The 487587-nt window shown below is 36.8% G+C and overlaps 2 protein-coding genes, 1 non-coding gene and 1 pseudogene across 4 annotated transcripts; 2 read left to right on the top strand and 2 right to left on the bottom strand.

The window, feature by feature from the left end:
• Positions 1–14542: 14542 nt before the first annotated feature.
• Tyr (tyrosinase) lies at positions 14543–142467 on the top strand. Its single transcript, XM_070034651.1, has 5 exons — positions 14543–15361; positions 26957–27173; positions 44768–44915; positions 126720–126901; positions 142125–142467. Exons 1-5 carry the CDS (start codon positions 14543–14545, stop codon positions 142349–142351), a joined length of 1593 nt encoding a protein of 530 aa, XP_069890752.1. The 3' UTR covers positions 142352–142467.
• Positions 96411–96517, bottom strand: LOC138836673 (U6 spliceosomal RNA). Its single transcript, XR_011374991.1, has one exon. It is a non-coding gene; the product is annotated as a U6 spliceosomal RNA (small nuclear RNA).
• Positions 142468–158176: 15709 nt separating the features above from the next.
• On the bottom strand, positions 158177–359287 carry Nox4 (NADPH oxidase 4). Of its 2 annotated transcripts, none has more exons than XM_070034807.1 (18): positions 359215–359287; positions 358484–358579; positions 314574–314684; positions 312630–312714; positions 307034–307131; positions 303649–303676; positions 293982–294054; positions 280455–280535; positions 265531–265744; positions 262432–262596; positions 262265–262327; positions 221130–221190; positions 195842–195923; positions 185702–185821; positions 183106–183214; positions 180408–180476; positions 178558–178658; positions 158177–164397 (listed from the first exon to the last, which is right to left on the bottom strand). In XM_070034807.1, exons 1-18 carry the CDS (start codon positions 359269–359271, stop codon positions 164277–164279), a joined length of 1734 nt encoding a protein of 577 aa, XP_069890908.1. In that variant the 5' UTR covers positions 359272–359287; the 3' UTR covers positions 158177–164276. The 2 variants fall into 2 exon arrangements, with proteins under 2 accessions (XP_069890908.1, XP_069890909.1); XM_070034808.1 differs by having other exon boundaries at positions 314574–314680.
• Positions 359288–473849: 114562 nt separating this feature from the next.
• On the top strand, positions 473850–474683 carry LOC138836141 (ornithine decarboxylase antizyme 1 pseudogene; annotated as a pseudogene).
• Positions 474684–487587: the final 12904 nt, after the last annotated feature.

The raw sequence follows: 487587 nt of genomic DNA, 5'->3' as shown, positions 1-487587 counted from the left end.
ATATTGCTAAATCGTGTTGATTTTTCTCACTACTACTGTAGAAACTCTATTAATTACTCTTGTCCTTTTTATTTCAATATAATCAACAACATTTCCTACATATTTGTTACTTATTCCATTCTCTGTCAAGTCTCAGGCCAGGAATCATCTATTCCCAGGAGACAATCTTGTTACCCAGGCATATGTGTAATTTACACATACATGAGTTATATCTTCATTAAAGTATCATTTATCTCTCAACCTTAATCCCAATATATAGACCATTTTTCCACCCTAATGAGTAAAAACCCTGGATCCACCATTTGCCAACTGAATGCCCTGGTTAAGCCTTTGAAAAGCACATTAGTTGCAAAGATGAATGATATTCCATGATAAAACTGGGCATTTTTGTCGAATATTAGTTCCTTGGGCCCCTACCAGACTCACACCTTCCTTCTCTATCTAGTTTGGGGCCTTGTGAAGTTGATTTGTAGGAACTTTATCTTCTGGCTTATGCTACCTTCATCCACAGAAGTACACAGATAGACGATTAAGAGGCAGAAAGAAGGAAAGTAAAGTAAGAAGTCAGGATAATTTAGACCCATATTTCCTCTCTGCTACAAACCACGTGGCCAAGGGTTGCTTCATTCTTCTCTTAGGCAATGGCTTCTGTCAGCTAACTTGGTCATTACAGTGATCTTCTTTGTGTTCCAGACATTGTTTTCTGGCCTGTCTCATAATGCCTGTGGTACCATTATTCCTTGTTCATTCTCTTAAACCCTGTTTCTAGAAATACAAAGTTTCTTTGTTTTACCCTCTTCAAAAGTGAGTCAGCTGTTTCCTGTTGGAGCTGAATGATTCTGGCTGATATTTCATTAGATATCTTTTTATTATTAACAATATTCAATTCATAAACTGTCTTGCAAAAAATTATTTTAATTTTGCTGAAACTGTTGCCAGACTGTATAGTATTCCAGAGCAAAGCCTTGGGTCACGTGTCAGTGCTGCCCTGATGTCACATAAGTCACTTAACAAAATAGAAGCAGAAGATCAATGTTTCTAGGAAGGAAGGGGAAGAAATGGAAAGGAAAGGAAGGAAAAGGAAGAAAGGGAGGAAAAAAAGGAAGGAGAAAAAAGTAAGGAAGATATATTATTCTGACTCCTTAAAGGTATTCTGGGGGGCTGGGAATGTGGTTTATTGGTAGAGTGCTTGCTTAGAATGCATGAAGCCCTGGGTTTGATTCCCCAGTACCACATAAACAGAAAAAGCCAGGAGTGGAGCTGTGGCTCAAGAGTGCTAGCCTTAAGTAAAAGAAGCTCAGGGACAGAGACCAGACCCTGAGTTTATGCCTCAAGACTGGCCAAAAAAAAAAAAAAGTATTGTGAATTTGTACTCTTGAATCTTAGTGCTAAGTTTTTACTGGATAATCTAAAAGGTCTTCTGTGGTGAATGTGAATTTGAGCAGGAAGCAGAGTGCAAGATGACTTAAAGGAATATTTCTGGCAAATTAAGTTAGCAAATAAGCCATCAGTTTCAATGACATATAAAATTAAATTAGGATATGCATGCCAGTGTGAACTAGGGAGCATACAAGTTCCTATTTGGGCAATATATTTTAAAACTTGTAAATAGTTTCATATATATAAAAAACTATGTAAAAAAAGTATTTAGAGAAAAGTAAATTGAGAAGGAAGTGCTGTACAGATTACTAAAGTCAACATACTTTCCACCTATACACTTCATAGAATATTATTGTGGAGTGTCCATTTAGAAAGAGATTATTTAAAAGTTGTAAAGGAGGCTATTTTTTGTTTCTCCATAAAAATATTGTATTTTTGTTTTTGTTTTTATAATTGATGTGGTCCGATATTGGACATTGCAGTCCTTCACTGCAAACCCAGCAGCAGCAGCTGTTATTCAAGGAAAGACAGTAGGCTTCCAATGGCCAGTCAGAAATTGTAGATTATGCTGAGAATCTCAATTTGGAAATGGTTTATACTTTAAATGAAGAGGAGGATGGAAGTATATGAAATTATAAAGTATTTTAAGCTATAAAAGGATAAATCATTTTTAACAGCCTAAGGAAATAGATTAGGCAGGTATTATTACTAACATTACCAGTTGTTGCAGAAATAAATTAGTTGGTATTAGATTCTTTGCCTCTAATCACATAGAACATGGCAGCATCAGAATGAACTTGAACTCATTTGTGATATCTTTCCAACTCACCAGGATAATGTTCTAAACCTGAGTGGCCAAGATTTTACAGGTAAACACATTTTCCTAAATGTTCTTGCTGCTTAGAATCCCATGGATTTTCTCTAATAAAATATGTTTAATTTACATGGTTTTAACACCTTTTCAATAATGAGAGATTATCCTTAATGATTGAATACTTGTGAGTCTCTCTTGTGAACTTTCACTGTGGTTTGAGTCTCAGTGTCTTCTTCATGCCAACTTCATTCTTAACAACACACTTAAACTATTGAATACTATTGCCTATAACAGTAATTCTGAATCCATAAGTTACAAGAGACTTAGATAAACAGCGAGCGATTTTATAGGGTCCTGAATATTCAGAAACAGAAAGTGTTATGTGTAAACAAAGTAGTTTATATTACCAAAGGACAAAGGGTGAACCAACGCAACAGCAATGCTCACAAGACAATATGTTGGAAATGAACTTTACAACTTGAAGGGAGAGTTGGGGGAAGGGAAAATGGGATAAAAACAGGGAGGGTATAACAATGTTTGACAAGAAACGTATTTACTACCTTAAGTATGTAACTGTAATCCCTCAGCATATCACCTTGATAATAAAATTAAATAAAAAAGAAAGATCATACCTTAACATAAATTTTTTTTACAAATTCCATGTATACACTGATCTGGAAAAGGTATACATAAATAGATATAAGTGAAAAAAAGTATTTCCATTGCAAGGTTCAAGACTCTTTCCTGTATCAAAGGAGACATGAATAAGAAAAAAATATAACATGCATATTTAATGTTTTTTTATGGCACATGAGTTTTCCGAAATGAAAACCCAAACATATGGTAAAACTATGCATTTTTATGCCTTAGTTGCACAAACAAAACTAACATATATAATTCTATTTTTAAGAAGGACTTATGCTGTAATTTTAATAAGTTGAAAGCATGCTGGACTTTGGTGGCTCATGCCTGCAATCCTAGCTACTTGAGAGGCTGAGATCCTAGGAGCACAGTCCAAATCCAGCTGGACAGAAAAGCCTATGAGACTCATCTCCAATCAACCACTGAAGTGCCAGAATTAGAGCTATAGTTCAAGTGGTAGAGCACTAGCCTTGAACAAAAACAAGCTAAGGGACAGTACCCTAGGCCCTGAGTCTAAGCCCTAGTACTGACATATGCACATGTACACCACACATACACACACATACACACACACACACACACACACACACACACACACACACATACACACACACACACTAAAAAGGAAGGAAAAGAAAGAAACTGATGTCAGGAGAAAACTTAGCTGGTCTCTTTATTAGTTTATTTTCTGCATTTGAGAATGAAACCTTTCACGTGACAGTATTGGGGGAGGACCAAGGAAAGCAGAGAGGGGCTTCCTTAGGTTTCATGTCTTGTTCTGGCAGAGGAAAAATCGTTTCTATGACTCTGTTCTTCAAAGAAGGAAAAGGGGTTAAGGTAGGTCAAGAAGTCCCTCCTGCTTCTATTGTCTTCCCAATCTCCTTCGTCTCAAGCAACATCCTCTAGAGAGCAATCTTTAAAAAATATCCTCTAAGCCCACCACAGAGAATTGCTAAACTGACACTTTGCCATTGTTTATGTTCAATAAACACTGAAAATTCTGTACTTTCTTCTGAAAGAATTGAGTAATTTATTGACATCAAAACAACCTCCTTTTAAGGCCAACTTCTGAACATTTTAGGTTTGTGTTTTGATTCAATAGCTAGGTTTGCTTAAACAGACTCACAGGTTGTGGTTCTTTGCAGAAGCAATCTTGAAATTCCACAGCTGCTACTTTCCTAGTAGCTATTTTTTTTCTATAAGATGCATTAATTTTCACCCTCTATTCCTATTATAATACAGATATTGCTTTTTTTAAATTGCTATGGGAGTCATTCTAATAAAGATTTAATTACAAGTAATGTGTGCATGAAGCAATAGCAGAACTATTTTTGCGTGTGGTAGAATTGTGTGTGATCAAAAAATTGATTCCTAGAAAATGAATAGCCAGCCCCTACCTTCAGGATAATTTATGGAGTGGCCAATGAAATTTTAAAAAGTGAAAGTAATTTAGCATGGTGGTAATGACATATTCTTAATGCATGAACACTGTATTTTTTTTCTTTGTGCAGGTAGCAGAGTTTGAAGTTAGAATTTCCTACTTGCCCAGCTGGCAGTCTACCACTTGAGCAATGCTTCTAGCCTAGCTTACTGCATGCTAATTGGAGATGGAGTCTCCAGACTTTTCTTCCAAGGTTAATTTCAATGTGTTATCCTTAGGATCTCAGCCTCCTGAATAGTTAGGATTACAGATGTGAGCCACCCAAGGTACTCTGCACTTTAGCACCATTAATGCCAATTTTGAGGAAAGCTTTTGTATAAAGTTGAGATAATGCCTCACAAGAGATCACCTTTAAATTGAAGCAAAGGGTAACTAAAGATCATCTTTACTCTAGTCAACTAGCCAAAGGGGACACAGAACTGAAAATACTTTGCCCAAGCCAAGAAATGAAAAATTAGTACAGTAAAAGACAATCAGTATTTTCATGAAAAATAATAAAGCAGCATCATAAAAGCTCACATGATAAAAATGAACTACATGAGATTTATATAAAATAATGCAACTGCCACAATTTATTACAAGTTTGACTTGTTGCTGATTACTCAGTGAGACCTTTGTATGCAGAACCTGGTAGACAGAGAGTGGACCACACCATGGACAAAGTTTATTAGGAGAGCAACCTACTTATATATGTCATACACACTAAGAAGGTAAATCTTAGTCAGTGGGCATGTGACACTTTCACAAGGCCAAACGTTTATAGGAGATATATAGGCTAAAAGGTTATAAGATATAGGAGGTTAAAAGATTATAAGATATATATGAGGTCAAGAAGTGACAAAATATATACAAGGCACAAATGTTTTACCCATAGGAGAAGTGTCAAGGGGTTGTTTGTGTTTATGGCGCCATTAAGAGGGGGTACAAAGAGCACATCCCAGTGCCTTCCCAGAGGTCATGGTCCCCACATCCAAACTTTCAGACTCACAAACACTTTTCCTTTTCCCTCCTTGAGGCCTGTGGCTAGATTCTCCCACTGTTTCCAGAACTTATGGGAGAGCTTTCCCATTCCCCTTCTAGCACACATAACCTTGTATAGTGTACAAATCCGCAGGAAGGGTCATTCCAGTCTGTGTCACTGAAAAAAACTCATATGCTTCTTTAACAGTAATGGTATGTAACATGTTTCTTTTTATTTTTAATCTCAAATATCATAGATGCCAATCTCAATGGTGCAACTGCCACAATTTATTACAAGTTTAATCTTCAGCAAATCATATTTATGTTTTGGGTTTTTTTTTTTGTTGTTGTTGTTGGTCGTGGGGCTTGAACTCTGGGCCTGAGCACTGTCCCTCAGCTCTTCAGCTCAAGGCTAGCACTCTACTGCTTGAGCCACAGTATCACTTCCTGCTTTTTGGTGGTTTATTGAAGATAAGAGTTTCACAGACTTTCCTCCTGGGCTGGCTTTGAACCTTGATCTTCAGATCTCAGTCTCCTGAGTAGCTAGGATTACAGGCGTGAGCCACCGGCGCCAGGCTTATTTATGTTAAGAAATTGTTGCTGATTCCTTAGTGAGACCTGGGAACACAGTGCCTGGTAGGCAGAGAGTGGAACACACTATGGACAAAGTTTCTTAGGAAAGCCACAGAGCCAATTCTGATTTTCTGGAGTTAGTTTCAGATGACAATCTCACAGACTTTCCTGCCTATGCTGGCTTCAAACGATGATCCTCTGATCACAGCCTCCAGTGTGAGCCTCCAGTGAGCAGCTTGTAATGTGTTTCTTATAGCTTATATTTCGAGTATTGTTAGAAGAAAAATTATACATTATACAGAAGCCTACCTTAAAGCAAATAATTCAATAACAGTACTTCATTAAGAGAATTTTTAAAAATAAATCAAGTATACTCCCTTTCTTAGGCCTCTAGGGGTGCACTGGTTCAATGTGTTTCTAGTTTTCTTCTGTGAGTCTCTTCGCACAGCATGACTTCTCACCTTGCCCTTCAATGCTGAAGTCATTTCTGGGTTCCATGCTCCTCAGGACATTCAAAATGCAGCTTCATTCATACCCACTCCCCATACTCTTCAATTTCTGCCTTTCCTGTACCTAAAAATTATCTTAAAAATTCATCCACTAGTAAACTGTTCGAATTGGTTAAATAAGTATGATAGAAATGTGGACACTCTTTAAAAAGTTTTTTTTTTTTTATTGTGGGGCTGGGAAGGTGGCTCAGTGGTAGAGTCTTGCCTTGCATGCATGAGGCCCTGGGTTTGATTCCTCAGCACTACATAAGCAGAAAAAGCTAGAAGTAGATCTGTGACTCAAGGGGTAGGGAGCTAGGCTTGAGGTGAAGAGCTGAGGAACAGTGCCTAGACCCAGAGTTCAGGCTCCACAATGGACCAAAAAAAGAAAAAATGTATTTGAAGTATTTTAGAACTTTAAAGTCTCTTTCACCAAATAAGCAAAAGGGGTATCCTCTAAACCCCTAATAAAGCTGTACATAAATGCTAAACTCTGCTAAATACTTAGAGTGAATCCACATTTTTATCCTCAATGGAGTCCTGGTCTTGAAAGTTTATAAAATATATCCGGAGACTTAAAAAGCATTGTTGTAATTAGAATGGCAAAGGTGAGCTTAAGATCCAAAGATGGGAAAGTACTTTAGCCTGTCATTGTGGGAGGGCTGTCAATCAGCAATCTTACCTTAAGAAAAGAGATACTGTGATATTGAACTGAATATGCCAATAAAGACCATGCAAGTGAGTAAAAACAAATTTCCTAGTAAGGAAAAGGCCATGTGCTAATTTATGAGGCCTGAGATGCATGATCTATTAGGGTAATTTAGAAGATTCATATCTAAGGAAATAAAGTTAATTGGAACAAAGTGAAAATGTTGGATACAGAAGGGGCCAGTTCATAAAACTATCTGATTATATCTAACAAAACAGTTACATTTTAAATCTTTAACTGATAAAGTCTTGAAAGTAATGAAAATTCTGGGATGATGAACACCACTAGTTTCCAATATTTTATCCCTTGTACTAAATATTTAGAATGTATTATATCATTTAAAATTCAAAGTGAGCCAATAGTGACTCAAACCTATAATCCTAGCTATTCAGAACTGAGACCAACAGATTGTGGTTCAAATCCAGCCTGGAAAGTAAAGTACTTGATACTTCTTTACCAACTAACCAGCAAAAGATAGGGCAATGGTGTGGCTCAAGTGAAAGAGTACCAGCTGAGCAAAGAAAAATGCAAATAAACATTTAAAAGAGTTAATTATGGTAGACATGAGCACACTGAGGTTGTGATAAATGAAATTAGTTGCAAACTAATTAAATATTTATTCCCTTTCCTCACTTTTCTTCTAATAGATCCTAAGAACTAATTATCAGCAGGCATTACATATGAATTTAGTTAGAATGTCTGGCTTCAAAACATTAAATTCAAGGTAAATGGTTTGCTCCAACTTTTTATCCCTCTTCCAAATACATATAATAAGGTCTTAGGAATTGTAGGTGCTCAATATTTATGAAATAAATAAATGATAATAATTTTCAACTACCAAGAAAGATCACAGCATATTTTCCCCTTCATCTCTGTAGGTACACACACATAATAAAAAGCATACAGTAATTATCAGTCTATGTATCATATCCAGTGTGAAAGTATGGCAGGTAACTATCTAGTCAGTAAGGAAAACTATTTTAAAAGATAATCATGGGGGCTGGGAAGGTGGCTCAGTGGTAGAGTGCTTGCCTTGCATGCATGAGGTTCAAGGTTTGATTCCTCAGCACCACATAAGCAGAAAAAGCCAGAAGTGGTGTTGTGACTCAAGTGGTAGAGCACTAGCCTTGAACTGAAGAGCTGAGGGACAGTGCCCAGGCCCAGAGTTCAAGCCCCACGACTGACAAAAAAAAAAAAATAATCGGGAAGCCGGTCACTGTTGGTTCACACCTGTAATCCCAGATACTCAGGAGGCTGAGATCTAAAAAATTTCAAAACCAGCCTGGGTAGGAAAGGCTATAAGACTTTTAAGTGCAATTTTTTTTTTTTTTTTTTTTTTTTGCTTATGTGGTGTTGAGGAACTGAACTCAGGGCCTCAGGCATGCAAGGCAAGCGCTCTACCACTGAGCCACCTTTCCAGCCCCCATCCTGTAAGACTTTTATCTCGATTTAACCACTAAAATGCCAGAAATGGACCCATGTCTCAAGTAGAAGAGCACCAGCCCTGAGCAAAAAGAGCTAAGGAACAACACTCAGGCCCCGAATTTAAGCCCCAGGATAGCACAAAAAAAAATTTTAAAGGAAGGAGAATTAAGGTTAATAAGGCAACTGAAATAAAGTGTTAAGGATTCCTACATGTAACCTTTAAAAATAATAATAATGTAAGAAAAATACTAGTAAACAAAAAAACATACTAAATCTTGCTGAAACAAAATTTCACATGATAGACACCCCTCTCAGGTCCTTATTCTCACACACAGCTTTGTTGACCACAGCTGGCACTCTACCAACTGAGTCACACACCAGCTTTATGTTTTGCAGTTTAATTATAGATAATGTCTCTCTGATTTTTTTCATTGTTCTGGCTTCATGTTTTGATCCTCCAAGATACATCTTCCTGGGGAACTTAAGAGTGAACTCTGCTCTAGGCAAAAATGGAAAAATAATTGAAGGAAATTTATAAATGAAAAGAAACTGTCATGACATAGAAACCAAATGAGATGTATGAGCCTTCTTTGAACCTTGAAACCAATCATACGACAAAGAGATAATTAAAATAAATTTAACAGAATTGAAATCATACCATATTAAATTATTTTTTATTTGAGATGTTACATTTTTATATCTTTCATTGTATATATCTATATACAGTATATGATTTACTTTAAAATCCTCCAGAATGTTTAACCTGGTGGTTACAATTACATACGTACATAGGTCAGGTAATGAATACATTTCTTTTGAACACATTTAATTGTCCCAGTAGTAAATTTTTATTTTAAGTTGAAGCTATTTTTCCTGAGTTCTTTATGCTACTTGTATCAGTACATGGACGCCACTGTTACAAATGAAAATGAAACATCTGGACAGCAAAGCTGAAGAAAGTATTCATATTGCTATAAACCACATAAACAAATTCACACAAAGAGAATGAGCAAAGAGCAAGATACCAGGTGGACACCAGTGAGTGGAAAATGACCCATTCCAACCTCAGTAACTAGTACAGGCATGAGTCATTAGTTCTAGCCAACTCTATTATTATTTATGTTGGCTACTAGCACATTCCAAACCTGAGAGGCAGCCCTAAATCCCTTGTCCTTTCTCCTCATACACTTGCTGTAGCCATCACTTGGGTATCTCACCGTATCTTCATTCCCATCCATTTCAGATGAAATTACACTGGTCCAAGCCTCATTCTTACCTAGTATACTCCAACAATCTCCTAACAGTTGTGTTTACATCTTGTAGTTGTTCCTACTGATAGCAAATTAAGATTAATTAGACTTTGCAGAGAACCAAGCAGACATCCAGGTATAGAGAACAAAGAAAGGTTTATTGCCAGGGAAAGAGGGCCATCAAGACTCCTTCTCACAAGGAAGGAATGAGAAGAAGCGCCGCTATTGTCTGGGGTGAGCTATATAATCTAGGAGGTTTAGGAGGGGCTAGAAGGGGTTAGGAGGTGGAGTGGTGGTGTGGATGCATGGTGGACTAGGACTTATGGCTGCCATCCAAGTAGTAGATGAGGATCCTGCAGCTGCCCCAACCTGAAGGTCACTCTTAAGGGTCTCCTGTTGCCTTATATGGTGGTAGCTGCCCCAGAGAAGTGCCATCCCAAGGTAAAGGGGAATGGAAGTTGATTATGTACTGCATGGGCCTAGTGTTGCCTAGGAAGGGAGCATGCTGAACTGTGGAGAAGGGGAGTGGACTAATCTATGGGAAAGGACTCATTTCGCTAACACCTCCCTTCATATCTGTTCTTATCTCAGCAACTTGAGTGAAATGTTTGAATCCCCAAATGATTGCATCACAACTCTGCTTTTTAAACTATGACTGTTAGTATTATGCTCACTTTTGGTCCTCAGCTCCACCCAGACCTCCCATTCCAGGAGTTCCCTCCATTCAACTTGCCCCTCCCTTTCTCCTGCCAGACCCACCTGAACTCCCATCTACCTCACTTCCTATCCCTCAGACCCTCCTGATACCTGGATGGGGATGGAGGCCATGTGCTCCCTCTTGGGGGAAATATGGCTCCTCTAATAAACCTTATAATAATCTTTCTCCTGTGCCTGCCTGCCTCTGCATGGTCCCCTGGGATGGATGTGTGGGATCCTCCTTCAATGATCTGGTCCTTGATTTTGTATTTAGGTCACATGAGTGGTGCTTTGGCACAAAAGCTACCTTATATGTCCTTATGAGTGTTGAAAATGTCATGCCATTTTCACTTGGAGTCCTAGTGCCTTGTAATCTCCCTTGCATACTCCATGTCCCTCTCTTTCCATTTCAACTAATCCCTCAGATGTCCCTTGAAAAGTCATTTCTCCAAGCAAACATTCCCTCCAAAGACAGACACTTCACCATCTTTACTGACTCTGTTGTTTTCCTTTATAGAAATTTTAAACAGTCATTTAAGAGTTTAACACCCATTTCCTGGGTGGGGAGCAAGAAGTTACTTTTATTCTATTCTTCCTACTTTAACTCTATTATAATCAAATAAACCCTAGCTGCAACTTTTTTAAGTCATTTAATACAGAAAAAAATGTTACTACAATATGTGCACTTTTATTATTAAATTTAAAAAAATTAAAAATCTGTTTTTTGTGTATTGGGGCTTGACCTCAGGGCCTGGTCACTGTCCCTTAGCTTTTGTGCTTAATGTTAGTGCTTTACCACTTGAGCCATAGCTCCACTTCCAGCTTTTTGTGGTTAATTGGAGAAAGGAATTTCACAGACTTTCCTTCATGGACTGGCTTGGAACTTCAATCCTCAGATCTCAGCCTCCTGAGTAGCTAGAGTTGCTAGGGAAATAGAGGAAAAAGAACAGGCTGGACTGGATCTCAAAGACAAGGATGGTTACTGAGGCTCAACGAGGGGCAGCAACCTTCCTACAGGAATAGAGGTTGAACGACAGGGTGAGGCGGGGCTGAGGTCAGGCCAGGAGTGGTAGGTGACTCATTGGAGCAGGTAGTGACACAAGGGGGCAGTGGCTTATCAACAACAGGACATGGTTTTTCTGGAAACTGGGGGAGGTAGGGACCTGTAGTTAGGCCTGGAATGTTTCACCCAGGAACGCTGAAGCTCTAGAAAGTAATGCTTTACTCAGAGGCAGCACTTGGGGTTATGAGCTAAGAGTGAGACCTTCAAGGATGACAAGTGTGAGACACTGGCACCAGGCCAAAAAGCTAGCTTTCATTATGGTAAATACTTTTCCTTGGTGCTTAACATATCTTTCTCTCTTAGCATGTTTCTAATAGTTGATAGCAAATATTTGTACTATGTTGTAGTTAATGGATTATTGCATCCATTCTGTGCTAAGACATAAAACAATTACCCAAAATAGAGTAGAGCCACTTCAAATCCTACAACATAGAGATACCTAAGGAAGGTAGCTAAGGGGTTTGTTGTAAGCGTGGTTCAATCATAGAGTATCTGTGTAACAAGTCTGAGACCTTAAATTCAACCCCAGCCATACCACCACCACCACCACCACCAAAAACAATCAAAGCAGCAATAAGAAGAAGGTATATATAGAGTCGGAAACTCAGTGTCAATGGGATTGATTTTGAAGAATCCAGTACTGGCAATATGATTGTGTGTGTATATGTGTGTATATAATTTATATAATATATAATATGTAAATGTATATTAATTCATATTATATCTTGTTGCTTAGAGGAGACAGTATACTATGTTGGTGAGGAATAAAGAGAACTGTCAATTTAAGGAAATTAATTCTGAAGGAAATTAAGAGGTAAGAGCACACCTTGGCCATTCTTCTGGGCCAGTCCTGAAGATTATGATAACAATAAGATTCAAGAAACCAGATACTAGCCGGGCGCTGGTGGCTCACGCCTATAATCCTAGCTACTCAGGAGGCTGAGATCTGAGGATCACTGTTCAAAGCCAGCCCAGGCAGGAAAGTCCGTGAGACTCTTATCTCCAATAAATCACTCGAAAGCAGCAAGTGGCGCTGTGGCTCAAGCAGTAGAGCGCTCGCCTTGAGCTGAAGATCGCAGGTACAGCGCCCAAGCCCAGAGTTCAAGCCCATGACCGACAAAAAAAAAAAGAAAAGAAAAAAGAAAAAAAGAAACCAGACACAAACGCTGGTATAAAACATGATGGAGACTTAACTGAGTTCACAGAGAAGCCTAATTGGGTATGAAGGGGAAGGTGGGATGAACGCAAAAAATTCATAATTAAATTGAATGTAAGAAGTGGAATTCTGCTTACAACTAGATGGAAAAGCATTTCAGAAGGCCACGAGTGGTTACAAGTAATAGAGAACCAAGATTCCCTAGGGGCAAGAAGCCTTGTGTTAATGTCCTTTTGGTTTTGAAAGTCACGGAGAGAAAAAGAACTCTGCTTCCTGGAAGAGATCATGTGATAACTCAGTGAACCCAGCCAGAGGCAAAATTTCCATGGAAACTTCTCCTCCTCTACACCCACACACTACACTATCTACCTGCAAAGGCTGCTTTGGATCTCAAAGGAGTCACAAGGAAGAGTCCTAACGTTTTTTGAAATAAAAATCCTTGCAAGAAGGGAGGAAGGCAGAGCAGAATCACATTCCTGCATGATCAGAAAAGTGACTTTCCCTAGCTCTCCTCTGCTAAAGGTCAGACACTAGTGGTATCCTGTCTTTCACAATGAGGACCACCTCACTGTACATGAGATGCAAAATAGGGAAAGAAGTCACAGGGGAACAAGTGTGATTTGACTGTTCTTACTATTTTTCTGCTCACAAAAGGCACACTTTACTTCTAACCACTAAATATTCAAATCTCTCCATACCTGATCGCTTACTTAATTACTAACAATACAAATGCTCCATCTCAGCAAGTGAAACACAGTTCTCTCCCTTACATTTCCCTTGTCTCAATAGTTTCTCCATTCCCTTTATCTTTTCAATTTAATTCCATCATTTGGAGTTTTACTTAAGAGGTGCTCTCTAAATAGCATTTGCATACAATTGGCCAAAATAACAAAAATGTTTCCACTATTCTCAGTTCACACACACACACACACACACACACACACACACACACACACACACATACACAATAATCTGTACTTCTTATCTTTACTACACAATTGGTAACAAACCTAAATAACTTTGACCATATTTTTGGCACACTTTTCAGTTTCCCTAGTTTCATATACACTTGGAGAAATATCTCATGGAAAAATTGAGGTCATCAAAAAAAATTTTGTTAAACAAATGTATGCATCTGTATTAATTCATTTGCCAAATTGATCATTCTTTTGCAAGACTCACATTACGAAATAATTCAAATAACTTTCTTATTTCCACAGTTTACGAATGGAAATTATGTGACTACAATGACACAGAGAGAAAGAGAAGGGGAAAGAATAGAGAAAATTGATTTTTGGAAATCAAACAACAGACGTTTGTATAATGAAGCAGTCCTCCATGCTATCAAAAAGACCTATCATCTTTAATAGTTAGAAAATGCATATTCAAAGAAAGTTATTTAGCAGTAATTTTTTCTTCTCATATCTTGTGTCAAATAAGATGAAATGTAATCAGATATAAGAAATAATTGCTCAGCTCTGAATTAAGTCCTTTTGCAGATTGAGTTCTACAAATACTGTACATTATGATTCCTGGGAAACCGCCTTGTTTATGCCATAATTCAGAGTATTTCCTCACTTTTCTTAATTCCTCATACTACTTCTCATTTGCAAATGCAGGTCATTGCTAATTTCATGGTTAATTTGCTTATATCAGGCATTATTACAATTAAATATTATTTCAGTAACTATTAGAATTAAACTAATAATGGTTGGTAGCACCACTGTGGGATGTATGCCAGCTCCCATGGAAAGTCAGTCATGCGCTCTCCAGAAGATTAAAGTTAAAGAGAAGGACTGAGAGTATTTGATGTTGGAGGTGGGGGTGGGGTTATGGAGGTCTTAGTCGAGGCATGTGACAGTCACTGTAGAGTCAGCAAAAGAAAGTCTCTGGCTCCAATCTCAAGCAGCTCCAGCAGATCTTGTAAGGTCTAGCTATAGGCATGATGTTCCTGGCTATTGTATGCTGCTTGTTGTGGCGGCTCCACATCTCTGCTGGCCACTTCCCTCGAGCCTGTGCCTCCTCCCAGAGCCTGATGGAGAAGCAGTGCTGCCCGGTCTGGGAAGGTGATGGCAGCCCCTGCGGCCGGCGCTCGGGCCGAGGGTCCTGCCAGGGCATTCTTCTGTCCAACGCACCTCTCGGGCCTCAATTCCCCTTCCGAGGTGTGGATGACCGAGAGTCGTGGCCATCTGTGTTTTACAACAGGACTTGCCAATGCTCTGGCAACTTCATGGGATTCAACTGTGGAAACTGTAGATTTGGATTTGGAGGACTAAACTGCACAGAGAAGAGACTGTTGGTGAGGAAAAGCATCTTTGAGTTAAGCGTTTCGGAGAAGGAGAAATTTCTTGCCTATCTCACTTTAGCAAAGCATACCATCAGCCCAGACTTTGTCATCCCCATAGGAACCTATGGCCAAATGAAAAACGGATCCGCACCCATGTTCAAAGACATCAGCATTTATGACCTCTTCGTCTGGATGCATTACTATGTGTCAATGGACACGTTCCTTGGGGGATCTGAAATCTGGACAGACATTGATTTTGCCCACGAAGCACCAGGTTTCCTGCCTTGGCACAGACTGTTCTTGCTGCTGTGGGAACAAGAAATCCAAAAGCTGACTGGAGACGAGAATTTCAGCATTCCCTACTGGGACTGGAGGGATGCAAAAGACTGTGATATTTGCACCAATGAATACATGGGGGGTAGCCACCCTGCAAACCCCAACCTCCTCAGCCCAATGTCCTTCTTTTCCTCTTGGCAGGTAAGAGTCACTGGGTGCACAATGTCATTAACAACCACTTTCTCCCTTTTGTTATGTCTTACCCAGTGCAGAAAAGTGTCTCTGATAGAGTTCTTGATGAACTTTGTCTTTTTTTCCTTTATAGAATACATTCTAATTGTAATCAGTAGATGTCTCTGTCATTAACTGTCAAATACATGTATCCTCTGCTAGATTTCTAAGTTGGAGTGAACAAAAGGGACTTAGTTCACCAATATTCTTTCTAGCACTGGGATAAGGCCTGACATATAGCATTGGCCCAGAATGAAGAAATAAATGAAAGAATGCAAGCATTTTAGATGAACAAGTAAATTATCTAACCCAATGTTTCTAAATAAAATACTGAGGTTGGAAAGGTCTTCAGATAATGGAGATTGGAGAATTATGGTTCCAAGCCAGCCCTGATTTAAAAAAAAAAATCCTAAGATATTATCTCAACAAACCAGCAGGGCATGGTGGTGTGCGTCTGCAATCCAAGCTTTGAAGAGGAAGAGTTAGGATTATGATCTGAGGCCAGTCTAGTAATAAATAAATAAATAAATAGATAAATATTTAAAATTGTAACACCCTATCTAAAACAGACTGAAGCAAAAATATAAAAATAAAATAAAATATTGCTGGGAGATATAATCCAAGTTGTAACACATTTTCCTGACAAGCATGAGTTCATTAATTCAAACCCCACTATTACAGCATTATCAAATATTAAGTATATAAATAAAATATAAAACAATTACATAAAATCTTATTATATGATTGTAAAATCTCTGGCCTTGCCCCAGTTCCATGGATCAGAATATTCAAGAAAGAGTCTTGAAAAGGCAAAATTTAGTAAATATCAATGATGATGATTATTGTGGGACACTTAAATGTTGATTGAAGAGAGTCTTCATTTTTAAGTACTTAAGGGTGTTACAGTTAAAATAGACTAATAATTAAAACAGTTAATATTCAATGAGCATTTGGAATTTGTGAAATCATATTGTGAAATGTTTTGTGGATACACTTGTCATTATTAATTTAAAATCATCAAGCAATTGGTTTAGATTCATTTAAAAATCACACAGATGGTAAATAACAAAGCTAATATTTTTCTGAGATAGTCTGGCTGCTTGATGACTGTGTTTTGTCAAGGTCATGCAATATTTTTAGCCAAAGAATCTAGCCCAGTCTGTCTCACTGGTTTTATTAGGCTACAGAATAAAATGAATGAACAGGTGCCATCTGCCTACAAGTGTGGTGTTAAGATGAAGAAGAGGCTGTCAAACCCAACTCATGATGACTGTGCTTCAATTATTTATATAACCTGTCTAGTCAGTCCTTCAACAAATTAAGATTGATTATTTATTACTTATCTTTCTTATTCTTAAGTAGTTATGCAAAGGGGTTTCAGTTTAACATAGTAAGAGTACAATGCACCTTTATCAACATTGTCCCTTTTATTTTTCTTCCCCATCCCTTCCAATCCAACTCATTCCCTCAACTTCATGTTTCCATTTTCACATATGTATATTGAATATTATTTATTAATTTGGGAGTTTTAAAACAGGAGTTCTTACTACCAAAGCAATTGAGGAAGCTTAATTTCTTTTCTTAATAAAATTGTTGCACGTGTTTCACTAATCTAATCTTTTTCTAGACATACAGAAAGTCTCCTGTGAAGTTTGGCTGCCAGTATTTGTAAAACTTTATGCGATTCTAATGTTCAGGCAGTCCTGAGAACCACTGATTTCAATAATATGGAGCCTGTTTAATATCTCTCTATTTTCACTTTATAAAAATGCATGCTGTCTAATAGACACATTAATAATTTGAATGCTTTTGCCTAAATGGAAAGCTTAAATTTTCAGCTATTTTGTATAAGATGAGATATGGTTACTTCCAAGCTAACTAAATTCATTAATACCTTACACATTAGCCAGGCTGAGAGCATCCCTGTATACAGCACCTCCTTATTTTAGTTAATTTTAGTTATCTTGTCACTTGATGCACCAATGGAACTTTCTGAAATTTGAGACCATTTATTAAGTCCCAGTAGAGAGATCTCCAGTGGTATCTAGTGTAGGGCTCCAGTTTTATGAGTTTATAAGAAAGACCTAAGACTATCCAAAGTCATACATCTTAGGAAGAAAACCTCAGAAGTACCTCTGACTCCACTGAGATTTAAAACTACCATTTGGGCTCAGTAAGATTGAATAATAAAATAAATTCATGGATGTATAATCTCATGGATAGTCTTAATCCATGTGTCCTGGAAACATGGAGAAACAGCAATACATCTCTTTACATTATTGTTAAAGCATACTATGAGTCATTATATTCTTTAGTCATATAAAATTAGCCATCCCCTCCCCTTTTTTCCATCATTACATTTTATATAAAACACCTGTAACATGCAATGGTTCTATATTTACCAAAATCTCCCAGGAAACGATCTTTTATAAATGTTTTTGTACCTGCAGAGTTCAGGGCAATGATATATATCTTGCAAGGTGCTTAATAAATGCATGTTGAATCAGATGCTGGTGGCTCGTGCTTGTAATCCCACCTACTCAGGAGGCTGACATCTGAATATCAAGGTTCAAAGCCAGTCCATGAGACTCTATTTTCTTTTAAATTTTACAAACGAGTTACCATTTAACAAAGCAGTTTTTTTTTTTCTTCTTTTTTTTTTATTGTGAGAATGCCATACAGAGAAGTTACAATTACATGGGCAAGATTACGAGTACATTTCTTATCAAGCATTGTTGCCTCCTCTTTGTTTCCCCTTCCCATCTATCTCTTGATCAAAGTAACCTGTCTCAACATCTGCATCCATCCCTCCCCTACAAACCTACCCCTTTCCTTACTCTTCTTAACTTTGTAGGATGTAGGTTGGATTCTTGTATGCATTTTATACCTCTTTTCTTAACTAGAAAAAAGTCAGAAGTGGAAGTGTGTCTCAAGTTTTGTGAGCAAAAAAGCTAAGAGACAGTGCCCAGATGCTGAGTTCAAGCCCCACTCAGTATAGGCAGGCGTGCGCGCGCACACGCGCGCGCGCGCACACACACACACACACACACACACACACACACACACACACACACAATGCTTGTTGAATTGAAAATCTTAAATCAAAGAAATACTAGGTTTGACATTATCAAAGATATAATGCTAAAGATAGATTTGTAGACTATAATCCATACTTTTTACAGTATTTTATATCCAATAACTCAAAATCTGGGATAAAATATTTTATGCAGTTTTCTCTGAACTTGCATATGCATATACATGTGCATAATAAAGAACATAATAAAGAAAATCATACTACATCTGAAAGTTATTTATATTAGGTTGATAATATTTATCTGTTATGGTTTCTATGAAAAAAGCACATAAAAAACAAGTCATTAATGATATTTTTAGAATTCACCCACAATTTGTGCCTTTTGTTTGTTGGTTCATTTGTTCATTCATTTGTTTGATGAACAAAAGCTTTTAAATTTAGAAGCATGTTTATCATCAACTAGAACAATCCATTATTTTTTGTAGAAAGGAGGTTACTCAGTAAAATTAATGTTCAAAATTCAAAGCTTAACACAATTAGATCCAATGTTATACAACCAACAGAAAAGTTAGCTATAAAAAGAAAAGGTATATCAAAGAATGCTGTCATGCTGAACAAAAACAAAGAGAAAAACATATCATGGATGATAGACATAAGTGAATTGTGGCCAGAGAATTCACTCATCAGGTGAAAAGCACATCACATGGACGCAAACAGTGGGAAGAAAAGAAAGTCACATTTCAGCAGAGAGTCATGGGTTTTAAGTAACCATGACAACAGCTCAGTGAAATAACAGCTTCTCCTTTTCCTTTATGAAAAAGATTCTGTGGAATGTCATATGGTTTACTTTTTTTTTTCAGATAAACCCTAATGCCATAACAGAATCTTTCCTACTGAAAGCTTTTAAAAGGTGCTATTTATGTCTGTTTCTTAAAATTTAAGCGAACAGTATCTGGGTTCACCTCCCTTCATTAATATAGCTGTGTTCTAGCTCTTTTTTTTTCCTTTTGACTGTGAACACTTGATATTTTTTTATCTATTAATGCTGTAAATCACTTGTGACTGAAATAGAGAAAGAATAAAGTCATTGTTAAAAGACTTGGGCTTAAATTCAGCCTCGATTACTAGACATGTCATTTAGAGTTTTTGACTTTTGATTTTTCAAAAGAAAAAAAATGGGTTAAAATTATCACCTATACTTGTTTTATGCACTATGGGGAGGACAGAATGAACTGTGAAATAATGCAATATAGTAGAAATGATATAATCTCTTCAATCATATGGAAATGAACTTGAGAAGACCTTTGTTAGTTCCTTAGCTACAAGACCCTAAGAAAGTTACTTGGAAGTGGTGCTGTGGGTCAAGTGGTAGAGTGCTCACCTTGAGCAAAAAGAAGCCCAGGAATAGCTGCCAGGCCCTGAGTTCAAGCCCCAAAGGACCAGCAAAAACAAAACAAAACAAAAAGAAAGTAACTTGAGTACTCTGAGATATATTTACCTCCATATACCATTACTATAAAGTGCTTTAAAAAATTTGTTCATACAAATAACTTGCTTAGTATCTGATGGAATATTTGAATTCTCATATGGGGGAAACATTTTAAACACTATTTTAAACACATTTTCAACTCTATACCAAATTTAGTTGTAATAATGAACTGTTAAACATAACCAGCGTTAAATATATGAGGAAGTAAATATGATTGAAACATTTAAAATCTATGCTTACAATAGAATAATAGGCCAGGTGCCGGTGATCACGCCTATAATTCTAGCTACTCAGGAGGGAGGCTGAGATCTGAGGATCATAGTTCAAAGCCAGCCGAGGCAGGAAAGTCTGTGAGACTCTTATCTCCAATAAATGACCAGAAAACCAGAAGTTGCTCTGTGGCTCAAATGGTAGAGTGCTAGCCTTGAGCTGAAGAGCTGAGGGACAGCACCCAGGCCCAGAGTTCAAGTCCCATGACCAACAAAAAAAATTAATAATAATAGAATAATGAAACTCATTACAAAAAGAGGAAACAAAAAGGAAAGAGTAACATAGTTTGATCAAGTTACAATACATGCATGTATGGAATAAGCACAATGAAAGCCCTTTGTACAGCTAATATACACTAAAAAGGAATAATTTCTGTAATGATTATTCTAGTTGTCATTATTATTTGGGGACAGTGGTTCTGAGGATAGAGTCCAGGACCTTTAATAATTTAGGCAAGCATTCTATAAGAGAGTTACAACTTCAGACCATCATTATTAAATATACTACAACTGGCACTCTACTATGTGTTTTTACATGTTAGAATACTTGATCTCATTTACACATAAAAAACTTGATAGAGAACATAAGCAAATTGCCCATAGTCATGTAATTAATAGAGACAGTATTCGGAACCAAATATTTTCTGATTACAATCTCCATGATCATAAGCACAGTACTCACAGTTTCTCCTACATTGCCTCCTCTTCTGTATCAAATACAAAGACAATGATTAAGAGATAATCCTCCTTGTTACTAATACCTCCAGTTATCTGAACACTTAGTCACTTGGCAGTTGGAATTTCAGCAAAAATAGTTCCATTCAGCCTCTCTAATTTAACTGAGTCTGCTGTGGGAGTCTTTTATGCAGAAGGATCTTTTGAAAGTATCCTGAGATTCATTATTCAAAGAAGAATGAGAATGGTTTTTGTCTATGTGCCTGCTGTGGTGTCTAGTTAACATTATAAAGACATCCAATATACTGCATTCAGTGCAATAGGTTAGTTTTAGTAAAACATTTCTGAGCTATTTATGGGCAGAAATAAACACAGTGAATCTAACTTTGAAAACAGAAAGTGCTTTAGTGCTCTAAGTCTGACTCTAAACATCTTATGATGGCAAGACCAATCGCCAATCTAGTTCTCCAATATAGATATATAAAGGGATTGAGAAATGTTTCAAAATATGAAGAAAACTAGCAACTGACATTTATTGAGCCAGGAACTAGTTGTTGATGAGTTTCTTTTTATATATTATATCAGAGTACAATCAAAGACATTAAGATTTAGCAAGTCTAAAAGCAGTGCCATATTGCTGGTAGCTCACTGAGCAATTGGAAGTCTGCACTGACTTGAATTTGAAGTTCAGTTCTTTCTTGCCATATAGTGCTTCAGTTCATAAATTTTAAATCAAAGAATTAAAACTGTGAGTAACATGGAAGTCTCTCATCTAACATTGTCACTGAGGTTTCTAGGAGCATGGTTCATTTAATTATTTTTGATAGTGGACTGAGATCTAAGGATTATGTTTTAAAAGCCAGTCTGGGCAGGAAAGTCCATGAGATTCTTTTCTACAAATAAATAGCAAGAAGCTAGAAAGCAAAGTATGGCTTGAGTGGTAGATTGCCAGCTTTGAGATAAAGAGCCAATTGGAGCTTGAGGCCCTGAGCTAAAGCCCCAATATTGGAACACACATACACACAATAAATGAATAAATAAAATATTACAAGTGCCTTGCTTCTTGTTGATGAAATTATGAATAAATAAATAAAATATTACAAGGGCCTTGCTTGTTGTTGAAGAAGTTATTAATCATGACACAACACTTTACATTCTATTAGAATTTTATATTCTTTCATACTCAGACTCAGTTTCTTTATCCAATGTGATTAAAAAATCATAGAAATTCACAGCAAAACCTTGTGAATTTCCATTATTGAGAAAAATCCTCTCTTCATATATTTTTCAGGGAAATGCTACAGTTTTGGTAATATATTGTAAGTGAAAATCTGGCACCAATAAAGAGACTATAAAAAATGGGTGTTGAATACATTTTTGTTGTTGTTGTTGTTTTTGTCGGTCTTGGGGCTTGAACTCTGAACCTGGGAGCTGTCCCTATGCTCCTCAGCTCAAGGCAAGCGCTCTACCGCTTGAGCCATATCACCACTTCTGGTTTCTAGTGGTTTATTGGAGATAAGAGTCTCAAGGACTTTCCTGCCGGGGCTGGCTTTGAACTGCAATCCTCAGATCTCAGCCTCCTAAGTAGCTAAGATTACAGGCGTGAGCCACCGGCGCCCGGCTTTGAATACATGCATGGTGTTGGAAATTCGTTGGCATATTCAATCTTTTTTTCACTCACTCAGCAACTATTTAATGAGCCTGTACAGAAGGCTGGATGGCTACTCTAAATTCTAAAATTCATGAATGAACAAATTTGTGAAATACTTTAAAAAAAATCTGTCCTCGTGAAGATTACCTTTTTAAAAAGGGAGTGGTAATCGTTGCTTATTAGGAGAATTAAAGTAAATGGAACTTTAGGGCTTGAACTCTGGGCCTGGGCACTCTTTCTGAGCTCAAAGTGAGCACTCTACCACTTGAACCACAGTGCCACTTCTGTTTTTCTGGTGGTTAATTGGAGGTAAGAGTCTCTTGGACGTTCCTGCCCAGGTTGGCTTTGAATAGCAATTCTCAGATCTCAGCCTCATAAGTAGCTAGGATTACAGGCTTGAGACACCAACACCTGGCTAAGTGAATGGGACTTAGATTGGGTAAAGACCATTGACATACTCTCAGTGGCAAGAAATGGGAATTAGATTGGGTAAAGACCATTGACATACTCTCAGTGGCAAGAAACTATTGTGTGAGGTCATTGACAGAAGCATGGGCAGGCTCTCCTGCATATCACAGTTTGCTTGAAGCCATAGTATACTACTAGTAAATTATTCTATTGCATCTAAGTCAATGGATAGTTTTAAGATAAGTATTAACTTATGTACCATTAGGAAAAATATCTTCCAGTTAAATTATTCCGTAATGTTTTCATTACTAGAATTTTTACTTTATATTTATGGAAATAATTCTTCTGGGTTTTTTCTTTTTCTCTTTCTCTCTCTTTCTTTTCTTCTTTCTTTCTTTCCTATCTTTCCTTCCTTCCTTTCTTCCTTCCTCCCTCGCTCCCTCTCTTCCTCCCTTTACCCCCTCTCTTTTCCTTTTTCCTTTCTTTCTTTCTTTCTTCCTTGCTTTCTTCCTTACTTTCCTTTCTTTCTTTCTTTCTTTCTTTCTTTCTTTCTTTCTTTCTTTCTTTCTTTCTTTCTTTCTTTCTTTCTCTCTCCTTCCTTCCTTTCTCTCTTTCTCTTCTCTCTCTCTTTCTCTTTCTTCTTTTGCCAGAAACAAGAATTGAATTCAAGCACTTGACAGCTCATTCTTGCTCATGGCTGGTACTCAACCACTTGAGCCATGGCTTCAAATGGGTTTTGGTGGTTTAAAGAAGGAATCTTGGAGACTTTTCTTTCTGGCTTTGAAAGTGATCCTTCAAGTCTCAACCTCCTGAGTAACTGGGATCACAGATAAGAGCCAGCAAATTATTCTTTTTGACTTGTTTGCTCATATGATTTTTTTCATTGCTTATTCATCACCTTACTTGTAAATGAAACTACAGATTAAGTATCCTTTGCTCAACTGCTGCACAACAGAAGGGTTTCAGAACTGGGATTTTTTTTTCTTTTCAGATTTTGAAATATTTGAATCTATATAAAATGGTAGCTTGAAGATGAGATGCAAGTCTAAACATGAAATTCATTTATGCATACATTCTTAAGGGATTTTATACAATATTTTAATGCACTTATTTTTTTTTGTATGTGCCAGGCCTGAGGCTTGAACTAAGGGCCTGGGTGCTGTTTATGAGCAAACTCAAGGCCAGAGTTCTACAACCTGAGCCACAGCTCCACTTCTGGTTAATTGGAGATAAGAGTCTCATAGAGTTAACTGCCCAGACTGACTTCGAATCTGGATCCTCAGATCACAAAATTCTGAGTATCTAGAATGACAGGTGTGAGCCGCCAGCACCCAGCTGATGTCTTAACTGTACTGGTCACATGAGATTAGTGTAGAATTCTTCCCCAAAGCATCATTTGGCACTTATAGGTTTAGAGTCTTTTATATTTTACATCTTGAATTTTTGGGTTAGGGAATTCAATCAGTGAAAGTGAAATAATTGGGAGCACTCCTAAAACTCCTTTATATTCCAACTCAGACTCTTTGAATTACTTGGTAGGTAAAAGAAAAAAAATACTTCTTTTAAAATGTATTTTCTATGCTATTCAAGAGAGGGAAGGAATGCAGTCATAATATTCTATGCATATTTTGTAAAACTAGGAAAGTTGAAAGGAGAGGTATGGCTGAGAGGGATGAGGGAGAATAATGAAAGATCTGACATGGATCAAGATGTGTTGTACTTACTTACAAACTGATTTGTTGAACAGCAATCCCTTTGTACAACTACTTAAAGATATAATACTAATATTTTTAGTGATATGGTAGAATATAAGATAAATTGGAAGGAGTGGGTGCATTTGCCTGTGAGCAGAGTCGTGGAATGGAGAAAGACAAGCTGAATACAAGGAAGGGTAGGCAACTCAGTAGCAGGACCATATGAGAAGTAGGCAAATGGAAATTGGTTGCCAGATTCAAGGATAAGAAATGTATAATATTAGCTGATGGATTCAAAGTAAAGGACAGAAAAGAATAAAATGCAAAATAAAATTCACTGGTGTCTGCCTTTCACAGTAGATGATTCATAGATTCAGTTGCAGAATCATTGTTGTGAAAGGAAATACAAAGAAAGGAACAGATTTTTTGTTTCAAGTATTTGAGATGCATGCAAGACAATGTTGAAATATTAATTCCAACACAGATACATGTGCTCAAAGGAGTAGTTTTGCTCTAGATGGGGTTTTGAGAGTCCTTATCAGTATAGTTGGCATGTAAACTATTAAACTGCTTGACATTCTGAAAAAGAAGTAGAAAGAAAAGCAAAAGACATACTGGGTGCTGGTGGCTCATGCCTATAATCCTAGCTACTCAGGAGACTGAGATTTAAATATCCTGATTTGAAGTCAGCCTAAGTAAGAAAGCCCATGAGACTCCTATCTCTAATGAATCACCAAAAAGCCAGAAGTGGATCTGTGGCTCAAGTGGTAGAGTGCTATTTTTGAATGAAAAGTTAAGGGACAGTGCCAAGACCCTAAATTAGCACATACAGGGGAACAAAAGAAAAAAAGAACTTGAGGCACCATTTCAGATCTTTGAGTTTTATAAAATGGCTGGGATTTATTAGTATAATTTATTAGTATAATTTCTGCTTAGAAAGTACAAATTTTACTAAAGGCTGTCACAGTTGTAATACACAGGATGGATCAATATCTTTGCTGTGACCTCAGGTGACTTGTCAGTACTAAATTCACCTCCCATAGCACCTGCAAAACCATGTATTAGTTTTTTACTCTATTTTTTCTATTTTCCTATTTATTCTATTTTTATTCTATTTTTTCCTTTTTCTCTAGCAAGAATCAAAATTCCTTTCACAAATTCTCCCTATACTCAAATCAACAAGTATCATTTCATACCTTCACTACCAAGTTCACATGCAGGTTTTTAGGGCCCCGTTCATCCCAAATTCTTGCAATCTTCAACTGGAGCATCTGTAAGATAAACAAACCTTTCCTTGATTGCTTGTTTCTCATGAAGTCACATGAATTTTTCTTAGTTTATGAAGCCATCAATATTACAGAAATGTCCAGTGCACATAGAGCCTGCACATTCCAGTTCATTGTACAACTAAATCACCTATTCTGATGTTTGCCATTAATATCATTTGATGATATTTTCAGCCAAAATTGCTCCAAAAAAGCATTCTTTAGATGAAAGTCCCCAGTGCTCATTGCAGATGGAATTGGAAAACTTGAGTTAACAGTGATCACACTGCCATTTAAGCTGGAAAATGTCACTTAACTACTCCAAGCCTCAGATCCTTATTTATGAAAAGTACTTCTGTGTGATTTGAATTAGTCAGTTCATATAACATGGTTTCTTAACATTTTTTTATAAAAATGTGAGTTTTATTTGACTTATGTAACTGTAACCCCCACGTATATGTCCTTTGCAATAATAAATAAATTGTTTCACAATGTGAGGAATTAGCACTTTTAAGATGAGTTCCATCTGTTTTTCTCGATTAAATAATCAAAGGAATTGCTGTGCTTTAAAATATAATCATGAGGATTATTCGGCCTATTGATTATAGTGTTAGTCTCATTAATAATGAGAGATTTTATAACATTTCTGAATGAAATATGGATTAATATTAATAAATACTAATGTTTACTGGGTGTTAACTGTTACCTATACAATTATACCTTGGGCTTTATCAGCCCAGCCTTGGCAGTTAGCAGATTGCAACATGCAAAAAATGCTTCACAAATATTTGTTGAATCAGTTATTTTATCTAATGTTAATATTATGTATACCTTTTATTGTATCCTAGTATATGAAGCCTAAGATAGTTAAGTCATTTTCATAAGTAGTAGATGCAAGGCTAGAATTTTATTTTTTTTCTCGCTTCCTCTGGAAATTTCCTTTACTTTGGAATTTTGATCTCCCGATAATTAGAAATCTGAAGACAGTAATCAAAAATTCCAGCCTTCCTGCTTCCTTGACTCTGAGGTGATTACAACAGTTTTATCATGACTTTCTTTTTCTTTTCTTTTTTTGCACAGATTGTGTGCAGCCGACTAGAGGAGTACAACAGCCGTCAAGTTTTATGTGATGGAACTCCGGAGGGACCCATCCTTCGCAACCCTGGAAACCATGACAAATCTAAGACCCCAAGGCTCCCCTCTTCAGCCGATGTGGAATTTTGCCTCAGTTTGACACAGTATGAAACTGGCTCCATGGATAAAGCTGCCAATTTCAGCTTTAGAAACACATTGGAAGGTAATACCTTTGTTTTCCTCCTATTTCCCCCTGAACTTGGGTTCACAATCTCTTATTAAAAATTCTGAACCCAGTAGTGTTTGGGAATTCACAATTTTCTGAGCTGAGTAAGAATATACTTGAATTGACAATAACCCTACCATTTTCTGGACAGCACATCATTATCCAACACATTAATAATGATTTAGCAATTGTGTGACTACACCACAGGAATAAATAGAGACAAGAGGCAGCCAATAGTGAATGGGTTATTTCCTCAAAAAGATTATTGGTACAAAGGAAAATAACTCAATTTTCAGAGCTCATTGTATTGTAAAGTTATAGATACAGGAAGGATGATGGATGTAAGGTATTTTTGTTTTAAGTTTTAGAGGGCTTTTCCCTCTGTTTTAAAATATTATAGATAGGAGATTATTTGAGGCAAAGCTGTTTGCTTAACTATAATGTAGATATAGTTCATATATCAGTTCAAGCCCACTCCACCCTCTGCCAAGATTTCCATTCTTTGTCAGAGATTTCTTATTATAGCATTTTCTATCTGTTGTTTATTTTTAGGTTTCACATTCTTGTCTGTATCTTCCCTCCCCCATCAGTTTGTTCTTCCTTGTTGATAGCAATCCCAGTCATGGTTCCATCTCAGTCACCTCAATTAGCTTTAGGGAAGCATGCCTATCAACAAACAGAACAACAACAGCAAATAACAATAGCAAAAGAGAAACACAATGTAAAAATCAAAATACTCACTCTAGACACAGTCTTAACAGGAAAAGAAATACAGGGAGCTTATAGGCAAAGCATTCATATCAAAACTTTTTTTCAGGGGCTGGGAAGGTGGCTCAGTGGTAGAGCGCTTGCCTTGCATGTGTGAGACCCTGGGTTCGATACCTCAGCACCACATAAGCAGAAAAAGCCGGAAGTAGTGCTATGGCTCAAGTGGTAGAGTGCTAGCCTTGAGCTGAAGAGCTGAGGGACAGTGTCCAGGCCCTGAGTTCAGGTCCCATGACCAGCAGAAAAGAGAGAGAGAGAGAGAGAGAGAGAGAGAGAGAGAGAGAGAGAGAGAGAGAGAGAGAGAGAGAGAGAGAGAGAGAGAGAGAGAGAGAGAGAGAGAAAAGTCATGTTGAAAAATGAACTTTACAACTTTGGTGTGGGGGTTTGTGGGGAGGATTGGGTGGGGGGGAGAGGATGGGAAGGGATGGGAAGGGGAAACAAAGGAGGAGGCTACAGTGCTTGATAAGAAATGTACTCATTATCTTGCCCATGTAATTGTAACCCCTCTGTACAGTATTTTCACAATAAAAACAAACAAACTTTTTTTCACATCAAAACTTATTGCATATCTTGGCCCCTATCCAAATCCTTTGGTACCCTATCTTTCCCACAATGGAATTCTATGCTTCCATCAGAAAGAGTGATATTGCCCCATTTGTAAATGAATAGAAAGCTTTGGAAAAATTATATTAAGTAAAGTAAGCCAGACCCAAAGAAACACAGGCTATATGGTTTCCCTCATTTGTAATCATTAGAATGTGCCTATAAATCTACAAATAAACCCAATGAAAGGTAAAAGACAGAAAATTACACTTGGACATGATTAATTAAACAGCTGTCTAGCCATTTGCACACTGAGAACAAAGGATATTCTTAGGAGAGGATCACAAGGGCTCAATAGCTCTACGCATATGATCATATAAAATGATGTTTACTGAAATGAACTCCAAGAAATGGAAACAAGGTTTGATGTTTGTTTTAATTGTACTGTTGGAAGTTATTTCTTTTTTCTTTTTTTCCTTTGGTTTATTTCCTGTTATCACTCTTCTTTATTTTTGTACCCTACTCTTTTTTTATTGTGAAAATACTGTACAGAGGTTTTACAATTACATGGGCAAGATAATGAGTACATTTCTTATCAAGCATTGTAGCCTCCTTTCTTTCCCCTTCCCATCCTTTCCCATCCTCCTCCCTACTGTCCCACCTAATCCTCCTCCCGACTTCCCCCCACACCAGAGTTGTAAAGTCTGTTTTCCACATATGACTTGTAGTCTCATTGTTGCAATGGGTCCACCTGTATCCCTATTTAAATGATTTGTTTTTTTCCTTCACCTCCACAAATTATACCAATATCAAATACAGTGAAAGCAGGGGTTATACTGTTGGGGAAGGGCATACAAAGAAACAAAGAAATAATCTTATAAATGTGTTAGAAACAGTCGCATGAAAGAAAAAAACATTTGAATACATATCTTAGGGTTCATTTCCCTAACATCAACTTATCTGATCTTTTCTGTTTCTCCTAGACATATACTAGTTATTGCAAATAAGGGAAACCATGGGACCTATGTTTCTTTGTACCTGGCTTACTTCACTTAATATAATTTTTTTTTTTTTTTTTTTTTTTTTTTTGTCGGCCGTGGGGCTTGAACTCTGGGCCTGGGCACTGTCTCTCAGCTCTTCAGCTCAAGGCGAGCACTCTACCACTTGAGCTACAGCGCCACTTCTGGTTTTTTGGTGGTTTATTGGAGATAGGAGTCTCACGGTCTCTCCTGCCCGGGCTGGCTTTGAACCGCAATCCTCAGATCTCAGCCTCCTGAGTAGCTAGGATTACAGGCATGAGCCACCAGCACCCGGCCACTTAATATAATTTTTTCCAAGTCTTTGCATTTCCTAACAAATGGGGCAATGTCATTCTTTCTGATGGAGGCATAGAATTCCATTGTGTATATATACCACATTTTCTTTTTTTTTAATTTATTTTTTGTGAACACACTGTAGAGAGGGGTTACAATTACATGGGCAGGTTAATGCGTACATTTCTTATTAAGCATTGCAGCCTCCTCCTTTGTTTACCCTTCACATCCCTTCCCAGCCTCTCCCCCCCCATCCTCCCCGCTTCCCCCCCCCCCCCGCACCAACATTGTAAAGCTCGTTTTTGACATGACAACTTGTACTTCTCATTGTTGCAACAGGTCCACCTGTATCCTTAAACGACTTGTTTTTCCCCATCTCCTCTACAAGTTATACTGACATCAAATATAGTGAAAGCAGGTATACCACATTTTCTTGATCCATTCATCTACTGAAGGGCATCAGGGTTGGTTCCATATCTTAGCTATGGTAAATAATGCTGCAATAAACATAGTCATGCTGGTAGCTTTAGTGTGGTCTTATTGTACCCTAGTCTTATAGACAACCTTCTTCTCTTTCATTTTCTTTTGTTGTTGTTTTGTAACCAATTGTTCTGTTGAACATTTGTATTGAGAGGATTACTGTCTCATTCCTCATTCCTTTTCCATGGAAAATAAGGCCTTATTGTAAACCATAAAACTATAAAGCCTGTAAGTCATTTACCAAGAAAAGCCCATCCTAAAGAGAAATTGTGTTGCTAGCTGTGAAAACAGAAATTACATTTATCCCCCTGCAGTAATATTAAACACTAATACCTTTTAAATGTTTGCTATGTGCAAGATATTGTGTTCAGAAGTATCTTACCAGCTTTCTCTCAGGAAGACTACATCATTATTCTCCTACTGAAAGACAGAAATAAAAATCTGCAGTAAATCGACTTAGATTTACTGCACTTACTGCACTTAGATTTTTCAAAATCAAGTTCTTTCCATTGCATTGATGATTCAGAATGGGTTGAGAGTTTCTTGCAAGCAGACAATTTCAGTTTGGTTTTTTAAAGAGAATTCACAGTGCTTGGACAACTCAGAGATGTGGGTACACAAAATGGTGTCTGTTGGTCACCAGAATGGGAAGACTATTTGTTCCATTGGATTTTGCAGATGTTAACACGAGTTCTCCAAATGCTGACTTTCATGACTTTGCAAAGTGAAATTCAACATTCAAGGGAGTATTTTGCAGATTTTTTCAGGCAGCTTTTTTAACCAAGGGAAAAATTTATTATTAACACTAAGTAACATGGCCTAGTTACATAAATGAGACAGAGGAATCACTACTCTAAGGTTGTGAGTCAAAGTGGCTCTGATGGAATCAGCTTAGTCAGACAAATGTAGCTTTCATATTAGGATCTAACATGCATTGGTGAGCAGGAAATCTCTTGGTTCACTGCTAATAATTTTCTTTTTGCTAATAAACATATATGTGAGTTATGTTCTAGTAATATAGTCTCACTCACATGTGCTCTAATTACACTCATTTAAGAATCAGATAAAAGGCACATCATAACACATTGGCACAGGGCAGATGTATCTTAAGTTTGCGATAACTGAATTCATCAATAATAGCCAGTTTTTCAAATCACATCTAATCTACCATTCACAATACTGAGGCCTGTTGTAAGATTATACAATTCTGAAAAACTGTTTTGAAAATCACAAACTACTCATAAGTACCATATATCTCACTAGGGACAAAGGCAACATCTTTCCTTAAACTTTTATTCATAAGTTTTCAGAAAAGTTGCAAAACTATCAGGTGCAAAGTACAATTTCCAATTTCACTTAAATTTTACATTTTATCCAATTTGCTTCCTTATTCTCTCCGTATAACCACGTAAGCCTGAGCAGCATTAATAACACTATTTCTATAAATTTCAATGAATATTGCATAAAGTTGTGAATATCCACTTATAAACCACAGGGAAGTTTTCAATGTCAGTACATTCTCCAATATCATAGTGGTTTTATCTAATATACTGTTCATATTCAACTTCTTAAATTTCTATTTTTTGTTATTTTAAATGTAAGGTTACAGTTACATAAAATACTCAACTTTTATTCAATATCCCTAATATGATTTTTTATAATTTTTTAATTTCTAGAGCAGATCCAATATAGGATAAGGTGGAATTTACTTATCATTTTTCTTTCATTTTGTGTATGTGTGTGTGAGGGAGAGACAGAGAGACAGAGAGACAGAGAGAGAGACAGAGACAGAATCAGAGACAAAAACAGAGACAGAGAGAATCTATTTTGCTGGCATTTTACCTTAAGGCCTATTTAATCTGAAATATTTATCTAATCCCCCTATGTATGTCTTAATGAAATTGGCATCTAGGGAGAAAACAGTTTCCTTCTCCTCACCATTTTAAGTTGAATATTCGTTATTTTGAGTCTGCTTGAAATTTCCTCCTCACTGAGTTTAGGGGATGCATTTGAATCCCACATAGGGAGTTTTGTGTCTTCCTTAGAGGGCTTTCCATCTGGCAGCAAATAATGAGTCATCTGTCTCATACTAGTGATGCTGATCTGATCACCTGTTCTACGTCCAGATGTGTTTCAGTTTTCCCAGTTACAAACTATTGTCTGTAAACAAGCTTTAAGACTATAGGAAGATTCTACTTCTTGTCAAAATTCTGTCATGTAAGTGGCATGCATTAATGTTCACAGGGTTGGGGTTTCTAACTTCAACATTACTTTTAGACTGATTAGGTAACATTGGAATTCTACTTTTCACAAGAGTCTTTCAGTCTCTCTCTCTCTCTCTCTCTCTCTCTCTCTCTCTCTCTCTCTCTCTCTCTCTCTCTCTCTCTCTTATTTATTGGATTATTGAAAAGAAAAACCATTTCCTCTTTTTTCAGTAGTATATGATACATCCACAAGATCATTTTTATGCACAGAAATTTCCCATGTTACACTTTCAAGTGTGCTGTCAAGTGTTTACTGTTTCATATCTATATCATTAAAGTATTTTCTTTCTGGTGCAATAAGCTGTCCTACACTTTGTAACTACAGTGGCCTAGACCTGAAATCAACTTTTGTCTCCTAGGAGACACAAGTTCCTTCATTTGGAATGCTCTTAGAGAACAAGGTCTGGGAGCAGGCTCTACACACTGAAGACACATGTTTTATCTCACAGCTAGAAGTGTAGTGATGTGAGGATCCTGGAATATAAGGAGTTCACAAGTGAACTTAGTCATGAGGAGGCAGAACTAGGGAATCAAGGACAGAGGCATTCATCCTCTCTTGCTCAAAGCATTAAGTAAACATTCAGTTTAATGGTTTGTTCCCACTGTGGCTAACATAAGAGAGTCTCATTAAACTTGGTTGACTAACTGGTAGATCAATGAATAAAAGAATGCTATTGTCATAAAATTTATATATAGTAAGTATACTGTAAGACAACATTAATTCCAGGTGGATCTACATGAATCCTCTGGAATGATACTAACTTTTTTAACTGCTGTCCTTTAAAAAGGAATAGTTAGGAACATGGAGCACTGCCATTGAAAAAGCCTTCTTGGGGTTGGAGGTGTGGCTCAGTTGATGAAGTGTGAGACAATAAGGTACTGAATTTGAGTCCCTGTCTTGGACCAAGAAACATGAAAAAGAAAAGAAAAAGACTTCTCAGTATGTGCAGTCCTCCGCAGACACCCACCAGGACAGCATGCCTATTCAAGAACAGGGGGAAAAGCATTTTAAGTTAAGCCAAATTCTAATTCCATTCAACTTGAATAGCTATCTATAAACTTGACTCCAGGAATAGAGAATGTGCATAGCAAATGTGAATTCTAACTCTAGTATTAATTAATCAATTAATTCAACTGAAACCAGTTGTGCAAGCCAGACTGTCAAGCAGATCGCTCAAACATTAAAAGCATAGAAAGCACAATTCCTCTTTACCAGTTCTTGTTTGGGTTTATTTTTAACTCTTTAAAAATATTTTTGTCTTTTTCTTTTTGGTACTGGAATGAAACCTAGGATGTTGCACTTGCCTAGCAAGTAAGCTAGGATTATAGGCACAAGTCACTGGTGCCCTTTTCTGAATGCCAAGCTTTTACAGTCACTTTGAAGTGTTTACAGATATGAAAATATTACCACAATTGGAAGATCACTACTGCTAGAACTGCAAGACCTTGTATAAATCATATAACTGGATCCAACTCAACTTTCTTATCTATCACACAGACATAGTATGCACTTTTAATTTTAATGACTGTCAACTAAGGTAATGTGTGTTAAATACAGGCTGTTGCTGTTCACACAGTCAGACCTGAGAATGCGATACCTGGGCAGAGAGTGGACTACATCTTTGCTGGTATAGACAAGTGTGCTTATATACAGCATATAGACACAGAAAGTAAATCTTTAGTCAGGGAGCAGAAAGTTAAACAGTTTTACCGGCATGCAGATAATGAGAGTTAACAACATTTAGTCAGGGAGCAGGAAGAGCTAATTGTTGTCAACAAGGTGAAGCTGTTGCACGTGATCAAAAATTACAAAGAGTAAGCAAGGTGCAGGTGGGCTCCCTTAGAAACATAAAAGGGGATAACCAGCATTGGTTTGTGGGATTATTCAGAGGAAGGGCACTTTCTGCATATCTTGCACCAAGGTTCTGGCCAGGTCCTGTAGACCAAACCATCGCTCAGACTATGAAAGAGCTTCCTTCTTCCTGCCCACCCGCCTCCCCGCACCAGTGCTGCAGCTGAGTGTGCTGCCCATTGCCAGGACTATAGAGGAGCTTTCTCCTCCCTAGCCAACATACATAAACCTCACACAGCACACGAATCCTCAAGTGGGGGCAGGTGAGTCTGTGTCTCCAGCAGCAGGCAATCTCTGTTATCATACTACAAAGTAAATTTTAACGATTTATTCAAAGTACTCAGGTTTTAGTATATATTTCATAAATTTAACCCATTTCATTTTTTGTTTTTAATCCTGCAGCAAATTCAGAATCTTATTAGACTATGTGACCTTACAGCAAGAGATCAATATAAGTTTTGAAAGTATATCAGCTTGATATTGTAACTTAATGCTTAAAACAAGAGGTGCGGGGCTGGGAAGGTGGCTCAGTGGTAAAGTGCTTGCCTTGCATTCATGAGACCCTGGGTTCTATTCTTCAGCACCACATAAGCAGAAAAGGCCGGAAGTGGTGCTGTGGCTCCAGTGGTAGAGCACTAGCCTTGAGCTGAAAAGCTGAGGGACAGCGCCCAGGCCCAAAGTTCAGGCCCCACGACTGACAAAAAAATAAAAGAATAAAAAATAAAATAAAAAGTACTAATTGACCTACAGAATATGGGAGGATTTAAAAAAAAAACAAGAGGTGCAACTTTGTAGATTGAAATACATAAAGGGAAAAGCGAAGCATAATAAAAAACCTCACTTGTATATATACCAAAGTTCTTGTTGTTCACAGTAACACTTCTGAGATTCCACAGGCTATTAATTTCATAGACTGGGTAAATTAGACTACTTCACTTTTTATAATTAGTTTTATTATTGCTAATGTTAAATTATTAAATAAAAGAGAACTCAAATAATTTGGCTTTAAAAATGGAAGTTGAACAGTGCACCAGTGACTTATATCTGTAATCGTAGTTACTTAGGAGGCTGAGATCTGAGGACTCCATTCATTATCAGCCCAGGAAGAAAAGTCCATGGAACTCTTTTTGTTGTTGTTGTTGTTGGTCATGATGCTTGAACTTTGGGCCTGGGTGCTGTCCCTCAGCTTTTCAGCTCAATGCTAGCGCTCTACCACTTGAGCCACAGAACCACTTCCATTTTTCTAAGTGGTTTATCAGAGATAAGTCTCACAAACTTTTCCTGCCTGCGCTTCCTTTGAACCGTAATCTTCAGATCTCAGCCTCCTGAGTAGCTAGGATTACAGATGTGAGCCACCAGCACTCAGTTTTCAGGGAACTCTTATCTCCAATTAACCAAAATCAGAAGTGGCATTGTGGCTCAAGTGGTAGAGCACCAGCTTTGTGCATAAAAGTTAAGAGACAATTCCCATGCCCTGAGTTCTGAACCTCCATATTGTCATAAATAGATAGAGTCTCTCCTCATTTCTGTTCTATTCAATGACCAAGTAAATAGTCACAATTAGCTTTAAGGACACGGAAAAATGTTATCTTCATCTAATGGTATCCAGTAGAAGATTTATTATCAGTGGCAAGAAAAGAGAAGAATTAGTATTGGAGGAAGAAACACTAGTCTCTGCTAAAATTTTCTTCCCTAGTGTTTCATGAAATACAAAAAAAAGGTCAAGTACTCTTATCAGAGAATTATATCTACAAAATTTCATAAAAAACAATATTATTTCTATAGTGATAAATTGTTAAAAATCCTTTTACTCCAGATCAGTTTGGATGTTCTATAAGATGAATGACCTTTCACATGACAGTGGGGAACCTACTAACCCCCAGTTCTCTGATATCTCCTTGGTATCTTCCTGGAATCAGTACAAAGGAGAAAATGGAGAATGAACAGGAGAAATATATATATGTTTGTGTGTATACGTGTGTGTGTGTGTGTGTGTGTGTGTGTGTGTGTGTATAATGTCCTCACCTACATACTGACATTCTGACTGCAATTCACTGTGCACAATTCATTCACAAGGTCACATTTAATCTCAGACTTCATTGTGCATAGAGTTAGAGCAAAGAGACTCACAATGATGAGAGCTTTTTCTTTTTGTTTGAAGATTCTTCTTTCTTAGTGCCCTGGAATCACTAGAGGCTTTGTTCTAGCCTGAACTACATCCAAACAAGAGTTCTTAGCTGGGAAAAGATTTTTTTTTCTTGCTCACCATTGCTTTCTTCAAATATTGTCTTCCCATGTTATCTCATTTTCTACCAAATAGGAAAATTGCCAGGAAATTCTATTTGCCCTAGTCAGTATATCAAAAAAGTCATCCCCAAATCTACTGTATGTTTTATGGGTGAATGTTTGCTATTATTAAGTACTGTGATTTGTATAGATGAAGAATCACATGTCTACTTTGTCCTAACATGCTAAAAAATACTCGAACTATTTTTCATACGAATTTGCTCCTTCTTAAATAACCATTCCATCAGAATACTGATAAAAGAATGGCCTATAACATAAAACCTCAAGGGCTAGATTCAGAACCCTGGTGTATTTCCTTATTTACTCAGTTATAAACCTTAAAAATACCATGAGAATGATCCATATTATCTTAACTCTTTTAAAAATTACGTTAGCAGGGCTGGGAAGGTAGCTCAGTGGTAGAGTGCTTGCCTTGCATGAATGAGACCCTAGGTTCGATTCCTCAGCACCACATAAGCAAAACAAAACAAAACAGAAGTGGCACTGTGGCTCAAGTAGTAGAGTGCTAGTCTTGAGCTGAAGAGCTGAGGGAGAGCACCCAGAACCAGAGTTCAGGCCCCATGACTGGCAAAAAAACAAAAAAACAAAAAAATAAAATTATGTTAGCAACTGAGATTACATACTTTAGAAAGAAAAATAAACAGAACACATTTACCTATTAACATTTACTAAGCATGCAGTATGTACAAACACTTTAGAAAACAGCCGGAATAACTAGTAAATATGACCCATACCTTATTCCCTTAGAATTTAAAGTCTAACTCACAGCCAAGTGTAGTACCTCCTGCCTGTTATCCTAACTATTCAGGAAGCTAAGATCAGGAGGATCAAGGCTCAAGACAAATAGGCAAAATGTTCTTGAGATTCCCTAATCTCAATAAGTAAAGCTAGGCATTGGAGTGTCCACATGGGAAGCATAAATGGGATATCACAATCCAGGCTATCCTAGGAAAAGGGAGAACCAATTTGAGAAAAAAAAATAGCACAATCACAAACTGACAGATGATGTAGCTCACATAGAAGAGTGTCTGTTTGGCCCAGAGTTCAAACTCCACAAAATATATGGAAAATAAAAAGAAGTATATCATGAGTGACTATAATTCAAAAAACTAAATGATGATTTAAATTTGGGCAGCATATGTGTTATTAAAGTAAGAGACATGGCCAAGTGTCTGTTGTTGGATGAAGTCATATTTGGGGCTCTGACACCCTCAAGAATTAATTGGAGTAGCTCTGGTAAACCACAATGAAGGGGAAATTTGCAAAATCTCTCTAATGTTCTTGTAAAATAGCCATACAAAATCCCAGAGAACCCTACAGCTATTAACAGCTACTAACATCAATATAATCCTAACTTCTCAGTTTCCAAACACTTCTATATCAATTACTAAAACTCCTTTCCAAATCCCTACAAACATTTATTTCTCAGTATATGTTCAGACAAGGGAACTGAGATTCAAACAGTGTAAATTATTGATAGATCCAAACAGAAAAAAACAAGTTTTAGAGGTAGGAGGCAATCATTTTTGATAGATTATCTAACTTTCAGTTTTGGTAAAGTTAGCCTTTATCTACTTGAAGCTCTTCTTTCACATAATGAAGATAATCATATTATCAAATTCCTGTGTTGTAAAGATCACATTAGTTAGCTGGAGGATCACTATTTGAGGTCAACCTAGACTAAAAAATTCTTAGACTGTATTTCAAAATAACCAACAAAAAGCAAAGCTGGAGGCATCAGGTCATGGACTGCCAATGGAACAATCAAGCTGAGGAGGCATAAGGCCCTGAGTTCAAATCCTAGTACTACCAGAAAAATCACGTTATTATTTGTAAATCACTTAGGAGAGTCCATTTTCTAGAATGGTAAAAATTCATTAAGATTGGTATTTCCTGGCTTTATAATCCAAATTCTAATCAATGGGCTAATACTTGAGACTTCAAGTGGATAAGAATTGTTTCAACAAAGAATTAGGAACTCAAATTTATATCCAAGGAGCAATATAGCAAATTGATCATGCTTTCTACTTAGAATGACTTTTAAAAGCAGCTTTTGAGTTTAAATTATATCTTTCCACCAACCCTTGAAGTTTAGGAAAGGAATTTAAATATGACAGAGTGGCCATAAGGAGGTGGGCATTCAGTCCTCATGCTAGAAATTCCAGCCTTCTCTGTCCTATGACAAGAATCTGATTGATCCAGCTGACTCTACCATCTGCTCTTGTATATTCAAACTATACTTGCTGGAAAAGGACTCATCCACAGTGGGAACATCTTCAGAGGGCTTCTCTATCCTGACAGATGACATTTGAAAAAGCTAGTCTTGGCCTTTTCTCTCAGTGGTCATGAAAAGAATTGAGAGGGATATAATTGGAACAGAAGATTTATCAATGATTTTAATTTGTAGTACAACTAATCAAATGAGAGAATTTAATAGAATCATAAAAATCAGAGATTAGGTTTGGCTGATAACTGGCACAAATACTCATTCTGCCACTTACCAGCTGAAAAACGTTTGATAAGCCACTCATGTGTATATCAATACTGAGGCTTGAACTTGGCCACACACTCCTGCTTAGTGTTTTGTTCAAGGCTGGCACTCTAAGCCACTTGAACCACATCTCTACCTTCACCGTTTTGCTAGTTAATTGGAGATAAGAATTTCTCTGCCCTATCTAGCTTTGAGCAAAGATCCTCAGATCTCAGCTCCATGGGTAACTAGAATTACAGTAGTGAACCAGCAGAGACTAATTTTTTAAGTCTTAATTTTACCACTAACTGAAAATTTGATAAATGGCATTTTGTGAAGTAGCTGGAGTAATTTCCATAAGAGCATGTAAAAAAACAGCCTGGTTCCAACCACATAGAAGTAGAAGATGTAATAATAGTATGTTTTGGGGACCAGCACATGGCCCAAGTGGTAGAGAATCAGCCTAGCAAGTGTGAGGCTGCAAGTTATTTCTGGCTCCAGTACAGAAGAAGAGGAGAAGGAGGAGAAGAAGGAGGAAGACAAGAATGAGGAGAAAGAAGAAGAGGACAAAAACCTAAGAAAAATATGAATTCTATTTACATGCATAATTAACATTTAAGGATGAGACTATGGAATTTAAAAGCATTTGGAAACACTTTAAAACTAAAGACATGAAAAATTCAAACTTTTAAAGTGAATTTAATCTTAATTACTCACACTGAATATAAGTGGAAGCGTTATCAATTATCCTTCCTTGAATTAAATTTATTTGATGCTAAATTTTAATCCATGGCATATGTACCTTCTTATTATACACTTGGAGCAATAATCCCCTTATATGAGTTTATCCATGTAAAGGATAAGAAAATCAGAATGGCAGAAAAGGAGATTCCTGTACTTAAAATAATATTAAGGTTAGAGTTTTGACATTGCTAATTAATAGACTTCATAGTTCATCTAGGTTTTGTAATCTTCATTTGCAAGATAACATTCGGATTGAATCTATCTACTCCATCTACGTGGGTCACTATGGGTCATTCAGTGGTTGCTAGAGCTGAATTTCCCTTGCTGTAGAACTGTTTTCAGGAGACTTTGGAATTTCCTAAAACAGGACTAGGGCTAGATATATAATTTGTAGGGAAAAGCAGCACAGGTGAAAATATAGAGTACATAGTTCAAACAGTTAAGAATTCAAGATGGCAGAAGCATGAACAGTTCTGGTTGAAGAAACACAGTTGCTTCTTTCTAACGTCAGCCTTAACATTGACACAAGACTACTTCTAGAACTAAAACAAGAGTAGCCTTGGTCTATAATGGTTGATTACTCTTAGTTTACTTGAAAAATAGATATTCATGTGATTTCCAAACCAAAGTTAAGATATAAAATATACCAAATGGACTAGGTACTCTCATTTCATTCAGAATCAAAGAACAGGGTGTAGAATGACAAAAGCCTTTGTTTTAGTAAATTGATGGCTCTATGGCTTGAAAATCTTAGTGTATATAAAGTTATTATAAAATTTCACCTTAGAAATACCTTTAGAGGAAATTTAAAATGAATTGACATGCCATGAATTTTGCACAATTCTTGATCACATTGTGCATATGGTTAAAGACTAGCATGATCTAGGACATACTGAAAGTCCCTGGATCCCACACAATGACATGTACCTAAAGAAAATGATCCTATATACTATCTTACCACATGGTAGGATTTGATGATGCTCCCAGTAAAAAACAACTTAAACTCATATATAAAACTTCCTTCTTTAAGTTTATAAAAGTGAGTATTAATTATTACCTCTTCACCATTGTCTTGGGGAAAAAAATGAAAGGAACTGGAAGAGCTGTTTTGAAAGGGAAAGATAGATTAGAATCTCCTGAGGACTTCTTGATATAAAGATGTGTTCCATTCACTTTCTGATTCAGTAGTTCTGTGAGGTCTAGAGTGTGTCAGTTCCTAGTAAGTTTACATGTGATGCTGCTGACTTGGGACCATGCTGTAAAGCACAGAATTGTGGTGCATTTGTGGCTTTGTGATTATATAATAATTATGTGGTAAGAAACACTCATCCTCAAGTACATTGCTGCTTTGCATAGTTTTCCATGATTAAAGGACTATCTATTCACACATAAAAGTATTTTCCCATAAACAAAAATGTTAATTAATTACATTCTATGGGTATAAAGCTTAGTAACTTATTTGAAAAACCTGGAAATTGGTTGAAACTTAACCCTTCTAGTACACTTATCTGGGGACTTGTTTGGAGCCATGATATATTTTCATCAGTAATTTTAGAAATCTGCTATAAGCAGCTTGAATTATGAGTCTTTTACTAGACAGCCATTAAAAACAACCTCCTAAAATAATTATGTGATTTTGAAACTGTACTTCATAATTCTTCAGTTAAATTGCTCATTAGGAGAGTTATTTAGGAGGAATATGTCAAAGGTCTGAGATTCACTTTTTAGTCTTCAGATGTACAAATATATCTTTCTAAGAGCTTCTTTCTAGCTTCTTTTGTGCCATGGTAATCTCTGCATCTTTACAGAATATTAAAATTGCTTAAAATATTAGATTTCAAGCCTGGTGCCAGTTGTGTACACTTATATATTAATTACTCAATACATTATATCTGAGGATGGGGTTTGAAGCCAGTCTGGACATCTGCCCAGGATGACAGGATCATGTTCTAATTAATCAGCTTAATCAGCAAATAACCAGATGTGGAGGTATAACACGTTGTAGGGCACCACCCTTGAATAAACAAACAAACAAACAAACAAAAAAGCAAGAGTCTATGCCTCTGTGTTCAATTCCCTGTACTGGCATAAACGTATATATATGTATACACACACACACATATGAATTGTAACAAATCAAATGTGTTCTCTTCTGAACATTTTACTATGTATCTTTTCCTATTTCAGAATCTGACAGCAATCATAAGGAGCACCATCTATAATCCAGCTTCTTGGAATAAATGATAGCTATTTAAATAAAGTAACATATATGAGAGTTCCTAGTCAGTGAGTACCATACAGGAGTTGCTCTATTTTTAAATATTCTTCCAAGGCAACAAATTATGGCAGTTATTATTAAGAAAATACATTTCAGTATAAGTTGGTGTTGTGAGATTTTAAAGTCAAAAGCATTGAAAATTGCCAAAATAAAAGAGAGGAAGAGTTCATGTAAAGAAAATAGTACAATTCAGAAGCAAAACTTTGGATGTATTCAGATTTAGAGAATAAAGAGCAATTTAGCCATTCAGTGAATTTCAACCCCGGTTGCACATTAGAATTACTTAGGGTGTTTTTAAAACTTTTAGTGCCTGAGTTCCATTCTAGATCAATTAAATGCAAATCTCTAGGTACCAGAGTTAAGCAACAATATTAAAAGCAAGCAAATAGACAAAAACTCTCCAGAGAAGTGTTAAAGAGAGAGAGAGATGGATCAACAAATTGAAATTTCCTCTTTTCATTCATCTGAAACTGTGCCTATAAATTTCCCAATGGAATGCATCACACAAGTTAAGTGCATAGCATGAGATCGTTTTTGCATCCTGCTATTGACCTTGGCAAACACCATTGAGCCATTTTGGCATCTGTGACTGATAACAAGGTCCCTAATGGCTTGTTAGATGTTCTACCGGCAGGGAATCTTGGGAAAAGGGTGAGGCCGTAACAGTCTATACCATCTTAGAACTCAGTGGATTTTGAAAATGGGAAGTCCACAGGTTATTTCAGCACAGTACAAAGAGTTTTCCAAATTATATCAGACATTCCTCAACTTCAGTACATAGAAAGGAGAATAAGTTTTTGGAAACTGTCAGAGATATATTTAGTCATTGATTCCTCAAATAATGGTTCAAATTTAAATTTTCTTTTTTTTGCATTTTTATCATCTGTCAAATTGGAAAATGATAATATATTCCTGTCATAAGTACTGATATTCATGTGAGATAGTGTACATGGAAGATATTGAAAGAATTGCATGAATATGGTCAATTATTCAATGCTTAGACTCTTCTCTTGGATTGCTCTTCTAGAAAGGCTATAAAGAGAAGCAATTGATGTTGGTGAAATAATTTTCTGTCTTTTAAAGGAAATTTTATCAGCCAAAGACCTGAACTGTGTGAAGAAGCAAAATAGAAAATAATATATTCACTATTCAATCTTTAATATGTTCTCTATCTCTTGACAAGTATCATAGTAGACCTCCATGAAAGCCTCCTATATGTTTATATAAACAAACTGTACTATGTTCAATCCCTCAATTATATTCTCTAAAACTATTCATAATTCTTCTAACAATAATTCAGAATCTACTAAAATATGTAAAAGCATATATAAAATAGAGTGATAAAAATTTCTTAACAGTACAACATTCAAAGATTAAAAACTGGAAGACCATTCCAACACAGATATTGGCATCAAGATATATGATTGACTGCTTGCTACATTGGATAGACAATAAACCATTGTGTTTAATGCCTTTGCTCCATTATGAGCCTGGAGTTTCTTTATACTGTGCCATTAATTCATTCCTTAACTTTACACAATTTCCTTGTTCTTTTGAAATCTTTTTATCCATATCTATGATAATGCAATTACCTAATTTGTGTGATCATTTTAAACTCCATATAAAACTAATCATGTCAGACTCATAAAAATACAATAACCTAGTGAGTGTTGTGGATGTGTGTGTGTGTGTGGATGTGTTTATAAAAGTTATCATAGGGCTGGGAAGATGGCTCAGTGGTAGAGCGCTTGCCTTGCATGCCTGAGGCCCTGGGTTCAATTCCTCAACACCACATAAGCAAAAAGAAAAAAGCCGGGAGTGGCTCTGTGGCTCAAGTGGTAGAGCACTAGCCTTGAGCTGAAGAGCTAAGGGACAGCGCCCAGGATTAGAGTTTAGGCCCTACGACCAGACTCAAATAAAATAAAATAAAATAAAAATAAAAATAAAAGTTACCATAGACAAGAAAATGGGAGGGAGGAGATTTTCAGACTGACCATGACTTGGGTATAGTCCCTGAAAATTGCTTGTAATTAACTTTGAAATGAATGATTTTGCAAAAGCAAACACATTATGATCTGCTATCCATAGGACTAGTACAGAGTAATTATACTATGGGAGGTCATCAATTTTGTACTTTCTCCAGAACCAAAGACCAAAGCTATTATCCAGTCCCCAGAGCAAGAATACTCATAAGAGACTGAAAATAACTGCTTTAAATGCTATGAAGGACTGGAGAGAGAGTGAAAGATGATGATTATCTAATATTCTTGTAACTCAACATTTGAAAGGAACCATCAGAAAGAAGCCTCATGGGGAAGAGGAGAAATTGGATAAGCCTATTCTTTCTGGTTAATCCACATACTTGTACCCAAGTTAACACCACTGAGTTCTGCAAAGATGCATTGAATACTCATTGCTATTCAGAATGTAAAGAATCCCAATATCAGATGAATTTTCTTATGCATTTTATTTGGAACTAAAGTTCTCTTTGTACTTGTAAATCAAATGAGATTATCACTTAGAATTTCAACCATTCAGGTAATCTTTTATTTTCTTGCTTTCTTTTTACCAACAGGATTTGCTAATCCACTGACTGGGATAGCAGATGCCTCTCAGAGCAGCATGCATAATGCCTTGCACATGTATATGAATGGAACAATGTCCAAGGTACAGGGATCAGCCAACGACCCCATTTTTCTGCTACACCATGCATTTGTTGACAGGTTTGTTGATATTTCTTTATAAATTGTATGCTTATCGGATTTAAATACATTGTATATTGGATGTTTGTCAAATTCAACATTGGTTTTCACATAAAATCTAATGCATTATTGTTATCTTTTAAGATAAACACTCTAAGCTAAGGATTTGGATGTAGTGTGTATGGGTGTGTGTTTGGGTGCCAGTATTTGGCTCAAACTCAGGGCCTCATATTCTTACTTAGCTTCCTTGTTCAGAGCTGACACTCCACCACTTGAGCTATGCCTCCATGTCCAGCTTTTTGCTGGTTACTTGGAGATAAAAGTCTCTTGGATTTGTCTGCATAGCCTGGCTTTGAACCATAATCCTCGATTTCAGCCTCCCGAGTATCTAGGATTAAAGTTGTGTAGGCTTATTTTTTGGAATCAAGTGTAGTAGTAAAGAAAAATCAGTAAGAGAGGGGTAGATAAAATAGGTCAAGAAATGAGGAAAAGACAAAGAATGGTACAGTTTCAGATGAAAATCCAGACTCAGCCAGATCTTTTACAGTGTAAAGTATATTTCAGTTGGCTCTCACTTACAGATTCCCAATCTCATTCAGAAAAGCCTTTAGCTACAGTTTTCCTACAATTAAGAATATAGATCTTCCAGACAGGGACTTGATTCCTGACAGGTTATGAGGCTCTAGGTTCTAACTTCTGAAGGTTGAAAGGCAAAGGTTAAGAGCAAAGCCATGAATACAGAGGGCTGATTGTATAAATACTTTAGAACAATAAAGATATAACACAATAAACACATACAAAATCATATGCATAATGCACATATGTATTAACAAACTAAAGTGTGTTAGGGGAGGATAACAACAGTGTCACTCCTTTGAAAACCTACTACTCAGCATCCTGTTTCAGTTAAATCATTTAAAAATGAGATGAAAATAAATTCATTATGTAAATTTTTTAAAAAAAGAAAAACTAATTAACAGTTTAACAAAATGAATGCCAGGAGGCATTGTGATATTGCCAGGGAGATCAAAGGGAGGGAGATAAATGAATGAAAAGAGGAAGGGTGTGAAAACGCAGTCATAATATCCTAATACTCAATGTCTATATGTGAAAGTGAAACTAGGTAAATGGAGGGAATGGGTGGAGTTGGGAGAGATGGGACAGAATGAATGGATTACATCGGTAAAAATGCATTATACTCACAGAATAACGTGGTGTATTGGAACTCCTTTATAAGAATACTTAAGGATAATAATTTTAAGAAAAAATGGAAAGAGCAAAGAATGGCGAAATTCCTGAGGGACAAAGATGAAGCACTATTATATAGGAACTTACATGCCACCTAGGCTTCCATTTCATAAAGATCTTTGACTCTGTATTTTTTTTTATTGTGGAAATACTGTACAGAGGGATTACAATTATATGGGCAAGATAATGAGTACATTTCTTATCAAGCATTGTAGCCTCCTCCTTTCTTTGCCCTTCCCATCCTTTCCCATCCTCCCCCATCCACACAACCCAAACCTCCTCCCCCCTCCCCCCAAACCAGAGTAGTAAAGTTCGTTTTCGACATAAGGACTTGTATGTCTTATTGTTGCAATGGGTCCACCTGTATCCCTATTTAAACAATTTGTTTTTTCCCTTCACCTCCACAAATTATACCACCATCAAATACAGTGAAAGCAGGGATTATACTGAGGGGGGGGGACATACAAAGCAACAAAGAAATCATTTTATAAATGTGTTAGAAACAATCGCATGAAAAAAAAAACATTTGAATACATATCATAGGGTTCATTTTCCTACATCAACTTATCTGACCTTTTCTGCTTGACTAAGACATATGCTAGATATTGCAAATAAGGGAAACCAGGGGACCTATGTTTCTTTGGGCCTGGCTTACTTCACTTAATATATTTTTTTCCAAGTCTTTCCATTTCCTAACAAATGGGGCAATGTCATTCTTTCTGATGGAGGCATAGAATTCCATTGTGTATATATAGCACATTTTCTTGATCCATGCATCTACTAAGGCGCATCTGTGTTGGTTCCATATCTTAGCTATGGTAAGTAATGCTGCAATAAACATAGTCGTGCTGGTAGCTTTAGTGTGGTCTTGTTTGTGAGCATTTGGGTAAATCCCCAAATGTGGGATTGCTGGGTCATAGGGGAGCTCTATGTGGAGTCTTTTGAGGAGCCCCCATACTGCTTTCCAAAGTGGTTGAATAAGTTTACACTCCCACCAACAATGCAGTAAGGTTCCCTTCGGTCCACATCCCCTCCAGCATCTATTGTTATTAAAGTTTTTGATTATAGCCATTCTAACTGGGGTGAGGTGGTATCTCAATGTTGTTTTGATTTGCATTTCTTTTATGGCTAGGGAGGTTGAGCATTTCTTCATGTGTCTATTGGCCATCCTTCTTTCTTCTTCAGAGAAGTTTCTCTTTAAGTTTTTAGCCCAATTATTTATTGGACAGTTGTTTCTTTGAAGATTTGTTGTTGGGGGATTTAATTTTTTGAGCTCCAGGTATATTTTAGATGTGAGACCCTTGTCCGTTGTATGGCTAGTGAAGAACTTCTCCCAATCTGTGGGCTTTCTATTGATCTTGCTAGCTATGTCCTTTGCCATGCAGAAGCTCTACAATTTCATGCAATCCCATTTGTCCAACCTTTCTTTGATTTGTTGTGTTTCTGGGTCTCTATTAAGAAAATTTCGGCCTGTGCCAAGGAGACCTAGGGTTTCTCCTGTTCCATCCTGTAATGTTTTCGGAGTATCTTGCTTTGACTCCAAGATCTTTGATCCATTTAGAGTTGATTCTGGTACAGGCTGATATGTAAGGCTCTAGCTTAGTTTTCTACAAGTAGTTAACCAATTTTGTCAGCACCATTTGCTGAAGAGGCTGTCTTTCTTCTATTCTATTTTTTTAGCTCCTTTATCGAAGCTTCGATGGCTATAGGTCTGTAGGTTCATTTCTGGGTTTTCAATTCTATTCCATTGGTCCTGAAGTCTGTTCTTGTGCCAGTACCAAGCTGTTTTCATTACTATGGCTTTGTAGTAGAGTTTGAAATTTGGTATTGATATTCCTCCACCAGTGTTCTTTCTGTTGAGGATCGTTTTTGCTATTTGGGATCTTTTATTGTTCCATATTAATTTTTGGATTACCTCTTCTATTTCCTGGAAGAATGATGTTGGAATATTGATAGGTATCGCACTGCATTTGTAGATAGCCTTGGGGAGTATTGCCATTTTCACAATGTTGATCTTTCCAATCCAGGAGCATGGGAATTTTTGCCACCTTCTAAGTTCTGTTTTGATTTCCTTTTTCAAGTTTTTAAAGTTTTCATCATAGAGGTCCTTCACTTCTTTGGTTAAGTTAATTCCTAGGTATTTTACTTTTTGTGGGGCTATTACAAATGGAGTTGCTTTCCTAATTTCAGCCACACTTTTCTCATTGTTCGCATACAGAAAAGCCTTTGAGTTTTGAGGGTTAATTTTGTACCCTGTTACTTTGCCAAAGTTTTGAATCAGCTTGAGTAATTTGGGAGTGGAGTCTATGGGATTCTTTAAATACAAGATCATGTCATCTGCAAAGAGGGAGAGTTTTACTTCCTCTTTCCTTATTTGGATCCCCTTTATGTTTACATCTTGTTTTATTGCTGTAGCTAGGCATTCTAATACTAGAATGAAGAGAAGTGGAGAGAGTGGACATCCTTGTCTTGTTCCTGATTTAAGAGGAAATGGCTTTAGTTTTTCACAATTAAGTATAATGCTGGCTGTAGGTTTGTCATATTCAGCCTTTTTTGTATTGAGAAATGTTCCATGGATTCCTAACTTTTCCAGAACCTTCATCATAAAGGGGTGTTGGATCATGTCAAATGCTTTTTCTGCATCAATTGAGATAACCATGTGGTTCTTATCCTTGCTCCTGCTGTGATGAATTATATTAATTGATTTGTGTATATTGAACCAACTTTGCATCCCTGAAATGAATCCTGTTTGATAGTGGTGCATGATTTTTTGGACAAATTATTGAAGTTGATTGGCCAAAATTTTGTTGAGAATTTTGCATCAATTTTCACCAAAGAAATGGGTCTATAGTTCTCTTTCTTTGATGAGTCCCTGCCTAATTATGGGATGAGGGTTATGGTGGCTTCATAGTATGAGTTCAGTAGTGAACTTTCTCTTTCAATTTCATTAAAGAGTTGGAGGAATATTGGTGTGAGCTCGGCTTTGAAGGCCTTGTAGAATTCTTCTGTAAATCTATCTGGACCAGGGCTTCTCTTAGATGGATGGTCTTTTATTGCTGTTTCTATTTCAAAGCTTGATATGGGCCTGTTAAGCTGGTTTAACTCATCTTGGTTGAGTTTCGGCATGTCCGTATTTGCTAGGAAAAGGTCCGTTTCTGCCAAGTTCTCAAACTTATTAGCATAAAGTTTTGAGATGTATTCCCTTATAATGTTCTGAATTTGGTTGTTTCTGTGGTGATGTTTCCATTCTCATCTCAGAGTTTATTTATTTGGGTGTGTTCTCTTCTTTTTCTGATAAGATTTGCTAAGGGTCTGTTAATTTTGTTAATTTTTTCGAAGAACCAACTCTTCGTTTTGTTGATTCTTTTTATGTTCTTTTTGGTTTCTAATCCATTCAATTCTGATTTAATTTTAATGATTTCTTTCCATCTACATGATTGGGGTTTACCTTGCTTCTCTTTTCCTTTTTCTTTTTCTTTTTTTTTGGGGGAGGGGGTCCAGTGGTGGGACCTGTACTCTGGGCCTGGGTCCTGTCCCTAAGCTCTTTAGCTCAAGGCTAGTGCTTTACCATTTAAGCCACAGTGCCACTTCTGGTTTTTTTTTTCTTTCTGCTTATGTGGTGCTGAGGAATCGAACCCCGGGTTTCATGCATGTAAGGCAACAGCTCCACCACTGAGCCACCTTCCCATCCCCTTGCTGCTCTTTTTCAAGGAGGTTCAGATGTCTCATTAACTTGTTGGTTTCAGATCTCTCCAATTTGTTGATGTAGGAGCTCAGAGCTATAAACTTGCCTCTGAGTACTGCCTTTGCTATGTCCCAGAGGAACTGGTAATTTGTGTGTTCATTTTTGTTGAATATCATGAACATTTGAATTTCCTTTCTAATCTCTTCCATGACCCACTGGTGATTCAACAGTGTTGTTCAGCCTCCATGTGTTACAGGACTTTCTTTGGTGGCTTTTGGTGTTGAGTTCTAATTTTATTCCCTGTGGTCAGAGAGAATACAAGGTATAACTTCAATGTTTCTGAATTTGGACAAGTTTGCTTTGTGGCCTAAAATCTGGTCTATTTTGGAAAATGTTCCCTGTGCCGCTGGGAAAAATGTGTATTCTGATGCTGCTGGGTGAAATATTTGGTAGATATCTGTTAAATCTAGTTGATCTATGCAGTTGTTTAGGGCTGCGGTTTTCTCTGTTGAATTTTTTCTGAGTTGAGCTATCTAGTGGGGAAAGTGGTGTGTTAAAGTCCCCAACAATTAATGTCTTTGGATCTATGTAGCATTTGAGGGAAAGTAGTGTTTCTTGGATAAATTTGGGTTATCTGTCGTTTGGCGAATAGATATTTAGAATTGTAATATCCTCCTGAAGGAGAGATTCGTTAATGAGTTTGTAATGACCTTTATCTCTTTTAATTTTAATTTGAAGTCTATTTTATCTGATATTAGGATTGCACCTCCCACCTGTTTATGGGGGTCATTTGCTTGATAGATTTTGTTCAGGCCTTTTACATTGAAAATGTGTTCGTTTTTATGGGCAAGATGTGACTCCTGAAGGCAGCAGATAGAAGGATCTTGCTTTTTAATCCAACTAGACAGTCTATCTTGCTTAATTGGAGAGTTAAGTCTGTTCACGTTGAGAAATAGGACTGAGAGGTATTTGGGAGTTCCTGCCATTTTACCCATCTTATTGGGGCTGTGGCAACTGGGTTCTTCCTATGGTTCTTGGATTCTCAGTTTGGGTGTGGTTTCTTGGCCTTTATTGTTGTCTTGTTGGTTTTCTAAGTGTAGGACATCTTTAAGAATCTTTTGTAGGGTTGGTTTGGTGGAGATGTATTGTTTCAATTTTTCTTTGCTATGGAAGTTTTTTTTATATGACCTTCGGTTATGAAGGAGAGTTTAGCTGGGTACAGAATTCTTGGTTGATAGCTGTCTTTAGGGCATGGCATACATCATTCCAGGCTCTTCTTGCTTTGATTGTCTCTGCTGAGAAATCTGAGGTGATTCTAATTGGTTTCCCTTTATAGGTGATTGATCTTTTCTCCTTAACAGCTTTAAGGATCTTTTCCTTGGTCTGAATTGATCCTGTGCAGATTATAATGTGAGAGTGGGATGTCCTTTTATGGTCTGGTCTATTTGGAGTTCTAAAAGCTTCTTGTGTCTGAATAGGCCTATCTTTTTGCATGTTTGGGAAGTTCTCTGCTAGGATCCTGTTAAACAAATTTCCTAGACCATTAACTTCTGTCTCTAGGTGCTCCACTACAGATCCATTATCCTCAGATTAGGCCTTCTGATGGTGTCTTCCAAGTGTTGAATAGATTTATCATATTTCTTGCATTTGTCTTGCATAGTTGTATGTTCTTTCTCTATAATATCTAGGCTGTCTTCAATCCCTGAGATTCGATCTTTTGCATGGTCTAACCTACTATCAAGACTTTCTACTTTGTTTTATATTTCTTTTCCTTCTAGTTTGTCAGCTTTGATGGCTTCAAATTCTTTGTTGGAGCTTTGTTTTAGATCTTGTATGAACCTCTTTACTTCCTTAATTTGGTGTTCAGTGTTTATTATCAAATCACTTAGTTGATTGGTTATGGTTTCCTTGGATTCCCGTTCCTTCTGTTGGGTTCCATTCAGCATTCCTTTTGTGGTCTCCCTGCCTTCTTTTAGCTCTCTGTTTATGGATTCCATGAATGCCTTTAGTGATCTTTGTATATTCTCATCCTCAATTCTCTCAATTCCTGTATTACTCTTTGATTAGCTTCCTCATGTTCATGCAATTCCTGTAGTTCTCTTTGTGTGTTCTCAGCCTGCTCACGCCATTCCTGACTTTATCTTTGTCTGTTCTCTGCCAGTTCCCACAATTCCTGTTGATCTCTTTGACTGATCTTAGCCTGCTCACGTCATTCCTTTGTTTCTTTTTTAGTGTTCTCAAGCTGCTCATGCAATTCCTGTATCAATCTTTGAGTAATTTCCTCATGCTCATGAGATTCCTGTATTGACCTTCGGTTTGCCTCCTCTCTCTCCCTATCATGCTCATACAGAGTCCTTTGCAGGTTTTCAATCTTTTCATTTACCATGTTTACCAGTAGTGTTTGTAGTGCTTTTTGGGAACTGTCCTCTGAATTATTCTTTACCTGTTCTGTCCCCTGATTATCATGAGTGGGAGTTGAGATACCCAGACTTGCCATTTTTTTTCTTTTTCTGGCTTGCTCTACCCATTTGGGATAAAATAGCACCAGTTTTGTGCTAGAACACTATCTTAAGGCAAGCATCAACCAAAGTCTCTAGTTGCACAGTCAAAAGTCTGCAGATACACGCTAGTTCAACAGATACAATCTATTCAACATCAAACAACTATGTATTAATGGGCTCTGAACCGCAAAGAAGAATTTGGCAAACCAGAAATTATTAGGTTTAGGGAGAGATGTGGGTAAAAATAGGAATAGAGGAATGTGGAAAGGCAGAGGGAGTGTTAACTAAGTCCTAATCTCAAAGCGAGGAATAGGTTGGATAGAATGAACGTAGAGAGAGAAAAAAAGAAGAAAAAGAAAGAAAAAAGAGACAAGAAAAAATAGGCAAAGAAAAATTTAAAATTAAAAAGTGAGACACTTAAAAATTATGCAAATTGAAAAACATAATATTTAGAGAAGAACATGGATAAGATGAGAGAAGGGGAGGGATAGAAAGGAGACGTGAAAAACTTAAAAATAAAAATGCTTAAAATATTATATAGGTATAAAGAGGTAGTACTGCTATTAAAAAATTTATGTCTAAGAGGTTTTAAATTGAGTAATAAATATCTGGATTAAGTGTGTACACAGTGGGGGGATAAGGTCTAATAATCAACTACGGGTATATCTGAAGATGAGCAGAACAGCAATTAAGTCACACAAAGAAGAACGAAAGAGAAGGAAAAGTGAAAAGATTGGGAAAGAAAGAAAGAAAAAAAGAGGATCAAAAGGTCAGTAGACCTAAACAAAAAAAAATTAAAAAAAAAGCACACACACCTGTACCCTTAAAATAAAAATTATATGAGGAAGAAAAAAAAGTTAATAGAAAACAAATTTTTTGAAGTTAAAAATTACAAATAAAAAAAGTTTTAGAAAAAAAATTTATAAGAGGTACAAAAAAGGAGTTCTTTGATTTTTTTGCGGGAGGGATGGGAAGATCCTGTATCTCCTTTTTGTCTGTAACCAGTCTCTTGTTGGAGTCTCTAGTCTGCTTGTGGTGTTTGATTTTCCTGTGGCTTGGTTGGTTTCTTAAGTCAGTTTGTTTGAGCAGGCAGAAAAATGCTCTGCTTTACTCAGGATTTTGTGATCCTCTTCCCAGGCTAGTTCAATGATAGGGAGATCTGCTTTGAGTATCATAAAAGAGGGAGATGGCTGTTTCCTCTAGTTTGGAGATGCTGTGATGAGGCTAGGTTCTGGGTAGAGTTGAAGTCTTTCAGCAAACAGTAGCTTTTCCCTGAGGGGCTAGCTTCTGAGACACTCACAGAGCCCAGTGTAGAGCCATTCTAAGGGTTTATGATTACTGAATTTCAGTTGATTGTCAAGGCTGCTTTGGGGAGGGGCAGACTCTGGCTCTGTTTAGCCAGTGAAGAAAGCCACTCCTGGAGCTGGTGGCCCAAGCTGGGTGACTTTTCCCTGGGTGGAGCTGAGCCTGGCAGGTCAGGTTAGGTTCCTGTGACCAGCTAAATGACTCTTTTTTTTTCTTCCAAGGCCTGAATTGGAGCTGGCTGCTCAGCCAGGCCTTTGTCAGTATCAAAGATGTAGATGTCTGGTAGTGTGTGTGGAGTGGGGAGGATGGGTGGCCTTCCCTCCTCTGCTCCCTAAGAAGGAGTGAGGATGTCAGGCTTCTACTTACGCTGGAGTCTTGGTTCCTGGGTCGTCTCTGGTCTGCGAACTGCAAGATGAAGATGTCTGCTCCTTCTCAGTTCTTTCTGGTGTTGAGTAGAATCTGCTTGCCACTGCATCTGGCACCTTTGTCCCGGACTCTCTCTGTTGTAAGTATGCCACCACCACAGTCACGGCTACTGGCAAGTGTTCAGATCTGTCTTCTTGCCTGGATTTTCTGTCTTTGGCCTAACTCTCTATACTGTGATGGCACACTTGGTGTCATTCTCTAGCTTAGGACTGATCACTGGAGCAATAAAATTGCTTTCTATGCGAGAGCTTGTTTAGCCTCCTGCTTCTCCTCTGCCATCTTCCCGGAACTCCGACTCTGTATTGTTTTTGAAGCCAGAAGGTCTGTCATTGTTAGAAAAGTTCAGTGAAAATGGTCAGTTGGACTGTAGAAAACCAACTGGAATTTCCACTCTGACTTAGACCAGGAAGAAGCATGTATTTGGATTAGTGTGGTCCAGTAAAAGAGAACCTTTTTATTTCATGTTTAGAATCTGTTACTTAAAATCCCCAAGACCTTAGATAAAACCAATTGCTCTTCTGAGTCTTCCTTTCTTCATCTCTATAGGAGTCATGAGAGAACCTGACTCACAGAAAAAATTATGGACACCAAACAAGGTATTAAACTAATGTGTTCTAAGGTTAGTAGACAACAAACTATGGTCAAGGACCGAACTGTTAATCTTAGTGTTAATGAAATTTAGGGCAGCTAAATTGATCTTGGTCCTAGTGTCTGGGAAAAGCAAAACTCTGGGAAGACTCAGTCAAAATAAAGATAGTAGGAAAGTTTACTAGAAAAGAAATATGTCAGAAAAAGGGACAACATGGAATTGACATGGTATAGGAAGACAATAATTCAGTCTTGTTGGCCATCATGCCATTTTTAGAATCACAGAGTTTGACCATGGGATAAACAGGGAAAACTGGAGTGACTTTCTAGTCAGTGGGTGTTTTATCTGTTCTCTATACACTGATAATGCCAAGGGTTTAGTGCCCCATCCATATTTCCTCATTCTTTTGTCTTTACTGACTGGGTGTCTTACTTCCAGGCCCTCATTTTATTGCCAAGCAGGCTTGTTTATCTGTTTATCCTGCCATCTATAATTGGATAGGCCACAAGTTCCTGACTCACTTTCCTACTAACTCCTTTTACTACTCAGATATAAATCACTTGCTCACTCAAATAGAGCCTCTGATTGTATAAGTAATATAATATCATATTGGGCAGGATGGAGAGTATTAGAAAAAGTTGATACTCTATAATAAAGAGCTATAATAATAATTATTCTCCAACAATTTGAGTAACAATTGTTAATAAGTGAGATATACCACTGACTGTTGGCTCACACTCAAAATCCTAGCTACCTATGAGACTAAGTTATGGGCATCAAAGTTCAAAGCCAGCCAGGAAAAAATTCTGTGAGACTCCTATTTCCAATTCACCAGCAAAAAGAAAGAAAGAAAGAAAGAAAGAAAGAAAGAAAGAAAGAAAGAAAGAAAGAAAGAAAGAAAGAAAGAAAGAAAGAAAGAAAGAAAGAAAGAAAGAAAGAAAAAACGAAAATAAGGAACTGAAAGTAGAAGTATGACTGAAGTGGTAGAGTGTTAGCTTTGAGTGAAAAAAAAAAACAAAGGGAGCACACAAAGTTGAGTTGAACTTGATTACTATTCTCAAATGTTTAGGATGTTAGGGTACTTCTTGCATAGGACACTACAAAGAAAGACTGCATGTTATAGAGGCTTTAAAAGTTTTGTAAAAATTATGTAATTGAGATCTGGTAATACTCATATTTTAAAACACCATTTTTCCATTATTTCCACTATTTGTTCAACATTGATACTAATTCAGTATGTTGGGCTTTAATTTCTTTCAGCCTCCTTCATAAATGAGCTTATTAGTATCCAGGAAACCTGAGGACTCCCCCAATCTTTATGTCAAGAAATAGGTCAAATGAGGGAAAACATGGGACCTATGTTTCTTTTGGTCTGGCTTACTTCTAGTATGATTTTTTTCCAAGTCTTTCCATTTCCTTATGAATGGGGAAATGCCATTCTTTCTAATGGAGGTACATAACTCTAATATTACATTTTCTTGATCCATTCATCTACTGAGGGACATCAGGGTTGGTTCCATATCTTAGCTATGGTAAATAAAGCTGCAATGAACATGATTGTGGTGGTAGCTTTAGTATGGCCTTGTTTGTGCTTGTTTGGGTAAATACTCAGCAGTGGAATTGCTGGTTCATAGGAGATTTCTATTTGGAGTCTTTTGAGGAACCTCCATACTGCATTCCAGAGTGGTTGAACCAGTTTACATTCCCACCAACAGTGTGATAGCATTCCCTTTTGGACACATCCCTGACAGCACATGTTATTATTTGTTTTCTTGATAATGGCCATCCTAACTGGGGTGAGGTGGAATCTCAATGTAGTTTTGATTTTCATTTCTTTTATGACCAGATATGTTGAACATTTCTTCATGTGTGTAATTGGCTTTTCTTATTTCCTTTCTAGAGAAGTCTCTTTTCAATTCTTTAGCCCACTCATTAATAGGGTGGTTATTTGAGGATTTGTTCTTGGGGGCGGGTTAATTTTTTTGAGCTCTAGGTATAAATTGGATATGAGGCCCTTGTCTATTTTATAGCCAGAGAAGATCTTCTCCCAAACTGTGGACTTTCTATTTCTTACTAGCTATGTCCTTTGTCATGCAAAAGCTCTGCAGTTTAATTAATTCCATTTATCCAACTTTTCTTTGACTTATTGTGCTTCTGGGTCTTTATTTAGGTAGCTTTGACTTGTGCCAAGGAGCTCTAGTGTATTCCTAGATCTTCCTGTAATATTTTCATGGTATCTGCTCTTACTCAGAGGTCTTTGATTCATTTGGAGTTGATTATGGTGCAGGGTGATATATAAGGATCTAACTTTAGTTTTCTACATATTTACAGTGAATTCTGCTAGCACCATTTGTTGAAGAGGCTGTCTTTCTTCCATCTGATGATATGGGTTCATATCTAGGATAGTCCTAGAAGAGAATCACAATAATTCAATGTCTATGTACATATGACCATATAAAATGATGGTAATCGGGCTGGGAAGGTGGCCCAGTGGTAAAGTGCTTGCCTCACATCCATGAGGCCCTGGGTTCAATTCTTCAGTACCATATGAGCAGAAAAAAAGCTGGAAATGGCACTGTGGTTCAAGTGGTAAGGTGTTAGCCTTGAACTGAAAAGCTGAGGGATAGCACCCAGGCCCAGAGTTCAGGCCCCACGACTGACAATAAATAAATAAATAAATAAATAAATAAATAAATAAATAAATAAATAAATAAATAAATAAATAAATAAATAAAATGATGGTAATCAAAATGAACCCCAAGATATGAAAACAAGAGATTTTTGCTGTTGTTGTTTCTTTGTTTTTCTTTTTAATGTACTCTGTGAAGTTATTTCTTTTTTTCTTTTTCCTTTTGTTTATCCCCTGTTGTTACTGTTTTTTTTTATTTTGGTATCCCATGTCTTGTATATACATTTATCTGATTTGAGGAAGGGAAAGGGAATAACAAAATGGTGAGACAAAGGACAAAGGGTGAACCAATGCCACAATGATACTCACAAGTTCATTGAAAATGAACTTCACAACTTGTGGGGAGGGGATTTAGAAAGTAAGAAAAAACAAGAGAGGGGGTAACAATGTTTGAGAAAAATGTACTCATTATCTTATTTATGTAACTATAACCCCTCTGACATCACCCTTACCATAAATTTAAATTAAATTTAAAATTTTTTAAAAAAGAAAGAACTCAGTCTTTTTCTTCTGTACAGTTTCCTTAACCTACCAAAGGCCCTTACTCCATTCTTCTGTGTCATCAAAAATCTTTGTACTGCTCTTTTCTATTTCAGCTTAAAATGCCATATTATAATTGTTTAATTATTGGTTTATCTAACAAGACCTTGAATTTTTACCTCAATTCTTATTTTGTCTATCTTATCTTTTTATTTATATTTGCTATATCCAGCATTATACCAATCTCATAATGTTCAACTGAATGAATAAATAAAAGATTACAATGATAAGTAGTATACTATCCAAGAGAGATATTTTAAAAATAATTCTCCACAGTTCTTTCATAAAGTAGACTGTGCATACTTAGTGAACCCCTGCATACAATGGAAGAGTAAGTAACCATTAAAGTAATGTATATTTGCAATTGCTGAACTTGAAATATTCAAGATGTTATTGAGGAATGAAGTTTATACAATATAATGTTTAATATCTTATTTCAACTGCTAGCCCCTGTGTATGCATAAATGCATATGCATCTATTAATATAGGTAAGGGGTAGAGGTGTTGATCACTTACCTCTGGTCAGTGAGATAAAGCATGGTTTTCATTTGTGTCTTTTTAACTTTTAGATGAGTCTATATACTTTAATACTAACACCAACAGTAGTGCCAATTCTGAAAACTGGACAAGTAAACAAGCAAACAAAAGAGTAGGGAGAAGTAAAATGTGCAATTATTTCTCAATAGCACACAGTTTCTTAGGATTGCATTTTGTAATATTTTTACATCTGTTTTTATTGAAGTAATGGCTGGTGAACTGTATCTATTACAAAATTCTATCCCAAACAGCTTGAGTGAAGAATTCAACTATGCAGTTGTGTTCAAGGGGCTATCATTTTCCTGAGAAGTTGTTCTGTTGTCTTTCTATCAGTAGCCTTTGAAGTGTTTTTCCAGATTAGCACATCCTGCCCATGGTGAGGGTTTGGCATCTGATTGCTCCACTCACCTCATGTCGGCATGTCTTCCAATTCCCCCTAATGGCAATTACTGCCTGTGAATTGCTATATGGGAATTCTCTGTATGGAATTAACTCTTGCCACTCCATGCTTCACTTTTATACTGTCTAGTTGTCTTTGGCTACACATTGGTGAGTAATTTTCAAGTTTTGTCAATGGACTAGGAAGCTTATATCTCATGATTTCTTAGGAAGAAAGTAAGACAGTAGTACTGGATGATGTTCTGTGAATAATTATCAGACCTTTGTATTTAACCACTCAAAAAGGGCTTCCATGGACAAAACTAAGCAGAATTATTTGCTTTGTCCACACTCAATCATTCATCTATTAATTCAATAAACATATATACATTGAATAAAAATAAACATTAAGTACCCTCTCTTTTATATATTTTATTAGACTATGCTTGATGAAGCTATCACTCAGTGTTATTCACCACTTAATATACCCAAGTCCAGATATGAGAATGATTATACAACTCCAAGCAAAGTGCAACTTCTTCAATAATAGTGACAATAGGGCAGGGTATTTGAGAGTAAAGAAAAGAACTTCAAAGTAGTGTTACTAGTGTATGGGGAATTCTAGATGTTCCTTACCAATTGGATACAATGTTTAAGATAAAGCCCACTGTCTTGAAGCTGTGTGCTATTGGGTTTATCTAATAGGGTTTGGTTATTGAATGGTTTGAAACCTAGGCCTTCTCCTTAGAGCCTTACCAAATGGTTTGTAGACTGGGCAATGGCACCACCAACTGAGGTAACATAAATCTACACATTTGATCCTCTGTTTTCATTTGATTCTCTTTTCCTGTTTTGGGAAAGGAGTAAGTAGGCTATATGATGAGTACTGAAGATCATTATCTTAATCTTAATCTATAATCTAGACTGTGGGTGATCTTGTTAATAGTTGTTTTAGGTGTGGCCCATTATGTCAAATTTTGGTCCAAGTGTTGGCCACTGGAGTTTTATTGTTTTGTCTGCTCAACATAAATAAGCCTTGCATTTCCTCCTTAAACAGAATAACTAATATAGGAGAACTTTATTGTTTTGTCTGCTCAACATAAATAAGCCTTGCATTTCCTCCTTAAACAGAATAACTAATATAGGAGAACTAACACAGGACCTGACAAGAGTAAATGTGAGTAGTTACGGGATACATGTGTAAGCTCAGACCTTCTTTTTTTTTTATTGTGGAAATACTGTACAGAGTGGTTACAATTACATGGGCAATAAACTGAGCAATCAATAGAAAGAAAATATTATGCATTGAAGTGTTCTTTAAGTTCAAATAAACTTCAGACAGCAGCTAATAGTTAAGACTCTAAAATACTGAAAACACAGCTAATCACTTATTGGGAATATACCATATACAAAATTTTAATTGTGTCACCTAAGTGGACTTATTTAATACCCACATAAATAAAACCATTATCATGATATTATGGATGAATGAATGAAAATTTAGAGAAATTAAAGAATTTACCCTGCATGTTGCTTCACACAGGATCTAAAATAAAACTTAATGAAAGAAGTGTGTGTATGTGTGTGTGTGTGTATGTGTGTGTGTGTGCATGTGCGCGTGTGCATGTACATGCAAATATATACATTTGTGCATATAGAGGACAATCATTCTCCAATGGGGTAGGCTGGCTATTGATTTTGAACACAATAGTTATGTAGACTGGTTGTTGCAACAGGAAGCAGTTCAATAATAATAATAATAATAATAGGCAGGCGGACCAAGTTTGAAGTTTTAGATTCTACATAAAGGGAATCTGAAGGGGAAGAAAATCTGGATGGAAACATTGGATGGGATAGAAGTTGGGTGTTTACTCTTTTTTTTTTTTTTTTTTTTTTTTTGGGTCCGGTAGTGGGGCCTGAACTCTGGGCCTGGGCGCTGTCCCTCAGCTCTTCAGCTCAAGGCTAGCGCTCTACCACCTGAGTCATAGCGCCACTTCCGGCTTTTTTTCTCTTTGCTTATGTGGTGCTGAGGAATTGAACCCAGGGCCTCAGGCATGCAAGGCAAGCGCTCTACCACTGAGCCACCTTCCCAGCCCTGGGTGTTTACTCTTTAAACTAGAAACCTTCTTCTGATATGAATGTAGCTTAGGGATCAGCATGACTGGAGAGTTTAAGCAAGTAAGGCAGAGGTAGAAGGAATAGGTAACACCCACCTCTGGGATCACAGATGTAGATTCTACATATGAAGATAAATCCTACTGTGGAAGACTGATGAGTTCTGGAGTACAGGATCTTTGAGCATGTCCCAATGCTTCCTCGTGGTCTTTGTGCATACTTAAGAAAGTTGCTGAATTCCTCTAAGTATCAGTTTCCTCACTGATAAAATGGTGGCAGTGATCCTGCCTTTCTCAAAGGAGTATGTTTATATTTTATGAGTTGCTACATATAAGAGAAAGACAAGATCTTGTAAAGAGTACATAAGAATGAGGCTTTTAATAGGTATACACAGGCTTTTATTCTTTACTTTTTGTTCTCCAAGTATTCCCCAGTATCGAAGAGTGGATGTCACAAAGTGATGGTTTTAAGGGTGAGGATTCCCATCCTGATCTTGGTCCTAGTTTCTTTGGGTCCTGAATCCAGAGTTGAGCAGTATACAAACTGCAGCAAAGCATAGCTTTCATTGAAAGCAAAAATGCACTATGTGCAAATGTAGGGGCTGTTGACTTAGGCAGAATCTTCCCCTACCTTTCAGAGGGTAGATTATTGGGCAGAATTAGGGTGGTCCTCCATTTGCTGTGAAATCTGATGGACAGGTTGATTAACAAAAAGGACATATAAAAATGGATATTTACACATGTCAACGTTTGTCTAGATTTTCCAGACAAATGGACAAATATGCCCTTGTTTCCTGAACAAGGGGACTGAATGAAGGTTCTGCTTTTTGAGGTAATATCTGGTTATCAATATGTGGCACTAGTTAGGAAGTATTTTATAGCATCTTGTGTCAGCACCTTTGGTGATCTTGGGTTGGTCTTTTGCAGAAGTCTTAGAATTTTCCTTAGGCAAGGGCAGGTCTGTGAGCAGATCTACAAGCCAGTGTAGCAATCATGGAGCCTGTACTATCTGCCTGCCTCGAAGGCATCTAAGTGATTCTCTGTAACCTACCTGTCAAGTTAGGTGCAAACTTGAAACTATCATTCAGGAATGATGATCCTACTTCCCTCCTCAACTGCAGATTAATTAACATGTTCTGTAGTGATTTCTTGGCTGCCTCTCCACTCTTCTCCCCTGGGCTACCTGGCTAAGAAGGCTGCCCTGATCCTCATGCTCTCAAACCAGCTGCTTGCCAACTTGGCAGCACAGAAATAGTACAGGAAGAAGGGTGCCAGCAAGGCACATCCCCTGGGCTTCAGGAATGAATAGCAGATTGCTTCCCTGCTGGTCACAGCAAGGCTGAAGCTTTCTTAGAAATGCAGAAATCTTGGAGCTATGGAAGGAAATCAGAGAAATATTTGCATTAGCAATCAGATAGGAGGGCAGACTGGGACCTGACTTTCCATGGGTTTATTTTCACACTGTTTAACTATACAAACCAGATTTTAAATTGTTTACTATATTTTCTGAAATACAATTAATTCCCTAGCATAAAATAGCAATGGTGCAATGATCATCTTTGACCCTATTCCTGCAGCTGTTTTTCGTGTTGCTAGTTTTAGCTTTCAGAGACATTTCTGTTTGTTATATTGACTCATGGGATTATCTGTCTCTCCTCATGAATCCTGAGATCCATCTGACAGGGTCATGCATTGATCATTGTTTGCCCATAACACACAGAGAAGTCATTCATTAAGAGCTTAGTAAACCAATCAATAATTCAGAGAGAGGCAGCCATATGATGTGTTACCAGTAACATCTTGTTGTGTAACACAATATTAGTCTAAGGATATTGAATTGTATTTCATCAAGTGATGAAAGAAATCATGTACTCTATTAACATACAGACTATTCTGCATACAGTGTGGGAAATCTCCCAACTCTTTATAGAATTAATGTGTTTTCAAACTAGGGAAATTAAATTGATGAAATTAAAATATTTGGAATCCAAATACCTCATATCCAAGAGGAGGAATGTGAGTTTTAATTATTTCTACTGAACTGTTAAATCTGGAAAAGAACTTGAAGACCATGATTGAAAATCTTTTATTCTCCCTCAGGAAAGTGGGACATAGAGAATGTGACCTACTCAAAGGCATAGTTTGTTGCAAAGTGGAAAGAAACAAGTGTAGACTGGCAGAAGTAGTCTAGCTATAGAAAGGTCTTCATCATAGTTATTTAGAATACCAAAAGTCAGAATGGCTGTAATAGCACTAAGTATCAGATGCAATAGGGCTAGGCAATTAATTTAAGGCCAGAAAGCAGGAGGCTAGTAGTCAATAAATCATATGATTAAGAACATAGGTTTTGGAATCAGACATGTTTCATTTGGAATTCCAAACTGCAACATCTAGTTATAAAATCTTTACTGAGATATTTATTCTCTTCTAAGCCTTCTTTTTCTCAGTTATAAAATGCTATGAATATTAGTACTTATCTGAAAGTTTAGCTTTAATACTTCTTGTGCTGGGGTGGTACGTATGGTCTGGTGCATGCTAGCAAGTGCTCTACCACTGAACTACATATTCAGCCCAATACTTGATTATTGTATTTGTATACAATTTGTATTGCATGTGCCAATGTTCTTATCACACTATTACAAGAAGGACTAGGTCCTTTCTATTAATATGGTTAGCTTCTAGTGCCTGTGCTGGGTTGGAGAGGTGACAGACCAAGGAAGGAAGGAAAGAAGGAAGGAAAAAAGAAAGAAGGAAAGAAAGAAGGAAAGAAAAAAGAAGGAAGGAAAAAAGAGGGAAAGAAGGAAAAAAGCACAGAATTCAATTAAACACTGTGGTATGCTAGAAAACAAATATTTATAAAGAATTACTTGGGAGAAGTTTTCACCTCAGATGTAGTTGTCCTTCATAAGGAATGGACTTATAATTTGATACTGAGATTGCAAAAAGGAGCTAGCCATAGAGTATTCAGAAAGAATAAGTTACAAAGGCCCAGAGCAGGAAAGGGTTTATCTTATTTGGAGGATGGAAAAGCTACATGAAAAATAGAGAAACTAGCAGAATTCTACAAGCAGTGGGAAGAGAAACAAAAGAAGGACAGATGAAAGGACTTGGGTCCCAGCAACTTCTTCAAGGACACACCCTCAATGATTAAACACCTTCTAGTAGAGCTCATCTCTTGAAGGCCTCACCATCTTTTAGTGTTGTGGACTGTGGACCAAGCTTTTAACACATGCTTTTAATAATAACATCATTATATTAAAATAATAAAATTAACAATTTTATATCAGTCTGGTTGCTGTTATTGTTGGAGTAAGAACTTCAATAGGGATGTGGATTACTGCATTGAATTGAGTCAAGTGAGCAATAATAGATCAATCAGGAGGTACCAAGGGAATTGTTGGAAAGAAAACTGAATTCAAGTGTATTTCAGTGGTAAACCAACGGAATTTCTCAGTGGAATAGAAGATGATAACTTTTTTAAAAGGTAGAATCAGAAGTAAGCCCTAAGATTAGGTACATTATGGAAGGTAGTGAAGCAAAAAAGAAAGACTAGACAATTAATAAATGCACTGAGGATAATTACATTTTAAGTTCTTTTCTGGATATATTGGAGTCCATTGGGAATATTGTAATTAGATTATCAGACAAGAATTTCAAGTAGTTAGTTGGATTGTGGTTTGTGGAACACAAAGGAGAGAATGGGGTTGGAGACATCTGTTTGATACTTTTTAGGATATAAGCATTTTTTTTCAAATTCTTTATTGTGATTAAGTGATTACACAATTTCCCAAATTTCACAGTATTGTGGGATAGTGATGCTTATTTAAAGTCACAAACACATTCTAACTTTCATGGGGTAAATTGTCTATCATGGTCTATAATATTTATGAGTTCTATGAGCTTTGCAATACATTTATTTCTTCCACATTGGGTGATATGTACATTTCTTTTGCTTTGCATAGTGTCAGCTGTTCCCTCTTTCCTACTTGTTCCCTCCCTCACATCGCTGCCATTGAGTTGCTTAGTTCATTTTGATCAATATCCAGTGCAGCTGATGGGTCCCGCTGTTGTATGTTTTTTTCCGTGACTCCTTCTAGTTCTGTGTCGTCCTCCTGGTTCCCCTCTGGTGTGCACATATATACCATATATATGATCAGCAGCATGGGGTTATTTAGTAGGGATTTGACCAGATGAGTGGAAGTCCTTTGTTTCTTAAGTCTTGTTAATTTTGTCGTATCACCTTACATTTCAGATTTAACATCCACTTATCAGGGATACCATGTGCTATTTGTCTCTTTGCTCTTGGCTTACCTCGCTCAACATGATTTCTTCTAGCTCCATCCATTTCCCTGCAAATGCCATTATTTTGTCATTTTTTAATGGCTGCATAATATTCCATTGTGTATAGATAACACAATTTTTGGATCCACTCATCTGTGGTGGGACATCTGGGTGGTTTCCATATCCTGGCTATTGTGACCAGTGCTGCAATAAACATGGAGGTGCATGTTTCCTTGTATGCTGGTTCATGTTGTTCAGGATAGATGCCTAGAAGTGGTATGACTGGGTCAAAATGGAAGCCAATATTTAGCTTTCTGAGGATCCTCCAGACTGCTTTCCAAAGTGGAATAAGGTTCCTCTTGCTCCGCATCCCCTCCGGCATTTGTCGTTGGCTGACTTGAGGATGTGGGCCATTCTGACTGGGGTAAGGTAGTATCTCAGGGTTGTATTTATTTTTATTTCCTTTGCAACCAGGGATGGTGAACATTTTTCCTCATGTGTTTCTTTGCCATTTTTATTTCTTCTTCTGAGAAGTCTCTCTTTAGTTCCCTTGCCCATTTAGTAATTGGTTTGTTAGGTTTGGGAGGGATTAGTTTCTTGAGTTCTCTGTATATACTGGATATTAACTCCTTGTCTGATATATTGCTGGTATTTTTTCCCAGTCAGTTGGTTGTCTTTCTATCATGGTTGCTGTAACTTTAGCTTTGCAGAAACTTTTTATTTTAAGGTAGTCCCATTTGTTGAGTCTCTCCAGTTTGTTATGACCCTGGGACTTGGTTCAGGAAGTTTCTGCCTGTGCCTATAAGTTCAAGATTCTCTCCTCCTCTGTCCTGCAGTGGTTCCAGAGATTCAGGTTTGATGTTAAGGTCTTTAATCCATTGTTGGTGCATGGTGATAGGCTGGGGTTCACTTTTAGCTTTCTGCATGCGGCCTACCAGTTTTCCAAGCACCAGTAGTTGGAGAGGCTGTGTTTCCTCCACTGTATGTCTTTGGCTCCTTTGTCAGTTGACTGTAGACATGTGGTTTTATTTCTGGATCTTCTATTTTATTCCATTCATCTTTGGGTCTGTTTTTGTGCCAGTACCATGCTGTCTTTGTTATTATGGCTCTATAGTAGAGTTTGAAGTCCCGCATCGAGATCTCTCCCATGTTGTCTTTTTGCTCAGAATTGTTTTGGCTATTCTAGGTCTCTGTTGTTCCATATGAATTTTTTGGACTGTTTTCTATATTTCAGTATGTATATCATTGGGAATTTAATAGGAATTGCATTGAATTTGTATATTAATTTTGGCAGTGTTGCCATTTTCACTATATTAAGTCTGCCTATCCAAGAGCATGGAAGGTCTTTCCATTTCCTTGTGTCGTCTGTAATTTTTTTCTTTAAGTTTTTATAATTTTCATTAAATAGTTATTTACATCTTTGGTTAGGTTAATTCCTAAGTATTTTATTTTGGGGGGACTTATTGTGAATGGGGTTGCTTCTTTTATTTCCCTCTCTGGTTGTACATTGTCAGTGTACAGGAAGGCGACTCATTTTTGTAGGTTGATTTTGAATCCTGCTACTTTGCTGAAGTGATTTATATTTTCTAAGAGTTTGGGGATGTAGTTTTGGGGATCATGAAGGTATTGTATCATGTCATCTGCAAAAAGGGATAGTTTAACTTCTTTTTTCCCTATGCAGATCCCTTTAATGTCTTTTTCTTGCCTTATTACCTTGGCTAAGGTTTCCAGGATTATATTGAAGAGAAGTGAAGACAGTGGGCATCCTTGCCTATGGGCATCCTTGCCTTGTTCCTGATTTTAGGAGAATTGGTTGTAATTTTTCCTCATTATATATAATATTGACTATTGGTCTGTTGTATATGGCTTTTATTGTTTTAACGAATGTTCCTTCTATTCCTTTCTAATCTCTTCCATGACCCACTGGTAATTCACCAGTGCGTTGTTCAGCCACCATGTGTTACAGGACTTTCTTTGGTGGCTTTTGGTGTTGAGTTCTAATTTTATTCCCTTGTGGTCTGAGAGAACACAAGGTATAACTTCAATGTTTCTGAATTTGGACAAGTTTGCTTTGTGGTCCAAAATGTGGTCTATTTTGGAAAATGTTACCTTTGCTGCTGAGAAAAACATGTATTCTGATGCTACTAGGTGAAATATTCGGTAGATGTCTGTTAAATCTAGTTGATCTATGCAGCTGTTTGGATCTGTGGTTTCTCTGTTGAGTTTTTGCCGAGTTGATCTATCTAGTGGGGAAAGTGGTGTGTTAAAGTCCCCAAAAATTAATGTCTTTGGATCTATGTGAAATTTGAGGGAAATTAGTGTTTTGGGGATAAATTTGGATGCTCTGTTGTTTGGCGAAAAGATATTTAGAATTGTAATATCCTCCTGGAGAAGAGATTCCCTGATTAGCTAATTAGTATGTAGGGACCTTTTTATCTCTTCTCACAATTTTAATTTGAAGTTTATTTTATCTGATATTAGGATTGCAACTTCCGCCTGTTTATGGGGGCCATTTGCTTGGTAGATTTTTTTTCCAGCCTTTCACTGTCAAAATGTATTTGTTTTTATTGGCAAGATGTGACTCCTGAAGGCAGCAAATAGGCAGCTTTTTAATCCAACTAGACAGTCTATGTCGCTTAATTGGAGAGTTAAGTCCGGTAATGTTAAGAGATAGGACTGAGAGGTATTTGGGAGTTTCTGCCATTTTATCCACTTTCTTGGGGGCTGTGGCAACTGGGTTCTTCCTTTGTTCTTGGATTCTCAGTTTGGGTGCAGTTTCTTGGCCTTTATTGTGGTCTTGTTGGTTTTCTATGTGTAGGACATCTTTAAGAATCTTTGTAGCGCTGGTTTTTGTAGAGATATATCATTTCAATTTTTCTTTGCTATGGAAGGTTTTATTTGACCTTTGGTTATGAAGGAGAGTTTAGCTGGGTACAGTATTCTTGGTTGATAGTTAGTTGTCTTTAGGGCATGGCATACATCATTCCAGGCTCTTCTTGCTTTGATTCTCTCTGCTGAGAAATCTGAGGTGATTCTAATTGGTTTCCCTTTATAGGTGATTGATCTTTTCTCCTTAACAGCTTTAAGGATCTTTTCCTTGGTCTGAATTGATCCTGTGTGGATTATAATGTGACAGTGAGATGTCCTGTTCTGGTCTGGTCTATTTGGAGATCTAAAAGCTTCTTGTATCTGAGTAGTCTATCTTGCTGTATGTTTGGGAAGTTCTCTGCTAGGATCCTGTTACAAATTTCCTAGACCATTAACTTCTGTCTCTAGGTGCTCCTCTACACCCATTACCCTCAGATTAGGACTTCTGATGGTGTCTTCCAAGTGTTGAATCGATCTATCATATTTCTTGGATTTGTCTTGGATAGTTGTATGTTCTTTATAATATTTAGGCTGTCTTCAATCCCCGAGATTCGATCTTCTGCATGGTCTAACCTACTATCAAGACTTTCTATTTGTGTTTTCTTTTCCTTCTAGTTGGTCAGCTTTGATGTCTTCAAATTCTTTGTTGGAGCTTTGTTTTAGATCTTGTATGAACGTTTTTACTTCCTTAATTTGGTGTTCAGTGTTTATTCTCAAATCACTTAGTTGATTGGTTATGGTTTCCTTGGACTCCCCTTCCTTCTGTTGTGCTCCATTCAGCATTCCCTTTGTGGTCTTCCTGACTTCTTTCAGCTCTCTCTTTATGGATTCCATGAATGCCTTTCTTGATCTTTGTCTGTTCTCATCCTGCTCTTGCAATTGCTGTACTCTTTGATTAGCTTCCTCATGACTGTTCTCAGCCTGCTTACGCAATTCCTGTGTCTCTTTTTGTCTGTTTTCAGCCTGCTTACACAATTCCTTTATTTCTCTTTGACTGTTCTCAACCTGCTCACACAATTCCTGTATCAATCTTTGAATAGCTTCCTCACGCTCATGAGATTCCTGTATTGATCTTTGGTTTGCCTCCTCTCTCTCCCTATCATGCTTATACTGAGTCCTTCGCAGGTTTTCAGTCTTTTCATTCACCTTGTTTACCAGAAGTGTTTGTAGAGCTCCTTGGGAACTCTCCTCTGGATTATTCATTAACTGTTCTGTCACCTGATTATCATGAGTGGGAGTTGAGATACCAGGACTTACCATATTTCTTGTGTTTTCTGTCTTGTTCTGCCCATTTGGTACCAAAGTAACACCATTTTTGTGCTAGAACACTATTTTAAGGCAAGCATCAACCAAACTCTGTAGTTGCACAGTCAAAAGGCTGCAGATACTATCTAGTTCAACAGATACATTCTAATTCACATCAAACAACTATGGATTAATGGGCCAAGAACAGCAAGGAAAAATTTGGCAAACTATAAATTATTAGGTTTAGGGAGAAATATGGGGAAAAATAGGATTAGAGGGATGTGGAGAACTAAAAGGAGAGTGAATTTAATCAAGTCCTAATCTAAGAGAGGGAGATGAATTGGACAGAATAATAGGAGTGAGATTAAAAAAGAGAAGAAAATACAAAACAAGAAAAAATGGAAAAAAATTCTTAAAAAATTATATAGGTATAAAGATATAATACTGCTATTAAAGAATTTAAGCCTAAGAAGTTGTGAGTTGAGTAATAAATTTCTGGATTAAATGTGTACACAATGGGGGATAAGGTCTAATCATCGATGATGGGTATATATCTGAGAATGTGCAAAACAACAATTAAGTCATGCAAAAAAGAAAGTGGGAAAAAAAGAAAAGAATGAATAAAAGAAAAAATCATCAAAAGATCAATAGAGATAAAAAAGCACACACACATTTACACCTAAAATAAAAATTATAAGCGGAAAAAAAGATTAATAGAAAACAATTTTTTAATTAATTTTTTTAAAAGGAACAAAAAAGAGTTCTTTGTTTTTTTTTTTTTGGGGGGGGGGTGGAAAGAGAAGATTCTGTATCTCCCTTGTGTCTGTAACCAGTCTCTTCATGGAGTCTCTCGTCTGCTTGTAGTGTTTGGTTTTCCTGTGGCTTGATTGGTTTCTAAAGTCAGTTTGTTTGAGCAGGCAGAAAAATGCTCTGCTTTACCCAGATCCTCCTCCTAGACTAGTTCAGTGGGAGGGAGATCTGCTTTGAATATAGCAAAAGAGGGAGATGGCTGTTTCCTCTAGTTTGGAGATGCTGTGGTGAGGCTAGGTTCTGGGTAGGATTAAGGCCTTTCAGCAAACAGTAGCTTTTCCCTGAGGGGCTAGCTTCAGAGACACTCACAAAGCCCAGTCTGGAGCCATTCTCAGGGTTTATGTTTACTGAATTTCAATTGATTGTCTAGGCTGCTGTAGGGAGGGGTAACCTCTGGCTCTGTTTAGTCAGTGAAGAAAGCCACTCTTCCTGGGCAGAGTTTTCTCTGTCTAGGCAGTGTGACTTTCCCCTGGGTGGATTTGAGCCTGGCAGGTCAGGTCAGGTTCTTGTAACCTGCTAAATGATTCTTCTGTTTTCTTCCTGGGCCCGAGTTGGAGTTATCTGCTCAACTGGGCCTTTGTATCAAAGATGGAGATCTCGGTGTGGGCAGGGGGATTGAGGGGGGAGGGGCAACCTTCCCTCCCCTGCTCCCTGAGAAGGAGTGAGGATGTCAGGGTTCTACTCACACCGGAGTGTTGGTTCCTGGGTCATCTCTGGTCTGCAATCTGCAGGAGGAAGAAGATATCTCCTCTTTGTTAGTTCTTGTTGGTGTTGAGTAGAATCCACTTGCCTACTGTGTCTGGCACCTTTGTCCCAGACACTCTGTGTTGTAGGTATGAAGGCTATGGCTGCCGCTGCAGCCACCGCAGTCACAGCAGCCGTGGTACCGGCAAGTGCTCAGCTCTATCTCCTTTCCTGGATTTTCCCTCTCTGGCCAAACTCTCTGTACTGTAATGATATACTTGGTGTGATTCTCTCTGGCCTAGGACTATTCACTGGAACTAAAACTAAACTAAAACTAAACTAAAACTCAGTTTTTCTGTACTATTAAAAATTTTCATTTCTCCATCCAATGTGAATGCTAGATTTGCCGGGTATATCAATCTGGGCTGGCAGTTATTGGTTCTCAGGGCTCAGATGGTACTTTCCCAGGCTTTTCTTGCATTCAGTGTCTGTGTGGTGAGATCTGCAGTGACTCTAATTTTTAACCATTGTAGTATAGCTCCTTCTTTGTTTTTGCTGCATGCAAGATTGTTTCCTTATTATTCAGATCTATCATTTTTACTATAATGTGCCTAGAAGTGTTTCTCCTGAGATCCTGCGTGTTAGGTGTTCTACATGCTTCTGTTATGTAGGTAGATGTTCTTTTTTAAGATGGGAGAAATTTTCATTGATAATCTTGTTGAATAGGTGTTGCATTCCCTTGCCTTGATATTCCTCACCTTTGTCCACTCCAATTATACAAAGGTTAAATTTCTTGGCACTATCCGCTTGCTCTTGGATTTCGCTTTGGCGTAATTTAAGTGATTTTTCCTGTCAATGCCTTTTTGGTCCAATTGGTATATTTATTCTGTCTTCTGTATCTGACACTCTAAATTCCATTTTGTTCACTCTGTTAACTATTGCTTCCACTGTGGTTTGCATGGAGGAAATGGACTCATTTATGGATTTCATGTTAGTTCTCAAAGTACTAATTGCACCTCTTAGTGAGGTGTAAGGTGTGTACTGCCTCTATTTTTGCATGCACCTCCTGTTTGAGACCCTGCATCTCTTTTGATAGCTCATCGCTGTGTTCTTTAAATTTCTGGTCTATTTCTCACTTTAATTCTTGAGTCATTGCCTCCAGCATCTCTTGGATGTAGCTTTTGTCTTCCATTCCTGTTTTGCTCCCAGTGGGGCTCTCCCCTGGGTGGCTGCTGGCTTTGGGGGGTAACTTGCTATCCTGGGTGTTGATAAACCTTGTAATTTTTCTCTGTGATTTTCACATGGGGATTCAGGGATTATTGGAACTAATCTGAAATTTTGTTTTGGTCAATAGGTGTCTGTCTTTGCTTGGTTGCTGTTTCTGAGTTGGCAGAGAGACTCTGTACCTGGTCTCAGTTCTGTTGTGGTCTGACCTCCAGCTGCTGGTCTGACCCACGTAGGGCTCTCAGATCTCTGATGTAGATCACTGGCATTTTCCACCTTTAGAACTGAGCAGCCTAGACTGCTCCTGTTTACTCCTACAGGTGTTCTTGGTGAGATCAGCTGTGCTAGGTATACTTTCCCAGTTCCTGGAGTCTGCTATGGGCTCCTGATTTTTTTTTTTTTTTAGCTGGGGGAGAGGGGTTTGGCTGGTTGTGGGCCTGAACTCTGGGCCTGGGTACTGTCCCTCACCTCTTCAGCTCAAGGCTGGTGTCCTACCATTTGAGCCACATCACCACTTCTGGCCTTTTCTGCTTATGTAGTGCTGAGAAATGAGATCCAGGGCCTCATGCACACAAAGCAAGCAGTCTACTGCTGAGCCACCATACCAGCCTGAGCTCCTGACTAGTATCAGGTGGTGGCAGCCTGAGCTGTCCAATTCCTGGCCTGGGATATATGGGTTGGGTATTGGTGGGGTTTGGGCTTCTGGTTCTCTTGCCCTGGACACCCAGGTCTTTTGCTGTCACTGGCATGATCCCGGGGGGTGCAGTTCCCTCTACTGAGGCGTATGCTCAGCTTCTGACTTCAATCTGGAGGAGTTGGTTGTGTTGCTCAGGCATTGGATCCCTAGGCCTGGTCTTGGCTCCCAGTCCCTGCCCTGGGGCACACCAGTTGGACCTGTGCTGTTGTGTATCCTGCCTGGGTTATGCAGCCTGGGGTACACAGTTCAAGTTTCTTCCACTGTTGGCTGTTGTGACACATGGGCGCTGTTCCTGGCTTGGGTGTTTCAGTTCCATCCAAGGCACTCTTGATCTAACCTGTCCAGCTGGATATGCTCCACGGGCTGGTGGATCATTCAAACAGTTCCCAGTTTTAATGGGTCCTGTAGTCCAGGTGTTGGGGTAGTGGTCTGGGTTAAGGTCTGGGGTTCCCACCAGCTCTTGTCTCCCTTGAGGAGGGATACACTGTCCCCTGCAGGGTACTCACCTTGGAGCTAGTTGTTGTTTCTGTGTTTCTGTGATGTAGGTCACTGGTTGCCACTTCAATCAGAGTTCAGTTGAGATGCTTGTGGGCTGGGCTGGGTGTTGGTGGCTCTGTGTGTTTCTCCTCTGTGTCTGCCTCAGTATTGATGCTGTTCGGGTCGGTGCCACAGGATGGGCTTCCAGCCGAGGAGTGGGAGAGGGGGTCTCCATGCAGGTTCTGAGTGCTTGGGTTTGTCTCTATTTGTGCTCTCCAGATCAGCACCAGTACCTTGCAGGTCTTCTGCTCTGGCATTCTGTGGATGACCTGTGTAGTTCTGGGGTTCCCACCTTGGGGCTGAGTGGCTTTGGCAGGATGGAGCCCCTCTGCTTGCAGAGTGAGGGGTAGGGGGGATCTCTGTGTAAGCTCCCCACTCGGAGGTTTCTCTGTTCATTGCCTTCAGCGGGTCTGACACTGGTACCTCAAGCATCTTCTGTGAGGGTAACCCTGTGTGTCTGGGGACTCCAGCAGCCCCTGCCTGGCTGGGCTGGCCATGGCTTGGCACATTGCCGTGTAGCCGGTTAAGGTTCAGGGAGGGGTCTTTGTGCTTCTCTATTCTGAAATTTGTCCTTTTCCTTCTTTTTTGTTTTTGTTTTTTTTTTCCACCTCCTGTTTTTCTCTGGGTGTTCATCTTTTTGTTGTCTCTTGGGGAAATTAAGCAATGGAACTCGAACTGTCTTTTTGGTTGGAGAGAGCTGTGGCATTTCCCTACTGTCCCATTACCATCTTGGTCCCTCCTCTAAGCATTATTTAAAATGGTACAGATACATGAAATCACCAAGAAGCTGAATATTAAGAAGAGGCCTTGAGATGAAGAGATGAACACTTCTGCAAGAGCAGAAGCAATGGCTTGTGAGGAAGGACAGAAATAACAATACTGAATTCCAAAGTCAGAGCAAGTACTCTTGAGAGAGCACTATTCTATGGAATAAGACAGCTAAATACTTATTTTGATTTAGACTAGAAGCATTGGGAGCCAGACTGAAGAGTTTTGAATGGCTCTTGTCAAAAGTCTTTACAAGAAGCTTAGCAGGAAAATGGGGAGCAGGAAAGAGATATGGGATCAAAAAAAAGTCTTGGCACTTTTTCATTGTTTTAAAAACTAGGGGTAATTGGAAGATGCTTCTATGTTGATGGAAATTAGATCACACAGAGGACATGCTGGGAAAGTAGAATATCTACCACAACAGAGTCCTTGAGATACGTGATCCAAAGACAAAAAGGATGCTGAGATGTCCACAGTCAGTAGAACTGGGCCTTCCCTTTGTGCTGTTTGCAGAAAGAAGATATAGGATAGACACATGGGTCCTTGTAAACTTGGCATTGGAAAGGTTGAGTTTTAAATGATCTAGTTTTTTCTATTATCTTATTTAAAAAATGGGTAGAGGTTGTCACTTCTAAGGTTCTAAGTTAGGTGAGGACTAACTGGAAGAATAACCATGAGAAGGAAAGAATGTGTGCAAAGTTTAAGGAAATAATATTAGATAAATATTTTAATGCCATTTAACACAACAATTATCTGATTAATTTAATGAATTTCAGGTTTAGACAATAGGAACGCAATACATTGTAGTGCAATTCATTACAATCCGCTTATTACCATATCAAATAGTCCGTCCCATATTTCTTTCATATGTAATATTCTATACCAATATGCCTTCTATATCATCTTTCAGCATCTTTAAGTTTTCATTATACCCTTTTAACTATGCTGAAAATTTTATCTAAAATTTTAGCATTATTAACTAATTAACAGAATTTAATCTCACTTCTGTTATGATTGGAATTCAGGAAGCCAATGATATTGTCTATAGAGTGGTGTATTAGTTTACTGCTGTATTAGTTTCATCTGCACACTGGGTGGATTACATAGCAGAAGTTTATTTTTGTACAGTTTTAGATGATGAAAGGTTCAAGGTCAAAATGTCAGTAAGAGTTGATTTCTCCAAGTCTTTTCTCTTGTCTTGCCAATGACTGTAGTCTCCATGTGGTTTATATAGTCTTTGTAGGCATTTGTTTATTTCTTATATGTCCTTCCCCTAATAATTTGTACTGTAAATGAGCTCACTCTAATAACCTCCCACTAAGTAAATAGGATCTTGAAAGACTCTAGTGTGGAAGTAGAACTGTGGTCCAAGTAGTAGAATATCAATCATCCTTGAGTAAAAAGATTACAAGATAGTGCCTAGACCCTGAATTCAAGGCCCAGTATGAGCACAAAAAAGAATAAATAAAGGCTCTATCTCTACATATAGTCACATCGTGAGGTACTGAGATACTGGGGATAAGACTTTAATAAATTAACTTTTGGGGGCTATATCATATAGGAAGAACTGAGGATGAATTTCAAATAGTAGTAGAATGAAGACTGAATAGAAATTGGAAATGAGCTGGACGTTGGTGGTTCACACCTGTAATGCTAGCTATTCACGAGGCTGAGGTTCTGAGGATGAAAGTTCAATGTCACCCTGAACAAGAAGGTCCTTGAGACTCTTATCCCTATTGAAAACCAAAAAGCTAGAACTGGAGATGTGGCTCAAGTGGAAGAGCACTAGCCTTGAGCATACACACAAAAATACTTCATGAAAAGCACCCATGCCCTGAGTTCAAACTCCAGAACCAGAACACATGCACACACATGCACACACATGCACACACACACACACACACACACACACACACACACACACACACACACACAACATGAAAGAAAAAAGAAAGAAAAGAAGGAAAGGAGAAAGAAATTGAAAATGTTAAATTACACACTAGGCCTTAAAACAATATATAACTAGAAAACTAACCTGGGAGGGGGATCTCAAAATCTTGGGTAAAGCAGAGCATTTTTCTGCCTCTTCCAACAAACCGACTTAAGAAACCAATCAAGCCACAGGACCTCAAGATGACCAGAGACTCCAACAAAAGGCTGGTTACAGACAAAAGGGAGATACAGGATTCTTCCCACCCCTCCCCCCCCAAAAAAAAATCAAAGGACTTTTATTTTTCCTTTTTTTTCTTCTTCTTTTCTTTTTTTTGTTTGTTTTTTGTTTTTTGCTACCTTATATATATATAATTTTTTTTCTCTTTTAAAACTTTTATTAATCTTTAATTTTTGTCTCTTCTGAAAAAATAATTGATTTCCAGTAACTTTTTCTTTCTCCTCTTATAATTTTTATTTTAGGAATATGTAAATGAGTGTTTTCCTTTCTTTTCTTATCCTCTTTCTTTTTTCTTTCTTTCATAATTATCTTTTTGTTTTTTGTCTAGCTCTACTGAACTTCTGATCTTTTCTTCTCCCTTTCCCATCCTTAAAGTTTTTCACATCTCCTCTATGTCCCTCACTTTCTCACAACATATTCACATTCCTCTCTAAATAGATGGTCTTTTAATCTCTACAATAACATTCATTTTTACGTTTCTCTTTTTTTCTGGTCTCTTTTCATTCCCCTATCCCTCTCTTCTTTCTCTCTCTCTCTCTACTTGCATCCTACCCAACCCATTTCCTGCATTGTGATTAGGACATAGTTAACTCTCCCTGTGCCTCCCCACACCAATCTATTCCTATTTTTCACCCACATCTCTCCCTAATCCTAATAATTTCTGGTTTTCCAAATTCTTTTCTGCGGTTTGAAGTCCTATAAAATAGAGTTGTTTGATGTTGAATAGATGTATCTATTGAACTAGATTGTATCTGTAGACTATTGACTGTACAAATGCAAACTTTGGTTGATGGTTGCCTTAAGATAGTGTTCTAGCACAAAACTGGTACTATCTTCATCTCAAATGGGCAGAGTAAGCCGGATAAACACAAGAAAAATGGCAAATTCGAGTATCTCAATTCCCAATCTTGATAAACAGGGGTCAGATCAGATAATGAACAATCCAGAGGAGAGTTCCCAAATAGCTCTACAAACACTGGTGTCAAACATGATAAATGAGAAGTTTGACAACTTACAAAGGACTCTGCATGAGCGAGAAAGGGAGAGAGAGGAGGCATCCCAAAAGTTTATACAGGAATATCATAAGCGTGAGGAAGCTACTCAAAAACTGATACAGGATTTGCGTGAACAACTTGAGAATACTCAAAGAGAAAGGGAGGAATGGCGTGAGCAGGCTGAGAACACTCAAAGAGAACTGCAGGAATCCCACGAACGTGAGGAAGCTAAACAAAGAGTAATACAGGAATTGAGAGACCAGGTAGAGAACACACAAAGATCACTAAAGGCATCCATAGAATCCATTAACAAAGAGCTGAAGGAAGTCAGGGAGACCCCAAAGGGAATGCTGAATGGAACCCAACAGAAGGAATGGGAGTCCAAAGAAACCATATCCAATCAACTAAGTGATTTGAGGACAAACACTGAACACCAAATTAAGGAAGTAAAGAGATTCATACAAGACCTAAAACAGAGCTTCAACAAAGAACTTGAAGCCATCAAAGCTGACCAATTAGAAGGGAAAGAGATTAAAAACAAAGTAGAGAGTTTTGACAGCAGGTTAGACCATGCAGAAGATCGAACCTCAGGGATTGAACACAGCCTAGATATTATAGAGAAAGAACATGCAACCATCCAAGACAAGTCCAAGAAATATGATAGATCTATCCAACACCTGGAAGACACCATCAGAAGGCCTAACTTAAGGATAATGGGTGTAGAGGAGCACCTAGAAACAGAAGTTAATGGTCTAGGAAATTTGTTTAACAGGATCCTAGCAGATAACTTCCCAAACATACAAAAAGATAGGCCTATTCAGATACAAGAAGCTTTTAGAACCCCAAATAGACCAGACCAGAATAGGACATCCCACCTTCACATTATAATCCAGAGAGGATCAACTCAGAACAAGGAAAAGGTCCTTAAAGCTGTCAGGGAGAAAAGGGTAATCACCTATAAAGGGAAACCAATTAGAATCACCTCAGATTTCTCAGCAGAGAAAATCAAAGCAAGAAGAGCCTGGAATGATGTATGCCATGCCCTAAAAACAAACACCTATCAACCAAGAATACTGTACCCAGCTAAACTCTCCTTCATAACTGAAGGCCAAATAAAAACCTTCCACAGCAAAGAAAAATTGAAACAATACATCTCCACCAAACCAGCCCTACAAAAGATTCTTAAAGATGTCCTACACATAGAAAACCAACAAGACCACAATAAAGGCCAAGAAACTGCACCCAAACTGAGAATCCAAGAACCATAGGAAGAACCCAGTTTTCGCAGCCCCCAAGAAGGTAGATAACATGGCAGGAACTACCAAATACCTCTCAGTCCTATCTCTTAATGTTAACGGACTGAACTCTCCAATTAAAGCGACATAGACTGTCTAGTTGGATTAAAAAACAAGACCCTTCTATCTGCTGCCTGCAGGAGTCACATCTTGCCCGTAAAAACAAACACATTTTCAATGTTAAAGGCTAGAACAAAATCTACCAAGCAAACGGCCCTCATAAACAGGCGGGAGTTGCAATCCTAATATCAGATAAAATAGACTTCAAATTAAAAATCGTGAGAAGAGATAAAGAAGGTCGCTACATACTAATTAAAGGATCTCTCCTTCAGGAGGATATTACAATTCTAAATATCTATTCGCCAAACAATGGAGCACCCAAATTTATCCAAGAAACACTACTTTCCCTCAAATCCCATAGAGATCCAAAGACATTAATTGTTGGGGATTTTAACACACCACTCTCCCCACTAGACAGATCAACTAGGCAAAAACTCAACAGAGAAACCGCAGATCTAAACAGCTGCATAGATCAACTAGACTTAACAGACATTTACCGAACATTTCACCCAGCAGCATCAGAATACACATTCTTCTCAGCAGCACATGGAACGTTTTCTAAAATAGACCACATTCTAGGCCACAAAGCAAACTTGTCTAAATTCAGAAACATTGAAGTTATACCCTGCATTCTCTCTGACCACAAGGGAATAAAATTAGAACTCAACACCAAAAGCCACCAAAGAAAGTCCGGTATCACATGGAGGCTAAACAACACACTGCTGAATCAAGAGTGGGTCATGGAAGAGATTAGAAAGGAAATTCTAATGTTCATGCTATTCAACAAAAATGAACACACAAATTACCAGCTCCTCTGGGACACAGCAAAGGCAGTACTCAGAGGCAAGTTTATAGCTCTGAGATCCTACATCAACAAATTGGAGAGATCTGAAACTAGCAATTTAATGACACATCTAAATCTCCTTGAAAAAGAGCAACAAGATAAACCCCAATCCACTAGACGGAAAGAAATATTCAAAATTAAATCAGAATTAAATGAATTAGAATCCAAAAAAACTATAGAAAGAATCAACAAAACAAAGAGTTGGTTCTTTGAAAAACTTAACAAAATTGACAGACCCTTAGCAAATCTTATCAGAAAAAGAAGAGAACACACCCAAATTAATAAACTCAGAGATGAGAATGGAAACATCACCACGGAAACAACTAAGATTCAGAACATTATAAGGGAATACTTCTCAAAACTTTATGCTAATAAGTTCGACAACTTGACAGAAATGGACTACTTCCTAGCAAATATTGACATGCCAAAACTAAACCAAGATGAGTTAAACTATCTTAACAGGCCCATATCAAGCATTGAAATAGAAACAGCAATAAGAGACCTCCCAGCTAAGAAAAGTCCAGGACCAGATGGCTTTACAGCGGAATTTTACAAGGCCTTCAAAGCAGAGCTCACACCAATTCTCCTCCAACTCTTCAATGAAATTGAAAGAGAAAGCTCACTACCGAACACATTCTATGAAGCCATCATAACCCTTATCCCAAAACCAGGCAGGGACTCATCAAAGAAAGAGAACTATAGACCCATTTCTTTGATGAACATTGATGTAAAACTTCTCAACAAAATTTTGGCCAATCGACTTCAACAATTCATCCAAAAAATCATATACCACAATCAAACAGGATTCATTTCAGGTATGCAAAGCTGGTTCAATATACGCAAATCAATTAATATTATTCATCACATCAACAGGAGCAAGAACAAGAACCACATGGTTATCTCAATAGATGCAGAAAAAGCATTCGACAAGATCCAACACCCCTTTATGATGAAGGTTTTGGAAAAATTAGGAATCCATGGAACATTCCTCAATACAATAAAGGCTGTATATGACAAACCTACAGCCAGCATTATACTCAATGGTGAAAAACTAAAGCCATTACCTCTTAACTCAGGAACAAGACAAGGATGCCCACTCTCTCCACTTCTCTTCAATCTAGTATTAGAATGCCTAGCTACAGCAATAAGACAAGATGCAGACATAAAGGGGATCCAAATAGGGAAAGAAGAAATAAAACTCTCCCTCTTTGCAGATGACATGATCTTGTATTTAAAGAATCCCATAGACTCCACTCCCATATTACTCAAGCTGTTTCAATACTTTGGCAAAGTAGCAGGTTATAAAATTAACCCCCCAAAATCAATCGCTTTTCTGTATGCCAACAATGAGAAAAGTGCGGCTGAAATTAGGAAAGCAACTCCATTTGTAATAGCCCCACAAAAAATAAAATACCTAGGAATTAACTTAACTAAAGAAATGAAGGACCTCTATGATGAAAACTTTAAAATCTTGAAAAAGGAAATCAACACAGAACTTAAAAAATGGCAAAACCTCCCATGCTCCTTGATTGGAAAGATTAACATCGTGAAAATGGCAATATTTCCCAAGGATATCTACAAATTCAATGCAATACCTATCAAAATTCCACCCTCATTCTTCAAGGAAATAGAAGAGGCAATCCAAAAATTCATATGGAACAATAAAAGACCCCGAATAGCAAAAACACTTCTCAACGGAAAGAACACTGCTGGAGGAATATCAATACCAAATTTCAAACTCTAGTATAAAGCTATAGTAATCAAAACAGCTTGGTATTGGCATAAGAACAGACCTCAAGACCAATGGAATAGAATTGAAAACCCAGAAATGAACCTACAGACCTATAGCCATCTAATCTTCAATAAGGAAGCTAAAACAATAGAATGGAAGAAAGACCGCCTCTTCAGTAAATGGTGCTGGCAAAATTGGTTAACTACATGTAGAAAACTAAAGCTAGATCCTTATATATCACCCTGCACCAGAATCAACTCCAAATGGATCAAAGACCTTGAAGTCAAACAGACACTCTGAAAACATTACAGGATGGAATAGGAGAAACCCTAGGTCTCCTTGGCTCACGCCGAAATTTTCTGAATAGAGACCCGGAAACACAACAAATCAAAGAAAGGTTGGACAAATGGGATTGCATAAGGTTGCAGAGCTTCTGCAGGGCAAATGACATAGCTAGCAAGATCAATAGAAAGCCCACGGATTGGGAGAAGATCTTTACTAGCCATACAGTGGACAAGGATCTCATATCTAAAATATACTTGGAACTCAAAAAATTAAATCACCCAACAACAAATCCTCAAAGAAACAACTGCCCAATAAATAAGTGGGCGAAAGACTTAAAGAGAAGCTTCTCTGAAGAAGAAAGAAGGATGGCCAATAGACACATGAAGAAATGTTCAACATCCCTAGCCATAAAAGAAATGCAAATCAAAACAACATTGAGATATCACCTCACTCCAGTTAGAACAGCAAAAATCAAGAACTCTAACAACAACAGATGCTGGAGGGGATGTGGACAGAAAGGAACCTTACTTCATTGTTGGTGGGAATGTAAACTTGTTCAACCACTTTGGAAAGCAGTATGGAGGTTCCTCAAAAGACTTCACATAGATCTCCCCTATGACCCAGCAATCGCACTTTTGGGCATTTACCCAAATGTATACAAACAAGACCACACTAAAGCTACCAGCACAACTATGTTTATTGCAGCATTATTTACCATAGCTAAGATATGGAACCAACCCAGAAGCCCCTCAGTAGATGAATGGATCAAGAAAATGTGGTATATATACACAGTGGAATTCTATGCCTCCATCAGAAAGAATGACATTTCCCCATTTGTTAGGAAATGGAAAGGCTTAGAAAAAATTATATTAAGTGAAGTAAGCCAGGCCCAAAAAAGCATAGGTCCCATGGTTTCCCTTATTTGCAATATCTAGTATAGGTATGAGTCAAGCGGAAAAGTTCAGATAATGTGATGTTAGGAAAACGAACCCTTAAATATGTATTTTAATGTTTTCATTTCTTTCATGCATGTGTTTCTAACGCATTTATAAGATTATTTCTTTGTTGCCTTGTATGTTCCTCCCCCACAGTGTAACCCCCGCTTTCACTTTATTTGATGTCAATATAACATGTGGAGGAGATGGGGACAAACAAGTCGTTTAAGGATTCAGGTGGACCTGTTGCAACAAGGAGAATTACAAAATGTCATGTCAAAGCAAGCTTTACAATGTCAGTGTGGGGGGGTGAGGGGGCTATGATTGGGTGGGGGGGAGGGGGGACGTTGGGAAGGGAGGTGAAGGGTAAACAAAGGAGGAGGCTGCAATGCTTGGTAAGAAATGTATGCATTATCCTGCCAATGTAATTGTAACCCCTCTGTACAGTATGCTCTCAAATAAAATAAAATTAAATTAAAAAAAAAAGAAATGTACTTGTTATCTTGCCCATGTAATTGTAACTCCTGTGTACAGTATTCTCACAATAAAACAACAACAAAAAACAATATATAGACAATTTAAGGGTAATACAAATTAAAGATTTTTTATTGTTTTTATTGTAAAAATAATGTACAGAAGTGTGAGAGTTATGTGAGTAAGGCAATGAGTACATTTCCTATGGAGCATTGTTACCTCCTCATGTGTTTTTCTCCTCCCATCCCTTCCCTACCCTACCCACCTCCCCAACTCTGCCCCCCCCCAAGTTGTAAAGTTCATTTTTAACATAGTGTTTTATACATCTCATTGTTACAATGGGTCAACCTATATCCTTATTTCAGCATTTGGTTATTTCCCTTCCACTTCTCTTAAGAGGAAAGAAGAATGGCCAATAGACACATGGAGAAATACTCAACTTCTTTAGCTATAAAAGAAATGCAAATCAAACAACTGAAATACCACCTCACCCCAGTTAGAATGGCTATAATCAAGAAATCTAGTAACAACAGATGCTGGAGGGGATGTGGCCCAAAGGGATCCCTACTGCATTGTTGATGGGAGTGTAAACTTGTTCAACCACTTTGGAAAGCAGTGTGGAGGTTCCTCAAAAGACTCCACATAGAGCTCTCCTATGACCCAGCAATCCCATTTTTGGACATTTACCCAAATGATCACAAACAAGGGTATGCTAAAGCTATCAGCACAACTATATTTATTGCATATCGCAGTATTATTCACCATAGCTAAGATATGGAACCAACCCAGATGCCCCTCAGTAGATGAATGGATCAAGAAAATATGATATATAAATACATATATTTTTTAATGAAATTCTATGCCTACATAAGAGAGACTGACATGTCCCGTTTGTTAGGAAATGGAAAGACTTGGAAAAAATTATATTAAGTGAAGTAAGCCAAGCCCAAAAAACATAGGTCCCGTGGTTTCCCTTATTTGCAACAACTAGTATAAGTCTAGGACAAGCAGAAAAGGTCAAAAGCTATATAAATATGACCATATAAGATTGCTTAACCCTTGTTGTCACTGTATTTGATTTTGGTACCCTGGGTATTGTATATATGTTTATCCGAATTAGGGAAGGAAAGGGGAACAAAAAAATTGTGAGGCAAAGGACAAAGGGGAAACGAATGCAAGAGCGATACTCAAAGACACTATGTTGAAAATAATCTGTACAACTTGGGATGGGGAAGGAAAGAGGAATAAAAATGAGGGAATGGATATCAAGTCCAACTAGAAATGTACTTAATATGTTACTTATGTAACTGTAACCAATCTGTACATCACCTTGAAAGTAATTTTTTTAAAACATAAAAACATTAAAAAATGATGTTAAATGAAATGAACCCCAAGATAAGACACAACTTGTTTTTTCTATCTTGCTATTGTTTTAACATATTTTAAATGTACTGTGTGATATTTTTTTGTTTCTTTTTTTAGGGGAAACATTTTGCATTTTTTTTGTTTTTTATCTTTAAGTAGTTTTACAAAAAAATTCCCATTCTACAAAACAGTATATGAGTATAAAGTGTCTGACAACATTGTCACCCATCTCTCCTAACCCATCCCTTCTCTCACTTCTCTTCTTTAATTGAGATTAGCTGATTACATAAATTTCACATATTTCACAGTATTGTGAAATAGTGATACTTAGAGTCACAAACACATTTTAATTTTCACAAGGCAAATTGGCATTATCATGGTCTATACAGTTTGTGAATTTTATGAGCTTTGAAAACATGTTATTTTTTCCACATCAGGTGATGTTTACATTTCTTTCCTTTTGCTTAGTGTAGGTTGTTCCCACTTATTCTGTTTCTCTTCCGGGCTTCCCTCTGTTGTGTGCATATAGTTACCATATGTATGGTCTAGAACATGGAGTCATTAGCAATGATAGGACAAAATGGGTGGCTGTCCTTTGTTTCTTGAGTCCTGTTACTTTGCCATATCTGCTTGTATTTTGGCTTTAACATCCACATATTAGGGAGACCATGTTATTTTGTTTGTTTGTTTCTTTTGTATGTTCAAATTAAGGATTTTTTTTAAAGAAAGCCTTTCTTAAAAGTAAGTTTAAGAATGGTTTATATTTTAAGGAAAGTTTTCTAAAGGAATGAATGAAAAGTCATGTAAATGAAACATGCTAATATATTAAAAAATAAATTATGGCTAAACACTGATTGCTCACACCTGTAATCCTAGTTACTCAGGAGGCTCAGATCTGCAAATCATCGATTTGAAGCTAGCCTAGAAAGGATAGTCCATGAGACTCTTATCCCCATTTAATCACCAAAAAGCCAGACATGAGTTCAAGTTCCAAAAATAGCATGCGTGCGCACGCACACACACACACACACACACACACACACACACACACACACACACACACACACACACACATACATGTAAATTATGAACCTGAACAGATCTAGAATGAGCAATCACATTGACGCAGTAATGAGTGTGTTAATAAAGAAAAGCCCCTAACTGGTTTCATTGAATGCTGAATCTATCAGACCTTTAAAGAACTAACACAAATGATTTTCAAACTCTTCTATAAAATAGAAAGGGATGAACACTTCCAAATTCATTTTTTTTCAAATTCATTTTTTCAAATTCATTCTTATGAAACCATAGTTGTCCTTGATTCCCAAACTGGATAGGGACAAACAACAAAATCTATAGGGAAATTTCCTTAATAAACATTAATGCAAAAATAAGCAAGGAAATTCTTGCAAGCTTAACTCAGAAGAACACTAATAATAGTATACACCATGATTAAGTTGGCTTTAATCCAGGAATATACAAGATTGTTCAACATATGGGAATTAAAAAAGCATAATACATCACTTAAGTAGAATAAAGGACATAAAAACACATACTTGTATCAATAAATTTGGAAGTCTTTGACATAACATCTCGTCATAATAAAAATCCTGAAGAGACAGAAGACTCATGTATACTTTAACACAATGAAGGTACATAACAAATTGATAGCCATTGTACTGAATTGGGGAAAAAGTGGGAAGGAACAAGAAAAGAGTGTCTTGTCTCTATACTCTCTATGTAGGTTTTAAAAAATACTTTTTATATATTGATAGTGAACCTACTCAGCAAATTAGGCCAAAATTCCCATTCAAAATAGCCTAAAAATTACCTAGGAATAAACCTAAACAAGTCAGAAAGAAATATTTAATAAAAACCACAAAACATCAAATAAGTAACTTAAAAGGATACTAGAAGAATAACTGTCCATGTATGAATGGAATTAATATTATGAAAATGGCCATATTACAGTAAATTAAATGTAATATCCATCAAAATTCTGATGCTATTCTTTATGGAAAATATTTAGCTGGGTGCCAGTAGATCATGCCTGTAATCCCAGCTACTCAGGAGGTTGAGATTTGAGGATTGAGGTTCAAAACCAGCCCAGGCATGAAAGTCCCTAAAACACTTATCACCAATTAACTACCAGAAAATCAGAAGTGGCACTGTGGCTAAAAGTGGTAGAGTGCTAACCTTGCATGAATAACCTCAGGGACAGTGCCCAGGCTCTGAATTCAAGCCCCACAACTGACAAAAAAAATAATAATAATAATTAAGAATCTTAAAATTCATATAGAAGCTCAAAAAACCCTAGTAGCCAAAATTATCTTTCACAAAAAAAGAGTAATGTAGGAAGTGTCACACAAATTGATATTTTTTTCTTTAAATATATTTTATTATTTTTATTGTAAAGGTGATGTACAGAGGGGTTACAGTTACATCAGTCAGATAATGAGTACATTTCTTTTTGTACAGTGCCACCTCTTCCATTGTTTTCTCTGTTTTTTTCCCTCCTGACCCTTTCCCCACAAGTTGTATAGTTCTTTTTCCACAGTGTCTAGTGAGTACCACTGCTGCATTTGTTCAGAATTTGTCCCACCATTTCTGTGCTCCCACTTAGCTTTCCCAAAACAGATGAACTTACAACACAAAATGTACAAAAATCAAAAATAGTGACAAGAAAGAAAAAAAATAGCAAATCTTCTTGTTTCCATTTCCTGGATTTCATTTTTATAAATATCATTTTATATGATCATATGCATATAGCTATTAAACCTTTGATCCTTTCCTAAGAATATCCTCCTTTGGTCTCAGAAGCAACCTGATTTCAAACCATAATATAAAATGATCGTAACAAGAATGGCATTATATATAATATAGATATAGATATTTATCTATGGATTTATATATAACACATAAATAAATATATTTATATAGAAATAGGTATAGATACCTTTAAATATATACCTGTCTGATTCTCAACAAATTTTCCAAAACTGTGTTTCAGAGAAAAAAATAGTCTCTTTATCATGTAGTGTTGAGAAAACTGGGTATCTAACTGTAGAAATCTGAAATTAGATCCCTACCACTCATTGTGCCCAAAAATAAATTCAAGATAGATCAAAGATCTTAATGTAATATTTTAAGTTTGAAACTACTCCCTGAAAACATAGGACAAATACTTTAAGCTATGGATATAAACAATGATTTTCTGAATAGGGCTCCAATAACTCAAGAAACAATAACAAAATATTGACAAATATGATTGTATCAAATTAAAAGGTTTTAACATAACAAAAGAAAATTTAAAAAGTGAAGAGACAATGAGGGAATAGGAGAAAATCTTATCTAGCTATTTATCTGACAGAAGATTTATACGCAGAATATATAGAACTAAACAATTTTTATTTTATTTTTTTAAATTTTATTTGTGAACATACTGTACAGAGGGGTTACAATTACATGGGCAGGATAATGCGTACATTTCTTACCAAGCATTGCAGCCTCCTCCTTTTGTTTACCCTTCACATCCCTTCCCAGCCTCCCCCCTCCCCCCCAATCCCAATCCTTCTCCTTCCCCCCCTTTCCCCCCCCCCACACCGACATTGTAAAGCTCGTTTTGGACATGACAACTTGTAGTTCTCATTGTTGCAACAGGTCCACCTGTATCCTTAAACAAATGGTTTTTCCCCATCTCCTCCACAAGTTATACTGACATCAAATATAGTGAAAGCAGGGGTTATACTGTGGGGGAGGGACATACAAAGCAACAAAGAGATAATCTTATAAATGCTTTAGAAACCCATGCATGAAAGAAAAAAACATTAAAATAGATATCTAAGGTTTCATTTTCCTGACCTCACATTATCTGACCGTTTCCGCTGTACTCATACATATACTAGATATTGCAAATAAGGGAAACCATGGGACCTATGTTTCTTTGGGCCTGGCTTACTTCACTTAATATAATTTTTTTCCAAGTTTTTCCATTTCCTAACAAATGGGGCAATGTCATTCTTTCTGATGGAGGCATAGAATTCCATTGTGTATATATAACACATTTTCTTGATCCATTCATCTACTGAGGGGCATCTGGGTTGGTTCCATATCTTAGCTATGGTAAATAATGCTGCAATAAACATAGTTGTGCTGGTAGCTTTAGTGTGGTCTTGTTTGTAAACATTTGTGTAAATGCCCAAAAGTGGGATTGCTGGGTCATAGGGGATTTCTATGTGAAGTCTTTTGAGGAACCTCCATACTGCTTTCCAAAGTGGTTGAACAAGTTTACATTCCCACCAACAATGAAGTAAAGTTCCTTTCTGTCTACATCCCCTCCAGCATCTGTTGTTGTTAGAGTTCTTGATTTTTGCCATTCTAACTGGGGTGAGGTGATATCTCAATGTTGTTTTGATTTGCATTTCTTTTATGGCTAGGGATGTTGAACATTTCTTCATGTGTCTATTGGCCATCCTTCTTTCTTCTTCAGAGAAGTTTCTCTTTAAGTCTTTAGCCCACTTATTTATTGGGCAGTTGTTTCTTTGAGGATTTGTTGTTGGGGGGTTTCATTTTTTGAGTTCCAAGATTATTTTAGATATGAGACCCTTGTCCGTTGTATGGCTAGTAAAGATCTTCTCCCAATCGGTGGGCTTTCTATTGATCTTGCTAGCTATATCATTTGCCCTGCAGAAGCTCTGCAACTTTATGCAATCCCATTTGTCCAACCTTTCTTTGATTTGTTGTGTATCCGGGTCTCTATTCAAAAAATTTCAGCCTGAGCCAAGGAGACCTAGGGTTTCTCCTATTCCATCCTGTAATGTTTTCAGAGTGTCTGCTTTGACTTCGAGGTCTTTGATCCATTTGGAGTTGATTCTGGTGCAGGGTGATATATAAGGATCTAGCTTTAGTTTTCTACATGTAGTTAACCAATTTTGCCAGCACCATTTGCTGAAGAGGCTGTCTTTCTTCCATTCTATTGTTTTAGCTTCCTTATTGAAGATTAGATGGCTATAGGTCTGTAGGTTCATTTCTGGGTTTTCAATTCTATTCCATTGGTCCTGATGTCTGTTCTTATGCCAATACCAAGCTGTTTTGATTACTATGGCTTTATAGTAGAGTTTCAAATTTGGTTTATATTTGATTTATATGCAGAATATATAGAACAATTTTTTAAAAATTTCTAAATGGGTCAAACAGAAAAATTCCAATACACATTACATGAAAAAATATACATGAAAATCATGATGAACATCTTTAGCCACCAGAGAAACAAAAATCAAATCTACATCAAGATCTCATAATATTCGAGACCCAATGTCCTTTGAGAAAACAAATGTCAGCAGTATGCCAGTTGCTCAGGCTTTTAATTCAGCTACCCAGGCGACTGAGAGCTGAGGATCATTGCTCAGAGTCAGCCATGATACTCTTATCTCCAATTAACTACTAGAAAACCAGAAGTGGTGCTTTGGTTCAAAGTAGTAGAGAGCTAGCCTTAAGTAAAAAAGCTGAGGACAGCCTACAGGCCCTGAGTTCAAGCCTCATGAGAAAAAGAAAGAAAAGAAAGAATGAGAAAGGAAAAAGACAGAAAGACAGAAAGACAGAAAGAAAGAAAGAAAGAAAGAAAGAAAGAAAGAAAGAAAGAAAGAAAGAAAGAAAGAAAGAAAGAAAGAGAAAGAAAGAAAGAAAATAAATCCTAGTGAGGTGTGGAGAAGAAAGAATTTTTTATACTGTTGGTGGAAATGTAAATTAGTCTTGCCACTCTGGAAGTTGTAAGGAAGTTTTATCAAAAACTAAAAATAGAAGTACACTGTATCATTCAGCTATACTGCTTTTAGCATATACCTTTAAGAATGTAAGTAAACATGAGACTAAAATTTTTTACTCTAGGCCAAAATTCCAGGAGTTCCACTGTGTAATATGCAACCACTGGCCCCTGTATGACAAGTAAAGAACCTTGGTGAAACTCAGAGAAAGGAAATTCATTCCATGGCATGGGCACATATGCTGTTGGATGAGAGTACGTCTGTGTATCTTCAGACATCTTTAAGGACATAGACATGAGTTTAGGTTTCATAGAGGTTAAACATAGTGATTAAACATTCCAGGCACTGGTTGGTTGAGATCCCTGTCCCTGAGGGGTTTCTGGAGAAGTTATTCTTGCTTCCTCTCTTGAGAGAAGTTGGAACATGTCCTGTTGCTCTATGGCCAAGTTCTTGTTACTGTTTTCTGGTAGTCAATCATCTGTCCTGAGCTTTTGGCAGTTCTTTCCCTGTGTGGCAATTTCACCTTTTGTCAAAAGATGATAAGAAGAAGGCATTGCCTTGTGTCACAGAAGAATGACTCTTCAGTATATTATTTTCTAATTGAAATAAATGTGATTACAAAGTGACTGGAGTAGAGAATATCTCAGAACAAAGAACACTGATGCAAAGTGAAAGCTGAAGCTTAAGCTTTTTAGCATGATTTTAGTTCACTTGTGGCCCTAAGTAAGGAATTAGTGTTTCTCAGAAAAAGCAGCTTTTAAATCCTTCTTACAGGAAATATACAATAGATACCTCTCCACTTCTGTTTATTGTGGAGCTATTAAAAATAGTCATTAGTAAATTGGTATATGTGATCATTAATGAATGAATTAAAATGGTGGTATATTATTACTATATTGGTGTATTGGAATATATTGGTATACATTTGTATATTATTTAGCCATGAAAAAGAACAAAATTTTATCATTTGTGGGAAAATGAGTAGGAAAACATGGTATTAACCAAATTAGCTAGACTTATAGGGACAAATATAACACATTTCTTTTATATTCAGAGTCTAACTTTTTTTTCTAATCTGTGTATTGTGGTATAGGTTTGAACTTAGCATCTTGATAATTTGTTCAGCCATCTTGCCAACAGTTGACACTCTACAACTTGAGTCATACCTCAAGTCTTCATATACAGAACCTAGCTATTTTTTTAAAAAAAGTTCTGAAGTAAAATGGATACTATTTGAGAAGAGGAAGTGTTCTACTTATTAGAGGGGAGAAAGAGAAAACTGATATGATGAAATTATATATGTTTGATAATATCATAATTGAACCCAACATTTTGTATAATTTGTATTAATGCAAACATTTAACAATCAAAATTAATGTAAGTAAATAAAACAAAAATACATAACTTTGATGTTAAAGGCATCATTTAAATGCAAATGATTCCATATTTTCTTTAAAGGAAAGAAACTTACAGAAAATATCACTAATATACAAAACATCCATAGTGCATATTATATTGTGAATTTCATTTGTAAAATTATTATACAGTATTTTTCTGTTTTATAAATGTAACTTGGGTGGTATATGGTACTAGGAAGCATAAAGACCAGATTTCTGCATGTATTTTTAACAAAAAGGGAAGAAGCTGAGATAAACTTTATCAAATGCAAACTATCACAATCATCCTAACAACGACAATAAGAACTCAGGAACAACATAAAGAATTCTGTAGTTGTGTCTTTAGGTAAAGTAATCTATTGGGAGAAACTGTCCAATGGGCAAAATGATCTTCTTTAGGCTTTTTTTTTTTTTGCCAGTCTGGGCACTGTCACTAAGCATCTCTGTGCTAATGTCTCTACCTACCACTTGAGCCACAGCATCACTTCTTGATTTTTCTGTTTATGTGGTACTGGGCAATTGACCCCAGGGCTTCTTGCATGCTAGGCAAGAACTCTACCACTAATTCATATTCCCACCCCTTATTTAGTTTTTAATTGTTTTTCCTACAAGAAAGATAGAAAACACCAAACATGACAGGGACAAGGTGAAAGATAGAAAGCACCAAACATCACAAGGACTTCAATTCTTTATTCTCATTTCCCAGCAGCTGATCTGTTTTCTTTATAACAGAAGAGTTGCGATCTGAGCAAATTTTGTGCATATCCTTCATCAACTCCTCTTAACACAAAATTTGTTAATAGCCAAGAGCACATATGCATGTTCTGATACTACTGCTTCACCTCTGGGCTTCTGGCAGGCCAACTCATCTTTCTTCTTTCTTTCGCATCCTGTTCTTTCCTTTGTGTACCCAGTAGATAGCTGCAGAAAAATAAAAATTGATCAGTAGTTTTGTGAATTTTTTTTCCTGTGCTTAAGAGTAACATCCTCCAGAATTCTAAACTGTCCTATAGTTCCTAGTTGATTTTTCTAAATTTTAGTCATTTCTTAAGACTTTTGCTTTTTCCTCCCATATTTTACCAAAGTTCATTCGACATTATCTTATACCTTCTCACACGTCTTACCATCTCTTAGAATAAAGGTTACTTGTGAATTCAATTTCTTCTCCTCTTGTTGTTATATAAAGAATGGCACTCTCATAATCTTTTTAATCTGTTAAGCAAAAATTATTTTTGACAAGTACCAATTTTCTCCACTCAGTCAAAAGGTGAAGGCAATACAACAGCCAATGGTGTCATGATGGAAGTAATGAAGCAAAACCATTAGAGAATGGTGAGGGAAATGATGAGGAGATAAGGTAAAATCCTGACAGAAAGACAATAGCATCTAAAATAAAAGAAAGTATTGATACACAATACAAGAATAATATAAGAATAAAATAACTAAAAAGAATAAAATGAAAGAATGTATTGAAATATAATTGATCATCATAGAGACTATGAAGTAGAATGGTGCAAAGAACAGAAGTATTAGAACTCAGAAATAACTACAGCTGCTGAGGGGCATCTGGGTTGATTACATATCTTGGCTATGGTAAATAATGTTTCAATGAACATGGTTGTACTAGAGGCTTTGGTACAGTCCTGTTTGTGGTCATTTGGGTAAATGCCCAGGAGTATGATTGCTGGGTCATAGGGAAGCTCTATGTTTAGTCTCTGGGGAAACCTCCATACTGCTTTCCAGAGTGGCTGAACAAGTTTACATTCCCACCAACTGTGTAGTAGGATTCTATTTTGGACACATTCCTACCAGCATCTGCTACTATTGTTTTTCTTATTAATGGCCACACTATCTGGGGTGGAATCTGAATGCTATTTTGATTTGCATTTCTTTTATGGCCAGAGATGTTGAACATTTCTTCATATGTCTATTGGCCATTCTTATTTCTTCTTCTGAGAAGTCTCTATTTAAGTTGTTAGCCCACTTATTAATGGGGTTGTTGTTTCTTTGAGATTTGTTTTTGAGGAGGGTTAATTTATTGACCTTGTCTGATGCATAACTAGCAAAGATCTTCTCCCATTCTGTGGGCTTTCTACTTATTTTGGCTATATCCTTTGCCATATTTGTGTGGAAATGGAAACAATTGGAAAAATTGTATTAAGCCAAGTAAACTAGACCCAAAGAAACATAGGCTGAATGGTTACCTTCATTTGTAATAATAAGAATGTGCTTATACTTTACAACGTCGGTGTGCGGGGGGGGGGGGGGGGGAAGGGGGGGAAGGAGAAGGATTGGGATTGGGGGGAGGGGGGAGGCTGGGAAGGGATGTGAAGAGTAAACAAAGGAGGAGGATGCAATGCTTGATAAGAAATGTACGCATTATCCTGCCCATGTAATTGTAACTCCTCTGTACAGTATGTTCACAAATAAAATAAAATTAAATTAAAAAAGAATGTGCTTATAAATCTACAAGCAATGCAATGAAAGGTAAAATACAAACTACACTTGGACATGTATAATTACAGAGCACGCTAAACATTCACATCATGAGAACAAAGGAGTATATTCTTTTTTAATTTATTTTATTGTAAAGATGCTGTACAGGGAGGGTTACAGTTACATGAGTACATTTCTCATTGAACATTGTTATACCCTCCTTGATTTTTCTCCTACTATCCCTTTCCTCCCCCATCTCCCTCACTCCTTCCCCCCACCAAGTTGTAAAGTTCATTTCCAACATAGTGTCTTGTGAGTCTAATTGCTGCAATGGGGCACCCTGTGTCCCTATTTCAACATTTCGTATTCCTCTTCCCATCCCCAAATTAGATAAATGTATATACAAGATTCAGGGGATGGGCTGGGAAGGTGGCTCAGTGGTAGAGTGCTTGCCTTGCATGCCTGAGGCCCTGGGTTCTATTCCTCAGCACCACATAAGCAAAAAAGAAAAAAGCCAGAAGTGGCGCTGTGGCTCAAGTGGTAGAGTGCTAGCCTTGAGCTGAAGAGCTGAGGGACAGCGCCCAGGCGCAGAGTTCAGGACCCACAACCAGACCCCCCCCCCAAAAAAAGATTCAGGGTAACAAAATCAAATATGGTGACAACAGGGGATATACCATAGGGGGAAGAACATACAAAAGAAACAAAAGAAAATCACATAGTACATTAAAACAACAACAACAAAGAAAAACCTATTGTGTCCATATCTTGGGATTTAGTTTGCTTAACATTATCTTATATGGTCATATATTCATAGCATTTGAGCTTTTCTGCTCGTCTGATAAGATTATCCTAGATGTATACTAATTATTTCAAATAAGGGAAACCATGGGACCTATGTTTCTTTGGGTCTGGCTTACTTCACTTAATATGATTTTTTCCCAACCCTTTCCATTTCCTAACAAATGAAATGGTGTCATTCTTTCTGATGAAAGCATAGAATTCATGTATTTATTTATCTATCTATCTATCTATCTATCTATCTATCTATCTATCTATCTATCTCTATCTATAAATATATATAAATCACATTTTTTATCCATTCATCTACTGAGGGGCATCTGGGTTTGTTTCATATCTTAGCTATGGTGAATAATACTGTGATAAACATAGTTGTGCTGGTAGTTTTGGTTTTATTTGTGATCATTTGGGTAAATGCCCAGAAGTGGGACTGCTGGGTCTTAGGGGAGCTCTATGTGGAGTCTTCTGAGAAACCTCCATATTACTTTCCAAAGTGATTGAACAAGTTTACACTCCCACCAACAATGCAGTAGGGTTCCCTTTTGGCTACATCCCCTCTAGCATTTGTTGTTATTAGATTTCTTGATTATAGCCATTCTAACTGGAGTAAGGTGGAATCTCAATGTTTTGATTTGCATTTCTTTTATGGCCAAAGAATTTGAGTATGTTTTCATGTGTCTATTGTCCATTCTTATTTCCTCTTCAGTGAAGTCTCTCTTTAAGCCTTTAGCCTACTTATTAATGGGGCAGTTATTTATTTGAGGATTTGTTGTTGGGGGATTTATTTTTTTTGAGTTGTAAGTATACTTTAGACTGTTGTAAGGTTAGTGAATTTTTTCTCCCAATCTGTGATCTTTCTATTAATCTTGCTAGCTATGTCCTTTGCCATGCAGAAGTTCTGCAGTTTCATGCAATCCCATTTGTCCAACCTTTCTTTGATTTGTTGTGTTTCTAGGTCTTTATTAGGAAATTTTCAGCCTGTGCTAAGAGCCCTAGAGCTTCTCCTACTCCTTGTTGTAATGTTTTCAAAGTAACTGCCTTTACTTAGAGGTCTTTGATCCATTTGGAGTTGCTTCTGGTGCAGGGTGATATATAAGGATCTAACTTAAGTTTTCTACAGGTGTTTAACCAATTTTTCCAGCACCATTTGCTGAAGAGGCTGTTTTCTGTTCTAATTTTTTAAATCTCTTATCAAAGATTAGGTGGCTATAGATCTACAGGTTCATTTCTGGGTCTTCAGTTCTATTCCATTGGTCCTCGGGTCTGTTCTTGTACCAGTACCAAGCTGTTTTGATTACTATGGTTTTATAGTAGAGTTTGAAGTTTGATATTGATATTCTTCCAGCACTGTTCTTTCTACTCAGGATTGTTTTTGCTATTCAGGGTCTTTTATTGTTCCAAATAAAATTTTGGATTACTTCTTCTATTTCATTGAAAAATGAAGCTGGAATATTGATGGGTATTGCATTGAATATGTAGATAGCAGTATTGCCATTTTCATGATCACAATCCAGGAGCATGTGAGATTTTTCTATTTCCTTAGCTGCTTGAATTTCCTTTTTCAGGTTTTTAAAGTTTCTTTAGTTAATTACTTCACTTCTTTAGTTAAGTCCTAGTATTTTATTTTTCAGGGGGCTATTACAAAAGGAGTTGCTTTCCACAAAGGAGGATATTCTTAGAGAGGATCAAAAGGGGTCAATAGCAATGTGCAAATAATCATATAAAGTGATGCTTATGGACATGAACTCCAAGCAATGGAAATTAGGTTTTTATTATACTGTTTGAAGTTATTCTTATTTGTTTCCTTTTGCCACTGTTTTTTTAATTATTTTTGTACTTTTTAAAAATATGGAATGATTCACGAATTTGCATGTCATCCTTGCGCAGGGGCAATGTTAATCTTCTCTGTATTGTTACAATTTCAGTGTATGTGCTGCTGAAGCGAACACTATTTCTGAACTTTTTGAGTCATATTTAGGTTTATCTGATTTGAGGAGGGGAAGGGGAAACACAGAAATGGTGATCTAATTCAGCAGTGATAATCACTAGACGTTATGTTGGAGATGAACTATATAACTTGGGGGCAAGTGGGGAGAAAAAACAGGGAGAAAATGAGGGAGGGTCGACACTGTTCAAAAAGAAATGTACTCATTACCTGGTTTATTTGACTGTACATCACCTTCACAGTAAAATTTAAAAAAGAAAATAAATAAATCTGTGGGCTCATTTCTGGGTTTTCAGTTCTTTTCCATTGGTACTGAGTTCTGTTCTTGTGCCAGTACCAAGCTGTTTTGATTACTATGGCTTTATAGTAGAGTTTGAAATTTGGTATTGATATTTCTCCAGCACTATTCTTTCTACTAAGGATTCTTTTTGCTATTTGGGATCTTTTATTGTTCCATATGAATTTTTGGATTACTTCTTCTATTTCATTGAAGAATGGGTTGGGCTATTGATAGGTATCACATTAAATTTGTAGATAGCCTTTGGGAGTATTGCCATTTTCACGATGTTGATCCTTCTAATCCAGGAGCATGGGAGGTTTTTCCACTTGCTTAGTTCTGCTTTAATTTCCTTTTTCAGGTTTTTAAAGTTTTCATCATAGAGGTCCTTTACCTCTTCTGTTAAGTTAACTCCTAAGTATTTTACTTTTTGTGGGGCTATTACAAAAGGGATTGCTTTCCTAATTTCAGCTGCTCTCTTCTTGTTATTGGCATACAGGAAAGATTATCTCAACAGATTCAGAAAAAGCATTTGACAAGATCAAACACCCCTTTATGATGAAAGCTCTGGAAAAACTAGGAATCCATGGAACATTCCTCAATATAGTAAAGGCAGGGTATGACAAGCCTATAGCCAGCATTTTACTTAATGGCAAAAAGTTAAAGCCATTTCCTCTAAATTCCAGAAGGAGACAAGGATGTCCACTCTTCAACCTAGTATTATAATGCCTAGCTAGGGCAAAAAGACAAGATGCAAACATAAAAGGGATCCAAATTGGGAAAAAGGAAGGAAAACTCTCCCTCTTTGCAGATGACATGATCTTGTGTTTAAAGGACCCCATGGACTCCACTCCCAAGTTACTTGAGCTGATTGGAAACTTTGGCAAAGTAGTAGGGCAGATAGTTTTTAAAAGCATTTTCTTTGTTCTGGTAGATCCCAGTTGAGAAATCCTCTGTCTTTCACCATAACAATCCATATGCACCCTCTTTCACTATACTACACCCTAAAAGGTGAATTAAAAGGCATAAAAATAAATGTGGTAAAATCAATTAGGGAAATTTATAGACACAACACTACATTATTGAGTTTTATGAATAATATGAATGGCTTGTTTATTGAAAATCAGCTTGTAAATGCTTTCGCCAGGTTATTCAACAAAATATACTTCATATATTCTTCATACATTCTTTGCTCAGTTTTTGTGTCTATGTATGTATGTATGTATAAATCTATCTATCTATCTATCTGTCTGTCTGTCTGTCTGTCTATCTATCTATTGATCTATCTACATATCTATCAATCAAACTATCTATGTATCTTTGTATCTTTGTATCTATGTATCTCTCTCTCTCTTTCTCTCTCTCTATCTTGCTGATACAAGGACTTTCCCTAGGAGCCTTGGCACTGTCCCTTATTTTTTTCTACCCTCAAGGCTAACTCTCTCTACCCTTTGAACCTGGTCTTCACTTCCAGCTTTTTTTTGTGGTTAATTAGAGTTAAATGATTCATAGATTTTCCTTCTCTGGCAGGCTTTGATCCATAATCCTCAGTTTTCAGCCTCCCATGTAGCTAGGACTGTAGGCATGAGGCTATAATCAGTGTCTACAAACAGTCTACAATCAGAGCCTACAACCAGTGTCCAGATGGCAATTTATTGCTAAGGTATGCCTTTCAACCCTGTTATATAAGTCAATAGATCCAGTTTTTAACACCATGTACAAGCCACAAGGATTTTCTTTTTTAATACTCTCTTTCCAAGCAGCTGTATTACATTGAACAAGTCCTTGAATTTTATTTTCTTCTACTATCACGTGGGAAGGTTTAACTCCTTTGTCCTCTTTTTAGGTAATAGTTTCATGAGATATATTTCACATAATGTTTTAAAATGTACCCATTTTAAATACATAAGTTTGGGGGTTTAGAGGCATGGCTCAGGTCTTTGGGCACCTGCCAATAAACATAAAGCATCAGATAGTTTGTGTCCTGGTCTCCCCTACACCAATAACAAGTATTTTTAATATTCAAAATTGCATAACCATTAGAAAAATAAATTTGATAACATGTCCATCACTCCAAAATAAACCACATATTTTTAGTTATCCCCTGAATCCACCAATTCTCCCACCCCTACATGGTTGCTATTCTACTTTTACACTCTATCTGCCTGTCTTCTATTTCTTTTATTTGCCTATTCTTCCTACTCTTCTTGTCAAATCGGAATAAATGGTTTTGCATTTGGGTACTGGGGAAAGTTTTAATACAGTACTGAAAATGTACAATACTGAAAAAAAAAAACTAGAAGAGGTGGTCAAGTTTTCTTTCTCTCCTCTTTTTTCTTTTTCCCTTTCCTTCCTTCTTTCTCCCTTTCCTTCTTTCTCCCTTTCCTTCTTTCTCCCTTTCCTTTCTTTCTTTCTTTCTTTCTTTCTTTCTTTTCTTTCTTTCTTTCTTTCTTTCCTTCTTTCTCTTTTTCCCCTCCCTCCCTCCCTTCCTCCCTTCCTTCCTTCCTTCTTCCTTCTTTCCTTCCTTCCTTCCTTCCTTCCTTCCTTCCTTCCTTCCTTCCTTCCTTCCTTCCTTCCTTCCTTCCTTCCTTTTTTTGTGCTACTCTTGTGGCTTGATTCAGAACCTGCCTGGGTGAGGTGCCTAGGCCTTTTAACTCAAGGTTAGTGCTCTACCACTTGATCCACAGTTCAAATTCTGGCATTTTTGTGTGGTTAATTGGAGATAAGAGTCTCACAGTCTTTCCTGCCCAGGCTAGCTTTGCAAAGTGACCTTCAGATATCAGCCTCCAGATTAGCTAGGATTACAGGCATAAGACATTCTGGAATCTGGATTCCTTTACTTTTCATATTCATTGAAAGCATTCTTCCACCACAAAGCACTGTACTAATTATGGATGTTTTAGATTTACTATTTATCAGATTTAGCTAGATTCTTGGTTAATTATTTTAAGTAGTTGATTCTTCCTTTTTATTATCTTTAAGTGAATACAATATATCTTGATCAGTGTCACCCCTTTCAGCATTTTTAATATATATTTTTATTGTAAAGATAATGTACAGAGGGGTTACAGTTTACATGAGCAAGGTAATGAGTCCATTTCCTATCCAGCATTGTCACCCCCTCCTTTTTTTTCCCTACCATCGCTTTCCTCCCCACCTCCCCAACTTCTCACTCTCCCCCACCCCCTCAAAGTTGTAAGGTTTGTTTTCAACATAGTATCTTGCACATTTCATTGTCACAATGGATCACCAGCTAAGATATGGACCCAACCTAGATACCTCTCATAGATGAATGGATCAAGAAAATGTAGATAGATAGATAGATAGATAGATAGATAGATAGATAGATAGATAGATAGATAGATAGATAGATAGATAGATAGATATAATGGAATTCTATGCCTCCATCAGAAAGAATGGCATTGCCCCATTAGTTAGGAAATGGAAAAACTTGGGAAAAATTATATTAAGTGAGTAAGCCAGGCCCAAAGAAATATAGGTCCTATGGTTTCCCTTATTTGCAATAATTAGTATATGTCTGGCACAAGCAGAAAAGGTCAGATAAGATGATGTTAAGTGAAATGAACCCCAAGATGAGGACACAGTGGTTTTTTCTTTCTTGCTATTGTTTCTAACGTATTTATAAGGTTTCGTTGTTTGTGTGTCCCTCCCCCACAGTATAACCCCTGTTTTCACTGTATGTAATGTTGGTATAATTTGGGAAGTGCAAAGGAAAAAAACGAATTGTTTAAATAGGTATACAGGTTGACTCAGCATTCTTTTTGTTTTAAATTTTATTGTAAAGATGCTGTACAGAAGGGTTACAATTACATGAATAAGACAATGAGTACCTTACTTGTCAATCATTGTTTTCCCTTCCCTTGTTGTTGTCTCACTATCCCTTCCCTCCCCACCTCCCACACTCCTCCTCCCACCCATCCCCCACTCACCAAAGTTGTAAAGTTCGTTTCCAATATACTGTCCTGTTGGTCTCATTTTTTCTTTATTCTTTTTTAGTTCTTAAAGTTTTTTTTCCCACACTAAAGCTACCAGCACCATTATGTTTATTGCAGCATTTTTACCACAGCTAAGATATGGAACCAACCCAGATGCCCCTCAGTAGATGAATGGATCAAGAAAATGTGGTATATATACACAATGGAGTTCTATGCCTCCATCAGAAAGAATGACATTGCCCCATTTGTTAGGAGATGGAAAGACTTGGAAAAAACGATATTAAGTGAAGTAAGCCAGGTCCAAAGAAACATAGGTCCCATGGTTTCCCTTATTTGCAATATCTAGTACATGTTTAGGGGAAGCAGAAAAGGTCAGATAAGTTGATGTTAGGGAAATGAACCCTAAGATATGTATTCAAATGTTTTTTTTTTCTTTAATGTGATTGTTTCTAACACATTCATAAGATTATTTCTTTGTTGTTTTGTATGTCCCTCCCCCAGGGTATAACCCCTGCTTTCACTGTATTTGATGTGGTTATAATTTTTGGAGGGGAAGGGAAAAAAACAAATTGTTTAAATAGTGATACAGGTAGACCCATTGCAACAATGAGATGTACAAGTCGTTATGTCAAAAAACGAACTTTACAACTTTGGTGGGGGGTGGGGGGAGGATGGAGTGGGGGTAGGAGGGGAGTATGGGAAGGGATAGGAAGGGGAAACAAAGAGGAGGCAACAATGCTTGATAAGAAATGTTACTCGTTATCTTGCCCATGTAATTGTAACTCCCCTGTACGATATTCTCACAATAAAAACAAAAAATAAAAAAAAATTTAAAAGTCCTTTCTGAATTTGATAAAGACCAGCTTAAAAAGCAATGTCTAGCATCATACCTAATAATTAAACACTCAAATTATTTCTTCCAGATTAGGAACGAGACTAGAAGTGTTTGTATTTGTTACTTATATTTAAGATTGTATCAGAGACTCTGTTATATGGTAATTCAATTAATGGGGTACAGAGGTGACAGAATTCACAAAAGGTCAACTTTGAAGTAGTTATTAAAAGGCCGGCGACTGCATGGTGGACTCCTGTCTCAAAGACCAGTAGCCCAGAACAGAGCTAACACATAGATTTTAAAGACAAGAACACATGTTTGGGTTGAAACCAAGTCTTAACAACCTTAACAAAAGTGTCATACATAAAAAAGCAAGCTAATGAGGGTACTTATTCCTAATAAAGTGATTATACATAAGGAAAATGAATATACTTATTCTTAACAAAGTGATTATACATAGACAAAGCAACTAGGTGGCGATACTTAACTCTAACAATGTGGTTATATATAGGCATACCAACCAGGTGGGGATACTGAACTCTAATAGAGTGGTTATATATAGACAAAGTGAACTATCCAGGGAAACAATAAAGGACAATCGGGATACCAATTATCTAGGAGAAGCAGAAGCTTCCTGGATCCCTAAAATTAATGACATTTTTGCAATCTAAAAAGTGTCCTCTATAACATCTAGAGTTTTTAGAAAGTACCCATCCACAATTAATATCAAGATGCCAAGTTACTTAGACCCAGTATCCATATTTCAACTCTAGTTAGGGCCATTAGCAAAAATTAATTTCAATAAGCTTATCTAAGCCCAGTACCAGGGGTTTTCACCTGTATTTCTAGCTACTAAAAGAGCTGAGATCTGGAGGATTACATTTTGAGGACAGTTTGTACAGACAAGTCCATAAGACTCTTATCTCCAATTAACTAGTATAGATACAGGATGGAGGTATGGCTCTAGAGGTAAAGCACCAAGCAAGCAAACAAGCTGAGCAAGTACCACAACCTTAGTTCATATTCTGTAACCATCAAAAAATATATCTAGACTTACCAGAAATAAAATAATGCCTATATGTAGATGACATGAACATACAAAGGTATATAAAGGAAAAGTACATAAAGGAAAACAAATGAAGTTAGTAACGTTGTAGTTGCAGAGTATAAAACCAATATACAGAGGTCAGCTCCATTTCTACACACCAGTAATACATAGTCTGGAAACAAAAACAAGGAAAGAATTTGCAGTAGCATTAGAAACAAAAGAGTAGTGGGGATAATTTTTATTTGCAACAATTAATTGTAAAGGGGAATTTAATCTTGTTGTGTCCATACATGCATAAAAGTACCTTGATTGGACGCACCCCTTCCATCACTCTCCTTTGTCCTCTCTCCTCCCTTTCTAAACCAATCTCAAAAAGCTTCACTGTTCCATCTTCACACATGTACTTAAGGTGTTGGGGCCATATTCACCCTCCTTCACCCTCTCTCCTGGCTCTAAAATATGTTGCCTAGGCTACACAGAACTTGTGATCCTTCTGCTTCAGCCCCTCAAGAACTTTGAGCTACCATAGAAGCCTTATACACTGAAAAATCTACAATTCCTTAGTGAAATTTAAAGAAGATGAAAATCAATGGAAAGATAACCCATGTTAATGGATTGGAAGGTAACTATAAGATGACAGTATCCTCCAAATAATCTTATATACTCAAAACAAGCTATCAAATGAGAAAAAGTAAAAAGGCATTATCCAAATGTCACAGACCAATTGTCCTTATTGCTTAATAGATTATCTTGAATAGGTATTTCTTTGTGTGCTAAATGTCCTTAGAACAGTTTCCAAGGACTAAGTGGTTGTGTTGTTCCCTGTTTTTCACCCACAATGCTTATTTGGCAGAGACCCAGATTCATGAAGCTCCTCCCATTCCTCTTCCAGAAGTGGAAATCCAGAACCTTATTTTCAAATTGAATCCCTTATAGCATCTCAATATATAGAACAAACACCAATATAAATACTCCTGTTATAAGTGAGGGAAAGATTCCCAGATCCTGTTTAGATGGAAGGTCCTTGCAGTAAATCCAGGCTAATGATTTATCAATCCCTATACTAGAGGACAGCACTCTCTCAAGCTTTAATATTTTGTGGTGGGTAAAATGGATTTATGAATCTATGAACTTTCTTCTGTCTTTTCTCAAGAAAATTGCTTGTCATTTTTCTTTTTATTGTTTCAAGTAAAATGTTTTCCCTTTCTCCTTACTCACCAGTATCAATGTATTTATTACATATTTGATTCTTTCAAGCTTCACTGATTTTTATGTCAAGCTTGAATCCAACTCCATTATACAAAAAAAACCTCTGAGAATATATTACAGTTTTTTTAAAAAAAATAATTACAGCTAGTGATGATTTCTTTTCTTTTAGTCGAAAGGGTGATGTATAGAGAGGTTACAGTTAGTCAGGGAATGAGTACATGCCAGTTTTAATAGTGTTACCTCTTCTTTCATTTTCTTCCAGTTTTCCCCTCCCAACCCTCATGCCCACAAATTGCATGATTAGTTTTCAATGTAGTGTCTAGCGAGTATCACCTGCATTTGTTTCACTCTTTGTCCCACTGTTTCTGTGCTACCTATTCTTCACAAAATAGAAAAACCTACATAAAAGACAAAAAGTACAGAAATTAAAAACAGCCACAAAGGGGGAGAAAACCCATAAAAAGTAAAATAACCAAAAAATCCCTCTTGTTTCCATTTCTTGGAGTTCAGTTCTATAAATATCATTTATATGATTTTATGTACATTTTATATGATTATATGTACATAACTATTGAACCTTTGTGATCCTCTCTTAAGAATATCATCCTTTGATCTCATCAGGTGAATGTTTAGAGACTTGTTTAATTTATCTTGTCCAAGTGGAATTTTTTGTCTTTTAGATTTTATTGTGTTTGTAAATTTATAGACACATTCTAATTACTACGAAGGAGGGAAACCATGGAACCTATGTTTCTTTGGGTCTGGCTTATCTTGCTTAATATAATTTTGTTCAAGACTTTCCATATCCTTGCAAATGAGGAAATATCATTCTTTCCATTTTCTTATGAGTGGGGTGGTGTCATTCTTTCTGATGGAAGCATAGAATTCCATTGTGTATATATATTACATTTTCCTGATCTAGTCATCTACTGAAGGGCATTTGTGTTGATTCCATATCTTGGCTATGGCAAACAATGCTGCAATGAACATGGTTTGCTAGTAGTTTAGTGTGGCCTCTTGTTTGTGGCCTCTTGTTGGGTAGATGTCCAGGATTGAGATTGTTGGATCATAGAGGAGCTTTATGTTTAGTCTTTTGAGGAATCTCCATTCTGCTTTCCCAAGTGAACAAGTTTACATTCCCACCAACAGTGTAGTACTGTTCCCTTTTGGCGACATCCCACCAGCATCTGTTGTTGTTAGTTTCCTTTTCAATTTTTAATTAATTTATTTTATTGTTATTGTAGAGGTGATGTACACAGGGATTACAATAGCATGTCAGGTAATGAGTACATTTCCTTTCATGCAGTGTCTTCTGTTCCCTCATTCTCTCTCAGTCCCTCCCCACCCCACTCCACCCCATCTCCACCCACGAGTTGTATAGTCCACTTTCATCAATGTAGAGTGAGCTCCAATGCTGCACTTTTTCACCCTTTCTACCCTCCCCCCCCCAGTTCTGTTTTCTTGATAATGGCCAGTCTAACTGGGGTGAGGTGGAATCTCAATGTTATTTTGCTTTGCATTTTTTTTATGGCCAGAGATGTTGAACATTTCTTCATGTAACTATTGTACATTCTCACTTCTTCTGAGAAGTCTCTCTTTAAGTACTTAGTCCATTTATTAATTGGGTTGGCTTTTTGAGGATTTGTTTTTAATAACTAGAAATTCTCAAATTTTTAGAGTTCAAACAGATAATGACAACTTGATCCCTACAAAGAATTTGCTAATAGCTTAGGGAAATGGAAGATAAATAACCCCACTAATTTCCACTATCAAAAAGTAAGTGCAGAGCGAGGTAGGAAAAAGACCTCAAATAGTTCAGTGAGTTTCACTAATAATCACTTGCAGAAAATAGGCAATAGTGGATAATATCTTGAGACCTTTCTATGCATTTCTTGTGTTAGTTTTCTTCCCAGTGTTACTTGTTTCACTGATTTGTTACCAATATATAGATCATTCTTAAGCACAGAAAATAGTAATCCTTTCCTCTCTGTTAACTTCCTTCCTGTAGTGAAAATTCAATACAAAAATATGACTTTCCTTTGTCAAAAATGCAATTTCCATTTTAACTTCAGACTGTGACACCCAGATAGCTAGACTTTGTAAGGACTAATTCATCAATATTTTTGCAATTGAAATAGAAAGTTAGAGGAGATAACAAGAAAGGGACTTTGATATCAAGATAGCTAAAGACTTTGTCTATACAAACAAAATGGTGAGTAGTTAGGTAGATATCTAACTGCTATCTAAGAGCAATCCACATAGAAAAATATGCATTTTCAGTCTTTATTTCATCTTTTCTTGGGCTCATTCCTTCCACTATTCAGAATTATTTGTTCTATTTAAAATGTCACATTGTCATTTTGATATCATTCACAATAAAAATGTCAAATCCAGTGAGATTTGCTTTCTGAAGGATGTGCTTACATTATATTTTTTGTTCATTAAGCTATACTTGCACACAATCTACTTTTTCACCTAAATTTCCAATGATATTAATATTCTTACAGCATAAATTATTTGTTTATTTGTGTTCTGCATGCTTCCATAATTGTACAGCATAATTTTCAATGAACACTTACTGTTCATTGGAAAGAAACATCAACACTCACAGAGATTTTTTTTTCTGTCAGATGACATCTCTGATCTTAAAAACACATATAACCTTCTTTCCTTTCTTGTCACAAGTATACAGATTACCTTTAAGTATTTTTATATTTAGTATACATTCAAGATACTTAGCCCAGTATATGTTTTGCTTCCCTAAGTCTAATCTCTCAAAAAAAGTATGTACTCTATGCATAAATCTGTGTACAATAATTTTTTTCACATCATTCCCCTTATGTGATGACAAGAATCTCCTACTGCATGTAAAATAATTTCAGACTTCATTGGCTAGCCCTCATATTATGATATTTTATTATTTTGTTTTTTTCCTGGTCATGGAGCTTGAATCTGGGCCTGGGCTCTGTCCTTCAGCTCTTCAGCTCAAGGCGAGCACTCAACCACTTGAGTCACAGCGCCACTTCCTTTTTTTTTTTTTTTTTTTTTTTTTTTTTTTTTTTTTGGTGGTTAAGTGGAGATACAAGTCTCATGGACTTTCCTTCTCAGGCTGGCTTCAAACCACGATCATCAGATCTCAGCCTCGTGAGTAGCTAGGATTATAGCCATGAGAGCCACCATCACCTGGCTGTATTTTATTCTTGTCTACCCACTTTCTTTCTACTTTTCTTTTTAATCTAGTGTATGTAAGAAACTAAGCTGTGTTCTAGAATAGAGGTGGCAACAAGAGATTTGAAGGTCATCTTGGTATAGATTAGTTTAGCAAGTATCTTATTAGGGATCCAGGATGATAAGTGTTACTCCTAGTGATTTTTATCAACACAGAATCTTAAAGCTAAAATAGAAGCAAATGATAGTCTAACTCCAGATGCAGTGTGGGGAGCATGGATCAGTGGAATTGTAGACCTTGTGAAACGGTTAATGCAGAGACATTTAGGTTCTGATGTAAATTATGAGATTAAAACTTGCAATATCATGATGCTTATAATATCATAATGACATACTACCCTTTGTCTGCAGAATGAGTTTGGTATTCCCAAAAAAAGTTTATTAACACTAATGCTCTTAGATGTATGATAAATGTTGCCATTCTAATCTTTAAGACAAGATAAAATCTATTGGAATGGAGCAAAATAGTAAGGCTATTGATGTTATATTGAATGTTAATGCTCTAAGGGCTAGGAATATCCCCGGAGGGTGATAGAAATGAGAGAATATTGGCTGGTGCTCAAAAGAGGAACATTGTATATGTGGAAGTGTCTATATTATGTGACTCGTCTTGAACTTACAAACTGTTTATTATAAATGGTGTCTTTAACTCTATAACAATTACTCCACTCTAGATTTAGGTACTAGAGCTCTTGATTAAAGATATAAAGTAATGAATATGTAGAACTATATAACTTCAACAAATGGCCTTATGCCTCAAAAGATTTTTAATGGAGAGAACTTCCTTGGATGCATTTAAATCTTCTGCTTTGCCATATACACTGCCTAAATTTGCTTGGATTGATAAATGTTTGATGACTATGAGCTCAATATATATTTTCAAAGAAATAGCTAAAATAGTGCTTTCCTTCCTGGCAGATAGAATTGGAATCCTTCCAAGACAGTTGTTTCTCAAATATTTATTTACTATTAACTATGTACTAGCTCTATTTTAGCTTCCACAGCCTAACAGTGAACAGATTAAGTTTTCATTTCTGGTGGAAAGTGTCACAGAGTTTTTCACTCAAAACCTCTTTCCTAGAGCTCCTTCCCTTTTCTTTTAAAAATTTCTTTTTATTATCTATTAATTGTGTAAGAAAGCTTCATTTGACATACCCTTATTTGCAGTGTACCCTGATAAGACTCATTGCTCTCCCACTTCTCCGTCCTTTGGAAAACAATTTTAGCAATTTTCCTTGTTCTATTTCTTTATATGTTTATAAAGTACTTCTACAGTATTTATTATCCTCTTTCATCCTTCCTCTGCCTTCCCTCCTACCACTAGAACATAGGATCTGATTTACATTCCTGTCATTCATTTTAATAGATGTATTTTTCTTCAAGTAAGTCTCACCATGATAACTCACAAATGTACTTCTTAAATTAATCTGATTTATTTCTTCTACTACAATCTTTCTCTCTTTTCCCTAGGAAGTTCTCAGTGAGTTTTTGTGCCCTTTGATACATATATATAATGTATTTTCATATTCTTCACCCTCTAGCAGCCTCTTTTCCTTTCCCAATGCCTGCTCTTCCTAGTCTCCTATAACAATTTCACAATTACAGATATTTGTTTTACATATGTATATATAATCTCATATGTATTTTTGTGTATGTTAATCTTTTTGGAGTGTCATCCATGTATGAGGAATCATATGACTTTCTTGCCTTCTGAACCTGACTTATTTTGAATAACATTATGACCTCCACCTGGACTATTTCCATAGCTTGGTTATTATAAGTAATATATTCAAATACTTCTATTGCATCTGGAAATAAATTCCGTTGAATAGATGCCCAAAAGTGGTGTCTCTGGATCACATGGAAGTTCTATTTAAAAAATTTTAGGAACCACCTTACTGATTTCCATAGTGTTGCACTGCTTTACATTCCCACCAATAAACATATAAGAGTTCCTGTCTTACCTCATTTTCACCAATATTTATTGCTGTCTGTGTGCATCATGATGGCCATGCTGACTGGACTAAGATGAAATCTCAATGTCCTTGCAGTTCCTTTGTAACCAGAGATGTCAAGCTCAGTAATTTGTTGCCTATTCATAATTTTTTTGAAAATTGTCTGTCCAATTTACCTGGGCATTTATTGGCTGGATTATTGACTTATTGGGAGTTTAATTTTATGGGATTTCTGTACATTCTGGTTATAATTTCTACATATAGAGTAACCAAAGATTTTCTCCCATTATGCGGGCTGTGTTTTCAGTCTAGTGGTTGTTTAATTTATTGTTCAGAAGCATTTTAATTTGTTGCAATCTCCCATGCCACTCTTTACTCTTATTTTCTGAGTAATTAGAATCTTATTCAAGAAGTTATCACTCCAGTGAATTAATATTCTTTCCTGGAGTAGATTCAAAGTTTCATGTCTTAGATTAACATCTTTGAATCACTGTGAGTTGATACTAGTGCAAAGAGAAAGACAGAGATCCCATGCATTTACATGTAGATACACAGCTTTCCCAGCACCATCACTGAAGAGGCTACCTTTTCTTAAACATTACGTTTGGTGTTCCTTTGTCAAAAATCAGATGGTTGGGGCTGGCAAGGTGGCTCAGTGGTAGAGCACTTGCCTTGCATGCATGAGACCCTGGGTTCGATTCCTCAACACCACATAAGCAAAAAAGAAAAAAGCCAGAAGTGGCACTGTGGCTCAAATGGTAGAGCACTAGCCTTGAGCTGAAGAGCTGAGGGACAGCGCCCAGGCCCAGAGTTCAGACCCCAGGACTGGACCCCCCCCCAAAAAAATCAGATGGCTGTATGTTTTTATTCTGGGGTCTTTTATTCTGTTCTGTTTGTCTTTATGTCTCTTTTTGTGCCAATATTATGCTGATGTTTTGTTATGTGCATGTAGTATAGTTTGAGAACTGACATTGTGAGAGTTCTAATATTGTAAGATTATTATTATTATTATGCTCAAGATATCATTGGCTATTTGTGGACATCTGTGGTTTAGTATGAGTTTATGGACTGTTTATTTTTCAAATTTTGTGAAGAATGACTTTGCGATCTGTATGGAGATTAAGTATCTGTAGATAGCTTTTGGCAATATGGCCATTTTCATGGTATGAATTCTGCTAATCCATAACTGTGGAAAGTTTTTCTTTGAAGAATTTCTTCAAGTTTATATATTCCTATTTTATAGGTCTTTTCCTTGTTTCATCCATTTTTTTCTAGGCATTTTATTTTTAGTTGAGGATATTGAGAATGTAATCATTTTCTTGATTTATTTTTAGTCTGTTGGTTATAGGTATATAAAAATCTATTAATGTCTCTATGTCAATTTTATATCCAGCTATTGTTACCCAAAATTGGTGGATTTGTTTAGGTTTCTGAAGTAGAATCATGTCATCTTCAAACAAATAAATTTGTAATATACTCAGTTTTCTAGAAGAATAATTCTTTTTACAAAAATAAAGTAAAAATAGATTATAAGATGAAATTTAAGACCTGCAGCTATGAAATTACTAGGAGAAGATATGGAATCAATACTCTATAGCTTTGAATAAATATGAATTTTTTGGACAAGATTGAAAAAGCATAGGAAATGAAAGCAAATGTAGACATAGATTTCATCAAAGAAAAAAGCTTGATAGCAAAGAAAACACATTGACCAGAGTAAATAGATAGCATACAAAATAGGAGAGAATATTTTCAAATTATGCATTTGACAAGGAATAAATATCTAGAATATAAAAAGAATACAAACAACTTAATAGGAGAGTGGGAGAAAGGAAGATGAAGGGAGAGAAAAGAAAAATGGAATAGTCTAAAGATTTGAATAAATATTTCTCAAATAAACACATAAATATCCAATTATATATATGTATGTGCATATATGTATATATATATAGTTATACATACACAAAACTATTCCATGTGTCTAAACTTCAGAAAAATACAGCCCAAAATAATAATGAGATACTACCTTACTCAAGTAATAATAACTATTAAAAATAATAAATAGTAAGTACTGACAAGGATGTACAAATGCAACATTTTACATACTGTTGATAAAAGTGCCAGATAGTAAACCATATACAGGTTCCTTAAAAATTTTAAATAGAATAGCCATGTAGTTCAGAAATTCTTCTATGAGATAGATATCTATCTAAAGGAAATGAAATTAGTTTATCAGAGACATCTGAATGTCAGTGTTCATTGCAGTATCATACATAATAGCCAAGAAATAGAAACAACCTAAGTGTCTATCAACTGAGGAATAGATAAAGACATACAAATACGAACCCTTAAATATGTATTTTAATGTTTTCGTTTCTTTCATGCATGTGTTTCTAACGCATTTATAAGATTATTTCTTTGTTGCTTTGTATGTCCCTCCCCCACAGTGTAACCCCCGCTTTCACTTTATTTGATGTCAGTATAACATGTGGAGGAGATGGGGACAAACAAGTCGTTTAAGGATTCAGGTGGACCTGTTGCAACAAGGAGAATTACAAAATGTCATGTCAAAGCAAGCTTTACAATGTCGGTGTGGGGGGGGAGGGGGGTATGATTGGGTGGGGGGGGAGGGGGGGAGGCTGGGAAGGGAGGTGAAGGGTAAACAAAGGAGGAGGCTGCAATGCTTGGTAAGAAATGTATGCATTATCCTGCCAATGTAATTGTAACCCCTCTGTACAGTATGTTCTCAAATAAAATAAAATAAAATTTAAATTAAAAAAAAACAAATATATAATAGAGTACTATACAGCTGTAAAAATGATGAAAATATGTCTTTGCAATAACATGGATGAAAGAGAAGTACAGCCTGGTCTTAATCTAAAATAATTGATCTCACAGGAGTTGAGAGTATTGTGGTAATCACCACAATAGAGGGTTAAAAATGAGGAGAGAAAGAATGAGATCAATGGATATTAGTTATATTAAAAGTAGTAAGTTCTGTTGTGCTCTTGCATAGGAGCATGACTGTAGATAATGGTGATGAACTATATTATTCAGAAAGCTAGAAGGAAGACTTTCAATGTTTTTATCACAAAGAAATGTTTGGGAAGACAGATATTCTTATCCTATCCTTATCTAAATGCAACACAATGTTTACATATATCAAAAAAACCACAAGGTATCTTAAAAATATAGAGACTTTTGTTTATATTTATCTGTTACAATTTTAAACAAAACTGAAATATACTTTCTAAAAAATTAAAAAGAAAAGCAGAAAGTAGTGAAAAACTTTTCTAAGTGAAATTTTAGAAGGAAGGAGTGCACATAGTTGTCTTAAGGAAACCCATATAGATAATGATATTCACAGGTAATAAATTCAGGACCCCATGGATACCAATGTGCAAGTGTTCTAATGCCTTGTATATAACAATGTAGTGTTTATATAGACCTTAGGATTGTGCTGCCATGCACTTTAAATAATCTCTTCATTACTTGCAAATAATAAAATGTAAATGCTAGGTAAATCATTGTTTTAGTGTATTTTTGAAAAACTAAGAATAAAAACAAATTCTGCATATAACCAGGAACATATGCAAGTTTTTAATTTATTCTTTTATGTCATTGAATATTTGAATGCAGAGATGTGGAACCTGTGAAAAGTAAGTGCTAAGTGTACTCATTTGTCTTATATACACGTTTGCTTATGCATTATGGATGCCATGATACTTGATCTCTGACAGATGATGTCTTATTATAAAACATACAATACCTACATCCACAGTTCTGATCATAATCACTGAAATATATTACTAACACAGCAAACTAAACCTCCAGATGAAGTCAGAACTCTTTCCCACAATATACACAAGGCTTTTCACAATCTGACCCCTCCCCTCTTTTCTCACTTCCCACTCATCCTGCATTATTCCATATTCCATTCCACACCAAAGCACTTTTATTTTTTATTTTTATTTTTTGCAACAACATTAGTGCCCATACTCCCTGTAGGTATGTGTTTAGAAAACAGTGCCTTTTTTAAAAATCATTTTTAGTCATTTGACTCAAATGTAATCCCTGCTGGGAAGCCTTCCTTGTCTTCACCAGCTACTTGTTTCTGTGGTAATATCATAGGTTTTCTGTACATGTCTCCAAGAGCATCACTTACAGTGCAATGAAATAGTATGTGCACTTTTATCACAGCATATAATGATATCCCTGAGGTGAAAATCTGTGTTATCCATCCTTTGCCTTGATGGTTCATGATAGAATACTTGTTGAATAATTAAATAGGCACCTTAGTAAAGGGAAAAGGTAAGTGTTCTTACCAAGACTTCACAGGTAAAACCACCGAGGCTTTAAAACCTAATTAATAATAGCCATGGAGAGTCAAATGAATGACTGGCACACCACATTTATATACCAAACACTGCCCTGAGGGTCTGGCTCTTTAGGACACTTTTGTATAAATTCACTCTGATTAGCTATGTCTTGGGAGTTCAGCCTTTGTTCATTTGATGTGAATGAAATTTTTCCTTAGTGAAATATCTCTCAATTCAGTGTGCATTACCATCACCTCCCTTCATCTCAATATATAGCAGAATATCTGCCACTTAACAACATGATTAAATGTTTATGGGAAAAGAAACAGGGAACTTGGTTCTTTTCATTCTTGAACTTTTAATTTTAGTTGTTAGGCTAAGTTTCTTCAAGTTTCACCATTAGTTTAAATGGTTTAATCTGATTTTAACGTCTACTTATTTCCCTAAGTATTTCTTTTCACTTTCTTTGGCTAAATTAACAAGTTGTAGAGTATATACTTGAACTAACCATCAGTTGACATTGGTCCCAGTTGAATTTCTTAGTAGTATTACAGGCTCTCCACCTAAAGCTACTCATCTCTCATAATCTATGTTCCCCCAAAGTGTCCCATCCTAGTCAGGAACATTAGGAAATTGAGTTACTGGGATGTTTTTGTTTCACAGTTAGAGACTCCAAGTCTTTCCCAGTGGTCTCAGCATAAGTAGATGATTTGATTCTTATGTGGTGATGTGGTCATTCCCTTTAAGCACCCAGCCTAAGTTGTTGGTTCATCTAGGTTTCAACATGATTCTGTCATGTGCCTGCTAAGTATCCTCCAAAGATTTCTCATAATTTTCAGAGAAGTACTGAGATACACTACTGTTCATGTAATCCATACATTATCTGGCTAATGATGGTTGTTTGCAAACATGCTTCATACAGTTCTTTAGTACTTTTTGCTGTTCTTCCTTGCAAAGCTACCAAAATATACCTGAGATGCATTATTCTCTGATTTATTCATTTTAGGCTACCTTTTTACCCCTTCTCTAACTTTGCCAAGATTTCTGCTATTCATTTTTCAAAACCCAATTCAAATGTCTTTAAAGGGAAGCTTACCTTCACACAAGTTTTCTCTTGTTCTCCCATGATGTGAAGACTCACATTTTCTCATGCCATCCACACTACATTACTGAGTTACTGAGCAAACTTCATGAAGGCAGGTACAGTCTTTCATTTGTATCTGTGTTTCCAACATCTGGCACAATGCTCATTACATGGCAGGCACTGTGCTAGCTGATGAGGATCTACAGAGACTCAAGTCAAAATTACCAGCAACTGTTGTACTCTTCCTTCTCTGGTGATACCTAATCACCAGGTAAGTGATTCTTCCAGTGTTTAACTTACACTGATTTAATAATTTTATGACAGTTTAGATTCTTAAAAGAAAACACTAAATATCCTATATTTGATTCTGGTACCCTGATACTCTATATACATTTATTTGAAATAGGGAAGGGAAGGGAAACAACAGAATAGTGAGATAAAAGATAAGGGGAGAACCAATACAACAGTAATTTACACAAGACAATATGTTGGAAATAATCTGTACAACTTGGGGGGTTGAGGAGAGGGAAAGTAGGAGAAAATTGGGGTAACAAGTTTGACAGGAAATATAATTCTTACCTTATTTACGTAACTGTAACACCTCTGTACATCATCTTGACAATTTAAAAAATCCATAAATTTTACGTATGAGAGACTGTAAGTGCTTTGGATCCAAATCCCTGGTTTGTGAGCAGGTTCTGTGGTAGACATAGGGTATATGATGATCTACACACATCACCATTGTCCACAGTATATTCTCCATATCAAAATATATCCAAATCATCTCAATATCAAGTTTTCATATGGTAGTAATTGTGTGTGTGTGTGTGTGTGTGTGTGTGTGTGTGTGTGTGTGTGTGTGTGTGTATTGGTACTGCAGCTTGAACTCAGGGTCTGGGGACTGTTCTTTACCATAGTTTCTCAAGATTGGTGCTCTAGCACTTGAGCCATAGCCCAGGCTGAGGTCAAATTGAGATCCTTTGTCTCAGGTTCCTGAGTAGCTAGATAACAGGCATTAGCCAAAAGTGCCCAGCTCGTATGGTAGTATTTTAGCTACCTTGAAGCCTTGCTCTTTGAAGTAAACTTTTTGTATAGTAAACAAAACATTTTGCTTAAAAAAAGACTCTACAAGGAAGGGGTAACAATGTTTGACAAGAAATGTACTCATTACTCATGTAAGTGTAACCCCCACAGCATCTTTATAATAAAATAAATTTTAAAAAGAAAAAAGTCTCTACAAACAAAAACAATAAGATTAATATAAATATGACTAACAATATTCCCGTAAGATCATATATATTGATTCAATAAAAATTTATAACAATCCTTGATAAGCATGATCATCTATTACTTTGCTAGGTGTACCATAATTTAGTATCACAGACTGGGTGGCTTTAAGAACAGAATTGATTTTCTTATAATGGTGGAACCTAAAATCTGGGATGAATGTGTTAGCAAGAGTGCCTTCTTCTAAGGTACATTTTCTTGACTGACAGATGGCTGTTTTTTCCTTGGAGTTTCACACTTTCTTCCCTCCGCCTCTATGTCCAGCTTTCCTCTTTCATAGATGATATAGGGTTGAGATTTACTTTAAACACCCAATTTTAAGTTGGTTACCTCCTTAAACTTCTCATTTCCAAATCCAGTCACATTCTGAAGTAGTAGGCTGAGGTGTTCAAAATATACATTTGGCAATGGACACAATTCCTCTTATTATGATCTTTCTTTTCCTCAAAATGAAACCGGAGCACAGAGTTAAGAATGTCACCCAGGATTGTAAAGTCATTTATTATCACAATCTAAACTTGAACCCAAGCATCATGTTTCAGAATTTTTGAGGCTTACCTTTACACTGTATTCACCCTGTTAATTTTTTAAATGAGGTATAAAACTCACTGGACTATTGGTTAAAGACAAATCTGTCTTGACAAATAATAGAAATGTGAATCCTATGGTCTAAAAGTTATTAAGACTGGTTCTTGTATTAAGCTGTGGAGCAGATGGTTTCAGCCTTTGCTGGGTGCCTGCTGCAGGTGAGGCCCTGAGTTGGGTAGGCTGAACCCCTCAACTCACATAACTCACAGACCTTGGAAACAGTTATTATCTACATTTTACAGACAGATTGTCACTTCATCTGTCATAAAATGAATTCCAGAAATTTGAAACAAGAATTCTTAAAAAAAAAAAAAAAGAAAGAAAGAAAGAAAGAAAAAAGGCCAAGTGCTAGCTACTCAGGAGGCTGAGATCTGAGGATCTCCAATTTAAGCCAGCTTAAGCAGACAAATCTGTGAGACTCTCATCTCTAACCAGTAAAAAGCCAGCAGTGGAGGTGTGGTTCAAGTGCTAGAGTTCTAACCTTGAGCAGAAAGAGCTAAGAAGAGCATGAGGCCCCAACCTCAAGATCCATGAATGGTACAAAATAAATAAATAAATAATAGAATTCTTTAAAAGAGGTTCTGTGTTTCTGGCTTCTTTCCTTGCTCACAAATCTAAGGGCACATGTTGAAGCTGAGTGAGGCTATAATTCTTCCTCTTGTGTGTTCATCACTTCACTCCCACAGCTCTTCACTCTCACCTGTCTGCCCCACATATGCTCTGTCAAGGTGACACCCAACACCTTCAGAGTCACATCATGGGTGCTCAATGCCTCCAGCAGGAGGGCATTCTAGGATACTAATTAGACACAATTCAGGAGGATCCACAGTCCCACACCAGAGTCATTCTTCCCCTGCTTTTTTTAGCTACCCTGCAGCCTACTGAGACAGCGTTGGTCTCAGGTCTCCATGGCCTGTGGAAGAAAACAAAGAGATTTTATTTCCACAAAGAAAAAGCACACATTTATACTATCAATGCCAATAGTTCACATCAATGGACTCATTTTTTTGCACTCTGAAACTTTTGTAATCAAATACTTGTTTCTCAAATATGGAGAAAAGAAAAAAGATGCCTAGTTTCTGCTTTTATGTATAGCTTTGAGAATTTTTTTCCAGAGCAAATTATTAAAGCTTTCTCCAGCTCTCTGCTTTCAATCATAGTTAGCAATTTTTTGCATGTTCTTGGGAAAATAATAAACCTGGAATAGAGCACCTCAACTCTGAGCCTAGCTCTGATAGCTAGGTATAATTGTAAAAGACAGAAGTTTGAAATTAGTTCCAGACCCTGAGCTTCTTTTGCTTAAGGCTATACCACTTTCTGAGACAATATTGGCAAATACTAGCCTTTCACTCAGCTTTCTCTTTGACAAAATGTGATCAAGGAAACATTGGTAACTTTGTTTTACTGAGACCTAAATGGGCAAGACCACTGGCACTGGTGGCTCATGCCTGTAATCCTAGCTAACACAGGAGGCTGAGATCTGAGGATCAAGGTTTGAATTCAACCCATCAGACAAATCTGAGAGACTCATCTCCAATTAACCAGCAAAAAGCAGTAAGTGGAAGTTTGTCTTGAGTGGTAGAACACTAGCCTTGAATAAAGAAGCTGAGCAAGAGTACAAGACCCTGAAGTCAATCCCCAATACTGACAGAAATAAATGAAATAAGCATATAAATATATACATGCATGCAAACATACAAGCATTTATACATACAGAGACAGATGAATAGATGACAGATAGATAGATACATACATACGTGTCTCTCTCTCTCTTCATATATATATATATATATATATATATATATAATTTGTATCATAGAAGTTAGTCATCTGAGTTAGATTATAAAATAGTGAGCAGCATTGGTTAAAATATCGAATACCTATTGTGTACTAGACATTGAAGAAATGAGATGAGAAACAGTTCTCTCAGTGTGTTGAGAATTTCTACATTCCCAGATGTCCATGAGCCTTTCTTGGAAACAGTGTCTCTCCCACAGTTTGAAATGATCAAGGAACAGAGGGTGATTGTGAGCTTGAATTTCTTAAGGGACCAGCCTGTCTCATTGCTGCTCCAGCATGTATTTATTCCTTCTTTCCAGTGCAATCATAAGCATTGCCTCCAGCTTAAAGTTCAATCAGACAGTAACAGAAACATTCAGAGTCTGCTCCAATGGTGTAAGGAAGAGACAGAAAAGACCTTTGCCTATTTTGTTCAGTGTCACTTTCTTCTTTCTCTTCTTTTTTCTGATCCATGAGAATGCCATGGTAAATCCTTTCTTATATTTGTCATTTTTCAGACTGATACATAACCTTCTCTAATCTTTTGCATGAATTGCTGCTCCTTTAGTATAATGGTGTGAGATCTTTGAGTCATTGATATAAAAGAACACATGAATGTTTAATTTTAATTAATGCAGAATAAACAGTTTTAAGGTGAAGTTCAGTCTCTTCTAAGTGGACTTAAAGGTTAAGAATCTATGCATCTGAACTTGCAGAAATCTACCATCTGAGTGAGAACACAGAATGGGTATTCACTAAAACAGCAACAAAATGGTAGGCCAGACCAGTCAAAACCAGTCCTGATTTTATTAAAGCAGTTGTAAAATTTGGCTTCAAATTCCATTTTCTTTGTTTCTTTGTTTCTTTCTTTGTTTCTTTGTTTCTTTCTTTCTTTCTTTCTTTCTTTCTTTCTTTCTTTCTTTCTTTCTTTCTTTCTTTCTTTCTTACTTTTCTTTCTTCCTTTTTGAGAGTGAAGTTCTCTTCTTTCTTTTTTTTTCTTTCTGTTTTGCCAGTGATGGGGCTTAAATTCAGGGCCTAGGCACTGTCCTTGAGCCTCTTTTGCTTAAGACTAGCACTCTTCCATTTGAGCTACAAGTACAATACCACTTCCCACTTTTTTCTGAATGGTTTATTGGACCAATGGAGGAAACAAAGAATCAAAGAAATAGAAGATACAGAAAGGCACAGATGTTGCTATTATACAACCATGGAGCAATAAATTTTGAGTGATTGAATTTGACTGGCTAGAAGTGTCTCAAATGTGGTTCTCTCAGTTGAGAAGATTATCACTTCATCTGTCCTTTTCAAAAAGGTGTCATATGAGTAAATAATCCCAGATTCTCTTGTAGGAGTCTCTTATATTTTTTATTGTCCAATCCTCTCATAGCTTAAATTATAAGAGGCAATAGCTCTTCAACTTATATTTACAGGTAAACTGGATTCTATAATTTGCAATAATATATTTACCTATCTACCTAACACTCACTCTGAAATCTCTGAGTCATCACTTGATACAGCATGCCTACAATTGTAATATTGATCCTCACACCTCATGCACTGCTTCTTCTCCAGTAATATCTATCTCCAGGAGTAAAAATAGCTTCTCAGCAGCATAAGCTATAAACCTTCAGGTCTCCTGTGGTACCATACTCAGCTGTTTTACTGGGTATTTCTTCTCATCATCTTCTGTACTGGACATAGTTTTCTCATCCATCAATTCTTATTCTCTGAGTCCACAGTTGTTTTATAGTGGACTAGCTGCGACTAAGTAATTAATGAAGGATTAAAAATTATTTCATACAGCCCTGTGAGCTAGAAAGTTGAAGGTTGCCTGTGGCAATAGTCTTCTCGATTTGACATCCATTATTAAAGAGCAGAAACATCCAAGAGCACAAAGGAGGTGGCCAAACACACGTTAGTAACAAGCTCACCTTATAGTCATTAACCCACAATATTAATCCATTAATAATCCATTAATTATGCCAACATTAATCCATTCATGAGGGGAGCCATACTTGTATTTTCAAGTCATTGCAGTCTTTCAATCCCCTTACTACAAAGCAATGTATATAATGTTTTAAATGGTGATCTTACCATGCTACCAATTATTACTACAAATATAAACAAAAACTTCTTCCTTCTCTTTAGAAATAAATAAATAATGTTTTATCTTGTGACTTCCACTGCAGGGCCGATCCTTTGTAGTCCCATGTGGAATTATCCATTCCTTGCTCTCCTTAGATATAGGCAACATTTTTTTCTTTATTGTGAAAATGCCATACAGAGGGGTTACAATTACATGAGCAAGGTAATGAGTACATTTCTTATCAAGCATTTTTGCTTCCTCCTTTGTTTCCCCTTACCATCCCTTCCCCTTCTCCCCCCCATCCCCCAGGCCAAAGTTGTAAAGTTAGTTTTTCGACATAATGTCTTGTACATCTCATTGTTGCAATTTGTTTTTTTCCCTTCCCCTTAGGCAACATATTTTTTAGTTTCATGAATTTTCTGTGCACTTTCTGTCAAACACTCTGAAAATTATACTCTGTCTTTTAGGATCAGTGTTTTCCCTTTTCTCTAAATATTAACATTTTTATTCTTGGTATAAACACACCATTAAAGACTCCTGGAGCTACAGGATTGATGAGATCTCCAATCAAGACTTGTCTCCATGAAATAGGATTCCTTCCACAAAGTTCTTTCAGAGAGCTTATCCATCTGGAATTATATATTTATTACTAATATTACAAATCAGTATTTATCTCTACCACTAAATTCCAAGTGTCACAGGCCAAAGAACTTAACCAATGCCAAGCACAGAGCAAGGTTTTTACAGATGTCCAAAGTATTCATCTACTTTTATAGAAGAATAAATGAATACAAAGTATTTAATGATATATGTGTATCTAACATTCTTCATTGAGTTGCTGATGCTAGATTCTCTAAAGCAAATTGACTTTCTAAATATTCAACTGTGCTAAGCCTTCCATGGTAGTTGCTTTTACTTATATAATAAATGTTCATTTCAAGATCATTTTGTTTACTAAAGTATTGCAAAGATATAATATTCAGTTCTCAAATGCATCATACCTTGTTTCTCTTGTTATGATGCCTTCCAATAGTATGGAACATTTGCAGCAATTAAGAAATGGATATTTGCTGCACTATTATTAACCAATGTCTTCAGTTTACTTGGTGGTTACCTCATATACTTTTCTGTTCCAACTCCTAGCCCAGGTTGGAATTATATTCCACCATAATTCCTACTTAGACAATTCTTAGTCTAATAGTGTTCTATACTAGTCTTTTGTAATGATCTCAATAGCTTTGAGGGGTACTACTCAATTGGTTTGCAACATGTTTCTTATTTAGGAATTGTCTAATGATTTTTTTCACTACACTGTGTAAGGAGGAAGAACCTAGAAGGAATACAACATTGTCATCATTATCTTCACATGGTATCAGAATACATAATATAAAATCATTATTATTAAAGATGACATTGATTACTGGACAATACTGTTTTTGATGCACTTAAGAAACAGAGAGCAATGCACCACATACTAAGAGGCAAAGAATATAATTAGTTGGAAGTCTTCTTTATGCATGATTTAAATATTTTAACTGGATATCTTGCGGGTGGATATGGGAGGGAAAGAATGGAAGAAAGCAACAGAAGGGGAGACAGGTTCAAAACGAATTGTACTCATTATTCATTACTTGATCCATGTAACTGTAACTCCTCTGTGTCTCAGCTCTACAATAACAATATGAAAAGATTTAAATATTTTCTCTAAGTATTTGTTCATTAATGTATATTAGTAAGGATGCATATATCATGATTTATTTTATAGTTCAGATTTTTCCAGCATTGGTCCTTAGGGGGGAAGTTCAGTTGACTTTCCCTATGCTCAACTTTTCCTCTTGAAATGGAGTCTTTTCCCTGGTTGGCCTATAACCATGGTCTTCCTGATGAGTAGCTAGCATTACAGCTGTGACCATGTGCTTAGCCAGTGTGTCAAGTTTCTGCTGAGCAGTCTTTTTTTTTTTTTCTCAGCTAGTCAAGTCTGAAGCCTGTTAAAGGCATTCATTTCTGTTGAGGTATTTTTGATCTCTAGAAATTTCCACGGATTCTTCCTTAGCATTTCCATGCATCTGTTTACATTGAACACCTGTTCTTACAGGTTTCAAATGTTTTCTACTAGATACCCTAAAATATTAACCAGAGGGAGTTTTAAAAATTCCATATTGATAATTCCAAAATAACATTCTGTGTTTCATTTGGGTTCTGACGGTTATTTTGTCGGTTTAGACTTTTCCTTGCCGACATGTCGTGTATTTTGTTTCTTATTGAAAGACATGTTTACTGGATTATAAGATCTGAAGTAAACAAGTAATTAGTTTGAAGATTTATGTTAATTTTATAAGCAACAAGTCGGTGTTTAATTTTTGCTGCAGTTGTCAAAGGCCTCAACTTGCCTTCTGTCTGATTTTTGAGCCCCTTACTTTCTCATAAATCTATACAGTCTTTCTTCCATAGTGTCGTACAGATTTCTGTCTGTATTCCATGTCTGTACTGAGCTCTGTTGGTGTGGTGATACAGTATTAAGAAGAGGAGGTCCTATGAAATACTCTGATTAAATCGATGTTTTAGTCTTGTGCAGTGACTCTCCCAAGTGTTTTTCTAATGGCATTGACTCCCTTCCCCATCCACCCAATCCTTTGATCCCTGGCTAAGCAGTCCTAATCTAATCTGTTCAACTCCTGAGCCCCATGACTGGGTTACTTTCCCTTAGATGAAGAGTAAGGCAGATTAAATAAGATGCTCTCCTTTCAGCTGGAACAGGTCCTGGTGGTCGCTTCCCCTGAATAGTAAGACATTTCTCTAAAGAAGTTTCTAGACATACCTCCTAATGGTTGCTCTGCCTCTGCCCTGGACATAGTCAGGTAACAATCCTTCTGGGTCTTCCTTATGAAGATCTTGTAGAGCTTTTGGATATAATATCCATGCAAGAATCCCTTGACAACTGCAGGTCCAGGAGTTTCTCATTATTAGCACTTGATTAGATTCCGTCTCTACTTGCTTGTGTAGTTTTTGTGTTGTTACATTCTATGCATACAATTGTTTCTGTTCTTGGTAAGCAGGTCTCTGTCATGCTCTTCTGATCACACTTACCTCTGCAGTTTTAAGGCTGGCAATTTGCCCTGCACCCTCCATTTTCTCTTGGGTTCTTGAGGAGTTGCTGATTTTTAATTCATCTTTTTGTAATTTTAAAGACGGGTATGAGCAAGGCATTTACATTTCAGATTAGAAACCAGACATCTCATGCCTGTTTTATTTATAAAGCACATTTCTTGATATGTCTGCCTGTGATCACCTTTACATTTTTCTTCATTTCTCTATTGTGAATTTCACTGTTGACTGGATTTAAAGCAAACTGTCCAGATACAGTGCAAGTAAATCTTTGGTAAGTTAATCCTGCAAAAAAATTGTCAGTGTGCTTGTCTAAGTTATACATTTGTATTCTAATGTTCACCATTTTAGATATTGATGAAACTAATGGAAGATGAGAACCACCAATAAGGAGTTTAATCAAGATTAATACTTTTATTTTAAAATGTTGATAAGGTGGTGAATAAATTGATGGTTTTATCCATTTGGTCTTCTTATGTTAAGAATTGATGGCATGGTCCTACTTAAGTAAGGAATGTTTGTTTTTTTTTGGCAGAAACAAGATTATTTATACATGAAGCTATAGCAGTAATTTTTCACAGTTACAAAGGTACAAATGTTGCCTTCAGCCTTTATTGAGTCACTCACTGTGTACTGAGCTGTTTTTAAATCAGTTAAATTATAATAGGGGTATGAACATAATTATCAGGGATCTTCTTTGTCATTAAATATATACTTACTACTGGAAAACACATAACTTTATATGAACAAAATGTCTTACAAAACATCTCTGATATACTTTTTCTTTTTGACAAAGTACTTGTGGAATGATACTTATACATATTTCAAAAATCAGAGCAATTTATATAGAATATTTGCATTTGAATAGCTTTATCTCTGCTTATTTATTTACTAAATTGCATATAATGAATAAATAGTGCTTTTGCAAAAGGAATAGTGAGAATTAACATAGAAAGACTAACCTATAAAAAAAAAATAGAGGCTAGGAAGATGGCTCAGTGGTAGAGTGCTTGCCTTGCATGCATAAGGTCCTGGGTTCAATTTTTCAGTACCACATAAGCAGAAAAAACTGGAAGTGGTGCTGTGGCTCAAGTGGTAGAGTGCTAGCCTTGAGGTGAAGAGCTGAGGGACAGTGCCCAGGCCTACAAAAAAAATTATAGGACTAGACTAAAATCTGTGGCTTGTTAGACCACAGATTTCTGCTGTTAATTTCTTCAGTTGAGAAAGCTGAGACACAGAAAAAAATGTTTTAAATCTTCTTCTTTCCTATTTCTGCCTATCAGAATAATGAGTATCATTAAGAGCATTGATCAAACATACTTTAAAAATTTTATTGTACAAATACTGTACAGAGGGGTTACAGTTACATGAGTAAGGTAATGAGTACATTTCCTTTGTTTTTCCCTTGCCATCCCTTCTCTCCCCACCTCCCCAACTCCTCCTCCCTCCCAAGTTGTAAAGTTCATTTTCAACATAGTATCTTGATGTAGGCAGTATTGCCATTTTGCTGCTGAAGGAAAGAATAATCAAAGAAATTTTACAAATTTCTTTTGTCACACAGATATCAGATTTTTACAAATGTCTATGAAAAACAATCTTGGTAACTACTTAATAAATACATATTTAATAATGTACTTAATGTAGGTACTTAATAAGTACTTAATAAATATAAGGATTTAATAAATAATAAATGTAGGTACATAAGTGAATAAGCAGTTGGTCATTAATAAATGCACATCTAATGATGGACCTAAGCTGGAGAAAATTTGGTATTCATGGGTCATATTTTTAATGCTGCTCAGTGATCTAATGATTTCCAGATAATTAAAAACCAACAGTTATCTCTCTTCTCAGAAGAAAAGAGGACATTTGTGAGTTCATGCCCAGCATGGGACTACATAGTCAGATGCTTGTCCTAAAACAAAACAAAACAAAACTCTCACTAGTGTAGTGCTTCTGGTCCAGATTTTCAGATTTGCTAAATGAAATAGTGTTTTGTAATGGAAAAAGATGACTGCTGCTCCATTTTTGCTTTCTTATTGTCTTTATTGTACTTCAAAATGTTGAGATTTTATTTCTTTTTTGTTTTTGAAGTATTGTTGATTTTCTTTTCAGAATCTACCCTTTCTACTATCGTTTACTTCTTTGCTTAAAATTTAAATCTAAGTAACAAACACTTACGTACTTAGCACTTCCATAACAGTATACTGTTGAATGCTGACATTCAACACAGGTAAGGCAGATACCATTATTCTCATTTTCAGGATGAGGAGGATAAGTACAAGAAATTCGAAGAATTTTCTGAATCATATAGCTATGTAAATATAGAGCAAGGCCTTGCTGGGGTTCTCTAAGTCTAGATCTAGCATTCTTTTGCCTCATTACTCAGCATAATTTGTGCATGTGGTTTTTTGTTTGTTTGTTTGTAATGCCTTTAGTAGATTGCCATAACTTCTCCTACAGCCCGAGTTTCTAATCCATTCCCACTAGATTTCTTGATCCCTTAATCATATAGCTCTCTTATTAGAGTTTATAATTGTACTCCACAAAAGTTAACACTGGCTGCTGGTGGCTCACATTTATAAATCTACCTACTCAGAGCTCTGATGTCTGGATGATCTCAATTTAAAACCAGTCCAGGTAGAAGAGTTTCCAAAATTAGCAAAATCTAGCAGAAAAAATGAGGCTAGAGGTATGGCTCAAGTAGTGGAGCACCAATCAAAAGCAAGCCATGCAAGAACATGAGGAAGCCCTGAGTTTAACTCTGATGCCACCAAAAGAGAGAGAGAGAGAGAGAGAGAGAGAGAGAGAGAGAGAGAGAGAGAGAGAGAGAGAGAGAGAGAGAGTGAGAGAGAGAGAGAGAGAGAGAGAGAGAGGAGAGGGAGAGGGAGGAGAGGAAGAGAAGGAGAAGGGGGAAGGGGGAAGGGGGAAGGGGGAAGGAGGGAGGGAGGAAGGGAGGGAGGGAGGGAGGGAGGGAGGGAGGGAGGGAGGGAGGGAGGGAGAGAAGGAAAAAAGAAGGAAGGAAGGAAAACACTGACACTGGCTTATTTTCAAAATTAAAGGATATTCCCCGAAGATATTTAACTGCTCACAAATTCATGGAGGAACAAGTCCAAAGATGGATGGGAACATAAACTAGTTACATTTAAGTTTTGTCTTCTCCTCAGAGGAAAAACTAAACTTTGCTCGCATTTATTAAAGTGAATTAACTTCTTTGGAAAAAACCTAGCAATTTAGAAAACGATGTTTAGTGTTACCTGGGCTTGAACTCAGGACCTAGTGCTTTCTAGACAGGTGCTCTATTACCTGAGCCACATACCTAATCCTAGAAAATTTGAGAGTCTACAAATATTGGGGATGTAATTTATGTCTTCCTATTTAAAGAATTTAAAACATTTCTTTTATTATGAATAACATTTTTCTAAGTCTGAATGATTATATCTTCTGCAGTATCTTTGAACAGTGGCTCCGAAGGCACCGCCCTCTTCAAGAAGTTTACCCAGAAGCCAATGCGCCCATTGGGCATAACCGGGACTCCTATATGGTTCCTTTCATACCTCTCTACAGAAATGGTGATTTCCTTATCTCATCCAAAGATCTGGGCTATGACTATAGCTACCTACAAGATTCAGGTAAGGTTTTTAATGTAAAATTTCTGTAAAAATTGCTGAATATAGTAAACTAATTTCTTTTGAGATACTACAAAAGCAATGCCCAGGCCCCGAGTTCATACTTCAGGACTAGCACAAACACAAAATTTTTACTAACCTATTTCTATTCCAAAATATTCCTCTTTTTTTTTGTTCATCCTTTTAACATGTCATTAAAGTCTGATTCTGTTTGTGAGCTCTTGATACGCAATTATGTTCCAAGTATTACTGGATCACTATTAACTTGTCTTTAAGGTCTCCTGATAATTGAAGTATGTGTGAGTCTCTACCGTTTCCACCTGGGTTGCAAGCTCACAAGGTCACAACTTCTTTTGCAAGCTTATCTGTTCTAAGTATCAACTTTGTTATGGGATGAAGTTAATGAATAAATTTGAGTGCAAGCGATGTTCATGAAGAAGCATTGAACAATTACTAGTATAAGTGAAGCATCTAAAAACTTGCCATCTCTCTTGACTACATGTGTTAGCATGTGCTTTGATCTCAGGTATTCAGGAGACCACATGTAAAATCCATACAAGACCTTATCTGAAAAATGTCTGGAACATCTTCTCATCAGCCTAGAAAATCCCAGACCCTGAGTTTAAACTCTAATAGTGCTAATAAATAAATAAATAAATATCATCCCTCTTAATTCCCAGATTACTTTTAGGTATATATTGTTAATACCTTTGAAATATTCTGTCATGCTATGTATTTTAGGTGACCTTGTTGTTTTATTTATTCTTTCTATGTAGATATTTAATAATGAATTTGAACAAGGTTTATCTTCCATATTATATGCACAGTGGTAAACAGTGTATTCTATCTTCACAAAACTTGAATAAAAAGATACATCTTAACTACTTGCCTAACAACTTATCTAATTAAATACTTGACAATGAGGGGTTTCATAAGTTATGAAACATGACTGATAGAAATATGTAGTTGAAAAGCTGAATCTTAAAGGTGGATTTCCCTTTGGAAGCCATTGATTAACTTTAAGCAGATTGTGGTCAAAGATTATTATTGTTACAATATGTTATAGGTTTTTTGTTTTGTTTTGTTTTTGTCAGTCGTGGGGCTTGAACTCTGGGCCTGGGTGCTGTCCCTCAGCTCTTCAGCTCAAGGCAAACACTCTACCATTTGAGCTACAGAGCCACTTCTGGTTTTCTGGTGGTTTATTGGAGATTAGAGTTTCACGGACTTTCTTGCCAGGGCTGGCTTTGAACCATGATCCTCAAATCTCAGCCTCCTGAGTAGCTAGGATTACAGGTGTGAACCACCAGTGCCCAGCTTATTATAGTTTCTATATCAGTTAAAAAGCAGGTGCAAAATGGCCAATAGAAATGCCCCCCAAGAGTCCAGGGGTGAAAAAACAATAGTTTTAATTGTATTGGTGGCAGTGAAAAGGAAGAGAAAAAGCATGGAAATATTTGATATTATTTTAAAGACAAAATTTTCAGAAATAGGCAAATAATTTATATAATGGGTAGGGACAAAGCAGCGTTAGAAATGTGTTAATGTTTTTCAGCCTGTAAAACTGATGAATGTCATTTCAATTCACTGTGCTACCAGTTTGTTATGCCTGGGGATGGGGTGATAAATATGTCTCAGAAACACAGGTATACACACCCGAACCTCAGAGGAGATGCCTGGTCTTTCAATTCTTATGCAAGAGACATCACCATGCAACTTCTTATCTCATCTATTATCCTCATTCTTAGGTAGTAGTTATATTTTTATAGAAATTTAAATTTGGAACCAAAAGATATGGGACTAGAACAAAATTAAAAGCCAGTAAGCAGTAAATATGAAACCTTAAAGTCAAGGTTAAGATATTTCCGTTGCTCTGAAGAAGAGATCTCCCTTTGGCCACCATATTGTCTCCTAAATATATACTACCTCAGTTCCTGTCTTAGTGTCATGTGATTATACTTCTATGTCAAAGGCAACAACATTGGGTAGGATAGCAGAGGAAGCTCAGACTCAAAGTAGAGACGGAAAGGTAGTTTTTCTACTATCTAAATAAAATTAATTTGAAATGATTTACCTATCTAGAATGGTTTTCCTACAGTTCTGAATTTACATAGTTAAATTTAGAGAAATTGGACTTCAAAACCACAGCAATTGCCTCTTTTCTGTCATGAATCATTGTTTATTGTTGCTTCTACTTTATATTTTTAAAGCATTTAAAATTTGCCTCTATTCATCGCTAAACTTTAAGATTTCTTTTTTTAAAAAATCATTTAAAATTTCTACAGGTAATTAATTCAAGAGGGTCATTATTCATCATTTAGATATTCATGTTTGTAATTATTTAAGTATTTTCCCTAAAAAGATAGCTAATGCCTAGCACTTGTCAAACATTTTGTCTTATAATCAAATTTCAAGAAGTTTAAAGAAAATAAGTAGCAGGCTGTTTTCTTGCATGGGTAACTGATTAAAAAGTGAGAACAAATAGCTTTAGCAATATCCTTGATCCATTGGTAAATGAAGTCTTATTTTCTGTATGGTATTGCTCTTGGAGATATTGCAAATGACCTGAAAATTTGACTTCAAAGCAGGATGAGGAGACCACATTTACGATGACTTCCTGTATCCCGAAAGTAGGTTCTGGTGAGGCATTTACCACTGCGGAATTGCTGAGTAGGCATGCTTGGCCACATGTGGACTGGTGTGGACACTTGTCTGACACTGGTGTGAATTGCTGCCCGGGATGATTTGCCATTAATGCCACACTTCTCAGCTCCAGCTTGTCTCATGTCCTCATCTGGGACACCTTTCCTCACTCTGTAGACAAATGGAAGAATTTGAGGAATGGATAGAATGTAGCCCCAGGCTCTCACTGGGGCTAGATACTTTTATAATAGACCTGATACATGGTTTCATGTACATACTTCTCTTAGAACCACATGATGCAAAGTAATTCACTTTCCTACCAATTTCCTTTTTAAATTTTTTTATTGTAAAGATACTGTACAGAGGGGTTACAGTTACATGAGTAAGGTAATGAGTACATTTCTTACCGAGCATTGTTACCCCCTCCTTACTAATTTCCTTTTATAATTATTGTTTCTTTCTAGCCAGTTATTCTATTTTGCTTATGTTTTTGCACATGACTAGACTATCTCCTGCTGTTTGCTGTCTATAAAAAATATTTGTGTTAAGAATGCAGGATTAAATAGAAGAATAAAAAATACAAAAATTGGGGCTGGGAAGGTGGCTCAGTGGTAGAGCGCTTGCCTTGCATGCATGAGGCCATGGGTTCGATTCCTCAGCATCACATAAGCAAAAAGAAAAAAGCCAGAGGTGGCACTGTGGCTCAAGTGGTAGAGTGCTAGCCTTGAGCTGAAGAGCTGAGGGACAATGCCCAGACTCAGAGTTCAGGCCCCATGCACGACCGGACCCCCGCCCCTCCAAAATACAAAAATTAAGACACAATACTTATTTACATGCGCTTGAATAAAACTTAGAAACAAGAAATACAAATAAATAGTTGAAATAATGGAGTTTCATGGAAGCACAAAGAAAGGAACAGTCTGATAATCCTGAACTAAGAGAACTAAAACTATTATCAAAGCAGGTCTGAGAGAGAAAATTTCATCTGGAGTATCAATTAAATTATTTTGAAATAATAGGAATCTGTAACAGGCCAGATATTGGTATCTCAAATACTAGCTACTCAGAAGATTGATGTCTGAGGATCTAGGTTCAAAATCAGACCAGACAGAAACAAGCTGGGCACCAGTGGATCACGCCTGAAATCCTAGCTACTCAGGAGGCTGAGATATGAGGATCGTGGATCAAAGCCAGCCGGGGCAGAAAAGTACATGAGACTCTTATCTCCAGTAAAAACCACTAGAAAATGAAGTGGCACTGTGGCTCAAGCGGTAGAGCACTCACCTTGAGCTGAAGAGCTCAGAGACAGAACCCAGGCCCAGAGTTCAAGCTCCACAACTAACAAAAAAAAAAAAAAAAAAGAAAGAAAGAAAGAAAGAAAAGAAAAGAAAAAGAAAATTGTGAGACTGTTCTCTGATTAAGCTGAAAGTCTTGAGTGGAAAAAGCCAAGTCAGAGTATGCAGCCCTGAGTTCAAGCCCCAGTTCAAGCACAAAAGTGAAATCAGAAACATTTATTAGTTGTGTCCTATATGGCAAAAATTTTCCTCCCAAAATACATAAATTCTCTATTTTCAAAATCGCCACCATTTTTTAATGATTTTGTTAGCAGGTATTATTTGTACATAAGTGGCATTTATGGCAACATTCCTACACATGTATAGAATGAATTCCATCACACTCAATCTCCAAGTCACTCTCATATCCCTTATCTACCTTCTAAAACAGGTTATAATTTTTATTTTTATACATGCAATTACCTGACTTTGACTGTGTTCATTCTCAGTCACCTTATCCTTTCACCCAACCTCCTCCTACTCTCCCTCACAGAGCTTTGTTTTATTTTTCTGTCACTTATGTTTTAGGACATTTTTGTTGTACAGAAGGGTTGCATCCTGATATTTTAGGCATGCATCTATTATATGTCAATCAGAATAATCTCCTTGATTGCTTTCTTCTTCCCCATCTCCCCCAAACTTCATAAGCCACACACTCTTAACTCATTAGTCATAATTATTCTCCTGTTTAATGTGTGGAAAAATGGGAATTCACTTTGGTAATGATACAGCACTAAACATATAAACCACCAGTGATTACTCTAAAGAGAATGAGAGGCAAAAAATGGACCTTTAAGTAACTAAAGATGATAGGAAAATTGTAACATTAAAAAATAACAGGGTTTAGGGGGCTGGGAAGGTGGCTCAATGGTTAGAGTGCTTGCCTTGCATGCCTGAGGCCCTGGGTTTGCTTCCTCAGCACGACATAAGCAAAAAGAAAAAAGCCGGAAGTGGTGTGGTGGCTCAAGTGGTAGAGCACTAGCCTTGAGCTGAAGAGGTGAGGGATAGCGCCCAGGCCCAGAGTTCAGGCCCCATGACCGGACCCAAAAAAATTTTTTTAAAATAAATTAAATAAAAATAAAAAATAACAGGGTTTCAAGTGTAAATAGCCAAGTAAAGCAAATTCAGAATTTTACTTTGAAACCATTGAGACAGTAAAGGAATATTTTAAAGGAAGTCCTTGGGTAATAGTAAATATTGAGATGAGGAGAGAGGGGAAGATGGCGGAGGAGAAGCTGGAATCTGAACAAGCTCTCGCATAGAAAGCAGTTTTAGAGTTCCAGTGAACAGTCCTAAGCCAGAGAATCACACCAAGTGTGACATCACAGGACAGAGAGTTAGACAAGAGAGGGGAAGCCAAGGCAAAAAGACACATCTGAGCACCTGCCAGCAGCGGCCGCGGCGGCGGCGGCAGGGTCGCGGCAGAGAACGCAGCCGGCCATACCTACCTGAGCGCTCACACAGAGAGTCCGGGACGAAGGAGCCAGACACAGCGGGCGAGAGGATCCTACTCAACACCAGCAAGAAGCGACAAGGAGCGGACAACTTCATCCTGCAGTTCGCAGACCAGAGACGACCCAGGATCCAAGACTCAACGTGAGTACAAGCCTGACATCCTCACTCCTTCTCGGGGAGCAGAGGAGGGAAGGCCACCCCTCCCCCCCCAGCACCGGTGATCTCCATCTTGGATACCGACAAAACTCGGAGGAGCTGCCAGCTCCAACCCAGGCCTTGGAATAAAAAGAGTCATTTAGCAGGTCACAAGAACTTAACGGCGGCGAAGTGACCTGCCAGACTCGGCTCCATCCAGAGAAAAGTCACCCAGCTCAGGCACCAGCCATTGGACTGGCTTTCCTAACTGGGTAACCAGAGCCAGAGGCTGCCCCTCCCTCTAGCAGCCTCAACAATCAATTGAAAAACAGAAACCCTGAGTCGGCTCTGTGAGTTTGTTTTTTTTTTTTTTTTTTCACAAAATAGCCCCAGGAAGAAGCTACTGATTGTTGAAAGGCCTCAACTCTACCCAGAACCTAGCCTTACCACTGCATCCCCCTCTTTTGTGATTCTCAAAGCAGATCACCCTCCCAGTAAACTAATCTGGGAGGGGGATCTCAAAATCTTGGGTAAAGCAGAGCAAAAAAAAATTCTGCCTGTTCGAACAAACTGACTTAAGAAACCAATCAAGCCACAGGACCTTAACCTGACCAGAGACTCCAACAAGAGGCTGTTTACAGACAAAAGGGAGATACAGGATTCTTCCCACCCCTCCCAAAAAATCAAAAAAAAAAATCAAAGAACATTTTTTTTCTTCTCTTCCTCTTCTTTTTTTTCTTTTTTTTTGGTACCTTATATATATATAATTTTTTTCCTTTTCTAAAAATTTTATTAATCTCTAATTTTTGCCTTTTTTGAAAAAATAATTGTTTTCCAGTAACTTTTTTTCCTCTTATAATTTTTATTTTAGGAATACATGAATGTGCGTTTTCCTTTCATTTCTTGTCTTCTTTCTCTTTTTCTTTCTTTCTTAACTATATTTTTGTTTTTTTGTCTAGCTCTACTGAACTTCTGATCTTTTTCTCTCCCTTTCTAATCCCTTTCACCTTTTCCTCTCTTTTGATCTTCTGTATGTGACTTAACTCTTGTCCTGCACATCCTCAGATAAACCCGTAGTTAACTAGTAGACCCTATCCCCCATTGTGTACACACTTAATCCACAAATTTATTACTCAATTCAAAACCTCTGAGACTTTAATTCCTTAATAGCAGTACTACCTCTTTATACCTATATAATATCTTAAGCATTTTCTTAAGTTTTTCACTTCTCCTCTATGTCCCTACCCTTCTATTAATATACTCACATTCCTCTCTAAATAGATGGTCTTTTAATCTCCATAATAATATTAATTTTTACGATTCTATTTTTTTCTGGTCTCTTTTCATTTACCTTTCCCTTTCTTCCTTTTCTCTCTCTCTCTACTTGTCACCTACCCAACCCATTTCCTGCATTGAGATTAGGACATAGTTAACTCTCCCTGTGCCTCCCCACACCAATCTATTCCTATTTTTTACCCACATCTCTCCCTAACCATAAAAATTTCTGGTTTTCCCAATTCTTCTCTGCGGTTCGAAACCGAATAACATATAGTTGTTTGATGTTGAATAGATGTATCTGTTGAACTAGATTGTATCTGTAGACTATTGACTGTATAAATGCAAACGTTGGTTGATGGTTGCCTTAAGATAGTGTTCTAGCACAAAACTAAATGCAAACGTTGGTTGATGGTTGCCTTAAGATAGTGTTCTAGCACAAAACTGGTGCTATTTTCATCTCAAATGGGCAGAGTAAGCCGGAAAAACACAAGAAAAACGGCAAATCCGGGTATCTCAATTCCCAATCTTGATAATCAGGGGTCAGATCAGATAATGAACAACCCAGAGGAGAGTTCCCAAATAGCCCTACAAACACTGATGGCAAACATGATAAATGAGAAGTTTGAAAACTTACAAAGGTCTCTGTATGAGCGTGATAGGGAGAGAAAGGAGGCATCCCAAAAGTTTATACAGGAATATCATAAGCGTGAGGAAGCTACTCAAAAACTGATACAGGATTTGCGTGAACAACTTGAGAATACTCAAAGAGAAAGGGAGGAATGGCGTGAGCAGGCTGAGAACACTGAAAGAGAACTGCAGGAATCCCACCAACGGGAAGAAAGAGAACTGCAGGAATCCCAAAGACAGGAGGAAGCTAATCAAAGAGTAATTCAGAAATTTAGAGACCAGGTAGAGAATACACAAAGATCACTAAAGGCATTCATGGAATCCATTAACAAAGAGCTGAAGGAAGTCAGGGAGACCACAAAGGGAGTGCTGAATGGAACCCAACAGAAGGAATGGGAGTCCAAAGAAACCATAACCAATCAACTAAGTGATTTGAAAACAAACACTGAACACCAAATTAAGGAAGTAAAGAAATTCATACAAGACCTAAAACAGAGCTTCAACAAAGAACTTTTAGCCATCAAAGCTGACCAATTAGAAGGAAAAGAGATAAAAAACAAAGTAGAGAGTCTTGACAGCAGGTTAGACCATGCAGAAGATCGAATCTCAGGGATTGAAGACAGCCTAGATATTATAGAGAAAGAACATACAACCATCCAAGACAAGTCCAAGAAATATGATAGATCTATCCAACACCTGGAAGACACCATCAGAAGGCCCAATCTAAGGATAATGGGTGTAGAGGAGCACCTAGAAACAGAAGTTAATGGTCTAGGAAATTTGTTTAACAGGATCCTAGCAGATAACTTCCCAAACATACAAAAAGATAGGCCTATTCAGATACAAGAAGCTTTTAGAACCCCAAATAGACCAGACCAGAATAGGACATCCCACCTTCACATTATAATCCACACAGGATCAACTCAGAACAAGGAAAAGATCCTTAAAGCTGTCAAGGAGAAAAGGGTAATCACCTATAAAGGGAAACCAATTAGAATCACCTCAGATTTCTCAGCAGAGACAATCAAAGCAAGAAGAGCTTGGAATGACGTATGCCATGTCCTAAAAACAAACAACTATCAACCAAGAATACTGTACCCAGCTAAACTCTCCTTCATAACTGAAGGCCAAATAAAAACCTTCCACAGCAAAGAAAAATTGAAACAATACATCTCCACCAAACCAGCCCTACAAAAGATTCTTAAAGATGTCCTACACATAGAAAACCAACAAGACCGCAACAAAGGCCAAGAAACTGCACCCAAACTGAGAATCCAAGAACCATAGGAAGAACCCAGGTTTCGCAGCCCCCAAGAAGGTGGATAACATGGCAGGAACTCCTAAATACCTCTCAGTCCTATCTCTTTATGTTAACGGACTGAACTCTCCAATTAAGCGACATAGACTGTCTAGTTGGATTAAAAAACAAGACCCTTCTATCTGCTGCCTGCAGGAGTCACATCTTGCCCGTAAAAACAAACACATTTTCAATGTTAAATGCTGGAACAAAATCTACCAAGCAAACGGCCCCCATAAATAGGCGGGAGTTGCAATCCTAATATCAGATAAAATAGACTTCAAATTAAAATTCGTGAGAAGAGATAAAGAAGGACGCTACATACTAATTAAAGGATCTCTCCTTCAGGAGGATATTACAATTCTAAATATCTATTCGCTAAACAATGGAGCACCGAAAGTTATCAAAGAAACACGACTTTCCCTCAAATCCCATATAGATCCAAAGACATTAATTGTTGGGGATTTTAACACAGCACTCTCCCCACTAGATAGATCAACTCGGCAAAAACTCAACAGAGAAACCACAGATCTAAACAGCTGCATAGATCAACTAGACTTAACATCTACCGAACATTTCACCCAGCAGCATCAGAATGCACGTTCTTCTCAGCAGCACATGGAACGTTTTCTAAAATAGACCACATTCTAGGCCACAAAGCAAACTTGTCTAAATTCAGAAACATTGAAGTTATACCCTGCATTCTCTCTGACCACAAGGGAATAAAATTAGAACTCAACACCAAAAGCCACCAAAGAAAGTCCGGTATCACATGGAGGCTAAACAACACACTGCTGAATCAAGAGTGGGTCATGGAAGAGATTAGAAAGGAAATTCTAATGTTCATGCTATTCAACAAAAATGAACACACAAATTACCAGCTCCTCTGGGACACAGCAAAGGCAGTACTCAGAGGCAAGTTTATAGCTCTGAGATCCTACATCAACAAATTGGAGAGATCTGAAACTAGCAATTTAATGACACATCTAAACCTCCTTGAAAAAGAGCAACAAGATAAACCCCAATCCACTAGACGGAAAGAAATATTCAAAATTAAATCAGAATTAAATGAATTAGAATCCAAAAAAACTATAGAAAGAATCAACAAAACAAAGAGTTGGTTCTTCGAAAAACTTAACAAAATTGACAGACCCTTAGCAAATCTTATAAGAAAAAGGAGAGAACACACCCAAATGAATAAACTCAGAGATGAGAATGAAAACATCACCACGGATACAACCAAGATTCAGAACATTATAAGGGAATACTTCTCAAAACTTTATGCTAATAAATTTGAGAACTTGACAGAAATGGACCTTTTCCTAGCAAATATTGACATGCCAAAACTAAACCAAGATGAGTTAAACCAGCTCAACAGGCCCATATCAAGCATTGAAATAGAAACAGCAATAAGAGACCTGCCAGCTAAGAAAAGTCCAGGACCAGATGGCTTTACAGCGGAATTTTACAAGGCCTTCAAAGTAGAGCTCACATCAATTCTCCTCCAACTCTTCAATGAAATTGAAAGAGAAAGCTCACTACTGAACACATTCTATGAAGCCATCATAACCCTCATCCCAAAACCAGGCAGGTACTCATCAAAGAAAGAGAACTATAGACCCATTTCTTTGATGAACATTGATGCAAAACTTCTCAACAAAATTTTGGCCAATCGACTTCAACAATTCATCCAAAAAATCATACACCATGATCAAACAGGATTCATTTCAGGGATGCAAAGCTGGTTCAATATATGCAAATCAATTAATATTATTCATCACATCAACAGGAGCAAGAATAAGAACCACATGGTTATTTCAATAGATGCAGAAAAAGCATTCGACAAAATCCAACACCCCTTTATGATGAAGGTTTTGGAAAAATTAAGAATCCATGGAACATTCCTCAATATAATAAAGGCTGTATATGACAAACCTACAGCCAGCATTATACTCAATGGTGAAAAACTAAAGCCATTTCCTCTTAACTCAGGAACAAGACAAGGATGCCCACTCTCTCCACTTCTCTTCAATCTAGTATTAGAATGCCTAGCTACAGCAATAAGACAAGATGCAGACATAAAGGGGATCCAAATAGGGAAAGAAGAAATAAAACTCTCCCTCTTTGCAGATGACATGATCTTGTATTTAAAGAATCCCATAGACTCCACTCCCACATTACTCATGCTGATTCAAAACTTTTTCAAAGTAGCAGGTTATAAAATTAACCCCCCAAAATCAATGGCTTTTCTGTATGCCAACAATGAGAAAAGTGTGGCTGAAATTAGGAAAGCAACTCCATTTGTAATAGCCCCACAAAAAATAAAATACCTAGGAATTAACTAAAGAAGTGAAGGACCTCTATGATGAAAACTTTAAAATCTTAAAAAAGAAAATCAACACAGAACTTAAAAAATGGCAAAACCTCCCATGCTCCTGGATTGGAAAGATTAACATTGTGAAAATGGCAATTCTTCCCAAGGTTATCTACAAATTCAACGCAATACCTATCAAAATTCCAACCTCATTCTTCAAGGAAATAGAAGAGGCAATCCAAAAATTCATATGGAACAATAAAAGACCCCGAATAGCAAAAACGCTCCTCAACGGAAAGAACACTGCTGGAGGAATATCAATACCAAACTTCAAACTCTACTATAAAGCCATAGTAATCAAAACAGCTTGGTATTGGCATAAGAACAGACCTCAGGACCAATGGAATAGAATTGAAAACCCAGAAATGAACCTACAGACCTATAGCCATCTAATCTTCAATAAGGGAGCTAAAACAATAGAATGAAGAAAGACAACCTCTTCAGTAAATGGTGCTGGCAAAATTGGTTAACTACATGTAGAAAATTAAAGCTAGATCCTTACATATCACCCTGCACCAGAATCAACTCCAAATGGATCAAAGACCTTGAAGTCAAACAGACACTCTGAAAACATTACAGGATGGAATAGGAGAAACCCTAGGTCTCCTTGGCTCAGGCGGAAATTTTCTGAATAGAGACCCGGAAACACAACAAATCAAAGAAAGGTTGGACAAATGGGATTGCATAAAGTTGCAGAGCTTCTGCAGGGCAAATGACATAGCTAGCAAGATCAATAGAAAGCCCACGGATTGGGAGAAGATCTTTACTAGCCATACAACGGACAAAGGTCTCATATCTAAAATATACTTGGAACTCAAAAAATTAAACCCCCCAACAACAAATCCTCAAAGAAACAACTGCCCAATAAATAAGTGGGCGAAAGACTTAAAGAGAAACTTCTCTGAAGAAGAAAGAAGGATGGCCAATAGACACATGAAGAAATGTTCAACATCCCTAGCCATAAAAGAAATGCAAATCAAAACAACATTGAGATATCACCTCACTCCAGTTAGAATGGCAAAAATCAAGAACTCTAACAACAACAGATGCTGGAGGGATGTGGACAGAAAATAACTTTACTTCATTGTTGGTGGGAATGTAAACTTGTTCAACCACTTTGGAAAGCAGTATGGAGGTTCCTCAAAAGACTTCACATAGAACTCCCCTATGACCCATCAATCCCACTTTTGGGCATTTACCCAAATGTTTACAAACAAGACCACACTAAAGCTACCAGCACAACTATGTTTATTGCAGCATTATTTACCATAGCTAAGATATGGAACCAACCCAGATGCCCCTCAGTAGATGAATGGTTCAAGAAAATGTGTTATATATACACAATGGAATTCTATGCCTCCATCAGAAAGAATGACATTGCCCCATTTGTTAGGAAATGGAAAAACTTGGAAAAAATTATATTAAGTGAAGTAAGCCAGGCCCAAAGAAACATAGGTCCCATGGTTTCCCTTATTTGTAATATCTAGTATATGTATGAGTCAAGCGGAAAAGGTCAGATAATGTGATGTCAGGAAAATGAACCCTTAGATGTGTATTTTAATGTTTTTTTCTTTCATGCATGTGTTTCTAACGCACTTATAAGATTATCTTTTGTTGCTTTGTATGTCCCTCCCCCACAGTATAACCCCTGCTTTCACTATATTTGATGTCAGTATAACTAGTGGAGGAGATGGGGAAAAACCAGTTGTTTAAGGATACAGGTGGAGCTGTTGCAACAATGAGAAGCACAAGTTGTCATGTCCAAAATGAGCTTTACAACGTCGGTGCGGTGGGGGGGGGGGAGGGGGAGAAGGAATAGGATTGGGATGGGGGGGAGGGGGGAGGCTGGGAAGGGATGTGAAGGGTAAACAAAGGAGGAGGCTGCAATGCTTGGTAAGAAATGTACCCATTATCCTGCCCATGTAATTGTAACTCCTCTGTACAGTATGTTCACAAATAAAATTAAATTAAATTAAAAAAATATTGAGATGTCTTAGAATGAAGTAAAGTACAGAAACAATAAAAGAAGCTGAAAAACTGGATGTCAGACATAAAAAAGTACTAAAATCTGTGAAAGCACCTGAGCAGAGTCTTTTGTAATGAAGGAAATAACTATTTATTTGTAAACTCTTTGAGTTTTTTCAGGCATTTTTATTGTCTGGCATATTGAAACAGAAGTCTGAAATAAGCACTGGCATCCTATTTTCAATATATTTTTAAACATTTAAAAAACATTCATTTTCGTGTTTGATGGAAATACTTCAGATTTTCTTCTTTCTTTTAGGTTGTTGGCATTGTTCTTCCAAAGAAATGTCTTTCAGACCAATAGATTGTGTGTGTGTGTGTGTGTGTGTGTGTGTGTGTGTGTGTGTGTGTGTGTGTGTGTGTGTGTGTGTGTGTGTGTGTGTGTGTGTGTGTGTGTGTGTGTATTAGTCCTGGGGCATGAACTCAATTCTCTGTACCTGACATTTTTTGCTCAAGGCTAGCTAGCACTCTACCACTTGAACCACAGTTCTCCTTCTGCATTATTTTGCTGGTTAATTGGTGTTCCTGGGCTGGCTTTGAACCATGATCCTCAGATCTCTGCCTCCTGAGTAGCTTGGGTTACAGGGTTGAACTACCAAGGCCTGGCTCAAACCTTCTTAATCTAAATGCTTCATTATGTCTTGTGCTTTAATCATTAGAGACTCTACCTGAAGGGATGCATACAGTGAGTGAGTCATCTGATACTCTACAGAAGAAAAACACCTGTACCTGGCTATAGATTTTTTTTTGCAATTTGCATAATGTTAGTCTTTTGTAAGTTATTTTCCTTTATTGATGGAGAAGCAAAAAATCAGTTTGTTCAAATAATGCTTAATGACTTCTGAGATCATTAGTAGGATCTAAGTAACAGCTGGAAAGAGTAACAGGCACAGGAAAGAGAAATTTGAGGAACGGATAGAACACGATTCCTCCAGCAACTTTTTGGATAGAAAAATTCCACATTATCCTCTTTGAATTTGGAATTTTAAAAGACATCATTTTTAATAGTTTCTGGATTGCAAACACTCTTGTTTTACATTTTGAACATTATCACATTGATGGTAAACAATGGGTCTTTCATTTGAAATGTTTCTTTATATTGTTATCATATTTTATTTTTAAATCACCTTTTCCTTGTTTTGTGGCTTTGATTTCTTATAGGTTAAGTTTATATATACTTTAAATTCCAGAGTTTCCCAAGGCATTTATTTGAACTTGATTTTATAGGAATAAAATTAGATAAAAGGTAATTTATTGTTTTGCAAAATCTGAGGAAGGAGGAATGTGGAAAAGTGGGTTTCTGCCACCTTTTGGTTTTGGAAATTAGAAAAGAGGATAAATAACAAAAAATCACCCTTAATCATACAGTTTAATTTGTGAAAATCAACTAGTATAACTCTTTTAGTTATTTATCATGAAAATTACATCCTTATGTGTTAAATAACAGACAACGATCACTTTCTCTTAATTTATCAACTTTACCTTAAGATTCCTCATAATAACTGTAACTCTTTTATAAGCTTTTCATATTTCCTCTGTCTTCTAGAAGATTTTTCATTGTTTTCTTACTTAAGTTATATTTATAGTTATATGAAATTGCTATGGTTGTTTTCCACTTTCCAGAAGGAACCTTAGAAATAGTAGAGTCATAGTAATAGAAATAATAGAGCTAATCATAATAAGAGAAATAAGAGTAATAATAGGCACAAGCTAATCATTCAATGGATAATGCATCTGACTATGCATTAAAGGAGTCATGCTAGCATTTAACTGAGTACAAACCATATACCAGACACTAAATAATGTATGGGTATAATCAATTAAATTCACATCATCCTATAAGATGGTATGATTTTCCTTTTATCGTTATCTATTAGCTCTTACAGCTAATGAACAGAGCTGACACTGAAACCCAAGCATGTGTCTACAGAGTACCATGTGAGGATGATGATGGTGGTGGTGGTGGTAATGATGAAGAAGGTGATGATGATGCTGGTGACAATGATGGTGATGTTGAAGAAATGATGACAGTAAAAACATTGAGATGTCTTTCTATTTCAGATTCAGACATTTTTCGAAAAACTATCGAGCCCTTCTTGGAACAGGCTGTTCGGAACTGGCCCTGGCTCGTTGGGGCAGCACTGGTAGGGGCTGTCCTCACCACTGTGCTGGCGGGGCTCAGTCGCTTGCTGTGTTATCGCAAGAAAAAGGAGATCACTGAGGAAAAGCAGCCACTTCTCATGGAGAAAGAGGACTACCACAGCTTGTTGTATCAGAGCCATTTGTAAACAGCATAAAATAAAGTGTGGGGCCCAAAAATCATTCTAACTCAAATTGGGCAGGTGACCAGATTCCCACAGAAATGCCTAGTAGTTGTGGTTGAAGACAATTCCCAGAACTGTAATGCAATACAAAAAGTGCCTCCTACCCCACCCGGGTAGAACACAGCATCTGTCTTGCTGGTTTTGCTCAGTCCACTTACCAGTTTTCCCTACCTCCTATTTCCAAGGAAAGTAATCAAATTTGGTAATGAGTACTTGCTACTTATACCTGAATTAATTATTGTCCCCTATATTTGATAATAATAAAATGGTAACAAATCAACACTCTGATTCTTTGGCCTAATGCTCTTTTGCTTCCATTGGTAATCAGTGCTTCCTTCTGTTTTACATTCCTGTTTCAAAATGTGTGTAGATGTCAAAAAGGAAATGGCATTCATCTCCTTCCTGTCAGAGCCCCCACTATGCTCATGAAGGTCACTGAGAGCAAGGGGTCAAACCTGACTAATTGCCTGTTTCAAGATGCGTGCCTGGTGACTGTTTGATAATAATAAGCAACGTAGCACTTTTGTATTATATAAGACATTTTATTAGCATGTTTAGAATGCCACAAAAGTTTTGAAGGTAGATAATCTTTCTGTAGTTCTAATAAAAGGATGATTTTCCATTTTTCTTGACTAAACCTTAAACTAAGATGTCCAGAATATCCTACTATTTGAATTTTGGGTCCCTGCTAAAATTTGAGATAGCCCAATGAGTATCATATTTCTATATAGCTACATGTAGCATTAAAAAAAACCTAAGACAAGTAGTTTTAGTGTAGGACCTGCATAGCATTCCATTGATTTAAGAATATTTGAGGGGCTGGGAAGGTGACTCAGTGGTAGAGTGCTTGCCTTGCATACATGAGGCCCTGGGTTCGATTCCTCAGCACCACATAAGCAAAAAGCCAGAAGTGGTGCTGTGGCTCAAGTGTTAGAGTGATAGCCTTGAGCTGAAGAGCTGAGGGACAGCGCCCAGGCCTAGAGTTCAGGCCCACGACTGGACCCAAAAAAAAAAAAAAGAATATTTGAAACTAAATTGACTGAAATATCTGGGTTCTTAGAAATATCTTCATCTAAGTAAAACTGATGTAAAGTTAAATTCATATCATTCTTTTTGTATCGGTACTAAAACTTAAACTCAGATGGCTGTCCCTTAGCTTTTTTTTCAATACTGGTATTCTGTTACTTAAACTGTAACTCCAATTCTGGCATTTAGCTGGTTAATTGGTTATAAGGGCCTTACAGACTTTTTCTGCCTGAGCTATCTTCATACTGTGGTCCACAGATCTCAGCTTCTTGAATAATCAGGATTACAGGTGTAAACCGCCAATGCCTAGAAAGTTCATATAATTTTTAACTGATGGAATTTACTTAGTCTATAAAAATGAAATGCCAATAAAAATGAAAATTATCTAACTGCCAAGTGATTTGAGCAATTTTTAGAATCTGAAAAAATGGAAATTTCAATTATTTCTGATGTGTCACTGATGATCAGTAATTACTAATCGTTATTAACTTCTGCAATAGAGCAATAATTATCCACTAACTCTCAATAGCTCTCTTGTTCAAGCTGGATTGTCTAATTTTTGATGTCTGGGGAGAAAACTTAAGCAAGGGTGGAGTTTCATGCTTATCTATCTCCACAGAGCAGGATGTGAAAAAAGAGTGCAAATAATAGAAATTATATTCTCACTTTGGTAAAAAACTACAAAAAGATTTAAAACAGATTATTAGCAATGTCATCTTAAGGCTGGACTTAATTTACTTGGAAGAACAAACTTAGAAACTGTCTAAACCAAGAGCAAAAAGAATGAGGAAAGAAATTGGATACACTGCAGAAGATTCCAAGGAAGAAACTACTCCAGTAACTAAAGAACTTTCTATCCACACATGTGTGGGTGAGTTTGGAGCACGAGCAGAGCCAAGACACAAACACTACCAAAGATATGGATCACTAATATATAGGCTTGACTTGAGAGTAATATTTTGGCTCAAGATGATATTTTTGTCACTTTTTCAACAGTTTGTGTGTATGTGTGTGTGAGAGAGAAAGAGAGACAGAGACAGAAACAGACAGAGACAGAGACAGAGACAGAGAGATACAGGGACACAGAGAAAGAAAGAAGGGAGGGAGGGAAAGAAATAGGGAGAGAGAGAGGGAGAGACAGAGAGAAATTGGGGATCCTATCTAGGGCTTTATATATTCTAGACAAGTTGTGTACAATAGGGCTACACCCTTATTACTCTTAACTACTACATAGCATTTCCATGCAATAAATCTTCATTATTTCTGACAGGCATCTTTATGAACTCAAGTTTTTTTGTTATCACAAGGCAATTCCCTCCTTTGTCACTCCACCTCACTGTAGAACATTGTTTTGTATCTCTAGAGGCTGAAAGTGTCTATTTCTGTGACAGCAAAATCCATGATAAAATCAACACCACTTTGATCCCACAGTTTACTCCACTAAGCAACAAAACCATATGGTTGATATTTCAAGATATCTAAGAATTTCATTCAATTCTAATCAACATTATGTTATGTGACTTTTCTTTTATTCAGCTCTTATAGATTGCTTCATTTCTGTGTGATACTGTTCTATTGCTTCAGTACAAGTCACACTTTGTTTCAAAGAGATAAATAAACACCTGTCACTCTTTCCCCCTGTTTCTGTAGTTTTGACTTTTTAATACCCAACCTTCAACAAGTCAAATATATAATACTCCATCTGCAGGAATGAATATGTTCTGGTAGAAATCATTCTGACTGGTATCTTTAGCAGGCTGACAATACACATAAATGGAGATGTTCTTAAATAGTTTCTCTCTTGTTGGAATGACCTTTCCTTTGTAGGAACAGTTTTCTTTGTCACCATAAAGCAAACTTCACTGGAGCCATCAATTGTGAGCCTGTGCTATTTTGGAGAGCATGTCAGTAGGAGAAAGATCCCCTCCCTCTCTTAATAGACTCCTGGAAGTGGCTGCAATGCAAACATTATAGGATGAATTTTTATAAGCATTATATTTCTTATTTTCAAAAGCATTTGCCAGTGTGAAGAATGTAATGAAAATAAAAACTGGCTACAGACACCACAGAGGCCTCAAGTGTATTCAAATTGTTCAGCTATTTAAAATTATGTATGAACCATGTCAGTATTTTCACTCTTAAGAAATTGCTGTAGTTCATATTTATTTTATTGCTTTTGAGTTCTTTTCCTAATAACAGTGAAGGAGTTATTCTTATGATGATTTCATGTTCATTAATCAGGTGGGTATATTTTTTAATTGTGACAGTGAAGTATTCTCATTATTTCTAATATCTTAAAATTAAATAAGGAGATATAATTTATTGAATAGTTATGATATGTTAAGAACTGCTTAGGTATGGTGTCTAGGATTTAAATTCAATTTTTCTGATATTATTTTCAATAAATTTATTCGTGGATTCTATGCAACATGTACAGATGTCGTAATTTAACAGTTCCTTGAAGCATACATAGCTTTCTCCTTAAGGGACACATTTATGAAAATATCCTATTGAGATTCTGATGAACAAGCATGTTATTATCAATCTAAGATGGTTCTAAGTTGAATTGTAGAAGATACGTCTTCCTTCCTGTAGGTTGTTTATACTTAAATATTTTCCCTCATTCTTTTTGATCTCTTATTTTTAGACTCCTTTGTAGTATTTTTAAAAAATCTATTCAATGATTTACCAAAAAAAAAAAAGGGGGGGGGCATCTCTTTATATTCTCTTCATTTTGGGTGAGAGTATCAACTCCTAGAAAATTCTTTCAGAGTGTAAAGTTCTGTGTGTGAGTGTGTGTGTGTGTGTGTGTGTGTGTGTGTGTGTGTGTGTGTGTGTGTTTATTACCATTATATATATATATGTCCATTATATATATATATATATATATATATATCATGGTATTACTTATAGCAGTAAACATAACAAGAACAAAATCTAGCTCATACCTAAATGTTAATGGCAATGTTGTAGGATGTGAACAGCAGTGACAAAGGTGGTGGCTTAGCAGGGAAAGCAGCCATGCTGAAGGCAGTCGTGGCAGTTGGAGAGACCAAGAGAGTATACAGGAGCAGAATTTGCAGTGTGTGAGGTGACAAGAGTTAGCAAAAGTACAGAGGGTTCAATAAGACTGTAGAACACCAACATTTGAAGTCACAGGCTGTAAAGCAGTAAGGTTAGGAGACTTGTAGGCCCTGGTCACTAAAAGAGTCTCACAAAGCAACAGAGGGTCTCCTACATCCCAGGCTCATAGGGGATGACACTTGCCCTTGCCAGCTGCTTGCTGCCATTACTAGCTGCTGGTGCAAACCAAAGGCCCTGCTGCCTCCAGCGAGGAGCTATTAATTAAGCCAGTCATCTTATGTTACTGCCAATGCTAATTGCTGCTTTGAGGTAAGGAGTTTACCAGTTGCTAAGCATTGGGCTTCTGGAAGCCAAAGCTTAGGGCTAGATCTGGCCTGAGCACCTAGAGCTTCAGAACTCTGAGTAAAGAGACCTGGGGCTGATGAGGCCTTCTACCTCTTCATGATTTCCAGCCAGACAGACCCAGCTTCAGGTCTCTGTCTTTCTCTCTGTCTGTCTGTCCTCACCCCCTCCCCCCCACAAACACAGACACACAAATTTTCACACACACATATCACACACACACACACATACACACACACACACACACACACACACACACAAACACACACATAAAATTTTCTATTGTTGGCATTCCTGGGGATAGAATTCAGGGCTTTCTGCTTTCTAACCAGGTTGCTACCTCCTGAACCTTGCTGCCAGTCCTTTTGCTTTTACTTTGTTTGTAGTCTTATACGTTTTGCTGAGGCCCTCCACATAGTACTCATGACTCTGATCCTCTGTCCCTCTCTAAAATAAGTGGGATCACAGATGTGTACCAGTATGATCTTTTTAAAAAACATTTTTGTTGGTTGGTTTTTTTTTTTGTTTTCAGTACTGAAGCTTAAACTCAGGGTCTTGGGCTTACACTTGAGCCATGACCTCAAGATATTTTTGTTTTAGTCATTTTTTTAGATAGAATCTGAAAAAGATTGCCTGGCCAAATCTTGGACTTTGATCCTCTTACTTAGACTATAATCTCATCTGAGATTATAGGTTTGAACTGCCATACTCAGCTTTTTCTTTGAATATTTAAACATCAAGTTCATGCCCTGTTGTTCAAAGGTGACAGGGATGAGTTTCTTTGTGCAGATATAAGATTTCTTTAGAGGAAGCCAAAATTCTTTTTATATTGGCTTTACAAATGATTACATTAGAAACACTAAAATAGTCTCCCTTTTGATCAACCTAAAAATAAACTATTTATGGATTTTAATTATATCTCCAAGAGATTCTAGAGTTCTGTTTGAGAAGGTACATGTAACTATAAATACACTTTCTGTCTTTCAACTCTATGAGAGAATATCTTATATTATCTCTACTAGAATACTAGAAAGGAAACTCTGGGACTGTAGTCCAAAACAGCCAAGTTGAAACAGCAAATGCCACCACACGTGGAGAAGGAGCAGACTCTCTTTGGTGATGTTTCTGAAATACTTTGGCCATTGGTGCTTTCTTTATCCAGATATGAATCAGACATGGTAACAGTTTTGTCGTGAGTGATAGATGCTTTGTTCTGAGAATCTTCTTTTCTATGTACCATGCTGTATCTTTGGTGTGGTTGACTCACTTCTTTATTTGTATCAACTATCATTAGCTATACCTTAAAGAACACAGACACCACTGAGCTTCTCAGTGACACTGATGTCTTTTTCCAGAAATTCTTTATCACTTCAGTAAATGGGTTCTTAACATTTTTCTATGAGACATAAGTAGGTAGTTTTTCAGCTTCACTTACTGTATCCATTCTGGCCTGTCTATTGACTCTTTCTCTTCTATTAGACATTGAAAGTCTGACTTTTATCTTCATTTGTTGCCTACCATCATAATTCTTTGTGGGAAGTGGTTAAATTCTGTCATGGGATGTGTTCCCATCCTGATAAACTCTCCTTCCTTCAACCTCATGGTTTCTTCCATCTTTTCCAATTCCCTCAAGACCCAAAGCCATATATACTATTTCAGATATGACTGAACACATATAGCTAGGTCATTTAGCTACTCAATATACATGCTTTTTTGCTCTGTTAACAAACTTAGTACTTTTCTACACAGCTTATTTTTCTATTTGATCCAAATTATTAGTGTGATGCCTATAAAAAGCTTAATAGAAATAGTATGTAGCTTGAGTGTTTTCCAATTTGGTAACAAGAAGTTTGTTGTACATAGAAATAGTCATGAAGTAAAAAGAAATCCAAATTTAGAATATGGAAATGAAGCAATGTTTCTGAAACATTCTATTTTTAGTAATGTGAGCTGCATTATTGTAGGCCATTTTTCAAAAACTAACCCCAATCTTTGTTTTCTTAGAAATAGAAATAACAGTTACATGATTCAATAGATGTGAGTATCATTCATGATAATGGGAATTGTGTTAAATTAGACAAAGATAAGTGTGAGTGTCATAGAAGCAACTGGCACAACAGAAGGGATAAAGAGTTAAATTCAAAAAGGTAAGGAATTAAAAAGCCCTGATTCTGCCACTTTATTGTAATTATTTTTATTTTTAATTTTCACTTTTGCCAATCATGGGGCTTGAACTCAGGGCTTGGACACTGTCCCTGAGACTTTTTGTGTACTGTTATCACTTGAGCCACAGTGCCACTTCTGGCTTTTTCTGAATAGTTTATTAGAGATACGAGTCTTTCTCATGTACTTTTCTACCTGGGTTGGCTTTGAACTGTGATCCCCAGATCTCATCCTCTTGAGTAGCTAGGATTACAGACCTGACCCACCCACCTGGCCCAGCTTGCCACTTTACTTTTGTGCTGCTCTCTATTCTTTAAATTTCTTCCTCATTAAAAGAAAATACTACATTTTATTCAGAGTTTATATAACAATTACTAATTGTAATAAAAGTAGTATTTAAAAATCATAGGTTAACCTGAAGATGGTATTTGGTAGATTATGGTAGGTAATTATTTTGTCCTAATTTATGGTCTTATTGATGAAAATGTTTTAAAATATTACTCTAAAATGATTGCATATCCCATATAATTTTATAAGTACTCTGATTGCTTGTGACCGTCACTGTTTATGAATTTCAATGCAGCTTATGGTTCTGGAGTCTTAATCACCTTCTGAACCCCTAGCAAAGTAACTCAGTCACTGTATTTGATTTTGGTACCTTGAATCTTGTATATTAGGAAGGAGAAAAGGAATAACAAAATGCTGAAACAAGGACACAGGATGACCCCATGCAATAATGAGACTCACAAGACACTATGTTGGAAATGAATTTTACAAGTTTGGAGGAGTGGAGGAGGTGGGGGAGGGAAGGAATAGTAGGAAAAAACAATGTTCGACAAAAACTGTACTCATTACCTTACTCGTGTAACTGTAACCCCTCTGTACAGCATCTTTACAATAAAATAAAATTTTATAAAAAGAAGAGTTAAAGGGGCTGGGGGTTTAGCCCAGTGGAAGGGCGCCTGCCCAGTGTGCACAAGGCCCTGGGTTCGGTCCTCAGCCCTGGGGGAAAAAAAAATAAGAAGAAGACTTAAACTAGAAGAGTGGTTCATTATGGTGGTACCCAGAGTAATGGTTACTAAAATTTCAGATTTCCAAAAGAAAGTTGAGTTTTCCATATAATTTTATGTATACATCAAAGTGTGGCCACACTGAGCCACTGTTATGAATGAGAGCACAGAGAATTCTTGAACTCAAAGTTCCTAGATGCTAGTTCAGATTCAAACTTGTAATCAGCCCAGATGCCCCTCAATGATACATGGGTAATGAAAATGTACACTATGGAGTTTTACTCATTAGAAAGAATAGTATTGCTACCAGCACAACTACATTTATTGCAGCATTATTTACCATAGCTAAGATACGGAACCAACCCAGATGCCCCTCAGTAGATGAATGGATCAAGAAAATGTGGTATATATACACAATGGAATTCTATGCCTCCATCAGAAAGAATGACATTGCCCCATTTGTTAGGAAATGGAAAGACTTGGAAAAAATTATATTAAGTGAAGTAAGCCAGGTCCAAAGACACATAGGTCCCATGGTTTCCCTTATTTGCAATAACCAGTGTATGTCTGAGTCAAGCAGAAAAGGTCAGATAAGTTGACATTAGAGAAATGAACCCCAAGATAAGTATTCAAATGTTTTTTTTCTTTCATGCAATTGTTTCTAACATATTTATAAGATGATTTCTTTGTTGCTTTGTATGTCCCTCCCCCACAGTATAACCCCTGTTTTCACTGTATTTGATGTTGGCATAATTTGTGGAGGGGAAGGGAAAAAACAAATCGTTTAAATAGGGATACCTATTTAAATAGGTGGACCCATTGCAACAATGAGATGTACAAGTCATTATGTAGAAAAACGAACTTTACAACTTTGGGGGGGGTGTATGGGAAGGAGATACAAAAGAGGAGGCAACAATGCTTGATAGGAAATGTACTTGTTATCTTGCCCATGTAATTGCAACCCCTCTGTACGGTATTTTCACAATAAAAAAAAAGAATAGTATTGTAGTGTTTGTAAAGAAATGGAGAGACCTGGGGAAAAAATACCTCATGTGAAATAAGTCAGGCCCAGAGGAAAAAAGATTGCATTTTTTCCTCTCATATGTAGAAGCTAGAATGATCTTATTACCTAATAAGTAAATACATTAGGTGGTACTCAAGTGTATAAAAGAATATTGACTTAAATATGGTAGATTCAAGGGGAGAACTTAGAAATGCAAAAAGTTCAAAGAAATGAATACCAAGAAACAGGTATTTTGAGAGGGGTGAGGTGGAGCCAAGAGGGGAGGGGAAGACAAAGGAAGTGGAGAAGGATGGAGAATACAGTCAAGAATTAAATGTCTATCCTACAAAATTAAGAACAGTGAGAGAGGCCGGGCACCTGTGGCTCATGTCTGTAATCCTAGCTACTCAGGAGGCTGAGATCTGAGGATGGCGGTTCAAAGCCAGCCTGGGAAGGAAAGTCCATGAGATTCTTATCTCCAATAAACCACTCAAAAACTGTACGTGGCACTGGGGCTCAAGTGCTAGAGCACTCACCTTGAGCTGAAGAGCTGAGGACAGCACCCAAGCCCAGAGTTCAAGCCCCATGACTGACCAAAAAAAAAAAAAAAAAAAAAAAGAACAGTGAGAGAAGTTGCGGGAGAGGAAGGATGGATGAGAATGTTGAAAGGGGTGACACTGATCAAGATGCATTATATTCTTTTTTCTTTTTGTTTTTCAGGTAAGGGGTAGGTTTATTCATCGTTCTGGCTGGCACCAGGCCATGTTGGCCCTCCACGTGGCTAGGAAAGGCCTGGGAAAGAGAGAGAGCTGGGAAAGAGAGGGCTGAGAAAGAGAAGAGAGCTAGAAAAGAGAGAAAATAGCTAGAAAAGAGAAAAGCTAGAGAAGAGCTAGAAAAGAGCTAGAAAGAGCAGAAAGAGAGCTAGAAAAGAGAAGGGAGCTGGGAAAGAGAGGAGAAGGGAAGAGCTGAGAAAGAGCTAGAAAAGAGCAGAGAGAGCAAGATGCATTATATTCTTAAACTGCTTTGTTAAATGGTAAATCCTTTCTAAAACTAAAGATAATAAAATAATAAGAAAGTCAACCTTATAAGCAGGCTTTTAAAAGAAAAAAGATGGCAGGTTAATTTCTTTCTGCATACAAGTATATGTACAAATTCTCAAACATATGACATACCTTCAAATAATTCTAATCCAGTAAAATTTTCAAACTTCTCAGTCAAACTAATATTCTCTATTCTTGAGCTAGTAGAAAGGTATAAGTGAGGCAGAAAAATTAAGGTGGGAAAGTATTTCTCTCAACTACAGAAATGCCTTCTAAATTAGCTCAAAACCTGTGAGAAATAACTGGTAAAGCGATGAGACAGAACTTCCCTTCCCTGTTAGCATACCCACAAAAAAGTAGGTCACATTAAGTTTCATTACTCATGGACACCCTATTTGTAAATCATTGACTGGCTGAAATATTTTGTAACTCCCAAATCAATTTTCATTGCCTTCCATAGTCATTTTTTTACATATATAGAACAGTCAAATGTTTGAGTCTCCCAATGCCCACATTGAAGCCGAACAAGGCCAAGTAAATAGATGTTTTTTGGAGGGATGGGTTCTTGTGGTCAATTTACTGTCAGTTTTTAACAATGTTGTGTTTTTGCTTGGTAATATGCCCTCCATTTGTACTGAATGGACAAAAAGGCTGTTGCAGGAATTTATATTTATGCCAAGCTTTGCTCAGATGTGAGCTATCCTGCTATTGGCCACAACTTTAATGCTAATGAATATATATATAGATATATATGTCTTTAAATAAAAACACACAAAGTTTCACATTTAATCATTGATGAAACTATGATCATAGGTTCATAAGAACCTAACTAGGAACAATGCTTTAGTGTCAACTAATTCATATCTAAGTGGTGAGTTGAATAACAAGAATTGACTCTAACTGCTGTATCATTTTAAAAAAATATTGTAAAGTCACATGTGGCATAGGACTTGGGACCCTAAGGTTTATCAGAAAATAATAGAGAAAAAGTGCCTGAGAATTTTGATACAAAATTCAAAGTTAAAGTGTGTTTTGAGGAAATACATGGTGAAAAGAGTTGGTATTAGACAACTGAGATGTAGTCATGGTGGAAATTCAGTCCTGATTATGGCTCATAGACCCTACCTTCCTGCACTACAATTTGAATCACCTTTACCATTAGAGACAGATAAAGCTTGAAGAATAGAGGCAAATTACCTTCAAAATGGAAGGCACAGCAAAGTTTGTACATCTGGAAGGTAATACTAGGCTTTTAGTTTTTTCACTGTTTTGGAAGATTAATATTGAAATTACCTTGCCCCCAACAAATAGTCTATTAAAGACTTTAAATATATAAACACATAAAGCAGTTTTTTTTTTTGGGTCCGGTGGTGGGGCCTGAACTCTGAGCCTAGGCATTGTCCCTCAGCTCTTCAGCTCAAGGTTAGCACTCTACCACTTGAGCCACAGTGCCACTTCCGGCTTTTTTCTTTTTGCTTATGTGGTGCTGAGGAAGTGAACCCAGGGCCTCAGGCATGCAAGGCAAGCGCTCTACCACTGAGCCACCTTCCCAGCCCCCATAAAGCAGTTTTTACTACCATGATAAAAGAAACTCAAGGTTCACAAAATAAACATCTTTTTGTTTTTGCTGGTTGTGGAACTTGAACTCTGGGCCTGGGTACTGTCCCTCAGCTCTTCAGCTCAAGGCAAGTGCTCTACCACTTGAACCACAGTGCCACTTCTGGCTTTTTTCTGCTTATGTGATGCTGAGGAATTGAACCCAGGGCTCATGGATATGAGGCAAGCACTCTACCACTAAGCCACCTTCCCAGCCCCAAAATAAACATCTTGAAATCTGAATTTTCTTACTGACCAAAGTCTTTTCTCAGAATAGATGGTAAATTAATTTCAGAAATCACCTTTTTGAAATGTGCCACAATTAATAACCATTCTGAGTCAAAAACTATTTTTGATGTCTATATTCCAGTTCTGGAATATATAAACAATATTTTATATTGCCAACCATTAACCATTTATCTTCAGAATCCTCAAAACATGGTTCCTGCAACACAAGTCACTTAAATAGCTTCCTTATAGATGACATTGTCTAATAAAATGTCAAGCAAGAAACATCTACTTTTAATATTGTTGAACTTCAGTAAACACATTTCTGATAACAATAGGAATAAGAAAGGCATTTGGGAGAAACTTTTAATTTTCATAAATGAGATTTCTATCGAAGTCTCCTTGATTTTCACCTCCCAAAACAAAAACATTCACATTTTTTTCCAGTTATCTTTTGTGTCCTTCCCTTGTGGAGTTTTTGGCTGAGTAATTTTACAGCACTAATGCTATTAAAGCTTACACTCATGACCCCATTGTGACACAAAGCCAATAATGCACATGTGGAATGCAAGCAAGCAACTGATAATCTTGTCTTCTAACTGCATTTGAACTTAACCTATTGAAATAATTCTTACAGAATGTATGACAGTTTTGTGTCATGGGGGCAGGACACCATCTTAGGAAAGTAAATTCTTTGAAAGATTGTAATAAGGTAGTAATTGATTGAGAAAAATTCACTAACACATAATGAAGTAAACTTTTTAAACCCTATAGATAAGTCATCAAAAACAAGACATCTATCAACTGGAGTGCTGTAGCTTTTGACTTCATTCATAAATGATGTTTAGACTAGAGAAAACGAGAAATAATAAAACAAAGAGTTTGCATTTAGAAACATGGATAAATACTCTGAAACAAATATTTTATCTCACTAATGCAAGAATCCTATGACATTATGATGACTAGAGTTTGTGTATATTGAACCACATCCATTATAAAATTGTAGGTTCTCCTGAAATCCAATGTAGAAACCTGAAATAGAAAATTCTTGTCTTCATTTTACCTACGAGGAAATAAAATTTCAGAGGGCTTTAGAATATGAGTTTCTAGGACAGAATTTATGATAAATGTCTCTTATCCCACCTCCATAAATGTCAGACAAACCCAAGAATTGCTCTATATTTCTTTTTGTTTTCTTTTTTTGGTCGGTCAGGGGCTTGAACTCCGAGCTTGAGTGCTGTCCCTGTGCTCTTCAGCTCAAGGTGAGCGCTCTACCACTTGAGCCACAGCACCACTTCCGGTTTTCTAGTGGTTTATTAGAGATAAGAGTCTCACAGACTTTCCTGCCCGGGCTGGATTTGAACTGGATCCTCATATCTCAGCCTCCTGAGTAGCTAGGATACAGGCGTGAGCCACCGGCACCCCACTTACTCTATATTTTTTCATTATGCATAACTCACAGATTTCAAAACAAGGAGATATTGATATATTGGGAAAAACTACAGAATACTTGTAAGCAGCAGTAGTTACATGGGTACAAATATATGTAATATACCAAATATTTTTGCAACATTGAAGTCCTTGGTGAGCAAATACAAAACAAAACTCATTTGGATCTCTTATTGAACATATTTTATTAATTTTTCAATTCAGAAAATATATATAACATTACAAAACTATATAAATAATTAATACTTTAGTATTAATGGGTACAATCAATACAGATACAGAGAGAGAGAGAGAGAGAGAGAGAGAGAGAGAGAGAGAGAGAGAGAGAGAGAGAGAGAGAGAGAGAGAGAGAGAGACACAAAATGCCAAACATTAAACTTACAGATTGGAATTTTGTAACTTCCATATTGTACTGAAAGGGAAATTACAATGAAATAAAAAATTAGACCATTCTGCAAGGATTCCAAACAAACAGTTCTTATACATTACTTGTCTGTTATCTTGATGTATTTGTGACTAGTTGGGTCATATGGTTTTAGGATAAAAACACTATCTTGTTCTTAAAGTCTCAGGGAAAATTACAAGTGTGCAATTGAAGGAGGTATAGGTATATTTGGGTCAACCTTTATTTGTTTAGTTTTCAAACACTATGTCATGTTACCAAATAATAATGGATTTTGCAAATATACTAAGACGTTACAGCAATATGTGTGTATACATGTGTATATGTGCATGTAGGGTGTGTGTGTGTGTGTGTGTGTGTGTGTCCTACTAAATTTGGTCCCATGCTTTTTCTTCAGAACTACATGATCTCACTCTTCCTCCTTAATAGACAGGAATCAAATGCTACCATTTATTATTTCATAACTCACTTTTCTATTGGAAGACGACACCTCCTTCAGCTGCAAACTTGCCAGTACTGAATGCTAGAACAGTCAGGAATGTTTATTGCACATTTCTGTAGCATTTCATTTTCATTAATGTAAACATTTCTTACAATCTATCCTAATGATGTATATGTACAATTTAAATAATAAAGCCTACAACATAATGTGAACTTTGATGAACTGTCTTCAGTGTGAGAAAGCCATAATGCAGCATTTATTTTTTCTTTTATAGAATTCTTTTTAATTCTAAGACCTAGGTTTAAGCTCAGATGAAATGTTTCATCAACACCTATTTCTCTATTAATTCTGAAATAAGCTAGATAACTTATATCACCTTCTAGCAGTTGTTAATTCAATTTTTACTAATTAATTCTAGACCTGGAACCATGAGACAGGATAAAAATTAGCTAAGAACAATTGCCAAGGCAGATAGCCACTTTGTTTACAGGAATCTCAGAAGAACATGGACAGTGGTACCGATTGGCCCACAAAACAAAGTTAAGTACTGACCTTTCAGTTAGGAAAGGAAAATTGTTAGGAAAATTGTTGTTTTTGTTCTTATGATGCTAAAGGAAATGAACCCCAAGATAGGGACAGAAGAGTTTTTTTTTCTTTGTTGCTGTTGTTTTTAACATACTATGTGATTTTTTTGTTTCTTTTGCATGTTCTTCCCCCATGGTATAACCCCTATTGTCACTGTATTTGATTCTGGTGCCCTGCATAACAAAATTCTGAAACAGGATACAGATTGGCCGCTGTAACAATGAGATGTAGAAGTTACTTTATTGAAAACAAACTTTACAACTTTGGCGGTGGTGAGGGACTGGGAGGTGGGGAAGGAAGGGATGGCAGGGGAAAAACAAAGGAGGGGTAACAATGCCCAATAGGAAATATACTCATTACCTTAATCATGTAACTGTAACCCCTCTGTACAGTATCTTTACAATAAAAAATTGAAAAAATACCTACTAAGACAAATTTGCCCAATAAACCTCCTAATCCTGCTTATTTCTGTTCTGATCCACATTCTCCCACACTGCATCCCTATAAATTAGGCTGTGGTTGGTATCACCTATCATTCCTATTTTTATGTGTTTCAATGCATTTCAGAGAAGAATGTTTCCCAAATCTTCAGAATTATAATCTAGGACAGAATTCCCTCCACAACAACTACACAGGCCTGAGACTTGCAAAGTGTCTAAGTAGAACCATATTGTACCCAATTATGCTCATCTTCTAAAGAAGTCTCAACTGTGTCCACCACTGATAGTAAAATAAATCTTGCTATTGTTTCTAACACATTCATAAGATGATTTCTTTGTTGCTTTGTATGTCCCTCCCCCATGTTATAACGCCTGTTTTCACTGTATTTGATGTTGGTATAATTTGTGGAGGGGAAGGGAAAAACAAATTGTTTAAATATGGATACAGGTGGACCCATTGCAACAATATGTACAAGTCCTTATGTGGAAAAATGAACTGTACAACTTTGGTGGGGTTGGGGGGTGGGAATCAGGTAGGGGGCGGGGGGGAGGAGTATGGGAAGGGGAAACAAAGAAGGAAGCAACAATACTTGATAAGAAATGTACTTGTTATTTTGCCCATGTAATTGTAACCCCTCTGTACGGTATTTTCACAATTAAAAAAAAATTCTCACTAAGAAAAGAAAATACATTTTCTTCTCAAAGCATTTGGAAAGCAGATTATGACTTAAATCAAAGCTGTTAACAACTCCTGGGGAGCTGTCCAGACCTGTACATATATATATATATATGTATATATATATATGTACATATATACATACATACATACATACATATACATATAAAAGATATTGTACAGAGGGGTTACAGTGACATGAGTAAGGTAATGAGTACATTTTGTATGGAGCAGTTACCCCTTCCTTTGTTTTTCTCCTACCATCCTTTCCCTCCCCACCTCCCCAACTTCTCCCTCTCCCACCCCAGAAGTTGTAAATTTCATTTGCAACATATTGTCTTGTACATCTCATTACAATGGGTCAACCTGTATCCTTGTTTCAGCATTTTGTTATTTCCCTTCCCCTCCCCAAATTAGAAAAATGTATATACAAGATGCAGGACACCAGAATCAAATGCAGTGAAAACAGGGGTTATGTCATCAGGGAAGAACATGCAAAAGAAACAAAAAAATCACATGGTACATTATAAATCCATTAAAAACACCAGCAAGAAAGATAAAAATTCTTGTATCCTTATCTTGTGGTTCATTTCGCTTAGCATCATGTTATGTGGTCACATGTACATAGCTTCTGACTTTTTCTGCTTGTCCTAGACATACACTAGTTATTGCAGATAAGGGAAACCAAAGGACCTGTGTTTCTTTGGGCCTGGCTTACTTCACTTAATATAATTTTTTCCAAGTCTTTCCATTTCCTAACAAGTGGGGCAATGCTATTCTTTCTGATGGAGGCATAGAATACTTTTTTTTTATCTATTCGTCTACTGAGGGGCATCTGGGCTGGTTCCATATCTTAGCAGACCTATTTTTTTAATTAATCTATTTATTTATTCTTGCCAGTCCTGGGACTTGAACTCTGGGCCTGGGTGCTGTTCCTGTGCTACTTTTGTTCAAGGCTAGTGCTCTACCCCTTGAGCCACAGCTCCATTTGTTTTTTGTTTTTTGTTTTTGATTAATTGGAGATTAGTCTCAGAGCCTTTCCTGCTTGGGCTGGCTTCAAACTGTGATCCTCAGATCTCAGCCTCCTAAGTAACTACCAGACTTGTATTTAAAGAGAAAGCGGACTCGAATGGGTCCAGTATTTTCTTAAACCAGTGTACAGGAATCTGGATAGTATTGCATGGAGCACTACAGTAAGAATTTTAGTTTAGCACAGGTCATATCCCAACATTTTGACATTCCTTTATGTCTCATCTGGGAAGGAAATGAAGATGGAACTGCTTTTTCCTTAGTCAATGTGTTGCCCAAAGTATATTTTCAAGCACAAAACAAAGACTTCTTTTATGTCCTGTGATGATTTATCATAACTAAAATGAATTAGGTAGTCACACAGTTGATAACCATGTTTGAATGAATGTGTTTCCCAGGCAAATATATTGTTGATATAGTGTTGATACAACAGAATGTGTTTTTCAATGTCTGTATTTTTGTTAAGAAGGTTTTCATTCTAGGGACAGAGTAATAGCCATGAAATATGACCTTGCAATGACAATTTTTAATGCACGGTGTCAGCAACTGAAGCAATGTATAACAACTTCCCTTCCTTTATTGCCATATATAATAGAGTGTTTATGTTGTGCTGGTGTTTATCTAAATGTTGAGGTTGTCTGTAGGTTAAAGCTGTTTTTTAAAGAGGTCAGATATAATTTTGACTGAAGGTAAGGCCTCTAATAAATTCTAGTGTTAATGGAAATGAGAAAGGATTCCTTAAAATTAACTAAGTACCAGAGTATTTCTTGCTTTCAAAAACCAAAATAATGACTAGTTAAACACACATTTGAACATCTTTTAAGATACAAATAAATATTTCAGTTTCTTTTTTAATCCTCTTTTTACTTCTGCTTTTGCTTCTATAAGAATTTTTTTGTCCCTATCAATTCTTAATTACATAGTTTGGCATCCTGCATTTAAATTACTGGTATTTGTTCTAAAGCAAATTACTTCAATCTTGCTAATTTTAAAAGATTCAAGGAACCATTTTTGCGTTCTTTTTTAATGGTCTCTTCTTGGTTATTTACTGTTTCTTTCCTCTGGCAATGCTGTCCTTTGACTGATGTGACAGTTTGGTTGGAGTGGTGAGGGAGAATGACTAAAGGAGTGACATTGATCAAGATTCATTATACATACAAACTGACATTTTGTGTTAAAAGCCTTTGCATGTTGAATTGAAACCCTATGTACAGCTACTTAAGGATAATAAAATAAACAATACAGGATGGAAAAAGGAAGTTGGGGCAGCACAGCGGAAATGCAGGGAAGCAGGGCTGTAATTGTCCTGTTGTTGAAGTACAGTATTGTTTTTCTTGATTTCACTTGTTTTCTGTTTCACTAGTTCACCAAGACTGACTCTTCTGATTAGAAGCAAACTGTGACCATATATAAACAGGAGTTGTTTAATATCAATTTTTCCCTTGGTTATGATTTCTATGAACCTCCATTTGAAACCAGCATTTATTAACCTGTACCAGAAATATTACTGCCATGCACAAAGCTCTGACCAACTTTTTCTTCCAGCAATAATAAGAAACTTAAACAACGTTACCTGGAAATAGGTTCTCAAAGGTGAAACGTAAGAATAACTCATCTAGAAACAGAAGAGTGACAGGGAGGAATGTGATTTTCTCCATTTATCTCTGAAAGTATATCAGTACCTTACCTTCTACCCATGTTTAAACATAGGGTATCTATAGGAGATTCAAACTAATACAACTAAATATATTACAAGATTTCCCAGTGGGGTACAAATAACTTTTCAGTAGCAGAGATTTTGAAAGTTAAATACCAAGTCAGCCTTTGTGGCACATTTCTGTAATACTAGTTACTTCTGCGGAAAAGGCAGAAAGATCAGAAGAAGCAGGGTGTTATTGGTTCATGACTGTAACCCTACCTATGTAGGAGTTTGAGATGTAAGGATTCAGGTTTGAAGCAAGCTTAGCAGGAAAGTCCATGAGTCAGTTATTTCGAATTAACAAACTAAAAGAAGAGGAGCTAGGTTTCCGGTGGTAGAGAGTTAGCCTAGAGCCAAAATCTAAGGGATAATGCTACTTCTTGAGTTCAAGAACCAGTAAGGGCACTGGAACAACAACAGCAACAACAAAAAGATTGGAAGTTTAAAGCCAAAGCTTTGAGAAAATTTTACTTTTGTCTCAAAAACAAAATACAAATGAAAGAGCTGGAGCCTGAGTATCAAGTGGTAGAAGGCTTGCCTAGCAAGTATGAAAGCTGAATGAATAGATGTCAACTCAGTTTTTCAGTTTCTCTGTTTAGTATAATGAACATTCCTCAGTACTGGTATTATCTTCAGAGACAAGCTCTTTAATCTCTAGCAAGCCTCTTTAACAATGTCCTGCAATTTAAATCTATTCTCTGCTATAAGCGCTTAAAGTAAGCCTGATGTGGGGGGAAGATTATAAATAACAGAGCTGTCTAGATAAAATAACCAGGCTGTGACTTATTTACATAGATTTCCTCCCCTTTTAAAATGCCTGTGCAGTCATAGTACACTTTTGATATTTTTCAAGTAACTAAATAAGGAATTACTAAGCACTTTTTCATTTGCAATTGCTTCTCAAAAGTTATGTAAGTTCCTAATATATGTATGTGTATCATATGTGTGTATATAGGAATCTGAAATGTTCTTGTAACATTATTTAATAATAGCCCCAATATGGACAAACAGGAAAATTAAAAATTAATGAAAGGTACCACTAAATTCTTTGATTGGAGGCATATAAAGAGAATCTTGCCTCTAAAATGAATTTGTTATTATGAGTCTATAAAACATGGTTTCTTCCAAAACACCAAGTAAAAAAAATATATAGGTAGAAAGACTTGTATGAATGTTCTTAAATGTATATTTGTGCTATTAGAGATTACTTGTGGTGCTCTAAATTATATGTACTGTGTTATATAGTATACATTTTGAATTAGGTTCTCAAAGTAATGCATTACCTAAAAGTGATTAAGAATTTCCTCTATGTTAGAAACAAACTATACAACTTGGGGGGAATATATTGTTGGGTGGGAAAAAAAAGAGAGAAAATGAGTGACACTGTTTGAAAAGAAATGTACTCATTACCTAACTTATGTACTTATGTAGCTGCAACCCCTCTGTTTACTTTTACAATAAAAAAAAATTCCTATCAAGTCCAAATGAGAAATCTCAACCCCAGTGTGAGAAGCAATTAGCAGTAATCACCACTAGCCTGTGATGTTCATACCACAAGAACTCAAATTCCAAAGGCAGTCATACATTGTGCATATAAATGCTAATTCCTGACTAGATTGTCAAACTTCTACTGACTTGTGATCCATCATTGTTGCTTTATTTGTTGCAAAGGCAAGTTGGGCTTATATGAATTTCAAGGATGCCATTTTCATTTTAATATTTATTGCCACTGAAATTCATGATTTAAGATATGTATGATAAGAACTTTCCCCATAGAAAAAATCATTCAAAACCAAACAAAGTCCTCTTATATATCCCGGATGAAATCTTTCTTTCTTATATGAAACAAAAATTAAATACGTTTGACACTTAGATGTTTGAAAAGATACTGGGATTAAGAATATGAAAGGGGGCTCATCTAGCACAGCAGACTTGCTCTGCATTATCAGCATTCTTTTGAAAACTCTTCTGTCTTATTGAAATTAGATGCCTTAACATAATCATATAAATAAATTATGATCAATAAGGAATCAGTATTGCACAAGAGGCCTGGATAAGTTCAACTTTCTTTTTGCTAGTACATTTTGTTCTGTGTTTTGATGAAAATTCTTTTTAATCTAGAATGTATTGCCAAAATATATTGGTTATTAAATATGCCTTTAGAGCTAAGTTTGTAAAAGCATTGCACATTTCCCATCCTTTTTTTTCTGACTCACCTTTGAAGGAAAACTTCAAAGGAAATAAAGAAATATCTACAAGTAAATATGCTTATGATCATTAAGTGCTGGATGGCTGAGCATGCATGATGGATAAATCACAGCAAATAAATGACAGTAGCATCTACCATATTATATAATATGCAAAAATTTGACAAAGGCAAGGCAGATGAGACTGCTGATTTCAGCAATGTGTTCTATTTAATAACTATTATCAGATGTCTACTAAATAACAGCACTAAACTGTATGAATGCCTTAATTCTTTTACGGTGGTGAAGTAGATTTTTCAAGTGAGTCAAAAACATACTAGCCAGAGATAACAAAGGGATATGATTAGACAGCATGGTGTGAACAGTAACTTACAAACATAGTAATTCATCCGAATACCAAACTGTGCAACAGCAATGTTCTTAAATCTACACTAACATTTGAATAACAAGCAATATATATCTACTTTCATCTGAATGAAAGCAACAAGTCCCTTTTCAGGAATATAGCCACACTTTCAATATCACCATCATCAACCACCATGGAACAAAGCAATGAGGTCTTATATTTCAGAATTGCTCTAATAAGTGATTCTTTTAGATTTCATGTGCAAATTAAACGAAGCCATCTTACAGTCTGCAAACTAAGTCAAGGCTTATCTGTGAAAAATAGGTCAAAATGCTTAAAAGATGAGAAGGAGTTATTGGCATACGTGTCCCTTTATAAATTACAATAAGGACATTTTATTGCTATAAAAATAGTAGATTAAGTAAATTGGAGATAAAATGGGCCTATTAAATTATTAGTGCTAATGTTTGCAAGCAAGAGCAGATTTCCCTAGACTGAAGACAGACATATACAAAAGCTTCAGTTAGCATACAGTCTGCAAACATCAAGTAGAGGTATTACATCAGTAGTGAGGAAAATTAGATATTGATACAAAGTACCCGTATCAATACAGAATCTTGTATTGCATTTTCAAATATCAGATACATATGCCAGGAGCTTTTCCAAATTTAAGCTACTCTGTTGATGTACAATGTAGAAAATGTAATCTAAGTTTCAATGCATTTTTAATTTTATTCAATCTTGCATTTGTTCAGCCAAAAACATTTTAAGGAGTCCGCAGCTATCAGCTTTAGATTATGTTCAGTTTCTCACTAGGTTGCCCTTGATTCGGCCATAAAAATCAATAGTGTGCATCTAATCGTGTTCTTCTAATTTGAGCATTGTAAAGTGAATCATCTCCTCAAATATTCTTCAGGGCCTTTGGTTTGCAGATTAAACACGAAATGTGACCTGTCATTTTGACACATTCTCTACATTTTCATTTTAAATAATCATAAATAAAAAAATAAACACAACCTTGCTAATCTTTGGCACACATAGCTGTTTGATTCAGCTAAGTTTCCAAGTCTTAGAAATTGCACACATTCCTTCCTTAGAGTCCTGCTTCATCTCCAAACTTTTCAGCTGAAAGATTCCTTATTGTATTCAAATTTTGTACCATAGGAGTTGTTCTCGTTACTCAATTTATGAAGAGCCTTGGAAATGGAACTGGGTCCACAGCAGAAAACACCAACTGTTTTCCTGGAAAGAGAGGGAGGGGAGGGAAAATCAGGTGGAAAATAAGAAAGTGTTAAGATGCATTTTTTACAAACATGGATGCAAGGTATTAACAAGAGTTACTCTGGGCTACTTTGTGTACTGAAAACCCAGTGATTTCTATCATCAATGACCACCAGAAAAAAATGTATTTTAATTACCTTGTGCTTTTCATACTGGAATTCAGGAAATTTCAGAAAATGTAAATCTGGGTACAGATTGGCACATGATCAAAGATTGAGCAGTGTGTCCTAGGATTCTTTTATTTCATGTCATTTGTCACACCAGAAAGTATATTATGAAAAATGACCCAAATAATTCTAGTTTCCAACAGCTAAAAACATTTTAGTTTGTTGACATTTTTTTAATTTTAATTTTTTGGTGCTGGTACTAGAGCTTGAACTTAGTCTCTCTTGGCTTTTTCACTCAAGGCTGGTCCTCTTCCATTTGAGTCACTCCTCCACTTCCAGAATTTGTGCGGGTTCATTGGAGGTAAGTGTTTCACAGACTTTCCTGCACCAGCTTGTTTTGAATCATAATCCTCAGATCTCAGCTTTCTGAGTGCTAGGATTACAACACCTGGCTTGCTGATTCTTTTTTAATTAGCCACTTGATACAGGCTTATTTTTTAATATTTCCAAGTGAATACAATGAAAGAGGGAATGGTTTTACCAAAGACAATTTTAAATGACTAAGTTTCCACACAGAACAAAACATATTAATCAGGATACATTTTCCTTGTTATTTAGGTACTACAATAATTGTAATAAGTGTCAAATTGTAAAAAAATGTAATTCCTAACACAAAATTTCAGTAATTAATAAATATGAAATTAATAGTATTGCAAATTGATCTTCCTCCGAAGTCTCTTGATTTGCAAAGGCTTCTTGCTGGGATATCAATGTGATTAACATTTCTATTATACCTGGAACAAATATAGTATGTCCTCATTACCACAGAATAAAAATTTCTGCCAGAAATAAAATGATGGAATGTACTTAAATTTATACTGACATTATGCAAATACTAAAAAATGTTTCATCAAATTTTTACCTTGAAAGATTAAACAAAGAACTAGAAAAATACAACTTTTTTTTCACTGGAAGCAGTGGAAAACAGACTACATTTATCCTGCTGTATTAAAAACTAAAAATGGGGTTGGGTACTGGTGGTTCACATTGGTAATCCTAGTTACTGAGGAGGCTGAGATCTGAGGATCTTGCTGTTGTTTACATTGTACTTATAATGTACTACGTGATTTTTTTGTTTCTTTTGTATGTTCTTCCCCCATGACATACAGTTTTCACTGTATTTGATTCTGGTGCCCTGCATCTTGTATATACATTTTTTCTAATTTGGGGAGAGGAAGGGAAATAACAAAATGCTGAAATAGGATACAGGATGACCGACCCATTGTAACAATGAGATATACAAGACACTATTGAAAATGAACTTTACAACTTGGTGGGGGGGAGGAATTTGGGAGGTGGGGAGGAAAGGGACGGTAGGGGAAAAACAAAGGAGGGGGTAAAATGTGCGATAGGAAATGTACTCATTACCTTGCTTATGTAACTATAACCCCTCTGTTCAGTATCTTTCTCTCTCTCTCTCTCTCTCTCTCTCTCTCTCTCTCTCACTCTCTCTCTGTCTCTCTCTCTCTCTCTCTCTCTCTCTCTCTGTCTCTCTCTCTCTCTCTCTCTCTCTCTCTCTTCTCTCTCTCTCTCTCTCTCTCTCTCTGTGTATATATATATATATATATACTCTGAGGCTGGATATTGGTGATTCACATCTGTAATCCTGGTTACTGAAGAGGCTGAGATCTGAGGATCACAATTTTAAGCCAGCTGAGACAGAAAAGCTTATGAGGCTCTGATCTCCAAATAACCTGCAAAAAGCTGGAAGTGGTGTAACTCAAAAGTCAGAACACCAGTCACAAGTGAAAAAGCCAAACAACAGCACAAGGCCTGGAGTTCAAGTTCCAGTCCAAAATATTAAAAATAAGACTACTGATGTTTTTGTGGTAGTGCACATATCTGGCACGTGTGAAGCCCTTGGTTTGATCCATAGTATTGGAAAGATAGTAACAAAAGAAAAAAAATATTTTCAGACACTGAGCACAGAAAAATGATACCTGAGAAAAAAGAAAAGGAACGCAAGCTAAGTCCAGCAGTTGTCTCTTCTCATTTCCTACAGGCAAGCTACAGGTTGCAACACAGAGACAGTCAATCCAAGCATTCACTCATAGAATAGACAAAAATGGGGTTCATAGGGAGCAAACAAATGAGAAGCTGTGGAGAAGAACATAGAAGGGAAAGGATATCCTCAAAAAGAAAATGCAGTGTCGAACAGAGAAGATTCCTCAATTGTTTAGTGCAGGAGTAATCTGCTCATATGTGAAAGGAGTCTGCATATGAGAGTGGCTGCAGAAACGACCAGGGATCCACCTTCCAAACAATTTTCAGATTTGACGCAAGGCTGTAAGCAGTTCAGTAGGTAGTATTCTCAAAAACGCATCACCATAATTGCCAAGGTTGTAGAGAAAATTAGCCTTACATTGTTGGCTACTCCAGGCCCACATATTGAATCTTAAGGAAAATTTGGAGTAATCCATCTGAACCCAAGTAATAAATGACCTACCTGCATGAACAAGTCCAACTGAAGTGAAAAGAATAAGTCAAATTTGGCATCTAAAATGAGCACCATCAGATATTACCAGGAAGGACAGGAAGGTCTGCCATCATTGCTAGCACACACACACACACACACACACACACACACACACACACACACACACACACACACACACACACACACACACACACACACTCCAAAAAGAAAGAAAATGTCAACTATAGCAAAGGTTCTTACAAGCTTGTTGGGTTCCCTCTAAAAATTGATACATTGAAGCCCTAACTCCAGTGTCTCAGAATGAGACTTTTGTTGGAGACTGGACTTTAAAGATGTGATGAATTTATGAGACTATCCATGTGAACTCCAATAAAATCTAACCAGCATCTGTATAAGAAGAGGAGACACTGGGGCTGTGCATGGAGATGGAGATGATGCAGCCATCTGTAAGACAAGGAGAATCCTTGGTAAGCTAAGACTAGCGACACCTTGACCTTGAAGTTCCAGCTTCCAGAATGTGGAGAAAAATTCTTTTATTTAATACTATGCATTTGTGATCTTTTTTTAAAAAAAAATCATAACCTTTGTAAAGCAATGTAAAAAGAAAGGTCATTCAATAGAAATATGTCAATATAAACAAAAATTATGTAATCGTCACATAAGGTCTTGTGAATAGTGATAATATGTACATTTCTTATGTTCAAAGGAAAGAATCCATAGGAGTAAAGAATGATGGAAGATTGATTTAAAGTCCCAATACAAATTCTAGAAATAAAATCTAATTTTTGTAACAATACTGGGTAAATTAATAGAATAAGATGCATGGAAGAAATAATACACACAAAAGCAAAGATAAATACACTTACAAACAGAGCATTAGCATCAATACAAACTGAATCCTACAAAGAGAAGGTTAAGCAAGTGAAGAATTGCTTGGGGACAATAAAAATTGGTCTAACATAAATGTGATGGTGTCCCAGCAGGAAAGAATACAGAGGGAGAAGATGAATACATGGGAGAAATAATTACCAAAAGCTTCTCCAAATTTGATACCAACAAACTCACAAGTGGAAGGGTTTTATGAAACCCCAAGTCATAAAACCAGTATGAAGAAAATAAAGTAGACTGATAATAAAAATGCTGAAAATTAATCCTGAAGAGAAAATTTTTAAGTCATGAGAAGGAAGAAGAGACTCACTGAAGACTATAAACAGAGGGTAAACAGTGCATGTCAGAAGTGGTGGAACGACAGCGATGGCAGAATGGAAGTACAGAAAGTGGTACAAGATTGTTTCAAGTAGACCTTAATAAGTTAATGGGTGTGTTGTATATGTAGAACAATAGTTTCAATTTAATGCAACCAGAATTACCTTAAGGCCATCAGATAAAATAAAGAGTTGGATCACAGAAGGTCTTAGAAAGAGCTATCATATTCAATGTACACATGTGGATATGAAAATAGATAAAAATTGAGGCTATGAGTGGCATTTGAAGAGTGAGAGAGAATGATGAATGAGTGACATTGATCAAGATTCATTGTGCTCATAAACAGATATGGTGAACTGTAACTTCTTTGTGCAACTATTTAAGTATATTGAAAAAATGGGCAATTTTAAAAATAAAGTGGTTACTTTTCTAACAAGCTCCCAGCTGATATTGGGTGGCAAAATGCAGTTTGAAAACCTGTGGCCTAAGGCAAGTACTAAAAGAAATAAGCAAACAAATACAGGAGTATGACTATTTTGCCAATATGATAGAAAAATGCAATAATAAAAATAATTAATTCAAATAAAATATGAAAAATATAAATATTAAAAATTTAAAATGAACAAATAAGATAATCAAAAGCAACAATAAGCCACAATATTTAAATCTCACCACCTTATTTTATATTAGATCAAGTATATAGTTGACAATATAGACATTCCTCTCTCAGTAACTGCTAAAAGGACAGAAAATCAGTAAGCGTATTCAAAACTTGACAAACACTACCAATTAGAACTAATTGACATTTACAAAATGTTCTACCCAATAGTGAAGAAGCAAAAATTGTTTCTGAGAATTCACACAGATAGACCAGATTCTGGGCAGCAAAATATGTCTCAATAAATTGATAGGAGTATATTTTTATGTTAAATCTCCATTGAACTACTAATGAATAACTAAAAAAAACCTGAAAATCTCCACACATTTGGAAAATGAGCAATACAATTCTAAATCACAGGTCAAAGATAAATGTCCAATGTAAAATTTAAAATATTTAAAATGAATGAAATGGAAATAAGTCCTATTAAAAAATTTAAAAGTGGTATTTAAAAGGAAACTATATCATGGCGAATACTTTCATTGAAAAGTAAAGTCAGGTTAATAATGACCCTTGACTGTAATTCTAGCTACTTGATCTGGAGGATCATGGTTCAAGGCCAGCCCCAGCAACAAACATTAACAGTAAATAAGAGCCTGTAAGCCTAATATAGCATGTGTGCCTGTAGGCACAGCCAAGGAATTAGTAGGAAGATTAAACCGAGGCTGGTTTTGAGTAAAAATGTGAGCCCCTATCCAAAAATAACTAAGGCTAACAGAGGTGGAGGTGTGGCTAAAGTGGCAGGGAATCAGGCCTTGACTTCAAAATCCTGTATTATAAACAAATTTTTTTCCATATAGTAGGAAGAAATTTGAGGAGTAAAAGAGATGGTGGGGGGTGTATGTAATCAGAATGAGTTAGGCAAGTACATTCTATGCTTGTACCTATCATAATGAAACTTCTTTGTACAATAATTTATGTTAATGAAAACCTCTGAAAAAAGAAAGGTCAGAAACCACTGCCCTAATATTCCCCACTTAAATGTTTAATTCAGTAAAGAGCCAATAATTTCAAGTGAGCAGGATAAAAAGCATGAAAATATATGGCCTCATGCTTAATGAAACAGATAACTATGAAAACCATAGTGGATTTTCATTGAAATGAAGAGAATGAGTTATTTCCTTAATTCCTTTACATAAATTATATATTAACATGCATAATTACCATTATTTTCTTTAGCAGAACATTTACAGTTATTTTTGCCAATTTTTCCTATGTCCTAAAGCTCATCCTTAAAGACTGAATAATAAAGACATTGGGGGATGTAGGGGAGGGAAGGGATAGTGGGAGAAAAACAAAGGAGGGGGTAACAATGCCTGACCAAAAAATGTACTCATTACCTTATTGATGTAACTATAACCTCTGTACAGCATCCTTACAAGAAAATAAAGATCTTTTAAAAAATAAGAAAGATTAATTGCATTGGAGTTTCATTGCAACATTGTCACACAAACATTTAATGTACTTTGATTATATTTATTCCCTAATTACTCTTCATTCTCCTCTCTTTAATGACTTTTTTTTCTAATGATTCATTTCTGCTTTCATGTAGTTATCCTAGATTGCATCTGTGACAGAGAACAATATCATACTTTTCTTCCTTAGTCTGGTTTATTTTACTTAACATAATAATCTACAATTTCATCCATTTTCCTGCAAATGACAAGACTTTGTTCTTCTTTATGACTGAATAGTATTCCATTGTGTGTGTGTTTTGTGTAAAACCTTTCCTTTGTATATTAATCCATTATCAAGTACTAGGATGATTGCATGCCTTGGCCACTCTGTGTAGTGTTGTGATAAACACAGATACGTTGATATTGGTATTTTGTGCTGGGTTTGATTCTTTTGGACATATATCCTGGAGTAATATTGCTGAATTATATGGTAATTCTGTTTTAGTTTTGTGAAGAACATTTGTACTGATTCGGTAGAGCTTACAAATCTATATTCCTGCCCTTTTCCAGCACTTGTTTGTTTTCTTAATGACAGTCACTCTGCCTGGGCAGAGATGGGATATTAATGTAATATATAATTATGTTTCTTTGATGGCTGAAGATGCCAAACATTTTTCCATGTATTTGTTTCTGTTTGTACTTTTTTGTTTTTTGGTTGGTCATGGGGCTTGAACTCTGAGCCTAGGCGCTGTCCCTCAGCTCTTCAACTCAAGGTTAGCATCCTATCACTTGAGGTACAGAACCACTTCTGGCTTTTTTCTGATTATGTGGTACTGAGGAATCAAACCTAGTGCATGGGAGGCAAGTACTCTACCACTGAGCTGACCTCCCAGCCCTTTTTGTACTTTTTTTAAAAAGTGTCTGTTCAGTTCACTCTCCCATTTGTTGATTAGATAACATGTTCATTGGTGTTCATTTTTTGAAAGGTTCTCTGTATATTTAGGGTATTAATCTTCTGGTGGATGAACAGCTGGCATGCAGCCTCTTCTCTTCTTTAAACTGTACTTTTTTGGAAATGAACTGTACAACTTGGGGTAATGTTTGGGGGAGGGAAAGTGGGAGAAAAAATGAGGGAGGGGGTAACAAACTTCACAAGAAATGTACTCACTACCTTACATATGTAACTGTAATCCCTCTGTACATCACCTTGACAATAAAATTATATTCAAAAGATCCTAAGTATATATCTAAACAAATAAACTGCACTTTTTTGTTGACAGTTTCCCTTGGTATGAAAAAGCATTTTAGTTTGATGCAATACCATTTGTCAATTCTTGCTATCACTTCTTGAGTGCTATTTCACAACTTATTACTTATTCATATGTTTTGTGATTTTGTGTGTATATAATATTTTTTGTGCTGGCACTGAACTCAGGGCTTGGGCAATCCCTTAAGCTTTCTCACTCAACACTAGTGCTCTACAACTTGAACCATAGCTCCTCTTTTGGTTAATTGGAGATAAGAGTCTCACACTCTTTCCTGCTATGTCTGGCCCTGAACTGAGATCCTCAGATTTTTGCCTCCTGAGTAGTGATGATTACAGGCATGAGCCACTGGTTACTAGATATGCTGATATTTTGACATATTTCCTCTATGCTTTCCTATAATATTTTAGAGTTTCAAGTCCTATATTAGGGTGTTTTATGCATATATACAAATATATGTATATATATATACATATATATATATATATATATATATATATATATATATATATATATATATAGTAAGAAATAGTTGGTCTGGTTTCATCCTCTCAGCATTATTTGTAAAAGCTTACCTTATTTTTCTAATATATATTCTTGTTCCTTTGTTGAGAACCAAAAGATTCTGGATGCTTAGGATTTTATGGGTCTTCTACTCTGTTCATTTGTCCAAATGTCTCATCTTTTGCCAATACCATACTCTCCTTGTGAACATGGTTCTAAAGCATTATTGAAATTGGGTATCAAGCATTGCTTTTTCTGCTCAGGAATATTTTGTTTAATCATAGTCTTTTGTGTTTCTACATGAATTTTAGGATTATTTGTTCCCTTTGTTTGAAGAATGTCTTTTTGATGGATATACCATTCAGTAAATCACTTTTTGTAATATGGCCATTTTAACAAAAAGAAGTGCCAGACTATCAATAGGGGAGGGCTTTCCCTCTTCTACTCTTCTTCAATTTCTTATTCCAGTGTTTTTATAGTTTTTGTGGTAGAGATCTTATTATGTTTTATTCCTAGATATTTTACTCCTTTTTGAGGCTATGCCAAATGATATTGTTTTCCTGATTTCTACTTATTTTGTATATTGTTTTTATATCCAGCTACTTTGTTGAATTCACTTATCAGATCTAAGTCATGTTGGAATTTATGGGTTTGTTCAAGTATGAGGGACTGTGTCATCTGCAGATGATTAATGGTAATTTTACTTCTCCCCTGTTTTGTATACCTTCTATTTCTCCTCATTGCACTGCTGTATTAACTAAAATTTCAAGTATTATAATAAATGAGGAGTGAGCATAAATAAACTTGTCTTTTTCCTGATTTTAGAGGAAATGCTCTGACATTTTCCCCATTTAATGTAATGGGTATAGGTTTGTCATCTATAAATAGCTTTTTATTACCTTGAGCTATAGTTTTTAAACTTCTAGTTTCTTGAAGAGTTTTATGAAAAGACATTGAATTTGCATATGCTAAATTGCATCTCTAAAATCAATCCAACTAGGTCATAGTGTATGTGTGATCTTTTAATGTGTGATTTAACTTGGTTTATAAAAATTTTATTGAGAATTTTCATTTGTTTCTAAGATTTGAAAAAAAATTCCATTCCAAATTTTTTAAAATCCCATCAATCATTGGAAAGTGTACTTTTCAGCATCCATATGTCTCAATATTCCTGTAGTTTTTCTTACTGATCTCTAGTTTCATTCCATTATGACACAAGATGTCAGAAATTATTTCAACTTTTGGTATATGTTAGAAATTGCTTGGTGAACTAAAATGTAATATAATCTGCAAAAAATACATGTATTTTGCAGTTGCTAGATGAAATATTCTGTAAATATCATAAATTCCTTTGATCAACACAATCTCTTAATACAATGTTCGTTCTGTGTTGCTTCCCATACCAACATATAGTGACCTTCTTTATCCTTTTAATTTTGGCTTATGTGTGCTTCATTAGATCTGAGGACAGGTATCCCTGTTTGCTTGTTGATGTCACTTTCTTGGAATGTGTAAATGATATGGTGAAGTAAAATAAATATTTGGTTTCAAATATTCCATCCACAGCTAATCATTTCTTCCTCCTTTTAAGTAATATATACATGCAACAATTAAAATACTTTTTATTATAAAAGTAGGAGGGGTGGAGCATCTGTTTACCAAGACTGAGATGAGGCCCTCAGAGAGATTCTAGTATTGCTAAAAAATGAATTAAGTATTTAAAGAAAAACACTGATGAGGGTCTTGGATATGGGTAAATTGGCAAAGCACTTATGAGGCTGACATCTGTCCTCAGCACTGGGAAGAACAAAACAAGAGATAACAAAACAGAAACTTAGTGATTATTGAAGAATTTTTTTCCAGAGAAAAGAAACACAATAAAAACATTTCATTTTCTCGATGTGGAACACTTCAACAACTTAAAACAGAGGCAAGGCAGATCAGGAAAGATGAGGGACATAAAGTAGCTGCCAGGAATTCAGAGACAGGTGCAGTTTTCAATGCACAGCTTGATGCAAAGCATGGAAACACTATTTCTTTTGTAATTATCTTTACATTCCTCATAAGCTGAAACAATTAGCAAGCAGGAAAAAAAAGAAAAGAAAAAGGAAAAAAGGCAGCTCTTTTTCTCTGACCTTGTATGATTGCCCAACTAATTAATATACTCTGGGAACTGAGCAAAGGCATGTTGGGATGCAGGGAACAAACACAAACAATAGGAAACAGAATACAGTGAGATCCAATAAATATTTTTATGAAATGTTATTAAATATTAAGCAGACAGAAATAGAATATTTCTGTATGTTTGGGGGGAAATGAGCTATCAAAACTTTTACTGTAGTACAGTTAACAACATGCTGCATTGTACATAAAAAAAAGTGTTCTTTGAACACTGTGCTACACGGTTCCCAGACAGATGTGTTCAGAAGTAAGAAGCACACTGAACGTGCCATCATTCAGTAAATCAGGGTTCACCTTTGAACTCTGACATACTATCAATAGGTTTTAATATGTCATGATCTTTTGGGACCCAGACTCATTTGTAAAATAATTCTGAAGACTGAATAAATTTACTTTCATGGTTATATAAAAAAAATCACACATTATGTTCTGTTTTCTAACAGCCACACAAGGAAAAAATTCTCAAAGACACACAGAAAGTAAGTTTACTAAGCTTTTAAATTTTGGTAACTAAGCCCTGTACTAGTAGCTCATGCTTGTGATCCTAGCTACTCAGGTGGGTGAGATCCGAGGATCACAGTTCAGAGACAGACCAGGCAGGAAAGACTGTGAGATTCTTATCTCCAATTAACTACCCCAAAAGCCAGAATTGGAGGTTTGGCTCAAGTAGTAGAGTGCCAGCCTCAAGCAAAAACTCAGGGACAATGCCCAGGTTCTGAGTTCAAGCCCCAATACTGGCACACAAAAAAATAGGAATATTTTCTTATCTACCAATTTCATGTTTAAGATCCTAGTCTACTATAAAATTTTCATATAAGAAGGTATGTACAAATGGAACTATTTTAGCACCCTTTGAAATAGTAACAAACCAGAAGTAATATAAATGGTAGTAAACAAATTATACATAATCTACAACATTTGGAGGTAGAGTTACATGGACATTATCCATGCTGGGGATATGAGTGTATCATTAAAAAGTGATTTGGAAAATGTTTTGCTGTAGATTCATTCAATAACATTCAAAACCCAACATTTATATTTTAAATGTACATGCATATGAACATACACAAACATATATATATATATATATATATATATATATATATATTTTGCTCACATATACTTCTTAGACCTTCTGTAAGAATTGATAAGAAGCCAGGCATGGTGGCTCATGCCTATAATCTTAGCTACTCAGGAAGCTGAAATCAGAGGATGCTGTTTGAAGCCAGCCAGGGCAGGAAAGTCTGTAAGACTCTTATCTTCATTTAACTACCTAAAAACCAGAAGTGGAACTCAAAGTGATAGAACACTAGACTTGAACACACAGGCTCAGAGAGACAGTCCAGGCCTCAAGTTCAGCCCCAAGACCAACAGCAGGAAAATAGAATTGATAAGAAAAGAATTACCTGTTATTACCTTTGTACTTATGAATGTCTAACCTAACTTAAATTTGTATCTTTTCATAGTATATTAAGTAGATGCTTACCAACTTGTCATATTTTCCTGAAAATTAAGATTGTTGTCCCATATAGAGTATTTAAAATTTTAATTTGTATTCTTCTCAACCATTTTCTTAGCTCTGCATATCTGTTCCTTTACTAACTTAGAAGCAAAAGCTAACCAAAATATATTTCAACTGACACTTTTACTTCTTCTAAGTGTGCTAAGTTCTTTATAGATAATTAATTTAAGGTGCCTGCCCCAGAACAAATAAATACAAAAAATGAAGAGCTGTACACAATGTCAACAGTAGATGGTGCACATTTACTCTTCTTCAAACAATTTTGTCTCAAATGAAATAAAACACACACACACACACACACACACAACATACAAAATCATTCTAAAACCAACTGCAAAATTGATTAGATTTCTTGTGAGCTAACAAAAGAAGCCAATTATCTCATTTTAATGTCCTGTAAATAACCCTCTGCTGTGTTGGGATTTGTTTTCTGAATTGAACATAAGAAACAAACAAGGATTTCTGCAATATCTTGTGATAACAATAAAAGGAGGCTCATAAAGGCCTGTGAATGCCAATATAGAGGAACAGTTCTATGGCTCATAGCAAGGGCCAGACAAGTTTGGAAGATTGTCATGCTAAGGTGGGTCAGGATGGAAGAAGATGGAAAAACAATATAGTCAAAACGGGGTTGACCATTTTTCCTAATGTTCACCTCTCTAGAACCTTAGATATTACCAACAATATTAAAAGTATACTGAATTTTGATATAATTTATTGGGCAGATGAAATAAAATTACAAGCACAAGGGGAAAAATCATGTGCAATATCCAAGTGAAGAGCTTTATATGTAGCATTACAATAAATGAGGTTAGTATCAAGAAGCTATGGTACTTAACTCCCAATGGATGTCTAAATGAACTACTTTATTATAAATGTTAACATTTTGAATGTTAAAATTTTTCATCCACTTTAACTTTTAAACTTATGAAGAGACTTATGATGAGTCTAACCTTTACACATGAACTTAAAAAGGTGTGGGTGATGAGGCACTAGTGGTTCTCACCTGTAATCCTAGCAACTCAGGAAGCTGAAATATATGGATGGAGGTTCAAAGCCTCCAAGAAAGTCTGCGAGACTCTTATCTCCAATGAGCCCCTCAAATCTGGAAATAAAGCTGTGGTTAATGTGGGCGAGTGCCAGCCTTGAGCAAAATAAGCTCAAAGACAGTGCCCAGTCTTTAAGTTAAGTCTCAGGACCAACAAAGAAAGAGAGAAAGGGAAAGATAGAGAGAGAAAGAGAAAGAAAGAAAGAAAGAAAGAAAGAAAGAAAGAAAGAAAGAAAGAAAGAAAGAAAGAAAGAAAGAAAGAAAGAAAGAAAGAAAGAAAGGAAGGAAGGAAGGAAGGAAGGAAGGAAGGAAGGAAGGAGGGAAGGAAGGAGGGAAGGAAGGAGGGAAGGAAGGAAGGAAGGAAGGAAGGAAGGAAGGAAGGAAGAAAGGAAGGAAGAAAGGAAGGAAGGAAGGAAGATGGAAGGAAGGAAGGAAGGAAAGAAAAAAGAGAAAGAGAAAAAGAGAAAGACAGAGAAAGAGAGAGAAGAAGAAGGAAGGAAGGCAGGAAGGGATGGAGGGAGAGAGGGAGAAGGGAGGGAGGGAGAGAGGGAGGAAGAGGAAGAAGAGAGAGAAAGAAGGAAAGTAGGAAAAGAGAGAAGGAATGAAGAGGTATAAGTGAGCACATGAAAACTCTTATGGAATGCTCCTCTGCCCTGTAGTGCTTACAAAGAAGACAAATTGTCTAGATAGTCTATGTCCCCAAATAAGTGTTCTCCTTTCATACTGATTCCTTCAGAATAGAGTTCTGGTTTCCAAAAAGAAAATTACATTTAGAAATATTTCTGGTTGAAACAGGTGCCAGTGGCTCATACCTACTCAGGGGCCTCAGATCTGAGGATCGGGCAGGAAAGTCCATGAGATTCTTGTATCCAACTAATTCTCTGTCTGTCTCTGTCTCTCTGCCTCTGTCTCTGTCTGTCTCTGTCTCTCTCTCTTTCACACACACACACACACACACACACACACACACACACACACACACACACACACACACACACACACACACACACACACACACACACACACACACACAGCCAGAAGTGGAGCTGTAGCCCAAATTGTAGAGTGCTAGCCTTGAACAAAAAAACTCAGGGACTTCCCCCAGACCCTAGGACCAACACAAAATAAAAAAGGAAAAAAGACAGAAATATTTCTGGCCAGTTGTTTTGTATTACAATGAGAAGCCTTGAAAAACAAAACAAAACAATTTACTCTGATAAATAAAAATAGCACAGAAATTAAATATTTAAATATGTTAAATCTTAAACCTATTGGTCAAGTACCTTGTTTGCCAAAATGATAATGAAAAACTTTTCCCATGATTGCTTGATAGTTTCTATGAGAATAAGTATCCATGTTAAAATGAATCTAATAATAGCAATGTATGTAGTGAAATATAGTTCATACATACTCTGCTAGTTTCTGAACTTTTTTTCTTTTGTGCCAGCACTGTGGCTTGTACCTCAATCCTCAGATCTTAGCTTCCTGAGATCCTCCTGTAATCCTCAGCTAAGATTAAAGGCATCTATGCTGTCTCTGAGCCAGATTTTAACCATTTGATATACATCTAGGTGGGATAGCATCTGCTTTGCTTCATCTTGTGCAGCAGTGCTTAAATACATAGTGATTTGTAATTGTATTGTTAGTTCATCTTCAAATGCTTCCTACGATGATACTGTGATATTTTAATTTCATCCTTGGCCACATGTCAAAAATTCTGAGAAATGATAACTTACCCTCTGTGACATTTTGCTACTTCATCAAGCAAAAGCTTCCATCTAGGACGTCCAACAAAAAGTCTTGAATTTAGTGCGTGGTATTTTTCTCCAATTATCTTCTGCCAAAAAGAAAGCATTACATCTCACATAAGTCACAGATTAAGATAAATAGTTTAATTCTCTAACATCAATTCTGTTGGTGCTGTGCCTTCCTACTAAATCATTGTGATATAAAGAATCTAAGTACCATTCTAAAACCTGTTAAGTACAGTCATTTTGAAGTATCATTTCTTTCTCCTTTTCTTATAAAACCCATTATCTTCTTGAGTGCCATTTTTTACAAATGGCTGATTTTCCTAGACATCAGATCCTTGCTTTACTTTTTAAAAATGAAAATGTAAGATAAAGAATATATTCTAATCCCTCATTCCCAAAGAGTCTCACAACATAAATGTCATTGAAGTATTTTTTGCCCTGAAATAATAGTTATGATATTTGGCTCATTATGTGAAGAAATTACTACAAATTATCATGGCAAATTTTGAGAAATAATCGTAGACAAGACATTCCAATACTACAGAGTTTCTATCTTGACACTACCAACAAATGACTATTAGTAAACTAGTTTTAGCAGTTAAAAGGACATTACATCTAATGTAAGAGTCAGAGTGAAAAAAAAGTATCTAAATTTCAGGAAGGAAGACCTAGTAACAATTAGAATTTTCTGCTATACCTTAATTAGAATGATACTAGGTTAAAATGATATTGACATACTTCATGAATGTGGTAAGATTATTATTATTTTATGCCAGTTCTGGGGCATGAACCAAGGACCTGGGAGTTACCCCTTTTCACTAAAGGTTGCAACTCTACTATTTGAACCATAGCTCCACTTTTGGCGTTTGGCTGGTTAACTGAAGACTTTCCAGCTGGGATGGATTAGAATAGCCATTATTTTATTTTAGCCTCTCAAGTAGCTAGGATTACAAGCATGAGCCACCAGTTCCCTATCAAGTGGGGGAGAAATCTGACTGAAATAGTTTTGAGGTGATTGACAAGTATTCATAGTTTGCATTCAAAATGTTGTGAAAATATATGATATACTTAATTTGTAATAAAACCTGGGAAATTATGCATACCTAGACTCATCATCCCATGCTCTAAACACTTGTTTAGAGCATCTGTTTCTCAATAAATGTGACATTCTTAGTATGGTGCCCAACATACCAAATACATAGTGCATGATAGTTACTATTGGGCATGTAGATAGCTTTGGAATGAACTAATCTTAATCTTAATAATATGTGACTTTATCTTCTCTCTCCACAAACAACAACAAAAGTCCTCTTCAGGGGCTGGGAAGGTAGCACAGTGGTAGAGCGCTTGCCTTGAATGCCTGAGGCCCTGGGTTCAATTCCTCAGCACCACACAAGCAAAAAGAAAAAAGCTGGAAGTGGCTCTGTGGCTCAAGTGGTAGAGCGCTAGCCTTGAGCTGAAGAGCTGAAGGACAGCGCCCAAGCCCACAGTTCAGGCCCCACGACCGACTCCCCCCCCCAAAAAAAAAAGTCCTCTTCATACACTTGTTCATACACCTTGATCTCTAGAGATAACAAACGAGCAATACTTAAGAGTAGAAAGATAAACCAAAAGGTCTACTGGAGCCTGCAGTGAGGAGGACAAATGAAAGGCAAAATATGGTAGACATCAAGGACAAACCAGGAGTTCTCTGGACATATTTCAAAGGAGGCCTTCCTCTAGCAATCTTATGCTCAACCCACCAGCAGAAGTTTTCTTCCAGCTCAGCTCCTACAGTAAATCTCCTATTATCAAGAGGCTTGTTTAATTAACAGTAACATCCAACCCCATACCTGTATCCCATCTGTTTGACTGAGGTACAGCTGGATGTTGATATAGTCAGGTCTATTTTCCTGCCAAAACTGAAAGGGCATAAAAATTAATAGAGATACTGAAATTCTTTCAAATATTTTATTTTATTTTTATTTATTTATATTTTATTCTAACATATGATTTGATAATTCAGTCAACAACTTGACATATCACAACAGACTACAAATGAAATATAAACAGACAGATAGTTAAATAGCTAGGTAAATAGGCAGACAGATTCCAGCATTCATAACATTACTCATGCTACTGGCAAAAAATAGGTATGAGAGTGGTGGAGAACAAAACAATTTTCTCCTCAAGGATATAAAATCAACCATAGTAAAAACTATGTTAATATTCTCCTAAGTCTATCCCCAAAAATTCTCATTTTCTTTTATGAGTTTACTTATCACAAATATAACATTTAAAAAAGAAATGCTAGGAAACACAAGGGTTTAGACATGCTAGGAAATACAAGACAATTAAAAATTGACACTTTTGACTTGTTTCTAATTTCTACCTACTCAGCACTGATTTTCTTATATACTAATGTATATGACAAAAAAAATATATATCTGGTAAAATTGTCTAGAAAGAAGTGTGGAATAGTAACTTTCCATTTCACTGGCCCTCAGACTCAAACCTCTACTCACTATAATGAACCTACCCTAGATAACTCATATATATATATATATATATATATATATATTCCTATATATTTCTCATCCTATATATATATGTCATATATAGGATACATACATATATATAGGATATATATAAATACATATATATATATAATGTAGAAGGTGCTTATACTCTCTCTCTCTCTCTCTCTCTCTCTCTCTCTCTCTCTCTCACACACACACACACACACACACACAAACACATATATGACAAGAAAAGATGTTACCTTTTGTATCTGGCTTATTTTACTCTATCTCCAAAGCTCACTTATGCATGTATCAGAATTTCCTTTTGTGTGTGTGTGTGTGTGTGTGTGTGTGTGTGTGTGTGTGTGTGTGTGTGTGTGTGTGTGTGTGTGTTCTTGGTACTGGGGGGTTTAGCTCAAGGCCTTATGATTGTAAGGCAGGTGCTTTACAATTGAACCATATCTCCAGTACTGGAAGTCCCTTCTTCTTCAAGGTTAAGTAATTCCACTGCATGCATATGGCATAATTTGTTTCTTCATTGGTTACTTGATTAAACACTTGAGTTTTAGGTTCCTCCACTTTCATTTGCTCCTATAAGATGTTTCTTTAGTCTTCCTGTCCACTGCATTCACATCTCTGTTCCCAAACAGCACATTCAATGGGCATTCCTCAGCATACAACCCACTTAAACACACCCCCCACTGGTAAGGCTGCTTTCCCTTGACTTTCCTTTCCTTTGTCCTGATTGAAATCGCAGACTCACATAGCCTACAAATTGATTGGAACCTACTTAGTACATAAATCACATCAGATCAAACACTGAACTTTATTGTGTTACCTGATATATCTCCAGCTCCTAAACCAGTTCTTGATTTTATGGTTGGGAGTCACTAAGTACTTACTAAAGGAGAAAATACCTGACTGAATAAAAGTATGTTCAAAGAGATACACGTAATGATAGCTACTGAAGCACTCTTTGTACTAACAACATAAATATTTACTATAGGGAATTATTATTTCCATGCCATAGAACTCTCTACAGCAATCAAAAGAATGAAATAACTTGGTTTGTTAATACAAAAGCAATAATCAAGATGCAGCAGTAAATTTTTAAAAGGCAGTTAGTAGAAAAAAGTAAATAGTATGATAGAATATTTATAAGATAATTGGTTACACTGACTGGGTAGGAAAAGTAGTAAGAAGTTTTCTGAATTGTTCTACCTGAATTATTTGAAGCATTTGCAAAGATGTATTATTTTAATAAATAAATGAATGTGTTAATAAATAAGTGAATGAAATATCAAAAGTAGATTTGGTGAATGACTGCCTTTATCTCTCTCTCTCTCTCTCTCTCTCTCTCTCTCTCTCTCTCTCTCTCTCTCTCTCTCTCTCTCTCTCTCTCTCTGTGCTGGATCTGTGCCTTGAACTCAGAACCCTACACTCTTACTTGGCATTCTGCACTCATGGTTGGTGGTCTACCACATGCCTCCAGTTCCAGCTTTAATGGAGATAAGAGTCTTGCTGATTTGTCTCCCTTAGCCAGCTTCTCACCTCAATCCTCAAAGCTCAGCTTATGGAGTAACTGAGACATTCATGCCCAGTCTTTTATCTTAGAATTCTCAGTTAGAATTCTGTGTCTCTGAGAGTCTTCATTGTGCACCAAAAAGTATGATGCTGTTTTGAAATCTTAAAGGTGGAGATGAGGGTAAGTAGTATGAGAACAAAGGTTAGAAGCCATTTAAGGAGCAGCTGCTGATGTTCCCTTCCAGCCCGTCCTACTCTTCAACTAGCCATATATCTATGTTGAACATCTTAGATTAAAACATAGAAATGGGTATTTCTGTGTTAAAGTATGTCATGGAAAAATACGCAATCATAAATGTTCATATCCAAAAAGATGTTTTCTAATTATCTCTTAAGTTGAAGGCAAGTTTTATTTATTCTCTAGAAAGCAGATATTAGTTTTGCAGTATAAAAGAAAACTATATTTTAAGTAAAGATTGTATAACTAAAAAAACCCTATTGTTACCTTGTAATGCAATGTACAGAGTAAGTCTGCAAACCAGGAGAAGGACTGGATGTCTCTGCACACCCAAATAAAGTACAGTCTTCTAAGCTTGTACGATTTCCAGTCATCCCTTTAAAATTAAATAGTGAGTATGATTACAAAAAAACCCCTCAAACAGAATACTTTGTTATTGCAATTTTGTTAGTAAGCCACCAACAGAAAAAGAGAGCCTTCCACATGCTAGCAACTCATGTAGCACTTATTACTGTCAAATTAATGTCACATGCAACAGACTAATTCAAAGACATAAAGACACAACATTCAACAAGTGTTCCAACTTTGTAGATATTATATGCACATCACCTGCTTTTATTGGATGGCCACAAGCTGATCTCTTAGGTCAAAATACCATTGTTCCTTGAACCACAGAAAAACAAGTTCTCTATTTTCAGTGAATTCTATTATTGCACAGGGCTCCAACGGTCATCTGGTCTTGCCCTTGTCTCTAAGAAAAAGGAGCCAAAACCACCCCCGGAATCTTGGTTGTTTATCCCTTTCTTAAGACTCATTAAGGAAAGAGATTTCACAATCACATACTATGTAATGCATTCCAGCCACTATTAATTCCAAGTCTGGGTTCCTATTTATAACGATGAAGTCGACTGAGGTTAAGAAAATGTTCCTCCTTTTTCATAATATTAGGTAACCAAATAGCATGCTAAGTGCTGTCAGAAACAAATGCTTTCTGGCTTAGAACATGGCCACTCTTTCTTATAAGAATCTCCTGAAATTACATCAAGTAAAACCAAAATCAAGTAAGACTCAAAATATTATTTGTTTGCTTATTTAATTTACTCTATTATTTGAGGCAGAGAGCCTTGCTATGCAGCCCAGGTGGCTTCACACTCATGATCCTCCTGCCTTAGCCTGAGAAGTACTTATTCTTTTTTGGTATTTCATAAAAACATTTTGTACATCTTGTGTCTACATTAACAGGGCATGGAGGAAATTTGAGAGTTACTTCTTTCTTACTACTGCTCTCTTTTTGTTTTGAACGCAATCAATAAACTATGCTTATCATCCTAAGCTGAAAATACTGAAAGAGTATTCCCCCTTGGACAATCTCCCTTTAGATTTGTTGCAAAGTTGTTAGTAAATTTGCTGTTCTGTTGTATATTTAATAATAAACCAAGGAGCAATGTACCATTTGTCATATTTTCATAAAAGCTTTCCCTGACCATACTTCTACAATGACTGTATCATTTTATTTGTGTTCCATTTATCTGTCTCCTTTTCTTAAGTTCCTGTATTTTCTAAAATCATCCTTTTAATGACTTTCTTATGGATTTATTTCTTACAGGCCCCATTTGAATGTAAACTTTTAAGGGTAGAGACTAGGTTTTCTTGCACTGCTATATTCCCAAATAACTGTAAGATTAATTAACACAAAGGAGGAGGCAACAATGCTTGATAAGAAATGTACTCATTATCTTGCCCATGTATTTGTAACCCCTCTGTATGGTATTTTCACAATAAAGACAAAAAAGATTAATTAACATCAGAACCCTGAAAAGCTACTCTCAAGGACATTGGAACATAAAGGATGGTTGTGAGTGACTTTTTGTATGTGTTATCTTTAAATAGTTATACAAAAGATTTTCAAATTACTGGGTCAGTTTATGAGGACAATACATCTTGATCAATGTCACCATTCCTATTATGCTCCCCCATCTCTCCCAATCTCACCTCTCTCAAGTTACCTGATTCCATTTATGCACACCACACAACACACATATCGTTATGTACATAATACTATGACTGCTTTTGCTTAGCAGTCTATCCATTCATCTCTCCTCTCCTTACATTTTCTCCCCACTGCCCCACTCCCTCGAGAATATCAGCTTTTTGGTATTCATTTTGCTAAACTGTACATTAGTTGTTCAAAGGAATTATACCATTGGAATCCTTTTCTGTGTATGCCGTACTTTAGTCAATTCACTTGTGTGTGTGTGTGTGTGTGTGTGTGTGTGTGTGTGTGTGTGTGTGTGTGTATATATATATATATACATATATATATATATATATATATATATATATATATATATATATACAATAACTTTTTTTGTCAGTAGTGGGGCTTGAACTCTGGGCCTGAGAGCTGTCCCTCAGCTCTTCAGCTCAAGGCTAGCGCTCTACCACTTGAACCACGGTGCCACTTCTGGTTTTCTGGTGGTTTATTGGAGATAAGGGTTTCACGGTCTCTCCTGCCCGGGCTGGCTTTTAACCACGATCCCCAGATCTCAGCCTTCTGTGTAGCTAGGATTACAGACGTGAGCCACCAGTGCCCGGCATGTACAATAACTTTTAACAGAAGAGAAGGGCAGAAGAATGCACAATAGTCACATTGACTTATCTTGATATGAGCATACTGAGAGCCACAGACTATTTGTTGAGAATTATTGAATTAGTCCCCTCTTTCATTAGTAAGTGGAGTTTATTCCTTGAACTATGAGGAGCTATTGTAAGAAAATATTTTACAGTAACATGACAAATATTTAAAATATTGGCAGTTCTCTATTCATACTGATAGAATGAATCAATAAATCAATAGACATACATAAGTGTGTTGAGTATTGATGCAAATGGAGTCACTCCAATGCCTCCAGCCACACAGAAGCTGACCTCATAGTTCAGTGATTCCTCAAACGGACTTCCAAATGGACCATCAATGTACAGCCTGTTGAGAAGGTAGATAAAGTTTGAAAATGAAAATAAGTTATATTTTCTGTAACATGCATCAAACAATGTCAGTTTCTAGACATTGTGGCCTCATTTCATTGTTTCTTATAATGATAAACTGTAATGGTAAAAATATTGTTTATATACTATTGATATTAAAACAAGTATATCATCTATTGTAAACATGGGGAAACAGTAATTATAAGTATAGAGAATTATAAATAGGACCATGCTGAATAGATAAGGATAAGCTAAACCTGATAATCAGAACAATATTTGAATATATATACAGTATTTATGAATGAGAAAGAATTCTGAGTATGCACTTAAGATGCACATTCCCTTTCTTAGTAACAGAACATTAATTTTATTCAAGAAAGCAAAATGTCCAGCCAAAACACTACATTTCTCAGACTGAACTCATCTATTTTGGTATGTGGCAATTTTTTGGCTACTGTGGTATAAATGGAACTGCAACTGGAACAACTGGGAAGGTTCCCTTCAAGAAACTACTTCCCTGAGAGTAGTATCTCTTCTCCCTTCCCTTCTTCCTCCCTGGTGCCTGGAATGGCCACTTTATGATAAAGTGTTTATCTTTGACCATCTCATTCCACGCAAATTTTTATATGCAAGATAAACAAACACTCTGTGTATATGACATACCCATTTTATAGCTCTTTCCATTATAAAATAACTTCACTAAAATTAGTAACTTTTCAAAAAGGTACATTTATATTAATAAGCCTTATAGCATGCACAACATTTATGGTTATAAATCATTTTAACAATAAATCAGCTAAGAGTTAACTCTCTTAATCAGCTAACTCTCTGCTTAAGAGCTCAATGCTAGGTAAATGTATATTAAATGAATTAACAAATGGACATTTACATTTAATTGGCTGTAATTACAGCAGAACTTAGATTTTCATGACTAATCTATATACACTATATATTTAAATATTAATATTAATCCTTAGAAACACTGTAGCCAGTGAAAATGGTAATTGTTCATTTCAAAAAAATTAAGTTTGATATGAAGAATATAGCATTCTAAACATAGCAGAAATTCAGTAAATACTGAGAGATCACAGAATTACAACATGAACAATTCTATTACATCCATTTAATTCATTTTGTAACATCAATAAACACATGCTTCATAGGAATTATTTGACTGATACTATTTTTTAATCAAAAATAAAAATTACATCACATCTACTCTAAAGAATTTTTTGGGTTCAGATGAACACATTAAATGGAGGCCAAAGATTTAATATGATGCTTTCACCTTTCCAAATATAGAAACTTCTTTATAAATTTCAGTGATAAAATTTATATACTGTTTGTCCAACGAAGAGTCATGAAAAATATGTCCTTCTTACTTGTCTTCATTCCAATCAACACACCCTCCCCACTTGCCACATAGTTTCTCTTTGGTGTTTTGAAATAACTTTGAATAAGAATACCAGAACTTGGAGTTCTACTCATTTACTACAAGTGAGATCATAGACAAGTCATTTGTCTTCTCTAAAACTGATTTCCTTCATCATAAAAAGTATCAACAAAATACAATGACATGGCTAACACCTGTTAAGATCACAGAATACTACATAAACATCAAAGATTGCTTTGCTAATCATCTCATACCTACAGTGCACCAAGAGGAATTTGGGATGCCCAGGGTTGACAGAAAAAAATTAAACAAGCTCAAGGTGACTTGGGAAATGGACATAGTAACTTGATAGGTCTTGGGAAATCAGATGATTTGTATTTGAAGTGTTTTATACATTTATTTATTTATTTAGCCAGTCACAGAGCTTGATTGAACTCAGGGCCTGGGCACTGTCCCTGAGCCTCTATGTGCTCAAGACTAGTGAACAAACTGGCTTTTTCTGAGTACTTTAATGGAGATAAGAGTCTCATGGAATTCCTTCCCCAGGCTGGCTTCCAACTTCAGTCCTCAGATCTCATCCTCCTGAGTAGTCAGGATTACAGGAATGAGCCACTGGCACCCAGTTTACATTTAATTTTCAACTAGGACTAAAATTGTTCATCCTAACAGAGTATCACGTGTTATTTTGATACATGTTTACAATTGTGTAATGTTTAAATCAGATTCCTTGTATTTATTTCTTCAAATATTCATCATTTCATGATAATGAATGAATCTTTCATTCTAGCTTTTGAAATATACAACACATAATTGTTATCTGTGGTCACCAAAAACATCCTAGAACTTTTTACTTTTATCTCACTGTAACTTAGTTCCCACCTCATTCCTTCTTACTACTGTTCCCAATCAGTAAATGCTATTTTACTCTTTCTGCACAAGGTAAGACAAGACAAATGTTTTCTTTTCTTGGGAAAGGAATTAAGAAACAATTATTAGTAACTGATGACATGATAAAATCTAGTTTTTTTGAGAAATGTAAAAAGAGAAAGAAAAATGACAATTATTTTTATGCAGATTTTACTAGATTAATATGGAAAATATATTGTCCTTTTGAGAAATTACCTTATATGGTACATAAGATTTACTAGTCCATATATGTTTTTAAAATACAGAAATTAAGGGGGGGAGGATTGGGGGGGCGGAGGGAGGCTGGGAAGGGATGTGAAAGGGTAAACAAAGGAGGAGGCTGCAATGTTTGATAAGAAATGCACTCATTATCTTGCCCATGTAATTGTAACCCCTCTGTACAGTATGTTTACAATAAAAAATAAAAATAAAAAAAGAAGAGGAAACAAAAACAAAAACAAAAAATACAGAAATTAAACACAACACTTCAGACTCTCCCTCTCCCTCTCTCTCCCTCTGTCTTTCTCCTCCCTCTCTTTCTCCCTCCCTCCCTCCCTCCCTCCCTCATCCCTCCGTCCCCCCCCCTCTCTATCTCTCTCTCTCTCTATCTCTCTCTCTCTCTCCTTTTCTCTTTTTGGTTGTAGACTGGGACTTGAACTTGGAACCTGACACACTTTCACTGACTGGCTACAACTCTACCAACTCAGCCACACCTCAGCTTTTCAAGTATATAGTTGAAATGAGAACAACATGAAATGATTATTGGTAATCAATAAAAAGGCCCTTCATAGAAGTCTGTGAATCAAAGAGAATTCTAAAGAAAGAGCAATCCTCTCCCTATGCCCACAATGTACACACATGTTTTGAAATTTTAATGACTTTCCCCTTGAATGCAGACTCACTAACATTTTGTAAATGGGGTTATTTTCACTAAGATTAAGTTGTTACTTATATTAAACAATCTTTCAATAGAGAAATTCACAAATTATAATGAAATAAACTATACTAATCCAAAAATGTAATTTACAGTTTATAAAATACTGTCTCCCACACTTGCTACCAGCTCTTTCCACACACTGATATTATAATAAATAACATAGAATTTATTTAGACAACTTGGTGAGAAAGATAGTCATACTTTAATATAATATTTTTATTAGTTTTTTTAAAGTTGTTAATAATACTACCATTCCCACCCACATAGAATTTTCTAGAATAATACCACCAGTGTGAAGAAAGTATACCACTATCAAATAAAGTATGTTAAGTAAATTGAAATGTGTTTGTTTATTTTTAAAAGTCTGTAATGCAAAGCTTTTAATTTGGGGGTGATATTTTAGTAATGTACTTATGCAAAGAAAAAATTAGAGAACTATGTTCCACACCATTTCTTGCAAATGGTAATACCATATGATTCAGTCTGATTAGATGAATCAAACTGGAGGAAAAACAAACTTGATAAACTGTTCCCAAAGAGAAGATAGGGTTGCAGTTTAGATCATTCTATTCTCAGGGGATAATTACATCAGTAATAAACAATAAAAAGATTGGAAAAAGTTGGAAAGCCCTAAGATGGTCTCTTAAATCTTTTTGTCTTACTTTGATGCTTCTCAGACTAGAATATGTATTTGAATTTCCTGGAGGGGTTATTAAACATCTAATGTGAGGCCCTACTCCAAGACTTCTTCTAAGGCAACACATCTGAGATGTTTATTTCTAACAATATCTCAAGTGCCGATGATGTTCCCTGAATGAGCTGGTGGAGGTGATGACTAGGGTAGACCCTTAACATTAGAGTTGACACTTAGTGGGAGGAATGCGGATGTGAAAATCAGTAGAGGAGTATTTGATTAATTGTAATGATTTAAACACCATGAAACATAAACAAATACACATAGACTTGGGGGAAATAGGAGGTGGTGTTCCACATGGATTGGACTCCAATGACATTTAAAGAAAATAAACATCACCAACTAAGAAATTCATGTATTAATTTTTAATTCTTTTTAATTATTACCTAACATAACCCCACACAGGTGTGAGCCACAAATGCCTGGCTGAAAAAGCTTCTTGACTTATCCAGTCTCTTAAACTGAATCTTAATAATGTTTGTGGTACCTAAATTTGGTAAAAGTGTTTGATTTTACCAGTCTGATTCCCAGACTGGTAAAGAAAATTCTCTTGGTTCCATGATAAATCTATCTTTTTCCTCTGCATAAAACTGTTATTTTCTCCATCATCATCACAATATAGTGTGTGTGTGTGTGTGTGTGTGTGTGTGTGTGTGTGTGTGTTGATCATGAGGCTTGAACTAAGGACTTGGGCCCTGTTTCTGAGCTTTTGTGTTCAAGGCTAGCACTCTATCAATTGAGCCACAGCTTTACTTCCAGTGATTTGGTGGTTGATTGGAGATGAGTCTCTTGGACTTTCTTGCCTGGGCTGCTGTGATCCTCATCTCAGACTCCTGAATAGCTAGGATTACATGTAGGAGCCACCAGCACCCAGGTTCAAGTGCAAGTCTTTTTAAGTGGCAGCTGAGGCATTTTTGAACCTCCCTCTGTCTTTAATTCACTTTATACTTCCTCCCTGTGAGTATGTGTTTGGGCATGTAGCCACGTACATACACTTTAGTGTGCACCCCGTATGCTTTCAGGCACTTGGGTATGAGCCTTCAAGACCTTCACACTTCCAAATGCTGTTATGCTTTTGTTTTTGCCTAAGAAACCACTTAATCTGGTCAATTTTACTTAAAGAAGAAACTAAACTTTATACATAAAATTTATACATAAACTCCTTTTCATTTTCAATGTAGTGATGTATCAGATGTAGCACATTGATATAATTCATCCAATAAACTAATTATCATTTTTCTCCACATGATTCTAGATCCCTCAAAGCCATAAACTGTGCTTTCTTCATTTTCTTATTCTTAGTAATTATGACTGTCTCTAGTGTATGATAATAATTCAATAATTATTTGATAAATAGATGGGTGAAATGATTGATTGAATGAGATATAGTACAGCAGAAATAAGTATAATTTGGGGGCAAAATATATCAGGATTTCAGTTCTAGATATATCACATAACTTTGGGAAAGATTCACTATAGGAATGTATAAGATCTGTCATATAGAGAGTATTCAATATGTGTTATTATTGTGAGTGAGAATTAGTTTGCATAATATACAGGAAAGTTAAGCAGACTGTGATGAAGACTGGTACCAGAAGAAGTGATGATGGCCAATGGACAGGGCAAATATGATTGAAACACTATATATGCATTCATGAAAACATTTTCAACAATGTTGAGAATATTTGAAGTTTGGAACATGAGAGGGAGAGTTATGGAAGGAAAAGTTTCATTGGAATACACTGCTTATACTTACAAGTATGCCACAAGGAACCATCTTATATGCAACTAATATAAGCTACTTAAAACCTCCTTAAAAAGATAATAAAATAAAACTAATACAAAATATTCTTATACATAACATAATATGTAATAAATTTTATCTAATATATATAATATATGATATGTAAGCATTATATATGACAATAAAAATAACTGAAGACAGTAGAAGTTTCTAGAAGAGAAAGCAAAAATTTTGTTAGGCGAGAGACAAGATGAGCTAGAGAACGGATGAAATGTGGAAAGGCCATCTGCGGACTTGACATTTAAGGAGATTACCCATTTTTAAGAATCCAGTAGGGAGTGAGATTAGAGTGGGATACGGTTTTACTGTCCAAACAATCAAGGTTGGTTTTTGGCAGCACCAAACCAAAGAACAGCTCTGAATTCTGTAATAAATAGTATTTCTCTTTCTAAACAGTTCTGAGATTAGGCAGCTTGGAGAACTTGATCTTTTGGGAAGAAAGAAAACATATTTTATTCCTGTATTTTTCACAGTATTTTATAGGTATTTGGATTAAATCTTCCAGAACTATCAGCCCTTGTTTGGCTGGCTTAACAACTGCATAAATAAAATTTTCACAAATGTCCTCCACAATTTTGCATATCCAAGTGACATTTATAAAGAGAAAATTTAAGTATCCTGTAGTCTAAATATTTTATGAACCTAAATCCTTCAGATTTAATGACAATAATACCAATAAAGAATGAGCAATAAAAGTACATTATCTCCATTTTTTTCTCCCAATCAATAAAGCACCAACATATCTTTTTTATTAAGTGTATATTCTTTTTGAAAACAGTTTCCACTCATCTCACCCTTTCTGAGAACTGTCACACCTCTACATGTTCTGAAAATACGTGCAATTGCATCTTGATGAAAGAATAGATGTTCCTTCCTGGCTTTGGCCACTGGGTCAAATAGTAGTTCACAAATATAAGACTATGATGAATGAACACTGTTATATTTTAGAATAATGTTCCCCAGAACCATAGCAGGGAATGATTTTCAAATGGTTTTCCCATAAACACACACACACACACACACACACATACTCTCTCTCTCTCTCTCTCTCTCTCTCTCTCTCTCTCTCTCTCTCTCTCTCTCTCTCTCTCTCTCTCTCCCTCCCTCCCTCCTTCTTTCCCTCCCCATCCTTCTCTACCCTTCTCTGCATATTAACCAAGGAAGGCTGGAAAATTATCCTGATAGAGCTTCTATTAAAATCAATGAAAAACTTACTTTCCTAAGATATTAAAAAACAAAAAAATCTAGTTAATTTACAAGTTTTAAACAAATACAAATAGATTAGATTAAGCTGTCATCTAAAATGAAGCATTATCCTTCATGCTGTGTTGAATTATAATATTCTATATTTATCATTCGTTGAATCTCCATATCATCTGTAAGTATTAAGTATTGCTTTGAGCCCTCCCCTTATATTGATGGAATGAGAACACAGAGAAAGGAGATTGTCCCAGGATAGTCAGCTGCTGGGGCAACCTCTGGCTAATCTGTTATCTTTCTTTCCATAATGTGTGTGTGTGTGGGGGGGTGTGGGTGTGGTGGAAGTATCAGTGGAAGACTTTACTTCTTATTTCATAGATGTTCAAGTTATATTGAGTCCACAAGCTAGACACTGGAAAAATAATTTCACATAGAATCTTTGATAAATATTGGAAGAAAAGTTCATTATCTTCCATGCACTGAATATGTGTCCCTCAAATTCATGTGCTGAAACTCTGTGATAGAATTTTATAATAGTGTCATAACAAGGTATAGTTAGGCTATGAAAGTAGAGGTCTTAAAACAGGACTAGATTGACCTGGTAAGAAGAGACAGGAGGACCACGTGAGGACACAATGGTAAGGCAATCATCTATCAAGAAGTATTCCATGATTGGCCACCTGGTCTGCCAAAACCTTGATCTTAGACGCCCAACTTCCACAACTATAAGAAACAAATCCAGACTACTGATTTATAATACTAGTTCAAACAGGACCATCACATTATCAGAAAGATAATCTAAGGACAAAAGCACATGAAGACTGTAGAGCTACTATAATTATTTTTTGAAGACTTCCATTCTGACTTAGGTGAGATGGAATATTAGTGTAGCTTTGATTTAATTTCCTTTATGGCTAAGAATGTTGCACATTTGCACTTCTTCATCTTAGAACTGTCTATTCAATCACTTGCCTATTTATTAATGGGATTGTTTAAACCTCGGGTGTTTTTTTGTGTGTGCTAAACTGTATATGCTTGATAAACATCCTTTACCTGTTGGAAAGGAACCCATATACGCTGAAGGAGGGAATAATAAACTAGCACAACTACTATGCAAATCAAAATGAAGGATCCTCAAAAAACTAAAATTAGATCTGCCTTTTGATGCTACTATATGATTCTTGCACACATATTTGGATTTAAATCAGTATACTAGAAAGATAACACTCATCCCCATGTATACTGTAGCTCAGTCCACAATAGTCAAACCATGGAATGAGCAGAAATATCCAACTATCGATTATTAGATAAAGCAACTACGGTATATGTACACCATAGACTATTACTTCACCATAAAGAAAAATGAAACTAGGTCCTTTATAAGAAAATAGATGGAACTGGAGAGCATAATGTTGAGAAAAGTAAGCCAAGCTTGAAAAGCAAAATACTGCACGTTCTCATTCTTTGTGGAGTACAGACCTAAAATGGTGATGATGATGACAACATTAGTGGTAGTAAGTCAGGAATGAAAACGTGTGACTTGCTAAGAAGGGACCAATAAGACAGGGAAGAGAGAAAGGAGGAGATGCTGAGGGAGAAATAAGATGGAAGAAGGTTATGAGAGTCTGTGTGTGTGTGCATGTTTGTATGTGTGTATGTGTATGTGTGCACACATGTGTGTATGGGTATCATAAAAACATAAGAAACCCATCGAATTCTGTAAAGGAAATGGAGTATAAATGAGTATAAAATGAGTATAAGTGGAGGCAGGAGAAATGGAGTAACATTTTGAAATTGCACTGTGGACATGTATGGAAATAGCTCAAAACATCCTTGTATGACAAATGTACACTAAGTCAAAAAATAAATAAAAGCTAAAAAGATAATGTAAAAAAAACACAAGTGAAATAGTGGCAAACAGATTATCATTAAAATCCCATTGTGGCTCCCTCTTCAGGCAAAGGAATGCAGTGCACATTGAGTCCAGGAGGCAGGAAAGTGGCTCCATCAGTGTGTGCAAGCATTAGTCACACAGCAGTCCCTGCAAGTGAATTCATGCTCCCCAAACACACAGCTGAGGAATGCACACACGAGTCACACTGCAGTTCCTCAGGTAAGGCCACACCTGAATAGCAATACAGACACACAAGGCCATATAGGCACATTTCTGTCCCCGTGCACAGTATGCAGGCCTAGAAAACAGTTGCTGATAACTAAGCTTAAATCCATATCTGAAAAGATAAAAAAAAAACTTTTGTCATCAGAATTAGTGTTATCAAATGTAAGTGTTAGGGGAAAGTAAATAGCCAGCAAAGCAATCAAATAACAAATCATTTAGCAGATTGATTAGTTTTGCTTAAATATACTATTAGTTTTGATTAAATATACATAAACCAAATTCAAATTTCTTTATCTTGGTGGCCTTCCATTTGTATTAGAGGGTTTTTCTTTAGTTCACTGCATACTAGTTAATAAAGAGAATCAGACACTCACAAGGGGTGCTCCAAGACTCCACAGGAAGATCAAGATCCCAGTATCCAGTAGCCTTTAGGGAAGAGGATATGTGAGAAAAGGTGTGGCATTCCCTCACCCTCAGGATACTGAAGGCATAGCCCTTCAACCACTAAGTGCATTCATGGCATCCATGTATGAAAATGTCAGAAGAATGGTAAAGAGTAATAAATAAAAATTATGAAAAAACATACCTAGAATGTTATTTTCACAATCAATTGTGACAGTATGGATAAATACTTGCATTTAAAGGACAAAAATAGAAAACCATATGAGAAATCATGCATATAATAGCTGTCCCTACTTGATACAGTATTATGTAGGACACATGCAGGTAGCTTATTATCTACACTGGCTCTACTTCCCCAGCCATAGTTGGATGGTAGTTAGTAGCAGGTCTTTCTTCTCTGTACCATCTGTGAACAGCCCAAGATGCTGAATTGTAGAAGATGCCCTAGTTGGGTTGGTTAGTAAACATTCTGAAAAAGATTACATTTTTGTTTTTGCCTGCCAACACACATACAGCACTCTGCCCCTGTGCTTCTCAATACCCAGTAATCTCCTGTTGCTTACTTTGGGTAATTTCTAGATTGAATGAAGGGCAGAATCTCAGAATCTTGACTAGGTGGAGGCAGTAGTAAATCACGAAACCGTTCTGTCAAAAGAAAAATAAATACCAAGTTGTGAAAAAGTAAAAGGTATGAAAGGAATTTCAAAACAGAATTGTATATACCATATACTACTAAAACACACATCCATTTGTTTCCTTAAGGACTACATCTATTTTATGATAAAAATAGTCTTTAAAATATAAAAATCACAAATATTATTTAGCACTGACTGATAAAATCATATAATTGAAAGGTTATGGATAACACACATTTCCAACAAATCGATAAAGAGATGTACCATCTCATTATTTAACCTCAGCAGTGTAAATCAAAGCCACTTGTCATGAGCCAGATCAGAGAATCACAGGTACACATCTGTCACTCCAGCTATTTGGGAAGTAGAGATAGAGAGGAGCGCATTTCTCAAGGTCAGCCCTGACCAAAAAGTTAGCAAGTCTCTATCTCAAGCTATTAGCTGAGTGTGATGGGAAGCACTGTTAAGAGAATCACAATCTGAGGCAAGCTTAGGACATAAAATTTGAAACCCTCTATGAAAGTTCATGAAAAGCTGAAAAGCGTGGGGACATGACTCAGTGGTAAAGGAGCAGCCTAGCAAGACAAAATTCTGAATGCAAACCCCAATTTGTGTACTACTAAGAATAGCAATTTAAATTTTTTAAAGAAATCACTTATAAATCTGCCTGAAGTATGAAGAAAATTACAATTAGTATTTTTTAATTTGAAATAACTTTTACCAAAGTATAGGTACAAGAATATTAAGCGAATACAAATGAAAGCTATTGAATGTCTATCATATTTGCCAAAAACGTTCACATATATGCAAGCAGAAAATATGCACTATCCTGAAATTATGTCCCTTCTCAAATTCATTTTCCATTATATTGATAAATTACTAAATTCAAGCAATTTGTTTCATTCTATAAAGGCACATGGTCATTTTTTCCTTATGAAAATAAAGGTAAATGATCAAATTATCAATAGAAAAATACAACTAAATAAAAACTTATGGTTTATTCATTAATTGTTCTTTAGTATTCTACCTATTAATGATTTAAATAGCATCTCCTTCTCATCTGATTCTGAATAACAATCAAAACATTTGATTTTTTCCTCTGTTAAGAAATAAAAATTGTGAAGTATTACTTCTCTTGTAGCAAAATCAAACCATGCATACTTTCTCAATAAGCCCGTATTATTTCTTCAGGAAACAGTACAACTATCCAATTCTAGAGCTCAGACTCATGGGTTTTATGAGAGCCATTTCCTTAAAGCCATTGATAAGAAGCACAATTTTCTGCATAATGATATACTGTGATGAGCAGACTAATGATGTAGTACTATCTGAACAGGATATTCTGCCAGTGGGGGCATATGTCTTAATTACTACAAGCTTTTGTTTGCTTTTATCCACTCTTTCTTCCTTTTACCTAATCAACAGAGAGATTCAGAGGATATTAATGTGGATGTCATACCCATTAATCTGGGTTCTCTTCCCAATTCTAGTTGAGATTTTCTGGTACATTTACTCTGATACAATTTCATCTCCCTCTTTAAGGAAAATAGCCCTCTTCTAATTATTCTCACTATACAGAATATACCAAACACAATAAAGATTTGCAAAGCATCAAAAAGTATGCAAACATATCCTATTGCTATGAGCCTTTATCATACATTGCAAAAAAGAGGGAAAAGGACAAAAGAATAATTTAAGAGGAAAAGAGTAATGCTAATTAATGCTATTCTTTTATAACCTAAAATTCTTTGCATCTAAAAATGTGATCATAGGCACTTGATAAGTTTTCTCCTAGTATCCTATAAAGGGATAGCTTTCTGGAAGGATTCTGTCAGACAGGGTTTACAAAATCTTTGCTTTCCTGAAGGAAAGCTTTTATTGATCCTCATTGTTTTGTATTCTGGTCCTGGAGCTTGAACTCAGGGCCTGGGCACTGTCTCTGAGCTTTTTGTGCTCAAGGCTAACTATTCTACCAGTGGAACCACAGCTCCACTTCTGTTGTTTTGTTTTTGTTTATTTCTTTTGTTTTCCTTTGGTGGTCAATTGAAGAATCCCAAGGACTTTTTCTTTTTGGTCTGGACTTGACTGTTTTCACACTGTGATCCTCAGATCTCAGCCTCCTGAATGCCTATGATTACAGATGTGAGCCACCTCACATAGCTTTGATCCTCTTTATTTATCTGCCCCTCTGTTGTCTCCAATAAGTCAATAAATATTTCCTCTACTTTGATTTTTAAACTATCAGGGACAAGGAAAAAAATCAGATAAAACATCACTCATCATATAGCATTACCACTGAGAACAAAGAGATTTTGTTTCCTTTTTATTTAGAGATAAAAATATTCTTCTCTTTCTCTTAATGCTTCTATTGCACTAAATTTACTAGTTTTTTCACTTTTTTAAAAAGAGAATCCTTCAGAGCATTAAAAAGATTCTCAAAAGATTCAACTTACATTTTATAATAAGTGGAAAGCCAAATGCCAGTAGCTCATGCCTATAATCCTAGCTACTCAGAAGGCTAAAACCTGAGGATCATGGTTCAAAGACAGACTGAGCAAGAAAGCCCATGAGACTCTTATCTTCAATTAACTACCAAAAATTTTTGAAGTAAAGCTGTAGGTCAAGTGATAGAGTATTAGGCTTGAGCACAAAAGCTCATGGACAGTGCCCATACCCTGAGTTCAAGGCTCAGGACTGGTACCAAAAATAAAAATAAATAAATAGATTAAAAAATAAAAATAACAAATGGTACAAGTTGAGCATACTGAAATACCAGTATAATTTCAACACTTGGGAGGTTAAAGCAAGGAGACTGAAAAATAGAGATCTGCTTTGGTTACATGGTGAGACCATCTCTAAACAAACAATACAAGATAAAAATAACTGGAATAGTATAAAATGGAATATTAGAAATTATACCATAGGGAAATAGACTCTAGTCCCATAAAATAAAGTGAAATAGTATGGAAATAGACTCTAGTCCCATAAAATAAAATGATATAGTAAGACAAGTACATCATAGTCATTGCATTACATTTATTTTGCAATCAAAGATCAAATTAGATTAAACAGTATTATAATTACATGGAGATGACACAATGACAAATTGTCATAATTCATAGTAGGAAGTATTAAACATGATATTTCATAAGAAAGTAGGCCATTAATATTCCCATTGCTGCATCATGCACAAGTGTATCAAATGTTGTGACCAACACTTGGAATACACAGTCTTTATTTGTTACTTGTACCTTTAAAGGGAAGCTCCCAGAAACAGCAACGAGTTGAAGACCTTGTACAATGATTGGCAAGGACTTGGTGATGGTGGGGAGATGAGATGTTGCAGATAGAAACAACTAATCTTGTCTTTATTTAGTCTTCTTAATCGCCAGTTACTACCAACTTCCGTATCCTTAGTTACTATTTTTATGACTAGTATGTTATACTTTCATGTATTTTTCAGCATAGCAGACCATTCACTTTCACCAACCATCCAGCTAACAATGTCATGACATCTGACATTTGTAGATTCCCCCAAAATCCTATAACCTACCTACCTGCTGTCCCCATCAATGTATTCAGTAAACCCACTGATTTCATGACTTTCTTTTGTTCTGTGATGATAAAAGTTCAAAGTTCATACAAGCCCTTCCTCAGTGGCACAGGTCATTCAGGCTGACTTGGTTATGATCGCTCAAGCTAAATATGGCTTAGAGTAAATAATCTTTTTTCTCTTTGGAACAACAGCTGGATTTTGCACTAACAATCTAAATAAAGAAGAGAAAACTCTGGTGCAATGAAATGAAAGAAGATCCTAATCTCATCACAAAGCCTGAGCCCTTAACCTTCTTTCATTCCATCTCATTTCTCACATGACAGTGAGTCATAAGGGTTCAGCAGTCTTCAACCCTCAGACTCAAAGAACATATCCTTAGGGAAAAAGAGAGAATTTCTGGCCTAAGTCACATTTATTCCAATTATGCATTTGGGGATTAGGGAAATAGACATGGGAAAGATGCAGAGTTGACCGGGTAACTGGTAACAATGAAGTAAACCAAAACTCAATTTCCCATAAGCCACTGCTAGAACCAAGAAAGTACAATAATGCTTTGCTTTCTCAAAAAATAACATTACCTTAGAGACAATTTTGTCTAAATGGATTTTATTTCTCTAATACAGAGTTGACCTGTTAAATGGCTATAGGAGGCTTGGAGGAAGGCTAAAAGGTTTTCTGGCTTAATTTTTTTTTTCATGTAAAATCTGCTTTTCTCAAGAAAGCTTTCATTAAAGATCTGAATCTTTCTGCTCTATGGTGCTAGATGAAATGAATATTTTTACTAATATTTTCCCCATTAGAAATCAAAATCTCTTTTGGAAGAAAATTTGGATTTGGAAGTAAGATTGGTATTTTGGGGGAAGTGAAAATTTTTATCTCATTTTATTCATTTGTTCTATCACTCAACAAAACTTTCATCAAGTAGCTCTTATTACTCACAAACTATGCATAAAATAATTTTTATCCAGGCAGTTCTACTTGTGAAACAACAAAAGATTTAGAATGTGATATAATGAGTTACAAAAATAATTTAAAATGTAAGCAAAATAAACCAGACATAAGAATAAAAATATTAGGGGAAGGGGAAAAACAAGTCGTTTAAATAAGGATACAGGTGGACCCATTGCAACAATGAGAAGTACAAGTTGTCATGTCAAAAACGAACTTTACAACTTTGGGCGAGGGGAGTGTTGGGGGGGGGCGGGAGGAGGATGGGAAGTGATGGGAAGGGGAAACAAAGGAGGAGGATACAATGCTTAATAAGAAATGTACTCATTACCTTGCCCATGTAATTGAAACCCCTCTGTACAGTACTTTCACAATAAAAAAATAAATAAAAATTTAAAAAAATACAAAAAAAGAATAAAAATATTGCATGTTTTCTCTCTTATGAGAAATCTACATTTAAGAGACAGACAGACAGATGGACAGAGACAGAGACAAAGGGATTGAGGGGACCAGAAGGTCATGGGAATAATTATGATCAGTGTATTATATATATATATATATATATATATATATATATGAAAATTCTATAGTCAAACCCATTATTTCTACAATTAAAGTACACTAATTAAAATGAAAGGAGGGGTGGCAAAGCGCTTGCCTAGTAAATGCAATGTCCTGGGTTTGATTCCCAATACCAAAAGAAAAAAGAAAAAAAAATACAGTTAAAAAAAAAAAAGAAAAAGAAAAAAGGAAAGGCAAAGCGAAAGTGAAGAAGGACAGGAAAAAGCATAATTAAAAAATCATGTAAACAGTGAGTAAAGAACACTACTCAAAGGATTCAAAATTTAATGGTTGGTTAATCTTAGAAAAACAAACTGTTTGAAACAATGGTAATCAAAGGGCAAACTTCGCATCCAGAACCACTAAAATATATAGAATATCAATTTCCTTTTTCTCAAAAGTTTGTTAATAATGTCCTTTGTTAGCATACTAGCTAAGTATTAAATAACAATAGTTGATGTTAAAAATATTGCCTTCAAATCCACATCAAGGTGTACTACTATACTATTACAAGCTTTCAAGTTACACTATTTTAGATAGATCAAGAAAGCTAGTGGCAGAGCAAGAGTATTTTCTTACTAAATTGTATCAAATCTTCTGTGTTAGAATTCAAAAGGAAACAGTTTGCATTTCGGAAGGAAAAAGAATCAGATGTATGTTTTCGTTTTATGAGACTTGATTTTGCATACCTTTTAAGACCAATATAAAGGTAATATAAAAACAAAATCATCTGAAAGAGAAAAACAAACACTCATTTTTACATGGGAACACAGAACACCATGACTGTGCAACCAGAAGAAGACAGAGTGCATTGTGTGGAGATGGGCTGTGAGACCACAATCTGCAATTCAAACCTAAAAGATTTTATTGAACGAGGGAGCACTGAGTGCCAGGACCGCACCTGAGGTCGGCCTCCCAGAAGATGGCCCTGGCCCCAGAGTGCCAACCCAGTTGGGCTTCTAAACATTCCTTGCTGGGACAGAGAAAGGGGAGGATACAGGCATGCGTAGTAAGGCTGTTTGTTAGCCAATGGCTGCTCCAAAAGGTCATGCCTTAAGTTTAAGCTTTCCACCAAGGGTTTTCCAGCCTAGGAATCGGCAGAAGGCTGGAGAATAGAACAAAGGGCGGTGGTGACTCAGGTTGGTGAGGGCTAGCATTGTTCAGAAAATAGCAGAAGCAGAGTTGCAGAAGTCGAAACATCTAGTTAGCTAGCAGGGAAGTCTTGGTCTTCTCCATAAAAAAGCATGGTTACAGTTATATCTTAAAGTCATTCATTATTAATTTTATATATCTCAACTCAAACATTATACTTTATCCTCACTTTCTTCACCAATTTGAGACAAATAACAAAAGGCCTGCACTTGTCATAAATTCTTCCACAATATTCTCCTGGGATTTTTCTCAACCATATTGAAATGTATCTCTTATCATTTCCATTTTAGAAACTATTAAATTATCCATATTTAAGAACTTATTACCCTGAAGATATCTGCAGATTTATAGTCATAATGAGCTGAGAAGTGAGGGGAAAAATACCCTCAATTCAACATATTGAATATGAGGAAACTGAAAACAACTAATAATAGACAACTGTTTCACAGTCCTGGGGTTACATGGCCAGCCAAGGCAATGAGATTATTACTCCAGGCAAAACAAAAACAAGACAGAGCCTCTGGCCATTTTTCTTCCCACTGCTTCATACTCCCTTATTCTGTAGACAGAAAACACTGTTTTATCTCACCTCTCCTCTTTACGTTCTTCTTTCCTAAGCTTGATGTAGAAAGAGAACAGTACAACTAGGACACACACACACACACACACACACAAAGCTAAAAGCCTCAACACCTGACACACACACACACACACACACACACACACACAGCTAAAAGCCTCAACACCTGGTAGTTTTAAACTCCAAAAGATCTTACGGGGAAAATACAGAATTAAACAAAGAAAAATTACTTAATGGATCTGTATATTTTCAAGAGAAGTATTACAATATAAAAAGTCTATTCCTTTGTCACTCATTATTCTACTTCCTACTTGTTAAGTATGCTGTTAAAAAGAAACTCAAAGCAGCTTTTCAAAACACTACAAACAGACTTCTTTGGCCTCTAAAAACATCAATGAATCAAAATGTCTATAACTGTCTTTCTTACAAAATATAAATTCTTTTATTGTCACAGAGGCTAAGCCATAGCAGAAACTGACAGAGAAAGGGGGGAGTGGGGGTGAGGAAACAGAGGTTCAGGAAAAGTGAAAGCAAATAACAGGGCATTTTGGGATAAACACATTATTGTTACTAAGATTTTCCCAACACAATTCACCTTTGAAGGAAAAAAGCTATACTTTCATTTGTCACAGCAAATGCATTTCCTAAATCATGTTGACTTTTAACAAAAGAAACATCTCAATGTGATCAAGGCTCAGCTTGATACTAAGCCAGCTCTTGCTTTCTGCACAAATCCTGACACCCCCTAAGTGCATATTTAAGAAAGGATTGGGTAATTTTATACAAAATCCAAAGAAAATGAAGTTCTAACCTAAAATCCTGGGCAAAGAAAATAAATACCAAGCGATATATGGTCCCTTGAAATCCATCAAAACTCATGCTGACATCCTGAACAAAGATTGTGCTGTGGGGAGTGTGAACCAGGGAAGGGCAATAAACAAATCATGAATCCACTTCCTTTGTTAGACTGTTTTATTGGACAAAACTAGATTTTCCTTGACCTCTCTTTCAGCTTGCATATCTTTTCCGCTGCCAGAACCTCTTGTCCTTCACTTAACCCAATCCTGCCCAGGATTTGAGCACCAACTCAACTCCCATTCCTCAAGAAAGGTCTTCAGTGACTATGCCAAACTGTATAGTCTTTGTTTCCAATGAACTCTTGCTGAGTTCAGATTAAAAGGGAGATATTTGTTTGGACTGTGGGCTAGATATTCTTTAGCCTATAGACTAAAGTCTGTAGACTGTAAAGTGAAGAATAATTTATTTGGTTTAATGCTTCAATTTATTTTTTAATCTCTTCTGTGTCACTGCAGCCTTATCTATTAATACTTCCTCCTATGAAGTCTTTGAGCCACATTGACACAGTATTTCCCCCATAAACATCATGCTTTTATGTTTATCATTACATTTTTTTTCTTAAGTTCTATTTACATCATCTCTCTGATCCTGAAGTGGCTGGAGTTAAGTTCTGATATATTCACAGCAGTAGAAAAAAAGGAGGGAATGAAGTAAGCAGGCCAGGTCCGGCCAGAGCCAGACTGGCCACATGGTGAATGGTAGGGTCCGGTATGGGGGAGGGCGGCTGAAGGAAACCTCGCTCCTCCCATCACCTGCCTCCCAGGTAATGGGCGTGCCCGAACCCCAGGAGGCAGGGGCAGGCACTTGGCTGATAGGTTACTGAATCTCTCAGTCTAGTGCCTGGGACTGGGAATTTCCTGAGGATCTGCCCCCTGTGCCAACCTACTTAGGCCAGGGTCAGCCTAGCCACCAGGACTCCATGCCACGTGTGTCTCTGTGATCGTGTCCTGTGTCCTGTCTCCAGGCATCATGGAGTCCCAATCCAGCTTTCCACTTGAGCTGAATTGGCTGGTTGGTATTGTTTTTGCTATTTCTTTCCTCTTTAGCATGTTTCCTAGCTGTGTTATGTGTATTTGTGTGCTGCAGGCCTTTGTAACAAATGGCAGCCTGCAGCCTGTTAACTGTATAATTATGACTCCAATATTCAATATTTTAAGATGTGGCTTCTGGAATGATTTAACTTACAACAAAAGTTTCTCCTAGAGACTGACTTTGTTAAGACCAAAATGATCTGGAATTTTTTTTTTTTTAAGAAATAGCTCCTTTTTGCTTTCTATGTGCTATAAAATATCCAAGGAATTTCTTTTCATGACATTCATCCTGAAGACCTTGCAGAGCTCCTGTACATGGATTTTATGTGCATGGATTTTCCAAGAAAGTTGTTTTTTTAAGTCTCAGCCTTGTCCTAGCCCAGCTTCCCAGAAATTCAACAATTACAATTCAGGTTCCCCACATAGTTGCAGGTTTTCATAGAGGTTTCTGCTCTGGAATTCCTGTCCCAATTACCCCTCTCTGAACCTACCAGCCATGGCTATGTGGAGGCAGCAATGTGCTCTGTGACCAATTTTTCTAACTAGTACAGAGTTTTCAGTTTTGTCAGCTATTTACTTTTTGTTGAGATGTACAAAAAACATTCATGTCTATCTGAAAGTCTATCAAAATCAAACTTAACTAGCTTGTGAATTCTCAGAAGATAACTTACCTTTCACTGATTTTAATAAAGCTAATGCGTTAGGTGTGTTCATTCAGATGACATTTAGAATCTCACCTGAATTTTATGCTTGTTTTAGTTTTAGTATATATTATAATCTGTTTAGAAAATAATTATACTTACTTAGCTTCCTTTATAAAGTGCTAGGAAGGTATATTAAGAAAATTAGAGTAGGGAGCTGGTACCTCATACCTGTAACCCTAGCAACTCAGAAGACTGAGATCTGGGAATTAGTGTTTGAAGCCAGCCCAAACAGTTAAATCCATGAGACTCTTACCTTCAATTAACCAAAACTCTGGGAAGTAGGAAGTGGAGCTGCTGTGGCTCAAGTAGTAGAGCCCTAACCTTGAGCAAAAATGCTAATGGATAGCCTTGAGTACCTGCATTCAAGCCCTAGTACCACACATATACACAAACACATGCATACACATGCACACACGTGCCATGCATGTGCGCACACATATAATAATACATGTGCAAAGACAGTACTTCATGTCTCATGATGATGATGATGATGATGATAATCACAAACATCCTTCCTTTTTTTCCTTCGTTAAAATTATTTAGATCAATTACCCAAGGCTGACAGTTTAAAGTGACATATCCCTTCTTGGCTAGTCAATACATTACTGTCATGGTTTTTGCATTCAGTAAGAAATTATATTACCAAGAAAATTCCTAGTAATTCTTTTCCTTCATATTCTGTAGAATAATAAATTTAAAAATGGTAGATAACAGAGAATATAACCTTCTCTTGGGAAGAGAACAATGAAAATTGAAAATTAAATACAGAACAATCCATGTAAACAAATTATTTCTCTATAATAATTCTAAGTCCAGAAACAACCTGTTTTAAGTCTAACATTTTTATTGGTCTAAAAAATATTTTTCCCTTGCTCTTAGGTTTAAAAAATAGCAACTAGAATGAAACTTAATGAGTAATAAATTCCTATCATTTACAAAGTAGTCTTTATATGTCTATGGCATTATAAATGAGCTGTCATCTACTGAAAAATGATAGCACCAATTTCATGTTCAGGAAGTATGGAAACAACAAAAAAGCAATTCATCCTCTCTCCGGAGAGCAGATGGGCATTTAAATTGTGATAGATACACTATGAGTTTCTCATTTCTCAGATAGAAAAATTTCCTGGATTTCTGAGACTATGATATATAGAGTTTAAGCTCAACTTACTTTCATTGAATCAAGTTATATTCTGATAGCAAATAAGCTGTGTTACATTTCATTAAAATAACTACTCAGCTGTCTTCCGTGATGTTCACACAGATTCAGAAGAAGCTAGAATTCATGCTTCATAATACAAATCAGTTACTTCATGAAACGGTAGTTTAATCTTCATCGTGGCTGAGATGCACACACAGGTCATTGAATCTGTATTTCTCACTCTTTTTCTACTCTTAATAACAGGCTAGCAAAATATAAATTCATTCACTTGCAGAATTCTGGGGAAATTTTGAAATAAGGAGAATTTAAAAGTGGGCCTATTAACTATATGGCTATTTTTGTAGTCTAACTCTACTTACTGCTTTCTAAATCATTTAGTAATTCACAGTAATTTGTAATATCCCTGAATCTCTGTCCTCCATCTTTCCATTAACAAGAGCTTTAGAAAGCTAGTAGTAATTCCTTCCAGTTGCTCTATTCTTTTCTATTTCATTGGACATCAGTGGTGATCCCTTTCTCAGAACTCAGGAGATAAAGCCCCTTGGTTTCAGTAAGCAATGTATTATTTCATGTTTTCTTTGTCTGTATGTGGATAACCTAGCCTACCTCCTTTCCATTCTAAAGAACATTGGCAGGATGAACTACATAATGTACAAATTTGATGTTAGCTCCAAATTAAAACTCTTCAATATTTTACCAATATCTTTAAGAGAAAGACCGCACTAGTAGTTTATTATGGCCTCACCTCTAGAAACTAACACTGCCTGGCTTCCCAAAAACATACCATTCTCTGGATATTCTATGAATGATAGTCCACTAACTTAGTAGACTAAACAACTTATCACAGTAGAACAATCCACTATTCTGGTTGCGTTTTATTTATACCTAGCACTGAGTTTGACCCATAAAATCTCCCAGTGTCTCTCCCAAAACTTCACCCTCTATATCAGTGTTATTACATTTATTGATGTATCTCATTTCACCTCCATTACCCTAGGAATTTTAATGATGCTTATGACATTCTTATCTCCCTTTCTACCTCTGTCTGTCTTCCTCACTCTCTCTTCTTTGCTTCTTTCTCTTAACAAATATTTGAATTTACTAGGAGCCTTATAAATCCTTTAATTATAACAAGGAGCAAAAGGACACATAGTTCTCTAATCTGATAGTGCTTAGGCTTGCTTGTAGAACACTAAATAAATTAATGATCACCCATTAATTATATAGTGGCCAGTGGGGAGTAACTTATACAAAATATAACCTACATTGAGTGTCTTGAAGCTTTCTCAGGGGAACTGACTCTCAATCTGATATAAATAGACTAAATATACATGTGAGTAAGTATGGGCAGCAGTAATGTGATTGTTTCTGTTGATGTACCAGGACATATACAGGGTGGTAGGAAATGAGAAAAATGAAAAAAAAAATCACAGGTCAAGTGGCTCATAATGAAATGTAGATAAGGAAAGAGAACAGAGGCTCTTCTTGGTCATGGTGAAGATTTTTGTTTTTATTCTACAGTACCAGTAGAATACAATTAAAGTATTTTATAGACGAGAAGCAATGCTATTTGATTCATATTTTAGAGACCCCATGGTTGTAAGTAGGGAAATAGATTTGAGGTGACAGCTATGGTGGATTTAATTAAATGTGGAGCAATGCTGACAAAAATCTAATTCTCCAACTGTGCACTTGTTAATGTGGAATATGGACAATAGCTGGAAAATAAATCATGATGATTCTGAATTTTTTCACTTTACATTTAGAAACACACACCTGAAAAGGACATTAGATCAAATAGGACTAAATTAAAGAGAACAATTAAGTAGGACCGCCAGGCTTCACTCATCAATTTACTATTCAAATGACGGATTTCACCTTCTCCTCAATCTTTGAGCTCATATTCTTGCACTCTTAGTCTCAATGATTCACCTGCTATTTATTTAAATTAGAACCAGGAGGAGCCATTTTATATCTCTCAATCCAAATGCATCAAACATTCTGCAACTCACTTCTATTAACATGTGAAAGCATCTTCTTTGCCTTCTTCCTGTTATAAAGCATAAACTCCTAAAGCTTCTTTACCCAATGCCAATGCTTCCATTTATATCTTGGAATCCAGTCATTCTGGATTCATTAAGAGGCATTTGTGGTAGGGCTGGGATGTAGCTCAGTGGCAAAGCGCTTGCCTAGCAAGTGCAACGTCCTGGGTTCGATCCCCAGTACCAAAAAAGAAAAGACAAAAAAAAATACAGTTAAAAAAAAAAAAAACCAAACAAAAAGAGGCATTTGTGGACTTTTGTTCTCTAACCGAATCTTCAGTTTCTCCAATAATTTATCCTTTCTCTGTGATTTTTTATTATTTGTATTGTTCTCAGAAATATAGAAATGTTGTAATATAATTATCATAATGTAACTATTAAAATTACACTAATGTATCCTCACCATCCTTGTTTTGTCCTTATGATCTCCTTTCAGCTATTGACCTATTTCTTCATTTCATTGGAAACACAATCTCTTTAAAATTTAGTAGTATCCTAGCAAATATTCAATTCAGGTTTAAAAATTAATCAATAATGAATAAAGTTTTATAAGCCTATTAGTTTGACTATGGTAAAACTTCAGACTGTATTATTTATTTATTTAGCCAGTTGTGGGGCTTAAACTCAGGGCCTGGGCACTGTCCCTGAGCTTCTCTAGGATAGCACTCTACCACTTTGAGCCACAGCACCACTTCCAGCTTTTTCTGTTTATGTGGTACTGACTAATAGAACCCAGGGCTTCATGCATGCTAGGCAAGCACTCTACCACTAAGCCACATTCCTAGCCCTCAGACTGTATAATTTATTTAAAAAATATTTCTCACAGTTCCAAATGCTGGAAAGTTGAAGACTTAGATATGACCAGTATTGGTGCTTCCAAGATTCAACCTTGTTGTTAGGTCCACATATGTTAGATAGTAGTAGAACCCAAAGAGGATTTGTGCATTTTCCCTTCATTAAAGCAGAAAGTAGTAACTGACTCCTTTTGTAAAGGATCTAACACCATTCATGAGGGCAGAAGCCCCATGACTTAACCACCTCCTCCTTCCAACCTCTCATACTACCCCAGAGCTGACTATCAACATGTTACATTTAGTAGACATACTGATACTGGTATTTTTGTAAAACAGTTGTACACACAATTAGTGATTGGAAGCAACCAGACTGATTTTAAGGAGTACACATCAGGATGGACACCATCCTCTCCAAATTATTTCATCTAACCCAATGTATTACTACATTTGTCAATATTTATGATATCTACTTGTTAATCTCTCAAATGTATTTTAAACAGACTTTTATTCTCAACATTTTATTTAAAACCAAGTCCAGGACTAGGCTGTAGCTCAGTAACACATGTTGCCTAGCAAGTATAACACCCTGACTTGAATCCCTAGCACTAAAAAGGAGAAAAAAAAACCAAAAAATGCAGATAAAACCACAACTCCTAAAGTCACTTCTTTTTACTTCACTTCTGAGAAGCATTTGATATACTGAATCAACACTGTCCTTGAAGCACTCTCCTGTACAATCTAAACCAAACACTTGTATTCTCTTCTTTTTCATGTATATTTTTATTGTAAAGATACTGTACAGAGGGGTTACATTTACATGAGTAAGATAATTAGTAGATTTCCTATCAAGCATTGTTTCCCACTCCTTTGTTTTTCCCCTACCATCCCTTCTCTCCCCTCCTCTCTCCCAAGTTATAAAGTTCATTTTCAACGTGTCTTGTACATCTCATTGTTACAATGGGTCAACCTGTATCCCTATTTAAGCATTTTGTTATATCCCTTCCCCTCCCCAAATTAGAAAAAAATGTATATATAAGATGCAGGGCACCTGAATCAAATACAGTGAAAACAGGGGTTATACCATGGGGGAAAAACATACAAAACAAACCAAAAAGATCACATAGTACATTATAAGTACATTAAAAACAACAGTAACAAAGATAAAACCTCTTGTGTTCCTATCATGGGGTTCATTTTGCTTAGCTTCATGTTATATGATCAAATGTACATAGCTTTTGACCTATTCTGCTTGTCCTAGATATATATTAGTTATTGCAAATAAGGGAAACCATGGACCTATTTTTCTTTGGGCCTGGCTTAATTTCCTTACTATGATTTTTTTCCAAGCCTTTCCATTTCCTGACAAATGGGGCAATGTCATTCTTTCTGATGGAGGCATAGAATTCCATTGTATGTATGTATATACATACATACATACATACATATATATATATATATATAAATGGATGAGGAAAATGTGATCTATATACCACATTTTCTTCATCCATTTATCTATCTATCTATCTATCTATCTATCTATCTATCTATCTATCTATCTATCTATCTATCTATATGTATTTATATCTATACCACATTTTCTTCATCCATTCATCTAGTGAGTGGCATTTGGGTTGGTTCCATATCTTAGCTATGATGAATAATACTTCAATAAACATAGTTGTTCTGGTAGCTTTAGTATGGCCTTGTTCATGATCATTTGGGTAAATGCCCAAAAGTAAGATTGCTGCATCATAGGGGAACTCTATGTGTAGTCTTTTGAGGAACCTCCATACTGCTTTCCAAAGTGGCTGAACAATTACATTCCCACTAACAATGCAGTAGGGTTCCTTTTGGCCACATCCCTTCCAGCATCTGTTATTAGATTTCTTGTTGAAAGTATAAGGATTAGGAACAACAGGCATCCTGCCATGTTATGGAGCATACCATGAAACACTAGTCTAATATCCTATACATTTTTATATGACTTACTGAATATATTTGTAAATGAATAATTCATTTATGACCACATAAATGCAAATTTTTGCATGGTTTTAGTTTGTTAATTCAATTTGCAAGATAACAACTACTTTCTAAACTGAAGGAACCCTAATATTCTATTTTTCCACAACTAACCAAAAGATGTGTATCATTATGGAGAAGCATATTGTAAGTCCTGTGAATAATATTTTGTCCCCACAAAATTCATATGCTGAAGCTCTAATCTCAAATGGCACTAGTTGTGGAGACAAGTCTTTCCTGAAAGTAATTAACATGAAGTTAACAAGGAAGAGCCCTGAACCAAAAGGAGGAAAAGACAGGAGGCAGCTAGTTTGCTCTCTCCTACTTCTGTCTTCTCATGATTTTAATTATTACAGTTATTTCCTGAAATTGTTATGCTAAGGAAGGGTATTATATTGACTTCCATAATGATATTTATAATATCTGTAAATGTAATTTTACTTTTAAAGTTAAATTTTAAGGGAACATAAGAAATATGAAAAAGCAAGGTGAAGGTCCTCACAAGGGTTGATTTATTTGTTGTGGTTTTTGAGACAAGGCTTAATCAAATAGCCAAGGTGACCTCAAATCCATTTCTCCTGTGTCAACCCCCTGAATGCTGGAAGATAGTTATGAACCACCTCCCATGGCTGCTTGCAGGGTTGAGAATTACTGCTGTTGGTGATCCAATCTAGCTTCAAGACTAACTCTATCAATAGCCGATACCAATAATTTCCCAGTACAAATCCTTAGCCCAGATATTTTTCCAACTTCCAGGCCCACACATTTTTTTGTAATTTAATTATTCCCTTATTGCTTTGCTTTACAGCAAATTATAGGTGTGGCAATGCTTCACTAAGAAACTCTGTGGGTAATATTTCTCTGCTGATTTATGTCTCCATATCACACTTTTTATAAGATTCAAACATTTTTCTTAGTTTTCTATGTGTTATAGTTATTGATAACCTTACTATTGTACTTTCTTTGGTGCACCACAGGCCACATTCATACATCAGCAAGCAAGCAATAACTGTTGTAAGTTTTCTATCTGCCCTACTAACTTGCCTTTCCTCTCCTCTGTATTTTCCTTCTTCTTGGTATTCCTTATTCCAGCAATCCCTTTTTGGGCATTTACCCAAATGATCACAAACAAGACCATACTAAAGCTACCAGCACAACTATGTTTATTGCAGCATTATTTACTATAGCTAAGATGGAACCAACCCAGATGCCATGTGGTATATATACAAAATGGAATTCTATGCCTCCATCCGAAAGAATGACATTGCCCCATTTTTTAGGAAATGGAAAGACTTGGAAAAAATTATATTAAGTGAAGTAAGTCAGGTCCAAAGAAACATAGGTCCCATGGTTTCCCTTATTTGCAATAACTAGTATATGTCTGAGACAAGTAGAAACTTTCAGACAAGTTGATGTTAGGCGAAATAAACCCCAAGATAAGGACTCAAATGTTTTTTTTTTATTTCTTGCTATTGTTTCTGACATATTTATAAGGTATTTCTTTGTTGCTTTTTATGTCCCTCCCCCATGGTATAACCCCTGTTTTCACTGTATTTGATGGTGGTATAATTTGTGGAGGGAAGGGGAAAAAATAGTTTAAATAGGGATTCAGGTGGACCCATTGCAACAATGAGATGTACAAGACATTATGTCGAAAAACAAGCTTTACAACTTTGGCGGGGGTCAGGGGGAGGGGGAGTAGATGGTAAGGAATGGTAAGGGGAAACAAAGGGAGAGGCAACAATGCTTGATAAGAAATGTACTCATTGCCTTACCCATGTAATTGTAACCCCTCTGTACGGTATTTTCACAATAAAAAATAATAATATTGATATTAGGCCAGTTAATAACTTTATCATGGCCTCTAAGGTTTCAAGTGAAGGAAAGAATCCAAGCAAAGCCTAGATAACTGCACATTCTGCTTTACAGAATACTTTGCTGACAATTTTAAACACACTGTCTAGACCTACTGCTCAGAAAAGAAGACTCGTTTCAAAATCTCACTCTACATTGACAATACACTTGCTCACCCAAGAATTGTGATGGAAATTAAAAAAAACAGGTAATACATCAATTCTGCAGCACATAAATTACAGTGTGATTTCAATTTTCAAGTCAACTTATTTAAAAAATACTTTATGATGCTGAAGTTTCCACAGATTGATTCTTCTGAATCTGTGGAATTTGTTGGACAAATGCCACTGAACATCTTACAGCAAGAATGCACCATTGTCCTTAACAATGTGTGATTTAGAAGAAAGATGAAAATATCAACAGAAGCCAAAATTTATGAAGTTGATTTCATCCCTCATAAATGACCATGGCTTGAGGAGCCAGGAGAGGAAATAATTACAGATGGACGTGGTAGAGACAAGAGAATCGGAATTAGAAGTGAAACCTGAAGATGGTGAGTAAATAGCTGCACCCTTGTGATAAATATTTCATAGATATGAAGAATGCTTTTCGTGGATCAACAAAGAAAATATTTGTTTGCCTTTAAATAAAAAAATGGAACCAAAAAAAAAATGGAACCTACTTACTGTGAAAATGTTGTGACCACCATGACATGACCAAAATATGTAACCTATAAAATGAACTTGGTTGGCATAGTTTGGGAGTGTTGACTTCAGTTTTGAAAGATGTTCCAGTGTGGGATAAATGGCATCACACAGCAGTGAAAACTACACAGAAATCTTTCAAAAAAGACTCAATTCATGCATCAAACTTCAGGGATGGCTTACTTAAAAGAAAATTCTCCAGGTCCCTCTTGAGAAGCTACCATTCTGATCAAAAGAAATCACCAACATCAAGGCAACCCACTACAACCAAGAAAAAGAATAGGCTACTACTTGCTGGGGCTTAGATTATTTTTTGTGTTTTAAGAATAAGGTATTTTTAATTTTTTAAATTATCTTTATGTAGTTGTATAAAGGGGTTTTAGTGCAGTATAACACTTCATTAGTATAACAATAGGTCTTTATTTTTTTGTTTTTTTTGGGGGGGGGTCCGGTTGTGGGGCCTGAACTCTGGGCCTGGGCGCTGTCCCTCAGCTCTTCAGCTCAAGGCTAGCACTCTACCACTTGAGCCACAACGCCACTTCTGGCTTTTTTCTTTTTGCTTATGTGGTGCTGAAGAATCGAACCCAAGGCCTCAGGCATGCAAGGCAAGTGCTCTACCACTGAGCCACCTTCCCAGCCCCTAACAATAGGTATTTTAAGTTAAATTATGTATGCTTTTTCAAATGCAATGCTACTGAATATAGAATATAGTACAGTGTGAACAAAATTTATATACTGAAGACCCAAAATTTGTGTGACTCACTTTATTGCAATATATACCTTATAGCAATGGTCTGGAACTGAACTTGCTATGATTCAAATGCCTATGTAACTTACCTTTGGAAATTCAAGACATCTTAAATTTCATATGCACAAGCTGGACTTTGAATAGCACTCATGTCCTCCCAACATGCTGAGTTACTTCCCATATCAACAGGTGGTAGCACTATCCACTCAATAAAAGCTTAAACCTAGTCTTTCTTGACTTCATTGTATATGAGATGCATCAACAGAATTTACCACATATATCTCTGAAATCCAACCACTCCTCACTTCTCTAATCTCTAGTCACTATTATTCTAAACAAAGCTAGCATTTTCTCTCATCTGCACTTCTTTAAAAGCTTTTAAAAACTCACCAATTTCCACTTTTGACTGTTCCAACCATGTTGTCTACACAGCAGACAAGTTACTCTTTCAAGATGTCAACTCTCTAACATCTTCCCATTGCATTTACAATCAGATACAAAGATTATTTCTCAGTCATTATCAGCTGTAACTTTCCCACACCCTTAGTATCAGAAGTGTATTTGTTCTTGAAAACAAACATTTTGTCTCTTTGTCTGCAAACTGACTTTCTGCTCACCCTAAAATGCTATTCTCCAATAGTCAGCTTGTTGACTTCTATAATAGTTCAGATATGAAAAAAAGTCACTACATAAATGAAATGAAAGGATGAAGGGACCCAGGTGAAGGATAAATCATGAAGCCAAGTAGAGGTTAAAAATCCAGAAGGGAGCAAGGATGGCTACTGCTATCCAGAGGGGCAAGAATGTTGTGATGTCACCACCTTCCATAAACTAAGGCTCTATGACAGGAGGTAGAGCCACCATGACAACATCTTTACAGTCTTACATCCTCTTCACCTGAAAAAGAATTCGATTGTCTTTTATAAATTTCAAAATTCTCACCCATTTCTCTATGCTCTTAAAATCAGCCAAACCACTAGGAGGCACATATCAGAACAATAAGAATACTCAGGTCCAGGCTTCAAAAGCAGCCTTTTGACCTCATATTGAAACTTCAATTCTTTTACAGCCTATAGTGTGAGATCTTCTGTTCACCTGTAATGTCAATGATGTTACTCCCCATCTTGCTGTCTCCCTCCAGCCCAAATGGCTTCCTTACTGTTCCTTGAACACCAATATGTATTCCTCCTAGGGACTTTGTCCTTTCTGTGCCCTCAGCCCAAGCACATTGCCTCCTGAAATTGAGCTGACTGATTCCTTCAGTAAGACACTCATGTGTCTACTTACAAAATCCATAAGTAAACCCTCAATCTTTTTTGCATTCCTACCCCCATCTCTTCTTTTCCTTCATTGTACTTATCCTTACCTGATACATAGTATACTGATTATTTTGCTATCTTTCAATGGTTTTGACTAACAGGAATAAAATCTATACTAGGGAAGGAACCTTCTCTGATTTGCTAATGCAGTATCTTTTCTTTAAAAGGAAGTGCCAGAGCTGGGAAGGTGGCTCAGTGGTAGAGTGCTTGCCTTGCATGCATGAGGCCCTGGGTTCAATTCCTCAGCACCACATAAGCAGAAAAAGCCAGGAGTGGCGCTGTGGCTCAAGTGGTAGAGCACTAGCCTTGAGCTGAAGAGCTGAGGGACAGCAACCAGGCCCAGAGTTCAGGCCCACAACTGACAAAAAAAAAAGGGAATGCCAGTCCTGGGGCTTGAACTCAGAGACTGGGCATTGTCTCTTGAGTTTTATCTTCAAGGTGACTGCTCTAGCATTTGAGTCACAGCTCCACCTCTGGCTTTTTGGTGGTTAATTAGAGATACAAGTCTTACACACGGACTTTCCCTCTTGGCTGGCTTCAAACAATGTTCCTCAGATCTCAGCCTCTTGAGTAGCTGGGATTACAGTCATGCACCACATGCACCTGACCAGTGCTGTATCTTTTGAGACTAGTACAGAATATGGTAGATGTACAATACATATTTGATTATTAGCCAAATTAACAAAAGGTTTAAATGTTATTTTCTCAATAGGTTATCATTTGAAACAGTAGTCCTAGCAACATAACAATGTAACAGAATATTTCCAGAATATTTAGAACAGAATATTTAGAACTCTTAGAATCTGACTTACAAGGAATAACCAAAAAATGAAACTTACATAGTGATACAGAAATAAACAGAGATATCAACTCTGGCCCAGTCGTTAACTAAAGTTATATTAATGTTATGTGCACTGTTGACTCATCAATCTACTGATATCAATGCATATAATATTCTGTGGCCCTGTTCTTATCACTTTTGATTAATCATATCTTCTGATTCAAGCAAGCAATAATGGACAATATGAAAATTTTATACTCAATGATGAGCTGTCATGTGATACGTTCATTGAATCCTCTATTGGGTATCCATTGATTATTGAATGATTCAATGGAAAAAATATAGGCTAATTATATGTGGGTTTTATACTTCTTTTTTTTTGGGGGGGTCCAGTCATGGTGCCCGGGTTTTATGCTTCTTTGAAATAAGATGCTACTTAGAAAACTAAAATAAGTGAAAGGATAGCATTACTCAGATATTACTCTAATCACATTTAACAAGGACACTTTTGAATAGAATGATAACTAAGCCAATAAGCAAGATTGTTAAAATGGACAAAACATAAAGATAAGCAATATTAACTTAATTCAAATAGAAATTTACTCGGGCAATCTACTTTATCTTCTCATTTTAGGGAAAATTTAAGGATCTTTATGAGTCTTCTAAATTTAATGGGTATCTTGCACATATAAGCAATTCAACTAGAGGACTGTGAAAACAAAAATCTGGAAAATAGGAAATTTATATGCTTTCCCATTTGAGCTTTGAGTTTCTTGACTTCTTGAATACTTGCAACTACATGATTACTCTTGGAACAGAGGTAGATTTTTGCTTCTAATCTTGTTCATTGTTCATTAAGAATACATTTCATCAGAGAGAAATCATTATTAAATATTTCAATCAGTTTAGCAAAACAGACCTCGAATGCATAAACTCTAAGTACTTCCTAGATATTTCCATACATGTTATTCCTAGTGTTAAGTTTTAATCAAGTGTTTCAAAATAAAAACTAGTGCTGCTTGATCTCAGGAGTTAAATGTTTCCATTTTTCCTTTAATAATTCTAATCCCATTATTTTACAGAAATTAAATCTTTTTAAACTAAAGTGTCAGATAGTGACAGAATTATGTAGTTGTCTGCATGAATGCTTGTCATTGTTTTTCCCCAGTGAACAAATATTTCAAGTGCACAATAAAGAAGGTCAATTAATTGAAAAGCATCTGACTAGAACTTTACCCTATGAATAGCAAATGATCTTATTTCTCTCTCATTGGTACAGTATATTAGAAATGGAAGATAAAATTAACACTATTATGCATTCTTAGTAGAGGTTATTAAAATAAATGTTAATCATTTATTTTAATGAGCTATCAGTGCTAGAAAATAACTGAGGAAAAAACAGAAAATATAAATCATCATGAAGTTTTTACAAACCTATATGAGTTAAACTATTGTTCTATTTTTCCTTCAGGTATAGAAATTCTATCATTGCCATTCATCAATAAACTTAATTCTTTCTGTTAGCAATTCTCCTCAGTCTTTGTTTCCCAGGCATTGTCAAAACAACTGAATCTGTGCTATTGTAGAAATAAATTTTGGCAGACTACACCAGCATTTTTCTCTGAGTTGGCTACAGTGTTGTTTTATTTTGGTACCAGTCCTGGGGCTTGATCTCAGAGCTTGGGCACTACCCCTGAGCTTCTTTTGTTGAAGGCTAGCACTCTACCACTTGAGCCACAGCTCCACTTATACCTTTTTTTTTCTTGTATGGGCTGGTTTTATTATTTTTTTTATTGTGAAAATACTGTACAGAGGGGTTACAATTACATGGGCAAGATAATGAGTACATTTCTTATCAAGCATTGTAGCCTCCTCCTTTGTTTCCCCACCCCCTGCACGAAAGTTGTAAAGTTCGTTTTCGACATAACGACTTGTACATCTCATTGTTGCAATGGGTCCACCTGTATCCCTATTTAAACGATTTGTTTTTCCCCTTCCCCTCCACAAATTATACCGACATCAAATACAATTAAAGCAGGGGTTATACTGTGGGGGAGGGACATACAAAGCAACAAAGAAATAATCTTATAAATGTGTAAGAAACAGTCGCATGAAAGAAAAAAAACATTTGAATATATATCTTAGGGTTCATTTCCCTAACATCACCTCACTTATACCTTTTTTGATAGTTTCTTTTTCTTTAATGGAGATAAGTCTCACAGTGGTTCCTGCCCTGACTAGGTTCCATTCATGATCCTCAAATCTCAGTCTCTTGGGTAGCTAGGATTATAAGTGTGAGCCACCAGCACCCAGACTACTGTGTGGCCTTTTTTAAATGCTACTTCATGAACATGAACATTATCTCCATCAGATTACTTTTTATAATACTAAATCGTTCATTGCTGCTTAAAGAGTTCTTTGACTAATTTGACTTTTGCTTTTTAAACCTAGGTTGGATATTTTCCCCATTTTATTATCTCTCATTGAAGGTAAGTCCCTTTAAACCTTTAAACACATAGATTTTTATACATACAGCTATTATTTGTGATATGATACCTAGCTATCAACCACTTTTCTACTCATCTTCAAATATTTCAAATATTTTGTTATTGAGCATCTTATACAAGTGGTCATTTTCATAATGTTTAAAGAAATTAGTTTTTTTTCCATTTCTAACTTCTTAACTTGTATTCACAAGTCTATTCTATCCCATGTATACCTACCATGGTTTCCTTTACCATTCATTGACTGTGAAGAAACTGCAAGTTTTCATGTGGTTGTAATCACCCAATGATTTATTTATACCATTTTCATCAGACTCCCCTAAACATTTCAGGTGGTCCCTAAAATCTTTAGGATATAATAATATTTTTGAAAGCATTCATGATCTCCATTAAGCTCACTCCAAGTAGCAATGCCTTCCATCCTACTTGCAAAACAGACATTTATTTTGGTGACTTTGTTTTAGTTTAGTTTTTGGTTTTGGTTTGGTCGATTTTGCTTTCTTTTTACTGATAGAAGCTGATTGACCCAACCTTCCAAAATATATAGTCACTGCCATTGCTTTCATTCATTTTTAACAATGATATAAGTTTTATATTTTTAATCAACATCAATTTTTATTTTCCTGATTTCTAGGATTCCAAATTCTTTACCTTTTCTACAAATAATCTTGTATATCCCTAGAGGACACTGAATCTACATTTTCTGATTCCTACATTTTATAAAATAATTCACGTTTTGCTTGTAATTATCAAATACCTTAATCTGTACTTGTATTCTTTACAATTTTTATTCTCTCCTTATAAAAATAATGTAAACAAACAACAGGTCAACATGTCCTGAGAACTTTTTTTTAACTCATTCTACTGGGTTAAAGCAATATAAGAATGAATAATATTACTTTTATTTAATGAATAATATTTCTTTTATTTAGTCCGAACTCTTAATACAAGGCATGTCTCAGAAGTTGATGTTAGGTGAAATGAACCCCAAGGTAAGTATTCAAATGTTTTTGCTCTCATTCAATTTTTTCTAATATATTTATAAGATAATTTCTTTGTTGCTTTGTATGTCCCTCCCCCACAGTATAACCCTTGCTTTCAATGTATTTGATGTTGGTATAATTTGTGGAGGGGAATGGAAAAAACAAATCATTTAACTAGGGATACAGGTGGACCCATTGCAACAATGAGATGTACAAGTCATTATGTCAAAAAACGAACTTAACAACTTTGCTGGGGGGGGGGGAGATGGGAAGGGATGGGAAGGGGAAAAAGAAGATGGGAAGGGATGGGAAGGGGAAGAGGAGCCAACAATGCTGGATAAGAAATGTACTCATTATCTTGCCAATGTAATTGTAACCCCTCTATGGTATTTTCACACAAAAAAAGGCATGTCTCAGAGAATGAATTGTATTTGGTGAATAAAGTATCACCAACACACTTGCTATTAAAATGAACATCTCCTAAATCTTCTGTGGAATTATTATAGGCATAGATATTCACAAAAGGTTATGAAGGGACTGGAAGATCTATGTGATCTCAGGGTGTTGTCTATATTCAGAGTCAAATGAACCATGAATTTTAAAAACATGTTTTCTAAGTAATACATCTCAGCATTCTCATTCTTGTCATTGTATCTGACAAGTAGGCAGAAACCTATGATTTTTCAAACACAGTAAATAATACATTATTAATAATAGCATCCTGTTTGCAAAAGAGCACCTTACAAGAAAACTTAGGATGTCAAAATTGTACAAAGCAGAGAAAGAAAGCAAAAAACAGCTTGAAACACAAACACAGCTGTGTACATGCTAGTGCTTAATACTACTTAAACCATTCAAGATATTCTGAAGCATTATTTTTCAAAGTATGTAGGTAAAAACTTTATATTCTACATACCTGTCCAGTCTCCTACTATTTTAAGATGGACTCCAAATGTTGCTTTGGTTTTAGTTGGACACTGAAAAAAATAGTAGAATCAATTCTAATTAATAATTACATGTTATCAGATTAAAATTCAATGAAAACTTTTATTCTTATATAATTCCCCCAAATCAATAGATAAAATATAAGAATAATCTAGCTCTATAGATCATTGCTTAAACAAAAATGGTGATGTCAACTAGGAGTAGAATTGTCAATTGGATAATCTACATGTCTAAAAACTCATAAATATATATGTGATATATATACACAATGGAATTCTATGCCTCCATCAGAAAGAATGACATTGCCCCATTTGTTAGGAAATGGAAAGACTTGGAAAAAATTATATTAAGTGAAGTAAGCCAAGCCCAAAGAAACATAGGTCCCATGGTTTCCCTTATTTGCAATATCTAGTATATGTATGAGTCAAGCAGAAAAGGTCAGATAACGTGATGTTAGGAAAATGAACCCTAAGATGTGTATTTAAATGTTTTTTTTTCTTTCATGCATGTGTTTCTAACGCATTTATAAGATTATTTCTTTGTTGCTTTGTATATCCCTCCCCCACAGTATAACCCCTGCTTTCACTGTATTTGATGTCGGTATAATTTGTGGAGGGGAAGGGGAAAAACAAGTCGTTTAAATAAGGATACAGGTGGACCCATTGCAGCAATGAGAAGTACAAGTTGTCATGTTGAAAAAGAACTTTACAACTTTGGTGTGGGGCGAGGGGGGGGCGGGGGAGGATTGAAGGGGGACAGGGGGAGGCTGGGAAGGGATGTGAAGGGTAAACAAAGGAGGAGGCTACAATGCTTGATAGGAAATGTACTCATTATCTTGCCCATGTAATTGTAACCCCTCTGTACAGTATGTTCACAATAAAAAATATGTATATATATGTGAAACAAAATACACTCAAGTTGCCTATCAATTTTAGTATTACATATATTTATTATTACAATATTATTATTACATTATTTAACTAAAAATCTAGATAAAACATGTTCCACATAAAAATATTTGAGCAAACAACTTCCTACACAAAGGAAGCAATGAAGACTAATGGTTCATGTGGCTTTTTCGCCTTAGATATGACTTGACACCTTGACAAATTACAGAGGAAAAAAAATATATCTCAGTGTGACACAAATTTCACATGCCCAGTTAAGCTATGTTCCTATAGGTCTTTCTTTTTCTCTCTATTGTCAGAATAAGTCTGAAGGGGACAGGTAAAAAATCAGTTTTAGTACAGAAGGTAGCACAAAGAAAACACACACACACACACACACACACACACACACACACACACACACACACAGAACACAATGTGGCTCCATATAAAAAAATTCCTTTATTCACAATTCAAAAAATAGCTTCAATGATGAATATTCCATAATTTATTTTACCATATCTAACTTAGCTGAAGGGAGATAAATGATAGGATGCTACTAGTTCTGTATAATTATTTATACTGAATACTTACTGAATTCTTATTCAGTAATTTCTTTTTTCTTTTTTGTCAACCCTTGGGCTTGAACTCAGGGCCTGGGCACTGTCTCTGAGATTTTCTGCTCAAGGTTACCACTTGAGCCACAGCTCCACTTCCAGTTTTTTTTAGAAGTTAATTGGGGATAAGAGTCTCAGGGAAGCCAAGTGCTAGTGGCTCATGCCTATAATACTAGTTACTGAGATCAGAGGATCACACAACTCAAGCAGGAAAGTCTATGAGTCTCTTCAATACATTGGTATTCAAAAGGGAGAATTGGAGTTGTGGCTCAAGTACTAGAGTTTTATCCTTGAGTAAAAGAGTTCAGAGACAGACCCCAGGCCTTAAGTTCAAGGCTAGGGCAGGCAAACACACACACACACACACACACACACACACACACACACACACACACACACACAAGAGTGCACAAGGGACGTTTATCTCAGCTTTCTGAGTAGCTAGGATTACAGGTATGAGCCAACAGTACCCAGCCTTTCTTTTATTCTTAATTGCTGATAGGCTGACTTGCATCCTATTGGAGATATTACTTAGGAATGTGGGAAATATAAAAAAAAATTCTGAGTTCCGAAAATACACTTAACATAAGGATTACAGATAGGGAAACATGTCTATAATTACTTTTTATTTTAATGAAATACCACTTTCCAAGACAGTACTGTTTTATTTCCAAAAATTTCAAAATAATTGTATACACCTATTTTTTATAAATAAGGAAAGTGAGTAACTGTGACAAATATTAACTTACCACAATCATGACATTAGCAAAAAGACAAAACAAAATTTGCACTGCATCTATTAAACTACATAGTTACTAACCATAGCAGCTGCTGTCTTCATTAAAGAGGAATACATAAGAAACCAAAGAATAGGAGAGAAAATATTTTTTGAAAATTACTAGACTCTATGTACAACTGTTTGAATTATGGAGGAATGGGAGCAGAAGTTAAGAAAATAGCAGTGGTTATGAAGATTATATTATATAAAGCAATTTCAAGATGTCAGAAGTTGACTAAATGATGTGGAATATGTAGGAATCCTCTAAGGAAAACAAAACAAATAAAGAATAAAGACTCTATGATGATGTGTTAACAGCTTACCAAAGAAGGGGGGAATTGAAAATCAGTGAACACATTAAATTAAAAGTAGATAAATGTTTAAATAGGGATACAGATTAACAATTGCAACAATGAGATGTATAAGACACTATGTTTAAAAATGAACTTTACAATTTAGGGGGGGACAGGGAGCATGTAGTTGAGGAGGTGGGAGGGAAAAGGGATGGTAGGGGAAAAACAAAGGAGGAAGAGGCAACAATGTTGGATAAGAAATGTACTCATTACCTTTCTCATGTAACTGCAACCCCTCTGTACAGGATTTTCACAATAAAAAAAAACTTATTTTAAAAAAAAGTACATAGATAATCGTGGCTCATGCTTATCATCCTAGCTACTCAGAATGTTGAAACTTGGAGGATCTCATTAGGACAGAAAATCTTTGAGACACTATTTGCAATTAACCAGCTAAATATTGGACTAGAAGTGTAGCTCAAGTGGTACAGAATAAGCTTTGAGCAGAAAGCCAAGCAAGGGTGCTGAATTCAAACCTAGATATTAATCATCTGCTTGTATAGTATCTTCCATACAAATTAAAAGTACATGATTTATATTAAGGGATGAAAATTGTTACCACACTACTACTTTAGAATCTGTGTTTCTGATAATATTATTTATTATTGAAGAGAGTATGAGATTAAAATAATTGAATTTTAATGATATATTAACCAGTACTTATATTACTGTGTAATATAATAATTTATAATTATGGTTATGTACTTATTTTTACATTCTAGTTTTTAAGAACTCTGAGAGAATCTGAGCTGTTCATTAGCAACTTTCCAAATAAGATGCTATCATCTGTGTAAACCACCGACCGTTCTCAGTACATTCTACTGAAGGCCAGTCAAGGCTTCTGTGTAGAAGCAGCTCCAGGTGTCAGGAAAAGCAAGAATCACAATCATATTCCAAGAAAACATTCTGATATTCCAAATGTCACCTCATATTATTTCATATATCAGAAATTAGATCTTAGGTTATGAAAAATAGATACAGAAGCCAATAAGGCATCAGAATTAGAAACAGAAATGTCCTCTGTCTGCTTGACTCTGCATCTTTTGTGACTTAATTGTATAATGTATTCTATAAGAAAATATTTAGAATATTTTCCAAATATTCACATCTGTGTTCATTTCTTTCAAAGCAGAAGTTGCAAAAGGTAATTTTATATGTTTAACATCCCCTTTAGGTCTCATAGGAGATTGTAAACCTTACTCTCCTAAATTCTGGCTGAATGTACCAGCATAGCTTCAATGACTGATTTGGTTTTGAAGGATAAACATACTACTGTTCTTTTCAACTTCTTAGAAATGAGGCTTTTAGAAGTCATTGATATGTCTAAAAGCTAGGTAGCATTTAAAATAGGCTGTAATAAACCAGGCTCTGGTGGCTCAAGCCTGTAACCCTAGCTACCCAGGAGGCTGACATCTGAGAATCACAGTTCAAAGCTAACATGGGCAGGAAGGTCTGTGAAAGTCTTATCTCCAACTAAATCACAGAAAAAGCTGGAAGTGGCTCAAGTGGTACCACTCAAGTGGTAAGAGATAGCCTTCAGCAAAGAAGCTCAGGGACAGCTCTCAGGACTAGTGTTCAAGTCTAAGAACAGGAAAAAATAAAAGGCTATAACATAATTTTTACTTGAGCAAGTCAATTCATATTGCAAAAGAAGGGCCTTCACAGAATAAGATACAGGATGGCTTCATCTAATGTATGTGTGAAAATGAATGAAGATCTTAAAATTGTAATTTAATATATTTGCTCAAATAATAGATTCACTAATACTGACAGTGTATACCAGTGATTTTTAATGTTTTCTCACTGATTGTTTTAAGTTTCAGAAAACTTCTTAAAAGAAATAAATAAAAAGAAATATTGATGTCTATTGTTTCTTCTAGAATGTAAAAAATATGCATCAGGAAATTTTTCAGATAAAAAGGTAACAGGAATCTATGTGTGAACAACTGATACCCTTCCAGACCCATGATGTCAGGAAGACACTGAAATTTTAGTGTCAAAAATACAGATCCATATTTTAAAATGATAGCAAATTCTGGAAGCAGAACACAGCATGAGAAAAACTGCAACAAAAATGGGAGTGACACGTGTGGAAAAAAGAGTATGTGCATCTGCAGTGGGTGTGGCCTGAGTAAAAGAAAGAAAGAGGGGAGTCTCAGAAAACACATAGTATGTTTCAGTTTTGAACAAAGAGTCATTTAAAATAGAGGAGCAAGGAAGAAACAAAGGAGAGAGAGCAGGGGAGAGATAACTCAGTCAGTGAAATCACTAGGCCAAAGTGAAGAAAGGGGAAGAGACCAAAGAATGAGAAACTCATAAAGCAGAATTACAACAGGACTCAAGAACAAGCAGATGCAAGAGAAAGACATAAAAAGGATCCAAATAGGGAAAGAAGAGTTAAACTATCCCTATTTATAGGATCATATATCTAAAGAATTCTACAGACTGTAACCCCAAGGTCCTAGAGCTGATTATTCACTGGCAAAATAGCAGTATATAATATTAACCCAGAAAAATCCATAGTTTTTCTGTATACGAACAATGAACAGATAGAGAGGGAAATCAGAAAAGTAATTCCATTTAAAATAGCCTCAAACAACAACAACAACTAGGAATAAGCCTAACCAAGACAGTGAAGGTCCTCCATAGCAAAATCTATAAAACTCTAAAGAAAAAAAAATCAAAGAAGACATTAGAAAGTGGAAAGACCTCCCATAGAATTCACGGAGAGGCAGAATTAGTATCATGAAAATGGAAATACTGTCAAAGTCCATCTACAGATTCAATGTAATTCCCTTCAAAATCCTCATGTTGTTCTTCACCAAGCTAAAAAATAACCTAAAAAGTCACACAGACACAAACACAAGCACAGACACAGACACACAGACACACACACACACACACACACACACACACACACACACACACACACACACACAAACACACACAAAAAAAAACAAACAAAAAAGGCCATAAACAATCAAAGCAAATCTGGGGGGGTAAAAGCAATGTGGGAGGAATCACAACTTCAGCCCTCAAACTTTACTACAAAAATATAATAACAAAAACAACTTACACAAAACAGCTTACACACATACACACACAAAAACTTACACAAAAACAGGCCTGAACACCAATGGTATAGGCTGAAAAACTCAGAAATTAACCTATATTCTTACAGCCATCTGATATTTGGTAAGAAAGTCAAACATATATTGTTGGAAAAAAGATAGCCTCTTTACTATGTGTAAGGAAAACTGGGAACTACATCCTTATGTAGAAGATTGGGATTGGGTCCCTATCTAACACCTTGCACTAATACCAACTCAAAATGGATCAAAGACCTCAATGTCAAACTTGGAACTTTGAATCAACTGTAGGAAGGAGTAGGAGAAATATTCAAAGTTATTGGTATAGGCAGGAACTTTATAAGTAGAAAATGCCAGGTGCTCAGCAAATTGAAGAGAGAATTGACAAATGGAATTACATCAAACTAAAGTTTATGCATTGCAAAGGACATAATTACTAAGCCAAAAAGACAGCCTACAGGATGGAGAAGATATTTTCCAGCTATATATCCTACAAGAGCCTATATCTACAATATACAAGAAGCTCAAGTAATTACCCCCATAAATGAATAATCAAATTAATAAAAAGAAAATGAGCTACAAAAACATTTCCTCCTGTGTTTATTGATCATTAGTAAAAACATGGGAAGTGTTCAATATTGCCTACCATAAAAGAAATGCAGTAATGACAGTAAGATTGGCCAGCATAAAGAACTGGAACAAGTGCAGGATACAAAGCAAAAGGAGCCCCATTGAGCTGCTGTGGAATGCAAACTATTCCAAACACTCTGGAAGGGGTTCTGGAGATTTCTCAAAACTGTAAACAGAGAACTACCCTATGATCCAGTGATAGTACCCTTGGGCATCTACCCATAGCATTACAAGTCAGGATGCAGTAAAGACATTCGCACCTCCATGTTCATTGCTGCACTATTCACGATAGTCAGCTTATAGAAACATCCCAAATGCTCTAGAATGGGGATTAATTACCTCTATTTAGAGAAAGCTTTTAACAAAACACAACATGACAAAGGTACTGAAGAAATAGGAGTAAAATGTTCATATCTCAACATAATTAAAGCTATATAAGATAGAACTATAGCTAGTACTATACTCAGTAGAAGAAAACTGAAAGCCTTTTACCCTAAAATCAGGGATAATATTAGGCTGTCCACTATTGGCACGATGATTTACCATGGCTAGAAAAATAAATAAAATAGACAGAAATAAGAAAGGAATAAGTGAATATTAAGATATGATCCTATACTTAAAACACCATAAAGAAGACTTTTACATCTGCTAAAACAATGTAAGCAAATAATCAGGATACAACATCACCATACCAAAAAAACATACTCTTTAAAATATATCAATAAATTCAGTGAAACTGAAGTTCTCACAGAAGTAAAATACCTCAGCATAAACATAAAAATGACAAAGATCGGTATGATGAAAACTACAAAGCACTGAAGAAAGAAATTTGAGAGCCATTAGATTAAAAGTTCTCCAAAGTCCATGAAATGGCAACTAAACATTGCTGCAAAAAATGGCATATTGCCAAAAGTGGCATGCAAATTCAACTCAGTCCCCAACAAAATCTCTATAACGTTCCTCATCAAATTGGAAAAATGGTCCTAAAATTCATATGGATTCTCAAAAGACACTCAACAGCCAAAAACATTTCTGAATAAACAGAACAAAGCCAAAGGCATCATATTACCAGACTTCAAATTATACTACAGGACTATAGTAACTAAAGAAGTTTGGTATTGTCAAACAACAATCACATAGACCAATAACCCAATATAGGTAGTCCAGAAACACATATGGTTAGTACGTTTAGTAACATGTCCTTTCAATAATTTTTGTGCTAATTCATAAACATGGGATGTCTTTTCCTCTTCTAAAACTCTTTGTTCAGTACTTTGTAATTTTTACTGTAGAGATCTTTAAAATGTTTGATCAAGCTTATGCCTATACAATTTGATTTTTAATATTATGATGATGGAGCTCTAGTGCCTAGCATGCAGTACATATAAAATATAATGAAGCTTATCAGAAGTGAGAAAAACACATACACAAACCTTGTTAACAACTGATACCAGGAAAAGTGGATACCACTGAAACTAGATTTCCCTATATCACCCTGTCAACTCAAAATGAATCAAAGCCCTTGACATTAAAACCTGAAACTCTGAAACTACTGGGAGAAAAAATAAAAGAAGCACTGCAATATCTAGGCATAAGAAGCAACTTTATGAATAGGACACCATTAACTCAAGAACTAATAGGAAGAAACAACAAATGGTATTTCTTCAAACTAAAAAGCTTCTATGTAACAAAAGAAGCAATAGAATGAAGAGTCATGACAGCTTATGGCATGTGACAAAATCTTTGCTAGATTTCTCTGACAGAGGACCCATATCTAAAACATAGAAAGAACAAAACAAACAAACAAACAAACAAACAAGCAACATATTCCCACCAATAAATGGGTGTTAGAACTGATCATTTTTCAAATGAACAATACTACAATTGAACAACAAATACATGACATATGTTCAGCATTTTCAGCCATAGAGAAAATGCAAACCAAAATAACAATGACATTATATCTCATCTGAGAGAAGACATTAGATAGCTTAGTGAGAATAACTCAACCCTGAGCAAAAGACCAATGCTTAAAGGTATCAACATGACTTTAAGTTATACTGTAGAGCAACAGTAACAAACTGTATGGAATATGCACAACAACAGATGTACAGACCAATGGAAAGGAGTAGAGGATGGAGAAATGAGCCCATACAGCTATTGCCATCTAACTTTCAACAACAGAACCAAAACCATAGGTTTGGCCTTTTCTGCTTGTCCTACACATGTACTAGTTATTGCAAATAAGGGAAACCATGGGACCTATGTTTCTTTGGACCTGACTTACTTCACTTAATATAATTTTTTTCCAAGTCTTTCCATTTCCTAAGAAAAGCGGCAATGTCATTCTATTTGATGGAGGCATAGAATTCCACTGTGTAAATAATACCACATTTTCTTGATCCATTCATCTACTGAGGGGCATCTGGGTTGGTTCCATATCTTAGCTATGGTAAATATAATGCTGCAATAAACATAGTTGTGCTGGTAGCCTTAGTAAGGCCTTGTTTGTGAGCATTTGGGTAAATGCCCAAAAGTGGGATTGCTGGGTCATAGGGGAGCTCTATGTGGAGTCTTTTGAGGAACCTCCACACTGTTTTCCAAAGTGGTTGAACAAGTTTACACGCCCACCAACAATGCAGTAGGGTTCCCTTCTGGCCACATCCGCTCCAGCATCTGTTGTTATTAGAGTTCTTGATTATACCCATTCTAACTGGGGTGAAGTGGAACCTCGATGTTTTTTGACTTGCACTTTATTTATGGCTAAAGAAGTTGATCATTTCTTCATGTGTCTATTGGCCATTCCTATTTCCTCTTCAGAGAAGTTTCCCTTTAAGTCTGTAGCCCACTTATTAAATGGGCAGTTGTTTCTTTGAGGATTTGTTGTTGGGGGGGTTAATTTTTTGAGTTCCAAGTATATTTTAGATATGAGACCTTTATCTGTTGTATGGCTAGTGAAGATCTTCTCCCAATCTGTGGGCTTTCTATTGATCTTGCTAGCTATGTCCTTTCCCATGCAGAAGCTTTGCAGTTTCATGCAATCCCATTTGTCCAACCATTCTTTGATTTGTTGTGTTTTTAAGAAAATTTTGGCTTGTGCCAAGGAGCCTTATGGTTTCTCCTATTCCTTTCTGTAATGTTTTCAGGGTGTTTGCTTTGACTCTGAGGTCTTTTATCCATTTGGAGTTGATTCTGTGTACATATGACCAGATAAGATGATGTTAAACGAAATGAACCCTAAGATAGGGACATAAATATCTTTTTTCCTTCTTGTTATTGTTTCTAATGTATTTATAATGTACCATGTGATTTTTTATTGCTTTGTATGTTCCGCCCCCACAGTATAACCCCTACTTTCACTGTATTTGATGTCGGTGCCCTGCCTCTTGTATATACACTTCTGTAATTCGGGGAGGGGAAAGGAAAAAACAAAATGCTTAAATAAGGATACAGGTTGACCCATTGTAACAATGAGATATACAAGACACTATGTTGAAAATGAACTTTACAACCCAGGCGGGAGGGGATAGTTGTGGAGGGGGAAGGGAAAGGATGGTAGGGGGAAAACAAAGGAGGAGACAACAATGCTCAATAGGAAATGCACTTATTACCTTGCTCATGTAACTGTAACCACTCTGTACAACATTTTTACAATTAAAAATGTACAAACAAAAAGAAAAAAAAGCCATACAGTGAAGAAAAGGAATCCTCTTCCACAAATGGCATGGGAAAACTGGACCATCCACATGCAGAAATCCAGAGCTACACCACTATAAAATTATGTTATTTGCAGAAAGTGTATAGCAGTGCAATTGAAATAAGCCAGATATCATAGAGGAAGACAGATATCAAGCATATCAAATATTTCCTCACATATGTGGAACTTAGGCCAAAAAGAAAAAGAAATGAACATCACATGAGTGCAAAATATGGGAACTGTTAGGGGCTAAGAACCAGAGTAGAGAAGAAAAGGAAAGGAACATGTAAAGGCAGTGCAAAGATGAGCAAAGTTCTTCTTATATATGCATGAAAATAGGATAATGTAACTGGTTAAAAGTTGTCAAAATGGGGAGAAAGTATAAAAAAGAGTGATAGAGAGGGTGAATTTGATCAAAGTACATTGTATCTATCTATGGAAATGTCACAATGAAACTTCTTTGCATAATTAAATACCCCAATGAAAAGGGGGATAAAACTCTCCAAAAGCAAAAATCAGGGGGGAAAATGAAATAAGCCAGTTTCACAAAAAAAGTTTCATGTGTTTTCTCTCACATGTGGAATTAGAATCTAGAGAGGGAAAAAGGAACCTGCTAGGGTTTTAGGTAATTATAGTGGTGAAAGAGGTTTCCTAAAAAAAAGAAAAAGTCTGATATTTATTGGATTTTATGTAATAGACTATTAGGATATTTAATCCCTAAGAAGTAAAACTGAAGACAGAGAAAATGAAAATTATAATATTTCATACCCATCTTTGTTTTAACAGATCTAAAAATATTCTATTTAAGTGGAAGCACTAAAATGCTCCTGAGTCTTACTTTATTTTCCTATATGCTGAGAGCAGAATTTGGTTCATGATACATTTAATATAAATACAAAAATGCCCATCATACAATGAGGAGGCAACCATGCTTGATAAGAAATGTACTCGTTATCTTGCCCATGTAATTGTAACTCCTCTGTACAGTATTCTCACAATAAAAAAAAGAAAAGAAAATTCCCATCATCTAAGTTTAAGTTGAAGAGAAAATTAAAATGCCAGATTTTGATTTTAATAACACATCTAAAGGAATGGCCACTTTGATATTTTAACATGATCTTCTCTTTCCAATTATGTGTTCAATATGATATTGGATTTTGTGATTTTTTAAGTCTTAGCAAGGAATTTATTTTAGTCTAACAGGATAAAATAGCCTGAAATGAGTGAAAATGAAAAAAAAAATCTCATACTCCCCACACAGGAAATGGAAGAAAAGAACTCTGACACTGTATAAATGAGTAATAATTTTATAATCATGCTACAAAATTATAAAAAGATGTTATACAACATGTTATGTAATTAATGTGAAATTATGTCATCACATAAAGGCTTATTCAACATAGAAAAAAGCAAATTTTTGCCTGTTTTTCCCCTTTGGAATCCATTTTTATTTCTACACTGTATTTTTAATATATTTTTATTATAAAGACACTGTACAAAGGTAATGAGCTTTCCTATCAAGCATTGTTACCCTTTCCTTTGTTTTTCCCCTACCATCCGCTCCCTCTCCACCTCCCCATCTTCTCCTTCCATCCCCCCTCAAGCTGTAAAGTTCATTTTCAACATAGTGTCTTGTACATCTCATTGTTACAATGGGTCAACCCATATACTTATTTCAGCATTTTGTTATTTCCCTTCCCCTCCCCAAATTAGAAAACTGTATATCCAAGATGCAGGGCATTTGATTTTAAATCAAGAGTCTTACAATAATAAATGTGATTCAAATTTGAACTGTGGAAATATTCAATATAAACATGCTTTGTAAATCACAGAAAATGATATTCTTTAATTTTTTTTGTCAGGTCTATCTTTTTAACCTTTGTCTCTAAGCTCTAGTTGTACATTTTCTACTCTCTGACAGGCACTTCTGAATTTCACTCTAAATTTAACTTATATAAAATTGCTGTTATCTTAGTTCCAAAATTATCTTTTCCTTTTGATTTCTCTTTATCTGGACATGGAACCAACTTCCTTTTCAGAACAGAAGTTCAAAAAGGATTTTAAAATATCATTTATTTCACTTGCTGCCAACACTCAATTTTCAAGTCCTTTAGAAAACCTTGCCCCCACAATATCTGATCACGTCAATCTCATATTGATTCATCTTTCATAGATTAATCTTTAATCTTTCATGCCCCTGATGGGAAACATTAAATATACTTGAATATGAAATATTTTCCCAAAAGGGAAACTGTGCTGAAGGCTAAGTGCCTAGCCAGTGAAGCTATTGAGGTTATCGACATGCTAAAATACACTGATGAGCTTCTAGTTTAGTGAAATTTTACTAAGTGGGGCTTAGTTGTAAGGTAGTTGATTGGAGACATGTGTTTAAAGGATGTTTTGCTCTTGGATCCACCTCTCAGCTATCTCTGCTTCTTATCCTCCATAAGGTAAACATTGTTTGCTTCAAAATGCCATTCTGGCATGCTGCTCTCACTCACCATGGTCTAGAAACTAAGGAGCCAGCCAACTATGGACTGAAACCTCTGGACAATGAGCCCAAATGAATCCTTCCTACAGTAACTTGGTTTCTTAGGTACTTTGTCACAGTAATGAAAAGCTTACAGGTAACTAGCACTATCTCCCCCCACCCTGCCCGCATTCCTTCATTTCTATGGACAGTGTCAAGCCACATATGTTCTTAATTCTTCCCAGTTTTTATTCTGAAGTTTCACTTCAGCTCCTTCAATGCAGCTATACCAACTCTTAACATCTAATACATTTTCCTTTCCCTCTCTTCACTTTGTCTATTTATTTATAACTTCACTTCCATTTTTCTTAACACTTATGTCAAATACCATTATTTCATAAAAACTTCCTGAATTCCCCCCAGTCCAAAAAAAATTCGGTTCTCTAAAGCTTTAAATTACTAAGATAATTTTATGCCCCTTTATTACAACCTACTTCTTTATCTACTTTCTCTGTATTAATTGTCTAAAAATGTGTATACCATTATAGATATTACATTATAACATCAATATTTCTAAATTACCATTATATTATAAATTACCATTATAATACCTTACACATAAAGGGTGTCAGGTAAAAAATGTCAGTTGGATAAATAAATACTAGTTGAATAAAATATTGAAGGACTAACTTGAGACTAAGACTTCAAGGAGGGAGTTTTTCTATAATTTATTCATACACTAAATAAATATTTAGTGTGTGTTCAAAATGTTCCAGAGACTGTACTAGAAAAATAATGTAACTTCAGAAATGAATGTTCTGAAAGCACTTATGAGATAGAAGTACAAGAAACATAGAAATCACAACTTTAATAATATGTATTTAAAAGTAAAAAGGGTGTCTGTATATTTGCACGAAAAATATATACTCCCTATTAAACAAATACTAAGTGTATAGGTGGAATTTGTTTTAATTCAATTTTCTACACTCACACACATACTTATTAAAAGAAATTTATTCTATTTTCTATGACTTTCCTAATTTAAATGATTAAATATCTACTTAGTCCTTGTTAACATGAAGTAAAAAAGCCATCTGTGAAAATGCCTTGAACCATCTCTAGCATAAACAAAAGAAAAAAAAAGAAAGAAAGAAAAATATATACTTCCTATTAAACAAATACTAAGTATATAAGTGGAATTTGTGTTAACTTAAATGAAATGTGTGTGTGTTTATCCCGTCGCTCAAGAAAACAAAAGACTAAGCATATAAAAATATAAGCCACAGGGACTGGGAAGGTGGCTCAGTGGTAGAGTGATTGCCTTGCGTGCATGAGGCCCTGTGTTCGATTCCTCAGCACCACATAAACAGAAAAAAAAAAAAGCCAGAAGTGTTGCTGTGGCTCAAGTGATAGAGCGCTAGCCTTGAGCTGAAGAGCTGAGGGACAGTGCCCCAGCTCAGAATTCAGGCCCACAACCAGACTCAAAAAATAAAAAAATAAAAATATGAGCCACAATAGCAAAGATATGTGCAATGGGAAGAAAAATTGAGACATGTCCAAAAAGTTTTTGAAAAGTGAATTGTGAGTAGGTGGTAGTTGAGAAACTGATTTAATTTAACAAATATTTTAGACCTGAACCTGAACTCTTACTGTCTTCAGGAATGGAAAACCAGGAGAATTAAACCATCTTTCTTTCCATTGTAAGATTTGAAAAGTTCAGTTCTCAGAGGCTGCAGGAGCAAGCTAAAGTTGGAGCTCATTTATGTTTTTTAATGTGTTTAAACTTTTACATTAGGTAATTTACCCTGCTGATTAAGACCACCTAGAAAACAAACCAAGGAACAACTATTTTATAAACCTAATGTGAAGGAGAAGCAGAATACACTAGACAGAGGCATTTACCACTACTCTGGGTGACAGGGTTCAGACGCCAATCATCACTGAGCAGGTATGTAATGCAAACACACCAAACTCCACAATCAAATAACACAATCCAAATTAAATTCTATAAATGTCTATAAAACTCACTTCCTGGATTGGAAGTGAGGTATAAGTGGTATAGAACCTGCCTAGCTAGTGCAAAGCCCTGAGTTCAACCCTTAATACTACAAAAATAAAGCAAACAATCAAAAAACAAAACCCTGCCTCCCAAGTTTGGATCAGTTGCACATAGTTGTCATGCCAGTTTTTAAAAAGGTTGGGAGGATTGCTATTTCAGGCCATACAGAGCAAAAAAGTCTGTGGGACTTCCTCCCATCAGAATAAGCTGACCACGGTGATATGTACCTGTCATCACTGCAAATATGGATTAAATGGACATAACACAGTCCAGGCATGTATCTATGCAGAAAGCAAGACTATCTCAAAACTAAGCAGCAAAAGATAGCACTGGAGGCATAACTCTTGCCTAGTAAGTATGACCCACAAAGTTCAAACCTCAATATTACCCTTGAAAAACTCTCAAAACCCTTGTCAGCCTCACCCTTTCCTATTTTAGTTAGTGGAGCTGCACTTGCTCAAGCCAAAACCTTGAGTCTGCTTTTGACTCCTCTTTCTTTCACAATGCATATCCATTCTACAGATAGGCTTTTGTGAACGCTAGTTTTAAAATACATACTCCATGAAAACATTACAGGAAGGAATAGGAGAAACTCTAGGGCTTCTTGGCAGAGGCCAAATTTTTCTTAGTAGAGAACCAGAAGCACAACAAATCAAAGAAAGGTTGGACAAATGGGATTGCATGAAACTGCAGAGCTTCTGCAAGGCAAAGGAAATAGCTAGCAAGATCAATAGAAGGCCCACGGATTGGGAGAAGATCTTCACTAGACATACAATGGACAAGGGTCTCATATCTAAAATATACTTAGAACTCAAAAATCTAAATCCCCAACAACAAATCCTCAAAGAAACAACTTCCCAATTAACAAATGGGGTAAGACTTAAAGAGAGACTTCCCTGAAGAAGAAATAAGAATGGCCAATAGACACATGAAGAAATGCTCAACCTCTCTAGCCATAAAAGAAATGCAAATCAAGATAATGCTGAGATTCCACCTTACCCCAGCTAGAATGGGCATAAATAAGAAATCTAGGGGGTTCCGGGAAGATGGTGGAGGAGAAGCTGGAATCTGAACAAGCTCTCGCATAGAAAGCAGTTTTAGAGTTCCAGTGAACAGTCCTAAGCCAGAGAATCACACCAAGAGTGTGCCATCACATGACAGAGAGTTAGACAAGAGAGGGGAAGCCAAGGCAAGAAGACACATCTGAGCGCTTGCCAGCACCTGCAGCTGCGGCGGCGGTGGCAGGGTCGCAGCAGAGTCCGCAGCCAGAGCCATACCTGAGTGCTCACACAGAGAGGCCGGGATGGAGCCAGACTCAGTGGGCAAGCGGATTCTACTCAACACCAGCAAGAACCGACAAGGAGCGGACATCTTCATCCTGCAGTTTGCAGACCAGAGACGACCCAGGATCCAAGATTCGGCATGAGTACAAGCCCAACGTCCTCACTCCTTCTCAGGAAACAGAGGAGGGAAGGCCACCCCTCCCCCCCCCAGCACTGGTGATCTCCATCTTGGATACCGACAAAGCTCGGAGGAGCTGGCAGCTCCAACTCAGACCTTGGAATAAAACGAGTCATTTAGCAGGTCACAAGAACTTAACGGCGAAGTGACCTGCCAGACTCAGCTCCATCCAGGGAAAAGTCACCCAGCTCAGGCGCCAGCCATTAGAGTGGCTTTCCTCACTGGATAACCAGAGCCAGAGGCTGCCCCTCCCTCTAGCAGCCTCAACAATCAATTGAAAACCAGAAACCCTGAGAATGGCTCCAGGCTGGGCTCTGTGAGTTTTTTCACAAAATAGCCCCAGGGAAAAGCTACTGATTGTTGAAGGGCCTCAACTCTACCCAGAACCTAGCCTCACCACTGCATCCCCCTCTTTTGTGATTCTCAAAGCAGATCACCCTCCCATTAAACTAATCTGGGAGGGGGATCTCAAAATCTTGGGTAAAGCAGAGCATTTTTCTGCCTGATCGAACAAACTGACTTAAGAAACCAATCAAGCTACAGGACCTCAAGCTGGACCAGAGACTCCAACAAGAGGCTGGTTACAGACAAAAGGGAGATACAGGATTCTTCCCACGGCTCCCCCCCCCAAAAAAAAAATCAAAGAATTTTTTTTCTTTCTTCTTCTTTTCTTTTTTTTTGTTTGTTCTTTTTATTTTTGGTACATTATATATATAAATTTTTTTTCCTTTTCTAAAAATTTTATTAATCTTTAATTTTTGCCTTTTTAGAAAAAATAATTGTTTTCCAGTAACTTTTTTTTCCTCTTATAATTTTTATTTCAGGGACATGTGAATGTGCGTTTTCCATTCTTTTCTTGTCTTCTTTCTCTTTTTCTTTCTTTCTTAACTATCTTTTTGTTTTTTGTTTTTGTCTAGCTCTACTGAACTTCGGATCTTTTTTTCTCCCTTTCTTATCCTTTGCACCTTATCCTCTCTTTTGATCTTCTTTATGTGACTTAACTCTTGTCCTGCATATCCTCAGATAAACCCATAGTTAACTAGTAGACCCTATCCCCCATTGTGTACACACTTAATCTACAAATTTATTACTCAATTCAAAACCTCTGAGACTTAAATTACTTAATAGCAGTACTACCTCTTTATACCTATATAATATTTTAAGCATTTATTCAAGGTTTTCACTTCTCCTCTATGTTGCTTCCCTTCTCTTTACTCACATTCCTCTCTAAATAGATGGTCTTTTAATCTCCATAATAATATTAATTTTTACGTTTCTATTTTTTTCTGGTCTCTTTTCATTTTCCTTTCCATTTCTTCTTTTTCTCTCTCTCTCTACTTGCATCCTACCCAACCTATTTCCTGCATTGGGATTAGGACATAGTTAACTCTCCCTGTGCCTCCCCACACCAATCTATTCCTATTTTTTACCCACATCTCTCCCTAACCATAATAATTTCTGGCTTTCCAAATTCTTTTCTGCTGTTCGAAGCCCATTAACATATAGTTGTTTGATGTTGAATAGATGTATCTGTTGAACTAGATTGTATCTGTAGATTATTGACAGTACAAATGCAAACTTTGATGGATGGTTGCCTTAAGATAGTGTTCTAGCACAAAACTGGTTCTATTTTCATCTCAAATGGGCAGAGTAAGCTGGAAAAACACAAGAAAAATGGCAAATCCGGATATCTCAATTCCCAATCTTGATAATCAGGGGTCAAAACAGATAATGAAAAATCCAGAGGAGAGTTCCCAAATAGCTCTACAAACACTGCTGGCAACCATGATAAATGAGAAGTTTGACAATGTACAAAGGACTCTGTATGAGCGTGAAAGGGAGAGAGAGGAGGCATCCCCAAAGCATATACAGGAAACCGTGAACAACTTGAGAATACTCAAAGAGAAAGGGAGGAATGGCGCGAGCAGGCTGAGAACGACTCAAAGAGAACTGCAGGAATCCCACGAACGGGAGGAAAGAGAACTGCAGGAATCCCATGAATGGGAGGAAGCTAATCAAAGAGTAATTCAGGAATTGAGAGACCAGGTAGAGAATACACAAAGATCACTAAAGGCATTCATGGAATCCATTAACAAAGAGCTGAAGGAAGTCAGGGAGACCACAAAAGGAATGCTGAATTGAACCCAACAGAAGGAATGGGAGTCCAAAGAAAACATAACCAATCAACTAAGTGATTTGAGAACAAACACTGAACACCAAATTAAGGAAGTAAAGAAATTCATACAAGACCTAAAACAGAGCTTCAACAAAGAACTTGAAGCCATCAAAGCTGACCAATTAGAAGGAAAAGAGATAAAAAACAAAGTAGAGAGTCTTGACAGCAGGTTAGACCATGCAGATCGAATCTCAGGGATTGAAGACAGCCTAGATATTATAGAGAAAGAACATACAACCATCCAAGACAAGTCCAAGAAATATGATAGATCTATCCAACACCGGGAAGACACCATCAGAAGGCCTAATCTAAGGATAATGGGTGTAGAGGAGCACCTAGAAACAGAAGTTAATGGTCTACGAAATTTGTTTAACAGGATCCTAGCAGAGAACTTCCCAAACATACAAAAAGATAGGCCTATTCAGATACAAGAAGCTTTTAGAACCCCAAATAGACCAGACCAGAATAGGACATCCCACCTTCACATTATAATCCACACAGGATCAACTCCGACCAAGGAAAAGATCCTTAAAGCTGTCAAGGAGAAAAGGGTAATCACCTATAAATGGAAACCAAATAGAATCACCTCAGATTTCTCAGCAGAGACAATCAAAGCAAGAAGAGCCTGGAATGATGTATGCCATGCATTAAAAACAAACAACTATCAACCAAGAATACTGTACCCAGCTAAACTCTCCTTCATAACTGAAGGCCCGTAAAAACAAACACATTTTCAATGTTAAAGGGTGGAACAAAAACTACCAAGCAAACGGCCCCCATAAACAGGCGGGAGTTGCAATCCTAATATCAGATAAAATAGACTTCAAATTAAAATTCGTGAGAAGAGATAAAGAAGGTCACTACATACTAATTAAAGGATCTCTCCTTCAGGAGGATATTAAAATTCTAAATATCTATTCGACAAACAATGGAGCACCCAAATTTATCAAAGAAACACTACTTTCCCTCAAATCCCATAAAGATCCAAGGACATTAATTGTTGGGGATTTTAACACACCACTCTCCCCACTAGATAGATCAACTCGGCAAAAACTCAACAGAGAAACCGCAGATCTAAAAAGCTGCATAGATCAACTAGACTTAACAGACATTTACGGAACATTTCACCCAGCAGCATCAGAATACACATTTTTCTCAGCAGCACATGGAACGTTTTCTAAAATAGACCACATTTTAGGCCACAAAGCAAACTTGTCTAAATTCAGAAACATTGAAGTTATACCTTGCATCCTCTCTGACCACAAGGGAATAAAATTAGAACTCAACACCAAAAGCCACCAAAGAAAGTCCGGCATCACATGGAGGCTGAACAACACACTGCGGAATCATGAGTGGGTCATGGAAGAGATTAGAAAGGAAATTGAAATGTTTATGCTATTCAACAAAAATGAACACACAAATTACCAGCTCCTCTGGGACACAGCAAAGGCAGTACTCAGAGACAAGTTTATAGCTCTGAGTTCCTACATCAACAAATTGGAGAAATCTGAAACTAACAATTTAATGACACATCTAAACCTCCTTGAAAAAGAGCAGCAAGATAAACCCCAATCCAGTAGACGGAAAGAAATAATCAAAATTAAATCAGAATTAAATGAATTAGAATCCAAAAAAACTATAGAAAGAATCAACAAAACAAAGAGTTGGTTCTTCAAAAAACTTAACAAAATTGACAGACCCTTAGCAAACCTTATCAGAAAAAGGAGAGAACACACCCAAATTATTAAACTCAGAGATGAGAATGGAAACATCACCACAGAAACAACCAAGATTCAGAACATTATAAGGGAATACTTCTCAAAACTTTATGCTAATAAGTTTGAGAACTTGACAGAAATGGACCTTTTCCTAGCAAATATTGACATGCCAAAACAAAACAAAGATGAGTTAAACTATCTTAACAGGCCCATATCAAGCACTGAAATAGAAACAGCAATAAGAGACCTCCCAGCTAAGAAAAGTCCAGGACCAGATTGTTTTACAGCGTAATTTTACAAGGCCTTCAAAGCAGAGCTCACACCAATACTCCTCCAACTCTTCAATGAAATTGAAGGAGAAAGCTCACTACCGAACACATTCTATGAAGCCATCATAACCCTCATCCCAAAACCAGGCAGGGACTCATCAAAGAAAGAGAACTATAGACCCATTTCTTTGATGAACATTGATGTAAAACTTCTCAACAAAATTTTGGCCAATCGACTTCAACAACTCATCCAAAAAATCATACACCACTATCAAACAGGAGTCATTTCAGGGATGCATAGCTGGTTCAATATACGCAAATCAATTAATATTATTCATCACATCAACAGGAGCAAGAATAAGAACCACATGGTTATTTCAATAGATGCAGAAAAAGCATTCAACAAGATCCAACACCCCTTCATGATGAAGGTTGTGGAAAAAGTAGGAATCCATGGAACATTCCTCAATACAATAAAGGCTGTATATGACAAACCTACAGCAGCATTATACTCAATGGTGAAAAACTAAAGCCATTTCCTCTTAACTCAGGAACAAGACAAGGATGCCCGCTCTCTCTACTCCTCTTCAATCTAGTATTAGAATGCCTAGCTACAGCAATAAGACAAGATGCAGACATTAAGGGGATCCAAATAGGGAAAGAAGAAATAAAACTCTCCCTCTTTGCAGATGACATGATCTTGTATTTAAAGAATCCCATAGACTCCACTCCCATATTACTCAAGCTGATTGAAAACTTTGGCAAAGTAGCAGGTTATAAAATTAACCCCCAAAAATCAACGGCTTTTCTATATGCCAACAATGAGAAAAGTGTGGCTGAAATTAGGAAAGCAACTCCATTTGTAATAGCCCCACAAAAAATAAAATACCTAGGAATTAACTTAACTAAAGAAGTGAAGGACCTCTATGATGAAAACTTTAAAAACTTGATAAAGGAAATCAACACAGAACTTAAAAAATGGCAAAACCTCCCATGCTCCTGGATTGGAAAGATTAACATCGTGAAAATGGCAATACTTCCCAAGGCTATCTACAAATTCAACCCAATACCTATCAAAATTCCAACCTCATTCTTCAAGGAAATAGAAGAGGCAATCCAAAAATTCATATGGAACAATAAAAGACCCCGAATAGCAAAAACGCTCCTCAACAGAAAGAACACTGCTGGAGGAATATCAATACCAAATTTCAAACTCTACTATAAAGCCATAGTAATCAAAACAGCTTGGTATTGGCATAAGAACAGACCTCAGGACCAATGGAATAGAACTGAAAACCCAGAAATGAACCTACAGACCTATAGCCATCTAATCTTCGATAAAGGAGGTAAAACAATAGAATGGAAGAAAGACAGCCTCTTCAGTAAATGGTGCTTGCAAAATTGGTTAACTACATGTAGAAAACTAAAGCTAGATCCTTATATATCACCCTGCACCAGAAACAACTCCAAATGGATCAAAGACCTTGAACTCAAAGCAGACACTCTGAAAACATTACAGGATGGAATAGGAGAAACCCTAGGTCTCCTTGGCTCAGGCCGAAATTTTTTGAATAGAGACCCGGAAACACAACAAATCAAAGAAAGGTTGGACAAATGGGATTGCATAAAGTTGTAGAGCTTCTGCAGGGCAAATGACATAGCTAGAAAGATCAATAGAAAGCCCACGGATTGGGAGAAGATCTTTACTAGCCATACAACGGACAAGGGTCTCATATCTAAAATATACTTGGAACTCAAAAAATTAAACCCCCCAACAACAAATCCTCAAAGAATCAACTGCCCAATAAATAAGTGGGTGAAAGACTTAAAGAGAAACTTCTCTGAAGAAGAAAGAAGGATGGCCAATAGACACATGACGAAATGTTCAACATCCCTAGCCATAAAAGAAATGCAAATCAAAACAACATTGAGATATCACCTCACCCCAGTTAGAACGGCAAAAGTCAAGAACTCTAACAACAACAGATGCTGGAGGGGATGTGGACAGAAAGGAACCTTACTTCATTGTTGGTGGGAATGTAAACTTGTTCAACCACTTTGGAAAGCAGTATGGAGGTTTCTCAAAAGACTTCACATAGATCTCCCCTATGACCCAGCAATCCCACTTTTGGGCATTTACACAAATGTTTACAAACAAGACCACACTAAAGCTACCAGCACAACAATGTTTATTGCAGCATTATTTACCATAGCTAAGATATGGAACCAACCCAGATGTCCCTCAGCAGATGAATGGATCAAGAAAATGTGGTATATATACACAATGGAATTCTATGCCTCCATCAGAAAGAATGACATTGCCCCATGTGTTAGGAAATGGAAAAACTTGGAAAAAATTATATTAAGTGAAGTAAGCCTGGCCCAAAGAAACATAGGTCCCATGTTTTCCCTTATTTGCAATATCTAGTATATGTATGAGTCAAGTGGAAAAGGTCAGATAATGTGAGGTCAGGAAAATGTACCCTTAGTTATGTATTTTAATGTTTTTTTCTTTCATGCATGTGTTTCTAATGCATTTATAAGATTATTTCTTTGTTGCTTTGTATGTCCCTCCCCCACAGTGTAACCCCCGCTTTCACTATATTTGATGTCAGTATAACATGTGGAGGAGATGGGGACAAACAATTCGTTTAAGGATTCAGGTGGACCTGTTGCAACAATGAGAAGTACAAAATATCATGTTAAAACCAGCTTTACAATGTCGGTGTGGGGGGGGGAAGGGGGTATAATTGGGTGGGGGGAGGGTGGTAAAATTGGGTGGGGGGAGGGGGGAGGCGGGGAAGGGAAGTGAAGGGTAAACAAAGGAGGAGGCTGCAATGCTTGGTAAGAAATGTATGCATTATCCTGCCCATGTAATTGTAGCCCCTCTGTACAGTATGTTCTCAAATAAAATAAAATACAATTAAAAAAAAAAAAGATTATCTCTTTGTTGCTTTGTATGTCCCTCCCCCACAGTATAACCCTTGCTTTCACTATATTTGATGTCAGTATAACGTGTGGAGGAGATGGGGAAAAACCAGTTGTTTAAGGATACAGGTGGACCTGTTGCAACAATGAGAAGTACACGTTGTCATGTCCAAAACGAGCTTTATAACATCGGTGCGGGGGGGGGTAGGAGAAGAATTGGGATTGGGGGAGAGGGGGGAGGCTGGAAGGGATGTGAAGGGTAAACCAAAGGACGAGGGTGCAATGCTTGGTAAGAAATGTACGCATTATCCTGCCCATGTAATTGTAACCCCTCTGTACAGTATGTTCACAAATAAAATTAAATTAAATTAAAAATTAAAAAAAAAAAGAAATCTAACAATGCTGGAGGGGATGTGGACAGAAGGGACCCTTACTGCATTGTCGGTGAGAGTGTAAACTTGTTCAACCACTCTGGAAAGCACTATGGAGTTTCCTGAAAAGACTCCACATAGAGCTTCCCTATTGACTCAGCAATCCCACTTTTGGACATTTGCCTAAAGGATCACAAACAAGGTCATACCAAAGTTACCAGCACAACCATGTTTATTGCAGTATTATTTACCATAGCTAAGATATGGAACCAACCCAGAATCCCCTCAGTAGATGAATGCATCAAGAAAATGTGGCATATATATATATATATATATATATATATATATATACAATGGAATTCTATGCCTCCATCAGAGCAAAAATGACATTGCCTTTTTTTTAGGAAATGGAAAGACTTGGAAAATATTATATTAAAATTATATAAGAATTATATTAAGTGAAGTAAGCCAGGCCCAAAGAAACATAGGTCCCATGGTTTCCCTTGTTTGCAGTGACTAGTACATGTGTAGGACAAGCAGAGTAGGTCAAAGGCTAGGTACATATGACCATATGAGATAATGTTAAGCAAAATGTACCCCAAGACAAGGACACAAGAGGTTTTTTTTTCTCTTTCTTGCTAGTGTTTTTAATGTACTTACAATACAGTATGTTCTTTTTCTATTGTATTGTCTTCCCCCATGGTATAACCCCTGTTTTCACTGGATTTGATCCTGGTGCTCTGCTCCTTTTATATGTATTTTTGTAATTTGGGGAGGGGAAGGGATATTGCAGAACGCTTAAATAAGGATGCAGGCTGACCCATTGTGATGACCAGATGTACAGGACACTATATTGAAAATGAACATTACAATGTCGGGGTGGTAGGGGGCAGGAGGAGTTGGGGAGGTGGGGAGGGAAGTGATGGTAGGGGGAAAATAAAGGAGGAGGTAACAAAAAAATGCTCGCTATAAAATGTACTAATTACCCTACCCATGTAACTGTAACCCGTCTGTACAATATTTTTACAATAAAAATTAATTTTAAAATAACCTGAACCTGATCACTATTACTTCACTACACTACCTCCATCATCACCATCACCTGGTCAAAGTTATCAACCTACATTAACAGGATGACACAGCAACCTTGAGCTGGTATCCCTGCTTTTGCACACTCCCTTCTACTCATAACACAGAACTCAGAGTGTTCTTATTTTAAAAGCATGCCATAAGATTTTCTTCTGACTTTTCTCAGACTCTCCCATATGTCGTTTATTAGTCACAGTAACTGCTAGTGCCTTCATTGTCTGCTCAAGACATATAACCTCCATTTTAGAGTAAAACTCTGAGTTAGTTATACAAAGTACATTGTTTGCATATATATATATATATATATATATATATACATATATGTGTCAAAATTAAACTCAACAACTAACTGATGCCAATAAAAGGTGTAAAAAGAAGGAAAAAGGCAAAAACTAGAAGCAATGGGGATTTGGAAATAAAGTGGAAAATTCATGTTTAATAAAACAGTTTCAGTTTGGAAAATGAAATTGTAGAGCTGATGGTGACGGGCAATAAAAACGTACTTGATATTACTGAAACATATGGTTAAAATGGTAAATATTACACACAAACACACATACACGCACACATATGGGTATATAACCAATATTTAAAAAGCATGCACAAAAACAAAAAACATATGTCAATGATAGTAAGAACAGAGATCAAAATAGCTGATGCAGACTTCCTGGTTATATTTAATCTCATGAAATTTAACAGGTAATAACAATAAAATTTTGCCATTCTTTCAGATGACTATTCTTGTCTGTTTGTTTTTTATGGAAAACTAGTCAAACTATTTGGAAAATGACTGGCTCAGAGATCAAAAACAAAACAGGAAAGTGGTGGCAAGTACAGGCATCCCATGTAACTGTACAGACAATAACAAGCCAGCATCTAGACTTGCTCTGACTCATGGAAAAATATGTGAAATCAGTTTATCCAAGCTTAACAAATAATGAATCACACACTTCCACTATAGATGTCAGAGAAGCACATTTGTTTCTCAATGAAAATAAGAATGGAAAGGCTATAGAGGTATTTAAGTGAGCTTTAATCAATTACTAAGATTCAAAGGTAGATTCCACATAATTTCTGTAATCAAGAACTCATGAAATATATTAGGAAACATCATGTCTACCTAGTTAAATATGAAGAGATGTGACATTTTTGTAAGTTCTAGGTTCATGCTTCCTGAAGTTTGTGTTTTTTAAAAATCATGTCTGATTTGTATCTCCAAATGTAGTTAAAAGCAACCTTGAGTGGAAAACATGTTTTGGTAGAAGATGTATTTTACAGTAATCAAATCGATCATTAAAGAGCACAGCTGGAAAATACTTGTGGAGATCAACATCATGGTTGAAGAACAAAATGTAAAATTCTACACAGGTTTTCAATTCACAAAGTTTTAGAGACAAAAGAATCAGAAACTAGGATTCGTGTTCCAACTTTGTAATCAATTATATTATTTGGTTACTTTTTTCATATAAACAACCTATGATTTAGATTTCTCCAATACAATGCAATTTGGACTACACATTTGTTTTAATTTCAAAGAATTTAAACCAACCAGGATATATATGTACCTCAAATTCAATGTCAAATTATTAAAAGTGAAAATCCCCTGTTGTCACTTCTTTATTTTGGTACCCATTGTATTGTATATAAGTTTATCTGGTTTGGGAGATAGAAAGGTGAAATCACAGAAATGGTGAGACAAAGGACAAAGGGTGAACCAATGTGACACTGGTACAAAACAGTATGTTGAAAATTTGATAGGGAGGGAATTGTGGGGAGGGATAATGGGAGAAAACAACAGTATTCTACAAGAATTGTATTAATTCCTTACTTATGTAACTGTAACCCCTCTGTACATCAGTCTTGCAATAAAAAAGTAAAAATCTCACAAAAGGAATATTATTTGCAAATGGCATTTTAATGGCACTGTGTTGTACTGCTGGGTTTCCTCCCCACAACTCCCAGGATGAAAACTCACATTCCTCACTCTTCCAGCTGTTGACACTGCTGCCTTGCTGTGGATAAGAAGAAGATCTTCCCAGAAATTGTAGTTCACAAAGGAAAGCTGCCTTACCAAAGTCTAAGTTTCTCTCCTTGGAGGCATCTCAAATGCAAAGACCAGTTAATTGGGGGATAACAAACTTCATCCCCCTGACTTCAAGTTATAACAGCTCTGAACGATCATTTCATTGGCAGAGCAGAATCTGCCAAGGCATCTGTTATTCCCTTATCATAGAGTTCAAGTTCCACCTGCCTTCTTGGCCTTCCTGTCCTTGTCATTGTCTGAACACAGTCCCAAAGCATGCTGTATGCAATATCTGCCCCTCAGTCAGTTTCCCACGAAAACCTGCCTTACTCATCTGCCCCCCAAATGAGAGGGAATTGTTTCTATGACCAGAGCTTAGTCAATTATTACTCTGTAGACAAGCCAAAAGACATCAGTTTAATCCATGCTGTGAGTTTTTAGTCACTCTAAAACTACAACCATAACCGCATCCGTTTACAAGAGCTTACTGTGTATCTAATGTTTAGTGGAACTAATGTTTAGCATAACTCCATAGAGATGTTGCTATTACTAACTACATTTTCTGAGGAGTTTAATGCAGAAGCACTTTAAGTAACCAAAATTCCAACCTTTGATTCCTGAGAGTACTGAAAGCTTTCCTTGATGAGGTAGTATTTCAAAACGATTTCTTATGTATTTTGAAGTGGAAGCTGCAGTTGTTAAAGCTCCACTAACATAAGTTGACAATGAACTATTGAATTTTGATAAAGTTATATATTTTAGAGTCGATTCTGATTGACACGAATACAGCAGAGAAAAATACAATAATTATTAGACTTTCAAGTTGGGGAATTTATTTCATTTACTTCATTTTTACCTCTCCATAGTATTAAGAACTTAGCAATGTGAACAATCCAGAATAATCTTGTGAATTTCTCCTGAAAATACATTTACTTTTTTTTTTTTTTGCGTCCGGTCATGGGGACTGAACTCTGGGCCTGGGCGCTGTCCCTCAGCTCTTCAGCTCAAGGCTAGAGCTCTACCACTTGAACCACAGCTCCACTTCCAGCTTTTTTTCTTTTTGCTTATGTGGTGCTGGGGAATCGAACCCAGGGCCTTATGCTTGCAAGGCAAGCACTCTACCACTGAGCCACCTTCCCAGCCCCCTACATTTAATAAACCCTTCTTCTAAGTAATTGGTGTTTGTGTTTCCAACAACATAGCTATCTAAAAGCAACATGAAATACTTCTAATGAGAAATAGGAACATCTTGAGCAACAATTGGTAGGGGGCAAGAGACTTGACAGAATACTTATATAAACTTGCCTTTATCAGCAAGTCTGAGGATAATTTTGTGGGGGGGATGCTGCTATTGAAGCTTGAACTTAGGGCTTTGTTCTCTCCCTTGGCTTTTTCCTCAAAGCTGACACTCTACTACTTAAGCCACATCTCTATCTCAGGCATTTTGCTGGTAAAATGGATAGAGTCTCATAGGGTTTCTGGCCAACCAGGTTTCAAACCACAGTCCTCAGCTCCCTGAGTCACTAGGATACAGGCCTAAGCCACTAGGTCAGTGTTTATATCTCATCCCTACCCTCATTTTCTGTACCATATACAGTTACCAATACATGAGGTATAGAAATACTATAAGTCCAAAAATAATTTTTGTAAAGGCCATGAAAAAACATCTTAGTCACTTAATTAATAGGGATTATTATCCTTGACAAAGGCAGGACGTGTACCAACATTTTAGTGGCAATTGCCATATGTGAAGTTGCTTTGTTTTGTTTTAAAGAAATTTCAAAGGATTTATTTAGGGGACCTATAAGGAGTATAAAGAACCTATAGGAGTATAAAGGGGTTCTACTGGCAATGAAAATGTATCAAATCAAAATCATTGAACAACAAAAAAGAAGGAAATGGCAGGTAAATTAACATATGGTAAAATGTATCTTAGAAATGTTTGTATTACTCAAGCTCATCTCCAGACAACACAGAGACTGTCTTTCTTTTCCCATTTATGAAAACAAAAATTCCCCAAGGAATAAAGAGAAGGAACTAGGAAACTCCTAGCCCCACCCCAAATCTGGCTAAGCTATGAACCATTTCCCAAACTTATACATAGTACATGATAAACAGATGGTCTGACAATATTTATTTTGCCTTAAAACTTTTATTGGAAACCAACTATTCTAACAATTCAAATTTAATTAATTTTAGAATTCAGATGTCACATTTTTCTGTAAAAATATTTATATTTTGAATTGAAGTTTAATAATATGTGAGTAAAACACAAAGAAATGTCTAAAATATGGATAGATATAAATAGAAAACTTAAACTTGCTGAGTCAAACTCTATTTAAATCTATGTATCACTAAGCAAATCAAAGAAATATTGACAGCATTTGTCAGACAAGCATGGAAATTTGGAAGAAGTAATTTTCCATTGTTTCCATCCTGAGAATGGAACTAGCAAAGTGTTAAATTACCTCTATGTAAGATTATGTACAAATCAGAGATCTTTGTTTAATGGCTTGTCCACATAACTACTTTCCACTAGAAGTACAAATCTTAACCCTAAAGATTAGATTTACAATATGACTGGCCAAGTCTACTCTAATGAGGCAAATTTTAACAATAATCATTGTTCTTTTCTCCTTTATTCCTCTATAGATTTTTCTTTTCTCTGCCTTTACCTATCAAAAAGTGTGCTAGAAAGAAATAAGAAAGGAGGTTCTACTTACAAAGCATTTCTCAAGTTGTTTCCAAACACTATTACGTATAATTTTATATAAGATGTTTTCCATTCTTTGAACAGACATGTATTGGATTATTCTATGGGCCAGATAGTAGGATTTCAGTGCATCTTTTCAAAGGTTAGGAGATTGAACCAGGAAAAATGGAATGAAAGGAATAACAATATAATGGCTCTGATGATGAAGAAAGTACATAAGATGCTAGAAGGAAAAAAATGTCTAGAAACTAAATCTAATCAATAAGGCTTTATTGAGGCTTCTAGGTGGAAGTGAGACTTAGATGAGATGTGAAAGATGAGTAGGAGCTCCCAGGCAAGAAGCATGTATGACTTTCAGGTTTGAATAAGGAAAAGAAACAGGATGAAAATTTCAGTTTATAAAAGATTTAAAATTGACTGAGAAAGTGGCTTAGTGTAGAGTGCTTGCCTAGTATTCATGAAGCCTTAGGACCAATACCTCAGTGCCACAAAAACAGAAAAAGCCAGGATTGGTGCTGTGGCTCAAGTAGTAGAGTGCTGGCCTTGAGCAACAGAAGTTCAAGGACTGAGCCCAGGCCCTGAGTTCAAGCTCCAGGACTGGTTAAAATAAATAAATAAAAATAAATAAATAAAATTATGCAGTGAGAAAGTATTACCTAAATTCATGAATAAAATGAAATGGTATTACTTATTAAAGAATTACTCAAAGTCATTGCTATGTTTTTTATTTATGTTTCTAAAAGTAACATGTATAAAATCATATTTTTCAGACTATTTTAGACTTGAAGAAAAAATAAAATACAGCTTACAGAATGAAAGAAAATCTTCACCAGACAGTCAATGTAAATAGTAATATTTAGAAGATACAAGTAGTTCTAAAAAAGACATAAAAATAATCTAGTAAGTAAGCAATCAAAGTGAACAGACAGTTCTCAAAAGAAGTAAAAATGACTGGTGTATACATGGAGAAATCAAGGTCCCTAGTTACAAAGGAAATGCAAATCAAAACTACACTAAGATTTCATAGCAGTCATCAAGAAAACAAGAAAGGCTTGAGAAGATGTGGGGAGGGACAGCACTAGTTATGGTAGTCAGAGTATTGAATTAGCCTAGTTGTTAAACAACCATTGGATGGACAAAAAAGGTGGTACACAAACATAATGAATATTCAGCAATAAACAAGCATGAAATTATGTTGTTTACATGAATATGAATGGAACTGGAGGTCACCATGTTAAGCAAGATAAGTCAAGCTCAGGAAGACAAATATCATATGTTCAATCACATTAAGAAACTTGAAGAGGAGGAGGAGGTAGAGGAAGCATGATTATAAAAAAGGAACCGGTGAAGGGGATGGTTAGAAACCAACTGGTAGGAGGAGAAAAGGAGTAAATGATGGGGAGAGACTATTACATAAGTTCATTTTATATAAATATGTAAAAGAATAGCATGCAGAAATATATCAAAAACATAAAAAGCCGGGCACTGGTGGCTCACGCCTGTAATCCTAGCTACTCAGGAGGCTGAGATCTGAGGATCACTGTTCAAAGCCAGACCGGGCAGGAAAGTCCATGAAATTCTTATCTCCAATAAACCACCAGAAAACCGGAAGTGGTGCTGTAGCTCAAGTGGTAGAGCACTAGCCTTGAGCTGAAGAGCTGAGGGACAGTGTCCAGGCCTAGAGTTCAAGCCCCATGATGACCAAAAAAAAAACAAAAACAAAAACAAAAAAAATCATAAAAAGCAGAGAGGAAGAAGGGAAAAGTAATATAGGTAATAACATAAGAAAGTGATATAGATGGAATGAATTTAATCAAAGTACATTATATGTTGTTGTAAATACCACAATACAGCCCTGTTTGTGCAATTATCTATGCTCACTTAAAGTCTTTTTTTTTTTTTTTACTTTTTCTTGGAGATTATTTCAATTTAAAAAATCCTGTCCTTTTTTTTTTTTTTTTTTTTGTCTGAGACTGGGACCAAACTAAGTACCTCATGCTTTTGACTAGAATTCTACCACCTGAACTAAACCTAAAACCCTTAGAAGGTTAGCTTGATCTTTCTTTTCTTATTTTCTTCCTACCTTTCTTCTTTCTTTTTCTTCCTTCCTTTCTTTCCTTCTATCTCTTTCTCTTTTTTCTTTTTTCTTTTTTTTGTTGGTCATGGGGCCTGAACTCTGGGCCTGGGTGCTGTCCCTCAGCTCTTCAGCTCAAGGCTAGCTCTCTACCACTTGAGCCAGTGCCACTTCCATATCTTTCTACTGATGTGGTGCTAAGGAATCGAACTCAGGGCCTCATGAATGCAAAGTAAGCACTTTACCACTGAGCCACCTTCCCAGCCCCTCTTTCCTTTTATCCTTCTTTCTTTCTTCTTCCTTCCTTCCTTCCTTCCTTCCTTCCTTCCTTCCTTCCTTCCTTCCTTCCTTCCTTTCTTCCTTTCTTTCTTTCTTTCTTTCTTTCTTTCTTTCTTTCTTTCTTTCTTTCTTTCTTATGTTCTGTTCGTGGAACACTTGGGCAACTGTTCTGCTTTCTTTTTTGTTTTTTATTGTGAAAATACCATACAAAAGGGTTTCTTTCTCTTCCTTCCTTCCTTTCTCTCTCCCTCTTTCTTTCTTTCTTTCTTTCTTTCTTTCTTTCTTTCTTTCTTTCTTTCTTTCTTTCTTTCTTTCTTTCCTTCTATCTTTCTTTCTGTCAAAAATTCCTTTAAAAATAAGTCCAAAAAAAGATACAGAGATGTAGCTGAGTGGTACATTACTTACCTATCAAAATACAAAGACTCTAATAACAACAACAAATATCTCAAATCATCTCTATAATATGCTTTAATTATAGTTTCCTAATTTAAAAAGTAAGTAAGAAAAGCTATAATGGTGATTGTTGATTCCAGGCATCTAACCATTCTGCTTCCCCTGCCTCCTGAACCTAAGGCAAATCTACAGAGCTTCTCCATCTCAGTGTTGAGGGCTAACTGGGCCCTAGAGAGACAACCCTCTGATCTGTAGTCCTGAGACTGAGCCTAAGAAAGATAGAGGCTAAGGAAAGTACCTACTGTCACTTCCCAACAATACAAACATGTCTTTTTCCTTTGCAGCAGTAAGTAAACTAGAAATTTTCTTCCAAGTACAAGGTATGTTCCTATTCTCACAGTTTGGGATTTCAGAGAGAAATAAATGACATTTTTAAAATCACATTACTAACTATAAAGCACTTGAGGGTTTCTTCATTCATTTGAGTTCTCCAAGTTCTTAGGGCTTTACACGTCTGTATAAGGAAATAACTCTGAATATGAAAAGTAATCAAATTCTCTTTCAAAAATCCATAAATCCATTTTAGTCATATAAACATATTTTATTCACAAAGTCATAGTAACCAAAGTAATTTTCCTAGAATTTCTTTTTTAATATATATATTTTATTGTAATATATATTTTATTGTAATATATATTTTTATTGAGCAGAGGGGTTACAATTACATGAGTAAAGTAATGAGTACATTTCCTATCAAGCATTGTAACTACCTCCTTTTTCTATTTCCCTAGCATCCCTTACCTCCCCACCTCTTCAACTCCTCGTTCCCCCCCAGAAGTTGTAAAGTTAATTTTCAACATAGTGTCTTATACATCTCATTGTTACAATGGGTCAACCTGAATCCTTGTTTCAACATTTTGTTATTTCCCTTCCCCTCCTCAAATTAGAAAAATGTGTATACAAGATGCAGGGTACTGGAATCAAATACAGTGAAAACAGGGGTTATATCATGGGGGGAAGAACATACAAAAGAAACAAAAAAAAAAACATAGTACATTAAAAGCAACAGCAACAAAGAAAAAAAAAAAACCTCTTGAATCCTTATCTTAGAGTTCATTTTGCTTAGCATCATCTTATATGGTCAAAATTCCAGCTGAGGAATGCCTTGCAATATAGCAAGAGAAAAACATATAGGGGATCCAAATAGAGAAGGAAGAAGTAAAACTCTCCCTCTTTGCAGATAAGATGATCTTGTATTTAAATAACTCTATAGATTGCTCTCTCAAGTTACTTGAGCTGCTCTGAAACTTTTGCACAGTAGTATAATATAAAATTAATCAACCTAGATGCCCTTTATAGATAAATGGATCAAGAAAATGTAATATATATACACAATGGAATTCTATGCTTCTATCAGAAAGAATGGCATCGCCCCATTCATAAGCAAATGGGAAGACTTGGGAAAAAACAATCTTCAGTGAAGTAAGCCAGACCTAAAGAAACATAGGCTCTATGGTTTCCCTCATTTGTAATAATTAGTATATGTCTCAGATAGTCCTAGCAGAGGATCACAATATTAGCTCAATAACTATGTACAAATGACCATATAAAATGATGCTAATTGAAATGAACTCCAAGACATGGAAAAAAACAGGTCTTTTTTTGGTTGTTGACCTTATTGTGGGCAATGTACTGTATCAAGTTCTTTCTTTTTATTTTTTTTCATTTTTCTTTTTCCATTGGTTTATCACTGTCTTTGATTCTGGTACCTTGCATCTTGTATATATGCTTATCTGATTTGGGGAAGGGAAGGGGAATAACAAAATGGTGAAACAAGAACAAAGGATGACCAAATGCAACAAAAGATACTCGCAAGACACTATGTTGGAAATGAACTTTAAAACTTCAGGGGGAGGGAAGGGGGAAAGGGGCAGGGGGACAAAAATGAAGGAGTGAGTGACAGTGTTCCACAAGAAATGTACTCATTACATTACTCATGTAAATGAAACCTCTCTGTACAGCATCTTTAAAATAAAATTAATTTTTAAAAAATCAGTAATTTTTCTGTTTAACAATGAGAAGAGCAAGACTGAAATCAAGAAAGCAATTCCTTCTCTGATAGTGTCAAAAAATAAAATATGGGGAGGGGGCGGGGGGAGGATGGGAATGGATGGGAAGGGGAAACAAAGGAGGAGGCTACAATGCTTGATAAGAAATGTACTCATTATCTTGCCCATGTAATTGTAACCCCTCTGTACAGTATTTTCACAATAAAAAATAAAAATAAAAATAAATAAAATACCTAGGAACTAACTTAACCAAAGATGTGAAGGACCTCTATGACAAAAACCTTAAAAATGGGCTGGGAAGGTGGCTCAGTGGTAGAGTGCTTGCTTCGCATGCATGAAGCCCTGGGTTTGATTCCTCAGCACCACATAAGCCAGAAGTGGCGCTGTGGCTCAAGTGGTAGGGCGCTAGCCTTGAGGTAAAGAGCTGAGAAATAGCAGGCCCAGAGTTCAGCCCCCATGACTGACCCAAAAAACAAAACAAAAACAAAACAAAAAAAACTTTAAAAACCTGAAAAAAGGAAATAATAGCAGATTTAAGGAAATGGGAACAACCTTCCAAGCTCCTGGATTGGAGGGATTAACATCAGGAAAATGGCAATACTGCACAAAGCTATCTACAAATTCAAGGTAACTCTCATCAAAATCCTAACAACATTCTTCAATGATACAGAGGAAGCAATTCAAAAATTCATATGGAATAATAGAAGACTCTGAATAGCAAAAACAATCCTTAGCAGAAAGAACAGTACTGGAGGAATATTAATACCAAACTTCAAACTCTATTACAAAGCCATAGTAATAAAAACAGCTTGGTACTGGCACAAGAATAGGACAGGATCAATGAAGACCCAGAAATTAACCCACAGACCTATAAGGGAGCCAAAAACATGAGATGGATAAAAGACAGCCTCTTCAACAAATGGTGCTGGCAGAATTGACATATACACATGCAGAAAACTAAAGCTAGATCCTTACATATCACCCTGCAGCAAAATCAATTCCAATGGATCAAAGACCTCAAGTTAAGGCCAGAGACCTTGAAAATATTACAGGAAGAAATAAGGGAAACACTAGGGCTCCTTGGCACAGGTCAAAACTTCCTAAGTAAGGATCCAGAATCATAATAAATCAAAGACTAGATAAACGAGACTGGATCAAACTGAAGAGCTTCTGCATGGCAAAGGACGTAACTAGAAAGATAAATAGAAAGTCCACAGAATGGGAGAAGATCTTTACTAGCTATGCTTCAGACAAGGTCTCATATATAAAATAAACTTAGAGCTCAAAAAATTAACAACATCCAAAAAAATTCCTCACAGAAACAACAACTTCATCAATAAGTGGGTTAAAGACATAGAGACTTCTCAGAAGAAGAAATAACAATGGCTAATAGACACATGAAGAGATGATCAACATCTCCAACCATAAAAGAAATGCAAATAAAAACAACATTGCGATTCCATCTCACCTTAGTTAGACAACTAACTATCAAGACAACTAACAATAACAAATGTTGGCAGAGATGTGGCCAAAAGGGAATGCTGCTACACTGTTGGTGGGAATGTAAACTTGTTCATCCACTCTGGAAAGAAGTATGGAAGTTCTTTAAAAGACTAATCATAGAGCTTCCCTATAACCCAGCAATTCCACTCCTGCACATTTATCCAATAGACCACAAACAAGGTCACACTAAAGCTACCAGCACAACCATGTTCAATTCAGTTCAATCTTGACAATGGTCAAGATATGAAATCAACCCAGAAGCCCCTCAGTGGACAAATGGATCAACAAAATAAGGTATGTATACTCAGTGGAATTCTATGCTTTCATCAGAAAGAATGATATTGCCCCACTCATAAGGAAATAGAACAACTTAGAAAAAATTATATTAAGTGAAATAAGCCAGAAACATAGATGTGGTTTCTCTCATTTGTAGTAATTAGAATGTGCCTATAAATCTACAAGTAAACCCGGAAAACACTCTTGGACATGAGATGTTTAAAAAGGCTCAATAGCTATGTGCATATGTGCATATGATCATATAAAATGATGTTTAATAAAATGAACTCCAAAAAACAGAAACAAGAGGTTTTTTTTTTTTTTTACATTTTGTGGGGTTTTTTGTTTTTTCTCATTTTCTCCTTTTGTCGCTGTTTATGATTCCTTTACCTTTTGTCTTCTATGTAAGTTTATTTGATTTGGGGAGAGGAAGGGGGAGCACAGAAATGGTGGAACAAAGTAGTGAGACTCAGTAACACTGTTGAAAATTAATTATAGAACTTGGGGAGAGGGATTGAGAAAGAAAAACATTGGGAGAAAATGAGGGAAAAGGTGACACTATTCAAAAAGAAATGTACTCATCTGACTTATGTAACTGCAACCCCTCTGTACATCAACTTTATAACAAAACTATAAAATAAGAAAAAAAGAAAGAAAAAAGATTTCCAGATAAATAAGCCAGACACCATTTGTAGACAAATATGTGTGTGTGTGTGTGTGCGCGCACACACACACACACACACACGCATGCATGTGCATGTATGCAAACTCAGAGCCTAGGTATTCTTTCTTGGCATTTTCACTCAAGGATGTCTCTCTAGCACTTCAGCCATAGGTTAACTTTGGAGTTTTTTGGCGGTTAATAGGAGATAAGAGTCTCATAGATATTTCTTCGCTGGTTTTGAGACGCAATTCTCAGATCTTAGCCTCTTGAATAGCTAGAATCTTAAGTGGGAGCCCCTGATGCATAGCTCCCTACCCTCTAGGTTTTCTATTGTATCCTAAATTCTCTCTTAATTTATTTATTTTATTTGACATTTTTAGCCTATTATTCTTATTTCTTTATGAACACCTCAAAGAAGAATTCCTTGGAGCTCTTAAGTATTGTTAAGCTCTGTTGGACAACCACTGTTGTCTCAGAGTGGTTCTCACTAAAGTAATGCTGTTCCCAGGGGGCACTCAGTTATGTAAGGAGTCATTACTGAAGGAAGTACTATTAGCATCTACCAAGTGGAGGATAAAGGGGCTACTAAATATCCCATAATATGCAGAATAATAAGAACCCCTAAACTATCTAACCCAAAATACCAATCATGCTGAGGCCCATTGAAAAATCTGGATGTACTTCAGAAAACACTTCTGGGAGAGAAGTTCTGAAATTCCTGTTTGTTATTGTTAGAAACATGTATATTATATTCAATCAAAACATACTTTTCTAAAGTTTTTGGGGGGGCTTGTTTTTTACCCATGAGTTTTATTTGTATGTCTATATCTTGAGATCACAACATGTGAGGAAAATAGAATCCTTCATCTCCACAACAGGTTTTCAGGTACATTGACTACAAAGTCCCCAAAGATGCTCATTTTCAGGTTGAAAGACTACATACCACTGGGCATCAGTGGCTCAATCCTGTAATCCTAGCTACTCAGGAGGCTGAGATCTGAGGATCAAGGTTGAAAGCCAACCCAGGAAGAAAAGTCCATGAGACTCTTATCTCCAATAAACCACTAGAAAAATGGACATGGCATCATGGCTCAACCAGTAGAGGGCAGGGACAGTGCCCAGGCTCAGAGTTCAAGCCTCACAACTGACAAATAAATAAATAAATAAATAAAGACAGACTTCATACCCATGCCAGTTTGCTTTTCATAAAAAAAATCCTGATTTTAAAAATAAAGGAAATAATAAAAATTAAAAGCAAGTATTTTAATATTATCAGAGTAATAATAACGTAGCTTCCATACACCAACAACAAATTGTATCCAGGACTAGTACTGTTTGTTTTATTAACCTGATATTGACAGTATCTCTAGAAGACAAATCTCATTAGCACTATTTTGTATATAATAAATCTGCGACTTAGTCATTATAATGAGGCACAAACATATAGAATAGGAACTAGTGGTAGAGTTAAGACTATTTTCTAAGCCAGCTCTTTCCTGTAAAGGTTCACTATCTCTGTATTTCACATATAAATTGCCTCCTAATTCTTCAATATTCAGTCTATTTTTTATACTTCTGTGCCCTATGTCTTCTTCTTCCCCTTAATTTTCTATCTGTCTCAAGCCAGCTTCAGAGCCATCACAAGATCAAGATCAAAAGTGGGTGAGGACAGTTTTCAGTGGCTCATGCCTTTACTCAGAGGATCAAATCTGAGGATCATGGTTCAAATCCAACCCAGATAAGAAAGTCCATAAGATTCTTAGGTTCAATTAACCTCTGAAGTGGAGCTGTGGCTCAAGTGATAGAGTGCTATTATTGGAGAAAGGGAAGGGAAGGGAAGGGAGTAGAGAGAGATGGAAGGAGGGAGGGAGGGCGGGAAGGAAAGGATGATGGAAAATATTTTTATTTTAGACAAGTTTTTTTAACTTCTCTGTACTTGGCTTGGCTCTCAGGTCAGAACTGCTTTCTTTTTAAAGTCCATACAGTCTATTTAGTGCCACAGGAAAGAAAAAATTTTCAAAATAAAATCTCAAACACAGAAAAGGCTAATTTCTAAAATAGATTTTTATGACTAAGATCAGACCAAATCTCTTAAAAGACTTTAATAAAGACAAATTTACTTATATAGTTTCTCCTTTTTCAAGTTTTCTTATTTTGTGATATAAACGTCAAGTTTATGGGATGGATGAATGAAGAGAAACAGAAAAATATTTTAGAATGGTCAAGGTAAAACAATAAACCCAAGCCCTAAGAATGATTGTTCTATATTCATGACACTTCTTGCTGTTCATTTGGGGCAAGAATGACCTTGGAAAGGTCATGACATGACTACAGACTCCTGCTCCAAGGACTCTGAGGCACAACGTGTTACATTCCATTCAAGCATGAAGTTCTCACGGTTCTTCATGACGCCATTCTCCTTTCACACCAGTTAGCAGCCCACACAGCACCAGATAAAAGAGGTGTGTACTCATCTCTCATCACTCCCAGGAAGCATTTATGACTCAGTTCTACCCCATAGTAGGTGTTTTTGCCCTTTTCCTGGATGTTTTCATAGCACAAACTCACATGGGAAATAAAAACCATCATTGTTGCTACAAATCTTTATATTGACATTTCTTGTGATCTTGCTATGGTGTTGATCCCTGTAGTTGACTTTCACTTAACAAGTCTGGAATTATATTGTTTTCACTCCAATATTACACTGAGAACCAAATGTGTAAAAAAAAAGTGAAGTTACTTGCCAGAGTTTTGTTTTGTTTTGTTTTTTTTCAGTTGTGGGGCTTGAACTCAGGGCCTGGGCGCTATCCCTGAGCTCTTTTGCTACAGGCTAGCGTTCTACCACTTTGAACTACAGCTCTACTTCCAATGATTTTGGAGTTTTCAACTGGATTAATACATCCACTTTGAAACTAATTCCTATTTTAAACAAATCATATCCCTAAACTGCAGCATTTTGACATTCTTTTTCCTTTCCCTAACTCATCCAATTTTGTTCTCTTAACACACACAATTAAATGGAGAATTCTTATTCTTATTGATCTTTGTTAGTAAGTTAATAAACACATATTACCATTGATGGGAATGTTAATAAATTACAGGATTTACCTACTAAGGAATATCACAGAGACACTAAAAAGCACAAGGCATAAAAAATTAACATCTCATAAAAATTATCTGTGATTCATTGTTCAGTGAAGAGAGCCAATCACAGAACCATATGATCCAGGAAACAAATGTCACACTCCTACAAATGTCCATTCAGATAGGAAAACATTCCGGAGAAAAGTGCTGGAATAGGAAAATAATCAAGAAAAGTGTCAATTTAAGCCAGGTACTGATGGTTCACACCTGTAATCCTAGCTACTCAGGAAACTAACATCTGGAAGATCATGGTTCAAAGCCAGAGGTTTGACTTAAGTGGTAGAGATTCAGCCAAACAAGCTGAGACAGTGTAAGACCATGAGTTGAACCCAATATACTGCCAAAAAATAAAAGAAAGAAGGAAGGAAGGAAGGAAGGAAGGAAAGAAGGAAGGGAGGGAGGGAGAAAGGGAGGGAGGGAGGGAGGGAGGGAGGGAGGGAGGGAGGGAGGGAGGGAGGGAGGGAGGGGAAGAAAGGAAAGAATTTTTTCCCTGTGGGTAAGTGGGGGGTGGGGAGGTGTATATGTATCTGTGTAAGTTATTTGAAAGTTAAGCTAATCATGGTAGTGTATACTTGAAATGTCAGTGCTCAGAAGAAAGAGGCCTCATGAGGCCAGCTATACAACAAAACCCTATGTAAAAATAAAACAGTAAAATAAATAAGGGGAGGGGCTGGGTTGGGAGGGACAGGGGGGAATGATGAAAGTGGTGATATTGATCAAGAGTCATTGCACTTGTCAACTGATTTGTTGAATGGTAACCCATTTATTCAACTAAAAGAGAGTAAAAATATAATTTAAAATAATTATAAATAAAAATAATTGTAATGAAGAATAATAATATAATATTTGGAATGTTAAAATAGTAAATAGGCTAACCATATATGGTATCCATCATTTAGCTAGAATTTTCCCATTACTTTTACTATTCTATTCTAGTTTGACTCTCCCAATGTGTAGCTTGAGGACCAATGCCATTAGACTTACGTTTTCTAAATACTGTCTAGATTTTCTCTGACATATCTACTCTACCCAGGGTATCTTATTTGTATTTAGTTCTATCTCTCTAAGAAACTGATGTATCTATTACATTTCCATACATAATCCATAAAAGGGTAAGTAAAAATAGTTAAGAAAGTTTCTGTGTTTTGGATCCACAAAAGTGCTAATAAATCTTAAATAAATGCATTCCTAAATTATAAGGTGTCAGAAAATGTAAGGAATAATTACAAAGCTTCTGAACAAACACTCATTTGTAAAATATGGCTTAAACATTAAGGCAATTGGAAGAACTCAATTTTTTTTTAATAAAATGGAGCACATACAAAAAAAATCACTATACTCCTAAGGTTTTTAAAAGTTAAAAACAAACGCCTTACCATTGTTAGTGTAAATGGATGGTTTTCTAATGCAGACACACTCGGACAATGTAGAATAATGTACTGAAAAAGCAAAAAACATCATTTTAAATGACCAATTGAAGAAGCTCAGCAATTCTAACAAGGTGATATCTACTTGCTTTGCACAAAGATATTGACTGACTCACCTGGCCAGGTCTTGCTTTAAAATTTTCTTTGACCATTCGAATTTCCATGACATCTGAGGGATGACTAATAACAGAGACAATGGTGACAGGCTTATTGCTCCGAAGGCACCTATAAAGTCTTTCAGCACAGTAGAGGCACAGAGGTCCAGAAATCCAAAGCCATGTCTAAAAGGATAAATGTTACAATAACTCTTTAAAGAATACCTGGATTGTCAAAAAATGTATTTTCTGTTTGATGGCTTATTTTCCTCATTTCAGTAACAATATTTTAATTTATATTTTCACAGTCATAAAAATGAATAAGAGATAGTAGATGATACCTGCAATTCATCCAATGAAAAGTAAAGTATACAATAAGAGAATTGTTGAGACTCAACCCAAGTCTATTCTCCAAGTGAGTTCCCTTAATAGTGAAGAGTGTGTGTGTGTGTGTGTGTGTGTGTGTGTGTGTGTGTGTGTGTGTGTGTGTGTGTGTGTCCATACTGGGACTTGAACTTAGGGCCTGAGCACTGTCCCTTAGATATTCTTTTAAAGCTGGAGCTGACCACTGGAGCCACAGTCTGTTTTTTGCTAGTAAATTAGAGATAAGATTTCCACCAACTTTTCTGCTGACACTGGCTTTGGGCCACAAGCCTAAAGAACTAGGATTCCAGGCATTAGCCACCAGTGTCTGGCAATAGGAAAGTATTCATCCTTCCATTCTCCTTTCTTACACACAAATATGAGATGTATATACATAATGCCTTCCCTTAAAAAAGAATTGTTGTTGTCGTTGTTGGTTGTGAGGCTTGAACTCTGGGCCTGGGCACTCTCCCTCACCTCAGCTCTTCAGCTCAAGGTGAGCACTCTACTACTTGAGTCACAGTGCCATTTCCAGTTTTCTGGTAGTTTTATTGGAGATAAGAGTCTCACTTTTCCTGCCTGGACTGGCTTTGAACTGTAATCCTTAGATCTCAGCCTCCTGAATAGCTACGATTACAGGCGTGAGCCACTAGTGATGGCTAAAAGATAATTTTAATTTCTTTTATTGTGAAAATACTGTACAGAGGGGTTACAATTACATGGGCAAGATAATGAGTACATTTCTTATCAAGCATTGTAGCCTCCTCTAAAAGATAATTTTTTAAAAAGCCAAACCCCCATATTTATCTGAGGATTACTTTAAGATTTAAAAAAAGTACCAGTCTAACGTTCAGTTAAAAACAAAAAAAAAGTTCTAGATAATTTTTGTGTGGTGTGCCAATCCTGAGGCTTGAACTAGGAGCCTGGGCTCTATCTCTGTTTTTTTTTTTTTTTGCTCCAGGTTAACACTCTAGCATTTGAATCATAATTCCCCTTCTAGTTTTCAGTGGTTATTTATAGATAAGCATCTAAGGAATTTCCTGCCTGGATTCGCTTTGAACCATAAGCCTCAGATCTCGGCCTCCTGAGTAGCTAGGATTACAGGTGTGAGCCAAAGGTGCCTGGCTGCTCTGGGTATTTTAACTCATCTAAAATGTATGTAAATGCATAACATAAATTTTACAAGCTACAGGAATGTATACATATGAATGTTTTGTAAAATGGGTTATTGTAGGAAATTTTTTTTACAGATTTTCATTCTATGGACTAAAAATGCCTTCATGTAGACACTGTGACAATTGTAAACAGGGAAGAAGAGAGCTCTAGTTACATGGAAGTGAATAGTACCTGTGTCTCCCTTGGCTCTTTGAGTCTCTAAACTAAACTGTATTTTATAGATCACTACTTAAAATCTTATGTGCATAGCTTCAGGCTTTCCTCCTTTGTTGAGGATAGAGCATGTTTCTCTACACAGTGACATTTAGCCTGGCAGTAGATGAAGAGAAAGCAGGACAGGGAGAGCCTGTTGCATAGTACCCATGAAACCTTGCAACATCAGGTCCCAACTTCCTCATGTGGGACTCTCCATACTTGCCTTTGTTAATATTCAGCACTCGTTGAAGCTCATAAGTTTTGATAACAGTAAACTCTAATAGATAATCAGAGGATTACTATTAATAGCAGAAAATTAGCATACTTCTTCAAAAGTCATCAACAAACCAGCTGGTGGCTCATGTCTGTAATTCTAGTTGTGCAGGAAACTGAGCAACTAGAGGCTGAGCTCTAAGGATCATGGTTCAAAGCCAGTTGGGGTAGGAAAGTCCATGAGATGCTTATCGCCAATTAACTATCAAAAAGCCAGAGTGGAGTTACGGTTCAAGTGGTAGGGCACTAAATTTGAGCACAAAAGCCCAGGGACATCACCCAGGCCCTGAGCTCAATCCCTAGGACAAGCGCGCGCGCACACACACACACACACACACACACACACACACACACACACACACACACACACACACACACTACACAAGTCATCAATAATTTCATTCCAGTCTTTCATTTCTTCCTCTCTTGTAAAGCAGACTTTTGACTCATCTATCAGTGCCTCGTGCAGTACATACAGAATACACAGTGTGACCCACACATGGATATATAAGGGAGATAAAGAACTTAATGGAACAAAGCCAGGTCCTAGAGAATGTTTTACTATGGGAAAAATTTTAAGACACAGGTTTGCAGGCAACTTCTACTTACTAGCTTGGAAGCCTCAGTCAAGGTATTTATGCATTTAAGTTGTATTTTGTCATCAGCAAACTTAGGATACTAGTATGAATACTGAAAGAAATTATGCCTATGGAAAATTTCAGTATAGTTCTTAGCAGATAATATTAAGCATTTAATAAAATTCATTTTACTATTTATTATTTATAACATTATGTATTGTATGAATAGTTAGCTTAGTATTGTTTTTAATTAAACTGCTTTCCTCCATGAATTGGGAAGATGTATTTGTTATCTCTCTAGTAGCAATCCCTAATAACATAGCATACAAATATTATATAGCTAGGCAGAAATGTTGTATATTCTCAAATATCAAAAGTCTTTTGTCTTGAACTGTTAAATGCTTACCGTGGACTTACAAGTAGGAACTGGACATCAAAGCATGTGAAACAACAACTTTAAAAATGTTTAAATTGATGTTGGTTAATTGTATGAAACCATAAACTTTGCAGAGACAGAATACAGCAAGACTCTGACCTGTGGAAAGTTAGCTTGGAATCTGGGCTCTTCCACACAAATCTTCACAAGTGTGTTCCGATTAGGCTCTTCCAGTGTGGAAAACCCTCCCAGTGAAGAGTCAGGAAAATATTGTGGGAGGTTCCCCAGTAAGACTTCCTGGTATCGAGTTCGGTTGAGATTCATACAGCCAGGAGGGTGGGTATCTAAATTAGTCTGGTACTTCAATAGTCCTCTAAAACAATAACAACAACAAACAAATAATGAAAAAGAGAGATGAGAGTAGAGTGCTTAGAGGCTCATGTTTGTAATCCTAGCTACACAGGAGGCTGAAATCTGAGGATCATGATACAAAGCCAGCCTAGACAGGAAAATCTGTGAGATTCTTAGCTCCAATTAATCAAAAAGCCAAAACAGGTACCGTGGTTTGAAGTAGTAGAGCTCTAGCCTTAAACACAAAATCTCAGATACAGTACTCAAGCCCTGAGTTCAAGCCTCAGAACTGGCACAAATAAAAGAGTGAGATAGAAAACAAATTGCCATCAGAGGACATGGAAAAGGAAATTTTTTAGCCTGGGGTTGCACTCAGAGACTGGGCACTGTCCTTGAGCTTCTTTTGCTCAAGGCTAGCAATCTACTACTTGAACCACAGTGCCACTTCCAGCTTTTTCTGTTTACATGGTACTAAGGACTCGAACCCAGGGCTTCATGAATGATAGGCAAGCACTCTACCACTAAGCTACATTCCCAGCCCTGGAAAACTATATTTTTATTGCTAGATTTCTTGTGTGTCATATTTAGGAGAAACTAAAATCTCTTATAAATGTAATACATTTTTTTCTAAAAACTAGACAAAAATCATTGCCCTCCATAGACACACTACAAATCCATGATAGGTGAAAACACATGCAATCTTTCTAAGTACTTTTGAATTTTCAGACTCTACTGAGCATCTTCTACTGGATATTCATGTAATCATAAACACCACAAATTTTTACTTCAATAAACACTAGCATGATGACTATCTGGCTGTATCTCTAAATAAGAGAAATGATGTGGTCTTTGTCCTCACCAAGCAAGTCACTTTCCTATGGAAACTTGCATGCTGGCAAAGGTTGTCTAACTCTGTGCTATATCTGAAAACCACATGTGGCTCTTGAACATAAAAATGTGGCCAGTATAAGCAACAAACTGAATTTGTGTGTGTGTGTATGTGTGTGTGAGTGTGTGTGTGAGTGTATGCACACAACCGCATATGTGTGCACACACTCAGGCGCATACAAGCATATACCAATAATGAGGCCATGTCCTGTCCTTTACCTTTTTCACTTTAGGTGGGTGTGCTACCACTTGAGTGGTTTATTCCTGGTATTTTGCTAGTAAATTGTAGATAAGTGTCTTATTGACTTTTTTGCTCAGGCTGGCTTTGAACCAGGATCCTCAGATCTCAGGCTCTTGAGTAGACAGGATTACAGCCATAAGCCACCAGCTCCCAGTAAATAAACTAAATTTTTCATTTTACTTCAAATGAAATTTGAGGATACACAATAGATCTAATATGAAAGCATGAACATTACATCAGTGAAGGAGTGTAATTGTTAGTGTCATCTAGATGTATAATGCACTGTACAGATGGGTGATGAACTTTGATTATACCATTTTGGAAAGTCCTTTCTAGAGAGCTAGGTGAGTGAAGAATGTTGAGCTCCAATTAGTCTAGAGCAGGAGAATGATTTCAGTGTGGGGGAACAAGCTGAGCCGAGGTGAGTCCGCTCCTTTGTTGGTAGAGGAAACATGTCCAGGGAATTCTCAACTCGTCTCTCTGTTCCCACTGCCCATCCCTATCTCCCCTCAGCACACTATTTACACATAGTAGGTCTCTTCTGCATTACCTAATAATTGATTTTAAAAACAATAAATAAGTACATTATTTGTTCCATACAAGAAGTGTATCTTGAAATCAAAAAGGGACATTCTACCAGGCACTGATGGCTCATGCCTGTAATCCTAGTAAGTCAGGTGGGCTGTGATCTGGAAATGGAAGTTGGAAAATGGACAGGAAAATCTGTGAGACTCTTATCTCAAATTCACCACCAAAAAGCCAGAATTGGTGCTGTAGTTCAAGTAGTAGAGTGCTAGCCTTGAGCACAACAGTTCAGGGATATCTTCCAGCCTCTGAGTTCAAGCCCCAGGACCAAAAGTAAAAAGGAAATTCCTTGTGTGTACTATAGCTATCACAAATAACTAACCAACTTTTTGAAGTAAAAACCACAAGGAGAAAAGAGTTAGGAAATAGGAGATCTTGAGCAGCCACACGAACTTTGAGGAGTTAGAAATCCTTAGTGTTAATTCTAAGACTCCTTGTATTATATTCCCAAGGAGAAAAATCTGAAGAATCTGAGGACTGCCAAGTATTCTTCTATCACGAGACATAAATTATAATGCATCAAATAAATGGCTTAAATGCCTTTTTTTGCTCTTATGAAAACTTTAACATGTGCCTTCAACATTCTACAACATTACAAAAATACAGGTATGTGACTTATTTTGTTTTTCTCTTAAATGCCTTTTATGTATCCTATTGCTGGCTTTTTAATTGTTTGGATGATTTTTATTGCCTGCCTGTGCTAATGTTATAGAAAATAATATAGTACCTTGGATGACATATAGTAGTTTAAAACATACAAATAATAAAATCACAAAACATACAAATTCTGAACATAAATATTACAAATTATTCCTGGGACTATAGCTCACACCTGTAATCCTAGCCACTCAGGAAGCAGAAATCAGGGGGTGATGGTTTGTGTCCAACTGCTGCTAAAAGTTAGTGAGATCACATCTCAATCAATAAAAAGCTAGACATAATGGTGTATACTTGTCATTCTACCTGGCAGTCTAAGCTGGCCTGAATAAAAAGGGGGACCATACTAAAAACAATTACAAGAGACAAATGAGGGCTGGGAAGGTGGCTCAGTGGTAGAGCGCTTGCCTTGCATGCATGAGGCCCTGGGTTCAATTCCTCAGCACCACATAAGCAGGAAAAAAAAGCACTGTGGTTCAAGTGGTAGAGCGCTAGCCTTGAGCTGAAGAGCTAAGGACAGCGCTCAGGCTCAGAGTTCAGGGCCCACGACGGACCCCCCACCCCAAAAAAAAAAGAAAAATGAGTGGGAACATAACTAAAATGAGGCCTGCCTATCAAGCACAAGGAACTCAGTACTATCTAAGAGAAAATCCCAATTTAAGCATTTTGTTTTTCCCTTCACCTTCCCAAATTAGAGAAGTGTATATACAAGATGCAGGGCACCGACATCAAATACAGTGAAAACAGGGATTATACCTTGAGGGAGGAATATACAAAGAAAAAAAAATCACATGGTACATTATAAATACGTTAGAAACAATAGCAAGAAAGAAAAAAAAAACCAGTTGTGTCCCTATCTTGAGGTTCATTTCACTTAACATTATCTTATCTGGCCATATGTACATAGCTTTTGACCTTTTCTGTTTGTCCCAGACATATACTAGTTATTGCAAATAAGGGAAACCATGGGACCTATGTTTCTTCAGGCCTGGCTTACTTCACTTAAAATAATTTTTCCCATCTTTCCTTTTTCTAACAAATGGGGCGATGTCATTCTACAGGTTGACCCTTTGTAACAATGAGATTTACAAGACACACTATGTTGTAAAACGAACTTTACAATTGAGGCAAAGGGGGGGATGTATTTGTGGAGATGGGAGGGAAGGGATGGTAGAGGAAAAACAAAGGAGGATGTAACAATGCTTGATAGGAAATGTACTCATTACCTTGCTTAGGTAACTAACCTCTCTGTACAGTATTTTTACAATAAAAAAAATTTAAAAAAAGGAAATCCTAAAATAAAAAATATCACACCAATCAAAAGAACAATCACAAAACTAGTTTCTTCTACTAACCTATAATATTATTTTCTTTATAGTAAAAATGTAACTTTTCAATATAGTTTGTTTTACTTTGCTTGAAGGAGAAAGAGAGGAGAGAGAAAATAACATCAGAAAACAAAACCAAATACTACATTTGAATGGTATATTTTACATCTTAAAGTTAATCACCACAAGTCTCTGCTCCACTGGAATCCACTAGGATATGTTCTCATGAAGGTCTATCTTGTTTCATGGCTATTTTTCTAGCACCAAAAGAGGAGTCTCTAAGTGTTCAGTATTTGTTGAATACTTACTTTGTGGATGAAAAGTTATTTTAACACACAATTGTTGTTGAATCACATAATTGAGGAACCACTTTTTTCACAAACATTGACTTTTTAATACATTTTTCTATTTTCAAAATTATAACCAGATATTAACAAATGGTTCTTAGTAAAAAATAAGTTACATAAGTGCACTCACATTTACAATAAGTTATCACTAATTGGATCTACTATTTATGCCATTTGCTCTCACCAGTAAACACTGCTAAATGCATCCTCAATATCAGATAGCCATGCACTGAGCAAGCCAATCCTGCCCTGAGCAGACAGTTATCAAGGTTGTCAGACTACCTGTTAGGAGCAGCTGAAGGCAGAGTGCTTTCCTAAGCCAGGGATGCTGAATTCCTCAGGGAAATCCAGATTATTAAAGTGTCTTCTCCCTTTGCATATTCCTTGCCTAGCCCAGCAAAGGCTGGATTCTTGCTTTTGACATCTGAGTCTTCTATTCATGCAACTTAACCACAGCAGGAATTATGCTTAATTCTTAATGGCAGTGCTGCTCAAACTTAGAAGCCAGTGCCTGCATCGAGAGTTTCAGTTGTATCCTAAGACAACAGGGCCTCCTCTTTGGAAGGCCATGTCATTGGGTCCATGCTCTGATATCACCATTCTAAAATGCTAATACATTTCAGTGAAGAAGCTCTGCATTTTCATGGTACAGAGGGAACTCTGAAATCAAGTAGACCCAATTTGTACATGACCAACAGATCTGAGCACCAGAGCACAAAGAATGAGGATCAAATCTCACAGTGAAATATACCATTTCACTGTTTCTTCAACCAATAAGGACATATATGATTGGTCCTCACTACTTACAGACACATAAAGGAAAAGGGTTTGACTTCCTATAAAGAACTAAACATATAAGCATTCTTTATATCTTAGTATTTCAACTGCTTGCAAGCTTAAGGAAAAAGGCAGCAGGATTCCACATTTCATTTTAACAAACCCACTAATTTTCCAAAACAGCTCCTCAAATGAATGCAACCTGAGTTCCTTTTCCTTCTTCCACTTCCTTCTTACCCTATTAGTCCAGTAGAAGCACTTGTTAATGTTAAAAAAAAAAATAAGCTCTCAGGAAGAAAATTGTGCGAGCAAAGATTTGGTCTAAAGCTTGATGTCTCTGTCCTCAAAATCTGGAAAACAAATTTGTAATTAGTAAGATTTAAAAATTTTTAATATAATGAAACTGTTATGGGAGAAAGGTATGTAGGGGTTATATTTAAAAGATCCAGTTCCTCAAAACTTTTATTTTTCCTATGCATGAATAATTGAGGGCTGGAATTGAAGCTAGATCATAGAGCTTGGGCCTAGCATGGATGAGGGTCTGTGTTTGATTCTCACTATAAAAAAAAAAGTGGGAGGACCAGAAAGTGAAATAAAACAAAAAGAGCTAGGCACTGGTGATTCTTGACTATAACCTTATCTACTTAGGGGGCTGAGATCTAAGGATCAAGGTAAGAAGCCAATGAAAGCAAAAACAATCGATGAGACTCTTATTTCCAGCTAACTACCAGAAATCCAGAAATGAAGCTGTGGTTTGAATGGTACAATACCAGGCTTGAGTGAAAAAGACAAACAAGAGCATGAGGACCTGGAGTTCAAGCCTCAGTTCAGGCACCAAACTAAAAAGAAAATATTTCTTTTCCTCTTGGGATTCAATTTTTTTCTTCTTAGTTACAAAAAGCAATAACAAAAAATATGCCAAAATATAACCAAAACAGTTAAGATTTGGAAATTATATAACCAAAATAGAACCAAAGCAGTTAAGATTTTGAATTAATATATTAGTTGTCATTATCTAAATGATAATATAGTAACTATAGTAGTACTACCTAATTATGGCTAAATACAAGTGGTAATCACAAAATACAAATTTAGCTACATTTAAATAAATATACAGATGATTGTCATGAGACATATAACGAAAGGAAAGCAGAAGAACCTAGGAGAACCACACATTCCCCTCTATGCATTCAACAATACCATTCAGTTAAGTCCAGAAGACACTGAGTGAGTGATGAGGTGTAAGAAGGATATCAAATATGAAAATGGTTAAGAATGTGGAAGAAACACTGTACCTTCTAAAACACTTCCGTTTTCTTGGTGTGTACCACTCTGCTCAACTCATCAACTCACACTGGACCTCACAGATGCTTAAGGGAGCAAGAAGCAGAAAACATTGGCCATTCTGCAACTTACTTCCAACCTCTGACTCCCATCTCCCAACTACCTAATGCTTCATGCAGTGCACAATATTCCTACACCTCTAGATAGAGTGTTTGTGTGACTTTCTCTTCCCTTGAAACATTTTTAAGAAGCTTATATGTATGTTCTTCTTTTCCTTTTTCTCTGTTCAAATCTCATTCCCCTTACTTTATGTCTCCCACATTGGCAAGTGCGATTTTGAGATTGGCAATAAACTTTCAAAGGTATAAACAGCTCTGTTTGCGAAAATGGAGACTAACTAAGAATGTTTTACTCATTAATTCCTCTTACAAAAGTTAGAAGAGAATAAAACAAATGAGTATGCTCTAGATTTCTGAGTAGCTATCTGAGAGCGACAGTTAATCTCTGCACAATACACAAAGTACTCCAGAATTAATTATATTAGCTTAGTTTCCTAGTAAATTAACTGATAAAAACAGAAAGATTTATATGGAAAATAAACACACACATATACGGCTTAATTTTTATCTCACTTTTGCTCTAGGAGATGTAACTGTTTCTCATTTTATAAACCAGGGAGCTCCATATAAAATTGCTCATGATCACTCTAGTGGTTTTTTAATAATCATTCCTATTTTCTCTCCTTTCAAATATAGGGAATTTTTTAAGGGAAGGTATCAAAACCTAATGTCATTTTTTAGATTTGTCATTTACTATAAAGTTTTTGTATTTTATTATCAGATAACAATGTCATATATTTTTTAAAATGTTATATATCAGTACCCCCAAAGACATCTTCTTCTAACCCTGATTTCTGAGAGCACTAGATTTTGCTTTCAAAATTTCAGAATCTATGTTAATTTGTAGCAAAATTAATTACCTTACTAAAAATGTTGTAAAGATATCTACACATATTTACAAAGATAAATTGAAAAGCTGTCCTAGATTTTTTACATGACAGGTAGTATTTCACTCAGAGGCAAGGACACTTTTCAAACTGAATCAATAATTTAATGCTTCATGCTTTAAATGATAAATGCATAGACTCTGGGGTCAGACTTCAGAGGCTCAGTTGTAGATAGCTTCTCCCCACCCTACCCCCAGGCCCCACTAGCTAAGTCGCTTAATTTAGTCTCCAGACTTGTTTCCTTATCAGCAAATTAGATTGATAGCACAACTTACACATACAAGAAATAAAACCTGTATACGTGTGTATATGTGTGTCAGAGGGAGAGAAACAGAGACAGAGACAGAGGGAGGGAGATAACCAAAGTGCTAACAATCGCAATCATCTTTACCTTTGGGAATTACTATGACAAGTTTTGTTATTTCCCTTGAAAGTAATTAATGCAATTGTTAAACTGATCACTGTATTTATGTTTTTCTCATTCTAGTAGCCTTTTTGTGAGAAGAAAATTGCCCCTGTGATTTTTATATCCTTCTCAATCCAATGTTTTAACTTTGGATAAATTTAAGAAGGAAATATAAAATGTGTAGAGGTGATATTGTAAGTTTCTAAATAGAATCCATCTTCAAGTGGCTTCAGTTCAGTAACTTCTTAGGACCACACATACTTTGGTGAATCTAATGAAAACTGTAGGACCTCTTGCCTCAAATCTAAATACACCCATGAACACACATGTACTTACAACGTTTGTGGGTGTGCATTTCAGGCATTCACTGATCCCTTGAACTGATTCAATGGTTCCTAGGGTCCAGGAGGTAAAGTACTCCAACTCTGTGAAAGATGTGGGCTCTAGATACCAGAAATAATGGACACTTAAATTGATAATATGTGTACCAGGTTCATTAAAAAATTAGGCATTTGTGAAGAATTAGAATAAGTTACTATGGGAAGTTACACTGTGGCTCAAAGTGGTAGAGGACTAGTGTTGAGCAAAAGAGCTCAGAGACAATGCCGAAGCCCTGCCAGGTTTCAAGCCTACATCCACTTTCAAGTTCCATGACTGACAAAAAAAGAAGGTGCTATTTAACAGTGACAGATAATACACAAAAAATAATTTATCCATATCATAAACAGCCAGATCCTTAGCCTTGCACCTATCATGGTAGGGGGCTTCTAATTGAAATTTCTGAAGAGGAACATAGGCAAATACATAGTGCATGTTATTTGGGGATGCGAATTCCAAGGACCAATACAAAACTTCACCTGAGCCAAGGGTTCCTTTTGTGATTCGGAGTCAAGACCTACATCATACACCATCCATCAGCCTCCAAAGAACTTTCCCCAGTCATATGTGTGTGTATTTGTATTCAATCCATGTTCTGCTTTACTGTATATATACTCAATTATTAATAGTGTCCTCTTTCATTCTCAAATGTCTAGTATGGATAATAAATTGTATAGTATTGCCAGACAATGAAAGAAAAACTGGAAAGACAGTGTAAGAAGTTAGAGATTTTCTCCCTCAGGGATGGAGTGTGATTGACAAGCATGCACACCTTGGGTCAGCTGTTCATTTGGCCCCATTCAAGCTCCCATCCCACCTTCTAAGAAGCACAAGTGTCACTCACCAACAGGAAAATGTCAAGCCCTTTATTCTGCCACCTCAGGGGTAGTGAAGAGAGACAGCAGATGAAAGTGACTTTATAATATAAGGGAAATCAGCAAACTTTAGAATTTAAATACATTGTTCAAATCCTGACAATAACTGTGTATCATTAAGATTGTACTTCTGAGGGCAAAATGGAATGAGGAGCTACTAGTTCAAATCATCACAATAAATTGCCTCACAAATATTTGTCTAACCCTAGTTAACTTCTTAAGCCAAATCTATAAAGCCAACACTGCCCATGGTTCATCAATGTTCCTGTAAAAAAATGCTGTCCAGGGGCTGGGAAGGTGGCTCAGTGGTAGAGTGCTTGCCTTGCATGCATGAGGCCCTGGGTTCGATTCCTCAGCACCACATAAGCAAAAAGAAAAGAGCTGGAAGTGGTGCTGTGGCTCAAGTGGTAGAGTGCTAGCCTTGAGCCTCAACTGAAGTACAGCATCCAGGCCCAGAGTTCAGGCCCCACGACTGGACCCAAAAAAAAAAAAAAAAAAGGCTGTCCATTCAATTGTCCCTGGTTTAATCACACACATGGAAAACCATTTTTTTCAGTGCTCTAGAAACATGTAGACCAGATATTGATCTATGATTGAGTCTTGCCAACAAATGGTATCCAGTGGCCAAGAACTCTGTTTAAAAGAGTAAATCAGACTTGCACATCCATGTTCATTGCTGCACTATTCACCATGGCCAAGTTGTGGAAACAGCCCAGATGCCCTACAATAGATGAGTGGATTCAAAAAATATGGGACCTAAACACAATGGAATTTCACACAGCCATTAGAAAGAATGATATTGCTATTTGCAGGGAAATAGATGGACCTAGAATAAATTATGTCAAATGAGGTAAGCTAAGCTCAGAGAGTCAAACTGTGCATGTTTTCTTTCATATGTGGAAGCTAGATCTAAAATATACTGGGAAATGATAAATTATACAGGACTCTTGGCATTCACACACAGTGAGACCAAAGGATGATACCCTTAGGAGAGGAAGAGAAAGGCAAAATCCATGTGTGCATCTGATCATACAAAATAACATTTATTGAAATGAACTACAAAAAGATAAAAATAAAAGAGTAAGTCAGGCATCAATCATATATTGGAGAATAGTCCGAGTCAAGCAGAGTTGCCACAAAATAAAAACAAGAAACTTACAGAGCACTAGTGGCTAATGCTTGTAATCCTAGCTTCTCAGGAGCATGAAATCTGAGGATCATAGTTCAAAGCTAGCCCAGTCAGGAAATAAGACTCTTAACTCCAATTAACCAGTAAAAAAAAAAAAAGCCAGAAGTGGAGTGGTAGAGCACCAGCTTTGAGCAAAAAAGCTAAGGGACAGTGTAAAGTCTCTGAGTTCAAACCCCAGTACTGACAGCAGAGAAGGGAAGGGAATGGGAGGGGAGGGGAAGAAAGGGAGGGAAGAAAAGAGGAGGGGAGTGAATATCTAACTAATAGCCATCCTCTGTCCAATCCTAAATTTTACATTGGAACGGAAATCTAAAGTCAAATAAATGGATTTAACAACTCCACTTTCCTCATACAGTCAAAGGCTAGAGAATAAAATAATCTAAATAAATAAAGATCTGTTTAAGTTACCAATCATGATGCAAAAGGCAACTTAAAAAGACTTAACTAGGGGCTGGGAAGGTGGCTCAGTGGTAGAGCACTTGCCTTGCATGCTCGAGGCCCTGGGTTCGATTCCTCAGCACCACATAAGAAAAAAAGCCGGAAATGGCGCTGTGGCTCCAAGTGGTAGAGTGCTAGCCTTGAGCTGAAGAGCTGAGGGACAGCACCCAGACCCAGAGTTCAGGCCCCACGACTGGACCCAAAAAAAAAAAAAACAAAACAAAAAAAGACTTAACTACTTTATCAACAAAAAAGAATAGTCTGGAAAAACTGGAAAATTTGCTAATAGTAACTGTTCCAATACTAGAAGCACAATCTGCATTGCTTTTTTTCAACTAAAATTAAATGATTATATTTGTATTGTGCTTATGTGTAAAGAGTATATTTGTGTATAATACACTGAAATAAGGTATATGTGGGTATGATATATTAACTAACACACTTCAGAAAAAGTATTATCAAGTTAAAACATGTCTTATTTGTTACTAGTGAAAGGCAGAAGAATGTAGGAGGGGAGGGAGGGAAAATGTACTCAAATACTTTAGATTCATAAGTGAAATGGAACAAACATCAGAGCCTGCTTTGAAAAAGGTGAAGGAAAACAGAGAAGGGCATCATAATCAAGATGCATGATCAAGATGCATTGCATATTTAAGTGGACATGTTAAAGTAAAATCCCTTTGTGTATCTAATTAATAATCATTTTAAAAGAAGAAAATAATTGACTGTTGAATTGCAAAAAAAAAATATTTTTTCAAACTTTTCACTTAGCAATACAGAAAGCCAAATAATGCATAATTAATAGTACTATTCAATTTTTGCATCTTGCCTGACACCAGTGGCTCTTACCTGTAATCCTAGCTACTCAAGGAGGCTGAGATCTGAGGATTGTGGTTCGAAACAAAGGAGGAGGCAACAATGCTTGATAAGAAATGTACTCATTACCTTGCTCATGTAATTGTAACCCCTCTGTAAGGTATTTTCACAATAAAAAAAAACTTATTAATAAAAACAAATAAAAAATCAATTAGCTACCAAAAAAGCTGAAAGTGGAGTTTGTGGTTCAAGTATTAGAACTTTAGCTCTGGACCAAAAAGTTTAGGGACAGCACCTAGGACAGGTGCGCGTGCGCGCGTGCGCACACGCACACACACACACACACACACACACACACACACACACATTACATTTTGTCTTATCTGACAGGAAGAAAGGAAAGAAAATAGATATATTAAAAACCACAAAAGTCTAAATAATAACCTTTCACACCTCTTAAGATGAAATTCTCAGAAGAACTAGCCCTCAAAAGCACATAGTCTAGAAGTGAAATTAGGAGTTTTTACATCAAAGTGCCTGGGTTTGAATCTAAGTTCCATCACTAGGTATACTTCACCAAGTTTCAGTTTTTCATACGTATAAAAAGGTAATAAAAATTGTATTTAACAGTGGGGGACATAAGATATTTGAGGAATTTTGAATTTACACTTGAGGTATGGAGAATGCATTATATAATTTCATTTTAAAGTATGGCAACACCAGGCTGTAGTGTAGCTTAGTGGCAAAGGGATTGCCTAGTAGGTTACAATGCTCCAGGTTCGATAGCCAGTACCACTAAACGCACACACACACACATTACAGAACCACCACCATATTTGTGGATTTGTTCACGTGCAGTTTTGACCAGTTGTGGTTGAAAAAATTAACAAAAATAAGAAACAGAAAAATAAATTTCAAAAATAGAAATATTTCACTCTCAGCCATGTATTATACAGCTCAGTTGATCCTGAATAACTCTGTCTCATGTATCGCCAGCTGTGCTTACGTCCTTTGAGCTGCTGCTTCCCTATTATTGATTTTGTGAAAGTCTGCCTTCCAAAATGTAAAGCAAAAGCGAAGGTACTTACTTAAAGTGATAAAGTAAAAATTTCTGGTTTGTGGAAAGGCAACCCATGTTTAGTACAGAAGTTGGGCAGTGTCTGGGATAAATGAATCAAACATCCACAGAATTGGAGATCAAGAGAATCAAATATGACCCACTTTTTGGCAAACAGTATTAATGTTTACACAGTAATTTTGTGCCAATGTAGTGTACTTTGTGTGATTTCAAGTTATGTTGTGCATATGACAGGTAAATTTGAGCTATTTTATTTTATTTTATTTATTTATTTTTTGGTCGGTCGTGGGGCTTGAACTCTGGGCTTGGGCGTTGTCCCTCAGCTCTTCAGCTCAAGGTGAGCGCTCTACCACTTGAGCTACATTGCCACTTCCGGTTTTCTGGTGGTTTATTGGAGATAGGAGTCTCACAGTCTTTCCTGCCCAGGCTGGCTTTGAACCGCGATCCTCAGATCTCAGCCTTCTGAGTAGCTAGGATTACAGGCATGAGCCACCTGGCACCCGGCAATTTGAGCAATTTTAGACTACAGAACTTTATATCTCAAAGATCCATGATTTTCCTCAGAGGCAGTCTCCTTGAAAGTACATACCTGTGGATACCAAGGGTACTCACTGAGCAATCTCTTCTTACTGGTCCATCTATGACCACGGGACCAACAAATTATATAAGCCTTCTGAAGTAAAATCTAGGAACCAGTAACTGATGCCCATAAACCAAACCACTCAGAAGGTGGAGATCTTGAAGATCATGCTTTGAAGGCAGCCTGGGCAGGAAAGTCCATGAGACTCTTATATCTACTTAACCACTAAAAAGCCAGAAGCAGAGCTGTACTAAAGATCTAAAGGCCTAGCTTTGAGCACAAACGCTCAGGGACAGTACAAAGCCCTGAGTGAAAGCTGCAGAACTAGAACAACAACAAAGAACTAACAATGGTCTTAAATCTCTCCTTAAATTTTCTTGGAGAGACGTCTGAGAAGAAAAGTGGAAATGCCCAGTTGTGCTCTCAGGTACCCCTGTTTCCTCTTGATGAATAGTACACAGTGACCGAACTGTAAAAACATGTGTGCATTCACAGAGTCCAGCACCTTGGATGCAGTGGGCTCCTGTAACTGAAAGCAAGCCTTGAGAAGACCCAGACTTTCACCAAGACCCAGATTCCTCAGAAGCACAAAGTTTGCCCAAGGTAAAGTAATCAGAACCTTCCCAACAAGCCTTCTCATCCTAATATTCAGTTGCTATGTGGTGAGTGAGAAGAATGTAGGAAAAGATACCTGAGCAACTATAGTAACTGGCACTGAAAAAAGCTCCTGGCACTAACTTGTAGTGCTCTGCTTCCTGCCCTGTGTCTTTATGCCAGACCTAAGGCCAGTTAATCACAGATCATTGTTCCTGTTAAGTGTAAAAGTCAAGCCAAACCTCTATGTCCATGGCCAAGAAGGTATAAACATATAAAAATAAACCCTCTTATGGAGCCATGACCCCTTGTTTAGGGTACAAATGCTTGAAGAATTTTGTAGAAAACAGGATGTGGGGCTGGGAAGGTGGCTCAGTGGTAGAGTGCTTGCCTTGCATGCATGCCTTGCCTTACAGGCCCTGGGTGCGATTACTCAGCACCACATAAGCAGAAAAAGCTGAAAGTGGCACTGTGGCTCAAGTGGTAGAGTGCTAGCCTTGAGCTGAAGAGCTGAGGGGCAGCGCCCAGGCCCAGAGTTCAGGCCGCACAACCGACCAAAAAACTTAGTATATTTCCATTCTTTTTTTTTTTTTAAATTTTTGACAGATACCTGTCTTCAGTCTTTGTAAATATTTGTTTTGCCTTTCAACAATTACTGTGTCAAGGTGTTTTTATAAACCCATAATTGGTAACATCTTTGTTTCACAGTGGCAAGACCGTTTCTAAAAATAAAAAATAATAATAATAGTCAAGTGCCAGTGGCACAGGCCTATAATCCCAGCTACTCAGGAACCTGAGATCTGAAGATCCCAGTTCAGCTTTAGGCAAAAATTTCATGAGACCCTTATCCTTACTAGCAAAAAGTGAGAAGTAGCACTGTACTTCAACTGGTAAAGCACCAGGCCTGAGCAAAGTGTTAAGAGACAGTAACCAGTCCCTAAGTACAAGCCCAAATATCAATGGAAAATAAAAAACACAGAAGAATCTCTTACTTTCTTTTAGAAAGTAATATGGGGCTTTAAAAACTATGGCATAATGGGGGAAGCAACACTTCCGTTCAATTTAAATATATACTTTTATATTTGTTTTGTTAAACTACAGATGCTAAATATAGAATTATGCCTTTCAGTATTCACAGCATTAACTTCAAGACACAAAATTCTTTTACCATTTCCCATAAAAATTCTTCTAGAGGCAGCTTTCATTAATCTATGTTTAAGCACATATGGTTTGGGTATTTCAAAGAAGTGTTTTTTGAAACTTACCCTGACACATGCAACATCAGCAACATGTAGAAGATAAAGAAGAGGTTGTGTGTATACCAGAAGATGTCATAGCTGGAAACTCTGCAAACAATTCAGAAAATTTCAATCCCATTTACATTCCATCTCACTGAAAAGAGTATATATTTGCGGCAAATATCTCACAACCTTAAAAACTGAAGTATTAATTTATTGGAGATCCATCTATTAATACGAAAAAATAAATCTACCACATAAAACTTACAGAAATTACAAGCAACATTTTTTTCTTGTGGAAAAATGGCATGTTTCAAATGAAAACACATTGAAAGAACTGAAATAGGGTACATATTTAAAGCTGTCATGTAGTTCAGTACTTCAGGTTCATGTTTATAATCCTAGCTACTTAGGAGGCTGAGATTTGAGGGTGAAGGTTCAGAGTGGGCAGATAAATCTGAGAGACTCTTATCTCCAATTAACCAAGCAAAAAGCTGAGGAAACTAAGATGTGTGTCAAGTTGCAGAGCATCAGATGTGGACACAAACACTAAGCAAGGAAGGCTGTATCAGGTAAATTTCTTCCTGCGCTCTATTTTAGGGTTATTGGACAGCTCATTTGTTTCTTTAATGAATTCACTGAAGTGATTCAGAAATCCAGGGACACACTATAAAGAAGGAATAAAGGGAAAGGTGTGCCTTCAGGATTTTTAAATAGCAATTATTATATTGACTTCTCCAAATCTCTACATATATTGACCTCTCAGTGAACTTACAAGGACTTTTTTTCTACTCTCAGTTTCAAATGATTATTAGATATCTATGATTTGCTGAATATTTTCAACTCATTCAGTTTTCAAACTAATTAGAGTTAGTATAACAACGTTTTCATATTTTATATTTTATTATCATTTTAAAAATTGTATTTGCTAATAAAAGTGAATTTTTTCATTCTCTTCTTACAAATTCTAAATACACAATTATATCTACTTTCCTGGAATTAGTGATGATACATTGCTATAATTTTCCTAATAATTTCACATTTCATTTCTGAACATATGTAAATAATATCAGAATTAAAAGTAAAATCAAGGTATTTTTTGATTCTTTTTTTGTGAAAATACTATACAGAGGGGTTACAATTACATGGGCAAGATAATGACTACATTTCTTATCAAGCATTGTAGCCTCCTCCTTTGTTTGCCCTTCCCATCCCATCCTCCCCAACCCCCCCCATCAAACGATCCCACCCCACAAAAGATGTAAAGTTCGACTTCGACATATGACTTGTACATCGCATTGTTGCAATGGGTCCAGCTGTATCCCTATTTAACTGATTTGTTCTTTCCCTTCCCCTCCAGAAATTATAACAACATAAAATACAGTGAAAGTAGGGGTTATACCATGGGGAAGGGACATACAAACCAACAAAGAAATCATCTTATAAATATGTTAGAAACAATCACATGAAAGAAAAAAAAACATTTCAATACATATCTTAGGGTACATTTCACCTAACATCAACTTATCTAACCTTTTCTGCTTGAGTCAGACATATGCTAGTTATTGCAAATAAGGGAAACCATGGGACCTATGTTTCTTTGGGCCTGGTTTACTTCACTTAATTTTTTCCAAGCCTTTCCATTTCCTAAAAATGGGACAATGTCATTCTTTCTGATAGAGGCATAGAATTCCATTGTGTATATATACCACATTTTTTTGATCCATTCATATACTGAGGGGCATTTGGGTTGGTTCCATATGTTAACTATAGTAAATAAGGCTGCAAAAAACATAGTCGTGCTGGTAGCTTTAGTGTGGTAATGTTTGTAAACATTTGGGTAAATGCCCAAAAGTGGGATTGCTGGGTCATAGGGGAGCTCTATGTGGAGTCATTTGAGGAACCTCCATACTACTTTCCAAAGTGGTTGAACAAGTTTACACTCCCACCAACAATGCAGTAAGATTCCCTTCTGTCCACATCCTCTCCAGCATCTGTTGTTATTAGAGCTATTGATCATAGGCATTCTAACTGGGGTGAGGTGGTATCTCAATGTTGTTTTGATTTACATTTCTTTTATGGCTAGGGAGGTTGAGCATTTCTTCATGTGTCTATTGGCCATCCTTCTTTCCTCTTCAGAGAAGTTTCTCTTTAAGTCTTTAACCCACCAATTTATTGGGAAGTTGTTTCTTTGAAGATTTGCTGTTCGGGGATTTAATTTTTTGAGTTCCAGGTATATTTTAGATATGAGACCCTTGTCTGTTGTATGGCTAATGAAGATTTTCACCCAATCTGTGGGCTTTCTATTGATCTTGCTAGCTATGTCCCTTGCCATGCAGAAGATCTGCAATTTCATGCAATCCCATTTGTCCAACCTTTCTTTGATTTGTTGTGTTTCTGGGTCTCTATTAAGAAAATTTTGGCCTATGCCAAGGAGACCTAGGGTTTGCCCTATTCCATCCTGTAATGTTTTCAGAGTGTCTACTTTGACTCCGAAGTCTTTGATCCATTTGGAGTTGTTTCTGGTGCAGGGTGATATATAAGTATCTAACTTTAGTTTTCTATAAGTAGTTAATCAATTTTGCCAGCACCATTCTATTTTTTTAAGTTCCCTTATCAAAGATTACATGACTACAGGTCTGTAAGTTCATTTCTGGGTTTTCAATTCTATTCCATTGGTCCTGAGGTCTGCTCTTGTGCCAGTACTAAGCTGTTTTGATTACTATGGCTTTGTAACATAGTTAGAAATTTGGTATTGTTATTCCTCCAGCACTGTTCTTTTTGTTAAGGTTTTTTTTTTTTTTTTTGCTATTCGAGGTATTTTATTGTTCCATATGAATTTTTGTATTGCCTCTTCCATTTCCTTGAAGAATGAGGTTGGAACATTGATAGGTATCGCATTAAATTTGTAGATAGCCCTAGGAAGTATTGCCATTTTCATGATGTTGACATTTCCAATCTAGGAGCATGGAAGTTTTTGCCACTTTCTAAGTTCTGTTTTGATTTCCTTTTTCAAGTTTTTAAGTTTTCATCATAGAGGTCCTTCACTTCTTTGGTTAATTCCTAGGTATTTTATTTTTTTGTGGGGTTATTACAAAGGGAGTTGCTTTCCTGATTTCATTCACACTTTTCTCATTGTTGGTATACAGAAAAGCCATTGATTTTTGAGGGTAAATTTTATACCCTGATACTTTGCCAAAGTTTTGTATCAGCTTGAGTAATTTGGGAGTGGAATCTATGGGATTCTTTAAATACAAGATCATGTCATCTGCAAAGAGGGAGAGTTTTACTTCTTCTTTCCCTATTTGACCATTTTTATGTTTGCGTCTTGTCTTATTGCTGTAGCTAGGCATTCTAATACAAGATTGAAGAGAAGTGGAAACAGTGGACATCCTTGTCTCCTTTCTGAGTTAAGAGGAAATGGCTTTAGTTTTTCACCATTAAGTATAATGCTGGCTGTAGGTTTGTTATATACAGCCTTTATTGTATTGAGGAATGTTCCATGGATTCCTAATTTTTCCACAACCTTCATCATAAAGGGGTGTTGGATCTTGTCAAATGCTATTTCTGCACCTATTGAGATAACCATGTGGTTCTTATCCTTGCTCCTGTTGATGTGATGAATTATATTAATTGATTTGTGTATGTTGAACCAGCTTTGCATCCCTGAAATGAATCCTGTTTGATCATGGTGTATGATTTTTTGGATGAATTGCTGAGGTCGATTGGCCAGAATTTTTGCATCAATGTTCATCAAAGAAATCGGTCTAGAGTTCTCTTTCTTTGATGAGTCCCTGCCTGGTTTGGGGATGAGGGTTATGATGGCTTCATAGAATGAGTTCGGTAGTAAACTTTCTCTATCAATTTCATTGAAGAGTTGGAGTACTATTGGTGTGAGGTCTGCTTTGAAGGCCATGTAGAATTCCACTATAAAGCCACCTGATCTGAGGCTTTTCTTATATGAGAGATCTCTTATTGCTGTTTCTATTTCAATGCTTGATATGGGCCTGTTAAGATGATTTAACTCATCTTGGTTTAGTTTTGGCTTGTCAATATCTGCTAGGAAAAGGTCCATTTCTGCCAAGTTCTCAAACTTTTTAGCATAAAGTTTTGAGAAGTATTCCCTTATAATGTTCTGAATCTTAGTTGTTTCTTTGGTGGTATTTCCATTCTCATCTCTGAGTTTATTTATATGGGTGTGTTCTCTTCTTTTTCTGATAAGATTTGCTAAGGGTCTATCAATTTTCTTAATTTTTTTGAATAACCAACTCTTTGTTTTGTTGATTCTTTCTATGGTTTTTTTGGATTCTAATTCATTTAATTCTGATTTAATTTTAATGATTTCTTTCCATCTACTGGATTGGGGTTTATCTTGCTGCTCTTTTTCAAGGAGGCGCAGATGTCTCATTAAATTGTTGGTTTCAGATCTCTCCAATTTGTTGATGTAGGAACTCAGAGCTATAAACTTGCCCCTGAGTACTGCCTTTTCTGTGTCCCAGAGGAGCTGGTAATTTGTGTGTTCATTTTGTTGAATATCATGAACATTTGAATTTCCTTTCTAATCTCTTCCATGACCCACTCGTGATTCAGCAGTGTGTTGTTCAGCCTCCATGTGTTACAGAATTTTCCTTGGTGGCTTTTGATGTTGAGTTCTAATTTTATTCCCTTGGGTCTGAGAGAATGCAAGGTATAACTTCAATGTTTCCAAATTTGGACAAGTGTGCTCTGTGGTCTGAAATGTAGTCTATTTTGGAAAATGTTCCATGTGCTGCTGAGTAAAACGTGTATTCTGATGCTGCTGGGTGAAAAATTCGGTAGATGTCTGTTAAATCTAGTTGATCTATGCAGTTGTTTAGATCTGCAGTTTCTCTGTTGAATTTTTGCCGAGTTGATCTATCTAGTGGGGAGAGTGGTGTGTTAAAATCCCCAACAATTAATGTTTTTGGATATATGTGGGATTTGAGGGAAAGTAGTGTTTCTTAGATAAATATGGGTGCTCCGTTGTTTGGCAAATAGATATTTAGAATTGTAATATCCTCCTGAAGGAGAGATCCCTTAACTAGTCTGGAGCGAATTTCTTTATCTCTTCTTACTAATTTTAATTTGAAGTCTTTTTTTCTGATATTAGGATTGCAACTCCCGCCTGTTTATGGGGGCCATTTGCTTGGTAGAGTTCGTTCCAGCCTTTCACATTGAAAATGTATTTGTTTTTATGGGCAAGATGTGACTCCTGAAGGCAACAGATAGAAGAATCTTGCTTTTTAATCCAACTAGACAGCCTATTTCGCTTAATTGGAGAGTTAAATCCATTAATGTTGAGAGATAGGACTGAGAGGTATTTGGGAGTTCTTGCCATTTTATACACCTTTTGGGGGGCTGCGAAAACTGGGTTGTTCCTATGGTTCTTGGATTCTCAGTTTGGGTGTGGTTTCGTGGCCTTTATTGTGGTCTTGTTGGTTTTCTTTGTGTAGGACATCTTTAAGAATCTTTTGTAGGGCTGGTTTGGTGGAGATATATTCTTTCAATTTTTCTTTGCTATCCAAGGTTTTTATTTGACCTTCGGTTATGAAGGAGAGTTTAGCTGGGTACAGAATTCTTGGTTGATAACTGTTTGTCTTTAGGGCATGGCATACATCATTCCAGGCTCTTCTTGCTTTGATTGTCTCTGCTGAGAAATCTGAGGTGATTCTAATTGGTTTCCCTTTATAGGTGATTGATCTTTTTCTCCTTGACAGCTTTAAGGATCTTTTCCTTGGTCTGAATTGATCCTGTGTGGATTATAATGTGATGGTGTGATGTCCTGTTCTGGTCTGGTCTATTTGGAGTTCTTAAAGCTTCTTGCATCTGAATAGGCCTATCTTTTTGCATGTTTGGGAAGTTCTCTGCTAGGATCCTGTTAAGCAAATTTCCTAGACCATTAACTTCTATCTCTAGGTGCTCCTCTACACCCATTATCCTCAGATTAGGCCTTCTGATGGTGTCTTCCAGGTGTTGAATAGATCTATCATATTTCTTGGATTTGTATTGGATCATTATATTTTCTTTATAATATCTAGGCTGTCTTTAATTCCTGAAACTCTGCATGGTCTAACCTGCTGTCAAGGCTTCCTACTTGGTTTTTTCTTTCTTTTCCTTCTAGTTGGTCAGCTTTGATGGCTTCAAATTCTTTGTTGGAGCTTTGTTTTAGATCTTGTATGAACATTTTTACTTCCTTAATTTGGTGTTCAGTGTTTATTCTCAAATCACTTAGTTGATTGGTTATGGTTTCTTGGACTCCCATTCCTTTTGTTGGGCTCCATTCAGCATTCCCTTTGTGGTCTCCCTGACTTCTTTCAGCTCTCTGTTTATGGATTCCATGAATGCCTTTAGTGATCTTTCTGTATTCTCATCCCGTTCTCTCAATTCCTGCATTACTCTTTGATTAGCTTCTTCACATTCTCACAGTTCCTCTAGTTCTCTTTGAGTGTTCTCAGCCTGATCACGCCATTCCTGACTTTCTCTTTGACTGATCTCAGCCTGCTCATGCCATTCCTTTATTTCTCTTGAGTGTTCTCACGCTGCTCATGCAATTCCTGTATCAATCTTTGAGTAATTTCCTCATGCTCATGAGATTCCTGTATTAACCTTTGTTTGCCTCCTCTCTCTCTATATCATGCTCATACAGTGTCCTTTGCAGGTTTTCAATCTTTTCATTTGGATTATTCATTATCTGTTCTGTTCCCTGATTATTATGAGTGAGAGTTGAGAGACTCGGACTTGCCTTTTTTCTTGTGTTTTTCCGGGTTGCTCTGCCCATTTGGGATAAAGTAACACCAGTTTTGTGCTAGCACACTATATTAAGGCAAGCATCAACCAAAGTCTATAGTTGCACAGTCAAAAGTCTGCAGATACAATCTAGTTCAACAGATACCTATTCAACATCAAACTACTATGTATTAATGGGCTACAAACCACAAAGAAGAATTTGGCAAACAGAAATTATTAGGTTCATGGAGAGATGTGGGTAAAAATAGGCATAGAGGGATGTGGAAAGGAGTGGGAGAGTTAACTTAACCAAATCCTCATATCAGAGTGGAAAATAGATTGGATAGAATGATAGTATAGAGAGAGAAAAAAAGAAGAGAAAGAAAAAAAAGAAAAAATAGAAAAACAAAAATTAAAAATTAAGAAGTGCAACACTTAAAAATTATGCAAATTTTGCAGGGAAATGGATGGAGCTAGAAGGAATCATGTTGAGCGAGGTAAGCCAAGAAGGAAGAGACAAATGGTACATGGTCTCCCTGATAAGTGGATGCTAAATCCAAAATGTTAGGTGATACAACAAAACTAACAGGACTTAAGAAACAAAGAACTCCCACTCATCTGGTTGAACCACTACTAAATATCCCCATGCTGCTGATCACATATATGGTATATAACATGTGAACACCATTATATGTTACAGACTATGATAGACAATTTGCTCCAGGAAAGTTAGAATGAACTTGTGACTTTAAATGAGCATCATTATTCCACAATACTGTGAAATTCCGGAAATTATGTAATCAATCACAATCAAAAAAAAAAAAAAAAGAACCTCGGGGAAAGTAGGGAGGGGATGGTAGGGGGAAAACAATGGAGGGGATAACAATGTTCAAGAGGAAGTGTACTCATTACCTCATTCATGTAACTGTACCCTTCTGTATAGTATCTTTACAATAAAAAAATTATGCAAATTTGAAAATGTAATATTCAGAGAAGAACGTGGATAGAATAAGAGAAGGGGAGGGATAGAAAGGAAATGTGAAAAACTTTAAAAATAAAAATGCTTAAAATATTATATAGGTATAAAGACATAGTACTGCTATTAAGGAATTTAATTCTAAGAGGTTTTAAATTGAGCAATAAATTTCTGGATTAAGTGTGTACACAATGGGCCTAAAGTCTAATAATCAACTACAGGTATATGAGGATGAGCAGAACAGCAATTAAGTCACACAAAGAAGAATGAAAGAGAAGAAAAAGTGAAAAGAATAAGAAGGAAAGAAAAAAAAGGATCAAATGGTCAGTAGAGCTAAACAAAAAAAATTTTTTTAAGAACAAAAAAAGAAAAAAAAAGTACACAGAGATATACCCCTAAAATAAAAATTATAAGAGGAAGAAAATAAAGTTAATAGAAAACAAAAATTTTTTAAGATAAAAATTAAAAATTTTAAAAAAGTTTTAGAAAAAAAATTTATAAAAGATTAAAAAAAAGAGTTCTTTAATTTTTTTTGGGGGGGGAGGGGGGACTGGAAGATCCTATATCTGCCTTGTGTCCATAACCAGTTTCTTGTTGGAGTCTCTGGTCTGCTTGTGGTGTTTGATTTTCCTGTGGCTTGGTTGGTTTCTTAAGTCACTTTGTTTGAGCAGGTAGAAAAATGCTCTGCTTTACCCAGGATTTTGTGATCCTCCTCCCAGGCTAGTTCAATGGTAGGGAGATCTGCTTTGAGTATAATAAAAGAGGGAGATGGCTGTTTCCTCTAGTTTGGAGATGCTGTGATGAGGCTAGGTTCTGGGTAGTGTTGAGGCCTTTCAGCAAACAGTAGCTTTTCCCTGAGGGGCTAACTTCTGAGACACTCACAGAGCCCAGCCTGAAGCCATTCTCAGGGTTTATGTTTACTAAATTTCAATTGATTGTCAAGGCTGCTATAGGTAGGAGCAGCCTCTGGCTCTGTTTACCCAGTGAAGAAAGCCACTCTTGGGCTGAAGGCCAGAGCTGGGTGACTTTTCCCTGGGTGGAGCTGAGCCTGGCAGGTCAGGTCAGGTTCCTGTGACCTGCTAAATGACTCTTGTTTTCTTCCAAGGCCTGAGTTGGAGCTGGCTGCTCAGCCAGGCCTTTGTCAGTATCAAAGATGGAGATCTCTAGTAGTGGGGGAGAGGAGTGGCCTTCCCTCCTCTGCTCCCTGAGAAGGAGTGAGGATGTCAGGCTTCTACTCACGTTGGAGTCTTGGTTCCTGGGTCGTCTCTGGTCTGTGAACTGCAGGATGAAGATGTCTGCTCCTTGTCAGTTCTTGCTGGTGTTAAGTAGGATCCATTTCCCCACTGTGTCTGGTGCCTTTGTCCCGGACTCTCTGTGTTGCAGGTATGCCGCCATCACAGCAGCAACTGCTGGCAAGTGGTCAGATCTGTCTCCTAGACTGGATATTCCCTCTCTGTGATAGCATACTTGGTGTGATTCTCTGGCTTAGGACTGTTCACTGGAACACTAAAACTGCTTTCTATGTGAGAGCTTGTTTAGCCTCCAGCTTCTCCTCCGCCATCTCCCCGTCAATCTTTTATTTTTTCTGATTCTTAAAGAAATACATCTATTGTATTGTGCTCTGAATTCTGGCTTTCATTCTTTTTAATTTTGTAAGCATATAACTTAATTACTACCTTATTTCCTATAATTATCTTTATCTATACACGAAGGCAGTATTTAATAATTATCATTTAAAAATCTTTTAAAATGACAAATATGTACATTCCTGTTATTGACAAATAAGATCTATTCTTTATTTTAATAGATTGACACATATGGAACCATCTGTTTACTTTCTCCCATTATCAGAAATCAAAACCTGGAGTATTCACTTAACTTTTTAATGTTTTACTTGTTCACTGGTAAAAGGGAAAACTAGAAGATTATCTCTATGATCCATTTTTTAAATAGAAGAATCTCATAATAAAGCTAGGAGAAAAGCAAAGGAGGGCCTCAGTGTGATGCCTACGAGAACAAATTCAATGGCTTAGCTGAGAACAGAAGCTTATCTTCACATCCCAACCAGCTCTCAATTAAGAACATTCCCCTGGCTGTTTCTCAATCTTATTTTCAGACCTGTATATCAATATATCAGATGCACCAATTTTCCTTCAAAAATTAAAAAAAAGCTGTAAGGCACAATTTCCATAACATTAAACTCTCATCTCTTAATAATGTTTTTCTTTTGTGCAATGAGGCAATTTCTAATGCCGGGTAAGTTTGCCATTTAACCTAGCTATTCTACTTCTAGAAAGGTTTTCTTAGGATATCATTTTAAAAATGCAAAGACATATGGATGGGGGTTAATATTTCAATATTTAAAAAACAGAAATGCCCAACACATGGACCTAGGAAAATAATGTCTGTCTATGTGGTACAGTACAATATTCCATTCTCAGACATGACAATAATACTACTCTGGAAGAATGTTCAAAGCATATTGAAATAAAATCAGGCTGAAAATAATATTATAACATTTTCTTGTTTTGATGTACATGTAAATAGATGAAGAGAGTAGTAAGAGCAGAGAAAGTGATTTTGGAGGAAGGGGAGGGGAACTAATAAGCAAGCATACAATAAAATTGTCTATAAAAATAAATACCAGAATCTTGGCACAAAACGCAGTTCTTTTTTTTAATTTTAATTTTTTTAATTTATACTACTTTTATTTTATATATTTTTTATTGTAAAGATACTGTACAGAGAGGTTACAATTACATGAGTACATGTCCTATCAAGCATTGTTACCCCCTCCTTTGTTTGTCCCCTACCATCCCAACCCTCTCCACCTCCCCAAATCCTCCCTTGCACATTCCCCCTCCCAGACCACTAGTTGTAAAGTTAATTTGCAACATAGAGTCTTGTAATCTCATTGTTACAGTTGATCAACCTGTGTCTCTATTTAAGCATTTTGTTTTTTCCCTTCCCCTCCCCAAATTAGAAAAATGTATATACAGGATGCAGGGCATCAGAATCAAATACAGTGAAAACAGGGGTTATACCATGGGAGAAGAACATACAAAAGAAACAAAAAAAAATCACATAGCACATTATAAGTACATTTAAACAACAGCAAGAAAGATAAAACCACTTGTATCCCTATCTTAGGGTTCATTTTGCTTAGCATCATCTTATATCGTCATGTACACATAGTTTTTTACCTTTTGTGTTTGTCCTAGACTTATACTAGTTGTTGCTAGACATATACTAGTTGTTACTAGTTGTTCCCCATGGGAGACCATGGGACCTATGTTTCTTTGGGCCTGGTTTACTTCACTTAATATAACTTTTTCCAAGTCTTTACATTTCCTAACAAATGGGGCAGTGTCATCTTTCTGAGAGAGGCATAGAATTAGAAAAAATATATATACATATATATCACATTTTCTTGATCCATTCATCTACTGAGGGGCATCTGGGTTGGTTCCATATCTTAGCTATGGTGAAAATGGTGCAATAAACATAGTTGTGCTGGTAGCTTTAGTGTGACCTTGTTTGTGCTCATTTGGGTAAATGCCCAAAAGTGGGATTGCTGGGTCATAGGGGAGCTATATGTGGAGTCTTTTGAGGAACTTCCATACTGCTTTCCAAAGTGGTTGAACAAGTTCACACTCCCACCAATAATGCAATAGAGTTGCCTTTTGGCCACATCTGCTCCAGAATCTGTTGTTATTACACTTCTTGATTATAGCCATTCTAACTGGGTGAGGTGGAATCTCAGTTTTGTCTTGATTTGCATTTCTTTTATGGCAAGAGAAATTGTGCATTTTTTCATGTATCTATTGGCCATTCTTATGTCCTCTTCAGGGGAGTCTCTCTTTTAAGTCTTTAGGCTATTTGTTAATTGGGCAGTTCTTTCTTTGAGGATTTGTTGTTGGGGGATTTAGATTTTTGAATTCTAAGTATATTTTAGATATGAGGCCCTTGTCTGTTGTATGGCTAGTGAAGATTTTTGCCCAATCTATGGGCTTTCTATTTATTTTGTTAGCTATGTCCTTTGCCATGCAAAAGCTCTGCAGTTTCATGTAATCCCTTTTGTCCAGCCTTTCTTTGATTTGTTGTGTTTCTGGGTTTCTATTAAGAAAATTTTGGCCTGTGCTAAGGAACCTTATAGTTTCTCCTATTCCTTCCTGTAATGTTTTCAGGGTGTCTGCTTTGACTTCTAGGTCTTTGATCCATTTGGAGTTGATTCTGGTGAAGGGTGATATAGAAGGAGCTAGTTGTAGCTTTCTACAGGTGTTTAACCAATTTTGCCAGCACCATTTAGCTCCCTTATCAAAGATTAGGTGCTAGGTCTGTGGGGTCATTTCTGGGTCTTCAGTCCATTCCTTTGGTCCCTAGGTCTGCTCTTCTACCAGTACCAAGCTGTTTGGATTAGTATAGCTTTGTGGTAGAGTTTGAAATTTGGTATTGATATTCCTTCAGCACTCTTCTTTCTGCTAAGGATTGTTGTTGCTATTTGGGGTCTTCTATTGTTCCACATGAATTTTTGGGTTGCTTTTTCTATTTCATTGAAGAATAAGGTTGGGAAATTGATAGGTATTGCATTGAATTTGAAGATAGCCTTTGGCAGTATTACCATTTTCATGATGTTGATCCTCCCAATCCATCTCCTCCGCCATCTTCCTCTGGAATCTAATTTCAATTTTTATTTTAAAGGTGATATACAGAGGGGTTACATCTGTCAAGTATTGAGTCCTTTTCTTTTTTTTTTCCATTTCTTTTTTGCACAGTGGTGTAGTTCTTTAAGCCTAGATACTCTCAGTATGTGTAGATGGAGAAAATCAAAGTTTGAGGCCAACTTAAGAGAATAAGTTAGTAAGATTCCCAATTCAACCAACAGCTGAGCCTAGTGGTAACTGCCTGTCATCCCTGCTACACAGGAAGCATAAATAGAATGATTATGGTCCAAGTCAACCAGACAAAGACAGAAGATTCTATTTTAAAAGTATCCAGAAAAAGGATGGAAGTTTGACTCAAGTGGTAAGAATCTGGCTAGCAAGGATAGGACGTGAGTTTAAATCTCAGTACTTCCAGATAAATAAAGACTAAAAAATTAGCACTAGAAAGTATATAATGCTGATCTTTGAATTTACTTGTGAAATTTAAAAGGGAGGTGAATATGGAAGTAGAATTATTTATAAGTATATAGACTCACTTGCATATATTATTAGAAAATTATCTTCAAAATAAAAATTTGTTTATGTTTTCATTCAATTTCACATCCTAGCAAATAATATGCTCTAAGATATTTTGAAAATTACAAGAAATATAGTTTTTTCTTTACTAAACCTTTGATTGGAAAGCAAAGGCACTATAAAAATTTCCAAACAGGTATATACACCCAGAAGAACATATGAAAACACTCTAATAAGGTATGTCTGAAATTGCTCCTAATATTCTAATCAGAAAATTAATATATAGTCATTCCCAATTATTTCATCAAATATCTACCAATAATGTTTCCAAAACTTTATTAAGAAATAAATAAGTGGATAAATGAAAAAAATAATAAACATTCAAATTAAAAGCTACTATCAGCATACTAGCTATAAAATAATTGTAAACCATCCGATCCTAACAATTCTAAGGTTTATGAATTGAAGGATGATCTAGAAGAATTCCAAATTCATTGGTCATTAAAGGAAGTTCAAGTATTCAATCCTTATGGATCCAGAAATACAAAAATAAGTTTTGAGAATTTGTCCGCTATATGAAAATGAAGATAATCTGAAAAAGACACCTAAGTAATGTGAATTGGTAAATAACATAATCATGACTCTGTCTCTTACCTTATTGCATAAGTAGAAGCTGTGACCATGAGAAACAGCACCAGGACCATGCAGACTCCGGTCAGGCCAGGAACTACAGATTAAAAAGAAGAGTACACAAGTCCATTTTAAGTCAAATCATACTTTCGTACAAAATAGTACCTTAAAATCCACAAAACTATGCTATGCCACAAAAAACAAGATTCAAATTACATATCTTAAATGTATCTTGCCTTCAAACAAGCCTACTATAGAAATCAGCACAGTTTCAAAATACTTGAGTCACTTTTCGTTTTTCAGTAAAAGAGTCCATTCCTATGTTCTGAAATACCATACTCAGAGTAGTGAATGTGTACTTAGGTCTGCAAATATAAATTATACACAATATCAATGACTACTGCCTGGATAGAAGAACACCCTTTCTGTATTTTTCCCCATCCTCTACTCAATCTCTCATATTCTTCCTTCTCACCCTTTTCCAAGCTACTAGTTTCCTCAGTTTCTAGTTCAGATAACTAAATTTGGACTTACTATCGGAAATAATTTTAAAGAAAAATGTCTTGGGGTACATTTTGCTTAACATTATCTCATGTGGTCATATGTACATAGCCTTTGATCTTCTTTGCTTGTCCTAGACATGTACTAGTCATTGCAAACAAGGGAAACCATGGGACCTATGTTTCTTTGGGCCTAGCTTACTTCACTAAAGATGATTTTTTTCCATGTCTTTTCATTTCCTAACAAATGAGGCAATGTCATTCTTTCTGATGGAGGCATAGAATTTGAGATAATGTTAAGCAAAATGTACCCCAAGAAGGGACACAAATGGTTTTTCTCTTTCTTGCTAGTGTGTATAATGTACTTAGAATGCACTATGTGATTCTTTTGTTTCTTTTGTATGTTCTTCCCCCATGGTATAACCCCTGTTTTCACTGGATTTGATGCTGGTGTTCTGCATCTTGTATATACATTTTTGTAATTTGGGGAGGGGAAGGGATATTGGGGAATGCTTAAATGGGGATGCAGGCTGACCCATTGCAATGACAGGACACTATGTTGAAAATGAACTTTACAATGTCGGGTTTGGGACAGGGAGTGAGAGGAGTTGGGAAGGTGGGGAGGGAAGTTATGGTTGGGGGGGAAACAAAGGAGGAGGTAAAAATGCTCGATATGAAATGTATTCATTACCCTACTCATGTAACTGTAACCCCTTTGTACAACATTTTTATGATAAATATATATTTTTAAAAAAGAAAAATGTATATTTTAAACTAAAGCTTTTTCAAAAGCCAAACAAGAAAGAATTATATATTTGAAAAAGAAAGCAATGAAAAGGACCATGCTGAACAAAATACAATACATTTCACAATAAAATACCATGATATAGTCCAAGAAAGAAAGAAAGAAGAAAGAAAGAAAGAAAGAAAGAAAGAAAGAAAGAAGGAAAGAAAGAAAGAAGGAAAGAAAGAAAGAAAGAAAGAAAGAAAGAAAAAAAGAAAGAAAGAAAGAAAGAAAGAAAGAAAGAAAGACAAGAAAGAAAAAAAGACAAGAAAGACAGAAAGTAGGAAGGAAGAGGGAGGAAAGAATGAGAGAAGGAAGGAGGGGAGGAGAAGAAAGGGAAGGAGGGAGGAAAGAAGGAATAAAGAAAGGATAGGCAATTAAAACAGTATGGGGTAAGAGTGGAGGCACCAGTGAGCAAGGTATAGGTTAACAAGGGGATGAATCAGGATAAATATTGCCAGAACAGTTTTTTTCCCCATGTATAAAAATAAGACAAGAAAACCTGTTTAAAGAAAGAGGGGTAAAGAAGAGTGAAACAGAGGAAGAGACTTAATGAAATTTATATACATATATGTATACACTCATTTATGTATGTATATGTATTAATTCCATTGTGTATATTTCAATATATCTGTTTATTTCAATGTATGTATGTATTCCAATGGATGCACACATATATAAATAAACATACATGCTGAAATACACATACACAGATTGTATATGTGTGTAGAAATGTCACCATTTAACCCTCTTTTGTATAACGAATGTATGCTAATATAAAAAAAGAATTGTAGATTTTAAGAAAAATTACTGCATTGGTATCTTAACATTTGCAGACATATTTCTTTTTAATATGGAAAAATATATTCTAGCATAATGAAAAACAGTAAATGTGTAAACATCTTAGTAACACGATCACTATACATTTAGTGTTTGACCCTATAGAGTGTCTCAAAAGAATTACTGATGAACCATAAATTGCAACTAAAATATCAATAGGATCTTTTTTGCTATATTTTCACTACTAAATTTAATATCCTATCCAGGTTATACTTTTTTACTCTTAAAATCACACTAACAATGTTAAGTTCTAAAGACTCTGAGAGACTCTTAAATTAGAACACAAAGTAAGACTGCTAAAACAATTGTCTCTGGAGAAATACACACTTCACCTATCTTCTAGGCAAGGTACTCCCTGTGAAACAGAGGCGATACTGCGACTGTGAGCCACTTGTAGAAGCAAACAAGCTGGGTGCAATCTAAGAACAGTATAGATATGAACTGCTTAGAGCCCAGAGGTTTAGAATCACTGAAAAAATAACATTGAACCCTGATTACAATAGAAAAATATTCCACATAAAGAGAAAGCCAGGGGAATTATGAAAGATTCAATCTTTTGATTCTTCACTGTTGAGTACTTTCTTCTGCTCACTTTCCCCAAAACATAGATTTAGAACCCTTAGGTAATATGTTTCCTGATGTACTAAGACTAAGTCATGTCTTCCTAGGCTATTTTCTTTCCCATTATTTTTTCCATTTTCTCCACAGAAGTGCTCACTTCCTGAAGATAAGAGAAGAAAATAACCTAGTTTCCACTAAAAGATAAAAGGTTCAGAAAGAATCCCTGTTTAAAAAAAATAGCATGCCCTTGAGCTGGTCATATGTGGCTCACCTCTATAAACCCAGTTATGTGGGAGGTGGCAATTAGTTAGTACAATGCCAGCTGGAACAAAATATTAGTAACATTCCATCTTAACAACACCAGGAACGGAGATGCACATCTGCAATACCACCTACATTGTAGGCAAAGGTAGAAGGATCATAGTTCAAAGCCAGTCTAGTGAAAGCATTTGACGCTATGTGAAAAATACACTAAAGCAAAAACGGTAAGGTTTATGCAAGTGATGGGGCACCTATCTAGCAAGCTGCAAGTCTTGAATTCAAACCTCAGTATTGCTGATGGAGTATCATGGCCTCAGACTAACCTAGCTACTGCACTGCCAAGCTTTTGCAGAAACAAACATTTAACCACATAGAGACTTGCTTAATATTGTGCATAGCTGTTAATTTTTAATAGTCAGGTTATGCTTAACTGAGACCTCAGTCAACATATGAATGGAGAAGGACCTGTAAAATTACCTTTGCCAGAAAGCTCACCAGTAATAACCCCCCATAAGTGTTGACATAATAAGCAACCACATTAGACAGAATAAAAGAATCCAGTTTGCCTCACCCCACAAAAAATATAGAAAATCCACATCATTCTTTAGTGACAAAAAGCAGATCAGTTTTGACAAGGGGTAGAGGACAGAAAACATTGTTCAGGAACACAAAAATTTGGAATGCACTAATGGAAATGTTTGCCATCTTGATGTTGCTGATAGTTTGACATAATTTGTAATATGTGTGTATGTATATATATTAAAGCCAATCAAATTCTATACTTCACATGTATGTGTAAAGTAGTAAACCTCAACTGTAAATCGATAAATTAGAAGAGGAATGAAAGAAGGTTGTTCTCCCTGATTTTAAGTAACTAAAAAAATAGACCCTTACTCAACCTAATGATTAACTATTTGTTAGACTCTAAAATGGCTACACTACATGAAATTTGTAGTTGGAAAAGTCTCTGCAATGTTTTTATTGGATCTGTACTAATATTATATAAAGTTGTTTCCTTGTAGTTTTCTATGTACTTAAGAACATGTAGTTAAGAACACGTAGTTGGGGCTGGGAATGCGGCTTGGTGGTAGAGTGCTTGTCCAGCATGCATGAAGCCTCAGTATCACATATACAGAAAAAGCCATACATGGTGCTGTGGCTCAAGTTGGAAGAGTGCTAGAGTGCTAGCCTTGAGCAAAAGAAGCTCAGGGACAGTTCCCAGGACCTGAGTTCAAACCCTATGACTGGAAAAAAAGAACATGTAGTTAAGATTAGAAAGGGAATGTCTGTAAATCACCTCATTAGAAGGACATATGAAAAAAATGGGTACCAAAGTGTATTGTTGAACACTAATTGGAATTTATATATATATTACTCACAAATGCCAGCATCATATGGTGGTTCATGACTAAAAGCCCAACTACATACAAGATAGAGATGGGAGTATTGTAGTTGTAAATGTTAGCAAGCCCCTACCTCAAAAACAGGCTGGATCTGGTAGTATACAGTTGTAATCCATTATAAGAAATACAGCCTGGCACTGGTGGCTCACACCTGTAGTCCTAGCTACTCAAGAGGCTGGATCTGAGGATCATGGTTCAAATCTAGCCCAGGAAAGAATGTCCATGAGACACTTATCTCCAATTAACCATCAGAAAAGTGGAAATGGCACTGTGTTTCAAGTGATAGAGCACTTGTTTTGAGCTGAAGAGCTGAAGGGCAGCACCCAGGCCCAGAGTTCAAGTCCAATGACCAACAACAACAACAAAAATGAAATATAACAGTAGGAGGATCATGGTCCAAGATTGACCTGGGCAAGAGCAAAGGACCCTGAATGTGACTTAAAGTGGTAAAGCACTTGCCTCGTAAGCACAGTGCCCTGAGCTCAAAAAACCATAGAACTAAAACAAAACAAAACAAAAATCATAATCATCCACTGAAGAGTACTAAGACATGGCAGTGTATTAAAAGTCATTTAGGAATGCTAATATCAAAACCTCCATCTAAACTTATTTCTTCAAATGTATTGAACCAATGAATTTATTTTAGAGCAGAACATGGCACTTATATTGAAAATCATAGCAGTATAAAATGGTTAACTTCAGCCATTTTAATATGAAATAGATCCAGATCTCCCAATGGTCTATAGATTTTGACTTTATGGTATTATTACTGTTCCTAGGCAAAACTCTTTTTCTTAATCTCTTGTAAACTAAGAGAAATGATTACAACAATCTGTGTGTAGATGTGTGTGCATGCATGTGTGTAGATGCATGTGTGTATGTGTGTGTCTGTGTGTGTGCTGATTCTGAGGCTTGAACTCAGGGCCTGAACACTGACTTTGAGGGGTTTTTGCTCAAAGCTCAGAATCAGCACACACACAGACACACACAAACACACGTATACATATAAACACACAAATACACATGCACTATACACTCTACCACTTGAGCCACAAATTCACTTCCAACTTTTAGGTGACTAATTAGAGATAGTCTTACTGACTTTCCTGCCCAGAGTGGCTTTGAACCACAATCTTCAGATCTCAGCCTCCTGAGTAGCTAGATCACAGGCATGAGCCACTGGCACTTGGCAATCACAACAAATTTTAACATTCATTATAATCAGAATTACATGTTGTACATTTTAAAGTCATGACACAATGTATATATTAGTATTTAAATGAATATTGTGATAATCTAAACTATGAAACTTTGAAATTATTTTTAATACTTTTTTAATTCTTTTAATATTTTTTCCACTTGTTATGTAGCAAGTCTAATTAGCACACTTTACCTAAATAATTCATTCTTTTTCTTTTTATTTCCTGAAATGATTAAAAGATTAGAATCCAAGCTAGAGATGTATTTCAGAAATACAGCACATGCCTAGCTTGCCCTAGGCAATTCTCAACAACCCCAAAGAAGAATAGAGATTGTAACCTGTAAACATAGTAGATTACAGATCGGCAAAAAAGAAAAAAACTTGTAAATAACAATGAAAAAGAAAGCTTACTAAAGTTAGAATGGTTTAAAAATATAAAAAAGGAAAAGTAGACTACTTTAATGAAACTCCAAACTCCAGTCACAAGAAGCACACAGCAGAGAGAGATCCCCCTATATCCTGGGATTCTGGAGAGATTTATGTATCAAATAATAGAGCTACAAAGTGCTTCTAATTGCTCAGATTGCTGTGTGTTGGTATACACAGTAGATCATTCAATATTCATCCACCAGAGACACAGGAAGAGTTGAATACTAAATGATTTAAGTCCTGCTCTTCTGGTATATTGGAGGGCACACCCAAATCCAGACTTAGAAGTCATTTTAACTACATCACTAGCTACATCCGAATGTATTAGACATTTATAGCTACACATTCTAACTGTCAAGAGAAATAAGCTAAAAAATTACTGGGCTAATGTGATTGCACTGGACTGAGTTACTTTCCAGATGAACCCTTGAAGAAGTTATGAAGCCAATTATATACTTGATTCTTACAAAAATAGAAGTTTTTATGTTTAGTTTTAGTTTTTAATCTATGTATATTAAATTCATTGAACAGTAGTCTTTAAAATGAAGAATTACAGTAGCTCACAACTGTAATAATAGCTACTCTGGAGGTTGAGATCTGAAGATTGTGGTTTAAAGCCAGCCTGGGCAGGAAAGCTGGAAGTGAAGCTGTAGCTCAAGAAGTAGTAGTGTGAGAACCTTGAGCAGAAAAGAAGAAAGAAAAAGCTCATGGACAATTCCTAGGCCTGAGTTCTATCCTCAAAACTTGTAGAAGAAAAAGGAGAAGGAAGAAAAGAAAGAAGAGAAAGTATAGGAGGAGAAAGAGGAAGAGAAGGTGGAGGAGGAGGAGGAGGACAGGAGGAAGAGGAGGAAAAGATGAACCTAAGTTTCATTTACAAAATTCCTAATGTGGTCACAAACAAGCAGTCTTCTATTTACTCTTTATATTTCTACTTACTCTTTTTAATCTCACTTCTTCTAACACCATTGGAAATCTAATTGTATTGGCTTATGCAAGATTTTCTAATTGAAGTAAGATATTGAATATTTTATTGTCACCATAAGGCAATATCCAATTTAGACATATAATATATAAGTATTTAAATGAATGTTTAGTTAATCCAACATATTAAACTTATTTCAATTTATTAATGCTAATTTAAATACACTTTTGCCAGTTCCTATGTAGCAAGTATAACTACAAACTTTATGTCACTTGTTCTACTATAAACTTTATTTTTTAGAAAACAATGTTAGTTTTCTACTTTTAAATTACAGTGAAAAAAATTAAACTCAAAGAGAGAAGACTACACAATAAGCACACTAAAATCTGAGAAACCTTAATAAAAATATCCGTTACCACCAGGACAACTCCAAATATGCATATGTATTGCTTCACCTGAACCTAATTTTTCCTAGGAACTGCACCTAAGGACACTCAAACATGGATGTAGAATTTCAGTCAGTAGTAATAATACAAAAGTGAAATATAATCCAAAACTAATTACCCAAAGTCTAATATCCATGTCTATCATCAAAAGTAGTAACAATAAAAAAACTATTTGTAGAAAATTGCATCTCTCATTCTCCTGCCATCCATAAATTCTTCTTCGCTCTCTCACATCCTACTACTAAGTGGGGTCAACCAGATGACTCTGGAGCACCTGACTACTCCTCAGGAAGCCATGTTTGGGTTTTAGTGTAGGTGACTAACTCAGAAGTTCACAGATCTAGCTGGCCAATACAGTATTTTTTTCATGAGATTATGTAAGACTGGGCTAACAAAACAGTGGCCACTTGCTCATGTGAGGTGACTTAAACTATCCATATTGGCAGAAGTCACAAAAATAATTTATCTTGGTCTTGTGTTCCTTAAAAGCATCCATCCATACCCTAGAACTCTTTTTCTGTAGAAAAGACAGTACATATTGGTAAAGAAATCCAAACCACAGTAAAGTCACAAATTAGCTGCAGAAATCTTAGGATTAGCAGCCATTGAACAAGTGAAAAAAAGGTTGTATATGTCAGGCAAAAGGCAAGTGGTAGCAAGAAAATATGATGAGATGTTCAGTGGTGATGAGGCCAGGAAATTTGCATTTTTAAATATCTTCTCTTCTATAGCACTACTCCTGGCAACCTCTGGAACCAATGTAAAATGATGGAGTATATGAAAAATGAAGGGATATACTACTTAAACAGAATTATTATATCAATTAATGTAATATCTTAGTCATAGTTTAAAAATTATAGCTTTAGAAACCCTACTTCCGGAAGTATTTACAAATATCTCAATGCTTTGATTTAACTTTCTGTAGTGGAATATAAAGTCCTGTTTATGTCTCTTAAATTAATTCATATCAGCTGTGTGCCAGTGGCTCATGCCTACTGAGGAGGCAGATCTAAGGATCTAAGTTCAAATCCAGCCCAGGCAGTAAAATCAACAAGACTCTTATTTCCAATTAACAACCAAAATCCAGAAGGGAAGCTCTGGCTCAAGTGGTAGAGCATTCTCCTTAGGCCCTGAGTTCAAGCTCTAGAAAGCACTAAAATAAATAAATAAATAATCAAATGTACACTTTTTCTTACATAGGGTTTAAGGGGTTTTTTTTGCTTTTCCCCTCTTGCTTGTCATCCAATTTTTGATGCATAGAAACATATTTTGACAAGAAAAACATAAGCAAAACTAATTTGTGGTCCTTGAGAAATAAATGTGAAATACTTTGTAAGTGACAAATGTCACAAATCCATTGGCAGAAAGAAAATGTAATTTATACACCTGAATATATAACTGTGACATGCAGGGGTAATTACACATATAACTTTTGTTACTGTTCATCATGAGATTGGTTCCAAAAGAAAACACTGTATTTGGCAGGGTAATGAGACCTATCCCATAACACAGATCTGAATCTAATGAGGCTCTCACAGCCAGTCATGAGCTCCCAAATCCTCCCTCTCCCTGAAATACGTGTTCCAAGACCTCACAGTGCCTTTTATCCTTATCAAAACATGTCAGAATGAGGAAAAATAATAAGAGTTGTCCAATATCCAGGACATTTTTGAGATGTATAAATGTGGTTTGAAAAACTAAACAATTTAAACTGAGATTTGTGGACAATGTGATTGAAAAGGAAAAATAAATTGCAAATGAAAAGGAGGCATACTTCAGAAACAACTGGTTGTAATGACTATTTCTCTTCTTTCTTACAGGTCTTTTGTTGTTGTTTTGTTATAAAGCAACTTAATTCAATGCATGGGGTCTCTCATAATTTTTGCTCAAGGCTGTCACTCTATCACTTGATGGTTAATTGGAGCTAATAGTCTCACAGGATTTCCTGACAGGGCTGGCTTCAAACACGATCTTCAAATCTCAGCCTTCCAAATAGCTAGGATTACAGGAATAAGCCACCAGGGCCTGGCTCTTGTGTGCTATAAAACAGTATTTAATCTTACTGAAATAATGCATTATTAGTTACTTTAGTACCCAAGGGACTTGGTGGATCTTTCCAGCACCTGGAGAGCAGGTTTGCTTACTTCTTCTTCATTCATTCAAGCATTAACTCCTTGCCATATCCCTCCGTGATTACTGCAACCTTATGTTTGAACTGTTAATATTTGTTCTGATACGTAAATTCACATGTACATGCTCTCTTGTATCTGACTGTCACGGTTTGTCAGTGCTTATTGTCAAAGATATTCCCCAAAGATAAAGAAAGGTACTGAATAGCACTTACCAGTTGTGAAGAGAAGTTTTCTAGGATCCTGGGAAAAAGGGAAAAAATATTTGATTGAAAAATAAAACATTGATGAAATAAAATTCTATTGGTAAGTAGCCAGGTATTAGACCTGTGTATTTGAGCATCTCAAAATGTGTTCTTCCAGTTTACATGAGACTCACATTTCATAACATGTTTACATATAAAAAGTCAATACAAAGAAAAAGGCAGGGTATGAAAACCTAGTGTTAAAGTTAAGCAATGGACTTAAGCTGACTGTTCAACCATTTTGACTCAATAGCTTAAGCTATCATGTTAGGTTTTACTATGTTGCCTCAGCTGGTATTGAATGAATGGGCTCAGATGATCCTTCGACCTCAGCCTCCAAGACATTGAACTGTAGGTACCACCAAATCAGTCTTAACTTTATTAACATATGCCTACCTACTGCAATTGCCAAACTGCATCTAAGAAGACACTGACAATAAAAAAACAATGAAGTGTGTTGAAGACTGTACACTGTAAACTTAGAACAAAGACCGTTAATGGAGAATTTATTTTGTTTCAGATGCTAACAAAAATAACTCATATAAGTTTCTGGTATTTGGAAATTCAAAACATTAATATTGTTAATGCAATATTGCCTTTAAGCAACATCTGTCCTGCTGTTATGTACTATAGTCAACTTTTTCTATTTTCTGGAAAATGTGGGTCAGTCCTCAATAGATCTATGGACTTCATTTTCACCCTTATGGTACTTACTATTGTAGGACTATTGAATCTCTCTCTTCATGCATCCATTTTATCTGAGGGTATACCAGGCTACAGAGTACACAAAGCAAGTAGGGAAGCATATGGTATAATTCAGATGCCTTGATTAAGGACTACACATCTAGAAAAAGCTTTTCACCTAACATAGGTCAAATGATTTACCGTTTTGAAATGTGGATAAGAGGTGATCAAGAGAAAGCCAATATGATCATTTTAGTTTTATCTTTTTTTTTTTTCAGTGCTGGGGTTGAATGCAGAGCTTGGCATGTGCTAGACAATGTGCTACCACTGACTACACCCCACCCCTGAGAAAACCAATGTGTTTCCATCTCATAAAAACATGAATTGGGCTGAACAAGTGCTGACACAAGAGCTATGAACAAATAAACATGGTAACCAGAAGATATAAATATGACTACTGTCAGGGAAGAAGATGGAACATAAGAGTGAGAGATGAGTGAAAAGATGAGATAGATTTAAACTGAGCCCCAGGACCCAGGACTACACTGCAGCCACAGCTGGAGAATGGTTATTCCAGGCAAGGTAGAGTCAAAGCAAGGACACTAAAGAATAGGGAAGGAAGTTTGCGTATAATAATATATGTGTTGATTTTATATGTGTATGTGCGGTATGCATGTGTAGTATGTGCATGTGTAGTATGTGTGTGGTATATTAGTATATGCATATGAGGTATGTGTGCAGGAATGTGTGGCTTTGTGCAGAGTGTGTGATACATTTGTATGAGACTATGTATGGAGTGTGTTTGGTATGTATATAAGGCTGTATGTATGAATATGCATGTATGTAGGAGATGTATGGTATATTGCATGAGTGTATATGTTTTCTATATACATGTGAAGTTTGTACATGTACTTCAACTACATCAAGCACACAGCCCTATACCTGCTAGATAGTAAATACATATTTATTAAAAGAGGAGAAAGAACAAAGGGCCACATGAAAGAAAGGGTAAAATAACAAAGGAAAGGAGACATCCAGTTTTAAACAGTGAGTGGCCACTTTCATCCATTAGATTTGTAAAACAAACAAAAAAACAAACAAACAGAAACAAGTCTGAGAAGTAACTACTCTGATACAATGCAGGTAGAAGTATGTATACTGGGAAGGCCTTTTGAGAACTATCTACTTTGTGTTCTATTTATTAAAATTGTTTTGTACTATTGCTAAAGCTTAAAATCTGCACTTTGAGTTAAAGTTTTTTGCCTATGTATCTGCATGGCAGATATGAAAAAAGAAGTGAGTTTACTGGGATGTGGTTAATGCCAATCCTGGAATCAACAAAACACTTGTGACTAAGGATGGTGCACAAAATAAAAGATGGTGCATTCATTGAAAAAGATCTGACAGATTTGTGTGCATGATGACATACAGAACTCAACATTTTCACTCATTCCTCCTAATCTACCCTTTCCCTCATTTTTTCTAATTTTATAAGACACATATTGAATTTTTGACTGCATTCTCCTCCTAAATTAAGAAACTTGATGCCTCCATCAGAAAGAATGACATTGCCCCATTTATTAGGAAATGGAAAGACTTGGAAAAAATTATATTAAGTGAAGTAAGCCAGGCCCAAAGAAACATGCATCCCATGGCTTCCCTTATTTGCATAACTAGTACATGTGTAGGACCAGCAGAAAAAGCCAAAAGCTATGTACATATGACCATATAAGATGATATTAAGCAAAAAATGAACCCCAAGATAGGGACACAAATATCTTTTATCTATCTTGCTATTGTTTCTAATGTATTTATAATATACTACGTGATTTTTTGTTGCTTTTATGCTCCTCCCCCATGGTATAACCCCTGTTTTCACTGTATTTGATTCCAGTGCCCTGCATCTTGTATATACACTTCTTGAATTTGGGGAGGGGAAGGGAAAAAACAAAATGCTTAAATAGGGATACAGGTTGACCCATTGTAACAATGAGATGCACAAAACACTATGTTGAAAAATGAACTTTACAACTTAGGTGAGGAGGAGGGAGTGTAGTTGTTTGTGGAGGTGGGAGGGAAGGGATGGTAGGGGAAAAACAAAGGAGAAGGTAACAATGCTTGATAGGAAATGTACTCATTACCTTGCTCATGTAACTGTTACCCCTCTGTGAAGTATTTTTACAAAAAAAAAAACATTAAAAAAAAGAATAACAACAAAAACAAAATCATGAAACTCACTAATATTTTAAATCTAATAAATAATTGTTGAAGATCCACAAACAATAACCTGCTTCTCTGTCCTTCCCCCTCAGCCCAGTATGTGACTTATTAAGGTACTTTTAACCTGCAATGGAACTGTTGATACACTCCACTGAATGACTGGAATTAGACAGAAGCTGGTGAGAGTCAGATGTGAATAACAAGCCTCTGAATATGGCAGCATATAAATGGTAGATACTGCAAACTGCCATTTTCAGCAGGAAAGACTGAAATAGTAATTACCTATACTTTCTATTGAAAGGGAATAGAACTCAACTTGACAACTGCATTTCAAAAGCACTCTTAAGAAGCATCAAGGTATAAACTTGCTGTGAAGAGAAAAAAAATCACAGAGCCTCATTAGTCATCTAGTCAATAGTGAAGGAAAAATGGAGAGACAGAGACCACCCACCTCATGTCGATATCTTGCTGCATTCAGCTCAAGGAAATCTTCACTGTAGTTCACTGAGAAGTTGAGGGCATTTATCAGGTGGGCAGCCACATGTACACCTATGGAACCACACCAGGCACACATCAGTTAGGTTTTATACGCCCAATGCCAAGGAGCAAGTAAAGGTCAATAAAGGTCAAAACTTTTGACGACAATATAAGCAATGAAATATTAAACTCAAAGTGCTTATAATACAAACAAATACATCACCTGAATAACAACCATTAATCAGATTTTCAAAGACTTTAATGAATTATTAAGTCAGGTTAAGGGAAACAAGAGACAGGTAATTATACCCCCATCACACACACATACATTATAGTATCTAATAGGCATTTATTTATTTTTTACTAAGTGGCTCCTGGTGTTCCACATCTTTCATCTCTCCCTTATATTCCAATGTTTTATATATATATATATATATATATATATATATATACATATATATATATATATACACACACATATATATATACCCATACATATATATTATAAACTTCACTGTCACACAAATAAAATATAGGCCTATTAAAAGGTTTTTAACCACTGAATACCTTTTCCAATCCATAGATAAAAGCCTAAGCCAATAGTAAAATTTTAGGAACCACCTATTGAAACAAAACATCTATTTTCTTGATTAGAAACTCATCTGCAGTGGCACAGCAGTGGTCAGTCAATATAGAACTCATACAAAAGATGAAGTGTAATGAAATTATGAGAAACTTTAAGACAAACTCATTTTGACATAGTTAAGGAAGAAGAAAATTCTCTTAAGGAGGATGGGGGCAAGGAAGGTACAAATAAGATACATGATCAGCCCTTCAAACCTTCTGGCTTTGCCAACTTTATCTATAAAGGGTTAATTGTACGTGTTTATGGGGCACAGTAATTCAATATAATAGGTACTGATCAAACCCAAGTAATTAATATCTCCATTTCAGCATTACTCTAAGGACTCAAGGCTCTTCTCTTCTCATAATTCATAAAATATATGCTAGACTATTGTGAACCACAGTCATCTCACAATGTTGAATATAAACTAATGCCTTGATAGATTTCCACTATGTGTCCTAGAGTAATTTCAAATATTTTATTGACATTTTTATCTCTTTTTGGTTTAATACTTTAATTTAGAGTGAGAGATAGTTTCCATTTTCTGTACATGAAGAGTGCCAGGAACCAAGTGCTGTTTGCTAGAAAATACAGCTAAGTTCTGTTTGCTAAGAAAACCAGCTACTACCTTAGATAAGAGCTGTTAAGCCATGGAGCCTATTGATACCCTGTTTGACAACATGGCCTGGGGCCACCACTTTGCATAAGAACCGCCACCTCTTTGCATAAGAGCCTTTAAGCCTTACAACTTATGGATGTCCTGTTTGACAACATTGCTTGGTGCTTTCTGAAGATTCCCCACCTATGACCTTTTGCAAGATATAGTTTGCAGTTTTGGTGCCTAGCAACCCTATTGACCTGCTGATGCTAATTACCCTGCTCAGCATGCTATATATACTGCTGTGTAAAAAATAAAGTTTGAGACCTTGATCAGAACCCTGTCTTGGTTTCCTTCCTCATGTCTGGTTTGTCTCTCATTCAAGTCAGTTCCTCTTTGAGCCCTTGTTGAGCGACCCTGCTGCGGGCCGGGGCAGAAGAGGATACAGTATTCTTGGTACCATTTATTGAAGAGGCTCTTAATTCACCAGTGCCTGTTTGGTAGTTATAAATAAATGAAGCTATTTCTTTCTGAGCAGTTCATTTTGTTCCATTGGTCTGTGCGGTCTGTTTTATGGTACTGCTATGCTGTTTGGATTACTACAGCTTTGTTGTATATTTTGAGGTCTTCAGCTTTGTTCTTACTTAGCTCAAGATGGTTTTCCCTATTTGGAGTGTTGTGTTTCCATACAATGTTTAAGATGGTTTTCTCTAATTCTGTGCTGAAATGTCATCAATCTCTGTTGCAAATTGCATTAATTTAATAATGTACTAATGACTTTTTAAATCCGGTATAAAAGAATGATTCAAAAAAGAAAGAAAGAAGCTGAACTTCACTGAAAATAAATTTTTCTGCTCTGTAAAATATACTGAGAATGAAATGGCAAGACAGACTGGGATAAGATTTTTGCAAAGGTCAAATATTACAAAGGATTCTTATCATGAAAACATGCATAAAACTCAACAACAAGATTACAATCCAATTTAAAAAGTTAATGAAAGATAGCTCAGCAAAGGGGTTATGTAAACACACAACGCTCTTCACAAGCTATCACAGACTTACAGAGACACAGAAACGATCACTGATGGTGAGAATGCAAAATGATGCTACGACTTTGGAAGACAGCTTTGTGGCTTTTTAGAAAATTGAATAAAATCTTACCATGGAATCCATAAATTTCTTGATTGCATGTTTACTCAAAGGAGCTAAAAGCCTAAATCCATGAATAAACTCATATGCCAATATGCACAGGGACTCTGTCCTTAATTGCCAAAATGTGGGAGCCAACAAGCTGGTCTTCACTAGGTGAATGGATAAGTAAATCATGGTGCAGCCATACTGTAGAATATTAGTCAGTGCTAAAACCGCATGCAGGGAAGGGAACATAAATCTATACTATGAAGTGAATGCAGTCAATCTGTAAAGGTGACATACATAGGATTCCAACTGCATGGCATCCTGGACAAAGCAAAGCTGGGGAGACAACAAACATCATTGGCTACCAGAACAAAAACACAGGTCCCATGGTTTGCCTTATTTGTAATAATTAGTATACATCTAGGACAATCTTAGCAGATGAGCAGAATAGTTTGATAGCTATGGACATATGACCATATAAGAGGATGCTATGCAAAATGAACTCCAAGGCATGGACACAAGAGACTTTTCTTTGTTATTTTTGTTTTTAATGTACTACATGATTTCTTTTTTCTTTTATGTCTCCCCTCTCCACCCCCACCATGGTTTATGCCCTGTTGTCACTGCGTTTGATTTTGGTCCCCTAGGCATTGTATATGTGTGTTTCTGAATTAGGGAAGAGAAGAACAAAAAATGGTAAGATAAAGGACAAAGTGGGGAACCAATGCAACACTCACAAGACACTATGTTGGAAATGATCTGTACAACTTGGGGGGTGATGGGGTAGGAAAGAGGGAGAAAAATGAGGGAAGGGGTAACAAGTTCAACAAGAAATGTACTCACTACCTTACTTATGTAACTATAACCCCTCTGTACATCACCTTGACAATAAAAATATAATAAAAAACAGAAACTTAAAAAAAGAAAGAAGAATGCATATATAAAACATATAGATACTTAGGACAGTAAAAACATGCTGTCAGATACAACACTGGCAGATATATATCAGACATTTTCAAAACCTATGCAATGCATATCACCAGGAGTGACCCTATAGGTAAATATTGAGTAATAATAATAGGACACCATAAGCCAAGCACTGGTGATTCACATCTGTAATACTAGCCACACAGGAGACTGAGATCTGATGATCATGGTTCAAAGCCAACCCAGGCAAGAAAGTCCATGAGACTCTTACCTCCAATAAACTACACAGAAAAAGCCAAAAGTGATTTGTGGCTCAAGTGGGGAAAGCTAGCCTTGATCAAAAAATAAGCTCAGGAGTAGCACTCAGGACCTGAGTTCAAGCCTCAGGACTGACAAAAAGAAAAAGAAAAAGAAATAGAATAATTTCACTAATGAAAACAAATTTACATGTGGAGGGGGAAATAGGAAACAAGTATATGTAGTATAGAAGAACTCTATTTGCTGTAGAGCTACATTCTAAAAAATATTTTTAATTATTTAACAAAAAGTAAAAGTAAACAAAGTTGGAAGTGGATCAACTAATAAACAAGTATAGTGTTCCAAGTAAAAGATGTAATATAATTCAATTATACCACAGTCAAATAAACAAACAAAAAATAGTTAAATAAAATGCCCTGTATCTTACAGTTTTACCAATTCTGAAATCTAAAAGAAATCTTACCATGTGAAAGATAGGTCTATATTTTGAATACACATTGTATGGCTAAACATGGTAATATATACCTACCTATAATCTAGCAAATAGGGAGCAAAATAGCAAAATACACCTCCAGCTCAAAGCCACCCAAGAAAAGTAGCAAGACTCTATCTCAAAAACAAAATACTGTACAAACAAAAGATCTGAGAGCATCACCTTTACAATAAAGACATAAAAAATTAAAAATTTTTATTGTGAATTAACCTAACCAAAAGTAAGTCTCAAATAACAGTTATATAAGATAGTATATATCCACTGTCATTATAATCTTTCACATAAAAAGAATTTAAGGCAGCTGGAAGGTAAGGTCTGCCAAGTTCCTTGCATGGATTGTCTCATTCAATGCTTTTTTAAAAATATATATACTTTTTATTGTAAAGATACCGTACAGAGGGGTTACAGTTACATGAGAAAGGTAATGAGTCCATTTCCTATCAAGCATTATTACCTCCTCCTTTGTTTTTCCCCTACCATCCCTTTTCTCCTCACATCACCAACTCCTCCCTCCCCCCATCCAAAGTTGTAAAGTTCATTTTCAACATAGTGTCTTATACATCTCATTGTTACAATTGGTCATCCTGTATCCTTGTTTCACATATGGTTATATCCCTTCTCCTCCCCCCAAATTAGAAATATGTATATACAGGATGCAGGGCACTGGAATCAAATTCAGTGAAAACAGGGGTTATACCATAAGGGAAGAACATACAAAAGAAATAAAAAAAAAATCACATGGTACATTCTAAATACGTTAAAAACAACAGCAAGAAAGAAAAAACCACTTGTGTCCCTTTCTTGGGGTTCATTTCACTTAACATCATCTTATCTGGTCATATGTACATAGCTTTTGGCCTTATTAAGAGCTGTATCAAAACATTCCTCAGTAGATATTATCATATATAAATATCCAGTCAAAATGATATTAATATAAGAGCTGAATGCTAGTAGTTTATTCCTGTATCCCTAAGCTATTCAGAAGGCTGGGATGAGACGATCTCAAGGCAAAGCCAGCCCTGACAGAATCCCTCCACATTCTTAGCACCAATTAACTAGGAAAAACAACAAAAACAAAAACAGAAATGAAAGTGGGGCTCAAGTGATAGAGCACTCAACCTAGTGTTAAAAAAAACTAAGTAAAACCAAAAACAGGAAAAGAAGAAAATGAAGTATTTTACCATATCTAGTTTCGGATGACATCACATTTCGTATATGAAAACTTCAAGTTCACCCTATGTGATTACTTGCAAAGCTTGAAAACTTGTTGTCTATTTCTTCAAATATCTAAAAATACAGTAATTTATATTTAAGAAATAGTTCCTATCAGCTAGGAGGCTAAATTTTGGACATAGTAATTTCAAAAGTCATATTACACTCCTATTCAAACTCATGAAAGACTAAAGTAACCTATGTAGTAAGAACAAATCAACTTCGTGATAGCTGATAAGTATAAAAGAATCAAGCTATTCATTTACAATTAGGAAAGCAGGTAATTTTACTAGAGTATTTATGATCTTTGACTTTCTCACCTGAGAAAATACAAATGGTGACTCCACAGGTGATGTGAAAAGTCCTGCTCTTATCCAGCATTCTTCTTGTCATTCTGCTTGGGATCTAAAACAAATTGTTTAGTATGTAAAACAATAAAACTAATAAGATATTTGTACTACATTTTAAGTAGTTCTGTCTAGAATATCAAGATTTTGGAAACACAGTAAAGACTTACTAATTAAATTTTAGTGTGGTGAGTTCACTTATCACCCTAGCTACTCAGGAATCTGAGGATCAAGGCTTGAAGCCAGGCTGACAGGAAAATCCATGAGACTCTGACTTCCAACTTACCCAAAAAAGCCAGAAGCGGAGCTGTGGCTCAAGTGGTAGAGTGCTAGCCTTTGGGGTGGGGAACCTCAGGAACAGTACCCAGGATCCCAGTTCAAGACACACACACACACACACACACACACACACACACACACACACACACACACACACACACACACACACAATATTACTGAAATGAACTATGGAATATCTGGTCGACAGAAGGCTCAAAACATTCAAAGGAATATAAAAAGGTTATATGATTGATTAGAAATAATTTTCAAGATATATCGTTAAGAAAAATGCATAAGAGGTGTCACTGTGGTTCTCTTCTGCTCAAACTTAATGTATTGCATATTAATATCTGCAGACATTTATCCCAAACTGTTATCAGTAGTTGTTCTGGCAGAGTAAGATTAAGAAAAATGTTTTCTGGTAATTTTGCATATTTCTGGAAGGTTTGAATATCACAGTATATATGCTTTCTTTTTGTAGTAAAAGTAAACTTATTTTTAAATGGTGCAATATCACCCATGGTTTTAAAGGCCTGCTTGATGTTGTAGAAATATAAATGTCAAGCATCTTTGAATATCTGTATTTCACACTGAGCAACAATTCTTTAAGACTTATTAAATACTGAGAGACCACGGCGGGAACTTTTCACTTTCTGCCACTTATCTCCTTTTGCTTCATGCCAAGCCAATGGCCAGCCACAGGGACCAAAACTTAGCATTTAAAAATGGTAGGCTACCTACAGAAAGCTATTTCCACAAATTACTGCATTAAAATAGTTTCCAAAAATAAGTACATAAAAGAGTTGACAAGTTTGGCTACAATAAACTTTTATATATGAACTTCATAGAATTTCAAAGTAAGTTCATGCTAATATGATTTTTTTAAATCATTATTAATCCAATATCACCTTACTACCAAAGTGAAGAATAAATGGATGTACACACATATGTTTGTTTGCAAGCTCACAGGACTACACAAAATAATCAAAGACAAAAACCAATTTCATTTGAGTTTTAATATAATGACTGCTAAAGTATTTTGTTATCTCCTCCTTTATTTAACATTTCTAAATATTTATCACACAGGACAATAGCTATTTTATCAAGTCATCATTTTCAAGCTTATTCTGCTGCTGTAAATGGTATGCGAGTTAAGTAGAGATGAGTTGCCAATGCTAGCAGTCTTTCTATTCAGTGCTCAAAGGCAAAACTAACTTGCTTACCTAAATGTAAGAAACTGAAAACATAGGATGCCAGTGAGCATGGAATACTGGAAAGAGTTCATAATTTGGACTTAATAGCTATGCCATCCAGTAGATTTATGATGTCAGTCTAGTCATTTAACATTCTCTATGCCTCATATTTCTTATATATAAAAGGGACTATTAATGCCTAATTACAGAATCATTATAAGGTGTCACAATCATGTATGCAAAGGGTTGAGCACAGTTCCTGAACATACTGTGAATGTCATTTCTGCTATCATCCACCTTTATCTAGGTGATAGCCCACTGATTACCTTATTATGTCTCTTTCCATCACCACTAAAGTTCTCTAAACAAAATCAGACCAGGAAAAGTAAGCAGGATGAACAGATGACTGTTGTACTTGATTGTTACACTGAAAGCCATGACTTACCTTACTTGAACCTCGCAGAAAAGCCAGGAGAGTCCGGCACATGGGTAGAAGAATAAGGCTGCAGTTGAAGTTGAGAACAGATGCAGAGGCTCTGCTTAGACACAATCCTAGCTGAACAAACAAGGCAAGGGTCAAGATATAATCAAAAACAAATCACAACAGCCCTGACATGTATGCTCTACGTCTTATCCTGCTCCTCTTTAAACACCATGGCAATTACCAACTCCCTCAAGAGTCCTGAAACCAAAAGTCCTCTTAGAAAAACTAGTTTCTTTCTGCTCTGAATGGCCATAAAACTAAGTTCTTCTCTCATTTCTGCTGCTGTAATAAGCACTTGAGCACATCCTTTCAGTTGAGGGACAATTTCTCCCTCTTTCCTTCTTCTGGCCTGAACGGGTACTGGTCTCAGAATTGTGTTTTCTGTACCTCTGCAATCAGGACATATTGGAATCTTTTCACTAGTGAGTCTCTAAGAGCTGTAAATGACACTTTTCTCATTTGTATTCTCTCTCTCAAGTTCTCTCCATTCCCACACAAACCCACTCCTGTACTACATCTCACTTCCAAACATATCACCTTGGTAACTCCACTCAGCTCCTAGATTTCATCTACAGCCCTTCTTTCTTGAGATTTACTCTGACCTAAAAATAGGAGACATCCTACTGCCATAAATTCTCTCATTATTTTTCTTTTTGTTCTTTAGAATGTCTTATGACACTCTTTATAATTGTTCTATTGCATGTTTTCATTTATTAATTTAAAAAATAAATGTTGCACATATTTATGGGGTACAAGTTGATGTGTTTTAGGCAGACAATTGAGAATGACCAAGGTATGTTAATATATGTATGTATCATCTGAAGTATATACCATCCTTTTCTTTATTTTGAAGCATGTAATGCATTATTATAAACTGCCATCACCATGTGGTTAAATAGCTTATCAGAAACTGTTGCCTACCTGCAACAGTGAACCCTTCAAGCAATCTCTCCACATTCCTGACCCACTATAATTCCACTAGCTGCTTCTGCAAATTTGACTTCTTTACATTCTAAATATAATATCATCATATTTCTTTGTTTATCTTGCAAATGACCTCTAAATGGATCCATGCTGATGCAAATCACCAAGTTTAAATAAGACAGTTTGGAAGAAAAGCTATTCATGTGTTTAAGATTATTTGGAGATCAGGACATATCCAACTTTCAACTGTTTGTTTATAGTTCCATTTCTCATTTGATCACAGTTAATTTAAAACATTATTTATTTATTTATTTATTTATTTATTTATTTATTTATTTATTTATTTATTTATTTTTGCCGGTCGTGGAGCCTGAATTCTGGGCCTAGGCACTGTCCCTCAGCTCTTCAGCTCAAGGCTAGCACTTTACCACTCGAGCCAGAGTACCACTTCCAGCTTTTTCTGCTTATGTTGTGCTGAGGAATCGAACCCAGGGCTTCATGCATGCAAGGCAAGCAATCTACCACTGAGCCACCTTCCCAGCCCCTAAAACATCATCTTTATATGAAAATAAATGAAGAACGTTATGAAATGGAACCCCAAAACACACACAGTTCAGTTTGTCCACATGATACTTATAAATATATTGTTTCCCTGCAGTTTCAGGTAGTAGTTAATATTACAATTCCTCTTACAAACTGGTAATAGTGTGTCCTGGAGGAATTAAGAACTGATTCAACATAAAAAAAATTATGAACTTCAAGTGGATCAGAGATGTCAGTGTCAGACCTGAAACTAAAAACCACTAAAAGAAAATATATTTATATTTTTATTTTCTGAATAAAATTCCAATAGCTCAGCAACTAAGGGCAAGAATGGATGAATAAGACTGCATCAAATTTAAGGTTTCTGTATACCAAGAAAGCTAATCAAAAAAGACTGCCATAGTTCTAAAATGATTTAAGAGCTCTTTACAAATTATTTTCATTATTAATATATTAAATACAGTGATTAAAAAACCTGGTGAAGTTTTTTAATGTAATCTTCAGATAAACTCTGTGAAACAGATTTAGTAGATGTCATTATTGGCACTTCAGAAATTAAGAACTATTTTAAAGTAAAAATAATTGGGTTTGTAACCAGAAATCTGTTTCCTAGCATGGGGTGGCATCTGACAATAAATGTGTCTGAAAGTTCCCCAGATTATTCTAATATGCAAAGCTGGGTTGAATCTTAAACTGTCTCCTCCATAATTCTTCGAAAGTTAGGGAAAATGACAACCATTAAATTTGAATAAATAAACATAATTGTGTTTTTCCAAATTCACCATCTTAGTTTAATTTTGGTTAATTATTACATCAAAATATAAAAGTAATTAATCTAAGAAAGCATAAATTTAAAAAGTGATAGCACAGACTTCATCTTCAGAAGACTGTCAGAGTAAAACAAAACAAATGCTTGCTATTACATTAATAGAAAAAAAAACAATGAACCAAATGTCTTAATGAGTCACAGAAAATATTTTCAAGACACACATGGCGGCTAACACCTATAATCCTAGTTATACAGGAGGCTACCTGTGGGTCTCAGTTCAGAGCCAGCTCACAGAGAGAAACCCAAGACTTACATTTCCAAGTAACCAGCCAAAAGCCAGCACTAGAGATGTGGCTCAGGTTGTAGAGTGAGCATAAATCAAAAGCCAAGTTTACCTGGTGCACAAGTTGAACCTAGAGTTCAAGCCCCAGTACCAATACAAAAAATAAAACATTTTCAAAACCTTGCTATTTAATTTTAAAAGCTATTTAATTAAATTCACTGACATCTGAGTCATGTAAGAATGGAGAAGGGGAACATATTGCCCAAGTTAAACAAGTAGCAAGAAATGGACTTTGTGCTCTGCACTGATCTTTTTCATCTCAGGCTAAAACTACAACAGAACTTTAGCAATAAAGGATAAAGGAAGAAAAATAATAAAGTAACAGAAGTGGGGAAAGCCTGCTCCCAAAACTCCCATGGGTTTCAAGCATTGTGACTTAGTTGCTGGTAGAGTGTAATAATCAAGCCAAGGTCTTGAGTTTCATCTCTCATCAAGCCTGATTTCTTCATTTCATTCTTTGGTTATGAGCTACCTCGGTATCTCTAGCCAGAATACTTATTTTTCAGTTGTACATTCATAAACATGTCTGTATCTGAATAAGCATCCGAATTCTCCGAGCATCTCTGCATTGTTTTGCTTCCCACAAGACCAATCCCTAGATAGTTTCCGAAAGGTATGTCAATCTCTCCTGTCTGCCTCTCAACAACACAATCTACCACTATGGAATTGGCTCATTCTCTTTTATTCCTTTTTGAAACCCAGCTTCTCAAATGTCAGCTTATATTATTATGTAAAAGCATTATGGAAAATGAAAATTCCCATTGCTATATTAAATAGATGGACAAAAGGAAATGTACTTTTTACAGAAACTGTGAATCAAGAAAATTCCTAGTTATATTATTACTTATAGAATATGAATGCTAATCTATCAAAATAGTCAACTGATAAAGCTTGAGTGACTAAGTGAATGAATGAAAGGGGAAAAACAAATGCTTAAATAGGGATACAGGTGGACCCATTGCAACAATGAGATGTACAAGTCATTATGTGGAAAAATGAACTTTACAACTTTGGTGGGGAGGGGCAGTGGGGAGAATTGGGTGGGGGGGTGGGGGGAGGATGGGAAGGTATGAACAAAGGAGGAGAAGGAGGAGGCTACAATGCTTGATAAGAAATGTACTCATTATCTTGCCCATGTAATTGTAAACCCCTCTGTACAGTATTTTCACAATAAAAAAATAAAATAAATAAATAAAAACCTCTAAATAAATTTAGATAAATACATTTGATGTACATAAACACACAAATGTTTGTATTAACAGATTTTTTTTAATATCGAGATTTAGTCTATGCCAGGTACTGGTGGCTCACATCTGTAATCCTAGCTACTCAGGAGACTGGGATCTGAGAATCATGGTTAAAAAGCAGCTCAGACAGGAAAGTCCATGAAATCCTTATCTCTAATTAACCACTAAAGAGCTGGAAGTAGAGCTGTGGCTCAAGTGGAAGAGTATTAGCCTTAAGCAAAAAGAGCTCAAAGATAGTGCTCAGACCCTGAGTTCAAGCCCGTGCAAAAAAATAAGATAACATAAAAAAAGATTTAATCTAATACAAAATATTTAAATCCAATACTAAGGTTGTAAAATTAGAGAAAGGCAAATGAAGGAGTCGAGTCTTTGTAGAGAATATTTATAAGTCATAGGCATTAAAACCAAATTGGCCAAAGTTCAAATACTATTACCTCTTTCATGCCTTGGGGAAATTATTTGTACTTTCTGTCTGATCTGTGCTTTAATCATTTGTGAAGATAAAATAATAACATCATTAGAAAAACCTGAATAAAGAAAGCTACTTGAAAATGTCCACAGGAGGATTTCTGCTATTAAATGTTATATTTACTCAACTTTTGTTTTATTCTTTATTTTTTACATAGAGAAAGATAAATAAAAGGAAAGGACAAAAGGAGAGAGGTATTTTTTTAAATTTTGTATTTCCAAAAGAAAAAATTATCTTCCAGTAATTCACTGCATTGTTTTATACTCCTCAATCCTTTGTTTACCTGCATTCTTTCTCAACAATGAAAAGAAGGAAGGAAACAAATGAAAGAGAATAAGAAGTATGGAAAGATATATAAGGAGATAACACTGTTCAAAAAGAAATGTACTCAATACCTGATTTAACAATACCTGACTACAATAAAAAATGTTTTTAAAAAGAAAGGACACACAAATAAAATAAAATTAAATTTAAAAAAATTAAATTAAACAAAAAAAAAGAAAGGACATACTATCACATTCTCATCTATTCTTTTTTTAATTTTTAGGTTTTATTTTATGTACTTTTCTTGTAAAGATAATGTACAGAGGGGTTATAGTTACATAGGACAGGTAATGAGTACATTTCTTTATGAACAGTGTTACCTCTTCACTCATTTTCTCCCAGTTTCTCATCTATTCTGTCTATTCTGTCATTTCTATTTCCTGAAGAAATTGGTTTTCTATCTACTAATGATGCTTTAATTAGATTGAATCATTACTAAATTAATATACTAATAATGTGATTATTTTGAAACATCAAAGGAATGAGTATAATAGTAAAAAAGGTCCATATACACACACACTAAAGTCCATTTTAATCTTTGGAATTTATAAATTTTTGCATTATTTCAAAAAGAGCTTTATGAATGTGATTAAGATTGTTGAACAGATATTGTCCTAAATTACCAGGTAGGTGTAATCCAATCACATGAATATCTAAAAACAGAGAACTTACTCTCTCAGGAGGGAATAGAGATTGTACAGAAAAAGATGGGAGAAAGACTCCATGTACAAGATTTGTTGACTCTTCTTATGCAGGAGTCCTGCTTTCAGTAGTAACTAGAAGCCTCTGGAGTTAACAGTGGCCCTGACCAGTTACTTAGTAAGAATGATGAACACCTCTAAAACAGCAAGAGACTATATTCTATCCATAACACAAGTAACATCAGAAGCAGATTCTTCCAAAGCCCCAGCAATGAACAGCTTAATGTCAACACTGTGAGTTTCACAGTAGCTGCAAGACTCTTAACCTACACAACTATAATAAATTTGTGTCAGTTCTAAATATTATATTTGTTATGGGAGTAGTATTTTAAAAGAAAAAGAGGTACACTGAAATTAATCAACTTTTCTCAAAGTATTATTAGAAATTTCAGGCTCCATACTCAAAGACATTCCAGAGTTTTTTATTTTTGTTTTTTATTTTGCAGTAAATTATCGAAAGTGCAAACTTTTAATTCAAACAACTCTTTTGGCAGACATCTAACCATATCATTTTAAACTAAAATTAGAATCATAAAAATTTCAAAATTTAGCTGTAGGATGGTTTACGTTGTTACCTGAGGAATAAACTTAGATATAAGTAATAAAAAAACTGAAAATCTATCACTTACTAAAAATTAGCAATTTTGAAGTCAATATGCCCATATTAGAACTACTGAACCAACATTTTAACTTAGAAACACAAATCAGCACTAAGATTCACCTGAATAAAACAGCTAAGGATAGCACACAGAAAAATAATTCTGACACCTTATCAAAAAACTAATAAAAATCACAGAAGAATATATTCCACCAGCAGAATATCGAGTCAATATAAATGAATCTAACTCTCCCCACAAACAAAAAAAAATTTTTATTGTGAAAATAACATATAGGGGGATCACATTACATGAGCAAGATAATAAAGTACATTTCTTATCAAACATTGTTGCCTCCTCATTTGCTTCCCCTTCCCATCCCTTCCCATCTCCCACCCACCCCCCGACACACACACCTGAACCCCCCAACCTGGACAAAGTTGTAAAGTTCGTTTTAAGACATAAACACTTGTACATATTATTGTTGCAATGGGGCCACCTGTATCCCTATTTAAACAATTTGCTTTTGCCCTTCACCTCCACAAATTATACCTATATCAAATAAAGTGAAAGCATGGGTTATACCATGGGGGAGGGACATATAAAGGAACAAAGAAATCATCTTATAAATATGTTAGAAACAATCGCAGGAAAGAAAAAACATTTGAATACTTATCTTGGGGTTCATTTCACCTAACATCAACTTATCTGACCTTTTCTGCTTGTCTCAGACATATACTAGTTATTCCAAGTAAGAGAAACCGTGGGACCTATGTTTCTTTGGGCCTGGTTTACTTCACTTAATATAATTTTTTCCAACTCTTGGGCAATGTCATTCTTTCTGATGGAGGCATAGAATTCCATTGTGTATATATACCAAATTTTCTTGATCCATTCATCTACTGAAGGGCATCTGGGTTGGTTCCATATCTTAGCTATAGTAAATAATGCTGCAATAAACATAGTTGTGCTGGTAGCTTTAGTATGGTCTTGTTTGTGATCATTTAGGTAAATGCCCAAAAGTGGGATTGCTGTGTCATAGGGGAGCTCTATGTGGAGTCTTTTGAGGAACCTCCATATTACTCTCCAAAGTGGTTGAACAAGTTTACACTCCCACCAACAATGCAGTAAGGTTCCCTTCTGTCCACATCTGGTCCAGCATCTATTGTTATTAAACTTTTTGATTATAGCCATTCTAACTGGGGTGAGATGGTATCTCAATGTTGTTTTCATTTGCATTTCTTTATAGCTAGAGAGGTTGAGCATTTCTTCATGTGTCTATGGGCCATCCTTCTTTGCTCTTCAGAGAAGCTTCTCTTTAAGTCTTTAGCCCACTTATTTATTGGGCAGTTGTTTCTTTGAGGATTTGTTGTTGGGGAATTTAATTTTTTAGATATTATTTTTTAGGCATATTTTAGATATGAGACCTTTATCTGTTGTATGGCTAGTGAAGATCTTCTCCCAATCCTTGGGCTTTCTATTGATCTTGCTAGCTATGTCCCTTGCCATGCAGAAGCTTTGCAGCTTCATGCAATCCCATTTGTCCAACCTTTCTTTGATTTGTTGTGTTTCTGGGTCTCTATTAAGAAAATTTTGGCCTGTGCCAAGGAGAGCTAGGGTTTCTCCTATTCCATCCTGTAATGTTTTCAGAGTGTCTGCTTTGACTCCGAGGTCTTTGATCCATTTGGAGTTGATTCTGGTGCACGGTGATATATAAGGATCTAGCTTTAGTTTTCTACAAGTAGTTAACCAATTTTGTCAGCACCATTTACTGAAGAGGCTGTCTTTCTTCCATTCTATTTTTTTAGCTCCCTTATCCAAGATTAGATGGCTATAGGTCTGTAGGTTCATTTCTGGGTTTTCAATTCTATTCCATTGGTCCTAAGGTCTGTTCTTATGCCAGTACCAAGTTGCTTTGTAGTAGAGTTTGAAATTTGGTATTGATATTCCTCCAGCACTGTTCTTTCTGTCAAGGATTTTTTTTTTTTTTTGCTATTCGGAGTCTTTTATTGTTCCATATGAATTTTTGGATTGCCTCTTCTATTTCCTTGAAGAATGAGATTGGAATATTAATAGGTATCACATTGAATTTGTAGATAGCCTTTGGAAGTACTGCCATTTTCACGATTTTGATCTTTCCAATCCAGGAGCATGGGAGTTTTTTGCCACTTTCTAAGTTCTGTTTTGATTTCCTTTTTCAAGTTTTAAAGTTTTCATCATAGAGGTCCTTCACTTCTTTGGTTAAGTTAATTCCTACGTATTTTTTTTGTGGGGTTATTACGAATGGAGTTGCTTTCCTGATTTCAGCCACACTTTTCTCATTGTTCGCATACAGAAAAGCCATTGATTTTTGAGGGTTAATTTTATACCTACTTTGCCAAAGTTTTGAATCAGCTCGAGTAATTTGGGAATGGTGTCTGTGGGATTCTTTAAATACAAGATCTTGTCATCTGCAAAAAGGGAGAGTTTTACTTCATCTTTCCCTATTTGGAACCCTTTTATGTTTGCTTCTTTTCTTATTGCTGTAGCTAGGCATTCTAATACTAGACTGAAGAGAAGTGGAGAGAGTGGACATCTTTTTCTCGTTCCTGAGTTAAGAGGAAATGGCGTTAGTTTTTCATCATTAAGTTTAATGCTGGCTGTAGGTTTGTCATATACAGCCTTTCTTGTATTGAATCCATGTTCCATGGATTCCTAATTTTTCCAGAGCCTTCATCATAAAGGGGTGTTGGATCTTGTCAAATGCTTTTTCTGCATCTATTGGATAACCATGTGATTCTTATCCTTGCTCTTGTTGATGTGATGAATTATATTAATTGATTTGAGTATATTGAACCAGCTTTGCATCTCTGAAATGAATCCTGTTTGATCGTGGTGTATGATTTTTTGGATGAGTTGTTGAAGTCAATTAGCCAAAATTCTGTTGAGAAGTTTTGCATCAATGTTCATCAAAGAAATGGGTCTATAGTTCTCTTTCTTTGATGAGTCCCTGCCTGGTTTTGGGATGACGGTTATGATGGCTTCATAGAATGAGTTCGGTAGTAAACTTTCTCTTTCAATTTCATTGAAGAGTTGGAGAGTATTGGTGTGAGCTCTGCTTTGAAGGCCTTGTAGAATTCCACTGTAAAACCATCTGGTCCTAGGCTTTTCTTATATGGGATGTCTCTTATTGCTGTTTCTATTTCAATGCTTGTTATGGGCCTTTTAATATGGTTTAACTCATCTTGGTTTAGTTTTGGCATGTTGATATTTGCTAGGAAAAGGTTCATTTCTGCCAAGTTCTCAAACTTATTAGCACAAAGTTTTGAGAAGTAGTGCCTTATAATGTTCTGAACCTTGGTTGTTTCTGTGATGATATTTCCATTCTCATCTCAGAAACAAAATTTTTTAATTAAATTTTAAATATTTTATTTTATCTGATCAATAAAAAATTTAAATTATCTAGGAATGCATCTAACCAAAAAGTGTGCAAATTTTATTTAACAGTCAACAAAGATTTAAAAAACCTTAATGAAAACCTAGGCATATGATATATATCATGCCAGTCTTTCAAAATTCTAATGAAAACCCTGATAGGGATTTTTTTTAATGAAACAAGAAGCTAACTTTAAAATGCATGCAAAAAAGAAACCACAAAATCTAACTGAAACTCACAGAGAAGGAAGAAGCATTCAGCATCTATACAACAGGATTTATACTAATAGAAGTTATAGCAATCTAGTGTGGATTATTATATTGATACAGAAATGAAAAAAGTACTGTACATACTAAACTATGTCTTATGAAACAAAGAAGGCAGATCTGTGGGGAAAGAAAAACCTGTTCACTGAAGAGGAAAAGTTGTTTTATATATGGAAACAAACAACATTACCCCTCTGTTTCTAACCACTTCAAACCACTAATTCCTGAAGTATCAGTGACTTAAAGAGCACAAAGCAGATTCAACCTTTTTAAGTATAGTCTTTTATATATTAGTATTAGTTGAGAATTTTTGATGACATAGAAAGCTCAAAATCTGTCAAAATACCCAAGTCGTTCAACACATACAAGTACATAGCAAATGGTTTTCAATAACAGAGAAATGAGGGACCCAAAGTTCTGAACAATGATAATTTCTTACCACAAATGTTTAGGTAAAGGGAGAAATAACATATAAAAGTAAATTATTCATAATGTTTTAATTGTAGGTGCATCCATGTATATACTTAAGATGTACATTTTATCATAAGAGAATGTTTGTTAAAAAACATTTCAGGGACTGGGAAGGTGGCTCAGTGGTAGAGCGCTTGCCTTGCATGCCTGAGGCCCTGGGTTCGATTCCTCAGCACCACATACGCAAAAAGAAAAAAAGCTGGAAGTGGTGCTATGGCTCAAGTGGTAGAGCACTAGCCTTGAGCTGAATAGCTGAGGGACAGTGCCCAGGCCCAGAGTTCAAGTCCCACGACCGTACCCCCACCCAAAAAAAAAATTTTCAAAAGAGCTGGGAAGGTGGCTCAGTAGTAGAGTACTTGACTTGCATACATGAGGTCCTGAGTTCAATTCCTCAGCACCACATAAATAGAAAAAGCCGGAAGTGGCATTGTGGCTCAAGTGGTGGAATGCTAGCCTTGAGCTGAAGAGCTGAGGGACAGAGCCCAGGCCCAGAGTTCAGGCCCCACTACCAACAAAAAAAAATTAAAAATGTAAATCATGACTCAATCTGTTAGGAACTGAGAAACAATAGTAATTTGATTATGTTCATTTAAAATAAACAACTAGGACCCAGGCTCTGCCAGGTGGCTCATGCCTGTAATCTTAGCTACATAGGAGGCTGCAATCTCAGGAAAGTTACAAAGCCATCCCAGACAGACAAGACCTCAAGACGCTGTCTCCAAATAATCAGTACAATGCCACATTGGAGGTGTGGTTCAAGTTGTAGAACAACAATCATGAGCAAGCAAGTAACCGAGAATGCAAAGACCTGAGTTCAAGCCATACACAACAAAATTATAAAAACAAAAATGGTGAATTTTTTGTTTCCTTTGTATGTTCTTCCCCCTATGGTATATCCTCTGTTGTCATTGTACTTAATTTTAGTACCTTGTATCTTGTATATATGTTTGTCTAATCTGGGGAAGGGAAGGGGAATAACAAATGGGTGAAACAAGGACACAGGATGCCCCATTGCAACAATGAGACCCAAAGTCAGTATATTGGAAACAAACTTTACAACTTGTTGGGGGTGAAGGGGGGATAATAATGGGACAATAACAAGGGAAGGGGTAGCAATGATCAACAAGTAAAGTACTCATTGCCTTACTCATGTAATTATAACTCCTCTATACAGCATCTTTGCAATAAATTTTTTTTAAAAATTAAAAAATGAAACAAAAAATAATTTTGGCAAACTACAGTCTTTTCCACAATTTAAGCTATTTTTAAGTAACAGTTACTATGCCAGTTATAAAAACAAATGCAAACACAAAAACAAAACAAAAACCCTCAGCCAGGTGCCTGTGGCTCATGTCTGTAATCCTAGCTACTGAGGAGGCTGAGGTCTGAGGATTGGGATTCTAAGGCAGCCCAGACAAGAAAATCTGTGACACTCTTACTTTACAATTAAGCAACCAAAAAAAAAAAAAGCCAGAAGTGGAGCTTTGGCTCATGTGATAAGAGTGCTAGCCTTGAGCAAAAAAGTTCAATAACATCACTCAGGTCAAGTTTAAGCTCCAGTACCAACACACACACACACACACACACACACACACACACACACACACACACACACACACACACACACACACACACACACACACACACACACACACACACACACACACACACACACACACGAAATAAGGGAAAAACTGTTCCTAGCATAGTGGTGCAAACCTTTAATTCCCATTCTTATAAAATAGAAGCAGGAGGAGAGACTTCGAGGTCCGCCTGAGCACATAACAAGTTCAAGCATAGCCACAGCTGTTCTGAGATAGTGAGACTGTCTTAGAAATACTAAATTCTGTCTGTAATTCAGTGGCAGAGCTCTTGTCTAGCCTGAGCAAGGCCCAGCACCACTAAACAAATAACAATAAAATAACAAAATAAAAATAATTTAATTAATAGACTAATAAAGGAAATTATTTTCAAGTACTTAACTCAATGCCTGGCACATAACAAACACTCCATAAATGTTATGTATTATTGATATCAATGATAACAATAGGAACAATATTTTTAGGGTCATCTGAATTCTACATCCCAGATCAGCTTTGTCTCATACAAGTTAATCACAACCTCATTGCAAACATATTTTTCAAAAGAATCAGTAACCTTGGCATTCATATAATTGCTTGTAAGAACTAATTTTAAGTCAAGCTCTCTCTAGATTGTTATTGTCTGTTAGTATCTCAAATAGTGTGTCACAAGAAAAGGGACCATAGGGAAAAAACTAAAGGGGGAAATAAAGAAGAAAGAAAGAACTGCAAACAGTACACACACACACACACACACACACACACACACACACACACACACACACACACACACACACACAAAACCTTATTTATGTAATGGACTTAATTTCAATAAGCACCATTTTATATGGTCATATGTATGTACCTATTGAGCTATTGTAATCCTCTGCTAAGAATATCCTAGATACAGTCTAGTTGTTACAAATGAGGGACATCATGCAACTTTTATTTCTTTGGGCCTGGCTTGCTCCACTTAATATAATTTTTCCAGGTCTTTCCATTTCCTAACAAATGGAGTGATGTCATTCTTTCTGATGGAAGCATAGAACTCCATTGTGTATATATACCACATCTACTGAGGGGAATATTTTAGCTATGGCAAAATTCTGTAATGAACATGGTTTGCTGGTAGCTTTAGTGTGGCCTTGTTTGTGGTCTATTGGATAAATGCCCAGAAGAAGAATTGCTGGGTCATAGAGGAGCTCTATTTTTAGTCTTTTGAGGAACCTCCATACTGCTTTCCAGAGTGGTTGAACAAGTTTACATTCCCACCAACAGTGTAGTAGTGTTCCCTTTTGGCCACATCCCTGCCAGCATCTGTTATTATTAGTTTTCTTGGTAATGGCAATTTGTCCTTGTATTAAGTTTATCTGCTTTGGAGAAGGCAAGGGGAATCATAGAAATGGTGGGACAAAGGGTAAACCAATTCAACAGTGATACTCAACTAGACACTAAGACTAGATTGGAAATGAATTTTACAACTGGGGGGGGGGGAATGAAGGAGGGAGGGGCCACCTGTTCAAAAGAAATGTACTGAGTATCTTACTTATATAATGGTAACTCCTCTGTATATCACCTATACAATAAAATTTTAAAATTAAATAATAAAAATAAATTTAATTAAAAAAAGAAAAAGGTCCACATTCATATATTTGATCTGACCTGAATTAGGCACAAAACATGTCTGTTTCAAAGAAACTGAATAAGAAATAAGAGAGTTGCCATCCTCATATTGAATTTGTATATATCCTTGATAGTTCAGCATAACACTTAGCATAATACCAACTCTGTCATGCAATCATTTTTTGTCAGCATGTGAAATGTTGCTCTAAAAGTCAAGATATGATAATAGTCAGTGTTTGTCAAGAAAGTGATCATTGTCACTGAAAGATAAGTGATTGATAAGTCCAGTTAGGCTATTTCTAAACCACATGTTAGAACAGCTTTGGGAATAATTCAGTGGATATACTTGTGATTGTACAGATCAATGCAGTTTTCTCTAGACAATCTAGTAAGCATGCTAAATATAATTTTCTCACCTCTACCAGCAATGTTATGATAATTTGAATGTGATGAGTTTTTGTTAGTTATCCAGGCCTCCAGGGAAATAAAAAAATTGCTACCATAAGAAAATTTTAAACTCAAAGTATTTTAGATGACAATTTTATCTGAAATCATTTAAAATATATCCACTAAAATGCAACACAAAAGTCAATTTTAGATCAACTAAAATCTTATCTTAAAAAGAAATTCCAAATACATAGAAATTCATGACTTAAGCAAGACAAATAAATTACCCATATTTCCTCTGGGGTTTAATGCTTTGAAAAAATTAATATACTACTTCAGTTTCTGTTTATTACAAGTCTAGAAGTGTTTGATTGCTGTTTTTATATTAAGTCACTTGGTAATTTAATTCAAAGTGGCTTTAAGAGTTCCCTTAGGGAAGATTGAATTTCTTTTAGCATTGTACTTCTAGAAGTTGTAACAAGGATTCCTTTTCTCCCATGTGTCTGTTCCTGAATATATTTAGTTATTATATTAAAAGCAAAAGTTTTTCTTCTACGTTCTAACAGTTTAAGGCTCTCTTGCTGAGAAGTAGCACAGAGGGAGGAAAATGGACATCCATATTCAGTTGCATGAGTACAAGAAAACTATATACCTACCAACTCCTCAGATAATATACTAGTAGCTAAAGATGTTTGTCATGTTAAATCACCATTAATCTATTATTATTGTAAATATCAGCTACCTGAAGGGTCCACTAAAGGTAAAAGCCTGTCACAAGTTACCTGCTCAGCATAAGTTGTCTACCTGACATTCTCTGATTATTAGTTTTAACTTCATCTGCTTCTCTGGTGTTTTCAGATTCATGGTTCATGGTCACTAGATGGCAGTGCTATTTTCCTGTGTCAAGTGTTTTTTTTTTTTTTTTTTAATTTAATTTTATTTTATTTGTGAACATACTGTACAGAGGAGTTACAATTACATGGGCAGGATAATGCGTACATTTCTTACCAAGCATTGCAGCCTCCTCCTTTGTTTACCCTTCACATCCCTTCCCAGCCTCCCCCCCAATCCCAATCCTTCTCCTTCCCCCTCTTCCCCCCCCCACCCCACCCCCCCGCACCGACGTTGTAAAGCTAGTTTTGGACATGACAACTTGTACTTCTCATTGTTGCAACAGGTCCACCTGTATCCTTAAACAACTGGTTTTTCCCCATCTCCTCCACAAGTTATACTGACATCAAATATAGTGAAAGCAGGGGTTATACTGTGGGGGAGGGACATACAAAGCAACAAAGAGATAATCTTATAAATGCATTAGAAACACATGCATGAAATAAAAAAACATTAAAATACACATCTAAGGGTTCATTTTCCTGACATCACATTATCTGACCTTTTCCACTTGACTCATACATATACTAGGTCTTGTCTATAAGGTCCTTGAGACCCAAATTAATGGTAGAATACAGATTAATTTTTAACACTAAAAATTGAGCACAGCTCAATCCTTGCAATGGACATCATGTGTTTCCATCAATTTGGAAGAAAATTTGGTTGCAGCCCTAGTCTTGAGACAGAGCATTGGGGGTGTAATTTCATTTTGTTTCTGTAAAGAGGATGAAGCCTCCACAGCAGGATGACCCTTACAAAAGGAAAAGAGGGACCAGGGTCTTCTGATGAGTAATTGCTTAGCACACACAGGCCCTGGCTTCCATCCCCAGGACAGAAAAGAAGGAAAGCTAGAAGCATATTTTCTCTTTCCTTCTAGTTCTAACTCTTGCTCTCTTGCTCTCCTTCTCCCTCTCCCGAGCTCTACTTTTCCCTCTCTCCCTGCTTCTCTCTCTCTCTTTCTCTCTCTCCCCCTCTCCCTCTCTTTCTCAATGATAATGTTGATACAGCAAGAAGATTTATATCCACAAACTACAAAAGACCTCAAGACACTGAATCGACTTAGCATCCTGAACTTTATGTATGTGTCAAGCAGAAAAGGTCAGATAAGGTGATGTTAGGAAAATGAACCCTAAGATATGTATTTAAATGTTTTTTTTTCTTTCATGCATTTGTTTCTAATGCATTTATATGATTATTTCTTTGTTGCTTTGTATGTCCCTCCCCCACAGTATAACCCCTGCTTTCACTGTATTTGATATTGGTATAATTTGTGGAGGGGAAGGGGAAAAACACGTCGTATAAATAAGGCTACAGGTAGACCCGTTGCAACAATGAGAAGTACAAGTTGTCATGTCGAAAACGAACTTTACAACTTTGGTGGGGGGGGGGGAGACGATTGGGTGGGGAGGGGATGCTTGGAAGGGATATGAAGGGTAAACAAAGGAGGAGGCTACAATGCTACATTATCTTGCCCATGTAATTGTAACCCCTCTCTACAGTTTTTTCACAATAAAAAATTTTTTTAAAAAAGAAAGGAAATAAATAAATGCTTGTATTTAAAACCACCTTACCTATCCTATGCTGTAATAGCAGCTCAAACTAAGACAGTTCCCGAGAAAGGTCTCAGAAGTTATATCATTTGAAACATATTATAAAAGACTTTGACATCTTTGGTAGATCAACTGAATTATTATTTCCCTAAAATCTCAAAAACATAGATTCTTATCTTTTTCATTATTTTTTTTTGTCGGTCATGAGACTTGAACTCTGGGCCTGGGTGCTGTCCCTGAGCTTTGCAGGCAAGGACTCTACCACTTGAGCCACAGTGCCACTTCCAGTTTCTAGTGGTTCACTGAAATAAGAGTCTCAGAGGGAAATCCTGCCAGGGCTGGCTTTGAACCATAATCATCAGATCTCAGCTAGGATTACAGGTGTAAGCCACTGGCACCCAGCAGATATCTTAAAGCCATTCATTTTGAATTTGTTGACTTATTTACAAAATTAACTTAATCTAATACAATGCAATTTATCATAACTTACATAAAATTGTACATTAAATATAACATAATAATATAATAACATTAGCTTTGAGGACTTTTGTGAAAAATAAAACAACCTAAAATGCAAGCAGTATGCACAATGAGCTTAGGGCCACATGGCCACTGAATGACATCCTTTCTCTATTTCTTTTCTGGACTTCTCTAGTAAGTGTGCATGCTCTGCTTCTATTATTCATAACACACAGTTATTGCACTATGTACATACAGCAAGGTACCAGGCATGGATTAAAAAAGAAAAAATTCCTTTTCTTTTATAGGTAAGTAAAGGAAACACATTATTCCAAAAGCTTCATAAGCAAACATAAACAATAAGACTGACAAATGGTGTGTATGAGAAACAAACATGTCACAGGAAATTAGAAATAAAGATCAGTGAGCCTTCCTTGATTAAGTAAAGAATAAGCTGAGCTTGGAGACTGAGAAGGACCTCTATGCAAGAACAAGAGGCTCAGAAATAACACACAGCAATAGTGGGAAAGGAGATATGGTTGAGAGGACTTTGCTGGACTTGGTAGATTGTGTTAAGAATGTGTCTTTATCCCACAGTGCAGGACAGTAACCTGTGTTAAAAGCTGTAGCAATCTAGGCACTGTTCAAACATCCAAAGTGAAGTTCTAGAAGAACGACAAATCAAAGAAAGACTGGATAAATGGGATTGCATCAAATCAGAGAGCCTCTGCATGGCAAAGGATATAGCTAGCAAGATAAATAGCCCACAGAATGAGAGAAGATCTTTAATAGCTATGCAACAGACAAGGGCCTCATATCTAAAATATACTCAGAGCTCGAAAAATTAAATACCCCAAAAAATAAGCCCTCAAGGAAACAACAACCCAACTAAGAAATGGGCTAAAGATTTAAAGAGAGACCTCTCAGAAGAAGTAAGAATGGCCAATAGACACATGAAGAAATGTTCATAAAAGAAATGTAAAATTAAAAAGAAATGTAACTCAAAACAGCATTGAGATTCCACCTCACCCCCGTTAGAATGGCCGTTATCAAGAAATCTAATAACCACAGATGCTGGTGTGGATGTGGCCAAAAGGACACAGCACTACACTGTTGGTGGGAATGTAAACTTGCTCAACTACTCTGGAAAGCAGTATAGAGGTTCGACAAACGGTACATGGTCTCCCTGAAAAGTGGATGCTAAATCCAAAATGTTAGGTGATACGACAAAACTAACAGGACTTAAAAAACAAAGAACTCCCACTCATCTGGTCGAACCACTACTAAATATCCCCATGCTGCTGATCACACGTATGGTGTGTAACATGTGAACACCGTTATATGTTACAGACTGTGATAGACAATTTGCTCCAGGAAAGTTAGAATGAACTTGTGACTTTAAATGAGCATCATTATTCCACAATACTGTGAAATTTGGGAAATTATGTAATCAATCACAATCAAAAAAAAAAAAAAAAAGAACCTCCGGGAAGGTAGGGAGAGAAGGGATGGTAGGGGGAAAACAATGGAGGGGGTACCAATGTTCAATAGGAAGTATACTCATTCCCTCACTCATGTAACTGTAACCCTCTGTATAGTATCTTTAAAATAAAAAAAAAAGACTACACATAGAGCTCCCCTATGACCCAGCAATCCCATTCCTTGGCATTTATCCAAATATCCACAAACAAGGCCACACTATAGCTACCAGCAAACCATGTTCATTGCAGCACTGTTTGCCATAGCCAAGATATAGAATCAACTCACACTCCTCAGTGGATGAACAGATCAAGAAAATGGTATATATATATATACACAATGGAACTCTATGGTCCCATCAGAATGATATTGCAGCATTCATAAAGAAATGGAAAGACTTGGAAAAAAGCATATTAAGTGAGGTAAGCCAGACCCAAAGAAACATAGGTTGCATAGCTTCCCTCATTTGTGCTAACTACAGTATGCCTATAAACCTGCAAGTAAACACACTTGATGATTAAAAAAGTTACACTTGGATATGACAAATCACACAGGTCTTTAAACATTTACACAATGAGACCAAAGGAGGATATTCTTAGGAGAGGATCACAAGGGTTAACAGCTATGTGCTTATAATCATATAAAATGTTCATCGAAATGAAGTCCAAGAAATGGAAACAAGATTTTTTTTATTTTTTTCTGTCCTTTGTCTCTATTTTTTATCTCTTTTCAGTCATGGATTAAAAGTTGCTAATCCTCCATATCCCCCAAGAGTTGTTTACCTGCAAGATGTTTTCCTTCAAGTTGTTTACCTTCCTGTCCTAGGATTGGCCCCTGACTACAGCCTTGCCTTCTATGCCCCATGCCCTATATAAGTGTATGACCATATGGCATGGTCCCTTTCTGCCTACCAGACACCGAGTTCCCAGGTCTCGCTGTGTGAACAGCAACAGTTAGCAATAAGGACCAAGCTAATTAGATGAGTTTTATACCTAGGAGGTATTGAGTGCTGACCATATATTTTACTTACAATGTATTTATTTTGCTAAACACTTGAGTAAAGCATTAATTCTTTTCTGAGGAACCAAATATTTTAATTAGGCAGACAATGGTAAAGAGTCTTCAATGCATATGGATATCAAATCATCAAGTTATATACCTCAAATACATATAAAAATAAAATTAAATAAATAAAAATTATCAGCCTTAGTTCCCTGTCCTTCAATAAAGTGAAAAAATGCTAATCTTAGTTTTTTTAATTTTTAAAATTTTATTTTATCATAAAGATGCTGTACAGAGGGGTTACAGTTACATGAGTAAGGTATGAGTATATTTCTTGTCGAACATTGTTACCCCCTCCTTTGTTTTTCTCCTACTATCCCTTTTCTACCCTACTTTCCCCATTTCTCCCCTACTGCCCATTGAAGTTGTAAAGATCATTTACAACATAGTGTCTTGTATCATTGTTGCAATGGGTCATCCTGTGTCCTTGTTTCAGCATTTTGTTATTTCCCTTTCCCTCCCCAAATTAGGTAAATGTATATATAAGACTCAGTGTACCAAAATCAAATACAGTGACAACAGAGGATATATCACAGGGGGGAAAACATAAAAAATAAACAAAAAAAATCACATAGTACATTAAAAACAATAACAACAAAGAAAAACCTCTTCTGTCCGTATCTTGGGGTTCATTTCACTTAACATCATCTTATATGGTCATATGTACATAGCTTTTGAGCTTTTCTGCTCATCTGATAAGATTATCCTAGATGTATACTAGTGCCAATCTTAGTTTCTAATCTTAGTGGGCAGTCATATCTGGCTGAATGAAGTTCATTGTTAAATATGCTATTTTAGTCAGGACATTAAGTATTCCTTATGTATTAATTTAATAACTATATTGTATTTCATGGTGTATTTAAATGACTGTCTTATTGCCCTCCATTATTGGACATTTAGGTTGTTTCTAATATTCAGATAGTTTAACCACAATTGAGACAAACATCCCCAAATATAAATCTTCTTTACATCTCTGACTACTTTTATAAGCTTGAGCTCTAGATGCAAAACTGCAAAGGAATAGAACCTTTGCAAATATGCTACAGCTGGATATTGATAGATCGTACCTATAATCCTAGTTACTTAGTGGCTGAGATCCAGAGGATCGTGGGTTCAAAGCAAGCCCAAACAGGAAAATCAATAAGACTCTACCTCCAAAATAACCAACACTAAAGCAACCATGGCTCAAGAGGTAGAGTACTAGGCAAGCAAGAGAGCTGAGCAAGCTCAAGACCCTGGTCCAAACCCCAATATTATCAAAATATAATATATATTATAATATATAATAATGCCTTGAGAAAAAAGAGTCATCTATTAATAAGTTGCTTTTCATGCATCACTCTTACTTTACTCTTTGTTGTCAGTTTATATTCCCCTGGAAATTCATGTGCTCATGACCATAAAGTTTCTTCACTATTTCTTTACTTTTTAACTTGTTTTAAATATATTGTTATGGTAAAGGTGATGTACAGAGGGGTTGCAGTTAAATAAGTTATGTAATGAATACATTTATTTTTGACCAATGTTACCTCCCTTCCTCACTCTCTCCCAGATTTTTCTCTCCCCCACCCACAAATTATAAAATTGATTTTCCACATAATGTCTAGTGAGTACCACTGCTACATTTGTCCACCCTTTGTACTACCTTTTCTTTGCCCCTTTACCTTTCTAAAGACAAAGAAACTAACACAAAAACAGCAACAGTGGCAACAAAAATATCATTTCCATTTCTTGGCGTTTATTTTGTAAAATATTTTATTTGCTCATATGCACATAATTATTGAGCCTTTTGTGACCCACTCCTATGGATAGCCTCCTTTGGTCTCATTGTGTGAATGTCTAGAGACCTACATAATTTATCATGTCCTATTGACTATTTCTTATGAGCATAGATAAGATGTACAAAACAATCATTGTGACATTTCCATCCATACATATACTGTCTCCCAATTATTCTTTCCTCTTCCCTATCAGTCCTTCTCTACTTTCATGCCTTTTATGTTTTGATTTTAGATTGCATGTAGGAGAAGAAAAAAATAAAAAGGAAGTACTTGTCCTTCAGAGTCTGGCTTATTTCACTTAACATGATATCCGAGTTCCATCCATTTTTCTGCATATTGATTTCATTTTCCTGGCTAAATCATACTCCATTGAGCATATACCATATCTTTTATACATTCATGCACTGATAGGCTCCTGGGCTGTTTCTGTCAGAATTCACTATGAAGACTGTTGTTTGCCATAAACATAGGTGTCCAAGTATACCAATTTTGATTCCACTGAGTATTACACAGAAATACTATAGTATAATCACATGGTAAGTATATTTCCAGCATTTTAAGGAACCTCCATACTAATTTTCATGTTGGTTGCATTAACATACATTCCCAGCAGCAGTATGTAAGGGTACACACACACACACACACACACACACACACACACACACACACACACACACACACACACACACACACACACACACACACACACACACACACACACACACACACACACACACACCATATCCTTGTCATTTGTTGTAAGTATTCTACAACTAGAAAACAGAAAGGGCTTGGCCCATTACTACCTCTTGCTCAGTGGCTAAATTTCATATTGTAAAGCCCCTATCCAAAGGGAACCCACCCTCTGAATTCTACTAGAGATAACAGAATATTGTCCCAGTATCAGAAATTTCTCTTTAGTTTTTTTGGTTTTGTTTGGTTTTGTTTTGTGTTAGTCCTGGGCTTAAACTCAGCACCTGAGTGCTGTCCCTGGGCTTTTTCACTCAAGGCTAGTGCTCTATCACTTTGAGCTACAGGGCTACTTCTGGTTTTATGGTAGTTAATTGGAGATAAGAGTCTCATGGACATTCTTCCCTGGGCTGGCTTTGAACCACAATCTTCAAACTCCTGAGTAGCTAGTATTACAGATGTGAGCTACCAGTATCTGGCTTACTTCTTGATTTTTTGTTTGTTTGTTTTTTGTGGTTAATTGGAAATAGTCTCATGGACTCTGCTGCCCAAGATGGCTTTGAACCAAGATCCTCAGATTTCAGCCTCCTGAGTAGCTAGGATTACAGGCCAGAGACACAAGATCTCTTAGTTTTCTATGCATGAATGAAAGCTATGACTGTAACTTCCACCAAGAGATCTTCTCCGGATAATAATTTTCCTAAAACAGACATCTAAGCCAGAGATAAAAGGAGAGTGACTCCCTAGCCCAATTGTGGTTTCGCCATGCCAAACATTCCCCAGTGCTTGTTATAAGTTGAAGACTCCTTCAGCATTTCTGTGACCCATCATCCCTCCCTAACATGCCATTTGCATACACTAGGACTGCTATAAGTCAACTCTTATAACAATGTCTCCTCCTGAGTTTGAAATCATAGACTTTCTTCACAAGATTGCTGTCAAGTAATGATCCTTCTTTCCTATACTAGAGAAGAAAAATTGTTGATGGGAGAAAAGAGGTGCAGAAGATTACTCAACTTTTGACTTAGCTAAGCATTTTATATTCTTTTACACATCCTCATGCTAGTTCTTCAATAAGCTACGGGAATGGGACAAAGCTCATAAAAACAGCTCAACTTAGAGAGGACTTACAATCTAATGTTTCCGTAAATTAATTTTCAAATAAACATTTTGTTCTCAACTGGGATTTTTTTTAATTTGGGGAACTGGCATTTTACATATAGTAATTGTTCAAAGAGATTGGAAAATAACAGACAAGTAGTAACAGTAAGCCTGAACACTCTAGCAACTTGCTAGCTTCCTCCTTGTGAGTCACCTATATTTTCAGGAAAATATAAAAATAACTTTAGAAATTCATAAAATAATTTTGCATTGTGATTTGGTATTTAAGGCTTGGTATGTAAGGTCCATTTTATTGACTGTTCTGCCACATGATGTTTTTTTAATCAAATTAAATAAAGCCTATGCAATACTTAATTTTTACATGTCTTAGAGTCACAGACTGTAGTCTTTCAGGGACTTCGACATAACCAGTCCATCTTCCTGTTTGTCACTGCTTACAATGCCAATTAAGAAAGCAGCAAGGAAGGGAACCCAACCCCTCCCCCATGTCCATTTCCCTAGCCCAGACTACAGGTATGATGTCAGGAATCTAATTTGGTTCTGTTTCCAGCTGCTTCTATTTCTACCCAAACAATACATTTTCCTATCATTCTATTTAAAATTTTACAGAGACTTCCTAAATTTGTCTCTAGAATAGCTGTTACCTAATTATGACTGGGCATGATAGCTTACACCTGTAATCTCAACCACTTGAATGGTAGAGAATGGAAGGGGAAGTGGCGCTGTGGCTCAAGTAGAAGAGCGCTAGCCTTGAGCTGAAGAACTCAGCACAACACTCAGGTCCAGAGTTCAAGCCCCATGACCAGAGAGAGGGGAGGAGGGGGAGGGGGAGGGGGAGGGAGAGAGAGGGAGAGGGAGAGGGGAGAGAAATGGAAAGATTGTGGCTTGAGGCCAGCTGAGGAAAACTATGACCCACCATCTCAACCAATAAGCTTCAAAGTAGCCTGCCTCTGCTGTGCCAGCCATGCTAGTTATAAGCTTGAGGATCATAGTCCAGGTGAGCCTAGTGGTGGCTCAAGTGGTAGAATGCTGGCCTAATAAATATCAGGCTCTGAATCCAGACTCCACTACCAAAAGCAAATATTACTGCAAGAAAATGAAAGCAGATGTGCTATTTTAAAACAAAATAGCTTTGTTTTGCTTCACTTTCTTATATACTGATTTCTTTAGTCCAGGGTAGGGCATCAGGACTCCAAACCACACTCGGCAGTCATTGTTTCAGAATACATTTTGAAGTTAAAGAATCCTAAGTTTGAAGCCCCTTTACTAGTTGTGTGGCCTTAGGTAATTTTTCTTACCAAATCAAATTCATCCTCTTTACTTGAAAAATAGAAAGAGAAATGTAAATAACATGTCTATAACAAAGAGTAATTGTATTAGGTGAACAGATACAGAACACAATACAGGACCAGGTATTAATAAGAAGAATGAACAGACATTATTATCACCACCCTGCTCACTCACCCTCCAAAATCCTGATCTAGTTCAGAATTTGGATGCTCTTCTGCCCTGCTGTCTCTACATTGCCAGCCCTGATTCATGATAGCATTAATGTTCTCATTAGAGTTATGCAAGCTGACTTCATCCACTTACATCTAAAGAATTCGAGCAAGTGTTAGCTTCTAGTAGATGTTCAGTAAATATATGATGGAGGAAGGCATCAGCCTGCATGATGATCCTTCCATGCCCTTATTAGAAAAAGAAAGACACTAAAATGATGACCAAATTTATCTATTTCTAGTTCAAATGGAGCATCAGCAACTAAGGCCATTCCCAACTCCACTCACATTTACACAAAATTTCCTTATTTTTTTCTTATCTTCTAACAAATTTAGAACCTCCTATTCAGTGCTCCATTTTCATGTTTCGGATTATTGTTTATAAAACACTTAACTTTTTAAATTATAATGGCTTACCTGTTTACTTTATTACTCCTCTAAAAATTTAGCCAGTATTAATACAAGTGACACAGCTCAGTACACTTTCTATCCTTGGAGACTTCAAAATGCATGCTCATTAATTAAAGGGGTGCACAAAGGGAGGGAAGGAGGGAAGAGAGGAGGACGAGAGGGAGGGAGGGAGAGAGGGAGGGTGAAAATGCAATCATACTATTCAGTATACACTATGTGTGAAAAATGGCCTATGTAACTTCTGGGCAGGGACAGGTAATGGGAGAGCTTGGGGAAAGCAAAGGAAGGGGTGACATTATCCAGAAAAAAAAAAAAGAAATGTGCTCATTATGACTTATGGAATGGTAGCCTCTCTTTATAACACCTTAATAATAACAATAAAATTAGTCAAAAATAAAACTTTATTTTCAGTCTGTACTGTTTGGGGAAAACATGCTCTGGGCAATAAAAGCCAAAGAAAACATTCACAACATGGACCCAAAGACAAAGATGATTATTGCATAGGAAATGTAGACAATTTTTCAAGGCAATTAAATGTACCTCTTATTGTCTTTGTACCAGTCAAAACTGTCTATAGTTCAAAATCAGAGCAACTTATTATTCTGATACTTATAAATACAACCTAGCATCTAAATATCAATGTCAAGCTCATCTAATAATGAATTACAATAGGGACATAAGTTTAGAATAGAGTGGGTATTCCATAGAATGGGTTTTAACTGTAGAAGAAGGAACATGTACAGCATAGTGGTAGAGCACCTGCTGAACATACTTAAAATCATAGGTTTGATTCCCAGAACCACAAAAACGTTCAAATTTTAAAATGACAATTCATTGAATGTTTACTTAAAAAAGCTGACCATCTGCCTGGTGCTCACGCTTGTAATCCTAACTATTCAAGAACCTAAGAGATTTGCAGTTCAAAGCCATCCTAGCCATGAAAGTTTGTAAGACTCTTATCTCCAATTAGCCACTAAAAAGCCAGATGTGGGACTATGGGTCAATTGGTCGAATGTCTTGAGCAAATAAAGCTCAGAAATAGGGTCCAAGACCTGAGTTCAAGACCAGCAAAAAACAAACAACTGCCACAACACCAAAAGACCATCTAATTAATTTGATGAGGTATCATATAAAACAATAATTATAAACAAGGATAACTAGAAAATAATTAGCTATAAGTATATTAAGTATTTCTCTTTTTACAGATCTTAAAATAATAATTCAGTGTTCTTGGAGGAGTTCTAAAGCTTCAATGACTGTCACTTCATGCCATAAGTTGTAAGTCATTCCAAATGATCTTAACTAGTTTCTGACTACTAGCTGCCTTGAGACTTAACTATGATGTAATTTTTGACTCAAGCTGATGTCTCTTTTTTCTAAAACATTTTTCCAGAAAAGCTATTACTTTTGAAGAAATAGCTGATTTTTTTTCCATGAAAACAAAGTTATCATCAAAAACATAGCCTATTCTGACTGTACATCCATATTTCCTCATGCTTAACTCAAAACTTCCTTGTTGGTTATATGTTTTAGTCTTTCTACTTGTCCTATCTAAATAGAAAGCTCTTCTGCTTTCAGTAGGAAGGTGCTTATGCCTTACCAAAGTCTACTAAAACTCAGGTTGGGAAAGCAGCAATTGATGAGGTTAATTGAACTAAATTGTATTATATGAATGTATGAACAACCATTGTAAAACACTGTGCTGTGTGTGTGTGTGTGTGTGTGTGTGTGTGTGTGTGTCCCACTACTTGACTTGAATTAGGGCCTGGTGCTCTTATTCTTTTCACTCAAGACTGGCCCTCAAACCCAGACACTAGTGGCTCATGCCTGTAATCCTAGCTTCTCAGGAGGCTGAGATTGGAGGATCACAGTTCAAAGTCAGCCCAGGCAAAGTCCATGAGAGTCTTATCTCCAGTTAACCACCAGAAAGCTAGAAGTAGAGTTGTGGCTCAGAGTGGTAGAACACTAGCAAGAGTAAAAAATCCCAAAGACAGCATCTAGGCCCATGACCAATTAAAAAGAAAAAAAAAAAGACTGGCCCTCTACAACTTGAGCCACATGTCTACAGCCACATGTCTACTTCCATGTTTTTGCTAGAGATAAGAGTCTTATAGACTTTATTGCCCTGCTAGCTTTGAACCACAGTCCTCATATCTCAGCCTCTTGAGTAGCTAGGATTACAGGGCATGCGACACTGGCAGCCACTCAGTATGAAACCTTTTAGATGTAATATACACTAAAAAATGAAAATGAATCACAGGAAAGTAAGACAGGTTCTGCTAAGAAGTTGAATACCAGTGGGAAAGGGAGCAGGTGAACAGAGGGGTGAACGAGGGTGAGCATGATAGAACTACTTTAAGCAGATTTATGAAAATAGAACAATGCATCTTATTGAAGTTGTTTTAAGAAGTGGGAGGAGGAGATGAGGGAAAGAGCAGGTGAGTTTGATTGGGTATACTGCATGTGTATGAAAATGTCATAATGCAACCCTCATAATACATCAAATATATGCTAATAAAATATCTTTTAAGGCCAGGCACAATGCCTCATGTCTAACTATTCAAGTGGCTGAGATCTGAGGATCAAGGTTTGAAGCCAGCCTGGGCAGGACAGTCCATGAGACTCTTATTTCGAATAAACCACTCAGAAAAAGCTGGAACTAGAGCTGTGTCTGAAATGGTAGAGTGCTAGCCTGGAGCCCAAAAGAGGCTCAGGGATAGTGCCCAGGCCCTTAGTTCAAACTCCAAAGAAACATAGGTCCCATGGTTTCCCTTATTTGCAATAACTAGTATATATCTGAGACAAGCAGAAAAGGTCAGATAAGGTGATGTTAAGGGAATGAACCCTAAGATAAGTATCCAAATGTTTGTTGCTTTTTCTTTCATGCAATTGTTTCTAACATATTTATAAGATGATTTCTTTGTTGCTTTGTATGTCCCTCCCCCATGGTATAGCCCATACTTTCACTGTATTTGATGTTGGTATAATTTGTGGAGAGGAAGGGAAAAAACAAATTGTTTAACTAGGGATACAGGTGGACCCATTGCAACAATGAGATGTACAAGTCGTTATGTCGAAAAATAAACTTTACAACTTTGGTGGGGGGGGGGGAGGGTTGAGTGAGGGGGGGGAGTATAGGAAAGGATGGGAAGGGGAAACAAACAGGAGGCAACAATGCTTGATAAGAAATGTACTCATTATCTTGCCCATGTAATTGTAACTCCTCTGTATGGTATTCTCACAATAAAAAATAAATAAAAAATAAAAATAAAAATCTTTTAAAAAATGAAGATGTACATATAGCTATTGTAATAACATATATTGTAAAGGAGCATATAGTTTCTCTCTCCTCAGAGAGAAAAGACAATTTACAACTTGGTAATTCTGTCTCTATTTTGTCTGCTTTATTTTTTTTCTTCTAGTCTACATGTCTGTCTGGCAAAGTTAAAGTTTAACATAAATGACATTCAGGCTTATATATGAACTTGGGCATGAGCTTCTAAAGTCAGTACTGGTGAGTGGACAGGTTGTAAGACAAAAAACAGTGACATTACTCACTGTAACCTCAACCAAGGTCACTAGTATAAAAATCTAAGAATTAAAGCAGCTAAACAGTAAGAAAGATACCCTTCCTTTTCGCTTTAAGAGTTGTTGTAAAGTACATTATATGAAAGTCAAAGTTTGACTACTTTGGCTGAAAAATATTATCAAAATGCAAATATTTTAAAGTTTATGTCTCTTCTCATGCCTCCTTCCAAGGCACAATAAAGCCTCACGAGCAAGATTCTGCCACCACAAAAGTGAACTGCAAGGAAATACTAGAAGAGTAGAGCCTATTGTGTCAGGCATTCTTGATTGACAACCATCACCAGCCTATTACATCTGATCATAGTCACTGACACTAAGCTAGCTACTACCCATCAGACACAGTCATTCTTCCATATCTTCTCTACTCCTCCAAAATCAATCTCACCATGCTTCTAGGCTCCACTGTCACACCTTTACAAATGAAGAACTGTGACCATCTGCATTTTTCTTCACTCTCTCCCTTCACCCTCCTACTTCCCACCTAGCTCCCCCTTCCTCCACAGGACATATTCTACATTCCTGACCCCTTGGTTTTCATTTATTTCAATTGTTCAAAGGGGTTTCACCATTGTATTTCACACATACAGATGCAGTGTTTTAATCAGATTAACTATCTCCCTTAAATGTTGTAGAACATTTAACTCTCAGTTTAAAACTAGATATTTCACCATAGGAGATACTTCACTGTGCTTATTTCTAAGAAAATTTTGTAGGTAAAAGCTTACATTGTAAATCCAACAAATTACCATCATATTTTGGTTAAAACTCTGTACCTTCTGCTTATGGTACTTATGCCATTTGAAGTAACAGGAAATTAGAAATACTCTATGTGTTCTTATCTAGAAGTATGGGTAAATAAGATGTGGCACATGCAAGAATTAGGAGCACCACAGCAAAAGAAAAATAAAAACCTGTAATAGTGATCTGAGATTAAAGTATTCAAAATTAAATGTAGACTAAACTAAATTAATATTTTGATAAATCAAAATGTTTCAATATTGAGATATTCATATAATTCAATTTAATATGATTCTCAATCTCAAACCAAGGAAACAGTCTATAAGTTTTAAACAAATTATTTAAAGGTACCCTTGTTAAAGAGGTAAAATGAATTTTCAAGTTAGATCATTTATTCCACAAAAAATATCATGTTCTGGCAGGGCAGTAGTAGCTCATACCTGTATTCCTAGCTACTCAGGAAGCTGAGAACTGATGATTATAGTTCAAAACCAACTGGAGCATTAAAGTCCATGAAATTCTTATGTCCAATTAAACAACAAAAAGCCATAACCCCCGCTTTCACTATATTTGATGTCAGTATAACATGTGGAGGAGATGGGGACAAACAAGTCGTTTTAAGGATTCAGGTGGACCTGTTGCAACAATGAGAAGTACAAAATGTCATGTCAAAACCAGCTTTACAATGTCGATGTGGGGGGGGGTATGATTGGGTGGGGGGGAGGGGGGTGGCTGGGAAGGGAGGTGAAGGGTAAACAAAGGAGGAGGCTGCAATGCTTGGTAAGAAATGTATGCATTATCCTGCCCATGTAATTGTAACCCCTCTGTACAGTATGTTCTCAAATAAAATAAAATAAAATTTTAAATTAAAAAAAAAAAAAACAAAAAGCCAAAGTGGAACTGTGGAATAAATATTAGAGAACAGCCTTGAACAAAAAAGCTAAGGTGTGATACACAGGCCCTGAATTCAAGCTTCATTCCTAGCATAAGCAGAAAACAAAAAAAAAAATCATATTCTGTTCACAATATTAAAGATGTTACCGTATTTAAAACGAAGCTAACAGTCCATGCTCAGGAAAAGTGGCATAAAATGCTGATTTTAACAGGAATCAAAATGAATACGGAAAAGAACTTTCATAAATTCAATTTCACACATCTAAAATCTGTCAGTTAAAGTTTGCTTCCTCTTCATGCTTGGCACAGTCAAGATTTGAAAGTAGTTCAAATCTAAGACCAGTTTTCTTTAAGCAAATAAATTTAAAGAAATCTGTGAACTGATTCTCAACTAGCAAACTAATGTTCTAGATCAAAATGGCTAAAAGGTTACTTCATTAAAAGATTCTATACATTCCAAGCCAGTACAGAATCATGTGGAATGTGATGAATGGGCACAGATGATTCCTCACAGCAAATGTTTTTCTCTTTTTCTTTAAAAACATTCATGATGAAGCTCTACATTCTTGTGGTTTCATGCGTCATGATGTTGTCCATTTGGAATCCATTAATAGAGACCAACTGATGGTATTTGTCTGGTTTTCCCTTTAGATATTCTGACCAATTTATGGAGGAAGTGGAAGGAAGAGAAAAAGGCATTTCACATTTCACATTTCACCTAATGGTTTGAAAAGATACTAACTTATAAAGCAAAATGACTGAGGAAATCAGTGAGATGTAATAGCCTATCTCAACACTTTATGTCATCAATCATCAATGTTCTCAATGAGTCAACTGGTGCTTCTTTTTTTTCTTTTTTTTTTTCTTTTTTTTTTTTTTTTTGCCAGTCCTGGGGACTGAACTGAGGGCCAGAACATTGTCTCTGAGCTTCTTTTTGCTCAAGGCTAGCTCTCTACCAATTGAGCCACAGCATTACTTCTGGCTTTATCTATCTATATGGTACTGAGGAATCAAACCCAGGGCTTCATGAATGTTAGGCAAGCACTCTACCACTAAGCCACATTCCCAACCCAACTGGTGCTTCTTAATTTCTCACTCTGCAATCCTCTCTCTTTCACTTGCCTTTCAATCTACATTCCCACAGGAGAAAGCAGAATCCAGAAGTTCCTCAGGATAAGATGGCTTAAGAAAGACACATAAGAAAATGTATACTGAGGGAAAAGGAATTTAGCAGGAAGCCCAAAAGAATATCACAAGAAAACAGTAAAACTTGTTTGAGTAACAGACACTGGCATTCTTCCAACAGACTCAAAGCTTTCCTAACACTAAACATGATTACATTTAATTTCAAGTCACCTATTTGAAAATCCTATCATAGGGAAAAGAAAGTAGTCAAAGAGGAGCCCATCCTAACTGATGCATTTTAATATTAAATGCATTTTAAAATATAGGTCATTGCCCTTTTATCTCAGATTTAGATAATGATTTGACTTTGAGTATTATCACTCATTTCTTTCTACCTTGAATTATATCAATGTCTAATAGTCTTGATATAGGTCTATAAGTCTTTAAAAATAATTCCAAATCTATAGAATCCATTAAATCATACAACTTTCCAATACAAAACAATTCGCTAGGTCCACTTATTCAAGACTAGGAGCCATAGCCAAATTAACCTTTCCAATTTCTGAAAATGTGCACGAACTACCTTGGTTAAAGTCCAAACTTTACTAAATCCATCTACTTCTTCTTTAGGTTCCTTGACAAACTTGAAATAAATCTACTTTTCACACTACCTTTTTTCATAACACTTGAACTTTATCATAGCATAAAGTTGCCCTGGATGCAAAACTAAGAAGTGAGGCAGGTGTTAGGAGATGGGAAATCCCTCCCTTGGTAAATGGCTCATATATAAGAGTCACTATGAGTTACAATATATCACAAGTCTTGAGGATTTCAGTTGAATATTCAACACTACAAATGCAAAATATATTGAAATGAACGGCTGGCTGTACTTTAAAAAACAATATAAGAATATTAACTGAAATTTTCTCATGAGCCTGACATTGGATTAAGTTGCTGATGTGATCTAGATAAAACTCCTTACTATTCTTCAAGTTAGAATTTGTAAGTAAGTTTTTCATTGATAAAAGCACAATAGGAAATGTACTCATTACCTTGCTCATGTAACTGTAACCCCTCTGTACAGCATTTTTACAATAAAAAAAAATTTTTTAAGTGCCTCACATGGAGCCTATTAAACAAAAAATCACTTGAACTCACTAACTCTATGTTGAAAATGAACTATACAACTTGTGGGTGGGGACAGGAGGGGAAAACTGAGAATGAAAAAAGGAAGGGAAGACATTGTCCAAAAAGAAATGTACTCATTACCAGACTTATGAAACTGTAATCCCTCTATATAACACCTTTATAATAACAAAAAATGGGGGGAAGTGACAAGAGAGAAGATAGAAAATAATTACTTGAAAGTGTCAGTGTTTTTCTTTAAATGTCAAGCTTTTTTTTTCTTTTTTCCCCTTTAGAGCACTGTACAATAATATATTTTATTACTTTCTAAGCCAGGAGCATGTGGCAAAAGTATGACATTCATTTGCTTTTAAAATATAATTTCATGGGCTGGGAAGGTGGCTCAGTGGTAGAGCGCTTGCCTTGCATGCCTGAGGCCCTGGGTTCGATTCCTCAGCACCACATAAGCAAAAACAAAAAGCCGGAAGTGGCACTATGGCTCAAGTGGTAGAGCACTAGCCTTGAGCTGAAGAGCTGAGAGACAGCGCCCAGGCCCAGAGTTCAGGCCCCATGACCGGACCCAAAAAAAAAAATCATGATAAAATATAATTTCATGAAATGAATACAATTTCCCTTGTTTAACTCTTGAAAACTCTAAATTTAAGATTAACAAAAAGTATTAATATTTTTAATCAAATGTGTTCTGCCTCAAAACTGAAATTCCACCTAATAATCATAGCTGAGTTGTCAAACTTTGTGCCAATGACATACCCTCCCCATTACATGAAGGATCAGGGTGGCAGCCAGAGGCCAGCCACAAGACTGAAACTAGAATGTTCTAGCACGCCTGCAAATACATGACATCATCAGACAGCTACTTATAAAGCATTCTCATAATTACTAGAATAATGGAATATAATATAAATCTTTCTTCCCAATATATATGCTCAATAAATGCCTTCCATCTCTGTATATCTCAGAATTCTTCTTAATATGTGTACTTGTACATGTAAAAAAAATGTACGTTACTATTTCTAATATCTATAATACTGATGCATAATTCCATTACTTAGTATGTATACTGACAGTTATTTTCAGAGTGCTAAGTATTAACTAAGCATTTCATCAACATATTTTCATGTAACCCTCACAAGTACTGAGTAGTTTAAACCCTATTTCAAAGACCAGTTAGACTCTGGCTTAGAAAATTCGTGTGTGAGCCACAAAAGAATAATACCTGAAGGATGATTTAAACTCACATTTTCATTACTCCAAAAACTAAACCTTTACAGCAATAAATCAACTGATTTCCTTCTTCAAAATTATCTTAAGAAGTTCAAGTCTTAGCAAGTCTAGAATAGTGAACATAGAGAAACGCTGCCCAGGAGTCTGAATATCTACCATTCATATTGAACTGTGCATTGAGTCTTAAAGAAGAAATATCTTAAAGAAGACAGTTAAATGGCAATTATGGTGGCCCATGCTTAAAATTCCAGCTACTGGAGAAATAGATATTGGAAGGATGATCATTCAAGGTCAGCCATAGACACAATTGCAAAACAGTACTTGAAAAATGGCTAAAGCAAAAAAAGAGCTAGAGGTGTCATTCAAGTGATAGAGATCTTGCTTAGCAAGTAAGAGGGACTGATTTCAAAGCAAATATGACAGGAAGGGAGGGCGGAGGGAGGGAGGAAAGAAGGAAGGAAGGAAGGGAGGAAGGAAGGTAGACTTTGAACATCTATTAGGTGAGGTGAATGGACAAGAATAATGCCTCATGTCCCTGTAAAATACCACAGTTCCACAAGTTCATCCCTCCCAGGCTGAGCGCTCCCCTGGGGAAAGTGTCCATGACAACGATGATCACATCCATGACTACTATTACCAGCCTTAGCAGTGAAAAAGACTACATAACTTCTTAGTATCCATTATGTTCATTATCTCCCTCCTCCAAGACTCCATGTCAGTTCCCTGAAGTCATACCCTGAAAGCCAAGATTGAAGCAATCAAAATGAAATATTGGTACTATTCCTCATGGGGTATTAATTTATCTAACTTTCTTTATGAGGGCATGGTAGAAGCAAAGTGTTATGTAAGAGCAATGTTCAAAATAGTTGCAGGGTAACACTAAGACTAAAGTTCTACAAATAACTGAGCTGGAACATCAAAACACTTTCCTAAATGGGCCTGGGTAGAACTCTTGTGCAATATCATTCTGGAAGGCTAGTGCTTGGCTAGGATTCTTCAGTTAAGGAGAATAGAATCCTGCTAATCTCATCCTTATTCCCAAAACCCATGCTCAATTTTCAGAGAAAGGCTAAGAAATCTAGCAGATGTTACACACCGAATTACACACACACACACACACACACACACACACACACACACACACACACACACACACAAATGCATATGCTGAAGTACTATCATTCAATAACTCAAAATGTGACTCTCCAGGGCCACATCATTGGAATAGTCCAGAATCCTGTAACTGGTGTCCTTAGAAGAGGAAATGAGGAAATGGACACACGAAGATGGAAGACCATGTGAAATGACTGAAGAAAAGAGCTATCATGAATCAAGGAGAGATGCGCTAAGAAGGAACTTATCATATTCTCACTTTCATCCGTGACCTTGACCCTCCAAAATTTTGAGGAAACATTTTGTTGTTGCTATGGCTGAAGCCACTATATCTGGTACATTGTGTGTGACTGAAAAATGGTGATAGTCATTATTCTATTGAGTCATATGAAATGGCTAATATTTGATTGTCTTTGGTGCCTCCTAATGCCTATTTCATCAGGCACCAGTAGCTTGTGCATATAATACTAGATCCTAAGAAGGGTGAAATCTGAGAATCCAAATTTGAAGCCAGACTGGGCAGAAAATTCTGTGACTCCTATCTCCAATTAACCAGCAAAAGTGCTGGAATGAAGAGTGGATTAAGTGGTAGAACAACACTTATGAGTAAAAAAGCTGAGCAGGAATGCTAAGCCCCAAGTTCAAGCTCTGCTATCACTACACACAAACACAAACACACACACACACACACACACACACACACACACATTTTATATGGCTCAACCTGACACCAATATGGGTACAGTAACCCGTGAGCTTCTGAGCAATGGTCACAACACAAGGTCTGCCCACAGATGAGTGAATTTGAAAACAACATAAAATAACATACAGGGGATCATATTCTATATTAGAAATGGAGATTTGCTCCATATAACACGAATATATATAGAGGACATCATGTTGAAGAGAATAAGCCAAGTACACAAGGCAAAGAGCACATGACCTCATGTATTTGTGGACTCTCACAAAACTAACTTGATAGCGTAGTGAACACAATGGTAGAAGTTAAAATTGCCAGGGATAGAAGGGGTGGAATGGGATTGGGGGGAGGCTGATCAAAGATACAGAATTTCAGTTACTGAGGATAAATCAAGCTCAAGAGATTCATCATATATTATAGTGACTATAGTTAATAACAATGTATTATAGTCTTGAAAAGTGTTCAGAAAATAGATTTAAGTGTTCTCACTATGAAAAACTGAGGGAATTATGTAAGACACATACAATTATGATTTTGTATCAAAATTATATAAGAGCAATTATGTAAGATAATACATATGATAACTCCATGTAACTATTTAATAACATACATTTTCAAAATGTTATATTGCACACAATAAATACACATAATCTTGTAATTGTCAACCAATTTTTTAAATACAATAATAAAAATATACATGTTTTAGAAGCAGGAACTTAGGGTTATAGGCCCTGTTTCTGTCACTAACTAGCAAATTATTTCCTAAGTCAGTCACTCAGCTGCAAAACAAAAAGCTGAAAAACCTCTTCCATGGGATTAATGAATAAACAAATAAACAATCAATATACACCTATCAGTCTAATGTATACTATCTATCCAAAGTTCATTGATACAATCTGCTGCTGACATTAATACTATCCATAACAAAATGCAGGAGGTAGATTTAAAAATATCTAAAATTCATTCCAACTTCCAATTAGTCAGTAGGAATAGAACAGTAGGAATTAGACAGTAGGAATATAACAGAGATGTTAACTACTAACCTTAGAATTCTGAGCTAGCAGAATGAGAAATAAATAAAATAAAACCATACTGTATCTCCTAAATTTCTTAACAAGTTAGCTAACAGAAACATTTTAAAAAAACAACAACAACTATTCTACTTAAAATACAGTTCATCTTGAGGGTAAGTCAATGATTTTTTTCTTAACTTTTTAATTGCTAGACATTTTTAAAAAATCTTTTCACATTAAAATGAGAATAAGCCATAGCATGTGGCCTACACAGAGTGGAGTTTAATGTCCTTTTGTTCATGTTTCTGTCTCTTCATTATAGGAGGCTGATATTATATGGAGAGAACCAAAAGACAAAACAAAGAAAAAAATCCACCAATTCAGTGGGTAGTAGATATCAAGTCTTTCAATTTTATTTTTCTATTTTGGAAAATGCAAAAGAAATCTAACTAAATCTATCAAAATTCCTTACTCTAAAACTCTGTGAATTGCTATCTCTTATAGATGAATAAAGAATGGTAGAGGAAAAACAAAGAGGGGGTAACAATGCTCCATAGGAAGTATACTCATTACCTTACTCATGTAACTGTAACCCCTCTGTACAGTATCTGTACAATTAAAAATACATATTAAAAATAAATAAAAATTGTTAAGTGATTTCATCAAAGTAATGTGACTCAACTTGGCTGTCAGTAAACAGGAAGAAAACTGAACTAGTAAAGTGTTAAGAAGAAAAACAAAACAGGGGCTGGGAAGGTAGCTCAGTGGTAGAGTGCCCGCCTTGTATGCCTGAGGCCCTGGGTTCAATTCCTCAGCACCACATAAGCAGAAAAAAAAAAAAAAAGCCAGAAGTGGTGCTGTGGCTCAAGTGGTAGAGCGCTAGCCTTGAGCTGAAGAGCTGAGGAACAGTGGCCAGGCCCAGAGTTCATGCCCCACGACCGGACCCCCCCCCCAAAAAAAGAAAAACAAAACAAAACAAAATAACACTTTGCTAAGAATATCCCCAAATTAAAACATAATACATGCCTACATAATTCTAGCTGCTGACTTTCATAGTCTGTGCGATAAAAGGAAAGAGTTAATAGTTAAATCCTTTCTGAAATTCACAGGAAGCATATATTCAAGATCAAAGCTTCCCAGGCTAGCTGAGAAACTAAAACTGACTTAAAATCATAGGTCCATTCATCTTGAGACCAAATTCTGACCTTAAGCAGTTCACATGACATCAGACTTCTGTCTCTGTAAAATATTATGGTAATAACGCCTACGACTCATGAGAGAATAACTAGAATTGGTAAATGTTTCTAAAGGATACTGATTAATGAGAGTTTTCATTACTATGTTTGACTTGGAAGTTAGAAGAACCTAACTGCTTACAACTTTCTTCCAAATAATAAGTATCGAAATAATAGTTTCCAAAGGAAAATACAATCACATCAATGCAATAGATCTAATATAATCTGTGAGGAAAGGTTTTCAAGAAGAAGAAGGGAGAAGGGAGAAAGAAGAGAAAGAAGAGGAGGAAAAGAGAGGAAGGAAGAGGAGGAGGGGAAAGAAGGAGGAGGACAAAGGAAAAGGAGTAGGAGATGGAAGAAAAGTAAAAGAAACAAAAGAAAAAGAACTCCCATCATGAGAAAAAAATAGATTGAAATTTTAAATGTTAGACACAAACATTGGTTTGGGGAGGGAAAAAAGGAATGAAATTAAGACATTGAATCAAGTACTCTTCTCATGTTAAATGTTTCTGTTAAATATCGTCTTATTTAAATGTCAAAATATATCAAAATGAGCAATCATAAATATGAGGATTTCCTAGGCAGGATTTAGGATTAGAGTGCCTAAACATTTCTCTTCTTTTTCAGTGCTAGAGACTGAACTGGGGTCTTATTCATGCCAGTCAAGATCCTCACCACCCAGCTATACTCCCAGCTCACTGCTTCCTTTTTTTTTTTTTTTTTGAAAAGCATGAAATTTCTCCGGGTTACTTAAAATACATTAATATTTTCCATTAAATTAACCATATTTTCCATTTCTAAAAAAATCAAAACATATTTAATCCTAAGTAACAAAAGAAATCCTTTATTTAAAAGATTGTCATGGGAAGGTAGATGAAGTTATTGTGTAATTTGTTTGTATGAGTGTGAATTTTGACTTTCCCTCAGGACTTTGTTTATCCTCTTAGCCAATTTTAAGGCTCCAAAACTCACAGCATGATATAAGTAAACATCTTTGAAATGTATAATCTGACTGGTACATTAACCCAGACATAAACCAACCATGATTGCACTGCCTCCTGGTCTGTAAAAGCCCTGGAACAATCAACAGAAAAACTCCTGCAAAAACATATTCATCCTTTACTTAATATTCTGCCACTTCAGAGATTATTTTCCCTGAAAAATTGTAAGGTTTAACCCTTATTCTAGTATAAAAACAAGTAGAACAAAAAAATGGACATTCATTACAGTACTAAGTACTAATGTTCCCCTCAATTTTCTGCTAATAAAAGCTCAGAAGATGTGCAGAAGTCTGAGAGATTTTTATAATTTGTCAATTAGACCACACTTCTCATCCAATATCAGGGGGAAGAGGATAATTACCAATAGCCAGTCTTTGATTAGTTTATCTCATTTTCTAGTTGTCCTTTTTAATGCAAAATAAGAAGTTCATATGGCCATTTAATATAAGATTTTCCCAATAATGTCCATACTTGAACAATCCAAAATGGAAATCACTAGGTAAACCTGGCCATTCACAATATGAAATATGTCTATGATTATTGTTATAATTTTTAAGCTTATCAACTTTAGTGTGTGTGTGTTGTAGTGTGCTTTGAACTCAAGGCCTAGAGCATGCTACCTTGATGGTCTACTATTTGAGCCACTCATCTAACCCTATTTTATTCAGCTGGTTAATTTGGAGATGGAATCTCGTGAATTTATCTACCAAGGCTGGCCTCAAAACATATTTCTCCATATCTCAGCCTCCTGAGTAGGTAAGACTTCCAGCATGAGCCACTAGTGCTTAGCTAGTTTTAATTGTGGTTTGTTGTTGTTGTTTGTTTGCTTTCTTACTACAATTGCCTAGAATGGCCTGAAACACTTGAGCTCAAGTGATCATCCTGCTCCAGGCTCCAGTGTAGCTAGGTCTACAAAGGCACACTACCATATATAACTCCTAATTTAAAATTTAAAGGTGTTATTAGATGATCTTGAAACATGTTTAGAAAAATGGATATGTGGAACTACATTTTAACTTGTAAAGATACATCTAAACAGATTAGGAATTTCTGCTAAAAAATTAATAAACTGTAATATGCATAAGCATTAAAATGCACATGGCATTTCAAATATTAGCATAAAATAATAATGTAAAAGACAGCCTTTTAAAAATAATGATTGCATGTCAAAATGATATTTAGATATATTAGCTTTAATCTTTTTTACTTAATACCTCTGGATTCTTTTTACTTTATGTTTTACATTATTTTTTTGTTTTTTGTTTGTATTTAATTTTGGTGGTATGAGGACTAAAACTCAGAGCCTCAGACTTGGTGGGTTTGCCTGCTCAGCAGGTACTCTACATCTAAAGCCATGCCTCCTTCCTTGGTTATTTTGCAGATGGAGACTTGCAGACTACTTTGTCCAGTCTAGCTTCAAAGCTCAATGTTCCAGATCTTATCTTCCTTTGTAGCTGGGGTAATAAGCCACCACAGCCCAGTTCTGGCTTTATATTTTTGTATAGTAACCATGATAAAATAATAATAATAATCATAATCATAAACATAATAATGGTACTATAAGTATTGAGATAGGTCAATGAAATGGTTTGGCACAAACATGTTGTATGAGAGAAAAGCAGAGGGCAGAAAAACTATATTCAAATTCTAATTCTGATACTGACCATCCAAAGATACTTGAACAAATGTATATTATTTCTTGATATGTAAAATAGGGAAATGAGCACCAATAGGCACACCTGTAATCCTAGCTACTTGGAAGGATTAGAAGGCAATAGAGAGGAAAGCTGTTTAAAGTTTGAAGCTAGCATAGGCAAAAAAAAAAAATCTCAAAATCGAATTTCAAACAATAGCTGGGAGTAGTAAAAAACACTTGTCATACCAACATAAATAGGATGTGGACAACATAAAATAGGAAGATGACATTCCAGGCTGACCTGGGGAAAAAATAAGAATCAATTTCACAAATAACCAGAAGAAGATAGTATTAGAAGTATGGCTCAATTAAGAGCTCATATCTAGCAAGTACAAAACTCAGTTCAAACACTTGTGTCATGAACAATAAAGAAAGTAGAATGGTTTTCTAGCTAAAATAAAATACTTGTAAAGTGTCTGGCATGTAATAGGTACAAATAATTGAATAAATCATTTTCCAGAGCAAATCACAAAGAATAGGCAATTAGTTAGAACTAACTTCTTCTCAATGACTGTCTTCCTGCAAATAAGATATAGTTTGTGAGCTGGGTGCTTCAAAGACAGCCTAGCCAAGAAAGACAGTGAGACAATTAACTCCACTTAATCAGCAAAAAGATAGAAGTAGAGCTGTGGCTCAAGTGGTAGAGTGCTAGCCTTGAGCAAAAGAGCTCAGAGGCATCACCCAGGCCCTGAGTTCAAGCCCCAGTAGGAGCACTAAAAAGAAAGATAGACTCTATGGATCCTTCTTGCCATAATTAAGGATAGGTTCTACAGATAAATAATAGCAACCTTTATATCCAATGGTTTCCAAAAATGAATGTTTAAAAAGGGTATAGACAGACTGACTTCAAAAACCATCATGGTTTCATGAACCCAAAATGCACCTAAAAGATACTTCTAACTTATGTACTCTACAGGATTTTTACATGTCTGTAACTTGAAAAGCATTATGAGTCCTTATTCTATGAAACCAAACCACAATCACTATAAGATTGGGGAAGGTAAGCCTAAAACAAATGGCCTTTTTAAATCCAATAGGAAAGCATTCTTTTATCATTACCCTAATACATAGATTGAAATATCTATGTCACACTTATTCATATGAACTAATAACTAGAATATTCATGACATAATTCCTGGAAAGCAAGAAGTTTAGAATATCTTTTCAAGACAAAGTGAACAAGGAAAACCAGTCCTCTGAACAAGAAGACATCAAAAATATTGGATCCACCTCAGGCTCAATGGCTCAAGTGTGTCAATACTAGCTATTTGGGAGGCAGGGACTGGGGGAAGGAGATTTCAGGCTATAGCTTCAGCTGGCCTAGGCATAGAGTAAGATTCTACCTTACAAATAAACCAAGACAAAATAAGGTCTGGAGGTGTGGCTCAAATGTAGAGTGCCTGGTTAGCAAGCAATGTGGTATCATCGATGGTACCCACTATCATCAAAAACACTTCTGAATCCTGATTAGATAGCTTGCATGTCCATTCACTGTGATTGATCCTACATTATCCCAGTAAAAATAATATTCACTTGCCTTCCTCTTGGTCAATCTGCTTCTTTCCCATATGCCTGTGTAGGTACACACGTTTGTGTAATCTTCATATTACCTAATTTGTCATCAAAATAAATGTGAAGTTGAATTCCTAAAGTCAAACTATCCAACTTCATTAAAAAAAAACTTGTTAGTTCCCATCATAATTTTCAGTAAATAAAGTAATAATCAGCTGGCTGCCTGTGGCTCATACCTGTAATCCTAGCTACTGAGGAGGCTGAGATCTGAGAATCAAGTTTCAAAGGCAGCTGAAAGAGGAAAGACCATGAGACTCATCTCCAATTACCCACCCAAAAAGCCAGAAGTGCAGCTGTGTCTCCAGTGGTAGAGTGGTAGGTAGCCTTGAGCAAAAGAGCACAGTAACAGTGTCCAGTCCATGAGTTCAAGCCCCAGGAATGACACAAAAAAAATTATTTTACATTATATTGTGTGACAGAGCTAAAATCCAATGTTAACAATGCCCACTTATAGCTTTCCATATTTTTGCAACAACTTTCTGTTTTGTAGTAATACAAACACCTCCTAATCCTGAACACATTTCGCCACTATAATTTCCGAGTTTTCTTAAGTTGCTCATCAATCTATGTAATAAATCAGATGTTATGCCATAAATCAAACAAATCCCACACCAAAAGTCTTTCAATTTATTAGCTCTCATTAAATGTGAATTTCTAGAAAACAGAATAAGAATGCTAGATTAGCAGATTTTATGAGTTTATTAGGGAAATTTTTCTTAACTTGATTATCAAATTACAATTAACTTGTTGGTTTTTCCATTAGATTGTAGACAGCTTAAGATCAGGGGAAGATGTTACTCTGTATGCTTTGCATTGATAAATTGATTTATTCAAGTTTGTATTTTCAATATGCCAGGGACTTTACAACTATACCGTTCTAGCTTGGCATAGTTCACAATAGTCTGAGTAGCTGTGGGGAGGAGGAAGAAGGAAGGAAGGAAGGAAGGAAGGAAGGAAGGAAGGAAGGAAGGAAGGAAGGAAGGAAGGAAGGAAGGAAGGAAGGAAGGAAGGAAGGAAGGAAGGAAGGGAGGGAGGGAGGGAAGGAGGGAGGGAGGGAGGGAGAGAGGGAGGGAGGGAGGGTGATGTCCTCAGAAAAACTGTCATGAGGTAAGGGTAAGAAGAGGACAGAAAGGAAGAAATAGAGAAAAGAGAAGTGACAACATGAAATATGAGTGAAGTTTTGCATATCATTCTCATACCAGAACATTAGAAATAGAATTAGCCACTAATCTAGACAAGCAGCTGAGAATCACCCAAGATGAATAAGCCCAGGAGACAAGTACTTGTTGAGAACCAGAACAGTCAGTGAAAAAAGAACATAGCAGACATCATATGCAGAAGCTTGGGGGCATGCTGAAAAGCTTGGCAAGTGCTCGCTAAAAGCCTGTCATAGCTGGTTCTCCTAGTGAGGAAAACACTTCAGGGTATTCTGCACCTTTCAAAACTGGCAACATTTTTCAGGTAGCAATACCTTCATATGGCAGAGTCATTCGTTTCATTTCACTCTTGCAGAAATTACCTTTGAGGGCAGAGATCTAAGGATTGAGGTTCAAATCTGGACCAGTGCAGGGAAGTCCCTGAGACTCTTATTTCAATGAACCAGCAAAATACCCGAAGTAAAACTGTGGCTCAAGTGGTAGAGAACCAGCCTTCAGAGAAAAAGCTAAGGGAGAGTACCCAGACCCTGACTTCAAGCTCCAGTAGTGGGACAGAGAGAGAGAGACAGAGACAGAGACAGACAGGGAGAGAAAGAAACAGAGATAACCAGAGACACACAGAAACACAGTGAGAAATTACCTTTGGTTCTTAGAACCAAGGCAGGTGTAAAAATGATTAATCAATGGCCGGGCACCAGTGGCTCATGCCTGCAATCCTAACTACTAAGGAGGCTGAGATCTAAGGATCACAGTTCAAAGCCAGCCCAGACAAGGAAAGTCGATCTCCAATAAAACACTAGAAAATCGGAAGTGGCGCTGTGGCTCAAGTAGTAGAGCATTTGTCTTAAGCTGAAGAGCAGAGGGACAGCGCCCATGCCCAGAGTTAAAGCACTACTACCGACAAAATAAATAAATAAATAAATAAATAATAGTAATAACAATAAAGACAATTTATCCCTTTTGAGGCCAACCAATGTTTTTTGTTTTTGTTTTTTCTGTTGCATGGAATAACTGAGCAAGCCTATCCCATTCAACCCCTTCCACCAAATCACACCAGTTCCACTTACGCCCAGCATCTGGTGGAGGTAGTGATACTCTGGCCCTTGGTTGTACAGCAGGAAGGTTTTCCAGAAAAGCAGGACATTCAAGGACAGCCAAATGAGCTGAGCCAGACAAAAAGAGAGAGAAAATTAAATTTTAAAAAGAGAAATAATCACCTGATGGATAAAGCAAGTCAGCTTTTTTGGACCTGGTACTTAGAAAGCCATCTCAATTAGCAATTGTGAAACTGCCTTCTCAGGAGCCAGAAATCCCAAACCTGAGAGAGGACACCTGTCCCAGCCCTGCCCAGCTCCTCCACCTGAGAGGATGCCTTTGGGTGCAAACAAGTGTCCTCAGTAATGTGCAAGTGACTTCCTCAGTACAAAGCAGGTCTAGAGTGAAATTAGTGGTTTCACCTTTGTCCCAAGCAAATGGGGGAGAAGAGCAAAGCAAGCAAACAACCTGGTCTGAAGCGTTAATAGGAAAATAGTTCCCCAAAGTGAGCCCCTCTCCCCACCCTCCGCATCCGCTCTCCCATTCGAGTGTGGAGAGGTTCCCGTGCACCGAAGGGAAGGAGAAGAGGAAGTCTGGGAAGATGAGGTCCATATAGATGGTCGCCTAGGATTTAACCGCATTCAAAGTTTTGTTAGTTGCAAAGTTTGGCATTCGAGACTAAACTTCCCAGCCCGAGCGTCCCACCCCGCGCGCGCTAGGAGGATGGATCGAAGCTCGGCGGGACAGGCACACGCCACCCTACCAGGCAGAGGTGCTTCACCCCCTCGTTGGCCAGCCAGCTCCTCCAGGACACGGCCATGTCGCCCGCCGCCGTGTGGCCCGCCCGCTGCCGCCCGCACTGTGTGCGCCGTCTGCGCCGCTGCGCCCCGGGCCGGCAGGGAGAGCGGTTCCAGCTCGCAGCCTGCGGGGGGGTGGGGGGTGACGGGGGGGGGGGGGCGGGGGGCAGAGTCAGAGCCCGGGGCCGCGCCGAGGCGGGCGCCGGGCCAGCACGCGGGGCCGGGCCCGGCCGTCCGGGCGGGGTGTCCTCTCCGCTGCGCTCCGGGCAGCGCCCCGCGGCCCCAGCGCCTCCACCCGCCCCGCCCCGCCCCGCCGTTCCGGCCCCTTTGTCTGGCCAAGTCTGTTGTTGTGGCGGTGGCTAAGGTTCGGGTGTCCGCGACCCTCCCCAGATCTCCAGCCCGGCCAGCCCAGCTCCAAAGATCGATCCTACGGCCCGCGGAGACGCCCGTCACTGGCTCGCCCGCGCACACACCTAGGGTTTCTCAACTGCTCATTTTCCCCTAAAAAAAAAAAAAAAAAAAAGAAAAGAAAAGAAAAAGAAAAAGAAAATGAACATTCCACCTAAAGAGACTTGGTAAAGAAATGTGAGCCGGAAGTGGCCTGTGTGTATTCGCGTCCCCCTCCTCCCACCCGTCATCAGCTGCTTGTCCCACCTCCAAACCAAGCCTACCCACACTCCCCTCCTTCTGAGCCCACCCCACCCGGGCCAGGTTCCCGATAGCCCAGAAGTCTGCAGATAAAAGAGTCCAGGACAAAGGGGAATGGTTAAGCAGTTGAAGTCACTCTCAGGAATTTTAGGAAGGCTCAGATTTGCTCTAGGAACCTGACTCTTACTCTCTATTCTCAGAGTTTATTTGGTTAAAGAAAAAAAAAATTACTCAAATTGGTGGAGCAGCCCAGGAAAGGATGAGGGTGCCAATCCTACACCTTACCCTGTGCATACTAAGGGGACAAAACTCACGCAGAGAAGAAAGGTGCATAATTAGTATTCAATAAGGTTAATCAAAACACAGCTTACTACACCTTAAAAACTAACAAGTGATAAGGGGGACGAAAGATTATCTGGCTCGACTGAATCTTGGGCTTGGATTTTCATGTTATTTTTTATTTTCTTTTCCTTCCTTTCTCTCGCTCTCTTTCTTTTGTTCGCTCTCTTTCGTTTGTTCGTTCTTTCTTCTTTCTTTTTCTTTCTTCCTCCCTCCCTTCTTCCCTCCCTCTCTATTCTCCTCCTCCTTCTCTTCATCCTCCTCTTCCTCCTTCTCACATTAGCTTGGGGTGTAATTAAAAGTAAAGTTTCATAGTCAGCAGGTGGCTTCTGTCTATAATTCTAGCTACTCTGGAGGCTGAGATATAAGGATCAAAGTTTGAAGCCAGCCCAGAAAAAACTGTGTGTGAGACTCTTCTCTCCAAATACCCACCAAAGAGATAGAAGTGGAGGTGGGATTCAAGTGAAATAGTGTCAGCCTTGAGCTAGAAAAGCCAAGCAAGAGTGTGAAGCCAAGAGGAGGAGGAGGAGGAGGAAGAGGAGAAGGAGGAGGAGGCTCTAGAAAGTCATTCTGTCCTTGCTCAACACAGTACTTCCAATTAATTTAATGACCTAACTAATAATTGTTATTCACTTTGAATAACCTGGAATGCATGACTTTGAAGTCCAAGTTAATTTCACACAATTTTCTTTCCAATAGTCTGTCATCTCCTTTTAATAGATGATCTTCCTGTCTCATGCATGGTCAAATCCTGAAAACAACTCCAAAGCTTCATAGAGGAAAGATTATTTCTAAATAACACTGTGATTTTATTGACTGTGTGGTAACCAAAGAAGCACCTGAAGAGCCTGAAGAGTTACCAATGGGAAAAGGTCAAATTCTCTTTACCCCAGTTCTCCTGAAGCTGTAATTTCAATCAGCAGATGGCACAAAGGCATTGCTTGACATGGAGTAATTGTTTTCTGCAATGTATGGAGAAATAGAAAGCATTTAATTATAATAGAATAAAAGACAATTTTCAAAGACAAAACAATAATAACTCCAACTCTAAATACATACCTGCTATGAGTCAGGAACAGATCTTGCTATGTAGTATACATATAAATTCAGGACTGGGACATGGCTCAAGAGGCAGAGCACCTGCCTTGCAGGCACTAGGTACTAGTTTAAATCCCACTACTGGCAAAGAAAAATATCAAAAACTATTTGCAGAAGTGGAAGTAATGGCTCATATGATAGAGTGTCAGACTTGAGCAAATAAAATACTGAGATCACCAGGCACCAGGCTCTGAGTTTAAGACTGACATTAGGAAAAAAAAGGAAGCTGGAAAAACAAAAAAAGTGATAGTACACAAAACTCTGACTTAATACAATAAGTAAACTAATCCTGAAAAAACTTAAAAATTTGTATTAGTGGTTTACAGATAGACAACCCATATCAGACACTCTTTGAAGTATTTTAGTAAAATAATAAAATGCAACACAAATACTGATTATTGTAATCAATGCTATTATTTTGTAGCCATATAGAAAGGGCTGCTACCTGTTTATATTGATTCACAAAAACATTACCACTCTGTGTCATACCCAAGACTACAGCTACTGTGGGGTCATAGAAGAGCGCTTATTAATATTCTTTACAATAGCATTTTCTCTAAACCACACTGTGTAATAAAAGTAGCTACTGTCTTTCACAAGCCAAAAAGGGATACCTTAAATAATAATGAGAGCGTTTGTAGCTCTACTAGCAGTATATTTCAATTATCATAAATCTTAAATGATAAATACCTTTTTTCTTGGCTGAAACAATGGTAAGCTTGCAATAAAATAAACATCAATATATGCTATTACAAGCTGTTTCACAGAGATATTTTGATATATTACTTACTAAATACAGAAGCTTTTTGTAGATTTTGTCCTTCAAAATATGAGCTGCACTGTTTGCTTTATTAATAATTCCTTTTTGTCTCATCTCAAGTGGATGAAGCTCTTACTAACCCATTTCCTCTCACACTCACACAGATTCATCCTGGAAATGTGCCATTTCTCACATATTAACTTATTGTTGTACAATAGGCTAACCTTCTTAAAACCAGCATCCTGGTTTATTTGGTTTTTATTCCAAGCCTTAGCACCAACCTTTACACATAGAAAGAATGAATAGTGTTTATTAAGTGAATGATTCACCAGTAAGCACATCAAGTTTTTTTTCTGTACCTTTCTCAGCTTGATAATCAAATATCAGAAAGGGATGAAGGAGACAAGCTTCCCTCAACATAGTATCCCCAACTCCACAGTCCAATGACATGCATTTTTAACAAATGGGCACGTGTATTTGTTTCCTGAGGCTGCAATTATAAGTTACTGCATACCTGAGGGTTTGAAGCAACAAGCATTTACTTATTCTCTCAGCATTCTGAAGGTCGAAAGTCTTACATATTGTCACAGGGCTCAGGTCATGATATCCAGAGGTCCATCAATAGATGTGCAGAGGGAGATTCTGTACCTTGCTCTCAATTCTTCATTTCATCAATCATCTCTACTCTACAACCACAGGGCCTTCTCCTCTGTCAATCCCTGATAAAGACAGTTATGATTGTATTTAGGACTTTCCTTCATAGTACTCTCATATCAAGTTTCTTTTTTTGTATGTTTTTTAATTGTAAAAATGCTGTACAGAGGGGTGACAGTTACATGAGCAAGGTAATAAGTACATTTCCTATTGAGCATTTTAATAAAATGCTAGCCTTGAGCAAAAAAGCTCAGTGACAGTACCTGGGCCTTGGGTTCAAGTCTTAGGACCAGCACAAAAAAAGGAAGTGAGACCTTTTATGAGTGGGTCAGTACTGAGGCATACACATAAATTCAGGTTCTCAGCACTGTCTCAGCCTTTTCATTCATAGCTAGTGTTCTACCATTGCGTCACAACTCTACTTCCAGGTTTTGGCTGGTTAATTGTTCCTACGCATGTCATGGACATTCCTGCCCACGTTGGCCTCCAACCATGATCCTCAAATCTCAGCCTCCTGACTAGTTAGGAATACTCCTAACTACCATTTCTGTCAGGAAATAAAAAAATTGTATATCTAGAAGTTTGATTTTTTTCTTTCTCTCATACTAGTTCTTGAACTCTGAGACATGGTATTTGCTTAACTTGTTTGCTCACAGCTGGTACTCTACCAATTAAACCACATCTCCACCCCCTGCTTTTTTATTAGCTAATTAGAGATAGAATCTTCAGGACTTCCCTTCCCTTGTTGGCTGCAAACTATAATTTTCTAGGTCTCAGTCTCCTGAGTTTACAAGCATGTACTATGGGTGCCCAGTAAGAATTCAATTTCTTAACCATTGTAAGCTGATTAAATTTAACCCTTTTTCTAACTCATATCTGATTACCAAAAGATAGTGGCATTAAAACTCAAAATGAAGAGTCTGTGGGCTTCTCATAGGAATGTAAGGAAGAAATACCAGGAAATCCCTTTTCCAGTCTACTGCATAATTGCTATGGAATCCTAGAGGTTTGGGACATTGAAGAGAAAAGGAAGTTGGCCTTCCTTTAGGGCTCTCAGAAAGGGAGCAAGCACAGCCCAGAAACAGTGAAGTGTTGCAAAGGCTTCCCACATACAAGTTCCAGGTAGTGACTCATAGTCATTTCTTTTTTTTTTTTTTTGTTGGGTCCGGTGGTGGGGCCTGAACTCTAGGCCTGGGCGCTGTCCCTCAGCTCTTCAGCTTAAGGCTAGCACTCTACCACTTGAGCCACAGCACCACTTCTGGCTTTTTTTTTCTTTTTGATTATGTGGTGCTGAGGAATCGAATCCAGGGCCTCATGCATGCAAGGCAAGTGCTCTACCACTGAGCCACCTTCCCAGCCCACTCATAGTCATTTCTATGACTATTTCTACAGAACAAGTGTGGGTAAACCTCTGAATCAACCAATTAGGAATTGGTATCATGTTTAGGAATGCTTAATGATGCTCTCACATGGTCAGTTAGGAGAGCTGGGAATTAAATAGAGGCCTTCTCTCCTCCAGGACCAGCATTGTTAGAAAAGGAAGATGACAATCGTGAAGGCAACTATGGACTCCAGAAAAGGCAAGATTGTCTGATAAAGCTTTGAGTCTAAAGCTCAGAAATAATATACTTTTCCTTTAGAGTTACCCTGTTCCAAGCTTCTGGATGTCATAGACTAATACCATTTCAAACAAAAATATTTATTATGTATATTATATAGTATATCATATGTAATTTTATTATGTTATATTTATAGCTCTACATAGTTGTAAATATATATAAATACATATATATTTATATATGTTATATATTATATAGTATACATTATATACTATATATAACACTTCAAACATTAAGTGTACTTCCTTCATATACTCAGTTTTCATATATAAATTTCTTAGTAAAGGGCTGGGAAGGTGGCTCAGTGGTAGAGCGCTTGCTTTGCATGCATGAGGCCCTGGGTTCAATTCCCCAGCACCACATAGCCAAAAGAAAAAAAGCCAGAAGTGGTGCTGTGGCTCAAGTGGTAGAGCACTAGCCTTGAGCTGAAGAGCTGAGGGACAGCGCCCAGGCCCAGAGTTCAAGCTCCACAACTGGACCCAAAAAAACAAATCTCAGTAAAGCTGTTATTAAATATCAAAATAAAAGCCACTAGACTCGGAAAACTTTTGCTGCAACTAGAGCAAACTTTTGGAATGTAACAATACAAAAATATCATCCACAAAATTTTTTTATGAAATATATATAGTATTAGAAATATTTAATTTCTTTTCTCTGTCTCTGTCTCTGTCGCTGTCTCTGCTCTGTCTGTCTGTCTGTCTCTCTCTCTGTCTCTCTAGCAGACCCTCAGATGTGAGCCTCAAATGTCTTCTACACAATATACCTCCTCTATATAATGGAATAGACATTCCTTATTCTCATTTTTCAGAAAGGACCAAAGCACACAGACAATAAGCAACTTGCCCCCAGAACTCATGGCCTTGTGGGACATTCACAGGAGCCAGCATTTCTGTTCCTTTCTCTATACCAGACAGATATTGCTAACTCAAGACATTCACATGTCCTGAATTCCAATACTTCAGATCTCAAGTGCAACTCTGGCTGATGATTCTCCACTCATTCCACTTGTGCAAGACACTTGTTAGAAGCTATGACCTTACCGACAGTTTGTACTCTCAAACAGACATCACTTATTATTATGAAGTTGTTTGTATTTTTTCTTGGATGATATTTCTACTAACACAATAATTCTTAAATGCCTGGAGAATTTTATTATAAAATATCTTATGACCTGATTCAATGTTTCTGATATATTCTCAAGTCGTTTCTGAAATATCAAGGAAACAAGATTGAAATTATTCTCTAATTTTACTTGCCTGTCTCTTTTCTGTTTCATAAAAATATTAAGCCCCAACTATTATAATCCATGTTAAACAATAGGAGTTTTAGAATCATAAAACCATTAAAATCTGAAGAGGCTTTGGATCACATAACTTCCTGAACACATGCTGTTTCTTCACATTTTCATCCATGTGATCTTGATGCTTTATTTAATAACATCACCCTATCTCGTGGTGTTTACTCAGTATTCACACTGGGGACAATGTCTCTTCTTCTGATAGGACCACCAGCATTCTTCAGCTAGGCCAGAAGCTGAATGGGCCAGGTTGACCCATTGTAACAATGAGACCTACAAGACACTATGTTGAAAATGATCTTTACAACTTCAGGGATTGGGAGGAGTTGGGAAGGTGGGGAGGAAAGAGATAGTGATAGTAGGGGAAAAACAAAGGAGAGGGTAACAATGCTCAATAAGAAATGTACTCATTGGGCTGAGAAGGTGGCTCAGTGGTAGAATGCTTGCTTTGCATGCCTGAGGCCCTGGGTTCAATCCCTTAGCACCACAAAAGCAAAAAGAAAAAACCCGGAAGTGGTGCTGTGGCTCAAGTGGTAGAGTGCTAGCTTTGAGCTGAAGAGCTGAGGGACAGCGCCCAGACCCAGAGTTCAGGCCCCACGACCAGACCTCCCCCCCAAAAAAGAAATGTACTTATTACCTTATTCATGTATAGTATAATAAAAAAAATAGGCAAAAATGGTTATGGTATTAAATTTTTACAAAACTCCTGAATTCTGTAAGTGGTATAGCAAGTCATTCTGTATTGCTCTTATTACATGCATCATTCATCATTATTACTACTCTTGAGAATTTGTCCACTAAACAACATCCTCAAGTATTTGTAGCCTAGCTTATCAGAGATACTCAAGATCTTCAACAAAACCATTGTGTAAAATCAATGTTAAAAAGAAAAAGGTGGCCAAGTTCTGGTGACCAATGCCTGTAATCCTAGCTAGGCAGAAGGTTGAGATCTGAGAATCACGGTTCCAAGCTAACCTGGGCACAAAAGTCCTTTTGAGACTCTTATCTCCAATTAACTACTCAGAAACTGGCTCAAAGTGGTAGATCACTAGTTTTTAGCAAAGGAGCTCAAAAAAAGCACCCTGAGTTCAAGCCCTATAACTGACCAAAAACAACAACAACAACAAAAATAAAGATGGAAGATGCCCAAAAAGAATGATGGAAGGGTGACACTGATACTCATGCATTGATATGCTGAATTGAAACCCCTTTGTACAACAACTACTGAAGATAATAGAAAGGCAACATGTATGTATATATACACAGAGTATGAAAGAACATAAAGAACACTTTCATGTTTGCTGAAAATATAGAAGAACAAGAGATGATCATGTTAAGTAAAATAACTTAGATTCAGAAATACAAGTATTGTGCAAGCTTTATCTTATGTAAAATCTAGATTTTTCAAAGACATGAATATAGAGAAATTATTAAAGAAAAACAAAGAAATGGAAGGATTTGGAAAAAAAATCATATTAAGTGAAGTAAACCAGACCCAAAGAAACATAGATCCTAATGGTTTCCCATATTTGCAATAATTAGTATATGTCTGGGACAACCTTAGCAGATGAGCAGATTAGCTTGATATCTACATACATATGACCATATATAATGATGCTAAGCAAAATGAACTCCAAGACATGGACACAAGCTGTTTTTCTTTGTTGTTGTTTTTAATGTACTATGTGTTTTCTTTTTCCTTTGTCTTTTTTCCCCTATGGTTTATCCCCTGTTGTCACTGTTTTGATTTTGGTTCCCTGGGTACTATATATATATATATATATATATATATATATATATATATATATATATATATGGAAGGGAAGGGGAACAACAAAATGGTGAGACAAAGGACAAAGTGGGAACCTATGCAACAGTGATACTCACAAGACAATATGTTGGAAATGATCTTTACAACTTAGGGAGGGTCATGGGGGGATCCAAATGCAAATGGCCTATGCCTGTAATTCTAGCTACTCAAGAGGCTGAGATATGAGGGTCACTGCCCAAAGACAGGCTTGGCAGGAAAAGCTGTGACACCCATCTTTAATTAACCACCAAAAAGCTGGAAGTAGAACTGTGGCTGAAGTATTAGAGCACCAGCCTTGAATGAAAAAGCTAAAGGACAGAGCCACATGGCCAAAAATATTAAAATTTAAAAAACTTTCATAACCCTTTGTTAAATCTTAAACCAACACAGTTTTATACTGTAGTTCAATGACTTCTTACCTAAATGTCTCTATAACACTGGAGATTCAATAAAGTAGCTTAGCGTCTGTCCATCTCCCATCATTGTGCTTCACCACTTTGCCCTGTTGCAATAAAACATCCCACATTTCAACTGCACCACAGCCACACAGCCAAAGGGCAGGAGGAGGGACTAATGGGGCTTCTGCAAGAGGGAGATGAATAGAGGGATGTGGACATTCCTATCACAAGCAAAACTAATTGTATTCCATTTTTCTTTTCTATTTTTGTATCAGCTGAAAGTAAAAAACTCAGAGCATGAATGTAATGATGATGCCTTAAAAGCTTGTGAGGTTCAAGATACTAAAACCCTGCATGACCTTGTGGATTCATCATTGTGTTCCTTGATTATTGCAAGAGAAAATCATACAATTTCTGCTCTATTCAAGTACTTTGTTTTAGGTTATAGTTTTTTGTTAGTATTATGCTCACCTTTGCTCCTCAGCTCCACCCACACCTGGGCCCCCTCCCATTCCTGGTGTTTAGGACATGCAGCAGGCCCCTCCTTTCTCCGCCCAGACCCACCTGAACTCCCATCTACCTCATTTCCTATCCCTCACACCCTTCTGCTACCTGGATGGGAATGGAAGCCATGTGCTCCCTCTTGGGGAAAATATGGTTCCTCTAATAAACCTTATAATAACCTTTCTCCTGTGCCTGATGCTGCATGGTCCCCTGGGATGAATGTGTGGGATCCTCTTCCTTCATTGGTGGTGGCCCGTACTGGATAGCTCCCCAGTGGATTTGCTCCCCCCTCCACGTTGGAAGGGGGTTCGACCAGCTGCCCTAGGACCTATCCTGAGATTGTACACTCTAGTCCCCAGAGGCCCATCAAGGTAACTTTCTCCTGATCGAGCATTCTACCAGCCCATCCAACACTGCTAATTAAGTCCCACCCCAGGGTAAGTGACCAGTTTATCCCCGGTCTAGGTTTCCAATTTCCATATCTCAGTGGTAAGGCCACCTGGGCCTTTGTCAATGAAAGCTGTGATTTAATCTAAATTGTGTTAAAATTTTGTGACCTGACTATAAGCCAAAGGAAAAAATAGACAGTTTTAAAAGGCCTTTGGAAAGGAGTTAAAAGAAAGATGGCTTCCTTTGCAAAGTAAATTAAATTGGTAATTAAGTTGGCTGTTATTTATGTCATTCCTATATCCATCTATGCTAAGAGTTAAATATTGTACCTCTGACCATGGCTAGTAAACTAAGGCTAAGGTTTTAATTCTGTTTTTTCCCCTGTGCACCCATCAACTCCGTTTAAGATCATGGGACCAGAGTGACTATGCCCAGGCACAGCTGCCTAAATCAGTGGCACCAGCCTGCAAAAACCAGTGTAAACCATGTCTTTAACCAATATATATAGAGAGAATTTCACAGGTAATCAACAGGAGGTACAACAGTCCATACACATGGGGAGATGCCACAGCCTTGCCCAGACCTTGCCGGCCTTGCTGTAGTAGGAAGACCCCTACTCAGGCAGGCAAGCCCAACTAGTCGTCCGGAGTGACAGAGCCCACTGCAACAAAGTTGTTAATAAAGAAGCAACTTTATTGAGAAGGTTCCTACACTGACCGGGTCAGGGCTGCAGTACTGGCTCGGGAGCTGATACTGCGACCCTGAGCGGCCCCCATTCTTTGGTTTTTAAAGGCAAAGTCCATGAGGTCAAGCCTGGTCATGTGCAGGTGACCAATGGGGTCGTAACACACAAAGGATTGTATAGTCATATCACACACAGGTGGCCAATAGGCAGAGTTTACTATAAGCACGTGCAAAAGGCAAGGTTTACCATAAGTATGTGGTGTCACCAGTTGGAGGCAGATTACAACCTATCTGTTTTATGGGTCAGTCTTTAACTCAACAATCAAGGGTGGATTAGGTTGTTAAAGGAAGGGGGAACAGATGCATTTTTTTCATTCTGGGAATTAGGCCCATCAAGTCTAAAATCCCTGAAACAAAGGCAAAGCTCAAAATGGAATCATAACTGCTTGGGCCCCATCTCAGGGTCCACTTCAGCTCCATCACACACAACCAAAAGCCTGCTGATTTGGGGTAAAACACAAGCCACTTCAGATATTTGATTCTGTAAATGTTGATCCCCACTAGTTAGACCATAAGGGGTGTATGAGCAAAAGATATAAGTTGACTTCTATGCTATTTTACCATTGGATGTATTTCTCAAGGAAGGAGATGCTACAGTGCTAGTACATTAAGAAAAACTGCTACACTGCTCACAGTTGATGCCCTCAGACTGTAGAGAAAAAAATGTGGGCATTTTAAAATTTTGGCCAAGAATAACAGGTGTAGCCCAATGTTTCAATGAGGCATTTAAATGCAAATTAAAGTTAATTTTACAAAAAGGGATTAAAATGTCGTCCCCTTTATTGTGGGGAGTGGCTGGCCTCCCAGACCAAAGTTTAAAAGATGAAATTGTCTTAAAGGGTTATTTCAAAGTGAAAAAAGATAAATTAGGATTATCCCAGTTTGCCCTTAAAGTTTTTTTTAACAGTTTCCAGCAGGCCCACAGTAAAAGACCGGACAAGTTTGTCATGTAACTTAATAAGTAAAACCATGCTTATAAAACTACTTCCAATGACCATCTTTGTTGCTTTTAATTGGAGTAAAAGTGGCCATTTTTAAAAATGGCCCATTTGATCTGGGAACTGCAGCTTGAAGCCAGCCTGGGCAGACCAAATTCCCTGTGAGATTATCATCTCTAATCTGCCAGCAGAGTGCTCAAAAGTGGAGTTGCTTTGGAGCTCAAAGAGGCCTAGTGCCAGCCCTGAGCTGGAGAGCTGAGGGACAGCACTCAAACCCTGAGTTCAAGTCCAGCGCCTGACCAAGGAAAATGTCAAAGGTGCATTTATCCCAGCATGAAAAAAAAAAAAAAAAAAACTCCAAGGACCCCAGCAATGTTAAAACATCCAGACACAATTACAAGCAATTGCTTGGATGACAAAAACGGTATCAGATCCTGAGTTACTTGAGCTTGGCTCTCCAAAAAATTGATCAAAGCCAGGAGGTCATGGAAAGATAATTTGTAAACATGCCTAATGCCCATGTTGGTCTAACTGGGCAAAACTTGTCAGTCATCTGTGATAGTAGTAAAAGCTAAGGTTGTAAAATGTAAATCCTAAACCCCTTGTATCTGCTCAGAGTCCTAGTTGGCAGTAACTTTTGAGCTGGTTAAATTCATCTCTTAAAACCTTGTAGAGCTGAGATTATGTCCCTGTTGAGATCTGTCTAAAGGCCTGCACAAGTAGGCATTGTTGGGGCCACTAGAAATCAGGTTCCTCCGCTAGCCAAAAACTGCTTTTATAAACCAAGGTGTTAAACAGGCTATGCTGCTGTAGCCCAGAAAAAGACCTGTCCATTTGTTAAAGGTTAAATGTTGTATATAAGCCACTTTAAACAGGCTGCTCAGAGGCAGTGCGCAGTACTTAGAGTGCCAATCAGTCCCAGGTTAAAAATGTCTACTGGGTTTTATTTGAAAACTCTGACAAATAATTGTTATTCAATTGTTAATAAGTTATAGGTAACTTCTATCTCATTGAACTCCTTGTTGCTTTAATTGGAAATGAAAGGGCTTTTGTAACAAAAACTCTTTTGCCACAGTTCAAAGCCATCCTAGGCACAAAAAAATCCCTCTAAAACTCCATCTCCCAGCTAATCAGACTCACCTTTAAGTACCCAGCTGAAGGCTGAAAGTGGCATGGTAACTCTTAAGTGGTAGAGCACTCTCCTCGAGCAGAAGTGCTCAGGGACAGTGCCCAGGCCTTGAGTCCAAACTGTAAATGCCAACTATGACAACCTATCCCAGCAACGGACACTGAGACACCCACCAGGACAAAGTCAGTCCTCACCATGGAAAACCGTGGAGAGGAGTAAGAGGAGATGACAGTCTCAATGGATTCACTTTATGCTCACCCTTTCAAAATTAATCAGAGCCAGGAGATCAAGGGAAATAGTTGTTGCCCACCTAATGTCCATACCTGTCTACCTTCTAACTGGACAAAAAGTTAGCAGTCTTGCCTTTGTTGCCTGCTATTTGTATTTATAGTAGCTTCTGACTGGTACTCCCCCTACCCAGTTACCAAAAGACCTTAGACACCCCCTTTCTGCCTTCTTGCCCCAGTCTAGTTATTTCATCTTCCCTGTAATAGGCTACACCTGAGCTTTATACTCCAGATGAAATGTTTCTGGCCCATGCCAATGTGTGTTCTCCTATGTCATTCATGTTAACTTGTCCTTGTCAGCTTTTTTGTTGTTGTTTTTTTGTTTTTGGTTTTTTTGGGGGGGAAGGGGGTTCAGTCATGGGGCCTGAACTCTGGACCTGGGCGCTGTCCCTCAGCTCTTCAGCTCAAGGCTAGCGCTCTACCACTTGAGCCATGCCGCCACTTCTGGCTTTTTTCTTTTTTTGCTTATGTGGTGCTGGGGAATCGAACCCAGGCCCTCATGCTTGCAAGGCAAGCACTCTACCACTGAGCCACCTTCCCAGCCCCTTGTCAGCTTTTTGCTTGATGTTTTATCAGCTTTTTTCCTGATCTTTCCAAAAGTCTCTTTCAACAGGATAACATCCCCTGCCCAGGATCACTTGGAAACATGTCAAGGCCATCCTGTTCCTTCAGGCAAACAGAGACATCTCTTACACTGCCCTGCCTTGCCCAGAGCAGACCCAGACCCCTGAAGATCCCAGCTCCAGGGATTCCTGGATGCCAGGAAGTATCCAAAAGAGTCCATGACTCCCGCTGGCTCTGGTAACTTTAAATATTTCTGCTACCCCTTCCTCAGGTTACTGTGATCCTAAAGCAGAAAAGTCTTATTCCCCCTCCTCCAGGATGCCAGGAGTGAGGTACCATTCTATGTCTCCAATCCAAGACAAAAATTGCAATTTCAGGTCTTTGATAGACCCTTCTGGAAATCAATCCCTCCATGACATATTCCTCTCTTGGTGTACTAACAGCAATTTTTGCCTTTTATTAGTTGTGTCTTACATTTTAGATAACTAATGCCATGGGAAAAGGAGGACCTTTACCAACCAAACTGTCAAACAGATGCTTCATGGATGGTACCTGGCCAAACAACAAAGCAGAGACCCCTGACTACTTTACACCTTGACAGCAGGAAGTAGCTCCAGAAGAAATAACCTCTGCCCTTACTCCCCTCCCCTACCCACCAGGTACCCCCTATTCTTATTAAACAACAGAGCGGGGAATGTTAGTATTATGCTCACCTTCAGTCTTCTGCTCTACTAACACCTGGGCCCCCTTCCATTCCTGGAGTTTTTGCCATACAGCTGGCCCCTCCCTCTCTCTGCCCAAACCCACCTGAACTCCCTTGTACCTCATATCTTATTCCCCAGACCCTCCTGCTACCTGGATGGGGACGGAGGCCATGTGCTCCCTCTTGGGGAAAATATGGCTCCTCTAATAAATCTTATAATAATAATCTTTCTCCTGTGCCTGCCTGCCTCTGCGTGGTCCCCTGGGATGGATATATTTCATTATTGTAGAAACTGAGTTCTAAAAGTGAGGTACTTTGTGATAAGTATAAAAACATATATGGCAATAAGCTCATTGTGATTGCTCACACCTATAATCCCAGACTGAGGGATCTAAAGTAGGAGTATCTTGAGCTTGAGGCTCTATTATGCAATACTATCTGAAAAAAGGCACAGATTACTCACGCTTGTCATACTGGCTACTCAGGAGGCTGAAATCTGAGGATTGTGGTTCAAGGCCAGCATGGACTAGAAAGACTTGTGAGACTCTTGTCTACTCTTGTCTACCATAAAAATTACCAAAAAACCAAAAGAAGCTCATGTGCTATGCCAGGCCCTGAGTGCAAGTCCCAAGAGGGGCACACACATACAAATAAAAACTAAACAAGACAAACAAAAACATAGCATTAGTTCATTTTAGGTGTTGTGTAAATAAGAAAATACTACAAGGTAGAAAACAATGCTCCTTGATAACAACAATCTACAACATATACCAACCTGCAAACATGTCACAATATCCCAAAACATGATTTTTTAAAATACCATTTTATTGGTATTAAGAAGATGTTATCATTTCAAAAGTCAGGTAATAAGTACATTTCTGTTTGCATAATGTCACCCAAGAACACAATTTTTTTATTGTGAAAATATTGTACAGAGGTGTTACAATTACATGGGCAAGATAATGAGTACATTTCTTATCAAGCATTGTAGCCTCCTCCTTTGTTTCCCCTTCCCATTCTCCCCCTGCCCCCCCCACCCAATCCTCCCCGCTCCCCCTCCCCCCACCCACCAAAGTTGTAAAATAAGAACACAATTTTTAAATGTGATATTTGGGTATGTGTTGGTTGTTACTGGAAATATTCAACAAAATGCTATAAGATACACATTAGTCTGAGCCGAAAAATGGCTCTTGCAAGCAGAGATATAAGGAAAGAAAGATCAATAATCAAAAGTGTCTACCTGGGATCTACAATTTAAGGATGAAAAGATTATTCTTTTGATACTTCACAAGGTGATTGTCCCTTAGAGCTGATACCAGGATAAAAGTCAGTATTTTTAGATGATATAGGGACTATAGGTATTCAGGCAAACAGATGAGCTGATAAGTAGAAAGTAATACAAAGGGAGACTCTGTAGGTCCTATATAATATTTTTAAATATTTTAAAATGTAAAGATACTGTACAGAGGGGTTACAGTTACATAAGTAAGGTAATGATTACATTTCCTATCCACCATTGTTACCCCCTCGTTTGTTTTTCACCTGCTATCCCTTCCATCCCCACCTTCCAAACTCCTCTCTTCTCCTACCCTGAAGTTGTAAAGTTCATTTTCAACATAGTGTCTTGAATGTCTCTTTGTTGTTGGGTCAACCTGTATCCTTGTTTCAGCATTTTGTTATTTCCCTTCCCTTCCCCAAATTAGAAAAATGTATATACAAGATGCAGGGAACCAGAATCAAATACAGTGACAACAGGAGTTATACCATGGGGGAAGAATATACAAACAAGTGCAAAAAAAAGTCACATAATACATTAAAAATAACAACTACAAAGATAAAACCTCTGTGTCCTTATCTTGGGGTTCATTTCATTTAGCATCATCTTTTTTTAAATAAGTTTTTTATTGTGAAAATACTGTACAAAGGGGTTACAGTTACATGAGCAAGGTAATGAGTATATTTCTTATCCAGCATTGTTGGTTTGTCCTTTGTTTTTCCCCTACCATCCCTTCCCTCCCACCTTCTCAAGGTCATATGTACATAGCTTTTGACCTTTTCTGCTTGTCTGGTAAGATTATCCTAGACGTATACTAGTTATTGCAAATAAAGGAAACCATGGAACCTATATTTCTTTGGGACTGGCTTACTTCACTTAATATAATTTTTTTCCAAATATTTCCATTTCCTAAAAAAGAGGGCACAAGAACAGACATGAGGACCAATGGAATAGACCTGAAGACCCAGAAATGAACCTACAGACCTATACCCACCTAATCTTCGATAAAAGGGCTAAAATAATAGAATGGAAGACAAACAGCCTCTTCAGTAAAGGGTGCTAGCAAAATTGGTTTAACACCTGTAGAAAACTAAAGCTAGATCTTTCTATATCACCTATACCAGAATCAACTCAAAATGGATGAAAGACTTGAAGTAAAATCAGACACTCTGAAAACATTATAGGAAGGAATAGGAGAAACTTTAGGGCTCCTTGACACAAGCCAAAATTTTCTTAATAAAGGCCCAGAAACACAACAAACAAAAGAAAGGTTGGACAAATGGGATTGCATGAAACTGCAGAGCTTCTGCATGGCAAAGGACATAGCTAGCAAGATCAATAGAAAGCCCACGGATTGGGAGATCTTCACTAGCCATACAACAGACAGGGGCCTCATATCTACAATATACTTAGGATTCAAAACATTAACTCCCCCAACAACAAATCCTCAAAGAAACAACCACCCCATTAATAAGTGGGCTAACGACTTAAAGAGAAACATCTCTGGAGAGGAAATAAGAATGGCCAATAAAAATGCTCAACTTCTTTAGCCATAAAAGAAATGCAAATCAAAACAACATTGAGATTCTACCTCACCCCAGTCAGAATGGCTATAACTCAAGAAATCTAATAACAGATGCTGGAGGGGATGTGGTCAAAAGGAAACCCTACTGCATTGTTGGTGGGAGTGTAAACTTGTTCAAGCAGTATGGAGGTTCCTCAAAAGATTCCACATAGAGCTCCCCTATGACCCAGCAATCCCACTTTTGGGCATTTACCCAAATGACCACAAACAAGGGCATACTAAAGCTACCAGCACAACTATGTTTATTGCAGCATTATTCACCATAGCTAAGGTATGGAACCAATCCAGATGTCCCTCAGTAGATGAATGGATCAAGAAAATATGGTATATATACCACTATATCTATATCTATATCCATATCTATATCTATCTATCTATATATACATATATATAATGGAATTCTATAGAATATTTTTTAAAGATACCTTTGAGTGTGATAATTTTATGTGGAATTGATAAGAAGAAAATGAGCAGAAATCCTACTAATAAGATTATGTTGTTTTGTACCTGTTACTGCAGTTTCAAAGCAGGTCTTCATGTTCTTGCTTGGCTTTTTCATTCAAGTTTGAGCCACATCTCCACTTCCGGCTTTTTGCTTGCTAATTGGAGATTAGAGTTTCAGACTTTTCTACCCAGGCTGGCTTCAAACAAACATCTTCAGATCTCAACTTCCTGAGAAAATCTGGTACTAGGATTATAGGCATGAGCCACCAGTACCTGGCAAGGGGTTTTCTTTTTTACAATTCTGTTTTGTCAAAGCTATCTTGTTTTTCTCTGGCATTAGGCTGATGATAGACTTGTGTTCAGCTGGTATATCCCAAGGAAATCAAATCAAAGAAGTCTATATTTAATTCCACTCCTGGCTTCTTCACTAGAGTGGTTACTTATTGGACTTTTTTGGTGGCTTTTATGAAAATCATATTGTCTCTATGAGGGAGTTACCTGATAGAAGGACAAAATGACAGAATATAACCATTATTCATGGTGGTTCGCTTTTTTCCTTAGTGTACATATTACTCAGAGGCTTACCCGAGCCTCTATGCTGCACTTCTGGTGCTCTCTTGAAGGTAGGAGTGAACATGGGAGTGATTTAACCATCAGATACTAGTAGAAACAACATACTAAACCTACTCACACCCACTGAAAAAGGAATTGCTTACATTTCATTTACTCTTTCCCTTTCATGGGACTGGAACAAAATTGTGCTGATGAGCTATTTGACAAGGAGAAAGTTATTTGAATCAATAGGAGGATTAAAAAAAATGCTGCCTCCTGGGATGATTTCCTAGAAGAGAGGTTCTACTGCCCAGGATTGGAAGTCTGCTACAGATGAGAGAAAAAACTATTACTACATAATCCATGATGTTGTGTGTTTTTTTGAGGGGGCAGGGATAACTTTTAATATCAAGAGTAACTTAGTCCATATTGTAAAAGTTAAAATTAGATTATGGAAATATGGATTGACAACAGAACAGTTACCATTACTTTACTGTTATAAGTGTTTCCAGTATGTCTTAAATTATTTTCATGTCAGAAATTTTTATGTATGGGCTGGGAAGGTAGCTCAGTGGTAGAGCACTTGCCTTGCATGCATGAGGCCCTGGGTTCAATTCCTCAGCACCACACAAGCAGGGGAAAAAAAAGCCGGAAGTGGCGCTGTAGCTCAAGTGATAGAGTGTTAGCCTTGAGCTGAAGAGCTGTGGGACAGCACCCAGGTCCAGAGTTCAGGCCCCACAACCAAACTACCCCCCCCAAAAAAGAAATTTTTATGTGTTCATACTTGGGTTCAAACTCGGAGCCTTAGTCTTGTTAAGCTTGCTTGGAGGGAGCTCTACTACTTGAGACACATCTCAAGCCCTTTTTGCTGATTAATTGGAAATGGAGTGTCACTAACCTTTAATCCCAGGCTTACTTCAATTCTTAATCCTTGAAATCAAGCTACTCCTTCAGAGTAGCTAGGATTACAGGAATGAGACAGCAGTGCCAAGTACTTTATATTCCTAACCATATATTAATCTTTACATTTGTAGCATTTATCCACTTGCCTTGCCTTCTGATTTATCTACATTTCTTTTACTAATTAATCAAATAGTTAATTCAATGACAACAGTATAGTAATAATGATTGTAGAATTTAAATCATTTTAAATAAACTAGAATTCTGCCTCCTTTGCCTATTCACTATAGCTGCATCCCCGTGTTTCTGTGCTTTCTCTCGGGTTCTGAATTGAATTACTACTTACCTCTATCCTATCAAGAAAATACTAACGCAAGGGGAAACAAAGAGGTGGCAACAATGCTTGATAAGAAATGTACTCATTATCTTGCCCATATAACTGTAACTCCTCTGTACGGTATTCTCACAATAAAATTTTTAAAAAAGGGGGGCTGGGAAGGTGGCTCAGTGGTAGAGCGCTTGCCTTGTATGCATAAGGCCCTGGGTTCGATTCCCCAGCACCACATAAGCAAAAAGAAAAAAAGCCAGAAGTGGCCCTGTGGCTCAAGTGGTAGAGCGCTAGCCTTGAACTGAAATGCTGAGGGACAGCGCCCAGACCCAGAGTTCAGGCCCCACGACCGGATCAAAAAAAAATTTTTTTTTAAAAGAAAAAGAAAAAGAAAATACTAATGCTTATTTTAACAGAAAAAAAAAGCAACAGCAGTATTCAAGTATTTGTTAAGTGTAGGTGGAAATCATTTGTTAGCTGATGATTTTTTTATTTTATTGTAAAGGTGATATACAGAGGAGTTACAGTTACATAAGTCCAATAATCAATAAGTTTCCTTTTGTGCAGTGTCACTCCCTCTCTCATTCTCTCTCCCAGCTTTTCATATAGCTCAATAGCCATGTATATATGATCATAAGAAATGGAAGCAAGAGTTTTTTTGTTTGCAGTTGTTGTCGTCGTCTTCTTCTTCTTCTTCTTCTTCTTCTTCTTCTTCTTCTTCTTCTTCTTCTTCTTCTTCTTCTTCTTCTTCTTCTTCTTCTCTTTTTACTTTGGTTTATTCCATTCTGCCTCTATTATCTGATTTCTGTAACTCTTTGTCTTGTATAAGCTTATCTCACTTGGGGAGAGGAAGAGGAAGCACAGAAACAGTGGGACAAAGGGTGAACCCATTCACCACTGAACCCCACTAGAGACCATGTTACCAAAAGATTTTTTAAAAATTATTTTTGCTTGTGTATTTAGAATTCCATAGTTTAAATTTTCAGTGTCAAATTATTTATAGTCTGTTACTCCCAAATTCTATGAGGTCACTTAGAAATGAGTTCTCAAATAAGCCTTCTGATACAGACTTAATTTAAGCAAGAAAAACTGTTCAATCTATTTGAGATAAATTATCTGAGTGGAGCTATTCATTAATGAGTTCTGCAGCAAAATATAAACTTAGGCTACACATGGAGAACATCTGAGTAATGAAACTGTGTGGTGATATCCAGTGCAATGAAAGGAAAATAAAACTGTCATTAATTTTCCTGTTGATTATGAAATTACATTTCCTCCTTCTAGCTAATTAGTAGTAGGTATTGCATTTCAGATAATGAAAAATCAGGTTGCGAAATTGGAAATGTCATCTAGAAGCAGGTAGACAGAGAATGAGCAAGGCTCAGTACAAACTGGGTGTTGGAAAATCCAGGTTCCACTAAATTCTGGCACTGACACATATTTTATTAACCTTGGACAAGAATTGTACAGTATAAGCCTTTACTTCTGAGTAATTAAGATTAACAGAATGAACTACATGATGGCTAAGGTATTTTCTGGTTTTAGAGTTTTGTGGTTATACAATTTTCCTAATCTATCATATAATAGCAGAATCTCACTCAACATAACCACTGGAGAAATAAGTCTTTTGCTAGTCATCATGCTGAATCAAAGCTCATGTAAACAGTGGTAAGATATTCATGACTCCACCCCAGTACCACTTGCAGAGAGACAGCCCTAATGATGATGGTCTCAATGATTAACTACACTTACGGGCAGTGCTGTGGTGAGTAGACAAGGCTGCAACATATAAACAAACCTTCCTAATCAAAGCTGATAGGAACTCTATGAGATTTCCTATCTCCAAGAATAGCTGGGAAAAGAAAAGTGGTAGCAGAAGAGACTGTGCAGCAAAGAAAATTGCATGAACAAGTATCTTGTGATTGATGAGAGGTTTAAACCCAATTTTGTTGTTGGAAGTAAGCTAGTGTTGCTAGACTATACCAACAGAGAAGTGGTAGAGTGGGACTGGAAAGACAGGCAAGGCCAATTCTCTGGAGCCCTGGAGGACAATATATTGTAGCCTTTGGACTCTGGACACAGATATTTGGTAAGATATTTAAGTATTTGAAGTGGGGATGTGATGTTGTTAGTTTTGTCTTTAATACAGGAGGCTATCATCTATGGATGCATCAGAGCTTACAACTGTGTATGTGAGAGGATTGGAGCAGAAGCAACAGGTAGGTGAGTGACAAGTGACAAACTCAGAGAGTTGTTTCTAACACAAGAGTGTTTATGCATGTTAAGAAACTAGAGTCTCCCAAAACTGTGCATAATTGGGACATTAGTGTTGAAAAATACGAGATCTCAAGGATGACTCAATTATTAAAGTCAAGCTCATTTTGTGAATTCACCCTATGAAGTGGAGCCACAGGCCCACTTCTATACTTTTTGGAGGTAGTTCATTGGAGATAAGAGTCTCACGGACTTTCCCATCTCGGCTGGCTTTGAAGCACAATCCTCAGATCTCAGCTTCCTGAGTAACATCAGTATCAATATGACTCATTTCTACATGATGTGGCAACCATTCCAATAGGTTAAGAAACTTAACCTTTGCTTCTACATGCATCTTGGTCCTATGCCTGCTTTTCTTTCTCGTGGCTATATAGGGAGTTTTGCTTTATTTCTTTTTGTCACTGCTGACTGTTACACATCTTCTAGGTCCCAGACTAAGCATTCCCTCTGTGGGGAATCCTCACACAGGACAATGAGACTCCCTCCTTGTAAACTGTCTTACCAGTCTAATTTTCTCCTTCATCACAAATAGAAATCATTAATAACTGTCTTCTCTGTCAGATAAAAGGCACATTAGGAGGATTTTTCCTCAAGGAGGAAAGATAAACACAGTGACTGTATAGAAATTCTAATCTAAACAAATAGACATTTGTTAAGCAAGTAAACAAATAAATGTAGAATTCAAAAGAGCGTAAATTTAGAATAAAATGTTTGATGGGAAGTACAGGGGGATATGCTTTTAGTGAGAATGTGAGGGTTGGAATATTTAGGCAGAGATTCAGGAAGTGGAACTTCATCACATGAGACATTGGGTAAGGATCTTGCAAGCGAATGATGAGTATGAGTATTTTGTGATGAGTATTTTGTGAGAATGATGAGTATTTTGTGAGAATGGCAAGAGTGTCATCATTGAGCAGACTGAAGGAGGTGGACTTTATTCAAGAGACTGAGCAGGGTGTGTTATTTGACAGGAGTGTAATGTTAGGAACAAATAGAAATGTTTGGGCTGGATAACTGAGTCCATAAGAAACTACACTGATGTCAGTTTTATGCTCTGGTCAACAATATAAAACTTTTACTAGACTCTTGACTCTAGAGTAAAAATGATGCAACCAAAAACATGTTTAGCCTATCTATCAAATTATTGTTAAAAACTGACACTGTCTATGAAACAAGAGTCCATGGACAAGAAGCCCTAAGGGACAGCGACACTGGAGAATGGAGAAGTGGAATGACTCCTGTGATTACCCAGCAATTACCCTGGGAGCATCCAATTTGAGGCAGCATACTCTTATGGTTTGGGCAAAGGTATAGATAAGCAGGGCAGCAGAACTGAACATACCTCACAAATAGGTCCCATGCATAGGAAACGTGATTCTTGGCAAAGGTGCAAAAATGCAGTGCAACTGGGCACTGGTGGCTCACACATGTAATCCTAGCTATTCAGGAGGCTGAGACCTGAGGATCACAGTTTAAAGCCAGCCCAGGCAGAGAAGTCCATGAGACTCTTATCTTAATAAACCATCAGAAAACTGGAAGTGGCGCGGTGGCTCAAGTGGTGGAGTACTTTCCTTAAGCTGAAGAACTGAGGGACAGTGTCCAGGCCCAGAGTTCAAGCCCCATGACCGACCAAAAAAAATGCAATGAATAAAATATAGCTAAAAAGTTTTTGTAATATAGGTAATAATAACATGCAGAAAGGAAAGTTGAAGAAAAAAGGAGGGAAGAAATATTTTTATTCATATCTTGTACTCTATATAAATATGAACCTAAAATGAATCATTGTGGAATCTACAACTTCAAAAAGTCTAGTAGTAAATGTAGGGCAAAAATTTTTGTAATCTTAGTTTAGGTGAAGAGTTCTTAAATAGGACACTAAAAACATAACCTACATAAGGAATAAAAATAAAGTTCATTTAAATGTAATTTTTTTAACTTATAGAAAATATATGCAACTCCCACATCTGATTAAGACTTCAATAAAAATATATAAAAGGCCCTCAAAGCTTAATGGTAAGGCAATAGTTTACTAAAGAATACACAGATAGGGGCTGGGAAGGTGGCTCAATGGTAGAGCACTTGCCTTGCATGCTTGAGGCCCTGGGTTCGATTCCTCAGCACCACATAAGCAAAAAAGAAAAAAGCCAAAAGTGGCGCTGTGGCTCAAGTGGTAGTAGCCTTGAGCTGAAGAGCTGAGGGACAGCTCCCAGGCCCAGAGTTCAGGCCCTACGACCAGACCCCCCCCAAAAAAATGCACAGATACATTAGCAGAAAGATGTATGAGTGATAATCATTTAAAAAGATGCGAAATGCCTACTTTTAGTTATTACACAAAGAAATTTAAAACTACAATGATGTATCACAGCATACCTCCCCCCCCAAAAAAAACTTAAAAGGATTTAAATACAACTGGAGAATAAATAAATCTCATTGGAGAAACTATTATATTTGCCCATTGGAATGTTATTCATTAATGAAAAGGAATAGGTTCTTGAGACATGTGGCTTGTATGAAGATCAAAAAATTTATTCTCGAAAAATTCAGAGAATTTGTAATGCATAATTAAGCTCAATTGCCTGGAAAAAGCAAACTAAATCTTTCCTTCACAAAAAGTGATTTAATAGTTACTGTGGATACTGTGGCTTGAAGAAAAAGGAATCAAGGAAACATTACAAAGGCCACTGGACCTACCCCTTTGGCAGGGATAGTTTCATTCATTGTCTGTATTGTAGTGATGGTTTCATGGTATATCCATGTCAACATCAGATTGAACTCTTTCAGTCATTGTAGTTTGTGATTTTATTTCATGCTAGCTATACCTCAACAAAGTTATGTGAATCCTGTATGTGTATATGTATGTATACTATATGATACTCAATAATATACAATTAACATTTCATATGATACTATATGACACAATATGCAGACACACATATAAACATATATGCTTAATGAAACAATTTATCTTATTAATTAGAATGTACTTCTAAGTAGGTATATTAGTCTAAAACCAATTCTCAAATTCAATACCCGGAATGCAGATCCTTCATTTGCTGTATAGTGTCTCTCATGTGACATTCTGCTTTGCTACAAGTACTTTCATTTGTTCTCTAACCCTTATGTTCTGAAGTGTCCAGCTTAGTATTTTGCTCATGGTAATATTAACAAGCTTGTTGTATAGTTCATGAGAGGTAAACTTCTAGAGGGAATTATTTATCCCTAAGGACAACAATAATGAGAGTTTAGAGGCAAAATGATTTTTTAGAAAAATCACAGTTTAACTCAAAGGTCAAAGCATCAAAACAAATAGGAAGTAAAAAAGTCCAAATAGTAAAATATTCTTTCTCAGTTAAACAAATTTCAAACCTTGTTTCTGACTACAGTGTTTACATAGAGGGAAATTTGTTTGTGTACTAACCGCTCATTCTTTTAGATTATATACAACCAGGGAGATCAAATGGATGTACTTTTCACAAATAACATAACTGAAAATTGCTGGTATGTGAATTGACCTTGGGCTGACCCCTAGGAAAATCTTAGATGTGAAGTACTGAGTCATTCTGTTTTATAGACTATCTCATGCAAACCTGAACTGTGCAGAACACACTCAGAAGTGAATTTCTCAAGGTCCCACAAATGAGACCTCTGTGCCCTGAGGTGAATGGGCCATAAGTGAGGACTAGGTCTCCGCTGACCACTGCTCATGGCTGACCCAGGGGTAAGGGCCCAAAGCAGAGAGGATTCTTGTTGAGTGTATGTTATTTTGCCCAATTCTTTGATAGAAATACTGATCATCAATACCTTCAAGCAAGTCTTATTTTTTCCTACCATAGCTTCTCTACAACAAAAAATAAGGTACAAAGAAAATAAGTCGTATACAAAGAAAATAAACAATGGTATTTGTAATGTGCCCATGACTGGGCCAGATTGTGGCTGCAGAAATAAGATGTCATTGTGTGACAAATGCTGTTGTAGGTCACCATATTCTTGAGACATTTCTTTGGGACAAGTCTAAGTAGGAAGACCTGGGGAGAGGTTAGCAGTGAAAAAAACTAATATTGCTTTTCATCCATGTCTTGGGTACATGCTAACTCTAATATATGCACTGCACAATGCAGGGATCACAGTGCCCTGTAAGGTAGCAATTATTAGCTGCATTTTGAAGACTAAAAACCTGTGCCTCTGAAGGGCTGAACGCCTTCCAATGGCTCACAAAGCAATAAAGCAACAGAATTACTACTCAAGGTCCAGAGGAGAAGTTGCAGATCTGTTTCACTGCACAGTCTCCCAGACTGAGACCCAGCAGAGGATTATTCATAAAACTATTCAGCCCCAAATCAGCTCATAATGAACTTTATTAAAAATATGACTCTGTGTGAGTGTGTGTGTGTGTGTGTGTGTGTGAGTGTGTGTGTGTGTGTGTGTGTGTGTGTGTGTGTGTGTGTGTGTGTGTGTTGGCACAGGGGTTTAAACTCAGGGTCTAGCTGCTCTCCTTTAGCTTTTTTTCACTTAAGACAAGTGCTCTACCACTTAAGCCACGCCTTACTACTAGAATTTTGTTTTATAATTGGAGATAAAAGTCTCTCCAATTTCTCTTCCTTGGCTTGCTTCAAACTTTGATCCTCAAATCTCCTGAGTAGCTGGTTTTACAGACATGAACCACTGGCATCCAGCTGGAAATATGACTCAGACTCTTCATTTCTTTTTGAATGATGAATGCCACATTATTTTGTTCCTTTAAAAAAGAGAAATAGCAGAAACAGTAAGTCAAATATAAAGAATAAATCAACCTTACCAAATCTAATTGCTTGTTTTCTTCCCACAGAATTGCATGGCCAGAAGAAGATAATGCAGCACAAATGGAAAATGTATCTTGATTACTAATATAACAGACAGTGTCTGGTAGATATTATACAATTGATAGAAAGTAGTTTCCATCTAGAATAAAAATTGACTTCATGGAAACAAAGGGCAAGATTTGCTACAAGACTTGTGGTTTCTTGTGCCTAGTACTGGCTCTGTCTATCTGGGAGATAAAATGTGCATGAGATAGAGAAGAAAATGAGAAGCCATCAAGAAGTCACATGCTCAAAAACTGAGTGGCAACAGTAGAGAAAGAAAACACACAATGATTAAGGAAAACATGACTTATAAAACTTTATAGATTATTGAATTTAAGCTGAATTTTGCAACACATCTGAAGCTACCATAGGTCAGTCAGACAGGAGATCAGTCACTGTTGAAAGCTTTGCAGAAGGAACCATTGAGGCATAAAGCGACTTGCCACGGTTGAATAACCTACTTCTCTGAGTACACACAACCCTCAGCAAATGGAAGGAGTGAGCACTAGCAATATGTCAGAGACCATGGTTTTAGCCAATAAAGAGCACGCATACTTTTCTACATAATGATGAACAATGTCACTCAAAAGGCTCTGCCTCCTCTCTGCCACATACTTTCAAGCCTTCTGGGAGAAAGGAATGATTCTGGGATGATACTCACACAGACTGCCATAATGGAAATGACATGAATCTGTAGAATGGTAAATCAAAACACAGCTTCCTAGTCAGGTACCAGTGACTCATACTTGTAAATCTTTGCTACTCAGAAGGGTGAGATAGGAGGATCCTAGCTCAAAACCTGCCCAGGCAGGAAAGTCCTTGAGACTCTTATCTCCAATGAATCAACAAAAAGCCAGCAGTGATAGTTACTTTTCTATTCTGTGTTCCTTTGTAATCAACTTTTTTAAAATATCACATGTTAATCCATGGTATTGGATTTTTCTGATGTAAATTTCTTATTGAATTATTTTCTAAGGCTGGGTTTTTTTTTCTGTATCTAATTGCTAATAGATATTCTGATGGCCCAGACAAGATCATGCAACAAATACAAGTGTTTCAGATAGCAGTTCAAGTCCTCTCTCAAATAATACTAAATTTGGACAATGTCTAAAGCTGAAGTAGAACTCCCTAAAACTGCTTCTTTCAAACTATATTTAGTGGTTTGAAATTCCTTAAACAGCTGGATACAGATGGCTAATGCCTGTAATCTAGCTACTCAGGAGGCTGAGATCTATGGATCATGGTTTGAAGACAGTGTGGGCAGGAAAGACCATGAAACTCTTATCTCCATAAAGCTAGAAGGGGAACTATAGCTCAAACAAATTTCTTAAACTATTTTTTCAAGATTCGTTTTTCCAAGCAGTTTTTTACACTTATCTGGGAAAAATATTAGTTTCTAAATGGGGAAATGCTCTTCAGAGTTTCCATATAGTCTACACATATTTCAGACTTGTTTTCAAACAGGCTCTCCAAACCAGGACAATTTACTGAACTCATAAACATATTAAGGAAGCATACTTCTTACTAGAACTATCCATCTTCTCTGTTTGGAGATTACAGATGTATTCAGTAATATGAATTTGGTTTATATTGCTAAGATTGGCCCTGAGCTCAACAGAGAAATTTTTAAATAAAGTTTTACTTGACACAGTATAAGTTTGTCTTATATATCAAATTTCCTGTTGGAGTTGGAGGCATGGTTCAGTTGCTAGAGGGCCAGCCAATGAGCAAAAACATCAAGTTCAAGTCCTGGTCTTGGACCTAAAACAAGAAATTTCCCCTTAATTAAGCCAAATATATCAATTTTTAACAGATTTATTAAGGTAACACTAATATGCAAAAATGCATATATTGAATGCACACAATTCGATGAGCTTAAACATATGCAAGCACTCATGAAACATCACAATCAAGGAAGGAAAAATAGCCAGGCTGGGCAGTAGCTCCTACCTGTAAATCCTTGCTACCGAAAAGGCTGAGCTCTGAGAATCCTGATTTGGAGCCAGCCTGACAAACAATTCAGAGAGACTCTTATCTCTGTTACCTAGCAAAGAGCTAGAAGTGAATGATGGGGCTCAAGTAGTAGAGCACCAGCTTTGAGCAGCAAACTCTAAGTAAAGGCAAAGCATGGAGCTCGGAGTTCAAGCCCCATTTCCTGTATACCACTCTCTCTCTCTCTCTCTCTCTCTCTCTCTCTCTCTCTCTCTCTCTCTCTCTCTCTCTCTCTCTCTCTCTCTCTCTCTAAAAGCTTCCTTCTGTCCCCTTTTCTCTTTTTTATGTATTAAGAATAATTAATAGGGACGAGGATGTGGCTTACTGGTAGAGTGCTTGCTTAGCATACATAAGGCTCTGGGTTCAATTCCTTGGTATCACATGAACAAAAAAATGAATAAAATTACTAAAAAAGTAGTTAATAAGTTTTAAGTGTAATAGATCATATTTTAAAAGAATTTTTAGGGCTGGGAAGGTGGCTCAGTGGTAGAGCACTTGCCTTGCATGCGTGAGGCCATGGGTTCGATTCCTCAGCACCACATAAACAGAAAAAAAAAGGCCAGAAGTGGTGCTGTGGCTCAAGTGGTAGAGTACTAGCCTTGAGCTGAAGAGCTGAGGGACAGCACCCAGGCCCAAAGTTCAGGCCCCCATGACCGGACCCCCCCCCAAAAAAGAATTTTTATTAGCGTGCATTAGTTACACATGGAGTAGAATTTAATGTTACATTTAAACATTTGTCTACAATGAATTCCAATCAATCTCATCCCCTCTATCAATCTCCCTTCTTAGGACAATTTCAGTGGGCTTGTTTTATTCTCATTCATACATACATACAATTTATTTTGACTATACTCATCTTCTTTCACCTTCCTTGTTAGCCTAATCTCCTCCTGCTAGTTATTGCCCTCCCCCATTATTAACTATAGGTAGTGTGTTGTACAACACAGTTTACTACAAAGTGATTTTTGCATAACTGAAGATTTTATCAATTCATCAACAACTTCTAAGTTTCCCTCCCCACACTCTAATGTCTGGTAACCACCGCTCTGTTCTCTGCTTGTATGTGTTTGATTATTTTATGTGCCTCTTTAACCTGGAATTGTGCTGTGTTTATCTTTCTGTGACTGGATTATGTCCCTCAGCAGAGCATCCTGTGGTCCATCAAGTTGTACCAAATAGAAGCTCTTTCTCCGTGTGTGTGTGTGTGTGTGTGTGTGTGTGTGTGTGTGTGTGTGTGTGTGTGTGTGTGAAAGAGAGAGAGAGAGAACATGTGTGTGTGTGTGTGTGTGAAAGAGAGAGAGAGAGAACATGTGTGTGTGTGTGTGTGTGTGTGTGTGTGTGTGTGTGTGTGTGTGTGTGTGTGTGTGTGTGTGCTGGGGCTTGAACCCCGGACCCGAATGCTGTTCCTGACCTATTTTGCTATAAGCTTTCACTCTACCAATTGAGCCATAGCTGCACTTCTGGTTTTCCGGTAGCTAATTGGAGATGAGTCTCATGGATGATCTTGCACAGGCTGGCTTTGAAACATGATCCTCAGATATCAGCCACCTGAGTGTGTAGGATTCCAGAAGTGAGCTACTGGTGCTTGGACCTAACTTTCATTAGGACTGAAAAATATTTTATTGAATATGTATAGACAACTGAGTAGTACTGTAAGTGGACTATGGTAAAAAGGCTGCTGCTAATCTAAATCTCAGGTTAAGCTTCATTTAACTAGTCATGTCTTCCCTGACCTTTGTAATTTCTTCTGCCACAGATGCAGCCAGGAATCTGCCTCTTGCATCACAGGTCTGCAAGCACCATCAGAGGTCTTCATACTTCGTGTGCAGTCTGTGACCCCAGGTTCTCAGGGAATGCTGAGAACACAGTCAACACTGGGAACATGTTATTTAAGTGAGTTATTTCATTGAAATCTGTATATGCTTTTTGAACTTGACAGTCTGATTTGTAATATCCCCATGCTCCTTAGAGGAATTTCAACAGAGCTGTGTCTTAACCTATTGGGTTCTATCAAAACCTTTAAATTTTACTAAAAGGAAAACAAAAACCCCAAATCCAAAACACTGAAAGAATTCTTTAGCCAGAAAGAATTTATAATGGCACACTCAGAAATTAAAGGATCTGTTTATAATTTTTCAAACATAAGCAAAATAATTTTCATGATACAGTCAACTGAAACAAAAATTAGGCTCCAGAAGAAATGTAAATTAAAAACCTCTGTTTATGTTCTGGATGATTACATATCAATGTGCTAGTAGACTTAAGAATGCAGTGTCAAAATTTTGTACAAATAAGGGCACATTTGGGGAGAAATGATGCTTAAATTTCTCGATAATAGGATTTCTTAACAGAGTAACCATAAATTAGATACTTCAGTTCTGCAAACCTGTAAATTTTCTAGAAACAAAGTCTCAGGTTTTCTTGTTTCAATCCAATTCAAAAAACTTAAGTGCCTTAGTTAAGTCTAAGAATCATGTAGCAGGTGGTATTGCCTGCCACGGGGTGACATGATTCTTCTCATGTTATTTCCTACTCAGAAACTGTGTTTTTCAGAGGGCTTAGCTCCAGAGGCACTAACTTCTTCCATTATTCTCTGCAGATGGGTGTGGCAATGCACAGGCACAGGGGGTAGCAAGTATTAATCCTTTCTTTACAAGATCCTTACCACATGTTTCTCTTATCCAAGAAGCCAGCTCAGGACCCTTACAAATCCTTCAATGTAAGATCTTGTACCCATGGAATTCACATTTAACTATAATATTTCACTGTGGATTTTTCATTAAAAAATTCAAAACCAGGATATGGTGGTTCACATCTATAATTCAAGCCACTCCAAAAATCTAAGCAGGAGGATCAAAGTGGTTAGAAACTACCCCTGAAAAAAATAGTAAATCACCATCTCAGTCAACAAGCCAAGTGTGCTGGCATAGATGGTACCAACCGGTGCATTCCAGATCTATGGTAGGTGTAAGTACAGCCCAAACAAGCAATAAACATGAGATGTTATAAAAAGAAATAACTAAAGCAAAAAGTGCTAGAGATATGGCTCAAGGGGTAAAATGAATGCCTAGCAATCACAAGGCCCTGAATTCAAACCCTAGTACCATTAAAAAATAAACAAGTTTTAAAAAGAGAAAAAAAAGACATTCATTAGTCACCACATATGGAAAATAGATTTCATGATAAAAATATGACTATAAAAGCATATTAAAGGCACTAGCTTTTTAATAATAGCTTAATTATATATTATCTCATGAATATAGGATTTATGAGGGCAAACAGAAAAATTCAATACATTTTCAACAAGAAAACATTAGTGAAGTTCAAGTTCAAATCTCTAGTTACAGATTTTAATTTTTTTAATTATTTGGCTGCTTGTTAGAACTAAATTACTCTCAAATTTAAAGTAACATTAGAAGGGGCTGGGAAGGTGGCTAAGTGGTAGAGTGCTTGCCTTGTATGCATGAGGCTGGGTTAGATTCCTCAGCACCACATAAGCAGAAAAAAGCCAGAAGTGGTGCAGTGGCTCAAGGGTAGGGTGCTAAAGAACAGAGGGACAGCACCCAGGCCCAGAGTTCAGCCCCATAACTGACTAAATAAATAAAGTAACCTTAGAAAAATACTTATTGTATTTTGAACTTATTTATTCTTTATCAATTTTATTCACACAAAAGTAAGAAACTTTACAAGAAAACTTGTTGGAAATGCTATATTGAGAAAAACAAGGACTGTGATAAAGGGGTGAGATTGACTTATTTGAATATGGTGTAAAAATGTGTGGAGATATAACAGCAAAATCCCCTTCTGTTAACTAATATATGCCAATAAAAAACTTTATTTAATCATCAGGACAAATCTGTGATGTACATACATGTTATTGTTCCATTTTGCAGAAAGCAAGGACAATATATCCAACAAATTTCCAAATAAATCTGTGAATAAATGTGCCAGATAATCATGATACAGTTCTACATCTTTGTAAACATACTCATTTTTTCCTGCTGTTGGCATTACTTTTTAAATGCAGTATTTATGGAGTATAATATCTGGCCAGTAAGTTTCCCTAAATACAACTGAATGAATTTGGATAAATCTATCCTCCAATGGAATCACCACCACATATAAGATTTGTTCAGGATATTTTCTTTACCTTTGTAAGATTTTTCTTTGCATTTTTTATTGTAAAGATATTGTACAAAGGGGTTATAGTTACATGAGTAGGGTAATAAGTATATTTCCTGTGAAGCATTGTTACCTCCTCCTTTGATTTTCTCCCACCATCACTTCCCTCTCCACTTCCCCAACTCCTTCCTCCCCTCCTCCCCAACATCGTAAAGTTCCTTTTCAACATAGTGTCCTGTATATCTCATTGTCACAGTGGGTCAAACTGCATCCCCATTTATGCATTTTGCTATACCCCTTTCCCTCCCCAAATTACAAACAATGTTTATACAAGATGCAGAACACCAGAATCAAATACAGTGAAAACAGGGGCTATACCATGGGGGAGGAACATACAAAAGAAACAAAAGAATCACATAGTGTGATATAAGTACATTACAAAAAACAGAAAGAAAGAAAAAACCCCTTGTGTCTCTGTCTTGGGGTACATTTTGCTTAACATTATCTTATATGGTCATATGTAAATAGCCTTTGCCCTACTCTGTCGTAAACATATACTAGACATTGCAAACAAGGGAAACCATGGGACCTATGTTTCTTTGGGTCTTGCTTACTTCATTAATATAATTTTTTCCAAGTCTTTCCATTTCCTAACAAATGGAGCAATGTCATTCTTTCTAATGGAGGCATAGAATTCCATTGTATATATATATTCCACATTTTCTTGATCATTCATCTACTGAGGGGCATTTGGGTTGGTTCCATATCTTAGCTATGGTGAATAATGCTGCAATAAACATGGTTGTGCTGGTAGCTTTGGTATGACCTTGTTTGTGATCATTTGGGTAGATGTCCAAAAGTGGGATTGCTGGGTCATAGGGGAGCTCTATGTGGACTCTTTTGAGGAACCTCTATACTGTTTTCCAAAGTGGTTGAACAAGTTTACACTCCCACCAACAATGCAGTAGGGTTCCCTTTTGCCACATCCCCTCCAGCATCTGCTGTTACTAGATTTCTTGATTATAGCCATTCTAACTGGGGTGAGGTAGAATCTCAATGTTTTCATGATTTTCATTTTTTTTTATGGCTAGAGAAGTTGAGCATTTCTTCATGTGTCTATTGGCCATCCTTCTTTCTTCTTCAGAGAAGACTCTCTTTAAGTCTTTAGCCCACTTATTTATCAGGCAGTTGTTTCTTTGAGAATTTTGTTGTTGTGGGATTTAGTTTGTTGAGTTCTAAGTATATTTTAGATATGAGACCCTTGTCCATTGTATGGCTAGTGAAGATCTTCTCCGAGTCCCTGGGCTTTCTATTGATCTTGCTAGCTATATCCTTTGCCATGCAGAAGCTCTGCAGTTTCATGCATTTCCATTTGTCCAACCTTTCTTTGATTTGTTTTCTTTGCATTTTATTTCACTACTGGGGATTGACTTAAATTCTATTATGTGTTATAGAGTATCATTAATCTTTAGGATAGTAGATACAGTCATGCCTAAACACAATCTTGTTTTAGATTTTTATTTTTTATTGTTATAATCATGGTGATGTATAGATAGGATACAGTTACTTAAGTCAAGTAATTTATTTCTTTTTGGACAATGTTACTCCTTCCCTCACTCTCTCCCAGTTTTTCCCTCCTGTCCCCACCCACAAGTTGTATAGTTCATATTCAGCATAGTGTCTAGTGAGTGCTACTGCTGCATTTGTTCACCCATTGTCCCACCATTTCTGTGGTCCTGCCCTACTCTCCCAAAGATAGACAAATGAACCAACAAGACAAAACAAAAAGAAAACAGAATCTAAAAGAAAAAACCCTCTTGTTTCCATTTCCTGGAGCTCATTTTGATAAATAGTATTTTATATAATCAGATGCACATAGTTATTGAGCCTTTGTGATCATCTACTAAGAATATCCTCCTTTGTTCTCACTCTGTGTAAATGCCTAGAGGCCTATAGAGTTGATCATGTCCCAATGTATTTTTTTCTACTACCATCCAATGTGTTTACTTGTAGATTTATAGGCACATACCACAAAGGAAACCATGTAACTTATGTTTCTTTGGGTCTGATTATTATGAAAAGTCTGCCATTAACCTCCCCAGATAAGTTTTTGAGTATTCATTCTTGATTTTCTTTAGAACATACCTAGAGTGATACTTCAGTTTTCAGGCCATTGATTCCCTTTTCACATAGCAAGAAACACTAAACAACCAAAAACAAATTCTTAAATCTATCAGAGAACTAAAGTCACAGAGCAAAACAATGTCACCAAACCTGTAGAGAGCAACAGGCAGATACAGAGAATAACAACTTAGTAGAGCAGAAAACCATTGCTGACAAATCCAAGTAAGGACAAAAATGTCCATTTTGAAATAGACCCAGAGCATTCTTTTCCTGACAAGATCTACCCCCCACCCCAAAAAAATCAATTTCACTAAAGTCAACTCACCTTGGGATAAAAAAAAAACCCTCTAGCAGCCTAATCTAGCCTTCCATAAAGGGAAGAGAAAGATTCAATCTCAGCTGTTTCCTCCTGAAGACAAAACAACGAAGAGTACTTGTGACAGTCAGAGCTCATGGACACAAGCCACAAACCACAGTGGCTTTAAATGCCTCTCTTTCTGCCTCTCCCCACACGGACATGACTCTATGCAATACCAGAGAAATACAATTGGGAGAGCTTCCTGTTCTAGTTATTTATGTTCCTTATTTAGGAACAGAGAGACAGAACACCATTGGAAGCTGAGCATCTGACATCTACAGTTATAGCACACAGTCCAAGCCCCTACACATATGTCCTCTCATATTGAAATCTATGTACCTGGTGTTGATGATGGCTTATTCCTGTCATCCCAGCTACTCAGCAAGCTGAGACCTAGAGATCTCAGGAGTATGACAGACTCCATCTCCAGTTAAACAGCAAAAGGCCAGGAAAAATGTATAGCTCAGATGATTGAACGATAGCTAAAAGCAAGCAAGTGAAATGCATGTAAAGTCCTGAGCTCAAGCCTCGTGCCAGCAAAAATAAAGTCCATTTAGTTTTTTGAACCTAGAAAGCCATACCTAGCTTTTAACAAAAATTCTATGAAGTATGTGAAAAGACAAAAACTAAAGCAAAACCAACAACAATAGCAACCACAAAAAAATAACAGATTTTGAAGAGACAGAGCGAACATCATAGCAGAGATAGATATAGCAGAAATGTTGGCATGATCAGATATGGAATAATTTGTTGTAAAACTCTCATCAGTATATGAGAAACTATAATGGAAAACATGTAAGACATACAATAATAAAGGAGAAACATAAGCAGAGAGATGGAAACTCTAAAAATAAATCAAAAGAATCATTAGAAATAAATACAATGGAGTATGCATAGGCCAAGGAAAGAAATGAGAGACAATTATGAGTATAATTGTAAAAAAGAAAAAAGGAATGGGAAACCAGAACAATAGTCATTGTCTAAAAATGCAAAAATACAAAATGACAAATACCAGATGGTGAGGAAAGAGAGGAAGGAACAAAAAACTCTTTGGAATATTAATGACCAAATTCCTCCAACTTCCTGACTAGTACCTAGAGGGGAAATGTTCAGTCACAGACAATTGTGTTCAACACTTGTTTATTATAAGTATCCTAACCAGTATGACATGGTATACTTTTTTGTATTTCTCTAAGGTATAATAATGTTGAGCATCTTTCCATGTGAGTATTGGCCATTTTCAGGGTACTCATTTATTTTTAAATGGAAGTAGTTATATTTTTATTACTTAGTTGTGAAAGGTATTTGGAATATGAGTCCCTTGTTACTTGTGTGACTTGCTAATGGTTCTGCAAGGATATTTTTACTTTTTTTCATGCCAGCCCTAGGGCTTGAACTCAGGGCCTGGGTTCTACCTCACGGCTTCTTCTACTCAAGGCTAGAGATCTGCCACTTGAACCACAGCACCACTTTCAGCTTTTTCTGAGTACTTTATTGGAGACAAGAGTCTCACAGACTTTTCTGCCAGGTGGTTTCAAATCACACTCCTCAGAACTCAGCCTCATGAATAGTGGAGTTACAGGCTTGAGCTCTTGGCTATTTTAACTTTTTTTATGGGATCAGTTTTAGCACATTTAAAAAAGATCAAGGAGGGGAAAGATGGGGGGGTGAGGTTGATCAAGAAGCATTATATTGAAAAACTGACATGTTAAATTAAAATTCCTCTGTACAACTACTTGAAGACAATCAATATTTTTAAAAGAATTATTTTAAAAAATCAATGCAGTGTAATGTATTTGTGATCAAGTAACCTCTACTTTTTACTTATTTTATGTGATTCAAAAATGTGTCATTGAACCAAGCACTGGTGGCTTATGCCTGTAATTCTAGTTACACCGGAGACTGAGATCTGAGGATTGCAGTTTGAAGCCAGTCTGGGCAGGAAAAATCTGTGAGACTCTTATCTCCATTTAAGTACCAAAAAACTGTATGTGGAACTAGTCTTGAGCACAAAAGTTCATAGGCAGCACCTAAGTTTTAAGTTCAAGCTCAAGTACACACACACACACACACACACACACACACACACACACACACACACACACTTTGGGGGGTGGGGGAGGAGTGAAGGAGGTGGGAGAAAGAAGGGGTAGTGGAAGAACAACTAAGGAGGAGGTAACAATGCTCCACAAGAAATGTACTCATTACCTTACTCATGTAACAGTAATCCCTCTGTACAGCATCTTTATAATAAAATAAAAATTTAAAAAAAAGAATGGAAATAAGAAGATAAATAAAACTTTGGAAGAGACAAGTATTTAACAAGAGCAAACTCTTTGTATTTTAGCAGGAACAGTTAATCATTCATATCAGCAAAAATTGTAATTGTTTCTGACAGCTGTTAAAAAGTCATAAAAACTTTAAAAAATAATTGTAAGCTGTGCACTGGTGGCTCATGCCTGTAATCCTAGCTACTCAGGAGACTGAGATCTGAGGATCACAGTTCAAAGCCAGCCCTGGCAAGAAAGTCCTTGAAACTCTTATCTCCAGAAAACCAGAAGTGGCACTGTGGCTCAAGTGATAAAGTGTGAGCCTGAGCTGAAGAGTTAACGGACAGCGCCCATGACTGACAAAAAAAGAAAGAAAGGAAGAAAGGAAGACAGACAAGAAAGAAAGAAAGAAAGAAAGAAAGAAAGAAAGAAAGAAAGAAAGAAAGAAAGAAAGAAAGAAAGAAAGAAAGAAAGAAAGAAAGAAAGAAAAAGAAAGAAAGACAGAAAGAAAGACAGAAAGAAAGACAGAAAGAAAGAAAGACAGAAAGAAAGACAGAAAGAAAGAAAGAAAGAAAGACAGAAAGACAGAAAGAAAGAAAGACAGAAAGACAGAAAGAAAGAGAGAGAGAGAAAGGACTGTAAAGGTAGAGTACAAACTGGTTACAGTTACAAAAGTCAGTTAATGAATATATTTCTTTTTGAACAGTGTGTCCCCCTCTTCCTCATTTTCTCCCAGTTTTCCCCCACACGTAGTGTAGTTCAGTTCAACATAGTGTCTAGTGTGTTTCACTATGGAATTGGTTCACCCTTTGTCCCACTATTTCTGTGCTTCTCCTTCATCTCCTCAAATCAGATAAACTTATATACAAGACAGAAAGTATAGAAATGTAAAATGGAGACAAAAAGGGATAAGCCAAAGGGGAGGAATAAAAAAGAACCGCAAACAGTATGACAAAAAAAATCTCTTGTTTACATTTCTTGGAGTTTATTTCAATAAGAATCATTTTATATGATCACATGCACATAGCTATTGAGCCATTGTGATCCTCTTCGAAGAATATCCTCCTTTGTTCTCACTGTGTGAATGTTTAGAGTGCTGCTTAATAAATCATGTCTAAGAGTATAATTATTTGTCTTTGAAAATTATAAACTGCTTGTATAAGAAGACAGATCAAACTTCTTCTAATGATAATAGGTAATCAATATAGTGGAGCAGGAGGCAAAAATGCAATTTGATTATAATGAAAAAATTAAAATTAGGGAGGATAGGTGAATAGTTGTAACATTCAACATACATATGGAAAATAGAACTAGGAGAATTAGGAGTAGAAGTTGGGAAAGATGGAGAAGAATCAAGAAAGGGGTAATATTGATCAACATTCATTATAGTCACAAACTGACATGTTGATTTGAAACCCCTTTGGAAGAATAATAAATGAATGAATGAATGAATAAATAAATAATAAATACATAAAGATATGGAACATAATTAATAGTCATCTTGGTGTTTTAGTAGGAGTTTGTCAAGGGGAACAGCCTTTGACACTTTGGGAAATAAAAAAAATCTCAGAATCACTGCTCTATACTTTGGCTAAATTGGATAATGTAAGTAGCAAGAGAAAAGATACATGGCACAATAAAAGAAACAACAGAAAAGGAGATGAGCTTTTGCATAAATGTATTCTCTGAAATGGAATAATTAACTAAACATCTCTTCCCAGGGTTCTCAGTCAAGTAAGGAGACACAACAAGAGGACATCTGGGTCAATTATTAATTTTATGATTTCCTAATTAAGTAGTCTTTCAGTAGTCTTCCATCTAAAGATCTGTCAATCTATCTGACATTATGATCTAAAACTTAAATGAAAATAATAATTGGTAATCTAAAAAAGGAAGGTAGCCAGTTCAAGGCCATCCTGAGGCTATAGAGCAGGTGTGAGGCTAGCTTGGGCTATAGAATAAGTGTGAAGTCATCTTGAGCTATTTAATGATACACAACCTCAAACACAAATTGTCAGATTTTAAAGAATATCTTGTAGTTCTTATGTAGGATTATGCTAATTCTTTTGTTATTTAAGATACTTTTGTTAGATGGTTAGTGTATTCTTTGGTACTATGTTAAACTGAGGTTGTAAAGTGGTAAACGGCACAGTTTATATCATCAGCTAAACTATAAGGACATGTGAAAAACTACAAGAAAATACAGAAAATAAATCTGAATCATTTGAGAAATTCAGTGTTCTTAATAAAAATGGGTGGTTTGAGGATTACACACATTAAAAAAATCACTTGTCTTTGAGGAACTTAGGAACAAATTCAAGGTTAAGAATCTCCTAGTTTTTAATTTATTAACTTCCACATCATTTACAAAATAATTGTTATGATTTTGAAATTATACTCTATACCATAAAACAGGTTTCACTGTCAACAATGCAATCCTTAACTTCAAGGTTCTTTTCATTATATTGTGGCTCCTTATGAGTACTTTGACCCACTGCCCTGATCACCTGTGGGACAGTATCTTCTTTAGATAATACTGTTTTTATTATTAGCATCGATTAGTTGTACAGGGATTTTAATCTTACATATTTATACATGCAGTACCTCTTGATCAGAATCACTTTCTTCATCACTGACCTCTCTATTCCCTTTCTCAAACCAGTCACAGCAAGTTTTGTTGCTCCATTTAAGGCATTTGCCCTCCTCTTCATTGTGCTTCCTTAGAACAAGGTTAACATCTTTAGCATTAAACTTACAGGCAAGAAAATGGTATCTTGTGTGTGTGTGTGTGTGTGTGTGTGTGTGTGTGTGTGTGTGTGTGTGTGTGTGTGTGTGTGTGTGTGTGTGTGTGTGTGTGTGTGTGTCTTCCTTTCTTAACATCAACATATCAGAAACATAAAGTGTTTTACCCTTTCATCAGGGATATCCTGACAGTCTTTATGAAGTGACAGATATTTGCTTAAGAACCAAGAAGGCTGGAGTAGGATAGGCCCCTCAACATAGAAGAGGGATTCTTAGTAGATAAAGATATATGCTATAATTACTATCCTTTGAGTAAGGTGAGAAAAAAAATCCTAAAATCATTTTCTTCCTGTTTTCTGTGAACATGTTGAACATCAGGTCATTGCTCAATAAATATTTACAGAATTAAAAAGAAACAAACTAATAACTCCTCAATGTCAATGTCTAATAACATTCATTATATAACCTCACCCAAACAAAATATTTAGAAATTTATATTCTGAAATGTATCTCCCTCATTCCACCAAAAAAATCCCACAAACATCCAGAGAGTAAAAAGAATAGTTTAAGTTCTATAAATCAAATGTGATTAGAAGACAAAGGGAAAAAATACTAATGAAGAAGGGGGAAATCATTAGAGCTTGTAAATGAAGACTATAAAAATATCTATGGGGGAAGGTTGCTCAGTGGTAGAGTGATTGCTTAAGTGCATAAGGCTCTGGGTTGGATTTCTCAGCACCACATAAGCAGAAAAAAAGCCAGAAGTGGTACTGTGGCTCAAGTGGCAGAGTGCTAGCCTTGAGCTGAAGAGCTGAGGGACAGAGCCCAGGCCCAGAGTTCAGGCCCCAAGACCGCCAAAAAAAAAAAAAAGGGCTGAGAAGGTGGCTCAGTGGTAGAGTGCTTGCCTTGCATGCATGAGGCCCTAGGTTCGATTTCTCAGCACCACATAAGCAGAGAAAAGAAAAAAAAAATTCTAGTAACTTCTGGGCACTGGTGGCTCACCCTTGTAACCCTAGCTACTCAGCAGGCTGAAATCTGAGGATCGTGGTTTGAAGGCAGCCAGGACAGCAAAGTCCATGGGACTTAACTCCAGTTAAGCATCAAAAACATGGATATGAGGCTGTGGCTCAGGTGGTAAAGCATTAGCCTTGAATAAAAAAGTTCAGCGACAGCACCCAGTCACTGAGTTCAAGTCACAAGACCAGTTACAAAATAAATTAATTAATTAACAATTAGTTATTAACAAATTGGGTCAAAGAATTTTAAGAAAGGTTTTCACAAAGTAAAACTCAATTCTTAAATTATTAAAAACATAATATTTACTAAGTAAAGGTAATCCATAGTAGTTTATTGAAACTTTATTTAAGATAGTGGTTTTGTAATCACAGTTTCCCAAAAGGAAAATAAATGGCCAATCTGGGCAGAAATATTGCTAGACTTTATTTCTGAATTGAACAAAAGCCAGACTGAGGATGATTCAAGTAGGAGAGCTCCAGCCCAACAAATGAAAGGCCTTGAGTTCAAATTCTAATATTTTGTCATTAAAAAAAAAAACAAAAAATTTCACACATTGCTCACTAAGTTTACCTAATTTTGGACCATCTCAGACTATGATTCATATCAATATATTGCTAATAAATTAATGTATGTCATAAATTATAATTATTAAAATGTATTCATTTAAATTACATGTTCCAATGAGAATTAATAAATCTATCCATTCATGTATCCAATATCATAAGTATAAAGCAGAACATTTTCTTTATAAAAACTGTTTTCTTGTGCTGTTCCATCTAGTTGCTAATCCCTTCTTCAAAATAACTTGCTGTATTTTTCGTTTGTTGATTCATTTGTATTTTTGAGCCAGCGTCTTTTTATGCAAATTCAGGATCCTTCTGTTTTGCCTAAAAATTCTGTGAGTTCAAGTATATACCATCCTGTCAGCCTTTGTTTTCTTTCATGGTGGTCTACTTTTCATATTCTGCAATTTTCTTTAATTTTATGTGGTACTGAGGAATTGACCTGCTCCGTTTCCGACCTGGGCCGGTTCACCCCTCCTTAGACAACTTGGTGTTCTGCGGCTCCCGGGAGGTCACCATATTAATGCCAAACTGAGTACGGACACCGGATCAGCATAACATTCTACAGCCCAGAACTCCTGGACTCAAGCAATCCTTCGGGCTCAGCGGTCTGAGTAGCTGGGATGACAGACAGGCACCACTGTGCCTGGGATACTGAGGAAATGAACCCTGGGTCTCATGCATGATAAGTAAGCACTCTGCCACTAAGCAACTTTCCCAGTCCCAGTTTCTGCACTTTCAGGAATAGAATTACATGTGTTTCTGCTAGCTAATTCCACTCAGCATAATGGTTTTAGGATTAATATATATTTTATGTGTATGAACAACTGATCTTTCCATTGCATTTTGGGTGTATGTGTGCCCGTCTTGAGGCTAGAACTGTACCATGTTAGCCACCACTCCATTCCTAGCTTTTCGGTGGCTAATTGGAGAGGAGTGTCGTGGAGTTCATTTTTTGTTATTTTTGTCTTTTGGATTTTGTGGGGCCTTTTCGGCCTTGGTCACTGTTTTTGTTTTCTGTACCTTTTGTACCAGTACAATAACAATAACTTTCCTCCCCAGACTGGCATTGAACTTCTACCCTCAACCTCAGCCTCCTCAGTAGCTATGATTATAAATATAAGCCCCAGGCTCATTTTTAATCCTGTGACTTACTACTTGATATTTTGATTGATCTCAGTTTCTAATTTGGAATTATTACCAAAATAGCTGTTATTATTAACAACTATGTACAAATTGACATTTGCCTATCATTTTTAACAGTATCTTTTGAACACACAGGTGTGCAACAGCTGGGTCAAATTGTTGGTACTTGTTCAATTTTGTACAAACTTCTCAGGTTTTCAAAGTGGATACACTATTTTAAATTCCTAAAGCAGTAAATAAGAGCTCTCCGACTTTAAAAACTCATAGCCAATATTTATTGTTGTCAGTTTTCAAAATAATTGGGTGGGTAATGCTTGAAACACACCCATGTACATGCATGTGCACATACACACACAGAGAGAAAATAATAATGCCAGTAGATATATAACACATCTTATTTTGGGTCCTCATTTCAATATCTCTGAAGTGACTACTTTTTGTCATTAATTGGCCATATTTTTGTTTTTCTTTGGTAAAGCATCTCATCAAATATTTTGCCTATGTTTTTGGAGTTAATTTTCATTTTATAGTTTTTTTTAAACTTCTTGTAATGTCCATAAAAGCCCTTTACAGATACACTTCTGTGAATATTTTTGCAGTTTTGTAGTTTGTTTTTCACTTTCTTTATAGAATGCTTCCTAGAACAAGTTTTAAAATGTATTAGAAGTCAGTTTGTCTATTGGAGAGGTTAAAATTTTTATGCAAAAAAGGCTCAAAGATTTATACTTTCTTTTTAAAATTTTATAATTTATATCATATATGCAACAAATTTTAATTTTAATGTTGCCATGAGGTCTATTTAATGTTTTATTTTGTTTCTGCATGGATATTGGACTCCCAGCCCTATTAGTTAAAAATCTTGTTCCCCATTGAATTTTCGTTGGACCTCTGTGCAAAATCAATCACATGTGAGTCTATTTTGAAGGCTCTTCAATTCTTCTTGTTGGTCTTTCTGTCAATACCACATTGTATTGACCAACATAGCTTGGTAACAGATCTTAAAATCAGCATACATAAATACTTTAGGTTTGCTTTGCTTTTTTAAATTGCTTTAATTAATAAAAGCCATTTGAATTTCCATATAAATTTTAGAATCTGTTTTTCAATTTTACTACAAAAATACTTACTGAAACCTTCATTATGATTATGCTGAACCTATAGTCATTTATTTTGTTTTTGTTTGTTTGTTTTGCTACTCCTGGAGCTTGAATCCAGGGCCTAGACACTGTCCCAGAACCAATTTGTACTCCTGGCTAGCCTACTCTACCACTTGAGCCACAACGCCACTTCAGCCTTTTTCTAAGTAGTTTATTAGAGACTTTCCTGTCCATGCTAGCTTCTAACCGTGATCCTCAGATCTCAGCTTCCTGAGTAGTTTGGGTTATAGGCACAACCTACTAGAGCCTGGCTTAGATAATTTTTTTTAACAGAATTCCAGTAAACCAATGTGACATTTATCTCATTATTTTTAGACCTCTTCTACTTTCTAAAAAAATTTCATTTTTCTTGTATAATTCTTACATACATTATATTAAATGTATCTACAAATATTTCATGTTGTGACGTATTTAAAAAATTGTACAGTTCATCTATACAATGTGGTGGCTTGCTCTTCCATTCCCATGCCTGATGTCTCAAATCTTCTCTATCCTATGATCTCTAGCCACCCACAACCTTTCTTTCAGCAGAAGACTTTATATTGTACTTCACAGAAAAATGGTAATGATGTCCACTTCCTGCCAAACAATGTAACATTGGCCTATTTCTGCATTCCCAGCTCTCTCTATCTTAGGACAATGCAAAGAAGTGGTTATTGAATACCATCTCCTCCACCTATGTCCTAGATCTAACCCACCTAGACCATCTTGACAGGCTATCTCTCACCATTGCTCTGCCAGATCTGAATTCCAAATAGCTCAAACCTGTTCTCAACATTCCTAGGTAAAACAAATTAATGAGCCAGATACTGGCTCACACCTGAAACCCAGCTACTCCAGAGGCTTAGGTCTGAGGATTGCAGTTCAAAGCCAGCCCAGGCAGGAAAGTCCAGTGACACCCTTATTTCCAATGTAGCACAAAAACAAAAACACACAAGTAGGAAGTAAAGCTGTGGCTCAAGTGGTAGAGCACTAACATTGAGCAAAATAAAAACCCAAACAAACAAACAAACAAAAACTTTAGGGATGGCCCCCAGGCCTTGAGCTTAAGCCCCAGGACCTGCACAAAAACAAACAATAATCCCATTTGTCCAACCTTTCTTTGACTTGCTGTGTTCCTGGGTCTCTATTAAGAAAATCTGGGCCGTGCCAAGGAGACCAAGGGTTTCTCCTATTCCATCCTGTAATGTTTTCATAGTGTCTGCTTTGACTCCGAGGTCTTTGATCCATTTGGAGTTGATTCTGGTGCAGGGTGATATATAAGGATCTAGCTTTAGTTTTCTACAAGTAGTTAATCAATTTTGCCAGCACCATTTACTGAAGAGGCTGTCTTTCTTCCATTCTATTTTTTTTAGCTCCCTTATGGAAGATTAGATGGCTATAGGTCTGTAGGTTCATTTCTGGGTTTTCCATTCTATTGCATTGGTCCTGAGGTCTGTTCTTGTGCCAGTAGCAAGCTGTTTTGATTACTATGGCTTTGTAGTACAGTTTGAAATTTGGTATTGATATTCCTCCAGCACTGTTCTTTCTGTTAAGGATTTTTCTTTTGCTATTCGGGGACTTTTATTGTTTCATATGAATTTTTTGATTGCCTCTTCTATTTCCTTGCAGAATGAGGTTGGAATTTTGATAGGTATCGCATTGAATTTGTAGATAGCCTTGGATTGCCATTTTCACGATGTTGATCTTTCCAATCCAGGAGCATGGGAGTTTTTGCTACTTTCTAAGTTCTGTTTTGATTTCCTTTTTCAGGTTTTTAAAGTTTTCATCATAGAGGTCCTTCACTTCTTTAGTTGGACAAATGGGATTTCATAAAATTGCAGAGCTTCTGCATGGCAAAGGACATAGCTAGCAAGATCAATTGAAAGCCCAAGGATTGGGAGAAGATCTTCCCTAGCCAAACAACAGACAAGGGTCTCATATCTAAAATATACCTGGAACTCAAAAAATTAAATCCCCAACAACAAATATTCAAAGAAACAATTGTCCAATAAATAAGTGGGCTAAAGACTTAAAGAGAGGGGCTGGGAAGTTGGCACAGTGTACAGCGCTTGCCTTCCATGCATGAGGCCCTGGGTTCGATTCTCTAGCAACACATAAGCAAAAAGAAAAAAAAGCTGGAAGTGGCACTGTGACTCAAGTGGTAGAGCGCTAGCTTTGAGCTGAAGAGCTGAGGGATCCAGCGTTCAGGCCCCACAAACAGACCCCCCCAAAAAAAATACTTAAAGAGAAACTTCTCTGAAGAGGAAAAAAGGATGGCCAATAGACACATGAAGAAATGCTCAACCTCTCTAGCCGTAAAAGAAATGCAAATCAAAAAAACATTGAGATACCGCCTCACCCCAGTTAGAATGGCTATAATCAAGAACTCTAATAACAACAGATGCTGGAGGGGATGTGGACAGGAGGGAACCTTACTGCATTGTTGGTGGGAGTGTAAACTTGTTCAACCACTTTGGAAAGCAGTATGGAAGTTCCTCAAAAGATTCCATATAGAGCTCCCCTATGACCCAGCAATCCCACTTTTGGGCATTTACCCAAATGATCACAAACAAGACTACACTAAAGCTACCAGCACAACTATATTTATTGCAGCATTATTTACCATAGCTAAGATATGGAACCAACCCAGATGCCCCTCAGTAGATGAATGGATAAAGAAAATATCGCATATATACACAATGGAATTCTATGCTTCCATCAGAAAAAATGACATTGCTTCATTTGTTAGGAAGTGGAAAGAGTTGGAAAAAATATATTAAGTGAAATAAACCAGGCCCAAAGAAACATAGGTCCCATGGTTTCCCTTATTTGCAATAACTAGTATATGTCTGAGACAAGCAGAAAAGGTCAGATAAGTTGATGTTAAGGAAATGAACCCCAAGATATGTATTCAAACGTTTTTTTTTCTTTCATGCAATTGTTTCTAACATATTTAAAGATGATTTCTTTGTTGCTTTGTATGTCCCTCCCCCACGCTATAACCCATGCTTTCACTGTATTTGATGTTGGTGTAATTTGTAGAGGGGAAGGGAAAAAACAAATTGTTTAAATAGGGATACAGGTGGACACATTGCAACAATGAGATGTACAAGTCGTTATGTTGAAAAACTAACTTTACAACTTTGGTGAGGGGGTGATAGAGTAGGGGGGGTATGGTGTGGGGTATTGGAAGGGATGGGAAGGGAAAACAAAGGAGGAGGCAACAATGCTTGATAAGAAATGTATGATATTTTCACAATAAAAAATAAAATAAATAAAATAAAATAAAAGCCAAAGAAAACCCCAAAAAACAAACAACAGCAACAAAATCCTTAACCTCATCTTTACCTGTCACCACCTTCTTTTGCTTTCTTAGAGACAAAGTCTTGACAAACTAGCTACAATCACTCAGCCTTCTATTCATCATTTCTTACCAGATAGTAACTCAACTCTGTTCCACCATGGAGGGTAGATGGTCTCCCATGGGACAGCAAACTATCACCATGTTAAGTAAAGCCACCCAATGAAAAACAGCAAGATAATTATATAGTTCTAATTAGACATTCTTAAAGGTAAGCATTCAAACAGACAATTGTATGAAAAGATGCTCAACATTCCTAATCATCAGGAAAACACAAATCACAAGTAGTACCATGTTTATCATCTCACTGGTTAACAGTAAAAAGACAGCTAAAAAAACAAAACAAAAAAACTCTGGAAGGATTTGGAGAAGAAAGGAATTCACCATGCTAATGGAAGGAATATAAATTAGTACAAGCACTATGGAAAACAGTATAGAAGTCCCTCAAAAATTAAAATAGAAGCACCATATGACCCAGCAATCCCACTACTGGCTATATATCCAAAGGAAATTAAATCAGTAAGTCAGACGCCTCGCCTCTGCATTCCTGTGGTGACTGCAACACTATTCACAATAGCCAGGTACAGAAGCAGCATAAGCTTTCATTCATAAATAGATGAACTGCTAAAGAACACATGGTATACATACAATGGTGTACTATTCAGCCATGGAACAAATGAAACTCATTTGCAACAACATGGATGGAACTAGACATTTTTAGCTCACATGAAATTAGCCAGACAAACAGCGACAAAGAAGATATGATCTCATTCATGTGAGAAAAACTTTTTAGAAAAGGATGGAAGTTGAGAAAAGAATGATGTTCACCAATAATTGAGGAGAGTGGTAGAGAGAGAAGGATCAAGGTACGTAAGTCTGAATTACTTTACTGGAATAATTAACTTTCAAATTAACTTTCAGGTCCATGATTTTAGAGGATTCAGTCCTTTGTCCCTGCTGTCTGGGGACCAGTTAGGCAGAGACTGTGTGATGGAGCAGAACTGCCCACCTCAGGAGAGCTCAGAAATGAGAGATTTGAATAAAAGGTGTCAGGGTCCCAGTTTCCCCACAGGCATACTCCAAAACCAGAAGATTTGAATTCACCACTGTAAGGTTTTGCCACAGCCAAATAAAACCTTGGGATGGAACATGTGAGTTTGAGTGACACTTGTTCAAACCTTAGAAAATGGATATAGACTTATAGATAGAAATAAAAATTCTAGTATGCTATACTTGTACACTATACATGTTAAAATGCTAAGAGAGAGGATTTTTTTGGTAATGGACATCAATTAACTGCTCAAGAGGGTTTCATTTTAACCAGTCCATTTATGTGCACAATGCTTCTTGACCATAATCACTGCTCTACATTCTCTTTCTTCTTCCTCATTTCTCAAATCGATCTCAAATTGCCTTGTTCCATTCTCACATATGCATACAGTATTTTGTCTATAGTACACCTCCTCTCCCTCTCACCTGCTCTCTTCCCATTAATGCCTCCATTCCAGACGAGAACTGTTTCAAATTCTTAATATTCTTCTTTGCCTGTTAATTGTTTCATCATGGTGCCTCACACATGTACATAGCATGCTTTAATCAGATATAAATATAATATGTGAATATATGTATATATGGAGATACAGATATACAGAAGAGAAATAAGATAAAATTCTGTGTATGTTAACATACATGCTTGCATTTTAGGCCTAACATCTACTTGTGAATGTTTCCACTATAGTATAGTAATAAAACTCTTATCTGTGCATACTTGATTAAATAATGCACACATGTATTAAAATATTTATCAAAACTACAGTTTTTATGTACTGTAGAAATTCTCAACTGAGGAAATTAAATTGAATAAAAACTAGCTGCTGTACCTTTCTGTCTTTTTTTAGTTGTTTGTATCATTTTTAGAAATCACATTTATTTGTTTTGGCAGTACTTGGGTTTGAACTCAGGACTTTTTGCCTGATAAGTAAGCACTGTACCACTTGAGTAATACTCAGCCTTTTGGATCTGGTTATTTTGGGGAAAGGGACTTCATTTGCTCCTGGGCTCACCTGGGCATGAATTTGGATGCTATCTTGTTTATATTCTAATATGATATGGAACATAGTTTTTTTTTAGCTGTGTTCTCCTTTATAAAATAGAGAATTATCAATTCATTAAGTTTCCTATAAAGAAGAACCATTGGTCTTCTCTTTATCACTTTTGTCACCATGCTTTGCATTATGCTGGCTATTATTATTACATGATAGGAGAAATATTAAGCTGTAACTATGTCCTCTCTGCTTTCTCCCTTTCTTTGAAGAATAGTATATAATGGGATACTATTGTTGGCAGATGACAGATAAGGTTACATGAAAAGGAAATCAAATCCAAGAAAGAAAGACTCAGAGAAAGAGTTTAAAAACAAAGGAGGGAATGTTCATGGGTGGGTACAGTACAAATTTAAGACATTGATGATGAACAGCTAGAGTTCATGAAAAGTTTTGTGTTAGATGTACTACTGAGTGTCCTCAAGAGAACACCAGCAAGGATTTAAACTGATTTTAAGGGTTTTGTGTTTACTTTAAGTATGACTTTTCGATGAGACTGGTTTAAGTCAGGAACAAAAAAGTACAAATGTAACTAAAATCAAAGTGTGTTGTGCATGGATGAGCAAATATGGGCATCTGTTTGGGTAATCTGTGATGAAAAACCTGATTACAAAAAATTTCATTTACCAAATAATCAATTGTGATACTTAGGAGATAAGCCAGCAGGTGAAAAAACTGGGAATAGATGCTAGGCATGCATGATGCAAAAAGTTCTCAGTTTAAAAGCCACAAGTATGTTTGAATCCTTTATTTTGCTTCAATTCCATGGTGTAGCATGAGATGTTTATAAACTCAAGACTTTTGGTGAAATAATCCAAGACAAATAATAAGACAAATAATCAGACAAATAATCAAGACAAATATCTGCTACTAATCATTTAAAAAAATAAGATAAACTGTGGCCTCAGGGAATACACAAACTAAAAACTCTGTCTCTCTCCAGACAGCTTAATGCCTTTGTTTTTTCCAGTGACAGGCTGGAAAGCCTTCACTAGCAAATACATTCAAGACTGGAAAAGCAATCAGAGTTGCTGACCTAACTGGACACAATATACAAGGAATGGATTTGATTAAGAGATTTTTGTAGTTCATAGCACAAATCTCCCATGTCACAGAATGTTGAAGCTCTTGTAATACTTGCATGGTGTCAAGAACTAATTTTGAGAACCGGCCGTGTTCTAGTTGTTTTGTCTAGTCTGTCAGCAAGTACCATTATGATTATTAAGAGTAAGAATTATAGTACTAATATGGTATTTCAAGTAGAAATAATAAACAGAGCTATGTTTTGAATTAAAGTTAAATGATTGGTGCAAAGATTCAAGGATTGATGAGACAAAATCCAGACCAGTTCTGCATGCCTCCAAATCTCATGTTGTCTTCAGCTATGGCTTACAGGTACTGTCAGTGTAGTAAGCTTCAAAGTATTTTCAAAGATGATTAATCTACTCCTTTCCACATTTGTGTGTGTGTGTGTGTGTGTGTGTGTGTGTGTGTGTGTGTGTGTGAGTGTGAACAATTCTGAGGAGGAATTTAAGTGAGATAATTCTCAATTTGAGTGCCTTGAATTTAGTTTAATTCATAGTAAACAATGTCTTTAATGTAAAAGCTTTTCTTATCTTTGCTGTCTTAGAATATTTTTAAAGGTTTTCATTGCATTTTTACCAAAGTAGTATAAAAGCATTCTAAGGTTAAAAAGGAAGAAAAATAAAAAACATTCAATGTCAGTCCCCTAAGAAATAGCAATTTTTATAGTCTTCCAGGCCTTTTTTTTTAAAATAAAACTGTTAAGTTACAACTATAACTCTTTGTATTTTTCTTTTCTGAATATATCTCCTTCTCTTTCCATCATTGGGGTTTCAGTTATTTGATTATTTGTTCTTCAGGTACTCTTTATCTTGACCTGACAGTCAAGTCATGAAACAGCTCTTCAGGATCCTCTCTGGTTTTTTAATGTCACTCAAGGGCAAATTACTGTACAAGAAACAGCATTCAAATTGAGTGCCAGTGGTTCACACCTGTAATCCTAAGTACTCAGAAGGCTGAGATCTGAGGATCAAATGTGAAGCCAGTCTGGGCAGGAATGTTTGTGAGAATTTTACCTCCAATAAACTACTCAGAAAAAGTTAGAAGTGGCTCAGTGGCTCAGTGGCTCAAGTGGTAGCCTTGAGTACAAAGAGGCTCAGAGACAGCTTCAGGCCCTGAGTTCAAGCTCTAGAACCTGCAAAAGAAAAAAGAAAAAGAAAGAAAGAAATAGCATTTGGTGAGTCACTAAGGGAGTGGAGAGTTATCTACCCTACATTCCTGATAAAAGTCTGAACAATGAAGCACCATCTGTTAATCGGGTTGTGAATGCAATTAATTATTACCACCAGCCTTCTTCCTTTTCTTGTGCATTTTTTCCCTTCTCACCCTACCCTTCTTTGTCTCTTCTCTTCTGAGAACAGGCATTGTGCTGTTTTCTGAGGGAACAGAGATAAATAAGACAGAGTTTTGGTAAATTTTTAATTAAGTAGTAAAATATTAAAGCAGATTCCATGTTAATAATTATGAGCAAAAATTTTGAGAAGCCAGGTATCAACAATATGAATTATAGCCATACTAAGTTATATCACAGAACAATTATTTCTCATAAAATGCCATTGCATAAAAATCAATAAGAAAAAATAGTGAGTTTATTTCAGCTATAGAGGAAGATAAATAATGGAAGCATTGAGGGCAAAGAAAACCTCTCTAGTATCTGTGTGATTTCCAGCCTAAACTTTCTTTTATCGTAGAAACTGTATGAAACCTTGTGGCTCAGTAGCCCTGGGGTTATGTTCCTCATCTGCTGCATTCCAGTTTAATAACTTTTGCCAGATCTCTGTCACACATCCAGTGCAATCCAGTGCCCTCAGCAGTCTCTCTTGATCTGTCCCTTCTCTGCCTCTGTATTTCTATAATGACTTGTCAGATCTGCCTCTTTTTCCCAGTTCCATTTTAGTTAATTAAAGCCCTAGAGTTAGTGCACAGACTAAATTAATTTAAACAGTTTAGTGATGTAACTCAATGGAGAGCAGCTCTTGCATGCTCTTGCTTAGCATTAAATTCTGTGTTTGATCTCCAGCCTGATGGAAGAAAGGAAAGGGAAGGAAAGAAAGGAGAGGGGAGGAAAGGAAGGAAGGAAGGAAGGAAGGAAGGGAGGAAGGAAGGAAGGAAGGAAGGAAGGGAAAGAAGGAAGGAAGGGAAGGAAGGAAGGAAGGAAGGGAAAGAAGGAAGGAAGGGAAAGAAGGAAGGAAGGGAAAGAAGGAAGGAATGGAAGGAAGGAAGGAAAAAGAGAAGAGGGAAGAAGTCTTTATAATGTTTTAATTGTCATATTTTATAATAATAAAAAATTAGTAAGCTTAGTAACAGGGATGATTGGATAAGAAAATAATGATTATGAAATTCAGTACTATATAGTGATTAAGACAGAATCATATACTCAGGAGCCTGAGATCTGAGGATTACAGTTTTAAACCAACCCAGGCAGGAAAGGCAATGTGACTCTTATCTCCAATTAAACAGAAAACTGGAAGTGGTGCTGTGGTTGAAGGTGGTAGAACATTAGCCTTGAGTGAGAAAGCTCAGGGAGAGTGGGCAGACTCCACAAATAGACCAGAAAAAGAAAAAAAAAGAGACAGAATGATATATTTGTCTGGAAAATATATAAATAATGTTTATTGTTAAGTGGAAAAGTTATTCATTAATTTATGCCTAATACCATACTAGGTACTTTGAAAAGCTACTCTTTGGAATATTTTATATACATACTACATATACATATACATACATATATATTATATGTATTTCTTTTAAAATATAAGGAAAGTTATAAGACATAATTTTATCTTTTCTAAAGGGGACAAAAAATTGATATAAAGATGAATAAACTTCAAAATGATGTATCAAGCAGAGCCTTCACTTTATTTGCATTGTTTGAAAATCACATATTTATGTATAATTTGTGAAGCCAACAAAGGTATTTAATAAAGAAATATGTGTGCATTGTGGTTTGTGTAATAACATAAGCAATGCTTTTTGCAACAGAGGTAACACCATGTGTCCTTGTAAATACTACTAGCTTTGTAGTGCTGCAGCATCACCACAACTATTCCTTCCACAAGGGACATGGTCTTGTCCCTTTTTCTCTTTGTTACTATGATTGTGACAATCATAAGAATTATGTAACCAATACAGCTACCATATAGTGTGTATTATCTATCACATAGGAGAAGTTGAGTTGATAGCTGGAGATCAAACTCAAACCTCCCACATGCTAGTCAAATGCTCTGCCAGTGAGCTGTATCTCCAGCCCTATTCATTTTCAATGAAAACACTCCTTTGTGTGAATCTTCTTTGGAAATCAAGGTCCTAGTACTGGCAGAATCTACAGAAGTTGGCCTGAACACAACTGAAACAACCCAAGGAAGCTGCTAGCATCATGGATTTGACTGAAACCCAAAAAGTAAGAAATACTCAAAGCCAATTAGAACAGCCTGGTTCTTCAAATTCTGAATTTTTGCCATTGTTTAAAATTATAAAGACAGAATTTAGCACACTGAAAACAAAATGTCAGTGAATTTCACAAAACTGGGAATTGCTTTATTTTTATAATGATTAAATATGATGTGATGTAAACATTATGACCTACTAAATATGTGATGTTGGTATTTCATATTTGTTATTAAACTATGTAATAAGGGAGTTTAACTTAAAAATATAGCTCTGTCTGAAGGGAACCTTACTTCATTGTTGGTGGGAGTGTAAACTTGTTCAACCACTTTGGAAAGTAGTATGGAAGTTCCTCAAAAAACTCCACATAGAGCTCCTCTATGACCCAGCAATCCCACTTTTGGGCATTTACCCAAATTTTTACAAACAAGACCACACTAAAGCTACCAGCACATTATTTACAATAGCTAAGATATGGAACCAACCCAGATGCCTCTCAGTAGATGAATGGATCAAGAAAATGTGGTATATATACACAATGGAATTCTATGCTTCCATCAGAAAGAATGACATTGCCCCATTTGTTAGGAAATGGAAAGACTTGGAAAAATTATATTAAGTGAAGTAAGCCAAGCCCAAAGAAACATAGGTCCCATGGTTTCCCTTATTTGCAATATCTAGTATATGTATGAGTCAAGCAGAAAGGGTCAGATAAGGTGATGTTAGGAAAATGGACCCTAAAATATGTATTTAAATGTTTTTTTTCTTTCATGCATTTGTTTCTAACGCATTTATAAGATTATTTCTTTGTTGCTTTGTATGTCCCTCCCCTACAGTATAACCCCTGCTTTCACTGTATTTGATGTTGGTATAATTTGTGGAGGGGAAGGGAAAAACAAGTCGTTTAAATAAGGATACAGGTGGACCCCTTGCAACAATGAGAAGTACAAGTTGTAATGTCGAAAACAAACTTTACAACTTTGGTGGGAGGAGGGAGGATTGGATTGGGGGACGTGGGGGGAGGCTGGGAAGGGATGGGAAGGGGAAACAAAGGAGGAGGCTACAATGCTTGATAAGAAATGTACTCATTATCTTGCCCATGTAATTTTAACCCCTCTGTACAGTATTTTCACAATAAAAATATTAAAAAAATTTTTAATTAAAAAATAAATATAACTCTGTCTGAAAAAAAATCACTGAATAATGATTTTATAGTGCTTGGAAACATTTGTATGTGTATGCTGTGTAAAAAAATTGTCCTAAAATACAGACATTTTTCATTTGTTTTCGTTTATTGGAAGATACTTGCATTTTCACTGTGAGTTTTCAAAAAAACAAAGCATAAATATTCTACCATGCCAAGACCAAACTGCTCTTTGTTACATCCAATCATGAACTTTATCTCCCATTTCTCCACACTATGAAATTTAAAAACAATCATACATCCTGACTTTTATATTCTAAGCTGAATTCTCAATCCTGCAGTTGAATTTTGCAATACTAAGATGTTCTCTATTTTAGTCAACTCAGTCAAGATTCTTTCATTATTTTCTTTTCATTTTAATAATTATTCTTTAAGTAGTTGGACAAAGGATCTTCAATTGAACATGTCAATATGTGGGCATAGTGCATCTTGGTCAATGTCACCTCTTCTATCATTCTCCATGTCTCTTTTAACCCTACCCATTCCTTCCAGTTATTCCATATTCAAATATGTACGCTAAATGTTATGACTGCTTTCTTTTGTTGTTGTTTTTGTCAGTAGTGAGGCTTGAACTCTGAGTCTGGGCACTGTCCCTGAGCTCTCTGGCTCAAGGAGAGTGCTCTACACTTGAGCCACAGTGCCACTTCAGGTTTCCTTGTGGTTAATTGGAGATAAGAATCTCATGGATATTTCCTGCCCAGGCTGGCTTTGAACTGTGATCCTCAGATCTCAGCCTCCTGAGTAGCTAGGATTACAGGCATGAGGTACCAGCGTCTATATAGCCTTTTTCTCTGCTTTTTTTTGGCCTACTCACAAAACATGTTTCAATTTCCTAGTATTTATCTGTTAAACAGTTCAAAGGAGTTATATCATTAGAATCTTCCCCTGCATATACCATACCTTAGACAATATGTTTATGTGTATATGCATAGGAACTATATATGTATTCATATGTTTTTAATTTAGATCTAACTTGCACATATGGGAAAAAGCATGTGAGTATCTAAGCCCAATTTACTTCATTTAGCTATTTGTGCTAGTTTGTGCTAGTTTACATTTCTGCCAATTCTATAGTCAGGTTCCATCCCAGAATACATCCCCCGTACATTTCTTGTCATTCCTATTCTTGAAGATGATCATTCCTGCTGGGATGAGATGGAATCTCAATGCTGTCTACATTCAGCACCTAGGACACAAAGGAGGCCAAGTGTACCTCTGCTTGTCATCACTAGCTTGGACCCAGATCTTTACTCAGCCTTGTCCAATGTGACTTTACCTGGATCTACGATCATCCAATTCTAAATGAGACCAGAGCTGGTTCAATTTTCAACATGATTCTTTCTATTTCTCCATCCCTTTTGCTATTTATCCTTACAAGAGCAGAACATCCTATGGTCTTCCCAGGCTCTGTCCTTATTCTAAACTCTATGAACATGGGGAAATCACCCACTTGCAGTTCTCTTCATTTATGTTATACTACTTCTGTTTTCTCTCGATGGTTTTCATACAGTGGAAGAAGTCCTGGCAAGAAGTCCCCTCAATGTTATAGTTTTAATTTTCATTTCTACTTTCATTCGGTTTTCAGCAATGTTCTTAAAAATTTCAAACCATTGACTGAATTACCTTAACAATTACCTGCTGTTTGAAGCAGAAGATGGCACCAACTAAAACTATTTGAGAAATTATGCTTCTGGAAATGGAGTTAGTGATAAAAGCTAGTGCTTCACTTGTCATATGTGCCCAGCAGAATCTGAAATTGAAATTTAATTAAATTACTTTGGAGCACACATTGCTCTAAAGGGAAAAGGAGGCTTCATGGAGACATGCATAAGTGCTCTTCTGAATCTTCTGCTCTTGGTTGACTATATATCACTGTGTAATAAATTGCTACAAAACTTACTACTTAGTAGCTTAATTTTCTGACAAATGAGTTAAGTATAAACATGACAGGGACAACTTATTTTTGTTTCATGATGTCTGGAGTCTGGCACTGTAGACTTAATGTACTCTTCTAGTTTCTCTATTGAAATTTGAATCCCCCCATATGATGATGTTAGGAGGTCAGCTAAGGCAAAAGCATCACAAGGGTGTGGTCCTCATGTTAGATTAGTACCCTTGTGTTCCCTCTCTTCCCTTCCTTTCTTTTCTTCCCCTACCAACTCCAGTATGTGAGAACACAGTTAGAAGTTTGTCATTTGCCACCTGGAAGGAAGAATTGACCCAAAATTTCAGTGATTAGCTCCAAGCAGGGCCATGGTCTCTCAACTTTTTCAAATGGGAAATAACTTCCTGTTGTTTAAGGCACTCATATATGGTATGCTGTTATGACAAAATGTAATAGCTAAGACATAAACTTTCATTTATCTATCTATCAATCTCTCTTCTTCCTCATTCCTCACTTCTTTCCTCTTTCCTTCCCTTCCTTCTTGTCCATTTCTTACTCTTTCTCCTGTATTTTTTATATTTTTGAGAGTATAAGCCTGACTTTTTACAAGCTGAGTCATTGAAGAAACATTATTTTGCTTAGTGCCAGTGGCTCATGCCTGTAATCCTAGCTACCAGAGAAGCTGAGATCTGAAGATGATTGTTTAAAGCCAGGCAAGGCAAAGTCCCATAGACCCTTACTGCCAATTAACCAGCAAAATGCCAGAAATGGAGATACAGCTCCAGTGGTAGACTACCACCATGAGCTAAAAGGCTGAGCAAGTTCAAGGATCTGAGTTCAAATCCTGGTACAATCAAATAAAATGTAAGAGGATGGTAGACAATCAGTCATCTAGTGTGAATACTTTAGTTTTCATTTGGAATATTTCTGACTGTAATTCCTTAACAAGTAGGATTATGTATATCTTGTTCATAGTTAAGACAACAAGTACGATGACTGTAATACTGGAATAATGACTGTAATACTGGAATACTGTAATAATTTCAGAGAAGTAAGACTTAAAAAAAAAGGTTGAATTTAGCCAAATGCATTTCCAAAAATATTTGTTGAAATAAGTTTCTTTTCCTTCCTCCCTTCTGTCCTTTCTTCCTTCCTTCTTTCCTTCCTTCCTTTGTGTCAATACTGGGCTTGAACTTAGGGCCTGTGTACTGTCTCTTAGTTGTTTTGCTTAAGATTGGTAGGGAGCCGAGGCGAGACTCCGCCCACTCCCTTGCAGCTTTGAGGTAACCACCCCAGACGGTGCTTGGCGGGACGCCTGGGCTGTGCGCGTGCGCGAGCCAGGTAGAGTCTCCAGCCAATCCCATGACACCTGGTGACGGTGAAAGGCAGGCGACCAACAATAGAAAGACCCGTGTTCCTATTCCCTATATAAGTGGCCATGTTTCGGGTGCAAGCTCTCTCGCGCCCAAGCTCTCCTACAACTAAAAGGCTCTCCAATAAAGCGTGATCTGAGAAGACTCCTGGTGTGGTGGTCGTTTTTTCTCGCTGGTCGAGTAGATGGTCGCTACAAGTGGTGCCAAGACCCGGGAACGAACCAGGGACGGGACCGGCGCGAGAGGCCGAACCGGAGCCAGAACTCAACACGCGGAGAGGGGACGTCGGTAAATATCCCCCAGCATGCTGTTCACTGTAGATTTAGATATTTATTGGTTGCTTGCATTGCTTCTTCCTTTGTGGCTTGTCTTTTTGATGGTGCGCACTTGGCTCGAGGAGGGAGGGTTTGATTTAATCCAGGAAGGATGCAAAGTACTAACACGGCATCAGGATAGTCTATCAGAGTCAGCATACAGTAAGGGGGAGGAAAATAGGCCTAAAAGAAAAAGGGAAAAAAGACAAAAGGATCCTAAAGAATTAAAGCAAGAGGGACTGCAGCCCTCACAAAAGGAGAAGGGTTTTAGAGAGGAGGGGGTCTCAAGGAGACCCCCATGCCCTTCTTTAAAAGCAAACCGGTTCTCAGCCCTACATGTGGAAGGGCGGGACCAAGAATATAGTAATCTTGTGAGTGACTCAGAGGAAGAAATGTTAGAGGAGGAGGGAGAGCAGCTCGATCCAGCTGATAGTGAAGAGTTAGAAGAGGCTGCGGCGGAGCACGAGGCAGACAGATATGGAGGGTGGCGCCCCCTAGGGGTGGGAGTACCGCAGCAGCCAGGAAGAGGAAACGGAGCTGCCCCTCACCCGTTGGCCCCCCCGCCGTGCCAGTCGGCAGGGAAGAGTCACTTTATAAAAGGCAGCACCTGGTCGCCGTTAGGGGCCGCTTTTCCAGTCTTTGAAAATCCAATTACTAATGAAAGAATTCTTGAGCCGGTTTCCTACTCCCAGTTAAAAGATTTAGTTGATGCAGTCCGGACTTATGGGGTGACGGCTAATTATACCACTGCCTTGCTTCGAAGACTAACTATTAATGCTATGATTCTGTGGGAGCAAAAACTGTTCAATATTTTCCTGAATTAGTGGCTAAACAGGCAATTTTGGTCTGAAAAAAAAAAGAGAGAAAAAAAAAGGCAATTTTGGGTATAAAGTATTGTTTAATGCATTTTGCAAAAATTCCAGATAAATTAATTATTCCATACACCCGTGAGCAAGTTGAAATTTTAGCAGCCACAGTGGATATGTGGGCAATTCTTGTTTGCTCATTTCCAAATGTAATTGATAATCATTATCCTAAGCATCCTCTGCTTGCCATAGTTAACAAAAATTTAGTGTATTTTCCTGTTGTCACTTCAAAGGAGCCCTTGGCTGATGCTCTAACCATCTTTACGGATGGATCAAAATCTGGACAAGGTGCCTTTTTTGTTCAAGGACACAAAAAGCCGGTAGTCTTTAATTTTCGGCCGAATGCCCCACAGGCTGTTGAATGTTTAATTGTGCTTGAAGTTTTTAAAAGATTTGATCAACCTTTTAACTTATTTTCTGATTCATTATATGTTGTAAATGCCGTTGCTTCTCTTGAAGTTGCTGCTTCAGTTAAGCAGGCCAGTACAATTTCTAATGTTTTGTTACAGATTCAATCCCTTATCTTAAACAGAAAACATCCTTTTTATATTGGACATATTCGTGCCCACTCTATGTTGCCGGGCCCGATGGCAAAGTGTAATGATTTGGTGGACCAGGCAACTCGGGCTGTGGCTCTGGTTGCTGCTGATCCTGTAGAATTGGCAAAAGACTTTCATAGATTGTATCATGTACCTGCTAATACCCTTAGGAAAAGATATAATTTGTCCAGGCATGTGGCAAGAGATATTGTTAAAGCCTGTAAATCTTGTGTTACCTTTCTTCATCCTCCCCATGTGGGGGTAAACCCCAGGGGGTTGAGACCAAACGCCCTATGGCAAATGGATGTTACTCATCTGACGGAATTTGGTAAGTTGAAATATTTACATGTGTCTGTGGACACCTTTTCTGGTGTCATTCATGCCACACCTCTGGCAGGAGAAAAGGTGTCTCACGTCAGAATACACTACTTAGAAGCTTGGGCAGCTTGGGGAAAGCCCCTTAGACTTAAGACAGATAATGGCCCTGCTTATACTTCCCATGGTTTTCGCGCCTTTTGCGCACAAATGCAGGTTGCCCACACCACTGGACTGCCCTACAATCCTCAAGGACAAGGTATAGTGGAAAGAGCTAATCGAAGCATAAAAGAAATGCTTCAAAAGCAAAAAGGGGGAATTGCTGAGTCCGCGTCCCCCAGGGAAAGACTTTCTCTTGCACTCTTTACCCTTAATTTTTTAATTCTAAATGACAACGATCAGTCTGCCGCAGATCGGCATATGACAAGAGACTCCATGGATACTAAAGACATGGTTATGTGGAAGGATGTTATTAATAATAAATGGTATGGACCGGATCCGGTAATAACGAGATCCAGGAGAGCTGTTTGTGTTTTTCCACAGAGTCAAGAAGTACCTCACTGGGTGCCAACGAGACTGACCAGGCCGGTGGAGACTGCAGAAAAACCCCCTCTTGAAGATGCCATCCACTCGTCTCCTGATACAGCTGATCTTCCTGCTGTTAGCAACAGTGCTAATAGCAATCCCTGTGATAGCTAAACCAATGATGCTGTGGGCTGTTACAATTTACTGACTGGATTGCCTCTGCGGTGTCCTTTTCCAAAGAGCGGGTGGGAGTCAGAATGTTTTTAGCCTGCTGCTTGGGAGGATGCGTGGTCTGCCTATGGTTGGTCTGTCGCCTTCGAGCCCAAACCAGAAGGGACAAGGTTGTTATCTTGCAAGCATTAGCCGCTTTGGAGAGTGGATCCTCACCCCAGATTTGGCTGTCGGCCCTAAGAGGCAGTTAAGCCTTACCATTCTGCATAGCCTTAGCACCCCGAGGGATCAGGGGATCCCATTGCACCAGGACAGGTATGCAATTTGCAATTTGGGACAGGGTGCAAGGCAAGTGCACTGCACTTGAGGAGATGGTTCTCATCTCCTCAAGAAGAGCATGCTGGGTTGCAAGTGGGTTGATGCCCAAGATCCCACCTCTGCAAAAAAGGCATCGGACGGGCCTGGTCATCACTGGGGAAGGCGCCCCTCAGGCGAAGGCCAGTGCAAGGTCCTCTCATTAATGTCTTAGACAGAGGCCCAACCTCTACTCTTACCTGTTGCCATAAAACAAAGAAGGGGGAACTGTAGGGAGCCGAGGCGAGACTCCACCCACTCCCTTGCAGCTTTGAGGTAACCACCCCAGACGGTGCTTGGCGGGACGCCTGGGCTGTGCGCGTGCGTGAGCCAGGTAGAGTCCCCAGCCAATCCCATGACACCTGGTGACGGTGAAAGGCAGGCGACCAACAATAGAAAGACCCGTGTTCCTATTCCCTATATAAGTGGCCATGTTTCGGGTGCACGCTCTCTCGCGCCCAAGCTCTCCTACAACTAAAAGGCTCTCCAATAAAGCGTGATCTGAGAAGACTCCTGGTGTGGTGGTCGTTTTTTCTCGCTGGTCGAGTAGACGGTCGCTACAGATTGGTACTCTACTACTTGAACCACAGGTTGCCTTCTGTTTTCCTTTAGTGGTTAATTGGACATGAATCTCATGGATGTCCCTGCTTCAGCTGGATTTGAACATCAATCCTAAATTTTCTGCCTCCTGAGTAGCTAGGATTGATTATAGATAAGAGATACTATCTCTCAGCTTTCCATTCCTTCTTAAGATCTTTGTTTGCTTATATGTTCTTTTCTTAAAGAGATCATTCCCAGTTCTTAAGTTAGACTATATCCCCCTGATCTCTTCTTCCATATTTATTTTTTTCTTTTTATTTTTTTTTTATTGTAAAAATACTGTAGAGGGGCTACAATTACATGAGAAAGGTAATGAGTACATTTTCTATTGAGCATTATTACTTCATCCTTTTGTTTTTCCCCTACCATCACTCCCCTCCGCACCTTCCCAACTCGCTTGTTCCCCCCCCTCCAAAGTTGTAAAGTTTTTATTTTTTTTTATTTTTTTTGGGGGTCCACTTGTGGGGCCTGAACTCTGGGTCTGGGTGCTATCCCTCAGCTTTTCAGCTCAAGGCTAGAGCTCTACCACTTGAACCACAGCACCACTTCCGGCTTTTTTCCTTTTGCTTATGTGGTGCTGAGGAATCTAACCCAGGACCTCAGGCATGCAAGGCAAGCGCTCTACCACTGAGCCACCTTCCCAGCCCCTTTTTTTTAAATTTTATTTTTATTTTATTGTAAAGACAATGTACATAGGGATTAGTTACATAAATCAGGTAATGAGTACATTTCTTTCTGAACAGTGTCACCTACTTTCTTGTTTTTTTTTTTAATTTTTATTATGAAAATACTGTAAAGAGGAGTTACAATTACGTGGACAAGATAATGAGTACATTTCTTATCAAGCATTGTTGCTTCTGCCTTTGTTTTCCCTTCCTATCCCTTCCCATATGCCATCCCGCCCACTTACCCATACCACTCCCTTCCTCCCCCTCTCTAAGCTAAAGTTTTAAAGTTCGTTTTTTGACATAACGACTTGCACATCTCATTGTTGCAATGGGTCCACCTGTATCCATATTTAAACGATTTGTTTTTGCCCTTCCCCTCCACAAATTATACCAACATCAAATACAGTGAAAGCAGGAGTTATATCGTGGGAGAGGGACATACAAAGCAACAAAGAAATCATCTTCTTCCATATTATATGTTTAAATTTTGCCTTTCCATCTCTTCCAAGCTCTATAATCTCTGAGAACAGGCACTCCCATATTTAGCTCTGTCCTAAGGCAAAATGGGCTTGCATTTTCTTAAAGGCAATGGCCAGATAAGTACAGAAGTAAGAATTAACTTGTAAGTGGGTCAGAGTCAGACTGCTTTAGACAACCCACTAAATGAAGTTTTCCAGGTATGTTTGGAACATAATCAACATGTAGAATTGATTTTTCACTTTCTAGTATGTATAGTAAAGAAATAAAAAAAAAGAAAAATATAGAAAATATCTCAAGAATTTCACAAGACATAGATCTTTATTTACATAATATCCCTCCCTGCCTACCTCCCTCCCTTCTTCCTTCTTTCCCTTCTTTCTTTCCTTCTTTCTTTCTTTTTTTTTAGTTCATACAAGTATTCACTTTACTTGGGGGAACACATTCACAAAAAGTCTGTTAAACATTTAGTCAAGTCTTAATGAGACACAAATAATCATCTAAAAGAGTGGACGAGATAGCATCTTCACAGCTGTAGTTACAGTTAATTGTATAATTACACATGTGTAATAAAATGGCTGGAACTCAAGCAAGAAGGGAACAATTTTTAAAGGTAATAACATAGCATTTTGAAATATGAAATATTAGAAGATAATCTTCATTAGTAGGATCTCTTGTGGAACTTTGGTAGCTAACTTTTGTTAGCTGGAGCAGAGACTATGCAATTATGATGAATCAGAAGCTCACATGGGAAAGTCATTGTTCAGATAAGAATGGATCTTATCTTTGTTGGTCATCATGTAGGCATGAGGGCCCCAATCATTAAAATTAGGAACTGAATAACATTTTTATTAAGAAATATTCTGAAACTGAGATGAAAAGATATTCATTTCCATCATTTTTAATATTCTTGGTGATTCTTAAAAATATTTTTATTATCTTTAAATAATTTTACAAAGGAGTTGTCATTCAACAAAAAATGTATGAATACAATATATCTTGATCAATGTCACCCTTCCATCACTTTCTCCCATCCTTCCCAATCCAACCCCTTCCCTCAACTTTCTTAATATTTTAGAATATTCTAGGCACCATTGGATTATGCCGGTAATCCTAACTACTCAGGAGACTGAGATATGAGGATCATAGAAGCTATCTGGGGCAGGAAAGCCTGTGAGACTCTTACTTCCAATAAACTTCTCAAAATAGCTGTCTTCCCTTCTTTCTTTCGTTCCTTTCTTTCTTTCTTTCTCTCTCTCTTCCTTTCTTTCCTTCTTTCTTTCTTTCTTCTTCCTTTCTTCCTTCTTCCTTTCTTCCTGTCTTCCTTCCTTTCATTGCCAGTACTGGAGCTCGAACTGAGCCCTACTTCTGGCTTTTTCCTGACTAAATAGAAGTAAGAATCTTACAGACTTTTCTGCCTCAGTTCTTAGATTTCAGCTTCTTGAATCTAGGATTACAGGCATGAGTCATCAGTGCCCAGCACACACAACATTTCTTACAACAGTGCTGTTAGAAATCTTAGAGTAAAAGTGTGTGGGGTTGGAGATGCTCTATAATTTTTCTTTGATCACAAATCATGAAAGATTAGTCTGACTTTGAGTTTCTACTTACCTTATGTTGACTCTAAATAGTGATTAAGTTCTTTTATTATTTTTATTTTTAGTAGACCCACAAAAACATGAAGGTTGTGCATAGTAATGGTATGCTATGGAATATTCAATACAATGTGTACACACTGCATAATATTTCAGTCAGGCTAAACACACACATCTTCTGAAATATTTATTAGTGTTTTGTGGTAAAAGCTTTCAAAAATCCTTTCTTCTAGTTCTTTAAAAATATACAGTAATATACATAACTATTATTTGTTATGTATGTCACAGTACTGTGTAATCATACTCTAGCACTTCTTAGCTCACTGTAACTGGTACCCATTGATCAACTCTCTTCACCCTATGTCATCATTCCTGGCCTCTGGCAACTATTATTTTTTCTTAATTTCTGAATCTTTTTGTAGATCCCACATCTGTGTGAACTCATGTGGCACTTGTCATTCTTTGCCTTACTCATTTTACTTGTAATAATGATCTCTACTTCCACCTATGCTTCAAGTGAGAGAATTAAAATCACTGGATTTTATTGTATCTATGAAATGTTTCTTTCTTTATTCCTCAGTGAATGGACACTCAACTTGTTTCCATCACTTGGCTGCTGTTAATAATGCTGGAGTAAATATGGGAGTGCAAATCTTTTGTGGGTGTGACAGAAGTGGTATTTGAACTCAGGGTCTCATACTTTACAGGCAATTATTCCACCACTTGAGCCTTTTGCTTAAGTTATTCTTCAGATAGGTTCAGGTTTTGCCTCAGGCCCTTGAATCTCTTATCTCTACATCCATTTGGATGCCACATAGGCTGAATTTACAGACACAGCCTACCACACCTTCTTTGCTGGTTGAAACAGGGTGTCACATATTTTTGTATAGGCTTCTCTTCAGCCCCAGTCCTCTTATCTCTCAAGTAGCTAAGATTATAAGAACAAATCACTATGTCAGCTACAAATGTATCTTGAACATACTAATTTCATGTCCTTGGACATATTTTCCAGTAGTGTGGTTGCTAGATCATATGGTATTTCTAGTTTTATTTTTGAAGTACTTCCACCCTGTTTTCCATAGTGGCAGTATGATCTATATTCTCCAAACCCTAATTCACATTTGCTGTCTTTAATTTCTTCCTGCTAACCATCCCTATGTGTATTTCTCTGGCATTTCATGATATTGAAAATATTTTTCTTATTTCTTGGCTATTTTCATATTTTCTTCTCAGAAATGTCGAGTTAGATGTTTTGCCCATCATTTTTTCCCAATTAGTTAGCATTTTCTATTGAATTTTTGGAGTTTCTTATGTATTTGGGGAGTCAACTTCTTGCAGATTTGTATGTGACAAGTATTTGTTCCCATACTGAAAATTGTTTATGTTTCTACTCAGTTTCCTTTGCTAAGTGGTAGGCTATAGTTCCATGTAATCTCATTTGTCTATCTTGGCTTTTGTTTCCTGTACTTTGAGATCTTGTAAAGAATCTATTTGTTCTTTTCTCCATCCGGAAACACTTCCCTTCTGTTCTGTTCTAGTAGTTCCATAATCCAGTTTGGCTTAATTTTTGAAATAGGTGAAAAACAAACATCTAACTTCATGCTTCTGCATGTGGATATCCAATTTCCCCAACACCATTTATTGAAAACACAATCTTTTCTGCAATGTGTATTCTTGACATCTTTCTTGAATATCAGCTGGAGGCAGATGTGTAGATTCACTTCAAGTCTTCTGCTTCATTGGCCTATGTGTCTGTTTGCATGCCAATGCCTTACTGCTCCAATTACTATAACTTCCCTTAAACTCACTTGTATCATTTTATGACATTGTAAAATTTGCCTAAAACAAAAACAATGTATCTTATGACACCATCAAATTGACAAATGTACCAGAACCAAAATAAAGCAATAGCAACAACAAATCAAAACAACTCATCACACGTTACATATTCAGTCTCTTTTGAGTGAAAAGATATTTTACAGTGTCACTAACTTTTATATTTGGGTTAGATGGTAATTTCACTGCTGTAATCTGTGAGTTGAATAGAAAGAAGCTAATATAAACTTTATTCTATCCCATTTCTGTTTGTACAAAACATGACAGTTACTTCAAAATAAGTGCTGTTCCAAATGACTTTTTAGTAACAAGTCATTTCATGGGGGCTAAGCATTTTGTTCTCTACTTATAGAACAATTCCATGTTGGTTACCTTAAAATATACACAGAACTACAAATATTTTTAACAAGGGCTTTTCTTTGGTTGTTACTGGATAGAAATGACCTTACTTCCAATTTCCACAGAATTGTGTAAAAATAATATGCCTGTTATGTAAAATTTAAAAGACACCAACACTTGAATAACTTTCAATTTTTTTAAATGTAGCTATAGTAAACCTTTAATGACCTTCAATGACAGGTTAGGAATAGAGAAATTGGCAGCTGGGAATAGAGTTCAAAGTTAGAATGCTTGTCTAGTATGTGTAAAACTTTAGGTGTAATACCCAGAGGTGAAAAAATAATTAGTGAACCACAGAGAAGTTTTTTTCACAATAGAGAAATTTACAGATGATATTATCTCACCTCCAATAGAAATATTGTGGAGACACTGTAACCCTGGGGCTGAATCAACTTAATTACTACTCAGCTTTGTATGGCAAAAGGTTTTAAAGAGATTCTTATCATGATTGAGTCATCTCTTCCCTATGCCTGTACAGCACCTTTGCAGTGAAAGAGCAAAGGGCCAGCTTTAATAAACATTACATGTCTACTTTTGCAAAGGAAATCTATAAGGAGCCTTCAGTCTTCCCAGTGAGAACTTGACACAGCATTTTCTAATCTGCCTGACAGAGGTGATGTTGCCTGCATGATAAGATTTATGGATTTTTCTGTACCATGGTTTGAATGAAGTATGAGTTTTACCCAGGCATTATTGTGACTAAACTATATAGATTGCCTTATACAGTATTCTAGGTCCAATGCTAAACTTTTCCAGGGTCTAAGTGATATTGATAGCCTATGAAATTTTAGCAACTGAGAGTTGGCCAAACCTTCATTATTGTCCTATATTATATTATGTGCTGGAGGATCTGAAACAAGTGTGTGTGTGTGTGTGTGTGTGTGTGTGTGTGTGTGTGTGTGTATGTGTGTGTGTGTGTGTGTGTGTGTGTATACTGAGGCTTAAACTCAGGGCCTCGTATTCTTTCTGAACTTTTTTTTTGCCACAGCTCCACTTACAGCTTTTTATTTTTATTTTTTTTGCTGAGGAATCGAACCCAGGGCCTCTGGCATGCAAGGCAAGCACTCTACCACTGAGCCACCTTCCCAGCCCCTCCACTTCCAGCTTTTTGATGGTTGCCTGGAGGTAAGAGTCACACAGACTTGTCTTCCTAGGCTGGCTTTGAATCAGTCCAGACTTCAGCTTTTTTCATAGCTACCATTGCTGGAGTGAGCCACTGGTACATGGCTGAAACAAATATTTTCGTCATCATTGTCTGGTTTTAAAGATTTGACTTTGACTCTCCATTGAAGCTGGAAGCATGAACCAGAGCAGGCCTGGGGACAGCATTGGTGTTTAGCCCTACCACTTACCAGCTACAGAGCCTGAGCCAAGTTACCAATCTTGTCAGTTCCTTCATCTGCAATCTTTGGAATCTACCTCATGTAGATCTGAGGTGAGGGCTCAATTCCATCTGTCCAGAAGCATACAGTAAAGTGTTGGAGAGATAACAAGCAAGTAATAGATGGTGAACATTACTGTTACTTAACAAACTGGCTCATCTCTGCAGCATTATCCCTCAGCCCTCCCAAAAGGGACTTGCAACTTGCCACAGGGATTGAGTCAGCGGCTGCCTTCACAGCAACTCTCCCTTCAAGGGTGGGTTTCCCTCTCTTCTCTCACTCTAAGTCCTGGTTCTCATCCCTAGAGAGTGCACTAAAGAATCTCATATGCTAGAGCTCTTTTTTCATCTCCTGGGGTACGTTTTGAAGCCCCACTCTGCTACTGAAAAACTGAAAAAGTTAGAAAAGAAATTAGAAAGACCAAGTGCCTAGTCCAAAAATCAGTTGGCAGATCTAAGTCTGAAATCTGGATTTCTAGTTTGTTCCATTTGTTCTGTTGTCTTCTATGGAACTCATATAAAGACTCTCCTGTGCCTTATGTATGACCAAAGGAAAGTAGCATGTTCTATTTATTGTAGTTAAGTAAATTTAGTATTAATGAGGTGAGGTGTCCTGAGATAGTAAGATGGTCTTCATTTTTCAGTATTTAAAACTAGAGTGGAATAATGTCTCTTTGTGCTTAGGATGTTAGAAGGCTATACTTCAGGAGACCATAATCTGAGAGATTTGGTAAGTTTCATATATTCCTGACAAATTGTTGGACACAAGGTGCACAAGCACTATCCCCAACTTCTTGAGTGCTTTCCAGAGATGCACACAATCTCACACTACACCTAATAGGTCAGAATATGCTTTCACATATAATCTTTAGGTCTGTGCAAACAACTTAAGGGACAAGCACTACTGTCTGGGACAATTGTTAGACATATACAGAAATAAAGTACATTGTTTAAAACAAAACAACCAGCCAAGTGCCAGTGGCTCATGCCTGTAATCCTAGCTACTTTAGGAGGCTGAGATCTGAGGATTGCATTTCAAAGCCAGCTTGAGTAGAAAAGTCCTGTGTCTCTTATCTCCAAATAAGCAGCAACAAGAAAGAAAGAGAGAGAGGGGAGGGAGGGAGGGAGGGAGGAAGGGAGGGAGGAAGGGAAACAAGGAGGGGACGGGGGAGGGAAGAAGGAAAGTAGAAAGGAAGAAAGAAGAGAAAAGAAAAGAAGAGAAAGCTAGAAGTGGAGCTATGGCTCAAATGGTAGAACCCCGGCCTTGCAAAAAAAGCCATGTAAAAGCATGAGGTCTGAGTTCAATCCCCAGTACTGGCACAAAAGAAAAAAAAGAGAGAATGAAAGAAAAAGAAGAAAGAAAGAAGGAAGGAAGGAAGGAAGGAAAAGGAAAGAAAAAGGGGAAGAAAGGGAGAGAGAGAAAGAAAAGAAAAAGAAAAAGAAGTGCATGCTGTTCAGAACCCATGAGACTATAATTTAATTGAGATACATTTAGACATAGGTTATGTGTCAGGTTTCCTAGGTAATTTTCCAGGTTGAAAATCAAGCTGGCAGAACAGACACACATAACAAAATATCTTCAGTATTTACTCACATTTCTACATGCTTAGGCCAAGAATGGATGGCCTCTTTTTATCACATGCTGTCCCCAGAGTAAAAGCAGCAGTGAGGGAACAAAAGACTGACAATAATTTTTTTAAAAAACATTAAATGAGATGGAAGGAGAATATTATGATAATTTCTGTAGGAGAGAGTGTGTACTTCTAGAGAAAAATCTGGAAAAAAAAGATGAAGGTCTGTGTGATCCTCCCTATCCTAACTCACATGCAGAAACCCCAAAACCGGAGAGATGGCACTCAAAAGTGGGGAACTGGGGAGATGCTAAGCTTATGATGTTTAAGAAGGAGGCCAATGTCCTCACAAAGTAAGACCAGAAAGCCAGCTGCTCTTCTGCCTGAATATAAAGGGAAGTCCCGATTGTAAGTCAGAAGAGAGTCATCAACCAAACCCAAATGCACTGGTAACCAGTCTTTGCCTCCCAGCTTTGGAAACTATGAGACAGTTTATATTGTTTATAATCCACAATTTATAGTATCTTATATATTAGTCTGAACTGATTGAGACATTTGGACATGTGATTGAGGAAAGCAACTAAAGATTAACCCTGGCATTTGTAGCATTCACCTGCAATCCTAGCTCCTCAGAAGGCTAAGATCAGTAGGAACATCATTGAAATTTAGTCAAGGCAAAGAAGTCTGAGAGATCCCATCTTCAATTAACCAGAAAAAGAGCCAAGATGGAGGCCTGGCTCAAGTGGTAACACACCAACTGAGCAAGCAAGACAAGTGAACACAAGGCCTGAGTTCAAACCCTGGAACTGGCTGGAAAAAATAAAAACAAACAAAGAGCCAGGGTACCAGTGGCTCATGCCTGTAATACTAGCTATTCAGGAGGCTGAGGAAAGCCTATGAAACTCTAATCTCCAATAAACTACAAAATAAAATAAAATATAAGCCAACAGTGGAGCTGTGGCTCAAGTGGTAGAATGCTAGCCTTGAGTCAAAAAGATCAAGTGCCCAGGACCTGATTTCAAGCCCCAAGACACACACACACACACACACACACACACACACACACACACACACACCACACACACACACACACACACACACACACAAATTAGGCAGTATAAAGAAGAGACAAGAGGACCCGGAGAAGGAGGAAGGTATACACAAGGACCTTGGTAGTGAGAAAAGAACCAGAACCTAATAGGATAAAAGTTTCATCTGTCTACCTGTGGGATTTCCCCTTCCTTCATTTTTGCATGCCACGCCTTATAGATGTGGGGATGATTATATAACAACTTAGGAACCTTGCTACCATCAGACGTTCATTGAAACTGTGGATGGAAAGAATGTGAACCTGAGAAGAATGTTTCTCCTTTCAGACCAGAACAGAAGTTGCTCCTGTGTTTGGAGTCTGCAGACACCAGCTGGGGCAGGCCCAGGCATCATTCTCCATACTCCACTCACCCCTCAGAGCATTCCCAATCTCACAGGGTGAGAAAACTGTGATGAAGCAAACAGTGAATTACAAAATCTTTTAGGCTTTTCATCTAAATAAAGAATAATAAAATGCAAAATATTTGACCTCCTCTAGAGCAAATTCAAAGCAATAGAGCCACCTTTCACAACCTATTGAAATTTTTGTGTAGAAGTCATCTTTGAGTGTTTATTTTCATGATAAACTTTTTGCTATGCACTACATTCACTGGAAATTATACAGCAATGTCACTGTATAGATTATGAACCCTAAGCAACTTCAGATCAAGACTATGTTTTGTAGGTCACCTTTGGTTTTCTACACATTAATTATTTCTCAAACCATTAAGTGTCCCTTAGACTTTATCTCCTTTGGTCTCTAATATATTTCATTTTTCACATTTCCTTCAGATTTTTGTGTCAAACCTTGTTCTTTTACTTTTTGGTTGTGTCTTGGGAAACATTTACAATGTGTTATAAAATGCCACATTTTCAAACATGTTTTTAAAATAACTGACAAGGGCAAGTGCATTTCAGCTCACAAACACACCCACAAAGTCACAGCAATAAAATAATGTGAAAAATCAAGTTCTTTCTGCATATGACATATTCTTTTTCTCATCCAAATAATTCATATTTTTTCAAATGCTTGGATTTTATTGCTTTCACAAGGAGTAAGTCCCAACTGATAGCTTATGATAAATATTTGACTGCTATTAGTTCAATTTTACATACAAGGAAACAAAACTTAAAAGAAATCATACAATTTTAAAAGCTAGGAAATAGCATGCTTGAGAATTGAGTGTGTGTGTGTGTGTGTGTGTGTGTGTGTGTGTGTGTGTGTGTGTGTGTGTGTGTATTAGGTATTGTGTGTATTAGGTAAGTATTAGGACTTGAACTCAGAACCTGGTTGCTGTCCCTTAGTTTTTTGGTGGTTAATTGGTGATAAAAGTCTCTCTCACAGACTTTCCTGCCCAGGCTGGCTTTGAACAGCGATCTTCAGAGCTTAGCCTTCTGAGTAGCTAGGATTACAGACTTCAGTTACCGGTGCCTGGATAAATTTATGGTATTTTAAGAGCTGTATACCCATCCTTTAGAAAGCATGATATTGTACCATTTGTTTTTTGCGGGGGTCTGGTCGTGGGGCCTGAACTCTGGGCCTGGGCGCTGTCCCTCAGCTCTTCAGCTCAAGGCTAGCACTCTACCACTTGAACCACAAAGCCCCTTCTGGCTTTTTTCTTTTTGCTTATGTGTTGCTGAGGAATCGAACCCAGGGCCTCATGCATGCAAGGCAAGCACTCTACCACTGAGCCACCTTCCCAGCCCGATATTGTACCATTTTTAAGGAAATGGAAAGACCTAGAAAGTTATGTTAAGTGAAATAAGCCAGGTTCACAAAGACCAAAGATGCATACTTTCCCTTATTCCATTCGATCTTTGGAGCAAAGTCCGCAGAATCAATTTACCTTGAGAGAAAGAAGAGGAATCCAATCTTTGATTACACAGCAACAATTATGCCAAGAGGAAAGAAGGTAACAGGTAAGTGGCAGCTTATGAGCCCACTTCATTAAGGAAATGGAATTCTCAGGATTAAACATTTTTATTATAGATTTTACTACTAACCCAGTATTATGAGACTAGGCTCTCAAATCATCATCATTAACAAAGTACCAGTAAGAAATTCCAAAACAATTTATACTCAATGTGATGTATAATGCAATGGAGTCCTTATAAATTGTCATATGTCATAAATGGTATTAAAGAAAAAAATGAAATGGAAAAAGAAAGAAAGAGAGGGAGGGAGGGAGGAAGGGAGGGAGGGAAGAAGGGAAGGAGGGAGACAAGGAAGGAAGGAAGGAAGGAAGGGAGGGAGGGAGGGAAGGAAGGCAGGAGGGAGGGAGGGAGGGAAAGAAAGGGAAATTCCAGAATCAACTTGCTTGGTTTTAATCCCAATTGGCAGATGTTTCCCATCCACTCACCTCAAAGCAGAGTTCATTGTGGTCTACCCTGTATAGAGGTTCCACTCAGAATCCAACCAAAGCAAGGGAACTAATATTCAAGCAGTGCTATTTACAGCAGAATAATTTGTTAGAACTGTTAGATAAATATAATTACATACAAAATCATCCCCCAGTGTAGACATATGTACCACAAAGGTAATAAACACAACTTTCCAAAATTTTTATTATTTGACCAAACTCTTATCCAGGAATGTGACAGATAAAATATCTATCCACTAAGAGATCACAGAGGTGTAAGGAAAAAAAAAAGCCAGGCACTGGAGGCTTACACTTGTAATATAGCCACTGAGGAAGCTGAGATCTGAGGATCACAGCTGCAAGCTAGCCTAATAAGAAAAGTCAATGAGACTTTCATCTCCAATTAACCACCAACAAACTAGAAGTGGAGCTGTGGTTCAAGTGGTAAAACACCAGTCTTGAGCTTAAAAGCTACTGGACCTGCCACCCTTCCTGCCCACCCTCCCTCCCAAATAGTATTGCTTAAGCAGATGCAAGTATGTTTGCTGTTCTTGAGTGAAAAGACTTGTAGCCCAATTATGAATTCATGTGCTAATTAAGATGGACCATTCTGTGAATGAAATGGAGGGTGCAGTTATAAAATTCAATGGATAGTCTACAAAATTAAGAAAATTGGAGAAGGAGTGGGATTGGGAGGGACTGGGGAGGATGATGAAAGTGATGACATTGACCAAGATTCATTGTATTTATAAACTCTGTTGAATGGCAACTTGTTTGTACAATTGCTTTAAAGGAGAAATAATTTTTTAAAAAGAATTGCATTAGTGAGATAAGAGATGCTATGCTTATTATCTGAGGTGCTTTTCCTGGGCATTCAGGAAGCAGCTAGATAGAACATTGTCCTTACAATTGCATTGCAAAACTGGAAGAGCTTGAAGAAAGACTGCAGTAAGCTAACAAACTATCTAGATTTCAGAAGAATGTATTGTTTTAATTGTCATAAAGGGATTATAGTTACATAAATCAGAGGGATTACAGTTACATAAATCAGGTAATAAGTACATTTATTTTTGCACGATGTCACCTCCTCCCTAGTTTTCTCCCACTTTTTCCCTCCCAAATCCCCTCCCCTAGAAGTTGTGTGTGTGTGTGTGTGTGTGTGTGTGTGTGTGTGTGTGTGTGTGTGTGTGTATGTGTATGAAATGTGAAACTTTAAGTCATGCTGGGTAAAAACTTTTAGTAGTTAGTAGCATATAAAATAAAGAAAAAAATCTAAAATAAATCTGAAAAAGCAATGTGAAGGGACACTATATATATATATATATATATATTTATAAATACATATATATGTATATATGTTAGTAGTGGAAAAAGTATTTTATTTACAAATTTTCTAAAGTGAATAATGTGAAAGATCCCTTTAACACAGGTATTTAAACTTTTTTGTCGGTTGTCAGGCTTGAACTCTGGGCCTGGGCACTGTCCCTGAGCTCTTCAGCTAAGGCAAGCCCTCTACCACTTGAGCCACAGAGCTACTTCCATTTTATTTTTAATTTCCTTTGTCTTTACAACAATAATTGTACAAAATAAATGGAGAAACTTCATTGAGATATTTGGGGAGAAATATATATTATATATGTTTTATATATATTGTATATTTAATAAGTTCTCTGTGTGTCTGGCTCCTCTCTCTCTCTCTCTCTCTCTCTCTCTCTCTCTCTCTCTCTCTCTCTCTCTCTCTCTCTCTCTCTCTCTCTTTCTCTCTCTCTCTCTTCCCCCCCCCCGCACATGAGTGGATCCATGCATGTGTTGGTACTGAGTCTTGAACTCAGGGCCTTGCAGTCTTGCTGGACTTTTTCCTCTCTACCACTTGAGTCACATCTCTACTTTCAGCTTTTTGATGATTAATGAGAGATAAGAGTCCCTTGGACTTGTCTGACTAAGCTGGCTTTGAACTGCAACCTTCAGATCTCATCCCTTTGAGTAGCTAGAATTACAAGCATGAACCACCAGCACCTGACTGTGTCTGACTCTTATTCACTGAAAACCCAACATGATTAGAGTTGTAGAGTATGTTAGTCCCTTCTCAATATCACTTTACCCCTGAAGGTTCTTGAATATCCTTAAGTTTTTCCTTTTTTTTATTCCAGTACTAGAGCTTGAATTTAAGGCCCTGTTGTTGTTCAGCTTTTTTGATCACAGCTGTCAAGCTATCACTTAAGCCCTGTCTATAGCCCAGCTTCTTGCTGATTCTTTTGGAGATGATGTCATGTAGACTTTTCTGCCTAGGCAGTTCTTGAACCTTGATCCTCCAAGTTTCAGCTTCCTGAGGAGCTACGATTGCACACATGAACCCACTATTTCCAGCCAGGGTTTTTCAATTTGACTAAATCTAAAACAATTTGCTCAGATTTGAAAATCATTTACACCTTTAAGATACAGATATTTCAATATGAGGCTTGCAAAAAATTTCTGGATTTTACCAGAAAATTGAAGATTGTATCTTTAGGATAGATTAAATATATTTCTAGATCTATCCTCTACTTACCTGCTTTGATTTATTTTTTTGCCTATCCTGGGGCTTGAACTCAGGGCCTAGGCACTGTCCCTGATCTTCTTTGGCTCTAGGCTAACACTCTACCACTTGAGCCACACCACCACTTCCAGCCTTTTCTGTTTATGTGGTACTGAGGAATTGAACCCAGGGCTTCATACATGCCAGGTACACACTCTACCACTAAGCCACCTTTCCAGCTCTTATGTGGATTTTTAAAAATCTTTTATAGTGATGGAGATTGAACCCAAGGAATGTATAAGGGATGTAATGACTCTACTGCTACTATACTCGAGCCACATTTCTCTTTTATTCTTGATTCCAAAGGAACAGAGCATACATATGTTGACATTTAGTTAGTATTGGGTAGGATAAAAGGGAAGGAGACTTTGGTCTCAAGTTGGCTGAGACCCTATTTGAAAAATAAATTAATGCAAAGAAGGGCTACAGGTTGCATGATTCAAGGAGAATATTGCATAACAATTACCTAAATTTAGCCCCAGAACCACAAAAATAAAGTAAATAAAAATTAAGAAAACAGAAAAGCAAAGATAATTTTAATAGTCAGTAAAGCATATACATAATTTTAGGTACCTGGTGGCTGTCTTCTCAGAGGCTATTAATTCCATTTTCTTTGCTATTTTTGTTGAAATTTGCCTCAGGAGGTTTTTTTCTTATGCTTTCACATTATTTCTCATACTTCATTAAGTTAAACTATTTAATATATTTCTTTATGGGTCAGTATGAAGACTTGAACTCAAGGCTTCACGCTCATGCCAGGCTTGCTTGTTCATGAGCGGCATGCTTTTTAAAATTTTTGCTTTAGATTCCATGTCACCCCAGTTAGAATGTATAGAATCAAGAAATCTAATAACAACAGATGCTGGAGGGGATGTAGTCAAAAGGGAATTGTTGGTGGGAATGTAAACTTGTTCAACCACTCTGGAAAGCAGTATGGAAGTTCCTCAAAAGACTACACATAAAAAAAAAGACTCCACATAAAGCTCCCCTATAACCCAGCAATCCCACTTCTGGGCATTTCCCAAATGACCACAAACAAGGCCGTACTAAAGCTACCAGCACAACTATGCTTACTGCAGCATTATTCTCCATAGCTAAAATATGGAACCAACCCAGATGCCCCTCAGTAGATGAATGGATCAAGAAAATGCGATATGTATCTATCTATCTATCTATCTATAGATACAGATAGATAGATAGATAGATAGATAGATAGATAGATAGATAGATAGATAGATAGATAGATAGATAGATAGATAGATAGATAGATAGATAGATAGATATGAATTCTATGGTTCCATCAGAAAGAATGACACCACCACATTTGTAAGAAAATAGACTTGGAAAAAGTCATATTAAGTGAAGTAAGCCAGATCCAAAGAAACATAGATCCCACGGTTTCCCTTATTTGCAATAATTAGTAAACATCCAGGATAACCTTCGCAGATGACCAGAATAATTCAATAGCTATGTACATATGACCATATAAGATGATGCTATGCAAAATGAACTCCAAGATATAGACACAAGAGGTTTTACTTTGTTGTTGTTTTTTAATGTACTATGTGAGTCTTTGTTTCTTTTGTATGTTTTTTTCCCCTATTGTATCTCCTCTGTTATTACTGTATTTGATTTTGGTACCCTGGCATTGTATATACATTTATTTGAATTAGGGAAGGGAAGGGAACAACAGAATGGTGAGACAAAGGGCAAGGGGGAGAACCAATGCAACAGCAATATACATAAGACAATATGTTGGAATCAATCTGTACAACTTAGAGGGTAGGGATGGGGAGAGGGAAAGTAGGAGAAAATTGAGCAAAGGGGTAACAAGGTTGACAAAAAATATACTCATTACCTTACAGATGTAACTATAACCCCTCATTATGTCATCTTGACAATAAAAAAATTTTAATTGGCAAAGTGATGTACAGAGGGGTTTCAGTTACATAACTTAGATAATGAGTACATTTCTTTTTAAACTATCACTCCCTCCCTCATTCTCTCCCAGGTTTTCTCCCTCCCATCTTCCCTTTCCCCCAAGTCGTATAGTTCATTTCCAACATAGTGTCTAGTGAGTATCGCTGTTGAATTGTTCAACCTTTCTGTGATTTCCATTCCCCTCTCCAAATCAGATGAACTTATATACAAGATAATAACTACAGAAATCTAAAATGGGGTCAACAGGGAAAAAAACAAAAGAGGGAAATTTTTAAAAACTGTAAATAGTATAATTAAAAAAACAAACCTCTTGTTGCCATTTCTTGGAATTCATTTCAATAAGCATCATTTTATATGGTCATATACACATAGCTATTGAGCTATTGTGATCCTCTGCTAAGAATATCCTAGACACACTCTAGTTGTTATAAATGAGGGAAACCATGCAGCCTATGTTACTTTGAGTCTGGCTTAATTCTTTGAATATAATTTTTTCCAGAGCCTTTCCATTTCCTTATGAATGGAGGAATATCACTCTTTCTGTGGAAGCATAGATTTCCATTGTGTATATATACCACATTTTCTTAATCCATCATGAATGGTATAGTTTTTTTGTATTATTGTCACAGAAAACTCAGAAGAAGAAATGATATGTAGATACAGTTTTGAAAGAAGATGTATGCACTAGGTGTTCAATGGGAATTTAGATAAGATAGACATGGCTGGAGTAAGGAACAGCACAAACAGAGCCATACAAGAAGTGCTCAAGCATCTCTGAGAACTGCTCTGTGGTATCCAAATTAACTCTTTGTGTGTGTGTTTCAGTCTTGAGGCTTAAAACTCAGGGCCTGAATACTGCCCATTAGCTTTCTTTGCTCAAGGCTGGCACTCTACCACTTGAGCCACAGCTCCATTTCCAGATTTTTGGTGATTAATTGGAAATAAGTCCCACAAAATTTCCTTGCCAGGCTGTCTTCAAACCACGATCTTCAGATGCCAGCCTCCTGAGTAGCTAGGATTACAGGGTTACTGCTCAATCTCAAAGCTTGTTTCTGTGTGTGTGTGTGTGTGTGTATGTGTGTGTGCGTGTGTATGTGTGTGTGCGTGTGTGTATACATGAGTATTCAGTCAGAGACAGTTGATATGTATTATTTTATATTTAATAATCATTATAATATACATATTAACTGTTCTGACACTTCATAGTGGTTAGTTCATTTATTTAAACCAAAAGATGGTTAAACAGTGACATGCTAGAAAAAAAGTAAAGTCACATTGTTTGTTGTTATACAAACGTAGACAAAGAGTGCGCACAGGAAATCTTTTCATTTTTTATTTTTAAGGTCAGATAAATTGATGTTAGGGAAATGAATTCCAAGATATGTATTCAAACGGTTTTTTTTCTTTCATGCAATTGTTTCTAACATGTTTATAAGATGGTTGCTTTGTTGCTTTGTATGTCCCTCCCCCATGGTATAACCCCGGCTTTCACTGTATTTGATGTTGTTATAATTTGTGGAGGGGAAGGGAAAAAACAAATCGTTTAAATAGGGATACAGGTGGACCCATTGCAACAATGAGATGTACAAATCGTTATGTCAAAAAACAAACTTTACAACTTTGGTGGGGGGGGGGCGGGAAGGATTGGGTGGGGAGACAGGAGGAGGATTGGAAGGGATGGGAAGGGGAAACAAAAGAGGAGGCTACAATGCTTGATAAGAAATGTACTCATTATCTTGCCCATGTAATTGTAACCCCTCTGTACAGTATTTTCCCAATAAAAAGAGAAAAAAATAAATTAAAGAAATGCAAATCAAAACAACATTGAGATACCACCTCACCCCAGTTATAATGGCTATAATCAAGAACTCTAATACCAACAGATGCTGGAGGGTATGTGGCCAGAAAGGAACCCTACTGCATTGTTGGTGGGAGTGTAAACTTGTTCAACCACTTTGGAAAGCAGTATGGAGGTTCCTCAAAAGACTCCACATAGAGCTCCCCTATGACCCAGCAATCCCACTTTTGGGCATTTACACAAATGTTTACAAACAAGACCACACTAAAGCTACCAGCACAACTATGTTTATTGCAGCATTATTTACCATAGCTAAGATATGGAACCAACCCAGATGCCCCTCAGTAGATGAATGGGTCAAGAAAATGTGGTATATATACACAATGGAATTCTATGCCTCCATCAGAAAGAATGACATTGCCCCATTTGTTAACTTGGAAAAAATTATATTAAGTGAAGTAAACCAAGCCCAAAGAAACATAGGTCTCATGGTTTCCCTTATTTGCAATATCTAGTATATGTATGAGTCAAGCAGAAAAGGTCAGATAATGTGATGTTAGGAAAATGAACCCTTAGATATGTATTTAAATGTTTTTTTTGCATGCATTTGTTTCTAACGCATTTATAAGATTATCTCTTTGTTGCTTTGTATGTCCCTCCCCCACAGTATAACCCCTGCTTTCACTATATTTGATGTCGGAGAAGGGGAAAAACAAGTCATTTAAGGATACAGGTGGACCTAAGACCACTCAGACTGGAAAGATAAGCTACATGCCACACGTTCCCACTCACCACAAGTGTTGCTTTTACTCTGCCTATAAAAGCCCTGCTACAACTACACTGGGTACAACCTCTCTGATCCCCACCAGGGAGTTCGCCTAGGAGCTTACCCCAATAAACTTTCTTGTCAATCTTTTTTTTTAAAAAAAAAAAAAGGATACAGGTGGACCCGTTGCAACAATGAGAAGTACAATTTGTCATGTCGAAAACGAACTTTACAACCTTGGTGGGGGGGGGGGGGAAGGATTGGGGGGGCTGGGGAAGGCTGGGAAGGGATGTGAAGGGTAAACAAAGGAGGAGGCTGCAATGCTTGATAAGAAATGTACTCATTATCTTGCCCATGTAATTGTAACCCCTCTGTACAGTATGTTCACAATAAACATAAATAAATAAATAAAAATTTTATTGTGAACATACCGTACAGAGGGGTTACAATTACATAGGCAAGGTAATGAGTACATTTCTTATCAAGCATTGCCTCCTCCTTTGTTTCCTCTTTCCATCCCTTCCCATCTCCCCCTGCTTCACCTGCTAGCCCTCTCCCCCGCCCCCAGCCAAAGTTGTAAAGTTCATTTTTCAAAATAACAACTTGTACACCTCATTGTTGCAGTGGGTCCACCTGTATTCCTTTTTTAATAGTTTGTTTTTTTCCCTTCTCCTCCACAAATTATAACAACATCAAATACAGTGAAAGCGAGGGTTATACTGTGGGGGAGGGACATACAAAGCAACAAAGAAATCATCTTACAACTATGTTAGAAACAATCTCAAGAAAGAAAAAAACATTTGAATACTTATCTTGGGGTTCATTTCCTTAACATCAACTTATCTGACCTTTTCTACTTGTCTCAGACATATACTAGTTATTGCAAATAAGGGAAACCATGGGACCTATGTTTCTTTGGGCCTGGCTTACTTCACTTAATATAATTTTTTCCAGGTCTTTCCATTTCTTAACGAATGGGGCAATGTCATTCTTTCTGATGGAAGCATAGAATTCTATTGTACATATATACCCCATTTCCTTGATCCATTTATCTACTGAGGGGCATCTGGGTTGTTTCCATATCTTAGCTATGGTAAATAATGCTGCAATAAACATAGTTGTGCTGGTAGCTTTAGCATGGTCTTACTTGTGATCATTTGGGTAAATTGTGAAAGGAAATCTTTGTGAAAGGAGTGCTGTCCTAGAAATGGAGACCACCAGATCTTGATAGATCAGTAAGCCAGCACAAGTATTTCCAATTTGGATCTGAAGCCCAGCACCCATCCTTCCAAACAGCAGACACGTAATACATTCTTTGAAACAGAATCTTACTACATCGTCCTCAATGGACTCCAACAAGCAAATTCTCTATCTTCCTGTCTCAGCCTCCTGAATTCTGAGACTACAGGCATGCACATACCTCAGTACATGTATTAAAACTTTCATCACTTGTTAGGGCAAAGGCATGAAGACACAGGCAAAAAATAAAAATAAAAAAACAAAAAACAAAACAAAAAAAAACCCTATGTCTCCAAGACCAAGGTTCACTCTACAAATCTTGGGGGATATATTTTAAGGAGGGAATTCCACAATTAAGGGGAAGCAAAGGGAAATAATTAAATCCATTGACCAGAAAAAAAAATCAGAGGAGTACTTCAGACCAATAGAGAAGTAATTGGCAGGGTTCACACACTTTTATTGCCAGCTCTTCATTCATATATGTTAAGCTTAGAATACAGACCAGCTTCCATCTGAGGCAGATCAATACGAATTTAGCATCAATCAGCTGAATTTAAGCTGAATGTCAGCAAATTTGTCTCTGAATTGTGAAATCCCTTAGCACTCTATGGGATGTGGTGAGGGGAATCAAACCCCGTCACAGTGATCTGGAAAGGGAAGTTCGTGCAAATGTGCATGATGTTTTAATGGAAATGCAATGTTGCTATTACTAAATTCACACATGTGGTCATGTCACCATGACAACCAGCATCTCTCTGGAGTTTACACTGGAATAATGACTTGCTTATGCCTGGACATATAACTTAACAGTTTTTCATGCCACTAACAAAGATTAAGTTGAGAAAGAGCCAACTGAAACAGATAAAGAAAAATTCATTTCTGAAAACAAATATAAAAAAATAACTGTTGATTGCATTTTCTTTCTGTTTCTGAGCCTGAATCTCAAGGTGTGACACATACAGATTTTTCTTGTTTGGTTGTGTCTGTGGTGGGGCCTGAACTTTGGGCCTGGGTACTGTCCCTCAGCTCTTCAGCTCAAGGCTAGGGTTCTACCACTTGAGCCACAATGCTGCTTCTGGCTTTTTCTGCTTATGTGGTACTGAGGAATAAAACCCAGGGCCACATGCATGCGAGGCAAGCACACTACCACTGAGTCACCTTCCCAGTCTCTAAAATTCTTAACTGTAGATGGGTTTTGCAGGATGAACTTGAATAATGATTACAGCCAGAGTAGTGCTAGGAACACCTCACTGATAACTCTTCTCTGGGAAAGGACAGACCCAAGCCAGGTCAATTTATTACAACTCCAAAGAAATCTTTTTCTTTGGGAAGAGTTCTTGTTTTTATTTATTTATTTATCTATTTTTCTTTTGTCTGTCGTGGGGCCTAAACTCTGGGCCTGGGCACTATCCCTCAGCTCTTCAGCTCAAGGCAAGTGCTCTACCACTTAAGCCACAGCACCACTTACAGTTTTCTGAGTGGTTTATTGGAGATAAGAGTCTATGCCCAGGCTGGCTTTGAACTGGGATACTCAGATCTCAGCCTCCTGAGTAGCTAGGATTATAGGCGTGAGCCACTGATGCCTGGCCTGAATTCTTGTTTTGAGTTCATGACAAATTACTGAGTAATGAATCACATCCTTTAAACACTTATGTTTCCTGGTTCCTCGTCTGCCTTCTGTTTACTTTAAACATAAACAACTGCCAAATTCTAGCATAATTTGAAAGACAAGAAAAAACAAGTTTCCCTAGCTGAGATTGAACACATTGGTTGGCATATGTGAAAGGTAGCTGCTTTTCATGCTCCCTGAATCTGGTTTTCCTCAGTGTGGAGAAAGGACCTAGGATGCAGAGAGAAACCCGGATGCAGAGAGGAACCCAGATGCTGAGAGGACAAGGGATACTGACAGGACCCAGGATGCTAACAGAGCCCAGGATGCTCAAAGGACCAGGATACAGAGAGGACCCAGAAAAATGGGAGTAGCCAGGTTGCTGATAAGACATAGGAGACGGAGGGGACCCAAGATAGTGACAGGACTCAGAATGCTGATGGGACCCAGAGTGCAGAGAGCACCTGAGATGCTGAAAGGTCCCAGGGTGCTGATAGTATCAAGGAGAACTCCGGATGCAGAGAGGATTCAGGGTTCAGGGAGGACCCAGGATGCAGAGAGGACCTGAGTTGCTGACATGACCCGGGAAAATGGCAGGACCCAGGATGTTGACAGGACCCGGGATGCCGACAGGAGTAATTGCAGAGGGGTTGTTCCTGTGCGTGGGTTTGGGGGGTGCAAAGACAGGAGATTATGGGACTTTCAACAATTTAACCTAGGTTTGAACACAAAGATGGTTTGATGGGAAAAGCCTGAATGTCTTTAAATGTTAAGAAATCCTACTTGATGACATCATGGGGAAGGTGGAAGATGGATCAATAAAAGGACCTTCAAGGACCGAGAATGGTATCTGTGGCAGTTTTTCTACTTCAGAAGATGTGATGATTTAACAAGAGATATTGTTTTATCTTTAACTCGGCCCCAGGACTCAGAAGACCTGTGTGGATTGTTCATTGTGTTTGAAAGCAAGGAGTCTTGGACCCTAAGTGTGACCTACAAGGAAGAGAAGATATTTCCTTTGTACAAATTGGTCACTTCTTATCCAAGTCATTAATTATGGGATTTCATTGAGTCAGAGAAGGTCTACTTCACTAATACAAACACACACACACACACACACACACACACACACACACACACACACACACACACCAAAACTAATTCCTTAAAGATTAGAAGTAGCCTTGGTTATACCAAAAAGTTAATGTAAATTTGTGTGTGTGTGCCAGTCCTGAGGCTGAACTAGGGCCTGTGTACTGTCCCTGCTACTTTTGCTGCTCAAAACTAACACTCTACCACTTGAGCCACAGCTCCATTTCCAGCTTTTGGTCATATATTGGAGATAAGTGTTTCATATACTTTCCTGCCTGGGCTGTCTTCAAACTGTGATCCTCAGATCTCACCCTGCTGAGTAGCTAGGATTATAGGTGTGAGCCACTGGCACCTTGCCCATATTAATACTTTTAAGAGAAAGGGAAAGCAAATGGAAGAGAGATTAAATACAGCATGTAATGACACTTAATAAATAAAGGGTTAATTTCTATATCTTACTATGTCTATCTTTAAAATATTGGCTCTTTGTTTTCCACTTTTCTTTCTGTGTTTTACCCTTTCATCACTAGGTTTGGAATTGGAAAAATTGCCCTCTTCAGATACTATATATAGTATATGAATACTATATACTACTCCCTATTCCATCCCATCTGGCTTTAATAGTATTCTAGAAGAACTCAGGTATGTTGACCTATATCTGGAAAGATATTTAATGTTTAAATGTCTTGGAAAACCCATCTTGACCTCATGTAGTTCCTTACATTAAGGTCAAGGATTCCCAAGGACACTTGGTAATTGGGTATTACTGTTAGGCTAATTTGAATTTTATTCTTTAATTAGAACAAATTAAAACAATTCTAATTAGAACAAATCTACATTCTAGGAACTTCTCAGTATTTATACATGTATATATACACACATATTACATATGCAATATGTGTGTATATATACACATATTAAATGTGTATATACATATATATGCTTATATACATGTATATGCAAATGTACATATTTACAGGTAAATATATACTGTATATATACACATATCTATTTCAATTGTCTCATGAATCTGACTGAATCATAAATGCTTATCATCACAAATCATAAGCAGTACAAAACTTCAAGAAAAATAGCTATAAATGGGTTAACTTCAATTTTGCCAAAAATGTATCATCTTGATAGATAATATGAAACTTATTGGTTCTGGTTATTTCTTAACATTGTCCCATTATAAAGCCAAACTGGTTGATTGGTTCTTTTGTAATTTGTTTTAAATTTTTTGTTGTAAAAGTGATGTATAGAGGAGTTACAATTACACAATTCAGGTAATGAGTGCATTTCTTTTTGAACAGTGTCACCTCTTCCGTCAGTTTCTCTCATTTTTTTCCCTTCAATGCTGCTCCCCCACAAGTTGTGTAGTTCACTTTCAACATAGTGTCTAGAGAGTATCACTGCTGCATTTGTTCACCCTTCCTCCCACCATTTCTGAGCTCCCCCCTTACCATCCTCCAAACAGATAATCTTATATACAAGACATAAAAAGCACAAATCAATAACAGTGAAAAATTAGGGGAAAAAGCAAAATAACAAAAAAATTCTTGTTTCCATTTCTTGGACTTCATTTAGATAAACGTAATTTTATATGCTCATATGCACATAGCTATTGAGCCTCTGTGATTCTCTCATAAGAATATCCTCCTTTAGTCTCACTGTGTGAATATTTAGAATCCTGTTTATCATGTACAAGTAATAATTTGCTTTTTACCATCTATTGGCTTTACTTGTAGATTTATAAGCACATTCTTATGACTACAAATGAGGGAAACCATGCAACCCATGATTCGTTGGGTCTGGTTTACTTCTCCAATTCTTTCCATTTCCTTATGAATGGGGCAATGTCATTCTTTCTGATGGGAGCATGGAATACTATTATGTATATATACCATATTTTTTTTTATCCATTTGTCCACTGTAGGGCATCTGGACTGATTTCATACCTTGGCTATGGTAAACAATGCTTCAATGTGGGGCTGGGAAGGTGGCTCAGTGGTAGAGTGCTTGCCTTGCATGCCTGAGGCCCTGGGTTCGATTCCTCAGCACCACAATAAGCAAAAAGAAAAAAGCCGGAAGTGGCGCTGTGGCTCAAGGGGTAGAGTGCTAGCCTTGAGCTGAAGAGCTGAGGGACAGCGCCCAGGCCCAGAGTTCAGGCCCCACGACCGGACCCAAAAAACAAAAAACAAAAACAAAAAAAAAAATGCTTCAATGAACGTGATTGTGCTGGTAGCTTTAGTATGGCCTGTCTGTGGTCAATTGGATAAAAGCCCAAGAGTAGAATTTCGGGGTCATGAGGACTATCTTTAATCTTTTGAGGAAGGTCTATTCTGCTTTCCAGAGTGGTTGAATAAGTTTACATTCTTACCAGTAGTGTAGTAGTATTCCCCTTTGGCCACCTCCCTGCCAGCATTTGTTATTGTTAGTTGTCTTCATAATGGCCATTCTAACTGGGGTGAGGTGGAATCTCAATGTTTGCATTTCTGGCCAGAGATGTCGAATATTTCCTTATGTGTCTATTGGCCATTCTTACTTCTTCTTCTGAGAAGTTTCACTTTAAGTCTTTAGCCAACTTATTGAATGGGTTGTTGAGTTTTTGTGGGTTAATTTTGGGGGTGTTTAATTTTCCACGCTCTAAGTATATTTTAGATATGAGACCCTTGTCTGATGCATAGCTAGTAAAGATCTTTTCCCATTCTATGGGCTTCCTATTTATCTTGCTAGCTATGTCATTTGTCATGCAGAAACTCTTGTTTGATGCAATCCCATAATTGGTTCCTGATATACACAAGTTTCCTAGCCAGGAATTCAACGAAGCCTAGAGAGAAAATATTTGAAAAAAATGTGTTTGTATGCATAGAGGAAGAATGTACATACATTACTTGCAAATGCCATGATATAAAAGACTAGATCATCAGCAAATTATGGGCCAAACTTGCTGAGGAAAACTCAGCTTCTGTTTACCACTCTCTCTCTCTTTCCTTCTGTGTTTCTACTTTCTCCTCTCTCTTTCTCTTTAATATGTAAGCTCTAGGAAACTACAGCTTACCTTTCAAAGCTTTTTTCTGTGTTTTCTTTTGTCAGTCCTGAGGTTTGAACTCAAGACCTGGGCACTGTCCCTGAGCTTCCTTTGCACAAGGCTAGCACTCTACCACTTGAGCCACAGCACCACTTCCAGCTTTTTCTGTTTATGCAGTACTGAGGAATCAAACCCAGGGCTTCATGCATGCTAGGTGAGCACTCTACCACTGAGCTACCTTCCCAGCCCTCTCAATATTTATTTTAACCTATTCAAATTAACTCTAATTTCAGATTGTTTACTAGCAATAGATCATAATATTTGTGTTCATTTATTATATGAGCAGAAAATGGAAGAAAACAAATAGATCCAAGATACATTGAAGACAACTCAATAGATAAAATTATTTTTAAAATTTTTATTTTTATTGTGAAAATACTGTACAGAGGGGTTTCAATTACATGGGCAAGATAATGAGTACATTTCTTATCAAGCATTGTAGCCTCCTCCTTTGTTTCCTCTTCCCATCCCTTCCCATCAAGAAAACAGATCCTATTCAATAACAAATCACTACTTTAGTCAGAAAATTATGCTTCTACAACATTATCTAGCTGACCTTGAATAATCTATGTACTGATCTAAAATACCACCTTTAGCATTGCTACAATGGATGGAGCAAGAGTTGGTTTGTCTAAAAATAAGTTAGTGACAATAATAACTGACAATATTAAGCTGTAAGGCTAAATTTATCAAGAATTTTTAAGTAAGTTTTTTATTTTGAAAATAAGTTGATGAATTTTTTAGACTTTAATTTTTTACCCTTTAAAAGAATATAACATTTATTTACTCACTAAGTATCTCTTTAGTATTTATGCTGCATTTGGCACTTTCCTTGGTCCTGAGGACATACAGTGAACAAGCCAAAGTCCATTCCTCCATGAAACTTACAGTCTAGAGAAATTGATCATTAAAAAAAGGCAAATATGTAGAATATCAGGTAGCAGTATGTGCTATAGGAAAAGTACTACGTAAGATACAGAGCAAGAAGAGTATAATTGAGATGAACAGATTTTCTTCTGGGTTTTAATGCATTTCACCCAAGACATTAAGAAGTACGTGTAGGCACTTGTTGTCTACAATTATTCTTGCTGTTAGATTAACTATAAATATGTCACTATATAAACCCTGATAAAAACAATATGGCAATGAAGATTTAAGTGCATATGATACAAATAATCCAAAACTGAGAAAAGAGCACTAAGAATGAATTTTTAAAAAGAGTTTTAAAAATATGAATACTTTTATGCAGGAAACAGAATGTGAAATTCCACTTGCTGTCTTAGAAAGCTCTCTTCATGACTAGTTGAACTAAGAGCTTAGAGTAATGAAAGGTATTCATAGAAAGTCTTCTCTTTCCCACCTCACAATTACTCAAGAATTGACCCATTTCAATCAATGAATCTTTTTTGTTGTTGTTGGAGACTTGTTACCTGATGCTTTTTCTCATTTTCTGGTGCTCTACCAACTAAGCCACATTTTCAACCCTCAAATCAAGTTTGTTTTCTATTTCTGGGTCTTGAATTCAGAGACTGGACCTTGCCCCTGAGCTTTATTGCTCAAGGCTAGTGTTCTACCACTTGAAACACAGCTTTTCTGGTAGCAATTGGAGATAAGAGTCTCACAAATTTCTTTCCTGGGCTGTCTTGAACCATGATCCTCAAATCTCAGCCTCCTGAATAGCTAGGATTACAGACATGAGCCACCAGCACCCAGTCCTCAATCAATAAATCTTAATGAAACACTTAAGTCTTCCCTTTCTTTTCTATTTCTCTTCCCCTTGTCTTCTCCTTTCCTTCTCCTCCCCTTCCCTGTCCTTTCCTCACCTTTTCTCTTTACTCCCTTCATTCCCACTCTTCAGGTCTTCTCATTGTTCTCTTCTTTACTTCTTTAGCTCTATCTCTAGCCCAATTGAGGCACTCTGACTTAGCTACCCTCATATATCTGATCATTAAAATGATCCTGAAGAGTTTCTCTCTCTTCCATGTCTCTCTGTGCTACTACTCTCTCCATTGCCAGCAATACTGGTAATTTGTACAAATAAACAGAAATATATATCCTTATACATCACAGGAAGAAATAGGGAAAACACTAGGGCACAGGTCAAAACTTTATTAATAAAGACCAAGAAATACAACAAATAAAAGAAAGGTTGGGTAAATGTGATTGTATTAAACTCAGAGTTTCTGCATGGCAAAGGACATAACTAGTAAGATAAATAGCCCACAGATTGGGAGAAGATCTTCACTAGCCATACAACAGACAAGGGCTTCATATCTAAAATATACTTGGAGCTCAAAAAATTAAATCCCACAAAAACAAATCCCCAATGGATTTGTTGGGGTGGTTGTTTCATTTAGGATTTGTTTGCTTCATTTCTTGCTTCACACAGTTTAATTATAGAATGTATACACTTTCGTCTAGCTTCTTTTGCTTGGTTTTATTCATCAATTCATCCACTCTTGAAGAATATTTGGTGGTGGCATTATGGTAATGTCACATTTACACAGTGAATACAGAGTATAAACCTCTTCATATCCTGATCACCAGAATTCTGGTTAAAGATGTCTTCCATTCTTTTGGCTGTGTGGATGTTGGGCTTTATCTTTCTGTTGTTTTTAGGAGTTCCTTATAAATTCCTGACTTACCCAGTCAGGTATTCTCCACTCGCCTGGCAACATTCTCAACTCGCCTGGTGGAGTAATTTTGGAAAGGTTATTTCTAAGTTTTAATATAATCCAACTTATCTTTTTTGTTTATGCTAACACCTTAAAATTTTTCCTACCTGTTCCAAGGTCAGTAAACTCCTCTCCTATATTTTCCTTTGAAATGATGAATTATTTATTATCCCATTTGTATCTTTAGTCTACTTAGAAGTGATTTTTGTACATGTGTGAAATAAGAAAACAATAAACAAATTATCTCCAAATGGATATCCTATTGGTCCAGACCATTGAATTTTCCCACACTATAATGTGGTAGGCTTTTTCTTAAAAAATCAGGTTATTTTATGTTTGGATTGCCCTCTTTTGTTCCATTCTCATTTTTGTGCTTACACAGAGATATGGGATAGTTATTTTACTTGGAAGCATGTTTCTTTATTAAAAACAAAGCCATTATGATTTTTCCCTTTTCTAAACCTGTATCAGTTTGAGATACTGTATCTTTTAAAAGAATTTGCAAATTTAAAGCATGTTGATGTTAAGTTGTTCAATAATGTTTTCTTGTCTTTTCAATTCTACAGGATATATATTAATAACAACATTTTATTCTTGATTTTATTGTGTTTTCTCCTTTTCCCTTGATCTGTCTCATGGAGTTATCAATAGTTTTGTCAAGAAACATCTTTTAAATTTATCTATCATGTATTTATAGTGTAGACATTCATTTCTGTTCTATATTTGTTGTATTTTGTTTTTAGAGAGGGCCTTCATTTATCTTAAATTAGCCTCAAAATGAATGATTTTCTTGCCTTAGAATCCCTATTTCTGAGGTTACAAGTGATTACTGCCATGCCTCTTCCTCCCCTGCCATGCCACCCGCTCTTTTTTTGCTTTAAAAAGGGCTTGCTCTGTGTTAATAAATGAGTTTTCCTGCTTGGCTTGACTCCCTGCTGAGTCTGATTGTCTCCCAGCCTGAGGGAGGCTGGGGAACCAGCCAGCGGCCGGTCGCACTTACCTTTCCTCAGACCCTGTCCATCTTTTCTGGGACTGACAAAGACCCGTCTGGTTATACCATGGGGGAGGGACATACAAAGCAACATTGAAATCATCTTATAAATGAAAGGAAAAAACGAAAAACAAAAAACCATTTGAATATTTATCTTAGGGTTCATTCCCTGACATCAACTTATCTGACCTTCTCTGCTTGACTCAGACATATACTAGTTATTGCAAATAAGGGAAACCATGGGACCTATGTTTCTTTGGGCCTGGCTTACTTCACTTAAAATAATTTTTTCTAAGTCTTTCCATTTCTTAACAAATGGAGCAATGTCATTCTTTCTGATAGAGGCATAGAATTCCATTGTGTATATATACACCACATTTTCTTGATCCCTTCATCTACTGAGGGGCATCAGGGTTAATTCCATATCTTAGCTATAGTAAATAATGCTGCAATAAACATAGTTGTGCTGGTAGCTTTAGAATGGTCTTGTTTGTGATCATTTGGGTAAATGCCCAAAAGTGTATTGCTGGGTCATAGGGGAGCTAGCTCTATGTGGAGTCTTTTGAGGAACCTCCATACTGCTTTCCAAAGTGGTTGAACAAGTTTACACTCCCACCAACAATGTAGTAAGGTTCCCTTCTGTCCACATCCCCTCCAGCATCTGTTGTTATTAGAGTTCTTGATTATCGCCATTATAACTGGGGTGAGGTGGTATCTCAATGTTGTTTTGATTTTATGGCTAGAGAGGTTGAGCATTTCTTCATGTGTCTATTGGCCATCCTTCTTTCCTCTTCAGAGAAGTTTCTTTAGCCCACTTATTTATTCAACAGATGTTTCTTTGAAGATTTGTTGTTGGGGGATTTAATTTTTTGAGTTCCAGGTATATTTTAGATATGAGACCCTTGTCTGTTGTATGGCTAGTGAAGATCTTCTCCCAGTCTGTGAGCTTTCTATTATCTTACTAGCTATGTCCTTTGCCATGCAGAAGCTCTGCAATTTCATGCAATCCCATTTGTCCAACCTTTCTTTGATTTCTTGTGTTTCTGGGTCTCTATTAAGAAAATTTTGGCCTGTGCCAAGGAAACCTAGGGTTTCTCTTATTCCATCTTGTAATGTTTTCAGAGTATCTGCTTTGACTCTGAGGTCTTTGATCCATTTGGAGTTGATTCTGGTGCAGGGTGATATATAAGGATCTAGTTTTAGTTTTCTACAAGTTGTATCTATATTTTAGTAGCAAGTAATTACTTAGTATGTTAAGAAGTCACTAAAGATACTGATGACAAAACTGCAATTTATAGTCTAAGAAAACTTGAGTTTATATTTTCTAATATGAATGACAACATTTACATTTCCTCAGAAGGATTTTATAGTAAATGTAAAATTTTATATTGACACTCCAAACCAGGAGTGCTAAGTATTGATTCTGCTTGCTATTTATACCACCTAAGTCATCCTTGTCTTGTAGGGATATATATAGATATATAGATAGATAGATAGATTCTTTTTAAATCTAATTTTATTGTAAAGATACTGAGAGAGTTTGATAGGAAGATAAGTTGTTGTTTCTCAACCCCACCCACTTCTACCATGACCCCTTCTACCATCATCCCTTCAGTATGACTACAGTAGAAGAAGTCCTTTGCTGCCTTCCTGCTTTCCTGTCCCTCCCTTCCCTTTCCTTCTTTTTCATTCTTCCAAACTTCTTTCAATCTTATGTATTTCTTTCTCTCCTCCCTTTTCTCTTCCTCTGCTTCTTTCACCTTTTCTTCCTCTTCAGGTATTTTCATTTTCCTATTATCATTCATTAAGTATTACAATAACAAAGAATCTCTAGTCCAATCCTCCTATTGGGGCTTGGGCGAATTTCTAAATATTGGTTGTCACTCTTGAACAATATATAAAATAAAGTAATTAGAATAGCAACTGTAATGTGTCTTCTAGTTTCAAACAGTGTATCGTTGATTAATTCTTCATGGTTTGCATAAGATTAATTTTTCATGGTTTGCATTTCTCTGGTAATAGTCTGTGATCCAGTTTGGGGCAGGGCCCATGCTAAGCTACCTCCTCCAAAATATTTGAGATTAGGATGAGAGAAAGCAGCAGTTAGTAACACTTTTTATAGCTCAAGAAAAAAAACTGCCTGAGAAGAAAGGAAAAAATAAAATGAACTTCCAAGATCATATGGGGATTCGAGAGCCCTGGACATGGCAGGGGGACGGGGGAGGGAGATTGGTCCTCTGCATTCCCATTGGTCCATGTCTGCTTTTGACCTGATTTATTTTCCCATAATGTAATCCTAATATTATTAAACTGGGGTTTCTATTCCTTTAAAATTAAAAGGTCTTAAAAGTAATAAGATAGAAAGGTATTTTAATCATGGCACCTACATTTTTGTATGACATTTTATTAAATTCATCTTTCACTTATGTTCTATGTCACTTTTTGATGCTTCCTAATATTAAATTCATATTGCTGGTGTCAAAATAATGTAACCAAGTTTTGTCTTTAATGTTACTTTATTCAGTTTTCAGGCAAATTGTGAATAATACTGCAGGAGCTTTTGGCCACTTCTTCAGTCTTTCTTCATTCCCCCCTCCCACCTTCTCTCCCTCCCTTCTCTCCCTGTCCCTCCTTCTCTCCCTCCCTCTCTCCCTCCCTCTCTTCCTCTCTCTGTCCCTCCCTCCCTCCCTCCCTCCCTCCCTCCCTCCCTCCCTCCCTCCCTCTCTCTCTCTCTTTCTTTCTTTCTCTCTTTCTTTCTTTCTCTCTTTCTTTCTTTCTCTCTTTCTTTCTTTCTCTCTTTCTTTCTTTCTCTCTTTCTTTCTTTCTTTCTTTCTTTCTCAGGGCCTCACTGGCACTCTCCTTTTACTTTTTCCACTAAGACTCTACTATAGCTCTACCTTTGTCTTTATTCTGCCTAATTGGAAAAAAGAATCTCTTGGAGTTATCATCTCAGACTGGTTTCAAGCCAGGATCTTCAGAAGTTGAACTCCTGAGTAGCTAAGGTAATAGGCAAGTGCCTCCAGCACCTAGAACTTCTTGAGCCTTTAATGTGTACCACCTCATATATTTTCGGTATCAGTTCTACATATGGACAAATTAAGAACCATTTTAGTTTTGCAAATGCTTCATGGGACTATTCCTAGGTATATCCTATTTAACTGTAGTAATCATCGTATCATTGGTGATGTGCTTCAATGTAAATTCCTTTACTTGACATATGCATAAAATTATGTTATGCATAAATTAAGGCTAGAAGTCCAGCAGAGTGCAACTTATGTGAAATGTGACGTAATATGATGGGTTGAATGCCAGAGCCTGAGCCATCTTATAAAAAGTTCCTAGTTTCTAATAGACATTATATCACCTCACCTTTCCAGAATGTCAGTTTGTCTCATTACTTACCTGCCTCAAAAACTGTATAAAAAGGATAAACAGTGAAATATGTCAAAATATTTATATGACTAATTTTTACTAGTACAGAGAATTACTGAAATATTTTAAATTTTAATATAAGTTCAATAATGTAAACACAATTCTGTAGATTTGATGATTAATTCTTGTTTCATTCTCTTTTTTTTTGGGGGGGGGGGTCCAGTCGTGGAGCCTGAACTCTGGGCCTGGGCTCTGTCCCTCAGCTCTTCAGCTCAAGGCTAGCGCTCTACCACTTGAGCTACAGCACCACTTCCTCTTGTTTCATTCTCAATGAAGAAATATGACATACTCAGATTTAGAAGATTGTCACTATATAAGAAAATTTTATTTTAAAGAAACAGGCATCTAAGTTAATTTTCTTGAGCCACTTACACATTTTCCTGAAAAAAATTGGATGCTGGGAAGGCCTTAGATAAAGAATTTAAGTTAAAAGATTCAAGCCAAAATTATTATATGAAGATCTTTTGTTAAAATTCAAGAACTTTAAAAATATCACTTACAATTCATAAAATAATCAAGAAGGATAAGAATTATTACCTCAATTTTACATCGAAGGAAATTGAGATGTAGAACAATTAAAACACTCACCAGATTTATGTAGTTAGTTAATCATTCTTCTGGGAGCACAGAGATCAAACTTCTCATACTGCACTGCAATACTATCTCTCAAGATGTCCCTCTATCTGGCTTGTCCTCTGCAATAATTTATCATCTCTGTGGGGAAGAATGAAAATCTAATGGAAATATCCATGAGTTTAATTAATATATCAATAAAATACTTAAAACCAAATACCAAAATTTTTATTTTCCCAAAGGATTATATAAAATTTATAATTCAAGTTCATTTTTATTTTATAACAATTAAACTACACATTTCTGGTGAAAACCATTTAAACTGATATAGTAGTGTACATTTGACAACACAGTGAACTTTGCCTGTTGAAGGTTAGACATTAATGACACCACACCACCTATTGAGAAAGAGTCTCTGGGAGGTGAGATTTTTTTTCTCAGTTGCATTTTCTAAGTTGGATGTCCCAAGATTGCTCTTTTTGAATGTACTAGAAAATTTTCCATGTGCCTCATTTTCAATTTCATTATTTAAATGATTGCTAATAGACACAGACACCATTAGGATTCTCTACAATCTTGAGATGCAGGTAAATGTTCAGAAAGGTTATCTTATGTGAAGCCTATAGCTTTTAAATGGCACAGTCAACTAACAAAATAATCTAAATAGATAGACACATAGACAGATAGATAGGTAGAGATAGATAAACAGATAGATAATACTAATTTAAAACGGAGCCTATCTATCTATCTATCTATCTATCTATCTATCTATCTATCTATCTATCTATCTATCTATCTATCTATCTATCTATCTATCTATCTATTTTTCTGGTCCTGGGGCTTGAACTCTGGGCCTAGACATTGTCCTTGAACTTTTGTTCTACTTCGTTGGCCAATATAGTATATGGACTACTGTTGAGGGTGCATTGTTGAACAAATGGTAATGCAGTATAGGACTATATTATGTCATTGGTGGACCTGTTGCAACAATGAGAAGTACAAGTTGTCATGTCCAAAACGAGCTTTACAACGTCGGTGCAGGGGAGGGGGGGAGGAAGGGGGGGAAGGAGAAGGATTGGGATTGGGGGGGGAGGGGGGAGGCTGGGAAGGGATGTGAAGGGTAAACAAAGGAGGAGGCTGCAATGCTTGGTAAGAAATGTGCGCATTATCCTGCCCATGTAATTGTAACTCCTCTGTACAGTATGTTCACAAATAAAATAAAATAAAATTTAAAAAATGCTATTCAATCTAAACTTATATTATGACCACTACACCTAGACTTGCTCATTGTAAATGTGTCCATCTATGAGTTCTGAGTATGCATTTTCTGAATGAAGGAATGGAAGGTGTATGGAATTTAATCACTAACGTCATTAACATCAATGATGATGTTAGGTATTTTATATTGTAAAAGTTAATGGGCTTTATAACTATAATGAATCTTGTTAAATATTTTGTAAAGAAATGTTAGATAATAGTAGCATTATACCTGCATTAAAGAACTACTTTTCCTCTGGAGGGGGGGGAACAGCCAATGGAAGAAGATGGTGGAAGAGAAGCTGGTGATTAAACAAGCTCTCACGCAGAAACCAGTTTTAGTGTTCCAGTGAAAAATCAAAGGCTAAAGAGTTATACCAAGTATGCCATTGTAGTACAGAGAGTTTGGCCAGAGAGGAAAAATTCAGGCCGCTTGGTTATGGAGACAGATTTAAGCACTCGCAACTGTCTGCCACCATATTCGACAGACAGGGACCAGGACAAAGGTGCCAGAGATGGTGTGCGATCAGATTCTACTCACCACCAGCAAGAAATAACAAGGAGTGGGAATCTTCATCCTACTGAACACAGAAAGTTGCAGACCATGGATGGCCTGAAAACAAAGGGAAAGGCATGAGTACCCCAAAAGACATCCTCACTCCTTCTCACAGAGCAGCAGTGGGAAGGTAGCCCCTCCTCCACCATCAGAGAAAAGCCCCATTTTTGATACTGACAAAGACCAGGCCACAGCAGCTAGCATATGTGCTAGCTGCTTGGAAGAAGACAATGGGAATCATTCAACAGGTCAAAGGAACCTGACCTGCAGGGTTCAGCTCTGCACTGGGGATATGGGGGGGAGGAGCTGGGGGGGGAGTTGCCCTTCCAAGGCAGAGAGAGCTCCACCCAAGGTGGGGTGACTCTCTTCATTGGGTAAACAGAGACAGAGGCTGCCCCACCCCCTCTGAAGCAGGGCAGCAACTCCAGCTGCAGGAGGGTAAAAGTAAAACAATTAGAAACTCAGTACACATAAATCCTGAGAATGGCTCCATGCTGAGTATCTCATGAACTAGCTCCTCAGGGAAAAGCTATTGAGTGCTGACAGGCCTCAACCCTACCCACTACCTAGGTCCCTCACAGCAACTCCAAACTAGAGGAAACAGCCATCACCCTCTTTTGCGACATTCAGAGCAGATTGCCCTCCCACTGAACTAGCCTGGGAGGAGGGTCATAAAGTCCCCTATAAGGCAAAGCTTCATTCTTCCTGTTCAAAGAAACTGATTTAAGAAACCAACCAAGCCACAGGAACACTAAACAAAGCAAACCACAGACTCCACCAAGAGACTGGTTACAGACACAGGGGAGACTCAAGATCCAAAAGCCCCCACCCCCAAAAAATTGAAGGATTCTTTTTTCTTACCTAATATTTTTAATTTTTAAAAGATGTTTTCTATTTTTATCATCATTTTTATTTTAGGGTTTTTTTTAGTACTCCTTTTACTCTTCTCCCTTCTGGTCCTTTTTGTTTTTTTTGCTTTACTTAATTGCTGTTATGGTCATCCCCAGATACCTATCTGTCTTCGATTATTAGACCTTATCCTTTATTGTGTGCATACTTAATTCACTACTCAATTTACAAACTTTCAGCCTTAACTGCTTTAATTGTGGTATTTTTTTTATACTTAAATAATTTTTAAGTGTTTCATTTTTAAGAGTTTTATTTTTCTTTTTTCCTTTCTCTTTATCTCTCTTCTCCTTTCCTTCATTTTCTTCTCTCTGAATTTAAGTCTTAGTTATCTTACCTCTATTCCTTTTCCTCCCCACATTCCTCTAACCCTATTTTCTCCTCACAATTCTCCCTAAACCCTAATTTCTGGTCTGCTGACTCCTTTGATTTTCTTAGTCCATAGAAATTCAGTTGTTTGTTGTTGAACTAGATTGTATCTGTATGCATTTTGACTGTGTCAAACAATCTGTGAAACCACAGGGCTCTAGGTTAATGCTTGCCTTAAAATAGCGTCTAGCACAGAATTGGTTTTTCTTTCATACCCAAAGGGGCAGAACAAGCTGTAGAAACTCAAAAAAATGGCAAGTCAACCTTGACTCCGCTCAACTCCTGCTCATGTTAATCAGGCAACAGAGCAGTTAATGAATACTTCAGAGGAGAGCAGATGCACCTCAGTAGATGAATGGATCAAGAAAATGTGGTATGCATATGTGTGTGTGTGTGTGTGTGTGTGTGTGTGTGTGTGTGTATGATTTCTATGCTTCCATCAGAAAGAATGACACCACCCATTTATTAGGAAATGGAAAGACTTGGAAAAAATTATATTAAGTGAAGTAAGCCAGACTCAAAGAAACAGGTCTCATGGTTTCCCTTATTATTTATTTGCACTTATTTGCAATAACTAATATATGTCTAGGATAAACTTACCAGACAAGAAGAAAACCAAAAACTATATACATATGACCATATAAGATTATGCTAAGTGAAATGAACCCCAAGATAAAGCTATAAGTGGTTTTATCTTTCTTGCTGTTGTTTTTAGTTTTTATGTACCATGTGATTTTTTTGTTTCTTTTATATGTTCTTCCCCAATGGTATAACCCCTATTTTCACTCTATTTGATTCCAGTGCCCTGAATTTTTTTTCTTAATATATATTTTTTATTGTAAAGATACTGTGCAGAGGGGTTATAGTTACATGAGCAAGGTAATGTAAATTTCCTATGAAGCATTATTACCCCGTCATTTAGTTTTCCCTTACTATCCTTTTCCTCCCTACCTCCCAAGTCCTCCCCCCCCCCCGCCCTGCCAACCACAAAGTTGTAAAATCTGTTTTCAACATAGTATCTTGTACATCTCATTGTTACAATGTGGTGCCCTGAATCTTGTATATCCATTTTTCTAATTTGAGGAGGGGAAGGGAAATAACAAAATGCTGAAATAAGGTTACAGGATGACCCATTGTAATAACGAGATGTACAAGACACTGTTGAAAATGAAACTTTACAACTTTAGGGATGGGGCCAGGAGGAAGGAGTTGGGGAGGGAAAGGATAATAGGGGGAAAACAAAGAAGGGGGTAACAATGCCCAATAGGAAATGTACCCATTACCTTACTCATGTCACTGTAACCCCTCTGTACAGTATCTTTACAGTAAAAAATATTTTAGAAAACATAGCCAACGGTTGTCATTAATACTGAACACATATTCAGTGATCAAAGACAGGGATTATTTGCAAGATAAAGAAATGGATGATGCTATTTGAAATATATTTCCCAAAATTTGTGAGAATTATAACATTAAAAATATTTAGATTGCAGTAAAGCCCTGAAAACAATAAAAATGATTGTAAAGGTAAATGCTAGAAAAGGCAAATATCCTCATGATAGTTTTTGTAAGAGTTTGAGTGAACTTTCCTTTCTGTGTTCCAGTCCTGGGACTTTAAATCTGGGCCTGGGCTGTATCCCTGAGAATTTTTACTCAAGGCTAGGGCTGTGACACTTGAGCCCCAGTTCCACTTCCAGCTTTTTGCTGGTTAACTGAAGATAATAGTCTCAGGGACTATCGTGGCTAGGCTAGCTTTGAAACATAATTCTCAGATCTCAACCTTCTGAATAGCTCTGATTACAGGAGTAGCCTTATAGCACCCAGCTAGTGGCTTGAGTAAACTTTTCTATGTGTTATGAAAAGAAAGCATATTATTCTTAATTATTGTATTGTTTGAAGAAATATGTAATTTAAATAATTGTAGCCAAGAAAGTAAACATAACTACTACTTATTAAAATATTTCATATGCTGTTAACTGATGTTTGCAGGAATATTATTTTTGAACAAAATTACTTGTAAATTTCTCAAGTGGAAAGAAAGACATTTGGGGGAGAATATATTATATTGGGGTGATTTTTATTGTCTCTAGTACATTGGTCACCAGGTTATGCACTGAAACAGTTGTAAAATAATTGAGACACTAAGACATAGTTCCTGCTCTGAATCCCTAAATTGTGCTTCTATGGCAGTGGTCAAATGATGATAATTGAAGTATCATTCTAATATGTGCTTGATGTCTTTAAGTAGCAGGTGTGAAACATGAAAAAAATTAAACCCGTTTAAATAAAAGTAAAATTGACATTGAGAAATTCAGCAATAGTCTCATAGGGAAAGTGGTAGTTTTGATGAATTAAATAAATTTGAAAAATTGACAAGGAAAAGTGGAAATTCATGAAGGAATCCCACCCTATGAAGTGTAGAAAAGGTGAATTGTGTTTTGAAGGGTGATAGTAGAATCAATTTTGTGAGGTCCCTGGAATTAGCATGAAAACCTGAGCTAAAGTTCTTACAAAGTGGGAAATCAGTGGTAGAGCTGAAGTTAGACATAAGATGACTTATACTTTGTTCAACTGGATAGGGAAGAGAAGGTAATGAAGCTAATTCTGAGCAAAAGGTATACTTTATAGAAAGATGGAGTGTTATGTTTGTAGGTAACAGACCTGCCTCTAACTGCTCTATGCTTCTCCATATTCATTTGTCCACAGCACAGTGAGATGCTTACAGGCATAAATTAAGATGCTGTTTCTAACTTCTCTTGTTATTTCCAGCATTACACACACACATACACACACACACACACACACACACACTCACACACACACATTAAACAATGTAAGCACCATGCCCTTACTAATAGAAATTGTATTCCTCCATTCTTAGACTTTAGATATAATTTTTATAACCCTAGAAATATTGGTTAAAAATAAAATATTTAAATCCAAGAGGCAAGGAGCTGGTGAGTCATGCCTATAATCCTAGCTACTCAGGAGGTTGAAAACTAAGGATTATGGATTGAAGCCAGCCTGATCAGGAAAACCTGTGAGACAATAATCTCCAAATAAGAAGCAAATAGATTGAGTGAAAAAGCTGAAGAGAGTGCCCTGACTGAGTTTAAGCCCCAGATATGGAAAAAAATCATAAATCTGAATTAATGCTAATTATCATTGCTGTATCTGGGTTGGTTCTTCATCAAATCTTTGTCAGACTTCTGGAATGGATAGAAAAAGGGAAGGAATTACAAAACCATGGTTCATGAAAAGACGAATCCCACAACAAACAGGTCACTGCTTTACTTTGTATTTATTTTTTTAAAGAAACCCTTTATAGAGGTTGGCTTGACATATGTTGTTCTTGTTGTTTGTAGGTCATGGGGCTTCAACTCTGGGCCTGGGCACTGTCCCTCAGCTCTTCAGCTCAATGCCAGCACTCTATCACTTGAGTCACTTCTAGTTTTCTGGTGGTTTATTGAAGATAAGAGTCTCAGGGACTTTTCTGCCCAGGATGGCTTTGAACTGTGATCCTCAGATCTCCTCAGTAGCTAGGATTAGAGGAATGAACCACCGGTGTCCAGCAACAAACATGTTTAATATATTCAGCTTGATCAATTTGAAGTTAAAGTATAAGTGTGAAGGTATACACCTATGAAACCACTGCCTCAATCTGGGCCATAAATTAATCATGGCTTGGATTTATTCATTTTCCTTAAATAGTATTTTTCTTTTGTGACAAAAATATTTACCATAAGAGCTATACACTTAGACAAACTTTTATGGATAAGATACAGTATTGGCAGCCATAAACCGGTGGCACTATCTATGTAGTAGATCTCCTGGACAAAATTCCTTTGTATAACTGAAACTATAACTAGCCTTTAACTGATGGTTTCTAATTTCTACCTCCCTCTAACTCCTGAAAACCACACTGGTTCTTTCTGCTTCTATTTTCAACTGTTTTATAATTCTTATAAAAGTAGAATCAGATAGTGTTTTTCCTTTTATTTTACTTAGAACTTATTCTAGATTCATCTATGTTGTGAATATTGAATGTTCTTTCCAAGGCTGACTAAGATTACATTTTATGTAAAGTACACATTTCTTTATCCATTCATCAGTGATGTACTGTTAAGTTGGAGTGGAATTTCTGATTCAAATGATAATTGTAACTTTAATTTTTAAGAAATCTCCATAAATGTTTTAAAGAGTGGTTATGCCAATTTACTTCCTTACCTACAAGGTACAAGTTTCTTTACTTCCATACCTTTGCCAACATTTGTTTTTATCTTTGAACTACATGGCTTTGCATTCAGCATCTTCCCAATACATTACATGAGGCAGATCATTGGGTTCTTTTTTTTTTGTCAGTCATGGGGCTTGAACTCTGGGCCTGGGTGCTGTCCCTGAGCTCTTTAGCTCAAGGCTAGTGCTCTACCACTTGAGTCACAGTGCCACTTCTAGTTTTCTGAGTGGTTTATTGGAGATAAACTTTCCTGCCCGGGCTGGCTTTGAATCCTGATCCTCAAATCTCAGCCTCCTGAGTAGCTAAGATTACAGGCATGAGCCACCAGCACCTGGCAGGTTATTTCTTATGTTTAAACTTTGCCATGTGTCTCTGCTCTGAGCTTTTCTGTGGCTTATTTTGTTCCTCTAAATTTGCTGTTGGGAGTTAAAGTTCAACCTTTAGACTCTGGGAAGCTATGTGCTGACCAATGTCTCTCTCTGGTGTTTCTCCTAAATTTCTGAATTCTGCTACTGCTAGAAATTTTTTCTGTACCTTCCCCACATGCACTGTCAATACACTTGTTTGAATGCCAAACACATCCTCTGCCTTCCTCTCTGCACCTGCCTTTGACTTTCTGCACTCAGAGACTTTCCTTTCCTACAAGAAGACTCCATTTGAGGTCCTCACTCAGCCTGGGGTAAGACACTGAGCCCTAGCCAGCAGAAAACAACTTTAAACACATTAGTGAACACAATGTCAAAACAATCCATATCTTTTAAATCTAAAAATGTAAAAGCAAACCAAAAATACTACTTTCCTATCTTATTAAACTAGTTTAGCAATATTTCTCATATGTACTTTATAAGTAAATTGCCTTCAAATTACCAAAAATATGGAGCTAGATCTAATTATTTTTGAAAATATGATAAAATGCCTTGGAGAAATCAGGGGTTTTCTGACATAATATGTTGTGATGTCTGGGGGAAAATGTTACCCTGAGCACTACATAAATGCATGTGAAAATACTGTTTATTTTTAACATTCCCTATGGTTATTAACTAACAGACTCTTGATGTAGAAGAGACTTCTGAGGTCAGCAATTTCCTTTTTGAATGGGATAAGGGCAGTAATCTCATAACCTTTTAAAAATAAAACTGATTAGCTAAACTAATTCCTTTTCCACTCTGATGTGTTATGCAATGTGCTTGAAAAATCCTTGCTACTTCCATTTCTGTTCAAGCAAGCAGAAAGTTTTCCTTGTGTTCATTTACTGGCAGCTTTGTTGCTACTAAATATTTAATTGTAAAAGGAACATCTAATATTTTCTAATAAAAATTATATAATTCAGCTGGATGACAGTGGCTCAGGCCTGTAATTCTTGCTACTCAGAAGGGTAACATCTGAGGACTGTGGTTCAAAGCCAGTGTGGTCAGGAAAGTCTGGGAGCCTCTTATCTCCACTAAACTATAAAAAAAAATCTAGAAGTAGAGCATGGCTTAAGCATGGTTCAGGGAGAGATGAGGCCCTGAGTTCAAGCCCCAGGACTGGCATGCACATGTGCACATGCATGCTTGTATGTGAGTATACATGCATGCACACATGCAAACACACACACACACACACACACACACACACACACTTTTACATGCTCATGAATTTACTATAAAATTATTTGGTTTTAGTGCTGGAAATCAAATCCAAGGCCTCATACTTACTAGGTAAGCACTGTAATGCATATTAACAGTTCAATTTTCTATACATTTGGAGATGCTTGGAAATGAACCCAGGAATTTTGTCCCTAACAAACTGCCTTCTGAGCAGTACTGATGGCTCTGTTGTCACTGGCCCTGTCTGTGCTGTTAACTGCACTGCACAGGATAGCTCTGACCTTGCCACCAGTCAACATTCTAAAGGTGATTTCTTTGTCCAGTTGAACTTAATACTGTTCTTTCCATGTAACAAGTCTCAGTAAATAAATAAAAGGTATATATATATATATATATATATATATATATATATATATACCAGTTTATTTATTATCTTTAAGTACTTGTACAAAGGAGTTGTGATTTAACAAATCAGTCTATGAATACAATGCATCATGATCAATGTCACCCCTTTCAACATTCTCACCCATCCTTCCCTACTAACTCCTTCCCATACTCTCCTTATTTTGTAGGAGATACATTGGATTCTTGACTGCATTCTCCCCCTCTTCTCTTCTTCATTTGTCTACCCTTTTCCCTTTGACCTCACCCCACCCATTTCAAGTACCCAGTAAACAATTTTTAAAAGAAATGAATTAGCAGATAGAAAAAAATGGAAAGATAGATAAAAGCTATTTATGTCAATGATAAACTGAGTATAAATCTGAAGTTGAATAAACAATGAAAAATTAGCAGTCACCTCCTTACTTTCCCTCTGTCATTATTATGTAACTGGAAAGGTGGCCAAACTCCATCTCTCTTCCTGGGTAGAACAGTAGGTCCAAGTAAATTCTATCTCTTTTCTAGAGGAATGACTTCCTATTTGTGAAGTATTTCCCACTCCCTTAGGTGGAAATATATTTATATTCCTTTTATTACTAGCCACATTATAATAGCATTTTCTCCTCTAGAATCATTTAGGCCATAAATAAATACTAAGCATGAGTCTTTGTGCATAATTATACATTTATTTACTATGTTCTTTACCTCTGGGTATAGATTTTCTCCCATGACACAGTCTCCCTTTTCATATATTTGGTGATAATAATTTTCATCATTGTCAGCATCACTTGGTAGGTAAATGATCTCTTTTATGTTTTAGTCTGTAACAGCAACAACCATCATTACAATGTAGTAACAGAGGTCTGAAAAATGCCAAATAGATAAATTCATGTGTTTATTCACAGAAAATAAATACATGGTGAGTTTTGACAGCTTAATTCACCTGAGGTCCAAACTATCTGGGTGTCACGAACAACACAGATATAAACAGGCTGGAGTCGTCACTTATAGCTAAACAGTGGGTGTTTTTATATTTTAAAGACTACAGTCTTATTTTTCCTTTGTTCTAAGTAACAGTGATTATATGATTGAACATTTAAAATGTCCCAAATAAAATTCTTTATCCCCTAAAACTTTACTAAATTACATTGAAGGTACACACACACACAGACATATAATTTTATATATCAATAGATTGAGATAATTGTACCATCAATCTATCTCTCCATCTAGAATACTACACTAAAGTAGAAAAGAATCTTGTTCATATATAATGAGTTTTTTCAACAAGGCCTTAAAGCTTACCAGTTTTAGACTTTCTAGTTGACTCACCTTGACTCCAAAAAGCTTTTTTATTTAATTTTTTTTTGTTTCTTTTGACAGTTGTGGGGCTTGAACTCTGGGCCTGGGTGCTGTCCCTGACTCTTCAGCTCAAGGCAAGCACTTTACCACTTGAGCCACAGCACCACTTCTGAGACCACAAGGCTTATAAGCCCAGCTAGAGATTCATCATCGTTGTCTAGCCAATTCCCTCATCTCAACTCTCTCAAGTTATCTGAGGTTCTTGGTAACACTGGCTCTGATAGAGCTGATTCCAGTATACTTTTTTAGAATCTTGAGGCAGCGATCCAGTCAGCCCTAGACTTGTTGATATTTTTTCACCCAAAGATAAGCCTCTCTTTGACTGCCTTCTGATAAACCTTCATTTCCATATTGCTCATTTCTGCTTTCCCTGGATTTATTCACATTCTCCTGCCTTTATTTCCTATTCCTTCTTTTTTATGTTTCTTATTGTGAAATACTGTACAAAGGGGTTATAGAGCAAGGTAATGAGTACATTTCCTTTTTTGCAAATTTTTTATTGTGATTAAGTGATTACATAATTTCACAAATTTCACAGTATTGTGGGATAGTGAATGCTTAGTTAAAGACACAAACACATTCTAACTTTCATGGGGCAAATTGTGTATAGTGCTCTATAAAATTTATGTGTTCTATGAGCTTTGACAATGCAGTTATTTCTTCCACATCGAGTGATATGTACATTCCTTTCCTTTTTTTTAATTTAATTTAATTTTATTTGTGAACATACTGTACAGAGGAGTTACAATTACATGGGCAGGATAATGCGTACATTTCTTACCAAGCATTGCAGCCTCCTCCTTTGTTTACCCTTCAAATCCCTTCCCAGCCTCCCCCCTCCCCCCCAATCCCAATCCTTCTCCTTCCCCCCCTTCCCACCCCCCCCCCCCCCGCACCGACGTTGTAAAGCTCGTTTTGGACATGACAACTTGTACTTCTCATTGTTGCAACAGGTCCACCTGCATCCTTAAACAACTGGTTTTTCCCCATCTCCTCCACACGTTATACTGACATCAAATATAGTGAAAGCAGGGGTTATACTGTGGGGGAGGGACATACAAAGCAACAAAGAGATAATCTTATAAATGCGTTAGAAACACATGCATGAAAGAAAAAAACATTAAAATACACATCTAAGGGTTCATTTTCCTGACATCACATTATCTGACCTTTTCCGCTTGACTCATACATATACTAGATATTGCAAATAAGGGAAACCATGGGACCTATGTTTCTTTGGGCCTGGCTTACTTCACTTAATATAATTTTTTCCAAGTTTTTCCATTTCCTAACAAATGGGGCAATGTCATTCTTTCTGATGGAGGCATAGAATTCCATTGTGTATATATACCACATTTTCTTGATCCATTCATCTACTGAGGGGCATCTGGGTTGGTTCCATATCTTAGCTATGGTAAATAATGCTGCAATAAACATAGTTGTGCTGGTAGCTTTAGTGTGGTCTTGTTTGTAAACATTTGTGTAAATGCCCAAAAGTGGGATTGCTGGGTCATAGGGGAGTTCTATGTGAAGTCTTTTGAGGAACCTCCATACTGCTTTCCAAAGTGGTTGAACAAGTTTACATTCCCACCAACAATGAAGTAAGGTTCCTTTCTGTCCATTCCTTTCCTTTTGTATAGCGTCAGCTGTTCCCTCTTTCCCTCTCGTTCCCTCCCTCCAATTGCTGCCATTGAGTTGGTTAGTTCATTTTGATCAATGGTCCAGTGCAGCTGATGGGTCCCAGTGTTGTATGTTTTTCCCTGATTCCCTCTAGTTATGAGTCCTCTTCCTGGTTTCCTTCTACACACACACACACACACACACACACACACACACACACACACACATATACCATATATGTGATCATCAACATGGGTTATTTACTAGTGATTCGACCAGATGAGTGGAGGTCCTTTGTTTCTCAAGTCTTGTTAACTTTGTTGTATTACCTTATGTTTTGGATTTAACATCCACTTATCAGGGAGACCATGTGCCATTTGTCTCTTTGGTCTTGGCTTACCTCACTCAACATGATTTCTTCTAGATCCATCCATTTCCCTGCTAATGCCATTATTTTGTCTTTTCTAATGGCTGCATAATATTTCGTTGTGTATAGATAGCACAGTTTTTGGATCCATTCATCTGTGGTGGGGCATCTGGGTTGTTTCCATATCCTGACTATTGTGAACAGTGCTGCAATAAACTTGGAGGTTCATGTGTCCTGGTATACTGGTCCATGTATTCTGGTTGCTGTTGTTCAGGATAGATGCCTATGAGTGGTATGGCTGAGTCATAGGGGAGGCCAATATTTAGCTTTCTGAGGACCCTCCAGACTGCTTTCCAAAGTGGTTGTATTAGTGTACATTCCCCACCAGCAGTGTAACAGGGTTCCTCTTTCTCCGCATTTCCTCCAGGATTTGTCATTGGCTGACTTTAGGATGTGGGACATTCTGACTGGGGTAAGGTGGTATCTCAGGGTTGTCTTTATTTGCATTTCCTTTACAACCAGGGATGGTGAACATCTCCTTATGTGTTTCTTTCCCATTTTTATCTCTTCTTCTGAGAAGTCTCTCTTTAGTTCCCTTGCCCATTTAGTAATTGGTTTGTTGGGCTTGGGAGGGATTCGTTTCTTGAGTTCCCTGCATATACTGGATATTAACCCCTTGTCTGATATGTTGCTGGTAAATATTTTTCCCAGTTATTTGGTTGTCTTTCTAGCTTTGTTGCTATGACTTTAGCTGCACAGAAACTTTTTATTTTAAGGTAGTCCCATTTGTCGAGTCTCTCTCCAATTTGTTGTGACCCTGGGACTCTGTTCAGGAAGTTCCTGCCTGTGCCTATAAGTCCAAATGTTTCTCCTACTCTGTCCTGCAGTAATTTCAGAGATTCAGGTTTGATATTAAGGTCTTTAATCCATATTGAGTTAATGTTAGCACAAGGTGATAGGCTGGGGTACACTTTTAGTTTTCTCCATGTGGCCTCCCAGTTTTCCCAGCACCAGTAGTTAAAGAGGCTGTGCTTCTTCCACTGTATATCTTTGGCTCTTTTTCTTTCCATTTCCTGGTGTCCTCTGTCATTTCTTTCTTTAGGTTTATACTTTTCATTAAATATTTCTTTTACATCTTTGGTTAGGTTAATTTCTAAATCTTTTATTGGAGGGGTATTAATTTCTCTTTCTGGTTGTACATTATCAGTGTACAGGAAGGTGACTGATTTTTGTCGGTTGATTTTGTATCCTGCTATTTTGCTGAAGTGGTTTATAAGTTCAAGAGTTTGGGGGTAGAGTTTTTGGAATCATGAAGGTATAGTATCATGTCATCTGCAAAAAGGGATAATTTAAATTCTTCCTTCCCTATATGGATTCCCTTTAATGTCTTTTTCTTGTCTTATTGCCCGGCTAAGGATTCCAGGACTATATTGAGGAGGAGTGGAGACAGTGGGCATCCTTGCCTTGTTCCTGATTTTAGGAGAATTATTTGTAGTTTTTCCCCATTAAGTATAATATTGGCTATTGGTCTGTCGTATGTGGCTTTTATTGTTTTAAGGAATTTTCCTTCTATTCTTTTTTTCTCCAGAGCTTTTAACATGAATGAACGCTGTATCTTATCAAAAGCCCTTTCTGCATCAGTGGAAATAATCATGCTGTTCTTGACCTTGGATCTGTTGATGTGTCTGATTACATTTATTGATTTATGCATGTTAAACCATCCCTGCATCTCTGGGATGAAGCCTACCTGGTCTTAGTTTATGATTTTTTTATGTGTTTCTGGATTCTGTCAGCTAGGATTTTGTTAAGAATCTTTGCATCTGTGTTCATTAAGGAGATTGGTCTGTAGTTCTATTTTTTTGGTTGGGTCTTTGCCTGGTTTGGGGATGGGTGTGATATTGGCATTGTAGAATGAGTTTGGGATAGCTCCCTCTTTCTCAACTTTTCTGAAGAGCTAGAGGCATATGGGTATTAGTTCTTCTTTTAAGGTCTTATAGAATTCTGTTGTTAATCCATCTGGTCCTGGGCTTTTCCTTGTTGGAAGACTTCTTTCACGTTGTAAGATATTGGCTTATTCAATTGATTTATTTCTTCTTTGCTCAGTTTGGGCAACTTGTATTTCTCTAAGAATTTCTGCTAGGTTTTCTTTCTTTAAAGAGTATAACTTTTAAAAATAGTTCTTTATAGTTGGTTTGCATGTCTTGGGTATTTGATTTTTCCTGTGGCATCCCTAATCTGGTTGATTTGGGTTTCCTCTCCTCTTTTCTTAATCTTGACAAAGGTCCATCAATTTTATTTACTTATTTACTTATTTAAAAAAAACAACCTTTGTGTTAATAATTTTATTTATAACTTTCCTATCTTCTATCTCATTAATTTCTGCTCTTAATTTGGTTATCTGGCTCCATCTAACTTTATGTTCCATTTTTCATGTTTTTCTAGCAGTTTTAATTGGAGCATGAGATTATTTATTGGTCTGCCTCTATTTTCTTTTTTTTTTGTAAAGATGCTATATAGAGGGTTACAGTTACATGAGTGAGGTAATGAGTACACTTCCTATTGAGCATTGTTACCCCCTCCATTGTTTTCCTCCTACCATCCCTTCCCTCCCTACCTTCCCCGAGGTTCTTTTTTTTTTTATTGTGATTAAGTGATTACATAATTTCCTGAATTTCACAGTATTATGGAATAATGATGCTCATTTAAGGTCACAAGTTCATTCTAACTTTCCTGGAGCAAATTGTCTATCACAGTCTATAACATATAACGGTGTTCACATGTTATACACCATACATGTGATCAGCAGCATGGGGATATTTAGTAGTGGTTCGACCAGATGAGTGGGAGTTCTTTGTTTCTTAAGTCCTGTTGGTTTTGTCGTATCACCTAACATTTTGGATTTAGCATCCATTTATCAGGGAGACCATGTACCGTTTGTCTCTTTGCTCTTGGCTTACCTCGCTCAACATGATTCCTTCTAGCTCCATCCATTTCCCTGCAAATGCCATTATTTTGTCATTTCTAATGGCTGCATAATACTCCACTGTATATAGATACCAAAGTTTTTGGATCCATTCATCTGTGGTGGGGCATCTGGGTTGTTTCCATATCCTAGCTATTGTGAATAGTGCTGCAATAAACATGGAGGTGCATGTGTCCTTGTATATTGGTTCCTGTTGTTCAGGGTAGATGCCTAGAAGTGGTATGACTGGGTCGTAAGGGAGGTCAATCTTTAGCTTTCTAAAGACCCTCCAGACTGCTTTCCAAAGTAGTTGTATAAGTGTACATTCCCACCAGCAGTGTAATAGGGTTCCTCTTTCTCCACATCCCCTCCAGCATTTGTCGTTGGCTGACTTTAGGATGTGGGACATTCTGACTGGGGTAAGGTGGTATCTCAGGGTTGTCTTTATTTGCATTTCCTTCACCACCAGGGATGATGAACATTTCCTCATGTGTTTCTTTGCCATTTTTATTTCTTCATTTGAGAAGTCCCTCTTTAGTTCCCTTGCCCATTAAGTAATTGGTTTGTTAGGTTTGGGAGGGATTCGTTTCTTGAGTTCCCTGTATATACAGGATGTTAACCCCTTGTCTGATATATTGCTGGTAAATAATTTTTCTCAATTAGTTGGTTGTCTTTCTAGCTTGGTTGTGATAGGTTTAGCTGTTCAGAAGCTTTTTATTTTAAGGTAGTCCCATTTGTCGAGTCTCTCTCCAACTTGTTGTGACCCTGGGACTCTGTTCAGGAAGTTTCTTCCTGTGCCTATTAGTTCAAGTGTCTCTCCTACTCTGTCCTGCAGTAGTTTCAGAGATTCAGGTTTAATGTTAAGGTCTTTAATCCACTTTGAGTTGATTTTGGTGCAGGGTGATAGGCTGGGGTCCACTTTTAGTTTTCTGCATGGGGCCGCCCAGTTTTCCCAGCACCAGCAGTTGAAGAGGCTGTGTTTCTTCCATTGTATGTCTTTGGCTCCTCTGTCAAATATCAGCTGGCTGTAGGCCTGTGGATTTATTTCTGGATCTTCTATTCTGTTCCATTGGTCTTCTGGTCTGTTTTTGTGCCAGTACATGCTGTCTTTGTTATTATAGCTCTGTAGTAGAGTTTGAAGTTCGGCATGGATAGCCCTCCCATATGGTCTTTATCCCCTAGAATTGTTTTGGCTATTCTAGGTCTTTTGTTGTTCCATATGAATTTTTGGACTGTTTTCTGTATTTCAGTGATGTATGTCATTGGGACTTTAATAGGAATTGCATTGAATTTGTATATTAGTTTTGGAAGTATTACCATCTTTACTATATTAAGTCGGCCTATCAAAGAGCATGGGAGGTCTTTCCATTTCCTAGTGTCTTCTGCAATTTCTTTCTTTAACTTTTTATAGTTTTCATTAAATAGTTCTTTTACATCTTTGGTTAGGTTAATTCCTAAATATTTTATTTTTGGGGAGGTTATTGTGAATGGGGTTGCTCCCTTTATTTCCCTCTCTTCTTGTACATTGTCAGTGTACAGGAAGGCCATTGATTTTTGTGGGTTTATTTTGTATCCTGCTATTTTGCAGAAGTGATTTATGATTTCTAAGAGTTTGGGGATGGAGTTTTTGGGATCGTGAAGGTATAGTATCATGTCGTCTGCAAAAAGGGATAGTTTAACTTCTTCTTTCCCTATGCAGATCCCTTTAATGTCTTTTTTTTTTGCCTTATTGCCCTGGCTAAGGGTTCCAGGACTATATTGAAGAGGAGTGGAGACAGTGGGCATCCTTGCCTTGTTCCTGATTTTAGGAGAATTGGTTGTAGCTTTTCCCCATTAAGTATAATATTGGCTATTGGTCTGTCATAAATGGCTTTTATTGTTTTTAGAAATGTTCCTTCTATTCCTATTTTCTCTAGAGCTTTTAGCATGAATGAATGTTGAATTTTATCAAAGGCCTTTTCTGCATCTGTGGCGATAATCATGTGATTCTTGACCTTGGCTCTATTGATGTGTTGGATTACATTTATTGACTTACGTATGTTAAACCATCCCTGAGTCTCTGGGATGAAGCCTACCTGGTCATAGTGTATATTTTTTTATGTGTTTCTGGATTCTGTTAGCTAGAATCTTGTTAAGGATCTTTGCATCTGTGTTCATCAAGGAAATTGGCCTGTAATTCTTTTTGGTTGGGTCTTTGCCTGGTTTGGGGATGAGTGTGATATTGGCTTCGTAGAATGAGTTTGGGATAGCTCCCTCCTTCTCTGTTTCTCTGAAGAGCTTGAGGAGTATGGGTATTAGTTCTTGTCTAAAGGTCTTATAGAATTCTGCTGTGAATCCATCTGGTCCTGGGCTTTTTTTTGTTGGAAGACTTTTGATAGCTTCCTGTATCTCGTTATAGGATATTGGCTTATTTAATGGTTTACTTCTTCTTTGCTCAGTTTGGGCAACTTGTACTTCTCTAAAAATGCATCCATTTCTGCCAGATTTTCTTCCTTTAGAGAGTATAACTTTTGAAAGTTGCCTCTATTTTCTTGATGTGGGCAAGGAGGGCAATAAATTTGCCCCTCAGGCCTGCTTTGCTCTGTTCCACAAGTTTCTTTGTGATGTGTCTTCATTTTCATTGAGTTATAGGAACTTTTTAATTTCTTCTGTTACCCAGATATTGCTTAGAAGTGTGATGTTCACTCTCCAGGTGTTTGAGTAATTTCTACGGTATGCTTTGTTATTGAAAACTAGCTTGATTCCACTGTGGTCAGATAGGATACAGGGGATTATGTATTTACTGAAGTTACTTGTATGAACTATGATATGGTCTATTTTGGAGAAAGTTCCATGAACTGCTGAGAAGAATGTTGTTTTAGGGTGAAATACTCCATAGATGTCAGTTAGTTCTGCTTATGATATGGCCTCACTTAATTCGGTAGCTTCTTTGCCAATCCTCTGCTTGGTAGACCTGTCCTTTGGTGAGAGTGGGATATTGAAATATCCTAGTATTATCATATTTGGATCTATTTTATTCTGTAGGTTTGAGAGTATTCGCTTAACATATTTGAGTGCTCTAGTGTTTGGGGAGTATAAGTTGATAATGGTAATATCCTCCTCTTGGATTATTCCCTGTTTTAATATGTAGTGTCCTTCCTTGTCTTTTTGTATTGATTTTAATGAAAAGTTTATTTTGCCAGATATCAGTATAGCTATTCCTGCTTTCTTACTGGGGGCATTTGCTTGGTAGATCCTTCTCCAACCCTTCACTCTATTGTTTGTATGTTTGGCTGAGAAGTAGATCTCCTGAAGGCAACAGATGGATGGATCTTGTTTTCTGATCCAATCTGCAGTTCTTTTTCTTTTGATTGGTGAGTTGAGTCCATTCATATTAATGGTTATTATAGAGAGATGCACTGTGATTCCTGTCATTTGCTGTTTTCCTTCTTTCCTTTCTTCCTGTGCTTATTAAATTAGATTTCTAGTAATACCTGTCTGGTGAGGATACCATTTCCTTATTGCTTTTTTCGGGTTGTGTTCCCCTTCTTAGCATTCTTTGGAGTGATGGCTTATTGTTTATTAATTCATTTAGTTTTTCTTTACTATTAAAAATCTTTGTTTCTCCATCAAATGTGAATGATAGCTTTGCTGGGAATATCAGTCTGGGTTCTTAGGGCTTGAATTGTACTTTCCCAGGCCTTTCTTGCATTCAGTGTCTGTGTGGAAAGATCTGCAGTGACTCTAATTTTTTCCCATTGTAGTAGAGCTCCTTCATTTTTGCTGCAGGCAAGATTATTTCCTTATTATTCAGATCTTTAATTTTTACTATAATGTGCCTAGAAGTATTTCTCCTGGCATCTTGCTTGCTGGGTGTTCTATATGCTTCTGTTATCTAGGTAAGATGTTCTCTTTTAAGATATGGGAAATTTTCATTGATAATCTTGCTGAATGGGTGTTTGATTCCCTTGCCTTGATATTCCTCACCTTCATCCACTTCAATTATACAAAGGTTAAATTTCTTGGCACTGTCTGCTTGCTCTTGGATTTCCCTTTGGCATAATTTAAGTGATTTTTCCATATCTGTCACTTTTTTGTGCAGTTGGTGTATTTTGTCTTCTGTATCTGACACTTTAAATTCCATTTCGGGTGAACAGCGAGCAGTGGCGGTGGCTCGGAGAGGCGCAGAGGAGGTTTTCCTGGTTTCCGACCCCCAGCGGCTGGATGATGAAATCCTCCCTGCAGGGGATCCTCAACAGCCACTGCTTCACCAGAGAGAAGGAAGGGGATAAACCTAGTGCCACCGTCCACACCAGCCGCATCATGCTGCTCCTCAGCCTGCACAGCTGCAGTGGCCGCAGCTGCGAAAGTTCCAGGGTCTCCCTCAATTGCTGTAGTAACCTGGGTTCGTGGCCTCAGTGGTGCTCCTGATGTCCCTCACCCACCCGTGAAGATCCCAGGTGGTCGAGGGAATAGTCAATGGTATCACAATCTTTCAGCTAATTTATTTTACTCTGATAATCGGCTGAATGTAACAGAAGAACTAACGTTTAATAACAAGACGAGAATTCTCAGCGTCCAGTCCAGGCTCACAGAGGCCAAACACATCACCTGAAGAGCGGTGTGGAGTGGTAGCAGTCTTTACATTGAGCTCCCAGGTGGCCATCTGCCCGAAGGGAGCAAGGACAGTTTTGCAGTTCTGCTCGAGTTTGCTGAGGAGCAGCTCCGAGCTGACCATGTCTTCATTTGCTTCCATAAGAACGGCGAGGACAGAGCCACCTTGTTCCGAATTTTCAGCTTTTTGGGCTTTGAGATTGTGAGACCAGCGCATCCCCTTGTCCCCAAGAGACCCGACGCTTGCTTCATGGCCTACACATTGGAAAGAGAGTCTTCAGGAGAGGAAGAGTAGTGAGCCTGCCTTGCCCCCTGCAATTCATTGTGTCCTGCTGTGGATGGGCAGGGAATTCAGACTCTTCTCTCTCCTGTTTTGTCCGCATGTTATGATTGTGCAAATAAATGCTCACTCCAAATTAGCGGTATATTTCTTGAAGTTTAATATTGTGTTTGTGATACTGAAGTATTTGCTTTAATTCTAAATAAAAGTTTATATTTTTATTGCTGGTATAAGATGATTCAGATTCTCTTGTACTTTGAGGAGGTGTTTCTTATTTGAAGTCTTGGAAAGTTGTAGGTCTCCTAACTTGGTAAGATAGGTAATATAATCTACCCTTCTGTTGCTCTCAAAAATCTAAATAAAAATGATCACCTCTAAATTCCATTTCGTTTACTTTGTTAACTAAGGCTTCCATTGTTGTTTGCATGGACGAAATTGATTTATTTATGGATTCTATGTTGATTCTCAGAGTACTAATCTCAGTTCTATTTTTGTATACATCTCCTGTTTGAATCCTGCATCTCTTTTGATATTTCATTTCTGTGTTCTTTAAATTTCTGATCTATTTCTGGCTTTAATTCTTGAGTCATTGCTTCCAGCATCTCTTGGGTGTAGCTTTTGTCTTCCATTCCTGCTTTGCTCCCAATGGGGCTCTCCCATGGGTGGCTGCTGGCTTTGGGGGTAGCTTGATATCCTAGATGTTGCTAAACCTTGCAATTTTTCTCTGTCATTTTTGCATGGAGATTCAGGGGTTATTGGAGACTAATCTGAAATTTTGTTTTGGTCAATAGGTGTCTGTCTTTGCTTGGTTGCTGGTTCTGGGTTGGCTAAGGAAGTCTGTACCTAGTCTTGGTTCTGTTGGGGAAGAGGCCGGCCTCCAGCTGCTAGTATGATCCACATAGGGCTCTCGGCTGTCTGCTGTAAATTACTGTAAATTACTGAAGGGACTGAGCAGCCTAGACTGCTCCTGCTTACTTCTACAGGTGCTCTTGGTGAGATCAGGTGTGCTGCATGTATTCTCTGAGTCTACTATGAGCTCCTGATTTTTTTTTTTTTGGCGGGGGAGGAAGGTTGCTTGTGGGCCTGAACTCTGGGCCTGGGCACTGTCCTTCAGCTCTTCAGCTCAAGGCTAGCACCCTACCATTTGAGCCATAACACCACTTCTGGCTCTTTCTGCTTATGTGGTGCTGAGGACTCAGGCCCAGGGCCTCATGCATGCAGGGCAAGCACTCTACCACTGAGCCACCTTTCCAGCCTGAGCTCCTGGCTATTAGGTGCTGGTGGCCTGAGTTGCCCAATTCCCAGCATAGGATATATGGGTCAGGTTCTGATGGGGTTTGGGTTCTGGTTCTCTTGCCCTGGACACCCAGGACTTTTGCTGTCATGGGTGCAATTGCCAGGGGATGCAGTTCTCTGCTTTCTCCCCTCTACTGAGGTGTATGCTCAATTTCTGACTTCAGTTGGGAGGTGTTGGTTGTGTTGTTCAGGCACCTGATCCCCAGGCCTGGTGCTGGTTCCCAGTCCCCTACCTGGGGCATGCCAATTGGACCTGTGTTGCTGTGTATCCCACCTGAGTTACGCAGCCTGGAGTACACAATTCAGGTTTCTTCCACTGGGTTGTGACCCACGGGGCGCTGTTCCTGGCCCCTTCCAGGGGCATTCTTGATCTAGTGTGGCCTGCTGGATGTGCTCCATGGGCTGGTGGAGCACTTGAACAGTTCCCAGTTTTAGTGGGTCCTGTAGTCCCTGTGTTGGGGCAGGGATCTGGGTCAAGATCTGGTGGTTCCCACCAGCTCTGGTCTCCCTTAAGGGGGGATATGCTGTCCCCTGTGGGTTACTCACCCTGGAGCTAGTTGGGAGCTCTCCAGCTGTTGTTTCTATGCAATGTAGGTCACTGGTTGCCACTGCGATCTTTGTTCAGTTGAGATGCTTGTGGGCTGGGCCTGGTGGTGGCATCCATCAGAGTTTTGCCTCTGTTGATGCTGTTCCAGTCAGCACCACAGGCTGTGAGTCGTGAGTGGGCAGGTGGGCATGCTGACCATTGTGGGCTGGGTTGTGCGTTGTTTGTGGTCTGTGCAGGGTGGTGTTTCTCCTCGGTCTCTGCCTCTGTAGTTGCTGTTCAGGTTGGCTGTTTGGCCTGGGCTGTGCCTGAGGGGCTGGGCACTGGCCTCTGGCAGAGGGGTGCAGGAGGAGTCTCCATGCAGGTTCTGAGTGCTGAGGTTTGTCTCTGTTTGCTCTTTTCCAATCAGCACCAGTACCTTGCGTGTCTTCTTCACTGGCGTTCTGCGGGCAGACCCTTGTAGTTCTGGGGTTTCCCCCAGAACTATGGGGTGGTGGGGCTTAGTGGCTTTGGTGGGAGGGAGCCCCTCTGTTCTGCAAGTGAGGGGTAGGAGAGGAGTCTTTGTGCAGGCTCCCAGCTCTGAGATTTCTCTGTTCTCTGCGATCAGCCAGCGGTATGGCACCGGTATCTCAGGCATCTTCTACGCAGGTGATCTGCAGACGACCCCCTGTGCCTCTGGGGACTCTGGCAGCCCCTGCTGGGCCGGGCTGGCTGCAGCTTGGTGCGTTGCCACGCAGCCTGTAAAGGTTGGGGAGGGATCTTCATGCTTTTCCATTCTGAAATTCTCCCTTTTCTTTCTTCCTTTTTGTTTTCTTTCCACCTCCTGTTTTTCCCTGGATGTTCATCTTTTTGTTGTTGTTGGTCTCTTGGGGAAATTAAGTGTTGGAAAAAAAATCTCTTTTTGGTTGGAGAGAGCTGTGGTGTTTCTCTACTGTCCTGTCACCATCTTGGTCCCCTCTCATGAGTACATTTCTCATCAAGCATTGTTGCCTCCCTTAACATCCCCTTCCCTCCCACTTCCACCACTACACCCCCACACACACACACTGTCAACAGTGTCTTGTGCATCTCATTGTTACAATGGGTCAACCTGTATCCCTATTTAAACATTTTGTTTTTCCCTTCCCCTCTCCAATTTATACCAACATTAAATGCAGTAAAAACAGGGGTTATACCATGTTAGAGGAACATACAAAGTAACAAAAAAATCACATGGTACCTTATAAATATGTTAGAAACAATAGCAAGAAAGAAAAAACCACTTGTGTTCACCATTCCTTCTGAAACCCATCATTCGTGTAAGCCATCTTTACAATGTATTCTTACCATGACGTCAACAGCTTCCCAATACCTGGCAATCACTAAATCCTACTACATTCGACCACCTGAATTTCTGCAAATCTCTAGACCAAGGATCAGGAAGCTTTCTCTCTAAAAGGCTTTAGAATTTATATTTAGGTTTAGGATCTGTGAGTCACAGGGCTTCTCCTGCCATTCATAAACTATGCCATTTTGAAGACAATGAAGAACAGTTGGTCCCATTTTCAATATACTTTATGATGGTGTTTGATATGAAACAATCATCAGTAGCTTTATTTTGCTGATTGTAATACTTGCCTTAAGAATAATGAAAATTTAAGCTGAATGCTGGTGGCTCACAATTGTAAACCTAGCTCAAGAGGCTGAGATCTGAGGATCATGGTTCAAAACCAGCCCAGGCAGGAAAGTCCATGAAACTCTTATCTCCAATTAACTACCACCAAACTAGAAGTGGTGATGTGGCCCAAAGTGGTAGAACATTAGCTTTGAGCAAAAAAAATCTCAGGGACAGCACCCAGACACTGAGTTCAAGCCCCATGACCAACAACAACAACAAAAATTATGAAATTTAAACAGCAAAAAATGTTTTGCTTATTATTCTTTATAATATTCTCTTTAATTTTTTTATTATCTTTAAGTAGTTGTACAAAAGAGGTACTTTTGAATAAAAGAGTTAATGAATACAATGCATGTTGGTCAATGAAACCCCCTTCAATATTCTCACTTCCCCATTTAACCAACTCCTTCCTTTATTTTCATTGATTTTTCTTAATGAATTCCTGACTTAATTCTCCCCTCTACTTCTCCTCTTCATTTGTCTAACCCTTGTCCCTTGATCCCACCCCTCCTCTTGCAAATGCCCATATCCTGGTGCTTATTTTGTTTAGCTTTGACTAATCTTTCCAAAAAATACTATTTGAGCTCTCCATAGAGTCCACTATACTTCAATTAATTCATTTTTAACCACTTCATACCACCCAAGTATTGACATAGATTTATAGGCACATTCTATCTACCACAAATGAGGAAATCCATGCAACCTTTGTTTCTCTAGGTCTGGCTTACTTCACTTAATATAATTAATTTTCCAAATCTTTCCATTTCCTTACAGATGGTAGCTATACATTCTTTGCAATATTCTTTGGTGTTTCTTATTCCTGAAGGATCAACATAAGCATAATTAATTATTTTCTCAGTAGTAATTAAGTGCTCACTTGCTTTTACTTTGTTAAAAATACCATACAATGCTTAACAAAAATTATCTCATTTTTCCATTATAAGGTTGAACCTTCTTTTTGCTTTTCTGATAAAAAAAATTCAAATAATTTTATGTTTATAGCAAAGGAGAAAATGTCTATTATATAATAAAAGATGCATATTACATAATGTCAAGTATGTAATCAATAGTAGAGAGAAATACTTTAGGATAAAGTTTTCAAACTTGGATTTTAAACAATGTTATAAGTGAAAAAAAAGTATCTTGAAGTACAATCCAGAAAGCATATACTTTAGATTGAAATTGTTTCTTACTTTGAAAAGATGAAAACGTTAATGATTCTGTCCATTTGCAGTCTTGTCAGGTCATAAGGTTCCTTTGCAGTCATGCATTAATGAATTACTAATTAATAACAGGAACCTGCTTCCTCAGCAAGTCCCCCATCCCTGAGACGGGTCACTGTGAAAGAAAACTTTTCACCCAATGTTCTATGCAGATTTCTTCAATTCCAATGTTGTCTAAAATCCTATTTCTTGAAATTAAGAAACAGCAACCTTGTAAAATAAAAGTGATCTTTATCGACAGATTATACTCAGTACTTTGCTTAGAAAGTTACCTAGCAGCATTTACCTAATCAACATTTAGTTTACAACCTCAGGAATGAAGTGAATGAATGAATGACACCTTATGAATGAATTTGAGCTTATGGACATATCAACAACATTAAATACTGTGCTGTAAAAGCAGGAGCAGAACATCTTCCCAAGGTAAAGATTTTAGCATCAGGGGGAGGGTACACATGAAGTTAACAGGTGGGTTCTGCTATGGTTTAATGTGTCACTTCCAAGTTCACCAAAGTTTTGGTGGTATTTGAAGATAGGTTCATTGGGAGGTACTTAGTATTAGATAAGATGATGAGTGTAAGTCTCCTTGGTGGCATTAGTGGCTTTCTAATAGTGACACAAAGTAGTATGTGTGTCCATGCCACTATGTGATAGATGCCCTTCTTCATATCATGATGCAGAAAGAAGGTCCTCATCAGATATTAAACAGATGCTCATACAAGCCACCCTAACCAGGAAGCAAATTCACTTCTATTATTTACAGTTTCTTAATCTCAGGGTTTTTTAAAATACTTTTTTATTGTAAAAATACTGTACGGAGGGGTTACAGTTGCATGAGTAAGGTAATGAGTACTTTTTATCAAGCATTCTTGCCTTCTCTTTTGTTTTTTTCTCCTACCAACCTTCCTTCTCCACCTCCCCAACTACTCCCTGCCTGCCACAGAAGTTTTAAAGTTCGTTTTCAGCATCATACCTTGTACATCTCATTGTTACAATGGGTCAACCTGTATCCCTATTTAAGCATTTTGGTTTTTCCCTTCCCCTCCCCTAATTAGAAAAATGTATATACAAGATGCAGGAAAACAGAGATTATACCATGGAGGAAGAACAGACAAAAGAAACAAAAAAAATCACATAGTACATTATAAATACATTAAAAACAATAGCAAGAAAGAAAATAAAAACACTTGTGACCCTGTCTTGGGGTTCATTTCACTTAACATCATCGTATATGGCCATATGCACATATCTTTTGAAAAACCTTTTCTTGCTTGTTCTAAACTTATATTAGTCATTACATGGGACCTATGTTTCTTTGGGCCTGGCTTACTTCACTTAATATATTTTTTCTGTTCCTTGATTTTTTTTGTGTTTCTGGATCTCTATTAAGAAAATTTCAGCCTGTGCAAGGAGCCCTAAAGTTTCTCCTATTCCTTCCTGTAATGTTTTCAGGATATCTACTTTGACTTCTAGGTCTTTGATCCATTTGGAGTTGATTCTGGTACAGGGTGATATATAAGGAGCTAACTTTAGTTTTCTACAGGTATTTAACAAAATTTGCCAGCACCATTTACTAAAGAGACTGCTTTCTTCCATTCTATTTTTTTGGCTCCCTTATCGAAGATTAGATGGCTATAGGTCGGTGGGTTCATTTCTGGGTCTTCAGTTCTATTCCATTGGTTCTCAGGTCTCTTCTTGTGCCGGTACCAAGCTGTTGTGATTACTATGGCTTTGTAGTAGAGTTTGAAATTTGGTATTGATATTTCTCCAGCACTGTTCGTTCTGCTAAGCATCCTTTTTGCTGTTAGGGGTCTTTTCTAATCTCATGCTTTTTTTTTCTTTTTTGGTCAGTTGTGGGGCTTGAACTGAAGGCTTGAGTATTGTCCCTAGCTCTTTTGGTCAAAGCTAGCAGTCTACCACTTGGAACCACAGCTCCATTTCCAGATTTTGGATCATTAATTGGAGATAAGAGACTCATGGGGGCTTTTCTGCCCTGGCTGACTTTGAACCTTGATCCTTACATCTCAGCCTCCTGAGGACCTATGATTCTAGGTATGAGCCAACAGCACCCAGCAAAGCATGTTTTAATGGTCATAAAAAATCAAATGAGCCAATAAATACACCTCTGTAGTGTTATAAATACCAGCAGCAGTTTTGTTCCTTCCTACCATCTATAGGTACCCACTGAATGAATACACAATGAAGAAGTAATGACCAGGTACTGATGGCTCACATCTGCAAGCCTAGGCTAATGGCAATCTAAGGATGGCAGTTTAAAGCCAATAAGGACAGAAAACATCTTCAAGATTTTATCTCCCATTAACAAGCAAAAGCTTGAACTGGGGATGTGCTTCAAGGGATAGAATACTAGCTTTAAGTAAACAAATCCAAGCAAGACCAAAAGGCTCTGAGTTCAAATCCAACACAAGCCTAATAATAATAATAATGATAATAATACAATAAATGTACCTGGGTAACAAAATATTAGATCAATTTTGTACCTGAATTAGAATTTATTTTTATAAATGTTCATCCAAATTGTTTGTAATCACAAAAGAATTTTCCTATTTGTATCTCCACCCAAAGTATCTGTTTAGGAATATAAGCTCACTCTCTTATCATTTTGAGGATGTTATGCACAGGTTTCCTTCTGATCCTTTCCATTTCAGGCTTGTATCACCTGCCTTCACTTTCATCACAAGCATAGTAGTTAGTATTGAGTAAAAATTACCCCAAATCCTCTTGCTACTCATTCCTTGAGAAATGGACTTTCCTTCTTTGACCCTTTAGTTTGCTAGTGGATTGCTTTCACCAATAGAATATGGCAGTAGAAACCCTATGTAAACAGTAAGGCTGAATTTTAAGAGATCTATACCTTATGCTTTTAAGCACATGAATATTTCTCCCTTGGCATCTACTTGTTATGCTTCAGGAAAAAAAAATCATGTGATGTGGTCATTTGGAATAGAACCATCCTGTTTAGCATCCCATCTAGCACAGATGGTTATACCAACTGCAACCCTTTGAGGGAAGCTTCTTCACTGTTATAAATTGTTAGATGCCTCTAAACAGCTGCAGAGCCAGAAGACATCTGCTCCAGAAAGGCAGAACAACCACCACACTGAGCCCAGTCAACACAGAATCAAGAGAGATACTTAAAAGTTGTTATTTAAGCCAGGTGTCAGTGGTTCATATTTTTAATAATAGCTACTCAATAGGCTTTAATCTGAGGATCACAGTTCAAAGCTAGCCCAAGAAAGAAAGTTTGTGAGACTCTTATTTCCAGTTAAGTACCAAAAAGCAAGAAGTGGATCTATAGATCAAGTGGTAGAAAGCTAGCCTTGAGAAGAAAAAAATAAAAACAACTCAAAGATAGTACCAGAACTAGCACACACACACACACACACACACACACACACACACACACACACACACACACACACACACAAGAAAGGTGTTCTTTGAGCGACCAAATATCAAATGTCAATATAAATGCATAAGTGAAAATGTAATGGCCTTGATATTTTGCTTATTAAATTTTCCATAAAAATTTGTTTACAGTAAACTTTTAAGCTTTTGCTTTATGAAATTGATCTAATGAGAAAGTATGAACTTGGCAAACAGTGAGATATAGTTAAAATAATTTGTTCTGTAGTAATTATGACTTGGGCTAGGTATCAAACTACAACTGCAACTTTCATCCACTAAAAATAACACCTACCTCTCATTTGTTATCATAAGGATTAAGATAAATCAGTTGCAAAAACAAACACTTTACCACCATCTTCCACAACCTCAAATACTTTAAAATATCACCTTCCTTCCTGTTTACTCTATCCACATTGTGGACAATTTATTCTTTCTCTTCCCCTTAATTTAATGCACACACTTCCCATCTTGCTGCCTTGGAAAAGACTGACATGGTCCAGTTTGAATCAACAAAATGATGGTGAAACAAATAAGCAATTCTCCTTGATGTTTGCATGTTGTCAGGGTATACTTCCAAATTCTATTTCAAAATATGGCTCTTATTACTCTCACTGCAGGCACCAGCAATCCTAGTAAAACAAATATTAGTTGTAAGGCTTTTCTTTTTAACACCAAGTGGGTCATGGAGGGAAAGAAAAGTAAATCACAATTACATGCCTTGGTTTTCTAAACATTGATAAGTCATTCTTTCATTATTTTTCCTTCACCACTATCTCTTATTCATGACCTCACTAGCAAATGAAAATTGTCTTGGTAAATTGATAATGCAAAATAGTGTTCCTGATACTTTTCCTTCCAAGATGTATTGAACCTTTGCTCTCTGTAATCCCCTACCTACAACAAAAGAAGAAAGTAGCCAGGCACTGATGGATCATGCCTGTATTCCTAGCTATTCAAGAGGCTGAGAACCAAAGATCAAGGTTCAAAGCCAGGCAGAGCAGGAAAGTCTGTGAGACTTGTATCTCTAAGTAACCAGCAAAAACTTGGTAGCAAAGGTGTGGCTCAACTGGTAGTGCTAACCTTGAGTGAAAGAGCCGAGTGAGAGGATGAGGACCTAAATTCAAGCCCCAGTTCCAGCATAAGAGAGAGAGAAGGGCTGGGAAGGTGGCTCAGTGGTAGAGCACTTTCCTTGCATGCCTGAGGCCCTGGGTTCGATTCCTCAGCACCACATAAGCAAAAAGAAAAAAACCGGAAGTGGTACTGTGGTTCAAGTAGTAAATCGCTACCCTTGAGCTGAAGAGCTGAGGGACAGTGCCCAGGCCCAAAGTTCAGGCCCCACGACCAGACCCAAAACAAAAAAGAGAAAGAGAGAAATTCTGCCATTATACTTATTTCAAAATCCAGTGTGGGGCTGGGATGGTGGCTCAGTGGTAGAGTGCTTGCCTCGCATGCATGAGGCCCTGGGTTCCTCAACACCACATAAACAGAAAAAGCCAGAAATGGCACTGTCGCTCAAGTGGTAGAGCACTAGCCTTGTGCTAAGAGCTGAGGGACAGTGCCGAGGCTGAGTTCGAGCCCCACGACCGATTCTCCCACCCAAAATTTCCAATGTGATTGTCAATTTCTATTAGAAAACTTCCTAAATATAACTCTATTTTTCTTTGAATTCCTAACATTTAGATTCTATAAACTGGATGGATCAATTATTATGGTATGTTTCATGATATGTATTTTGTTTTCAACTTATTATTAAGCAATTGTTCCATTAATTTTGCTACTTGCCTAGCCAGATTGAAAGTTCCTTGAGAGCAAAGTCTAATCTTTACAAAATGTGTGCAGATCGAGCAAGTTTCTTAACCTCTCACAACCTGCAAAATAGGGGCTATATGGTTTCCCTTATTTGATAACTAGTATATGTCTGAGACAAGCAGAAAAGGTCAGATAAGATGATGTTAAGCTAAATAAACCCCAAGATAAGGACAGAAGTGTTTTTTTTCTTTCTTGCTATTGCTTCTAACGTATTTATAAGGTACCACGTGATTTGTTTTGTTGCTTTGTATGTCCCTCCCCCACGGTATAACCCCTGTTTTCACTGCATTTGATGTTGGTATAATTTGGGGAGGGAAAGGGAAAAAACAAATTGTTTTTTTTTGGGGGGGCGGTTTGCTGAATTTTTTAATTAATTAGATTTTTTATTGTGAAAATACTGTGCAGAGGAGTTACAATTACATGAGTAAGGTAATGAGTACATTTCTTATCAAGCATTGTTGCCTCCTCCTTTGTTTCCCCTTATCATCCCTGCCCTCCCATCTCCCCCCCCCAAAGTTGTAAAGTTTGTTTTCGATATAAGGTGTTGTACATCTCATGGAAAAAACAAATTGTTTAAACAGGGATACAAGTTGACCCATTGGAACAATGAGATGTACAAGACACTATATCAAAAAATTAACTTTACAATTTAGGGGGGGAGGGGGCGGAATAGGTGGGCGCGCATGGAGTAAACAAAGGAGGAGACAACAATGCTTCATAAGAAATGTACTCATTATCTTGCTCATGTAACTGTAACCCCTCCTCTGTACAATATTCTCACAATAAAAAAATTATTAAAAAAAAGTATAGTTCATCTTGATCAGTGTCAATTCTTGCATCATTCTCCCCCATTTCTTCCAAAGGTGCATAGTATTTTTTTTTTTTTGCATGGATTTTTTTTTATTGTGAAAATACTGTACAGAGGGGTTACAATTACATGGGCAAAATAATGAGTACATTTCTTATCAAGCATTGTAACCTCCTCCTTTGTTTCCCCTTCCTATCCTTCCCCCCCTTTGACCCCCCATCCAATCCTCCCCCCACACCCAAGTTGTAAAGTTCGTTTTAACAACTTGTACACCTCATTGTTGCAATGGATCCACCTGTATCCCTACTTAAACGATTTGTTTTTTGCCTTCCCCTCCACAAATTATACCAACCTGAGCTTTTTTTTTTTTTTTTTTTTTTTTTTTTTTTTTTTTTTGTCTTCCAATTGTTACTTTTTTTTTTTTTTTTAATTTTTTTTATTGTAGAGATACTATACAGAGGGTTACAGTTACATGAGTGAGGTAATGAGTACACTTCTACTTCCTCTTGAACATTGTTACCCCCTCCATTGTTTTCCCCCTACCATCCCCTCCCTCCCTCCCTTCCCCAAGGTTCTTTTTTTGTTTTTTTTTTTTTTTTGATCGTGATTAAGTGATTACTTAATTTCCGGAAATTCACAGTATTGTGGAATAATGATGCTCATTTAAAGTCACAAGTTCATTCTAACTTTCCTGGAGCAAATTGTCTATCACAGTCTGTAATATATAACAGTGCTCATATGTTATATACCATATATGTGATCAGCAGCATGGGGATATTTAGTAGTGGTTCAACCAGATGAGTGGGAGTTCTTTGTTTCTTAAGTCCTGTTAGTTTTGTCATATCACCTAACATTTTGGATTCATCATCCACTTATCAGGGAGACCATGTACTGTTTGTCTCTTCGTTCTTGGCTTACCTCGCTCAACATGATTCCTTCTAGCTCCATCCATTTCCCTGCAAATGCCATTATTTTGTCATTTCTAATGGCTGCATAATATTCCATTGTGTATAGATACCACAATTTTTGGATCCATTCATCTGTGGTGGGGCATCTAGGTTGTTTCCATATCCTAGCTATTGCGAACAGTGCTGCAATAAACATGGAGGTGCACGTGTCCTTGTATATTGGTTCCTGTTGTTCAGGGTAGATGCCTAGAAGTGGTATGACTGGGTCTTAAGGGAGGTCAATCTTTAGCTTTCTAAGGACCCTCCAGACTGCTTTCCAAAGTGGTTGTATGAGTGTACATTCCCACCAGCAGTGTAATAGCGTTCCTCGTTCTCCACATCCCCTCCAGCATTTGTCGTTGGCTGATTTGTGGATGTGGGACATTCTGACTGGGGTAAGGTGGTATCTCAGGGTTGTCTTTATTTGCATTTCCTTCACCACCAGGGATGATGAACATTTCCTCATGTGTTTCTTTGCCATTTTTATTTCTTCATTTGAGAAGTCCCTCTTTAGTTCCCTTGCCCATTTAGTAATTGGTGTGTTGGGTTTGGGAGGGATTAGTTTCTTGAGTTCCCTGTATATACAGGATGTTAACCCCTTGTCTGATATATTGCTGGTAAATATTTTTTCCCAATTAGTTGGTTGTCTTTCTAGCTTGGTTGCGATAGCTTTATCTGTGCAGAAGCTTTTTATTTTAAGGTAGTCCCATTTGTCGAGTCTCTCTCCAATTTGTTGTGACCCTGGGACTCTGTTCAGGAAGTTCCTTCCTGTGCCTATTAGTTCAAGTGTCTCTCCTACTCTGTCCTGCAGTAGTTTCAGAGATTCAGGTTTAATGTTAAGGTCTTTAATCCATTTTGAGTTGATGTTGGTGCATGGTGATAGGCTGGGGTCCACTTTTAGTTTTCTGCATGTGGCTGCCCAGTTTTCCCAGCACCAGCGGTTGAAGAGGCTGTGTTTCTTCCATTGTATGTCTTTGGCTCCTTTGTCGAATATCAGCTGGCTGTAGGCCTGTGGATTTATTTCTGGATCTTCTATTCTGTTCCATTGGTCTTCGGGTCTGTTTTTGTGCCAGTACCATGCTGTCTTTGTTATTATAGCTCTGTAGTAGAGTTTGAAGTTCGGCATGGATAGCCCTCCCATATTGTCTTTATCCCCTAGAATTGTTTTGGCTATTCTAGGTCTTTTGTTGTTCCATATGAATTTTTGGACTGTTTTCTGTATTTCAGTGATGTACGTCATTGGGATTTTAATAGGAATTGCGTTGAATTTGTGTATTAGTTTTGGAAGTATTACCATCTTTACTATATTAAGTCGGCCTATCCAGGAGCATGGGAGGTCTTTCCATTTCCTAGTG

Source organism: Dipodomys merriami, unplaced genomic scaffold (assembly GCF_024711535.1).
Source record: "Dipodomys merriami isolate MVZ:Mamm:240054 unplaced genomic scaffold, mDipMer1.0.p SCAF_25, whole genome shotgun sequence".
NCBI classification, from domain to species: Eukaryota; Metazoa; Chordata; class Mammalia; order Rodentia; family Heteromyidae; genus Dipodomys; species Dipodomys merriami.
The sequence above is the reverse complement of the archived record's forward strand: the minus strand, read 5'-3'. Positions and strand labels throughout refer to the sequence as shown.

Coding starts and splice junctions, on each gene's coding strand:
- Tyr (XM_070034651.1), top strand. CDS start 14,543: ATGTTCCTGGCTATTGTATGCTGCTTGTTGTGGCGGCTCCACATCTCT. Junction 15,362..26,956: donor CCTTCTTTTCCTCTTGGCAG/GTAAGAGTCACT, acceptor TTTTTTGCACAG/ATTGTGTGCAGCCGACTAGA. Junction 44,916..126,719: donor CACCATGCATTTGTTGACAG/GTTTGTTGATAT, acceptor TATCTTCTGCAG/TATCTTTGAACAGTGGCTCC.
- Nox4 (XM_070034807.1), bottom strand. CDS start 359,271: ATGGCCGTGTCCTGGAGGAGCTGGCTGGCCAACGAGGGGGTGAAGCAC. Junction 265,745..280,454: donor CTGATGTTGCATGTGTCAGG/GTAAGTTTCAAA, acceptor TTATTGTTTTAG/AGGACTATTGAAGTACCAGA. Junction 221,191..262,264: donor ATCCATTTACACTAACAATG/GTAAGGCGTTTG, acceptor TATTTTTTTCAG/TGTCCAACTAAAACCAAAGC.